This window comes from Cavia porcellus, unplaced genomic scaffold, assembly GCF_034190915.1.
Source record: "Cavia porcellus strain 051 isolate PalLab524CR breed Dunkin Hartley unplaced genomic scaffold, mCavPor4.1 scaffold_4, whole genome shotgun sequence".
NCBI classification, from domain to species: Eukaryota; Metazoa; Chordata; class Mammalia; order Rodentia; family Caviidae; genus Cavia; species Cavia porcellus.
Genome location: NW_026947487.1, coordinates 99,567,610 through 100,047,489, shown reverse-complemented (window position 1 = coordinate 100,047,489; position 479,880 = coordinate 99,567,610). Strand labels below are relative to the sequence as shown.

The 479,880-nt window shown below is 45.6% G+C and overlaps 23 protein-coding genes, 1 long non-coding RNA gene, 1 other non-coding gene and 1 pseudogene across 79 annotated transcripts; 13 read left to right on the top strand and 13 right to left on the bottom strand.

The window, feature by feature from the left end:
- The first annotated feature begins 2,147 nt into the window (after positions 1 to 2,147).
- On the top strand, positions 2,148 to 56,872 carry Gfod2 (Gfo/Idh/MocA-like oxidoreductase domain containing 2). Of its 4 annotated transcripts, none has more exons than XM_063247525.1 (3): positions 2,199 to 2,376; positions 36,927 to 37,270; positions 55,351 to 56,872. In XM_063247525.1, the coding sequence occupies exons 2-3, from the start codon at positions 37,018 to 37,020 to the stop codon at positions 56,247 to 56,249; spliced, it is 1,152 nt and encodes a 383-aa protein (XP_063103595.1). In that variant the 5' UTR covers positions 2,199 to 2,376; positions 36,927 to 37,017; the 3' UTR covers positions 56,250 to 56,872. The 4 variants fall into 4 exon arrangements, with proteins under 4 accessions (XP_005004700.2, XP_063103595.1, XP_063103596.1 ...); XM_063247526.1 differs by lacking the exon at positions 2,199 to 2,376 and adding an exon at positions 37,813 to 37,855 and having other exon boundaries at positions 37,160 to 37,270; XM_005004643.4 differs by lacking the exon at positions 36,927 to 37,270 and having other exon boundaries at positions 2,148 to 2,376.
- LOC134475771 (small nuclear ribonucleoprotein Sm D2-like) lies at positions 2,383 to 36,913 on the top strand. Its single transcript, XM_063247529.1, has one exon. It carries the CDS (start codon positions 30,059 to 30,061, stop codon positions 30,410 to 30,412), a length of 354 nt encoding a protein of 117 aa, XP_063103599.1. The 5' UTR covers positions 2,383 to 30,058; the 3' UTR covers positions 30,413 to 36,913.
- Positions 45,749 to 45,867, top strand: LOC111757469 (5S ribosomal RNA). The gene has a single exon (XR_002791813.1). It is a non-coding gene; the product is annotated as a 5S ribosomal RNA (ribosomal RNA).
- A 5,519-nt stretch (positions 56,873 to 62,391) lies between the features above and the next one.
- CUNH16orf86 (chromosome unknown C16orf86 homolog) lies at positions 62,392 to 64,657 on the bottom strand. Its single transcript, XM_063247530.1, has 5 exons — positions 64,493 to 64,657; positions 63,999 to 64,231; position 63,935; positions 63,414 to 63,636; positions 62,392 to 63,313 (listed from the first exon to the last, which is right to left on the bottom strand). The coding sequence occupies exons 1-5, from the start codon at positions 64,562 to 64,564 to the stop codon at positions 62,910 to 62,912; spliced, it is 933 nt and encodes a 310-aa protein (XP_063103600.1). The 5' UTR covers positions 64,565 to 64,657; the 3' UTR covers positions 62,392 to 62,909.
- A 35-nt stretch (positions 64,658 to 64,692) lies between these two features.
- On the top strand, positions 64,693 to 69,364 carry Enkd1 (enkurin domain containing 1). Of its 3 annotated transcripts, XM_005004644.4 has the most exons (8): positions 64,693 to 64,826; positions 65,094 to 65,193; positions 65,280 to 65,474; positions 66,525 to 66,697; positions 67,963 to 68,088; positions 68,193 to 68,356; positions 68,455 to 68,591; positions 68,680 to 69,364. In XM_005004644.4, exons 2-8 carry the CDS (start codon positions 65,109 to 65,111, stop codon positions 68,838 to 68,840), a joined length of 1,041 nt encoding a protein of 346 aa, XP_005004701.1. In that variant the 5' UTR covers positions 64,693 to 64,826; positions 65,094 to 65,108; the 3' UTR covers positions 68,841 to 69,364. The 3 variants fall into 3 exon arrangements, with proteins under 3 accessions (XP_005004701.1, XP_063103594.1, XP_003472198.2); XM_003472150.5 differs by lacking the exon at positions 64,693 to 64,826 and having other exon boundaries at positions 64,972 to 65,193; XM_063247524.1 differs by lacking the exons at positions 64,693 to 64,826; positions 68,680 to 69,364 and having other exon boundaries at positions 64,967 to 65,193; positions 68,193 to 68,360.
- On the bottom strand, positions 69,006 to 71,410 carry Pard6a (par-6 family cell polarity regulator alpha). 5 transcript variants are annotated; one of them, XM_063247527.1, is made up of 4 exons: positions 71,202 to 71,338; positions 70,624 to 70,846; positions 70,123 to 70,427; positions 69,006 to 69,905 (listed from the first exon to the last, which is right to left on the bottom strand). In XM_063247527.1, the coding sequence occupies exons 1-4, from the start codon at positions 71,262 to 71,264 to the stop codon at positions 69,456 to 69,458; spliced, it is 1,041 nt and encodes a 346-aa protein (XP_063103597.1). In that variant the 5' UTR covers positions 71,265 to 71,338; the 3' UTR covers positions 69,006 to 69,455. The 5 variants fall into 5 exon arrangements, with proteins under 5 accessions (XP_063103597.1, XP_005004704.1, XP_003472063.1 ...); XM_005004647.4 differs by lacking the exon at positions 71,202 to 71,338 and adding an exon at positions 71,392 to 71,410 and having other exon boundaries at positions 69,549 to 70,427; XM_003472015.5 differs by having other exon boundaries at positions 69,549 to 70,427.
- Positions 71,411 to 71,639: 229 nt separating this feature from the next.
- Positions 71,640 to 75,196, top strand: Acd (ACD shelterin complex subunit and telomerase recruitment factor). Of its 4 annotated transcripts, none has more exons than XM_003472151.5 (12): positions 71,640 to 71,829; positions 72,021 to 72,133; positions 72,207 to 72,343; positions 72,449 to 72,542; positions 72,629 to 72,705; positions 72,927 to 72,971; positions 73,371 to 73,405; positions 73,687 to 73,838; positions 73,917 to 74,013; positions 74,334 to 74,701; positions 74,833 to 74,924; positions 75,004 to 75,196. In XM_003472151.5, exons 2-12 carry the CDS (start codon positions 72,044 to 72,046, stop codon positions 75,080 to 75,082), a joined length of 1,266 nt encoding a protein of 421 aa, XP_003472199.2. In that variant the 5' UTR covers positions 71,640 to 71,829; positions 72,021 to 72,043; the 3' UTR covers positions 75,083 to 75,196. The 4 variants fall into 4 exon arrangements, with proteins under 4 accessions (XP_003472199.2, XP_063103593.1, XP_013010349.1 ...); XM_063247523.1 differs by having other exon boundaries at positions 71,686 to 71,865; XM_013154895.3 differs by lacking the exon at positions 71,640 to 71,829 and having other exon boundaries at positions 71,891 to 72,133.
- Carmil2 (capping protein regulator and myosin 1 linker 2) lies at positions 75,156 to 87,864 on the bottom strand. 5 transcript variants are annotated; one of them, XM_023565984.2, is made up of 39 exons: positions 87,502 to 87,864; positions 87,160 to 87,251; positions 87,021 to 87,071; positions 86,464 to 86,526; positions 86,216 to 86,340; positions 85,996 to 86,087; positions 85,749 to 85,819; positions 85,554 to 85,627; positions 85,337 to 85,412; positions 85,171 to 85,259; positions 84,959 to 85,053; positions 84,798 to 84,884; positions 84,609 to 84,721; positions 84,429 to 84,506; positions 84,226 to 84,302; positions 84,031 to 84,135; positions 83,768 to 83,837; positions 83,571 to 83,652; positions 83,372 to 83,468; positions 83,232 to 83,289; positions 82,920 to 83,092; positions 82,545 to 82,707; positions 82,364 to 82,465; positions 81,266 to 81,394; positions 81,067 to 81,180; positions 80,740 to 80,897; positions 80,566 to 80,659; positions 80,280 to 80,414; positions 80,081 to 80,150; positions 79,383 to 79,618; positions 78,476 to 78,576; positions 78,034 to 78,394; positions 77,831 to 77,953; positions 76,984 to 77,020; positions 76,758 to 76,829; positions 76,023 to 76,244; positions 75,787 to 75,834; positions 75,401 to 75,478; positions 75,156 to 75,320 (listed from the first exon to the last, which is right to left on the bottom strand). In XM_023565984.2, exons 1-39 carry the CDS (start codon positions 87,539 to 87,541, stop codon positions 75,208 to 75,210), a joined length of 4,164 nt encoding a protein of 1,387 aa, XP_023421752.1. In that variant the 5' UTR covers positions 87,542 to 87,864; the 3' UTR covers positions 75,156 to 75,207. The 5 variants fall into 5 exon arrangements, with proteins under 5 accessions (XP_023421752.1, XP_023421751.1, XP_013010348.1 ...); XM_023565983.2 differs by having other exon boundaries at positions 75,787 to 75,867; positions 87,502 to 87,859; XM_013154894.3 differs by having other exon boundaries at positions 75,787 to 75,867; positions 80,081 to 80,147; positions 87,502 to 87,859.
- A 3,168-nt stretch (positions 87,865 to 91,032) lies between these two features.
- Positions 91,033 to 144,943, bottom strand: Ctcf (CCCTC-binding factor). 9 transcript variants are annotated; one of them, XM_063247516.1, is made up of 15 exons: positions 144,699 to 144,943; positions 138,298 to 138,418; positions 130,250 to 130,314; positions 126,003 to 126,069; positions 119,112 to 119,214; positions 114,232 to 115,021; positions 113,747 to 113,917; positions 110,529 to 110,662; positions 104,563 to 104,683; positions 103,567 to 103,716; positions 100,334 to 100,494; positions 99,677 to 99,859; positions 98,886 to 99,021; positions 93,992 to 94,153; positions 91,033 to 92,517 (listed from the first exon to the last, which is right to left on the bottom strand). In XM_063247516.1, the coding sequence occupies exons 5-15, from the start codon at positions 119,124 to 119,126 to the stop codon at positions 92,333 to 92,335; spliced, it is 2,208 nt and encodes a 735-aa protein (XP_063103586.1). In that variant the 5' UTR covers positions 119,127 to 119,214; positions 126,003 to 126,069; positions 130,250 to 130,314; positions 138,298 to 138,418; positions 144,699 to 144,943; the 3' UTR covers positions 91,033 to 92,332. The 9 variants fall into 9 exon arrangements, with proteins under 9 accessions (XP_063103586.1, XP_063103584.1, XP_063103587.1 ...); XM_063247514.1 differs by having other exon boundaries at positions 130,250 to 130,310; XM_063247517.1 differs by lacking the exon at positions 126,003 to 126,069.
- Positions 144,944 to 155,844: 10,901 nt separating this feature from the next.
- Ripor1 (RHO family interacting cell polarization regulator 1) lies at positions 155,845 to 173,477 on the bottom strand. Of its 5 annotated transcripts, none has more exons than XM_013154801.3 (22): positions 173,344 to 173,477; positions 164,062 to 164,188; positions 163,780 to 163,938; positions 163,382 to 163,460; positions 162,927 to 162,950; positions 162,778 to 162,831; positions 162,494 to 162,646; positions 162,336 to 162,399; positions 162,203 to 162,246; positions 161,998 to 162,123; positions 161,326 to 161,474; positions 161,112 to 161,241; positions 159,350 to 161,026; positions 159,128 to 159,249; positions 158,193 to 158,325; positions 157,786 to 157,921; positions 157,490 to 157,651; positions 157,089 to 157,247; positions 156,768 to 156,964; positions 156,595 to 156,678; positions 156,396 to 156,486; positions 155,845 to 156,256 (listed from the first exon to the last, which is right to left on the bottom strand). In XM_013154801.3, exons 2-22 carry the CDS (start codon positions 164,163 to 164,165, stop codon positions 156,159 to 156,161), a joined length of 3,945 nt encoding a protein of 1,314 aa, XP_013010255.2. In that variant the 5' UTR covers positions 164,166 to 164,188; positions 173,344 to 173,477; the 3' UTR covers positions 155,845 to 156,158. The 5 variants fall into 5 exon arrangements, with proteins under 5 accessions (XP_013010255.2, XP_063103580.1, XP_063103581.1 ...); XM_063247510.1 differs by lacking the exon at positions 173,344 to 173,477 and adding an exon at positions 165,038 to 168,890; XM_063247511.1 differs by lacking the exons at positions 164,062 to 164,188; positions 173,344 to 173,477 and having other exon boundaries at positions 163,776 to 163,935.
- Positions 159,127 to 199,943, top strand: LOC106028123 (uncharacterized). The gene is made up of 6 exons (XR_001201731.2): positions 159,127 to 159,263; positions 162,594 to 162,654; positions 190,946 to 191,031; positions 195,658 to 195,739; positions 196,241 to 197,189; positions 199,378 to 199,943. It is a non-coding gene; the product is annotated as an uncharacterized LOC106028123 (long non-coding RNA).
- A 3,842-nt stretch (positions 199,944 to 203,785) lies between these two features.
- Positions 203,786 to 210,359, top strand: Agrp (agouti related neuropeptide). 2 transcript variants are annotated; one of them, XM_063246745.1, is made up of 5 exons: positions 203,786 to 205,684; positions 208,968 to 209,075; positions 209,556 to 209,688; positions 209,844 to 209,929; positions 210,134 to 210,359. In XM_063246745.1, the coding sequence occupies exons 2-5, from the start codon at positions 209,004 to 209,006 to the stop codon at positions 210,314 to 210,316; spliced, it is 474 nt and encodes a 157-aa protein (XP_063102815.1). In that variant the 5' UTR covers positions 203,786 to 205,684; positions 208,968 to 209,003; the 3' UTR covers positions 210,317 to 210,359. The 2 variants fall into 2 exon arrangements, with proteins under 2 accessions (XP_063102815.1, XP_063102816.1); XM_063246746.1 differs by having other exon boundaries at positions 208,935 to 209,075.
- A 652-nt stretch (positions 210,360 to 211,011) lies between these two features.
- On the top strand, positions 211,012 to 255,131 carry Atp6v0d1 (ATPase H+ transporting V0 subunit d1). 2 transcript variants are annotated; one of them, XM_013154864.3, is made up of 8 exons: positions 211,012 to 211,279; positions 240,702 to 240,873; positions 249,037 to 249,215; positions 250,604 to 250,728; positions 253,867 to 253,944; positions 254,092 to 254,268; positions 254,380 to 254,457; positions 254,552 to 255,131. In XM_013154864.3, the coding sequence occupies exons 1-8, from the start codon at positions 211,150 to 211,152 to the stop codon at positions 254,711 to 254,713; spliced, it is 1,101 nt and encodes a 366-aa protein (XP_013010318.1). In that variant the 5' UTR covers positions 211,012 to 211,149; the 3' UTR covers positions 254,714 to 255,131. The 2 variants fall into 2 exon arrangements, with proteins under 2 accessions (XP_013010318.1, XP_003472067.1); XM_003472019.5 differs by having other exon boundaries at positions 211,022 to 211,279; positions 250,604 to 250,683.
- A 451-nt stretch (positions 255,132 to 255,582) lies between these two features.
- On the bottom strand, positions 255,583 to 261,235 carry Hsd11b2 (hydroxysteroid 11-beta dehydrogenase 2). Its single transcript, XM_003472020.4, has 5 exons — positions 260,832 to 261,235; positions 257,272 to 257,484; positions 256,971 to 257,156; positions 256,724 to 256,861; positions 255,583 to 256,535 (listed from the first exon to the last, which is right to left on the bottom strand). Exons 1-5 carry the CDS (start codon positions 261,094 to 261,096, stop codon positions 256,150 to 256,152), a joined length of 1,188 nt encoding a protein of 395 aa, XP_003472068.2. The 5' UTR covers positions 261,097 to 261,235; the 3' UTR covers positions 255,583 to 256,149.
- A 12,766-nt stretch (positions 261,236 to 274,001) lies between these two features.
- On the top strand, positions 274,002 to 293,485 carry Zdhhc1 (zinc finger DHHC-type containing 1). 2 transcript variants are annotated; one of them, XM_003472153.5, is made up of 13 exons: positions 274,002 to 274,289; positions 280,514 to 280,560; positions 280,841 to 281,076; positions 281,871 to 282,113; positions 286,766 to 286,941; positions 288,470 to 288,571; positions 288,936 to 289,060; positions 289,153 to 289,311; positions 289,546 to 289,658; positions 292,360 to 292,442; positions 292,621 to 292,714; positions 292,844 to 292,922; positions 293,018 to 293,485. In XM_003472153.5, exons 4-13 carry the CDS (start codon positions 281,871 to 281,873, stop codon positions 293,296 to 293,298), a joined length of 1,455 nt encoding a protein of 484 aa, XP_003472201.3. In that variant the 5' UTR covers positions 274,002 to 274,289; positions 280,514 to 280,560; positions 280,841 to 281,076; the 3' UTR covers positions 293,299 to 293,485. The 2 variants fall into 2 exon arrangements, with proteins under 2 accessions (XP_003472201.3, XP_063103577.1); XM_063247507.1 differs by lacking the exon at positions 280,841 to 281,076.
- Positions 293,486 to 294,261: 776 nt separating this feature from the next.
- On the top strand, positions 294,262 to 297,898 carry Tppp3 (tubulin polymerization promoting protein family member 3). 4 transcript variants are annotated; one of them, XM_003472021.5, is made up of 5 exons: positions 294,311 to 294,465; positions 296,433 to 296,617; positions 296,792 to 296,985; positions 297,098 to 297,251; positions 297,369 to 297,898. In XM_003472021.5, the coding sequence occupies exons 3-5, from the start codon at positions 296,798 to 296,800 to the stop codon at positions 297,555 to 297,557; spliced, it is 531 nt and encodes a 176-aa protein (XP_003472069.1). In that variant the 5' UTR covers positions 294,311 to 294,465; positions 296,433 to 296,617; positions 296,792 to 296,797; the 3' UTR covers positions 297,558 to 297,898. The 4 variants fall into 4 exon arrangements, with proteins under 4 accessions (XP_005004707.1, XP_003472069.1, XP_005004708.1 ...); XM_005004650.4 differs by lacking the exon at positions 296,433 to 296,617 and having other exon boundaries at positions 294,262 to 294,465; XM_005004651.4 differs by lacking the exons at positions 294,311 to 294,465; positions 296,433 to 296,617 and adding an exon at positions 294,558 to 294,873.
- Positions 297,899 to 301,330: 3,432 nt separating this feature from the next.
- Lrrc36 (leucine rich repeat containing 36) lies at positions 301,331 to 330,463 on the bottom strand. 3 transcript variants are annotated; one of them, XM_023565954.2, is made up of 11 exons: positions 330,239 to 330,461; positions 329,150 to 329,238; positions 320,747 to 320,874; positions 318,526 to 318,577; positions 314,736 to 315,176; positions 310,760 to 311,049; positions 307,562 to 307,727; positions 306,020 to 306,165; positions 304,910 to 305,033; positions 303,737 to 303,851; positions 301,331 to 301,671 (listed from the first exon to the last, which is right to left on the bottom strand). In XM_023565954.2, exons 1-11 carry the CDS (start codon positions 330,247 to 330,249, stop codon positions 301,446 to 301,448), a joined length of 1,788 nt encoding a protein of 595 aa, XP_023421722.2. In that variant the 5' UTR covers positions 330,250 to 330,461; the 3' UTR covers positions 301,331 to 301,445. The 3 variants fall into 3 exon arrangements, 2 of the variants coding, with proteins under 2 accessions (XP_023421722.2, XP_063103576.1); XR_010047009.1 differs by having other exon boundaries at positions 301,588 to 301,671; positions 303,737 to 303,998; positions 330,239 to 330,463; XM_063247506.1 differs by lacking the exon at positions 320,747 to 320,874.
- Positions 330,464 to 355,842: 25,379 nt separating this feature from the next.
- LOC106028109 (protein boule-like) lies at positions 355,843 to 359,114 on the bottom strand (annotated as a pseudogene).
- Positions 359,115 to 359,221: 107 nt separating this feature from the next.
- Kctd19 (potassium channel tetramerization domain containing 19) lies at positions 359,222 to 394,465 on the top strand. 2 transcript variants are annotated; one of them, XM_063247505.1, is made up of 16 exons: positions 359,222 to 359,307; positions 363,163 to 363,459; positions 380,369 to 380,519; positions 381,242 to 381,433; positions 382,984 to 383,115; positions 385,032 to 385,242; positions 386,405 to 386,565; positions 387,944 to 388,044; positions 389,113 to 389,255; positions 389,462 to 389,545; positions 389,813 to 389,927; positions 390,319 to 390,946; positions 392,516 to 392,707; positions 392,843 to 392,997; positions 393,307 to 393,408; positions 394,256 to 394,465. In XM_063247505.1, the coding sequence occupies exons 1-16, from the start codon at positions 359,305 to 359,307 to the stop codon at positions 394,367 to 394,369; spliced, it is 2,781 nt and encodes a 926-aa protein (XP_063103575.1). In that variant the 5' UTR covers positions 359,222 to 359,304; the 3' UTR covers positions 394,370 to 394,465. The 2 variants fall into 2 exon arrangements, with proteins under 2 accessions (XP_063103575.1, XP_063103573.1); XM_063247503.1 differs by lacking the exon at positions 394,256 to 394,465 and having other exon boundaries at positions 393,307 to 393,757.
- A 6-nt stretch (positions 394,466 to 394,471) lies between these two features.
- Positions 394,472 to 403,781, bottom strand: Plekhg4 (pleckstrin homology and RhoGEF domain containing G4). 3 transcript variants are annotated; one of them, XM_063247500.1, is made up of 22 exons: positions 403,606 to 403,781; positions 402,757 to 403,382; positions 402,517 to 402,612; positions 402,320 to 402,443; positions 402,140 to 402,233; positions 401,988 to 402,062; positions 401,791 to 401,907; positions 401,536 to 401,634; positions 401,301 to 401,449; positions 401,011 to 401,149; positions 400,796 to 400,912; positions 399,189 to 399,371; positions 398,432 to 398,937; positions 398,111 to 398,357; positions 397,322 to 397,411; positions 397,017 to 397,238; positions 396,756 to 396,926; positions 396,507 to 396,684; positions 395,904 to 396,020; positions 395,539 to 395,775; positions 395,338 to 395,453; positions 394,472 to 395,159 (listed from the first exon to the last, which is right to left on the bottom strand). In XM_063247500.1, the coding sequence occupies exons 2-22, from the start codon at positions 403,208 to 403,210 to the stop codon at positions 395,154 to 395,156; spliced, it is 3,537 nt and encodes a 1,178-aa protein (XP_063103570.1). In that variant the 5' UTR covers positions 403,211 to 403,382; positions 403,606 to 403,781; the 3' UTR covers positions 394,472 to 395,153. The 3 variants fall into 3 exon arrangements, with proteins under 3 accessions (XP_063103570.1, XP_063103572.1, XP_063103571.1); XM_063247502.1 differs by lacking the exon at positions 395,904 to 396,020; XM_063247501.1 differs by lacking the exon at positions 401,988 to 402,062.
- Positions 403,782 to 409,201: 5,420 nt separating this feature from the next.
- On the bottom strand, positions 409,202 to 428,637 carry Slc9a5 (solute carrier family 9 member A5). 6 transcript variants are annotated; one of them, XM_063247489.1, is made up of 17 exons: positions 427,991 to 428,637; positions 426,462 to 426,527; positions 424,966 to 425,268; positions 423,196 to 423,359; positions 422,946 to 423,024; positions 422,508 to 422,685; positions 421,720 to 421,940; positions 421,295 to 421,497; positions 420,975 to 421,064; positions 420,810 to 420,880; positions 420,002 to 420,131; positions 419,399 to 419,487; positions 419,117 to 419,243; positions 414,864 to 415,034; positions 414,340 to 414,406; positions 413,360 to 413,494; positions 409,202 to 410,599 (listed from the first exon to the last, which is right to left on the bottom strand). In XM_063247489.1, exons 1-17 carry the CDS (start codon positions 428,181 to 428,183, stop codon positions 410,127 to 410,129), a joined length of 2,760 nt encoding a protein of 919 aa, XP_063103559.1. In that variant the 5' UTR covers positions 428,184 to 428,637; the 3' UTR covers positions 409,202 to 410,126. The 6 variants fall into 6 exon arrangements, with proteins under 6 accessions (XP_063103559.1, XP_063103558.1, XP_063103560.1 ...); XM_063247488.1 differs by having other exon boundaries at positions 414,340 to 414,409; positions 427,991 to 428,633; XM_063247490.1 differs by lacking the exon at positions 426,462 to 426,527 and having other exon boundaries at positions 414,340 to 414,409; positions 427,991 to 428,631.
- Positions 428,638 to 429,488: 851 nt separating this feature from the next.
- On the top strand, positions 429,489 to 445,674 carry Fhod1 (formin homology 2 domain containing 1). 3 transcript variants are annotated; one of them, XM_013154837.3, is made up of 24 exons: positions 429,489 to 429,841; positions 437,520 to 437,626; positions 438,040 to 438,104; positions 438,466 to 438,533; positions 438,604 to 438,709; positions 438,797 to 438,891; positions 439,114 to 439,225; positions 439,409 to 439,503; positions 439,601 to 439,744; positions 439,841 to 439,998; positions 440,077 to 440,250; positions 440,370 to 440,393; positions 440,742 to 440,795; positions 441,621 to 441,736; positions 441,815 to 442,416; positions 442,776 to 442,931; positions 443,129 to 443,311; positions 443,400 to 443,519; positions 443,591 to 443,752; positions 444,303 to 444,493; positions 444,586 to 444,778; positions 444,848 to 445,010; positions 445,087 to 445,287; positions 445,360 to 445,674. In XM_013154837.3, exons 1-24 carry the CDS (start codon positions 429,641 to 429,643, stop codon positions 445,440 to 445,442), a joined length of 3,573 nt encoding a protein of 1,190 aa, XP_013010291.1. In that variant the 5' UTR covers positions 429,489 to 429,640; the 3' UTR covers positions 445,443 to 445,674. The 3 variants fall into 3 exon arrangements, with proteins under 3 accessions (XP_013010291.1, XP_003472071.1, XP_063103557.1); XM_063247487.1 differs by lacking the exon at positions 437,520 to 437,626 and having other exon boundaries at positions 429,701 to 429,841; XM_003472023.5 differs by lacking the exons at positions 440,370 to 440,393; positions 440,742 to 440,795.
- Positions 445,675 to 445,978: 304 nt separating this feature from the next.
- Positions 445,979 to 448,220, bottom strand: Tmem208 (transmembrane protein 208). Of its 2 annotated transcripts, none has more exons than XM_013154981.3 (6): positions 448,010 to 448,199; positions 447,398 to 447,493; positions 446,797 to 446,856; positions 446,580 to 446,716; positions 446,338 to 446,422; positions 445,979 to 446,251 (listed from the first exon to the last, which is right to left on the bottom strand). In XM_013154981.3, exons 1-6 carry the CDS (start codon positions 448,094 to 448,096, stop codon positions 446,114 to 446,116), a joined length of 603 nt encoding a protein of 200 aa, XP_013010435.1. In that variant the 5' UTR covers positions 448,097 to 448,199; the 3' UTR covers positions 445,979 to 446,113. The 2 variants fall into 2 exon arrangements, 1 of the variants encoding a protein (XP_013010435.1); XR_010047008.1 differs by having other exon boundaries at positions 446,150 to 446,251; positions 446,554 to 446,716; positions 448,010 to 448,220.
- LOC100734543 (F-box/LRR-repeat protein 2) lies at positions 448,169 to 471,932 on the top strand. 7 transcript variants are annotated; one of them, XM_013154979.3, is made up of 8 exons: positions 448,169 to 448,258; positions 451,628 to 451,729; positions 461,180 to 462,172; positions 463,308 to 463,523; positions 463,654 to 463,797; positions 463,986 to 464,203; positions 464,303 to 464,477; positions 464,679 to 471,932. In XM_013154979.3, exons 1-7 carry the CDS (start codon positions 448,235 to 448,237, stop codon positions 464,469 to 464,471), a joined length of 1,866 nt encoding a protein of 621 aa, XP_013010433.1. In that variant the 5' UTR covers positions 448,169 to 448,234; the 3' UTR covers positions 464,472 to 464,477; positions 464,679 to 471,932. The 7 variants fall into 7 exon arrangements, with proteins under 7 accessions (XP_013010433.1, XP_063103564.1, XP_063103566.1 ...); XM_063247494.1 differs by having other exon boundaries at positions 464,303 to 471,932; XM_063247499.1 differs by having other exon boundaries at positions 448,216 to 448,258; positions 461,403 to 462,172; positions 464,303 to 471,932.
- Positions 466,957 to 471,476, bottom strand: Elmo3 (engulfment and cell motility 3). Its single transcript, XM_003472025.5, has 20 exons — positions 471,287 to 471,476; positions 471,095 to 471,135; positions 470,937 to 471,009; positions 470,694 to 470,744; positions 470,342 to 470,511; positions 470,147 to 470,246; positions 469,892 to 470,043; positions 469,729 to 469,807; positions 469,578 to 469,628; positions 469,380 to 469,502; positions 469,062 to 469,193; positions 468,859 to 468,960; positions 468,649 to 468,757; positions 468,404 to 468,540; positions 468,147 to 468,310; positions 467,928 to 468,040; positions 467,730 to 467,834; positions 467,559 to 467,641; positions 467,396 to 467,482; positions 466,957 to 467,309 (listed from the first exon to the last, which is right to left on the bottom strand). The coding sequence occupies exons 1-20, from the start codon at positions 471,362 to 471,364 to the stop codon at positions 467,097 to 467,099; spliced, it is 2,163 nt and encodes a 720-aa protein (XP_003472073.1). The 5' UTR covers positions 471,365 to 471,476; the 3' UTR covers positions 466,957 to 467,096.
- E2f4 (E2F transcription factor 4) lies at positions 471,755 to 478,493 on the bottom strand. 2 transcript variants are annotated; one of them, XM_005004653.4, is made up of 10 exons: positions 478,286 to 478,492; positions 477,763 to 477,872; positions 477,463 to 477,624; positions 477,098 to 477,141; positions 476,306 to 476,367; positions 475,785 to 476,082; positions 475,114 to 475,329; positions 472,963 to 473,010; positions 472,735 to 472,779; positions 471,755 to 472,634 (listed from the first exon to the last, which is right to left on the bottom strand). In XM_005004653.4, the coding sequence occupies exons 1-10, from the start codon at positions 478,418 to 478,420 to the stop codon at positions 472,519 to 472,521; spliced, it is 1,236 nt and encodes a 411-aa protein (XP_005004710.1). In that variant the 5' UTR covers positions 478,421 to 478,492; the 3' UTR covers positions 471,755 to 472,518. The 2 variants fall into 2 exon arrangements, with proteins under 2 accessions (XP_005004710.1, XP_013010407.1); XM_013154953.3 differs by lacking the exon at positions 472,963 to 473,010 and having other exon boundaries at positions 478,286 to 478,493.
- Between the last annotated feature and the right edge of the window lie 1,387 nt (positions 478,494 to 479,880).

The following is a 479,880-nucleotide window of genomic DNA, read 5'->3' as shown; positions in this document are numbered from 1 at the left end:
GGATTACAGTCATGAGCCTCCATGCTTGACCAGGTTAATAATATGGCTAATCCATCCATACTGTGGAGGTAGGGGATGACAGCATGCACACAGTAGGTTTTAGCCTCAGGATGCAGTACTTGGAACATCCTCTCTCCGTGAGGATGCTTCCTGCTATGTCTGGTCACTACTGCTTTATTCTGCCACCCAATCCCATAATCCAGGGTTGTATGCAGAAAAGAGATTCAGAGATCAGGCTAATGTTCACCTGGAGGTAGGACTGGGGACATAGAGAGGCAAAGAAACTAGGAGGCTACTGTAGTAGGCCACAAGAAGAGATTAAGGCTGAAAACTACTTAGATCACAGGATGAATGCTGAGGGCAATGTCACGAGAAACAAGACAAATGCAGGCTTTGGAGTGAGTGGCAAGTACATACGGAACAAAAGGAAGGAGGTACTAAGTTACTGGAGTGGGAAGGTTTGCTGAAGAGCATGTAAAATTATATCTCAGGGAGACAGTTTCTCAAGTTCCTCTGAGGTGCAGTAATCAAAAAACAGTCTCGGATATTGATCATGAATATTACCAACTATTTAAGTGTTAAGATGCACTGCATAGTCCCTTAGCTTTTCAAATTTGTGTTAGTTTCCTCTGAAAAAGGACTGTTCCTCTACAGATTGGGAAGGGGAGTAGGTGTTTCCTGGGATTGAACCCAGGACTCCATGCATGCTAGGTAAGTGCTGTACCACCTGGCTGCATCCAGCCCAGATTTTTCTTTGCGTGGCGTGTGTTTGGTTGTGGTAGGTCTTGAAATCGGGTCTCAGGTGTACCAAGTATTCTACCACAGAGCTACCCTCAAATCCTAAAGAATTTTTAAGAACTAGGAGAAAGGGAGGAAAGGAGTATCAGCTTAAACACCGAAGTCTTGAGTTCATAAGTAAAGCTGGAGTAGGTTTATTTTCCTCCAGACTGGGTTCTCAAAGGAATGATTTTGGCCCTAGGAAATGTTCAGCAATGTCTAAAGATAGTTGCAACTGGGATTACAGTGCTACTGGCATCTCCCCCCCCCAAAAAAAAATTAGCAGGCCTAGCATGTCAATAGAAACTCTCTACAAGTGTGGAGTTAAAAATGACTGAGACAAACATCAAACTAGGGCACCTCTTGTCTGGCTGTTCACGATCCAGGGGAGGAGACAGGCAATAGAAACAAGTTAAAATTTCTCACTACTGTGAGCACCTCTCATGCTGGTAAGCAGTCCTGTCCACCCAATCCAAGGACAGCCTTGCAGCTGGTCATGTCCACATCACAGGCTCTTTTGGAATGATGGCTGGAGGCCCTCTAGGAGTCATCAGGAGAGTCAGGCAAGCAGGGACAAGCTCCACATGTAGAAATGACTCCGAATACATTTCCTACAGAGCCAGTTTCACACTTTAGTAGTCTGGTGAATCAAAGGGTAGCCTTGGCTGTAACATTTATTTAGATAGGATAACACCGGTCACAAAGAACAAGTAAAGGGGAGCTTGGTACAGTGTTGAACACCTGTAAGGCAGGAGGCAAGTTTGAGGCTTATCATCAAAATAGAAAATAAGAGGGCCGGGGTTATAGCTCAGCGACATAAGTATCTACCTGGCAAGCACAAGGTTCTATTACCAAAGAACAAAATAGAAAATAAAAGGCCGGGAGTCGGGGGATGCAGCTCAATGGGAGAACACTTTGTAGCATGTGCAAGGCCCTGGGTTCAATATCCAATACAAGGGAAAAGAAAGGCGGTTGAGGTCACATTTACAAGAGCACCAACATTTAACAAAGAACACCCAGAGGAAGGGGAGTCCAGACAAGAATATGAGAAAACAGGAAAGCGAGTCCTAGGAATCTGGAAGCCAGAAAGTCCCACAAATTCGAGACTCGGTCTTCTGCAAAGATACGTCATTGTCTAAAACAAAACTTTGCTTCATTATAGGAGAACCAAAGTCCATCACAATTTCTAGGAGGTCTTCATTCCTGACAATTACCACACCCGAGAGAGAAACTAGGGGTTTAAACGCATAGCCACCACCGTTACCGCAGCCGGAAATACTTGTAACACTAGGATCTCCCGGTTGGGCCGTTTAGGCTCCGCCTCCAACCAGCGAGCATGCGCGGCCCCTTGCCCCCACCCCTCCCCTCACAGATCCACCCCCTTTATGGAGCATGCGCTGTTAGCCCTGTGTCCCGCCCCTCCCTTCCATAGCCCCCGGTTCCTTAGAAACCAGGCGGCGTGTTCCCTGAGTTTGGGCAATACGTTACGGTACCTGCTCAACCCCGCTAGGCTTTCTCAAGGCGGGCTGGTGGCCTCTGAAACCCGTCCGGACTCATGGTCTCCGTTGTGGCGCAGAGCGGGCGATGCCAGCGTGCCAGGTGAGAGGCGGCCCGCGTCGGCGGGTGAGGGTGAGGGAGGGCATGGCGCGGCCGCGAGCGGGCGCTGGGCCTCGTCCACCGCCCCTCGCCCGAGGTGAGATAAGCCGAATCCAGCTGGCTGAAGCTGTGCTAATTGCCAGACGCCCTAGGATTCGTCGTCTTTACCTCAGAAATGCACCTCAGTTATGGACTTGAAGAATTTTGGATCCTGGAGGATCTGGAACATAGCCCATCCCTTTACAGAGGCGAAAGCCTGGTTTCCCCAGCCATGTGCTGAGCAGAATCCCTACCTGTGCGAGGATGGACGCTTATGGATGAGGATGTGTGGAGTGTGCAAGCCTTAGACAAAGGGTTTGTGCGGTAGCTGGTCCAACCCTCTTTCAGAACGAGATCTGACTTTTAGGGGATAAATCTTTTTTTTTTTTTTTTTTTGGCTTTTTCGTTTTTACCGGTACCAGGGATCGAACTCACGACTGCCTGCTTTCGAGGCAGCCACTTATGCCGCTGAGCTAAATCCCCAGCCCCTAGGGGATAAATCTTTAAACAACAAATATTCGAGTATTCAGTCGGGCGTGATAGTTCACGCCTGTAATCTCAGCTACTGGGACAGCTGAGGCAGAAGAATCGAGATTTCGAGGCCAGTCTGGGCAGTATAGCAAGACTCCGTCTCAAAAAAAAAAAAAAAAAAGGAGAGAGGGGAGCGGAGAAACAGGTGTTCTGGTGGCAACTGAGACACCCCAGAAGGGTCTGGCTTGGCTTACCAACTCCTGGATACTCTGATCAGTTCTTGGTCTTTCTCTGAAGCTCAGAGTAGAAACTGATGGACTGTGGAGACAAAAGGTGAGGTAAGGTATTACTATGAAAGCCTATCATTCTTGGATGGTGAAGGGAAAACACGATTTGTGAAAGGTTGTGTGGAGCTTACTTTACAGACTGCAGCAGAATCTAAAGAACAGGATAAGAATGGATGGAAACCAAGGCTGTTTATAAACCACCTACTTTATATTCACTGTTCCCACAGTGTCATGCAGAGGGCATATGAGGAAGAAAAAGAAACAAGGTTAGACATCACCCTGGTGATCTGTGAGGCACATAGGATCTCAAAAGGAAGACTCCATAGCATATGACCCTTCAGTTGAAAGGAATAGCATTTAAATTAGAAAAGGAGGACGCTCAAAATGTTATTGTGGGGCCAGGGATGTAGCTCAGTAGCACAGCACCTGCCTGGCAAACACAGGGTCCTGAGTTTGATTCCCAGTATCAAAAAAAAAAAAAGTTATTGTGATTTGAAAGATATGGAGAATATGGTTATCTTTGAGCAGGGGGAGCTAGATTCATTCTTGATGAGGAAAGCCATTTCTTTCTAAAAAGCTGCACCAGAGAACAAAAGAATTTCCAGGCCATTCATTTTACAGAAAACATGGAAAAAATTACAGCTAGGAATTTAGAAAATCTGCATAAACTTAGATGTAAAAGTTTTTAGCAGGCGGTTCTATTGACAGAATTCCCATTTTACAGATAAATCTTCTGTTAAGAAAGGCGTTTGTCATACAAGCGGTTGTCCCACTTTTCATATGGAGTGATGAATCTGGTCTATTTTTTTGATTTAATCAGTTTTTTTTAATTTGCAAAGAAAATTCAGATATACATGTGTTCAATATGAGCCCTTTGTGGTAGTACACACCTGTAATCCCAGCCCTCTGGGAGGCTGAGGTAATGCCATCTCAAATCTGATCCCAGTCTGAGCAATTTAGCAACACTATCCCAAAATTTTTAAAAAGGAAGAGGCTGTACGGGCTGAGATTTTAGCTCAGTGTGAAGGTCCTGAGTTCATTCCCAGTACTGTGAAAAGAATAGAGCAATGTGGAGAAAAGTGCGTGGGTTTTTTGTCTTTTTGTGACAGGGTTTCACTGTATAGTTCAGGCTGGCCTTGAACTCATTTTGTAACCCAGGTTGGCTTTGAACTTTCAGCTGATCTTCCTGCCTCAGCCTCCTAAAGGCTGGGATTACAGGCATATGCCATCATGCCAGGCAAGTATATGATTTTTAAATAGTAATTTCTGATTCTGATTACCAAGGTCAGTGTTGCTTCCCTGATAAAACTGATTGTCAGTGTATATTTGACTTTGGAGTGGGATTCCCCTCACAGAGAAATAAGAGAAGATACATTGAAAACAAAATGTATATAGATCAAATCAATTTGAGTAAGAAAGATTTGTCTTAAGTGCATAAATGAATGCCAGATTATCACTGTGGAAACAGCTGCAGCTATGCATTTTGTTGACATTTTGCACTTGTGGGATTATTTTGTGTGGATACTTCAAAAATAAGGATGCATTATCAGAAGCCTGCATAATCTATGGAGAAAATGAGTATTAGTAACCAATTTCTGTCAGGAAAGCTTCCTGAAAATAATTGTATTCTATGTAGAAACCCCATTACTTTAGTGTTGACTCAGGTGGAAGGAAGAAAGAGGCCAAAATCCAAATAAAGATGTAAGAAGCCAGTTGTCCTCTACAGACTTGGATTGGATGTGAACCTATACTGTGGAAGTGCAAACACTGCTTGAGTAAGTGAACTGGCTACCAAGTGCCCCATGGAATGCCACAATCAGAAAGACACTTATTTTGTCTCTTAAGAGGGGAGTATTAGAATTGTAGAGAACTCTCAAAGTGTTTCTACCGTTGCTATGACAATGAAACCTTTGACAAATAATTACTTCCTTCTACTTCATTATCATGCAACTAACAGGTCAGTTATCAAGTTTGACCTATAATAAAATAATCAACAGTATTTGACAGGCCTAAGGTAAGAGGAAACCTTACCAGATAAACCAGTAATGCTAACAGGATCTACTTTCACTGAACTGAATTTTTTTTTTCTTTTTCTCTGTATTGGACTTTGAATCCAAGGGTTTCCTACAGTTCTACCACTGAGCTACATCCCAGTCTTTTTATGTTTTATTTTGAGCTCTGTGTGATGATGCATGCTTGAATTTTGGGAGGCTGAAGCTGCAAGTTTGAGGCCCACCTGAACTACGAAGTGAGACCCTGTCTCAAGAAAAAGAAAGGAAAAAACAAGCACCCCCCCCCCCACACACACACACACTACACCATGCTTTAGAACTGGTTTGTGAGAGGAGTTTGGAAAGTTTTAGAACTGCGTGCTGGAGGAGTAGTCCTGGAATGCTGTGAGGCAAGCTAAATGGGAAATTCTGGTTAGAATTCAGAAGACAGGAATGCAGATACAAATGCATATGGTAAAGACAAGAGTAAGATTTCAATTGGGAACAAAGACTCCATTAACAGGTAGACTTAAGATGATATATGTTACACTCTAGAAGAAAATTCATACAGACTTTGCTTATGTCCTGAGACTGTGAGAGCAGATTACAGGGTATAGACTAATTTGGCAGAGGAAATTTCAAGGCAGCCCAACATTCAGGTTATGGGATGAATACTATGGGGGCTATTGGGTGCTCTACAGCACATCTGAATGATTTAAAATTTTTTGAATTTCACCATAGAGGAAGTGCCTGTAAAATTGGTGGCCAAAAAGATGGGAACAGAGGAGAAATTAGCTTTTAAAAAGAAGCCAAATGCTGGGCATGGTGGTATATGCTTATAATTCCAGCACTCAGGAGGCTGAGGCAAGAGGATTGCAGAGTTTGAGGCCAGCCTAGGATACAGAGTGGGAATAAGCAAGGAAAGAGCAAAGCCAGTCCCAAAGAGAAACCATGGGGGCTAAAATCATCAGCAGTTGAATACGGGGAAGGCCACCCAACTCCTTTGGAGAAGCATCTTGCCACAACTTTCCCTAGGTGCTGGACATAGAACTACAGGATTTAATGTTTGCCTTACTGGATTTTGGTCTTGTTTTGGTCCAGTTTCTTTCTCTCCTGCTGTCCTGCCTTGGGGCCAGCCAACAGTGGACTGAAACTTCTGGAAGGGTGGCAGGTATTAGAGCTCTGTGATGAGAAAGTTACTAAAACTCGTGTTTTATAAACAGGAATGAGCCAGGTATGATGGGGCACACGCCTGTAAGGAGCCCAGGGTGGGACTGCCATGAGTTCCAGGCCAGGCTGAGCTACACAGTGAGTTCAAAGCCAGCCTGAACCTTGTATTGAGACCCTAGCTCCAAAAAAACCCCAAAAAAACCCTCACTAAAATACTATCACATCAAACCAAGGAAAAGGAAATGAAAATTTTCTATCTCTGTGCTTAAGTACTATCACTTCTCAAGTAACCAGTGATAAAATATGCACTTGGTTCCAGGATAGCTTCAGAATGGGAGAGTTCAGGTAGGGAATATAGTGCAGTGGAACAGCACCTGCCTGGCAAGTGCAAGGTCCTGACTGAGTTCAATTCACGGTGCCTTCCCCTCTCCTCGCCCCCCCCCCCAAAAAAAAATAGAATTGAGAAGGTGAGGACAGCTAATCTCTGAGAGCTGCTTCTGTCAGGATTTCTATCAGTTCTCTATAATGAAGGGTTAAGAACGAAGGCTGTGAAAAATAGAAACCAAGTATTGAGTATATGCTTTCCTTCTCAGCCAAGATAACTGTTTTTCCCCATCTGTCAGCTTTCAATTTCTTATGAGAACAGAGAACTCCAAAATAGAAACTATTCTACTTGGCTTTGAGACTTACCATATACTTTATATCCTCAAAGTTTTTATTATTTACTTTCACAATTACATTTTGCTTAAAATGATAACCTTAGGCCAGACATGGTAATATATATCTATAATCTCAGCAGTACCTATAATCCCAACACCCTGAGGCTGAGACATGAGGATCATAAATTGGAGCCTGGTTTGGACAAATTAGTAATTAATTTAGCCCTTGTCTCAAAAAAAAAAAGCAGTGGAAATGGGAATATAGCTCAGGGTGAAAGCCCTGGGTTCTTTCCCCAGTCATCTCCCTGCCAATTATAACCTTAGGCAAATCATGTAACCTCATAACTTCTTTTTTCTCATTGATACTTGGATGGAACATAATCTCCTAATCTGTATAATTTGTAACACAAAATGAAATGAAAATGACATCAATGTCTGACACTAGAGAAATGAAACACTGGTTCTTATAGTCAGTAACATATCATAACGCTTAAACTGTTTGTGAGGATTAAGGATGTAACTCAGGTAAGAGTGCTTTCCTTGCATGTGCGAAAACATGGGTTTAATCCCTGGTATTGGGAAGGAAAAAAAGAAACTACTTAAAGTAAAATGAAAAATGTTTATGTCAAATGGTAAATGAAAAAACTCCAGAAACAAAATTATGAATATAGTTTGATCATAAGTACCTCAAACAAATGTAGCTGGGCATGGTGGTGCATACCTGTAATTTGAGTACTCTGGGAGGCCTGTGGTGGATTGACAGGTGGTCAACTTGTAATACTTGCTGAACCGAATCAGCGTGGTGGTGAGTATAGATGGCCCACCTAAAGATTCTTGACTATATAAAAAGGAGAACTGGAGAGGAAGGGGTGGTAGTGTTGGTTTTCCTGGTGCTGTTAGTTCTCCTGGAGGACCTTGTCGAGCTTCTTTTCTGATAGGAACTTGGCTATTCTCATCAGAGGAGCTTGGGACCTTGTTGTCACTGAGAATATCTGCGGTTCTCTTTGGGGAAACTTTGTTCCTTCCTTTGAGCATCACTTCCTAGCTCTGGAGGGGACGATGGTGTACTGCTTAGTCTCGTGGAGAAGCTAGTCACACTGGCTTCCTGATATGAACTGGACTATTCTTATCATTGGAGAAGCTTGGGACCTCACTCTCACTGAGGATGGCTATGATACTTTCGAGGGGAGCTCTGGCCTTTGTTTTACGCATTGCTTCCTGGCTCCAGTGCAGAACCCTTAGCCTGCTGGCACAGATCCTTCATCCCACTGGCACAGACTTGCTAGCTTCCACCGCTGACCTTTGAGCCTTCTCAGTGCAGATCTGTGAAACAGACTTGCATGAGTCATTGTCGTGGGCTCTAGGCCTCCCATTGGACTTGTAGGAGGCATTCTCATAGGCTCTAGATCTTTGGCTGAATGTATGTAGGACCTTGCAATGGGATCCAGGTCCTCAGCTGGATTCTTTGAGGTCTCTTATGTGTAGACAGATTTTGGCACTTTCTGTGTTTGACTCTTTGGGTGACTATTATAAAATAATACTGACACATAATTAAATTGTTTTCCTTGAAAACTCTGACTACAACACGGGCTAAAACAGGAGAAGCACAAGTTTGAGCCTAGTCTGGACAATTTTAAGACCCTGCTTCAGAGTAAAACTTTTTTAAAACTTCTGGGTATGAAACTCAGTATAAAGGCCCTGGGTTCAATTCTCAGTGTTGAAGGAAAAATAAAACTTTTTGAAAATTAAAACAGTATTACAAAAAAAGAATATAAAAAGAAAACATAGTGATATTATATACTATATAATACTTTTTATTAAATTATATTTATTTCATTTTCTGAGAAAGAGCCTTGCTATGTAGTACATACCAGTCCTGAACTCTATGTAGCCCAATCTGGCCTTGAAGTTGTGACCCTCCTTCCACAGGCTCTCAAGTATTAGGATTACAGCACACACCACCCACCACACCCATCCTAGAAGAGTTTGTGGGGTTTTATTTATTTATTTTTTGTGTGTCTTTTGAGGCAAGATCTCATTTTGTAGTTGAGGCTGTCCTTGAACTCACTATGTACCTTAGAGTAGCCTTAAACTAGCAGCAGTCCGCCTGTTTCAACCTCCCAAGTGCTGAAATTATAGGCATGTATTACCAAGCCAGGTCTAACACAATTTATAAATACAGGGGAACTGCAAGTTCGAGGCCACCTTGGGCTACATAGCAACTTCAAGGCTGGCATGGACTACATAAAGACCCAGTCTCAGAAAACATATGTACATACATAACAAACAAATTGATGTGAGGGATTTGGTGTGTAGCTCAGTGGTAGAATACTTGCCTCACGTGCACAAGACCCTAGGTTCCATCCCCAATACTGCAACAATTAATTTAAAATGTGTGTGGAAAGTGTGGCAGAAACTGGGCAGTGCAAATGTTTCCTATTTCAGGTGTCAGTGAACCAAACTGTAAGGTTACCTAGATCATGAATTTACTTGTATGTCATTGAAAGGTAGTTTTACAGATCTTACAGCCTTTTCTGAGGCTGTTATTTCTTTGGTGCTTGCTGAAGAGTTTTGACTCTTAGATTTTTCTTTTGTGCTTGTTGATGGGTAGCTTTCTGCAAAAAGGGTGACTGGACCAGTCCAGCCAATGGGGAACCGTTTAACCTTCCCAGGCACTAGAGGCGAGATAGCAGAGGTAGATAACATGTGTCTGGGTTGCTGTGTCCCTGGGTCCCTTAAGTGTGTCCTATAGTGAAAATCCAGAAGGAAGTCAGGTGAACCCCCCCAAACTATCTTTTGCTGCCACAGAAAGAATAGAGCACTTATTTCTGCACAGAAGGTTGAAAACAACGAAAACCTGTCATTTAGTTTTGTCCATTGAAAACCATTTTGTTTTGTTTTTGTTTTAGGGATTGAACTGTGCCTTCACACTGACCTACATCCCACTGAAAAAACATTTTTCATGATAATTTAAAAGTCACCCACTGGCCTGGAGATGTAATTCAGTGGTAGAGCACTTGCCTCGCACATCCAGGGCCCTGGGTTCAATCCCCAGCCCTACAAAAACAAAAACCTCACCTTTTGGGACCATAGTTAAAACTAAAATATGTAGCATAGTTTTTTCTGTGTTGGCTGCTTCATGTACCTTACAGATGTGTGCTGTGCAAAGTAGAGTGTTTGTTTACGTGCCTGCCACAGGAACGATCTTTGAATACTCCCTATTCTCTTAGTCCTTGGATCATTCTTCTGTGCACTCCAGGTTCTTATGTAATGCCTGATTCACTGTGTGTTTAAAAATATTGGGAAATAGCTTGATTCATGCCAGTAATTTCAGCACTATAGGTAGTCAAAATAAGGGGATCACTGATCTGAGCCCAACCTGGGCAACTAACTTAAACGCTGTCTCAAAATAAAAAATTTAAAAAGGGATGTGGGCTGAGTTTGATTCCCAGTACCAAAAAAGGAAAAAAAAAAAAGATATACATGTGTCTCAGTGCAAAAGTGGCTGGCTTCCTTCCCCAGTACCAGATTAGGATAAGCTAGAAGGGAATGAATGAGTAAAGGACTGTAATGGCTAAATACTCTACCTTTAAAAGGGGAATGGCAAAGAGGAGAGTCATGTTTAAGGAAGGAAAAATTCACTGAAGAAGCTAATAGTCGCCCAGGTGGGAATTTCTAATAGACACTTAGAAGTATGGAGGTGGAGTTGGAGTATTCTGTCAGGGCTGGAGATAAGACATTAGGAATAGAGCCAGGTGTAGGAGCACATTTCTATAATCCCAGCGCTTTGGGAGGTTAAAGCAGGAGGATCACTGTGAATTCGAGACCAGCCTCGGCTACATAGTGAATTTAAGGTCCATCTGAACTGATTAGTGAGACCCTGTCTCAAAAAAATAAAAATAAAAATGAGGTTAGGAATATTTTCCTGGCAGTCACAGTGAAATTGACGGATAAAGTTCCTTGGAGAGAGAGTATGGCTGAGGATGGAAATTTTCAGGGGAGTGTCAGTCTGCCTTTGGCTGTTACGCCATAAGAGAAAAGAATGATGCTGTTATTGCCATATTTTTAAAATCAATAAAGGGCCAGGGGTATAGTTAAGGGTTTGAACACTAACATGAACAAGGCCCTAGGTTCAATCCCTAGCACTAAGGTTTAAAAAAAACAAACAGTAGAGATATAATATAGATGATACATGGGTGCTTTTCCTGTTATTATCACCTGTAGCTTTTTATACTTTAAAATTTTTAAATGTATTTGTTTTCTTGAGACAGGGTCTCACTGTGTAGTTCTGGCTGGCCTGAAGCTTACTAAATAGCCTCAACCTTCCAGAGTGCTTGGGGTATAGGCTTGCACCCATGTATCCAGTTGAGCTGACCCTTTTGTGCACTGGTTTCCTTCCTGGAACATGGGTGGAGGAGGGCGGAGTAGGGAATTGGTCTATACTGTGATTCCCCGGTGGCCTGCCTAAGAGTTTATTCTGTAAGTACCGTGTGCTAACCCATTACACCACTGGAGCTCCACAACCTAGAACTTTACTGCCCTGACAGTTTTTTGAGCTGGGGAATAGCATTTTTCCCCTGCCCTAGTTTTGTTTTTGCTCTTAGTGTTTTTGCTCTTTGTTTTTGCTCTGTTCATAGAAACAAACCATAGAGAAACTAAATTTTCTCCGTGGACTCTCTAGATCATTGAAAGCCAGGTTCCAGATAATTAATTATAACTATAGTTTGTAAAACTCCATCCTGATTTCTTTACTTAGGCTCTTATTTTTCAGTGGGAACATAAATGCAGCACAATAAACCTCATACCTATCTGAAATCATTAGTATTATCATTTCAGGCTCTTTAAGTTGTAGGTTTGTTAGTGGGGAGATGTAACTGTATGTAGTCTTTTAGCTGTGAACATGCATCTAGAACTCGGAAGCTGAACATTTGTTCCAGGTTCAGTCTCTGGGGGTGAAGTATACCTATCTTTGCTCTGTGGGTCCAGCTCTGCTAGTTAGGTGTTGTTTGCCCATCAGGCACACTACCTCAATTCTGGAACTCAAGGGGGCCAGAAGAAAAGCTGAAGGACAGTAAGACATACTTATCTAATTCTTGGTATACAACTGTTGCTAAAGGTTACATGAAAGGCATTCTTGTTTATTTCTCAACAGATTCCTGGTTTCTACAAAGCAAAACATTGGTCTTTTTGGGTTTGTTTTATTTTCATTTTTGAGGCAGGGGCTCACTATGTAGGTCAGGCTGTCCTTGAATTCACTATGGAGTCCAGGTTTGCCTCAAACTTGTGGTGATCTTCCTGCCTGTGCCTCCCAAGTGCTGGGACTGTAGGCATGCACTACCACATCCAGCAAAAAATTGATTTTCAAATCCTTCTTTTCTTTTTTTTTTTTTTTTTTTGGCTGGGGATTGAACCGAAGGTATTCCTCAGGCTAAGCACAAGTTCTAGTGCCAAGTTATCTCCCAGCCCCTATATATATTTTGAAATTTTAGCTCCTTTACCATGTTTTTGTGTTAAAGATCCTTTTGCAACTGGTTATTAAGTCTTACGGTGAGTTCCACAATATTATTCAGGGTAGCTTGTACTCCTTGGATAGTTTATAGTCTTAAAAGTTTTAGCTGGGCACAGTGGCATAAGGCTGCAATCCCAGCACTCAGGAGGGTGAGACATGAGGGTCATGAATTTGAAGCCAACCTGGGCTATATAATGGGTTCAACACTGGCCTAAAATATGCAATGAAAGCCTGCCTTTAAAAAAAAAAAATAGTGACATACGGCCTGTAATTCCAACACTAGGAGGCTGACACAGGAGGATTAACATGAGTTTGAGGGCACCCTGGGCTACACAGAGTTCAGTCCAGCCTGAACTACATAGATCCTGTCTTATTAAAAAAAAAAAAAAGAGCTGGGGATTTAGCTCAGTGCCATAAGCACCTGCCTGGCAAGCACGAGGTCATGAGTTCAATCCCTGGTACAAAAAAAAATCCAAGCAGAACAACCAATGTGGACCAAAGTCTCAGAGCAAGACTGAAGGAATCTGGTGTAGTAGTAACTGCTAGCCTCTTGAATACAAATGTAATGAAAAAGTGATGTGGTGTGTTAGAGACCTGGGAAGCCTCCTATCCACACTGCAGACCTATTTGTGAGCCCTATCAAATAATTTGGGGGCCAGGAATATAGATCAAATGCACAAGTGCCTACCTGGCAAGTACAAGTACAAGGTCCTGAGTTCTATTCTCAATACAAAAAAAAAAAAAAAAAAAAAAAAAAGAACTTGATTGGGACTTATCCAGCAGGCACTTGAAGGCTAGAGAAGGAAATGATCAGGATCAGCAGAACTGCGGGTGTCTTTGGGGAACTAGAACAATGAATGTATTGAAGAGATAATCCACATATCCAGTTGATGGAATAATGGATTGGCCTTAGGGACAGAGAGACTTCACTGCAGCCACATGGCTGCTTGTAAACTGGTTAGGTTTGAGTCATTTTCACTTGGTTGAGTCCACTGTCACTTTCCTTTTCTTCACATCTGTGTGTTGGCATTTGACTGAATGTATCCCATTCCTGCTGAGTCCCTATGATCTTACAAGGCTTGACAGTGCAGTATGCTTCACTGGTAAGGGAGCATCTTACCTGTATGGGACTGAGGTAACTAGGCCATGTCATGTAGAGGAGGGCTGAAAATTGGAGAGATGGTTTTGGGTGAGGGGACCCTTTTGGCAGTTGATGTAACAAAAGGCAGCAGACAACTCATCTTCCTGATTCTAAGCTTAATACATTATTTGACCGTTGTTTTCTTTCCTGAACAGTTAAACTTCATATTGCCTCCAACTACTTAGGCTAGTGACATAGGAGTATCTTTTCTTTTTCTTCAGTTCCTAGGATTCAACCTAGGGTCTTTGCACTAAGCTACATCCCAGCCATTTGCTTTTGTTTTATAACAAGATCTCACTAAATTGCTCAGTCTAGGCTTGAATTTGTGGAAGCTTTAGGCTTCCACAGTGCTGAGGTTACAGGTATGCATTAGCACACTCAGGATTCCACCCCCTCTGCTCCCACCTCCACGCCCACCCCTTTAAATCCAGGGCCTTGCACCAAGCTACATCTTAAGTCACAAATATCACCCTTCTTTTTTGATTTTTTTGTTTGTTTGTTTTGGTTTTGGGTTGTTGTTGTTGTTGTTGTTGTTGTTATTGTTGTTTGAGACAAGTTCTTACCATGTGGTTCAGGCTGGCCATGAACCCACTAGGTTAGCCCAGGCTGGTCTCAAAACTTGGAGCAGTCCTTCTGCTTCATCCTAGTCTTCAGTGCTAGGATGACAATCATGCACCACCATATCCAGGGCTAGCCCTTTTTATTTTTCTGTTTTGAGACAGCAATACACCTGTAATCCTAGCACTTAGGAGACTGAGGGAGAAGCATCACTGCAAATGTGGAGGCCAGCCTAAACTACATAGCAAGACCTTTCTTCAAAAAAAATTTTTTTAATTAAAAAAATAAAACCATAAGACAGAATGGAATCTTCAAGGGAGTATAAATAGGGAACAGAAATGGACGAGGCCCTGAGCTGTGGTTACTACAGTCATCACCCAGAAAATCTAGCAGTGAGGACTGAAAGTTGGAAGGAAAATTGAGATGTTTGTGTTCTGGAAGCCTGGTGAAAAAGACTGTGGAAGGTGGGTGGGACATAACCGCATTGGATGCTGCTGATAGGTCTGAGTGAGCAGAGTAGGAGAACTGACTTGGATTTAGCAACATTTTAATTGTATTGACAAATATCAGGTAGCTGAAGCTTAGTTATTTGTAGTGTGATTTATGGCCAAAAGTGTAGGCTTTTCAACCATGAATCTGGACACAGAGCATCATAAGAGTTGTGTAGTTGCTGTTTGAAGTTCTAAACATTTTGTATTTTTAGAGGAGAGGAGAATGAGGGTTTGAACCAGGCCTTCACACTGAACTATACCCCTAGCCCTTTTTTATTTTGTCACTAGATCTAAGTTGCTTGGAACAGGCTGATTGGAACTTACGATTCTCTTGCCTCAGCTTCCCAGAGTGCTAGGATTATAGGCCTGCATTATCACATCTAACAAAATATTTTACTCTTTCCTCCTACCTCCTTGGCTCCATTCTGTACTGAGGAAATGCTTGGATAGATGTTTGGACTTCTCTGGAGAAAAGGGAGTATGCCAATTACAGGCTGACTCTGTACTGTAGGCTTGCGAACATGCTGGAGAATGATTCCACAGCTTCCTGCTAAGCTTGTGCTCTATTGCTGATCTCTACCCTCAGTCAAACTGGCTTTTTCATTGACTTTGGGTTGCTGGGTTTTGTTTTTTTTTTTTTTTTTTTTCTTTTTCTTTTTCTTTCTAAACTACCAGTGTCTGTCTATGAGAATTCAGCTCCATGGTGTGGACAGTGCCTTTCTAATACAGAACTCAAAAGTGCCGTACAGATATTGTATATCATTTACCATTTTAAGTTAGGCTAATTTATATCCTGCTGAATGCTGTCACAGAACTGTGTCTTTTTTTTTTTTTTTTTTTTTTGTCTTTTTCCTTTTTATCGGTACTGGGGATCGAACTCATGACTGCCTGCTTGCAAGGCAGGCACGTAGGCCGCTGAGCTAAATCCCCAGCCCCTCAGAACTATGTCTTCCCTCTTCCTTTATAGTACTAATCTCAAATTGTCATGACATGCTTATGGTTTTTGTTTGTTTGGTTTGTTTTTTGTCTTTTTGAGGCAGAGGCCCAGGCTGGCCTCGAATTCTCAGTGATTCTTCTACCTCAGCCGCTTGAGTGCTGGGATTGCAGGCGTGTACCAACATGAGCAGCTCAGTTTGTATAGTTTTTGATTGTTTTATCTCTCCCAGACTGTACAGTCCTTTTGAACAAAAGCTGTAACTATTTTGTTCACTAACCTAGCCTGTGCTTTGTCTATGGTTTGTGTTTGGTTGTCCCCCCTAGTACCTCATGCCATCATGGAGACAGGCTTCTAGAGTTTGTGACTGATTCATAGTCCAGTTCTGGGATTATGGGTGTGAGTGCTAGACACAAATGGTTGTGGCCTAATACATATAAGAGACAGAGTCTTCTCTTGCACTCTTCTCTTTTTGCTTTTGTTGTTTTGCTATCTTCTGCTGCCATGAGCTGTTGCCCCTCTGCCATGCCACTGTGCTTGGAGCCAACGATTATGGACTGAAACCTCCACAAACTGTGAGCTAAATAATCCTATCCTTTCTTAATTTTGGGTATCAGGTATTTTGTCTCAGCAATGAGAGAAAAATAACCAAGACATGACCCATAACAGATCCTTAATAAATGTATATTAGGAGCTGGGGATTTAGCTCAGCGGCATAAGTACCTGCCTTGCAGGCAGGCAGTCGTGAGTTTGATCCCCGGTACTGGTAAAAATGAAAAAAAGACAAAAAAAAATGTATATTAATGAGTCTGTCTGCATAAATTGCAGGTGTAATTTCACACATAAGCACCTAAAATAGCCTATAATTAGCTCAGCTAAAGTCACAGTCTGTTTTAAAATGAGGTTGAAGGGCTATCTCATACTACTTAGGAGCCTGATATTAGCTTTGGCCACAGAGTTTTATTTTAACTTTTTTGATAGAGTGCAGTTGAACCTAGGGCCTTACTCATGCTAGGCAAGAACTATACCACTAATCTACATTCTCATCCCAACAATATTTTATTTTATTTTATTTATGTTGATACCAGGGATTGAACTCACAGGCAGGCACTTATGCCACTGAGCTAAATCCCCAGCCCACCAACATATTTTATAGTTAGAACTCAAGTATAAAAAACTATCTAGGCCATGCATGGTGGTGCACACCTGTAATCCTAGCACTCAGGAGGCTGAATTATGAGTTCAAGGCCAGACTAACCTACATAGTGAGTTTAAGGGCAACCTTAACTACATAGCGAGATCCTGTCTCGATAAACAGGCAAACAAACAAACCATCCATAGAAAAATCTAGTTTCCAAATGAATCTTTTGACCTTATCCTTCCAAATGGGATTATGACAAAGTCTGGTGGCACCTCAGTCTGTGGGAGGTTCAGAGCTCTGGCAGCTGCTCTCGCTGGGAAACTCCAGGTTTGGTGCTGGCTCTCTGTCCAGTCTTGGGCTAAATGGACTTTGGGACTGAACTGGGGCTTCCACCTTTCTGTTATGCCATACCTTATTGCTAAGCCACAAATAAACATACACCATTTCCATACTTAACAGCCATAATTGTTTGCTTACTTAGTGATAGAGGGGAACTGTCTTTGAACCCTCTCTTTTAATATGAATTCTCTTCAAATGACATCTTTTTTTTTTCCTCTTTTGGTGATACTGGAGTTTGAACCCAGGGCCTTCATATTGAACTATATATATTCCCAGGCAGGGTCTCACTGTATAGCCTAAGCTGGCCTCAAACTCACAGTCTTGCCTTGGCCTACCAAGTGCTGCAATTATTGGCATATGTCACTATACCTTGTGAAAAGTATCTTTATGTAGACTCAGCAATTGCTGAGACCAACTAGATCACTGGGACTTAACCTCATACTATTTCCTCAGAAAACTTGTTCTCTTGGCCCCAACCATTATCTCCATACTGATAAATGTCTCTCAAATTAAGCTTACAGGATTTTCTTTATTTTAGAGAAACAGAGTTTTAATTCATATATAATCATTATAAATATGAGCTCACAAACAAATGGGTTGTTCTATGCCCTTAACTACTTATAATGATTTTTTGTTTTTGGTGGTACCGGAGATTGAACTCACAATCTCGCACTTGCCAGGCAGGTGCTTACATTGCTGACCTAAACCCCAGCCCCCCATATAATGATTAAAAATTGAAGCATGTATTTTTTTTATTTTTAACCAGTACCAGGGATCGAACTCATGACCACCTGCTTGCAAGGCAGGTGCTTATGCCACAGAGCTAAATTCCTAGCCCCGAAGCATATATTTTTAAAATTGAGGTATAATTTACATACAATTAGGTGCACAGATCTTAAGTATACAATTTGAGGAATTTTAACAATTTTTCATCACGTAACCATAGCACCAGTCAAGAAATAGAACATTTCCATTACTGTAGCATGTTTCCCTGTGTTCCTTTCTGGTTAAACCCCCTACTAGTTAAACTTCCACCACCACCACCACCACTTCTGTCTTTGGACCACTGTCACTATAAATGAGGCTCCTGTTTTTGTTCTTCAAATGTATGGATTCTTGTTGGTTTTTTGTTTTGGTTTGGTTTGGGGTTTTTTGGTACCAGGAATTGAATACTGGGCCTTGTATTTGCCAGGCAGGTAGTACACTGCCGAGCTACATCCCTGGACCCCAAATACATGGATTCTTTTTTTTGTCTTTTTCCTTTTTATCAGTACCGGGGATCGAACTCACAACTGCCTGCTTGCAAGGCAGGCGCTTATGCCGCTGAGCTAAATCCCCAGCCCCTATAGATTCTTACAGAATGGGTTTTGTGGGTGTGTGCCTGGCATCTTTCATCCAGCACAATGTTAGTAAGTTCCGTACATATGACTACATGTACTAATAGTTCATTTTTACTTCTTTGCTTTGTTCCATTGTATGACAACAGTATAATTTGTTTATTCATTCTCCTATTAATGAACATTGGGGTTTATTTCTCACTTAAGTCAGTTCAAATAAGGTATTTGTGAACATTTACATAAATTTGTGGACATGTATTTTTATTTCTCGGATAAATATCTATGAATGACATTGCTGTGATTGGATTCATATGTGTAACTTTATATGAAGTTGTCATTTTTAAATGGTTGCACCATTTGACAGTCCCATCAAGGTTGTATGTTCTATATTGTCTCCAAACTTTAGAATTGTCAGCCTTCTTTATCTTAATCATTCTAATGGGTGTCTCACAGTGCTTTCAATTTGTGTGGCCCTAGTGACTGTGATATGGTATCCTTTTTAAAAATATTTTGTTTTATTTTTTATTTTTTAACACCAAGTACATTCATCAGAAAAGATATGCTTTCTTATGTGCTTAGTACCCATTCCTGTATTCTGTTTTGGTACCTGAGGTTGAACTCATGACCTCACACTTGCCAGTCAAGTGCTTTTGCTGCTGAACTAAATCTCCAACCCCGTATTCTGTTTTGAAATTTGTCTTTTTATTGTTAATTTGTAAGTGTTCTTTAGCAGCCAAAACCGTTGTTATATATGTAGGAGATTTTTTTCCCTCAGTGTACGGCTTACCTTTTCATTTTTAAAATCAAGTCTTGTTCTTTTCTGTTTGTTTGTTTGTTTGTTTGTGACAAGGTCTCACTTTGTAGTTCAGGCTGGCCTTGCATTTGCAGCATTCCTTTTACCTCAGCCTCCCAAGTGCTGGGATTGCAGATATGCACTATCATGCCTGACTTAAATGGCACATCTTTTTTTTAATTTTTTTTTTTATTTAAGGAGAAAAAGAAAAAAAAAAACAGAAAAAGAGTACAAGTTATACAGAATTTCAGAAAAAAATAAACAATAGGAAATCACTAGTTAATAGATTACATATTGTTATCTTAGAAATAGTTGTTCAAGTTATAAAATTAAAGCATATAACGTGGACTTTCAAACAGTGAGACTGCAAACAGTTTTGTTCAATGATGCAACAAAACTCAGTAATATGGTTATCTGTCTTATACATTTAAATATGTATGCAGTTATAACCTTTAGAGCACTTTCTTTTCCTTTCTTTTGTACAATGACTATTACACATTTTGGGTTTTATTACTCCCACAGTTCTTACTACTTTTTTTCGAGGAGAGTAAAACCAAATGTGACATAACAGAACAGAGTCAGTCAAATCAAAAGGATAAACATAATAGATAATGTAAAAACAAAATACTAGGAGATCAACAATGGTTACCATACTGCCTCTTGCTATCTTAAAAAGAATTGCCTATATCACAGTTATAATAAAATTGAACAAAACAGTAAAGAATAAAACCAAAAAATTGGAGACATTACAGGACTTTAAAAGAAGATAATAGTCAACCGGAATGGGCGTCATAATGAATCTTACTTTCTTTACAGTTGTTGCCTATACTTTTGAACTTGGTACTATCAAGCAAAGCAGAATAGAGGAAAATCAGTCAAAGGAAGATGGTGACGGCTATACAGGGTTTCAAGTCAAGTTAATAGGAAATCAAAGTGGGTTACTATAATGTATCCTGCTTTTTTATTTTTCCCTTAATTAAAAAGATAAAAATAAAAAAGTAAATAATTTTAAAAAAGGAGACTGAGATAAAAGAGGGCAAAACAACAAAACAGCACAGGTCAAAGCATAACCATTTAAGCAAAATAGTGTTTCACCACAAGATATCCTGACCTAAAAGTAGTTACCATAGTGTCTCTTTCCTTGAAATCTTTGAGTATAACTTCATATACTGTAGCACCAAACATATCAAGACAATGTAAAACCATTCAAGGGGAATGACGGTATTACAGGGTATTTAGAACCAACTATCAGAAAATGAACAATGGTTTCTGTATAATCTCCTTGTCTATAAAAGTTTTTGTTTATATTATCACATATAATAAAATACAATAAGATACAACCTGTTGAGACCGATAGAGACAGAAGAGTAAAAGCTTGATGGGACTTCAAAGCAAGATGATACTAATCTGCACTAGCTATTATGATGTCTTGTTTTCTCCAAAATAGCTGTTCCTGCCATCCAGTCTTCTCTGCCTCATTTCTGTTGAGATGTTTTTCTGTCGTTTGTTGTCAGTTTGTCTTCTTCATTTCGCTCTCTGCTCCATTCATTGTGGCATCTCTGCCACTGTTTCTGAAGTCTTGGTATTTTCCTTTTTTAGAATATCCTGCAGTATTCTCTGTAGAGTTGAATTGGTGGTTGCAAATTCCCCTAGTTCCTCTTTATCCTGGAAGCACCTTGTTTTTCCATCAATTTCTAGGGACAGTTGTGCAGAATATATCAATCTTGGCTGGAGGTGGTTGTCTTTCAAAGTTTGAATTATTTCCCCCCACGCTGTTCGTCATTTGATGGTTTGTGCCGAGAAGTCTGCTGTAATTCTGATGGGTGTTCCCTTGTAAGTAATCTGTTTCTTGTCTCTCACGGCTTTTAGTATTCTGTTCTTATATTGGATTTCTGGAATTTTGATTATTATATGCCTGGGTGTAGCTCTGTTGGTTGTAGATGGCTGGGGTCCTGTACACCTCATACGTCTGAGTATCTTTACCCTTTGCTAAATTAGGGAAATTCTCTTGGATTATTTCTGTGAATAGTTTTGTAGTCCATTTGTTTGTGTCCCTACTTCTTCTTTTATGTTCTTAATTCTTAAGTTATAGATCCTCTTATCATCTTCTAGCCTTTGTATTATTGCTGTTTGTTTTCTTGTTATTTTTAAGAAGTTTTTCATTTCATGCTCCCATATTACAAATCTTCCCTCCAATTCAGATAATCTATCCTTAGTTTCAAGCTGTTATGCTAGTTTTCGATAGAGTTTTTAGTTTCCTAGTAATCTCTTTGAACCTGCTTCACATATTCTATGTTTTCTCTATTTTCTCCATCAAACAATTCTTCCCTTTTTTTCTGTTCTTCCATTCCACCATCTGTTTTTTCTTGGGCGGTGCTTAGCATTTCTCTAACTATTCTGCTTATATCTTGCTTTATTTCATTAAATACTTCATTTTTAAACTCATCTATGAGGCTCTGGAGATACTGCTTTATGTCTATTGGTGCCGTGTCTGATATTGCATGTTTTCTGTCTTCCTTTGTGTTTCCCTTTCCTGGATCAGTGTTCTCAGGATTGGGGACTGAGGACCCTTTCTTGTTGCTTCCTCTTCCCATACTTTTTGTTCTTTCCATACAAGTGAATGTAGGAGGCCCAATTTTTTTCTTTTTCGGTTACAGTTTGTTTGAATTGTGCCGGCTAGGTGTTCCTGCCCACTGTAGTGTACTAGGGAGACACAGACCTGGGCAGCCTATGTTGGGCCCACCCCTCCAGGTCAGCCTACCAAAGGCTTCACCGCTAAGGTGCACCTCCAGGCCCTGGGACCTGGTGTGGGCTAGCCTATTGGGTCTTGGTCAGCGGTGTCACGCAGGCCAGGCACTCCCCACCAATCCCACTTGGGAGGGGAATATGTGACTAATGTCTCTGCAGTGCTCTATTCCGGCAAGTCTGCCCGGTGCCAGTATGTCCTTTGCTGGAGCCTCCTACTCTATGAAAGGGTCCCCGTTCCTCTCACTCACTGCAAGTCGATGTAGGGCTCCCTGCTAGTCCCACTCTCAGCTCCATTGACAGATGCCCGCTCTCAGAGCTTTCGCGCGTCTCTCTCTCTGCCCTGCAGATTTGTACATAGCAGTGGCAGCAGGAAGTTGTAATCGCAGCTTCCAGTGGCACGGGTTCTAGCTTCGGTGCTGAGATTTTATCTGTTTCTGTTATAGCACCAGGATTGGATTTCCAGTTGGTTTCTCTTAGCTTAGTTCATTCCTGGGTCGGCAGGGTGTATCTCCCCTTTCTTAGGACTCCTCATACCACACCATTCCTGGATTTTAAGTGGGGTATCTCAGAGACCCTCCATAGCTGCTGCTATCTATCTGCCATGTTCTTCTGGAAGCTGAAATGGCACATCTTTTAATGAGCAGAAAAATACTTCAAATTTTGAAACCACTTGTGTTAGCTCCCTGTTACTATAACAAATATCTGAACTTAGGGCCTTTTTAACCTGGGCTACATTCCCAGCCCTTTTTTATTGTGTTATTTTGAGATGGGGATTAGGTTTAATGTTTTGACAGAAAATTAATTGCATTAGTGTGGCTTGCAGATTATATTAAAAGGCAGTAACTTCATCTATAGAAATTCCTCTTTTTAAAGCCTAGTACTAAAAATAGCCTATTTTGTAATTTAAAAAAACATGGTTACAAAGCAAACTATTACCTGATATTTTTTAAATAGTTTGAATACAGCCACTTAGCCTCCATCCATCTGTAACTTTCTGAAGAGCTGACTACTTCTAATAGGACCAAAGAGACACAATCATAGGACAAGTAATTGTACTTGAAAATAGCTAATCAAAAATATTCTAAAAGATACACTAAGAGAGTTTTTTAGATGTGAATATCTGTGTGTGTGTGTTGTGTGTGTGGGGGGGGGGGACCCAACCCAGGGCCTTGTGCATGCTAGTAAGTGCTCTACCATTAAGCTGCATCTGCAGCCCAAGGTGAATTTTTTAAAAATGAATGAAAGGTAACATGACAGAAGAACATAACAACTCGATTTCAGTAAATATTTCTCTCAACATAGACATAACTGGATAGAGCAGATGCAAAGGAAGGGAAATACTTCTAACAAATTTATCTCCTTGGTCCATTTGTATTACATACTGAGGGGTATGAGAAAACTAGCAAGTGACTACACTGTACTCAACTGCTGTAAGCAAAACTGAGAGACATTGTGGTGCAAAGGGAAATGCCAGATGGTGGATGATGCACATTTGTCCCAGGTTTCAAAAGGTTGAAGAAACACTATCTACAAGTGTCTGAGATTGATATTGATGATTCCTAAGAATAATAGTGGGACTTCTTTTTAAGCAAATAAGTGATTCCTGCATATTCCCAAAGGAAATTGATGAACACTAAAAGATGTGTAACCTTTATGATTTTAGGGGGATGCTTGTTTTTGGTTTGATTTGGTTTGGTTTGGTTTGGTAACAGAGTCTCCCTATGTAGTTCAGACTGACCTTTTTTTTTTTTTTTTTCTTTTTGGTACCAGGGATTGAACTCACAACCTCACGCTTGCCAGGCAGGCACTTATACCACTGAGCTAAATCCCCGGCCCAGACTAACCTTTAAACTTACTATGTAAGCTAGTCTGGCCTCCTTCCTCAGCCTTCCAAGCACTGGGATTAAATGATGTTCTACTATGTCCGGCTGCCCTTTATGATTAAAAAGGACATCATCTAACAAACCTTCATGAATGTATAATACTATACCAGATGCCTTAAGTGATAAAAATCTAATATTTGACCTTGAGATTATGGTCAATTCTGATTCTGTTGGGATTTTTTTTTAAATGCATTTATGGAATTGGTTGGTCTGGGCATTGTGAAATATAGATATCATTTATTTGATTGTGAGTTGTGCTTTACAGTTTCTCATCCCACTGGACAAAAGGACTAGTGAGGGCCAGTACAATTCTATGAAATTGTAATTACTTGAAGTACCTAACCCACAAAGTAATAGAAGCCTCAGGTTCCTCATCTGTCTCATGTTATAACAGTTAAATACAGAAGACTGGAATATAGTGTTTACTTAGAAAAATGTTAGCTATTATTGGCTTGAAGACAGCATGTTGATACAAAGTTGATGGAAAGAGTGAAAAAATATCCAAAATTATCTCAATTGATAAACAACTGCCCAAATTAAATCAAGTGAAATTGATTAGAGAAACAAGTTGAAGTACTGAATTTTGGTTCAAAAAACTAGAATTGGTACATCCATTTTCATAACTATTTTTCATAATAGCTGAAATATTCAGCTCGGATATCCATTGACAGATGAATGGATAAGCAAAATGTGGTATAGTCATACAAATGAGTGCTCATTTGGCAGCACATAAACTAAAATTGAAATTATACATATGATGGAATATTTTATTATTTTTATTACTATTATGGAATATTATTCAACCTTAAAAAGGAAGGAAATTCTGACATAGGTTACCACAGTTTTTTTATTGTTGTTGGTTTGGCTTGGTTTTGTCTTTTTGAGATACCATATTAGTACACTGTTCAGGCTGGCCTTGAGTGCACTTTAGCCCAGGCTGATCTCGAACTTGCAGTGATCCTTCTACCTCAGGACTGCTGAGATTACAGGCATGTGCTTCCATACCCAGGTGTTTGGTTTTGTTTTTGAGACAGAGTCTCTCTGTGTAGCTTTGAACTTGCTTTGTAGCCCATACCAGCCTAGAACTTGGAATCCTCTTGTCTCTGCCTCTCAGTGCCAATTAAAAAAATTTTAAGGCTTGGGAGTTAATCCAGTGATAGAATTTATACCTAGAAATCGTGAGGCCCTGAGTTCAATCCCCAGCACTGCAAAATAAAAATAAAACCTGACTACCCAAGAACAGAATATTTACTAGGACCTTTAAGAAGTCCTGCAGTGTGAAGATGACATAGCTAATCTATATTCTGAAAAAGAGGCAAAAAGGGACTGGGGATTTAGCTCAGCGACATAAGCGCCTGCCTTGCAAGCAGGCAGTTGTGAGTTCAATCCCTGGTACCGATTAAAAAAAAAAAAAGAGGCAAAAAGATCAGACTACATTTACAATATGATCAGCTTTTTGCCCAATAATAACTGTTAGGTCCCCCATCTGAGAGACAGCATAATTAATCATCATGGCAACGGTTCAAAACTGTGCCCTGATAATACACACTTCTTTCTCAGAAGCCCCTATAGCTTCTTCCTCCCAAAGGTCTGCCAAAGCTCAGGCATGTAAAGGTTTACCCATTCCCCTGCACTCTTAACAGAACAAATCAGCTTACATCAGTCCTCAGGGCTCTACCCCCATCAGAGCCTGTATCAGGCAGAACCTGTCCTTTGTCTGCAGGGAGAGCCACACAGCCTTCTCTGTGATGACTCACTCTGTGCCCTCCCCCATTAAACTTTCTTATCTACTTGCCTCCTCTCTTTAATATTCTGTGCTGCTCTAGATTGAGTACAAGTCACTCAATCAGTAACCTCAAATTTCAGTAATTTTAGACAATCTTTATTATTTCTCATGATTCTTTGGGTGACCTGGGTGATAGTTCTAGTCCTGAGTCAGCTCAGCTAGACTTGGCTGTCGTGGTCTCACTCACATAACTGGTGTTTGGCTCAGCATCAGCTGGGGCAGGACAGTGGGGATGATTTGGTCGCTTGTCTATTGTGGTGCAGCTGTATGGCTTGGGCTTATTCATCTTCCAGCTTCTTGTGTCATATTGCCAGTGTCCAATTGGCCAGAGCAAGAAAGATAGTTAACCCTGAGGTGACTGGCAACCCAGTGGCTTAAACAAAGGGAGTTTGTCATCATTTTGTACACAACCTGCCACAGCTTGGGAAACATTAAAATCATCACAGTTCCACAGTGTGGGAATTTCATGGGGACACATTTCAAGTCTATCTAAAGAACTTTCTGCCTCAGGAGAACAGAAGTAAGCTACCAGTAAAAGAAGGACTTTGTCATTAAATGTGCTGAAAGGATTTTGGAACCTTTTGTTTTCCCAACTGGAACCTGTTACATCATTTCCTCCAGGAAACCTTGCCTGCACATCACTCGAGCGTGCTAGATACTGGTACTCCTGTTTGTGCTAAACTCTCTAGCCTCCTCCCTTCTCCCCTCTGTCTATTTGTTTGTCTGTCTCTGTCTCTCACGTTTCTGTGGCTCTGCCTGTCATACCTTAACGGATTTGCTCAAGTATCTGTCTTGTCTATGAGATGAAACTTCTTGAGGCTACAGGTAATTTACAATTCATCCTCTCAGTGCCAGTGTCTTCAAAAAAATTGCCGGTGGGTGTGGTGGCACATGCCTGCTATACCTGCACTCAAACTGATGCAGGAGGATTGCCACAAATTCAAGACCAGACTGAGCTACATAGTAAGTTCAAGGCCACTTGAACTACAAAGCAAGACCCTGTCTCAAAAAACCAAAAAAAGAAGAAAAAAGAAAAGAAAAAGAAAAAAAGCAGTTGTGCCATGCTCAGTTTACCTCTCGGTAGCAACCCCAAGCCATAGAATCTATGTTCCTTATGGAAAGAGTTAGGGAGAAAAAAAGAGTTCCCGCCAGTTGAGATTGCCTCTTTTAAAGAACATTTCCATAAATTTTACTAAACTGTACCTTTTTGTTTTTCTTTGAACTGCATGAGGATATTATTCAGCCTAGACAAGTGCCCTACCACAGAGCTACATCCCCTACCCAAACCGCCCTCCTGTGCTTATGTCATTAGATATAGCTCTGTGCAAGGAAGACTGGGGAAATAGTTTGGGCTATGTATGTTGTTACCTCCAATATTTTAGTAGTGTTAAAAACAAAATTATAGGGCTGGGAATTTAGCTCAGCTGCATAAGCACCTGCCTTGCAAGTGTGCAGTCGTGAGTTCGATCCCTGATACCGATAAAAACGAAAAAGACAAAAAAAGGGGGGGGGTTAATGAAAAGCTTTTAATGAAGAAATTATTTACAGTTCCTCAGGCTATAAACATGAGATAGTATTGCAGCTGGTTGATATTACCACCCTAGCCACTGTAGACAGAGGTGTTCTTATTCCTTGAACCCAGCAAACTCTATGACCTGGGTCTATGGCAGGGTCCCTTATTGAAGAAGCTGTGACCTTGGTCAAGGAAAATACTTTTGGCAAACCACATTCTGGAAGGGAAAGAGGATAGAGTATTAAGTATTTAGCTCTTTTCTTCTTGCTCTCTGATCTCTTCCTGGTATCCAAGTAGAAGTCAGAAGACCTGGAACCCTGGACATTAGCCATTTACTTCCTCTTCTCCTCCTCCTTCTTTCACTCTCTCTCTCTCCCTTTTTTTTTTTTTTTTTTTTTTTTTTGTACTGGGATCAAACTCAAAACCATGTGCAGGGAAAACAGGAGCTTATGCTGCTGAGCTAAATCCCCAGCCCCTCCTTCTCCTTTTGAGGGGAGCAATACTGGGGATTAAATCAAGAGCCCTGTACTACAAGGGCTGTCTCTACAACTGAGCTAGATTCATGGGTCCCCTTTTAATTTTGAGACTAGTTGGCTTTGAACCTGTGACAGTCATGCTGCATCAGCCTCTTGAGTTGCTGGGGTTACAGGTGTGTGTCCCTATGCCTTGTCTCCAGATTTGCCTTCTGATGCATGAGACACCACAGAACAGAGGATCAAAGGGGAAAGGGTACAGACCAAGCACACCCGCCTTGTCAGAGTCCACATTCCTTAGATTAGCACTGGTCTTTCTGACTTGTCATCTTCAAACATAAGTCTCTTCATCATTCTGTGTCCCACAGTACCCCATTACTGTATAATAAAGATGTGATTCATAAACAAATTAGTATTGTTTTGAATGGTGAATCTGAAACACGCAGTTACCAGGTCACATAGCAAAACACACTTGCCTGCTCAGACTCATCATAAGGATGAAGGAGTTATCCTACATATATACATGTTACAAATGACTATTTTGGGGCTGGGGATTTAGCTCAGCGGCATAAGCGCCTGCCTTGCAAGCAGGCAGCCGTGAGTTCGATCCCCGGTACCGATAAAAAGGAAAAAGACAAAAAAGAAAAACAAATGACTATTTTACAGAGGCTGAGAGAGCTAAGTAACCTGCTCAAGGTTTCACATTGGTTGTAGCACTTGCACACAGCCAGTTGTGGGAACCTAGAAAATTACCTGGCCTCTCTGAAGTTCTGTTTTCTCAACTATAAAACAGGTTTGCACGGACTTGGAGACAGGCTGCACACTTCCTGGCCTGTTGTACTCACTATATATTAGATCCAGATTTATCCCATATTCCTATATGGCTTTTACAGAGAGACATCTGTCGCATTCATATGTAATAGAAGGTAATAGTAACATTTTTAAAACTTGACCTATGGGGGCTGGTGAGATAGCTCAGTGGCATAGTGCCTACTGGCAAGTGTGAGAGTGTGAGTTTGATTCTTGGTACAAAAAAAGAAAAAAAAAAAAGCTTGACCTATGTTCCAGGAGTAGTGGCTGACACCTATAATCCCAGCACTCAGGAAACTGGGTTGCTGTGAGTTCAGGGCCAGCCTGGGCTCTAATAGTTCAAGGTGAGACTGGACTACACATCAAGACCCTGTCTCAAAAAAACAAGGACTTCTGGGAAGATGATGGAGTGGCTAGCCACAGAGAAGTAGCCTCTGAAATTTGGTGTCCCAATGCTGAGATATAGTAACAAGAGGAAGAGAAAAGGGAAATGGGTCCCCAGGAACCAGCAAGGATAAAAAGTGAGAACAGAAGCCCACAGGGAGAGCAAAGAGAGAGACCTCAGTGCACAAGAAGGAAGGTAGCAAGCTCAATTTCCTCATTGCATGTGAAGGGCAATTTGAACCTGCAGATACACAGTGACTACTGGCAACCTCAGAGTCCTCTATGGAGAAATGCACCAGTGGAATGGAGCAGTGGACACAGCAGACTGTGCTGGCTGGTGAGTTACTCAGTTTCAGACATACCCCAGCAGAGAGTGATTGCAGTAGCCATCTTGGAGGGGAGCCAACTGAGCTGGGAACTGAGAACAGCTGCAGGCTGTCTCCATCTAGTAGCTGTCAGTGCCAGAGTGAGATGGAACTGCGTTCAAGCTGGCAGGAGGCACTCAGAGTGTTATGGGTTGAACAAATTGGGTTACAGCCTCATAGCTAGAAACCATCCTGAACTTCAGTGAAACTAAAGGTGCAAACTTGCTGGGATAATCCATTATTCCTCCTGTAATGGATAACATTAAAACTATGCCTGGCTTGCTGGGATTGATCAACATAGATCTGGACTTGTCTGTCCATTTGGTTTATCTGTGACAGCTGCGAAATGCCTTGATGTGGATGGGTGTTTTGTGTGGGTGTGTCTTTTTTTCTCATTTTCTTTTTCTTTGTTTTTTGTTTGTTGTCTTTTTGAAACAGTCTCACTATGCAGTTCAGGCTGGTCTCAAACTTGCAACATTCATCTGGCCTTAGCTTCCCAAGTGCTGGGATTACACTTAGCTTGTTGTTTTTGTTGTTATTGTTCTTCTTCTCTTCTGTTCTTATTTTTACTTCTTTGGTCTCTCTTTCCTACCATTCTTTGCTAGTGTCTTGGTTACTTTTCTCTTAATGCGAGATAAAATACCTGATAACCAAAATTAAGGAAAGAAAAGTTTATTTAGCTCACAGTTTTCGGGGGCCAGGTTTAGTCCATAATCAACTGGCTTCATGGCAAGATGGCATGGCCCAGGGCAATACTTCAAGGTGGCAGAAGACAGCAAAAGTAGTAAGTGCAAAAAGAGGGGAAACAGGAGACCGAAGCAATGCAAAGGAAAAAAGAGTAACCCAAGGTTGCAGCTGCCACCATGAGCCTCCTCAACAAGCCCAAGAGTGAGATAACCCCAGAGGAGCTGCAAAAGCGGGAGGAGGAGAAATTTAACACAGGTCCACTCTCAGTGCTGACCCAGTCAATCAAGAACAACACCCAGGTGCTCATCGACTGCCGCAACAACAAAAAACTCCTAGGCCTGGTGAAGGCCTTTGACAGGCACTGCAACATGGTGCTGGAGAACGTGAAAGAGATGTGGACTGAGGTCCCCAAAAGCGGCAAGGGCAAGAAGTCCAAGCCAGTCAACAAGGACTGCTACATCTCCAAGATGTTCCTGCATGGGGAGTCTGTCATCATGGTGCTGCGGAACCCACTTATCGCTGTCAAGTAGGGGCCTCGTCCTTGCTGTCAGGACCAGGCATTTTCATCTTGGGTAGGCGTACAGCTTTAAATCTGAAGGAGACAAAGCCAAAGCAACAATTACATATGCATGAGCCAAATAATAGAATTAACAGGATTAGTATGAGTACAATTAACAGAGATTTCCACCAAGAGGAGCTATAATGGCTTCCCATAAGGAGGGTAAGGATAAGGTCCAGGAAATTTTAGAATCTGACATATCATTGATTTGTCATCTAACTTCTTGAACAGTTAATTGAAATATTAACAGAAGGATCAGGAATGTACACATATTTAGTTTTTACAATTGCATAAGTACCTCCAGTGTTGTTAGAATGTCTAATGCCATCAAAGTTTGGAGGTCTGTCTTATTAATAAAAAAAAAGATTTCTTAAAATAGCAAGAGTCCCACTGTTTGAAAGTCCACTTTATATGCTTTAATTTTGTAACTTGAACAACTATTTCTAAGATAACAATATGTATGTATTAACTAGTGATTTCCTATTGTTTATTTTTTCTGAAATTCTGTATAACTTGTACCCTATTTCTGTTTTTATCTTTCTTTTTCTCCTTAATAAAAAAAAAAAAATAGCAAGAGTCCACAAATCAGTCCAGCACCTGCTAGATGATGTGAAGAAGAATAACATAAGATTGATCAGAGTCAGTGAAAAAGCAGGAGATAGAACAAACAGCATAAAAAACCTGTTCACAGAGTAATGGCAGAAAATATCCCAAGCATGAAAAAATTTGACATATAGATAAATGAGGCATATAGAACGCTAATTAGCCATGATCAAAAGAAATCTACACTGAGGCATATAATACCAAATTCCAGCTGGAGATATAGCTTTCTGGCATAAGCACCTCCCTGACAAATGCAAGGTGCTGAGTTTGATTCCTGATACCAAAAACATCCAGAAATTCACCCCAAAAATGGGATATTGAAAATTGTTATAAAGGAAAACCCATTAGAATCACAGCAGTCTTCTCAGTACAAACCCTCAAGTCAAGGAAAACTTGAAATATTTTAAACCCTAAATGAAAACAATCTCCAACTTAAGACTGCTGTCCCTCACTAAACTATCTTTCAAAATTGATGGAGAAGTAAGGTACTTCCATGATAAAGAACACCTGAAGAAATTCTTAACCACTAAACCAGCACCCCAAAATATTCTGAAGGAAAAAAACAGTATTCTGAAGGACATTTAAGTGGCACAGTTTGTAATAGCTAAGTTTTGGAAACAGCCCAAATGTCCATCATCCAATGAATGGATAAAGCAGATGTGTTTTTTAATACAATGTAGTACTGCTGTGTCATAAAGAAGGATAAGTTTGAGACATTTTTAGTTAAATGAATGTGTCTTGAGACCGTGCTCCTTAGTGAAATAAATTGGACATGCATGTTTATATACCACATTATTTCTCTGGTATGAGAAACCAAAAGTGTAAATAAGAGCCAGAAGGTATAATGATGTTGGGAAATGGGAAGAAAATGTTCAAACGAAGGGGAAAATGAAAAAAGGGTCAAGAAAAAAAAAAAAGAATACCAGGAAAAAGTGGAAACAAAACTTTCATAAATAAAGGAAAGAAGGGTTAAAGAGATGGTGGGAAAAAAGCAAGATCATGTATAGGTATAAATTCACTGTGATGAATGTTATCGTGTTTTTTTAAAGAATAAAAATCTTAAAAAACAAAACAGAATAAAGCCAATCAAAACAAAATAGTGAAAAAAAATAGTGAATGTGGTACAGAACTTCAAAACAGAATAATAGGAAAGCATAATGGCATAGTATCTCTTGCTATCCTCACCATCCATACCATCAGACATAGCAAAATCAAACAAAATAAGACCAATCAGAACAGAGCATTAAATAAAACATAACAGTAAATCAGAACAAAACTAAACAGAACAGTGTTGGATTTCAGAAGCAAGGTAAATCAGAAGGCCTTGGGTTGCAGCTCAGTGCAGAGGCTTTGGGTTCAATCTCCAGTACCCCTTCCCCCACAAAAAAAAGAAGCCTCAAAAATTTAAGCAGAGTGGAGGATTTAGCTCAGCAACATAAGCGCCTGCCTGGCAAGTGTGTGGTTGTGAGTTTGATCCCTGGCACAAAGTTAAGCAGAATCTTACTTATCTAGTACTATAAATTAAATTAAAGTTCCCAGAATAGCCATGACCCTTAGATTTACAAAAACAAAAACAACAACAAAAACCACTTTTAAGTTGAGAAAATAACCAAAATAGCTGAAGCTGAAGCCCAGGGCATGAAAATTACAGATACTATGTAACTGACCTATGCTCAACAAAGGAAGCCTACAATGGCGGCCAATAGAAGAGAGAAAAAGTAGAAAAGGCAAGAAAGGTGGGATGTTTACTTCCAGAAAGAATGCAAATGGTTAAGATAAGATAGAACCACAGGGATATAGTGCAGGACACCAGTCAGGTGGCAGAGTGGCGTGAAAGGAAGTGTGTTGTTAGGAGTGTCAGTCAGAAAATCCAAGGCATGTTTAGTTCAGTGATTCATGCAGGCACAGGTGTGTTTTGCATAGTGTCAAGCAGCACACAGTGCTTCTCCAGGCTCTACTGGCAAACTAACCCCTATCGCAGATATGGAATTTGCACTGTATGTATATCTAAATGCAAAAGAGCTGGAAGCTGGAATGTGGGTCAGTGATAGAGCACTTGTCTTGTACAAGGTCCTGGGTTCAATCCCCAACACCAGAAAAAAAAAAATGTTCTATTCATCTTAAGAAACAGCATTAGGATTTGAATCCAAATATTGTTGTTGTCTTTGCGTATACCATATGTGCTTACCATTTCATTTTTTTTAATAATAGTACTGGGCTACAATCTCAGTTTTTTTTTTTTGAGACAGAGTCTCACTGTGTAGTTCAGGCTGGTCTTAGACTTACTGTGTAGCCCAGACTAATGTCAAACTCACAGTGATCCTCCTGCCTCAGCCTCCTGAGTGCTGGAATTACAGGTATGCACTACTGCACCTGGTTTGTAATTTTATTTTGACACAAGGCCTTGCTGGGCTTGAATTTGCCGTTCTGCTTTGGTTTCCCAGACTAGTGGAATTACAGGTATGCACCATCAAACCCAGCTCTCACTGGGTTTGGTATAAAGGATTCAATCTCCAGGACTACGAAAAAAGGGCCAGGGAAGAGTAAGGGGAAGGGGGAGGGAAAAAGGGGAGTGGGTAACTCACAGTGAATTTAGGGTTATATTAAGCCTGAAACCCAGCCGGAGTAGAGAGCACTGCTTTAGCTAGAGGACAGATGCTGCATGACGGACCTGCTCTGAGCAGGTCCAAATCTCATCTCATTCACATGATTTGTTATGTATATAGAGATCCTTGAACACTTAAACATGGGTATATATCTTTTGCACTTTTTTTCCCTAAGTACACTTCAGATAGTGTTTGCTTTCCTGTTTTCAATGAATAAATGGTGAATGTCTTTCAGGTTGTTAAAGGTCTTCTAATCTCATCGTTTTCAGTGCCGCCATACCTTTATGTATCTAATACATTAATTTTTCATGGAAATAACAAAATTTCATAACCAAATAATAGAATAACAATAGAAACTAGTAGTATAACTATCTTGTATTTAGGGGTGTTTTTCCCTTTCCCTTCCTTCCTTTCTCCTTTCCCACAACCTAGTTCCTTTTTCCTTTTGAACAAATTCTTCCCATTTCACAATATCTATTGTACATTTTGGACCTGTGTATACTCCTGGAGACAATACGATGTTTACACTTATGAGTCTTGATTTATTTCACTTATGAATATAGTCTCAAGTTGTCTCCCTTTACCTATAAAAGTCTTGTACCAAGGATATAGCTCAGTGGCACAGTGCCTGCCTGGCAAGTTTGATTCCCAGTACTTTAAAAAAAAAAAAAAAGCCTCAAGCTTATCCTTTTTATAGCAGAGTAATACTCCATTCTAGAAAAAGATCATATCTTTTTTACCTGCTTCCCTGTTGATGGACATTTGGCCTGTTTCCAAGATTTAGCTATTACAAATTGTGCTGCTGTAAACATGGACGCGCATATATCACTGTAATATGATGCTAGCCTATTACTTTACAACAGCAAGTAGAAACACCAAAACAACAAGATTTGGAGGCATATTAAGCACTGATTAGGATCATTTCCAGCATATCATACCCTGATCTCTGGTAGTTTAGGCCTTTATATATATGAGATAAGCAGGAAGTACAGAGGCAGAATGGCTTGTCAGTTGGGGATTGTTTTATACAATGTGCATCATAGTGACCAGCTGTTTCTAAAACACAGAAGCAACCAGATCTCAACAGGAAATATTACCTGGGCAACTGAGAAACTGAAGTATACTGGGGGGGGGGCATTTTCTATTACAGCTTTTATTGGACATCTAGATATGTTCCAGTTTTTCAATACTATTTTCAGTATTAATAAAGGTGAATTACGAATTTTAAATAAACCGGACGTGGTGGCTCACGCCTATAATCCCAGCACTTGGGAGGCTGAGGTGGGAGGGTTGTTGGGAGTTTGAGACCAGCCTGGGCTACAAAGTGAGCTCAAGGCCAGCCTGAACTGTATAGCGAGACTCTGTCTCACAAAAAGACAAAAAAGGGGCTGGGGATTTAGCTCAGTGGCATAAGTGCCTGCCTTGTAAGCAGGCAGTCATGAGTTCGATCCCTGGTACCGGTAAAAAGGAAAAAGACAAAAAAGAAAAAAGAATTTTAAATAAATCTTTGCCAAGGATGCCTGGCCAGACCAGATGGACATGTCTGTGTCTGGACAAGCCTGATAACAGAACATTCCTCCTTTTGTTTAACTGATGATCTTACAGTATAATTAAAATGTAACAGGATATTTCTTCCACTGTATAACATATGCTTTGTATAACTGATGACCTTTACACCCCCTTAGCAACCTAAAGATGTTACCCAAACCTTCCAATCATAATGCACTGAATCTGCGTTTGTACCTCCCCCTTGCCTTCTCCATAAAAGCCCCAGAGACCCGCTGGGAGATGCTGGCTCTTTGGACAAATCCCAGTCAAGGCCACTAGTGTAATAAACTGCCTCCTAAAACTCCTCAGTGCTGTATCTTCCCATGTTTGTTCTCTTTTTCCATAGCATTAAAACTAAGCATCTTTAAGTTGATGCGATAGCACACACCTGTAATCCTAGCACTCAAGAAGGGTGAGACAGGAGGATCTTTGGAAATTCAACACCAGCCTGGGCTACATAGGGAATTCAAGAATAGACTCAACTATGTAGCAAGATCCTGTCTCCAAAAATCAAAAAAAAAGAAAAAAAAGGAGAAGAATCTTTTTAGTCTATGTAATTCTTCTCTGTCTTGTTTGTTTTTTTTTTTTTTTTTTTGGTTTTGCTTTTTTGAAATTTTTTTTTTTTTAATCGGTACAGGGGATCGAACTCACAACCGCCTGCTTACAAGGCAGGTGCTTATGCCGCTGAGCTAAATCCCCAGCCCCTTGGTTTTGCTTTTTGAGACAGGGTCTTACTATCATAGTTCAGGCTGGCCTTGAACTCACTAGCCCAGTGTGGCCTTTAACTTGTAGCAATCCTCCTGCTTAAGCCTCTTGAGTCCTGGGATTACTTTCTCTTTCCTCTTGTACTGCTTTTTGCTTTCCACTCTTTTTTTCTTTGTCACATAACAATACAACCATGAAGTTTTATGTAAGGAGGATTTTTGTGATGTTGTTTCAAGACAGGGCCTCATCATGTTCTTAAGGCTGGCCTGGAACTCATGATATAGCCTCAAATTCTTGGTGGTCTTTATGCCTCAGCCTCCCAAGTGCTGGAATTAAGGCATATACTACCATGACTTTTGCAAAAAAGAACTTTGAAGATAGTCATACTCCTTATTTTGTAGTTAAGGCCCCCAAAGCTAAATGACTTGACCAAAGTTACAAGGAAAGAATGTAGCAGAAGAGTTGTAACCCTAATTTACCCACTTTGTTTTTTAGGACAGAGTTTTGCTATATAGTCCCGACTGGCCTTTAGCTTATTACATACTCTGGGTGGCTCATATTTACCATTATCCTTCTTCCTCAGCCTTCCAGTTGCTGGGATTACGGATATGCCTCACTACTGGTACCTTTACCCACTTTTCGTTTTCCTGCCTTCTCTGATTTGCAGGAGATGGCTACTACTGTTATCCTTCAGTTTCCATGGAGAAGATTTAGCAGTTTGTCACTGGAATTTGTTTTACAGTTTTGAAAAAGATGGTGACATATGTGTTTGTGTGGCGAAGATGGCTGTAGTTGCGTTTGTTACCCAATACAGAGTTTGCAAACAAAAACAGAATTTTACAAAATGTTTCTGTTTGTGAATCAAATTCTTTACAAATAAAAGCATTCATGAACCAAGGTACCACTGTACCCATTTGTGTTTTTTGGGCAGAGAATTTACTGCCTCCAAATACAAGCTAATTTAGTGGCCTCATCTGAGTGTGCCCTTCCCTACTAACTGTGGCATGTTGCTTGCTGTTCTAGGAGCCATGCTTGACCAAGATGGTGGGAAGATCAGCTCCATGCTGGAGGCTCTGGTGAGGAGATGAGGCAGTGAGCAGAGGCTGGGTTCAAGATGCTGCCAGGAGTGGGCGTGTTTGGGACTGGCAGCTCAGCCCGAGTCCTGGTCCCACTGCTAAGAGCAGAAGGGTTCACCGTGGAGGCCCTGTGGGGAAAGACAGAGGAGGAGGCGAAGCAGCTTGCGGAGGAGATGGATATCACCTTCTACACTAGCCGCACTGATGATGTCTTGCTGCACCAGGATGTAGACCTGGTGTGCATCAACATCCCCCCTCCGCTCACCCGACAGATATCTGTGAAAGCTCTAGGTATGCACTTCGGGGCAAACCTTCAGGGCTCACCTATGTCCCTGGGCCTGAGGGTTCTGGGTAGTGATAGGCCTGTGTCTCTGGGTAGTGATACTCGGTGACATCCCTCATCCCTGTTGCAGAGCTAGGAGGAAATGTCTGTTGGAGGGTCCTTTACTTTTGGTTCGGGGATTTGTTTTGGGTTTTTTTTTGTTTGTTTGTTTGTTTTTGAGACAGAGTCTTTCAGTGTTATTCAGTTATTCAGTTCTTCCTATGTAGTTCAGGCTGGCCTTTTATGTAGTCTATGATATGTCACCACACCAGCAATGTTGGAGGGTCTTATAACCCTAAGAGGAAAAAGACCCAGCCTTCTCAGCCTCCCATTAGTAAATCCCTGGGCAAAAACTAAGGAAGTACTCTAAAAGATGGTCCATCAAGAGGCTGGAGATTATTACATTTCATTCGGTGTAAAGGGACTACTAACTTCCTCTGAGAAGTTAGTAGTCCCTGGGCACTGGGAAATTGGTTGTGACTGATGTGTTTATTCTTCCACACCATGACAGTGGTATGCAACATCACAGGAAGGAGAAGCAGCTGTTTAACAAGGTGACTATTTCCATGTTTTGTCAGCCCTTAGCTGTAGGGAGCACACACGCTTCCTCCCAAACTGCAATCTTGTATTGCCAGACATCAGGAAGGCTGTGACACTACTGGTTTCCTGACAGGATCTGTGCAACAGTGTGCTACATCTCTGCTCCCTTGGAAAGTTCCGAATTTGGTAATCCCGTCTCTAGATGGGTGTGGTCTGCTGAGCTGTTTATCTGCAGTACCTGTTGGACTTCTCTTTCCTGTCAACTCTAAGACAAGTTCTCCTGTACATAAATCAAAATCCAATTTATTATGAAAATGAGCCGGTAACATTCATTCAGCAATTATTTTTTTAATACCTCTTGAGTGCCAGACCTGGTCCTGATATCATTTTGTTTTTTGTTTTTTTCAAATCCATTTTATTTTAAAGAGAAGAAGAAGAAAACCCTAAAAATTTCAAAACACATCAATCAGGGGAAACCAATGCCATTGTCATCCCCAAATCATTCACCCAGAGCTCAAAATATCTGCAGTCAGTTGTCGAAACAATATCAACACAAATCTTTCTCCTCTGTGAATTTAGAGAAATCAGTAGTATAACTTTCTTAACTAATTTATATATATGTATGTTTTATTCAGCTTCTCACGCTAGTGAGACAATATGATATTTACACACGTGTATCTATGATTTATTTCATTTACGAGTATGGTCTCAAGATGCATCCATTTGCCTATAAAAGCCGCTGTCCTTCTTTATGACTGAGTAGTACTCCATTGTATAAAAAGACTACATCTTTTTTATCCATTCCTCAGTCAGTAAGCATTTAGATTGTTTTCCAAAGTCTAGCTAGTAAAAATTGTGCTGCTATAAATATGGGTGCACATATCTCACTGTAGTATGATGTTTTTTATTGTTTTGGGAAGATCTCCTTAGAGGAATAGCTAGGTCGAATGAGACCTGTAATCCTAGTTTTTTGAGGAATTTCCACAATGGTTGCATCAGTCTGCATTCCCACCAACAGTGGAGAAGGGTTCCTTTTTCCCCACAACCCTTCCAGCATTTGTTATTGCCTGATTTCTTGATACTAGCCATTCTGGAGTAAGGTGGAATCTCAGTGTTTTAATTTGCATTTAAGGGATGACCAGTGATGTTGAACATTTTTCTCATATTTACCATTTGTATTTCTTCATCTGAGAAGTGTATATTCATCTCAGATGCCCATTATTGGATTGGGTCTTTAAATCTGGGAGGACTTGAGCCAGGCGTGGTGGCTCATGCCTATAATCCCAGCACTTGGGAGGCTGAGGTGGGAGGATCGTTGTGAGTTCGAGACCAGCCTGGGCTACAAAGTGAGCTCAAGGCCAGCCTGAACTGCATAGTGAGACCCCATCTCAAAAAAAAAGACAAAAAAAATCTGGGAGGACTGATTTTTTTTAGTTCTTTGTATGTTCTTAATAGTAATCCTTTATCTGAGGTACAGCTGGCAAACATTTTCTCCCACATTGTGGATTGTCTCTTCACTCTGTTGGTTTCTTTTGCTATGGAAAAGCTTTTCAATTGAGATCCCAGTTGTTGATTCTTTGTGATAGCTCCTGTGCAGTTGGGGTTTTGTTCATAAAGTCTTTGCTTACACCAATGTCTTCCAGAGTTTTCCTATTCTATCTTTAAGTAGATTTAACGTTTCTGGTTTAATATTAAGATCTTTGATCCATTTTGATTTTAGCCTAGTGCATGGTGAAAGATATGCGTCCAATTTTAATCTTCGGCATGTGCAGAGCCAGTTTTTCCAGCAGCATTTATTACAGAGGCTATCTTTCTTCCAGTGAATGTGTTTGGTACCTTTGTGATGTAGTGTGTCTGGAGTTGTTTCTGCATTTTGTAATCTGTTCCATTGATCTTGGTTTTTTGCCAGTGCCACACTGTTTTTATCACAGTACCTTTATAATATAATTTCAAGTCAGAAGTTGTGATTCCCCCGCTTGTCTTTGTTGTCCAAAATTGCCTTTGCTATTCTAAGTCTCTTCTGGTTCCAGCTGAATTTTAGGATTGTTTTGTCTAATTCTGTGAGATAGGCTATTGGAATTTTGATTGGGATTGCATTGAATCTGTGTAACAGTTTTGGAAGTATGGCCATTTTCACTATATTGGTTCTTCCTACCCAAGAGCATGGACTATGTCTTCATTCTCTAATATTGTCTTCAATCTTTCTTCTCAGAGTACTGTAGTTGTCAGTGTAGAGGTCTTTTACATCCTGTGTTAGATTGATTTTTAGGTATTTTGTTCTGTTTCCCTAATTTCTATCTCAGTGAGTTTGTTGTTCATATACAGGAAAGCTATTGATTTTTGAGTGTTCACTTTGTAACGAGCTATGTTACTGAACTTGCTTATTAAATCTAGTAGTCTTTTGGTGGAGTTTTTGGGGTCTTCTAAATAGAATATCATGTCATCTTCAAATAACAATAGCTTAATTTCTACTATTCTTTCTCTTGTCTAATTGCTCCAATTAAAGTTGCCAGGACAGTGTTGAATAAGAGTGGAAATAGTGGACATTCTTGTCTTTTTCCTGATTTTAGAGACAAAGCTTTCAGTTTTTGTCCATTTAGTATGACGTTGGCTGTTGGTTTGTCATAAATGACCTTTATCAGGTTGAGTTAAAGACTATCGCAATTTTCTGTAAGTTTGTAAATTTGGAAGTATTGCTTCCCATTTAGTTTCATTAAAGAGCTTGAGAAATAGTGGTGTTAGATCTTCCCTAAATTTCTTGTGGAATTTAGCAGTGAGTCCATCAGGGCCTGGTCTTTTCCTTGTTAATAGGTTAATTACATCTTTGATTTCATTTATTGGTATTGGGTTATTTAGGATGTTTGTGTCTTCTTGATTATGTATCTAGAATCTGCCCGTTCTGTATTTTCCATAATAAAGTTTTCAAAGTAAGTATAGATGATTTTCAGGATTTCTGCAGGGTCTGTTGTGGTTTTACCCTTTTCATTCCTAATTGTGTAGTGTCTTGGTTACTTTTCTCTTGTTGTTGGGACAAAACATCCAACACTCAAAATGAAGGAAGGAAACATTTATTTCTTAGTTTTAGGAGGTTTCCCTCCAAAATCAGCTGGCTCCGAGGCAGGGTGGCATGGCACTGGTGCAACACTAAGGCAGCAGCCAGAGCAAAAAGGAAGGAAACAAGTCTCTTTTCCTGGCTTATATAGTACAGGGACCACCCCGGGTCGGTTGTAGCATTCACAAAGTATTCATGCCCTACTTTGTACAGAATGAGAATATTTACAAAGTAAGAACCCTGGCTCCCTTTTGAATCTCTCAGCTAAACTTACTGCTCACATTGACACAATGTATCAGCTATAACATGGATTTTGAGTCTTGTCTTTTCTTTTTTGATAAGGTTAGCTAAGTTGTCAACAAACCAGCTCTTCAGTTCATTGGTTCTTTGTATTGTTTGTTTTTCAGTTTCCAGTGTGATAATTTCTGCTCTGATCTTTATAATTTCCTACCTTGTATGAGCTTTTGGTTTAGTCTGCTCTTCTTTTTCTGGAAGTTTTGAGGTTCAACATTAGTTGTTTATATGCACTTGCTCTGTTTTCCTGATATGAGTATTTACTGCTATAAATTTCCCTCTTTTTTTTTTTTTTTTTTTTTTTTTTTTTTTTTTTTTTTTTTTTGGTACCAGGAATCAAACAGCCTCACGCTTGCCAGGCAGGCACTTATGCTGCTGAGTTAAATTTCCCTCTGAAGACTGCTTTCATTCTGTCCCAGAAGTTCTGATATGTTGTACTGTTATTATTCAGCTGTAAAAACCATTTGATTTCTTCTTTAACTTCATCTGTGATCTATTGGTTGTTCAGTAGGGTGCTATTTAATTTCCATGTGTTTATGTTCTTATGGTTTCTTTTGGCATGGATTTCCAATTTCATTGTCCTGTGATCTGATAATATGCATGAAATAATTTCGATTCCTTTGAGTTTACTTATAAACGCATGTTGTATGAGCTAGTATATGGTCTGTTTTGGAGAATGTCCCATGTGCAGCTAAGAAGAATGTATATTCTGATGCTGTGGGGTGGAACATTCTATAGACATCTACTAAGTCCATTTTTTCAAAAGTTTGATTTAGTTCTAATATGTCATTATTGATTTTTTTGTCTAGTTGATCTGTCTTTTTGTGGCAGTGGGGTATTGAGGTCTCCTAATACAAGAGTATTAGGGCTTATTTGATTTTTCATGTTTGTTAATAATTGTTTTATATAGTTGGGTGAACTGGTATTTGGTGCATAAATATTTATGAGGATTGTTCCCTTTATAAGGATATAGTGACCTTTTTTATCTCTCATAATCAGTCTTGGCTTAATATTCAGTTTGTCTGCAAATAGAATAGCTACCCTTGCTTTTTTATGGGTTCCTGTATCATGGAGTTTTGTTTTTCTATCCTTTGACTTTCAGTCTATGAATTTCTTTTTGAATTATATGTGTTTCTTGTGTGCAGCATATTGTTGGATCCTACTTCTTGATTGATTCTGTCAGTCTGTGTCTTTTGATTGGTTTAATTAAGACCATTAACATTAATGATTATAGTGTTTTGGGATTTAGCTCAGTGGCGTAAGCACCTGCTTGGCATGTGCAAGGTCATGAGTACGGTCCCTGGTACCAGAAAAAAAAAACAAAGAACATTGATGATTATAACTGAAATGTATTGACTTATCCTTCTCATGTTATTTTCCTGTTGTTGGCTCTCCACCTTTGTTCCCCCCCCCAATTGTTTGCCTTCTCTGATGAATTCCTTCTGTTAGGGTTCATAGAGCTGTTGTCCTTATTATCTCTTTCTAGAATGTCTTTCAGAACATTTTGGAGTGGTAGTTTGGTGGTCATAAGTTTCCTCAGATGTTCTTTGTCATGGAAGTATCTTATTTCTCCATCAGTTTAGGAAGATAGTTTTGCAGGGTACATCAATGTGGGTTGAAAGTTGTAAAGTACTCCTTGGAGTACTTCTTGGAGTACTTTACTCCAGGCTCTCCTTGACTTGAGAGTTTGCTGAGAAGTCACCTATAAGTCTGATGGGCTTTTCTTTAGAGGTGATTTGTTTCTTTTCTGTGACAGCTTTTAGGATTCGATTCTTGTGTTGAATTTCTGGAATTTTGACATGATATGTAGATTTTTTTTGATAATTGCTAATTGGAGTTCTATATGCCTCATTTATCTGTATGTCAAATTCTTTTTCTCTACCAGAAAAGTGTTCTATTATGATGTCTGCAAACATTTTTTAATGTTATCTGTGATGTTTCCTGCGTGTTCATTAACTCCAATCAATTTTAAGTTATTCTTTATTTCATCTAGCAGCAGTTGGATTGATATCTCATGGTCCCTTGTTATTTTTGAGAAATCTTCTTTTCTGTATTACTTGTACTCTTTTTCCGTTTTTTTTTTTCTCCTTAAATAAAAAAAATAAATCTTTTCCTGATTGCTAGCTGCAAGTCCGTCTTTAATGTCTGAGATTCTGTCATCACATTGGCCTAATCTGCTTCAAATATGTTCAGTAGTGGGGGCTGGGGATTTAGTTCAGCAGAGTAAGCACCTGCCTTGCAAGCAGGCGGTTGTGAGTTCGATCCCCGGTACCGATAAAAATGAAAAAGACAAAAAAAAAAAAAAAGAATAAAAAAAATATGTTCAGTAGCATTTTTATTCTCTTGGGTATCTGCTTGAATCTGCTTTATTGATTCCATTTCTTTCCTATACTGAGCTTCCATAATTTTCTTAAGCTCGTCTTATTTTTTTGTCTGTGTCTGCTCTAACATCACTAAGCATAGTATGTTTTGATAATCTCTGTATTTATCTGAGATTATTTCTGATTTCATTTTTTCCAGAGGCTCATTCAATTGCTCTGTTGTTACCACTTCAGAAAGGCCTGGTAGAGGGGCTGGGGATTTAGCTCAGCGGCATAAGCACCTGCCTTGGAAGCAGGCGGTCGTGAGTTCGATCCCTGGTACCGATAAAAATGAAAAAGACAAAAAAAAAAAAATACAAAAAAAAAAAAAGAAAGGCCTGGTAGAGATCTTTCAGGTTGTCCCACCTCATGGCCCCTTGAATTTTCCTTCAGTGAACTGGATATCTGGGTTGCATTTTGCTTAAGTGTCTTCTCATTTTATTTTCTGTCTTCTTTTAGTTTAATTCCTGGGGTGATGCTTGTAAGTTACCTGTGGTGGGTTGCTTTAAGGTATATAGTATGCTTGATAGTATTTAGGTCGCTTAAGTAATGACTCCTCCTCTGAGGTATCTTCCAAGTGTAGCTGGTTTTTGAGTTTTGCGTCTGTTAGAAAATCTTACCTCTTGAGTTTGTTGAAGATGAGAGGTTGTTGCTTGTTTGCCTAGTCCCTGGTTCTTTGGCACTGTGTCACAGTATTTTCTGTAACCGTTAGTCAATCTCAGTCATGGAATACCAGGACAAATAGCTGTTTAGAACTGGGGATTTAGCTCAGCAGCATAAGCATCTGCCTTGCAAGCAGGCGGTCGTGAGTTCAATCCCCAGTACCGATAAAAAAAAAAAAAATAGAACAGTTAACGTCAGTTTTGGCTGTAGTGGTACCAATAGCATCAAACACAGCCTAGAAAACAACAAACTGAGCTAACCCTTAATTTGCAACTTTTAACTGTATAAACTTGATCTTTTGATTATATAACAAAATATAAAACAAACCAGAGATTTATGTGCAATACATAACTCTTTAATGTGTCTGTTTTGCCCTCAAGGGTTAAAATTTAATATGGATTAAGGAGAAAACAGAGAAGTGAAAGAAGAGAAGGAGATTAGAAGTAAGGTTGAAGGACAAAGAGGGATCATGCCAACTTGGGGAAACTGGTGTAGAAGAATGAAAGAAAAGAGAGAAGAGATGAAAGAAAGAAGAGAACAGAACCACATCCATAAAAAGGTTAAGAACCTCTTTCATACTCATAAAAACAATGAAGGAGAAAGAGGGAAAAAAAAAAAAGGAAAATATATAGTCCCCTTGCAGGATTATCTCTGGTTTCATTAGTAGACAACCTGTGGATTCAGAGTCCCAATTGCGTCAATCTGTCCCAGCAAGCCAGCAGTAGCTTTCTGGTGGGGTAAAAGATAATCTCAGCAATCCTGCCCCTGGACCAGACTCATTGGGCTTGCTGCAGTCCAAACAGTTTTCACAGGTCTGAGCCTAGGATGGAGCTGCTGGATGAAGCTGGCAGCAGTTCTGGGTTCTAAGCTCAGCCAGACATCTCCAAAATGGCTCCTGGCTAATTACTCTCTCCCTGCGGGAGGACTAAGTTCTCTGCACTCAGCTCCAGCCAGTGCAGTCCTCCATGTCCACTGTTCTACTCCACTGCTGCATCTCTCTGCAGAGGCCTCTGGGGTCGCCATCCATCACTGTCACTGAGACTGTATGTCCCCAGGTTCAAACAACTCCTGTTGCGCATTGAGTCCTGTCTCAGGGAGAAGGTGCTGCTGGCTACTACTTTCTTCTTTGTTGAAGTTTTTCTTTTCACTCTGTCTATGGGCTTCAGTTCACACTGCAGATTCTTCCTGAGTCCAGGGGACTCACTTCCCTCCTTCCTGTCTGCCTCAATGCTACTATATTCCAGTGTTTGGATGGTGACTCTCAGAAACATTATTTTCTCTCTCTGATGTCATTTTGGTTTTTTTATTTATTTGTTTGTTGCTTTTGTTTTTTGAGACAGAGTCTCATTATGTAGTTTATACTGGCCTTGAGCTCACTTTGTAGCTCAAGCTGGTCTTAAACTCCCAATGATCTTCCTGCCTTAGCTTCCCAAGTCCTGGGCCTGATGTCATTTTGAATACTCAGAGTTGGGTTAGATCAGAACCCACTCTGTCCTCAGATTTTACAATCCAGTTGAGAATATTAGAAATAATACCTTGTCTACGACCATACCACCCTGAACACGCCCGATCTCGTCTGATCTTAGAAGCTAAGCAGGGTCGGACCTGGTTAGTACTTGGATGGGAGACCGCCTGGGAATACTGGGTGCTGTAGGCTTTAAAAAAGAAAGAAAAAGAATATCTTACAAGGTAAATGACAGAAAGCTGAAGTAACAATTCAAGTAGTACATAGTTAGTTGACAAGAATAATTGTTTTGGAGCACAGGTTAGGGAGAATTAGGAAAACAGCTAAGCCCCTGCCTGTAAGCCAGCCAGAGTATGGACAGGGAAGAACCAACAAGGAACCTGAACTCGCCTGCCTGTGAGCTAGCCTAAAGCCAATGGTCTGAACAACTACTTAGAGGGCAACATACAATATAGTAACTATTGTAGACTTCCTACTGCCTTATGACTGTTTTGTTTCATTTTATTGTTGTTTATCCCCTTTAAAAATAAATACATAAATTAAAAAATTTATTTTGACACCATACCCAGCTAGACACAAACTTTTAAATAAAACACAGTGTTGATAGTGGAAAAAAAAATTGTTTTATACAAAGTAGTAAGAGCCAGTGTGTCTGATACAGTCGGAGATCCTTGGGTCTATAGGAACTGGTATGTCATGAGGTTTACGACCACTCTTCCTGGCCACTCCCAAGGTGGAGGACCCAGGCCCTGCTTCTCACATCTTCCTTGTTCTGCAGAACAGATTAAAAGTGTCTGTCATCTCTGACCAAGGTGAGGAAGGATAAATATTCATTGACATGAGCAAGAACTCCATCTGCTTGGCATCTTGGAACTTGTGACTTTTAGTCAAAAATCATAGATGGTTTACATTCTCCAGACAGCTCTCTTTAAGGCTGTGCAACATTGGAGCTATTCACTGGTCATCAGATGCATGGGAAGACAGATTATGACTCTCAAATGGAACTTAGAAGGTAGACCTAAACCCATGCTTTAGCAGAGCACTGATTCAAGAGGAATTAGCTATAGTCACTTGACTCCTACATCTTTTGGCATGAATCAGGCTGATTGGAGAGCTCTGTCCAGACAGCACTGCGGGTTCTCAGTCATGTTCCTGAGTTTTGTTCTTTGGCAACATGCTTGCTATTTTCTCTTCTTGGTACAGGAAAATAGTAAACTTTGATCCACTTACTATAAACAGAAAAGACTAGGAATGACAAGGAGCTTCTGGGATCTTGTGTCCCAGCCCTTGAGGGCTATCAAGAAGAGGAGAGAGCACATGAGGATCCTTGATCTGTTTTTGCAGGGCCAACCTGGTAGGGCTGGACAGTGTTTTTCACTGGGACATGACTCAGCTGCCACCCACTAGCTCCAAAGGAGTTGGCAGGGCTTACGATGACCATAAGGTTCACTCCTTGTATATTTTCACTTATTTTTATATTTACTTATTTATTTGTTTGTGCTTTTTTTAACTGAGGATTCTGGCTTGACTTCATCCCTAGGAATATTCCCTAGACCCTATGGATGGTGAACTGTAATGGACAGAGCATCAAGACTGACCTTGAAAGCTGGGGGTGGTGGCACATGCCCGTAATCCCAGTACTTGAGAGGCTATGGCAGTAGGATTGCTGTGAGTTCAGGGACAGCCTGGGCTACAAAGTGAGTTAACAACCAGCTAGAACTGCATAGGGAAACCCTGTCTCAAAAAAGCAAAAAAAAAAAAAGACTGACCTTGATATCAGGCCCTTCCTGTGGTCCCTTTAGAGGCTCTCTCAGCATCTGTGCGCCCTCATGAAATGGGGGTGTTAATTCCTGCCCGTCACAGCCTTTCCAGGATGGAACAGCTGCCCTCCAAGTGCTATCCAGGAACGTCGCTATGGTCCCATTACAAGCAAGGGCTTGGCTTTCCTGTTATTCTAAACGGAAGAATGCATGTGACCAAGTTCACTTTTAAAACAAAACAGAACAGGATTCTCCTCTAGATATTCATTAAGTGAATGTGCACTGAGTTGAATATACCCTAAAAGTACAAGCATTTCACGTTATCTCTGGTGTGAAATACTTTCCTGTGGGTTGTCAGATATATTATCTTGAAAGCAAAACCATCCTCTCTACCTGTAAGGCTCTGGAAGTGTGTATTTTTTACTCTTCAGATGGAGAATAGGACAGACACAGGTTTTGTATTGACAGTTGTAAAAACAGTCCTCAGTGTCCCAAAACCCCTCAGTGGTACTACATCTGGCTGCATAGTCTTGTGTTTCCATGTATGTTTTCCTTTCTCCCATAACAGTTTTTGTCTGTTTTCTTTTTCATTCCTGTTACTAAGGTTGTGTCTCTTCCTGTCATTTTCTTTGTGTTACTTTTGTTCTAATTAAGGATATTAGCTTTAGATCTATAGTCCTTTTTTAGAGCTAGGAAAAAAAGACATAATTATTTAGCTCTAAAGCTTTGAAGTATTCTAATTTTAGGTCAGTTCTTCCAGACCTGTGAGAAGTATATCACAAATTACCTAAAGCCATTATCCATTTAATTCAGCATCCTTTTGACATTGTTCTGTTCTATGCTAAGTATTATAAAAGGTGGAAAGGTCAGACATGGTGGGACATGCCTATCCTCCCAGTAGGAGGCTGAGATAGGAGGATCACTGCAGTTGAGGTCACTCTGAGCTACCTAGTGAGACCCTATCTCAAAACAAAACAAATCAAACTTACTTTCCTAGTAGCAAAGTCTTTTTCCTTAAAAAAGTGGTGGTGGAGGCTTTTCTCTGGGTTATGTCAAATATAAAAGTACTGCTTTTCTTGGGCTGCTTTTGTACTCTGCCACAATTGTGAAATGAGCTAGTCCCTGGCCTCTAGATAGGGAAATGAGGGTGTTCTGGGTGCAGTCTGTGAACCCTGCCCCCTGTGGTGTTTTCTTAAGGAACAAAGAAGTGCCCTACATAGCCCTGGGACAGCTCTTTGGGCCAAGTTCAAGAAAGCTTGAACTGCTGGGAGGTTTGCACTTGAACCTTCACCCTTCAGAAAACTTGAGCTAAGAAGCATTTAGGAATTTGGGGGTGCAGCTTATGTGTGTAGCATACTGGAGCCCCACACACACACCCCCACCTCGCACTGGGAAAAAAGCATTCAGTATCACGTTTCCCATTCCTGGGAGCAAAAAGCAGTTTTTTGCATTTCTAATCTCTCCTTTGACTACTTGGCAGGAGAGCGATAAACTTATAAACGTGTATTTCAGGTCTTTGTAAAGGTAAAACCTGTGCAGCTGACCACAGGAGGCAGTTTACCTATGTGTACTTTTGAGTCCCACACTGATAAGACAATAAGGATCTTGCATTCACAAGGTCAGAAGAGGATCTCCTCTTTCCTTCTTTGGCGTTTTGTGACTTGAAACAGGGATTCCTTGTCCTAATATAACCACCACCAAACTCCTAGAAGTCATTGAAAATCCCTTTCCTCACAACTCTCCTCTGTGCATCATACTGCTATGTCCTGCCCAGCCTGAGCAGTGACTTGTTACAGGCAGGAAGCTTCCGATTGTCCAGAGCTTCAGCCATCAGATGGGGATTTGTGTCTAAGAACCTAATGTCCTTATTACCTGCCTAGTCAGCCACATGTGTTCAACAGCCAATTGGCAGAGTTCTCCCCCAGCATTGTGGTTGTCCTGTCCCTAATCTAGAAATCTCCCAACTATGGAGCAGCATTGGAAATGCATTAGTGATAGAAGTCAGGATCTCCCCACCTCCCTGCCCTGAGTAGGTGACCCTGAGCTAGCCATCTCCCTGGTGTCTTCCAGGCATCTTTTTATAAAGCTTCTTTTGTTGTTTGTTTGTTTTTGGTATTTTGAGACAAGGTCTTGCTTGTAGTTCAGTCTGGTCCTGAACTCACAATGCAGTGCTTGCAGTAGTCCTCCCACTCCAGCCTCCTGAGTACTAGAATTATAGGCTTTTACCACTGCACCTGGTACCTTCTGTTATTTGGGGGAAAGCAGACTTTGGGATATAGTGAAGACACAGGCCACTGATCCACAGACATTCCTCCTTCCTGTAGTTCATGCGAGTTCAGGCTGGACTCCCATGCATGTCAGTGATAAATGTTCTGTGGACTCCTTGAGGGTCCATGTAGTAGGGATGGTTAGGACCTCAGGTGAGCAAGAAAGATTTCAAAAAGCATCAAACCATTTCCTGTGTACTTTGCAGAATAATGAGCTTTCAAAAGGACAGGCTGGGCTTACCTCTGTAAGAGGCTCAATGAACAGCACATATAATAAAATCCTGTTCATGCTGATTTTTTTTTTGTGGCACCAGGGATTGAACTCATGACCTCGCACTTGCCTGGCAGGTGCTTATGCCATTGAGCTAAATTACCAGCCCTCGTGCTGATTTTTAAAACATCTTTTTTGAAAATAAAATTTGCAAAGCGCTGACAAAGAAAATATTTGGATGAAAAAGTGTAGCTTCTTCATTAGTCTTAAAATCTGAATCATAGTGTCTTTCTTTGCTCTCTTACCTGGAAACTAGATAGAATTCGTTTTACAGTAATAAACCAAATCTGCTTCAGTGCCTAGACCATAATAAGCAGGTATGAGGGATGGTGATAGCCTCTCCTGTGATGATGGTAATAAATGCACTGTTGACAGAACGGTGCTACACCAGGCACTTTATGTACACTACTTCAGTTGACTCAGTCATCTTTTCTTCCCTGCAAACTAGATACAATTCATTTTACAGTAATAAATGAAAACCAAAAGAGGTTGAGAAAAATATCAGATCCTTTAACAATAAAGTAAGTTTTTTTTTATTTATGTCTTTGTTTTAGTACTGAGGATTGAACCTAGGGCCTTTGTACTGAACAACATCCCCAGCCCTTCATTTTATTTTATTATTCATTTTTATGTCATTTTGAGTTAGGATCTCACTATGCAATTCAGGCTGGCCTTGAGCTCACTTTGTAGCCCAAACTGGTCGCAAATTTGCATCGATCTTCTTGCCTCAGCCTCTCAAGTGCTGGGATTACAGGTATGCGCCACCATACCTGGCTCCTCTTTTTATTTTTTATTATTAGTGCCTATTTATTTTACAAAACTATTAAGTTTCAGTGTGATATTTTCATACACGTATATGTTTTGATCAGTCAGGTATGGTGCCACTCACCTGTATTTCCAGCACTGAGGGAGGTTGAGGCAGAAATATTGTTGAGTTTGAACCCATCCTAAACAAAAAATTTAGGCTGGAAAAAAAAATGAGACTGGATGCAGCAGAGCACACCTAAAATCCCAGCATTCTGAGACAAGAAGATCACAAGTTTGACCCTAACCTAGGCAATTTAGTAAGATCCTATTCCTGCCTTAAAATAAGAAGTCAAAGGCTGGAGTTGTAGCTTAGTGTGAAGATCCTAGGCTCAACCCCCAATAGCACAAGAAAGAAAATACTTAACTTACATTTCCAGAAATGAGAAGTTTTGGCCACAGAAATTTCTGGCTTCAGCACTAAAGTTAAGCACTTATAATTGGTGGGATGGTCAGCTGTCCTGGGCCTAGCCATCATGTGAGGCATAAAATTTTATAGAGTTTCTTCTTTTTTACAGCAAGATTTATAGTTCTTGGCAACCATTATTTCTGCTGCAAGATGGTCAGATGAGTTTCCTTGCTGAGCCTGTGAGAACAGAATCCATCTGGGTCCATCTGTGCAAGATGCACCTACAGTGAATCATCCAAAATAATCTTCTGTCCCAGCTGCTGCAGAGCAGAGGTTATTAGAGATGCACAGCTAGAAAAGGCATAGTCTGGGCTTGGCGGCCCCTGAGTCTTAGAACTGCTCTCTAATCAGGAATTGCCTATGGAATGCAGGAAGGGAGCCTGGATAGCACCGGGGAGAAGCCTAGGTACACACATTGTTCAAGATGGTCTTCAGCCAGAACAGTAAGCAGAACTTGGGCCAGAGCAAGCCTGTGCTGTCCCTGAAGATCCCCAACCTTGTCTGTCCATCCTCCAGTGTTGGGGTCACCACCTCTCCCCAGTCATGAGGCCCTCTTGCTCATGAGCTCTCATCTACTTCGGTGTCTAGACCATAATGAGCAGGTGAGGGATGGGGAAAAAGCAAATTTTAGAGGAGTCACCCAATAATAGATCAAGGTCTTACGAGTAGATCACTGTTAAGATTTGGGCTTTTATTCTAAATGAGATAAGACATTGGGAGGATTTAGGTAAAGGAATACTTACGTGAGTGATCTGATCCAGCTGATCTAGGTTTTGTGTCAGCTTTCCATTGCTACAATAAATACCCGAGTTAAACAACTTAAAAAGAGTAAAAGCTTATTTTGGCTTGACAGTCTCAGAGGTTTCATTCCATTGTTGGTTGGCTCTGTTGCTTTTGGGCCTGTGTGAGGCACAACATCAAGATAGGGAGCACATGGTAGAACAAAACTGCTCACCCTGTGGCAGCTGAAAGAGAGACTAGGCCAGATCCCAATACCCTATTCAAATCGCATTCCCAGTGTCTAACTTCCATCCACTAGACCCTATGTCCAAAAGGACCTGCCACCTCCCACTTTTGTCAAGGGCTGGAGCCCTAGAAGGCAGCACAGACCTTTGGAGTACATTCATGATTTAAATTAAGAATCAGGAGGCTGGGCACAGTGGTGTACACCAATAATCCCAGCACTTAAGAGGCTGAGGCAGGAGGATAACCATGCATTTGAGGCCAGCTTGGGCCACATAGTGAGTTTAAGGCCACCCTGAACTACACAGTGGGACTCTGTCTCGAAAAACAAAAAACAAAAAAACAAGAAAGTAGGATTTGAGTGATTTTGGCTGAAGAAACAGATGAGGACACCCTGAAAAAGTGGGGAAATATCAAGAGCCCGAGGTCACATCCTCTGGCCTGAAAGACTGGAGTGATACTCTTGACCACCTATCCAAGTTCTCACATCACTTATAGGCTCTGTGTAATCGCAGTGGTCCTGTTTTCTGGCATGTACCTAAGACTTTGGAACATTTCTTGCCACTGTGACTTTGTCCTCTCTGGATGCCATTTGCTTCCTGGAATGCCTGCTCCCTTAAGATGACTCCAGTGTCATCCCATGAAGCCTTCCTGGATCCTGCCGTCTGCATGAAGAATTGTTCTGTGCTCCCGCTAACCTTTAAGCTGAAGAAACCCATGACTTCCAGAGATAATTGAGAAGTGGGTTTTGAATGGTGCACCATAAGCAGTGTCTGTAGATGAGAAGTGCAATACTGTGGCATTTTCACTTTCCCCAGTTCACTATGACTTGTGAACATCCTGCTTCCTGGGCTGAGTATAAGATTTCCTTCAATTTGAGCCATTCTAAACTCAGAAACAACCCAGGTGGTAGTGTCTTACAGCTGCATGTAGCTTTGTGCACTTCCACATTGAAACTGGGAAGAGGACCAAGCCTGTCCATTTGCTTGTAGGGAAACTACAGCCTCTGGCTTGCTTGCTTTCCTAGGCTTTGTCTACCTTGTTTTGCTCTTGTACATTCCAGATGCAGCAGACCCAGAAAAAACTGTATTCACTTCTTTGCCTTCTTGCTGAAAGCAAGCAGGATTTTGTTTTGTTTTGTTTTGTTTTGTTTGACCCTGGGAGTTGAAAGGACCTTCACACTGAGCTACATTCCCCCCTCCTCCCTGACTAAATTGCCTAGGATGGGCTTGAATTTGCAGTCCTGCCTCAGTCTCCCAGAGTGCTGGGGTTAGAGGCATATGCCACTACACTGAGTTATCCAATCCTTTTTTTATTTTGAAGTAGGGCCTTGCAAAATTACCTAGGCTAGGCTCCAATTTGCTATTCTTCTGCTTCAACCTCCAGAATTCTGGGATTATAGGCATACACTACTACACTCAGCTGTAAAGACAAGCAGTTTCTGGCCTTCTGACCACTTGAACTTATTGGGCCAGTGTCTTCAGAGAACAACTTACAATAGGTTTAGTGACCTGTCTGGAGTTAGAACTAAGGGCCAGGCCCATTTCCTACAATATAGATTGATGATCTTAGCCCAGGCTGATGAGCTCATAAGTAGCAGTAGAGATGTAGAGCAGTCCACGATGCATATCTGCCTCTCCAGCTTACCTGTATTACTCAGGGTTTTTCAGAGAAACAGAACCAAAGGATATGGAAAGAGACATTTAAGAAAGTGGCTCATGGGATGGGAATTTAGCTCAGTGGCATAAGTGCCTGCTTGGCAAGCTGGAGGTCGAGTTGGATCCCCAGTACTGCCAAAAAAGAGAAAGTGGCTCATGTAGTTATTAGGGCGGAGAAGTCTAATATATACAAGACAGGTGAGCATGCTGGAAATTTTGCCAATAATCTGTGTTGCAGACTTGTCCTGGTGGCATTCTAGAGACTACATTTCCACCTTATAAGAGGGCCTGCTTTTAAGGCTTTCAATTGGTTATGTAATCTGGTTTACTCTCCTCCTCCTCCTCTTCCTCCTCTTTCTCCTCCTCCTCCTCCTCTTCCTTGCTTCCTTCCTTCTTCTTGAGTCAGGATCTCTGCTGTGTAATTCAGGCTGACCTTAAACTCATGGTAATTATTCTGCCTCAGTCTCTCAAAGTGTTGGGATTACATACATGCACCACCATGCCTGACTCAACTTACTTGATTTAATGTTAATCACAATTTAAGAAACACTCCAGCCAGGTGTAGTGGTACACACCTATTATCCCAATACTTGGGAGGCTGGAGTAAGAGGACCACTGAATTTTAAGGCCGCCTGAAGTACATAATGAGACCCTGGAAGGAAGGAAGGAAGGAGAGAGAAGAAAAAGGGAGAGAGGGAGGGAAAGGAAAGGAAAGGAAAAGAGAGAAAACAAAGGGAGGGCAGGATGGATGGATGGATGGATAGATAGATAGATAGATAGATAGATAGACAAACACTTCATAGCAAAATCTAGACTGCTGTTTGATGGCCCTGTGTAGTCACTCCCTATATTGTTCCCAGCCCTGGGCTGTGATTTTCTGTCTTAGCTCTATATGCATCCCTAAAGTACCTAGCTCTCTCCAGCACTTCGGAGTCTGAGACAGAATCTAGTGAGTTCGAGGCCAGTCTGGAGTACTGGAGTACATAGTAAGACACTGTCATAGAAAAGAAAAGAATAAGTACTCCTCTGAAACCCTGGCACCATACTCTCTAGAGGCTGAGGCAGGATCACAAGTTCAAGGCCAGCGTAGGCACTCTAGCAGGACCCTGTCTCAAAATAAAAATAAAGGTCTGAAAATTTGTGTCAATGCAGAGGCCTTCAGTTCCATCCCAGGTACTGGGCTGGGGTGGGGTTTGAGGGGAAGTCCTACTCCTCTTTATCCAATCCATAACTTTGTGCAGTCTAGTCACTGGGACTAAGCTAAGGAGGCTTTCCTGAATCCATATGCTTGGAGAAATAAGATTTTTCCCACTTAGCATGACTGTAACCCCAGCACTCTGGAAGGCTGGGCAGGAAGATTATAAGTCCCTTCCTAAATGAGCAATTCAGCAAGACCCTATCCTAAAATTTAAAACTTTTCAAAAGGACTGGGGATGTAGTTCAATGTGAAGGTCCTGGGTTCAGTCCCCGTCCTCAAAAAAAAAAAAAAAATTCTGTGTAAGCTCCTTGGAACTTTGCAATTTCCCTTGTGTCTTACTTGTAGGTATTGGGAAGAATGTGGTTTGCGAGAAGGCAGCAACGTCTGTGGATGCTTTCCGGATGGTGACGGCCTCACGCTACTACCCGCAGTTGATGAGCCTGGTGGGGAATGTGCTTCGTTTCCTGCCTGCTTTTGTGCGCATGAAGCAGCTGATTGCAGAGCATTATGTTGGCGCAGTGATGATCTGTGATGCCCGCATCTACTCAGGCAGTCTGCTCAGCCCCAGCTATGGCTGGATCTGTGATGAGCTTATGGGTGGTGGCGGTCTGCACACCATGGGCACCTACATTGTGGACCTGCTGACCCACCTGACAGGCCGGAAGGCTGAGAAGGTGCATGGGTTACTCAAGACCTTCGTGAGGCAGAACGCTGCCATCCGTGGCATCCGGCATGTCACCAGTGATGACTTCTGTTTCTTCCAAATGCTCATGGGGGGCGGAGTATGCAGCACAGTGACACTTAACTTTAACATGCCAGGCGCCTTTGTGCATGAAGTTATGGTGGTGGGCTCTGCGGGCCGTCTTGTTGCCCGGGGAGCTGACCTCTATGGGCAGAAGAACTCTGCCACACAAGAGGAGCTGCTAGTGAGGGACTCACTGGCCGTGGGTGCAGGTCTGCCTGAACAGGGGCCCCAGGATGTCCCACTGCTCTATCTGAAAGGCATGGTCTACATGGTGCAGGCCTTGCGCCAGTCCTTCCAGGGGCAAGGGGACCGCCGCACCTGGGACCGCACCCCTGTTTCTATGGCTGCCTCATTCGAGGATGGGCTCTACATGCAGAGTGTGGTGGACGCTATCAAAAGGTCGAGCCGATCTGGGGAATGGGAGACTGTGGAGGTTCTAACGGAGGAGCCTGATGCCAACCAGAACCTGTGTGAGGCACTTCAGCGGAATAACCTCTGAGCCTGCAGTTGGGCTTCTGCCACAGGGCACAGGGGTTAGGGAGGGAGCAGTGAAGGAGGTGCAGCAGGCCATAGCAGAGACAGTGTCATTCATTAGTAAATCAGCTTGGACTGGGGCAGAGAGAAGTCTGAAGGTGACCCAGGGAAGTCTCCCATCTGCTCATGTAGTCTTCAGACTTGCAGGATGGCGACATGCCTACTACCACAGCTTACACTAGCACTGTGTGTAGGGCAGATCTGCCACCAGGCCTCTTCATGGCTTTGCTAGTGAGCAGTACCAGTATAAGTCCAATTTGGGCTCTCAAGCCTGATGTGTAGTCTGCTGGAAAGAAAAAGCCCAGCACAGAGCCACCTGACTGAGGTCTGAGGAGAAAGGACAAAGAAACCCATTTCTTGCTTGGGGACTGGGGCATCTCAGGAATGGTGAGGCCACGTCATCCCTCAGGGATCCTTACCTGCCCTCCCACCTGACTGTACCAGACCAACCTGCAGGGAGGAGGCGTTTCTGTATCCAGTGAGCTTTTGGGCTATTGACTTAGGGCAGAGGGCCTCTGACTTAGCAGAGAGGAGATAAGGGGAGCCATGGAACATCTGATAAATGTTACTATAAATCAGAAAATATGATGTCTTAATGTGTGTTTTTTTGCTTGGTGATTGGGTTTTAATAGTAGTGGGCTTATTTATTGCTGTAATAGTTTTTATCTTTCCTCACAACAGCACAGCACCCCTCATCCTATGGTGGATCCGATGCTGCCCCTCATCTCTGGCTTGTTCCCTCATGGCCAACTCTGAGGAGTCCTCCAAAGAAATGTTTCCTTGAGGATAAGACATGGGGTTCGGTGGGGGTTGCTGTTGGGCCTGCCATGGGATTTCTTATAGGGGGGAGTTGGTAGGAGGGTTGCTGTTGGGCCTGCCATTTCAGGCAGGTAAATGAGAACCTAGGGCCTCCTGAGCTGGTGGTCAACAAGGTTCTGTTCTTGAAAACATGGTGTTGCTCCAGAAGGGCCCTCCAAAGGGGATGAGTTTGAGGACTAAGGATTTATTGCCCCATGGCACAAGTTTGCCTGGCAACACCTGACCCAGGCATACAGGGAAAGCCTATGAGCTACCTCAGCCAGGTGGGTGGCGTGTTCAGAAAGGACTCATCTGACTCTTTGTTTCCTTTGCTGGATTGTGAAGCCTAGACAAATTCTGTTCCTTTTTTTTTTTTTTTTTTTTTTTTGTCTTTTTCCTTTTTATCGGTACCAGGGATCAAACTCACGACTGCCTGCTTACAAGGTGCTTACAAGGCAGGCGCTTATGCCGCTAAGCTAAATCCCCAGCCCCAAATTCTGTTCCTTTTTCCAGCCTCTCTCCCACTTCCTGTGAGACCCTGGCCAGAAAAGCCCAGGGGGAGCTTCCGCAGCCCTTGGAGAAGTTACCAGGCCTGTTTTCCTACACTGTCTTGTTTTCATGCCTTGGCCATGTGAAGATGAAATAAGGGTCACTGTTGGAGTGTCCTTACAGCATTCTGGGTCCCTAGGTAAGCGCTTTAAGCTCCAAGTCATTCTAGTAAGGTACTATTAATAAGCTCGTTATTCAGATCCAAAAACAGGCATGGGGGCAAAGTTACTCGCCTCCTATGGGTTGTAAGTGATGGGATCCAGGAGCCTGGTAAGGACCATGTGACTAAAGCATCTGACCAACAGCTCTACTTCATCCCAGCACTGGCAAGTCGCCCAGGCACTGCCCCTCCTGCAGCAGGGATTCGCTTTGCCTGAACTGTGAAAACTGCAGGAGCGCCCATTCTCAGCTGGAATTTGGCAGTTAAGGGAAAGGCTACCTGTTGTACCTGCCTCAATTTCAGATCAAACTAGGATGCCAAAGCCTCCTAAATTTGGGAGTTGGCCAAAAAACCCCAAGATGGACCTACTTAAGAAAGGGCAGTGTTGCTGATCAGAGCGGCTATGATTAGATTTTGGAGGATTCTGCTGTTCACAGACTGATTCTTCAAGTGCTGGGGCACAATGCAGTGAGCCTAGTACAGATGTACATTTATGAACCTGGGTCCCCTGAGGGCACCTCCTAGAGCCTAGATTCATCTTCTACACCTCCCTGAGAGCTTCACTAGTCAGCATCTCAGGGTCAGAGCCTACTGGTCCCACTTAGGGGATGGGGAGGACAGTTGGGCCTTGAAACGCTTAGGACTGGGGGAACCTGTGGCAACCGAAGTCCAAAACTGGTTCCTGGCTTGTCCTGCAGCGCCCCCTTTTGGAGGAAGGCAGCATCTCCCAACATCAAATCTCAGGATGCTAACTGCACTTCTTCAGGTCAAAGTAATTTTTCCTGGCCAATAAAAATGCAATTCACTTTCCCCTCTGAAATAGCAACCAGAAGAGAAGTTCCAAAAAACCCATTTCGGGGGGTGCACTGTAGGTCTTGAGTCCGTCTGTGCTGCGTGCTCACACTGAGGTGAGTTTCTCCCCCTGCTGGCCTGTCTCCTTCCGGAATAGTTGGCTGGCTTCGATCTTTTGGTACTGCGGGTGTCCCCTGCCCCAGAAGCCAGGGCACGGGTCCTGGAGCTGACAGGCTAGGCTTCGAATTTGAGCTCTTCCTTCTGTTCCCTGCGGATCTCGGATGACTTCCCAGTTTCTCAGAACCTCTGCTCAGCGCTGATTGACGTTGTGGCGGGAATTAAGAGAGAGAAAGCTATGAATGTGTGGCACGTAGAAGGTGATCTGTAATTGCAGTTGCCATCTTCAGGTTTCCTCACCTGAGGTTTTTTCACCTGCCCTTTCCTGAGAGCTCCGACTTTCCTTTGGTGGCAGCGGCAGCCAGAAGCGTGGAGTTCACTGGCTCAGCGCTTATGCTGGGTCTGGGGAAGCTGAAGCATGTTTTTGGGTTTTTTTTTTTTTTTTTTTTTTTTTTTTTGTCTTTTTCCTTTTTATCGGTACCGGGGATCGAACTCACGACTGCCTGCTTGCAAGACAGGCGCTTATGCCGCTGAGCTAAATCCCCAGCCCCGAGCATGTTATTCTTTGGCCCCTGAGCCCTGCACGTGAGAATGGGGCAGCGTTAATCCTTTAATTCAGATAAGAGTTATGTTCTGATCAGGCCTGTTATTTTTCCCAGGTCTCAGGCTCCTCATCTGTAATACAGGTTTAATCGCAACGCGAACCTGTTTGGTCCACTGGAATTTGCTAGGTGTGTAACCCAGTAGAACCGTGCAAGAGAGAGACTCTGTCTTTCGTTCCCCACAAAAAAAGGATAGTAAACTGTTTTAATATTGTCCAGAAGTGACTCCACTTTTCCCAGGAAGTAAAGAAGACAACAGAAACAGTGACTTTTCCCAGTGTTTCTCCAGTGGGGTGTGGTGATATACCCTTGTAACCCCGGCATTTCTGTAAAATCAGCCTGAACTACATAGTAAGACCCTGTCTCACACCATCTCAACCCTTCCCAAAAAGTTTCTCCAGCTGGCCAGACTCCAGCTGAGGTCTGTACTCCATCAACTGTGTGTGTGTGTGTGTGTGTGTGTGTGTGTGTGTGTGTGTGTGTGTTTGTCTGTCTGTCTGTCTCTGTATGTGAAGGGGTTCAGACGAAAGACCCAGGTTTGTCAGGGAGGCCTTTACTTTTACTTTTTATTTACTTTTTCAGACAAGCTGTCCTTAAACTCATAATGTAGTCCAGGCTAGTCTGGAAGTCAGAGATCCTCCTGCCTGGGCCTCCTAAGTGTTGGGATTACAGGCAACCACCACAACACCTAGTTGGGGCAAGGTTTTACATAAACAAAAATGTGCAATGATGGCCACAAGCATCAGTACACTAAAAAAACAAACTGCAGGGAAATTCAGGCCTGGTGGTCCACACTAGTAGTACTGGGAGGCTGAGGCAAGAGGCTTGAAAGTTCAAGGCCAGCCTGGGCAATATTAAATTATAATATTAAATTATTAAGATCCTGTCTTAAAAAGGGATAAGGGGGGGGGATTGGGGATGTACCTCAGTGGTAGAGCACATCCCTAGCACGTGCACAGTCTTAGGTTTGTGTCTCTGTACTAACAAATAAATAAATGTAAATAATACAATAAAAAATGTAGCTCTGCACTCCCTGGGAGTCAATTCTCAGAACCACTACAAAAAGTAAACAACAAAAATACCCATTTCTTAGCCACCATCCTCCAACAAGATCTGTATCTTATACCCAGACCTGGCAGCTGCTGCTTCATCTTCCCATCCTGTCTCTTCGCCCATTCTGCCATTCACACTTCTGTCCATGCAGCCCTTTCACATTTTCCAGCCCAGACCCTGCCTTCACCCCTAGTCTTGCCCAGCCTGCACTCCTGATGGCCATGCTGTCTGCATTGGCCACATTGAACATAGTACTGGTATCTTCCACATCAGCAGGGTGTCATCCCTGGTTTGTCTTCACCCTGGAAGGTAGTTCTGTCCTCCAGGAATAGTTGAAAGGTTGCCTCATCATCTCTTGTCCCCTAAGCAAAGTGGCAGTAAGCCCACTGCTTGTGGTCCCACATGTCCACTTGAATCATACTGCCACAGAATTTTCCCTATGGTGAGCTTCCAGAACCATCAGAGACTTGTTTCTTCCTGTGTGGACAAGCCCATGGCTAACAAGCCTCAGGAATCATAGGCCAGCCCTCTTCTGGACACTATTTCCTGCCTCACCTGTGAGGAGATGAAAAGCAGAACTTCCTTCTCTATGATAGCCTACATTGCCCCAGACACCAGCCAGAAAACAGATATTCAGCCTTCTTCGGTCAGCCCTTAGCCAGAGAGCTCTGCTCTGATCTCTTTGTAAGGTTGCTTTTCCACAAGCCTCTGTTTCCTTAGCCACAAAATGAGGAAATGAAACTCCACTATTTAGCTTTGAAACACATTGAAAAGTCTGTGCTTGTCTCTCTGGAAAATGCTTAGTTTCCAGGGCACCTGGAGTAGTAGAATCACTAACTGCACTAACTGCCTGGGGTAGTAGGATCACTGCCCATGGAGATCTAGGAAGAAAGAGGGAGACTCCAAAGCTTACCTGTGGCTTTGCTATGGAAAGCTGGAGGGAAAGCACCATGTTCCTTCCACCTGGGTCTGCCACCCCATACCTCCAATGATTATGCCAGGCCATTATTCCAGGTCCCCCAGCTCATCGAGTTCCAGATGGCTTCAGCCAGTTCAGATTCTCATCTGTCCTTTCCATAGACTCCATCCCTCATCATGGTCTCCTTGGCTTGTTGCCTTTTATTGGAGGCCTCTGCTAGGTGAGTGCAATGTAGCAAATCCTGCCCTTGGGGAGCTCACAGTTGCAAAGACAGTTATAACCCCAGGACAATGCCAGGCAGCACTGGCTGCTGCCTGGCTCAGCAGGAAGAGGGCGCCCAAGTTCTCCCACATTAAGTGCACACTACCAGGAAAGGGGAAGGGGATAAAAGCATCTTAGAAAAAGCCATGTGCAGAAAGTGAAGGTAAGAAAAGATGTGGCTGGTCGGGGAATGTCAGGCAGCCACTGAGAAGTTGGGAGGCTGCTAGAGCAAGAGAAGCAAGGTGTTAAGAAGGGACAGTGATGCCATCAGAGGCACAGGTGTGTGTGGCAGGGACACTGCATGGATCTGGGCCCAGAGTCTATAGTCAAGACAGTGCAGTTCTTACCTGGAGAAGGCCATAGGTCAGGAAGGAGGCTGACCATGGGGTCCAAGCAGGCAGATTCTCTGGCCTTGACAGCCAATTGGCTGGTAAGGAATCAGGGTGCAAAGAATAGGATAGGATCTGAAGTGACACCAGGATTTTGGCTCAGTTGTGCAGATGAGATGCAGGAGGAAAAGCAGGTTGAAGGGAGGGAAAGTCTCTTATCTAATTTGGAATAGCCTACATCTGAAGGGTCTGAGAGACACACATGATGACAAGGAGGCCACGGCTGCACAGCCATCACTGGCCTGCTCTGCCCAGAGACCCCAAGAGCTGGAGGCAGCAGCGGGAGACATCAGACGATGTTTTTCCCACAAGCTTCAGGGAGTATATTCACCTCTGCCACCACCACCACCCCTCTGCCTGCCAGAAATGACACCAATGCCTTGTCACCAGGGCCTACTCCATAGGCGAGGTCTGGTCCATCTGTGCTGTGGAAATGAATGAAAAACATTCCAAAGCCGCCACTCTTGGAACAGTTGAATTATGCTACTGCAGAGGAGATCCCAAGTGTTAGTCCCTTGAGGTCAGGATTAATGCAAGCCCTTCTGTGAAAGACAAAGAGCAGGGCCAAACACCTGTTTCCCAGGACCTTTCTTTTTTTTCTGCCCCAAGTCCTCCCTACTCACCTCCCTCTTTATCTCCCATGGCGAGCCTCACTGACTCAGATTCACCTGGTGAAGACTTAAGTTGATAGAACCAGGCCCTGCAACCTACCTCCATTCCTAACTCAGATCTGTTTCTCAAGGTCCCTGGCAAGCCACATGACTGGGTAGGTTTCAAACTTTCATCCTTCTTCCCATCCTTTTTCCTAATTCAAGCATCCTATTGGGGAAACAAAGTCTTAAAAAAGAAAATATGTTTATTTTCTGCAAGCCCATGTTCGCAAGTGGGGAGAGAGGCTGAATTCTCTTCTCCACATGATGGTCTAGACTGACAGACTGAGGCTCGGTTCAGGTCTGGAAGGAGGGGAACCTCCAGGGAGTGACAGTTACTTGTACTGGGGGGATAGTGGGGGCACAAGAGGAGCAGCACAGACACTCAGCATCTTGTCAATATCTACCTGTGTTGACTTGTCTACTTCGGCCTTGAAGCAGCCACTCACCCCCAAGATGGGCAAACCCTCAGCCTCCATTCTAGCCTGCTCACCGAGGGGAGCGAGAGCAGGGGTGGGTGGCACTAATGCACTAGGACAAGGCAAACCAAGGCCTGAACCCACCTCAACTGCCATGGGCAGCAAGGCCGGAAGGTGCTTCACACCCACCTCCTCTGGAACCAGGGGCAGCTCCAATTTAGGGTCCACCTTGACCTCCCCGTCCCCCTCCTCTGCCTGGTTCAGCTCAGGGTTGCAATAGTTGATGTACTGGTACAGTGGCCGCAGGCGCTGGGCCTTTCCTGCAAGGACCCAGGACAGAGCAGGGGCTGAAGTGCCAAGTGGTGCCATGTCAGATCCAGCTAATAGAGGAGAAGGGGAGGCCCAGGGATTGCTACTCACGCTCCAGCATCTCTGAGGGTGCACACATTGTGCTGGCCACAGCCGGGAGCACAGGAGCCCCAAGACTCTTGCGTTTCTTGGCTTTTTTGGTCTGTTTGGCAGACGGTGAGGGCTCACTCTGAGTGCCCTCTGGCTCCTCTCTCTTCAACAGCAGTGTCCCTGGTGGCAATTCAGCTTCAGTCCTAGGATGAGCATGGTGGCTAGGTCCTGGGAGGATGACGGACTGGGACCAGGGACAACAACCTTGAAGAGGCAGCCTTCAGTCTCTGGTTCATGTACTTTGAGCCCAGGACCTGCCATGTCTGCCCACAACCCCAGGACTAGATCGCAGTCATCCCTTTCCTGGTCAGTGAAGCCCAGAACTGATACCCCTGGTAGTCATGTGACTCGGTTCCCTACACGACCCAGAAGCACCATCTCTTAGTGGTCTCTACACCAGGGGTCTTGAACCACAAGGAGGGGACAGTGATGGTATTTGCAGGGGGATGAGAGTCTTCTCTGGAGGAATGTAGGATTTAGACTCTTTCTGGAGTATGGGGCCCATCCCCCAGCCCTTTTGCTCCTTCCCTCTGAAACCCCCCTCACTTGACTGGCTGTTTCTTCAGCCCGTGACTGGGCCTCTCAATATAGCCCACAGGCCTGGGGCCCTTCTCTTCGCCTGCCTCTGCCTCTGCCTCTGCTTCTAGTCCTGTCTCCTCATGCTTGAGCCCCTCTTCTTGGTGCTCTGACGCTGAGCAGTGTCGTGTCAGAAACTTGTCTTCATCCTGCATCCTGCGAGTCTCTTGCACTGGGAGCAGGCACTGATCTGACACTGGACACTAGAGGTGACACATAGGTAATTAGTCATACCATGACGAGATGAAGGATGTAGGGGTCAATCATTCGACAGACAACATTAGCTATCAAATATGGGATAAAGGACCTCAGCCCAGGCCCCTGCCTGCCTGTGGGGTCTGGCCTGGCAGTTAGGGTGTGGGGTCACTCAGAATTCGGCCCCTAGCGTTTGGTGACCAAAGATTTGATGACTAGTCAGCCTGGCCGTCAGTCACCTCTGGGCTCTGAGCATGGGCACCACGCACCTGTGTGACACAAGCCTGCCCTAAGGCCGTCCCCTCACGGGCCACCGGACACTTGGCCTCTTTAGAGGCCATGGCTACACAGGGTCGGCGAATCTTCGACTGTTGCCTGGGGGAGGCCGGGCCCCGAATAACAAGACCAGGGAACACTTCGCTGATGAGGGAGACCAGAAGGGAGACAAGGGGTAAACAGGGGACACCAATGGCCCCGCTACCAAACTTCGCTGGAACTACAGGTCCCAGAAGCCTTTTCGCCACGGTCATTGACCCCTGACCTCAGGAACGGAAGCTGTTTGTTGCCTGGCAACAGAAACTTTTGGAGCTGAAGCAGCTGAGGGTAAAACGACTCTAATGAGTCCCTGCTGGGTGTTGGGGGAGAGCAGTTGCGGACCCGAAGAGAAATGGGCTAGGATCCAGGTCGCGATCACGGGGGCGGAGAACTCGGCCCAGACCCCGGGGCGGGGGGGGGGGTCAGTGCGGGGAGACGAGGAGAAGCCAGGTAATGAAGGGGACCGCATGGTTGAAGAGTTCGTCTAGAGAGGGGGCATGGGCTAGGGAAGGGACTGGGCGGGAGATGCACAGCACCGTAAGTGAACCATTGCAGGGCAGCGACGTAGACATGTGCGAGGGTCCGTCCCGCATCTCTGGGCCCATCCCTCCAGATCCCACGCTATGCCCTGACTACTACCGGCGGCCAGCCTCGGGTGAGTTGGTGGGTACCGCAGCGCGGTGAGGCAGCTGCTTCACCACTAAGCCCTACACCCTACATTCCTCCTGCCCCGCTTCTCAGCCCTGGGGCGCCTTGAGGGAAATGCGCTGAAGCTGGACCTACTGACCTGGGATCGAGACCTCGACGTCACACCTCTGCGTGGCCCACACGTGAGGCCGGGAGCCGGAGACCTCGTGGAGCGTAGGCGGAGCGGCGCGGGGGACGTGCTGCTGCAACTAGAGGGCATCTCCCTTGGTTCAGGGGCCCCTCCCAAGAGTAAGTCCCAGTCAGAGGGCCAGTGAGGCAGTCAGATATCAAAAATAGATAAAAACCATGTTGGTGGTGCATACCTGTGATCCTACCACTCAGGAGGCTGAGGCAGGAGTTTGAGGCCAGCATGGGGTACATAGTAAGTTCAAAGCTATGCTGAACTGCATATGGAGATCCTATCCAAAACCAAACTGAGATCAAGTTGGATGTAATAACTGGTGCATGTCTGAAGCAGGAAGATCACTTAAGTCATGAGCCTAACCTGAGCAACATGATGAGGTCTTAGTGTTAAAAAAACAAAAACAAAACAAACAAACATACCTGCTCTTTTCTGACCAGACTCAGGCATTGGCCCTCTGGGTCTATTCCCCATATAAGAGAGGGAATTCACTCCCTCCCTGAAAGAGTGCACTGGATCAGGTAGTACACATGAAGCTGTAGCATTCCTCATGCATCCATGCATCAGTGAAATGTTTATTGAGTACCTACTGTACGCTAGGCCCTGTGGATGCTAAGAACAATGTTAAAGACAAGCACAGGAGGAGCCCAGCATGGTGGCTCACGCCTGAAATCCAAGCACTGGGGAGACTGAGGTGGGAGGATTGTTGTGAGTTCGAGACCAGCCTGGGCTACAAAGTGAACTCAAGGCCAGCCTGAACTGCATAGCAAGACCCCGTCTCAAAAAAGACAAAAAAAAAAAAAAAAAAAAAAAAAAAGACAAGCATAGGCCACCATCAAGTCATGTGAGAGGTCATAAACAAATGAAGGGAATATATGATTAATGGATCCTCCACTATAAAAATGTAGAAAATAACCAGGAGATATTTTCTGGGAATCTGAGCCCAGGCTGGGCAACTTAACAAGAACCCAGCTGAAAATTAAAAAACAAAACAAAAAAGATGGGATATAAATAGAATATTTATGTTGGGCCTAACTTAGATGGAGAGGTCAGGGATTCCTTCTGCAGGGCATAGGTGTGGGTTTCTGTATGGTCTGATGTATGTTGGGCTTCAAGGGCCACATGTAGGGCACAGACTGGCAGCATCTTTTCCACAGGGAAGGACCCAAAAGACCACGAAAAAGAAAACCTGAGACGGATCAGGGAGATCCAGAGGCGCTTCAGAGAGCAGGAGCACAGCCGGGAGCAAGGCCAACCCAGGCCACTGAAGGCACTGTGGCGCTCGCCCAAGTATGACAAGGTGGAGTCCCGAGTCAAGGCCCAGCTGCAGGTATCTGTCTCAGAGAACCAGAAATATTGTTCCTCTTATCCACTAGGCTTTTCTGTTCTGCTCTATTATGGGAAAGAGGAAATCATAGGGGACTAAGATAACAAAAGACTAAGAGGGACTGTAGAGGTATCTTCTTAGAAGCAATCATGGCTGGATTGACCCTGGGAGCAAGTAGGAATTAGCTGACTGGAGAGTAGGATAGAATGTTAGAGGTAGAGAAGCTCAAGACCAGAAGTATGGGCATTGGGATCAGGCAAGGAGCTGGACCCACATGACACTTGTCAACAGTCAACATTTCTTTTCTTTTCTTTTTTTTGGATGTTGATGATTGAACCTGGGACCTCATGCACGCTAAGCATGTGCTCTACCACTGAGATGACCCCTGGCTCTTTTTTTTTTTTTTTTGTCTTTTTCGTTTTTGTCGGTACCAGGGATCGAACTCACGACTGCCTGCTTGCAAGGCAGACGCTTATGCCGCTGAGCTAAATCCCCAGCCCACCCCTGGCTCTTCAATACATATTTCTGATCACGGCAGGGAGGGCAAGTGTATGGTGGTGCCATTTTGTCTTGCATAGACACCCTTGCTCTATCCAAGGACTCAGAGGGAAGAACAGAATTGAGAAAAAAGACAAGGTCACATGAGGATGTATTGAGGCTGAAGCATCTATGGGACTCCCAGGGGGTGGGCGTGTGTCCAAGAGGCAGATGGATACTCAAGCCTGGCACGAGACCTAGCAGTTATTGATGAGCAGGTTGAGAACAATGAAACCAAGGAAGTGGCAACCTGCATTTGAGGGCTTTACATGCAGCGCCAGTGACTCTAGGGATTCAGAAGTTGGGATTTGGCTAAGAAGGAAAAGAATAGTAGCTGGACCAGGATTGAGATAGAAAGAGAGGTGGTTTGTTGATCTCTTAAAGATGTAAAAGGGGTTAGGGATGTAGTTCAGTGGTGGAGAGCTTGTCTATCATATGCTGGACCTGGGTTTGACATTCCTTACTGAAAAAAAGCTGTGAGGAATTCACACATGTTTAAATGCTGATGGGCAGATAAATTCCTTCAGAAGGGAGGAAGTCGATAGAGAAGCAGGAAGGACAGAGACATTGTTGTGTTTTGTTTTGTTTTGGTGGTGGTGCCAGGGATTGAACTCCCTTATGCGTGCTGGGCAAGCACTCTACCACTGAGCTACATCCCCAGTCCTATAGTCTTGTGACTTAAGACCCTGATCTTAGCCTGACTGACTCCTCTACTTTGCCCTGCCTTCCAGGAGCCTGGCCCTGCCTCTATGACAAAGTCTGCCCACTTCCTGCGGGCACACTCCCGCTGTGGCCCTGGGCTCCCACCACCCCGTGGCCCCAGTCCCCAGCTTACACCATCAAGTCCTAAAGCCAAGGTGAGGGAATGTGGGGGCCAGGAGCAGGATGGGAAAGGGTAAAAGGGGTGCAGAGGTACAGCACAGCACTATTGGCCCTCCTCCATGCTTGCCATGTCCTGCAGGGGCCATGCCTGGGTGTGGACTTCATTAGTCACAATGCCCAAGCTGCCAAGAGGGCCCCCCGGCGCCATTCCCGCTCACTGCAGATCCTGGCCCAGGTGCTCGAGCGGCAGCGGGAAGCCCAGGAACACTACAACACAACGCAGAAGGGCCATGTTCCCCATTAGTAGGTCTCAGTGCCTAAGACCCAGGGGAGGGGTACCTGTAGGGGTTGGGAGCCAATCTCCACCCAATGTTATCAACCTTGGACCTGTACCTCTGTAGTTTGTTGGAACGCAAAGATCTATGGCGGCGGGAGGCTGAGGCCCGGCAGCAGAGCCAGCCAGACCCTACCATGCCCCCGGGCCACACTCGCATGCCTGAGAAGCAGCGCCTAGAGACACTGAACAATCTGCTGCAGAGTGAGTACCCGAGCAAGAGGGGATGGATGGGGGGGTTACCTGGGGACCATGCATCCCTGCCCAGCACTCACTTCCTGGGAACCTGCAGCCCAGACCCAGCTGCTGCGTGAGCTGGTACTACTGCCTGCTGGAGCAGATTCACTGAGAGCCCAGGGCCACCGTGCTGAGCTGGACCGGAAGCTGGTGCAGGTGGAAGAAGCCATCAAGATCTTTTCCAGACCCAAAGTGTTTGTAAAGATGGATGCCTGAGCCCCTTTGTAAGGGCTGGGCAGGGAGTTCCATGCTGAGGACTGCCACACAGCTGCAAAGAGCAGGGTCAGGCCCGATCACAGAGCAAAGGTATGAAGACAGCAGCAGTGGGGTACACAGTATCCCCAGAGAATACTTCCCAGTCACCAGTGCCCAGTCACCACAGAACCATCCCAATCTTTTAATCCTTTGTCAAAATTAAAGTTTTTGTACAGACTGGCATTTGTTTCCATATGTCGGGCGCAGGCCCTCAACACACCCTGCCCGGGATGATAAGACCACGTCAGCTTCCGCAAGGCGTTACCTCCCTCTCTAAACTAGCCACCCCGTGCGCACCTCCTGCTCACTCCGTATTCGCCCCGTGCTGACTCTGTGGCAACCCCTGATTGGCCACAGCTGGATATATTAGCCAGAGCCTGCGTCCCATTCCCGCCCTGCTTCCTCGTGGCAGCCTGTGATTGGTCACGGCCAAATATATAAACCAGAGCCCGCATAAATAAAGCGGCAGTTCCTGTTACCCACAAGAGCGTCCTCTGTCTCACTGGGGGGCTGCGCCGGTCATCCATAAGAGATTTTCTTACTCTACAAAGCCAAGCCTGGTGACCATCCTATTGCTTAACTTAACAGGTTTCCCCACTGTCCAGGACAGAGGCAGGCTTGGAGGATCAAGGAAGAGGCTGGGGCTGTGACACAGAAGGACCATGTTGATAATTGTAGAAAATCTTTAATGTTGCCCAGGCTAAGACAGCCCTGTGAGCAAGCTAACCTCCCAGTGTGCAGTCCATGCCATGTTCCAGCAGCCTCAAGTGACAAGGGGCTGCATCCTTGCCTGTCAGAGGCTGAAGCCACTACCATCTCCTTGTATGCTACTCCCCCAGTCAGAGCTGGCCTGTTCTTGACTATCCAGGGAGGGCAGAGAGCTTCGGGCACCAGGAAGTAGGCAGCCAGGATGCAGATCCCAGCATGGGGACCCCTGAGACAGCCCATTGGAACAGGGTGTCTGGTGGTTCTCAAGGACCAGGTCACTGCTGTCATCGTCACTATCAGGTTCAGTAGGACCAGGTCCTGTAGAGGAAGGCCCTGTCAGACGCCCAGATGCCCCTCGCACCACATTATTGCGCTGGTTGGCAGGCTTGACAGTGACAATGAGGTTATGGCTGTTGGCAACCATCATGTCTGTCACTTGGTCCAAGGTCTTTCCAGCCACCTCAATGCCATTGACCTCTAGGATCTCATCACTGACTGCTAGCAGCCCTGTACTCTCAGCCAGGCCCCCACGTACCAGGCGGGAAATGAAGATGCCTGGAACCCGCTCCAGGCCCTGGGGGGCCACACGGACACTCATGCCATCTCGGATGTAGAAGCCCAGGGGGCGGTCTGAACCATGCTTGTGCAGCCGAACCCGTCGGTGGGTCTCAGGTAGTAGGTCCACATCTATTACTGAGGAAACCTGCCGAAAATCTTGAGGCAGGCTGATTAGCAGTGGTGGCCGGGTACGCAGTGGTGCAACTGGTCGAAGCAAGAGCCCCTTCTTGCGCCGTTGCAGAGAGTTGGAGGCAAAAGCCAGGCCAGTGGCATCAGCTTCTGCTGCAGGGAAAGAAGGTGTTGAGATCAGTGATTGCTTTCCCACTTGGGCCCTTTATAGTGCCCAATGTCGCTATTTTCTACCACCTGGAGGTCAAGTGAAGGGCAGGTACTGCAGAGCATGAAACCTGGGTGTCTTTTATGGACTAACTCTTGTAGATCTGCCCTGTCACCCTATCCCATGATAAGCCATCCTCACCCCGCTTCTGCACCAGCAGGCGCAGTGGTGGGGGCCCGCTGGCCAGAGCCCTGTGCAGGCTGTCATCATTAGTGAGGGGCAGCAGGTCGCCGTGCGCATCTGTGTAACCAAGCAGCACATCCAGGCCAGGGATTTGGTGCACAGCACGCAGCAACCGTGAGAACTCCTGGAAGCCACTCACTGAAGCACGGGGCAGTGCGAAGCGTCGGAACTCGGCGTCAAACTGGAGAGAGAAAGGGTCAGGACAGAGCCCGCGCCCGCTTCTTACCATAGTTCTGAGCTGTCCGGGGTGGGAAAGAACGAGCTGCTGAAAAAGCTGCAGTCTTCAACCAAACAGCTCCAGTACAGGGGTGGCTGTCAAATCCCCCCCCCCAATCCCGTGCCCTCCATGTACCCCAGCCACAGAGGGACTTTGCAGGCCAGCAGCAGAAGGTAGATGGATGGGGGCTGGCAGGCAGAATGAGACGTGGAGGATGGAAGACAAAAAGGTGAAAAGGACTAAGGAGCCCAGAAGGGAGAAAGAGGGAATTGGAAGCGTCTAGGGCCGGCGCCGGAGCGGGAGCCAGAGGAGCCCTTACTTTGCTCTTCACCTCGACGATGCTGTCAGGACTGCGCCCCGGAGTCCTCTGCGGCCTGGCCATGGCGGGGCCGGGCAGACCGGGGACGCTGCCCCAAGCAGCCCGCCGAGGTGCAGGTGCACTGCCCAGCCGGCCCGCCCGTGCCTCCCCGCCCCTGGCGGTAGCAATCGCCCCGCCCTCCCATCCGGACCTTGACGTCAAGGGGGCAGCGACAGTGAGCAATGCTGATCCCGCGTTCCCTAGGAAACAGAGATGGGGGTGGGAAAAGTGCTCCTCTGCTCTTACGTCATTACGCTACGATTCGTGCGTCTGGGGAATCTGAGGAAGGAGGGGCTCTGTCAATGCAAGGGGCGAATGCAGGAAATAACATTTACTGAGCGTTGTCTGTTACTTCTCCCGGCTTTACAAGGCTGTATCTTATAGATGAAAAAGCAGAGTCATAATAAATGTCTGCTGAGTCCCTCGGGTTCACACGGCATGGCTTTGAGCCAACTCACTCGGACCACCTTCAGCAGTAGTCTCGGCCCTGGGTCCCTCTCCAGATCCGAGAATGCCCTTGGCTCCTTCCTGAAGCCACAGGAGTCTTGAACGGCCCAAGCGCCAGAGTACTCTTCGAAGGGATGTCCGGGTAAGAATAACTGGACCAGCAACTAACCCAACGCGCGTAAGTTTGCGACCACGACGCCCTGATGCGCACGCGCAGCGAGCACGGGGCGGGGCCTGGGTTTCGGCTTCCGCCCGAACGTCACGCGCTTCCTCTTCCGACAAGAGGCGGGGCGCTGCGCGGGCGGGAAACCTCCATCAGCTGCTCTCCGCTAGGTGCCGTGGCGGAAATAGCAGATATGGGGACTCTGGTGTTACGGCCTTGGATTCGAGAGTTGATCCTGCGATCAGAAGAACTCTCAAGTCCACAAGCTGGGCAGCTCCTTAAGGTAACTCCCCATTCGTGGTTCAGAGACCCGACCGGGGGCCCAATCTGAGATTGACGCCAGTCACCGTGGTCAGGTGTTGCAGGACGTGGTGACCGCGGGTCCATCCCACGCGTCTGACATCCTTGACGGCGGAGCTATGCTGCTTGTGTCCGACGGGACCCACAGTATCCGATGCCTGGTGACGCAAGAAGCCCTGAACACCTCAGACTGGTGAGAGACACCGCTGGGCTCGGGGAGGCAGGCACAGCTGGAGAGGGCTAGGAAGAGGGCGAAGGCGTGTTTGAGCTCAAGGTGGGCGGGGCCTATGTCCTGCAGGGAGGAGAAGGAGTTCGGATTCACTGGGGCCGAGGGCCGGCTACTTCTACTGCAGGTCTGTGAGGTCCGCATCCAGATTGCTGATCGTGGCTCGGTGAGTACCGAGGCTGATATAGGCAGATTACTGGGCCTAGGTCATCAGCACAGTTGTTGAGTCCTGCCCTCCTCCAATTTCTGCAGCCTGCAGAGTTCTACCTCCAGGTGGACCGATTCAACCTGCTGCCCACGGAGCAGCCCCGGGTACCGGTGACTGGTTGGTAAGTTATGTGTCCGAAGGCTTTAGATTTAGCTTAGTGGCAGAGCACTTGACACATGGAGACATAGGCTTCAATCCCTAGCACGGGGTGTAGGGGACATACTTCCACCTTCTACCTGCTCTACCACCCAGCAGGAGGCTTAGCTGGTGGTAGCATAGGCCTTTGAGTGGGAGGGCTTGGGTCTCTGGTTATGCTGCCGATCATCCTTCTGTCTTCCCTAGCAACCAGGACCTAGATGTGCAGAGAAAGCTCTATGACTGCCTTGAGTAAGTCTGGGCTTGGGATCTGGGGCCAAGTGAGGTCTGTTTGAAGGGTGGAAGATCTAGGTAGACGCGCTTCCTTCGATAGCTCAGCTGGTAGAGCAGAGGACTGTAGACTGAGTTTTGTTGGATCATTGAACAAAACTGTTTGCAGTCTCACTGTTTGAAAGTCCACTTTATATGCTTTAATTCTGTAACTTGAACAACTATTTCTAAGATGAGAATATGTAATCTATTAACTAGTGATTTCTTACTGTTTATTTTTTAAATTTTGTATTGTACCCTTTTTCTGTTTTTTTTTTTTTCTTTTTCTGCTTAAATAAAATTAAAAGGAAAAAAAAAAAAAAGATCTAGGTACACAGGCCCCATGATTGTTCCTGAAGCCTGTCTACTCTGTTTCTGTAGGGACCACCTTTCAGAGTCCAACTCTTCCAACACAGGTACTGATAGGTGTTGTCCAGCGACCCTACCAAACTCCCTGTGGAGTAACTTTTCCTGCCATTACCTCATGCTTCCTAAGTAAGTACTCTGCATGTCCTTTTTTTTTTTTTTTTTTTTTGGTTTTGTTTTGTTTTTTTTCATTTTTATCAGTACCAGGGATTGAACTCACGACTGCCTGCTTGCAAGGCAGGTGCTTATGCCGCTGAGCTAAATCCCCAGCCCCTACATGTCCTGTTCTTTCTCTTTGAGCTTCAGTCCATTGTATGGTCCCCTGCCCCAGGCCTAACACTGACCCAGCTTCTGGATGAGGTACAGGAGGACCAGGAGCATCGGAGGGCACTGGTTCACCTGGCTGAGAGCTGCCTAATACTGGCAGGCCCTTGCACAGCACCTCCACTCACCGGCTGGGCTGCCTCTCGTTGCAGGGCCACGGTCAGTATGGGTCTTCCCTTGGAACGTGTCTGAGTGAGGCGTTGGGCAAGGGCCAGGCTAAGAGTTCATATCCTATAGGAAGAAGCCCTGTATACTGTTCCCAGTTTATTGCTGCACGTCTCTGAGAATGACCAGCAAATTCTGAACTCTCTGAGCTCAAGTCAGAGGACACAGGGTAAGGAGAACTAGAGTTCAAAAAGGGAGTTCCTGGGACCCAGGACCCACAGTGCTGATGAACCACACTAGAAACCCCAGACTGTGAGCTGATCCCAGCACAGTGGGCTCAGTAGGACTCATCTTGACCATGATCACCTGACCTCTCATATCCAGTTGCTCAGAGGAGGTAGTGCTCAGGCTAGAAACACTATGGTCAGTTGACCTCCCAGCCAATGTAGGATTGCTGTGAAATGGGATGCAGTAGGTGGGGTGAACACAGATCTTACAGTTGCTCCGAGCCAAAAGGGCTGTGCTCACAATGTATCCCCTCTTTCTCAGGAGCCCCTTCCTTACCTGGGCATGAGCCATCGGAAGATAGTGCCAGTATCAGCCTTCTGCCTGCCTCACCTTTGGCTACTCCAGACCCAGTGCATAGGGATAGCTCCCAGCCCTCACCAACCATCTGCTCAGCCCCTGGGCCTGTGCTCCCCATTTCCCCACACCGTAGTAATACACCTGACTCCCCATATCTGAGCTGCACCCCCAGTCCGCCATCCCTTGGCCAGGTCCCCAGTCCACATCAGGCTCATAATACTAAGCCCCAGAAGCTTAATCTGGAGTTCAAGGAGCAAGGATCGACCCCTAACAAGCAGCAGTGTTCTCCAGAGACCAGAACCAAGAGAGACCAGGAGCCCTGTGCTGTCTGGGTGAGCATTTCTTCTATAACCAGAGAGGACAGTTGGGAGGACCTTGACTAGAGCTGGAAGAGAAGGGGGATAGCCTTGGATGGAGTTAGAGCTCCTTGTTGGCCACTCCCCAGACATCACACCCTTTTCAGGATCCCCCAACAAGGCATCGAGATGGTTCTGCCTTCCAATATGAATATGAGCCACCTTGTGCCTCCCTCTGTGCTCAAGTCCAAGCTGCCAGGTGAGTACCCAGCACTACTCCTACTCTCTTGTCACCAGTCCCAGGCCACCTTGATGTGAAACAAATGGTTTCTTCCCAGGTTGCCCCCTGAGCTCGTGGCCTGGGCTTTGCACCTTCTGATGGAGCCAAAGCCACAGGCTGAGCCAGCTCAGGTATGAAGGATCATGCGGGCATATTGGAGGATGTGCACACACAGGTCCAGCTGAGAACAAACAATGCTCCTCCACATGCTGCTTTCTTCAAGTTTTTTAATAAAATAATCTCATGCGGCAGGAGAGAAGGATCAGGGGTTGGGGCCGCCGCCTCTTTGGTCTGTGGCTGGGGAGGGTGGGCTCTGCTCGGGGCTGGTGGGCTCTGTGGGCCGTGGGGGCAGAGGCTCGGTTCCAAGGCCAGATCCTGTGAGGGAGAGGGAGAAAGGCTGAGGGCTGTGCTAAGCAGTCCTGCCACCCTCCCAACTGGCCACATCCGCCTCTTACCTAGGCTTGGGGACGGTGGTGCCTCGAGCTTCGGTCTACGTTTGAGGACTGGGGAGCGCTGTAGCCGCAGGGGCCGTTCTAAGAGGCACAGAAAGGCTTCCAGTCTGTCCGTTTCCCACCCTTCTCCTCACCTCCAGTGCATGCAAGAGTGCACACTATTGCCCTCAGCTTCCCTTTCCCCTGCTACCTCTACCCTGGCAGAAGTGGCTTTTTGGGAGGTGGAGCCAGGGAAAGGGTTAGACCTTTTGCTCGTGGCCTTCTGGCTCATTTCTGCAGCCCTCACAGCACTGGTGGCCCCCTCCATAGACCAGAACCACAGTGGAAGCCCAGGAGCCCACCCTCCCCCAGCTCCTGCACTCAAGCACACACAGAGGTGTCTCCCTCACCAGCAGGGGCCTGGAGCTGGTCCTCATGCACAGACACTGCTCGTCGCCCTGCCGAGAAAGGCCTCGGCCTCAGCTGGCCATCTGGAGGAGGCCAGGGTATCAGGGTTTGCTCCCAACATTACCCCCACTCCAGCCCTTAAGTCCCATCTTCATGTCCCTAGGGGGGCAAGTTCCCAGCAGGGACTGTGCCAGTCCTCAGCCCAAGGTTGGGATGGGGGCATGGAATGCTTGCTTACCTTCATTCCTAGGGCCCAAACAAGGGTCCTCTGGAAGGCCCAGGATGTCTGGGGCAGGAGTGGCTCTGCGGAGGTTTGGGCTAGGACAAGGTGAGGGTGGGCCTGGACCATCCTGTTGGCCCCAACCACGGCCTCTCAGCTCTGCATTCAACTGTTGTCCCAGTGTCTTCCAGGTAGCAGACTCAGGCTCCTGGACCCCTGGGCCAGGTCTACATGAGGGGTCTGCAGGGAGAAGAGTATCAGCAGAGACCTGGACCAGGCCTTGGGGATAGCAATGGTCTGACTCACTTTTTTTGTTTTTTGATTTTTTTTTTTTTTTTTTTTTTTGTCTTTTTCATTTTTATCGGTACCAGGGATCGAACTCACAACTGCCTGCTTGCAAGCGCTTATGCCACTGAGCTAAATCCCCAGCCCCGCCCCCCCTTTCTTTAAAGATGGTCTTATGGGATGGGGGTTTAGCTCAGTGGCACAAGTGCCTGCCTAGAAAGTACAAGGTCATGAGTTCAATCCCCAGAATTGTGTGGGCCACCCCACCCCCACCAAAAAAAAAATGGTTTTTACTATGTATTCCAGTTAGCCTTGAAGGCACTGGGTAGCCCAAGGTGACTTTGAACTTGAAATGATCCTCCTGCCTCAGCCTCCCAAATCCAGGGGCTACAGCCATGCACCACCATGCCCACTGACCTGCTGTTGTCTATCTCTGTATCTCTCCTAACACACAGTGACCTCACTCACCAGCAGACACAGAGTGAGTTCGGGACTTGATTGAGATGGGTGGGGTCTCCGTGGAGCTGTCCATAATGTCACCTGTAAGATGGGGCTGAGGACTCAGGCACCAGATCTTAGGGGTAAGAGTTAGGAAAACCTGGCCTTTCCCCCTCCCCCAGGAAAGCAAGTGCATCAAGGACCATCTGTAAGGACACCCCCTACATACACTGCCTTACCCCAGGGTCCCACTTACCATCTGAGCCAGCTTTCTTGATTTCACCATCTTTGCTCTGTGGGAAACAAGGCTGTCAAACCTCAGCCCCACCGCCCTCACCCTATCCTTTGGTTTGTTCTTGTTCTTACAGCCCAGTCACAGAACGCCCTCTGTGAGCTGGGCAAGAACATGGCAAACCCAATCCCAGCCCCCTGAGTGCTCACAGTCTGGGATGGCAGTTGGTACACAGACACATGCGTGCACATTCACAAATACATGGTGTTCTATGACATATTTTCCACACTTTCATGTTTCTAAATGCAGGCAGGGCTCACATGTGTACTTTCTGAAAAGCTATTAAGTAGATGGTACATGGGGCATGATTCTTAATGGGGACTAGGATCAGGGAATGCCATGAGCAGGATGGCCTCAGAAGAGGATCTGAAGGCCCACCGGGAACTGCTGAGATGGGTGAGGAGGAACCTGGCATAATTGCAGGGAGGGTCCAGCATGGGACACGAGGGGCTGAGATACCTCCAGAGAGGAGAGCAGAAAGTGGTCAGAACCAAGGTCCCACTGAACCTTGTAGCAGCAGGATTGGAAGTGTGAGCAGCTTTGAGCCCCTGTACTTTTTAAGTACAAGTGAGTGACAAGGTCAGATTTCTGTTGGATCTGCAGAAAAAGGACTTCATGTCCTAGATGGATGTGTCAATGGCAGAAGTCAAGAGGAAAGAAAGAGAAATCCCATGACTATATAGAGGGGGAAGGGAGTTGAACTGACAATTAGATCTGTGTGTAGTATGAATCTTTCACATGTCATCTGTGTCACCAACAGATTGCCACATGATACCTGCCCCCTCACGTTACACTTGACCCCCAAACTCACTTGTTTCCTCTTGCCCTCGGCACCCCCACTTCCCCGGCTCACACCGATCCTCTGTAGCATAACTTGTACCCGCTGTTCGAAGGAGGGGGCCAGCTCTGTGTCTCCCCGTTCCAAGGGCCGCCGCTGGAGACAGACAGGGCCCAGTCAAGAGAGAGCCCCTTCCATGGGTTCCAAAAGAATCCTCATCCCGCATCAGCCCTCACCTTATCGGGTCTAGCATTCAGTGTCTCCTCCTCCTCAGCCGGCAGCAGTATCATTGAGTAGGCCTTGCTTTCCCGTGTGTACCGAGGCCTGCTTCTACGGGCAGGGTCAGGGCTGCTAGGGCCCCCCTCAGCCCCGCCAGGCTCCTCAACTCGGCTAGAACGGGCTGGAGGCCGAAGCAAGTCCCCAAGTGTCGTTTTCCGGGTGCGGGCAGCTGCACCAAGGCTGGTCTCTAGATCAGGCCGAGGACCCCGAGTTGAGCGAGGCTTCTTAAAGGCAAAGAGGGTGCCCAACTTTTTTCGAAGTGTACGGGGAACAGGAGTGGCACCCCCTTCTGTGACGGGTTCCTCCTCTGGGGCCCAACTGTAGGGACAACCAGCAGTGAGTGAGGAAGCCCATGGGCATCCCACCCTCTCCCACCCCAGGCATCTGCCCCTCACTCACAGGCGATCCTGCTGGATCAGCCTTTTGGAGAAGAATTCCTCCACGCCCTCGTCCACGCGGGCACTGAGCCCATTCCCTTCCTGCGGCAGGGCTGGGGGAACCTGAGCAATACCATGAGGTCAGGGGTCAGGGTTCAGTGTAACTGGCTTCTCCCTGCTCCCCTGTCTGGCAGCCTGCTGTTGCAACAACAGGATCCCAGAGCTGGGGTAGCACTAAGGAGCTGCTGATACCAGCCTCCCGCTGTCCAGGGCTGGGCAGAGGTGCTGGGCTTCACACACTCCCTCGCATCGCTGCCCTGGCATACACAGCCAGACCACACTCCTTCCTGTTCCACGAGTGAACTGAAGCACCTGGCCCACCAGCAGGCTCCAGCACCCATGTGTCCCCAGGTCACACATTCCACCTGCCAATCCCTCTGCTCCCAGCAGTTCCCTGCAGTACCCTCACCCCCACCCCCACCCCTCCCGGCCTGATGCCGGCTGCTGCGTCAGACCCTCGGGGCCTCTAGCCGGCTCTTCCTCGACTTCCGCCAGTGCCCACAGCCCCCACCAGTTCGCAGCCCACACACATCTCTCCACGCATACACCCGCTGGACATAGCAGACGCATGGGTGTCCCCAAGGCCCTGGGAGAAGGAGGGCAAGACAGACACCCTCGCACATCCACTCATGCAGAGGGCCACTCTGAGGAGGAGTTCTCCACCCAGGGCCCCCCGTCCCGAAACCTGCATACCAGTGGCCCCACACAGACATGGCCTGGGATGCAGGACGAAGCCAAGACTCGGCCGCATGACCAAATGGCCTTGGACCCCTACAACTAGCCTCTCTGCCCGCCATCACCGTGCAGAGCGACTCGACCACCCACGACCCCCCAGTCCACGAGCTCCGGCATGGGGGGAGGGCTCTCACCTGGGGGCCCCCAGGCGGTGGGCGGTGGTGGTGCTGGCGGCGTGGCCTCGGCCGGGCCCGGGTCGGATGGCGCAAGGGCTGTCCGGCGGGCGGCAGGTCCATGCGAGGCAGCGGGCCGGTGGAGGGCCCGGGAGCAGCAGGGCTCGGGGAGCCGCGTGCCGACGGCCCCGCCTGCGGCTCAGCATCTTCCCCCGGAGCCGCCAGCTCGGGTTCCAGCTCTGCTTCCTCAGCAACACCTGAGGCGAGAGCACCAGAAGAGCACCAAACGCCGAGCCCGAGGAGGTGGCGACGGAGGCTCTAGGGCGGCGGGGGACCCGCCCTGGGCGCGGGGAGGGGCCCGGCTACGCCGCCCGCCCCGCCCCTCCCCCGCCACCGCTGTCCGTGGTGCTGAGCGCGGCCCCGAGCGCGCGCCGCTCTGCATCGCTGCCAAGCATGCGCATCCAGAGGGTAGGGAAAGGGGCGGTGGGAGCAGGGCAAAATGCTGACCTGACCCTGCTGGGCTCAGGTCTCACTCTGTGCTGACCTCAGCTTTGCAGGTTGCACGAGGTCCTGACCTGGCCCAGGCACGGGTTACAGAGTACCCGGGAAAGGACTGAGTGTCAGTCTAGTTGTCCAGGTCCCCAAGTCTAATGGAGTTTTGTGGAGCTGGGCCCCAGGGTGATTTACGTAAAATGTGGCTCCTTAAGGCCACGGCTTACTGTGATCGCAGGGGAGCAGGTGAAGACACTGGTTGTGCTCGGGCCATTTCCTCAGAGGACTTTCAGTCTGCTGGTGAGGGCATAACCTCAGCTTGGGGTGGGGAGGCATAACTCCAGAAGAATTCCCTCTCACCTTCCACACCCCAGGACAAGACGGGAAGATTTTGAGTCCTGGACCTAGAATTCTGGGGTCACTTACCTTCTCCTCTTCCTTGTCCTCTGGGAAGAAAAAACCTTCCAGTGTTTCAGGCCCCAGAGGGCTGGGCTCACCTCCATCCAGTGCAGGTAAGGCAGGTGCCACTGCTACTGGTGCCTGCTGAGCCAGACTCTCTACCTGAAATATCAGATTACCCAAAGATGGGCACAGCTAAGAGAATGATGAAATAGCCCTGGGCTGCATGACCCCAGAAGACATCACAGAGCTCCTCAAGGATGATGGCCAGGGCAATCTATATGTGCAAATAATATGAACAGCTCCCCCTCACCAGCCGATCCCGGGCTGCATTCAGGCCTGCCAGAGCCTGAGCCACAATGCTCTCTGCAAGGGTCCTGCATTGTCTCTCTGACAGCCGCATGTCCCTGAGGACAGAGTATGGGTTAGTTTGCTGTCTTTTCCCAATCTTACACAGCCTTGCTCAGCCCAGCCTCACCCAACCTACCTGAGTCCGATGAAGGCGTCGTGTAGCAGCTGCTCTGGGAGTAGCTCTGGGAGGCCCTTTGAGCCCACCAGGATCCCTTCTAGCTGCTCCCTCCAGCCAGGTCCCTGCAGCATCTGTGGGTAGAGGCTTCTTGTGTCCAGTATGGCCTGAATGAAGTCCTGGACCAAGGTCAGAGTATAGTGTGGGTGTCACCAGGGTTCAGGTCTTTTGGCTTGAGACTGTACCCCCATGGGACTCCCACTGACTCAGGGGATAGAACAGTCAAGTCAATGGAACGGGGTCAAGCTTGCATATGGAGGTAGGGCAGGGGCAGGAAGTACATCTCACCTGGATGTCCTGATGGCAGACCTCACCCACCTGTCCCAGGAGGGCCTCCAGTTTCTGCCTCAGCTGCCAGTGATGGCTTGGGGAGTTCCCAGCCTCATTTAGGATGGGGAGAATCTGAGGTCCAAGGAGGAAAATGAGTTTCAAGTTTACATGTGATTAAGAGGGGAAAAGTCTTCATAGTGGGAAGGAGAGTGCTCACACTGAGAAAAAAGTTGGCATTTTGGATGGCATCCTCTGCTTGGTGCACAGCAGCTTCACCCTGGGGCCCAGCTCCACAGCCCAGCAGCTCCATGTGCTCCTGCACTGACTGACACAGCTTGTTCACCTCCTGAGGGGCATCAGGGATCAGTCCCATTTTAGTTCCTTCCTAGGCGTCCGGGCCCTGCCTGCCTCCCGCCCTTCCTAGGGCCTCTGACAGGGTAGGCGAAGCCCTGAAGCTGTGCTCCAGGCCAGTGACTTAGGAACCCTATCTCTTCTTTCAGATCATTTTAGGGACTTAACACGTCCTATCCGGCACCTTTTTGTCATTCTTTGTTTTAGAAATTTGGTCTGTCAACCACCCACCTAAAAGACAGGGATGTGTGTGTGTGTGTGTGTGTGTGTGTGTGTGTGTGTGTAATGAGAGTGAGGATCTATGGCAGAGGGAGGAGGGAAGCAAAGGACAGTTATTGTGGAGGTGAGGAGTATATATTTGAGAGGTGGTCCACAGGACACTGATGACTCCAATGTGGCCAGGAGGGACCTGAAAAACAGCCCAACTTTTGCTCACAGTACTTGGTGGTTGTGGCCACCAGGGAAACTGGACTCCAAAGGAGACAGGATGGGTTTTGTGGGAGATAATGAGATCACCTGAAAACATGTGAAGTCTCCACAGAATGTCTAGATCAAGGTGCGTGGGCTTGGAGGCTTAGGAGAGAAGAGATTTGGGAATGGAGACATGGGAAGATCTTGAAAAGGCCAGGAAGTAGAAGAACATGATGCCAGAGATAGGACTACTGGATCTGGCCTCACAGAGGTCTGTGGACAGAGGAGGGCAGCCCCATAAATGGGAGGTTATAGATGGAGTACAATCAGGAAAAGTGAGCTAGAATTTTTAAATACATCCTATCTTTAACAGAAGAGCCTGTTACATACTTAAAGCAGACAGGGCTATTATTGGGGAGCTATTTCTGAAGCAAATAGCTGCCTCTGGACCAAGAAGAAGAAACTATGGGACAGCAGGACTCAGCACCCTGGGCCCAGGAGAGTCATAGCCTCTGAATCACAAACACTCACACAGTACTAGGGGAGTACTGACCTGCTCTGAGTGCTCTGAGACCAAATTCAGTGGCTGAAGGCAGGATGTGCCGCCAGAAGAGGCAGGATCCTCGCGGTTATTCCTCAAGAGACAGGTTTGGATCTGAGGGCAAGGGATACTGAGAAACGGGAGAGGAGGGGGCCACTGCGCAAAGGAAGTCAGGGGAGGAGGAGACCCCCACCTGATGGACTGCTCGTGCTGTCAGTTCTGGGCGGCTGCGCTGCGCCTGGGCCACATCATTCAGGGGCAGAGGCATGGCCTTTAAGCTGTGGTTCTGCTCAAGAGCCTGCGCCACATCCAGCAGCCCCAGAGCAGAAGTGTGGTTCCGATCCCAGATCACAGACCTAAACCAAGTTAGACTTCAGTCGGGGCGGTGCCCCACGAGGCCCCGCCCAAACCATTGGTTTTGTCCATTCATCCGCTCCACCAGTTGGTTCCTTTCAGCTCCGCCCCTTCGTACTACACCCTCCTCTCGCATTGGTCCCACTCATAAGGGGACCAGCGCTGCGAAGAGCTGCAGGAGCAGTGTGTTGGCTACAGGTGAGGGAGCACCCACCTGAGCCTGGTGTTGACTCGCAGCGCCTTGGCCAGCATCTTGGCGCCAGCGTCTCCCATGGCGTTGCCACTGATATCCAACGCAGTCAGGTTAGGATTAGTGCCCAGTGCCCGCAGCAAGACACTGGCGCCCAGCTTTAGCCGTGAGTCAGCCACGGACAGAGACTGCAAGGGCTGGGGTTAAGAGAAAGCCACGACTGGAGTTAGGGTGTTAGCAAAGAGGGCAGGTCAGAGGCTCGAGAAAGCAAAAATCAGCATAGCCAAAAAAGAGTCTGTCTATTGTCTGAGCACCCACAAGGTGCCATGAACTCACACAGTCGTCGTCTTGCATGAGCTGGACGATCCGGTGCAGAACGTCATCCAGAGTTTCCCTGTGGGCAGGGGCCTATGTTGGGAGAGGGGACTGGGGTAGAGGTGTGCTGCTTGGGAGATCTGGGGTGAGACGGGGCTTACTTGCACCGGACGTTGAAGTTTCTTCCGAGTGCTACATGTCTCAGGGACTGGCTCCTCCCGATGGCCAATACCAGAGTCACCATGTCTGAGCCAAAGCCTGGAGGTAACTAGGGTCACGTACAAGGCGAGGCTGCTGGGGTGGGGTGGGCATCAGGAGTCAGAAGGACAATGGAGAGGATGGGTTTCCCGCAGAACTTACCATTATCTGCCAGATCTAAGGAGCTCACGACACCTGCATCGCACACTAAGTCTTGTATCACCTGGGCACCTGCAGAGCGCAGCTGGAAGTGGAATGTGGGGTGTACTCAGACCATGTGGGGGAGGGGCAGGAAGTCAGTAACCCCACTCCCAATGTATGGGAGCTCTGCATGCTCATCCCTAGGGCAGGAGGCTCACCTCACAAGCGCTGAGGTCCAGGTGCAAGTCTCGGATGTGTGTGTTGAGCGCCAGGCCATCCAAAACGGCCCTGGAGAGGATGCCGAGTAGGTGGTAAAGCCAGAAAAGTGGGGGACCAGGTATGAAGGAACACCAAAAAGGCAGAGTCAGAAATCAGGGAGTCTAGGGGTTTCGAGTGTTGGAGTTGCAGGATAAAGCCCTAGAGGCCAGATCAGGATGGTTTTGGCACATGAAGGGGAGTGATAGAGCATAGTAACACTGACCTGAGTGCTTCTGGTGGCAGTTTGCAGCCTGCCAGGCACAAGTGCCGCAAGGTCTCTGCTCGGCTGAGGAAGAGCTGCAGTGGGACAGGGGCAGCCTGGGACTTGCTGGAGGGGTGAGTGGAAGCAGTGGACTTCAGACGCAGGCAGGAGGCTCCCCAGAGCCTTCTCAAGCCCAGTCATAGGGTGAACCCTTACCAGCGAGAGAAGACATTCCTGGAAGTGTCGAGGTGGGTGAGGCTGGCACAGCAGCCGCGGGACAGCGCTGCGAAGAGCTGCAGGAGCAGTGTGTTGGCTACAGGTGAGGGAGCACCAAGCCCTCCCACCCCCACCCTGCCCTCCAATCAACCCAGCTTGGGTTACAGAGCCTGGCCGATTGTCCCCCAATGAACACCCCTCACAGTGTCCAGGGCTGCGTCTGTGCCTGCGAGATTCAGGAACATCAGAAAGTTAGGACGGCTCAGGAAACTATAGAGACCCTGGTAGGAAGTTGAGGGTGGAAAAGTCAGCTGTTTCCTGCTAAGGACTTCTGGACATCCACTGCCTTCAGTCACACCAATGCAGCGAGGACAGCCACTTACCCCATTGTCCTCTGAGGCCCCTAGTGCCCCAGGATTCCCAGAAAGGTCCAGATGGGTCAGAACAGAGTCAAAGGCAGTATTGATGGCTAGTGCCCGGCCCAGAGCCCTCATTCCTGGAGAGGGAGACCGGGTGGCTCAACAATCAGGCAGACACCCCTTTCTCCTCTCCCACCCCGTCTCCTGGCTCACCTCGAGGTGTCAACCCTGTCTGGGCTAGGCTGAGTCTCCTGAGGGCTCCTGGACGACGCTCTAGGTGTCTGCTGAGTGCAGCCATACCTGGGGATTGTGCAGCCCCGTGAGCATCACATCCCTCAGCTTCTGCCTCTAGGCTTCTCCAGGTTCAGCCATACCTCTATCATCCAGCAGATTCCCCGCCAAGCTGAGCTCTCGAAGCCCAGAGTGCGAATGTCTTGCCAGTGCCTGGGCCAGTCGCCGGACAAAGTCTCTGAGGACCAAAACACCAGATATGAGATTGACCTGGATTCCCAAGTCCTCCCCAGGGGACTAGCATCCATCCCAGGGTCCAAGGCTCCCCTCCGCAGGCCCTGCCCTGGCTCCTCACCCCTTCAGGCCACAGGTCTCCAGCACCAGCTCTTCTAGGTAGGATGACTGCCCCATCATATGCAGAATCTGTTCTGACACTTCAAGACTCTAAGACCAGAGGGTTGTGGTTCAGTGGGTTACACCCTGGCCCCACACCCCGACTCCTCCCTTCCCTACAAGCTCACCAGCTTCATGTCCACACAAGAGAGGCGCCGGAACCACAGGTTGTAGGACAAGGCAGCCACACTCAAGGCCAGGTCCCTGGGTGGGAAATGGGGAGAAAGGCAAGGACAGAACTGAGGTCCTTCTGGCCAGGCCAAACATCCCCTCCACAGAGAGACTGAGGTCCAGAAATATGGTCCTGGGCTCCTCTTCCCTTCCCAATCCTGATAGGTCTCGCACCGGCTGCCGAGGTGGCTGAAGTCTCCTAGGTTAAACTGGCGGCATCCCTGACGATGGTAGATAGTGTCCACATCCTGGATGGGAAGAAAGTAGCACAACTGGCTTGAGGTCAGGAGGCCAGGAGGGCAAGGAGGCATCAGCATATGTGGGGGATCGGATGTCTCCAGAGCCCCGCGGAGAGGGCCCTACCCTCACCCACTGAATCTCTTCTCGGAAAGGGAAGCCATTGTAGTCACACAGAGCCTCATATGTCTCCAAAAAGCCACCTGGGGAGGTACCGGGGGTATGAGAGAAGGAAGAGAGACAAAAAGAGATGGAGGAAGGTTAGATCCAGGCTGAGTGGCACATGTAACTCATGTGGTTCTGTTCAGTTTGGAAGCCCCTCAACTCCAAGGGTTTGGGGCTGACTGGAAAGTCTATGTAGCCTTGCTCTGGCCCTTACCACAGGGGCTGCTGGGGGCCGTGAACTCTGAGGGGCTGCTCCTCTCCAGTCGAGCCAGCATTGAGTCGGGTGTGGGCTTCCGAAAGAGCTTCCTGGGGAGCAGGAAAAGGAGAAGGCCCAAGGGACTTGTAGCCCCTGAGAGAAGTAGCTGACTGGTGCCCATCAGAGCATCTCCAGCTGCCTCGCCTCCCTCTTAGCCCTCTGCAGTGCCAGGCCTCACCCAAGGGCTGAGTGAGGGAAGACCTTCTTGATGGCTGAAGCCACATGCTGGGCCAGCTGTTCTAGGGTAGCCACACCAGGAAATTCTAGGACCAGCTCAGGCAGGGACTCCAGCTCAAAGGTGACCTGAGGAGGGGAGAGGTGCTGGGCCTCAGCTCCATGTGTGGGGCCAGGTGTCCCATCCAGAATTCTATGTGTAAGGGATTAGGGATGCAGATGCAGACCCAGATGGGGCACCAGATGTCTCACCTGAGGAGGTGTCTCCTGCAGTGCCATGGCTTGGACCTCTAGGTAGCTGAAAGTGCAGTCCACCTAGGGATGATTGGATCAGTTGGAACCAAGGCCCAAGTGCCACCCTCCTGGGACCTCGGTTGTCTTTATTTATTTATTTGGCGTGGGCAGTACTACAAATTGAATCCAAGGCTTCTACACTGAGCTACATCCCTAGCTCCTTGTATTTTATATTTTAAGACAGGGCTGCATTAAGTCACTGAGTTGCCCAGACTGGGCTGGAACTTGTGATTCTTTTGCTTCAGCCCCTCACAGTCCTGACATTATAGGTGTGTACCGCCATGCCCCAGCAGTCCTCAGTCTTTCTTTTCTTTTCTTTTTTTTGGGGGGTCCTCAGTATTTTATGAACCCTGACTCCCAAGCCAGGCCTCTCAGACCCTTTCTGTCTGTGGCCTAGCCACCAGTGCTGTTGAACAACCAGATTACACAAGGACAAAAGGACAACTCTGCAAATGGAGGCCCCTGCCAAGGAAGCTTTTGGAGGATAAGGGCAGTGGCCAGACTCTAGGACTCACCCTCAGTGGGAGGCAGGTGTGTAGCAGGTAAGCCCTCCATCGCAGCAGTGCCTGGGGGAGACAGAGTCTGAATGCTTGGGCAAGAGATTTTGTGCTGGGCCCCAGCTGCCCTCCTGGGTTCTGCTTCTGCCCACCATACCAGAACATAACTTCGCTCAGCACCTTCCTGGGGAAGCCAGGTTTTTAGGAGCAGCTCTACCTCCTTTGGCCACAGGAACCTGGTGATCTCGCCTGAGGAAGAACAGCCTGCTGGATGACTTTCATCCTCCCGTTGAAGCCACTGGTGCCCATTGCCTACGTCAGGCTGGGTACCGGAGGTCCAACTATGGGGCAACCAGGAAGAAGTGCAGTGGATCTGAGGTCGATGGCTCCCAAGAGAAGCATCGAGAAGTTCTAGAGTTCCCGGGGCGCTGGGTGAACCTTTGGTTTTGGGCGACGCTGCCTTGGCCCAGCAAAGTGGGCAGGAAGCAGCAGCGCTTACCTCTCAGCTCACAGGAGATGCCGTCGGGGGTCTTGGCCATGGAACCCGGCCGGGCCGGTAGCGGTGGCCCAACGAACTGGGGCGGGAAAGAGCAGCAGACTGGCGCACACACAGGAAGCCTGGGGCCCCGGGCGGCTCTGAGGCCACCTGCTCCTCCTGCAGCGGAAGGTACTCACGGCTTCCTGCCAGCCGCCCCCGGCCCGGCCCGGCCCCTCCCCGCCCAGGCCTTGGGGGCCGAGCGTTCACCGGGTTCCGAGTTGTGGCAGGGCGGCCGAGTCCTGTCGCGCGGGAACTTCTCCGCCCAGGTGCACCTGCGGGGGCTTAAGGGATGAGCAGCTGGGAGGGTCACGCGTGTACCTGGCCTCCCGCGAGTTCCTCTTGCCTGGCCTCCCACCCCGCCCCGCAGTTCCCGTCGCGCACAGCAGGGAGCGCTACCTGCCAGAGGATCCCGAGACCCACTCTGGTGCAGCACAGAAAGTGCCCAGAGAGCGGAGTCAGCTCAGCCACAGGCGCCTATCTCCCAACACCCAGGGCGAACCTGCTGCTTCCACACTGGGCTTGTGACTCTGTAGGGGATCTAACTTCCGAAAGGGGGAAAAACTCAAGCCCCTTCTCTGTAGCAGCGGGTCCTCAGCTTCATCAAATTCATAACGCGTCAGGGTTGAAAGGCGGTAGTGTAGCAAGGGGCTCTGATGGAGCAGCCTCTGGTAAAACCTCAAGGACCTCAGGAAGGACTAGAATGACCCATGAGTAAAGGCGTTGTATTATGACTTTGGTTTTGGTGGTGGCACTGAGTAGTAAACCCACGCCCTGCCAAATGAGCAGTATCTCCAGGCCTTTTGATACAGGATCTCACTAAATTGCCCAGGCTGGGGTCAAACTCAAGATCCTCCTGTTTTAGTTCCTAGAGTGCTGGAACTACAGGCCTGGGGCTTTCCGCCCCACCCTGGTACTGGGCACTGAACTCAGGACATTTGCACTGAGCTACCTCCCCAACCCTTTATTTTTTTATGCAGCTGCAACAAGGTGTCTCCCTAGCTATGTAGTCCAGGCTGGCCTCAAACTCGGGGCAAACCGGGGCTGGGGATTTAGCTCAGCGGCATAAGCGCCTGCCTTGCAAGCAGGCAGTCGTGAGTTCGATCCCTGGTACCAATAAAAACGAAAAAGACAAAACAAACAAACAAACAAAAAACAACTGGGCAAACCTGCCTCAGGATCCTGAATGCTGAACTACAGACAGGCCTTACCCAACCACACCTTGTGTCTAACAGGTATAGCCAGGAGAGTTATAATGTGGCCGCTGCCAGACAGATGCATGCTGCTCTACAAAAGACCAGGGTACTTGGATTCAGGAGGGCTCACAGGATTACTTCTTCCTTTCTTCCATTTCATGACAAGCGTTAAACTCCTCTTGCGACGTACAGAGCAGCTTTCTACCCTGCCCACAGTTCAGGCAGACAGAGCTGGAAAGAAACCACATACTAGGCAGTGGACCTTCGGTATTTCCCATCTCTAGCTGTCCCTCCCATGGAGACAGTGGGAGGATACCCCAGACATCCTGTGCCACCCATTCCTCACCCTCTCCAAATTGCAGCTTCAAGTACTTGGGAGGCTAAGGCAGGAGGAAGACTTGAGTCTAGTGGTTCAGGGCCAGCCTGGGCAACGTAAGATTGTCTCTTAAATAGGATTGGGGGACCAGTAGTTTAATTAGCACACACAGAACCCTGGGTTCAATCCCCAGAGCCTCAGGAAACAAAAACATAAAAATATCCACTTACTGAGGTCCCCTAAGACTGGAAGCGGGTACAAAGTAGGAAGCAATCAGGAGGGTATCTCCTCTTAAGAAACAGGCACAGGGGTGACAGCTAAAACTTGGCAGTGTGAAGCTGACCAAAGAGGATGTGACAGTTCCCATGGAGGCCAGAGATCCTGCTGCCTCCCTGTGAGCCCAGACTGAGGCCTAAACTCTTAAGGCCACGTGGAAACCTCAAACTGCTTTTGGTGGGGAACAGCCTAACAGGTTTATGTACAGTATGACTGAAGAATTTGGGTTTTAAAGACAGACTGCCTTTTTTTTCCCCAGTGGGCAGCAGAGGTAGGGACTGAACTCAGGGGTTTGAACACTAGCCAAATACCCTGCTGAGCTACTATGCCTAATACACTGCCCACCTCCAAATTTCTTTTATTCAACTGGAAGACAAATGTTTCACCAAACTGCCCAAGCTGGCCTAGATTTGGCATCCTTCTGCCTGTATTATGAAAAATTATTTAGCTTCTCTGAGTTCTGAGACAGAGTCTCACTATGTAGCCCCAGCTGGCCTTGAATTTATGGTAACCCTCCTGCCTCAGCCTTGTGAGTGTGGGGATTACAGGACACACCACCATGCCTAGCTTTTTTTTTTCCGCCTAACACCCCAATCTACCCACCTCTTGCCTAGATCTTTTAATTCATTTTCTGGGCAGCAGTGGTTAACTTACCTGGGTGTTGGTCTAAGGATTCGATTTTTTCACTGTGTCATTTTCTTTTAAACAGTAGAGGAAGAACAATATACTGTACTTAGATGCTTAAATAGGATTGGATGTTATCTTTAAGTGGTTAGCTAGATATGGAGCCACATGCCTGTAGTCCCAGAACTCTAGTAGATTGAGGCAGGAGGATTACAAATTCAAGCCCAGTCTGGGCAATTTAGGAAAACCCTTCCTTATAAAAGAGCTCAGGAATTAGATCACTACAGTCACTGCGATTGCCCTGGGTTCAATTCCCAGCAACTTCCCTGCCTCCAAGATCCTAACCAAAAGTAAGGAGAGCTCAGTTAGGCACTTGCTCAGCTCAAGTGTAGGAAAAAAAAGAGGGTTTTTAGAGCTGGGGATTAAATCCAGAGCCTCATATATGTTAGGCAAGTGCTCTACTATTGCGCCACAGGGCCCATCCCTAGGTATCTCTTTAGTACCAACTATGGCTTAACATTGAGGCAGGAAGCTGCAAACAGGCCAAGTAACCATCCATCTAGCATTTTGTTGGGTGAAGGAATATTTATGTGACGGCTGGCTCCTGCTACTGGAGGTTTTGTATTTATTGGAGTCATACAGGACTTACTATAGAGTATGCAATAGAGGATCCTTTTTAAGCCTCAGCATCATTAGAATGTCACTTCTCTTGTCCTCACCCCAGTCAAAATGAACCTACTTTTAAACTTTCCAACAACTTCAATACATACAATCAGAATATACAGAATAGTAGCTTCCGTGTTCTGTAAAGAGATTTTCTACTATAAATACATCTAGTTTTTAAGTTATGGGGTCACTGAATTCTGGTGGGGAGCCACTAATGTGTTCCAAGAACTGACTGCCTGGCTTGGAATCCCAAGACTTAGGAAGTGCCTGGTTACATTTTCCTTAGAGGCCTGGTTAACCAGACTCTAAAGCAGCCAAAGCCGCACAGATCTTGTCCTGTGTTCCTAAAGCCACTCACAAGCCCTTCTGGGCCCACAGCAGGCAGGAATCACGTAAGAGGGAGTCTTCAGAGCACACTTGTTAATCCGTTATGATTTATTTGCTGTACAGCAGTAGATCCTCCTCCCCAGCTTTCAACCCCATTACATATTTTATTACAGGTCTCATGTTGGCGTCCTAAAATAATGAAAAATATCACACAGTACAGCTAAGTACAAAATGCATCAACCTAGAGTCTGATAGCTAACTGATGGTTCTCTTAAAAGCAATACACAGAAGAAAGTGTTTGAAATCAGTAAGACTGAGGCGCGCTAAACACATTTTAAACATGTGACAGTTCATGTGCAAGAATCACTTCTGAGTTGTTTTTTCTTCACATTATTATTATCTTTTTTTTTTTCTTTTGAAGATCCAGAGTTTCAATTACTGACCTAGTGAAATTTTCTGGCCCAGCTTGTCAGGGCTGCTCCACTCATAATCATCCTTCTGGCTTTAACAGAGGATTTATAAAAACATTCAGCTACAAACAGAGCAAAGAAAATGTCGATGGGAAATCATAACTGAAAGTTAATTATACAAGGTTCAAATGCTGGCTCCATGGGCTGGAAACCACGACTTTCCATGTGGGTCCATCACTAGCAGGCAGCAGTCTGGGTGCTCTTCTGCTACATGATTGTGATCCAACTCCTTGTCAACATTTACACACTACCAAGTCCGTGGTCACTTAATTTGCAAGTAATTAAAATGCTGGGTTTTCTTACACTGCACTTCTTTTCAACCTCTTAATTAATGGAAAAGATTAAAATGTAAAAAAAGTTATTTACAAGCTTGACCATACGAGAAACTTTGCCAAGAAAGAGGCAAAGCTTTCAGGACAGAAACCAATCGTAGCATGCCATACTACTGGTGTGCAGCTGACTCCGAGCAAAGGGAGTCAGGGAAAAGCAAAAGCAAAAAACAGGTTAAAAGTCTAAGTCCTTCCCAAGTCTGCATTTACAATTAAAAACTCTCTTGGGAAGAAGACCGGAGAACTCTGGGAAATTTGTAGGCATTCTGGAGTGGTTTACTAAATCAAGAGAGAGGGCTCAATGTCTCTGTTTCCACCTAAGAAACTAGTTAGGCATGAACACTGTCCTCAGCACTTCACAGTAAACCCTCAGGTACTCAAAACATTCCATGATTTACTACCATCAGACAGCAAGTTCTAGTTAAATCACATTTTTCTAACATCATCCTTGAAGTTTTCTTTTTCAGTATGTTTGGTAAAATGATGTAAAATGCTTTTCCCAAAGCCAAAAGAAGAAAGAAAGGAGAAAAATTAAGATTCAGGCCGTTTAAACACAGCCCTAAGCAGTCTTGGAGACGAGTAACCCCGTCATCACCGGTCCATCATGCTGAGGATCATTTCAGGTGTGAGGTCCCCATTGGGGGCATCTGTGGTGGCTGGCTGAGCCTCCTCTTCCTCTCCCTCCACAGGCTCAGCGTCTGGCTCTTTTTTGACTTCAACTATAATGTTCTCAATTGCACCTGTATTCTGGTCTTCAACCTGAATGATGGCTGTTGCTGGCAAAGAAAAACATAAACAAAAACAAATGGCACATTAAAGCCTTCAGAGATCACAAAGGTCCTTTCAGACAGGGGACAGGATGTCAGCAGCATAGGAAAGCCTTAGTAGTGATGCAGAGAAAGTCAACTGGACAAAAAACAAAAACAAGGGGCTGGAGATTTAGCTCAGCGGCATAAGCACCTGCCTGGCAAGCGCGCTATAGTGAGCTGGATCTCCGGTACCAAAAACCAAAAAAACGCCCAAACCATAAGGACCTAAAATGTAGCCATACAGACAATAAAACCCTAATTCTCCAGAAACTATCAAAGAATAAAATCTGACATTTATCTTTATATGCCTCTCAAGTTACATATTCAAATCCTTCATTATTTCATAAATTTAGGCATTACACTAGTGTGAGAGGCAAGCAAAAACCAAAACACCTTAAGCAAAAATAGCACATAGCATGTGATTAGGAATATTTCACCAAGTATACGATGTTAGTGATGTTTTTATCCTACAGCTCTCCCATTCCCAGGGCCCAACCACCAATTTGTTCACTGAAGGAAGATGTCGGTTCCAGAACTAGAGTCAACCTCCTTTTCTGGACGGACATCTAAACATGGAATTCAGAGAAAATGTTAAAAAGAGATTCAATTCTGCAGTTACTTTTTTGTGTAATACTGGGGATTGAGGCCAGTGCCTCTGCACTAAACTACAGCCCCAGCCCTTTTTTATTGAGACAAAGTTTTGCTAAGTGGCACAGGCTGGGGTTGACTTGTGGTCCTCCTGCCTCAGCTCTCACAGTGCAGGGATTACAACACTGCACCAACACATCCGCCTACAATTCTGCGTATCTTAAAAAAAAGAGTTAATCACCCAAGAGACTTTGAGGACAGATGAGTAACACCTGTGACTGTCACCTGTGGGTCTTCTCATAGATCAGGAGGCCAACACTTGAATCCCACAGGCCTGAATTTCTTCAGAAGGGCAGGCTTAGTATACAAACTGCTTCATGTTTCCATCTTTTAAAACTTGGCTCTTATGCTGGGCATGCTGGCACACACCAATAAACCCAGCACTCAGGAGGCTGAGGCAAGAGGATTGCTGTGCATTTGAGGCCAGTTTGGGTTACACAGTGAAACCCTGTCTCAAACAACAACAACAACAACAATAACATCGTCATCATCTTGACTATCACTATGGTTGCTTTGCAAAGAAAGCCTTTCCACATCAACAGGACCCATCTTGTACAGCATAAATAGCTACTACTCTGGCTTTTTTTCTTTGAAAATGCAGCAGGCCCCTAGAGACTTCTGAGATGTTATTTAGTTATAACTTCTAAAAAAATCACTTCCTGAGAGTTTGTTCCCAAAATGACCTTAACTTGTTCTCATGGTTTACTTCTTATCTCCCCAAGAAGACAGAGCCAGCTGGCTCCTCCACCTGATGGGAAACATGCAGCCTATCAAGAAGAGGCAAGCAACTTACGCTGGTTTTGTTTGGGCTGATTGGTTCTGCCAGGCGGTCGTCCTCTCCGCTTTTTGGCAGGTGGTGGGGCTGGGGTCACAGGCTGGGGCTCTGGTTCAGGTTCAATTTCTACTGCAGGCTCCTCCTCATCCTCATTGTCATCCAGATCTGGCTCAGCATTTTCTTCTCATGGAATCAGGAAGTGCAGGAGGTAGGGTAAGAGGTGGGAAAAAAGAAAAAGAAAAAGAAGTAACACCATGTGTTATGAAGTCTCATTTATGTGTTATTTCCTTAATTAACAAAACTCACTTTAGCCAGGTGTGATGCTGTACACCTGTAATTCCAACACTCAGGAAGCTGAGGCAGGAGGACCACTGTGAGTTCAAGGCCAGCCTGGGTTACAAAGGGAGCTGAAAGCCAGCCTGAACTGCATAGTGAAATCCTATCTCAAAAACAAAACAAAACAAAACAAAGCAAAACAAAATAAAATCCACCTTAAGAATGATTTTTCTAAAATTTTTGCTATTGAAATTGATGTATTAAATTGGCATTGTGGTAGAATTATCAAAGAAACTTAAATACCCCATTATTTACATTTTCTGTGGATTGAAAGTTACTTTTTCCTTTTAAGTTTCAGACTTCATACTGTATAACAAAACCACGAAATAGTGTTTGAATTTAAAATGAAGCAAAAATTCTCTTTACTATATAAAGATAGAGCAAGACACTATGCCCAAGACAGACCAATGGAGACTGATGCAGAGTGTCTGTGCACCCATAAGGCACACTTATACCTTAGGAGAATAGATAGAAATTTTGATGTTTTCTGAAGTCCTATTTATTGGGATACATGGCAAAAGTCCTTTTGGGACTATCACTAATTTTTCTTTTTAAGGGTAAGTTTTTGGACTTAATTCCTGGCTACATCAGACTCAGTAAGTCATTAAGCCCCCACCCTGTACCTTTACCTTAATGCCTTAACTGTGTATTGTTGGTAAAACCAAGTGGTATAGAAGGGGTAGGAATTGTTGCACCGAAAATACTGACTAGGAGCCAGATCTGGATATACAATAACACCAACCCTCTGTTTCCTTGTGTTATCTCCATATTCCCAACCTGCCTAATAGTGATGAGAACAAAAAGATCAAGATAACACATGTAATTATACCCAGTAACTTAGATTCTACTACAAACACAGCTTTTATATATATTGCACACAATATTAAAAACCTCCCTTATTCCATTACTTCACTAATTAAAAGGTGTTACCCTCATTTTCTAGGAAAGGTAAGAAGCTAAGGGATTCTAAGGCATAATTAAACCACGGCAGGTGGAACTCAAGCTTCTGCCCTCAGTTTGGCACTGTTGTTGCCCACACCCACAGACAGCCAAAGAACACTTGTTACTCTCATGCACTAGCATGGTACAAAATGTACACGGCCTGCATTACTCCAAAAAGGAGCAGGTTATTAATGTAACTCATTTTTGCTGGAACATAATGTTTAAATTTAGAAATCTGTTGCTAATACCTGATCTTCAGGACAAAATGCCTCATTTCTCAAGTGACTGAAATCCTAAATGAAGACATGGGGAACACGCTGGTAGGTGGCAGTATGTTGAACTTACTGAAGCCCCCTATTGCCTAAATTGGCCCAATGCCCAGTAAACTACATAGATCCAGTCAAAACTGGGAGAAAAAGCAAATAAAGAAGTTTAATAAGGCCAAAGCCTTCATGGCTTGGAGAAATTCTGGCAAAAAGCCCTGGAAAGAGCAGTAGAAAAAGCTTGGTCTTCTGGCCAAGCTCTACAGATAAACAATAGGCAGAACTTCTGGGACAGGATAAAGGTTGTGTGTCTTTTGTCAATGGATGGAGACCAGACTGATTTCCATGTTCTAGGGGCATAAAGACGTTCTACGTACAAGGTCTCAAATTGAACTCCATGTTATGTTGATTGGCAGTACAGTAGACAAAAGGAAGAACTATAGAAATCTACTAGGAACCATCAATAACCTCTTTAATCAAAAGATGCTTCTGGCAATGTGCAGTTAGGGAGCAAAACTGGTGTGGTTAGAGATAAATCACAGATGTTAACAAGGCAGCACCAGGGGAAAGGACACAATCTGGATGCAGAAGGCTCTGTAATGAAGAGCAGTTACCAGGATCCCCAAGGTTATCGGGATCATCAGTCATGGGGGTCTTCTAACATTTTTGATGTTTCCCAAAAGTTACCCCAAAGAGATTACACAAGGCCTGTAGTAGTAGTAGTGTGCTTTTATAAAAATTAAGCAATCTGACCTTTTAAAGGAGGCATGCACTCAAAACAGGCTGAAAAAGATATTGCTTAAAATAGATTTTCCATCACAGCAGTGAGTATAGAGAACTATCCTATAATTCCAAGACTCTGGGAAGCTGAGGGAGGAGGACTGTCAAGTTTTGAATCTGGCCTGGATAACTCAGTGAGTCCTTGTCTCAAAACAAAAATGTAATGTAATATTATTTTGGCACTCGGGATTGAACTCACAACCTTGCACTTGCCAGCTAAATCCCTAGCCCTCAAAATAAAAATTTTAAAAAGGACCAGGAGGGATGGGACATGGTGGCACATGCCTTTAGTCATCTCAGCATTCAGGAGGCGAGGCAGGAGGACTGTCAAGTCTGATGCTAGCAGGGGCTAACCAGTGAGGTCAAGGCAGCCTGAACTACACAGGGAGACTTGCAAAAAGACCAAATCAACACATACGCACACACACACAAAAACAACAACAACAACAAAAAAAACCAAACAACAATCAGGCCATGAGGATGGAGCTCAGGGCAAGAGCCCTAGGTTCAATTCCAGCACCACAAAAACAAAGAACTCAGAAAAATCTGGCAACAACAGGTTATAGTAGTGGCTTAGCACATACAATGCCCTTACTTTAATTTCTGGTAAATATCCCCACAAAGGTCTTACGCCTACCAAGATTAATATTTTCTCAGAAAGTTAGAAAAATAAAAGCCTTCTTAAATAAATTAGCTGGGGTGTGGAGGTACACGCCTGTAATAAATAGCTACACGGGGCAGCAAGGTAGAAAGTTCAAGAGCATTTTAGCAACCTGTTTCAAACTAAAAAAACAAAAAGGGATGGAGAAGTAGTTCAGTGGCAGCGTGCTTATCTAGCATTTAAAAGGCCCTGAGTTTGATCCCCAGCACTACAAAAAATAAAACAAAAGTGATGTCAGACAAGATCAGGCATATTCAGGGTGGTACGGGTGCAGACACCAGTGATTTCGTAAGCAAGTTTTACAATAAAAACAAAGTAACTGAAGTTCTCTAATGTTTATTTTTCAAAAATTTAATTTCTTCCCTACTACTTCTATTAACCAAAAACACAGAAGACAAGGCTGGGTATGATAGGGCACATCTGTAATCCCAGCATTCTGGAGGCTGAGGCAGAACCTCCAGAGGTTCAAGGCCAGCCTGTACTACACAGTCAGATCCTAGCACAAAAGCACAGTTTATGCTGCTGAGCTAAATCCCTAGCCAAAACAAAACAAAACAAAACAAAGAACAACAAAACCCAAAACTACCACCAAAAAACTCAAAACAAAACAAAAAAACCACAACAGAAGATAAAATTAACAATCCCTAAAAATGTTAAAAACCATCATCTTTTGATTCAGATGGTGTTTTTGAAGAAGTGTATTTCCCAAAATAAAACTACCCTTTTCCATCAAAATCTTAACACTTTAGTCAAAATATGCCCTTCTCTCCTTGGTGCCAGTAGCTTGAGGATCTACAGAAGCCTAACACTTTTTGAAATGCTTGTGTTAATTGAACATGATTCTCAAATTACCACCCCCTTTTGGCATTAGGTATTGAACTCATGACCTTGTACTTGCCAAGCAGATGCTTATGCTCCTGAGCTAACTCCCTGGCTAACTCATATCTTTTGCTGTCTATTCTTCTGTGAGACCCAACACTACTAACCACAATTCATGTCTAAATTCCATGACTGGAATGATAAATACCAAGTTCTACTCCAGCCAAAAAAACCAACCAACAAACAAAAATATAACTAAAAAAATAATCATCCTCGAAAACTAGAGATCAAAAAATGCCACCGCTGCTGGATGTGATGGCACACATCTGTAATCTCAGCACTTGGGAGGCTGAAGCAGGAGGACTGACACTAGTCTGAGGCCAACCTAAGCAGCACAGTGAGTTCAAGGTCAGCCAGAACTATAAAGAAAACCCTTTCTGAAGTGAAGTTAAGGAATAAAAATAAAAAAAAAAAAAAAAAAGAAAACCCTGTCTCCAAAACAAAAAGCAAAACAAAAAAACTCTTCCAAAAAAACAAAACTAGCCCAATCACTTTGCCTTACCAGTCATTACAATGTAGCTGTCAAACAAGAGAAAAATGAAGTATAATCTGCATGACACTGCATGCATCACCATGGTAAGGATTAGTATTTATTTTCCTGTTAGGTCTTACTTTCCAGGAAACATGCCACCACACCAAAGGTAAGGAGCAAGAATAGTAGTAAATTACAGGTGCACAAATTAAGGCAGGAAGGAAATGGCTGGTTTTCACTGATTTCATCAGTCACCTCAAGGTGACTGACAAAGGCAGCCAAACTATGAGTCAAAATGCTTAAAACAATCTTCTTCATGTCCACTGAAGTCACTGCTCAGCTCACTATCCATAAAAGAATAAACTCTGATGGCTTTGGAACACTGCTAATTTGAGCACATGGAGGAAAAATATTAAGCTTATTTTGGTTTTAACTGAGTAGCACACATAAAATATCAGTAAGCAGTAGGGTGTGGTGGTGCCCATGATGGTGGTCAGCCTGAGCTACTCAGTGGGGCCCTATTTCAAAAAAAAAAAAAAATAAGACAAAACAAAACATAAAAATAAACAAGCCACTTACCACTATCAGAGGAATCTTCTTTTTTAGAGCGCATCTTTCTTTTTCTTCCACGTTTACTCTTCTTCGTTTCTCCTCCATTTTCTCCTTCTACACCATCTGGACCAGCACAATTATCAGCATGTCTTGCCATGGTATTCTAACAAAAGGACAAAATCTTTTACACTACTAAGCACATACTGGGCTCAAATTTCTCTTTAATAAAATTAAAATTTGGGGAATGTATATGAAGCTTGAGGGGACATGTACGTGTGGAGGGATAAGGAAAGAAATGACAGAGACCTTCAAAACCTTGGGCAGGAAAGCTCTGCAGCCTACAGACAGGGACAGGGAGCATCATATCAGCTCCTGGTCCTATACAGATATGGTTACTACAAAGCAAATGGAAGACCCAGGATAGACTAAAATTAGCAATAGATGGAACGAGGTACAGGTTTCAATCTAGCTAAGGAAATTCTTTCAGGTCCTTTTTTTTTTTTTGAGAGAGAGAGACTCTTATTATGTAGTCCAGGCTGCCCTGGAACTTGTGGTGATCCTCCTGCCTGAGCTTCCCAAATGCTGGGATTACAGGCGTGCACCACCACACCCAGCGTCAGACAGTTTTTAAAGACACTGTGCTCCTGGTCAGTGGAATAGTTTAAAGTGGAGAAGAGAAACTTGAGATGGTTATGACTTCCTTTTTACAAATGATAGCCTCTCTGAAACTTCAGTGGAAAAAATTGCCCTGCTTTGCAGTAAAGATTAAGAATGCAACATTAAAAACCTCAAAAGGAGAAGTAATGTTCTGATCTTACCCGACGTGTAAATGTCTTCCCACACTTAGAACAGACAAAGGCCGCAGGGACAAAGTTGGGGTCATGATAGCGCTTGAAGTGCATGTCGAGGAGCTGTTTTTGGCGGAAGGTTTTGTCGCAGTGGCTGCAGGCGTAAGGCTTCTCCCCAGTGTGGGTGCGCTTATGCATGATCATATGCCTCTCCTAAAACAAACAACAGGGAAGGGTTCACAGTCCAGTCACAGGGCTGTTGCCCCAGCTGTTCATGGCTCTAACTCAATACTTCTCAGAATGATAAAGGTATCTGTACTGGGGCACAAACTATTTTCTCTAAGTCTCAGCAGAGAAAGCTGTACACCCCTGCTGGGCAGCTTCATTAAGCTGCCTGTAAGCATTGTACCCCAAGGCCACAATCTTTCCCTTGCTTAAGTATTGGACTTCATTCCCACAATTTTGAGAAAGAAGTTGGTTGTCTGCCTTAAAAGATGAGCTATGACTAAATAAAATATCAACTGGAGACCAAGATACAACTGGCAAGGGGCATAGCCTTGGATTTTCTGACATTTCTCATAAAGTACAGTTTGAAAATACTTGGAAACAGTCACTCCACTAAGTACACAAAAACCTTTGGATAATACCTGACATGGATGCAGAATCAGTGGCTACGCCACTACCTACCTGTCTACAAGCATAATCACACTGGTCACACTTAAAGCGTTTCTCATTCTTGTGTGATTTCTGATGCTGGATGAGGGCATAGCGCTCATGAAACACAGCATCGCAATAACGACATTTCTTGCCTTGTTCAATATAGGAATGCTGCTTTCGCAAGTGGACACCTACAAGCAAAATACAAAGCAAAGTCTAATTTTTGAAAACACAATTATTGTAAAAAAGTTATATATCTCATTTATTTTTTGGTGGTACTTGGGATTGAACCTAGGTATGCTAAACTGCATCCCCAGCCCTTTATGAGACAAGGGCTCATTAAGTTTCCAAAACTAGACTTGAGTATTTAGTTCAGTGGCATAAGCACCTGGCTGGCAAGCACGAGGTCATGAGTTTTAAAAAAAAAAAAAAAGGGGGCTGGGGATTTAGCTCAGCGGTATAAGCGCCTGCCTCGCAAGCAGGCAGTCATGAGTTCAATCCCTGGTACCGATAAAAATGAAAAAGACCAAAAAAAAAAAAAAAAAAAAAAAAAAAAAAATTCAAACACATTTCCAAAACTGGCCTTAAACTTCTCATCCTCTTGCTTCAGCTTCCTAATAGGATCATAGGCATCAGTTACCATGGCTGGTTATACTTCTACTTACCAAAATCATTCCAGGGGCTAGGGATGTAATTCAGCAGCAGAACACTTGCCTAGCACCTTGATCTAGTCCTCAACACTACCACTTCCCCAAAAGATTGATAATTATTGTGGGGAAAACAATTAAAATTGTTAACAGATGAGGATAGCTGGACAAGGAGGATGGCAATGAATAAAGGGAAAGCAGCAATGACAGGCTCAGGAAACTGAGTCAATAGAAATTAGGGATTGCATGTGGAGGGAGAGGAAGGCGGATACTAGAATGGTCTCCAGGATTTTAGCCTGGAAAAGCAAGTAGGTGGTAGGGCTATTTACTGAGCTAAGGAATAGCAGAAAGGGTGAAGACCAAGTCATGGTGTCTGGTTTGGCAGGAAGATATAGAACAATTTTAGATCTTTAGTTTCATACATGTGGATTCTGAAAAGCCAGTGATATCAAAGCAGGGACAGAATAGCAGAGATAGATTATTATGATGATCTAGACATGAACATCAATTTAGGAATTATTAGGACCTGGATGAGCTCATAGGAACTGATATGATCACCCAGGCAAAAGAAGTAAAGAATAAAAAGGAAGCAGTATAGGCCAGGTTTTGGAGTTCATTTTCTGATACTGGGAATTGAACTCATGAACTCGCACTTGCCAAGTAGGCATTGTGCTACTGGTTTGTTTTTAGATTTTTGATATAGGGTCTCACTACATAGTTCATAGATGAGCTCAACCTGCAAAATGCTGGGATCACAAGTGCGTGTCAGCACACCCAACTGGGTCCAATTTTAGAAAATCTAACGAAAGTTAAGGACAATGAGAGGAAAAGAGAGTTTAACACACACACACACACACACACACACACACACACACACACACACACACACTCACCCCATATCTGACAAGGGACATTCTAAGAAAACCTATCAAATCTAGTATCACAGAAACTAAGGGAAAAGTGTTTTAACCAGAAGAGAGCAGTCAACTCTGAAGAATACCGGCAGAAGGTCAAGTGAAATCAAAGCGGACTACTCCCTACATTCCATGTGGGGGGTCCCTAGTGCCCTAAGCAGGAGTCACTTTACTACAGTAATGGGGTTAAACCAGACAGGAAGAGACTGGTGCAACCACTGTAGAAACCAGTACAGAGATTCCTTAAAGAACTAAAACTAGAGGTTCCATTTGACTTATTTCCTTTCTTGGTATCCTCCTGAAAGAATTAAAAAACATCACACCACAGTGATACATGCACACCTATGTTTATAGCAGCACAGTTTATAACATGTAAATCTTGGAAACAGCCCAAATGCTCATCAACTGATGAATGGATAAAAACGTATTTAAAAAAAAAAAAAAAAACACAATGGAATATTACTCTGCCAATAAAGAAGGATAAGCTTGAGACATTTCTAGGTAAATGGGTGCATCTTGAGAGCTACTCCCCTCACACTTTATTTTTGGTCTTTTTGAGACAGAGTCTCTCTATGCAGTTCATGCTGGCCTTGAGCTCACTTTGTAGCCCAGATTTGTCTCAAAACACACAAAGTTCTTCCTGCCTCAGCCTACCCAGTGCTGGGATTACAGGTGTATGCCACCACACCCGGCCTGAGACTCCATTCTTTTTTTTTTTTTGATACCAGGGATCAAACTCATGATCTCCTGCTAGCCAAGCAAGCGCTTACACTGCTGAGCTAACCCCCCCCCATCCCACTCTTAAAGTGAAATAAATCAGGTATGTCTGCTTAAACACTGCACTGTTTCTCTGGTGTGAAAAACTGAAAGTATAAATAAGGACTAAAATGTGTAACAGACATTGGGAAATGAGAAGATGTTCAAGTGAAAAAGGGAACAAGGGAGGGAAAAAGAAAAGAAGCAAAAAATAAATAGCTGGATGAAGAAGACTGGGGATCTTTAAGAAAGTTGACGGAGGAGATGAGACTCCAATCTAGGACTGGGCGTGTAGTTTATAGTTGAGAGCTTGCCTAGCACATGCAAGGTCCTGTGTTCAATCCCTAGTACCAGAAAAAACAAAACACACAGTGCCACCCCCAACAAAAAAAACAAAAACCTTGCCGCACATGCCAGGCAGCTTATACTGCTGAGCTACATCCCCAGCCTTTCTAATTAATTTACATATAGACTTTATTCAATTTTTTTGATAAAAGGAATCCAACTTAGGACTTTGTGCTTGCCGGGTAGTTGCAGTGCTACTCAGCTATATCTCTGACCCAACTGCGTAAGAAAAAGGAAAAATTGGCCAGGTATGGTGGTACAAGCCTGTAATCTCAGCACTCAGGAAGTGGAGGCAGAAGGATCACCATGACTCTGATGCCAGCCTATATTACATAGCAAGACCCTATCTAAAGAAGAGAAAGGAAGGAGAGAGGGGCAAAGAGAGAGGGATGTAGAGTGGAGGGGAGGGAAGGGGAGAGGGGAGAAGAGAGGAAAGTATTGAGAAATCGGGGGAAAAATAGCTAAGCAAGTGCTATCATTTAGTGGCAGGCCATTCTCACATACACACAAATGTGTAAGAACAGATGCAGTTAATATGGTCCCTGTCTTTTCATTAATTCTTGAAAATATTTTTCATTTGCCTGTAGCAAATAGTACTTACCCAGATCACTTTTTCGGGCTATGACAGTGTCACAGTGAGGACAATGAAACTTAGCCACATTTTCTGTGTGCTTCTGTAAAATGTGCATCTTCATGGTACCACTCTGGGTAAACCGAGCATGACAAATATAACATTCATAAGGTTTTTCCCCTTAAAAGAAAATATAAAAATAAAAACAAATTAAATGAATAGATACTGGGATTTAGTTCAAGGGGATAATTGAAGAGATAGATATGCTAGTCACAGAGAAGTTACAGGTCTTATTTGGGAAGACTGAGGTGTAGTTCTAATGCCAGTACATGTCAATCTTCAGATACAGCAAACAAATCCTAAACTACTGCTGGCCACTTCTGTTTTTCCCAACTCTGCTATGGAATCCTCCTCTATAAGAAGAGGGTAGTTCCTACAGCGATGCTTACTTTTAAAGATCAGATGGAGGAGCTACAAAGTTTCCTTGCTATAGTTAGGAAAACGGCAGACGTGAGATAATTACCCAGACTTTTAAAAGTAAAATCTCCAATGTTTTTTTGAAATAGCTTCACTATGTAGTCCAGGCTGGCTCAAACTCCTGATATCCCTGCCACATGCTAAACTTACAGCCATGCACTATCATGCCTAACTAAAATCTCTACATTTTCATTTTATTGTTTCTCCTCTAAAAGTATCATTTCTATGTTGCATAAAGACTCAAGCAAAATAAAACTTATTCTCTAATGTAATGTTTATTTATTTCTGTTTTTGTGTGACAGAGTCTTGTTATGTAGCCCAGGCTGTCCTCAAATGCACAGCAATCCTCAGCCTCAGCCTCCTGAATGTTGGGATCACAGGTGTGCACTACCATGTCCAACTCTAATGTAATTTTTAAAATAATGAACTCAAAGGATATGCCAGAGCTCTGTTAATAGTCCTACGTTCAGGTAAGCAATGATAGCAAGTGGTAGGTCACAGGGTTCCCTAGGATCCAGTTCATTAATTAAGGGAGGGGAGAAGTCCTACCTGAATGAGTTCTCATGTGCCTTTTGAGCTTGTATGTGTCTCTGCTGGCATAACTGCACAAACTGCACTGGAACGGGCGCTCACCAGTATGAGAGCGAATGTGACGTTTTAATTTGCTGACCTGAAACATGAAAGCAACCAAATCTTTTATATTTCATTAACCCAGATTATAATAAGAGCGCTATAGTTTAGATATAAAAGCATAGTTTTAAGACACTAAAGTTAGGAATCTAAGATATGTATTCCTTTTCCCTATTAATAGCTGTGGTTTCTCTAAGCCATTTCATTACCCAAGGTTGTGGGGAGTAACCAGACAGGGGTACATGAGTGTCAAGACTGATGATCACTAACTATTGTTTAAGATGGGTAACAGGTAGATGGGGTATAACATGCTCTTTTACTTCTATATATTTTTTTGTTTTGTTGTTTTGCTTTTTGATACAAAGTCTTGCTATGTAGATCAGTCTGGCCTGATCCTTTTGCCTCAGTCTCCTGTGTTTTGGGATTACAGGTGTGTGCTACCACGCCGGGCACATTTTTCCCACTCCTTCTCTTTACTTTTGTATTTTTTGGCTAACTTCTGTATATTTGAAATGCTCCATACCCATACATATTTATGGGCTAAATTTTTCCAAAATATAAATCCAAATTTTCTTTTAGGCAATACGGGGACTGAATCCAGGATCCCGGCACTGAGACATTCCCAGTACCCCAGCACTGCTTGGTGCTTTCTGAAAGAGTTTTGCTAAATTATTAAATTGCCCAGGTTGTGCTCAAACATACATTTTCCTCAGTCTCCCAGATTGCTGGGTGGAATGCACCACCATGCCTGGCTGCAAGTACTATGTGCGTTTTAATTCCTCCACCTTCCTTCCTAGTGTTAGCATTTCATAGTAGGGCATATTCAAACAACCTCTTAATTCTCTTCTTTAACACTGACCATGCTTTTATTCACCTGCAGGATATCCTATCTCCATTTCTTTCTTTCTTTCTTTTTTTTTTTTTTTTTTTTGTCTTTTTAGTTTTTTTTTAACCGGTACCAGGGATTGAACTCACAATCGCCTGCTTACAAGGCAGGTGCTTATGCAGCTGAGCTAATCCCCAGCCCCCCCCCCACCATTTCTTTTAAACTTGTCTCCAAATAAGTGCTTTAAACTCTTGCTAATATTTGATTAAAAAAAATTTGTTGCGATACTAGGGATTGAGCCAAAGGCCATGCCAATGAACAGTATTTCCCAACTTTTTTTCATTTTTGATTTTCAGACTGGATCTCATTAAATTGCTAAATTGCCCAGGCTGGACTCAAACTTACAATTCCTCCTGTCACAGCCTACAAGAGCACTGAGATTACACATGTGCACTATCATGCTCACCTTGGCTTTGCTTGTTTTTTGTTATTTTTTTTCAGACAGGGTCTCATTATACAGTTCAGGGCTGGCCTTCAACTCACAATGTACCCTAGGTAGGCTTGAACTTGCTGGGATTTTCCTGCCTTAGTCTTCTGAGTGCTGAGATTCCAGGCATGTACTGTCATGTCTGGCTGTGGTACAATTTTATTTAATTGCTTAATTTTTTTGAGACAAAGTCAGTCTCACTGTATAGTTCAGGGTGGCCTTCAACTCACCAGGTAGCCTAGGCTGGGCTTGAACTTGCAATGATCATGCTGTCTCAGCCTCCCAAGTGCTGGCATTACAGCTGTGTTCCGCACAACTAGCAGTGTGAATGATTATTTTGTTTTGTTTTTTTTGAAACAGGGTCTCACTAGGTTAATTAAGGTTGACCTTGAATTCATTATGTAACCCAGGCTGACCTCAAGGGAACTAGTATGATCCTCCTGCCTCAGTCTCCGGAGTGTTGGGATTACAGGCATTTAATATCACACTTGGCTCGGCAGCTTAATTTTAAAGCACTCTGATTTTAAGCAAAAAACTCTTGCACTTATCCCCACTCCCTCCAGCCAGGATCTCACAATATCACTCTAAACTACGACCCAGCCCAATAACTACAAAGTTCTACAACATCTAATAAGATAAGGCCCTCATTATGTCTCCCCTCCCTCCCTCTCATTTTTTTCTTCTCCTTTCCTTCTTGTACTGGGGATTAGCCTAGAGCCTTTGTACTGAGCTACATGCTATATCCTCAGCCCCCGCCCCCCTTTATTTTTGAGACAGGGCTTCACTAAGTCACTATACTGCCCAGGCGGGCTCAAACTTGGGAACCTCCTAGAGTGCTAAGTACAGTAATGTGCCACTATACCTGACTTACCAGATTTTTGTTAGCTTTCACATTTATTCTTTCTCTTTCTTTCTTTCTTTCTTTCTTTTCTTTCTTTCTTTCTTTCTTTCTGTTTTTTTTTGTACCAGGAATTGAACTTACAACCTTGTGCTTACCAGAGCGGTGCTTATGCCACTGAGCTAAATCTCTAACCCTGTCATATTTATTATTCTAAGTGAAATTTAGAAATCAACTTGCAACTTCTCTTTATTCATGTCCTTTGGAAACATAAAAGTTTTCTTCACACAGAATCACAGATTTAGATTGCGGCCCTTCCACAGGGAGAACCACCAGTGTCTACCGAGATTCATGCCATGTTGGAACTTAGGACCCTGGAAAACCAAGCAAGCAGCTCCCCTCCCTGGTGAGCGGTGGCGGTGTGGCAGACTGCGACCCTTCCAGGGGGAGAACCACCAGGGTCTCTTGAGATCCACACCATGCTGGAACTTAGGACGCTGGGAAACCAAGCAACCAGCTTGCCTCCCTGCTAAGCAATAGTGAACCTACTAGTTCATGGCCTAAAGTCAAACATCCAATTTACTCTACCCGTCTTCTCCTGTCCCCCCATTAGCAAATGGGAACCAGAAATCTGAGCATCTCTTGGGAGGTTGACCATAGCAAATAAGGGGGATTTCCCTTCTACCATCTCTTTGAAGGCAGATATTTTTATTAATGTTCTGTATTTCATTTTATTTTGATATACATGATTGAAAGAACAACTATTGTAAAGATAATGAAATATACTGTGATACTTATTACTGTTATCCCGGTAACCTGCTATGAAGTTCTATAGCAATTTCACTACACTGTCTCAGTTGGCTTTATTCTGTCTTGTTCTGTTGTACTTTTACTACTTTCAAAATTAAAAAAAAAACCACAGATTTTTGCTGTTTCTTTTCTTTCTTTCTTTTTTTTGGTAGTAGGGATCCAACTCACGACCTCAGGCTTGCCAGGCAGGTGCTTGTGCCACTGAGCTAAAACCCTGGCTCTGTTTGTTTCTTTTTCAAAAAATACGGCAGAGAGAAATAAAGCCTCTCCTCATTCTTTTAAAAAACAAAAACAAAAAGAAAAGAAAACAGCTTAACTAGACATGATGATCACAGGGAGTTCCAGGTCAGCCTGAACTATACAGACCTTGTCTTAAAAAAACCAACCAAAAACCAAAAAGCAATCAGATTGTTGCTTGATGTGGTGTCAATGCCTCTAATCTCAATACTTGGGAGGCTGAAGTAGGAGGATCACTATGAGTTTGAGGCCAGCCTGAGCTACACAGTTAAGTTCAAGACTAGCCTAAACTACGTATTGAGACCCTGTCTCAAAAAATAAACAGAAAAGACAAAACAAAACAAAAAACCAAAAACACACCATAAAAAAACCAAAGACTAAATAAACATAAAGAAATCACAGACCAGGTATGGTGGCATATGCCTGTTATGCTAGCACTTGGGAGGCTGAGGCAGGAGGATTGCTTCTCAGTTCAAGGCTAGCCTATTCTTCTCATAGTAAGAGCTTGCCTCAAAAAAAAATCAAAATCACACACTTTGTTAATTCAGTTTAAGTCATTTCATTGTTATTAGAATCAGAACCATTTCATACCTTCCTATTGTAGCTCTTACAGGTTGTACATCCCTAACTGAAAATCCAAAGTATGAAATGCTCCAAAGTCCACTTATTTTTGGTGCTGAGAATCAGATCCAGGACCTCCAGCACATTACGCAAACATCGAACTATACACCTAGAACCCAAAATTCAAAACTTTTGACATTAACACGACTCTACCAAGTAGAAAATTCCTCTTCTGATCTTATGTAACAGGTCACAATCAAAAGACAGGCACAAAAGTTTGGCATGGCAGTATATGCCTGTACCATAACCTCAGTTCACCTTGGTCAACTTAGCGAGACCCTGTCTCAAACAAAAAGGACTTGGGGATGTAGCTTTGTGCAAAGGCCTCAGGTTCAATCCCCAACACTATAAAAAAATAAAAACATAAAGGATCAGCACACTAAAAAAACTCTGTATTACAACATTACCTTGTGGCTGTTCATCACATATAAATGAATTTTGTTTCAAAAGGGCTTCCATTGCTTTGCAAAGATACACACACACACACACACACACACACACACACACACACACACAAAACTCAAAATGGTGGGAATCTCAAAATGGTGAGAAATCAAAGGAATTAGAAACATCTTTGGTCCCAAACATTTTGGGTAAGAAATATTAGTTACTGATTTCTCGGAAGCTGGACATAAATACAGGTCAGTGAGAGCATTTGCCTAGCATGTGCAAAGTTCTAAATTCAATCTCATTACAGCAAAAATAAAATGTTAAAAGCCAGGCACAGTGACACAGACTTGTAATTCCAGTGGGTTGGGAGGCTTAGGCAAAAGGATCGTAAGTATGGACAGATGGACAGACAGATAGACAGACACAGATGGCAGTGTGTGGTGGTAGTAGAATGCAGTTTAGTGCAAATGCCCTGGGTTCAACCTTCAGTACTATAACGACAACAAAGATACTAATTTGGGGCTGGGGATTTAGCTCAGCGGCATAAGCATCTGCCTTGCAAGCAGGCAGTCATGAGTTCGATCCCTGGTACCGATAAAAATGAAAAAGACAAAAAAAAAAAAAAAAAAAAAAAGATACTAATTCTACATATTTCTATCTGGCCATTCCACTGAAACTCTTCAGCTGAGGAATTTTTGTGTTGTTTTAGCTGATACTCTCAAATATTCTGTGTAAATATGGGTATCTATAAGAAATGACTTTTTTCTTTCCATTTATTGCTCTAATTTTGGGCGGTGGGGGGGGGGGAGGGGCAGAAGTCAAACTCAGAACCTTATACTTGCCAGACGGTTCTTTCCGTTTATAATTCATTTCTTATTTTCTTCAATTAGGTAGAATTTCTAGTACAACACTGAAAAGCTACCATTAAGAATGGATATCTTGCCAGGTGCAGTGATACCTGTAATCTCAGCACTTGGGAGGCTGAGGCAGGCAGATCATTGTAAGTTCAAGACCAGCTTGAGCTACAAAGTGAGCCCAAGGTCAGCCTGAACCGCACTGTGAGACCCTGTCTCAAAAAGACAAAAAAACAAAACACCCAAACCATGAATGGGTATCTTACCTAGGTGTGGTGAGGCATACCTATAATAATAATTTATAGAAATGGTTATATGTAGCTTTTCTTATTCTCTTGGTTTACTATATACCAATAATTTCCTTTCTATAATTCTTAATACAAGTTTGTAGTACATGATTACATGTTTTATGTCCTAGTCTCCAGCCCTCCACTCTCACTAATTTTCTAATGGCTGAATTATCTTTACATATTTTACTTTTAGGTAGTATCCTTATCCAATCTTGGCAACATGATACCCTCAAAAATAAAGGTGATAAACCATCTTTTTTTAATTTGCTAGGGGAACTGAACTTAGATCCTCCAAATGCTAGGCAAGCATTCTAACACTGAGCTTACATTTCCATCCCCAAACATTCCATTCTTAAACATTTATTTATTTAGTTTTTTTGAGACAGGGTCTCACTGTGTAGCTTCAACCTTCTTAGAAGGTGTGGGCCACTGCACCTGGTATGCCTACCTCATTTTAAAGTAATTCTGAGTTGTTGTATCATTATACTGGAGTCGTGGTCTATCTAAGTACGACAAGGAACTGACTACTCACTTCTACACTGGCATAATCACACATGGAACATTTAAATGGCTTCTCGTGGGTGTGTTTGTAACGACGATGCCGCACCAATTCTCCACTGGTCACAAAGGCCATGTCACAGTCTGGGCACTTGTGAGGACGAGTACCTAGAAGAGGCGATAATCACAAAAAGCATGATTAAGAGCACAGTTCAAGACAGTAATGTGTTGCACAGAAATGTTACATGAGAGTGAGTCACACTCATCCCAGTCAACTGTATACTAGCCTGAAGAAGCTCTACAAGTTATGGGTAGGCTCTGTTTATCTTATAGTAGCCCTAGAACGCAAGAACACATGCCAAATCTGTTTCTTTTACTTGTCTGACCTGTTGCCTGTGGATATAAAATCTTTATTTTTATTTTGTGAATAACTTAGTCACTATGGATTAAAAGTTAAGAGAGATCCCATTCAGTTTCAATCCTTGCTAAAACACATATAATGTCTTTTACACCTTGATGTTTTACCAAGTACAAGTCAAAGAATGGATATTTGCAAGCAGGTAGTCATGAGTTCGATCCCTGGTACCGATAAAAAAGAAAAAGACACACACACACACACACAAAAAAAAGTAAAAAAAAAAAAAAGAATGGATATCTGATTCTAGATTTACAAAATATTTCTGCATCATGACTATACCTATATCTGTATCATTTTCATTGTACCTATTTGGCTGTCAATATTCTGAAACATTAGCTGGGCATGGTGGCTCACGCCTATAATCCCAGCACTCGGGAGGCTGAGGCAGGAGGATCATTGCGAGTTCGAGACCAGCCTAGGCTACAAAGTGAGCTCAAGGCCAGCCTGAACTGCATGAGACCCTGTCTCAAAAAGACCCCCCCCCCAAAAAAAAAAAACTGAAACATTTTTCTTTTGTGAGCAGCAAGAAACTGGTCACAGCAAGGTAATCCCAAATATTAAAATCAAAAGACAACTGCTTTTGAGAATGCAATTAGGAAGTATCACGATGTAATGAATGGGACTAGCCATATGCAGAAAGTTCAAGAAGCCTTCATTTGCTCATTCACTTCCTTCCTCAGTACCACTGCAGGAATGAAGGATAGTTTTTTCTGTGAAGCATATGGTCTGGTGGTTCAGGTTAAGTACATAAAGTATCAAAAGAAAGACAAAAATATCATTTCTATTAGGACAAGGCAAGTTAGAAAAAAATGGTTGGTGTCCATTTAGTACTATCTAGGGGAGAAGAGGCTTGTCTCAGATAGAAATAAGGCATGACAATTAGTAAGTAAGAAGGCACTGCTATGCAAGGATTTTTTTTTTAGGCTGCACCATATGACCACCTCTCTCTGCTCAAGGTCCATGTTCAATACCCATGCTCACCAAGTTACCTTTCATTAGCCATATCTTTTTTTTTCTCTGTTCTTTTCTTTTTCTTGGTACCAGGAATCAAACTCAAGACTTCACGCTTACTTAGGCAAGCACTTGAGCCACCGAGCTAAATCTCCAGCCCCATATCTTGAGAGGTGAGGGTGACCCCTAGCATGCAATACAATTACATTTAAAAATGAAAAGGTGAATTCCTCACCATAAACTGGTATTTTGGTGTATGCATGTGACTATTGCAAGTTTGGTAAGTATGACATATTGTCCTGCCAAATCAGCTCTAAGAAACCACACAGAGTGAACTAACTTTTTCTTTTTTTGGAGGTACTAGGGATCTAACCCAGGGCATTACATGTGCTAGGTAAGTGTTCTACTACTGGGATACGTCCCCCAGCCCGTTGTTAATTCTGACTTTCAGACATAGCCTTCCTAAATTGCCTGGGCTGGGGTTGAACTTGCTATCTAGTTCAGCCTCCCAAATGTGTGGGATTACAGGCATAAGCCACCAATCCTGGTAGAATGAATGTATTTTCAAAGCTGAGGAGTAGGCCAAGACAGAATATACTTTAAAGCACACCCCTCATGGTGTTTCACAGTAACAGAAACTGCTACTTTAATTACATGACCCTGTTACATCTTCAGAGTACCAAATAAAATGTATTATCAAGTGCTTGAGTACAAACCAGGAGGATGTTAGAATTACTAAAGTCACATTAGCAAAGAATACTAACATACAGCATACTGCGTCTAGGCCAACAGACATTTGTCAAATGTCTGACAACTGGCTTACCAAATATAAGAGTTGCCATACAAAATGAAAAAAAGGGATAAAGGAAAATCTACTCTGCATATGGTACAGAATTTAGACAGAAGAACTGTTACACAACAAAAAAACAAACCCAGCAAGTGGACTTTTAGTCAAGTACCAAATGCTGAAAATACAAGGCATCCAGAAATGAGCCTAAAGAGAGATTCAGTGTGCAATCCCTTTTCTGTAACCTGGTCACAGCCAACATGAAGCTAATAAAACACCTGAACATTATCTTAAAGTATATATGGCAATTGAGCAAATAAATGTTTGACTTGCCAGAATGATGCCTTAAACTTTCCATTCTCAGCCAGGTGTGGTGGTGCACGCCTGTAATCCCAGCACTTTGGGAGGCTGAGGCAGGAGGATCACAAGTTCGAACCCAGCCTGGGCAACTTAGCAAGATCCTGTCTCAAAATAAAAAATTTTAAAAAGGGCTGGGGATGTAGCTCCATGCAAAGACCCTGGGTTCAATCCCTAATACCACAGGGCAAAACAAAACAAAGAAATAAAAACAAACCTTCCTATTCTCAGATTATGAATTACTTACTTACTTGAGATAAAGCAAGAAATACCCTGGTTTTTACAAAGCCTTATCTTTTTTTTCTGCTATTGTTTGTTGGCTTTTTGAAACAGTCTCACTATGTAGCCCAGGCTGGCCTTGAATTCACCACGTAGCCTAGGCTGGCCTTGAACTTCCAATGAGCTCCTGCTTCAGCCTCTCCAATACTGGGATTACAGGTGTACACTATCACACCCAGGTATTAGTGTTGTTAAAACCTCAGCACAACACAATATTAAAATTTTTGGGAATTGTCTGAAGTAATTACCACAGATAGCTTCATTTCATTCAAATTATTTCCCACCTAAGCTTTCTTGGCATTTGCCTGTAACTAAATCCATCTGCTTAAAATAATGATTACAAAAAGGGGACTACAAGAAGGAACAAAAATGTTGCAACTTCTTGCTTTAATCAGCTTACTGAAGCCCAAGTTCCAGTTAGCATTTGCCACATTGTGGTCCCCACATTCTTATCCAGCACCTGTATGTGTATTAAGGTGATTCCTCAGGAGGGTGACTGTTCTGAACGCCCTGCCACAGAGATGGCACTTGTGTGGTCTCTCATCAGTGTGGCTTTTCATGTGACGATCCAAATTTGAACGCCGTGGACACGTGTAACTGCAAAGCTCACACTGGAATGTCTTCTTCACACCTATATGCAAAATAAAACTTGCTGCAGGCTTTCAAAGTGTTAAGGTTACCTCCAATCATTAGTTTGCAAAATTACATGTTTTTAGCTTTATTAATGAACCCAATCTAAATCATACAAAGTCAAAATTATCATGTCACTAATAGATTCACTTCTCTTTAGGACTTAAGATAAAAAATACTAAATCCAGAAAACTGATATCCACAAAATAATCTTTTAAAAAATACATTTAATATAACATAAAATAACCTGCATACAGACTATTGTGCTTTCTCTTGAATGGTTTTATGAGAGTACTATGAATAAATTCATTTTACCTTTCTTTTTAATTTTTGTTGGCTTTGGAGGCTTCATATTACCAACTACCTTTTCTGCGTTAACTTCTGACAACAGACCTTCCTGCTGTTCTTCTTCAAAGTCATAGACAGACACATCCACATCTTTGCCCTCCTCTGTATAACGCAGTTTGCTCTTTTTGGTTTTCTTTGTTTTTTTGGCTGGTGGCTGATAGTCTGGGTCTTTTTGCCAGCTAGGATCTTCCTGAGGTGGAAGTTCCCCTTGCTCTAGTGTCTCCACTTCTCCATTGGCCCCCACTTTCACCACCTGAAACCCTTCAGGCAAAGGTAAGGTGTGACATATCATGGGTTCGCTTTCGGCAAGGCCCTCTTTAGACACTTCATTTTCATAAGCCCCCTGAAGTTCTTCTACTGAAGTGGTAGCAACAGGTACAGTTACAGGAACAGGTACTTGAACAAGCTGAAGCTCTCCTATGTTAATAGGCTGTTCTTCCATATTTACAACCTGCAAAGTTATTATCTGTGTATCATCCACAGCAGCCTCTGCTTCTGGAGCCACTGAGCCCTCCATTACTTCAGTCTTCATCTGAAGAAGAGTAGGATCCAGCTGTTCCATCATTACCATCTGTACACTGCTGTTGACATCCTGGACCACCTCACCCCCATCTGTCTGGTTCTGGGGCAGGTGGCAAGCATCTTCTTCCTGACCTCCTTCCCGGCGTCGCTGGTAAGTTTTTCTCTCTTTTCCTTTAATGAAAGTTTCAGACTCTTCCACAATGGCTTCGACAGCCTCACCTTCCATTTCCCCTTCCTTTATTAAGGAAGAACACAGATTATTATTTCAGAAAAAGTTTGTCTAAATGAAAATATATATACTTAAAAAATTTTTTAAAGTCTTGGTCAATCATTTACTCATCAATCTGTTGATCACCAGACATGTGCTTCCTGACAGAAGATGTAAGCACCACTTAGGATGTAGTCTTGTCCATCAAAACAAAAAGATCTGAAACTAACCAAACCTCTAAATGGGTGATGGCAAACCTTCCAGAGCTTTCAAAAATACAAATAGCTTACTAAGGCACCCATGCTGTAGATTTGCCACCACTGTGGTAGATGAAACTACCAATTAGCAGGAAATTTTTGACAGTGTTCAATTATACTGCAAGGAATTAGTGGAATCCAGTCTATGGGATACTATGGAATTGCATCTGAATTTCTTCTGCAAATGACCAAATGAAAAAATATATAATGGTTGGTGAGAGAGACTATTATATACTCAAAAGTTCTCAATCTGCAGTGACTTTGCCTCTAAGAACATCTGACAATATCTGGAGACATTTTTAGTTTGTACTACCAGGGTAGGATATCTCTATTGGAATCCTATGGAGATGCATTTTAGCATTCCACAAGGCACATCAGTCTTGCATGACAATCATCACGTACAAAATGTCAATACTGCAAAAGCTGAGAAGCTAAAAAAATAAAAGCTGAGAAGCTAAAAAAATACTCAAGAGGCAGCAACCAATTTCTATGTATGAATCTTCGATCCAATTTTCCAACCAACATATGGTTTGAAAAGAAACCAAAAGGCTAAGCAAGGTAGCACACACCTGTAATCCTGCATTCTAGGAGGCTGAGGCAGGAGAACCGTAAGTTTGAGCCCAGCCTGGACAATTTATTGAGACCTTGTCTGAAAATGAAGAGTTAAAGGGCCTGGAAATGTAGCTCAGTGTGAAGGACCTGGGTATAATCAAAGTACAGAAAAGACAGAAACTCTGACTATGGATATTTGATATGAAAGAAATTAAAAAAACTACCTTTGGTGCTAGGAATTGAACCAAGGATCTCATGGAGATAGACATAGACAGATATAGATAGACAGATAACCCTGCCTTATTTTTAAGCTAAAGCAAATGAATTCTATTCAATAGCTGCACTCATATTGATAAAAATAAATGCTAAACAAATTCAACATGTAACAGAAAACAAAATAAATCAACCAACTAATAGTTTCTGGCTCTTAAATCAGGAATGCCACGCTCAAATATCTTCTATTAGAGATACATTTTTCCACTTCTCTGTATAGGTCCTGTATCCTGAGTCAGAAAAGGTTCCTTAAGCCAGGACTAACCGTAAGACAGCACAAAGAGTATAAATAACACCTGATTCTGCAGTCTAGGAATCTGGGACAAAAAAAAAGGATATAAAAGTTTAAGGCAAAATTAGGTGAGATAACATAACCAGATGTCAATACAAAATGCTTCACAAATACAGAATTTGAATGGAATCCTAAAACATGGGACAGGACAGTTAAAGACAGTTTGGATCTTAAGTGCTCTATGTGTGTGTGTGTGTGTGTGTGTGTGTGTGTGTGTGTGTTTCGGAAGATCCCTAGGTAAAGAAAATAGACAAGGGGATTAGAGAGACAGTAAGCATTGGACATGCTGGGTGTCATGGTGCATGCCTGTAATTCTAGCACTAGGGAGGCTGTGACAGGAGGATCACTGTGACTTCAAGGCTAACCTATGCAACACAGTGAGTTCAAAGCCAGTCTAAACTATGCAGCTTGGTCCTGTCTCTCTATTCCCAAAAAATAAAGAAGCACAGGACAGCCGGGCATGGTGGTTCATGCCTGTAATCCTAGCACTCAGGAGGCTAAGGCAGGAGGATTGTTCCAAGTTTGAGACCAGCCAGGGCTACAAAGAGCGCTCAAGGCCAGCCTCAACTACATAGTGAGACCATGCCTTAAAAAAAAAAAAAAAGCAGCACAGGACAAAGGAAAGGCTAGTTATAAAGGTGAAAGCTGGGCTGGTTATGTCCATAGTTTGGATAGTCTTGAATGACAAAATATAAATACTGTATCTTTATGGTCAGTGATGAAAAACAACATACACTTTTTGGGCAGAGAAATTAAGGTTTTATTTCCTCAACAAAATATATCTATCTTTATAAAATAAATGCCTAAAATAGCAGGGCATAGGGGCACACACCTATAATCCTAGTACTTTGGAGGCTGAGGCATGAAGATGGTTGCATTCAAGACCAGTCTAGGTTATAAAGTGAGCTCTAGGGCAGTTGAAATGCATACAAACTACTGTCTCAAAAAAAAAAAAAAAAAAAAAAAAAAAAAAAAAAGCCTGATGTATCTAACATTCTTTTGGCTCCGAAGGTCTTTCACTGTCTAACTCCATGACTCCCTATTAAGATTTATGTCTTCCTGCACTATAGCACATACGTTCCCCTCCAACCAGTCTTTTCACATGAACACAGCTGTTTCCATTGTCATTTCTCTTTTTGCTCTAATATTTATGTTGTAGTCCTCAGATCTAGCTCATTTTTAGTGTAAGAAAGTCTTCCATGGTTTTATCATGACCATTATGTACTTTGCTGATGATAATATTATAATTCTGCACTTAAAAAGTCTTAAAATCATCTATTTTCCTAGCTGGAAGATAAAGGCCAAAAAAAAAAAAAAAAAAGGCTCTTTGAGGGCAAAAGATAAGCCTGAAGCAATTTTTTTTTGGGTGTGGTACATGAGATTGACCTCGCATACTCAATTTTGAGCTGTACCCTATATACCCTACAATATGCAAGGAACAAAAATAAGGCGATGATAAACTTCCCATGTGACTGAGTTGCCAGTCTGATTTTGTCTTACCTGTTTAATTTTTTGTGCTTTCTGAGAGAGGGTCTCACTCTATAATTCAGGGTGGCCTTAAATGGACTCGGTAGCCCAAAATAGCCTCAAACTCATAGCAATCCTCCTGTCTCAGCCTCCTGAATGCTGAGATAACAGGCATGCACCACCATGCCTGTTTGTTTTTACCTGTTTGCGCAAGTCCCTTGTTCTCAGTAACAGACAGAAATGTTATTGCAAAAGGGGGCAGGGAGTCAAGAAACATCTGTAGAGTGCTCTATAATTTACCTATAAATTAAAAATGAGCTAATATTTCACTGTAAGATCTCATATATATTTAATTGTGAAGAACTGCTTTTAAGCATAATTCTAACTATAATTACTTACATATATCCAATATTGTTCAGATGGATTCCTTTGGAAGTAGGTATGGTCTCAGTGGTGGTAAATCCATGACACATGTGCCCTAGTAAGTTGTATCACTGAAAGCTCTAAAAGGTTCACTATCTCTGCTCTGTATAATCATATATAAACTGTGTGTAGTAGCACATGTCTATGATCCCAGTACTTTGGGAGACTGAGGCAGGAGGATCCCAATTTCAAGCCCAACCTGGTCACTTTAGTTCCTAAGGAGACACTGTCTGTTTTTAAAAAGGGGGGAAGTGATTAGGCTGTAGCTCAGTATAAAAGCCCTGGGTTCATTCTCCCTTACCCAAAATTTGAATTCTACAGAAGTATAATTTTAAAATTTCTATTTTAGGGGCTGGGGATTTAGCTTAGCAGCATAAGCGCCTGCCTTGCAAGCAGGCAGTCATGAGTTCGATCCCTGGTACCGGTAAAAATGAAAAAGACAAAAAAATAAATAAATAAAATAAAATTTCTATTTTAAAAAATTGCATGTTTAAATTACATTTTAAGTACAAAAGGAATAGGTCAAATTAATTTTAATCAATAAACTTAACATGTCCAAAATATTATTTCAAGGTATAATCAATATATGTGATCAATTACTCACAAAGCATTTGATATTCTTTTTTACACTAAACCTCTGAAATCTAGTATACATTTAAAATTTACAGCATATCTCACTTTTAGCTTGTACATTACAGTTCTCAAGAGCAACATCTGCCTTGGGGCTATTCTATAGGATAGCACAACTTTATTCCTTTGTTATTTCAAAGTCTGGCTAGGAGGACTAGTAGCATTGGGATACACTTGAAACTCCTTAGAAATAAAGAATTCAGTTGGGTGTGGTGGTACACACCTGTAATCCCAGCATTCAGGAGGCTAAGGCAGGAGGATAGCCACAAGTTCAAGGCCAGCCTAAACCATGGTGAGACTGTCTCTCAAAAAGCACCTCTCCAAAGCTGCCAAAATAAACAAAACCCAGAACTTTAGGTTCTCACAAAATCAGAATTTGCTACTTAACATTATACCATTATTTTCACCTACTTTTATTTATTTATTTTTTAAATAAAAGACTTGCCGGGGGTTCAGCTCAGTGGTATAAGTGCCTGCCTTGCATAGGCACAGTTGTGAGTTTGATCCCTGGTACCCCCCCCCCAAAAAAAACTTTCAGGTTATGAAGGTCCCAAAATTAGTATTCCAACAAAGAAAATGACAGTTCAAAGGTCTGACATTAGGGAACAGAGAAAAAGCCTCATTTTCCTTAGAGACATTACCAGAAGAGATATTAAACAACTAACACTGTGTAAATATTAATGGTGGCCCACCCGTGGAATCACTACACAGTCTTAAGACTACATATTGTCAATAATAAAACCAGGAGCTGAGTATGGTGGTGCACACCTGTAATCCCAGCATTCGAGACTGAGGCAGGAAGGAGGATGGGTGAGTTAGAGGCCAGTCTGGGACATACAGAGTTCAAGACCAGCCCTATCTACATAGTGAGTCTGTGTCAAACCCATCCTTTAATACCTCCCCCCAAAAATGTTAGAATGTAAATAACCAAGTCTAAAGGGAAAAAAAAGTCACAAAGTAACAGAATCACATATAATAGGTAGAAAAAGAACTAGTATAAAGGAGTGCAAATTGAAACTAACTGTGCTGCCAAAATGTTGAGCTGTCAAGAGCATTTCTCACCAAAAATACATGGCATAATTTCCACAAACATCAGTACCAACTTGGGTCTTATAGCAATAACTTGTAGTCTGGTGAGGACTACAAGTTGGAGACCAGCAGGGGCTATGGGACAAAGTAGGCCAGACTGGACTACAGAATAAGACTTTGTCTTAAACACAACACAACACAACACAAAAAAACAGGAGTGAACAAAAGAAAAAAATCTCAAACAATGAGGAGCTTCTCTGTTTACTGAGACATCAAAGTAATAAGCCACCAGCCTCTTTTAGATGTTACTGAAAAACCTCAGTGCACTCCCTCTAGTCATGGATCCCTAACCTAGAAGCCAGTCTGTCTGTCCCTTGAGTTCATTCCTCCTCTCTCAGGCTCCTGAGTGCTGGGATTACAGGCATGCATCACCATGCTCAGGAATACCTAGGTTCTTATATCTAATAGTTTTAGTTTCGCCCATGGATATATACTTTTCATGTGGATGACATCCCATGATACATACACTAAAATTTGTACACACTTTTGTCCATGGGTTTGCTCTATCTTTTTAAAAGCTGGTCCTGAGGATACGCTCTCTACATTGAGTTTCATCCCCAGGTCTTTTTATTTTATTGTTTGAGACAGGATCTTAATAAGCTACCTAGGATAGATTTAAATTTGCAATCCTGCTTCAACCTCCCATGTAGCTAGGATTACAGGATGTACTCCCATGCCCAAGAATCCATTCTTACTGAAAAGGACTCTTCTCTGCTAACTCTGTTGTTCAAATCTCCCCTATCTGAGAACTCTTCTCAACTTAGCTTCATAATTTAGTACCTGTCCTCTCTTTTGTCCCTTTATGTTCAATTCCACATCTGCTATCTCCAACTCTTTACTTTTTTTCCATTTCTTGGTTCATCAGTTTGGTTTTTGCTCCCTAATACTCTGTTAACTACTCAGATGCCAGTAATGGACTTATTTGATAAACCCAAAGATTTTTCTTCTGCCTTTATCTTAACTGACTTCTTTGTAGCATACAGTATTCTATTCTAGGCTTTATCCTAGAATTATGCCAGTTAGAAAGCTACATGGACTCGGGCCACATGGTCTTATCTCCTACAGAACTGTTTTCATTAAATTTTGTTGTGGCAGTATGCCTTTGGTTTACACTAAAGGATATATGAGTAGAATTTATCTAGGATAAATGCTTAGAAAAGCTTTGTTCCAACAAAGAAATTTTTTGCCTTTTACTGGGAGACCTCTATACAAGCATCATGTTACCAGTTTTTAGTAGGCCACATCTTAATCAGTCTCAAAACCTTGCAATAAATACTTAGTCCAATATGTATTTTATGAAGACATACTGATACCATTTAGTGTTTGTATTTTCTATACATTTCTTCAAATTCTTTGTGGAAGATGATGGGTTATAAAGAAACAAAACAGCATATAGTTTATCCTTAAAAAACTATAGAAAAATTACACATAGAAATATAGAAAGTTATACCAACTCACAACACACATATCAAAAGAAGAGCCCAAACTAAAACTTGCAGAACTTAGTAAAAATTACAAAACTCTTACAGGAGACATAAAGAACTCACTAAAAAGAGCTAGTACTATCTACATCCATGGTTAGAAGTACCAACCATTATGGAGATGCTAATCTTTCATATACCTTTTTTTTTTTTGAGGCAGGGTCTCACTATATAGTTCAGGCTGCCCGTGAACTTACTATGTAGTCCAGTTGGTCTCAAAGTCATAGCAACCTTCCTGCCTCCGACTGCCAAGTGCTGGGATTATGGGCATGTACCACCACACTCAGGCTGGCTTTTTTTTTTTTTCTTTTTGAGACAGGGTCTCACTATGCAGTTCAGGCTGGCTTTGAACTCATTTTGTAGCCCAGGCTGGCCTTAAACTCCTAATAATCCTCTTCTGCCTCAGCCTCTTCCCCTGTGTTGGGATTACAAGTGTAGGCTTCCATGCCCCAACTTTTCTTGGCTTTTTAAAAATGGGGTCTTGCAGGGCTAGGGATTTAGCTCAGCGGCATAAGCGCCTGCCTTGCAAGCAGGCAGTCGTGAGTTCGATCCCTGGTACCGATAAAAAGGAAAAAGACAAAAAAAAAAAAAAATGGGGTCTTGCTATGTACTTTAGGCTAGTTTGAACTCACTATGTAGCCCAGGCTGGCCTTGAACTCCTGGCAATGCTCCTGCCTCAGCCTGTAAGTGTTGGGATTATAAGCATGTGCTACCACGTCTGGCTTCATATAACTTGAAAAGTTTGTAGGGGCCCAGGTATATACCTCAGCAGCACAGCGCCTACCTGGCAAGCACAAGTTCTGAGTTGAATTCCTGGTTACTACCCCCAACCAAAAAACCTGTTTCATAGCTATTCAGGGGCTAGGGATATGGCTCAGCAGCACAGCATGAGGCCCTGAGTTCGATTCCTGATAACATAAATAAATAAACACATAAAGTTTGCAAAGTAAGCAAGATACCAAGGATAGCAATAAAACTTCTAAAAAAGTAACAGTGACCTATTTTCGAATAGTAATATACAATAAAGCCAGAACAATTAATATGCTATGGTACTATCATTATCACCACAGACAGTCGATTTATATGTGTGTGTATGTGTATATATACATATATATAGCTTTTTTTTTGGGGGGGGGTGTCTTTTTGAAACAGAATCTCTCTATGCAGTTCAGGCTGGTGTTGAACTTACTCTGTAGCCCAAACTGGTCTCGCATTAACAACAACCCTCTTTGCCTCAGCCTCCCATGTGCTGGGATGGTAGGCATGCATCACCACACTCAGTCAAAGCAGTCAATTTACACAGAAGACAGAATCTAGGAAAAAAATCCTACCATATAAAAAATTGCCATTTTAGGGACTGGGGATTTAGCTCAGTGACATAAGTGCCTGACTGGCAAGCACAAGGTTTGAGCTTGATCCCCAGTACCAAAAAAAAAAAAAAAAAAAAAAAAAAAAAAGTTGTCATTTTAAACCTTAGTACAGAAAAAAAAAAAAAAAGAGAGTATTGTTTCATAAAAGGTGCATAAAAAAACAACTACTTAGAAAATACTGAATTATCTTTAATCCATTTGGATTAATGACAATTCTGTAGCATGACATAAAAAGGCATTAAAACAAACAACCTAAAAAAAAAAAACCCTGAAAATCCAAGAAACACTCAAAAATACATATATGTTAAGAGGTTTCTGTTGAAGCCTTGTGTTTTAGGAAGCACAGAAAACAGAAAAATCACCAGGCAAGATATGGCACAATGTCTGTAATCCAGGACTCAGAAGGCTGAGGCAAGAGGATTGTTGCAAGTTAAGAGACGAGCCTGGGTTACAAAGTGAGCTCAAGGCCATCCTAAACTGCATAGTGAAAATGTCTCAAAAAACAAAAACAACTCCCTATAAACAAAAAAACAGATAGAAAAGATTTTAACCATCAAAGTAAAATATTATTGTATGTAAAAAAACATATTAAGTTAAAAACAAAATGGTTGACCAGGAGAAAAGTATTTCTAAAACGTCAGCATCTAAATTAAATAAATAACTACAAAATTTATAAGAAATAGCCAAAAACGGTGGTGCATATCTACAGTCTCAGTAAAGTAAATCCCCAATTTACAAACGTTTTCATTCCAGGAGGATGTAAGTCAGATTCATTTTTAATCTGACACAGTAAGTCTTACACAGAACATCTGTGAAAGTTTATGATTTCAATGTTCGTAAGTTAGAGTCTCAAGAGTACTGCCATGAGTTCAAGGTCATCCTGAGATATATCATAAGACTCTGTAAACCAACCAAATCCAAAAAAAGATACTTTCTAATGTTGGTCATGGTACAATAAAACCAGCATAGTCCTACTGAAGGTAACTAAGTGATATGAGTCAAGAACTTTAAAAATATTCTAATGGTAACAACAACAGCAAAAAATTCAAATAATGATCTGGAACTTTTACTTCAGACTTTTAAGAACACCAACACTGAGCCTAGCATGGTAATATACACCGGTAATCGCTGCTACTGAGGAGGCTAACACCAACATTGCAAGCCTAGCATGGTAATATACACCAGTAATCGCTGCTACTGAGGAGGCTGAGGCAGAAGGCCTGCAAATTTGAGGTCAGCCTGGGCAACTTAAGACCTTGTCTCAAAATGAAAAAACAAAAAAAATGAACTGGAGACATAACTATAAGTGGAGTCTGAGGTTCTGTCTCTAGGATGAAATCAAAACAAACACTAGTTGAGAACAACAGTTTGTACCTATAGTCCCAAACTACTTTAGTTAGAGGCTGAAGCAAGAGGATTGCTTGAGCCTAGGAATTTTAAGAGTTGGCAGGCTAAAGCTAAAGATGGCTTATGCCCAGGAATTTGAGGCCATCCTGGGCAACGCAGTAAAAACAAAACAAACCCTTATGATGGTTGATGCTTATGGAATCAAATCCAAACTCTTCACTTTAGCTCCCAAAGCTTTGAACAATAAGTATAGCCTGTTCCCCATCCGTTCCACTCACTCAACCTTTCCTCTGAATATTTCTTGCTGGTCATCTCCACATTACTGTCTAGTAATGTGGGCATGGCTGGGAGCTTGTCCTCAGGTCCCATTACCCCATATTATCAAAGTCTTCTCAACTCTGACCAGCCATACACTGACCTTGTTTTGTTTAACTGTAGCATAATGTTCTGCCTGCATTTTTCCCACAACTAACTATTAGCCTTTTACTTCTGCATCCTCTATAGTAATGGACACAAAACAGTGTTAGGTAAACAGCAGACATTCTATTAGCAATGTCATTGTTATATAAAAAACAGTCTTATACAGGACAAGTGCATGAAAGAATGGAGGAAAACAAAACATTGTTTATATGCTAAATGAAATAAACCTTAGCTATATAAATTTATTCTTTATTTCTGTTTTTTCTTTATTCATGGGAGGGGTTGAGACAGCATGCTGCTACACAGTTCAGACTCGCTTTGAACTCACTATGCAAGACAGGCCCTCAAACTTTGAGTGACTCTCCCACCTCAGCTTCCTAAGTGATGGGATTACAGGTATGTACCTCTACTCCTGGCTATTATTTGATGGGCTGGAGACTGAATTCAAGGCCTCAAGCATTCTAGGAAACTGATCTACTCTAGCTCTGTATCATTTCTTTAATCTTTTTATTTGTGTCTTTGACATAAATGTATATATATAGTTCACACTGGCCTTGAATATCTGTTTCCCAGGCTGATCTTGAATTTGTAATCCTCTTGCCTTGACCTACTGAATGCCAGGATTATAGGAATATTCAGCACTGCTTGCTTTTATTCTTTCCTTTTGCAGTACCGAATCTGGGATACAAAGTAAGCCAAGCACTCTACCACTTAATTACAACATCAACCCTTTTGTTTTGGGACAATGTCTTGCCAAATTGCCCAGGCTGGCAATCCTCTGGCCCCAAGTTCCATTTAAAGGGGATTACAGGCGTGTACTCCCATTTCCAGCGTGTATCATTTCTTAAAAAGAGAAAAATACAAGTCTTAACAATACAATTATAGATTTCAAAAATCTACCATGTAAAACAAATGCTAATTATGAATATATACAACCTTTCAATATATCAAAATTTAGTAATGTCATCATTTATAATTATACAACTATTGAGCAAATATGTCAGACAATTCCCAGAGGAAATAAAATAAGCTTTGCAGAGTTTAGACATTTGGGGTGACTGATTATAAAATTCATGTACTCAGAATAATCCATTTCTTACTTATAATATGACAGTAAGAAAAACAATTTTCAGGAGTCTATTTTATAAATGAAATCGCCAAAACTTTTTGTTCAATATACTACTGTTTCTTACAAGGGATAATTGATTGCTCAAAACTTCAACTTATTTCCTAATGGCAATAAGAAAGACTATTTATAGTATACTTCAAAAAATTGTACCCCAAACCCATAAACTTTCATAAATCACAGTAGTTCTCAGGCTAATACGAAGGTCACCTGACAACCTGCCTTACAAAGGTAATTCCAATCATCAGACATCATCAGAAGGCAAAGAATAGAGGAGATACCTTGTGGCATTCTCTTTTCTGTATCTTCAAATAGAAGACTGTTGACTGAAAAGCCTAGTCTGGTATTCTTACATTAAGTGCCATGTGATAAGAGGAAGAAAAAAAGAAATTAAAAATAAGTAACTCATTTCTCCTGGGAACAAAATAAATAAATAAATAAATGATTTTTACTAGATGTGGGACACTAAAACAAAAATTTACACTTTTATAGGAAAACCATTTTTCTCTACTATTCCTGAAAATATACATGCCATTATCTTATCAGAACTAAAGATACATCAAAGAAAAGACTACAACATTAATAACTATGAACTAGTATCAAGAAAGTTGCAGACTGTAGCAATGAATAGAGAGGGAGCAAGAGGTGGTGGTATGCGCACTTGTAATCTTAGAACTCTGGGGTGGAGGCAGGATGATCCCAAGGTCAGGCCCAGTCTAGGCAATATAGTGTGACCCTGTCTCTCAAAAAATATAAAAAGGGCTGGAGATGTAAATCAGTGTGAAAACCCTCAGTTCACTTTTCAGTAGTGTGTGTGTGTGTGCGCATGCATGCATGCACACACACACATACACACACACACGTGTTTACAAAATGACTTGGGCCAAGCAGCAGAAAAATATGAGTGACCACTTCTTTCATGATGACTGGGAATAGGACAAACCCAGCTTGGGCAACTTACTCAGAGCACCTCAAAATAAAAAAGGGCTGGAAATGTAGCTCAGTATAAAGGTAATGGATTTCAATCCCCAATACCATCCTTTTCAAAACAAATTAAAAATTATTCTTTAATCAGTAAGTGCCTGATGCTAGGTACAGAGATGAACTTCCCTTTAAGAGGGAGAAAAAGTCTAATGCCTCTCTTTTAAGTAAATGGGAAAGTGGTTACTTTTCTTTCATTACTGAGACAAAATATCCAACACTCAGTTATGGCAGGAAAGGTTTATTTAGCTTACTGTTCACAGATGTTTCAGTTCATAATCACCTGGCTCCAACCCATGGTGGCATCACAGAGGAGAAATAATTCATGGCAGGCAAAAGGTAGAAAAGCAGGGAAATAGCAAGCAGTAACCTTTTGTCCCTTATATCCTATCCAGGCTATCTGCCCTAAAAAGGCCGGTAGCACTCACATCCACGGTTGGGTAGCCTTAATCCTAGCATCACACCATGAATCAATCCCAGCAGCACACCCTTGATCCCAGTACTACACACTACAGATCCAGCCACCTCCAAAAAGCCCACCTACAAGTGCACGAGGCTTTTAAGGGACACCTAGACATAAGCCCTAACAGTTAAATATAAGATTGTTCTGCACCAGCAAAGGAACAGAGAAACCACAGGCACCAGAGACAGCCTCCAATCAGTACTGCAGCACTGTTCACTCCCAGATATGCTTTGTTTAAAAAAAAAAAAATTTTTTTTTTTTGGTACCAGGAATTGAACTCATGACCTTAAGCTTGCCACACTGTGCTGCTGAGCCTTGTTTGTTTTTTTTGAAATGGTCTCACTATGTAGTTTTAGCTGGCTCTGAATTCACTAAGTAGCCCAGGCTGGTCTCCAACTCAACTGATCCTCCTGCCTCAGTCTCCCAAATTCTGGGATTACAGGCATATGTCACCATGCTATGACCCAGATAAACTTTGAATTCCACACAGGGCTAAGTTCTTATAGAGTCCCTTGTCTGGCAGAAAGATGGACAGAACAACAAAGGCTATACAAGGTGATTACTGTATCTGTAGTTATCATACTTCCCACTACACTGCCACAGTAGGTTGTGTGTAAGAGTGAAGGAGGGTTCAAAGAGAAAGGAGAGAAACTGTTAAAGCTGAATCTTTTTTTTTTCCCCCTTCAGTGTATGGGATTGAGCCCAAGACCTTCATTCCCAGCCCTTTATATGTTTTGAGACAGGGTCACCCTAAGTCATTTAGTTGCTGGCTTCGAATCTGTGAACCTCTGCCTCTATCTCAGCGTGCTGGGATTGTAGGCCTGTGCCACTACACCTGGCTAAAGCTGGATCTTAAATGATGAGATGCACCTTGCCAGGTAAATCACTAGAGAGAAGCGCTCTTGGCTGAGAATTTAGCTCAGTGGCATAAGCACCTGCCTGACAAGCGCAAGGTCACAAATTCAATCCCCAGAGCAAACAAAAAAACAAAACAAAACAAAACAAAAAACCAAACCTTTGAGAAGCACTCTAGCAGAAGGAATAGTAAATGACAAAATATACTTATGTATGGAATTAAGTGAATTAAGTAAATCTTGTGCAGAAAAAATTCAATGCAACGAAGTACAACTACATTAAACCATCCCAAATTTACTACTGTGATCTGGTATCAGAGTCCATATTTTATCCTTTCACACTTACTGTAGCACTTACTGTATTTATTGAATAAATACTGAAAAATAAATATGCCCAAAATAGAAAAGTTCTTTGGAAGTTGACAGTGGTACCACAGTAAACAACTGGAGGCTGGCTCCAAAACACATGTTGCCCTTCTCTGCTCTTTACAAACAAAATGACACTTGCCGTCATACAACAACCTAACACCTCACTTTTTCTTGTTCCCCAAGACTATGTCAGAGGCCACCAGACCCTTCTTACCCAGTGCCAGACACATATTCCTGGAAGCAGCAGTCATACTGTCTCTGTAATAGTCTTACAGTTTTTCATTACTTGAACAATGAGAAAGTCCAACTGAGGCAAGTCTTTCACCTTGAACAAACAAGCTATACAAAAGGAATAAAACACACACGCACACACACACACACACACAACTCCCTCCCCAAACAGGAATTATATGTCTAATAGGTACTTCTGTGGGTATTTTATTTTTATTTTTTTGAGACAGGGGATTTCAAGTAGTTCAGGCTAACCTCCAACTTGCTATATAGTCCAAGATATCCTTAATCCTGCCTCTGCTTCCTGAGTACTGGATTACAGATATGTGCCATTACACCTGGCTAATTGTGTGGATTTAAAAAAAAATTATTTTTATTTATTTATTTACAAATTCTTTTATCTGTGGATTTCTAAGCAAACAGTTCATTAACAGTGGTCTCTCAGCTGCACACAGTTGCACAACTGTAATCCCAGCACTTAGGAGGCTGAGGCAGAAGGATCATTGCAAGTTTGAGGCCAGCCTGGACTATTCTCACAAAAAAATGTCTGGGATGCAGTAGGTCTAATTTCAAAAGGCTCATAAGTGATTCTTACTGGAATCTGTGATGACTACAGTCTGGAAATGACTGATCTTGGATACTACAGTCCCTCTAAATACTGGATGGGTATGTACGAACTGTAGTTTTTTAAAGCAAAAATTTCTTCATTCTTTACACAAAGTCTACAAACAAAGCCTATATCAAAACCAATTATGATTCCCATATAAACAATAATAGAGGTATGACTCAATAAGTCTTAAAGTTTTACTTCTATTCTTAGGTACCACCAATATTAAATGCTTCTTTAGGTGGTAGGACAAGATCAAAGTGTAAAAGAAGGGAAGAAGAAAAGGGGTGGTGGTGGACACAGATGACTGGTGAATCACGCATGGTTTTTCAGTGTATCTTTCATTGATTGTGTGGCCTCTATAATTCAGACACCCTCAAAGTGTAGTAGAACAAAGACCACTTTTATTTGGTAAGCAAGTCTTCCATAAAGTCAGTACTAAATCATAAACAGTGCACACCTGTATCAAATAGCATAAAAGCAATATAATGTCTTTCACAAGGACCAAGGACCAAGATATCATTACCAAATTAAAACAGACATTTTCAGTGAATAAACAATGTAGCTGCACCGAATATGGGTAATAGTTATGTTACTCTACAGAAAAAAGACATTTGAAAAACGACACATGGGTAGGACACAATATAAACTGAAGTTTAAACAAAAACTCCCAAAATGTTACTTTGAATTAACATGATTATCTGATCTGAAATAAAACAAATAGTTTGCTGACTTGGTTACTTTGTAGAAATACGGAAACAAATTGAAAAGAAGGAAATATAGGTAACTTAGGGGAAGGTATGTTTATAAGTATCTAAAGGCGAAAGAGGGAAAAAAAAGCAAAAACTTTGACAAGGGGACAGAAAAAAGGAAAAATTCAAACGAAATAAAACTATTTTTTTTTAGGGTCATGACATACTTAGAAGCTTTGAAGAGCAGAAAGTTATAAAATAAAAATGAGAGAAAATCAAGAAATACTTTATAAGTACAGGCATGATGGCATATGCTTATATAGCTACTTACTCAGGAGGCTGAGGCAGGACGATTTCAGGTTGGAGGCCAGCCTGGGCAACTTAGGGAAACCCTGTCTCAAAATAAAATAAAAATGTGTGGGGATACAGCTCAGTGCTCCCTAATACCATCAAAAACAGCAATAAAACAAAAACCTTAAGCAACCAAAAACCACTGAAAATAGGGATAGAATCTATTATAGAATACTTCTTCATACCTCTGTGCATAAAAAGATGTAACTCTTACACAGGAACTTATGAACATTTGTACTGCAAACTTTCACAATTGAGTTCTCCCAAAATGGAACTTGTTCATAAATTAGGGACTTACTGTACCTTGAAGTACTTATTTTTAATAAGATAGTGACCATACCACTTTGGTGTGGTTTTTTGTTTTGTTTGGTACTGAGAATTCAACTCAACAGGCACTGTGCCGCTAAGCAATATTCCTGGCCCTGCCACTTTGTTATAACAGAGTTTATTTAAACAAATAAACAAAATGTAGTAGTTGAAACAATTTAGAGCATTCAGTGGTCCAACTGGTGGACTACACTAAAAGCAGAGATGTTAACTAACACCTCCTCTCCCAAGATAATCTGTTCTTACTCTACTTTTTGGGTTTTTCGAGATGCAGGTCTCACTATATAACTTAGACCTGCCTTGAACTCATGGCAATCCTCCTGCCTCAGCCTCCTGGATGCTGGGCTTACAGGCTTGTCTGTCAGGATAGTCTGTTCTTTAACAGGGAGATTATCAAAGGATTGTGAAAAGTCTCAAATTATACAGAAAAAGATAAACAAGTTCAAAATCTTACCAGCTCTGATATGTGATTTTAATTGGTAACAACCAGGGCTCTATACAAGAGCTCTATTACCAAGTATACCACTGGCTTTTTAAATTTTTTTTTTTTTTTTTTAGTTTATTTTTTTGGTACCGGGGCTTGAACTCATGACCTTGCACCTGCCAGGCAGGCACTTATGCCACTAAACTTGCCCACCTTTTTTTCAGAGTCTTGTGAAGTTGCCCAGGCAGGTTGCAAAGTAATAATGCTCTTGCCTAAGCCTCTCAAGTAGCTAGAATTACAGGTGTGTTCCACCACTGGCTGATAAAAGTTGATGATATATTAAAAAAAAAAAGATAAAAAGCCAGGAATGGTGGCACATGCTTACAATACCAGCCCTCAGGAGGCTAAGACAGGAAGACCACCACAAGGTCGAAATTCGCCTAGGCATGTTAACCAGCTTGTGAAGCCAGCACACACCTGTAATCTCAGCACTTGGAAAGCTGAGGCAAAAGAATCATAGCAAGTTTGAGGCGAGCCTAAACTATTCAAAGTGAGACTTTGTCTCAAAAAAGCAACCAACCAAACCAAACCAAACAAACCCCCAGATGTTGTGGCATATCCCTGTGATCCTAGTATGCTGAGAGATTCAAGGTAGGAGGACTGCAAGCTCAAACCTAATTGGGGCAAAATAACAAGTCCCTGTCTAAAAACAAAACAAAACAAAAAAACAGCTGGGGATGTAGTGCAGCACAAGAGTTCAATCTCCATTTGGCACAAAATAAGAATAAAAAAAAGGCATAAACACTCATCTAATATCCATGACCTTGGGTAAATCATTTTGTCTCTTTGTTATCTTTTTTGTCGAATGAAAAGTTTGCTAGATAACAAAATTTCTTCGGTCTTTAAGGTTCTTTACTTATTTTTAGGATATTGGTTTGATTAATCCTTACAGGTAAGAAGCAAAGAGTACTGCCTCTCAGTAGCTAAGAAATAAAAAAATTTTAATAATTATATATGTAAACAATGAGACAGTACACAAGCATGCAGAAATGGCTGGTTATCTGACTTCGTTGTCTCCTTGCCTGTAACTTGAATTAGGCAGAATTCCCCAAAACCTGCGTAGATGAAGATGCCTAAAATATAGCTCTGTACTAAACAGATACCTGCAGTTCAAGAAATTTAAGGAGTAACCTCTGTATCAGGCAAACAAATGCCACAACATAAGACACAACCTATCAGACTGGTTTGTCTTCTCTTCATTAAACTATATTGTAAACTAGAAAAATTCTTCAAAAGTCAGGAATTAACTACTACATTATTCACCTTACACCAATCACAGAGCATCAAAATACCTGGGTTTTTTTTTTTTTCTCCTTTTCCCTTCAAAAGACCTAATTAACCCAGGACATTTTAGGACTCTATATCCTTCATTATTCAGAAAGCTAATACATTATCTATGTCTTTCAAAATAAAAAAGGAATTTAATTTCCATACGAAAAATATGAATTCATTTGTCTTATTAGTACATGTATGGTATATAATGTTCACAATTCCTTGTGGAAAGCTGGTACATGTAAGTGCAGAGTATTTATAAATCTGTACTTGATAGGATAATCTTCTTAGCCATTAATTGAGATGTACACCTATCTAGAAGTCACTAAACCGAAAGCACATCTACTACTAAGAGTCTGGAGGATTAAATGTTTGAGAAAACAAAATTGCTAACTCAAAAGCTATGCACTCAAATTTACAATTTAATTTGGGGGTTGTAGATGTGGCTCAGTGGCAGAACTCTTATTTTTCTTTCTTTCTTTCTTTTTTTTTTTTTTTTTTTTTTTTGGTCTTTTTTCATTTTATCGGTACCGGGGATCGAACTCATGACTGCCTGCTTGCAAGGCAGGCACTTATGCCGCTGAGCTAAATCTCCAGCCCCTAGAGCTCTTATTTTTCATGCCAAAGGCCATGGGTTCGAACCCCAACACCACAAAAACAAACAATTTGGATATCAAAGTAAAAATTTTTTTCCGTACTGGGGACAGAAACCAGGCCTCTTCACACTGAGCTACATCCCAGCCCTCTTTTACTTTGAGTCTCACTAACTCACTAGTTAGACAGGATTGTAATCTTTTTGCCTTAGCCTCCCAGACTGCTAGAATTACAGGCATGCTCCAACATACTCAGCAATTTATTATTTTAGAAATAATATGAACAATGAAGAAGGTAGAAATGAAGTATTAGAAACAACAAGGGCTGACAACCACAGAGTTCTGTACCCAAAGCAACAGCTTAGAAAACAGGTTAGAAATGTGTATGTATATACACACATACATGTGCGTGTGTGTGTATGACACTAATGCTCAACCATAGTGTTTCTAGTAATTTGAAAAACAAGTTATCTAACAGGAAAATGTTCATAACATATGACATGAAAAGATGACAATGAAGAATGATTGTTCTTGAGACAGGGTTTTGCTATGCAGCTCAGGCTGGCCTTGAACTCACTGTGATTCTTCTGCCTCAGCCTCCTGAGTCCTAGGATTACAGGTGAGAGCCACCATACCTGACAACAAGGGAGAATTTAGAATAGCATTCCAATTTGTTTAAAAAATGAGCTGGTAGTGGTGGTGCACACCTACAACCCCAGCACTCTGGGAGGCTGAAAGAGAAAGAGCACAAGGTTGAGCTCAGCCTGAACAATACAGCAACAGTCTCAAAATAAAATACAAAAGGGCTGAGGAGTTAGCTTAATGTAAAGCACTAGGTTCAACCATAGGCCCTAGGTTCAAATGACACACCGCAATACTACAAATACACAGTGGTTTCCACTAGAGAAAGAAAGTAAACGTTTTTTTAGGTTCTGGTGTAAGTCCCCAACTATTATACTCTCCCAAACAAAGAAATTAAACTACTTGGTGAGATTTCAGAAGCCTAAGACCAAATTTAAGTGAGAAAAATTGTAAGAAACAGTTTCTATAACCTCAATTCTCTTTAATACTTGCCTTCCCGGCTTGCAAATGTGCTAGCCAGGCTCTCAATACCACTCAAGAAGTCTAACTTAGGTGTGATGTCACATGCATGTATAACCCTATGGGAGACTAAGGCAGGAGGATCCCAAATCTGAGCCCAGCTTGGGCCATTTAGTGAGACTGTCTCAAAATAAAAAACAGCTGGGGAAGCAGCTCAGTGAGAAAACCCTAAATTCAATTCTCAGTACCAAAAAATTTTTAAAAAGGGAAAAAAAAAAGTCTACACAGTGAGTAAAACTAGGCAATAATTCTTTTTATTATTGCACTACATCAGAAACCTTCAGTGCTACTTCTGCTATACTGAATTTCTTATTCCCTTAAGAATTATACAGTAGTCAATTTTGCTGTATACCTAAATATGTTATACAAAAAAACACAATATATAATATAGGAAACAGAAGAAAAATTAAGCAAGAATATGAACTTACCTGTAGGCTTTAAGTAAACATGAGTTACATAAATATAATTATACATATTGCTCTCTTAGCTATGTCATTCCTTACAATGGTCTGATAGTTGGCTTTACGTAGTTATACCTCAAAAATATTCCCATTTCAGAATTTCCTATATACAGTATAACAAGTACATGACATTCTATGGATAAATATAATATAATTTAACCAGTCCTCCATTGTTGAATGCTGGTAACTGCAAAATTTTTGGTAACTTTTATCTAAGAAGGAAAAATAAAACACTTTTTAAATTTGAATTACAATATTAATATATATAAACTATACAAAACAAAGGAAAAGACACCCCAAACTTAACAACACTCAAACCACTAGTTATTTGTTATTGTACTGTTTTTCATCATGCTGCAATTAAATCCAGGATCTTATACATACGACACAACTACTATACCAGAATCAAACCCCAAATACAGTATTTTATTTTAATTTTGTTTTTTGGGAGGGTACTGAGAATAGAACTCATGACGACCTTGTGCTTGCCAGGCAGGCACTGTGCAACTGAGTTATATTCCAGCCCCCAAAACACAATATTAAAAAAGAAAAAACGTTTCTCATAAGTACTTTGCTGGTGAATATGATTTTATAATCATTTTTTAAAACTTTGTTGTTTTACTTTTTTTTTGAGACAAGGTTTTCTTTTTCAGACAGGTCCCATTAGTAGTTCAGATTAGCCCTGAATTTAGTACATAGTCCTGGGTGACTTCAAGTTTGCTGGATTACAAACATTTGGCACCACCCAAGTGTTTTGAGTAAATTTTTATCACAACAACAATAGTCAGATATCCTGGCTCATTCTACCCAAGACCCTCAGAAGAAAGATCCTGTCTTCTTTGTTTATCTTTGAACTCCCCTGTGCCTAGTGTACTACCTGGTACAAAATAGAAAAGCAACTGTTCAAAGTATGAATAAATGTACTTCAGTAGTTCATCTACACTGATCCAATTCATATTATTTCAGAAAATGTCAAATTTCAGTATATTTATAACCAACTAGGAACAAACCTGCATTAAAAGAACAAGCATCAACACAGAAAATATAAGCTGGGAATATAGCTTAGCCGCACAAGCGCCTTGCCTGGCAAGTGCAAGGTCTGGAGGCAGTTCAATTCCTGGTACCCAAAAAAAAAAAAAAAAAAATTTTTTTTTTTTGAGTTAGGGTCCCACTCTGCAATTCAGGCTGTTCTTAACTCACTATGTATGGCTCAAGCTGGTCTTAAACTCATGCCAATTCTCCTGCCACAGCCTCCCAAGTGTTAGGCTTTATAGGCATGCACTATCTGCCTGGCTAAAGTTCTCAGTTTTGTGTAGTTTGCAGATTGTGTTTGTTGTTTCCTCTTTTGTTTTAAATTATAATCCTTCACCAGGTATGGTAGTGCACACCTGTAATCCCAGAATTTGGAAGGCTGAGACAGGAAGATTACCTTGAATATGCAACCAGCCTAGGCTACATATTGAGCTCAAGGCCAGCCTGGACTACAAAGCAAGATTTTGTCTCAAAAAACAAAACACCCCCCACCAAAATACCCTTCTATCATTGGAATGGTTTTGATAATACTACTTCTGATTTGGTTCACCCATCTAAAACTGCCTACTAGTCATCTTGTGCATCTCAAACATTGTATAAGAACATGCATGCATTCAAGAACCATTTATATACTACACTACAGTACTACAAGGACAAAGTAGGAGCTACTCAATAAAAAATATTTTTTTTATGCACTAGACCCTGGGTCTGAACCCAAGCATGAGAGGTAGAGACAGGACACTCAACAACAACAACAACAACAACAACAACAACAACAACACACAAAATATTGCTCCCCAATGTTCCCACTGTGGTACTTATGAAAAGAATATCTCTTATCCCAAGTACATGCTTTACTTTGCTGAAGACCTATGTTATCCACAACAGTACCACAGTTTGCATTTTGCTCCAAAAACATACATTTATTTAAATGTAGTAATATTTGCATTGTGATACACACCTGTAATCCCAGCACGTGCGAGGCTGTGTCAGAATTTGAGGACAGCCTGAACTACACAGTAAGAAAACAGAATTTGTAATTACTTTTATTTATTTATTTATTTTTTGGCTTCTTGAGACAGAGTCTCACTGTGTAGTTCAGTCTGGCCTTGAACTCGAAGTGATTCTCCTGCCTCAGCCTTCCAAATGCTGGGATTATAGGCATGCAACACCTCACCCTGCCCCAGTATTTGTAATTACTTAGCAACTAAATTACTTAACTCACTGTTCCCCTAGTTATTATAATTGGAGCTCTAAAAACATGTTCATTTATTTTTTTGTCTTTAAGTACCCCAGAATCATATTATTTTGTACCCTGAGTATATTTATATCCTGCTTTGAAAAATAGGGATCTAAATAATTAAGCTAGCATTAATACCTAACAGTGTTCAACGTCTTCCTGTAATCCCACTCTCCAAACTCTTAAAGCTAGATTTTACAAGTTATTTGAATCAGTATTTTTTTTTTTATATCGGTACCAGGATCGAACTCACGACCACAACGCTTGCAAGGCAGGCGCTTATGCCGATGAGCTAAATCCCTAGCCCCAGTCAGTACTGCTTTTCATTTCAGCAGCTTATTTTAAGTATGTACTCTCTGTCAACATAACTGTGGAGCACAAGTTATTTCTGGAGCCACAGCACACTACCACATAGACCCTGTTCTTCCCATGCAGCAAGACACCAAGTTACCTTTTGAAAAAGTCTTTCATTCCCATTCCTTTCCTCCTATTTGCTTCAGGCATTAACTTTGAAGAAAAATCCCAGTAGTCACAAAGATGATTCATTCACATAAGCCTAATTTTAGCACTTGGAATTTCTACCTCTACATTCCTTTTTGCCTTTATGCAAGTGTAATTAAATTATTTTCATGTTTTTCTACAGGTAAAAAGATGTGCTTTCTGGTATCCTGAAAAGTAATTTTGGGGAGGCAGTGGTGGTAAGTTTTATATCCAAATTTTTTTTGTTTAGAGACAGGAAAGCATAGCCAATCCCAGCATTGATTAAAAGGCTGTTTTAAGCTCCCTAAGTTATTTGTCAAATTTTAGAGCAGAAATTACAGATTATTGGTAATAACTATCACACTCTGTCTACAAACACTGGCCATTAGTTAGGCTAACTCAAATTCATTAGGGCAAATTTTATTCGTGACACTAGTTTTCCTAAGAAAGCTATTCCTTATCAAAATTACGTATCAGGCCATGAATGGGTCATTTGCCAATAGTCAAAATACACATATCAAAAATTTCTGTAGAAAACAGCCATGATTTCCTAGGGCAGCTGTGTAAAGCTATAGCATATGGGCCACAGTAGGCTATTTATTATCACTGAAAGCTCTAAAATGTTTGCCACCACTGTCATAGGTTTTTCCTATGTATATGCCTAGAATGGTACCTAATCCTTTATATGCATTCTTGACCCTAAGAAAAGCCTCAGAGATTGTATTATTTTCTCCCAAATGAGGACATCAGGAGTAGATAGGTTAAGTTTGCCTAGGGTCACCAAGCTAACATGTGGCAGTGCAATTTCAAACCCAAGACTCTCATAACAGAACCTATATGCTCCCAATCACTCAATGTCCTATACTCCAAAGTTACCCAGAAAATCCTCCAGCCACAGGATGGCTACATTAGTTCTTTTTTTTTGGTACTGGGGATCAAACTCACGACCTCACATTTGCCAGGAAGGTGCTATCACTGAGCTATATTCCTGGCCCATTATTTCCATTTTTAAGAGTGAGAAATAGAAGTAACATTTACCTCTCCGTGGCTGCAAAGTCGATATGAGGAGGGAAAACAAAACTCTACTCTCAAGCTCTTTGTCAGCAATGTGTCCTTTCACTAGTGCAACTTGTTCTTTGGCTCTGGGTCTGAAATCATTCTAAAAGAGAAGCAGAAATCATTTTATGAAGCATTACATTCACACAAATACATATATAACATGAAAAACAAAGTAAGGACAAACTGAAGATGGATAAAATTGAGAAATTCATAATATGTGACATGACTAATTGAACCATTCTATAAGTACCTATCAAGATTAAAAATCTGACTGTCAAAAGAATACTTCAGGGCCTGGGGATTTAGCTCAGCAGCATAAGCACCTGCCTTGCAAGCAGGTGGTTTTGAGTTCAATCCCTGGTACTGAGAAAAAGATTTAAAAAAAAAAAATTTTTTTTTTAAAAGAATACACTATTATAATCTATGGCACATGTATTTGAACAACCAATGCATTAAAACTTTTTTTTAGTACTGGGAATTGAACCCAAAGTCTTTAACATAGTAGGCAAAAGCTACATCACTGACATGTATCCCCAGGCCTTTTTACCTTTTTGTTTTTAAGATAGGCTCTCACTATGTGATCCAGGCTGGCCACAAACTCAATCTAGAGATCCTCCTGCTACATCTGGCCCAAAAATTAATTGTTAGCCAGGTGTGGTGGTACACATTCATTATCTCAGCACTCAGGAGGCTAAGGCAGGAGGATCCCACGAGTTCAAGACCATCCTGGGGTATACAGTAAGTTTAAGACCACCTTGAGGCCCAACTCAAAAAAGAAAAACTGATAGCTTCAGTGAGTTTTTTTTTAACCTGCAGTAAATAATAATCTTCCTGATTAAGTTAATTTATACTACAAGACTGTGCTTTTCGGTTTAACAAGATAACTACAGGGAAGCTTTCACTGACTTTGGAAAATTGAGGAAGCATAGCAATGAATTTTTTTTTTTTTTGTCAAATAATGAAATCCTTCATTAGCTGATGTTCTCCCTCCCTAAATTATAAAACTAATTAAGCTTTAAGCAACAGTTGAGTAGAACTACTCTAACACAAAAAAGAAAATTCCAAAAAATAAAAAAAAGAAAATTCCACGTGCAATATAAGAATTTCCAAAGAATTTGGCATAAGAGAGACAACTAAAAGATATCCATCTCATAATTACTTCACAAAACTAAACTGAACAGAATTCTGGGCTTGGAGGTAATTTATAACAAGTAGATTAATGCATTTACTCCAAGATACACTTTGGTACTAGAACCCATATATCATCAAAAGCATGATTCAAAGGCAACAGAATTTTATACCCCTACAAATTCTAAGGGCAATCTAAAGTAAGTAACAAGTGTGAAAAGAAAAGGTCACTGCCATTGAGATGTATGTATGTTGGCAGTTTATATGCATTGACACACATGTACAGTCAAATAATGAAACACCAAGGAAATGCACACAGATGATAAGGCAGAAAAGATAGGGAGTAGAAATGTTTGAAAGTATTCTAAAAAACAAATGTGATATTATCAACTCTACATATCCAAATGAGAAAGTCTTCAAAGTTATACATTATTTGCCACTATTTTTTCTAAACCTATTTAAAAAAAAAAAAAACAAAAAAAAACGTGTTGTCTATAGTACTAGAGATCAACTCCAGGTCATTTACACTGAGCTAGAACCCCACCCTTTTTGAGACAGGGTCTTGCTGAACTGCCAAAAGCTGAACTTGAATTTGCAATAGAGGCTAGGATTACAGGCATGTAGCATGACATCCTACCCAAAATTTTAAGTTGTAACAAACTGTAGTTGCTTGAAGAAGGAGTTAATAATTTTTGTTGTCATTTTTAAGACAAGGTCTCACTACACAGTTCAGGCTGCCTTAAACTTCCTGTGTAGCCCAGACTGTCCCCAAACTCATAGGGATCTTCCTGGCTCCATTTCTAGAGTGCTGAGATTATAGGCATATGCTAAAAAAGATGATACAGGATCTCAGTATACAGTCCAGGTTGGTCATCAACTTGCAATCCAGGATTACAAGCATGTACCACACAATGGGTAACATGAAGAATTTAATTTCTTGCAAAACAGTTGGAGCCCGCTCCAGTCATCTGGAGCCAAGTCAAGTAAGTAAAATAGATCATCTAGCTTGACTTCTGATTTTAAAAATGAGATGCAGCCATATGCCAGCAGTATCTTTCAAACAGACTCCAGAGGTGACATTCTGCCAGTGAGAACCACTCTGCAGTTGGGTGTGGTGGTGCATGTCTACAATCCTAGCACTTGGGAGGCTGAGGTAGGACTGTGGTAAGTTAGAGGCCATCCTAGACTACGTAGTAAAAGTTCAAGGCCAGCCTGAATTACATAGTGAAATTCTGTCTCAAAAATAAACTATCCTTGCAAACCCTGACTACAACAATAAAATAAAAATTTTAAAATCCAACCCCCAAAAGAAAGAAAACAATACAAAAAAGAAAGACAGAAAAAAACTACTAAATTCTGCCATAGGATTTCTCCCTAGGGCTTTATCCTCAGGTGGACTCTGCCAAGGCACTCCACAAGGCACTAAGAGAAGTCCCAGGTGGGTGCCCTCATTTCTCAATGCCCTTTTAAAACAAAATCCTAAAGCTCTTAAAATTTTTTTTTAAATTCATCTTAAGGATAATCTGCAGATTTTTTAAAAATTTTATTTAAGGAGAAAAGAAAAAAAAAAGCAGAGAAAGGGTACAAGTTATACAGATTTACAGGAAAAAAAATGAACAGTAGGAAATCACTAGTTAATGGATTACATATTGTCATCTTAGAAATAATTGTTCAAGTCACAAAATTAAAGCTTGTAAAGTGGACACTGCAACAATGATACTGCAAACAGTTCTGTTCAATGATCCAATAAAACCCTGTGATATCATTTTCAATCTTATACACTTAAATAGAGCACTTTCTTTTCCTCTCTTTTGTACAATGACTATTACACATTTTGGGTTTCATTGCTCTCACAGTTCTTATTACTTTTTTGGAAGAGAGTAAAAACCAAATGTGACATAACAGAACAGAATCGGTCAAGTCAAAAGGGTGGACCTAATAGATAATGTAAAAACATAATACAAGGTGATCAACAATGGTTACCATAATGCCTCCCCCTATCTCTAATAGAATTGCCTATATCATTAGTTATAATACAATTGAACAAAACAGTAAAGAACAAAACCGACAAAACCAAAACATTGGAGACATTGTAGGTCTTCAAAAGTAGATAAAAGTCAACGAGAATGGGCGTTATAATGAATCTCATTATCTTCACAGCTGATGCCTAAACTTTGGAACCTGATGCTATCCAGCAAAACAGAATAGGGGAACATCAGTCAAAAACAAGATGGTGAGAGTAATACAGGGCTTCAAATCGAGATAATGGAAAGTCAAGGTGGGTTACTATAATATATCCTGCTATTTTTTTTCCTTTAATTAAACAATTAAACGGATAAAAATAAAAAAGTAAATAATGGAGTGGAGATTGAGATAAAAGAGGGCATAACAGCAAAACAGCACAGATCAAAACATAACCATTTAAGCAGATAATCTGCAGATTGAATGGGTCCTTAAGGATAACTTTTACAACTATTTGTAAATAAGCAGCATTTTCTTAGGTAGGCAAACATTTTTACAATCTTCAGTTATTGAAGTACCTTTTAACAAATTACCTTATCATTTCATTCTTATTTTCTCTATAATTTCCCAATAAAAACAAAGTATAATTCCTGACATACAATAATATCAAAGGAAAATGGGGACAAGGTTTATATTCTTAAAGCAGCATGAAAGACTCAAGCAAGTTGCCATGTGCCTGTAATTCCAGCACCCTTAGTTAGGCAGGAGGACGGCAATTTGAGCCTAGCCTGGGCAAACTTGAAACAAAAAGGGTTTCTGGATACAGCTCAGTGCAAGCTCTGGGTTCAATCCCCAGTACTGCAAAAACAAAATGATGTGTAAGACCAAGAAGCAGAAGAGCACATATGAAACAACTGATTCATAAAGTGTGGTTTTGGAAGTCCAACATTAAACTGGGAAAACAAACTTTAGTTCCAGTACAGTTACAAACCTGCTGCATTTTAATTTTAACTTTTGGGATTTTTTGGTGTTTTGAGACAGAGTTTCACTATGCAGTTCAGGCTGGCCTTGAACGCACTGTGATCCTCCTGCCTCAGCCTCCCAAGTGCTAGAGTTACAAATGTAAGTTACCACACTTGTCCTTAATTTTCAATCTTTGTGAAGTTTATTTTAATAAACATTTGCCACTCTTCATCCACAAATTTTTTTCATTCACAAGTTTTAACTTTACAGACAAGTTTTTGAAAACAAAATACAACAAATTACACAAATACATTAAGTTATTTGTATTCCCAAACCTGATTATCTACCCTTACTTCATTTAGTTACTTTGTATAGTTTTATTACAAAGGAGGAGGAGCAGGTACACTTGTTGGATTCTAAAAGATACTGAAAAAACTTACACAGGGGAGACAGATTGCTGCAAGAACCAACAGACTGAGGTTACATATAGTGAATCCAACAACCTTACTCAGCACCAGCATGTTTTAATTTCCTAATAAATGCAAAAGATACCCTTCCTTAAAATGTCAGTCCAGCCAGGCATGGTGAGGCATGCCTGTAATCTCAGTATTCTGGAAGGCTGAGGCAGGAGGATCACAAGTTAGAGCCCATAATGAGCAATTTAGTAATTTAGCAAGAACCTGTTTCAAAATTTTAAAGAAGTCAATCCAGACTATCTCCTAAAGAATCCTAGTTGATACATCAACTGTTCCAAGGTACCATACTAAAGTGCGAGAATATCTAAGAACAAAACAAAACTAGCAATTCAAGAGGAAGCTTTATTAATTATGCAAGATTTAAGGACTGAGTAAATTTAAATATGTGCCCTGTTTTAACTTTTCCCGCCCATAAGGGAAAACTTTCCTAGTTGATTTAGACTGAAAGCATGAAGAGTCCGTATGTAAATGTTTATTTAATACTCAATTCAGATACAGGAAGTCAGCTACTAAAGAGTAGTTACATTAGGCATAGATATTTATAAACCATCTGCAGCGAGTGACCCAGGATTCAATTACAACATCAACCCTCACATTTCAGCATATGGGCAAATTACCAGTCGAGTCAAGAATAAATTCATTCTGCCCTACTGGCGCTTTAGATCGAATTGCACAATCCCTGGGGTTGAAATGCCTTTCCTTAGCCCTAGAGCATCAGGTACTAAGTAGTGTATTAAGTTAGCGTTGGGACACTTTAAAGTGGGAGAGTAAACTCAAGGATGGCCTGAACCAGCGTACACAGCCCGAACTCTCAAATTTAGGAGTGTCTCATGTCACTTGAAATTGGAGTGAAATTAAGTTTTAGTCCCTTTGCGATCTCGGAGCACATGAAATCAGACTACCACCACTCCAAAGGCTGGGAAGAGTCCAAGCCTGACATTAGGAAAATTACATGGTGCGAAAATCGTGTCTTTTCCACGCAGCGTGTGGGTCTGCTCGGGTAAGTTTCGGACCAGGAGCCCTGGTATGAGTTTGGGGGCGCAGCGAGGCCAAACGCGGGGGGGGGGGGGGCGCGGGTGCACGTCCCCCCGCCCGCTCGGGCGGCGTTGAGGCGCGAGCAGCTCAGCCAGCCTTGCAGAGGGAGCTCTCGGCAACTCTGGGGTCCCTTTGCTCGCAGCCGCAGCAGCGCCGCCTGCGCCACTCGGCGGAGACGAAGACCAGCGGCGGCGACGCGCGGACTAGGAGCGACCGCCGAGTAGCTGAGTGACTGGGGAAGCACACTGGGCGGCCGGGTAGGTTCCGGGACCGAACGGACTGGAGGATGGGCAGCCCAAAACGCGTCCTTTGGGGTCCGACACCCACAGGACAACGGGACCTGGCAGCGCGCGCGGCGGCAGAGGGTCCCGACCCTTGAGCGAGGCAGGCGCCGAAGCCAGGGCGCGGAGGTCAAGCCCCAACCCGGGCCACTCGCCACGAGAGGAGCGGAGGGCACAGGGCGGGCCGCGGCCGGGCGATCAGCCGGGCCAAGAGCCGGCCTCGAGGGCAGAGACAAAGGAAGAAAAATGGAGTCTCCAGGCGCGCGGGCCTCTGTCGCCGCCGCCACCGCCACCGCCGCCTGAGGCCTAGCGTGCAAGCAAGAGGAAGGCCTAGAGGGCGGGCGTGGAGGGGGGGCCGGCCGGGCCGTGGCGGCGACGGGCAATGGCGGCGGCCGCGCCGCAGCAGGGACGGTAGAGGGAGACAAACACCCCCCGGCGGCGGCGCTGGCGCCGGGCAGCCAGCGCCGACCGGAGCGGCCCCATCGTGACACCTAGAGGCGGCCCGCGAAACCTCCTCCACCCCGGGCCCCCTTACCTCCGCGCCACACCCCCTGCGGCGCCCGCTCCGCCGCCGCTCCACCGCTCCGGCCACCCGGCGTCCCAGGCCGGCTCCGCGCGCCCGCACCGGCTACCGCTGCTGCCGCTACCGCCAAAGAAGCAGCTCCGCGCACGGTTTAATCGCTCCACAGGCTCGGACACAAAATGGCGGCGGCGCGGTGCAGTGCGCCTGCGTCGGCGCTGCCGGGGCCGCGGGTGCTGATAAGGGAAGGGACGGGTTGGGGGGGGCGGCCGGGCGGCGAGTAGAGGGCGGGGGAGGAAAGGTGAGGGGAGGGGTTGACGCAGGGCAGCATGGGAGGCTGCCCCAGGCGCCAACTTTCAAAAGCGGGCGCGATGGCGTCACGGGACGCGCTGCAAGTCGCGTAGTCACGCCGCACACGCCCTCCCCGGTCGCGCGTGGGCTCTCCCGGCTCTCTCGTGTCCGGGCTTCCTCTGGGTGTGGCTTTCTGGGCGGAGGCTGCCACCCCTGGGCGGTCCCGGATTTTGTCCTCCCAGACCCTGTTTGCTAGCAGCTCGCTGAGGCCCACTAAACCTGTAAAGGGTGGAAGGAATAGGGGTGACTGGAGGAAGTCGCGCGGGGCCCTGCCGTGGAGTTGAGGCGGCTCCTGGGCTCGGCTCCGCCCAGTCTCCGCCCCAATAGGGCCCGACCAGCCCTCCCAATTTAGCCGGCGGCAGAGTAAGGCCCGGCGGTTTCCGCGCCCTGCCAGTTCCCTAAACAGTATGGCGCGAAAGAGCGATGGCATGGACAGCCTAGAGAAATCTAGTGATTTTCGATGATCTGTCTACTCTAGAAGGCTTCCTAAAAACCGGGTGGAGAGAGAAGTGGGCGAGGACCTCCTCCGGGTGTCCTCAGGTCGCCTCAGCCCTAACAGGCAGAGGAAGACAAAACTTCACTCTTTTACACAATCTCGGGAGTCATCTTTTGCAGAAAGCAGTTTCTGTGTTTGACGCGGCGTAATTCTATATTTTAAAACGTGCTTTTTCGCGTCGTTGCCCAAAAGCTGTTAAATTCCCTATGGGTGGAGTCCTTCAAGCTCCTCCTCCTGTCTAGAGAGGAGGACCATGCCCTACTCGCGCGGTAAAATTAGCTGAAGTTGATTGCAAAATGTTGGTGGCTTCGAAAGGAGAGTCTTTTGGTACTTGAGGGAATGTGACTGGAAACATTTCCCATTACCTTGCTTCAAATATCGCGGATAATAAAGGCACTCAGCGTCAAGGAAGTGGCTTCTGTTCTATTTAGACGATTTCTCTGTTGTGAAAATACTGGTCCAATGTTGACAGTCACAGCTCCCCTCTCCCCAAGGCATCAGAAATCTGGATTTTAAAAAATGTAAAACCTCTAGATTTTTAGATGTTGAGTCACACACACACACACACACACACACACACACTGTACTGGGGGATTGAACCTGTGGCCTTGCACACTAGGCAAGCACTTTACTAAAGCCACATTCCAAGTCCTAAATTACGTTTTTAAACTTCATGAGCTGATTCAATTACAAGTGTGGACTCTCAACTTATTACCCTTGACTTGGGGGAAAGAGAGATTCTAAGACCAGCTGTTAAGGAGGCTGAGAGGGAGCAGCCAGGAGGACAGAAGGAAATTAAATTGTTGAGTTGTGGAATCCAAAGACAAAGAATGTTTCAACTAAGAGAAAAGACATCAGCTGTCTTACACTGTTTAGAGTTTTGGTAAATTTGGGCCAGAGGCATGACTATTGAATTGGTTACCTGGAAAATGTCATTGATGACCTTAGACCTATTTATTTGAGTCAGGAATGTTGAGTTAGTGCCTATCATGGGTTGAAAAGTGAACAGGAAAGTAAGGAAATAGCGCATAGGTAGGCATCTTGAGAAAAGTTTTTCTGCTAAAGGATGCAGAGAAATGTAGGGATACATGTAGAAGGGTGTGAGGTCGAGGGAGGAGAGTTTTGTTTTTGATTTTTGTAGTGCTGGGGATGAAACACAAGGCTTGGCACATGCTAGGAAAGAACGACCACCAAGCCACATCCTCAGCCTAGGGGAGGTGTTTCCAGGATGGTTGGGTTCATGAGCATGTTTATATGCCTTTAGCAGTAAGACAGTGGGGATAAAAGGTGAAAGATACAGGAAAAAGAAGAGTGAAAAGAGGAGTGAAATCCGTGAGAGGATCTAAGGAAACAGGAGAGACTGGCTTAGAAACAAGGATGCTTCCTCTGACAGTAGGGGTAATAAAAGTGAAGGTGAAAGTAAATGCAGAGGAGAGAGAAAGTTGAGTCCTTAGTAAGACCACATTGGTAGCATTTGGGACACATTTAAGTTTTGTTGTCATGAGTTTATAGTTAAACCAGATGACTTTTTTTTTTTTTTTTTTTTTTTTTTTTTTTTTTTTGAGGCAGGGGATCTCTTTGCAGTTCAGGCTGGCCTTGAGCTCACTTTGTAGCCCAGGTTGGTCTTGAACTTGCAGCAATCCTCTTGCCTCAGCCTCCCAAGTACTAGGATTACAGGCTTGAGCCACCATCCCCAGCATGGTTTTTCTAAAGCAACATTCAGCTGTTTAGGTACACACATAAAAGGAATAATGTGGTTTCTCAACATCAAGATACAAGTTTTCTCCTAATCCCAGTATCTAGCCTAGATTAGCTACTACTCTAGAAATGTGTGCATTTGGAAAATTAACATATGACTCCTTTTTTTGGAAACCAAATTATCTCATCTCTTATGTACACATTAGCATTCAAGTATAAAGAAAAGGGAGATTTAGAGAAGAGAATTACCAAACAGATACTTTTGGGATATTTCATTTTATATTTTCTTTATTACAGAGACTAGTGCCTGGGAGGTACATTTTGGAATAGATACCAGAAACAATAATGCTGACTTGCAATGCTGACTAGCTTCTGGGCTGCAGACATAGCTTAGTGGGAGAGTCCTTGCCTATCATGCTCAAAACTCAGTTCAATCCCCAGTACCACAAATAAAATGAAATCCTTGGCTTTGTTTTTCTTTCTTTCTCCTTTCTCTATGATTTTACCTCATATTATTTTAAGAGTATACTGCAAGAGTCAGGCATAGTGGTATATGCCTTTAATCCCAACATTCATGAGGCAGAGACAGGAGGATCACTGAGGACCAGCCTGGGATACATAGTGAGTTCAAGGCTAGCCTGAGCTATATAGCAAAACCCTGTCTCAAGAATAACAGTAACAACAAAGTAAGCTGCAAAAATGTCTTCTAGGGCAGGGCATTCAGTAGCACAGTGCCTGCCTGGCAAATGCAAGGTCCTGAGTTTAATTCCTGGTACCAAAAAAAAAAACCCTTTAAGGCTTTAATGGAAGCACATACATGGTAGTATAATTGGAGAGTAAACACCTCAACTGTTTTTAAAACCACATATTACATTAACCGTATTTACATTGAAGCATCAGTTAGCAATCAGTAATGCAGCCACTGTTTGCTCTTGTGTGGTGACCCACCTTCACATTGTAAGGTGTACTTCTTTTCTTTGCCTACTTTTAATTGCCCCAAACTCACTCTGCAGAGCCAGTTTTCCTACTTTAATAAAATTTTGCTACCGTGAAAAAAGAAAAAAAAAAACCAATAATGGAGTCCAAGTGCTTGGAGCCTGCTTTCTGAAGACAGTGATCCTATGTGCTGCTCTGACAGAAGGCTAATAAAGTGCTGAAAATCATCGAGGAGAGCCAGATGTCATGGCACACTTCTGTTATCCAGCAATGTGGGAGGCTGAGGCAAGAGGATTATAAATCAAGCCCAACCTAGGCAATTTAGTAAAACTGTCTCAAAAAAACTAACAAGGGTCTGGAGATGTATCTCAGTGCAGAAGCCCTGATTCAATCCCCAGTACTGCCAACAAAACAAGAATGAACAAACAAAAAAAATTATTAGAAGGAACAAATGAACATTTTCTTTTCTTTATAGAGAATCGTGATGTGTCCTGGTTTGTGGAATCGCCTCCCAAGACCAAGAAATGGAAAAGCCAAACCAAAAGGATAGGATATTTCAGGCTGGAAAGAAATACCCTGAAGCTGGATGTGGTGGCTCACCCCTGTAATACCAGCATTTGGGACGGGCAAAACAAGGGGCTAGCAAGTTCAGGCCTAGTCTAGGTAACTTAGTGATTTAGCGAGACTTTGTCTTTAAAGAAAAAAAAAAGGACCAGAGATGTAGATGAGTGTGGAGGCCCTGGATTGTGTGGCACACATCTGTAAATCCAGCACTCAGGAGGCAAAGCTGGAGGATCACTTCAAATTCAAAGCTAGCCTGACTACATAGGGGGAGCTTATCTCAAAAACTAAAAAAAATTTTTTAGAAGGATAAAATATAAGTGGAGCTCCTGACATAGATCTACATTCATACAATATATATAAACTGTTGTTATTCTTTCATTACATATTTCCAGTTATCTACCCTTACTCCCAACTCCACCCTTTAGATTTAATCTTACTAAATTTAATAGAATCAGTTGCTGACCAGGTTTCCCCTGGCTTTGGAAATATTCTTTCTGGGAAACACATACCTCATGCTGTGGCTCTCAGGACGTTCTATATCCAAGGTCTTCCTGGGCTCCCCTTTTTGTCCCATATAAAGTTTGCAGTAATTGTTATCATTTGCATGTTTTTTTAAGAATCTTTGAAACCAGGGGGCTGGGGATTTAGCTCAGCGGCATAAGTGCCTGCCTTGAAAGCAGGCAGTCGTGAGTTCGATCCCTGGTACTGATAAAAAGAAAAAAGACAAAAAAAAAGAATCTTTGAAATCAGAGAATCTGCCAATGTTTACATTTTCTAGGTAACAATGGGCAAGAACCTTCACTAAAATATAAGGCCTAAAGTTACATATGAACCCTTCCTATTGAAGACTCCTGACAAGTTATCCTGTTCAGCAAATTTTCTTTTTTTTTTTTCTTTTTGCAGTGCCAGGGATTGCACCCTGGGTCTCCTGCATTCTAGAAAAGCATGGTACTTTACCTGTCATTAAACAAATATTTATTGGGTACCTGTTGTGTGTACCAGTCTGTTTCAGTTGCTGAAGGTTCAGAGATCATTTAAAATGAATAAGCCAGGGGGGTGGGTATTTAGCTCAGTGGCATAAGTACCTGCCTGGCAAGTGCGAGGATGTGAGGTTCAATCCCTAGTACCAAAAGACAAAACCAAAATGAATAAGCCAGAAAACAAAATAAATAAACCCGATGTGGTGGCACACAGCTGTAATTTCAGCATTCGAGCAGCTGGAGCAAGAATTGCCTTGAGTTCAAGGCCAATTTGGGCTACATAGTGAGTTAAGGTGCATCCTGAACTATATAGTCAGACCCCATCTCAAAACAGAAAAGAAAAGAAAAATGAAACGACTTGCTCAGAGTCTCCCTCAGTTTCCTGGCAAAACCAGAATGAGTACTCAGGTCTTTCATCCTATTCTACCTCCTGAGTGCTGAGAGTATGTTTCCACTACCACATATGGTTTAGCATTTCTCTCTTTGTAGTGAGTCTCTGGAGTTGGTACTTCAGTTTTGAGGCTATACTGGAAGGGGAAAGGAGGTCTTGAGTGTGCTCCAGGCTTCTCCTCTCCCTGACATCTGCAATTCTTTGTTTGTTGCCTTGTTTTTAGATAACATCTCCGTAAGTGCCTAAATTGTTCAGAATGGGTTCAAACATTTGCTCCCCCTGCTCTAGCCTCCCAGAGTGCTGGGATTATAGCCATTTGTCACCACGCTTTTTTTTTAATGCTTTCTAGAGATTGAACCCAGGGTGCCTTGTGCATGCCAAGCACATGTTCTACCACTGAACCACACCCTTCAGTTCCTCACTTCTCCAAATTTTCTGTGATTATTTATTTATTTATTTATTTATTTATTGGTATAGGGGATCGAACTTACAACCTTGCACATGCCATGCAAGTACTTGTGCCACTGAGCTAAATCCCTGGCCCTTCTGTGGTCTTTTTAAGGGAAAAAGGATTTTTGCCCTTAAACTAAGTTGGACAGTACTGCTTCAACACAAAGGAGGGGCTTTATTGCAGAAATTTCAGGCAATCTGGGCAAGCAGGTAGCAGAGGTATTACTCTATAAGTAAGTCCTGAATAACTACTCAGATCCCAGTTTTGTGCTGCAGACAATAATGGAGATTGATGCTCCTGAAGGGCGTGCTTTGAGTTTCCAGGCTTTTGCTGCATTGAGCATATGGTACATCCCTGCTTAAAATGTCTTAGGATTGCTTTTGAGACAAGACGAGGCATCAGTAGGAGACTTAGATAAAGCAATCCCAGAGCTACACAAATTTTAGTTATTCATTAAAAGATATGTCATGACTACTTAATGTTTTTCTGGCCTTGTCTTCTGGGAATAATAAGTGAGATGCAGCCTGCTCAAACAGAGATTTCCCTGGGTCCATGCCAGACTTGATGAATTTGAACTTCCACAGAAATTCTCAGGCAAATCTTAGAACTGAGTATGTTGGAAAGACCTAACTGGATTTCATTTACAAGAAATACCCAGACTAGGCAAACCTAGAGAGACAGAAAATAGATTAATGGTTACCTAAATTAAGGAGTGGGCCCTGGCATGATGGCTATGTGGTTTTTTACGGGGATAGGATGTTGATTAAAATAGTCTAAAATTTGTAGTTGCTGAAGAGATTAGCATTAAAAAGAAGCCATGTTGGGGGCTGGGGGTTTAGCTAAGTGGCATAAGTGCCTGCTTGGCAAGTACAAGATCATGAGTTTGATCCCTGGTACCCAAAAAAAAAAAAAAAAGTGCTGTAAAAAAAGAAGTCATGTTTAAAAAAAGTCTAAAATTGTTGGGGTAGGGATATGGCTCAGTGGTAGAGTACTTGACTAATATGCACAAAGGCCTGGGTTCAATCTTCAACACTGCAAAAACAAACAAATAGTACAACTCCGAGTATACTAGAGGCCATTGAATAGTACATATTATGTGATTAATTATATGGTATGTGTATTTTCAATAAAGCTGTTAAACTGGCAGGCATGATAGCACATTTCTATAGTCTTACCACTTAAGAGACTGAGGCAGGATTGCTACAGGTTAAAGACCAGCCTGGGCTACATAGTGACTTGAAGACCAGCCTGAACTTCATAGCAAGACTCAGTCTCAGATAGATAGATAGATAGATAGATAGATAGATAGATAGATAGATAGCTGTTGTAATGGGATGATTATTACACCAGGGCAAGTGCAGGTGCAACTTCTGAAACAATGTGTAAAACTCAGTTAAGAGCTGTGTGGTGAGTTGGCATGATCGTGGCATCAGAGGGGTGGGAACAACAGAATGGTGGGAGTGGTACCAGGCTCACACCAGTGAGCCCTGCAAGTGGTTCAGGGAGGTTCCACTATTGACTAAGTAATTAGAAATGAAACAAGAGGTGAAAAACTCAAAGGGCTTTATGAGCCAAGTGAAATGGGCTGGGCTTTCTCGCAAGAAAGAGGACCTGTGATGGTAGAGTTATCTTTTAGTAATTACATCATAGAGAATAGACCAAACAGGCAAGACCAGAGGCAGGAAGCCTGCATAAAGGCAGTTTTAGTGTCCAAGTGAAAGGACACTGAACCTGAGTCCTGAACCTGAGTATTGCCGATGGTGATAAACAAGTAGATGAAGTTTAGAAATGGTTAATGGAATTTAACTTAGTTATAATTATTAGGGTACAGGGGCAGAAAACAACCCAGCTTGGGGCTGGGGATTTAGCTCAGCGGCATAAGCACCTGCCTTGCAAGCAGGCAGTCATGAGTTCGATCCCTGGTACCGATAAAAAGGAAAAAGACAAAAAAAAAAAAAAAAAAAAAAGAAAGAAAAAAGAAAACAACCCAGCTGGATGGCTTGGGTACTGAGATAGTGAGTGATCCCAAGAGCCTTAGAGAAAAAACAAGTTTTGAAATATTGACTTTGATTTTGAGCATGTTGAATTTGACATTAAAAAGGAAGTGTTCAATCAAGCATGTGGCACACACCTGGAATCCCAGCACTTAGCAGGCTAAGTCAGGAGAATCACTGTGAATTTGAGGGTAGCCTACACTACATAGTGAGGTTGAGGCCTATCTGAATAACATAGTGAGACCCTGTCTCAAAAAAGAAAAAAAGAAAAGAAATTCAGAGGCAAAATAGGTGTTAGCCATAGCAATTCAGCTGCTGTAAGTCTTCTTTTATCAAGTGTTTTCTGTACAGTTTTGAATGTATGGCAAGTTTATAGAGACAATAGACTTGACCTCTGATATCAAACTTAGATTAGTGACATTCATCTGATCACAACCTGTTGGAACAAGAGGCTCCCCTCCCTTCTTGCAGACCAATGACAGTCATTTTCTTAATGATAGATCGTGCTTTCTTAGCAGTTTATATGAGGCACTGAAGTCTTCCCAAGTTCACCCTCATGTATCATCCAGGCCCAAAAAAGCGGGGTTCAGCAGCTGTAAGAGCCTCCTGTCTATGGGGGATGGATGCCCTGAACAGGATACTCCAGGGTTGTCTGTAGGATGGAGGGGAGGGTGGGAACATGACATATGCTTGGGATTCAGCAAGTTGTACCCACACACCAGGCACAGAAACATACAGGGAAGGCACCCCCACTCTGTGGGCGAGACAAAGAAGCAGTCCCTTTCCCACGTGCCAGCCCATCTGCTTCTTTGCCTTCACAAACATGTCCTTTTTTCTTTCTTTTTTTGGTTCTCTGCAGCTTTGAATACATGAGGAAGAACAGTGGGAGACAAGAGGAAAAATAAGGTTGGAAGAGGGCAGGAGGAAAGGAGGGGTGTGAAGGTAGGATTCACCTACAACCAACACAATAAATTCTACCCTACGCCAACTCAGCCTGCCCCCTGCCCCCCGCCCCCTTTTTTTTGCAGTGTGCATAGCAGTTTCCTCTGGACAGGGTCCTGATGATGGCCAAGGTACAGTTGTAGACTAAAGTGGTTGGGTACCTGTCAGTGTGTCACAGGCCTTAGGGAGCCATTTTTCACCTGCCCCCTCACTGGGGGCACAGGCTCCAGGACAACTGGGCACCCTGCCTTGGTATGTGCTCAGGGCATCAGGCTCTCAAGTTCTTCTGAGTCTGAGAAACAAGTGTTTCCCAGGCCTGCAGGACAGCAAGGTAGGGAGGGGATGGTGGGAAGAACTTTGAGCAGCTTTGCCTGTGTAAAGACCTACAGGAGATACCTGTGGAGCTGAAGGTAGGAGGGCAGGTTCTGCCATCTCACAGACTGGGGCCTGGGCAAAGGACAGAAAATAACCAGACTTCAGATCAGATGGAAAGGGGTCAAGTGGCTGTCCTGGACTTGATTCATGCTGCTCTGAGGCAGAAAGCCTTAAAGGGCAAAGGCCTGAGGATCTATTCCCTGTTGCTATAGACTAATAATTCTTTACCTACTGTGCTTACTGTATAGATTCTAGTTCCTGTGCACCTTGACTCTCATGCCCACCCTCCACTAAAGCTAAAAAATTCAGCTTTGGTCCTCCTTGTAGAGGACAAGGTATTCTTTTCCTTCCCACCATTAGAAAATAGAGATTTTCAATGACATTTACAGTTGGCCCTTGGCTGGGATGAATTTTCTCTCTTCCATATCATGTCCAGAGCTTTCCCTGTCCTGTGGATTGAGCTGTGAGTGTGTGCTGGCTGTTACCCCGTCTGCACTTTCCCAGGCCCTGATCAGCCAGTGTTTGCTTCCTCTTTCACCACCTACCACCCGTAGTCCTGCCCTATTTGTGGGCCTCTCATGGGGTTTCAGGCCTAAGAGATTTGGTGGTTCTGGATCTGCAGTCCTCCTGCAAGGGCTCAGAGGGCAAAGCAGTGACCAATTTTAGGCAATGGCTTGGTCTCTGTCACTTTTTATCTACCCCCATATCCCAGCTGGCCACCCAAAAAGTTGAACATCGCTGTCCTAGCCTCCATAGTTACAGAGGAGGCTGTGCCCATGTGAGTGCTGTTTACCTCCCCCACTGGTCTGCCTAGTGCTACCCGTGAGCCACCTGCATCCACACACAGGTGTTTCCTGTGCTCCTTCCTGTTGCCCGTTTTTTTTTTTTTTTTTTTCAGAGTGGCTTCCCCAGCAGGTGGCTAAGGCCCCAGCCAAACCTCTTTATACACAGTTCTGAACGCTGGGGGTAGGGCTCCAGGGATCTGGGTCAGCTCCCCACCCCCACCCATGGCTGTTGGCGCCTTGTTGGCTCTTCCGGAGTATGGGCACACATACATTTTCTGTGACAGCTCTGTGCACATGCTGTTACACTGCTGTTGCTACCATTATAGACACTGGGATACCAGCAGGGCTGCCCATGCGCTGCCTTCCTTGTCCCTGAATAATGGAAGTGCTGAAGGAAGAGGGAAAGGATAAGGTCAGTTTCTTTAGCTGTGGGCATGGGCTACCCTCAGGCTTTCCTTAGAACAAGTCACACCCCACCCACAAGTTCCTCCCTGGGGACTCTTAAAACTCCTGGGTTAACATATGCCTGTGTCAGGCAGCTTGTGGTCGGGGAGGGCTCTCTCCTGGGAGCTCTGCTTCCCAAAGCAGCATATTCTGCTGGCCATGGGGGGCCACAGGGTTCATCAGGTTTGTTATTACAGAGAAAGCAGCAATTCTGGAAGGGAAGGGATTTGCTCTCCGGGGTCACATGGCAGTTATCCGGGTCTTTGGGCTCCCATGCCCCAGCTCCTCTTCTAGGCAAAGATCTCTGCTCCCTTCTCACCCTCCTGGAACTCCTTCTGCATCTTTGTAGGAAGCTGCCTGGGCAGAAGGGAACACCCAGAAGCCTGGCATTAACTGGTGAGGTACTGCTGCCCCCTCGTGGCCAGAAGCTCAGCTATACCATACCAGATTTTCCTGCCTGCTTCTTCTTTGCCCAAAACTAGCACCCTTTGGCATTTCTCTGGAAAAGCTCCAGACAGACCCACTAGGGGCTCACAGTTCCCAGGATTAGCTTCAGGCTGTCTCCTCAGCAACACCTCCCATTCTTTCCCCCTGCTTTCCTTTCCAAGCCCAGTTCCAGCCTCTGGGCTTTCTAGCACCAGGATTTCCAGGGCAGATATACAGGCACCTGGCACAGCTAAAGCATGGACTCACTAGTGTCAGGAAGGACACATAAGAGAGTTTTAGAATAGAGGGTCAGAAGTGCAACAGGCCATGTAGGAAAGGATTTTTTTTAATTTCTGTAAAATTATGTAAATAAAATACAAAAAACCAGGGGACATGGTGAGGCAGAGGCAGGGTGGCCAGGCCCTGGACACTGTTATGTCAAGGGATGTACTGAGCAAGGCTGGGAGGCACTTGACTGCAGGTGCTGACTCTACCAACCCCAGGAGCAACTGAATATATTAGATTTTCATTGATAGGAATCTGTGGGGAGGGGTGTCTGGAGTCAGCCCTCACCCTCCCTGCCAATGCCTGGTAAACCCTAAAAGTCGGGAGAAGGGCCCTGGGAGACAGTGGGTAGACAGTTTAGAATGCTGTGCTGGCCATGCTGCCAGGCCCAAAGATGCGGGGCAGGGCATCCAGTGATTCCTCCAGTCGTCGATGGGCAGACTGTCCTTCTTCTCCTGAAATGGATAAAAATGGAATCAGGAGTGGCCATAGTCCATCCCCTGGTTCTTCTACTCCAATCACATCTCACCTCTCCCCATCAGCCCAGATATCCCAGAATCTACTTAACCTGTGTCTCTCTTATTCTAGCCTTACCACACTGCTGCAGGCTCTGCCGAGCAGCTTCCCTCACTGCTTCTGTGTCTGTTTGACACAGGTACACCAGGGGCTCAATGCCTTCAGGAGCCTATCAGGGAAGAGAATAATGAAGTAAGCTTAATGGAGCAGGTGGGAAGTGCCCAGGGTAGGGGTGCTGGACGTGCAGAGAAAGGGCTAGTGGGTTGGCGGGGGTCACCTTGATGCAGCCCAGGGCCAGGCAACCAGCCACTCGAGTATGCACATCTTCATCTTCAAGCTGGTCCAAGAAGCACAGGAGGGCCTGGGCAAGGTTGAAAGGACAGACTTAAGCCAAGCACTGGGAGTCCAGACCACAGCCCTTGCCCTCAAGAAAGCTGTGCCCACTCTCACCCTCTCCCGGAAGGCAGGACCCAGTGACAGGCTCCGGAGCTGGGTGCTGACAGCAGCCATGACCTTGTTGTTGCCATGGACAAGTAGGGAGCTCAGGGCCCGAAGTCCATCCCTTTGTAGCCGTCCCTCAGGTGCCAACCTCAAGGCCTTCAGCACAATAGCCTGGTCATCAGAGTTCAGATTCCGTACCAGTAATACTGAAAGGGACAGGGTGTTGGACAAAGGCAAGGAGTCTCTGAGGGTCTTGTCCTTATGTCCTTATCCACACCCTCACACCCACCCACAAGATTAGACCATTTGCAATCAGAGCCACCACCTCACCCTCCTCAGCAGTCTCAGTCACATAAGCCTCCATGGAGGTGCTGTCCAAGGCTTCCACGTAACTCCAGAACTGAAATATGGTGAGCTGCTCCCCAGGACCTGGCTGGGGCCTCCTGGGCAGCTTGTGCCCTAGCGCATCCTCTAGGAATTTCACACAAACTGCAGGAGGCAGTGGCACATGAGTCAAACCCATTCATTTGGGAGAAAGAGAATGCATTCAATCCCACACTCATGTCCAGCAACTCCTTTTTCACACCCTACCTATCTGTGCCCAAGCCTTCACTCTTTCTTACTTTTGCTCACAGCTTGCATGTCCACGAGTAAATACTAGGCCTTCCTTGAGGTTCGTATCACTAGGGAGCCAAGAAAGGATTGAAGGGGCAAGTAGGGAGATCACTTACCAGCCTCGGCTAAACCTGGCTGGCGCATGGAAAGACGGGCACCATATTGGCTGCAGAAGGTGAGGAGAACCTGCTCCACAGGGCAGATGAAGGGGCTGAGTCCCTCTGTGCACTGGTCCCAGAAGATCAGGAAACCAGGCCTAGAGACTGAGAACTGCACCACTAAGAAGGCAAGCAGGAAACCATTAGAAACAACAGGTGGGTTAGGGGAAGTCAGGCATATAAATCAGGGTAGGATGAACTAGGAGCTTTAGGGCAGACACCAGAGCCAGAGAGCCCAGCAAGGAGGCCTTTACCTTCCTGGGCAGAAGTGGCAGGGATCTCCCATACCCTACTGAGCTCACACACTGCTTCAAACACTCGAGCTTCCCGCAGTAGCCGCTCCAAGGCCCATGCCTCCTGACAGCGCAGGGGCCCAAATGTGCCCAGTTTCTGGAAGAAAGGTAGACAAATAGCATAGATCTCAAGAAGAGGTTGGGGAGATGAGGTCCAAGGACTATAAGTCGTAGCATGCAGTGGGAAGAGATGTGGTAGTTATTCCATTCAGCATGAGTCAAATGTCAGGGACTTGGGGCACTGGGGATATGGAACTTAGAGGAAGTACAGAGGGCCAGGACTGGAGTGCATGGCTTCCAGAGGCAGTAGGTTATGAGGGAGAGGTGAGGGGAGGGAAAGGAAGAGAAGGGAAGATCCCTAGCCTTACCAGCAGGAGGTGACTGCAGTGGTACAGGTGCTGGACCAAGGCAGCATCCAGAGCTGGACACCCCGTGCTGAGGGGGTGGGCACTGAATGAGTCTATGCTGTCTTCAGCCCCAGCCTCCAAGCTGCTTGGGGGCCTGGAAAAAATGGAGCCAACCACCCCAAGAACACTCTTTACCACCTGGTCCACAGTGTTTATTAAATTCTGCCCATCCCATAATGGAAGAACAGACAATGCACAGACAACAGACAATAGGTAATTTCACAAAAGACCTCCAAGAGAGTGAAGGGGATGTGATCAGCAGGGAGCAGTGGGGGTCTTTGGTCAGCCTTCCCAGTGCCACTTCCAGCTAGGACCACAGGGGCTCCTGGGAGTTGGATGGGCAGGAGTAGAGTTGCAAGTGGGATGTCTGTGAAACATGGATTGCAAGGAATGCAAGGCAGGGAGTTCTGCCCTGGGAAGCAGCAGAGGGAGAAGGGACCGGGGACAACTCTCAAATGGAAATCTGCAAAGTTCACTCTGGGACTGACAGCTGAGGGACTGGTGCCTCCGGAGGAGTTGAGGTCGAGACAGAGGGGGCCGATGCTGGGGGATGCAGGATGCACAGGGAGGCACTGAGAGAACTCCTTCACAGGGTAGGTCCAAGGTGAGGCCATGTGAAAGAGGGGCAGATGGCTCACTAGTCGCTGGGGATCGGTGGGGGAGGCAAACATTGTAGAGATGAGTAGGGCAGCCAGAAGCTCTGGGGACAGATGGAGTTGAAGATGTGGGCAACAAGGACACATGAGGTATACAGGGAGGGGTGAGCAGTCTATCTTCACATGTTCCACCTGGCCCCACCTCACCTGTTCCCATCTTGCCCTCCTCCCAACTCATCTCTTCCTCCTCTACCTTCATTTCTTCCCCCTTGTCTGGCCCATCTTGCCTAGCTTTCTTACCTGTCCCCAGGACCATCATTGTCTTCATCTTCATCTTCATTGAGGAAGCTGAAGCTCTCCAGGGCATGCTCCACAGTGATGCTGAGACTGGAGGCCCGGCTGCGAGTCAAGCCTTGTCTCTGCTGAGGATATAAAGGTCAGAGTTATTCCCACTGCCTGGCCCCTTCTTTGTGCTGCCCCAGCCCAGTCCAGCCCAGCCCAATCCAGCCCAGTCTTCCTCACCATAAGCAGACTCTCCAGCCGAGTCACCTCTTGCTCCAGGCCTTGCAGCTCAGGGAACTGGCCCCGGTAGTCATCAAGGGCAGCCATTAAGGCCCCCAGGGCGTCTTCCAGCCTCTTGTCCCCAGCCCTTCCAGCTGCCCCTATGACTGAAGCTTGAGCAGTCATGGCCAGGCTAGGTTCTGAATGCTGGGGTTCAGAGACTAAGGGAGAGGGAGAGGGACTTAAATTCTGAGTAATAGGCTCTGAGGGATCTGGGACCGGATCTGGGACAGGACTTATGCCTTTCTCATCAGAACAGGCAGGACTTGGATACAATGTATTGGGGGTTGTGGGGTCTTCCTGAGTATAGGAAGTGGAGGCTGGCTGGCTACAGGGCAAGAGGTCTGTGCCTGGGAGGGTGGGGGCTGCAGAGGGGCTGGAGACTATGGCAAGGTCTTGAGAAGACAAAAGGCTTACAGTTGTAAGGGTGGAGCTTGTAGTGGTCTGAATTGAGGCCATAGCATTTGGGGTAGGAATTGTAGTGGTGTGAGCCGATACCTTTGTTTTGTGGGTAAGGTTTGTGGTAGCAGGAATGAGGCTTGAAGTAGTATAGACAGGACTTGTGTTTTGCATAGAGCTTGTAGTGGTGTGTGTGTGGCCTGAGGTGGGGTGGGTGGGGGTTGGGGTAGGGTGGGTAGAGTTTGGGGTAGGCTGGGTGGGGGTTGGGTGGATAGAGCTTGGGATAGAGTGGGTGGGACTGGGGCTTGGAGTAGTAGTGTGGGTACAACTGGAGCTTGAAGTAGTAGGGGAGGTAGAGTTGGGAATTGGGGTGGTAGGGTGAGTGAAGATGGGGCTTGGGATAGTTGGGTGGGTGGAGATGGTGGTAGAGTGAGTAGAACTTGCAATAATGTGGTTGGCACTTGGTGCAGTATGGGTGGGGCTGATAGTGGTATGAATGGGGCTTAGAGTAGTGTGGGTAGGAATAGTGGTGGTCTGCGCTGGGCCTGTACTACTAGGGTGAGGGCCTGTAGTGGTGAGGGTAGAGGGTATGGGCTTATGGATAGAACCTGCAGTTGTGGAAGTAGGGTTCGGAGCATTGTTCATAGGACTTATGGCACCACAGGTAGAGCTTGTGGCAGTGTAGGTGGGGCTTGGCAGCTCAGAAGGGCTAGAATCTATGGCCTTACAAACTGAGTCCAGATGTACAGATGGGACAGGATCTATGGATGTGAGAGCAGGACTGGATGTCCTGAAGGTGGGGCTTGTGGCAGAACAGCCCATGTTGAGGGTAAGGGGAACTTGACTAGTGTGCTCCCCATGGGTGGGATCTGGGTGCGTAGGTGGATTACAATCCCGGGCTAGGGTTTCTGAGCTCATAGCCTCCACTGAAGCCTCAGCCAGGGCAGCATCCACACTAGCCTCACTAATGTGGCTCAGAGTTCGGCTGTAGGGAGCATGCCCATTGGCCAGTGCTGGGCCTGTGGCCCCCTCCTTATCCATGGGCTTAGCATTAGGAGTCTCAGTCCTTCGGAAGGCAACTTGGATGGGCAGGGGCTCAGTCTGTTGCACTAGAGGTCTGGGGGTTGATGAATGTCGGGCAGACCCCGATAGCTGTGGGCTGGATGAGTCATCTGAAGATTCGGATGACAGGGACCATGCTGTCCCATTCTCTAGCTCCTCCTGTCGCCTTAGCATGTTCTGAGAGAGAAAGAAAAGTAGATTTTAGGACCATCCCTAAAAATCCTCTGGGAGTAATGAGGCTTGGGTCTGGGCTGTGACTCACATAGAAGGCCTGCTCCCGAAGTGAGGGTGTGTCTGGTGGGCTCTGGCTATAAGTGGAGAAGCGTTTAGTGACAGTGGAGGCTTTGTTGACAGTAGAAGTGGCTGAGGGTTGGTCATCTTTATCAAAGGGGCTGGGGAGGGAATAGAACACCTGTTAGCAATGCCACAACCTTCCTGCCCCTGCCCCAACTCCTGCATCCTTAAGCTATACCAACCTCCATGTAACTTCCAGACTGAGTTTGATGGTGCCAAGGTCATTGATATCCACAGCTACAACCTGAGGCAGAGCGGTGAACAAGTCCTTGGTCTCACAGGAGACACTGCCCACAACTACATGGTTGGCCAGACCCTTCAGTTCTGTCACCTAAAGCCAAAAGTATACAATAATGTCACATGAGTACAAGGGCCATGAGCTCCTGGGTGACCATAGGTCTGAATTTGCATAGAAGTTGTAAGATGATCATAGGGTTAAAGGGCTACTGGAAGGTCATAAGGATGTGAGTTCTGAGAATTGTGGGGCCACAGAACCTTGAAGCAGTTTGAGAGCAAAGTCCATATTGGTAGGGCCATTGATCTCCGGGGTCCATAGCCTTATAGGAGCTCAGAGGATCAAACATTCACCAGGTCAAAAGATCATGGAGAAGGGGCTGGGGATTTAGCTAAGCAGCATAAGCACCTGCCTTGCAAGCAGGCAGTCGTAAGTTCTATCCCTGGTACCGAAAAAAAGGAAAAAGACCAAAAAAAAAAAAAAATCATGACAAAATCCAGGGTCATAAAGGTCATGGTCACAAGAGTAAGGATCTCAGTCAAAGAGAGTCATAATGGGTTCACAAGGTTATAGCGTCCACAGGACTAAGGTGTCTGGTGGATCTGGGCAGAGGAATTACCTTGATGGACAGGAATTCCATGAGCAGAGGAAGAAAGACAGTTTCTTCACTGTCCCACACTTGCTTTCCACTACTCTCAATGCGGCCCCGTAGCTTCCAGCGCTGACGGCCATATTTCATGCAGATCTAGGGAAATAAGATAGGATGAGGCAACTCTAGGACTTTTGACAGTTCCATCCCAGCCCTCCTTTGCACAGCGTCCTACCTCATACTGATCACCCACACACAGCCTGGCAAAGCCAGCCAGCCCTGGAGTAGGGGGAGAAATAGATGAGCCATGTTGGCAGGTCCTGAGCACATTTCCTCCTGCCTCCTACCTGCCCCCCACAACCCAGTACCTTTCATCCGGAGATGAAACTCGCCCAGCTGTGCCTCCAGCTCGCTCTCCAAAAGACACATGCTCTGGGAGGGAAAAGCAGGAATAGAAGAGAATGCTGTAAAATCCTGCTCTTGTCAGTCTGTCTCTGTATTTCTGTCAATAGTATTCCTCCCTTACCTCTGTGTATTCTCGATGACTCCGAGTGGCTTCGGCTAGGCTGTCCCTCGCCTCTCGGCTCCCCTGAGACCCTGTACTATAAGCACGAACCATATTGTAGGCACCATCCCGGAGACGCCGCTGGACACAGTATGCTTCATACAACTCATCGATCTGGGAAGGTGAGTAAGGGAAATACAGCTCACCACTGGAGGTCCTCCTTCAGGGCCTAGCAAATACCTCCCACCCCATTCTCCTTATGTTATCCCATCACCATCCCTCTGTATGCATGCTGCACAAAGTACCTTACTGGCATGGAATTCCAATCGTCGTAGGAAGCGTTCAATGGACTTGACTTGCTGGGGGAGAGGTGAGTCAGGAGGGGTCTGAGGCCCAAGGCCCTTTCCCCTTCCCACAAACCAACCCCTTCCAATACCGTTGTATATACACTCACCTTATCCAAGTCATACAGGAAGCCCTACGAAAGAGATGAGAGATGAGATGTGCTACCTAGGAAGTATGAGAAGGACCCTTGCACACCCACACAACTTCCACATCCAGCACAACTGTTCAGTTCCTTCTTTTGGCAAGCCCTGATCACTTCCCCAAGTGACCCTGGCCTTCTCTTTAGTACCATTACAATTTACTCTCCTGCTGTCATATGGTGGGGGGGTCTGACCTCTACCATTGGAAGCTCTTGTGAGCAGAAACTGGACTCTAAGCAGAAAATGCACAGTAAAAAACTTGGGGCTATAAATCCTCGCGGCCTTTCCTAATACTCCCTTTTGTACTCATACTTGGACTCCGTCATCCCAGAAAATAGCCCAGATTTCACACAAGGATGGCTCTGTCCAGCCCCCACACCACACACACAGGGCATTAGACCAGGGCATCCCTAACATCACTCACCAGCCGAGAATTCCTCTTAGACTCTTTTATCTGCCCCTGGAGCTTCTCTTGCTCTTGTTGGTGCACTTCCAAGTAGGCTCTGGGAAAAAGAGGTGACAAAATCAGTTTACCCTTTGTTTGTTTTGTTTTGTTTTGGAGACAGGGTCTTGCTATTCAGTTCAGGCTGGCTTTGAACTCACTATACAGCCCAGGCTGACCTTGAACTCACAGAGATCCACCTGTATCAGTCTCTGGGATTACAGGTGTGACACGCAGTTCAGTTTACCTTTCGCACTCCAATACCCACAGTACCAACAGCAAACAGGAGGTGCCTGACTGGGGCAGGTCCCTACTAGCAGAGATGAGGGGATTGAGTAGGGATCCTAGGTCAAGCAGTGAGCAGAAAGTTGCTTACTTACGTCAGGCCCCGCTTAAGTGCCGCATACACCAGATCCAGCCGCTCTGGCTGCGGCACCTTTGGGGATGGGTGGGCCACAGCAAACATCCTGGATACTCGAGAGAGCGCTGGGGCCTTCCGTGGGGGCCCTGGCGGCGGCGGGCTGAAGACCAGGAAGCTCCTTAAGAAGAAGGTGCTCCTCAGAAAGGAATGAACAGAAACTCCCCATAACCTCTCTACACACCCAATCCCGACCTCATCCCTTGACACCATGAACTACCACCTCCACCCGTCTACTGCGTACCTGGGTACTCGCTTGTGGCTGCAGATGACGCCTGCGAAAGACTGGCTCCTACTGACCCGGGCACTGAGCAGGCGGCGCTGCGGCCTCACCGACAAGGACATCATAGAATGAGTCCGCGCGGGGCTCCCTGGAGGTGGGAGAGAAGGGAGTGTGCAGCACCGGTTGGGTCGCTTAAGTTCCCTCCCCAAACCCGCGTTCCAGGGCTGGAGCTTGTCCTTCCTAGTCACCACGTACAGAAGTCCCAGTGGGCTCGGGTCTAGATACTCTCAGGCCTACTGGCCCCACTGTTAATGACAGGGAAGCCGCGGGTGACTCGGCCTCCGACTCAGCGTGGCCTCGGCTCAGCCCCTACTTCCTGCCGAGGTGCGGGCTCCGCCTGCTGCGGGACAGGAAGGGGGGGTCGCGCGGGGACCCTCCCCTGGCTGGGAAGGGGCAGGAAAGGGGCGGGGCGCGCGAAGAATGTGCGGAAGCGCTTGTTTACCCGGGGGCGGGGCGGCCTTCCCAGACCGCCCCCCTAAGAGGACTAGCAGCCAGGGTCCCCCACCCCAGGAGGCCGCGAGAGGTCACCGAGCGGGACAGGGCGGAGCGCGCTCTGAGCCCCGCAATGCTGCAGGACCCGCCCTGCCTGCCCAGACTGTGTTCCCGGGACCCTCACCCCGCCTCCGGCTTAACAGTTCACTGGATTCTCACAGGCCCCCAGGCGCCAAGACGCCAAAGCCCTCCAGACTGGGCTTCGGGGATTCCCAGGGTGGGGTGCAGTGACGGGAAGTGCTCCGCCCCCTCCACCTTCCCGAGGATCGGACCTGGAAACTGAGTCACAGATACGCGCCCTCACCTCTAGCCCTAGGTGGGTAGGAATTCTCGGCAGATCTCCGACCCGACCTGGTGAAACACGCACTCATCCCTGGCCCCCAGAATCCGGCCTGAACCCCTATGATTCGCCTCGGAGCCTTCGCAGCCCCTGGCCAGGTCTTACCTCTCTTTTTCACGTCCATGGTAGGTCCCCGGATGGCCTCAACCTGTGCTTTCTCTGTGCCCCGCGCCCCTGCCGGCCCAGGGCCACTTGGTGCTGGCCTGCTGGGCTCCGCGCTAGTGTCCAGCAACTTTGGCTTGGGCTTTGGCTCCGCTTGGCGCCTCCCCCCGCCCAGTTCCTGCCTCCTGACTCAGCCCGCCGGGATGGGCGGGACAGGCTGGACTAGGGGGGCACAGGCTTGGACCCATTTGGCCTCCCAAATGGAGGCCAGAGTGGTTCCCCTCTGGGAGACGTCCAGCGGAAAATAGAGTCATGATAAATACAGAGATGGATAGAATAACGGTGTAGGAGGGCACAGAATGCAGCAAACTCTTAAGAGTGGCTGGCTGTTGAGGGGTCCTGAGAGAAGTCTGAACATACAGAGGGCTTAGAGTTGGGGTTCTAAGTGCACAAAGTTTGGAGAGTAGGGCCTGGGGATTCCAAGTGTTGGAATTGTATCAAAAGAGAGCCAAGAGTAGGTGCTCAGCACGAGGGGTCTGGGAAGCTAAGAATGAGAGGAGCTGAAAATGTGAGACCAGGTCAACTTCATATGAGTTGCTGTCCCAAGAAAGATGCAAAGATGGAAGTGGTGCAGAGAATCCCACAGTCCTTTGCACCAGCCCACTCTTACACCTACAAGAGGGGTGCTTGGACCCCTCCCACTCTTACACCTACAAGAGGAGTGCTGGACACTCCCTCTCCTCCCAGGCCCAGGGGAAATAATCAGGTCCCACTGCCTAGCCAGGGCCTCCTCTAGTGGAAGCTGCATCCCAGGGCTGAGATTCCCATTCTTCTAGCCCCACAGCTCACATGGGCTACTCAGGCCTTGAATTTCTTTGGCTCTTTTCCACCTCCTATATCTCTTTCTTGAATATCCTTTCTCCACCCCCAGCATGCAGGGTTGACTGAGACACCCCATCCTCTGACCCTGGAAGGGCTGGATGCTCCCCCCACCTCATAAATAATCTTGCCTCTTGAAGACTAGTTTTGCCACACTGCATTCTTTCTCTACAAACCCAGGAGGGACTAAGGGTCTGCATTTGCAATAAAACCGCCAACTCCTCTGCAGATTTAGCTACAAGAGGCTGAAGGAGCCCAGTTTTAGAAGTGCTATCCTCCTTAAAGACTGAGTACCATGTATGCATTGGTGATCCATACATTTCCATTGGATTGACATCCAACAACAGCCTCTCTGCTTCTGTTAGCCATCTCCACAAGGGACACCATAGCCTGACCACCTGTCGTGGATTGCCCCTTTGCTAAGTCATGACACTGTGTACAACCTCTTGGCTCTTTCCAGCACTCCACCTCCTTACCTTTTTACCTGAGACTTCTGGTCTCTAGCAGTCATCAAGTTGTCTTATTCAACTATTCACTGATGACAACCTGTGCCAAGCATGTGCCAGTCACTGGAAATACTGCCCATAATTTCAGACACCACCCTGTACCGAGCTCACAGTCCAATTCTGCTTTCTTCCTCTCTGCCAGCTTTGTCCTACCTTCTCTTCCCTATCTTCCTTGCATATCCTCCCAGCCTGCATCTACAGCACTTCTCCATCATCACTTGTTTGCTACTAGTTTCTTCAGCTTTCATGCCTCTGCTACCTGGCAGAAACCAATCCTGCAACCCAACTCTGTGTCTTCACTGCACCTGCACACAGCCGGTAGCCAAGGGTCTTGGCACAGCAGCATGGTTGGAACCACAGAACAATTCTCAACCTCAGCCAGGCTCTTACTTTCCACCTGATAAATCCTTCTGTATGACCCCATCCCCGCACCCTTCCCACAGAAGATGTGTTTCAGATTTGGTCCACAAATCACCAACAAACTCAAGCTACTGTCACATAAAACATGAAAACAACCTGGAAACTATCCAAATGCCCATCAATAGGGCTGGGGATTTAGCTCAGTGGCATAAGTGCCTGCCTTGCAAGCACACTGTCCTGAGTTCGATCCCTGGTACCAATTAAAAAAAAACAAAACAAACAAACAAAAATGCCCATCAATAAATAACAAATTATATAGCAAAAAAAGAATGAAAAATATATGACGTGACAATAGACATAATGTTGAGTGAAAGAAGCAAAAGACAGCATGGATATGACTGCCTTGATAATGAAGCTCAAATGTAGGCAAAAGTAATCTATGGCCACACAAGTCAGACTAGTAGTTCCCTTTGGGCTTTTGTAACTAGAAGTGGGCACAAAGGGTCTTCCAAAGTGCTGACAATGTTCCTTTTCCGACTCTGGGTTCTGTTTCCTGATCCTGCATGGGTGTGTTCTGTTGCAAAAAATGTGATCAAGCTGTACACTTAGTAGATAAACACTTTATGGATTTGATGTGTGTATTGCATGTATACATTTTTTTAAAGATGGAGTCTCACTGTATTACCCAGGATGGTCTTGAACTCCTAGACTCCAAGAAATTTCCTGCCTCAGCCTCCTGAGTAGCTAGCATGGGACAAGCATGCATCACTGTAGGTGGCTATTTTCTGTACATATTTCAATATACAGTTGGGTTTAAATAAATTACTACTATTGGGGGTATAACTCAGTGGCAAAATGTGTACTTACCATGTTTCAGGTCTTTGGGTTTGATTCGTAGCAACACATATACAGTAAATAAGTAATTACCAAAAAAAAAAAAGATGAAGAACAACAACAACAAAAAAAACCCCACTGTGGGCCCTGTACTTTGTCCTACCTACCACATTCATTCTTTCCTTTCCTCTTTCTTTCTTTCAACAGGATTTTACTATGTAGTTCAGGCTGGCCATGAACTTACAGTGATCCTCCTGCCTCTGCCTGCAGAGCACTAGGATTACAGACAACTGGAATTACAGGCATTGTGCCACACCCACTATTCTCCACGCCCTTCTGAGCCAAATTTCTGGAAGAGTGGTCTACCTCCAATTTCTTCACCACACCCATCTACTCCTTTTCCCATTTTGGTCAGCCTTTTGCATTTAGCATACCCCTGTGGTCACCAGAGACCTCTCTGCTGCTGAATCAACCCCAAATCAAATGTTTAGTCCTTATCCTGCTTGATCTCAGTAAAGGTTAGATATTTGTTTTTTAAAGACAGGATCTCATTATGAAGTTCAGGCTGGCCTTGAGTTCATTATGTAGCTCATGGTGATCCTCTTGCCTCAGCCTCCAGAGTGCTAGGATTATAGGAGTGCACCACCACACCCAGCACTCAGTAAAGCTTTTTTGGTGGCTCCATTCCTCTTCCCAAAGCCTTTCCTTCCCTTGAGTTTCAAGACGCAGCATACTCTTGGTTTTCCACTTATCTCTCCAAGGGCACATTGTCTTTTCCTGCAGGTGCTCTGTCCCTTTCCTTATCCCTAGCTGGGCTGCAGTCTTCCTGCTTTAGCTCAATGCCATCTGAATGCTACCAGCTTCCTTACCTGTCCCTCACCCAAACCACTCTTGTGAGCACTAGGCTGCTTATCCAACTGCTTGCTAGATGTCTCCCTACAAGCTGACAGTGCACAGCGAGCTGTAAGAGGATGGCTGGTTCAAAGTCCCCAAAGTGAATTTACCACTTTTCTCCTCAAACCACTTTTCTCCATAGTCTTCATCCACTTCGGTATAAGGGTTGGACTCAGGGCCTTTGCACTGAATTACAAAATTACATTTCCAGCACTCCCCTTTTTAATTTGTATTAGTACAGGGTTGTACTAAGTCTTTAAATTTCCCAAGGCTCCAAATTTTGATCCTCCTGCTTCAGCCTTCAAGAGTGCTGGGATTATAGGCATGTGCCATAATACTCAGCTCTCTCCCTACTCTTTTTTTTTTTTTTTTTTTGTCTTTTTCCTTATCGGTACTGGGGATCGAACTTACGACTGCCTGCTTGCAAGGCAGGCGCTTATGCCGCTGAGCTAAATTCCCAGCCCCTCTCTCCCTACTCTTAACCTGTCCACAGCAGCCTCACTACCTGTGTGCCTAATTGTTCAAGAGTCCTCCTGGGCATCTTGGTCAGTTTCCCCTCACATCCAACTAGTTAATCATTCCTCCCAGGTCAGCTTTCAAATGTACCTGGAATTTGCTCCTTCACCTCTATCCCTATAGTTAGAATTTGGGTCCATGACCTTTTCTCCTCTAGAACTTTACAACAGCATCCTAATAAAATAGGCTCTTTATCTTCCTTCCCACCTGCAATGATCCATTCTTTACTCAGTAACAACACTTTCATCTGGAAATTCTAGTTAACCTGACAAGGCCAAAATGCTGTGCTTAAAAAAAAAATGCTGTTTTTTTTTTTTTTTTTTTTTTTTTTTTTTTTGTGCCTACTGTACTTGACACCATTTCATTTTTTAAAGTGGTAAAATAAACATGGTATTTTTGACACCATTTCATTTAATTCCAGCAACAATCTTGTAAGTTTAAATACAGTTAGCTCTGCTTCACAACCAAGAATTTGAGGCTAACAGGCTATATGACCTTGGACAAGATAACTTCTTAAACTTTTGGGCTTCAGATACCCGTAAGATGAGGATAAGTCAGGCATGGTGGTGCATACCTATAATCCCACCACTCAGAGGTCAAGGCAGGGGGGCTGGGGATTTAGCTCAGCGGCATAAGCGCCTGCCTTGCAAGCAGGCAGTCATGAGTTCGATCCCCGGTACCAATAAAAAGGAAAAATCAAAAAAAAAAAAACAAAAAAAAACAAAAAAAACCTCAGAGGTCAAGGCAGGACAATTGCTGAGAGTTCAAGGCCAGCCTGAACTACACAGTGAGCTCAAAGCCAACCTATAGTGAGACCCTGTATCAAAAAGTGTGTGTGTGTGTGGGGGGGGGATTTAGCTTTTAGCTCTGTAGCATAAGTACCTGCCTGGCAAGTGTAAGGTCCTCGGTCCCAAAACAACAACAAAAATAAAAACAAGAAAAATATGTGTGTGTGTGTGTGTGTGTGTGTGTATGTGAGACCTTGTTCTATGAAGGGTGCTTAAGAATGAAAGAATTGTGTGTGGGTTAGGGAAGTTGGGGTACATACTACCTCACTATTAGCACAACAGATAATAATTATTATTATTACTACTGTTATTAATTAGCCTGAGGTTACACAACTGATAAGTGGCAGAGCCAGGATTCAAAGTCAGGGTCTCTCACTAAAGACTATAAATCTTTTTTCTTTTTGATTCAGGTCTGACTATGTAGTTCAGGCTGGCTTCTAACTTTCAAAGGTCTTCTTGCCTCAGCCTCTTGAGTGCTGGGATTACAGGCATGCACCACTAGACCCAACAGGACTGTAAATCTCTTCTTTTTTAAACCACAGCATTTATCTATTTATTAATTATTGGCATAGGGGATTCAATCCAGGGCTCTGCATATGCTAGATTAGCACTCTACCATTGAGCTACATCTCCAGCCCAGGACTGTAAATCTCTAGTATCCCTCTTATTCAGACCTTTGTGGAACATTCACAGCTACCCTCTCCCCAAGGTAAAGCCCAGACTATCATGTGGCCCACAGGGCTCTTCTTGGCCTACCCCTTCCCTTTCATTTCTAACAACTGCAATACCCTCTCACACCTAACTGCGTTCTTCAGCATCCCTCATTGTTCCTATACCCTCTTGCCTCTGTTCTTGGTGTAACCAATCCCCTGTCCTTCAAGTTTGACCTTCTAACTTCCTCCAGAAGGAAGCCTGCTCTGAATTGGCTCCCCGTTTTGGTGCCTCTTGTAGCTTCCTCCCACTGATCCCCAAAGACACGTAACTCAGTTGTGAGTTCTCCTTTAGGATCTGTGTTCCCACCAGACTGAACTGTGTGGGGACTGGGGCCTGTCTGCTTGGTTTACAGCTACCTGGCCTTCCACCTGGGCCTGAGCCCCTAGATGAAAGGGGGAGGGAGCTGAGTGGGGAAGCTGGGGTAGATTTCAAGTCTGTGTCCACCCTGGCTACCCTCCCTACCCAATCTATGATTCTCCTTTTCCCCACTTGCTAATTATATAATATATCAGCAAGTGAGATTCTGATTCCTAGAGATGGGACAGGATGGAGGTGCCCTGTGTTTCTGGACTCAAGAGTATGTGAATCACCCCATCGATTTTCTTTCTTTGGCTGTGACGCTGCTGCCACCACGTACCTCCTAGTCCCACAGGAACCAGTATGTGTAACTGTTGGTTGGAGGTAGATAGACAGGATCTACCCTGCTGGGAGTGAATGGAAAGGGCTGAATCTCAACTAAGGAAGAGGAGCCACATCAGCCAGTGGGGGCTGTTTTTCTTTTTATTTTTTTCAATATAGGAAATTCTCACTGAACTATATCCACAGCCCTTTGTTTTTATTTTGAGGCAGGGTCTTACTAAGTTGCTAAATTGCCAAAGTTGGGCTGGATCTTTCCACTCTTTTCTAGCACTCCAGTGCTAGAATTACTGGCCTGGGCCACCACACCCAGCTGTGACTGGCTGATAAGAGGCAGGGGTCTCTAAGCACATGGCATCCCTACAGTAGGTTTTTAGTACATGTGCTGCTGAAGTAAGCACCCCAGCAGTCTGTTGACATGGCAAAGAATCTAAGTCCCAGGTTCTAAAGGTTAGGGGGCTTGCAGAAGCCAGCTCACACCTGCATGACCTCAGTTTCTAGACCCTAATACTCCCCATGAACCAAGACTGGCACACTAGTGTGGGGGCAGAAACTGCAGCCACTTGCCCGCCCTGGCTCACTGGGAACATGCCAGGCCAGTCGCCTCTCCGGAGTCCCCCTCCTCCAGTCCCGCCCAACCTTTGGGCCACCCCTGACCGAGGTAAACAGACGCTAAAAATAACCCAGGAAGGGGCGGCAGCAAGGAGAGGGTCGTTCCTCAGCCTGCCCCTGTCTCCATAGCAACTGTCCCAAACCTGGCTGCTGACGTCATCCCGCAGCTGCCAACCGAAGCGGCCAGGGAAGGAGGAAGAGGGGGCTGCGCGGCCTGGGACCCCCCACCCCGGAACCGGGCGGAGGCAGCCGGGTGGCCTCACTTCCTGTCGGCCTCCTCCCTGGTCAGCTGGTCACATTCCCTGTCCCGCCGCACGGTCGGCCTGGCTTGGGCTCGAGTCTGAGCGGTGGCGAAGGAGCGGGACAGCGGTGACTCACCCGCACCCTCCTCGCAGTCTTTTCCACGCAGGCAGAACTCAGCCTGGCATCCGCCCGCACTCCCACCCAAGCCCTGGTCCCTGGAACGGCTCATTCTGCTCCTCCCCAGCTGCTGCTCCCAGGACCCAGAAAGGGCAGAGGTGGAAAAGGGAGCTGTGCCAGTCGTCTTTGTCCTGCTGGAGTATACCGTACCTTAGTTTCAATTATTGCACGTCCTCACCACCATCCCTGCCACTGTCAACACTATAGAAGTGGATGGTACGGGAGTAAGGCTTTCAATCTCAATCCTCTTCTCCCTAAACCAGCAGTGTGACCTTGAAAATGTTACAAATCTCTCTGAACCTCTTTCTGTTATCTGCCAGATGGTCATAACCTTCCTAAAATGCAGCAAGCCCAGAGTGCAGCCCCACAGAATATGGCCTGAACACCGTTATAGTTATATTAGACTGCACACAGTGGGTGCTCAGGAGCTAGCCTGGGCACCCATCAGAACTGACTTAAAGGGTCAATATGAGAAGCCACTGGGGCTTCACTTGGGAAGGGAGGCTAGCGGGTGCGGAGGCTGACATGGCCAGGCCTCTTCCCCTGATGAGTAGCCCCTTCCCCAAACCAGTTATGCAGGGTGCCCAGCCTGGCTGTTTGCAGAGCCTCAACAACAGCTCCCGTTTGTAGGACCAGGCTCCGTCCCCCAACTGCGCCAGGACGATCTTCTCCTGCTGGGCGCAGAGCATGATCCCTGGACATCTCAGTCACCTCACCTCGTCCCCAAAGCGGCTTAGCTAGGCCGCTGGGCCAGCAAGATGAGCTCATCTCAGCGGCTGCCTGCACGCTAGGTCGCCCCCTCCGCCTTCCCAGGTCAGACCCTTCCGCGGCGTGGGGGTCCGTCTGAGGCCCAGGCCTGGCCCACCCGACCCCCGAGCACCCGCCGCCGAGGCCCAGCGGTGGGAGGGAGGCAGCGCCTGGCAGGCGCGGCAGGCCCTCGGGCGGCGGTTTTTTTGGGCGAAGCTGCGTCCTCTGTGCCCCGAGGGCAAGGGAGGAAAGACGCGGCGCCGCCGGGGTCCAGGGAACTGGGTGAGTTGGGACTCGGCCGCGGCTCCTGGGCCCACCGGGCGGCGCCGATCCAGGAGGCACCGGAACCGCCGCGCCCGACCCCTACCCGGGCCGCGGCCCCCGGAAACGCGCGGACACTCACATGGCTGCGCTGGCTGAAAGGACGTCGCGCTCTCGGGGATCTCGGTGCAGCCAGGCCCGGTCACGCTGCAGCTGCCACTGTCGCCGCCGCCGGCGCCGGTGCGGGCCCCTCCCGCCGCCCCGCCGCCCCGTCGCCCCGCCGCCCCGCCGCCTCGCCCCTCCCCGGGCCCGCTGGGCCCCACCCCCTGCACTCCCCAGGCTCCCGCACCCCGGGAGGCGCCCACGACTTGCTCCGCCCTCTCGGGTGTCGGGGCAGGCAACAGCCCGCCGAGTCATCCACCACTTTGCAGGGAGGGGAGGTGTGGGAGACGACCGCAGGAATACCGCGGGATTTCTAGGAACCGCGCGCAAACCTTAAAATCGGAGTAGGGTTGGGTGGCAGTGCTAAGGAGCCCCTCTTGTTTTTCCTCTTCCTACAACCTTACGGCCCTGGAGACCTTTCAGGCTGCTTATCTATGACCACCAGAACAAATCCTGGATCTGTTGGGTTAGCTGTCGAAAAAGATCAGGGTTCGAGAAGTCCACTGGCTAGAAGTCTAGCCGTCTGACACTTGGCCCAGACTCTGCTACTCGTTTCTCTGTCTTTTCAGCCAGCCCGTCTCCCCATATAGGGTCAGACTACCACTTCTGCCTTTCCCTGGCTGTTAAAGCCTGGGCTCACAGCTAGGCAGTGCGTTCACCACACACTTGGTACTGGATCCTGAGGGTTCTCAGTCTTTGCTCCTGGGAAATAGATGGGGATGCTAGCAGGATCTGGGGATGCAGATTTGGAGCACATGTTTACTATAGGGCCATAGCCTTGTTTTTCCAAAACTGAGGCTGGTATGCTGGCCTTCCCCAGGAGTGGGTTTAGGTGGAGTTGACAGCTGACCACACTGCACCAAAGAGCTAGTGCCACTCCCCAACTTTCCCATTAATATCAGACAGTGCTGGCCACCTCCATCCCTGAGTACCCTGAACCCTCACCCTTTGGCCTCCCCCTCCTGGAACCCCTCATATTTAGAAATGGGTCAGGCATACCCAGGGGTAGTTTGAGGAATTTTAAGAGGTCCCTGAATATCCTCTCCTATCCCACTTTTTTTTTTTTTTTTTTTGCTTCAGTATTGGGGATTGAACCAGCGTTCTCATCCTGAGCTACACTGCCCAACACTTTAAACATTTATTGTTGTTGTTAATTTTTTTTTCTTTTTGAGACAGGATTTCACTATGCAATTCAGGCTGGCCTCACACTTGAATTGAGATCCTCCTGCCTCAACCTCTCCAGTGCTGGGATTACTACAGATGTGCGGCACCATACCTGGCCTCTTATTAATTTTGAGACATAGTCTTGCCAAATTGCCTAGAATAGGCTCAAATTTGTGATCTTGCCTCAGCTTCCCTGAGTACTGGGATTATGCCCATTCTTCTTGATTCTGTCTCCTTAATATGTGTTTTTTCAGAGGGAGGATTGGGGAAGGATCTCCCTATATAGTTCAGGCTGGCCTCAAATTCATAGTAATGCTCCTACCTCAGCCTCCTGAGTGCTGAGATTACAGACATGTTCCACCACATCTGGCTCCACGCACTGAAAGTCTTTTGGCCTGTTTCCTGAGTAGCTGGCATTCTTGCACCACACCTTGCTAAATCCTCACCTTCTCTTTTCTTCTCTTCTCTTCTCTTCTCTTCTCTTCTCTTCTCTTCTCTTCTCTTCTGTCTTTTCCCTTCTGTTCTTGCTCTCTCTCTCTCTCTCACACACACACATAGAACTAAGGATTAAACACAGGATCTCACACTTTAAAAGGAAGAGTTACTACCTTCCTTTTTAAATTTTATCTTATTTTGAAAAATAAAATAAAATTTTATTTTGAAACCAGGCATGGTGCTCATGCTTGTTATCCCAGCATGTGGAAGGCTGAGGTAGGACGATTTAATACAAATTCAAGGCCAACCTGTGCTACATAGTAAGTTCAAGGCCAGCCTGAAATACACAGCTAGATCTTGTCTCAAAATACAAGCCAGGTATGGTGGTAGGTAGCTGTAAGCCCAGCACTCTGAAGGCTGAGGCAGGAGGATCATCATGAGTCTGAAGCCAGCCTGGGGTGCACAGTAAGTTCAAGCCCATCCTACACTGCAAAACGAGACCCTGTCTCAAAAAATTTTTTTAAAAAATTTTGACAGTCTCCCTAAGGTCACTAAACTGCCCAGACTGAGCTTGAATTTGTGATTCTCCTACCTCAGCCTCCCAGAGTACTGGGATTACAGGCAGCTGCCACTAAGGCTAGCTGCAAAGTGATCTTTTAAATCATTAATCACATCATATAAATCTCCTGCTTACAAGGCTTCAGTGGTTTCCTCTTGCCCTCAGGATAAGTGTAGATGTAAGATCTCACCCTCAATGATCTCAGTTCTTTATCTTTCATCTATTCTGTCCCCAGCCTGTGCCATTCTGGCTTCCAGTATACCAGCCTGCCTGCAGTACCTTGGACATGGTCTCTACCCTGTGAGCTCTGCCTTTTCTCCTAGCTCTTTTCTACTTGGGATGCTATGCTCTCCACACATTTGGAAAATATCTCTAATGCCCCCTATAGGCTGTACCCTGTGGCTTCCCACTTAACTTCCCTGAATACTGATTACTGCCTAATGTCCTTGTCTGTGGCCAGACAGACCAGGCACAGATGGGGCTGCAGACCAGGCACAGATGGCCCTTCCCCCTGCCCAGGGACTTTAGAGTGCTGAAAACCTCTTAGGTCCTTCCCCAACAGTTGGTGAGCTGGACCAGGAGACACATAGCCAAAACTGTCTTCACAGAGGAGACACCTCAGGCTCAGAGAAGGCCAAAACTTTCCATGGCCATCTGTTTAGGAAGGGCTGAGTCTGAGCTTCAGCTCAGCCACCTGAGTCATCATCAGTTTGGCTCTGCTGTCGGATCTCTCGGAGCTCTCAGAGGACATCCTCTGCCTAGCATTGGTCTGGAGGCTGGAGTGTGACAAGGAATCACAGGCAATTCTAACACAGAGTTCACATTCTTGGAGGAACAGACTTGGGCCTGAGGAAAAATCTAACAGAAGGCAGAGGGTGGTGAGAACCCTGCTGAGCTGTGGGTTCTCACACATGGCACTGCCTGTTCCACTTAGAGAAGTTATGCCTCCGAAATTCCAGAAAACTCCAGGCTTCCTCTGCCCCACCCCACATCCCCATGGGCTGCTGCTCTCTGGTATGCAGCTTTTCCCCAGCTTTCTGCAAAGAGACACTGTGACTGCAGCCGAATCATTCATTCATTTGCCAGATATTCAGCAAGCATTTGTGGAATGCCTGCTGTGCATCCACCCTCCCTGGGGAGGCTAGAGGTGAGACCACCCCTGCCTCTGCCCCTGTCCACAGGAATTTACAGTCAATCAGAACAAGTACATCCCCAAGCCCTGCACCTTCTGTGTCACCAAATCTGAGAGTGTGCATAGATGAGTATTGCTATGTCTGTGTGCACACTGGTGTATATGTGTGAAATTGCATGTGTGCTGGTTAGGAAGGGCTTTGTGGAAAAGGGATCTTTAGCACTGCCTATCTGGGGGCTCCCCATAAAGGTGGGGGTAAATTATTGAAGGAGCAAGGACAGCAGCACGATTTAAGGCCCAGGAGGATGAGAAACAGCCTCCTTTGCTATAGAGGAGTGAAGGCCCAGCACAACTGGAGAATTGTGTACGTGTGCACTTCAGAATGGGCTACTTAGTCATGAGGTGCTGGGCTGAGGAAGGAGCATCACTCAGGGTGGTGGGGAGCCTGGGCTTTAAGATGGGGGGTTCGATGGTCAAATCTGTGCTTTGCCAATTTCCCTCAGGTCTGAGAGTGGAGCAGAGTGGGCAGCAAGGTTATTAACATTTCTAGTTGATGCTGGCCTGGGTCCAGGTGGAAACAGTAGGGTAGGATAGTAAAAGACATGCAAGGGATATTCCAGAGGTATAGGGAATGGTGACCTGTGGGACTTACTCTGGAGAGAGGGTGGCATCCTGGCTGGGGCAGGAACTTTGAGTTTGAGTGATGGGTGCATGGTGTTGTTTTTCCAATAGAATGAGGAGGCCTGGAAGGTCAGGGTTAGGGGGAAGGTGACGAGGTCAGTCTGGGTAGATAGCATCTGAGGATTCTGAGGTTTTGGGGGTGGTGCAGAGACAGCAAAAGATGTCAATAGAGAAAAAAAGGATCTGAGCTGGAGACAGTGGCCTGCTAAACCAGGCGTGGTGGCACATGCCTACAATCTCAGCATTCAGGAGGCTGAGGCAGGAGGATTGCCGCAAGTTCAATGCCAGTTCAGTGTACATAATAAGTTCAAAAACCAGCCTGAACTATGTAGCAAGATCCTGTCTCACTGGTCCCCCCACTCCCCATCAAATGGCCTGCTGGAACACTTCAGTGTGTGGTGAGGGCAAAGGCAGACTTGAGAGTGCTAAGTATGGAGCAGTATCTCTACATCCATGACCAATCTCTCCATCCCTCCATCCCCATCCTGGACCCTACTTTCCATGATGTATGTCAAAGGGTAAAGGCCAAAGTGGTTTCTCACTTTCAAGTCCAGGCTTTGCCACTCTAGCTATGTGGTTTCTGGAACTACTTCTTTCTGATGCTTTAACTGCTCAACCAATCAATATTAAAATTCCAATTTGAGAGCTAGGTGTGTTGGTACATGCCTGTAATCCTCAGGAGGCTGAGGCAGGAGGATTGCTGAGAGTTCAAGGTCAGCCTAGACTATCCATAGTGAGACCTGGTCTCTTCTTTTGTCTGTCTTTCTTTTTTCTTTTCTTTTCTTTCTTCCTGAGACAATCTCACTATGTAGTCTAAACTGACCTTGAACCCTCAGCAATCCTCCTGCTGTATCTCCTGAATGCTGGGATTATAGCCATGTGCCACTGTGCTTAATAAGACCTTATCTCTAAAATCCAAAAATAAAACAACAACGAAAACTCCAAAGAACGAACAAACAAACAAAAAACCAATTTGAGGAGGTGTTTCATTTCATTCATAGGTAATGCAACACAAATATAAACAATGAGAAGTTCCTCTCTGTGTGTGTTTATGTGCCTGGAAATTGAATCAGGGCCTTGGCACTAGCTACACCCCTAGTCCTTCTTTTATTTTTCTTTTTTCTTTTTTATTTTTTTTGTCTTTTTCGTTTTTATTGGTACCAGGGATTGAACTCACGACTGCCTGCTTGCAAGGCAGGTGCTTATGCCGCTGAGCTAAATCCCCAGCCCCTTATTTTTCATTTTTTTTGAGTACCATGAATCAGGATTTCATACTTGCTAGACAGATGCTGTGCCACTAAGCTAAATCCCTGCCCTCTTCTTTTATTATTATTATTATTATTATTTAAAAAAATTTTTTTGAGATATGGTCTTGCTAAATTTTACAGGCTGGGCTCAAATTTGCCACCTGCCTCAGCCTCCCAGAGTGCTGGGATTACAGGTGTACACCACTATGCCCAGCTGAGATGTGTCTTTTCTTGCTTCTGAGATTGGTAGTGATAAACATGACATGTGAGTAAATATTCTCAACAAGTAGGAATTGGGTGGAGTGGTTCATAGTAGTGTTGTCAGTATGTATCAAATTGTCAAGTGCAAATTTGAGAACGTTATCCTCAAGAAATAGTTGCCCAATCAGGAAAAGATCTGGGCTAGGTGTGTTGAACAGTGGCTGGTTTAAGCAGGGCTAAATGGATTACACAGTCCATTGGAGAGACAGAGACAGAGAGACAGAGACAGAGAGATTGACACACACACACACACAGAGAGAGAGAGAGAGAGAGAGAGAGAAAGAGACATACAGACAGACAGACAGAGACAGAGAGAGATTGAAAGAACAGAAGGGCATTCATGAAGACTCCGAGATATTCCATGGCTACTGAAAATGGGCATCAGGCGGGGTGAATTAATTTTTTTTTTTGAGACAGTGTCTCACTATGTAGTTTAGGCTGTCCTTAAACTTATGATGTAGCCCAGGTTGGCCTCAAACTTGTGGTGATTCTCCTGCCTCAGCCTCTTGAGTTCTGGAACCACAACCATGTACCACCACACCCTGCATGGCAGGGGATGAGCACTGCCTATGTTCCTAGCATCACTCTTGATGCTGGTGACACAGTGGTAGACCAGATAGGCAAGGTCCCTGCTATTCAGGAGTTTATGCTCCTGCCAAAAGGGAGACAGAAAACAAGTGAGTTAATATAATCAACAGAGAGAAGAGCTGTGAAGAAAACCAATCAAGGTGTTGGAGTTTGAAGTGATGGGGCTGTTTTAGTTTTGGGGGTTTATTGTTACTGAGGCAAAATACCTGACACCCAAAGATAAATGAGGAAAGGTTTATTTAGCTCACAATTGGTAGAGGTCCAAGTGTATAATTGGCTGGCTCCAAGGCAGAGTGGTATTGCAGAGGAGAAACAGTTCATGGCAGGTGGAAGGTAGCAAAGCAAGCAGCAAAAGAGGAAAACAAATTCTTTGTGTTCCTTGTACTGCATCCAGTCTACGAGGATTAGGGCAATGCCAAAGCAATCAGTGGACTGACGTAGTAGTCACTAACCCTTAATCCTAACATTGCACCATAATTCAGTCACACATTCTAGATCCAGCCACCTCTGAAAACAGCCCCACATATGACTGGGTGGGGCTATTAGACAAAAGCCATAACAGAGACTGAGCGGCTACTTTAGTCATAGTGACCAATGAAGTCCTCTTCAGAGCAGTAACTTTGAAGCTGTGGCTTGAATGACAAGGAAGACACAGCCGTGGGTTAATCAAGAGGAAAAAAACGTTCCAGGAAGCGGGAACAGCAGGAGCAAAGGCTAGGAGGTAGGAATGAGCTTGCTGTAATTGAGTCACATAGGCTGGAGAATACAAAATTGGCTCAGGATAGTTCAGGGTCAAGTCCAGGTGAGGAGTGAGAGTTTTATGTCTCTGAAAGGTGTTCAACAAAAAAGCACAGTGGAATGGAGAAAGCTCCAAAACAGCCTTGTAGCACGAATCTCATGGATTTTCTTTATATTTATTTATACTATGAAAGGTTTGCAATGAACTTGGCATCGCTTTTGAAAGCAGTATGGCCATCCCTTACTGGTACGTCTCCAGACGACCTCCTCACTGGGAGGTGTAAATTTCTAGGCTGGGCTGGCGGCTTCTCTGCAGGAGACTTGCCTGAGACCTGGCGGTTTCAGAATTTGTCCCCGCCAGTCCAGCTTCGGCCTCCAGGGGGAGCTGTGAGAAGGGCCGTGCCGAGCTGGCGTGAGCAAGGGGCGGGTGACTGTGTGTCCCACGGGCAGGGCTGGGTGTCCTTCCTTCCTTCCTGACTCCTTTTTCCTAAGGGACAAGTGGGAGGGACGTCCTTGCCTCTCCCAGGTCATAGGATGAGCTATGCTCTGGAACCCTTTCAAGCCAAGCCTCCTGACAAGGTTGCGGAGTGTGGAGTCTAGTTTATTTCTGAGTTCCTACCACTAGGATAAGTATTGAAACAGAGACAGGGAGGGCATGGGGCGGGGGCGGAGATCCAGATCACCAGCATCTGGCAGTCTCCTCGTTCCACGGCACGATGACCTAAGGTACCACCAAAGATTTCCAAACTGACCCCTGCTTTTCACCTCCCAACCTTTAAGGTTGTCTTGGGCGACACCGTGTGGGAAACGGACACACTACAGTTACAGACCTCCACAAACACAGTGCTATCAACTTCCAGGGTGGATAAATTAAACTTTAGTCACTGGGCCAGGCATGGTAGTGCACGCCTGTGATCCCAACACATGGGAGGCCGAGGCAAGAGAATCGCCACAAGTTCGAGGTCAACCTGAACTACATAATGGATTCAAGGCCAGCCTGGACTACATAGTGAGACCCTGTCTCAAATAAACTAAAACTAGGGCTAGGGATTTAGCTCAGCGGCATAAGCACCTGTCTTGCAAGTGTGCGGTCGTAGGTTCGATCCCTGGTACCGATAAAAACAAAAAAGATATAAAAAAGAAAGAAAAGAAAAAAACTAAAACCAAACAAACAAAAAAAAGGTTATTCATTGGGGTATGCAGTGCACAGTCTAGTGCAGCCATCTGTTACCACTTAAACAGATCTCAGGTCATGGAATGCCACCATTAAAACCTTCCTACCCCCCTCTGGAGGTTTAGCTCAGCGGCATAAGCGTCTGCCTTACAAGCAGGCAGTCGTGAGTTCGAGTGAGTTCGGATCCCTGATACCGATAAAAAGGAAAAAAAAAAACAAAAAATCAAAACAAAACTTTCCTGCCCCCAAGCCTGTTCAGGAGTGACAAATGTATGGTTTTTTTTTTTTTTTTTTTTGTCTTTTTCCTTTTTATCGGTACCAGCTATCGAACTCACAACCGCACACTTGCAAGGCAGGCGCTTATGCTGCTGAGCTAAACCCCCAGCCCCGATAAATGTATCTTGTTCCTTTGTATCTCAGTCCTCTGTGTTACTTGTAGTTGACCCTCCCCTCTTTTTAAAATTTATCATATATATTTTCTATATGAAATATATGATAGATAGATTTTATTGTGTGTGGGTACCTGGAATTGAACTCAGGACTTTACACTTGCCAGGCAGGCCCTGCACACTGAGCTATGTCCCTGGCCTGATAGATATAGTTTTGCTAAGCAGTCCAGACTGGCCTTGAACTTGCAGTTCTGCTTCAATCTCCCAAGTGTTCCAATGACAGGTGTGTACCATCCCCTCTTTGAAAGCTCCCTTGGCTTTTGTGCCTCCTCTTCCTGGACTGCTAGCTGCTTCTCTGGGATCTTCCTGCTTCTTGGGGGGCTGGTCCCCTTCCCCTTTCTGTGTATTCCCCTCTTCAAGGCATCCCTACAACTTCTAGGGCCTTGTTTCTGGACCCACACTGATACCTTGAGTCTTAATTCTCCCATTTCCCCTGTTCCCTCTGTAAGTACCCCAAACTTCACTGTGGAAAGTCATCCTTCTCACCTCACCTCAGGATTAGTCCTCTTGGGTCCTCATGTGACCCTTTTACATATATATATATATATATATATATATATATATATATATATTTGTATTTTTGTATTTTACCAGTACCAGGGATCGAACTCACGACAACACACTTGCAAGGCAGGCGTTATGCCGCTGAACTAAATCCCCAGCCCCTCCTCATGTGACCTTTTACCAGATGTCTTGTCAGCCCCCAAGTAAGCCCCTTCCTCCCCACCGCTGCTACCCTGTGCTTGACCAGATCATCACCTGCACCTTCTGTAACACGGTTAAACCTTAGCGTGCTTAATTTTACTGTGCTAATCCAGTCTCCACAAGGCAGCTAGATTGTCTCTGTACATTGGATCTTACCCTTTCTCACTAGTCCATGCTCTCTGGCCAGTTCCTAGACAGAGTGAATTTTTTATTTTGTACTGGAAATGGAATACAGAGCCTTCACATTAAGCTACATCCCCAGCCCTTTGAAATTGTTTGTTTGTTTTGAGACAGGATCTCAATAAGTTGTTAAATTGCCCAGTCTGGGCTCAAAGTTACCATCCTCCTGCTTCAGCTTCCCAGAGTGGTAGGGTTGCAGATGTGTGTGCCATAGCACCTGACTATGGCTGAATTTATTTGTTTCTTCTGAATACATCCAGTTTTCCCAAGTCTTTTCTTGGGCTACTCTGTGTACCTGAACACTTTGTCCTCTTTCTCTCACTTGGCTAATTCACCTGTGAGGACTCAGCGGGGACCTACATCCTGTGGGATAGCTTCGCTGCTGGATCCAAGGCTAGGCAGGAACTCTTTCTTTCTTTTTTTTTTAATCAGTACCAGGGATCGAACTCATGACCATGTGCTTGCAAGTCAGGCACTTATGGTGCTGAGCTAAATCCCCAACCCCAGGAATTCTTTCTTGACATATACTTCCCTTATCACTGCCTGCTACCCCTTCAGAAACGTCCTCTTACTCCTACCAACTCTTAAGGCCGAATCCAGGTTGAATTACATGGCTGTGTGTCCATTTCTCACCCTCGAATGGCCTAGATCTCAAAAGCCACTGAGTTCTAGGGAAAGCAAAGCCAGGGTCAAGAGTCACCACAGCAAACCAATGGCCAGGCTGGGATGAGACCCCAGGCTCTTACCTTTTCCTCCAGGGCTCCCTTGTTCCTTCTGATGCCAGAGCAAGCTGAGTTAAGATCTATGAGGGCCTAAGGGGCCTCAACCAGAAAGAGATTATCCTAGGGAGAAGGCAGTCCATGCTCCTGAGCACCCAAGATGCTGTCCCGGGAAGCTGAGGCAGCTAGTGTGCTGGGGACCATAGGTCAGCACATCTCCCACGGGACATAGTAAAGCTCTCTTCTCCCACATGGCTGCACAGTGGGAGTGCCTGAATTCCTGAAGGATACTGTTGGCAGCTGTTGGGGCCCCCAGGTTAATTATTTACAACACTGCACAGGAGAGAATGTGCTGAGATGGGACCTCTCCCTCCTGGCCTTGGGTTCCCAGGGCACTGATCTCTCCAGAGTGCTCTCCTCCCATGAGCCTGAAGTCTGACAACCAGCCTGGTCTTCCTTGGGCCTGGGCACGTCACTCTGCTCTGGCCCCATGGAACTCCCATCTCTTTGCTGAGACTGCTTTACAGGGTTCCTCCACAGGCTTTTGCTCTGGCTGTGCCCTCTGACTGCTCCCGGGGTGACCCCAGCCACTTGCTCAAGAAACTCATTAAACACTGACCAGCTTTTTGTTCCATAAATAAAAAGCGCTGAATATGCTGTCTGGCACTTAGGAGATGCGCCCTTCAGCTTACAACATTTGCTAAGCAAACAAATAACCCAAAATAGAATAGAAAGGGCTCATCCGGTCTTTTCCCTTATTCCCAAAATCCTTCCTGATAGTTCATTGGAACAGCCCTGCTCCCTCTGCTTGAAATTCAAATCAACCCTCTTTATATCTGAACTTCCCTTTCCTAGAGTAGAGAGGTCTTCTAGGAGCCCCGTGTGGCCCCCACACTGAATCTTTTCCCTTGTCTTTTAACACAAGTGTGATGACTTGCTCAGTGGCTGTGAGCTCTGTGGGGCTGGGGACATGGTGACTTACTCACTGTTCCATGCCAGTGCCTTCTATGGAAGCTTGACCAGAGCTCAAGAAATGAATACCTGCTGGATTCTGAATGAGTGAGGCCATGGGCACTGGGATACTTTCTCTGTCTCCTGGTACTGGATGAGTCAATGCCATCTCTTTGAGTTGTTCTAAAGTGCCCAGAGGCCAAGTCTCTTTCTCCCTTGAGCTGTTGTGATTCTTGCAGTCCTCTAGTCTTTCTCTCTGTTGTTTTCTTACTGATTTCCCAGAATAGCATAGTGGCTTGACAGTTTCACAGTACAACTGAAAATGTTCCATAAGATTCCTCCATGTCTGTTTCCTGGAATTTGGTTTCTGTCTGCCTTGGCTTCTAAAGCCTACGACTCATTTACCCAGCCAGCAGCATCTTCTCCACTGGGATTTCTTACAGGAAGCCTGAAAGCAGCATTTTTTCACTCCACCCACTCTTGGCCCTGGCCTTTCTTTTTCTTTTACTCCACACTTCCTACCCCTGCTTTTCTTTTTCTTTTTTTTAAAAAAATTTTTTTTTGTCTTTTTCTTTTTTATCGGTACCAGGGATCAAGCTCACGACCGCCTGCCTCCAAGGCAGGTGCTTATGCCGCTGAGCTAAGTCCCCAGCCCCCACCCCTGCTTTTCTTACCTAAAACCCTAGATTTCTTGTATCATGAGAGTGGGTAGTTTTCCTCCTTGATTCAGCCTTCATTAAACCAGGGCCCTCTACCCCAGCCTCAGCCTAGAGCCTTTTGTTTTTGGTTTCAGGAATCAAACTCAGGACCTTGTGCTTGCCAGGCAGGTGCTGTGCCGTTGGAGCTATATCCCTGGCCTGCATTTTTTAAAATGAATTTTAAAAATTTTACTTAGTTTTTCAACTTGTTTTTCTTTTTTTAATCAAATTTTATTACATATTGTAGATACACATAGTGATCACATTCATCATAGAGAATTTATACCTGTACTTGATATAACTTGTTTCTTTTTTCCCATTCCACTATCCTCCTTTCAACCCCTCCTTCTGTTTTGTAAAAACATTTATAAACATTTGTAACATCTGTAACATTTGTAAAAACATCTTTTTTTTTTTGGTACCAGGAATCAAACACGCAGCCTCACACCTGGCAGGCAAGCACTTAGGCCACTGAGCTAAATCTCTGGCCCTTCTTTTCTCATTGTTTTTACTTTTCCCTTCCTTTCTTTCCCCCTCCCTCTCTCTCTCTTTTTTTTTTTTTTTTTTTTTTTGTCTTTTTCATCTGTACCGGGGATGGAACTCACGACTGCCTTCTTGCAAGGCAGGTGCTTATGCCGCTGAGCTAAATCCCCAGCCCCTTCCCCATCCCTCTCTTATTCCCCTCCCCATCTGAACGTTTTCTTCCTATTGCACAGTATCTGTTATACACTTCAGTCCTTATTTATACTTCCAGTTTCTCACCCCAGAGAAACATTGCAGTATTTACATGTGTGTCTGATTTATTTCACCTAAGAGTATGGTCTCATGGTGCATCCATTTACCTAGAAATGTCTTAAACTTATCCTTCTTTATGGCAGAGTATAAAGAAGCCCACATCTTCTTTATCTATTATTGAGTTGATAGGTATTTGAGTTGTTTCTAAGATTTGTCAATCTGGAGCCTTTTCAGAGCTTCCAAGGCCTCATATCTCCAAACCCAACAAGGACACAAAACTACCTTTGTAAATTTGCTAAATTTCCATATAATTACAACCTCTGGCTCTTTATGGAAATCTAGAAAGCTATAGGAATATTTCTAATGTATTTTCTAGATGCCAAGCTTCTTGTCCTTCTTGGGTACACACACACATACACACACTCCTAATATTTTAAAAATGTTCAAATGTCCCAAGTACGGTGGCACATACCTGTAATCCTAGTACTCAGGGAGGCTGAGACAAGAGGGTTGCAAGTTTTACCACAGCTTGGGCAGTTTAGCAACTTAGCTAAATTGAGTCTGAGGATGGAGCTCAGTGTGAAAGCTTTGGGTTCAATCTCCAGTTCCTCCCCCAACCCCGCAAAAAATGTTCAAATGCAAACTGTAGACTCAGCAGTCTGCACACAGCCAGCCTTCACATCTGCCTCCTCAGAAGGATTTCATCACCTGTCAAATGAGAAGGAATCGTGAAGATGTGCTCACACTGATCCCTGTGGCCTGACTGTGTGTATCTATGTGAACTTTGAGAGAATCTACAGAAATTATCTGGGCGTAAATGGGACTTTAGGAACTGTTGCTACAATGGAGCTAATATCTGAGTGAGGATATGCAACATCTCAGTAGGCATTTGAAAACTGGGTGGAGTGGGTGTGCATTTGTGTTGAGTTCCTGAAGGGTTGTTGAAGGCCTGAATAAAAACTGCTTTACAAATGCATTAGTGAAACAAAGCAGAGTGGACAGGGAGTTAACCAGGCTTACATGAAGCTTGAAAATCAACTATGATGGAGTTCACTGTCATCATCACCTTCAGTAACATTACAGTAACAACAGTCACTACTTTTTTTTTTTTTTTTGGCACCAAGGATCGAGCTCACAACCTTGTGCTTGCTAAGCAGGCACTTATGCCACTGAGCTAAATCCCCAGCAGCCATCACTTTTGAAGACTCAGTGCAAACCAGACACAGCCATCACCCTCCAGCCATCCCCACCCACAAAAGCCATCAGAACCAAATGGATTCACTTATGCCAAACTCTAGCAAAATGGAGATGGAAGACAAAAGGAAGGAGCTTTCATACCTGCATGTGTATGACCAAAACTACTGCATGGACTCTATAAACACAACTTGAGCAAAATCTACCACAACCTTATCAAAAAAGATTTCTAGGCTATTATAACTTTCCATAACAGCTCATGCTACATTTCCCAGACAATGCATGTAGGTTTTTTTTTCTTTTTACTCTTTTTTTGTCTTTACTCAGTCCAAGTTCACTCTGCAGAGCCACTCTTCACTTTTGCTTTTAGAATAAATTTTGTCACTGTTAAAAATATATATTTTTAGAAAGATACATATTTAGCAACTGCCTACTCAACCTTGATTCCACCCTTAATGATCCTTGTAGCCAAGGATAATTGTTGGCAAAACAACTTGTATTATCCTTCTCATTTTACCTTTAAAAATCCTTCTCTTCCTTTATCTCTCTGGTGTGCCTATGATTCATCATAGCATATGTACCCTGGATCTTATAATCCCCTGTTTATTCCTGAGTAAATTCATTTCTCCTTCGAGTCGCTCTCTGTGATATTACTTTAGGTTGACACATCTGCTCTGCCCTAGTCTTGGAAAATTTTGCCCAAGCCATAATTTGTTGGATTCAGTTTAAAATGTAAATGCAAGGGGCTGGGGATTTAGCTCAGCGGCATAAGCGCTTGCCTTTCAAGCAGGCAGTTGTGAGTTCGATCCCTGGTACCGAAAAAAGACAAAAAAAATTAAAAAAAAAAAAAGTAAATGCTAAAGCCTCATTCTAAATTATTATGAATTTCAAGACAGTGACAGAAGAGCATGAACATCATCACAAGACCCTTTTGAGCAGAGAGCCCAACGCAGCTACCCAGATTTCAGGCCTAAAAGCCAGCCCTACTTTGACTACTGAATTATACTTATGGCTAATGTGATCTTTCATAGAGAGATTCGATACCCTTGGCCCAGGGCTCAGTCTGCCCACCTGGAAACGAGTTGTGCAGCAGTCTAGGGGTTTCTCTGTACACTATGACTGCTGATGACCAGCTATTCTCTCTCTTTGTCTGTGATTAAGGTTGTGGGTTCTGTGTCTGTGTCTGAATGGTTTTGACTGATGTCTGCTATCTCCTGTATTATAATCAAATCAGACTCCAGGAAGCAGTCTAGGATAATTCAGCATAGACGAGTTTTTCAGAAGTCTGATCAGTATCCCTAAAGGAGGACTAAGCTGTGGAGCCATAACCTGAACAGAGGGGACCAAGTGAGAGGCTCTGGGAAAATTGTAGAAGTGGAGCAGAAGTGAAAATGCAGCCCCAAAGGGTTGTGCATTTACTTTCTGTCAATTACAATTATTTTTCTTATCACAAAGCAGTGTGGGTCTGGGGCAGTAGCTCAGTGGTAAAGCATCTGCTTAGCATGCATGAGAACTCTATTTCCAATCCCCAGCACTGCAAAACAAATACATAAGACAAAACAAAATAAGCAAAGTGTGCTCATTATAGGACATCAGGAATAGGCCAGATGTGGTGATATGTGGCTTGAGAGGCAAAAGGACCAGAAGTTAGAGCCCAACCTGAGCACAGCAACATAGAAGGACCCTGTCTGAAGAAGTAAAAAGGGATAGGGATGTAGCTCAGCGTAAAAGCCCTACGTTCAATCCCCAGCAGTGCGCACAGGCATGCACACACATGCACATACCTGTGCGCACACAGACACAGACAGACAGACAGACAGACACACACACACACACACTACAAGCAAACAAACAAACAAAAAATTTCCCAAATAGCATAGAGGAACAGATAGGTAAGTGATAAGTAAGGATATAGTTTGTTTTTGTAGTACTGGGAATCAAACTAATCACCTCACACTTACCAAGCAGACTCATGTATTTAATGATAGGATCTGGGTGGTGGGTATATACAGTTTCTTTTTCTTTTCTTTTCTTTCTTTTTTTTTTTTTTTTTTTTTTTTTTTGTCTTTTTCATTTTTATCAGTACCGGGGATCAAACTCACGACCTTGTATTTGCAAGGCAGGTGCTTATGCTGCTGAGCTAAATCCCCAGCCCCAGTATATACAGTTTCAGTAGATGTTTTTCAATTTGACTGTCAAATTGAAAATTTACATAACAATAAGGTGTAAGAAAAACATCCCTCAAAAAAGAAAAACACACCCAGGAATGTCCCACCCAGAAATAATCATGTTTCATATTCCTTTATAGAGCCTCCTTTAAGACATTCTAGAGAGAGATAAAAATGACTACAGTTCCAGAAACAGCATCAGGGGGAGATGTCTGAGCAAGGCAGACATTTGAATGGAGGAGAAAAGTAGAGAGCCAACAGCAGGAAAATAGCATGGCAGAGATGAGCCAGTGCATGTTGACCGTAACTAATAGTGTAGATGGCCTCAATTCACCAATAAAAATAAACACAGGCAGAATGGATCAAGAAATAAAGTCCATCAATATGTGGTACACAAGAAACATTTAACTGGAAAGGAAATTCATAGACTGAAAGTCAAAGGAGGGAAATGCTTCTTGCGACAGGAAACTAGAAAAAAGGGGTACCTTGCCCATCAAACACAATGGATAAGAATATGGCATTTTTACATAATGGAAAGCTATTCCCCTATAGGATAATTAGGAGACTCTGGTAGGTAAATGGATGCAACTGGAGATCGTGCTTGTGAGTGAAATGGTTTGGATTCACACAGGTGAACATGTGTTGTCTCCCTAGTACGAAAAGCTGAAAGAGTTAGTGGGATCCAAAATATACAATAGATATTGTGAAAGTGAAAGGGGAGGAAGTGTCTAAAAAGGGAAGATGGTAACCATCATTAATTTCCTATTAACTTGTTTTGAAGCAATGGATCATTTTCATTGTTCTGTTTTGTTTGGTTTTACTCTATTGTGTTTTGTTTGATTTTATTATATCTGAAGGTATGTGAAGATAACAAGATATATTAAGGTAATTATTGTTGATGTCCTATTATCTTGTTTTGAAGTCCTGTAGCGTGTTCACTGTTTTGTTTTGATTGCTCTATTCTGTTTTATTTTGTTTGGTTTTATTCTCTTTAAAATAAAGAAAAAAATAGAACCTCCTTTAAGATCCTCTTTCATGCTCCTATAGACATACGAATTTTTACACATTTTTTTGTTTTGTTTTGCTCCAACTCAGGTGAAGTTGATTGTTTCCCAAAACAAAACACACAATAAAACAAGAGAATGTATTTCAGTGGTAGAGGCCCTAGTTTTGATCCTAAGACATCTAAAAAAAAAAAAATAGAACAAAGAAAACATTTTTGTGTGGTACTGGGAATTGAATTCAAAGCCTCACACTGAGCTACATTTCCAGCCCTTTTTTATTTTGAAACAGTGTCTCACTAAATCACTGTTTCCCAGGCTGTGCTCAAATTCATAATCCTCCTACCTCAACCTCCCAAAGTGCTAGGATTACTGGTGTGCACCACTTCACCTAACTAAAGCAAAACAAAAAACTTTTAAGCAGTAGTCTTGTTGACTGCTCAAGTATTGAGCCCCTGAGAAAACCAAATTCTATCTCTCATCCTGGAAGATCTTTACACATGAACCCCCAGCTGCCATTCTGGCCAATTCTTATCATAAATTTGTACTCCTGAGGTTAAAGCTCCTACATGACCTCTGCTAGTCTATAATCCCATCCCCATTTGTCCTAGGAGAAATAGGGCAGTAACAGTTTTTCTGGATTACAGAGAGGAGGCACCCTGAGCTCTCCATGCTGTTGGAGTTGCTCTTATCTGCACACATCATATCGGCACAGGAAATATTGGGCCCCCATGAAGGATGTAATAGCTGATCAATATTCCAGTATTATATAGAACAAAAATTCCTTTTGTTTTTTAAAATAGGGTCTTGCTATATGTTCAGGCTGACTTCAAACTCCAGGCAATCCTCCTGGCTCAGCCTCCTGAGTACTGGAATACTGGAATTACAGGTACGTGGCACCACCCTTGACTGTCTTGCCTAGCATTTTGAGGGAGTGTACTAAGTAATATGGGTCAGCACATTTTCCAAGCTTCCAAGAGCAATCTCATTACAGTATTAGAACTGTCTACTGTCGCCGAGTGTGAAATCCTACATCCTGGAAGAGTGACCTTACCTCTCTAAAGTCTTCTTTATCCAGATTCCTAGTCTTCATGTATCACCCTAGAGCCATTCCTGGTCTGCTTTTCCAGTTCTCACCAGTTCCAGCAGCTGCTTCCTCTCTCTTCCATTTCCCCCTCCCAGTGTCAGTGTTTTCTCTTTCATGCAAAACTGAGACAGGCCCCAGAGATGGATCTGCTGGTTAGGAGGGGTGGCATGGCTAAGAGTGAGAAAGGAGAGCATTGTCCTTTAAGAAACCAACCTAGATAGAAGGCAATATGTAGTTTTCAAGCAGTTCACCCTGCCCCGACCCTGCTCCAACACAGGCAAGGTTAATTACATCCCTTAATTCCCATACATTGTTCAGAGTCAGGAATTCCTGGAGTTCAGGGTTTTCAAATTCATCTATCTAAATATCTGCAGCAAATCAAAGGATCCCACCCTTCCCCTGTTATGGAATGGAATGGGCTTCTCCATAGATTTCAAAACTGAGAACTCAGACTTGTCTGAAGTTCTGCCATTCTACACATGAGTCCTACGGCTGGTGCAGCTTTGTCCACCTTGTAGTTTCATGACATGAAGGTCTTCTTACTGCCAAGGTGTCTTCTTACTGCCTCCTTTTCCCCCCTGATGATTAATAGATTTAAACACTTAATTTTCTGTTTCAACTTGCCAATAATACTAAACAATTGATTCAAGGTGTCTAACTTCCCTCATACTCCAGCGTGTCACAGGCACATCTTACTTCTGAATTTTGACCTTGTTTACTGTTTTAGCACATCACTGCAATAGCCTGCAGTGGCTCTCAGACGCCACCTCCTGTTGAAGATGAGGTCCTTCTCCTCTTAGGATCAGCAAAGTGCTTAGTTCCAGAATTTTTTCTTTTGGGTCTGCTTTCTAGGACCCCTCCTGCTATTGCCTATTTTGGATAAGTGATTTACTGAAGGAGAGCTCTGATAGATGAGGCATGAAGAAAATAGACAGATCATGGAAACATTAGAAATGGATTTGTTCTGATTTGGAGTCAAGCTTCAGCCAGATAGTATGGAACATCCAGAGAGTGAATTAAACCATATAGCTGGTCCTGCCATGAGGCAAAGAGGCTGCTTGGTTAACATCAGGCCACAATTATCATGGCTTGCCTCTGGAGAAGGCAGGACAAATAATATGCATGCAAGAAGAATTTCTTGGAGATGTATATCAATAGTAAATTGCTTGTATAGCATGCAGGGAGCCCTGGGTTCAATCTCTAATAAAGACAGAGACAGAGACAGAGACAGAGACAGAGACAGAGACAGAGACAGAGACAGAGAGACAGACCAAGGGACAGAAAGAGACAGAGAGAGAGAGAGAGAGAGAAAGAGAGAGAGAGAGAGAGAGAGAAAGAAAATACCTTTCTGCAGAAAGACTCATTAGATGGTGTTCTAGTGAGTCTTTAGTTTAGGTTGTGTTCTTATAATTCCCTGTTCTGCTTCCAGGTGAGAATTTACTTCAGTTCTAATACACAGTCAGTATTTTGTTCATCTGATGTTTATTAAAAAAGGAGGATCTATTTAAGACAAGGAAAATTCTGCAAATAAGAGGGGAGCTGAGAGCTATAAGCTGTTGATACAAACACCACCTGGACAATGGTGCAATAATTCTGTACTGGGCATGAAAGTGGGAGGCAGATGCCAGGGAGGAAGTTCAGCAGGACTGATGAAAGAATCCTCCCTAACTAGAGGGAAAGAATCTTGCAGGGCTACATGTAATTTGGACTGAACTGACTCTGAGCTGACTCCTTATGCATTCTTTGACTGCACCTGCCCACAGAAGGCGTCCCAAGTCTCTCTACCCAATACCATAAGTCTTTGCGCAGACCCTCACACACTAAAAATCTCTGGAGAGCTTCTTGGTGCTCCATTGAACAGTGCATCTATATCTTGTGAAATTTTAAGCATATCTCCAAGACTCAGAAAAAGGTAGTGGGGTCCAACAGACACCCATGCTCACTGGCATTCCCTTTGGGCTGTGAGTACATTTAGCTATTTTCATCCTGTGGAGGGGCTGGGTCATGAAGGATAAAAATAGATGGGTCAGCATCCTGATTCAGTGACACACACCTGTAATCCCAGCTACTCAGGAGGTTGAACAGGAAGAACATATGTTCTAGGCCAACCTGGGCAATTTAGTAATCCTTTCTCAAAATAAAAATAAAAAGGGTTGGGAATATAACGTAGCAGTCATAAGCTCAATTTCTTTCTTTTTTTTAAACCATCTATCCAATGTGAATAAGCTCAATTTCTAGTACTGCAAGGAGAAGGAGAAAAAGGAGGAAAAAAGAGGAGGAAGAAGAAAAGAAAAAAAAAAAGAGAGCTGCAGTTGTTGCTCAGTGGTAGACTGCATGCTTCACATATGTAACAGTGTAAGGGCATCCACTCCTCCCCTCCCCCCCAAAAAATAAAGAAAAGACCAGATTTCTTTCATCACAAAGATTTAGCTAGACAGAGGCAAATGGGGGACAGAATAGGCAGACAGATTTGCAAGAGGCTGTACCCAGGATGGCCCTGGTATGGCATCTGGGCAATGGGTGCAACCAGAGGACTAAAACAGAAGCCTCACAATGACAAAGTGAAAAATGCTTTTGGTGAGGAAAAGACTCCAGTGAAGTGTGTCTGTCTGTCTGTCTGTCTGTCTGTCTCTCCCCACTTAATCCTGTTCTGCACTGGAAATTGAACCAACGACCTTCACATGAGGTACATCCCCAGACTTCTCCCCTTTTTGAGACAGGATCTTGCTAACTTGCTAAACTGCCAAGCTTCCCAGGCTGAGCTTGAATTTGTGGTGATTCTCCTGCCTCAGCCTCCCAAATTCTGAGATTACAGGCATATGCTATCATGCCTAGCCTCTGTGACTCTTTTCAAGATGGCTCCTTGTGCATGCTTCGATGCCTCTTGGCCAATGTATAAACTCCAAATCTCCCTTTCCTAAACACTGTTTTCTGTAAACCCTCCTCCAAAAAGCCACTGGGAGGTTTTTTTTGCTCCATTAAAAGAGCCATGTCATCCCTCTTGAACAGACTTTTTCCACAGTTTCAGAGCAAGAGACTTTGTACTTCTCTTTGGGTATTGCCTTTGAATTATTGGCCATACTTACCCCCATTTTCTTTTCTTTTTTTATTTTAAAGATAGTAAAAATCCAACAAAACAAGACAGAAAAAGGCAATCAAAAACAATGCAGCAAAACTGGTATAGAACTTCAAAGCAGGATAGCAGGAAAACAGTAATAGCTACCATAGTATATCTTGTTATCTTCACAATAGTTGTCCCTTCTATCAGGCACACAAAATCAAACGAAAAACAAAACACACTAAAACCAATCAAAATAAAATATTGAATAAAGCAAAAACAATTAATCAGAACAAAGGAACCATGAAAACAATGTTTGACTTCAAAGACAAGATAGAAGAGAATCCCCTATATATATGTATTGCATACTATCATCCTCCCAAGAGATGCTCAGACCGTTGGTCCCAGGTCAGCATAATCAACCAAACAATATAAACATTTAATTGCTTTATGTACCTTAGTTACTATCAGCTGAGGCTATCTTTGGAACCATCTGGTTGCTTGAGCAGGGTGGAGAGAGGGGGTCAGCTCACAAGAGAAGCTCTCTGACTATTCTCTCCTTGGAGCATGCATGGCTTGCACAGCTTACCAGGAAGGCTGGCTAGTTGACTTATTGGGAAATGCTGACTTTTCTCCCTTACTCCCATTTTCCATGGCAAAGAGATTGGTTGCTTGGGAGTACAAAGACCCATCAATTTTTCTACCTACACAGATTTAAGGATGCCACAGGCAGTAAGATGGGTAGACAGATGGATCATAAAGAGTCCCATGTACTAATAGAGCCTCAAGAGTGCCCTAGTGACAAATGCCAACTGTGACCTAGGGTGAGAGCTCATACAGCAGCTGCTAGCACTGCCCCAGTCACTCAACTGGTGTTTGCCTTGTGCTAGAACCCCTATGTACCCCAAGCACAGGTAAGAAGCTGACAGGAGCCAGGCTGGGATTGAGTTGGGGTGAAGGCTCATGCAGCCCAGGGTTATTGTATCTCCTCTGGAGAAACAGCAACCAAGTCTGCAGGTTCTTCAACTTGCTGAGGCACATCCAACAGTATGTCATTCCTGTCCCTATGGTTGGATTCCCTGCTATGGTTACTTTCATAACTCAGCCACATGGTTTCTACTCTGGTGCTTCTACCTGATTTACACTTATATCCTGCTCCTCTTTAAACTGGCTTCTACACAGGAATAGTCCTGCATATTCTGAATTTCAACCAAATGAGCTTTCCCTGGAGAGACTGTGGCTGGCCCACTGCCTACAGATGAAGGCGTAAAGTCTCTGATATCTTCGGCTGATTGCAAGGAGGATGTAGTGAAAAGGGAGACCCTTTAAGCAGTAGTTCCCAACCATGAAGGTTTCATTTTTTATCCTAGGATCAATATACTGTTCCAGAAGTTACCATCAAGAGGAAGTGGGCTATCAAGCAAGAAGTAGAAGCCTAAGGAATAAGGGAAGGTAGGATCAGGCAGGGTCCCAAAGCTAGTTCTACCTTGTTTCCAAAGATTCCACAGACCTTGCAGCCAATTAGCTAGCTGAGAGTGGGGTGAGGGAGCTTCTGAGAGGTGAAGACTTAATCCTGGTCATCAACAATGCTGTGCTAGTGACAGTCTCATGCCTGGCAGACATGGAGATGGCAGCCAACATGCAGACCAACGTCAAGGGACCCCTTAGCTTCTTGGCCAGGTGAGTCACATCCCCTCCAGATGCTGGCCCATACTAGACACTGCCCTTGGGCTGCTGCTCGTCCTCCATTCCCAGAGACCTCAGGTAGGAGAGGGGACAAGGGCAGAGCCAGGGAGGAGAAGGATTCTGGTTCTAATTGCCCAGAACCTGCTCCCTGTTGAGCCATGTAGAACTTTTAGTAGGATGAAAATCTTATCAATTTTGTTGCTAGATGTTGAGAATATTAACTGCTAGACCATTTTCCTTCTTTTTTTACTCCCTTTCCTGCCCCAGGCCTTCGGTTTGCTGCTGAGGAAATCTTCTAGGATCCATTCTTGGAAAGAACCAAGTTGGACACAAGCTTCCATCTTCAACCTTTGCAGCATTGCCGGTTTTATGAAAAAAAATTCTGGGTTTGAATTACAGTGGCATCTTATCACTTGTAGTAAGATAGAGGACCTGGGGCTTTTGGCTGCATCTAAGACATCTCTGGGTTGGCTGCAGCCCTTCTCAGCTTATTCTTCCAGACTCTCCCGAACTCCTTGACCTGGTGCCAAACTCTGGCCTAATGTGAGAAAAGCATCCTATGGGCCAGCATTCACCCTGAATATTAGGATGGGTCATTCCAAGATAAGCCTCAAAGAAAATTATGAGGGTCAGTTTTCTGGTCCCTGTAGGGAGCGGTGCAACCACCCCATTGCTGCCTCCCCGCCTCCCTCTCCTATGGGCATATGATGCACCTGCCTACATTAACCATAATCCTCTCCTGCTTACATCACATACCCAGATGTGATGATGACCCATCAGAAACCACCCCGTAGCCTCTTCCTATCCCACCAGCCCACTCTTGGCCCATAAAGGATGCGACCACTTCCTGAATAAATGAGCCTTGATCGGATTCTCTCGACTTGCTTCAATCTCTTTGTCTCCCCCCTGTTTTATTTCATCCCCGTTCCCCCTCCAGGTATATACCCCACGGATTGATCCGTGGGCCGGATCAAGTGGCGCCCAGCGTGAGGGCTCCTGGCACGGGGGAGTCAACGAGGAAGCCATTCGAGAACGTCAGCTAAAAGTGGAAGCACATTGAATCAAGGACGGAGGCCTGCGCGGACGACTGCCCAATGTGCTGCCCGAGTCACAGTGAATGAATGGCAACTCCATTCCCTTTCCTGGACATGGGTCAAGCATTGAGCGAACATAAATTGTTCGTGAGAGGCCTTAGCAAGGCATTAAAGACAAGAGGGTAAGGGTTAGAACAAAAGAATTGTTGCAGTATTTTCAGTTTATCCATAAAGTTTGCCCTTGGTTCCCCCTAGAGGGCTCTATAGATACCAAGAGGTGGAAAAGAGTAGGAGATGCTCTAAAAGATTATTATAGGGTCTTCGGTCCTGAAAAGTTTCTGGTGACCACCTTTGCATACTGGAATTTAATCTCAGAGCTGCTGACCCAGCAGCATGCAGATCCTCAGATTGAGGAGACGGTCACACAAGATGAGGCTGCCCTGCGCGACTCCGCTAATTCTACCCCAAAACCGTCCTCAGAAAAATCTGAAGCCTCTGACCTCTCAGATGCAGAGGCTGACGACCTGTTAGAGGTCCTCCAAGATGGCGATCTGCCACCACTTCCCCCTGTTGGCATGATCAACAGGTTCCAAGATGGCGGCCCGCCACCCCCCCCCATGCCTCTGCGGCCAATTGGGGATTCATATAAGTCTTTATACCCCAACCTCTCTGACATTCAAGAGGTCGACTGGGAACAACTAACACAACAAGCCTCTACATGCCACCCTGACCCTGTTGCGGCAGCGGCTGCCATTAAGCCGCCCCCTGACTATGATGATGCACTTAGTGTCTGTCCTCAACCTTCTAACATGCTAGCGGAATTAGAACAAAGAAAAAGTGATCTTTTAAAACAGATACAGCTAGAAAAAGAATGCCAAAATCTTTCAACTCAATTGCAGGCCCTCCGAGCTACACAGCCTTATAGTGCCCCTAAGATGGCGCCTGCCTCTGGCAAGCCTTGTGGCTCCCTTAAAATGGCGCCTGCGCCCAGCTAGCTCAGTCGGTAGAGCATGAGACTGTTAATCTCAGGGTCGCGGGTTTGAGCCCCACATGAGATAATGCCACTTATTTTACAGCCATACTTACAATAAAAATGGCAGCAGCTGGAGGCGATTGGGGCCTCAACCCCTCTATATTGTGAAGCCCCATATATACCTCCTGCAAAGGTGAAATCAACAAGCTGGTCTGTTGGTATAAGAGGGCTCCAAGCCATGTCTCAGATGGTGGAGGTCCTCAAGACAAAATGAGAGAACTTTATGTTGAGAAAAAACTAAAAGAAATAGAAGACAGTCTATTCCCAAAGATCAATTACCACCCGTTAGCTCTCCCCAAATCACGGGGTGTGGATTTAGACACACAAACTTATGATATTCTTTCAGCTACTCACCATGTACTTAACCTCACTAACCCTGTGTTAGCGCAAGACTGCTGGTTGTGCACGGCTTAGGCACTCCTATGCCCTTAGCCATCCCCTTCAGCTCAACAATTGACCCCTCTCGTGATCCACATAATTTTACCTGTAGACCTTCCCAATCATTTCTAGTCCAGCCATTAATAACACCCAACATATCCATGACCTACCTACAGGGCTCTCTCCAAAATGATTCTACCATTATAGATATGGGCCATCTCCTGTCCACCGCCTGTGTTCAATTTGTCAATCATACAGGCCCCCTGTGCCCGCCGACAGGACACATTTTTGTCTGCGGTAATAATAGGGCCTATACCTATATTCCAGCCAACTGGACAGGTACATGCATAACTGCTTCCCTCCTGCCCGACATAGATATTGTCTCAGGTGACCAACCTGTCCTGGTGCCAATACTTGATTACATTGCTGGCCACCAAAAACAAGCGATAACACTGATCCCGCTTTTGGTGGGAATGGGCATCACTGGTGCTGAAGCCACGGGTACTGCTGGCCTCGCCATTGCCTTAGACTAATATACTGACCTGTCCAACCAGTTGTCTAAAGATGTTCAAGCCTTATCCTTTACGATAAAAACTCTCCAAAATCAATTAGACTCACTGGCAGAGGTCGTCTTATAAAACAGACGAGGGCTAGACCTGCTCACGGCAGAGCAGGGGGAAATCTGTCTTGCCTTACAGGAAAAATGTTGCTTCTATGTCAATCAGTCCGGTGTTGTGCGAGGCAAGCTCCAAGAAATAGAGGAATGGCTTCAACAGTGACGACAACAAATGGCTGCTAACTCCCTCTCCTTGATGTGTGTGTGTGTGGGGACTTTTCCCTTACCTAGCGCCCCTTTTGGGTCCCCTAGCTGCCCTGTTGCTTCTCCTTTCTGTGAGTCTTGTATTTTTCAGAGGATTATGATGCTCATTAATAACCAGATAGACGCGTTTATGGCAAAGCCCATTCAGGTACACTATCACCAGCTGGAGATGGCAGATCAACAAACCTACCGGGAAGGAATTCCCACGAGTGGTCCATATGATGATGCGACTTAACCACCCTGAGGCAATGGACAGGCAGCCAGAGACGGGCAACTAGGACATACATGTTACTCCATTGGCCACCCAAGACAGGCACAGGACAGACTGCTGTCCTGCAAGCTCATGACGGGTAAGGTCTGGTTGGGTTCATGTAATGAGGTTCCTTGACCTAAGACAGGCGCTGTCCTCACAGGGCCTTCCATACTCCTGATTAAATAATATAGAAAGGGAGGAGATGTAGGGAGCGGTGCGACCGCCCCATTGCTGCCTCCCCGCTTCCCTCTCCAATGGGCATATGATGCACCTGCCTACATTAACCATAATCCTCTCCTGCTTACGTCACATACCCGGACGTGACGATGACCCATCAGAAACCACCCCGTAGCCTATTCCTGTCCCACCAGCCCGCCCTTGGCCCATAAAGGATGTGACCACTTCCTGAATAAATGAGGCTTGATCGGATTCTCTCGACTTGCTTCAATCTCTCTTTGTCTCCCCCCTGTTTTATTTCATCCCCATTCCCCCTCCAGGTATATACCCCACGGATTGATCCGCGGGCCAAGATCAGGTCCCCAACACTATAGCCTTGCTGGAATCTGAGAACATCTGAGTTCTCAGAAAGTCTGACAAAGCTATATTGAATTCCATTTTTTAAGGGGTATCAATAGCAAGAGGAGCACATATTATCATTGGGTGAAGTTGCCCAAGATGGTTACCTAAGGGAGTTTGGAGGATCAAGTCCTGGGGTTCAGGCTCTAGATGGAAGAGGCACATAGTAAAACCTGGGGAACCAGTCCCTGAGGATGTGGGGAGCTCTGGAAAAAGGAGGGGTTGCTCCAGAAGAGATGATGAGTTGGAGGAGGGGCAGATCCTTACACAGGAATCTCTGGGGCATACACATAAGTGTCATCTCTTGAGCCTGAGTGACTGGTGGGTGGCATTCAGACCCTGAAGGTGTAGAGTTCAGTATCTGGACCCCCTCCAACTTTGGTTAATTCTGCAGAGTTGGCTGGTACCTGGTCTCCACATGATGAAGCAGTTCTAAAGGTTTCATTGCTTTACTAGATAACAGGTCACCACACATTATTCAGAGCAAGCTTGGAGAATGTAGCTCACTTGTTGCAATCAACCTGTAACTTAAGTAGGACTGTTGGCCTTCTCTTTCTCTCTTTTTTTTTCTTTCTTTCTTTCTTTCTTTTCTTTCTTTCTTTCTTTCTTTCTTTCTTTCTTTCTGTCTTTCTTTTGTATTCTCTTTCAAATATAGCTTCCTTTCTGTTGGCATTATTAGAGTCTTTGGCTGTCTCATTATTGGGTCTTTCTCCCTTTTCAAAGCAGCTTTCTGGTGATACTTGTTTTTTACTCATTAACTAGGGCTAGTTTTCAGGCTTACCAAAACTATGACTGCACAGTGCAAGAAAAAGGTACAGATGGAAGTGGTAAGTAAACTATTGGGTGTACAGAGTAGAATAAGTGTCAGATTCTAACTTAAAGCTCACCACTAGACTCAGCTGTAAAACTGAATATCAAGTTGCCACTCTAAAGCCCATCACCAGATAGTTTGTCACTTGCCACTCACTGATAGGGTTTTGATGTGATTCTGCAAGCAATTGATTTATTATGGTCTCTGTGCAGCCAAACTCTCTGCTAATATTGCCTTTGCAGATGCTTCATAGCACTGGCATCACCACTTCAGATCATCAGGCATTAGATTCTCCAAGGGGCACACAATGCACATCTCTCACGTATGTAGTTCACAGTTTGGTTCTTGTTCCTATGAGAACCTAATGCCACTGCTGATCGGACATGAGGTGGCAAGTTGAATGATGGAGTGCAGTTGTAAATATAGGTGAAACTTCTTGTATTTGCTCACTGCTTGCCTCCTGTTATGAAGCCTGGTTTATAATAGGCCATGGACAGGTATGATGACACATGACTGTAATCTCAGAATTCAGGAGGATGAGGCGGGAGGATCTTGAGTTCCAGGAGGATCTTGAGCCAGCCTGGACTACACAGCAAGTTCAAGACTAGCCTACATAGTGAGACTCAGTTTCAACAAACAAACAAGCAAACAAAATAAAAAAAAAATCATTTGTGGCAGCTGTGCCCAAACCAGGGAACTTATGATTTACAAAATCTTAGGAAGGCCAAATTGACAGTCTCATAATTTTCTAGGCTGGTCTTCTGCTGCTGGTATGAACATCACACTTTTGGAATCCACATATTTAAACACACTTGAAACAGGTTCACTGGCCCCTGTGCTATCCTGGGCCTGACCTCTTCAGTGTTCTCTGATGGAGCATCTACAGCTAGTGGCTACCTAAAAAATGCCCAGGCCTTTTCAAGCTCACTCTAGAGGTCAGTTACAAGTGCCAGGAGCTGGCTCTGTCCTCACAAATCTCAGGAGGCATGGGAGGGGACTACAGTAGATCTAGTCAAGTTTTCTCCAACTTCAGGTAAAGTTCTCTGAGGGGCTTCTGCCCTGCACTATAGTTCAGGGCTCTCATCCTACGGAGAATCACTCTCATCCAGGGTTGAATCATCAGGCCTTATTCCATTTCTCTTTTCCAAAACAATAAGAGGCTATACTTTCAAGAGTTAAAAACATGCCAAGAGATGGAGGTTCCCTTTGCCAACTCTCAGGCATAGGTTCGTTCTGGGTTTCCCGGGAAGACTCACGGAACTTTCGCTGTTACTTGATTTCAAAGAGGGCAAAAGTGGACTGAATTCTTAAGGCCTGGAACCAGGAAGCTGAGTGTGGGATAGTGGGGGTTAGGAGTTATGATGCTAGGAACCATGATACCCATTAGGATTTTCATCATAAACAACTGCAAAAACTGTCCTTGAAGTTACTTTTTCCTTTTCCTCTATCTTTATGAACTTACTTAAATACCTCTTCAGGGAACCCAAACTTTCCCAGAAGTCCTCAGCATTAGGCTCATGGGTCACAAATATATTCCACAGACACTATGAATCTTAGAGATTCCAAGAAAGTTAGTATGTTTGGCCAGTGCTCCAAATGAAACTGGAAATGGGCACTAGAAAGGCACCCAGATGTATTTGTCTCCCTAAGTGCTTACAAGGCCAGAGGTTTTAGAAACCAGGCATGGTGACATGTGCCTATGATCCTATTATAGACAGCTAAATTAGGTGGAAATATTACAGGCAGTCAGACAGGGCTAGGTCCTTTAGGGAGTCAGTGCAGAAGAGGAGAACACATTACAACTGTGGCTGGTGGTGCATCCATTGAGGCCAGGCCTCAAGATAAAGATGGAACAGTCAGGCCTACATGCCTTCCTGAGGGATAAGCAATATACTATAATTGGAATCAACAAAGTCTAGATAGACATCAGTCACCCAAATGGGTGAGCAGGACCTTTTGACTCATCTCTTCCAAAAATGGTCCTTGTTCTTTCCAAGTACACTTGCTATGTGATCTGCTTTCCCCTTGGATCAACATTACCTAAGCAGCTATACTTGTAATCTTATTGGTTGATTATAGTTTTGTTTTATGTTATACCCACCTTGTAATATTGTACCCACCTCATGATTTTGTTCTCTAAAACTTCCTCTGGAAAGTGGGGTCCATGGCAACCCACTTGGGTCTCTTCCTATTGATACTGGGGAATGAAACTTCCAACCTACTGTGTCCACGGAGTTCATGTTCTCTAAAATCGAAGAATGAATTTTAGGAACAATGGAAGTTAAGAGTAGATATATTTATTGAAAAGGAAGCTTCTGTCTGAGAGAGAGACAGAAGGGGTCCCGAGCGTGTTGCCAAAGACTCTGTCTTTTCCAAGGATTTTTATAGAGCAAAATCATAGGGAGACACGGGTTCAAGGTGGGGGAAAATTGGGAACTCACAAGGCAGATGGGAACCGATAAAGTGGGATATAACTATCGTTAGCCAATAAGATTAGTAGTTCAGGTAAAATTGATTAAATTGGGGACAAATAAGGAAGCAAGTCACGTAGAAGAAAGCAGACATCCTAAGAGAGCTGTGACTGTTCTCTAGGGAGCTGGAAAGGCGAAGTCTGGCTTCCTCAGAGTGATAGGGAACTATTTAGAATATCAGTCTTTAGGATGTGGATGCATTTGTTTGATCTTTTGTCTTGAGGCTTGGCCCACAGCAGGTATCTGTTGCCCCCACAGTTGCAAGGTATCTGGGCTTTAGCACTGGCTCCTTTGAGAACCTAGCCCTGTCTGCCTATAATCTTTCTAACCAACTCAGCTGCCTGCAACATTATCTGTCCAGAGCTGTCTCTCTTTCAGTAAAATTTCCTACTCAACTTCTGTTGTTGCTTAGAATTCATTCTTCAGTTTTGGGGAATACAAGCTTGGTGTATCTGACATCTAGCAAGTTGGGAGTTATTTTCCTTATATCATTTGGAGGTCCCCTATCAATCACAATACTTTGGGAGGCTGAGACAAGATGGTTACAAGGTTGAGCTCAAGCTGGGCAGTTTAATAAAACCCTGGTGTGTGTGTGTATATGTGTGTGTGTGTGTGTGTGTGTGTGTGTGTGTGTGTGTGTGTGTTTGAGACAGTCTTGCTATGTAGTCCAGGTTGGCCTTGAATTTGAGGTAACCCTCCTGCCTCAGCCTTCCAAGTGCTGGGATTACAGGCATGTGCCACCATGTACAGCTTGTGAGACCTTATCTTAGAATAAAAAAAACAAAAGGACTGAAGATATAGCTCAGTGTGAGGGCCTTAGATTCAGTACCCAGTACAGGAAAAAAAAAAGTATTACATCAAATCTCATCTGAAATCAGCCTTACTTTTGGACTTTTTCAGTTATCTGAGCCAATAAATTATTTTTATGAGAGTATAAATCAAGCTTTTCATTCATTGCAACCAATGTCACTCCTTTGATTCTGTTTTCTTAACAGGTCTCCCCTTGAATGGGGGCCTAACAATGGTCTTTGTTAGGGACTAACAAAGGTCTTTAAATCCAATGGTGGGAAACAACAGCCTCAGTACGTCCCTAGTGGAGAAGGCAAGGAGTACCTACCTCCCTTTGAGGATGGAGTTCTTTAATATATCTACATCATAAATTCTGAAATGTGGTTTATTGTTAGACATTCCATTATTTTATGAACCTCTAATAAAGAAAAATAACGTTCTTTTTTTTTTTTTTTTTTTTTGTCTTTTTCCTTTTTATCTACCAGGGATCGAACTCACGACTGCCTGCTTTCAAGAAGGCAGGCGCTTATGCCGCTGAGCTAAACCCCCAGCCCTGAAAAATAATGTTCTTAAAGTGCAACACAAAATTATCTTCTTTCTTTCATTCTTTTTTTCTTCCTTGCAATGCTAGGGATTAAACCTAGAGTGTACAAATTTTTTTTTTTTAATTTTATTTAAGGAGAAAAAAAACAGAAAAAGGGTACAAGTTATACAGAATTTCAGAAAAAATAAACAGTAGGAAATCACTAGTTAATGACATATTGTCATCTTAGAAATAGTTGTTCAAGTTACAAAATTAAAGCATATAGAGGGGACTTTCAAACAGTGAGACTGCAAACAGTTTTGTTCAATGATGGGTGTACAAATCTTAAAAGTGCAGATTAAAGAAAATGTATACTGTGTGCCCAATACTACCATGGGACAAAGTGACAACAGCAAGCTGGGGATACGAAATATAGTGCGTGAGGAAAAAGAAGAAGGGTGGGATTCATTCAGACTTCTCTGTCTTCATGCAGAGGTCCCTGGCACAAAGCGCACACCCTCTCCCCTTTCTCCTCCCTGGAGTTAGGCCCCACCCTCACTAGGTAGACACTGCACCCCTGAGTTCTCCCATATTTTTCAAGCAGAACATCCAGAATATTTTTTTTTTCTACAGCTACATTTGGGGGCCAAATCTAGAATATTTCTGAAGGTCATTCTGCTAAGATAATAGGAAATAAGGAGAGAGTTTTGCAAAAAGGAAGAGGACCAAGTAATGGAGAGGGGAGTGGAGGGAAGGGAAAACAGGAAGAACTGAGATGTGTTATGTACACGTTCCAACTCCCCATGAGTACTACATGTAGTACATTATGTACTACAAACATCTATTAATAAAAAATAAAAATTGAAATAAACATCAGGCTGGTTCCTGTCCAGTAAAATCACCTCAATCATTTACTGAGGAAACAGGCTCTAATGGGGCTCTTTTATAGACCTGGAAACACGCAACTGTTTACCAAGAAGGAAATGCTGGGATCAGCGATTGCATCTTAAGTTGCTAGAAAAGGTAAAAATAAAAATACAGGCTATTTATGAAAAAAAAATTAGGTTTTTAAGCTCGGTTTGGGAGGCTGAGAGTCCAAAAGACAATATAGATGCTAGCTACTCCAGTGATATCAAGTGACCACATCTCCAACAGGAAGGAGAGTGGTCTAGATGGGGCTGGGCTTGTTACTTTTTTTTTTTTTTTTTTATCTTTTCCATTTTTATGGGTACCGGGGATCAAACTCACTCATCCGCTCAGCCATCCCACCCGACCTGGAGAGGGAGGACTACCCTGCCCAACCTCCATCCGGGATGGGGTCCCGCTTCGGGACGCACCGTCTCCCGGTCCCGGGGATCTTTTCTGCCGTGACAGTCTGAAGCGCATCTGCCCCGGGGAGGGTGGACAGCCAGGCGCGGGGCCGAACTACTAGCTGACCTTGGTAGGGCCAATCTGGCACGGCCGCCACCACGCGCAGGTGAGGAGCCGCTGCCGCGTTCAGGAGCCTGGCCTGAGCCATGGGGTCTCGCGGATGCTGCTGCCTGACCTGGCTTGAGGATCCCCTCGGCCCCTGCAGCCTGGGCTCCAAGGACCCACTAGAACGCGGGGCTTCCTTTAGCTTTTGTCAGCCTCACAGATCTGCCCTGAGAGCACACTGTGTGCCAGGCGCCTGGCCAGCGAAGGGCTGAGAACAGATGCGGCCGACTTCCAGAGCCCAGAGAGCGTTGAGGAGGGTGTGGGGAGCAGGCGCCAGACACATGACTAAAGTGATTTCAGGTTGAGTCAAGTGCTCTAGTGATGAGATGGAGGGGTGGCCAGGGAGGGTCTGATTTTTTTTTTTTTTTGGTCTTTTTTATCGGTACCCAGGATCAAACTCACCGACTGCCTGCTTGCAAGGCAGGCGCTTATGCCGCTGAGCTAAATCCCCAGCCCCTGGGCTTGTTACTTTTACAACAACCCTCTGGGCAAGAACTCAAAGGGTCTCCAGAGAAGGTAGTTAGTTCCCCATGACCTAGGGACCTCCCACCTCTTAAAGAATCCTCCATCTCCCAATACTGCCACCCTGAGAAGTAAGATTTTTTAATTTTTTTTTATTTTTTGAGTGGGGGGAGGCTTTAATTAAAATTAAGATTTTAATCGCATGGCTTGGAAAGACACAATTAACCATATTCAAGCCATAACACCACGGAAAACAGAATATGATAGGCAGAAATTTTTAATTGTAATAGAATTGGTAAATCAAACCAACACAGATTTAACTACGCGTATACATATGCATAGGAAGCTACGACAAGAAACTCATTTTAGTGGGTAGGATAGTTGGGTGACACTGCACTGAAAGGGCCAAAGTGGGTTGAAGTGGGAAATAATATAAACAAATGTTTATTTCCTCCTCTGGATGATTCTATTTGACTTTATGACTGATGTGAGTGATTTTGGTCTCCTATGGATACAGTTTGAGTCAATACACACAACATCTGACAGTAGCGGTTAACAGTAGCTACAGATGTTGGAGGAGGACCAAGTAATGGAGGGGGGAGTACTGAGATGAGTACTGAGAGGGCTGGTTGACTCACTGGTGGAACCAACTCTGAGGAGCGCTTGGGTGGGGGTAATTGTCTCCTCATCTCCAGACAGCAGAAATGAGTCTGTTGATTGTGGACTAGGATGGGGCACTTGAGTGAACCAAGTATGGGGAAGAGCATGGGTTAAGCAGTAAAATTAGTTAGCATAGTAAACAGTACACCAGTTAGGAGATCAAGGAATTTATACTGTCCCTTGCCTGTCACTCCTCAAGTTCTATCCAAATTTCATGATGAAGGTCTCCCTCCCCACTTTCAGGAAGCCTTTCTTAATCAACTTCCTCCCCATCTGCAGGCGAGGTAAATTATCATTATTTTTTGTAGTACTAGGGGTTAAATATGAGGAGCACTGAACTACATTTCCAGTCCTTTTTATTTATTTATTTTTAAAATTTTGAGATAGGGCCTCATTAAGTTGCCTGGGGTTGGTCTTAAACTTGTGAGCCTCCTGCCTCAACCTTCCAAGTAGCTAAGACTACAAGTGTGCAACACTGTGTTTGGCTGTCATCATGTTCTGATGATTGGTTTTCTTGCCTGTCTTCTCCACTGGACCTGAACAGGGTAATGGGCTGCCCCTGTGAGTGACCTAACCCCTGTCTGCCAATACCTGTGGGGCAGATACACTTGTGTGCATGTGTCCAGATGAGGACAACCGAGCACTGGAGTAGGAGGCTGCCTTGGACCAGATCTGAAAAGATATCCTTAGGATGAGTACTGAGAAGGCCCAGAGTCCCTATCTCAACTCCCCAGAGCACCTTTCCAACCCACATGCAATCCTTGCTTCCTCTGTCTTTAGCCAGAATCTCTAGGGATAGGGCCCAGGATATAAGGATTTGGGAAAGTGCCTCATATACAAGTACACATACAAGGTCCTTTCCTGAGCTCCAAGTGACTCAACCAGGATGGAAGCACAACTGAGGGCCTGATATCTTCATGCTGTGTCTCTCTAGAGAAAAGGAAGTCTTGAAGTGGGCCTGAGGTACAGCCTCTGGGAAATGTTAATGCCAGGGCCAGAGAGGCCTCAACACTAGGTCTGCTTTGGGTGAGGATCACTAAACTGTCACCACCATTCTTAGGGAGATAAGGGGTCTGGACTTTTGCTGGATGTCCTAAGGAGAGCTTTCCTGATTCTTTGGTGTCATCCCTTACATACATACCCAGGCAGTTATAAATAACCTTTTGAAAACCAAAAATTGTTATTTTGAGCCAATCTTGAGAGAGTGCAATGGCAGCCGGATCCCAGAATGGACACTAGTGCTTGTCGGTGGAAGAAGCTTGCCACAAGCTCACCCTGTGCAGAGTGCCTCCTGGTGAGGCACTTCCCCCATACAAGGGAAGGCAGGGACAACTGGGGACCTGTGTGTCCTTTCCCAGCCACAAATGGGTAGTTCTCATTGCAGATTTGTGCTGATTGATACCAATCACAGGCAGAAGCCTGACAATACATGGTGGAAGGAATAGCCATTAGCACTAATGAGGCAGGCGGCCTGAAAGCTTTTTACCCTGAAGCTGCTTGGCCACCCAGGGAACAGTCCGTTCTACTTTCTCAGTTTCTAGGAAACTGAGGTGAAAAAGGAGCTGGGGGAACAGGAAAGGGGTGGGGGGTCTTAGAGGAGCCAGAAGAAAGAAAAGGGAGGGGAAGCAGGACCAGGAATGCAGTCAGAGAGTCAGGAGAGCCTATTTTTGGCTAGGTGGGCATCTTCCTCACTCCTCTTTCTCCAAAGAAATCCCACAACAGTCACTGGTCCATCACCCCTTCAATGTCGCAACATGGCACCTGCTTGACCCAAGTTCCTGGAAGCAAAGGAAACAGCATCCCACACAGGACCCAAGTAAGCATTTCCGGGGCTAGAAATTAAATTAAGCTCCCAGGGCCGCTAGCCTTGTTATTGTTAATGGCTCCAGCCTGGTCCAAGCTCTGAGTTTGGGTTCTGGGGAAATTTAGGGGGCCTAGAACCCAAACTTTAATTGGCTGCTTGAGGACTCATTCCAGAGGGAGATAAGCACCCTCTAATAGAGCACCCAAAGGTTCAGGCTCCAGGGATTGAAGCCTGAACTGTGTGCCCCCACTCTCCAGTGAGGGCCCCTCATGTGTGGCTGCAGAGAGCAGTCACGTGTGGGTCTTTCACTAGACTCTGCCATATAAGTGGGGGCACAGGTTGCCAGGAACTCTCTAGGCAAGCACAGGCAAGCAGAGGTAAGTCCTCGGGTTGGGCAGGGACTTTTACTCTGGGTGGGTGTGCTCTTTGGGCACCTAGAGGGTATTCCAAGGATGAGGAGGGTCTAAATGGTGGGTTTTCCTGCTGAGCCAGACCATGCTGAACACAGTGCTGCTGAGTTGTGCCCTGCTGCTGGCATTGCCTGTAACACAGGGGGCCCAGATGGGGTTGGCCCCCCTGGAGGGCATCAGAAGGCCTGACCAGGTTCTGTTCCCAGACTTTCCAGGTGAGTATGGGCAGGAGTGGGGCTGGGTGGGGCCTGGACACTCACTGGCTACAAACTTGCCTGCCTGGTATAAACCCTCCTTCCCCCTTCACACTCTACTCCTGGGAGATGGGTAATTTGTACATGGAGGGTCCTGCTCACATCCCCTGCCCCAGGCCTAGGCCAGCATGTTCCGCTGAAGAGGACAACTGCAGAACAAGCAGAAGAGGCTCTGCTGCAGAAGGCTGAAGCTTTGGCAGAGGTAAATGCTCAGGGAAACGGGTGAAGCGTCAGGCAGGGGCATTTAGTACCACTCTTCCCACCTCCAGTCTCCCTTTTGGGGGGGGGGGGGGGGAGTCGTGACGGCAGACCAGGCTGTACTACCATTCTCAATGGATTGAAGATTAGGTCCCAGAACTTGCCTTTGGAGGCCTGTGCTCACATTCATGCTTTCCTGCCAATGCAGGTGCTAGACCCGCAGAACCGCGAGCCCCGCACCCCACGCCGCTGTGTAAGGCTGCAGGAGTCCTGCCTGGGGCAGCAGGTGCCGTGTTGCGACCCGTGCGCTACATGCTACTGCCGTTTCTTCAACGCTTTCTGCTACTGCCGCAAGCTGGGTACTGCTACAAACCCTTGCAGCCGCACCTAACAGGTCGACATCTGGACAGAGACAGGCGAACGCGAATAAAGGATGGGACCAATTCAAAGGTTGTGGTTCTTTCGAACGTGGGGGTCTGGGTTCATGAAAGAGGTAGGGGTTGTCACTAACCTAAGACATCGCACACACCCTTACCCCAGGGCCTGTTATCGTTATCTGAGCCAGATACTTGCGCGCTTTTAGGGTACCAGGGACCTTTGGGGGAAGCAAAAGAAAGTCGCACTCCAACCTTGGAGAATCTTGTGCAACAATCCAGTGAAAGCTGGACGCGGCAAGGCGCCAGACTGCTAGCAAATATGCATTAGGCTCCAAGGTCTGCGGACAGCTAATTGTGACCTTCAGCAAAGTCCACTCCTCACTTTATCTCAGTTCCCCTTTAAGAAGAGTCTGGTTCAGCAGTGTGGAACCTTTGCAAGGATAAGAAGCCCTCCCAGTTTCACCTTTACCTCGCAGACCCTGCAGTGCTAGGTGCACCTTAACCCGGGAAAACAAGAGGGCTCCTATCTAATTCTGTAGTCAATGGCGACCCCATGCGGCGGCCCTCGGACATTCAAGTAACTGTACGAATCCGGGAGCCAGAGGGCCGCCTCCGCTGCGCGCGCAGGCGCCACAGGCGCCATAGAGTGTCTGCCGCTCACACCCGCGCAGTTCCTACGCCTGAAACCACCCGGAAGCCGGACGCGGCTCGGTTGGGTCACGTGAGGCACTTGTGCGTCACCTGACGCACTTGACAGCCAGTTGCCGACGACGCGTCAGCTGATTTTGGAGTCGCGTTGAGTGCCGGCCTGTTGGGGCTCTTCGGTCCTGCCGCCCCTGCTGCAGCCATGTCGTTCTTCCCGGAGCTATACTTCAACGTAGACAATGGCTACTTGGAGGGACTGGTGCGCGGCCTCAAAGCCGGGGTGCTCAGCCAGGCTGACTACCTCAACCTGGTGCAGTGCGAAACGCTGGAGGGTGAGCGGCGGGCCGGGGATGAGGGGCCATGAATGACTGGTATAGAGCCCGCCCTGGGCCTGGAGTCCCGAAGCAGGGGTGGGGTGGCCTTGAAGAGCCTGAGAGGCCTCACTGGGGAAGCGGGAGCTGAGGGCGGGAGTGCGAGATGGGGATCTACGTAGAGCTGCGGCTCGGCGCCTGTGCAGGCACAAACAAGGCTGGAACCGCAGTGGTTCGTCTTTCTAGGACTGCCTCTTCCCCCTGTTGTGCTCGTCACGTAATTTGGAAGGAGAATGCCTCTTGGGAGTGGTTGTGGCCGATATGAAGAGTGCCCATACAAGCCTCTTTACCCAGGTGTGGCCAGAGCTGTGCGGTGGCAACGCTTAGGAGAGCTAAGCCGGGAAAGCTCCCCTCCCCACATTGTCTTCTCGGTGACTGAAAGTTCCTGGGAAATTGCTGGGCTGAATTTGCGAACTGAACCGCTGGCTGGGTAGATTTCCTAAGGAGTTTGGGAAAACAAGGGGATGACTGTTCATGCACATTTGGCTAAAATTCAACTCTTCAGCCAGCGAGGGGAGGGGACGCTGTTTTTGGAACAAGAATTCTTTTTTTTTTTTTTTTGTCTTTTTCCTTTTTATCGGTACTGGGGATCGAACTCACGACTGCCTACTTTCAAAGCAGGCACTTATGCCGCTGAACTAAACTCCAGCCCCTGAAACAGGAATTCTTACCCAAGAGTAGCAAAAGGCCGAGTTCCCTTTTTCTCTCAGCACATAGCTCCAAAATGAGAGTGGCACGTTGGACTTGCAACAGATGGACTGAGTTAGAGATGTTCCTGTTTCTAGATTTTCCCCTAGGGTGAAATTTCTATCCCTGATCCCTAAATGATACCTCTGAGCCAGGTGCTTATTACTGGAAAGGGAAGATAACTAGATGATTTAGTTATCTCCAGATAACTGGAGAAAGTGTTCTCATGATAAACTTTAGAGGTTAAGTCTTGGTGGTGCTGGGCTGTAATCCCAGCCACTCAGGAAGCTGAGGCAGGACCGTGGCAAGTTGGAGACCAACAAGGGAATTTAGGGAGATGGTCTTAAAATAAAATAGAGCTAGGGATGTAGCGTAGTAATAGAGCAATTGTCTAGTAGGTATAGGGCTTTGGATTGAATCCCTGGTAAAGTACAATAATTGTACATTTCATTATTTAAACATCAACCTGTGGGGGCTGGGGATTTAGCTCAGCAGCATAAGTGCCTGCCTTGCAAGCAGGCAGTCGTGAGTTCGATCCCTGGTACCGATAAAAAATGAAAAAAAAAAAGACAAAACAAAACATAAACCTGTGAGAAAAGTTGTTCACCCTTCAGTGCAGATGGGGAAGAAGAGAGCACTTCAGGATGCTGGGTACTTAATGTGAATTTTATGGACGAACTGGGACTTGGAGAACATATTTATTGGTTAAATGTAAAGGTGAATACCACTGATGGTTAACTGGCATTCATTTGACTTCTTTTCTGGCTGTCTTTACTCCTGATGCTGCCTCCTGCCTGTAGAACTTCGAGGAGCACATGCATCCCATCTTCCTCTGTCGTCCTCCATAAACATGCTAGGCCATTCTTCTTACAACGTTTCTCAGAACCTGGACCCCCCCTCATGGAACCATGTACAGACCTTTGGCTAGGCATTCAGGGATCCTTTGCTCTTTCACATATACTCCTGTCCATTACCCAAGCCATCGCCCAGTAGGTGGTGTACATGGTGTTGTGGAACTTTGCATTCAAGAAAACCTGGGTTTGCACTCCAACCATGCCAATTACTGGATTACTTTAGACAAGTTATTTAACACTTTGGAGCCTTGGGTTGTGCATCTGGTGTATTAATAGCCTCATAAAGATTGTGAGACACCAGCAAGCTATTGTATGTGAAACAGCACTGAAAAAACAGTGATCTTTAATGGCAAAGTAGGCACTCAGTGAACATTATTTCATGTTTTCCGTATTATTTCAATGCTGTTTGCTATGCTTCCTTGTTTTCATGAAGCATAGCCCCTGTATCAGCTCATTTTAGAGGCTGTGGTCATGCTAGACCAGAATGTTGCTCCCTCTACTCACAACTCCCTGTGGCATTTGTCAGTAGTAATTTCCAAGTGACACAGAATTTGAGATTCTTGAGACCTTGTGTTCTGGAGGTGCTCTGGACTTTCAGGAGGTGGGAAAAACCAAAAAACCAGGATCAGACCAGCAACTCCATTTATCCTTCACAGAAAAGGCTTGTTTTTTTTTTTTTTTTTTTGTTTTGTTTTGTTTTGTTTTTTTTGCTTCTGAAGGTGATACTAGAGGGCTGGCCTCAAGACCACTGTTACTGGGTATTCTTGTCTCCTCAAGGAGGAAAGGTGACTAGGAAGACTGTGGTCCTTTGAGAGAGCTTTAGGTGTGTGCTGGGGTGATAAAATTTCTAGTAACGTTTCAGGTGTTGGACACTAAAAAGAACAGGACATTGGGCAGAGGGTATTTGTTTGTGAAAGGCAAGTGTAGGATTCTGTGTTCTTTCCTTCAGCAGGGCAGCTGCCCACTGAGTACTGTCCTTTTTTTTTTTTTTTTTTTTGTCTTTTTCCTTTTTATCGGTACCGAGGATTGAACTCATGACTGCCTGCTTGCAAGGCAGGCACTTATGCCGCTGAGCTAAATCCCCAGCCCCTGAGCGCTGTCTTTTGCCAGAATGATCTCTCTTAGGGTCTCTGAAGCACATGTAGCCTTTAGTGTGCATTTTGCTGAGTTCTTTTTAAGACCCTGGAAAGGGCATTCCCCTTTGATGAACTAAGGGGCCATAGTTGGGTAGTCACAAAGGCTCTTAACAGTGCTGACATTTTTCTGGATGTGTTGAATACCTTCTAGAAGCTGAGTCTTGTGCTAAGAATTTGAAGGAGAAGAGGTGAATTGAGATGTATGAAGAAAAATCATAGTGCAGTACATTAATTCACCTGTTTTATGCCAATAGGGACTAAAAGAAATTTTTTTTGTAACTGAAAATCAAATTCAGGACCTTGTGCTTGCCAGGCAGGCATTGCACCACTGAGCTATATTTATGGCCCTTTGGTTTGTTTCTGGGACAGGATCTTGCAGTGTAGTCTAAGCTAGCCTTAAACTTGCTAAGTAACTCAGGCTGGCTTGAACTCTTGGTGATCTTCTAGGCTCAGTATCTTTAGTGGTAGAATTACAGGTGTGTACCACACATAACTGGATGAACTTTGTTGAATGATACTCTGTTGTGGTGGGTGTCAGCAGGGCAGGGGAAGACCTTAATAGATCAGTTTAACATAATAGTATTTACAAATGTAGGCTTGCTTCCTGATGTCCCTGTGTCTGTGAGGTATATAACTTCTGAATCCTAACTTTTCATTATCTGTGAAGTGATTTTACTAATAGAATTTACCTTGTAGGCTAGTTACTGTAATTAAATAAGATGTTGCACATAAAGTACAGGATCAGTTCATTTTGCTGTTGCCAGTAACACAGTACCACAGATGGAGTGAAATACATAGAAAAGCAGTTTATATTAGCTTATGGTTCTGGTGATGGTTTTCTTGCTGTCAGAGCCCAGAGGTGATGATGGGCATTACATGGCAAGAGACAGGGAGCATGGATGTATGTGTGTGTGTGTGTACATATTTGCCCATGCATATATGCCTAGAGATATGTTTGTCTTTTAGTCTCTCCCTTTTCTTGTAAAGCCACTAAAAGTCAGTCATGGGGTTTTCATCTGATTAATCCTAATAATATACCAAAGGCTCCATCTCTAAATTTCACAGTCAGATTAAATTTCCATTCTCTTAATATCTCACAATGAGGATTAAATTCTAACTCATGAAGCCTTGAGGAAGACTGAACCCATTTCCTAATCATAGCAACTGTTTAGCACAAACTTGGCACATAGTAAGTTCCCAATGTGTTAGCCCCTATTGTTATTACTGAGTGAAAAATTAGATATGAAGGGCAATGTCTGTGAGATAGTAAAGAACTGTTTATCTTATGTTATGTTATTTTTTTGATACTGGGGATAGAACTCAGGACCTTATGCTTGCCAGGCAGGCACTTTGTCACTGAGCTAAATCCTGAGCCCCAGAAGTGTTAGAGTTAAAAGCATTTTTTATATTTAGTTATTTATTTATTTTTTATTGGTACCAGGGATCGAACTCATGACTGCCTGCTTGCAAGGCAGGTGCTTATGCCACTGAGCTAAATCCCCAGCCCCTATATTTATTTATTTATGGCAGTGTTGGGGATTGAACCTAGAATCTTTGCACTGACCTACCTTCCTTTCCTGCTTTTTATTTCTTTGAGACAAAGTCTTTAAAATTTTTCTTTTACATTTTATTTTATTTTATTTTTTTGAGACAAGGTGTTGCTGAGTTGCTAACTTGTGATCCTCCTGCCTAGCCTCCTAGAATGCTGAAATTATAGGTGTGTGCTGCCATGCCTGGCTGAGAATCTTCTTTCAAGAGCATGGCTGGTTAAGGCCCTGCCAAGAAGGAGCCAGCCATCCAGAGAGCTTGGGGGAAGAGCATTTCAGATAGAGTTCTAATATAGTTGGGCTATTGAAAGGGACCAAAAGAGCCCCAGGTGGCAGGGTATTGGACTGAGAGTACAGATCTTTTTTTTTTTTTTTTTTTTTTTTTGGAGAGTACACATCTTTTGGATGCCACTCTTTTGTCTAAAAAAAAAAAAGAGGTCTCTGGCTCCTTAGCAGTGAGTGTGAGGGCTGAGGCAGCAGTGGAAAGGAATCTCACCTTCCACAGATGCCTGCTGAATTTGGGGTTGTTGAATGTGGCTAAGTGAATGTGTTTCAGACTCTGGAGAGCATATGTAGTGGTCCTTCCATGTTTAAATGTGTGCTTGTTCATTTAAGAAACACTTCCTTCTGAATTTTAGACCTACAGAACTGTAGGATTTAAAAAAAAAAGTTTTCGTTGCCTTGCCACCACATTTGTGATAATTTGTTGTAACATTAACAGCAAGTGAATGCAGTTGCCTTCGTTCTCATAGTGGTTTCATCTATGTGAGAACTAAGATGGTCCTGTTAGATGCTTGGATGGTACTTACTCTGGGAAAGAGGCCTTTTTTCCTCCAGCTTTCATTACTGTACTTCTGAATAAGGAAGACAGTTGGCATTGCTGGGAGAACAGAAAGATCAACAAATGAAGAGAAATTGCTTACAAAGGAAGCAATAGGCAACTACGGTGCCAGAAAAAAAGAAAGGGACATCTGAAGGTTCTTGACATTTAAGAGAAAAGACAGAATCTACACATGATATAAACAGAATCCAACTAAGTGTCAGAATCTAGTTACACATAAAATGTAGAAGGAAAGAAAGAATGTTAACCCACAACATTAATAAAACATATATATAAGAAAACTTAAAGTGGATTTTGAAGATTGTGTGGGAAGATGATGGAATAAAAACAGAGAGAGATCATGGCTGTCATGAAAAATGTGAAGAAGCAAGGTTTCTTTGAATAGATGAGGACTTTATTATGTATGGCAAGAAAGGAGGAATTGAAGGCATCGAGTTATTAAAGTTTCAAAATATTGTAAATACTTATGAAATTAAAATATTTTAATAAAATAAAGATATACTGCACTTTACAGCTTCACTACATATTAAAGTTAGAAAATATTGAAAGAAAGAAATACTTCCTGAAGGCATACTTTGCCCAGCATACTAGGCCTCATCCCAAAGCCAGGTAGGTATTTCAGGCATTAACCATGATTCTGAACCTGAACTCTCAACCTGAGCTTAACTTAAAACCATTGCTATTAATTTACCTGATTGGCTGTTGGAAGTGCAGAGAGCTATATTAAGCTGTATATAGCCCCACAATTCAGAGTTTCTTTTTCCTTTGATTTCTTTAAAATTTTATTATGAGTATCACCAAATAGATACAAATTAAAAAGAATAATATAATGAGCTGGTAATTAGTAATCATTAAAATACAGCAATTAGCAACTCTTGTTTCAGCAGTTATCAGTCATTTTAATAATAGCTCTACTTGAGCTGAGGGTAACATTCATGTCTAACATTCATGAGGCCTTGGACTTCATCCCCAGCATTCTCTCTTCCCATTCCTCATCCCCTGCCAAAAAACCAAAAAAAGCTCTATTTATCCCCTGACTTCTCAATTACTTTTTTTAAGGTACTGAGGCTTGAACCTAGAAGGCACCACCCTGCCCGCACTCTCTTCCCCTCCCCTACTTTCCCTCTTACTTCCTGTCCCCTCCCCTTCTCCCTCTCTCTGTCTCCCCACTTTACTCTTTTACTGTCTTCTCTTCTCCCCCTATCCCTTTCCTCCCTTTCCTTCCTTCTCTTTAATTTTGAGACAGGGTCTGGTTAAGTTGCCTGCTTTCAATCTTAGCCTGCTGAGCAGTTGAGAATATAGGTATGTACCACCATCCCTGGCTATGTCAGATTATTTTGAAGTAAATCTCAGCATGTTATTTCAGCTGTAAATATTTCTGGATAAGGTAGTGCCTACTGAAAAAAAATCTCAGTATTGTTATTCTTCCTTTAAAGAATGCCCAATAACTTGTTAATGCAATCACATACCCATTTATTGTCCAGATTTCTCTGATATTCTCTCTCCAGCTTCTCCCCTCCCCCACCTTGCTTTTTCCTCCTACTAGCAATCAGTCCCAGGGCTTTTGCACTAAGCTACATCCTCAGACCTTTTTTACTTTTTATTTTGAGACAGAGTCTTCATAGGTTACTAAATTGCCTAGGATTGGCTTGACTTGTGATCTTGTTGCCTTAGCTTCCCATATTGCTGGGATTGCAGACTTCTGCTACCACATCCAGCTTCAAATTTTTAAAATATGATTTGGTTCAATTAGGGTATAAATTTGATTCACACATTTCATATTTTAATGTATGTTAGTATTTTTCTTTTAATCTTTTTTTTTTTTTTTTTGGAGGGAGGACCAGGAATCAAACTTGCACTTGCCAAGAAGGCAGTGTGCCACTGAACTATACCCCTGGCCCCTGAATTTGTTTTTATTTTTTCTTTTTTTGAGACAAGGCCTTGCTTTATAGTTCAGGCTGTCCTCACTGTGTAATCCAGGATGGCTCCAACCCAAGACAATCCTGCCTCAGCTTCCCTGTGCTAGAATTATAGGTATGCGGGTCTTTTAATTTAACTAGTGAAGTTGTATTGCCTGAGTAATAGGTTTTTTTTCTGATTAATAGTTTTTTCCATCCCTAGTTTTACTGATTACATTCTGCCATATAGTTTAACATGTTCCTTTTCCCCTTGTTTTTCTCTTTGGGGTATCATAGGTGCTCTACTACCGAGCCATATCTGCAGCCCATTCTGTAATTTTTACTGTAAATTAGTAGTAGGAGCTAGAGGCTTGATTAAATTCTGTCATGATGCATATTTTTAAAAGAAATAATAGATGATGTTGGTATTTTGGGAGTCATCTAATACCCAGGTTCTCTGTTTATGCTGTAAGGAATCACTGACACTTACTGGAATCATATTTCATTAGGTATTGTAAAATGGTGATACACTAATTCTGTTTTCCTTTTTGCACTTGGTGGCTTTAATACCACACATGAAAACTGTTCTTGGTTGCCCTGACATATATAGGAGAGACTAGGATTATTGCTTATTTCCCATATTTACCAGCTTTTAAAATTAGTTGAGCCCGTTGCGAGGTGCACACCTGTAATCCCAGGACTCTGGAGGATTGTTGTGACCCTGGGTTACACAGCCAGCTCAAGACCACCTGGAACTGCGCAGAGAGAGTCTGTCTCAAAACACATAAACAAAAAATAATGAGTTGGTTCTCAAACATCATCCAGATGTCCAATAACATTTAGTTATTTAGTATCATAACACATTAGTGGACTTCAATATATTTGTTAAGCTTCAGTTACCTTATTGATACTTGTTTGTCTCTTAGCCAGTAGCATTTTATTCATTGGCTGCCAAGCCTTTTAGAGCTTCTTCTGAGATGCCAGTATGTTCTACTCATATGAAAATTCCCCAGCAAACACTTAAGAGTCTTCACTTCTTTCAGGAGACCTAGTTCTATATTGGAAAATAGGTTAGAGACCATAATCTGAGTCCTAGAGGCTCTCATTGCTATTAGGATGGTCACTGTTACAGGCTTTTCTCTATAAGTAATTTAGCGCTCTTCTCAGCAACTTGAAGAATACAGAAAAGCAAATGATTTGCTAGATTATATAGCTGTACATCAGAACATGTACAGCTGTATAATCTGTATAATTTATATAGCGAACATCAGGGTGCTGTGTTCTTAACCTAGAATGTTAACTTTACCTGACATGGGGGCCAGTCAAGATAGCTCCTGACTATTTTGTTTTATTTATTTTATTTTGAGACAGGATCTCACTGTGTTCTTTGTCTTTTCGAGACAGGGTCTTGCTATTTAGTTCAGGCTGGCCTTATACTCTGTAGCCCAGGCTGGCCTCAAACTCGTGATGATCCTCCTGCCTCAGTGTAATTCTGGGACTATAGGCGTGTACCATGTCACTTGACTTTTCTTTTGTATTTATTGGTACATTCTAGATATACATAATGATCACATTCATCATGGGGAATTTATTCATGTACGTGATATATCTTGCTGCTTTTTTTCCCATTCCCCTCCCCTCCCTTCAACCCTTTTTCCTCTCCTTATTTACAAAAGCTTTGTTTTCACTTTTTCCCTTCTAGTCTCTTTTTTTCCTTGTCTTTTTCTTCCCATTCCTCTCCCCTCTCCCTCCCCTTTTGAACATTTTCCCATTTCCCAATATCTGTTATATATTTTTTCCCTATCCATTTTGTGCTATATCCTTTTTCATGGACTCTGATTAATCTTATGTTATTCTTTGCATCATCTAGCAGCTGTTGGATTGAATTTTCATGGTCTCTTGCTATTTTTAAGAAATTTCTTGGGGACTGGGGATTTAGCTCAGTGGCATAAGTGCCTGCCTGGCAGGCATGAGGTGGTGAGTTTGATCCCCGATACCAAAAACAAACAAACAAACAAAAAAAAGAAAATTTTCTTTTCATAATCACTATTTGAAATCCTGTCCTCTGTGTCTGTCATTCTGTTGCATATGCTCTCAGTGGAATTTTTAATCTGGATGTCTGTTTGAAACTGTTTCGTAGATTCTGTTTCTTTCCTGTGTTGAGCATTCCTACTTTTCATTGTTTTTCTATGCTCTTGTAGTTTTTTAAATCTGTATCGTCTCTAGAGTCACTAAGCATGTCATTCATTATGGTCACTATCTCTGTAGTTATCTCAGTGATTAAGTCTGATGTGATTTTCTTCTAGAGTCTCATTCATCTGCTTTGTTACTTCTGCTGTTACCACTTCAGATTCCAGGTGGGAGGCTTTCAAATTGTTCCACCTTATTGCCCCTTGGTATTGGCTTTCGCAGCTGGAAGTCTGGGATTTCATCTCAAGTGTCTTTTTTTTCTTTTTTAATTCCTGGCTTGATGCTTATAAGTTGCTTATGGCAGGTAGCTTTATTGTTAGTATTTAGAACCCTTAGGATGTCTTTTTAGCTGTAGCTGGCTTTTGAGTTTTGAGTCTGTTGCAAGATCCTACCTCTATTGGAGATGAGAAATTGCTGCATATTTGGCCTAGCCCCTGGTTCTTTGGCATTGGTCTGTAGTATTGTTTATGGTCCTTAGGCAATCTCAGTCTTGGCATAACAGGAAGAACAAGTGATTAGAACAGTTATGTCACCTTGGCTAAAGTAGTATAATCAGCAATAACATTAGCATCCAAATACAGCATAGACAATGACAAACTGTGGTAACCATTAATTTGCCACCTTTAACTGTATGAACTAGATTTAATTATATAAAAAAGTCTAAATCAAATAAGAAAATTGTGAATATGCCCTTATTATGATGATTTTACCCTCAGGGGAGAAGATTTTTAACGGGATTGGGGAAGAAAATAGAAGAATAGGAAGAGATTAAAAGCAAGGCTAGAGTAAAAAAGAAGATTACACAAACTTTGAGAAACTGATGAAGACAGGGAAAAGAGAAGGAGGAAATAAAAATAGAACAGAACAACAAGAATAAAGTTAGAAACAGTATTTATACTCAAAAACAACAAACAAAAAAGAGAAAAGAAAAGGAAAAAATGTTTCATGGTTTGTCTCTGCTATCACTGGTAGACAAAGTGGGCAGAGTCCTCATCTGGGTTGATTAATCCCAGGAAGCCAGCCATAGATTATGGTGGAATAATAATCCCAGAAAGTTTACAATTTTAGTTGCACTGAAGTTCAGGCTCCTTTCTGGCTGTGAGGGTGGAACCCAGTTTGCTCAGTCTGTAATACTCCATGTGCCTCTTGCCAGCATGACGTTGGCTCCTTGCCTGCTTGAACTCGGCTCCTTGACCTCCTGTCAGTTTGAACTGGGTTTTGCCTCACCCTGACACTGAGAGCTGCTAGATGGAGCCAGCCTTCAGCTGGTCTGAGTTCCAAACTAAGTTGTCCTCTTTCCAAGAAGGCTACTGCCAATTGCCTTCTCCTAGGGGATGTCTGAACCCAATAACTCAGCAGCCACTGTGTCCTCTGCTTGGTTCCACTGGTGTTTCTGCTTGGAGGCCTTGGGATGCCAGTACTCTCCCTGCAGACTTTAATTCTTGATTTAGATCTTTACTGTTCAGGGACCCCTTTCACTTTTCTTCCTCATGTTGCTGTACTCCAGTGTCTGGGCACCAAATATATATATATATCCCTGAGGATTGTTTCTCACAGCCAGTAAGTTAAACACTTGGGAACCATGGTTGAGTCACTCACATGTATGATGTGCCAGCCCTAATTAAGAACATTTTTATCCCTGTCTTACCTGATTCACTTGCTTTCTACTCATCACAATATTTCCTGCTGCATTTCAACACTATTTCATAAGAAGTAGTCTCCTATGGGAAAAAGCAAGGGAGACTCCATGCTGGGCTTGGCTAGTCACCAGTTGTATGAGACTGCAAATTGCAAATGTTTCTGGTGTCTTCCAGGAGTGGCAAGTCATTCAGCAGATTGATTGCTGGGTGGCAAGGAATATAGGTAGAAAGTTAGAGATCAGCTCTTAAAAGATTGTAAAAGCCAGATAAAGGAATCTTTCCTGAGATCAGGGGGCATGATGGTAAAACTATTGGGTTTACCAAGTATAGTGGTACATACTGGTAATCCTAACACTTGGGAGGCTGAGGTAAAGGAGTACTACAAGTTTGAGACCAGTCTGGTGGGCCACATAGTGAGTTCAAGACCAGCCTGAACTATATTGCAAGGGCCTGTCTAAAAAACAGAAAACAAAAAAATAAATTATTGTATATATACTTGGAAAATGGGTTGCTGGTTGAGGCCACACTGGAAGTGAAAGGGCTATTTTTTCCCCCTTTTTCGACACTGGTGATCAAACTCAGGGCCTTACACATGCTATGCAAGCACTGTACAGTAAACTACATTCCCAGCCCAGAGTGCAGGTTCCAAGAAGAATCCAGGCCAAGGATGATGGCAGCTTGTCCTCAGACACTCGATGGGAGCTCTGTAGAATTTTACAAAGAGGATTGGCTATGGGTGAGTGAGAAAGACTGAAAAGTTAAGGCTGATGTCCTCTCTGATTTAGGCAGCAGAATGAAATGATGGCATGTAGAAAAAGGAGCAGATGGGGCTGGAAGTTTAGCTTAGCAGTGTAAGTACCTGCTTGGCAAATGCAAGGTTGTGAGTTTAATCCCTGGTTAAAAAAAGAAAAAAAAAAAAAGCCAGGTGTGGTGGCTCACACCTGTAATCCTAGCACTCAGGAGGCTGAGGCAGGAGGATCATTTGCAAGTTTGATACCAGCCTAGGCTACAAAATGAGTTCAAGGCCAGCCTGAACTGCATAGCAAGACTGTTTCAAAAAAAAAAAAAAAAAGGAGAGGGGAAGAGAAAGAAAAAGTAAAAGATTGGAGAAGGAGTAAGAATGAAGTTGAGGATCTGTAGAAGTGTAGAGATTCTGCATTGAGAAGACAGTTTGGGGAATTGAAGTAAAGGTTTGACCAAACTCTCAGGAGAAAGCAGACTCAGAATTGAGCTTATAGATTGGGCCTTCTCCCAGGAACTGCTTCAGATAAGCAAGGAGCATTAGAAGAATATGCAGAGGGAGGAAGAAAATGGTTCTGCTAAAAAGGCTGAAGGCATCTCCTGAGAATTGCATAGTTGCTCAGGATAGATTCATGACTGGAATCCCAGCTCTCTGGGAAGGCAGGTGGATCACGGGTTCAAGACCAACCTGGGTAACTTAATGCCTTAGGGAGACCTTGACCCAAAAATAAAAACAAAAAAGCTTGGGCCTGAGTTCAGATCACAGTATGGGGACCAGGGAGTATTGAAGTGAAGGAGGGAAGGTGCTGCGAGCCACTGCGGCCTTTGAGGTTCCTTGGATGAAGGACTGCTAGAGGATGAGAAAAATAAAGAACAAACAAAAGCTGGGGTCAAGTGGAGCCCTTATATTCCTGATGAGAGGAAAGGAACTGTTCCTTCACTGTAGGGTCATTTATTTATACCTTTTAGTGACTTCATGTCATATAATAACCTACTGTTTGGATTGTTTTGGGGCTAGGTGTTCTCTGGGCTGAAGCAGCTTCTTCATGTGGCTTGCCCTTGGTGCTCTTTGTTCTTGGGATGGCCATGGTCCAGGCTTTCACGTGTGGTCAATTTGCAGCTTCTATGGCTCCCCACAAGAAAGAGGGAGGGAAGAAGAGAGAATGAGCTCAGATGTGGCCAAGAGACTGGAAGAAAGAAAGCGTTCCATTTGATTTTGCCACTCAGAGATGATGCATGTCTGGCTCTTGCTCTTGCTCTTGCTCTTGCCTTGCTTTCTTCTCTCTCCTCTCCTCTCTCTCTCTTCTCCCTTTCCCCTTCCCTCTTCTGTCTCTTCTGGTCTCTTCTCTTCTCTTCTCTTCTCTTCTCTTCTCTTCTCTTCTCTTCTCTTCTCTTCAAAATGAGGTCTTTCCATATTGCCCAAGGTGATCTCTAGCTCCTGGACTCAAGGGAATCCTCTCACCTCAGTGTCCCAAGATGATAGGAGATGCGATACATGACAGAATATGTGGTCTTTTTTTGGGAGTGATAAAAATGTTCTAAGCTGGGGATATAACTCAGCAGCACAGCACCTGTCTAGCAAGCTGAATTCAATTCCCAGTACTTAAAAAAAAATCTAAAATTGTTTCTGATGATGTTTGCACAACTCTGTGAATACTGAAGGTGCTCTACCACTGAGCTATATCCCCAATTCTTTTCATTTTTTTACTTTGAGACAGGGTCTCTACTAAGATGCCTGAGCTGGCTTTAAACTTGCAGTCTACCTGTGTGAGTCTCCTGTATAGCAGCAATTATAGTTCTGCACCACTGTAGATGGTGACTTATACATTCTAAATGGACAAATTTTGTAGTAAATTAATCACATTTTAAAAATGCTGTCACAAGAAGTTAGCCAAGGCAAGCAGGTGGGAAGAGTACTCTGAGTAGAAAGAATGACGTATCAGGACAGAACTGCAGAGTATCAAAGGAAGTTTGGCAGCTGGAAGAAGAGCATTTCAAGGATATACAGAGCTGAGTCTACATAGGTACATTGGCCTGGTCTGGGAGAAAGCTGTGGGTACCTGGGAAGGACATTAGATCAGGAGGAATGAGGGCTATAAAATTTTTTTCTTAAAAAAAAGAAGAAAAGGAGAAATCCTTAAGTTAGGTCAGGGTCAGTATGTGGAAACTATCTTGAGTTTCAATGTCAAGACCAAGTTTGGTGGCACATACTCATAAGGAAGCCGAGGCAAGAGGAACACTGTGAGTTCAAGGCCAGCCTGAACTGCATAGTGAAACCCTGTTTCAAAAAAGAATGAATGAATGAATTTCAAGATCAATATATGGAAAAAGAGTTTTTTGGTATGGTTTTGTTTGGAAATATTTTGTGTGTTCCATTTTGTCCGTAAAAGGTATACTGGTATATTGAATTGGTGAAATTAGGTTATCACAGTTTGGACAGAAAGATGAGCTTAGCTCAATTCTAAATCTTCTCATAGTTGAATGTGATCCAAAGCAGAGATGTCACAGTCCTGGCAATCCATTGATCACAAGCAAGAGACAGGTACTCAGGGGGCATTGGGAGAAGCATGCACAGAAGGCAGTACCCCAAGGAGGTTTCCATTGTGAAAGGAAGGAAATGAGCCTCTGAGTTGTGAGAGGCCCCCTTGCCTGTTGTTTTTTGCCTCAGTGCTTAGGATCTCTCTTTTCCCAATTTCCCTGGGTAGTAACATCACCGCATCAAGAGACCCCAGTGCCCATGGCCCAAAGGTGGTAACTGTGGCCCTGCTGCCTTGATTGCTCTCCTCCAGCTTGTTGCTTCTGTCCAAGAGAGTGAAGTCCCCGGAGTGAGGAAAGAGCCTAAGGAAAGGCTGGAAGTAGACTTGGCATTGTGCTGCTGTGAGACAGGGTGGACATGAACCCTCAATGGGAATTGTGGCGGGGATGAGGGTTGGCAATGTGATGCAATTAGGAATCTGCTCTGAGGCTCTGTAAGGTTAATGCAGGAGGATCCTAGCTGGAGGCGGCTGTTTTCTCTACTAGCTCTTACAGTTCTCTGGGTGACAGAGTATGGGCTGAACCAGAGCTCAAGTGATTGAGTTGGGCATGAATGATTGAGTCAGAGAGTACTATGAATGAAACCCACAAGACAGAGCCAGTTTTTATTCAAGATGGGAGTAAGAGGTATTGAAAGTCAAGCTTCTGAATTCATGAAAGACTGGGAGGATGCTGAGCTGTTTCTGGGTTGAGGACTTCAGAGGACTTTAGAGAAGGTGTGTGGCATGGATGGGGTGGTAAAAGAGGTAGTGTCTGCCTCAGATGTCTAGGGAGGAGTCCCACACACAGCTGGCCTTGTGGGGAAGCAGCACTAAAAGATACCGCTCTGGAAGTAACAGTATCCTGGCTGGAGACAATTAGTCCTACGCCTGGTCATCTGTTGGCTTGAGGTCAGAGAAAGTTTTCCTTTGAAGCTCAGTCCTGCCCACAAAGTCCTGCCAGGCAGCTAGAGAGAGCCTTAACTGTGGGCCAAGTGGGCACAAGTGTGGCCCAACGAGGACAACTGGCATGGGGCCTAATTTGGCAAGCAGAGAAAGGACAGCAGCCCCAGAGATTGCCCTCCAGATTCCTGCATGTGTTCTCTGCATGATTAAGGGTGTGGTGAGGTTTTTGTTATTTTCTTTTTAACTAAATATAATTTTTAAATTCCAAAAATAAAATTCGTAAATTTGTAGACCGTTTAGAGAGCAAGTTTGTTTGTTTGTTTTTTACTTCCTTATCAAAATACTGTATATATTGTGTGACCCTGCAGTGCCATGTTTAGGTTTATATCCTGCAGGTTAGCACAGGATAGCATGTATAGAGTTCTCTCCAGCCTTATAGGTAGTAACCTGTTAGGACAGCTGACATATCAGCTGATACGATTATGGTTTGGTTAAGTAAACCGTAGGGAACCTCCAGGAGACCACTAGCAAGTGCTTAAAAGTACCAAGTTCCATAAAGGCTTTCTTTCTGATTTAGAAATATATGGTTAGATGAAAAGTTATGTTTAATTCATATACTCTTCCATCATTCCATGTATTGGAGTGAATTAGTATTGTTTTAAAAATTTAAAACAGGGCTGGGGATTTAGCTCAGTGGCATAAGCGCCTGCCTTGCAAGCAGGCAATCGTGAGTTCGAACCCCGGTACCAATAAAAAGGAAAAAAAAAGATATTTAAAATAAAAAAATTAGTACATATAAGCAAGCAAGGAAAAGGTGCTCCTACTCAGCAGCTATCTAAGCCAGGACCTGTGTTGGTGAGCCTGGAGCATTTGTCTTCCAGATTTTGGTTCACGGCATTAGAGAATTGGTCTGAGTTTAGGAAGTGCCCATCAAGTCTCTTTATACCTGAAGACTCAGAGTCCAGAGGGTATTTGAAGACCCTGGCTGGAGCTGGATTCTCATATGTTTTAGGCCAAAGCCCCCAGGTTGCTGACCAGATACAGCTACCCTGGGCAGGTTCTCTCATGCCTGGCCATTTTTGCCTCTTTCCTCCACTTCTTCTTCCCCACCCTCACTCTTGCCTTTGCTGATTACATTTTTCTCTGGTATATACTTTCACCTGATTTTATCTGGGAAACTATTTACTGTAGAAATCAAATCAGTAACGGTGTATACGGAGCAGGTAACCTCTGTTTCACAAGCTCTGCCCCAAGAGGTCAGGCCAGAACTTGCTCTGATGAATGATAGCGTTGTACCTTTTCTTGGATTTACTGAGCAGTTCCCTGGGGCTGAAGCCCAGAGAACTGTCTGAAGCAGATCTAGTACCCAAACTCACATCCAATGCCTTTTTAGGTTTTTAGAAAAACAGGCAAAATCAGCTTAGGATCCCTAAAAATTAGGCTTTCTGGATAGCAGAAAAAGAAACTGCTGGATCATTTTAAAAAATGTTTTGCCTAAAAGCCTGCTGGTATGTTAGCCTCACTTTACTGTTTTCTTAAGTGGTACAACTCTGAACATAACAGAATCTCTTCTGCATAAAAGCTATTAGTCTTGACATGAGATGAGCAGAACAGCTTTCCATGAGGGTCCAGGTCTGCCTTTAATGGTTTTGCCTCTGGATGTCTGTCAGGTGACCCACTTACCTGCTGTGGTCAGAGTGCCTGTTATAGTACCCTAGCATCTTCTCTGACTTGTCACCATCGTGCTTTGGGCTCAGCACCCACACACAGACCTTTTTGTAGGAGGGCCTGCTTCAGAATGTAGAGAGAAATATATTATGGACCACATGCAAGGACATATGATGGGCTGCTATTAAGACCTGTGTACTGCTCAGAGTCAGAGGCCTAGGGTCTCTTTGGATGCTAGAACTCCTTGAGTTTTTATGGGGCCAGATATCTAGCTGACTGTGACTCCCTGACTGGTCAGCTGTGTGATGTTGAACATGGCATTTGCCTACCTGTAAAGTGAAGCAGAAATCACTGACTTTCAGTTTGTTGGTTAAGATTCAACAGTGCAGTCCTACCTGAATAGATGGTTGGATGTCTGACAGTTCTTTATTGGTACTGCAGGATACTAGAATTTGGACTTTTGGGAAGAGAAACTGAGGCCCTGTGCTTGAGGGGTCACCATGTAACACACTGTCCTGTTTCCGAGCTGCTAACCAGTTGGCTTTATTAGATACACTTCAGGCAGTGGAAACAAAGTCATTGAGAATCCAGTAAAGGGAATTGGGAACTGTAGAGGCCCTGGTTGAGCTGAAGAACAAGAGTGTACCATGTTGAGGATGCCTAAGCTTCCCTCTATGTCCTCTTGTATGTGTGGTGCTAGGATCGAAGCCAGGGCTTTATGCATGCTAGGCAAGTGCTCTACCACTGAGTTATACCCATAGCCCTTTTTGTTTTAAGTCAAGATCTTACTAAGTGATTCTTAGTGGATTCTAACTTAGAATCCTCCTGCCTCAAGAGTAGCTGGCATTATAGGTAGCTAGCTTGCCAAATCCTTCATATAACTTCACTTCTTAGAAGGTTCTGCCTCTGCCAACTCAGGGCAGATCAGTTCTTATGTCAGACTTAGGCCCACTTGATCTTTGTTTCTAGGCTGGTGTCTCCCTCAGGCTTATCCTTTATGACCCATTCCTGTGTGGCTCTGTTAGTGCCTACAGTCTCATGCCTGGGGGACTGGTGGCTGGGGAAGGTACAGACCAGGAGTCTGAGGCCTGATTAAATAAATCAGAGGGATGTTTTCAGCAGAAGCTGCTATTTACTGCTGGCTGTGCCATCCTCCTTTTGGACACAAGAGGGTGCACCAGGCTCACTAGGCTGCTGGAGTACCCGGGAAAGGGGGTGTGGCTGGATGTGTGATTTTGGCCAGCTGCCTCTCCTCCCCTGCACTGCACCAGCACGTGGCTGCTCTCCCTTAGGACTCTGCTCTGGGCTCCGATTTCCTTACTTAAGTCCTGGTTAGCCTCTCAGATTAGGTAGAGTTTATAGTTCAGTGTCTCCTGTCAGTCCATTTCTTCCTGCCTTCACCTCCCTAGCCTACCCTTCTAGGAATGGGAAGGGGAAGTCGACCTGATGTTCTGTCTTGTTGCCTGGTTAAGGCTACTCCAGCATTGACCACCACACTGTCCTTGTTTACTCCTACCTGACTTATGCTGGGAGCTCACACTTGGTGTAGTAGCACAGCTTGAAACTTCCCAGAGGTTTGTGCTTGTGGGCTGTGCTTTTCAGGCTTTCAGAAGTATGCCTTTCCCGTGTCCTACCTCCCTGGTCCATTAGGAGAGCCACAGTTCATCCTCAGGACAGACTCTTCTCAACTTTCTGTGGTACTGTGAGGGACTCTTTGTGTGTGTGTGTGTGTGTGTGTGTGTGTGTGTGTGTCACACAACAGGTACATGTGTGTAGGTGACTATGGTAGGGACCCAAACCTGGCATCCAGATTCCAGGTAAGCACCTGTCATGCTGGAGAATGGGATTGTTACCTGATGATCAACAACTTTCCTCTGTCACCCCATTCCCCAATTTGGTGGTCTTTCCCTTGGCCTCTTGGATCTCTGCCTTAGCCAGTACCTACTCTATGGCTGATTTTTTAAAAATCTATGCAGTAATAAACTGTTGGCTAGCTTCTTTCAGAGACAGGAAAGTCAAGGCCTTTAAAGGGGCACTTTCTGTCAGACTGCCCTCCTGCACAGCCTGGAGACCTGCTCTGCCTGTCTGTACCCAGCAGTCTGCAATTCCTCCAAAGGATTGCAGAGGAAAGCTCAAGGGGCTGAACTAGCCTGTGTGAATGTGGGTTGTTCTGAGAATGGCCAGGTAGACTGTGGCAGAAAAAGAGGTGTGGGAGGACCAGCTCTAACTGAGTGCTAGACACTGCTTTCCTGGCCAGCTCTGGCTTGGCCTTGGGTACTTGCCTAGATCTTGTCTTCTTTGGACTCAGGCTGTGGATTCAGGCCTTGACCTCAGCTGCGGCTTCATATGTGACTGTCAGATGGGGCTTCCCCCTGAGGAGTCATCTGTGGTGTCCTTGCTTCTGCAACTCAGCCTGTGCTGCTTGCCCCTCCTTGGACAACTCAGCCTCAGAACTGCTTTTGTGCCAACCATACAAATTGTCCAAGATGCTCCATTTTGCCCCATATATAAACATATAAATTAAACATGATTTTTTATATATAAATTAAACATAACTTTTCATCTTACTATATATTTCTAAATCAGAAAGAAAGCCCTTATGGAACTTCATGCTTTTAAGCACTTGCTAGTGGTCTCCTGGAGGTTCTACTATGGCTTACTTACCCAAACCATAACCATATTAGCCCCAGTCATCATTCTCACCTGAGTCCCTGACTGTTCTTGGGGGCCAGGAAGTAAAGATGCCTGGGTCTAACTAAGCTAGAACAGGTCTCTGGGGATAATCTTACCCAACTCTCTTATTTTATCCAGAAAATTAGGTCTCCCGATAAGGCCCAGGACCTTACTTATGGGCCCCTGACACCAGTCTTGGCTCTTCAGATCTAAGCACTCCATGTTCTTTGATTTTCTTTTGTGTATTTTTCCATTCATCCACTCAAGGGTTCCTAAGATATGCCTCTGTGTACCTGGGCACTGCCTCAGTAAGATGTATTTTGGGGAAAAGAAGCCTTTGTTCCTGGGGCCTTTGCCATTTCCTCAGTCCTTGCTGCTGGAAATCTAACAGGTTGGGAGCTTAATGAGTTGAGAATTTAGGAATTCAGGTGAACTGAACATATGCCCTATCATACAGGGCCCTGAAGCTGTCAGATCACAGATGAAAGTTCACTTGCTTTCCCTGCCCCCACCCCTTCAAACTAGATTGGTTATGTTCAGGCCTTGGGGAATAGTGGGTCCTGGAGTATTCTCCTTCAAGCCAGGCCCAGGCTTCATGCCTTCTCCTAGAAGCCTCCATCATTTGGACCTAGTTTCTGCTATGAGGCTTCCCAAGTACATAACGATCTCCCTCCCAGGGGCCAGCTCAGGTCCACTGAGCTGATCATGCTCAGTCTGGCATGTTATTGCTGCCCTGCACGTGTCCCACTGTGTCACTGACCTGGGTAGCTGGGGGATGACTAAAAGGCAGAGTTGGGTGAGAGGTCATGAGTATGTTACACAGGACTAACCTGGAAGGTCACTGCTGCTACTGCCTTCTCTGGTGCAGAGCTCCTGATTCAAGTCTCTTCACTCTGCTGAGCTTGGTTATAGAATGAATCAACTCTGCCCTTGGCTTGGGTTGCTCTGTGGATTTTCTGTGAACTGCAGGGAATGGTGCTGTATGCAGAGCAACATGGCCTTTCAGGCATGAAAGGCTTGATCCTTGAGCCCATCCGCAGGGCCTTGGTCAAAGCAAAATGAGTATTTCTTACTTCCATTTTTTGGGTTGGTGCTATGAGCAGTAGAATTGGCAGAATACCCCAGGCAGAATCCTGGCTTAGTCTCACTGAGCCTGACCTAGCTTAGTCTCACTGAGAACAGCTCCTGGGGAACTCTAGGACTGCCTTTCACCCCAGTCTGAGGGAGCTTAGCTTTCCTTCATGTTTTTTCTTCAGAGACCTGTGCATATTAGAACAGGAGCCCAGCATTAAGGACTGGCAGGATTATTTGGATGGTATGAGCCAGCAGAAATGGGAACTAGATATGGATGTAGGCCAGCTTTTGAGCACAACTCACTGCCAGTACTTACCTGTGTTAGCTGGTACTTAACCAGGCCAGGCCACTTTACCTGTCTGGTATCCAGATTCATCAAACTCATGTCTTTGGTTTTTGTTTTATTTAGTTTTGTCCTGGGAATTGAACTTACGACCTTGCACTTGCCAGGCAAGTGCTTATGCCACTGAGCTATATCCTCACCCCAACTCTTTGGGAAATGCAAAGCAGCCCTTTAACCTCATGATTTCTCTTTCTGACTCTGTCTCTGTCTTTGTTTTTGTTTTTTGTTTTTTGGAGATACAATCTTGCTGTGTAGTTCAGGCTGACCTTAAATTCACTGTGTAACCCAGGGTGGCCTCAAATTTGCAATAATCTGCCTCAGCTTCCTGAGATTACAGATGTGTACCACCATGCCTGACAACCTGCAGATTCTGTAACTGTAGTAGAGACCTGGGAAGTAAAGTACTTGCTCAAGGTCAAAGTGCAGTGTGGCAGCAGAGGAGATATGGCTCCCTCTCAGGTTGAATCACCGTCTCTGGATTCTTAGGCTAGACTCTGGCTGTGAAATGTAGGAAAACTACCCTGTAAGCCCCGTGTCTTTTGGGACCAGCCAGTCCTGGGGAGCCTTAGGGTCTAGGTGAAGAAGGCTTGGTGAGGGTTGCCCAGTTCAGTTGTTAGATCTCCATTCTGTCAAAACAGACCTTCTTGGAACTTGCCCTGGGTGCAGCAGTAACCAGTTCTGCATTCCCCTTGGCACACGAGACTAGCGCCTGCCTGGCACCCTCCTGTCGGATGAGTTGATTTCCTCATGGGATGTAAGAGATGTTTTCATTGTCCTGGTAGCAGGTGCATGGTGTTCCTGAGAGCATATAGGTAATTATATAATTATTTATGGCTCCATTGCTACCTACCATCTGTTCAGGAGCAGAGAATGGGGTGATAAACCCAAGGCACATTTCCTGCTATCTCTAGGACATAGGGTGTGACCATCCCCCTGGATCTAGATCCCTGTACCTATTGTTGGGGGGTGCTTGTGGTATCAGCTTGGTCACTTCTGTGGGTCAGCCCTGTCTCTCCTGCTGCCAATCCCTTTCTTCACTTAAAAGCCTCTAGTGTGAAATAAAATGCAGGTCCAGAGACCAAGGAAGGAGAACTTACCGTCCTTTCACTGCAGGGGCCTTGCCTCATGCCAACTGAAACCTAGTAACTGGCATGCAGTGTGCCAGCAGTAGACTCCACGTTCTTCCTAAGCCTGCTGGCAGGGGCTTCCCATTGGCTACCTTACTACACCGCCTGCTCCTGGGATCCTAGGGCTATACATCAGGGGAACCCAGGGTTTGGCAGGTGGGAAAGAGTTGGTTTTAGCTTATGTCTTCCTAGGCCCCTACCTAGAGCTCTGTATGATCTTGCTGGTAGGTGAGATGACGTGTTGGCTTGGGGATAAGCATCTTGGATCAGGAGTAGCTGAGTGTGACCTGTGTGTTTGCATGCCCATGCTGCACAAGCTCCCTCACAGATTATGCCAGGGAGGAGAACATGCTAGAGGTTTGGAGAAAGTATTGGGTCAGACTGTAGGAAGGAAAAATGGGCCATTCTGTGGGGGCTACGTAGCCCAGCTTGAAAAGCAGCCCAGAGCAGAGAACATAGACCACTGGGCTGAGGGTGTTAATTGGGAAGGTTTGGCTAAAGTTCTTATCAGAAGAGATGGCATTTATACTACCAGCTCAGTTCATTGTCTGCGCAGGTGTCCTGAGGTACAGGTGGCACAAGGGGTGGGCACTGCAGATACAAATCAACAACCTGGAGCCCAAGTTCAGATACATTCCACAAGCTACACAAGGCTAACCTGTAGGACAGAGTTTAAATCCTCAAGATTTTCTCTCCCCAGCCACAGATAGCTGCCTAAAGAAACCAGTGATCTGACAGAAATGGTTTGTGAGGGTTCAGGGTTGTGACATGGCCAATGGAGGGTACCTGCACTAGGCAGGAGAAGGGACCCAGTATATCCCAGTTGGGGGTAGTAGTGCCAAGGCTCTGGATGGTGAAGGGCAGGTGACATATGAGAGAGAAGGCAGAGCTGATATTTGCTGGGAAGACTTGGAATGCAGGGTTAATCAATCACTTGGTGTTATATAAGGTTTCGGAGAGTCAATGATGGACCTTGGCAAAGGACTGGCTTCTAAACAGTATGCTTAATCTGTTTGAGGTCTCAGGTAAACTGAGGGTTAACATTCCCATGCTGTGGCTCTCACAGAGTTCCAGATATGGTACTCTGATTCTGCAGATCCAGTTAGCCAGTGTGCACATCTGCTTTGGAGCTGATGTGAAGAGGGCTTCCCTGTCTCTTAGGCCCTAGGAAGAGATTCAGGTGTAGCACATTCACCCAGAAGGGGAAGGGTTGCCCAGGCTCTATTGGATCATCAAGGTGACCATCTCTCCACTTCTTTTTGTGTCTGAGTTTTCCTGTTTTGAGCCCCTGGAAGTCATAATATTGGAGGTAGAGCCCAAGTTCTTCAAAGCAGATCCCTCACTTGTCTGGGTCCCAGGACATAGGCCCCATAGCCTTACCATCCTTGCAGGGAGTGGCAGAGTGGGCACCGTAGCCTCTAGGGAGCATGTTCTTACATCTGGTTTCATTCATTGGGCTACAATTCCTGAAAACCCCTGAGCTCCCCAGGAGAGCATCATTGAGTAACCTCTGGAAAAGCAGAAGTGAAGTCTGGGAACACATTGTCCTCTCACACTCTATGGCCAGCTGGCCAGCAGGATCCCTCCATGGGCCATGAGGCCATGGGTGAGGGTAGAGTTCGAGCCTCCCCGCCTACTATGCTGGGCCGGGAGATGCCTCTGTGCTACTGTTCCTTGGGGAAAATGTAATTGATCCCCTAGAGTGGGCAAACACCCTCCCTTCCTGCCTCTCTGGGCCTTTGGGGAGGAGCTGCAGAGGCCATGTACTACCTGCCCCTAGGAGTCTTATGGGGATTGAAAGATCCCTAAGGTTGGCAGGAATGGAGAAAGCTTTTAGGAAGTGGGTGGGGGCTGTCCAGTTGCCACCTCTCGACCTGACGGGTTAGCTGCCAGGTCCATATTTTGCCCCACTCAGAGCAGAGAGCAGTAATTAGAGTGGGAATCCTCGTGCTTAACTAATCAGGATCCTGGAGTAAGTGGTGCCAGCTGGGGTTAGGGCCTTGCTGCTGAAAAGCCCTGGCCAGGAAACAGGATTAGGGATAGTTAGGGGCTAGTAGGACACAGGTGGTAGCTGTGAGGCCAGCTTGAAGCTAGTGTAGACTAAGCCCTGAAAGAAATAGACATATGCTAGGCAAGCATTAGGCGCAGCCTTCCTGGCCGAGCACCATTAGAGAGCTCAGCTGGACCCTCCTGGAGTTGGGGCAGTTGCGTTTGATGCAGACAGCCTCAAGGTGGATAGGGCTGCCCTGTAGAGAAGGGAAGGCCGGGGCTTTCACTTTCCAGCTTGAGGGGGTGTGTCTTTCCATTCCAGCCTCTGAACTTTAAGGGCTTCTCTCTAGGGCAGCTTCCTTGGAGTATGAACTGAGAACTGAGATGACAGAAGGGTAACTGTAGCCAGGGAATAGCACTGATAGGCCAGAGAATAAAAGGTCGAAGCCTGTGAAGGAGGCTATAGGAGGAGACAGAACTTTAGCCTTCGGGCCATGGGGTCCCTGAGTAAAGGTGACAGAGACACATTAGAGTTGGAGGATTTCACTTTAGGGGAAGATTTGAAGAGTAGACCTGGGAGCTATGGCTGAGATGTGAAGTGGAGCCTGGGTATTGTTGAAAGATGGAGTTGAAGGGGTTAAAGTCATCAGAGTAATGAGGATAAGAATTCAGGAGGCAGAGGAGGTCTGGGAAGGTCACAGGGGCAAGTTGCTGAGGGCAAGACCTAAGCCTTAACTAAAAGTTGGAGACACTGGAAAGTGAGTTGGTCAGTTTCTTCTGAGTGGGGTTTAGGTCAGACTGTGGAGAGAACTTCTCAATAGCAACATCTTTTTGAACATGAGAGATCAGCCTCTTAGGAAGTCTTTTGCTGTGAGAGATCCCAATCTGGCCAGACAGTCTTGGTGCTGGGCCACTGATGGGAGGATTTAGGGTAGACAGCTGGGCTTGTGGGCAGACCAGAGAGGTTCCCTGGGGTCTCCTCCAACCAGAAACTGCTCATGCCTTGCTTGGGCACATCTGCGCTTCTCAGGAGTCATCATGGATGTTCTTGAGGCCAGGCTTTTGAGCCTAGGGCCCAGAGGAGAACTAGCTTCTGTCTTCCCAGAGCCCCTGCCGTCCTCGGCTGCCCTCGGGGGCTGGGCCAAGGATGGGTGGCCAGGTCTCCCACGAAGCTCTCTACAAGTTCCAGGCCTCTTCTGTGTTTAGATCCCGCCCTTAGTCACGTCCCCTCCTCCGCACCCCTCAGAGAGAGCAGGAAGCTGGGGAGGAGAGGGCGTCCTAACCGACCTTGTCCTTGCCCTGGCCAGGCCTATCTGAAGGGCTGCTGGCTGCCAACCACTAAATCTGGGCGCCAGGTTTCTGCAGCAGGGTCAGAGCTGGTTTAGAAGCCTTGTGTGGTCCCCTCGTGGGCGAGCTGAGGGATCAGCCTGCCTGCCTTCCTTTAAGTCGCCTTCTTGGCTGGCAGACTGTCCCTTTTCCCTGGGTCAGAGGGAGATGTGGGGCTTGGCCAGGGAAAGTGGTCTGGAACGGCCCTTTGACATCATCCCTGGGGGCTTTTAAAAATGAGTTTCCTGGTAAGGAAGACTCCTCTGGCCTTGGGCAGGAGTCTCAGTAGAGTCTCCCGGGTTTGCTCTGATCTGACAAACGCCAGCAGAAACCACCCGGCTGCCTGCATTCCAGCAGTGCTTGGAGCCATGGCTTCCCCAGATGCTGCATCAGCAGAATGCAGCAGCCAAGGCACTGGAGTGTTTGCTCTGAATCCAGTGCTAAGCCCCAGGGGTGGAGAGTGTGCAACAAACTCCCTGGTTGGCTCTGCACATTCACATGCACACATTTCTTGCTTCTCTAGGAATGGCTGGTACCACGAATGATACCAGAAGGACTCATCTGAGTCATGACAGTCTAGGCCAGTAATGGTGAACCTTTTAGAACTTTCAATGATGCAAGTAGCTGCCTGCAGGATGTATGCCATAGGTTTTCCACCACTGTTCTAGGCCTATGATTGACAGGTGGGTTGTGAGTGTCCAGGTGGCCTGCAAAGCCAGCTCGTTTGCCACTGCTGAATAGTTTTTTAGGATTAGTGGTTGTTTGGGGAGCTGAGTCCATACCTGAAGGGCCTGACCTTGGCTGAGGGCTGCAGCAGAATGTGGTCAGGGAGATGGAGAATAAGGCAGGAGAGAGACCAGTGCTGAGGAGAAGACCAAATCTACCAGGCCTGCACCTCATCCTGTCTCTTTTATACCCCAGTGGTGGGACTATGGGCAAGACTCTGGTTTTGTCTGATTTCTCATTGCTAAATCTGTAAAATGGGCACAATTGGGAGGTCTGGCACAAAAGTTACTCTTGGTATAGGATTGAGATATAACATGCTCTATGTGTTTTTGGTTAGAGGGATCTGGGTGAGGACTCCCATCTGATCAATGCCAGATACTGGATGGAGAGTCATTAGGGTCTGGAGAGGGGAAGGAGTGCTTGGCAGTGAGGAAGTTGCTAAGCTAGGCTTCCCAGGGAGAGAAGCCATGTGAAGCAAAGGTGGAGGCTGGGGCAGAGGAAGTTTTGACTGTGTTGCTGGAGAGCTGTTAGTGGGAGGTGACAGCTTGCCTGGGGAAGCCTCCCAGCAGAATGCACCAGCCTCAGAAGGTTAGGGTGTGCATAATGTCTGGAGATGCCTGCTGCTCCATTGCTTTGGATAGGAGGGATCAGTTGGGTAGGCTAGGTTTGGGGCTGGACCTGCTGTCCCAGGGAATAGTGGGATCACTAGCAGGAGGGCCCCACCCAGAAGAATGAATTTTGCTCTGGATCCTCTATGCGTATATCTGGCTTGAGAAAGGCTCTCAGCTGGCTACTGTGGCTGAGTGGATAAATCTAGTTTGGTCTCACAGCCATCTTTGCCAGACACTCTGACCAAACCTTGGTTCCAAACTGCTGTCTGCTCTGCAGCCTCCCCTCCTAGACGTTTTGGCACTTGTCGACCTTGGACCAGAACCCCCTGCCCACATTAAAAGACTTGTACACAAGACAAATCTAATCAAGGATTAAATTTGTCTTCTGAAGCCTATTTCTAGAGGTAGAAATATAGGTAATATATTGTTATAAGAGTAACCATCAATTATAATTAAGAATTTAAAAAAACAGTAGAAGTAGCTGCACATGATGTCGTCTGCTTATAATAGTAGCAATCAGGAGGCTGAGGCGGGAGGATTACCTCAAGTTTGAGGTCAGCTTAGACTACATAGCAAATTCAAGACCAGCATGAACTACAAAGCAATCCCCTGTCTCAAAAAACAAACCAAATACATGCACACACACCCCTGTAGAAGCTGGGCATGATGATTTATGTCTATAATTCCAGCACTTAGGAGGCTGAGACAGGAGAATTGCTGCAAGTTGGAGGCCAGTCTGGGCTACATAATGAGTTCAAGGCTAGCCTTTGTCTCCAAAAAACAAAAACATGCCCCACCAATTGAATAATCAAATGCTGTTACAACCTAAGTATTACTGAGCAAAGCACCAAGTATTACTGAGTAAAGCACTTTTCTGTCACCAATTCCCACTCCAGAAGTAGCTGGGGTTGGCCAGACTGGTAAGGATAGGGAAGAATAGCCTCCCACAGCAGGGGGCTCATTCTAGATGCCTTAGGGTAAAGATGTTCACATTTTCCTGGTAAAGAGGCAGTGGGATCCTTGGTGTAGATTTGGACTGGTGGCCTCTTCCTGCTCTGCCTAGCCTTCTCTTCTATCCCCTTTTGTCACCATGGGAGAAAATTAGATGTGAACTGCAGAGTGAGAGTGAAGACGAGTTCCTCCTGCAGACCTTAGGAGGTTGAAGTCCACTCTGAGTGCCTGGGAACTACAGAGGCTGAGTCATGCAGGTAGAAAGTGTCCATTCTTGCAATGCCCACATCCTTCCTCCACGTGCTCTCTTCCCGATTGTATCCAAGGTACACTGTTTTCTTGTTGAGGATTAGCAGGGAGGGCATCACAGAGGTCCTCTGAGTCTGTAGAGGTGTTGCAAGCTCCACTTGTCCTTCTGTGTTAAGCTGTTCAGGGTTAAATTGGCCTTCTGGGCTACAAGAACATCCCAGGAAGGGCTTGATCAGGAGGCCATGTGGAAGTGTCTTCAAGTATAACCCTTCCTGACAGTCCTCAGCAACCTTCTCCTCACTGTCCTTCATAGTGCCATCACCAGTCTAGTGTCCCCCTTATCAAAACCCAGCAGTAACTCTTCTGCCTACTTTCTTCGCTTATTCACTCTGCAGTAATTTACTGGGTGCACACCAGAGCATCTGTGTTCTAGACTCAGTATCACAGTGACCCTGAAGTTCCTGTCCTAATGGATCTTATGTGTCCTGCATTAGATAATATAGTTCTACAAAGAAAAAGAACAGATTGATGGGCTGAGGAGAGGCCTTGGAAGAGATTGAAGAGAGACCTGACAGGAGGGAGGGAGTCAATCACCCATTTCTAGGCTAGGGGACAGAAAAGTTCCCTGAGAGGAAGATGTGACTGGGGAGAAGAAGAATCAGAAAGGCAAGGAAGTAATGGTGAAGTGATCCATAGTGATCCCACCCTGACAGTGACTCTCATTTCAGGTAAAATAGCAGCATGAGATGGCACACACTTAAAATCCTAACTGCTGGGATATTGAGGCAGGAGGATCAAAAGTTTGAAGTCAGTCTGGGCATCGTAGCGAAACCTTGTCTCAACCAACATAAATTTTTTTTTTAAAGAAATAGGGCTGGTAATATAGTTTAGTAGTAGAACAATTGGTATGTGAGGCTCAATCTCTGATACTAAAACAAAGATTACTTTGGTTGCTATGGAGAGAATAGCAACTAGTCCTGGGGACAGGGACTAGGACAGAAGTCAGGGGACTGGTTATGGAGTACTCTTACCTGTCTTGCCTCACACTTCCACATGGCCCTATTCTGTCTCTCCTTCCTTTTTCCTTACCTCTGTCCTAAAGGCTTAGGAAAGCTCTTAGGATTGGCCTACCTGCCTCCAACCACAGCCTAGGGAACCCCATCTTTCCTCTTAGGCCAATCATTCACCTTCAGATCCCTTTTCACTCATGTTGCCCTCCTGGTGTTCCTCATGTCTGCTGTATGCTGTATGCTGTGGCCCAGCTTAGCATGGCCTTCTCTTTGGCCTAGTTTGGTCCCCACTCCCCTGTACGCCCACAGTTTTGATTGTCTTTCTTTTATATGTCTATGTGGCTTGCCTTCCCAACTCTGAGGCCCTAGAGGGCAGGGCCCATGATGTATTCTGGATCTCAATGTGAATAGTACCTCGGGTTGGGGTTTCCCAGCCTTGTCATCTTGTGGCATAGTTGTTATACTTGTGTTTGTAACATGTGGCCCAAGGGTCTGGGGAATTTCTAGAGCCTTATTCTGGATGCCAGCAGAGAGATAGAAATCAGGGTAGTATTAGCAGGACTAATACTACCTTGGGGAAAAGGTTGGGGAAAGACAAGCCCCAGAGTAAGTTAGGGATGGGCACTTGGGGTACTGGGAAGGTTCTGCGAGATGAGCCCTCAACCTCTACCTTTGTATTTCAGACTTGAAGTTGCACCTGCAGAGCACAGACTATGGCAACTTCCTGGCCAATGAGGCCTCACCTCTAACAGTGTCAGTCATCGACGACAGGCTCAAGGAGAAGATGGTCGTGGAGTTCCGCCACATGAGGAACCATGCCTATGAGCCTCTTGCCAGTTTCCTGGACTTTATTACGTGAGTAAGCCCTGCAGTACTGGGCAAAGTACCCATATGTACAGGAGCTGGCCCCAGTGTGGCTTAGGCTAGCGGACTTAGTGTCTGTCAGCTGTCAGGCTCTGTCAGCCAGCTGTCGTTGACTATTGCCTTCAGAGTCCTCCCAAACTTTGTAAATGGACAAACCATTCAACAACTCTGGACCTGCAGGTCACAACCCATAAAGTGGAGTCACCAGCTCTTTTTCTCCAGTGTTAGAGAGATTGAACTAGGGAAGTTGGGAGTCCTTTTTTTTCACTTACCTTGTAGCATCCACACTAAACACTCAACAGACCCAATCTCCCATGCTGGCATCAAGGTTCAGGGCTCTGAAGAAACCAGTTATTAGGATGGAGTATGCAGGCTCTGTGGCCCTGTCTGGGCTGCCATGCATTCTCCATCTATTCTGACCATAGCTGTAGTCTCAGGGAGATTGAGTGAGGGTATAGATTGGCAAGGATCAAACAACCTTGCTGTCTTTCCCAGTTCTGGCCCTAGCCTCCTGAAGCTCAGGTGGGCAGGCACCTCCAGTTTATAATTCTTATCTGGACCAGTTTCTCTATCATGACCCTTTGGGGACTCAGGGTGGGGCCACTCTCCCTGCACTAAGTCCTAGAGAAGCTGAGCTAAAGAGAGGACCCTGGGACCTAAAGGTTGGGGGAGGGCACTTGGATCAGGCATCCTCTATGCAACATGTGTATCTGTGGGTGGGAGTAGGGAAGCGCCCTCTGCAGGGATGGCTCAGGAGCCATGAGCCGGAACCTGGTGACAAAGAAATAACCCTAGGCCAGGTGGCTACTCCATGCAGGTGGTGAGCAGAGGCATAGTCAGTGGTCAGTCTCTATGAGCATACTCTGTATTGATGGTGCATGACTGGTTTTGTAGAGGGGCATTTCCCTGCACTCTTCTGAGTGTTTTGTAGCTTTTCCCATTCCTTGATTATGGTGTTCCTACCCTTTTCCTTGAGAGTAGGCATACTGTCCTACTTTTCCTGGCAGGGATGGGGTTAGATGCCTTCCCTCTAGCCTGATTTCCACCTCCAACAAGCAGCTGCCACTGGCACAAGATCTTGCTCAATTGAGGGCTTTATCCAGAGGGTTCCATCCTTGGGTAAGAGCCACAAGCTGGGGCACTTAAAGTACTCAGGAAAACTGCTCAAGCTGGGAAGTAGGCCCTCTCCTGGCCACAGACCTTTTTTTCCAGAGACTTCCTTACTGTCCTTGCTGGGCCATACCCACACTGCTTGGTCCCTATTGACACATTGACATATACCTATTTAGGCAAGAGGCTAGAGGTGGAGTATATCCTGTGCTGTCTGTCACATTTGGGTGTTGGGGGTCACAATGCAGTATGCCACCTTTCACCCGACCCATGGTCTAGGCCTGTGTGTCCCCTGCTCTAACACCAGAACCAGGGACATACTAGGAAGCAGACCATTTATTGCCAGTCTAAGCTAAAGGTAACTTTAGCTTATTTACACAAAGCTCTTTCAGCTTCTTGGTGGATGTTCAGGTTTTGCCAGCTAGGAAGGCTAGGGGAGGCCTAACCCCATGCCAGTGGTCAGAGGGTAGAAATCATTCTTCTTGTTGCCCACTTGCCCACCTGTCTTTGCCCTAGTCCCCAGTGTGTCCTGGTGTCAAAATGCCAGGCTCCAAAACTAGAGAGAGCTCTGAGTAGGACTGAGACAGAGTAGTTGCCAGCTCTTTGCTGGAGATTGGCTACAAGCACCAAGTGTATTTAAAGCAGCCAAACACTATCCTGTGGCAGGCTGTCTGAATCTGTCACTTTCCCCGCCCCTTCCATTCATGGGTGATTGTGGCTTACAGCCTTCTTGTCCACTTACTCCTGCTCTCACTTGAGGAGAGCTCAGCGGCCACGTGTCAGCCTGTCTGAGCCTGTGGCTGCTTGTTCTCCAACCCCATCATCTCCAGTGACCTGCTCCTCTGCTCTCCAGTTCAGCCATCCCCACTAACGGCTGCCCAAAGCCATGTCACTACCTGGAAATGCTCCACCCCGAAATTGCTGAGTCAGGCACCCCTCTCTACCAACAGACTTAAGATCTCCAACCCACTATTCGGTCCCTTGGGAGACATGGGTTCCGGACTCAGCAGGACACTGGCTGTACTCCCCTGCTGCCCCCCATCTTCATTTCCCACCCTCTGCAGCTGAGGTTCCCTGGTTCATCATTCTAGCTCTCTTCTGCCAACATCCGCAGCAGTCTTGGCCGCCCGACTTATGGTCCCACCCAGCTGGCAGCCCCCCAGCCCTGGAGGAGTCCCAGCAACCTCCATCCTGGAGCTGCCCCACCCCCACCTCCAGTGCTGGGAGCAAAGCTGGGGAAGCTGGCTATTAGGATGGACGGGTTATCCCTGCTGCCAGACATGCATGTGTACCCAGTCAGTGAGCCTCAGCTTGTCTTTGCCCAGTAGCCTCTTGCTGTCCCAACTCAGCATCCTGCAGCCCACCCCCCCAATGGTGAGAAGACTACCTCCCATCTTAAACATCATCCTTCTCCTGCCCCAGCGTCTTCTCTGGGCAGATGGCCCACTTCCTCCTCCACAAAGACAGTAGAAGCCAGTACGTCTCTTAGCACTGCTTCTGCGCTCTGCTCCTGAACACCATTCCAGTGGAAGAAGAAGCACCCTTCTGCTCTGAGGTCCTTTCACCAGTGATCTGAGACCCCTCGCCTTACTCCCTAGTTACTGAGTGGTCACTCCTGTCTGAATAGCCACTTCCCCTTGCACATCCCTTCCTTTACTTCCTGATGCCATTCTCCAAACTAACACCATCACAGACCCATCTTGTGAGTCTTAAACTTTAACATTCCCTAACTGTTCTGTCACCTCCTTATCATCTTTCAAGCCTCTAGTCAACTTCTATCACCCATCACTCTACAACAAGGCCCTGGCTTGGGTCACACCTAGCGGTCATGGAGATGTGGTCTGTAGGCCTGGTTGCTAGGTAGTGTATGGCCCCCACCAGTCTCCCCTCATGTTTTCTCTCTGATTTAACTCTTTCCTCTCCAGCTGTTCTTTTTACTCTACTCTGCCCCATCAAGTCATCCTAGGTAAAAGAAGTATTGCAGAAAAGGATCAAAAGCCTTCCTTTGCAATCTGTACCAGGGGGCTCCCCCAGACTGGGAGTTCATGGCTGGTTTCCCTGAGAGGGTAGCTACTTGGCTGAGGGAAAAAGTATTTTATGGAAAAAATTAGGAGAGCAGGATCCAGGTTGATCGAATCATACATGTCCTAGTAGCAATCATGGAGCCAGTGACCCTGTTACCCTACAGAAAGCTACCTAGTAATGTCCAGAGGACATACACAAAGAGGAGAGTGCAGCCTTCCAGGAGGTAGAAGTATCACCAGAGACCTGTTCTGTGCTATGGCTGTCCACAGACAAAGCTGGCTCAGCTGGAGATAGAGGCAGCTCCCTTTGGAGCTGCCCCTGGATGGCTGGAACAGGCTTCTACAGGAGATACTGAGTTCCCTGTTTCTGAAAGTGTGTGGGCAGAAACTGGTTAAGGCTTCCTCTGCCCTTCTGTGTGAAACTGTGCAGTGCTTGTGTTGATTGCAGCCATCACACAAAGCCAGTACCTGCTCTGGGCCAGACTCAATGTCAGGAAGGAAATGTGTGGATACAGGGCAATGATGTGAGCAGAGCCTGGAAAGGTCTGAGCAGCCTCAGCAAATGAGACTGGGGTTACAGGTGGCTTCTCGGCATTGAGAGGACTCCAGGATCAGGTGGGGATGGAGAGATCATTTGAAAGAGCGGGTGGTCATAGTGGAGGCAGCTGCCTCGTGTGGGGCAGACAGTCTAAGTGATCTGGGCCCCCCTGAAGTAGACTGTCAGTGTGGAATCAGCTCAATTTCATGGTGTTAACATGTTAATATGTCATTGCACCAAGGGCTCTTGCCAGACCCAGTCATTAACTTTCTGTGTGACTTAGGATACAGTTTCTACCTGGGCTTTTTTGCCTTGGAGGAGACCTTGATCTGGATCATTTCATAATGTTTTACTGTAGGAGAGTCGACACCAGAAGAGAGGCTGGGGAGTTGCTTGTGGGAGTATTGGGCCTGGTCTCTGGAGACTACCAGCTTGGCCCGAAAGGCACTTGTCTTTGAATGTGTGAGAGTCTGTCGCAGGGGGCTTCCCCAGTACAGAGCACTTCCTGCAACCTAGGTGCCTATGGACAAGAGTCTGGGCATGGGAAATTGGTAACAACTTGGGGACCTGATGTCCCACATTTCTCCTGGGTCAGAAATATCACTGCCACCAGCTGGAGCAAGCAGCTAGAGGAAGGGTTTGGTCCAGGAGAGTGGCTTCAAGTCCCCAGCGTGCCTGTGGTTACATCTGCCATTCTTCCCAGAACATGTCACTTCGAACTTGGGCCCTGGTAAATCACAAAAAGACATTGGATTTCCATGGGCTTTCCTTTCCAGACGGCTTCCAGATGGCTGCATCCAGCTTGGTTTTTGTGTGGACTGCAGGGCTCTGCAGACTGAAGCCCTAGCCCTGCTGTGGTTTTGAGTACTGGGCTAGACATGGCCTCTGCTTGACGGAGAGCCAGCAACGACACTGCTTTAGACTTCAGGAGGTGTACTCAGGGAGAGTACCCAGGAGCTCAAAGTTAAGGCTCAAATTGGAAGAAAACCCAGTGGGCTTCTGAAGAGGAGCAAAATTTTAATGAGAGGATCAGAGCCTCTCTAGCTCTGTCATGTGGCACATTTCACATATTCTGATTGCAGAGAAGAAGCAAGACTTGAGATGGGTGTGCTGATGCTGTAGTGGGTATTTCTGTTCACTGTCTACCCTGGACAGGGATTTTAGGAATCTGACACAACTGAGTATAGATGCAAGCAGTTCATGGTATACATGCTAGAGCCCCTGGTAGAGACTGAGTAGATAGCTGGCGGGGGTTAAACCCAGTGATCATGGTCAGTGCAAGGACTGAGAAGTCTTGCCACTCCAGCAGGTGGCACCAAAGGCACAATGGAGAAGAAGGGTTGGCTAGGGACTCTGAAGGCTTCTTAGGGAAAATAGCTTCTTAAACTCTATCCTGAGCTTGGAGGCATCATTTATTTTATGCCATGCCACCATTTCAGAGGTAGTAGACAGTGGAGGGCCACTGGACTGAGGCATACAGATTCCCCCACCCCCACCCCACAAGGGGCTCTTTGGTGTGGTGGGCAGTCGGCCATCCACTCCCCAGCTGTCTTCCCCAGGAGGGAGACGCTGACCAGCTGGAACCTCATTCTCTGCTATTGAGGCCAAATGAGAGGAAGAATGGTGAAGTGGTTCTCTGGGGCCAGGGAGGCAGCTGCTAAAGCCAGGCAAGGAGGAGGAAGGTTTCCCTGCCTGTTAAAGGCCTCAGCCTTGTAGGGAGGTATAATGGCTGGGCCACATCACCCAGGCCTGTCTTGCCTCTCATCTCCCAGAAAAGAAGATTCTGGCCCTCACCAAGCAGAGGCCTCTGCGAGGCAACTTTGCAGTTGGCCCAGAGGGAGGGAGGTGCTGGGCCTGGCACCGGATCATCCAAGTCAGGCCTGGCTTAGATAGAAGGGGGCCTTGGAAGGGGCTGAGTGGCATGATTATGAGTGGCCCTTTACTTAGCCTAGCATTTTCTTCTGTACTCTGCTAAGGCTTGTAGCAAGTGATGCTTAGGGGAACCAAAAAGGGGGGTGTTTACCCGCCTCCACATGTGCTGTCAGGGTTGAAAAGTGAATCATAGCTGGCCTGTTCCACATCACTGGAGAGACAGCAGTGAAGCTAGACAGCAGTTTCTTCCCACAGGGCTGTCCTCTGAGGCTGGCCAGGATCCTCAGGAGTGCCACGGCATTTCCTTTAAGCCTTGACCCCAGCCTTGCCCTCAACCTAAACAGTTACCCTGAGTTGTGGAAGCAAGAGGGAGGTTTAGAAAAAGGAGACTAGTTTGTTGAGATCCCTCTGAGAAAAGAAAGCTAATGGGGAGTGTAGAGCTAGGGCATGGAGCTTTGGACTTGGGTGGAGATATATGGATGGTAGCTATGGGAACAGAGCTCCTCTGCCTTATTTTGTGACAGAGCTTGGTTCTGACCCCCTCTGGGTCTTTCTTTCTTGACAATGAGGCTAGTTGTGGGATCACTCAGATAATGTAGGTGCAAGGGATGTGCCATTGTTTTTCTATTTATCTAAAGGATGTGAGAGCATAAAAGAACCTCCTAAGGCTCAGGTACAGGTCTTTGTGACTGTCCCAGGGGACATGATGGCTACAGTGGGACTAGATGGGTGAAGATGCAATGTTGAAGGGTAGTGGGTGTACCCTGGGGTAAATAAGATGACACCACAAGGTCGTGTCAAGAACAGGAGGCTGTGCTGGCCAGAGAAGATGCAGATAGGAGCTGGAAGCCAAGGCACAAAGCTCTAGTGGGCTCTTTATAGCCCTTCTGTCCTTCCAGCTCTGTGGGACTGAGGAAGCGAGGCTGGCCATATGGGCCTCTTGGCTTGCAGCTGCAAATGGGCTTTGCCTGAGGGCCTGAGTCTGGGGGGATGTCTCTTCTCAGTGCACATCCCATAGCTGACCCAGCCGGACAGGGGATGGTTAGAGGGCAGCTGCCTGGCCATAGGCCCAGGAGAGCAGAGGTCAGAGCAGGGCGCCAGGCTGCATGGGAGCGGAGGGAGTGCACAGAAAGCAGGGGGAGTAGAGTTCAGGCCAGGACAGGAGCTGGAGCCTCCTCCTGTTGCCTTCCTGGAAGCCCCAGCGGGAGCACCCCAAATAGCCAGCCCTGGGCCACCATTTCGCTTCCCTTGTTCTTTTGGTACTAGACACTGCCTCCTACCAGGGCTTTCCCTCACAACCTCAGCACTAGGTGCTCATGGTCGTGTCATAAGGTAAGAGTCTACTTCTCACCCACCCAGAAACCTGGATGAGACCTGTGCTCAGGTCCCAACTCAGAGCAGCAATCTCCGCTTAGTTCTCACCCTTGTATGACCTCAGTCTGGCCTTTGAGGACATTCCCCTGAGGCCTTATGCAGCTGTCTTGTGCCCTGAGTTCATCCCTGGTTATAGGCTGAAAGATAATTGTGGCTGCTGCAGCCTGTGTCTGGAGCTCTCTCTCTTGATTTCATCTCCCTCACCACACCCTATAAGTGACTGCACAGAACTCTGCCTTAGCCCCTTTGAGCCCATGCCTTTTGTTTGGAGTCAGACCTTTGTCCTTTGCCAAGTCTGAACTGGGCAGCTCCAATCTCCCCAGCATCACAGCCCCCTTTGCTGTCCATTGACTCTCCGGAGCTGGCCTCCTGGAGGGCACATTCTAGGGGAATCCAACCTGTCAGATCCCTAGGGCTCATCCAGGGGCCCCTGGCCTCAACCACTAGGGAGGAGAGAGAGTGCTTTTCTCTTTTTGGAGCCATGCAGGCCTACCGGATCCAGGCCTTCATTCTAACCTCCTGTCCCCACTAGCTCCACCTTGGTATTTCCTGGAGAAATACCACTTCCCACTCCTCTCCTCCCCATCCTTTCCTCTCTTGCCCCCAGGGAGGCAGAGTCTCCCTAACTCCCAGCTTACATGATGCTTATAGATCCTTGGTGCTTGAGATGAAGACCCTAGCTTGGACTAAGCCCAGCCTCCAGGTACCCTTCTGCTGGCAGCAGTGCCCTGCCAATGGCTGTGCCCTTTCTTTGCCTCTGCTATTCCTGACCATGTTCAGTTCCTCAAATGTGGCGACATGCAGTGCAGGCCTCCAGGCCTTTACCTATACTGTTCCCTCTTCCCAGAACACACTTTCATCTCCCAGTCCTTTTACCTCCCAGGCTTCTGGCTACACTTGTCTCCCGGCCACACTGCCTGCCTAACCTCCATGTGCCCATGGTTCTTGTGTCCTGTTAGAACACTGTTCATACTTTGGAGCATTACCTATGTGCCAGTCCCTCAATGGGCCATGAATCTGCAAGGCAGAGGCCATGTCTGTCCTGTGCTTCTGGTGCTGGAGAAGGGGTGGACACTTGAGAGGATTTAGGGAGGGAGCCGTCCAAGGACAGAGCTGTTAGTGCCTGTCTGCAACACTTACAAGCAAGCACACACGTGGGGTTATTGATATGATGCTAGGCCAGGCCTTCTAAGTCCCTACCCCTTTGGGTTGCCCTGCTGTTGTCCGCCCCTACAGTTACAGCTACATGATTGACAATGTGATCCTGCTCATCACGGGCACGCTGCACCAGCGCTCCATTGCTGAACTTGTACCCAAGTGCCACCCACTAGGCAGCTTCGAACAGATGGAGGCCGTGAACATCGCACAGACACCTGCTGAGCTCTACAATGCCATTCTGGTGGATACGCCCCTGGGTGAGCTGCTGCAAGTAGAAGCAGGGTGGTATCTTAGCTCATCTCCTCAATGTGGGGTTTGTGGACTGCCAGGGGCAGCCTGAGCCAGAATATGAGACACTGCTGTTGACCTTTGTTCTTCCTTCAGCTCCCCTTTTATTCTCTCCTCTTTATTCCCTCCCGTACTATTGTTTTTGCTGGACCAGATCCGCTAGGTCTGACTTGAACTTACTAACTTTGGAAATAGTTTGATATTTTAGGGTGTAAAATAAGAGAGCAGAATTCATGGAGAGGAGAGAGAAGGGCTTGGTCCTTGTGAGAGCTCTGAGTGCCCCTAAGCAGCACCAGAGTGGCTGGTTGTCCATGAGACAGAGGAAGAAAGCAAACAGCTTCATTGAGCTCCATCAAGTAGGTCCCAGAGGCCAGGTCAGGCGACCCAAGGGGCCACTGTGCGGGTAGAAGGAGAGGCCAGAGCAGGATAGAGCACCCCGACTCCCCCTGGAAGTCTGGTAGACTCAGTGGTCTATTGGATGGAGAAACCACAGATGTCACAAATAGCCCAGAGCTGGTGCAGCAGGATGCAGGGTTCATGGTAGAGACCAAGAAAGGGAAGGGAACCAGGAGCTTCCTGTAGGACTCTACATAGGCAGTGCTGGTTTCTGCCTGCCTAGGAGTCTATAGAGGAGGCATGAGGTCTGTAACCAGCTTGTACTCTTATATCCAAAATCCTGAGCCCCAGGGTACCACTCCAGTAAGCCACCAGAGTTGAACTCAGGGCTCTAAGCAAAGAAGTCCAAGCTGTACCTGTTGACCTGGTCTTTCTGACTTTGCCAGTGACTCTGAACCAGCTCTGGGCTATTTGTGATTTCTGTGGTTTCTCCATCCAGTGGACTGCTGAGTCTACAGGCCTTCCAGAGGGAGAGGGGGTGCTCTATCCTGCTCTGGCTTCTCCTTCTACCGTTACAGTGGCCCCTTGGGTCACCAGTTCATGTGCACACAGCTGCTATACTCATTTCTTGTCCTAAGGAGAAGGCAAGTTTTTTAACTGTGGGCGTTAGGCCCCAACTCCACAGCTGCCCCTGGGGAAAGAAGAATCTCATGGGCTCTTATGCAAGCCTGTCTTTGGCATGGTCTGAACTTGGGTCAGCCCCAGTGGCGATTAGATCATGTTATGGCTGGCTGCCTCCTTTATAAATCAATTTTAGAGCAAGGAGGCAGGAAAAGCTCAGGTCAGTGTGCATGGCCCAGAGTATTACTCTGCCACTTGCAAGGCAATATCTCAGGCTGGTTGGGGGGTCCCCTAATACCTAGCCTAATGATCCTCTGTGCCCTGGAGGGTGGTTGTGCATCTTCAGGGGCCTTGCCTAAGCTACTTGCTCACCCCTCACACCCATTTCTTCCCTCCCCAGCGGCTTTTTTCCAGGACTGCATCTCAGAACAGGACCTTGATGAGATGAACATTGAGATCATCCGCAACACACTCTATAAGGTAGAGCCCTGCGTGAGCAGTGGGGGATTAGCCTGTTGGCAGGAGGTGAGAAGGGGTAGAGTGGGATGGTGATTTATGTGAGATATTGGGACAGCTGCACCAGGCTTTTGTCCCAGGGGCTTATCCACTCTTTTTCTGGCTCCTGTGATGGGTGGAAGGTTGCCTGGAACAGGTTTTCCATCCTGTGGTGCCTGCGGCGGGCTCAGATAAAATCAACAGGAGTGGCTGGCATTCTACCAGTTGGGCTGTCAGAGCTAACTCCTAGACAGCCACTCGCTCCGCATCCAGGAGGGTCACGAGCCACCACCCAGGCCATAGCCGTTGGACCTACCTGACCTGGGCTGTTGACAGCCAGGATAAGCATTTGAGTAGAGGCAGCAGTTTGTTCAGTTATGGTGGGAGGGATCCAGCCAGGCGTAGCCAGGTCCTTATTACCTTTTCAGGTTCAAAGCAAAACCTTATCCCACTGTCCTCATCCCGGTTCACCTGCTGCTTCATGGAGGGCTGTGGCATAGACTGACTGATCCCTTTGGACTGCTCTGGTGCAAAGAGATTAAGAGCCAGGGACCAGTTCAGTGTTTTGGAGACAGGCTGAGTTTTAGCTGTGATGAGGTACTGAGCTGTGGTAGGCGGTATTCTGGCACATGGACAAGCTGTGGGTAGGCCTTGAAAGGGGGCACTGGGCAAGGGACTTGCTAGTCAAGGGACCTGTTGACGTGACCATGAGACCTGCTGACCTAACCCCAAGAACATGTGGCTATCCAGTCTCCACAGTGAGGGTACTCTCTTCCCTTTTTGGAGCTATCTGGTTAGCATTCAGCTCTGCCTGAGCCTGGGTCCCCCAGAGACCTGGTCAGTATGCAGCGAGAAGATATGGTGGTAGATGAAGAGCCAGCCTGAGGTTGTGATGGTGTGGGCAGGATGATAGTACATGTAGAAGGAAGGCGCAGAACGTGGCCAGGTGGCGAGTGTTTGTTGTGGATGTATAGTTTCCATCTAGACAATAGAAGAGAGCTTCAGAGGAAGAGGTAGCAGAGGTAACAGAGTCAAGTTACCCAGCGTCTTGAATGCCAGGCCAGAGATTTGAATTTTATGCTGTAGGTAGGATCAAGAGAAGTTTCCAGCAGAGTAGAATTTGCTCAGGAAGCCCCCAGTGGTTTGCAGTGTGGAGGGCAAAGGAGAGACAGGGAGGTTACCCACCACTTTAATCCTTCAGACTCCCCTGACATCTTTAGGCACAATTGTCCTCATTTGTAAAATGAAGAAACTAAAGACTCAGAGAAGTAGGATGGTTGTATAAAACCACACAGTAAGTCACTGGCAGCACAAGGAATTACACCTGGCTCAGTTTGTTTGTAAAAGCAAGTACTGTCACCACCCTGCTGACATGGAGAAAAGCCAGCCTAGTAAGGGGAAGGAGAGAAAGAGAGAAAATGTGTGTGGGGAAGTACACATGTATATACACTCACACTCACACACACACACTACTTGTGCTTCTGCCCATCCAGCTGGCCTGTTGCCACATTCCCTGCCTCAAGACAGGGTAAGAGATATGGCTGTCCCTCCAACCTCACCCACACCCTCACTGGGCCTGACTGGTTTTAACTGGAGTCATTGGCAAGAACTGCCTAAGCACCTGCTAATAAATACTGACCCAACACTGCAGGCCCTGTGCCAGGACTGCCTGCCTGGCAGGCAATGTCCCAGCCTGATGGTCACAGATGGAAGATTAGGTAGACTCTCAGTCACCTGATAGGTGGGAACTGTAAGTAGCTGGTGCAGCAACCATGGGCTAGTAGACTCCAGGGGACAGGGCGGAGATGGGGAGGTGACCTTGGTACCTGGGTCTTGCCAGTTTCCTTATCTGTGCTAGCCACTAGAAGTAGCCTGATCTGCCTGCCTTTCCAACCTTGGAATCACTCTTTCTAGAGAGCACATGGGTAGATATATGAGGGTATGGAGTCCCAAGACTTGACTGGTGACCCTTACCCACCCCCCCATAGGAATTGCAAGGGGTAGATCTTGGGATTTTAATACAGCCAGTTTGTCTGGCCCCAAGGGACTGACTCCTGGAGGGACCAAGAAACACCTCCAAATTGTGGTAGTGGGGATGGCATCTGTCTGGCTGCAGGACCTCTGATTTCTGGCAGTCCTTTATACCGGGCTCTGCTCTTTTTCTCCACGCTGCTTATTCCTGACCTGTCCTAGTCTTTTGTTATCTGTTGTCACTCCCAAGCTCTATCTGAGGCTCAGCTTTTTCAGTGTTGTTAGCTGGGCTAAGCCTGGGCTTTTAGAATCCTGGGTCTTGTCTCATCTCTTGAAACAGCAAAGCCTCTGGGTCCAAGTTATCTGGAAAGCAGACCTCAGTGTGGGAAGCTTTTCATGCTACCCAGGCCCCTCTTCCAACTCAGAATAGATTGTGTCTATGGAGCCTGAGTTTCTGGAACCAAATCACAAGATAGGTCCTGGGAGTCTGAGTGAGGCCTGCAGGACCATAATGTGAGGAAAGAGGTCTGGTTGACTGTGAGTGAGAGGAAGGACCTGAAGTCTTGACTGACCTGTCCTTTCCTTGTGCCCAGCAGATTCAATTTACCTGCACAGGAAGTACTTGTTTTCACTAGTAGCCTGTGTGCCCAGCCATTGCACTGTGAGGCTGACGTCTGCATAGGCAATAACCATCCTTCATCACAAACTGGCCTGACAGTTTGGTTCCTGTAGTGTGATGCCCAAGGGCAGCCTGTGGGTTGGGACGAGAAGGTGTTTTCCAAGGTAGGATGCAGTGATGGCCATTGGATACTCATTCCAGGTCATCTCTGTGAGCTCTCAGGAGTAATCTTTCCTTACTAGCCCTTAGACATCAGCTGTTCTGAGACTGAGGAAGGAGAGATTTAGGGAGATTTTAAGGAGAAAAAGACAGAGGTCCCTGTGAGCAAGTCCTTTGTGAGAAGAGGCAGTAAGAACATGCAATGTTCTGTCACTCCTGGTTGGAAGGCAGCAGGCTACTGCTGCTTGGCTAATTAACTGTTGGAGTTGGTGATGTTTCAGGGGCTTTGCAAAAGAATTGCCTTTGCAGTCCCTACTATGAAAGGGGCTGGGGAGGGGAGGAAGAAGCTGCGAGTAAGGGCCTGACAAGTCTTGCCAAGTCTCTCTGCTCACACTGAGCAAGCTCCATGCTCTGCACAGGCCTACCTGGAGTCCTTCTACAAGTTCTGTACCTTACTAGGTGGGACCACAGCTGATGCCATGTGCCCTATCCTGGAGGTGAGTATCTGCCCACACTGACTCCCTACTGGTCCCCACTAGGTGGCCTGCCTACTGGTTCCCACTAGCCCTGCCCTAGGGGAAGCTCTGCCAACTGGCTCAGCCTTCCTTTTTTCCCTCTCTCCTTGCCTGTGAACTTCCCTACAGTTTGAAGCAGACCGCCGAGCCTTCATCATCACCATCAACTCTTTCGGCACAGAGCTGTCCAAGGAGGACCGTGCCAAGCTCTTCCCACACTGTGGGCGCCTCTACCCTGAAGGCCTGGCTCAGCTAGCTCGGGCTGATGACTATGAGCAGGTCAAGAATGTGGCCGATTACTACCCGGTGAGTTCCCTGACTGGCAGAATGGTGGGTGGCCATATTGACATTGCATGCCCCTTCCCCTAAGCACCCAACAGCCCATTCATGCTCATGTTTCTAACTATTCCCGGCCAGGAATACAAGCTGCTTTTTGAAGGTGCAGGTAGCAATCCTGGAGACAAGACCCTGGAGGATCGATTCTTTGAGCATGAGGTGAGCACAGGGCCTGCTCAGAATAGGGAAGAGTTGGTGGCAAAGGCCAGACTGGACTCACCCACCTATATATCACACCTGCCTCTGTCCACAGGTGAAACTGAACAAGTTGGCCTTCCTGAACCAGTTCCACTTTGGAGTCTTCTATGCCTTTGTGAAGCTCAAGGAGCAAGAGTGTCGCAATATTGTGTGGATCGCTGAGTGCATTGCACAGCGCCACCGCGCCAAGATTGATAACTACATCCCCATCTTCTAGCCTCCTGACCAAGTGTTGTGTATATGTCTGGGTGTGCTGTGATGAAGCCCATGGCTCACCTGCCTGCCCTGGGGGTGGGTAGCGCATTGTTGTAGGGGCCGGGCAGCTTCCCTGACACCTCCCCACCTTCCCACTCTTAGGTCTGAAAAGAGCTGGGCACTTTTCCCCGACCAAGAATGGACCAAGACCCCTCAGAGCATTGAGGCCCCATCAGCTCTGTTTACAGCCACTTACATGTCTGAAAAGCATGTGGTTACTTTCACATCCCTCTCTAACCTGAGAACCCTGGGGACAGTAAGAGCCTCCTTTTCCAGAGCCCTGGCCCATGGGAAGAATAGACTATGTATATCCTTGGGGCATGGGGAAAGTAGTTCTTCCTTAGCTCTGGACCTGAGACAATAAAACTGCCCTAAGACCACTGTCTGTTGTCTCCTTTGGGTTCTAGTAACCCTCCCAGGTCCTCAACTTCCCTCATGACTATACCGTGTGAACTCAGCAGCCCAGATGTTTCAGATCGGAATTACCTAGACTGGAGCTCAGGTACAGAGACAGGCTTGCAGAGTTGGGTTCTGAGGGCTTCCAAGACTCTTTATTATAGTTGTACTGAGCCCTACAACTCTCTGTGATCATGACCACTGTCCTCATTTCATTATGAGGAAATCCAAACATAGGTTTAAATGATTTGCCTGGGGTAAATGGAGGAGGCAGTACATGAGCCAGGGTATGCCAGGGGAGCCCAGTCAAGCCTGTGCCCAGAGCCCTGCTCCTCATGCTGCTGAACCCCGTGAGTTCTCCATCTGTGCCATACAGCCACACCCCATCACCTAGGTAACCAGCAGTCACCCCTTCCAAACAGTGTACCTCATGCATTCTAGGAAAAATAAAAATTACCTTTATTTAAAAAGTAGCAATCAAGCAAATAGAGTGTGCAGCTTCACTGTGGATTGGAAGTGGGAGGTGGGGGTCCTAAGTCTTGAGCTAGGCAAAAGGCAGCTGGGATTTACCCTGGAATTGTAGCACTGAGGCATTGGTGCTGAGAAACAATTCTGAGGGTGTCCCCAACCTACTTAGTCACTCCTTAGTTTGCAGAGACACTGTCTACAGGGTCCTGACAAAGACTGCAGCTAACTCCTACACAAAACTCCCCATCCAGATGGATTCTCCCATCTGCAGAGCAGAGTGTTGTGCTCAAGAGGGTCTGTGTGGGCTCACGAAGCAGTAGAGACCCAGAAGTTCCCCGGAAATCCTCAGCCTCCTGGCCTAGACTGGGCAGTGGGAGTTGGAGGCTGAAGTTTGTTAGGCTAGGCTCTGGGGTAGACTTGTGGGGCTCAGAATGGCTAGGAAAGAGCCAAAGGCTCATGGAGTGATCTGTCCTGTGGCAACTAGGTCATGTGTACACATGGCTCATCTAGCCAGCACTGGGGAAGGGCCTGGGTTTAGGTTTGAGTTCCCTCGGTTGCACCTTGGGAAAGAGTAAGGCCAGGCTGGCCAGGCTGCAGTGCTCGGGGCAGACAGGGACTAATGAAGAAGGTCTGCAGGAAGCGGCGCCGCAGGCTCTCTGGCAGATAGTAGTGGATGAAGTACATGAGCCCCACGCCACGGCCTGGGTAATAGCGGCGGCGTGGGTGAGCTGCCAGCAGCGCGTCAGTGATGGCATCTGTAACTGGGCTGAGGTCAGGCAGTGCCTTGCCGAGTGAATTCAGGAATTGCCTGTGCAAGTGTTCAATGTAATCTTCACCATAGGCCTGCAGCAGCTCTCGGGGAAGGTTGGCTAGCAGCAGTTGTTTGCGTTGTTCCCACAATTTCACGTTCATCACCGATTCTGGTGATAAAGGGGTGGCAAGGTTAGAAGGCAGTGGTGTGAGGGAAGCCAGAGGCCACTGGTCTATTTGACCTGGCCACTTCTGCAGCTAAAGTTGTGTCTGTTTTTAAGACGTACCCCTTTCCTCATAAGGTCATGTTCACCACCTTGTTTCCCATACCCAGGTCCCATCCACCCCTAACCCTCACCTGTCTTAAAGCAACCAGGCTGGATGACGCTGACTTTGATACCCCAGGGAATAAGTTCAGAGCCAAATAAGTCCGTGAGCAGCACTATAGCTGCCTTGGAGGTTCCGTAGGCTGCCAAGCATGGATATGGCATATCTCCTAGGGATAAAAGGGGAATGGCAGATCAGCCATGGCAGGAGCTCCCCAAATCCTTCCCTATCCCACAGCAGCTCCTTTTCTATTGTGCCCCAAGGAGGATGGCACTTACCTGCTGGACTGCCCATTGTTACAATGCGACCCTTTGAGCGACGTAGGAGTGGCAGAAGGCCCTTGGTCAGCTCAAGTACACCAAAGAAGTTCACCTCCATGCACTTGCGGAATGTGGCCACTGGAGACAGCTCCACATCAGCCACTATGTCATTTAAACCTGCATTGTTGACCAGGCCCCACAGGCCTGAGGACAGAGAAGCAAAGAGTAAAGTTTCAGGTCAGCCCTGAGGGAAATCCTGCAAACCCTGCCCTTGCATAGCTGCCTGGCCATGCCCTCCCCCAGGGAAGCCGTGCCTAACCAGTACTGGTCGTGTGGGCCTTGGTGAACTCCAGCACACGGCTAATGTCCTCTGGCTTCATCAGGTTCATCTGCAGCAGCTTTAGGCGAGAGGAACAGCAGGCACGCAGTTCTAGGGCGCCGGGGCTATCGAGGTCCAACACGGTGGCCAGCACCATGAAGCCCATGGCATCCAGTTTCTTGACTGCCTCCTTGCCAAAACCAGTGTCACAGCCTGGTCAGGGTAGAGTAGTCAGTGCACTCCCACAGTGGTCCAGTGCAGCCCAAGACAAAGATCACCAGAGTAAGGGTGACATCCAGGGCCCCCTGCACTCAATCCAGAAGTCTTGAGCCTGCCCTCCTTTCCTCTAGTCCATCTCCGGCAGACTTTGCCCTTCTAGCTAAACTTTTGAACACAAATTCTGATAGTTGTCATCTCCTTATGGCTATCCTATCAAAGATGGTGTGTAATCCATACTTAAAGAAGAAACTGACCTAGTAAACAGACCTAGTAATACTAATTTGATTCCCAAAGTCACCCAGCCAGCACAAAGGTCAAGACTACCCCAGGTAGGCTGGAGATCCAGCTCCACTCCTGATGTCCTTCCTGCATGATTTAGGCTAGAGCTCATATCCAGTGTTATCCTTTCTTTCTGCCCTTGCCCTTCCTTTACCTGGACACTGAAGCAGCTTTCTTGATAGTCTTGTTCAAGTTCAAACCCACTCCCAATATATATCCTCTATCTAAGCAGCTGGAGGGATTTTTTTTTTTTTTTGTCTTTTTTTTGAAACGGTCTCTCCATGTAGTTCAGGCTGGTCTTGAGCTCACTTTGTAGCCTAGGCTGGTCTTGAACTCGCAATGATCCTCCTGCCTCAGCCTCCCACGTGCTGGGATTACAGGCATGAGCCACCACGCCCGGCAGAGCGATCTTTAGAAATTGCCAGTCTCACTGTGCTGCTGAAAACTTTCCCAAGACTCCCTTCAAGCCTCAGGACAAAGCCCAGGCTTTCTGGTAACCATCATTCAGGCCCTGTCCAACCTAAGATTCCCCCTCTATTCCCAGTCTCAACACCCCCTACTATTGTTGCAGACCCTGGGCAAGCAGAAGGCCCATTGCCACCTTACTCCAGACTCTACCCTTGGGATTCCAATCAGTGGCAATGATGGAATGTTTTCTGAGTTGCAGGCCACTTGCCTCAGAACAAGTGGCCTGGTGAGGGAAGATGAGAATAGACATGCATTTGAATGCCTTCCCACATGCACCTTGTGTCTGCCAGAGCTCTGTTACAATTCCTGGAGCCTTACTTTCTGGCCTTTGGTATGCAGAGAGAACCACCAGGCAGTGCTGGTAAAGAGGTCCATGTACCTGATTAAACCCAAGCTTTCTCAGGTTTTCTGTTCTGATCCTGTGGGTAGCCAGTAAAGGGAGGGGGAGAGGTAGTGAGGGAGGAGTCTCTCTGCAGTACTAGCCACCAGCCCTTACTTAGGTCCTGCTGAGCAGAAAAGCTGCAAAGTAACTCTTGTTTCCCCACTCGTGGATACTCAGCACCCCCTCCCACCTCGGCCCCACCCTCTCTGCTGAGGCCCACAACAAAGCTGGGCAAGTGGCTTGGAATTGGCGTTGTATGGCTGGGGACTGCCAACCTGTGCTAAGGGGTCTTTCTCAGGCAACTCTGCTGGGGAACGTAAGTATGTGTGTGTCTTTAGTGTGTACTTGTGTACAAATGTGTGTGCCTCAGTTCCTTCCCAAAGCAGGTGAACCTTCTACAGGGAAACTAAGGCCTCCTAGAGCCTCAGCTCTGGGGTCCCAACATTGTCATCCACATTTTACACACTCTTTTGCTCACCCTGATACCTGTACATACCTCCAACCTGCCTGGATGTTTTCACATGGGCTTAACTCCTGCTACCCATCACTGCAAGGTGTGCAAGTACATGCACATGAGGCATCCAGCCACAGCCAAACCTCGACCCCATGGCTGAATTCTTGAAGTGGCCTTGGTAAGCAGTCTCAGGGGCATTCTCAGGTAGAGTGGGTAGCGGCTCTGGCAGGTATAAGACACTGCTCTTTGCAGGTGTGGTGACTAAAGAAACTCCAGTTTTCAGGCATTGGGAAGCTACAAATCTACTGGTGATGTTTACACAGGTGTGGGCTGGGTAGCCCCCTTTCTACCCTCACACTCTGAGCACTGCAACCAGAGATGGAGGAAGTCCTTCAGGTGGCCTGGGTCCTATTTAGGCAGCTCGCAAATTAGATGGCAGAAGGGGATTTGCCCTGTCCTGAGGCGGGGAAGATCCCATAGTCTAGTCTGTGCTTCATTTTGGGAGGGTCTGGCGGCTTTGTTTCCTCAAACCCTTGAAACTGAGGTCCTCCGAGGCATCACACTGCAGCCCGAAGTGGATCTATCCCATTAACCTGAGCCCTGTTTCATCTCCTTCCTCTCTGCTCAATCCTAAAGTCCTCATGCTACCCTTATATACCATCCCTCATATCAGCACCCACCTGGCTTCTTAACTATCATTCAAGGGCCCTTCCAAGGAACTAAACTGCTTATTGACTGTTTCCTATGCAGGTAAAATTTATTCTTACCTTAAGCCTTTGTTCCATAACCTTTGTTTGATCCATTTGTCTCCACACATCCTTCAGCTCAAGGATTTCCCCTCAAAGTTCTCCTAGCCCCATCTGATCGTGCAGGGCCCCCTACTGGAATTTGCAGGCTGTCCCCAGTCCAGGCTCAGTGCAAGGAAAGAGCTCAGAGCACCTGTCCAAAGCTAGGGGGGTTGGGGAAGAAACTAGGCCACCCCTCCCCCCGCATGCAGTAAACCAGTGTCCCTGGCCTTTCTTTCTCCCCTTCCCCATTTCCGGCTGGCTTTCCAGCCCCTCTTCCCCTTCCCTCACTCTGGTGACAGATTTATCTCCTGCTCCAGACAATGGGAGCTCAGCCAGGCAGGCGGTGGGAGGCACCTGAGTCCAACAGTCCAAGACCTGTTTCCTGGGCACTGAGGACCAGGAGGGATGTGAGTGAGTTGCTGAATGCAGGCTATGTACTGCTGCCTCAGCGGTTTGGCAGTGGCTGGCTGGACCCCAGAGGCAGCTGAATGCCCCCATGGTGACCTCAAGTTTTTCTGAACTCCAAGGACTCCAGCCACTTGAAAGTAGGGGAGCAGCTCCTCATGTAAAGTCCTTCCTCTGGCCCCAGGGAATAGAATGCAGGGTGTCCCACACAGGGATGTCAGGCAGAGTTCAAGGGATGACTGTCGTCTGTCTCAGGTCTTCCTAAGTCCTTCAGAGAACTGTCCCCTGCCCCAAGCCTGTGGTCCCGATCCAACTCTACGAGATTCCCCTTTTCTCCGCACCTGCCCTCTGCTGACTACATTCTGCCTCCAATACTCGCCATAGCGGCAGGCAGTTAACCCGTACTTGGGGAGGTACCTGGCCCTTCCTACTTGGCCTCTCACCCAGGGGAAGGGAGATTCCTCTGTGCTGCGCTGGGGAGCCCACCTTGGCCATGCCCGTGTAGAACCCTCTAGGTGTGTGGTCCCGCCCTCGAGCCTGGAGTCCCCGCACTCCGCGCACTCACCGGTGATGAGCACCGCGCGAGTGGCCACAGGCAGGCGTGGCGGGCGCGCCAGGCGGGACAACGTGATCCAGCCGGTGGCAGCCAGAACGGCGAGTGCGACCGGTACGGGCAGCAGGCGCTGGCACAGCCAGTCGAGCGCAGCCAGCAGCGCCAGTGCAGCCAGCAACGGGCGGCCCAAACGTAGGTCGGCGCGCCGCAGCTGCAGCAGCGCTCGGGCCGCCACGAGCAGCCAGGCACCGCCCGACGGCCAAGACCAGCGCTCCATGGCGGCAGGGCTGGCTGGGGCGGGGCGGGGCGGGGCGGGGCAGGGGCCGGGCTGGAAGTGGGGTTAGGGACTCCGCTGGGGCGCAGGGTACAGAGGTACCCGGGCCTGGGGTGGGAGGGACCCTCGCTTTCTCTGCTGGCCCGCGGACCAAGCTTATAAAGAGCCCCAGGGGCGGGGCGGAGGCGGGGCGGAGGCGGAGAGGGGTGGGGCTTTCTGCACTTCTCCCGCACCCCAAGCCCGGCAGGTGCCCCCCGCCCGCCTCCTCGACTAGATCCGCTTTCGAAGAAGTCTGAACAAAGTCCAGAGTTGTTGCCAGTGGAGGAGCCGTTTGCTGCGGGCTGTGATTGGGACAGGGCTGGCTGGTCAGCCCAGCCCGAATGCCCTGCATCCGCTTCACCCTGAACTCCCACCTACATGTCCAGGGCCCTGAGCTGCCGCGCCCAGCCGAACAACATATCTTGTTCATATTTGGCTTGGGACACCTGAGGACATACACAATTTCATTCAGAACTTAGTATTGATAGTACTGCCTTGGCCGCTGGGCCTTCGGGAACACTGGGAACACCTGGGGGAACCAGCCCATCCTTATGCTTGTAGCAGCTGGCTACAGAGCCGCCCGCATGTGGTGCACGGGCCAGGGTCCTTGGAGTGCATGGCCAAACCCTGAGCAGCTTGCGGCCACAATATCTTTCTGAGACTCGGCCTGGGGGAAGCAGGGTGACCTTGCCTGGGGCTTGGAAGTCTCTGGTCCTCCTTGCTCTTTCTGTAAGCGTAGGACCCTGGAAACGCACAACCCCACTTTCTGCCACAGAAATGTGTGTGAAGAGCCGGGCGTGGTGGCTCACGCCTGTAATCCCAGCACCTTAGGAGGGTGAGGTGGGAGGATCCTTTCGAGTTCGAGACCAGCCCGGGCTACAAAGTGAGCTCAAGGCCAGCCTGAACTGCATAGTGAGACCGTCTCAAAAAAGACAAAAAAAAGAAAAAGAAATGTGCGTGAGGATCAGTGAGGAGTTCAGAGGAAAACTCTAGGCCTCCCTTCACCTTTGCCTCCCCCTTCTCCACCTAGAAACAGGCCAATAGGAACATCTGGGGAGTCATCGAAGGCAGCCTCTAGGACAGGGTGGTCCTGCTCTGCTCCCTGGAATCCCCAGATGATAAAATGGTGTGTGGGTACATTTCTCTGTTTGTGTGTGAAGGTCCTTGTTTGTGTGTGGCCTGCCCCCCAGCCTTGACCACCCCTGTCTCTGGCACCCCGTGCTTAGCATGCATGCCAGGGCTCTGCAGGCACTAGGAGTTGGTGCCAGTACCTGGGTGCCAGGCCCTATGCTGAGAAGAATAGGTGCAACCCAGAGGGTTGGGCCTCCAGACCTTGGCCAGTGACTCATCCCTACCTTGAGAGTTCATGGACCCCTGTCACAGTTTCCAGCCCCATTGCTCATTCTTTTTTGTGCCCAGGTTCTGTGCCAGAGTTTCATGAAAGTGGCTTTCCCAAAATCCTCTCTGCAACCCAGGCATGGCCCCCTGATGGGGCAGGGACATCTCAGAGAACAGGCTGAGAACCAGATCCTCTTAAAGGGAGAGGCTCTGGGTGGAGATAGTGTACTGCCCAGAGCCACTCCCATTCCTCCACCTGTCTCTCCTCTTGAAAGTATGGATGATTGTGTACGCCTGGCCTGGAAGGCAGGACTTTCCTGGAGAGGGTGTATATGATCCCGGGTAGGGCTTTGTGTACCTGTGTTTGTATGCATCTGTGTCGATAGAGCTCCATGGCCTACCTATGCCATTGGCTATGCTGTTCCCTAAGCTATGACCCTGTGCATGCGTGTGCAAATATGTGTGTGTATTGTGTATTTCTGATAATTCTCTTCCCTGGTCTGGGTCATCCTGTCTCTGGAAACTTAGAGGAAACAATCCTTTTCCAAATCCACTGCCTGCCCCAAATTCATGACCCAAGTAGTTGCAATACCTTTGGCTTGGCTTTCTGCTTTAAGCTGTAGAACCTGCATTGATTGAAACACCCTGTTTTTTTTTTTTTTTTAAACACCCTGTTCTATTCTATTCACCCCACTATGACTTTAGCTGTGATTTCTCCAGCCTCAAGCCATGAAAGCTTTCCCTTAGGGCCAGGAGGGGAGACACTGTGGGATCAAGAGGAGAAGAGTGGAGGGACAGGAAGAGGAAAGCAAGGTAAGGATGGAACTGGAATGCAGGGTCCTCTGCTGTCCTGTGAAGGAGCCATGAGGGACCTTGACTCATCGGGAAGTCCATGACAAGGAGAAAGACTGCCTGAGAGGGGGTGGGGTAGTGGGAATTGCCTTTGGCTGTATAGGATGGCTACGATGGGGAAGGAAGTGTTTCCAGCTCAGTTTCTGGGACATTGTGTCACCTCAGGTGCAACAATTAGTACTGTGAGAATTGGGTCTTAGTGGGACTGGGCTCTTTGCCACATTATTATGTAGCTCCCTACCATGCATCCCACTTCCTAGGCTGAGAAGCCATGTCTCTTCCTCTCCAGTATCTATTCTTTACCGGCTGTGGCATTGTCAGCCACCGACCCCTTCCCCTCATCAGGTAGTAAAAGGTAGCTCAGTCAGTCATAACTGGGAGGGGCTGGCTCAGCCCTGTCTGAGGCCTGATGCCAGGTTGTCACTGCCTTGGGGCAGACAACCAGCTTCTGCCAGATCCAGCAGTCTGGGCTGGTAAGGCCCTCCAGGGAAAAGGGGTGGGCAGAAGCCTCAGCAGATAAGGCAGGGCCCAGCAGAGCAAAGGAATGAAGGACAACCAGAAGGAGCAGAGCCCCTAGAGCCGTCCCATTCCAAGGCCTCAGCCCGATTTTTCTTTGTCCTTTGTCCCAACTCCAACTCACCTTGATGAGAACTGGTTAGTTCTACCTCTCTGTTTCCCACACTCTGGAGGACTAAGATCTGGGGCCGGCTCCTGGCTGCACCCATGCCGTGGAGCACAGTACAGCAGCTCACTCGCCCCATCTGCTGGCCTTTTGGGAGGGTACAGCTGTAAAGGGAAGAAAGGCCATGTGGCTGAAGATGGGAGAAGTTCAGAGTTGGGGGATGCACTCACACCCTGTCCTCTGAGTATATTGGGGTTCCTGGAGCCAGGCGTTCACTCACCACCTCTTGTTCCTCTGTAGTCCAGCTCAGAGGCAGCAAAGTCCCAGGAAGCCCTGCTTGTGCTCAGCTCATCCCTGGCACCTGCTCACTTGCTCCATTCCCCTCATCTGGCATGGTGGCCCCCTTCCTCCCATCCTCTCACTTGAATTCTAGACCCCATTATGCCCCATCATCAAAACAATCTCTCACTGAGAATGTCTTAGTGGGTGTCAGTTCCTCGTGTTAGATATCACAGACAAAGCAAAGGACCACTTAACTTCCCCAGCCACAATATTCTCCCACTGGCAATCTCAACCTCAATCTTTTTTTTTTTTTTTTTCTGCAGAGCTAGAGATGGGTATCGTGCATGTTACACAAGAGCTATACCATTAAGCTACATCCTAGCCCAATAAGCTCAATCATATCATTTTACACAGGCATTGTCCTCCTGCTCTCTCCCCTATTCTCAGCCACATTTCTTTTCTTTTCTTTTTTCTTTTTTTTTTTTTTTTTTGTCTTTTTCCTTTTCATCGGTACCAGGGATCAAACTCACGACTGCCTGCTTGCAAGGCAGGCGCTTATGCCGCTGAGCTAAATCCCCAGCCCTCAGCCACATTTCTCTAAAGTTGCCTGCAGTCTCCATCACTGCTCAACGCTCCTCCACTTTAGTCTGGGATCAGCTCCCTGTCCTGACCTCTCCAGATGTGACCAGTAAATGACCTCCTAGTCCTCAGACACCATATAGCCATCCATCTCTACCTCAGCTAACTTGGCCTCCTTGAAGTCTCTTCCCTGCTGACCTCTCTTGACTGCCTCGCGCCCTGTGTCCCTTTTGATGTCTATGAAGCCATCCCTGCTGAGTTGCCTCCTACCTCTCTCCTTCTGCCATTTTCATGAGCCTGTCTTCCTTGTGGGTGAGCCTATGACTGCAGAGGCCTTTCTTGCTCTCCCCCTCACCCCTCAGTGAGCTCACCTTCCTACTCACATATTGGTGACACCCCCGCTTTCTTGCTAGTCAGCCAAGGCCTCCCTCTTAACTCCAGGCCCACACAGCCAGCTGCTCTGGATGCCTCCCCTGGGCATACATGGGGCCCATATACATATTCAACATGCCTAAGATTGGTCTCATCATGTTCCTGAGTTTTTCAGTCACCTTCCTCAGCCTTCATTCCATGAGGTGGCCTCAGAACCTCTAGGCCCTGGGTTAGGTAAGGAGGGTTCACATACCCTTTTTTTTTTTTTTTTTTTTTTTTTTTGATAAGGTTTTCCTCTGTAGTTTAGGCTGGCCTTGAACTCACTGTGTAACACAGGCTGGCCTTAAACTCATTGTGATCTTCCTGCCTCAGCCTCCCAAGTGCTGGACTTACAGGTGTATACCACCACATCCGCCTCATGACCCTTTATAGTAGGTCTCATAACCTCCATTTTACACTCAAGGGCTTCTAGAGAAAAACAAACAAACAAACAAACAACAACAACAACAAAACCCGAAACCTCAAAGTCTCCGACACAAGTATACTTGAACAAGCACCAAGATTCTGACGCAGGTATATATGAACCCCAAAGTCTACTGGTAAAACTGTGTTGGTGCAGAGCTATGTTTTCAGCATATGGCCTCTTAGATGTCATTCTAGGGATAAGGGAGGGCTTGGGATGGCCTTAAGCAAATGAAACCTGTGTCCTATTTGGACAAGGAAGAAACTTGTGGCTCATTTGGTCCCATTTGGGGAAGGCAGGACGACTGGAGATTGGAAGTCTTGTTCTTCACCCAGATGATGAATAGGAACAAAAGTCTCATTTTAGACACTCTGAGTCTGAGGTACCTGTGAACATGCAAAGGCTGAGGCTAGGGGCAGCTGGATGCCCATTAGCTACAGCACATCACACATGTGGCATGGGAACCCTGCGTGTTACTAGCTCACCTTTGAGTGCCCCAGGTAAGAACTAAACCCCCAGTTTTTCAGAGATATCCCATCTAGTCTGGGCACCTGGAGATTCAACCCTTTAGTTACAGGAAGAGGGACTGGAGATGCAGGAGGTCAGGAACATTGCTTGGATTTCAAATTGCACTTGCTACCCTCCTCTGAATTCTCTGGTTGTCTCTAGGATACAAGGCAAATAAACAAGGATAGGGTCCGTAGAGGTGAAGGTGGGAAACAGAGTTAATGTTCTGTAGTTTTCTGGACAAGCACCAGGAGAAAAGCAGGCTGAGAATACTTAACAGTACTTGACTGACTCTGGGGTGGCATCCCTCTTGGATCCACAGGTATATTTGGAGTTATTAATAGTCTCTTTTATATTTATTGTGTTTACTGCATGCCAGTGCTTGTTTTCAACTTGCTTGAACTTTATTTACTATCCTTGAATCATCCCTCTGGAGCAACTCTAAACAAAAAAACAGGCCCAGAGAAGTTAATTGCCATGTTCTTGGCCACATAGTCATTCAAACCCTATGCTTCTAACCACCAGACCACGCTGTCCTCGAGCTTCAGCCCAGAAGGTTGGCATTACTCAGAGGACATTATGAGGTAAAAGACAACGAATCTTTTTTATTTGCTTCTGCATTAGAAACATCTCTCAAACACAGAACTGAGGCAAATTTGATTGTTAATATTAATTCCAAAACTTGCTTCCTCAACAGCTTCTAGCACCCCTGATTCAGGCCTTTTCTTGGCAGAACAACTGCAAAAGATACAAAAATTAGTTGCTGTTGGCTGGCTGGTTTAATTTATTTGCATATACATAAATTCAGCTCCACCCCTGGTGGCTAATACCCCCATTGGGGAAGCTGAGGTTCATTTTTGATTGCTAGTAGAGAGGCCTGTATGTGTTTTTTTTTTTTAAATAAACTGAAACCAGATGGAGGGGGTTTTGTTCACAACCTTGCTTCCAATTTTCTCCAGCAAATTCCTTGAAAAGGCAGCCACCTATGAGTGGTGCTTATTCTCTGTGGCAGTCCCACACCACTAGTATGCAAATAGCAAGTGGGGTTGGTATTTCTAAGAGTGAAAACAAAGGGAGGAGAGTTGTATGGCTGGAGGGCTTTCACATTACAGAGTCATCTGATAGATCCCCAATTTCAGGTTTGTGTTTATAATTTATGTCCTCATGCTCTTCCCCCTCCCCTGAGTTCAGGGAAGTTGGGCTAGGCTTTAGTCAGAATCACCTAGACCAAACATGCAGTAAAATATAAGCACCAGACCTCCAAAACATCCCAAATGCAACACCAGTCACTAGCATGAGACCCCAACCTCTTTGGTTAGGTTGATTTTGCAGTCAGGGGTTATCATTTCAAAGGGCCCCAAAGCCACTGCTGCTTCCATCCTGGAAAGGCCACACACTCAAGGTGATTGTTGGAATATTTTTAACTGCCAGCCACAGCCAGGGCTTTGTAGTACCCCCAGAGCCTTCATTAAGTGATTCTTTGTTCAGAGAGAAGGGACAAGTGTGCCCACTGGTCCTGGTCTCTGTGCCAAAGCTTTAGTATTTTTCTTTGAAATGTGAATTAGCCATTGTCATAGTGAGGTAGGACCCCAGTCTCCAGGCAGGGGAGAATGCTTCTTTACCTGCACTGACCTTCATTCCTACCTTAGAACACTGTTCTTTTGGATTCTGAGCTTTTTCAGATAACTGTGTCAGGTTACATAAGGTTTTGAGATATGAACACTCAAAGGAAATTCCTCTGGGGGAGCAGGTCTGAGAGGTTCCGGCACAGAATTTCCTTTAATGTATTCGAGGAAAAATTCAGGTGTCTCAGCCCTGCACAATTTCTGAAATAACATAAATGAGAACAGCCAACATATTTGCATGCATGAACCACCATTCCCCATAGAAATGAGCAAGCCAAAAGATAGATTTCATGCTGAAAGAAAGTTCCCTAGGGAGGGGAGGTCCTTCAGGACCGGGGGAGGTCAGGTGGGCATGGACGGGTTGGCTTGGACATGGAAATTCTTAGCCCAGGAGATCTCTCTATCTGTCTGTTTGTCTCTGTGTCTGTCTCTCTCTCCTTTTTCTGCATCTTAGGTAACACATGTTGTAAATACAAGCCTTCACTTTTTCCAAGAAACATAAAATGAATCACTGGCAGAGAAGCCTTAAAATCTTACTACTTGGGCATGTGTTCCATACACCATGAGTTTTATTTTACTTGCCTTTGAGGAGTGGCCCTCCAGCAGCACTGTTGCATAAGGTGCTGCTCCCAAACACCTTGTCCCCAACTTGGAGACACAAAGTAAGTTTTATCTAGGTCTGAGAAGAACTCTGGAAGGATGACATTGTGTTCCAAGTCACACTGATTATAGTCAACAGCAGGAGAGCTGCCAGAGCCTTTTCACTGAGGAAGCAGAGAGAATATTTTAAATACCCAATGGCATTTCTTGCTTAAAGCACATAGTGGTCATAAAAACCACTTAACAAGGAAAAATTAATGGGAGGAAATGACTTGAATGTAGCAAATTTTAAAAAATGTTTTACAAAGGTTGTGGAAAAAATAGATTTATTATGTAGAAGGATGACAATATAGGAAAGTGAACTTTTTTTTGAGTGCTGGGGCTTGAACCCGGGGCCTCACATATGCTAAGCATGTGCTCTACTACTGAGCTACATGCTCTGCCCAGAAAAATAAATTTTTATACAAAAATAACTCCTCCACAAGTGATTTTTTATTTTCCAAAAGGCTTCTCAGAAGTATTCCTATAAATAGCACTTTTACTTCTTTTTTTTTCCTTCCTTCCTTCCTTCCTTTCTTCCGCATTTATTGAATGCTTACTGTGTTCCAGCTCTGTTAGGGAAACAGTGGTGAACAAGACAGATAGCCTTCCTCCCCTGTGATCGCTGACTGGCTGGAAAGACAGCCTTCAATCAGATCTTCACAGTGAAGCCACTGACAGAGGGAACAAGAAAATCTTCTACTCTGGGGGTCAGAAAATGCTTTCTGGAAGGAAGGGATGGATGTTCCAGGTATTGTGAATCCAAGTGCAGGTTTTGCTGGTCCGGAGTCTCCTCTGGCAGTTCCTGTATTCCTGAGAACCAGACCATGGTGGAGGGAGCTTAGTCCTTCCAGGAAAGCAAGGACAGCCAGTGAACCCACAGAGTTCAGCTGGATTTAGGGGGCAGGCACGGTCTTAAAGACTGAAGTGGCTTTGATTCTAATTTCAGTGTATGCAAATATCTCTCCCTTAGGTGCCGGGAGGGAGAGTTGAGGGTTGTAGGCAGGAAATAAAATAATTAGCTTGACTTTTTTTTTTTTTTAAAGTTGTCACAGGCTGTAAGGACAATGGGCTGACAGGAGCAGGGATGGGGATGGGGAGCCCCATTGGATGCTGTAAGATGAGTCAGGAGTCTGCTGTGTTGGTCAGGGCAAGCAATGCTGGTGATTAAGGAAAGAACAGACAGTTGGGGGACAAATCAAATATTTATATTTCATATTTTTTTATTTGGTCTTTTGAGATGGGGTTTTATTATGTAGTTCAGGCTAGACTTGAACTCACTATGTATACAAGCTGGCCTAAAACTCAAACAATTGGTCGTCTTGCCTCAGCCTTCTTAGTGCAGAGATTACAGGCATATACCACCAGGTGTGGCTTGGACAAGCCAAATAGATGGGCTGACTCATCCAGGGACCTAGACAAAGCCCAGAAAACAAGAGCTTTGGCCGGTTACCTCCCATCCAGTATAATTTTTTTTTTTCCCGTCTTTTTCCTTTTTATGGGTACCAGGGATCAAACTCACAACTGCCTGCTTGTAAGGCAGGCGCTTATGCCATTGAGCTAAATCCCCAGCCCTCCATCCAGTATAATTTGATAATTAAATTTAATTGCATTCACTGACGAAATGATAGCATTATTTCCTGAAGGAAGATAAGGAAGGTCCAGGCTCTAGACACCAATAACTGCTATCCATAGAACACTCTCCATATACTTTAAAAGAAGGGTGTGTGTGTGTGTGTGTGTGCGCGCGTGAGTGTGTGTGAATTTTCAGGCCTCCTCACAGCATTGTGCAGCAGCTATTGGGAACCCCATTTCACATATTAGCATACTGAAATTTGGACAGAAGTTAAGAGATGTGCTCAAGGTCAGTGCCTCATGACTAGCAGAGTTGGAGTTGAAACAGTTAACTGCTAACCTGTCTCGGGTCAGGTGACAAGGCTCAGGAAATCTGGGAGCACACTGGCTCTGACCGAGGATCTACTGCAGGTTCAGTCCTAGGGTAGGATTAGCCAGCTCTCCCCACCCTAGAGCCTCCTCTCATTCCCAGGAATCATCTTCCCAGGAATTCAAACCGTCTTGCAATCTCACATGAGAGCACTTAAACCATAAAAACACACTTGGCTTTTTTCTTCCAGTGACTGGGGCTCTTCTACCCTAGGCAGACCTGCCTTGTGGTTGAGAGGTCATAGCTCTGGGTAGAGACAAGTCTAAAAGACTGAATTCTGTCCCAGAAAAATGTGTGTCACATGTTCATAGGAATTGGTCAAGGGTGGCATGAGGGAGCTGGGATAATTCTCCCCGTAAAGAGAAACCTGTGGGAAAAGGCCTGAGGTGAAGCAGTACTGCTGGTTGCAGGAGTTGCAGTCATTGCAGAGGACAGAGACAGGCTACCCAGACCAGGAGGTGGATGGAAGCTGACCAAGTAAAAACCACCAACGTATTACCTTATAGTTCTACAGGCCACAAGTTTGAAATGGATCTCACTGGGCTAATGTCAAGGTGAATGCAGGCTGGGTCCTTCTGAAAGCTCTGGGAGAGCCTGCTTCCCTGCTTTAATCATTATCTACAGGCTGCCAGCATTCTTTGGTTCATGGCTCCTTCCTCTATCTTTGAACCTAGCAGAGCAATGTCTTTAACTTTCTCTGATCTCTGTTACCAGCATCACATGTCTTTCTGCTCTGATCCTTTGACCTCCTTAGAAGAATGAGAACCCTTGTGATTTGTGAGCCACTTAGATAATCTGGGATAATCTCCTCAATTGGGTCCTTAGTGCCATCTTATCTGCAAAATCTCCTGTGAAGATTTTATTTTTTTTATTTTAAAGAGAATAAAACAAAACAAAGCAAAACAGAATGAAGCAGAGAGTAAAACAAACACGATTTCAGAAAAAGACAGCAAGAGATCAATAGTGGCTACCATAATGTCTCTAGTTTTCTTCAAAATAGTTGTCCATACCTTTATACACAATAAGTTAACACACATCAAAATAGTATAGAAGCAATCAAAACACAAGAATGAGAGCCTTAAGAGCTTTCAAGACCAGACACTAAGAAATCAGTAATGGCTACTATAATATCTTTTGTTTTCTTCAAAACAGCTGTCTATATCTTCATATATATTGGAATCAAATAATTGAAAACAGACTGAAAACCAAGAATAAAAGCATTATTGGCTTTTGAATCAAAATGATAGAAAATCATCAATGGCTACCGTGATATCTCATTTTCTTTTTTCTTTTTTTTTTTTTTGTCTTTTTCCTGTTTCCTTTTTTTTTTTTTTTTTTTTCGGTACCAGGGATCGAACTCACGACTGCCTGCTTTCAAGGCAGGCACTTATGCCGCTGAGCTAAATCCCCAGCCCCGATATCTCATTTTCTTCAGTGTAGTTGTTCATAGTATTACACATACTAAAATCAATTCTTGTAACTCTTTAGATGAAGTTCTAGGCATATATAAGCATATAAATATACACCTATCCTTTCTGTATCATCTGCAAAATCTCCTTCAACCTGTACAGTAACATTCACAGGTTCGAGGAATTAGGACATGGTCATCTTTTGGGCAGCTATTACTCAGACTACCACCCACTTGAACTAATTAAGAGAAAGAAAGATAAGCCTGGAAAAAAGGTAGGAGAATGGCCTGGAATTAGGCAAGGTGATGATGTTAGGGACACTAGAAAAGAAGATGCCCTGGGATCAGCAAAGATGATGGTGGTGGTAGGGCTTGAGTAGAGGGAATAATGGATGCAAGACATGTTTTAGAGGGAGGGAAGCCTGGACCTGGGGACTATTTGGGTTAGGTGGGTAAGAATTAGAGGAGGGATATGGGAAGATACCTGCAAGTACAGATGGGCTGACGGTGTACATGGAAGAGCCCCTCCAAGGACCCAAGAGGAAGGGCAAATTTGTGGCAAGAATGAAGAGAACACGTAGGGATATATATCTAAGACATCTTTGGGATATGCAGGACAGGTTCCAAAGGAAGGGTGAATGATGGGTCCAGAAAGTTGTGACTCCAGGATCCCTCTCCTTCCTATGGCATGCATGTGCTCATCCCTACCTTTTTTTCTGGGTCACCATCTCTGACCCTAAGTTTTTTACTATCAGATAAAAATTGAGGAATTATCTTGTGTTTCTAAAGTCACACTAACACTGCTATTTATCTCACATTAAGTTTGAGATTTATCTTTTTAGAAAACAAGAATTTAAATTATAGGGAGGTTGGGTCCCTTACATAAGGGCCTGAAACTGGCACATGACAGAGCAGAAAGAATTATATTTCTTATTTTCTTACTTTTTTTCTTTTCTTTTTGCATGCTTAAAATTTACATGTTTTAGAGATAGGAGTGTTCTCCATTCCTATCTGTCTGTTCTTATGAATAGCCAACGGAATTGGAGATATGGAGAGAATAGTGACGTAAGACAACAGGGCTTTTCCTTTTTTTGGAGACAATTTTTTTTTTTTTAAAGACAGGGTCTTGCTATATTAGTTTGAGCTGGCCTTGTACTCACTATGTAGCTCAGGCTGGCCTCAAACTTGTGAGGAGCTTCCCAAGTGCTGGCATTATGGACATGCACCACAATGCTCTAGTTTTGACAACTGTTACATGGCCCAGGCTGGCTTTGAATTTGATATCCTTCTGCTTTAGTTTCCTAAGTGCTGGGATTACAGGTATGCACCACTAACTTACCTTTCTTCCCGTCTTTTTGGGGGAAAAAAACCAAAAGACCCCCCCCCAAAAAAAAAAAAACAAAAAACAAGCTTATGGGAAGATCTATTCTGAATGCCTCCAGGGAGAAGGGAGTGGTGGAGGTGATGAGGCAAAATTCAGCTCCTCCGGAAGTCTTGTAGGGCCTGATGTCTGTCCACTGGGAGCCCCACGATGAGCCCACAGAGTGGGCCCACAGAGTGAAAATCCTATGTCTTGGAGTAATGATTGTGGCTTCAGTACCAGAGAGAACTCATAAATGGAGGGCTTTTTTGTTTTTGTTTTTTCTTTTTCTGCATGGACAGCCTGACTTAGGAAAGAGGACCTTGGTGGACGCTAAAATTGAATTTCCCATGAGGCTGGAAGATGGAGGATTTATCCTTGATTTAAGAGCAATAAAAAAATGAGAAATTTTGTGCTACTTACATTAAGCTCTTACACATCACACTTTATATTCTAGGGTACCTGAACTTCTGGTTCTGTAATTTATTTGTCTAGATCTATTTCTTCCTTAACCTGTAATAGCGTTGAAAGGCAGAAATCTAATAGCTGTTCCTCCGTTATGTCTAGGGCCTCTCATCTGATTATTAAAGAGTGCAGATTGAATGGGGTCTTCCTGAGTGGTGATCTCAGAGGAGAGACTGGAAGGAGGGCACGTTTGGGACAAGTCAAGATTTCAGGAAGACAAGCTGTGACTCGGAGGTGGAAGAAAGTAGGCGTTTTTCGAAGAAGGGTTAGAAAACAATCTGGCATTAGCAAGCTTGGACGCGTGCGGGGAGTGTGGTGGTGGTGGGCTGTTTCTGGCAAGCCCCGCCCTGAGCCATAGTAGAGGAGCTAAGTGACGCGGCGCGGTTTGGCCGCTGTGGGGCGCCGTAGCCCGCGCTGTTGCCAGGGGAACGGGCCCAGTGCCTGGCGAGGCACAGCCCGCCTCGGCCTGGCCCTGCCGCTCAGCCATCCCACCCGACCTGGAGCGGGAGGACTACCCTGCCCAACCTCCATCCGGGATGGGGTCCCGCTTCGGGACGCACCGTCTCCCGGTCCCGGGGATCTTTTCTGCCGTGACAGTCTGAAGCGCATCTGCCCCGGGGAGGGTGGACAGCCAGGCGCGGGGCCGAACTACTAGCTGACCTTGGTAGGGCCAATCTGGCACGGCCGCCACCACGCGCAGGTGAGGAGCCGCTGCCGCGTTCAGGAGCCTGGCCTGAGCCATGGGGTCTCGCGGATGCTGCTGCCTGACCTGGCTTGAGGATCCCCTCGGCCCCTGCAGCCTGGGCTCCAAGGACCCACTAGAACGCGGGGCTTCCTTTAGCTTTTGTCAGCCTCACAGATCTGCCCTGAGAGCACACTGTGTGCCAGGCGCCTGGCCAGCGAAGGGCTGAGAACAGATGCGGCCGACTTCCAGAGCCCAGAGAGCGTTGAGGAGGGTGTGGGGAGCAGGCGCCAGACACATGACTAAAGTGATTTCAGGTTGAGTCAAGTGCTCTAGTGATGAGATGGAGGGGTGGCCAGGGAGGGTCTGATTTTTTTTTTTTTTTTTTTTTGGTCTTTTTTATCGGTACCCGGGATCAAACTCACGACTGCCTGCTTGCAAGGCAGGCGCTTATGCCGCTGAGCTAAATCCCCAGCCCCTGAGGGTCTGATTTAACAAGGTGATTTTCACATTTAAGACCTGGAGATTGGAAAGAAGCCAACAGTGTGATCAGGGGAAAGGTGTTTCTGGGAGAGAAAAGCAAATAAATACAAAGGTCTGGAGACAGCAGAGTACTGGGACGGAAGAGAGAGGAGGAGAGCACTTAAGTCCTTGGTGGGCCGTTGCAATTTTATTCTCTGTCGAGGAAACCATTGAAGAGTTTTGCAGAGTTTCAGGTTTTGAAAGCTCATCTTGTTCTGGTTGTTGTGGGGAAGTCACTGGATGGCCGTCTTGGTTTTGCCAGTCTAGCTGTGCCTCCTAGAATTGCTTAGTGCCTCTGAGCCCCTGTACCCTGACCTGGGCAAGGGGGATGTTGTTCCTCATCTAGTTTATGAGAGAGCAAGTGAGGGCCTATCCACATCTGAGACCAGCGATTAGAGAGACCTTGAAAACAGTTTGAAATGATAGGACCTACCTCGGAGTGTTTTGAGGGTAGAATTAAGTGAATTCCATGGAAGCACTTAAAGTAGTGCCTGACCCAGAATAAGTGCCCTCTAAAATGCTAATGATGGCTATTATTATCATGGGAACACTGTAGGAGAGCAATGATAGAGGCTTGGATTAGGGTGATGGCAGCAGTTGATGGTTAAAAAAAAAAAAAAAAAAGCTTCACTTCCTTTGCTCAAGGAAAGCTGGATTCAGACAGGGGTAAGGGGTGGTCCCTGCTTTTGTGGAACTGGTGGTTGGCTGGAGGAGACTGGTCTGTAACAGATAATCACCACAAGATGCATTAAAAACAACAGTGGTGCTTAATTAGCTAGGTTTTTCCTTTTTGTTTTTGTTTTTCTTACTTTGTTCTGTCACACTTTGTTCTTAATGACTGTTTCTTAGTGGGTGTTCCTTAGGGCTGGCTCCTGCAATCATATGAGTTGATTTCCCTTTAAAATCAACAACCTTTGCCTCCCTTCATTTGCCTTGTTTCTGTTCCTTGTTCCCCCTTCTTTTTGTCCTTTTTCCTTGACTTAACTTGGATCCCAAACAGTTTGTAGTGGTTGCTGCAGCAGAATGGCACAGAAATGCTTGTACTCCATGTCAACTCAGGAACAATTGAAGTTTCAAGCTTTTCTTGCCATAGCAACCGACTTTGGCATATTGTTTATGAGAAGAAAGCAAGAGCCCAGCCACATCTGAGACCTCTGATGAGAGGTCTTTGAGGACAGATTGAAGTTCCAGTTTATTTTGTGGGAATTATGTGATGTACATCCCTATAGCTACTTCTCAGCATTTTAAGGCCAGAGATTTTTCTGGCACCTATGGGGAATTTTAATAAAGTACATACCTCTAAAAGTATTTTATAAGCAACTATTTTTGCACTGTAAAACAATGTGCAAAAAAAAAAAAAAAAGTGCTCTGCGAAGCATTTTCTCTCCAGCTCCCCTTTATGTGGTTAAAACTAGGCATCTGTTAGATCTCAGTAAAACTTATTTCCAAAGCAGATCCTGAGAAAAAACTGAAAACTCCTTTAGAATTACCTGACGGAAATCTCTCACACGGAAACCATAAATTCCCTAGGAGAAAGAAAGATGCTTGGGAGCAAAACTTTTCTGCAAGGTACACCTCCCTCTGTGTTCTGGGGGTGATTGGGGCGCTGAGCTGACTTGGCCAAGAACTAGAATAGGGTTCTGCCTAGCCTTCTATAGTGCTGTCTGGAGGTCTATTCCATCTTCGACAAGACCCCTGACAGTGCTAGGAGGTTTCATGGCTCTTCCTCACCTCTACAGATGAGCAGCTCAGAATTGCTTTCAAGAGTAAGAAAGCACTTAACTAAAACTAAGCATTCTTGTTACGTGGTTGTTAGGCAGGAATTCCTGGTTTGTCTGGCCTGGTCAGGGCTGTGAATCACACCACTGCATTTGGTCCACATGGCACAATAAGGTTAGGAGGGCAAGAGGTGACACCCCTCAAATTATTTATTATTGGTATACATTTGTCTGTAGTGCTGGGAATAAACCCAGGGCTTCAGATTTGCTAAGCCTGCACTATATATACCATTGGCCTACATCCCCAGCTCACTTTTTTTTTGAAAGCAGTAAATACTCATGATTAAAAATTCACACAGTACCAAGGAATACTCAGTAAAAACAAACCCCTATGTCACCGCCCAGCCTGTGTACTACTAGATCTTTCCAGAGGCTCCCTGTGTTTAGTTTCTTGAGTTTTCTTCCCAAGAGAATCTGTGCATATACGAATATATTTGTCTGTCCATCCCTGAGGTTTTTATTCATTCAGTAGCTCTCTTTTCAGCTGTACATCTTGCTTGTTCACTTAACAGTGTACCAAAGATCATTTTGTGTGGTGACACATGGCTGTCTGACCTCCACTAGGGCTGCTGAGTCAAGAAGGACTGCAAGTTCAAGGCAGGCCTGGGCGACTTACTGGGACCTTGTCTCAAAATAAAAAAAAATTTTAAAAAGGAGGCAGGTGTGGTGGTGTATGGCTGCTGTCTAGCGCTCTGGCAGGCTGAGGTAGGGGGATTGCAAGTAAGAGCCTAGATTGGGCAACTTAATGACTGAGTGAGATCTTTTCTCAAAATTGAAAAAAAATATAAGGTAAGGCAGCTCAGCGTGAAGGCCCTGCATTCAATCTCTAGTACGTACAATTTTAAAAAAGTAAAATAGCATAAACATGTTAAAAGGTCTGGGAAGGGTAACTCAGTGACACAGTGGTAGCCTAGCATGTGTGAGGCCCTGGCTTCAAGTCTTAGTAGTAAAAAGAAAAAAAATTTCTTCACTTGCTGTCGATGTTGCAGAGGAACATGTGCCATAATGTGTTTATATTTGTTTTTTCCCCTTATTATTCCAAACAACATTGCAATGAATCTTTGTGTGTTTTGCAAATCTATATGTATATCTATACGTATATGATAAATACCTAGAAATGGAATGTTAGAACCAAAGGGTATATGTGTTCTCAAGTTTGACAACGTTGCCAGATTGCCTTCCAGCTAACTTTTATTTATTTTATTTTATTTTTCTACTTGTAATTTGCTTTGACCAGCTAACTTTTTTGGGCAGATGAGTAAAGCAGAGACCCAGAGAGGTAGATCTATGAAGTTTGTCCCTGGGTTTCTCTATCTGAGAAATAGAGTATCAGTGCAAAAATTACAAAGAGACGGGGTATCCAGGCTTAACCCTCTTTCCTGGCTCCAAACTGTCCTTCTCCATTGGCAGCTTAGGTCTCTGTACCCTCCAAGTGCCTATTTCAGTCCTGTCACCTCTTCTGATCCCAGCATCCTCCTTTGACAACCCCTTGTAGTAACTGAATTGATTATGAAGTCCTTAGACAAGAATCCAGAGCATCTATAGGCCCTACAAGCTGGGACTTTACACCTTAGCTTGTTTCCTGTGATAGTGCACACACATGTTTTAGAACAGCATTCCTACTGTGTTTATTTATTTATTTGTTGAAATGGTATCTTGTTATGTTGCCCAGCCTGGCCTCCAGCTTCTGGGTTCAAGTGGTCTTCCTGCCTCGGCCTCCAGAGTAGTGGACACTATAAGTACATACCCCTGTACCTGGCTGCTGCTAATTTTTTTTTTTTTTTTTTGGTTGGAGCAGAGGTGGCAGGAAGGAAGCGGATCACTCATGTAACTGTTCTACTATTCATAGTGAAAACTAGAAATCTGAAGATTTCCTTCATTTAATTTAAGCATATAAATTAAAGTAGCTTAACCTTATTTATTTATTTTCCAGTACTGGAGACTGAATCCAAACTGAACTACATCCCTACCCCCTTATTTTGGGACAGAGTCTTGCTAAATCACTAAGTTACCTAGACTGAGCTTGAACTTGTGTGATTCTCTTGCATCTTCCTACCAGAGTTCTGGGATTATACATGTGTACCACCATGGCGAGCTTACCTACCTTTATTTTAAAATATTACTTTAGAATTGTAGCAAACAAATGTTAAAGAAAATACATTATTATCCCGTCAATGGCCTCTACCTTGTTAGGGACAAGGGAAGGATCTGCATAACCTCTCACACCTTCCTCTGAAGCCAGGCAGGTCTTTGACTTACCAGGGTCATAGGACTCCATGGGTTCCTCTTATTCCTGTGTCCCGGCTATCCCTACCAGACTAACTTTCTGTGGTTCTCCCGCCACCCACCTTTGTTTTTTGAAATGTATTCTTGATATGTTATCTCAACTGGCCTTCAACTGGTGGGCTTAAAGTGATCTTTCCGCCTCAGCCTCCTAAGTAGCTAGGACTACAGATGTGTGCCGCTGTACCCAGCTATTACGATTTATTCTTTGGAAGCAGAAAGTACAGGAAGAATATTCTCCCAAGATCCATCACCTCTCAGCCCACCAAAGAAGCAGCTGGCGAAACTGAGTGGGCAGCAGGAAGTTTGTGGGGTTGTCCTTCAGGTGGCTAACTCCTCCTAGAACATAGACCTTCCTGGGCCAGCCTGCTGTGGTGTCCCCCTTCCCCACTGCCATGCCTTTCCCCTCTTGCTCAAGCCCTTCCTCGTGTGACCAGAAAGCTCTCGAAAATACTCACTGTGTCATCTCCTGCTTTAAACTTCCTTGATGCCTTATGGCTCCTTCAGCAGTGCCCAGCCACCCTATCTGGCCTCCCGTGCCCTGTGTGAACTCAGTAGCTGTGGTCTGGAGATGCAAAGGCAGCAGAGGGCTGTTTGAGGGTAATTATAAGTCTGCTTTTTAGCAAGCAACTCAGGGATTACTTCAGTGTCATTGGTGTGTATGCCACCCCCATTTCTCAAATGAGAAAACTCAGGCCTCTTAACTAGTAAGGGCAGAGCCAAGAGCCTAACCTAAATCCATTTCCTTCAAAGCTGAGGCTCTTTTTTTCTTTCCCCTTAGCATCCATCCATCCATTCATCCATCCATCCATCCATTCATCCATCCATCCATCCATTCATCCATCCATCCCAGGGCCTCTGTGCTGAGCTATATCTCTAACCATTTGTTTGTTTGTTTGTTTGTTTAGTCTTTTTGAGACTGGATCTCCCTATGCAGTTCAGGCTGGCCTTGAGTTCACTTGTTAATCCAGGCTGATTTTCAATTTGTGGTAATCCTCCTGCCTCAACCTCTCAAGTGCTGGGATTACAGAGTGCACTACCATGCCTGGCTTACCTTTTTTATTTTGTGACAGTGTCTCACTAAGTCACTAAATTTCCCAGGTTGAGTTTGAATTTACAATCTTCCTGGCTTGGTCTCTCAGAATGCTGTGCTGGGATTATAGATGTGTACCACCACACACAGCTCTTGTGTGGCTTTTTATTTTTTGAGATAGGGTTTTGCTGTGTAGTGCAGAATAGCCTTGAATTCGCTGATGTAGCCCAGTCTGGCCTCTAACTCATGGTGATCCTCCTGCCTTGGCCTCCCAAGTATAGGGATTACAGGCATGTGCCACCGTGCCCAGCCTGTGTGCCTTCTTATTAAAGACAGGGTAAGTGACCAGAGGACTCCACTTGAGACTCTGGGAGAATACTAAGGTGACTCCATTTACTACTTAGAGAATACGAAGGAGACTGACTACCCAGAGGTGGCTTTGCTGGGCTTGTTCTGCAGGAGGGTCTGAGTCTCAGGTGGGCTGAAGGGCAGAGCGGCTGTGAGGGATGACCGTGTGCAGCAGGAGCTGCAGGGGGAGGGCTGAAAGCAGAGCAGCATGGTACCGATGGCTTAGGCAGGCCAAGATTTCATATCACTTATCATACCCACATTTCCTTTTATTTCAGATGCTTTCAAGCCAGGAAACCCTTTCTGAGCATCTTTTAAGTACAAGGTATAGTTCTGGGTGCATGGGGTGAATGAATCATGGGACATTTGCTGTCTTTGAATGGAGCTGATGAAGCAGACACACATAGGGATGGCAAAGTGACAGTCCTGGCCAGAACTGAGGTCAAGGGCCCTTGTCTGTGGGCTATCAGGGAAACTTCCTAGGTAACAAGGCATTTACAGTGGGCTTGAAGAGCAAGTAGCATTTTGTTGGGCTGAGGAGTAAGAAATTGATCCAAGCAGATGTGCTGATGTGGGGTCTGCATATCTTTTTTGATTCTTGGTAGGGGCTCCTGAAAGGACAGTCCAGCTGCCAGAGTTTTATCCCCAGGTCCAGGCCTTCCCACCAGGAGCTCAGAGCTGGCCTCTCTCCAGTGTGGCACTGTAGGGAGGGCTCTACTCCCCTTTTGGGCCCAGAAGATACTGAGGATGGGGCCTTTTCTCCTGTGAGGACAGGCCCATCCCTTCCTGGCCTGTGTGAATCCTTGGCCTCTGGGCCAGCTATTGGGCTGAAGGAGGCAAGGTAGGTATAGGGGGTGGCTGCCATCTGTGATCTGGCTCTGGCCATGTCCTGGCCTTTCCCTGAGCTCGCTCAAGTGATTCAAAGAATGTTAGCCCACCTTTCTGTGTAAATCTGTACAGCCAGTCCAGATTTACTTAGAGAAACATGGTTATTTGTACTTCTGGAAGGAACCAAAGAGTGGCCCTCCCTGCTGCTTGTGTGGTGGCTCCTTCCCAGCCAAGAAGCCTCAGACAGCCCTTCTGAGACACTGGGGAGAGATCTGAGGTCCCTAGCCCTAAAGGAATTATGTGTCTGCTGATGGACAAAGTCCAGATCCCCTTTCTCAGCACCCCCACTCCCGATTTCCCTTAGCAGAGAATAAGGGGGCCCTGTCTAACACTTGTATTTGGCCCTCAGGATAGAGGTGACTAATCCTAACAGAATCAGCGTGTGTTCTCATTGTTCTGGCTCCAGCATGATATTGTTACCAGATGAGAACATGTCTTATTGAGTTTCACTTTGATGACTCTGGAGACAACACTTTGAGTAACAGGCAGCCACGCTGTGTCCTGAATAAACCCTGGACTCTCCTACCTTGTCCTGGCCAGGCTGGAGCCAGAGCTTGCTCTGGGGCTCTGGAACAGTCTTGCCCCTACTGCCTGTCTCCATTGGGCCAGGACCCCAGACTCCTTGCAGTGTGGCTGGGAGGTAGCTTCCTATACCTGCCTGCTCTTACTGCTAAAACCTGATTTCAGGGTTAGGTTCCTGGGCTGCCCCCATCAGGCTAATGCTTTCTATTCTTTCTCCCTCTGGAGATGAACATCTGCAACAAGCCCTCCAACAAGACGGCCCCTGAGAAGAGTGTATGGACAGCGCCTGTGCAGGCCAGTGGACCTTCCCCGGAGCTGCAGGGCCAGCGCTCCCGCCGGAATGGGTGGAGCTGGCCCCCTCACCCACTTCAGATTGTAGCCTGGCTGCTGTACCTCTTCTTCGCGGTGATTGGCTTTGGGGTTCTTGTTCCCCTCCTGCCTCATCACTGGGTGCCTGCTGGCTATGCTGTATCCTTGGGAAAGTGGGCCCATGCATGGAAGATGGGGCAGTGGATAGATGGAAGGTGGAGCCCTGAAGCTGGTCTCAGGGACTCAGGGTGGGGCAGAGCAGGGATGTCTCAGTCTTCCCATCCTGGCCCCCACTCCCCTCTTGACCCCTCCTCTGATAGGGTGAGGGACAGCTCTGCAGTGCCTTGGATCTTATCAGCCAACATGTTACAAGAGCCAGCAGAGAGCATTAAAACTTTAAAGCTTCATGCTGATCATGTCCAGAGCTAAACAAATGACTAACTAGGGAGGATTTTTCTATTTGTGAAAGAATTTGTCTTGGTATAATCCTTTTATGTAGTATGTTTCCTGGTATATTTAAGATGTGGTTTTATTTATAGACAGATTATTATGGTATGCCCGGAATTGTTCAAAGCTGACCAATCTTGCAAATCAGACCCGTTAGGGAAAGTGTGATTGTGACAAGAGATGGCAGAGTTGCCTTGGGAGCCCCTGGGAACAGTGATAAATGTGGACTCTACTGAGCTTAGTGGTTTGACTACCCCAACCCTGGCCACAGCCCCCAGGGGACAGAGGACATGGCTGCAAGGCTGGGGCCCGGGTACAGCAAGCCTCTCTGTACCCATGTTGAGAGGTTCTATGAGAGCGTCTTACTGTGTGCCCTGTGAAGAGGACTGCTGGGCGAAGGAGGACAGAGGCTGGCCTGAGGCAGGGCATCAAGTCAGCAGCTCAGTATGGTCCCAGGTCAGCCCCTTAGGGCTGTGTATGGTTGAGCAGCTTCTCCCACTTTTTTTTTTTTTGGTCTTTTTTTCTTTTTTATTGGTACCAGGGATCGAACTCACAACCACACATTTGCAAGGCAGGTGCTTATGCCGCTGAGCTAAATCCCCAGCCCCCAGCTTCTACCACTCTTTAGTCTCTGCTTCTGTTTAATGGTAGAGGTTCTGCTTGCTTGCAGGAGTGGACAAAGCCAGGGTGCCAGAGGCATAAGCTATTAATGTGAGCATGCTTTCTTGGGAGACTACAGGGCCTGGGCTGCTGAGTTACAAGGGCAGGTAAATGGAGAAGATTAAGAGAAGATTCTTATTCTCATTCACCAGCCATGTCCTTGAGGATTTCCTGGTTCACTAGAACCCAGGGCTGGTCCTCGGCTCTGTGAATGGAAAACTAGACTTTCTCTGAAGAGACCAATAGGCCTTAGATAATTAACTAGAATGGTTCTTGGAACAGTCTTCCTGTGGTCTAGAGTATATATGTATTCCTCACTTGGGATTGCTTGGATTTCTGCCATCAGGGTACCTGGAAAATCACATTAATAATTGTGTGGTTAACAGTCAGAGCAAGTAACAGTGTTAAAAAGAAACTGGCACTTACTGAGTACTTATATGTGCCAAGCACTGTGTCAGCCACTTTACAAGGATTACTTCTTGACCCTTACAGTAATACTATAAGGGATGTGTTTCTCTGTATTACTAATGGAGGAACAAGGGCTCAGAGAAAGTAGTAACTTCCTGAGCTATGCAGTGAGGCCACAGGGCTGCTCAGTGACCTGACTGAGGAAGTGGGATGGTTTGCAAGTTTGGTCCTCACCATGTTTCACTGTCCATCTACTCTGGCCCATGCAGAAGAACTTGGAGCTGCCCAACTGACCAGGGGTATTGGTTCTTCGTCCATCAATGTCTCCTTTCTGCAGGCTCTGTCAGGACCCCGAGGCATGAGGCAGAGCAGGAATGTGTACAAAATCTCACATGGCCTGGAACGGGTCTGGACCTGGGGTGCAAAGATGAGCCCTGGGTGGCCAGAGCAGGAGGGAAGGCTGGTAGGTTGGACATGGTGCTCCACCACATGATAAGTATGAGGTGGGAGCAGAAGAGCATTTTTGCCAGTCTCATTACGTGTCTGTAAGGATGCCTGCTGCTCACTTTCCCCCTCTCCCCTGTGTCCAGCCTCTCCCCATGTTTTCTTGGCCCCTTCCCTTTATTGCTGATATCCAGCCAATCCTAAAACCCTATTGATTTTAACACCTTAATAAGTATTTACTTTTCTCCTTCTGACCCTCCACCAACCACCTGCCACTCTGGCCTAGATGACTGTTTAATTTCTAAGGAAGTCTCCCCACGAATCCTTACTCTAACCACCTGAATCCCTGCAGGCAGAGTGATCCTTCAAAAAACAAATCTGAAGCTGGGTGTGGTGGTTACGTCTATAATCCCAGCACTGGGGAGGACTGGGTGGCAGAAGGTTAGGGGGTTCAAGGCCAGCCGGAGGTACATTGCAACACCTTATATCAAAAAAACCAACCAACGGCGCCAACAATAAAAATCTTATATGTTCCACTGGCTCAAGGCTATCCAGTGGGCTCTTCTTGCCCTAAAGAATGAGGCTAAAGATCTTTATATGGTCAAGGTTTTCTAAGTTCTAAACTCTCTCTGTCTCCCCAGCTTCCTATTACAGTATTTCCTTTGTTCTCATCTGTTTTGGCAACACTGCTCCCTGCCTGGAAACTCCTTATCTCTCCCTATCCTCAACACCCAGTTGAGTCAGAGGTCAAAGACTGGAAGGCCGTGGTGTAATTTGGTCTGTAGATACTGTGAAAATTGAGGGAGGCAGCCATGATGGCACATACCTGTAATACTGGCACTCTAGGAGACAGAGGCAAGGAATCACAAATTCAAGCCGAGCTCAGGCAACCTAACAATTTGGACCTTATTGAAAAAAGAAAGCAAACAAAGCAAAGCAAAGCAAACAAAGCCAGAAGGAGAGAAAGAGAAGCTGTGGAGATGTAGCTCAGCATGAAGGGGCTGGCTTCAATCCTTAGTCCTGGAAAAAATTTGAGGATAATCAACATCCAGAATGCACAGATCTTCTATGGATGTATTTTGAAAGTTGTTTCACTAACATTTAAACATTGAGAGATTTCATGTAAAAACCTAGATTTCTATTTCCTTTTGAAAACCAGAAGGTGGCAACATGTACCCTATTTCTTGTATGGTGGCCGTGCACTGGGAACACATATTCAGCCTTCCCTCTGGTTGATATCTCACAGTTCCCAGGTCCCTGCCATCACAGTACCCAGCCAGTCTCCTCTTCTCTTTACATTTCTTGTCAGGGCCCTGTTGTCTGTTCCTCTCCGAGTCTCAGATGTGATGATGCTTCCTCAGGGGAGCCTTCGAGACCTCTTCAAACCAGATGAGGTCACTCAGTTACAAAATCACACACTCCCATGTGCTTTCTTTGTTGTAATTAACCTGTTATTGGATCAGTATTTCTGTATTCTACCCGTTGTGGCTCTTCAGGGCTGGGATACCCCATATCTGTATAGCCCCTGCCAAACCCCCAGTACCTAGCACAAAGACTTCAGTAAATGTTGAATGAATGAACCCAGAGGGTGGGGGAAGAAGTGCTGGAGTGGGCAGGAAGGTAAATGTTTGCCAACTTTGAGTGTTTAAGAGAGACTAGAATGGTGAGGTGGAGTAACTAGAAGTGCCGCAGGGGCTTGAAAGGGACTCCGTGAATGCCAAAGAGGCCTTGGCCTAGAGCTGAGGCTTGAACTCCACGTGGAGACCTGGAGAGCCCTCAAGAGCCACTGTAGGGATTGAAGCAGGAAGGGCCTTAAGCTTTTAAAAGCTCATTCTGTAACTGTGTGGGCAGACTCAAGGGAACTCAGATGGGACAGGCAATCAGGGGGTTCTTACTGTGAGTGACCCAGGCAAAAAGTGAAGATCTGAACTGTGGCAGTGGCCTCAGGGATAGAGAAGTCAGTGCTGGCCCTGGTTTATCTCCTTTTGGCTAGGGACAGCACACTAGGGCGGGCCTGGCTCATACAGACTTGTGGAGGGATTTGGCTACTGGGACGGGAAGGAAAGGAGGTGATGGGTCAAGGATGGAGGAAAAGTGACAGATAGAACCTGAATAATGGGGAGATGCTGTCTGCTTGACTAGCAAAAGGATGGATGGATGGTCTGGGTGGATGGAGGAAAGGAGGGGCATAGGTGCCTGCCTGGGTGAATTTTCATACAGTCAGGCTTCGCAGCGAGTTGTCAGCATACTCATCTACACTGACTTAGTCACTGAGCAGCTAGGTCCCGAAGAGCTGTGCTTCTGCTCCTGGAGTGAGTCATGTTACCCTTGGTCAGATCATCCCAGGCACTCACCTCAGCACTCCAAGTGCCCAACTCCAGCTTGGTGAGGTGAAATGTGGACATGCTTTTCCACAAGTGATTTCACATTTGGATGGAACTGCTAAGGGAGAGGGCTGCCTGCTCTAGAACTGACTTCCTGTGAAAGCATGGTGAACAAGCTCGTAACTTAAAACTTCAGGTCCTTGATGATGGATGATGTCTTTCAATCCCACTTCACCATTTGAAACTGAAACCTGTACCAAGCCTAAAAAATGTTGAAGCCAGGGTCCTGTGGTTTGACTGGTTGGTGGCAGCTTGTGAACTCCATCACAGATGGCCCCTGTCATCTTCCATTTGGGAAGATGGGGTCCATTGAAAGCTAATGAGGAGGCTCTTGGGGGCTGGCGGCAGAAAGTGGCACAGGCAGTGTCTTTATAAAAGGAATCATGGAGGTGAGATGTTTTTTGGCCACAGCAAGTAGGAGGAGTCCCAGCCAGTAATGTGGAGTGAGTCTTTAACTTGCTGGGCCAGTGCATGGGCTCCATCTTTGTTGGCCACCTTGTGGTGCACCTGACTGCAGTCTCGATTGATCCAGCAGATGCCAATGTGCGGGACAAGAGTTATGCAGGGCCTCTGCCCATATTCAACCGCAACCAGCATGCGCATGTCATTGAAGATCTGCACTGCAACCTGTGCGACGTGGACGTGTGAGTGCATGTGCGAGTGTGAGTGCATGGGCACATGTGGGTCATGAGTGTGCCTGGGGTCCGCCAGCAGACTTCAGGGTGGAGAGGGGCATGCCAGGGCTTCACCGTCATCTTTATGCCTTAGAACCCTCATGTTTTACAGTCAGGATCTTGAGGGAGTTATGAGAATTGATCTCTAGGAGGGCAACAAGAAGGTGACTGGAAATGGTTTCCAACAGTTAAAGTAAGAAAAGTTTGGCACTGCCACAGACTTTGCCAGTGGTTAACAGCCAGTGGCACCCCACATCTCTCACAAGCATCCAGATAGGGATGGGGGGTAAATGTGAGAGTACTCTGCCAAGCACTACGCACAACCTGGCAGAGGGTTCTCTGCCAGGCAGGCAGCAGGCCTCTTCCTTTACAGAAGGGGAAGGACCCAGCTCTCAGAAAGCTGGGAGCTGGCCCAAAGTCACACAGCTCAGGTACTGAGTGGCAGAGCCAGGCTCACAACCTGTGAAAAGATGCCTGGGTATCCTTGGTTACCCAGGAAGGCGGACGCCCAAGGAGTGACTTGCTCCATGCTGCGTGGCCAGGGAGGAGTCAGAATGTGGAGCATTCATTGTCAGCCTGTCAGGTCCCAGGGCTCTCTAGGGCTCCTTACCCTTCTGGAGCATCCCCGTCTCCTATCCTCCGTGGGGAATGAGGGAAGGAGTGTCATCCAAGGACAGCCTCACACTTGGAATCTGAAGATCCAGGCAGGCTGCTGAAGGGGTCTGTCCACAAGAGCTACAAGGCCCACAGCATTAAGGTGTGCTGAGGGCTGGGGTACTAGGCCAGCCTACCATTTCCTGGGCTCCATTCAGCACATGATTCTGCTCTGGTAGTTGCTCTCCATTGCAGGGCTCCAGCCTATTCTGGGGCAGGGGTCGTGGCCCCCTTGTTTACACTCCTTTGGGCTTTTCCTGGTGCTTCCCAGGAATGGAAGACTCTCACTGATATCCTAAGGTGGCCTCCCCTCAACTGCCCTCTTGCGGTGAGCTCACTTAATGACTACGCAGATGACAGTTTGAGCCGCTCTTGGCTCCTTTGTGTTAGGCCACACAGATTGAGATTTTCTGGAAGAATGACAGTAAAATCTCTAGAATGGCAGGGAAACTGACCAAAACGGAGCTGTCATGAATATGCACACTTCTGCTCCCGGCCTGATACCTCTGTCTTCTGAGCTAGCTCGCGCAGGGACCTTGGTTAGAAAGGAAGTCTCTTTCCCGTTTTATACGATTGTCACATAAGTGCGCAGTTCCAGAGCAGGACCCCACAATATTCCTCTTAAACACCGCCCCCTCCACCCCAACTTTCCCGGGTCCTCCTGCAGTTCAAAGCACCGCCTCCTCCATAGGCCACTCCCCATAGTTCCGCCAGAGGGCGCGCACGTTCTTCATTGGCACGCTGAGCCCTGGGGCTGAGGTGGGTACTGGGGTCCCCGCTGAGGTCGCTGCGCGGCTTTGAAGGCGGAGGTGAGCTGGCCGACCGCGGTGCTTTCCACCTGCAGGAGCGCTCGCTCCAAGCATTGCAGTGCCTGCAACAAGTGTGTGTGCGGCTTCGACCACCACTGCAAGTGGCTCAACAACTGTGTGGGCGAGAGGAACTACCGGTGAGCAAGGCCCGTGGTGGGCCCTGGAGATGTGGGAAGCGCAGCAGGCTTGTAAGGTGGGGTGAGGTGGGGCACGGCAGAGGACCTGGGTGCTGGTATGCATCTGTGTATGCTGCTCTGAGAGTGAGCCACCTGAGGCGCTAGCAGAGGGCGGGTTTAGTCTTCCATCTTGCTGGCCCAGAGAAAGGTGTGGGCCTGACAGGTGACCACCCATCTTCAATTTTGCCCTGTGACTTTGGTTCAAAAGTGTTGGGGCTGTGGGGTCCAGATCCAGGCCTCTTATCCCAGCCATGGGTCCTACTGAGCTCCTGGTTTTTAGTCGGTGGAGCTCCTGGGTGCTGACAGTTGCCCATGGCTGGGCCAGGCTCTTTCTACACAGTGTGGCATCTGCTCTGCTGGGTGTCCTGCTCCTGGTGCTGGTGGCCACTTATGTCTTTGTAGAGTTCTTTGTCAACCCTATGCAGCTGCGCACCAACCAACACTTTGAAGGTCAGTGAGTTCCAGGTCCTCTTCCCTCACCTGGCCTCTTGTGGTCATTGGCCCCAGCCCCTGGCTGAGCACACTCTGCCCGTGCTTTTCAGTCCTGAAGAATCACACAGATGTGTGGTTCGTGTTCTTGCCGGCTGCCCCTGTGGAGACTCAGGCTCCTGCCATCCTGGCCCTGGCTGCTCTACTCATCCTTCTGGGCCTGCTTTCCACAGCGCTGCTCGGCCACCTGCTGTGCTTCCACATTTATCTCAGTAAGTGCCTCCTACTCCACTGCCTTGCAGGGAATAGGGGTCCCTAGGTGGCAGGGAGGCACCTCACTGGGCAGTGCCTGTGGGGCACGTAGTCAGTGCTGGCTCTTGGATGCCTGATCTCATCCCATAGCTTAGGACACACGGAGACAGAGGTTTCCTTTGGGGAGCTGGGTGCCTCCCTGCCTCTTCTGAGCTCTGAGATTCCCTGCTGAGTCCTTTCCTCCCCTCTACCAGTGTGGCACAAACTCACCACCTATGAATACATCGTGCAGCACCGCCCGCCACAGGAGGCAAAAGGGGCCCAAAGGGAGCTCGAGTCATGTCCCACCAAGATGCGGCCCATTCAGGTATACAAGTGGCCCAGAGGACTGAGGGGGTGGGAGATGGGTCTGAGTATGTATGTGGAGGGGGTGGGCTGTGCAGAAAAAGCCAATAAAGGGACAAGGCAAGGGAAGCAAGCCTGGAGTAGCAGTGAAGCAGGGCATGCTGGGAAGTAGGGGACATGCCACCAGCACAGCCAGAGGGAGCCCTGCCTTTCTGCAGCCTCATGTATGTACCTGTCAGGTTCCAGGTATGTGCTACAGAGCGTGGAATGTGGGAGCGCCTAGGAGCAGGCAGGGTGAGAGTACATAAAAGAGAGATGAGTCAACGATGGTCAGCAACTGGGTGGCCAAGATGGAGCCACCAGTTTTTCCATCTGTGACCTTGAGCTTTCATGTCTGTTACTCTATTTATCCTTAGAGGAGCCCAGGAGACAGGTATTGTTACTAACCCATATTGCAGATAAGCACATTAAGGCCTAGAAAGGTCAAAATGAACCTGGTCTGGGAAGAGTTAAGGCTTCCACACACCAAAACACCCTCCAACCCAGCTTAGGCCTGGCCAGCCCAGTTGTTGGCCAGCCTGTCCCCATTCCCACGCCTCATGGCTTCCTGAGGTCAGCAGCTGGGGGTGGAGGTAGTCCAATCCTCAGAGCCCCTGGGGACTGGGAGGGCAGGGGACCCAGGCAAGCTTCCCTGAGAAGGCTGCACCATGGATGCCAAATCCTCATGGCAACTGGACACAAACACAGGCTAGTGGGTGGTTGGAGGCAGGCTTGGGACCCCGCCTCTCTGGTTGGTTGCCAGGCTTGGGGAGTGCCGGAAGTAGGTGGGGACCCTCCTGCCACACCCTCATACACCTGCTCTGGAGCTGGGCACTGACTGTATAAATGCAGTGGCAGCCATCCCAGGCGGTAGTTGTCATGCCTATCCCTACATCACAGAAGAGCTACTATGCCGGAGACTTTCTCAAGCTTCCCAGCTGTGCCAGTTGAGGCAGGGCTGGCCCTGGAGTGCCCAGACTCCAGGGCCTGGTGTCCTTGCCTTGCTTAGGCTTTGGGGCCAATTGTGGCAGTCTCGAGGACATTTAATTATCCACCTGCAAATGTACTATCCATCTGCAAATGAACTGAAGGGACATCTGCCAGTAGGATCCAGTACTTGTCTGCTTTTACAGAAGGGAGAGCTGAGGCCGCGAGAGATCCCAAGGGACATCTGTGAGGAAAGCAGGGTCTGAGTGGGGACCAGCTGGTGACACTTTTAAACTTCTCCAGCTGGGTTGATCTTGGCTCCTTTTCTGTCTTGGAGCCCAGTGGCCAGGGATGGTTTTCTTACCCGCCTCTGTTGGGTTCTGGAGGTATGCTGAGTCCACACTGGGGAAAGATGGGAGAAGCTGGGTGGTGGTGCGCATCTGTAGTTCCAGCTACTCTGGAGACTGAGGCAGGAAGATCATGAGTTGGAGGCCAGCCTAAGCAACATAGAAGATCCTGTCTCCAAAAAAAAAAAAAAAAAAAAAAGAAAGAAAGAAAGAAAGAAAGAAAGAAAGAAAGTATGTGTTGTAGGGGAGAATTTCCCTGAGGCCCCAATCTAACTGACCTCTGACTCCTGGCCCTCCGCACCTCTGCTTAGGTGAGCTTTTCCACACCTCTCTGTAAGGGTCAATCTAGGCAGAGGTTGGGCACAGCGCTTGCTTGGGGCCTCTGTCTTTGCATGTGTGCTGCCAGCTTGCAGAGACTGGGCTCTGCCTGGGTCCTCCAGATCTGCCTGGGCTCTGCAGGCAAGCTCTCCCCACCCCCACCCAGCAGGAATGCAGCAGGGGAGCCTCTCCGGAGCCGTTGCCCCCAAACATAGGCTTGTTTTAGAGACCGTGTTGCTGTTGCAGTGTCGTCTCTACATTAGTCAGGACACCTCGGTCTCCATGGAAACGGCTGTGGAGCAGAGCTGCGACAGCTGTCCTGGTGCTCCCCTCTGCTTAAGGTCTTGGCCCTGCCCCTCTCCTTCTGCACCACGCCCTGCTCAGCCTGCTTTTCCTGGCTTTTGTTTTTATTTCCTCACCTGCACTTCTCACCGGTGTAGCCAGGGCATGTCCCAAGTACCGCGGTGCTGGACTATCCTCTCTAGCTACCTCCCAGCCTCTAGGCTCCTTTGCTTCTCCTGGCTGGGTTTGCTGCCCCCAGGGTCATTGTGAGGGCCTGAGACTGGGGCTGCCTGCCCACCCCCATGCTGTCTGTTCCATCACTTCCTGCCTGCCATTTCTGGGTAAAGGCAGTGGGGACTGCCCTCTTCCGAGTAGCTGGGGCTGTGGCCAGTCCTGTGCGAGGGAGGAGCACACCCAGGACCCCACTTCATGTGGTGCACACTGCTTTTTGTGAGTAGCTGTGTGGTTTTCCAGTGCAAGAGGGGCCGAGAGAGGGAAGCTCTGAGTTTTTAGTCCCTTGGCTGAACAGTGTTAGTCTGGGCATTTTTGGATCCAGGGTCAGGAGCCTACCTGGAGAGGTGGAGTTCTGACTAGATGACATGAAACCTGGGGATAGGGTGAGGTCCAGACATGGGTGTTTTAGGCCTCACTCTACACAACTGGGAAGAAAGAAGACAACCCTGACCCAGCCTGCTGTGAGGCTTTCAGACTTCCCTCTGAGAAAACTCCCAGACCTCGCTGGGCTCAGGATTCAGGAGGCTCTGGACCTGCTCCTGGCCTTCCAGTCTCCTGCACCCCCACCTTCCCCAGGAGATGGAGCTCTACATGAGGACCTTCAGCCATGTACGCCCAGAGCCCCCTGGCCAGGCCAGGCCAGCGGCAGTAAATGCTAAGTGAGTGCCACCTGGGCATCTCCCGTTAGCATGACAGGGCCATGAGAGGTGGGAGTGAGGAGGTGGACCAAGGCCAAGGCGTGAGTCTTGTCCTTCTCTGTCCTCTGCCAGGAAGGGACTTTCAACAGGAAGGGATTCAGGGAACAGCACTCAAGAATTTGTCCTGCTTTTCTCACAGCCCCTCCCGGTTTCTTGTGGCTCAAAACCAAGTTGAACCTCCACGGCCCTCCTCCCCCGACGCTCCAGCCCTGCCTCCTGCCCTACGACCCCAGGTAGGAGGGACAGGGCTTGGCCCTCTGCCTAAGTGGCGGGAGATGGGAAGGAAGCCTCTACCACGCTGATGCCTCTAATGCTTTGGCATTGTGGGTTTTGAGGAAGTGACTCTCCCTTTGTCTCTGCAGAAAAAAAGGAAGCGACGCAGGTATAAGGTGCCGAGGTTTGGAATCTTGGACCAGGAGTCCCCGCTGCCTAAGTTGCGGGGTGAGCACCTCTCCCTGTATGGTCCTTCTCAGGGAGCTTGGAGGGAGAGAAAGGTGGAAGCCGGAGCCACCACCCTCGTTCCTTCCACTGTGCAGGCTCCCAAGCTCCTGACTGGCGCTCCAGCTCCTCGGATAGCTCCAGCGCCAGCCCGGTGCGTGCTGCTGGCTCGGCAGGCGCCTACCACTCTGCATCAGCTGAATCCATGGACGAGATTCCAGTGGCGCAGACGCGCCTGGGCAGCGCCGCCCTGGCCACCCCTGTAGGGAAAGCCCGAGAGTTCGGGCTGGCGCTGCAGGCACGTGCGCCCGCCGTGTTCGTGAGCCCAAGCAGCGGCGAACCGGGGACGCCGAGTGGCAAGGAGGGCGGCCTGTCTTAGCTATGCCAAGGCAGGAGGGCCGAGAGGAGCGGCCGGCCGCACTCTATGCAACACCCGACCCGCGCCGCACCGAGTGCACTTTAGGGGCCCCACGGCCGGCGGGATCGACCTCCGTCCCCCACGACTTAGCAATATCTACCCCACCGGCCCTGACGCTCCAATAAACTTTTTTTAATGCTTTTGCGGATTTGGTGCTTGCTTTCTTAATGGCAAGGGCCGCGGGCCCTCCGGAAGCTGGACGATTGCGGGCCCAGCCTGGGGTAGGGTGTGATGTGTCTCTGCTCAGCAGGGGCTGCAGGATTGTCCCATAACGGTGCGCCTTATGGCCTCGTGGCTGGGAAAGGCCCTGGGAGGCTTCCTGAAGGAGGTTGCTTTTCTTAAAGATAATAGGATTTTGCATCTGGGGGACTGAGTAGGAAAACAGACTTTGTTGCGGAGCCGGCGGAAGCTGCAGGCAAGGTGGAAGTGCGTAACGCAGAACTCCAACTCCGGAGACCCCGAGCTTTCCCTTCAAAGCACGGTTGCCGTCGGGGCACCGGCTCTCTAGGGCTGATGAAGTGTGAGTCGTTCATTGTCCCCTTCCTCCCGCATTGGTCCTGTATCTGAACCCTACCGAGAGGACGCAGGATTGTGGCTGGGGATACCACACATTCAGCGGATAGCTATGGTCCAGAGCCAGCTGTCATCGAGGGAAGAGACATTTATGACCTCCGGTTGGTTCCGGGAAGCCGGCCTTGGTCTCCCCTGGAGGTTGGGGGCCCGCCTGAACTCCGGGCAGAGCCTGAGGTGGGGGCCTTTTCCCTTTAGCGCCTCCGGAAGACGTGGAGAAACAGCGCGCCGCTCCAGCCGCGCAGAATGCGAGGCTACGGGGAGCAGCGCTGTGAGGCGGTCGCGGGAGCCCGACGGGCGCAGAGGGCGGGGCCGGTGGGCGTGGCCAGCGTGACCTTGTCATTCTCCCGCCGAGACAGCCTGGGGGCGGGACTCGGTGTCTCTATAGAGACCGAGAAACAGGGGATAATACTGCGGAGCCGCCCTGGCTGCAGTCCCGCCCCGGAGCCGGCAGGGAGCGGAGCTGCGGAGCTGCCCGTTCTCCTGCATCCATCCGTCTGTTCCTGTGTCTTTCTGTCCATCTGAACGCGCTGCGGGAGCAGCACGAGATTGAAGCCGGTAGGAGATCCGGACGCCGAGCGCCCTGCCCTGATCAGTATCCTGCACAAACAGGGGTGGGTGGGAGCGGCCTGAAAGGGGTCCCAACCCTGGATGGTACAGAGCTGAAGACACCATCTGAGCGGCCCTGCTGCCATCCCAAGCATTCCACCCTACTCCCCATCCCCCGCCTCCCCGCTCGGATGATTGATGACTCCAGCTGTCCCAGCAGGAGCGGAGGGGTGGCCTCGGTTGTTCCATCCTTGGCCTGCAACCGCCACCCCTACCCCGGCTGCTTCCTGTGACTGTTCCACCTGAACAGCCCAGCCGGGAGATCCATCTCTCCACAGACAGGAGCGAGCGTTGGAACGAGGAGTCTCTCGGTCCCTTGAGACAAGCATCCTGTGGTACCCAAGCTCCGCGGACAAAGTATGCTTGGTAAACTTAGTGCAGGGCGTTGGGCCCTTGGCAGGATGTTGCACTTAAGGACAGGGAAAGCAAGTGCAGTGCTAACCAGGACTGTAGTCTCGCGGAAGTCCCTGCAACATAGAGATGGATGAGTATGGTCACCATGGTGCCAAGGCTGTGGTACTGGAAGAGGGGGATGTAGGCAGGGGCCCAGGCTGTGGTCATTGGCAGCTGTGGTCAGAGGCAGCAAGAAAGATGGTGGCTGAGACAGGGTGTGGTCAGGAGGCTGCAGTGTGTGTGTGTATGTATGTGTGGGGCCACTGGGTCCCAAAATGCCAGTGCATAGGTTGGGTACTCGGGGGCTTCAGTACAGAGCTGAGTGTTTTGAGTGCAGGTGTGTGCACGAAGGGAGGTGCTGAGGGTGTGGTCAGGCCATGATAAGGGTTGCAGTTATGCAGGGTCTTCATCGATGGGTCTGGCTGGGGGTCTCAGTAAAGGCTGCAGGGTGGGGATGGGGGAGTCTGCAGTGGGCTGCAGGTGTGTGGTCAGGGAGCCCTCGATACCAGGAGGTGCTCCTGGCTGAGGGTGTGGTCAGGCGACTGCATGTGGGCATGGGGCACTTTTCTGCAGGGCTGAGGATATTATTGGAGGATCTCAGAGCAGGCCTGGTAAAGTCTGTGTTGGGAAGGAAGCTGAGGAAGGGTCAGCCCGTAGTCCCAGGACTGTGGGTGTGGATGGGGGCGCCACAGTGCAGGACTGTGGGTGTAGCCAGGGTATAAGGCCCAGAGTGTGGAGGGCTGGGGCCATGTGCATATGGATTGTGGACTTGTGGTCATGCTCGCAGTGTGGCAAGGGACCTCAGTGGAGGGATGAGATATATAGATAGAGGGACATGTGCTTCAGTGGAGGATCACAGTGCCAAGGCCATGGTCTCACCTACCAGTCTGCCTCTTGGGGCTGGTTGTTTATTGTACAGCCTCTTCCTACCCTAGCCCAGCTACATCTGTGCTTGCTGCTATGCTACCCTAGATCTCCTGCCCCTCCTAAACTCCATAGAATGGGAGGCTGCAGACCCAATGGGTGGCAAGGAGCCAGCAAGCCACTGTTGTGCCGTAGGCGCAGGGAGTGCTGGCATGCCCCACCCGTGGGCCCCTGCGCCCCAGCCCAGCCCAGCCCAGCCTAGCAGCACTGGGAGCTTCTCCCTGAGCCGCCCTGACACCATCCTGTCCTTAGCAACGTTCTCCAAGCAGCACTACCCTCCCTTAGCAACTGTCTCCAGGCTTCACAAACTGTGGCCAGGCCAGCCCCAACTCCTGCTCCCCTCATGTTTTTGTTTAACAGCAAATAGTAACAAGGTCCTGGCTGGGCCAGCTGCACCCCTGCCTAAGGCACGCACTGCTGGCCTGTGCTCTGTCTCTCTTGTCAGGCCTGGCCTGGGTCTTGCTGAGGCTTTATGACCCTTAAAGAAACACTGTCCTTGCTAAATACCTGCCCAACCAGCACCCTGCCTCTGACTCAGGTTGGAGTAGAACTTGCAGGGAGGAGAGCCTGCCCTGCCACCCTCATTTCTATCCAAACAGGCCTTGTGCCAGGGACAGACAAAGCCATGTCCCAGCTGCTGCCCTCCTAGCCTTTCTGGACAGTGCCACTCTGTTCCCAGCATGGTGTGGACATCATGATGTCATCTTCTAACCTTACTTGGAGCCAGGGCTGGCACTGACAGGACATTTCCTCTCTGGGCTCTTCCTCAGGATCTAGGGTCCAGGTAGACACTCAACACTCCCCTCTCCCCTGGCAGCTCTAGCATTGGTCTGAGGGGCTGAAACAGAAGTGCTGTGCACGTGGACCCTGCTGATTTTGAGGGGGCAAGCAAGGACATTCCTGGCTTTGGTAGAGGGAGGGAACTTGGCGAAGAGGTGACCAAGGTGGGTCCCCACAGGGTGGCATGGCAGCAAGCACAGATGTAGCTGGGCTGCAGGAGAGCTTCCGCAAGTTTGCCATCCATGGTGACCCTAAGGCAAGCGGGCAAGAGATGAACGGCAAGAACTGGGCCAAGCTGTGCAAGGACTGCAAGGTGGCTGATGGAAAGGCCGTGACAGGGACGGACGTTGACATCGTCTTCTCCAAAGTCAAGTGAGCCCTAAGCAGACCCTGATTCTCATGTTCCCAGAGGGCGGGGCCTGGGGGCTGGAACTGGGGAGGATATGGAGAGAGAGAGCACTCACGATGCCCATGTGCCTGGCAGGGGGAAGTCAGCCCGGGTCATCAACTATGAGGAGTTCAAGAAGGCCCTGGAAGAGCTGGCCACCAAGCGGTTCAAGGGAAAGAGCAAGGAGGAGGCCTTCGATGCTATCTGCCAACTGGTGGCAGGCAAGGAACCAGCTAACTTGGGCGTCACTGTAAGTGCCCTGCTGGTCTGTTTTGGCAGCTGAGGGGATGTAGGGAATTTCCACACGGGGTGGGAAGGGGCCAAACTCCCTCACCAAGAGCCCCTGGGGCAACTCTTGTCTAAACAGAAAGCAAAAACAGGGGGTGCTGTGGAACGGCTGACTGACACCAGCAAGTACACCGGCTCCCACAAAGAGCGCTTCGATGAGAGCGGCAAGGGCAAGGGCATTGCCGGACGGCAGGACATTCTGGACGACAGTGGCTACGTGAGTGCCTACAAGAATGCGGGCACCTATGATGCCAAGGTGAAGAAGTGAGGCCTGAGATGGCCCCAGTGCAGCTCCCTTTTCCAGGGGCTCAGACCCGGGGCTGTGGTCCGTGGAGTAAGAGAGCCTGGTTCCCTCCCTGCTGGACCTGCCACCCAGAGCTTCCCGCCCAGCCCCACAGGGCCAGCCCACCAGGCCTTTAACCTAGACTTTCTGCATCCCCTTCCTCCTCTTGCCTCCTGACTTCTGTCTGGGGACAGTCTGTGCCTCTAACCTCACCTCCCCAGCCTGACCCAGGCATGGCTGATCCTGCCTGCTTGCCTCGTATTTAAGCTGCTGCTCTGGCCAAGTGCCTAATTCGTACCCAGACCTCAATAAAGACACCTTTTGTACCGGTGTGGCCTGATTGGGTAATGACATTCACACCCCAGTGCCCCCTTCAGTATCATCACTCCCTGCTGATCTTTCCCCATCCCTCTGGCTGCCCTGCCCAGAAAGAGAGAAACAGGAGTCCTATTCCATTAGCGCAGAGCTAGATGGCCTGAGATGGCCCTGAGGGAAATGCAGAGCCTCTTAACTGGGCCCTGACCTGGAGCCTGACGTCACAGGCTGTCTCTCTGCACAGCAGCAGGAGGATGAGACAGCAGTTTAGCCTGGGCCGCACCTTAGCAGAGACCCAAGGCCAGGACTACCTCTAACCCTGCCAACGGGGCTACCAAGGCAAGAATCTCAGGAAGCTCAGAGGAACCTGAGTGAGGACATAGTTTGGCTCCCTCTTTTTGTTTTTTGAGGCAGTCTTGCTCTGAGGCTGGCCTTGAGCTATGTGGCCCAGGCTGGCCTCAACTTCTGTGATCCTCTTGCCTCAACCTCCCAAATGCTGGGATTACAGGTATGTGACACTGTACCTGGTTTGACTTCCTCATTTTATAGCAGAGGAAACCAAGGTCCAGAGAGGGAAGGGGTTTCTGCAGATGAAGCTGGACTGTGCTTCTTGCCTCCAGGCCAGGCTTCTCTAGCACAGTGTGTGTCAAGGCTGATGTCCAAAAGTGAAGCTGGATGGCCAGACAGTGACAGAGCCTGCCGCCCGCTGATCATGGTGGTGGCCAGGGATTGTTCCACAGTGCAGGTGGCTCATGCACTGATTTCTTCCCATCTGTTCTCCACTCAGTGGGGCAGGTGATGCCTGTCTGGTCCTTAGGGCTTCTGGGAGTTTGCAAACCCTCTCTCTCAGGCCCTGGTTTTGGGCCAGAGCTATTTCCAAGCCTGATGCTTTGGTGCCAGCTCCCTTCTTGCTATGACAAAGAGACTGATAGAACCTGGAGCCAAGGGTTCTAGAAAAGGCTGAGCCTTCCTGGTGGCCAAAAACCTGGTACCCATGCTAAAAAGGCCAGGCTGGCAGGGAATGATGGCTAAGATCTGTAGGATGGAGTGGACAACTGTGAACTATGGGAAGCCTGTCGGAGTGGCCCTGCTTCTCTCTCCAGGCACAGAACTTCCTTGAGGACCATCTCTACCCCAAACTTGTCTTCTCTCTCCTGCTAGGTGAGAAACTATTTTCCACTTTTTTTTTCTTACTTCAGGGGTCTTCTGTTCCCTGTGTTGTGGCTTGGGCCAGGGCCAGCCATTTTCAGTGACAAAGGGAAAAGGTGGGAAGGTGGTTCAGGCTGGGTTAGACTCTTTTTCTCCTCCTCAGGGACGCTCTGAGCATATTTTATGGCTACCATCATCAGATGTCCACACTAGAAGTGAGAAGGGCAGAAGTGGGCTATTTCCACCCCCCTGCTTGATGATCTGCCCAGGAGGTCTGCCTAGGAGGCTGCTTCAGGCTCTGGGCCCCTTCCCTGAAATGTGACAACTCAAGGTTGTCTTTCTAGGCAAGTGGAGGCCTCTCAATTGGGACAAGGACAGGCTGTCTCTCTGCACAGCGGCAGGAGGATGAGACAGCAATTTAGCCTGGGCCGCACCTTAGCAGAGACCCAAGGCCAGGACTACCTCTAACCCTGCCAAGGGGGCTACCAAGGCTACCAGGGCAGAGGGGTCAGGGAGGTTCTCACTGTCATTTCCCACAGTGGCTGCCTAGGAGCAAACAGATCAAAAACATCCATGGTTCTTCTGTGCAGGGTCCTCTTAGGAAGCCACACAAAAGGCAGAAATCCTGTAATTTAGACAGGGGAGGTCACATGACTCATTTGGATGACAATAGGCATCCTTCCCTGCATAGCACTAGAGACAGGGGTCGAACAATGAGTGTCTGATCCTTCCACCTCTTCTCTCTCTGATGTAACATCACATTAGGTTGATGGTCTTTTACCCTCTGCACGCTCCAGCAACATCAGTTACCTGAGAGAAACTCCAAGAGGAAGCCTATCTAGAATCACTTGCATTGTCTTTCCTGTTCACCTGGGATTAAAGAAATGCAGGCTATCTGGGGATGGTGGTGCACACCACCTGTAACCCTAGCACTCTGAGGCTGAGACAGAAAGATCTCAAGTTCAAGCCCAGCCTGGGTAACCTAGCTACCTAGCAAGATGTAGCTCACTGTAAAGGCCCTGGGTTTAGTCCCTGGTGCTGGGAGGGGTGGGGGGAGAAAGGGAAAAAGAAAAAGAAACACAGGGTACTTGTATGCAGAATGGATGCGGAGTATCGGAGTATCATCGTCTCAGTGGGCTCCCCTGCCTCCCTCTGCCGTCCAGCAACTCTCTTGCCTGGCAGCACCGTGAGTCCACGCTGCACACACACAAAGCCTCTCAGACTCCCTGCTGCCCCAAAGAAGATCTCCAGGGAGCTGCACTCCGGTTACCCTTGAAAGCACTGCATCCCCGCCCCTTCCCCAGCCTGCTCCGCTTCTCTCTGCAGCTTGTCCCACTGCTCCCTCCGTGGAGACTGGCTTGACTTAGTCTCCTTTTACTTATTCTCAAGTGTCAGTCGAATGGCCTCGGGGGATGTTTTCCTGACATCATATTTTGCAGGCTAGGATGGCTCTCTGGTTACCTGCTCTTACGGTGATACGTTCCACCTCTGTCCATCCCCTGGGAGTCCTCTGGGGGTTCCAGATTGCACTGGCCTGGGAAGCTTCATACTCCTGTCCTTCTTACCATCCTGCTCTTCCACTCACACACCATTGGGATTGCTCTGTCTCTGTCTCTCAAATCTTTTTTCTTTTTTCCCCATTTATTTATTTATTTTGGTACTGGGGATCGAACTGACAATTATCAGGCAAGCATTTGAGCTGCTGAGCTAAATCCCTAGCCCTCAAATCTTTTTCTTGGAGCTTTCTCTCTCTCTCTCTCTCTCTCTCTCTCTCTCTCTCTCTCTCTCTCTCTCTCTGTGTTTGTGTCTGTGTGTGTTATGGAGGACTGAACCCAAAGCGTTCTCAGTGGGCTATATCTCAATCCTCGTTTTTATTTTCTAATTTTGAGATTCTCTAGGTTGCCCAGGTAATTCCAAGCAGCAAGCTCCATCACAGGAGTGTTTTGTTTTTTTTCCCTAATTAAACTGTGCTGCTCCAGAGCAGACACCAGACGCCATCACCTTGCTCCTGTGGCAGGACAAAAATCCCAAACTTGTTTGGTAAATTAACTCACAGTCGCTAAAATGTCTTCTAACACAAAAGACACCTGATGGTTCCTTGGTTATTTTCTACCACCGAGTTTCAAATGACACTAGGGAAAATGTCCAGTGGTTTTCCTTTTTTGACATTTTCAGTCAAATGTTTCTGTGTGATATGATGCTTAGAACTAAGTGCCAAAAATTTGGGTAGGCAGAAGGAAAAAATGATTCACTGGGGGAGAGATACACAGAGAAATAAAAAGAGAACAATTCAGTGTAATCAGAATAAGATTTTTCTTAATCTTGGGGAGTAAACACCACCACACTGGTGTCGATGGCACTGAGAGCCCTCCGTGGATGGCAGGGAGGTGGCCGAAAAGGTGTTCGATGCTAGCTCCACAAAGTAGGCTCTGGGGCAGCTTCTGAGACACTCTGTATTAGATACTGACCCGTGTCATGCGCCACTGGCGGGGAGGAAGACAGAGTGCTTTTCCCAAAGGGCGACGATCTCCCCAGATGCTGACTCTTCTCAGGAGGCAGGAGTGTTTTCCCGGAATAACCTCTTTGCTCTTTATTCAGCTGCTGCAGCAGATACTCATTAGTTACCACCAGGGATCTGAGGCCCGGGAGGAAAAGACAGGCGTGAATTCAGGAAAGCAAAAGTCGATGCCTTTCAGGTGTGAAAGGTTTGCTAAAGAGAAACGTAAAATGAAATGATATCTTTCAGCAGAACTATCTAATTTATGAGTGCGTTCTTTTAAAAGCAGACCTACAATTCATTAGAATTGTGTGTTTGGATTCCAGAGACTGAAGAGATAGCACATTTCACATTTGTAGAATGGTTGTACTGCACTTTCCAAAGCACTTTTGTGATGAGGTGAGTAGAGTGCTCAAACACTGGCTCCTGATCCGACTTCTCGTTTCTATCCCCAAATTAGAACGGCTAATCTATGCTTCCCTCTACAACTAATGGTTTTCCCAGATGTTCTTGGATTCCACATTACTACGTAATGTTAAAAAAAAAAAAAGGAGTATACACAGTGCTATTCATTATAGTACTATTTTGTTTTTGTTTGGTGCTAGGTTTGAACCCAGGGCTTTGCAGAGGTTAAGCACACACTTTGCCACTAAGCCACACTTCCAGCCTTAATTAGTAGTGTTTTTAACAGGCAAATATGGTTAATCTAAATGTTCATAGACTTTACTACAGGACTAATTAAGCCATATAATCATACAACGGAGTACTATGTACCTATAAATAGGAGGGAGAACTCTTTAAAATACAGTGAACTGATTTCCAAGATAAAATGCTAAAGCAACATTATCCTTCTTTTATATAATAAAGGAGTCATACAAATGCACAGCAATAGCTACAACAGAAAGCCAGTGAGAGGGAAGGAAAGAATAGGAGAGACAGGAAAGAGTGTTAGGTTTTTCTGATCTTATATTTGACTTTGAGACAATGCAAATATTTTACCTAACTATGAAAACAAGATTAAATAAAAACAGTAAAACTCACTAAGAACCAAAATAAAAATGAAACAAATGAACAAATATATTGAGTTAATGGTTTAACATGCCTAGAAGAATTGTTTTGTTTGTCTTTCTGAGACAGGGTCTCACTATGCAGTTCAGGCTGGCCTTGAGCTCACTTTGTGGCCCAGGCTGGTCTTGAACTTGCAACAATCCTCCTGCCTCAGCCTCCCAAGTGCTGGGACTATAGGCATGTGCCACCATATTCGGCTAGAAGAATTTTTTTGAGTTAACTGAAAATGTAGTACTTTGACTCTGCATCCCTCAAGAGAGTTATCCTAATGTCCAGAGTGAGGGTCCCAGGTCAGCAGCAGCACTGAACTACAGATCTTCAGTTGCAAACCACACTGCAGGGTCAGAGGCTGGGGAAGTTGGGGGACGGTGCCCAGTAATTTACCTTTTTACAAGTCTTTCAGGTCACTCTGATATAGACCCAAGTTTGCAAACCACGACTTTACGCTATTCTGTTTACTTTTGTAATGCTTGAAATAATTGTAACAACAGCAACAGAAGGCTCTAATCCTCTGAATATGAAGCTGTTCCAATGAAAATTGGTGGTGATGATGGTGTTGAAGGTTGGGGGATGAGGTGCTTATACGTAAATGTCATTGGAAGTCCTAGTAGAAGTAGTCTGGCAAATCAAATCCTGGGGCTTCCCTAGAATTGTTAATGGCCTGGAGGTCCCTGCTCCTCATATTTTCCTGCCTGCATCCTGATAATGCTCTTTTGTGAAGAGCCTGATGCTACTGGGCACCCCTGAAGAGCCCATATATTTGGATTCTTTATCACTAGCTTCTGTGAGCTCTTGGTGCATCTTCTATGACCCAGGCAGGCAGGCATTTTCCAGAGGAGCTAGATGGCAGATTTCAGAGGTCCATAGTGCCAAAGAGGTGGCCCCAGCAAAGGTCCTCTTAGAGCCAGTGAGAAACTAGCTATTGAGGTGTTGCAACCTATGAAAGATGGTTAGTCCTCGGTGTATAAAAGCAGTTGTCAGAGCAACATTTTGAGCCCTGAGCTACCTGGTCAGGTATGCATGCTACAGTTACTTTGCAAAGTGCCTCGCTCTAACAACTTTCCAAGCCAAGCAAAGGAGAGATAAAGCAAAGTAAACACCTATTCCAGAACCTGCTAGTCAGACCCTCTCCTACCTCTGACTTTCATGAAGAAGGGCAACAGTCTCCTCCAGCTTTTTCAGCTGGGCAAGCTCCTGGTTCAGGCAAGCCACTTGCATGGTCAGCTCTTGGTTTTTGTGTAGAAGATCCTCTACAAAGGGCACAGTAGCCAGAAGTGAGCAGGGCTACAAGTCACTTGTCTTTGAGCAGAGTTTAGAGTATTCAGCTAGACATCTTGAGAAATCGAGGTCCCCATGACATTTGTGGTCCCATTCACATCCCATTCACCATTCCCTTCCTTGAAGACAGCAGTTATAGTGACAAGAACATGGCATTAGGCAGCACATCTGAATTAAAATTCAACCACTTACTGTCACATATGTTAGTTCATCTTTCTGAGTTTCACTAAGGCTAATAACTCTTTCCCATAGCACCATAAGGAGGATATGGTGAGTCACCTGATCTCACTTAGCCTAGGCAGTCAGCAGGTATTAGGGCTCCTGTATTCTCCACTTTGGCTTGTGAATGTACACCCTTCACTTCCCACATAGTTTGTGAAAACACCCAAACTGCATCAATTACATAGTAATAACTCAATGAGAGCTTGTAGAAACAGTTTGTGACCAAAACATTCATATCTACCTGCTCAAATATGCTACCACTACCTCCAATAATGAGGTAGGTTAAAAAGCACAGGAACTCTGGTCCTAAAGAAGCTGATCTTCTGGAATAATGCTCTGTTGCACATGTGTGTGTGCATTCTCAGGGATTGAACCCAAGGTTTCACACATGCTAGGCAGGTCCTGTACCACTGAGCTACATCTCAGCCCTAGAATAATGCTTCTTAAGCATTAATATGCTTACAAATCTCCTGGGGATCTTTTAAAAATCAGTAGATTTGAGGAGAGGCCCAATATTTTGTCTAACAAGCACGGCTACTGTGAGTTCAAGGCCAGCCTGAACTACATAATGAAACTGTGTCTTAAAAAACCAAACCAAACCAAACCAAACCAAACCAAACCACACCGAACCAAACAACACAACACAATGGCAATAATAACATTTTTGCTGACAAAGACCTTCATCTGGTAACTCAAGCCACCTACATTACAGTTCTCTATGGCAAGATGACTGTTTCCATAAATTCCCAGGGAAGGTAATGACCAAAGCAGCCATGTGAAGTCCCACACTTGGCTTTCCCATACTTACCATAAGTATGGGACTGGTACCCACTCCTAACTGAGGTAGCTGCACTTTCCTCCAACTGCTGAACTTTTTCTGACAAAATAAGGTTTTCTTCTAGCACTCTTACCAGTTTTTGTTTCAAACTTTCCTATAGGTCAGAAAACAAAACATCAGTACATTAAGAACCTGAAATCCCAAAGGATCATGTATCGGACTGAAGGAACCTTTCCTCTGCTGGCAATAAACTGAATGAAAGAGCAGGCTGTAGTCCCAGCCCTGACTCAGGAGGCTGAGGCAGGAGGATCACTGTGAGTTTGAGGCCAGCACGGGCTACATAGTCCAAGGCCAGCCTAAAATACATAGTGAGATCCTGTCTCAAAAACAAAAGAAACAAAAACCACAAAAAGAATAAAATAACTGGATGAAAGTTAGCATTTGTATAATGTTCTCAGTAGACTCTTAATTCGCGGGTAAAACTGTTCAAGTGGAGCAGACAAATTTCTGACATGAAGTCATGACCTTTCCTATGGGTGTTCATGGCCTGTGCTGAGCATTTGCAATCATCTACAGTATCTAGTTTCTAGTACTTGGTGTTTGAAAATCCTCTAGCGTTACTCAAAGACAGAAAAGCCTGGGACTGAGCTCCTTCTTTCTTTCCCAGAGCCAGAAGCCTGATGCCCTAGCATGGCCCTGGTTCCCTGCTCTCAGCACCATCAGAAGGAGGAAGACAAATGTGGAGACACTAGCTTTCCCTCATTTCCCGCCTTATGGCCTTACGGCATAAGCACACCATAACCTCTGAGAGCGTGACCCTAAACATATTCGCTCTAGGATTGCTTTCTTCTTTCTTTCTCTCTTCATCTCTTTCTTCTTTTCTTTCTTTTTTCTTTTCCTTCCTTCCATTTCATGTCTTTCTTTAGAATTTTTAGATTAGGACTAGGATGAGGGAATCATCTCTACAGAACTTCCAAACTATCCCTGTCCTGGCAAATTTTGTGTTCCTGATTTGCCCAGTCTGACTTTCTCATATTTTGGCTCTGCAGTGTCTAGGGACTCTGGGTGATGATGAACTTTTAGTCCTGCTTCTCTGACTTTTTCTAGTAGAAGAAGAGGAAAAAGAAAGACAAACCATACCGTGTCACTGGGGATCTGCTGGCCAGCCTCCTTCAGGTCGCTCTCCCTCCTGTGGAAAGCTCTCAGTGAGTCTTCAGGATGTGAGCGACAGCGCTGCTGAGGAGGAGCAGGGACAACCAAAGACAGTAGCAAATCTCGTGCAGGACCTGCCAAAAATTCACAGGGGCACACGGGCCAATTTTAAACACCCAAACAGTCTTCCTAGTGAATAACTGCCAGCTAATTATCTCCTTTTCATAAGAACTTATTAAATGGATAGAAGAAGTGTTTATGAGGGATGAGAAATTATATCCCACGTCCTCTGGATAGCAGCAGCCCGTCCTGAGCAGAGTGAATGCGAGTCACTGTTCAGTGGCTCCGGGGTGAATGTCCTAAAAGATGAGACCAATGGGAAGGTAAATAACCAGACTGTACTGTCTTTTCCTCTTTGTCCCTTTAGTGTTTTTTGTTTTGCTTTGTTTGTTCACCTCTGGTGTTAGGGATTGAATTTAGGGTCTCATGTTAGGAAACCACCTAGCCCTTAGAGATTTATTTTCTTTTACAAAAATTTTGTTTTTTCCATCCAGAACAAGTTTCAAGTTTTTACTTTAACTTTTACTAACAAGTAAAATTTCCTGAAATTCTTTTTCCATTAAAAACAAATAAACATTGGAAAAACTGCTTTTCTTCATGATTCTAAAAAAATACTCCCTAAAAAGTCCAGGTCATACATTTATTTGAATTTTTTAAATAACATTTCAATAGTCATCTCAGAACTCTGATGATCAAACCTAGTATCTGTTGTATTCATTATTGGCACTTTCCTAAGAATCGTAAACTCTTTTTGTAATTATTAGTGATTGAGTTGAAATGTTGTACTCAATCTAGAGTGGCACAGAATAGTAAAAGAGAGGAGACAACTAGATAGAAAAAGTTTAATGAGGGCACAGAGGGAGTCACCACACGGAAGGCTGTGGCGGCTCTGCCGACAAAGGGCACGTTCCGCCTGACATAGGCTTTGATGGGAGAAGGGCTCTGTGGACTGATGTGAACTTATTTATTTTGTGAGAGTGCAGGGGATTGGGTAAAGCCTTACATGCATGAGCTCTGGCACAGACTTGTGGGAGGGAGAAGCCATAGGGGCTTCTGGGAAGAAGTTGTTTGCATTATCATGGCACAGTTTTGAACTGTCACCATGGTGATTGTGCTGTTTTTTTCAGACAGGAGGATCTATCAGTTAGCATGACCACTCTTGATTGCATGTGTGATCACTCTATATCTTATCAAAGATTACACAAACACATACACACATATCACAGGAGAGAACAAAACAACTCATACAAAAAATAGGGAAGACAAATGTACAAAAACACAGATTTTTTTCCCCATAAAATACGTTCCTGGAAAAAATGCAGATTTTTGAACTATGGTGTTTCTGTGAAGTTTTGGTAAATGATAGAAAAACAATTTTCCTTGCAAGTTAAGGGGACTACGGGACTGTTAGAATACAGAGCAGAAGCAAGGTCCAGCCATCCTCCAGGAACAGAGAATGTGTTCACTCACCGAGGAACTTCTTGTTGAGGAGCAGCGAGCCAGAGCCATTCCAGTGCTTATCCACAAGCTCCAGGAGCTGTCTGAGGACAGTGGCCACATGGGGGGTTCTGGCAGAGATCGGGGGACTGTGGTTTCCTTGCAAACCATGCAAACTGCCCAGATCACTAGAGGGAGGCTCAAGAAAAAAAGCACACAAAAAAACCCAACCATTTGTTATTCTTACACAATAAGGGAAGTAAGAATCCAGACATTTAAGGCATTGATATTTTTTTTAAAAGAAAAAGCAAAGATGATTTCATCTTTCAGTTTGGATATGAAAAGCATATTATTTATACCCAAGTTAAACATGTAAGTCATTCAAAGATAATTTCAAAGGTAATGATATCTTCTACCATGATTTTTTGCAGGGATTTTCAGAATATATTAAGAAAAAATGTGCTGTTTGACACCTATATCTATGGTTTAGTAAACTGCAGAATATTTTAAAAAATACTATATGTCATAAAGTAAAATTGGAAGTACTTTAATAAGAAATTATAGCCCACAATAAATTTCTATTATATTAACATGTAACATACTAAATGTAATATTATTGTTGAACTCAGTACTAAAATTATTTAGGAAAAATCATATATTCATGCATATGTAGATAAGATGTAAATATACAGTTAGATCTGTAGAATAAAAATTAACAATTGTTTTTATTTATTTTGACCTGACATTTATATACTTGTGAATGTTATCGTACAAATCTATCTACCAGTCTTTTCTCTAGAGTCTCATGGGCTGTAATAGAACTGATATAAATTTAAAATAATCAAATTATTTTTTAATCTCTAGCTCTTTTGATTAAAAACTGTGGATAACTAATTAGCTAATTAAACAGAACACCAATGACATGATCTGAATCCTATAAGTAGCCTCTGATTGGAAGGGATAAGTGTTACAATGAGGGAAATATTTATTCAACAGACTTGGACTGAACACTGATTGTGTACCCTGAGCACTAAGTAAGGGGTGAACAGATGAGGAGGCAAAGGATGAGGTCTTTTAAGAAGTTAAGCTGTATGGTGGTGCAGGCCAATAATCCAGCTCCTTGGGCCACTAAAGCAGGAGGATCACAAGTTAAGCCCTTCCTGGGTGACATAAGGATTTAGTGATATATTCTGATATTCTGTCACAAAAACATGTAAAAGTTGAAGATCTAGATCAGTGTAAAGTCTTGGGGCTCAATCCACAGTATCACAAAAAGTTAATATCTGATTGGGAAGAAAAATCACTATGTGTGGTTCAGGCTGGCCTAGAACTCACTATGTAGCCCAAGCTGACCTCAACGTACAGCAATCCTCCTGCCTCAGTCTCCTGAGTGCTAGGATTACCACTGTAACTGGTCTTCAATTAAACTTTTTAATCACAAATTCATGTATGATTTAACTCTGTGCATCATAGGATTTAAAAGTATTTTTCAAATTTTAATACTGTTTTCTTTTTAGAAAATTTTTGATGTATATGTCAAAGACTAATATGTTTCTTTTATATTTACATTTAGGGTTTGGAGGTATAACTCAGTGATACAGTATGTGCCTAATACGCACAAGGCCCTGGGACCCATTCTCAAAACCAAAAATAAACAAACAAACAAAAAAGGCTTTGTACTTATATTTAAAAACTCTTTCAAAGCTTTCCTTATAAAGAAAAATAATACATAACAGGAAGAAATAGGAGTTAAGATACTCCAGAAAAAGTGGATTGAGATTTTCACAATATAACATAATACAAAGGTAAACATTTCCTAGAATATCTTAATATGATCTCCTAAATATCCTAAGTGTTACTGTTAACACATTAGCTCACAGTTAGTGTTTTTATCTGATAAAATAGGCATTTGAGCTTGAGAATGGACCAAAAACTAAAGAAAATATTGTAAGACTGCCCCCCTTTGGTGCACAAAAATTATAATCACCTTCTCCAAAATTTTGAAAACTACATAGGAAATATATAAGGACTTAAAGGCAAAAACAAAATAAAATCACCAACCAAATAAAAATCAACCAAAAAACCCCCCAAAGCCACTCAACAACAACAAAAATTTCCAACACCTAAAATCATAAGTTACTAGAAATAACTTTTTTTGACTAAATATTTTGTTTCTCTGTGGGCAGTGGTGTAAACTATGGCATTCTATGTCATAGTGGGCTGTTTGTATCACAGAAAGCTCTAAAAGATTCTCCATCACTGTTTTAGGGCAACAAATGATCAACTGATAAATGATCCATATGACAAAGGATTGTGGGCCCAGAGGAGGGGGCCTGAGAGCTGTGGTTCCTCTAAGGAGAAGGCTTCATGATAGCAGTAAAACCTGGGAAAAGTTAACAAACAGGAGAGGAGAGTAGAAGGCATTCTCTATAAGAAATGTATGCAAAGGCAGGGGCAAAACTCATGAGGAAGAACGGATTAATCCTGAAGTGTTCTTGTGTAAAAGCCATCACACATGATTTTGTAAAAATGAGCTATTCTGGGCTGGGGATTTAGCTCAGTAGCTCAAGTGCTTGCCTGGTAAGCATGAGGAAGAGTGTTTGATCTCTGGTACCAAAAAGCAAAACAACAAAAAAGAGCTATTCTGTATGCATGGGAATGGTTCTTGATTTTTTTCTTTCATTTATCTTTTGAGCCACTTTCAACTAAAAAAGTGTTAGAAAATCTAATTCATCTGCTTGCAGCGACTTAGAAAAAAATTAGGAGCATCTGAAATTCTAGACAGAAAAGCAAAGCAATGCTTTTATGAGAGCTATTTTAAGTAAGTTATTTGTGGCTGAAAAACTGTAGACATGATGAGGTCCTAAACATTAATGCTACAGAGATCTATCATCAGCCAACCCTGAGGCGCCTGCAATTTTTGTCCTTCCTGTTGGTAAACACTTGTGGGCCACTTCTTATCAGTGTACTTCCCCACCATGTTTATCCTCTGGAAGTGGAATGGGAACAGTCCCCCTGGGACAGAAGTGAGAAAGCAGTGGCATGGGAAAATTACTTTCCCAAGCACCGGAGAATCACAGGCTTTAGCCTGGTAGTACTGGCTACCGGCCTCTGAAAATCCCTTCGAACCTCCAGCACAATTGGTCAGAACCACCACCTGCTCCACAGCATCCCATTCTGGTCTTGAACCTGATGTGTTTCTTGCACACACACAAACAAGCCAACACTTGCCTCGCTGCCTGTGCCATCTCGGAAACCAGGCTTCAGATTCAGATTGGCAAGGATATTGTCTTTCCGCTTGAATCCTTTCCTAGATGGGCTTAATGACCTCTTGGTCAGAATCTCTCGGTCTTCTGAAGTCCCAGGAGGCAACCGCAATGTCCGCAGAGAGTTTCCCAGGACGGAGTTGTTTGGGAAGGAACCATGTGCTGGTGTTAAATCACCGAGGCTGCTGGATAACTGTTGTTCCACGTTGGCCAGCAGAGCAGGGTCACTGTTGAAATGGGTTGTGGCGTACAGATCTGTGGAGGAAACAGACTGGGCAATGAACCTGCCCTTCAATGCCCTCCTATCTCACTTCCATCAGAACCTAGTCTGCAGTCCAGGGGTCATAGTAACTACCCCCTGGTATACACCCCCAACTCCATACACTCTTTCTTTCTCTCTCTCCTCCTTTGTGATAAAACTTCAACACTGGTTAAACCCAGCTGCCCACTTCTGCAGGCCTTTGCCAGCAGTGCAAGTTGGCTAGAGAACAAGGTACATCTGTCTTGACCTTCTATACTTTAATTCAAAGCCACTACCTTTTCTGGTCCTTTACAGCAATCCTCACATATTACTATGGTCAATCTATTCTTCTATTTTCTCTGAGGATTATTTCCCATCTCTTTTTTCCTCAAACTCCAACCCATTCCCTTCCCTTTCCTCTCAGGTGCTGACCTCCCTTATTTCACTGGGAAAACAGTGTCTATCAGAGAAAATGTCCAGTTAGCTCTAAACCAACTCATTTGTGTTTGCATTCATAAATCCTGTATCTTCTTTTTGTTATCACAGATCAACTATTTATGCCTCGCTTAAGGCCAGTTTCTCCACTGGTGGACCGGACTCCATGTGCTCTCAGTTATCTCTCTCCTGCATCCTCGATTTCTCTCTGCTGATCATTCCCACCAGGCTCTCAGGACCCCATCTACCCTCCAAGCTACAGCTCTATTTCTCTGTTCCCTTTTTCTGCAAAACCCTGCAAAGGGGTTGTATGTATTCTAAGGCCCTATGTAACTTTATTGCCTCACTTCCAAGTTTTTCTTGAACTCACCCCAATGATGCTTTTATTTCCAAGCATCCCCTGAAACTATTGGCTAATGTCTTCTGTGTTGCCACACATAATCGCTCCAGTCCAGCTCACTCCCTTGATCAGACGCATCTATGCCTCAGCACTGTCACTCTGTGCTTCCTCAAACACATTCTGCATTTGGCTCCCAGGATAGCACTCTCTCAGGCCTTTTCTCCTCCTGCCTCATTGGACACTTCTTTTTCACTTTCCATGATGGTTTCTCTGTGTCTATTCAACTTCTAGTTGTTGAGGGCTTAGGATAAGTCCTCAGATCTCTTTCTTGTCTATATGCACTCCTTAAATGACAGCTCATTCAGTCTCATTTTATTTTGTTGTTGCAGTCCTGGGGATTGAAGACTGAACCAAGAGCTCATGCATGCTTAGCAAGCACCACTGTTGCACTCCCAGCCTTTTAAATTTTTTTTTTTTTTTTTGGTACTGGGGATCGAACTCATGACCTCATGCTTGCCAAGCAGGCACTTAAGCCATGAGCTAAATTCCTAGCCCTTAATTTATTTTTAAATTTTGAAACAAGGTCTCACTAAGTTGATCAGGCTGGCCCCGAACTTGTGATTCTCCTGCCCAGCTTCCCAAGTAGCCAGGATTACAGGTGTACCGCACTATGCTCAGCCAGCCTCAGAGTTCTAATGCCACCCATACATTTATAATTCCATTTGTATTTCTATTTGTGTTTGTATTTCTAGCCACATCTTCTTCCCTGAACTCCAGACTAATATGTCCAGTTACCAATATGGTAACTCTGGAAGATTTTAATATGTACTTCAAACTTAAGATGTCCAAAATAAACTTCATAAATACACTAATAAAGTAAGTAAATATTTATGTTAGCTGGGCCTGGTGGTGCATGCTGTAATCCCAGCAACTGGGAGGCTGAGGCAGGAGGATCCTTTGTGAGTTCCAGACTGGCTTGGGCTACAAAGTGAGCTCAAGGCCAGCCTAACTGCATGGTGAGACCCTGTCTTAACAATTAAATAAATAAATGAAAAAAAAAAAAAACCAACAAAAAACCAAAAAAATTTATCTTAATGCTTATTTTTTACTTTCCCACTCTTTTCCATCTTAGTAAATAATGCCATTCTTGAAAGTTATTAAAAAACTTAGAGGCATTTTTTTGATACTGGGAATTGAATTCAGGACCAGGTACTATGCCAGGACTGAGCAGTATCCCTGGCCCTAGAGTCATTTTTTTTTTTTTACTTTTTTAAAAAATATTTTTATCAGTACCAGGGATCAAACTCACGACCGCTTGCTTGCAAGGCAGGTGCTTATGCCACTGAGCTAAATCCCCAGCCCCCCTAGAGTCATCTTTTACCTTCTTTCTCTCATACTTCATCCTTGGTCCATGAGCAAATCATAAGTTCTTATCATCAGAACATATTCAAAATCTGGCTACTTCTCATGACCTCCACAGTTGTTTCTCTAGCCTAAGCCATCACCAACTCTTATCTGGATTCTAACCTCTGGAATAATTTATAACATGTTCTCCCTGTTCCTTCCACAGTCTACTCTCATCCAGTATCCAGAGTTATTCATGAGATCATGTCACTCCACTGCTACAAGCCCCGCAACTACTACTGACCTCACCCGGTTTAGAAGTTTGGCCATCTCTCTGAGTTGAGCTACACAATTCATTTTCTTATTCATTTACAACCGATCGGCTTTCCTTGTGATTTCTGGAGTGTGCCAAGTATGGATCAGCCTTAGGAACTTTGCTGCCACCATCTAGAAAGTTCTCCTCCAGCAGCTGTACTCTCACTTCATCCAGCCTCTACTTTGTGATGCCTCATCAGAGAAGCCTTTCCTGACCATTCAGTCTAAAACACCCCCTTCCTCTTCATTACTCCACTACACCTGTATTATTTTTCATTGCAGCACTTATAATGACCTGACATATGTTTACATGTTGTTTATTGTCTATCACAGTATAATGTAAACTCCATGAAACTAGGGACTTTCAAAAAATTATGGTAAAGTACATATGAAACTTTTCCACTTTATTTTTAGAGCTAGAACAGCATCTGGCACATAGGTGTTCAGCATGTTTTACTGAATAAATTAACAAATCATTGAAAAGCACTTTCTACTACTTACCCTGAAAATAGCTTCTTCTGAAAATAATTGAAAGTAGCAGATTATTTCCAAAGAAGACCAGAAATTTATTCTAGGATGCTAGTTAACCAAAATAACATACAATTGTGAAGCTCACATTTCTACAATTTTTTAAAGATATCTGTCATATAAACTCATATCCTGTGTATTTCAGAAAGTTCCACGGGCCACTTGTGACCATGAAATAGAACTTAAGAAGTGATAAAGCAATTTAAGAAATGTTAGGGGCTGGGGATTTAGCTCAGTGGCATAAGCGCCTGCCTTGCAAGCAGGCAGTCGTGAGTTCGATCCCTGGTACCGATAAAAAGGAAAAAGACAAAAAAAAAGGGGCTGGGGATTTAGCTCAGTGGCATAAGCACCTGCCTTGCAAGCAGGCAGTCCTGAGTTCGATCCCTGGTACCGATAAAAACGAAAAAGACCAAAAAAAAAAAAAAAAAAAAAAGACAAAAAAAAAAAAAAAGAAAAGAAATGTTAATTCAGTTGAGCATGGTGGCACACATCTGTAATCCCAGCACTCGGGAGGCTGAGGCATGAAGATTGCCATGATTTTGAGACAGCATAGTGAATTTAAGGCCAGCCTAAACTGCATAACAAGACATTGTCTCAAAAAGAAAACAAACAAAAACTCAATAAAGAGATGGATCTGACAACCCCCTCCCAAAAAAGGTTAATTCCAAAATTTCCAGTTACATTTCCATCTAAATGCCTGTTTAAAAAAAGACCTGTAAACTAACAAGAAACTATTACCTGAACTAAGTTTCAAAAGCCTTCCAGTACTGGAGTCAGGGTTTGACAGAGAAGTCAGTAAGTCTCCACAGGAATGAGATGTAGTGACCTTTATGTCATTTAAAGGCTTTGTGCTGTATTCTTGGTAGTTCTTGTTTCTCTGAGGCCTTTTACCAGTATTTCCATGCAGGGATAGAATCTGAGGATAGTGACCATCATAATTTTCCAAACTGATGCCGGAAGGTAACTGATAGGGATGGATCTGGTTGGAATCACCTACATCCAGGCGTTTACCCAGTGAAGCATCATGAGTAAGGTGATAAGAATTGGGCTTTGGAATCAAGTCCTTTTCTGGAGAAGAATTTGAAGTCTTATTATCCAAAAAAGATACTCGGAACCCATCTCTGGTCATCTTCTCTGGGGATCGGGCTGAGGACTGACGAGATGAGTAGTGTCTGAATTCTGCTCACAGTCAATGGAAAAGAACGAAACACAGTAAGAATTCTTCCTAGTTCAATTGGGGCACTTCTGTTCATTGAACCAAAGAAGTTGTTAGGAAGAGGTGTGGTTTATAATTTTTATAAATTATAGCTTAAAGTGATGAAGGGACTTCCATATGAACAGCAAAAGTTGGAATATTTGTGTAAACAGTAAAAGAATCTGTAATACTCTGAACACAAATTTTGTATCAACTGAATCTCCTAAAATTTTCCTTCTAAAACTGAAGAATGAGAGTTTTCTAGACAATAATTTCATATCAAAAATGGTACCTCTCCATAGGACGGTAGTTGTGCTTTTATGTATTTAATTTATAGACAATTGTTCGTCTACAATTTCATAGACTCTGCAATAAAGTTAAACCCATTCCCACTCCCATATACCACCCTGGGATTCTATTTGAACTCACTGAGAACCACTACCCTAAGATAACTAAATGATAGGGAATGCAAACCCACGAAAATCTGTGGCCTAGTACTAGTCAAGTTACAAAACATTTTTCTCAGATAGTTGTATCTACCATCTCCAAAATGCCTCATTGTGGGGCAGGTAGAAAAGTCAAAAAAAAAAAAAAATAAAAGGTTTTGTGTTCTTTGGTGCTGTCAGTGCTTCATATAGTTGAAGGGTTTCCTTAGGAAACAAAACATACTGTGAGTTAGTCACAATAACCCTTCCAATTCTAAATGTTCTTAAGCACCTACTAGAACATCGGTGATTTACCCAGTGTCAACATGTACAGTGGGAGAAAGGTTATAGAACAGTATCTTTTTTTTAATTTAAAGAGAAAGAAACAAAAAAAAAATGGAGAGAAAAAAAGGGTAGAAATAATACAGAATTACTGAAAAATAAACAGTAAGAAATCACCAGTTAATAAGTTACATATTGTCATCTTAGATAGAACAGTATCTTTAGGTAACAAAAAGAACCTTAAGGCAAGTTTTAAGTAATGACTTAAAACTGTTTTAAGTAATGACTAATTAGATAATTCAGACTATCCTGCTGTGGAACATATAAAAGAAATAGGATAAAACATTCTCTTAAAAGCATTGAAGAGCTAAAAAGAAAGTGAAAAATTTCTAGGCTCAAATCTGGAAAACAATAAGAAGCCTTCTGGATTGTCTACCACAGAAAGCACCTTTTTCTTAAAAGATTTTTAGAGTAAGACATGAGAAGTCTGAGGTCCACCAAAAGTGAGATGCTAAAGAATCTCCTACACACACACATACATACACACGCACATTCACACAAAGAGGGAACTCTGGACAGTATACACTGTTCAGATTAAAGGTAAACTATAAATAAATTACCCCTTGTAAAGAATGGGGATTTAGCTCAGCGGCATAAGCGCCTGCCTTGCAAGTGTGTGGTCGTGAGTTCAATCCCCAGCACCGATTAAAAAAAAAAAAAGACAAAAAAAAAAAAAAAAAAAAAAAAGAATCCTTATCTAGGTTTTCATTATCTGCATAGTCAAGGAACCTCAAACCTTAAAACAGGGTTAAATATATGTCAGACTAACAGTGTTTTATGCATTTAATAGAAGAAAATGAAATTTTTTTTCTGGAAAAATGTTTAATAATTGTTAGTTCAAACAAGTATTGTTAGTTCAAACAAGTTCAAGTATAATAACACACAGTCAAAAAACAAAAAGGAACAAAATGATGTGAGTAAAAATCAGTAGGAAAAAACAAAAAACAAAGATGCACAAAAATATCAGATATTATAAATAAGAGATTATAGCCTGTAAGACAGCTATGCTTAAATGTAAAACAAGCCTGAACTGTGCTCCTCAGAAACAATGACCTACAGGATCAGAAAAAAACTAAATTAAACATAGAACTGAGAAAACAAATTAAAATTAAGAATTCAGCAGACATGAGTTCAATCCCTGGTACCGATAAAAAAAAAATTCAGCAGACAGGTTTAACAGCAGATTACACACAGGATATTAATTAATTAAAAGGTGGGTCAAGAAGTAATTATCCAGAATGTAGATCAGACAAGGAAGACAAAATTATGAAAGAATAAGAGACAAAGAGGACAAAGTGAGTACTGCTGACATGTACTTATTTAAAGTTTCAGAAGGATAAGAAAGGGACACAAACAATGTTTGAAGCACTTTCTAGAATTAATGGAATACAATTCACAGACCCCAGAAAAATAATAAATACCAAATAGCATAAATAAAAATAAATCTCCACATCACAGCAAAAACTGTAGAAAACCAAAGACACCTGGAAAATCCTAAAGAGGAAAAATAGAATGCCCAGAGAAGTTAAAGACTTTAAGCTGACTTCTCAAAAGTAACCAAAAAATAAGACTTTATTAGAGTAAGTTCAGTATTCTAAAAGAAAAACTTATACCCAGCAAAAGTGCCCTGCAAAGAAGGGAAAGTAAGAGGAGGAAAAGGTTGAAAATGATTAAACCATGTGACATATGGATACCAACTGCCCAAAATAAACATACTTATAATCTATTGCAAACACACATGAATAAAAAACAACAATAAAGATAAAATACTCTTTAAGAATAATGGTAGAATAAAGGAATTCCAAACAAAAATTAAAAGTTTATTACTAATAGGCCTACATTAAAGGAAAATCTACAGTTAGAGGAAAATTATCTCAGAAGGGAAGTCTGGAATAAAAAGACATGAAAAAGAAACAAAGTACTAAGTACACAGATACAAAAGTACTATATATCAAAATATCTTGTGGGTCTTTTTTTTTTTTTTTTGGTCTTTTTCATTTTTTATTGATACCAGGGATCAAACTCAGGACTGCCTGCTTGCAAGGCAGGCGCTTATGCCACTGAGCTAAATCCCCAGCTCCTATCTTGTGGGTTTTTAAGAGAATTAAAAGCCACAGAAATCATTTATGTCAGGAGAGATCACTGAAGAAAAGTGCTCTAAGATCTTTACTTACCCCAAAGAAGATTTAAGATAATGATTAGTTTTTAAATTGCATAAAAACATGTATTGCTCTTTTGGGAATAATGCTAAAAGTATGGAAAGTATAATTTACGAACTGGTAGAGGGGAAAAAAGAATGAATAGGAAAATAGCAAATCCAGAAGAAGGCAAGGAAAGTTAAGAAAAAGAAACAGACTAGTTAACTGATACAAAAGCACAAAGGTCAGACTATCTACTCTTCAAGCAGAAGAGCTTTCCACATCACTACCACCCAGGGCAGCTCCTCAGGAAAGCAGGAAGATCAGTTGACCAAACAGGGCCCCAGAGCTGGGACATCATCTCTGGAACCTCATTATATCTAGATTTATATGACAGTGTGGGAGAAAATACCCAGAAAAATATTTACCATCATCCTGGTGGTTGTCACCTGGCATCTCCTTTCTTGTCATTTCTTGCATCTAAAATGAAGTTTGAAAGTTTAGGAAGAAGGGCAGACATGAGCATTCAGATACAAACTCACTAGGTGGAGGCTTTATAGTACTTTTGTATCAGCAGGGATGTCCATTCCTACAAGCCAGAGAAAACAACCTTCAAGCAAAGGTCCAGGTTAAGCGGGGGTTTTTGTTTGTTTGTTTGTTTGTTTGTTTTTTTAAAGAAAGGCTCTCTCTATGTATTTCAGGCTGGCCTTGAACTTACTGCATAGCCCAGGCTGGCCTTGAATTTGCTGTGATCCTCCTGCCTCAGCCTACCAACTGCTGGGATTACAGGCATATGCCATCATGCTCAGCTAAATCTTATTTTAACAGTCACAGCATAAGATTCCAGAGTTGCTTTGAAGCAGATAAAAAGACTTCTTGAAAATATAGATTATCTTTAGAAGGTAATGGGCATACCAAACAGCAAATATTGTATGTTTTCTTAGCTTTAGATAGCTTAGTATAGAGATTAGATGAGGCTACTTTTTTCAACTTAATTATTCTATTTAAAGGACTCCCACATTTATTTTACCTTCTGACAAAAGAAATAATGGAGTTTTTGTAGGCTAGAAATTAACCTGGGCATAACTAGGCAAGGACAGAAGCAAAAAGAGAACCATCTAAGGTTTACTTTTCAAAACTGATTAAAATGTTAGTCTGGGGGCTGGGGATTTAGCTCAGCGGCATAAGCACCTGCCTTGTAAGCAGGCGGTCATGAGTTCGATCCCCGGTACCGATGAAAAAAAAAAAAAAAGATAAAAAGAAAAAAAAATGTTAGTCTGTTTCTTCTATACAAATCTACCAAAATGAAACTCATTAGTCTGTATAGCCAATATGTGCTAATCAAAAATGTAGGAAGAAAAAGTATCTGCACATATTCAGTGTCATTTTGGTAGCTATGCAGAGAAAAAAGTCCTTTTTCCTTATTTGTTAAACTAAAAGGATTATGGGAAGCCATTCAACTTCCCTTTTTTCCCCTCACAACAAGAATTTCAGAGAAGTTTCTTTTCTGTTTTTGTTTTTTATATCTAAGAAGTGCTATCTAACTTTAACTGTAGATTGATGTATTCTTTGTCTCCATTTCCTTAAATCACATCAAGATTTTAAAAAATGGTAATGGAGATAGTTTCTAAGTTATCCAAGTAGAATCTCCACATTGAAGGAACTAGTTAAATTCTAACCTGTCTTTTTCAAATGAGAAGGTATTATATACTCAAACTGAAAATCTTTTTACTAGAGTACAACCTTGATCACCCAAACTGTGCTTTAATTGATTAATTGCTTTTTTTATTTCCTCCCTTTGGCTATTTCCTATAATTTCACTACTCAGATTTTATAGGAGGCAGAAAAAAAAAGAAAGAAAAAGAAACAGAAAGAAAAAGAAAAGAAACAGAAAAGGGAAAATTTGAACATTAAGTTCTGCTCTGTGTCATACACTATAAATCTTATAAAATTGATTCTTCCACCAAATTTTTCAGTATATTTTTGCTCTTTACTTTCCCCAAATCTTCTATGATCTCTGCCTTCCCATTATCCATCATTCCTGTGTCATCTTTGCTCCTCAGCTTTATTCTGTTACCCTGAAGAAGCAGCTTTGAGAAAACCACTCTTCAAATGGGAGACTCTGTAACTAACAAGGAGAAGAAAATGTAGGAGGTAAAGGCAGAGGAGATGGGGACACTTTGTAGAGAGGAGAAATTTTATACCTTGCCCAAAACTCTAACTTTCGTCTCTGGGTATCAAAATACTGGCATAAAGTGTGCTCAAGTTACAAGTAAAAATATATGGCATTTGTTAATAGGTTAGTGAAAAGAGAGGGTAAAGGAGATTGAAATTAATCGAGAAAGCACTCTGCATCCAACCTTGCCTTTTCCTTTCCACTTTAATTATTAATTAATTTTTTTGAGACAAGGTCTTATGTAGTTCAGACTGGCCTTGAATCTACAATGTAGTGCAGGTTGGACTCAAACTCACAGTGATCCTCCTACCTCAGCATCCCAAGTTCTGTGCCTTTTCCTTTTAGGGGGTCTAAGAGGCCTTTGTCTAAAAAGCCCTCTTAGACCTTCATAAATAATTTAAAAGATCACTGAATTATCAGTACCAATCATTGACCAGTCAGTCAGCAGATCAGCAAGAGAGTAAATGCCTTACCTGTGTCCCCAGGGGAAAAGTGTCTGATTTCTGACCTGGTCTACCACTGTCCTGGGTTGCAGAAGTACTGGTTAGGGAATCCTTTATTTCCCGGTTGGGGAAGGGAATAAAAAGTCCTTTGTTCAAGTCTGTGTTGAAAGAAAAGGCATACAATGAAGCTCTGAACACACGTCAAAGGCAGAGTGTCCTATAGAAGATACTGGAGGGGAAGTCACAAGATTGAATGCTGGTTTGGTGTTATCACTAGGAAACCATGAGAATTTGGGCAAACTGCTTTACCTCTGAATCTCACTTTATTTGTGAAACTGTGATAATAAAAACATGAACTGGCCATCTCTTAAGGTTGAGGTAAGTTAAAACAAGATATGAAATGGCTTCATAAATAATGAAGTGTGTGGGGTGTGGTGGCGCATGCCTAAATCCCAGCACTCAAGAGGTTGAGGCAGGAGGATCACCTTGAGTTCAAAGCCAGCCTGGACTACATAGTCAGTTCAAGGCCAATCTTTTTTTTTTTATTTTTTTTATTTTTGTCTTTTTCGTTTTTATCGGTACCAGGGATCGAACTCACAACTGCCTGCTTGTAAGGCAGGCGTTTATGCCGCTGAGCTAAATCCCCAGCCCCTCAAGGCCAATCTTTAACTACATAGTGAGACTCTGTTCCAAGACTCCCCCTCCAAAAAACTCCCTAAAGCAAAGCAAAACAAAACAAAACAAAATAATTTATGAAGTTTTCCATGGAAATTAATAGGAAGACCAATAGTAGTATTTTGCACATTTCCTAAGTTGATAAATAATGAATTTTGACACCAGTTCAATAATCTTTAGCTACAGGAGGAGATATTGGGAACACAGCCCAGGCATTACACATTTCCAGGGCTCTGATCAGTACTCTGCATTGATTAACCATTCCAAATCCGGCTCTTTCTTCCTTAATTTCCTCATTTGCAAAAACAAAATACTAATCAGGATCTATTTCACAGGTAAGAATGTTAAATTCTTAGGGTCTCAGTATTGTTCGCTTATAGTTGGAGAAACAGCTTGAAAAATAAAAAGGAAAACCAAAAACTCTATCCAAGTAATGGCCACCCTGGAAACTGGTATCAAGAACCCCCAGTTAGGAATTCTATTAGGTAGAACAATACTTGTACAAATTTGTGTACATTCTTTATTAATACTTTTAGTTGGAGAATCCTGGGATCTGGGGTTTTCTGGGGGCTCTTGGATAAAACTAAGTGCTTTGCATTCGTTTAGGGAAATTCTTTCTAGCAGGATTGTGCAAGAATTAAGATAGTTTCAAAACCTTGGGCCTTGGTCAAACTATGTGTTCTGCTAGTTTCCATCCCATTCACTGCCTCTGGCAACAGAAAGTTACTAAGAGCCAGTGAGAATGAGAACATGGAGTAAACCAGCCCTTTGGTCTATCTGGGGCTCTAAAATGCTTACTGTCTTGTCTTGTTTGTCCTTCCTTCCTTCCTTCCTTCCTTCCTTCCTTCCTTCCTTCTTTCTTTCTTTCTTTCTTTCTTTCTTTCTTTCTTTCTTTCTTTCTTCTCTCTCTCTCTCTCTCTCTCTCTCTCTCTCTCTCTCTCTCTCTCTCTGTGTCTCTTTCTCTTTCTATTTTGCACTGGGTATTAAGGGCCTTGTGTCAAGCACACTACCACTGAGCTACATCTGCAGCCCTTTGTATTTGATTTTGAGACAGAGTCTTGCTAAATTGACCAGGCTGGCCTCAAACTTGTGATCCTCCTGAGTAGCTGGTATTACAGGCACGTACCACAGTACCAGTTTAGATGATTCCTATTTTTGAGTTTCCCTCTGGGGTTGGAATGTGCCATGTAAATATAAGAAACTCTTCCACCATTGGACTAATAGACCTACTTTAAATAAGCTTTCAAATCTCATGTTCTCTGGTTCCTATCATAGTAATACTGCAGAAAAGCAAGATGAAGCAGAAATTACTGGTTGTAACCTGAGTCCTGGGAGAAAAGATAAGTGGTCAGTAAGCTATGATTTGGACTCAGGCTCTTCTCACCCTTATCCTACAAAACAAGACTGGGGTATCCCGATCACTGCTCTGCCCTGCTGCCCCTTCCTAGCACTTAAGCTCATTTCCAGCTCACAGGTTCTTTTTCTTCCTGGTTCTACTTCATTGTTCAAGCAAATTTGCCACAGTTTGAGTTATTTGCAAAGTGCTACCTTACCTTCTCCTGGGTTTCAGCTGAAACCTGAATCTGGATGGCTCTAACTCAAAATGTCTTAACTTTCATCTTTTTAAAAATGTCCAGCCTGCAAAGAGTGCTATCATGAACAGCAATCTTAGTAACCTTGTGTTTTTCCCCTTTAATATCAACTGCATCTTTTATTTAGAAATTTAATTCTTCTGAAGTTTGGACTCTGTCACAAAACACTACAAGTAAAGACTCTTAATGCTTTGTTTCCAGGGTTTTTTTTTTCACACTCTCAAAGATATGATCAATCATCTGCAGTCCTATTACTATTGCGGTGTTCACAATGGGGCCTCAGTATCTCTTCCTTGGGCCACAGCTTCTAGTCCCTGTCTGTCTCACTGAATCCAGCTTGCGCTCTCCCTCTACATTATGCATTTCATCATCCCTCTTCTTGAAAACATCTTTTACTTGTCACCTACTTTCAAAGGAGTAAAATGAACAGGATTAATAAAGAAGCTCTTTGCAACTTAACCTTGGCTCCAGTCACATGGTGAGCCAGTTTTTCTAATCAGTCAGACCTGTATTTGCTTTTCTACTTTAACTGCTTTGTTCCCTTAACTATGCCCACTGAATGCCCCAAATTAAATGTCTCTTCTTTACTGCAGCCTTTTCCCAGGTCCTCTGCTATTGGCTCCTCCCTCCTACAGATCTCAGTCCCTGTCACAGTGGAGCTCTTGTCTCAGCCTGACTTGTGGCCTAATTAGTTGTGATAAATGGCTCTGGGTTGTGAGTGTATGAAAATTGGACCCTGTTGTGTCATTTCCTTGTCTGCCTAGCTTCTAACAGACTCTGCTCAGGAGGATACACTTCTTTGTTGCATTGTTTTCCTTTCCACTGTGGCGGAGACCAAAATTTGCCCTTTCCCCCCAATTCCCTTCTTAGATACACACCCCCCTCTCCATATCAGCCCTAGCCTGCCAATGCCTGGGCTTCCATATGAAAGACAAATGAATTTCTATCTTATTTAAGCTACTATTTTGAGAGGTCCCTGCTTTTCCAAGCTGACTTCTATACAGAGCTGAGTTTTAAAACTCCATCATGGCTTAACTAGATGACAACAGGTTGACAACATGGGATAGATTTCAATGAATTGTGAAGAAGACCTTGAAACACCTGCCAGGCATAGCAATGGGCCACTGAGGGTATCGTAGTGAATTTTAATTTACTCTTTTAAAATTTTTATTAAATCAGTATAGTTTAGGTGTGATTTTTATTTAAAGGCAAAAAGAATTGGCTAGAAGAATGAGCAGAATCCTTTTTGACTCACAGAGTCCATATGTGCTGCATACATAACCTACAGGGTAAACGTAAATCATCTTTAGTAAGGGTATTTTTAATGCTTTCCACAATCTGATCCTGTATCTAACATAAACCCTGACAGCACAATCACTGTGAACTGTCTTCAGGACTAAATTCACACAACTGTTCACACCACTCCCAGCAACCACTGTGTGACGCTGCTCTTTCTCCCTTCAGGCCACGCCAGGGTGTGGCAGCTTTCAAAGCCTGATGGTTTTACCTCCCATTTGCACAAAGAGCTTCCTTACTGCCCCAACACACCCAGTTTCTACAGCATGTCACCATCTACACCTGTGTTTCCTAAACTCCATATTCTAATAGACTCTGAGGACATGACTCCACTTTTAAGAACTGCAATTTAGGAAACTAAACTCAGTGTATAAAAAGACATCTCAGGGTTGAGTGCACTGGAACACAATTTGGCCATTTGTTAAAATCTCTTACATATAAAACCCAGCTGTCATGTTCTTCGGTAATTATTCAGATAAACTGAAAATGAGTCCACACAAACACCTACACAAGGATATTTATAGCAGCTTTTTTCATAATTGCCCAAACTTGAAAGCAACCAAGGCTGGGCACAGTATCGCACACCTATAATCCCAGAACTCAGGAGGCTGAGGCAGGAGGATCATTGTGAGTTTTAAGCCAGCCTGAACTCCATAGCCAAACCCTAACTCAAAAAAAAAAAAAAAAAAAAGCAACCAAGATGTCTTTTACTGAGTAAATAGATAGGTAAACTTAGGTACATCCAAACAACAGACTACTCTTCAGTGCTAAGAAGTGAGAAGCCAACTCATGAAAAGGTGCATATTAGCTAAGAAGCCATCCTCAGAAGGTGGAATACTACAATTATATGATACTCTAGGAAAGGCAGAACTATAGAGACAAAAAAGGAAAAACTATGGAATCAATAAAAAGATCAGTGGTCATTAGGGGTTGGGGGGGGAGACAAATAGGTAAAGGCTCCTGAGCATGAAATTGTTCTGTATGATATCACAATAGTGGGTAGATACAGGTCTGTCAAAACCTATAGAATGCATAGCAGCAAGAGTGAACCGTAATGTAAACTATGGGTTTCAAGTACATTCCTCTGATTATGGAGGTGTGTGTAGGCAAGGAGTATATAGAAACTCTATGTGTTTTACTCAATTTTTCCATAAACCTAAAACTATAAAAATAAAACCTATTTTTAAAAAAATAATAGTTTATTGCGGGGCCTGATAATGCACGTCTGCAATGCAAGTACTTTGGAAAGCCGAGGCAGGAGGACTACAAATTAGATTCCAGTCTGGCAAAGTTAGAAAGACTCTGTCTCAAAATAAAAGTGTGGAGTGAGGATATAGCTTAGTGCAAAGACTCTGGGTTCAGTTTCCAGTACCACAAAAAAAGTAGTTTGCTAACTTCAAAAGAGCTTTGTTGACTTTATGTATTTTCACAAATACCATCAAATAAAAACACAAAGTTAAAGAGTCTTGCACTACCTGTGATCCTCTAAGGTGTGCCCTGGACCAGGAAACGCTGCCCTGCGTTTGATGAATGCTGACCTGTATCAGTATTCACTTGACATTTTCAAATACATTGCCTGGAATTGTTACTTTTTTCTTCTTTGTCTCATTTTTTTCTAATAAATTCTGCAAGTACTTCAGGGAATGATTGGTTTTCAGAAGATCAATCATATGAGTTTACAAAAATAGGAAAAATCTTTATGCTTGAAGAATTAAAAATGTTTCACTAAAATGAAAGGATTTTGAGCTGGGTCATAGAGAAAGTATAGGGTCTGATTGTAGCCTTCCAGAAAGACGGCATGAGTTTAGGGTTCAAGGAATAAAACAAGAAGGAAGAAAGGCTATGTAAGGAGGAGAAGGTAGGTGACCTGGCTTGATGGGAGCATTAGAAGATGTAGTAGAGAAATGACTGGTAGGTTTCAGGTTTAACTGGAGGAGATGCTTATATTTGAGGTTAAAGAGTTCAGGCTTAACGTAGTACTTGAGTGGGAGCCATGGAAGGTTTTGAGCAGCCAAGTACCATCAATTATCACAGCTCTGTTTTACGAAAATTAATCTGGCAGCAAAGCACACAATGAATGGAAGGGAAAAGAGACTAGGAGGACCCTGATGAGTATGGATCAGCGCTGGCATCCCAGCTCTGCCACTCACTGTGTAACTGGGACAAGCTGCTTCATTGTGTCTCTGTGTTCTTGCCAGTCAAATCACCTTCAAAGTTAGCCCGATTGAATGAGATCATGAACAACACCCGTGCCAGAGTTTACACTCAGCAATTGATTGCTATTAGCCACCAATAAAACAGAAACTGTTAAGAAATGGAAAAGAGGGCTTAATTATGGACATACTGAAGGGTGCGAACATTCCACTAGGCCTTAGAGGAGCAGCAGCATCAAACTCCAATAGAATTCGACACCAGAGTAGTGGGAAAATTGTGGGCACAGTGAGGAAACCAAAAGCAGCTGTTTAGGGTAGGGGAGAGGGGGTTCACTGGTTTGTTTCCTTTTTGGGGGAATGCACATTTAACCTGAGGGGCTACAGTGTTATTCAGTAGTGATTCCAAGTACAAGTTACTAGTTGGTAAACAGAAATGAGGGACTGGTACAGAGAGGGACTCATGCAAATTGTTAAAGCTAGACCAGCATTTTAAACATGAGACAATATAAAATAAATCTACTTACAAATAAAAGTGAGGAAATAGATTAGATAAGTAGGGGAAGAGAGTAGATAATGCGCAGGAGATCCTGAAGACATAGCCTAGGTATGCTTATCTGGGGGTATGGGGAGGAGGAGGAACCTGGAAATGGTCAGAGATTATGTGATGAGGAGCACAGGATGCTTTACTGCTAGGAAGCCCCTTCCTTTTTCTTTTTCTTCTTTTCTTTTTTTAGATAGTGTCTCACTCTGTAGTTCAGGCTGGCCTTGAACTCATGGTGATCTTCCTCCCTCAGTCTCCCAAGTGTTAGATTCACAGGCATGCACACCGTGCTCAGCTAGGAAGCCCATTTCAAAAGGTTCCTGTAAGTTCCAGCTATTGCCTAAATTTTTTTTTTTTTAATCGGTACCAGGGATCGAACTCACGACCATGCGCTTGCAAAGCAGCCACTTATGGCCCTGAGCTAAATCCCCAGCCCCCACATTTTTTTAATTGCCTGAATTTTTAAAATATAAAATTTATTTTGCTACTTTGAAACATTAAAGAGCTCTCTTTGTTTTCAACATAGTGTGAGTTCCCTGCCCATTCAAAACGCTTGGTGGAAAAGCACTGTTCTGAAGAGCTGAGTTAGTAGGAGCTGCTGTTCCCAGGAAAGCTTTCTCCCAGCCTGTGGCGTGACCACTGAAATGACATAACCATATTAATCATATTGGATTACCAACAGTGCTGGCCACTCCCCAGGGATCTAGCAAAATATAATTTACAGTGGAAAACAAAGCTCTTTAACGTTTTAAAGTGGCAAAATGAATTTTATATTTTAAAAATTCAGGCAACAGCTGGACTTATAAAATCCTTTAGAAACAGACTTTCTAGCAGGTAAAGCAATTTGTTCTCAGTAGGAAGTTTGCAGTTTAAGACATTTTAACTCATGTGGGGATTCTCTTTGTGTGCTAACAACATAATACAACATAAATCAATTCTAATTCATCTCATACAAAAAATGGCACACCATGCTTCAAAGTATTTTTCTTTTTCTGGAAATAGATGCTTGAACCTAGTAAAAAATACAAGACTATATATCTTGAACTATATAGCAGGGAAGTTTGTATGCCAACATATTAACTGGGATTCTTTTTTAGGGATACGTTTATGATTTAGGGATATGTTTATGAATTAAATACTTTCTTCAGAATTGATATGTTATTTACATGCACCAATTCCCCACAATGAATGTAACCACTGTGTACTGCAAACATATATTAAAAATTGAAAAAAGTACTTTCTTCATGCATTTCAGTATTTGCCAAAATTATTATTTAAAATTATATTGACTTTGAAAGGTAAAAAATGGTATTTAAAATGAAACAAAGCAATTATCATTTACATGTACTGAAACATCAAAGAAAGAAAAATTAAAATCATACCTCACTATGGCCTGTTTTACTGAAAAGGCTGAAAATGACTTGTTAATAAATGTTTACATGGGTACACAGAAGTCAGGAAAACAAAACAGGTTATAAACTGAAAACCCTTGATATCTAGAGTCAATCTATTAAAGCTATTGCTGAAAATTTAGGAATTTATTTTATACTTTGCATATAATTTAATAGATCCTTCAAAGGGACAGAGACCTTGAGTTTCCTCAAGTAATAGGTCATCAATTTAACCAGTATGAGTGTGCCTAGTTAATCTGCAAGGATGTACTAGATGCAATTTTCTGGTGGCAGGATTTCTCCTGGCTTGTGGCATGACCATAATGGGGCATACCCAGTTTAATTATACTGGATTACTAACAGTGCTTACAGAAATATAGCACAAACACTAGAGATTCTGCAACCAGGGAAGCTCTAGGCTGGGCATACAGGAGGCCCAGGATATGAATTGCATAGATGCAGGTAAGTCCTGAGTCTCTGGCTAATGAAATCATCTTAGCAATGCCCAGTGGTCTGTGAGGATGGGCGATATGTTGTTAGGATGTACTCATGATGTAAAGTAATATAAATGAAATTGAACTGAGTGCAGTGTGGAGAATTCTTGGTTATGTCTGCTCAATAAGTGTCCCAGTGACAGGGAGAAGGAGGAGGAAAATTATCCCAGTGAATCTTGTGCCTGCTTTAAACTATGCTTTCTTCACTCTCTTTTTCTTATCCAAGACCTGCTAGGACAGCTGAGACAACTGATGTCTTAATCATTTTGTGATCATAGAGACAAAGCTTACCTGCTTCAGGCCTGGTGTCAACATCGGCATTGACTTTTGCAGCAGAGCCCTCATCTGTCCCACAGGTTTTCATTATCTTCTCCCTAGAGCTATCGTATAGAAGAATTCATTTAATATTTTTTCAAAAAGCCTCTGAGATCATTAGTCCATGTTATTTGGGAAACAACAGTTCATGGTAATTAGATTTTCTTTTCCAAATACTCAAGGAGATGATTAATTTAGCCATGCATTACACATATCTCAGTTAAAAGTATGATTATTTAAGTTATACTGGGAATGATGAGAGAAAGGGACACTATCATTTAGAATTTACAGTGTAAAAGCAGAAAATAAAGAACTCAGCTACTCTGGTTTCTTGACAGAACATTCAGTCTGAGGAAGTAAGATGTTTGTATGAAGCTTCTCAGAGTTAGGATACAAAGCATCTGTTTACTTCTTGAATTGTTGGGAACTGCTTTCTTACTCTTCCTTTGACAAATTTATCTCTACTAGTCTTGCTCTGGGATTGTAACACTAATTATTCAGTAGGAAAAGACCACGTGCTGACTGACAATTCTTTTTTTTTTTTTTTTTTTTTTTTTGTCTTTTTCATTTTTATCGGTACCAGGGATTGAACTCACGACTGCCTGCTTGCAAGGCAGGCGCTTATGCCGCTGAGCTAAATCCCCAGCCCCTGACTGACAATTCTATAAGAAAGTGTTGGCAAGCTCTTATGGGTAAGCCATTTCATAGTGTCCCCATCTATAAGCTGTGAGAAGCAACTCTGGAAAATTTATAACAATTATACCCAAAGCAAGAATTCAAGAAAGCAGGAATGAACTTGACATGGTGCACACTTGTAATCCCAGCACTTTGGGAGAGTGAGGCAGGAAGATGGTAAATCTGGGCCCAGCCTGGGCAATGTAGTGACTTAGGGAGACCCTAATAAATAAGTAAACAGGATGGGTACTTTTATCTCAGATCTGCAGTGTTACAACCTGTGGGAAATTTCTGCTAAAAAAAAAAAAAAAAAAAGGAAAGTTAAGAAGAAATTCATTATGACCGTGTCCAGGACCAAACTAAAAACAGGTTTTTGGTAGGGAATCTTACCTTTTTTCCATCTCTAAAAGAAAATTTTCATTGTTGCCCAACTGACTAAAATGGAGCTTCGCAGCTTTCCTTTCACTGTCACGTACAGTTCGATCATCTGGAGGCAAAAACCATGGTCTAAATACGTTTGGTTTTTTTGGAGTAAATACCGTTGGGTCAGAGAACTACATTTACAGAGGAAAAACTAAAGATCAGTCTCATCCTCGTGTGTTGGAGACAGATCACAACAGAGCTATTATGCTATCACCGGAGCAACCAGTTACTCCGGGAGACTCAGCGAGCTATAGCAACAACCACTACACAGGGTAACTACCCCTTCAGGAAAGGGGAACTTGAACAGGAAACGGTCCCATTCTAAGGCTGAATGTTATACCACCTTGTGAAAGAGTTCACTTAGTTACCCTTCAATGAGTTTCCGAAGGCATTGTGAAATCAAATTTTACATCAAGAAATGTATATTGAACAGTAACATTATAGGGAAATATAGAACAGCTCATTTGAAGGAATATTTCTTGTTCCTTGCCAACTAAGCCCCCCCCATTGTTATTGTTTTTTATTGCTAATATAGCTGCAAAATTGAGGCACCTGGAAAAATAGATCTCAACCTAGAAATACTGTGTTGAGGAGGAAGTGGTGGTGAAACCATCAACTGAAGAAAACTAAAGCTGGAAGTAACTGATGTAATTATAGATGGTTGTTGAATAAATAATAAATGGACTTGTCATACATCCTGCCAACACAAAGAGTTACGTAAATATTGACTAATAAACAAATGTCTCCTGCCAGCACAGACTCTGGGCCAACATCCAAAAGGTTAAGAGGCAGCTGATTGCAAGCAAGATTCTGGGGCAGGAGCAGAGGAGGAGGGACTCACCCAGTTTCTCCAGAGTTTGTAGCGTATACACAGCAAAAAGCCTATAATCTGTGTCTTTTCTTACAACAGGATTGAGTCTCAAATCCAGTTCTTTGAGAAACGGCAAAGGCTGTAAGCGGGATACCTCTACTAATGAAGGAATGTTGTTATAATATAAATTCAGGTCTTGGAGTGAACACAAATACTGGATGCCCTGCAAGGAAAGCATGATATTATGAATCTGTACATGGATAAGAATCTCACAATAGAGAGAGAAATATATCCATTATTTTCTAGCCTTAAACATGTTACTTGTGTCCATGAGAAAGGCAGTTTCGGAACTGCAACTCCAAGATGCTGGATCCTCTGTATGTTGAATTATTAACCTAGAAAATGTATCTCCTTTACCGAATCTGGCCTTCAAATATCTGTAATCAGTTTCTGCATCTGTTGGCTCTCTGGTCATTCTTCTAATCCTGCACAGTGGTAGCCAGGCCAAGCCACACTGGCTTTTTCTTACCTTTGTCTCAATCATTCTCCTGATTCCATTTACAAAATGAAAGGAGGTAGGCAAAAATTCTGAAGGCAGAATAAAAAAATAAGTTTGTGTGTGTGTGTGTGTGTGTGTGTGTACAGGCACACGTGTGTGTATGAAGTCTTACATCTCATTGTCTCACAGGTCAATGCACTGTTTGGAGAAACAAAACACTATTCCCCAGTCTTTCTTCCTAGAAGTCCTCTAGCCCTCATTTCTCTTTGCAGAGATACTGCCACTATGCAAGCTCCCCACCCTGCAGTCAGTCAGTTCTCTTTGTCTAGAAAGTCTTTGTCTAGTTCTTTCTTGCATTTAGCACCCCACTCCCCCTCTACTTGCCGGGAAGCAATACCATCAGGACAGAGAAACTCAGAGGAAAAACCACAATTCTCCTGCTCTGCTCAAATTGGCTAATGAAAAAGTTAGCTGCTTTTGCTCAGTACTAACTTTCAGGACAATATTCCTCAATATTTCAAAAATGTGAAACTGTTTTGTATTATGTTATTTATAAAATTATGTTTTTATTTGCTTCCCATTTAAAATTACAATTTTCTTATTACAAGAAATTTAAGAAACTCAAAGATAAACACAAAACATTCCAAGAAGAATCCTCATTCTTTTTATGCTTGCTTGCTTTCTCTTTTTCTTTTCTTTTTGGTACTGGGGATTGAACTCAACCTCGTGCTCACCAGGTAGGCATTTGCAGCACTGAGCTAAATCCCCAGCCCGTTTCTCTCTCTCTCTCTTTCTTTCTTTCTTTCTCTTTCTTTCTTTCTTTTTCTTTCTTTTTTCCTCTCTCTCCCTCTCTCTAGTTCTATTAACTTTTATATTATTAAAGCGTCAATTGTTAGAAAGTGTCCATTAAGTCTGTACTTAATGTGTCTAACACTCCAACTCAAGTAATCTTTTAATGTCTCTCAGTATAAAAATCAACAAGCCAGTGTGGTAGTGCATGCATGTGATTGCAGCACTCGGGAGGCTGAGACAGGAGGATCACTACAAATTCAAAACCAGTCTAGGCTACAAAGTGAGTTCAAGGCAAGCTTGAACTGCATAGAAAAATCCTGTAAACACTTAAAAATCAAGGAAACCACTTATATTCTCTCGCTTTTCTCAGTTGGCACAGATTCATGTATTCCCTGATATAACACTACAAATAATTATAAAACATTTTCTCTGGAAACACTGAGCATAGTGATTCATGCCTGCTAGAGATAAATATAAGCAGGTAAATCATAAATGAAAAAAATGAAGAAAATTAATGTTTATGAAGTGCTTCATATATGCCAAGTAGTGCCCCAGGAGTCTCATACATATATTATGTTTAGTTACATATATTACTTTGATTAATCTCCATTATATTTTTTGCCCAAGTCATAGAAGTAAGAGAGAGAGAGAGAGAGAGAGAGAGAGAGAGAGAGAGAGAGACTAAAAATAAATTATAAACCAGGCACGGTGGCATATACCTTAACCCAGCATTTGGAAAGCTAAGGCAGGAGGATTGAAAATTTGAGCTTAGGGGCTGGGATTTAGCTCAGTGGCATAAGCGCCTGCCTTGCAAGCATGTGGTCGTGAGTTTGATCCCCGGTACCAATAAAGAAAAAAAGAAAGTTGGAGCCCAGACTGGCCAATTTAGCAATTTAGTGAGGTCTTATATCAAAATAAAAAATAAGAAAAGGTTGGGGATATAGTGCAGTGTGAAAACCTTGAGTTCAATCTTCAGTACCAGAAATATACACTCAATTTTTAGCATAAAATGAACAAATTAAACAAACAGATGCACATATGAAAACAGAGGACTTCAGCAACTCTGACATAATCTTTTCTGAAACCAAGAGGTTTCAGAATTAGTTTAGATGTATCTAGTTCAACTTGGGGTTGCTGGTTTTAGATTTGTTTGTTTTTTAAATGAAAAAAACCCACAAAATTTCATAAAGTAATAGGAGAATAACAATAGTTAATACATGGAATAAATAAAGTAGTCAGAGTATAATATACAGCACACAAAATTATCTAAACAACATTAGTACCAATCCTTTTTTTTTTTTTTTTACAGCTCCACTTGGGGGCCGACAATCCTTCTTTTTAATGAACCGAGAGAAACTAGTAGTATAACTATCTTGTATTTAGGGGTGTTTTTCCCTTTCCCTTCCTTCCTTTCTCCTTTCCCACATCCTAGTTCCTTTCTCCTTTTGAACAAATTCTTCCCACTTTGCAATATCTATTATGCATTTTGGACCTTACTCTTTCAGTTCCTCACACTAGGGAGATAATATAATGTTTATATACGTGAGACTGATTTATTTCACTTACGAGTATAATCTCTAGTTGCATTCATTTACATATAAAAATCTCAAGTTTATGCTTCTTTAAGGCTGAGTAGTATTCCATTGTATAAATCTTTTTTATACATTCCTTGGTTGTTGGGCATTTGGGTTGTTTTCAGCTGTAGTGCTGTAAACATGGGTGCTCATACATTGGTGTGGTATGATGTTTTTAATTCTTCCAGAAGGACAATAGCTGGGTTGAATGAGACCTCTAGTGCTTGTTTTTTGAGGAATCTTCACACTAATTTCCACAGTGGTTGCACCAGTCTGTACTCCCACCAACAGTGGAAGTGTTCCTTTTTCCCCACAGCTTCTCCAGCATTTGTTACTGGTTGACTTCTTGATGATAACCATTCTTTCCGGAGGGAGATGGAATCTCTGTTGTTTTAGTTTGCATCACTTGAATGACCAATGATGTTGAACTTTTTTCATATATTTATTTGCTATTTGTATTTCTTCATCTGTGAAGTACATATTCATCTCAAATGTCCATTTTTGGATTGGTTCTATCACCATGCACTAAACTAAAATAAAAATGGATCAAAGATCTAAATATCAAAACAGAAACACAATCTATTGGCAGAGACAGTAGATAGAAATCTTGAAGACATATATGTATGCAGAATTTGTGAACAAAACCCAAACTGCGTGGTAAATACTTCAATCAACAACTGGGATCTCAGCTTACTAAAAAGCTTTCACACATCAAAAGAAATCACCAACAGAGTGAAAAGACAACCACACAGTGGGAAAAAAGTTTTAGCCAGTTGCCCCTGAGACAAAGGACTTCTATGTAGGATATATAAATAATTGATTTTTAGAAATTTGATCTTGCCTGGGTTTTTCTTATAAAGCCAGATCTTGAGCTTGAGTTTGGCTTGCGTGGCTGAACAAGCATTCCTCATGTGACAGACTGCCAAGCTGTGCTCTCCAGAGAAACAAAGCCCCTTGCCTCTCCTTCAGCCCTGCTCACTGAGATATGCAGAACTGGCCATATTAATCAGATGTCCCCTTAATTGGCTAAAAGAATCTGATCGAGTCTGGCCAAGATGCCAAAACGTTTCATTGCAGCACAGGGGTGAGAACTGCTCCCTCTGCTGATGGCTGGACGGGAGCTCCAGCAATAGCCTGTGAGATTCTAGGGCTGACATGCATTATACCTGGTGCCAGCCTTGCATGCATCAAACAGTTACATTGCTAATTGGAGAGCCTCAGTGCCTGGTACAACCAATGCTTACAAAGTTTCTCTTCCTTAACACTCTGCCTTGACCCCTACCTACCTCCCTGATTGATACTAACAAAAGCTTGATACCTATGAGCTTTTGGACTTGTGGCCTTTTGTTGCACAGAGAATGCTGGGTCATCCCAGAGCACCTCAACTGCACCTCAACTTTCTATTTTTGTCTTTCTTTTGCATCTGTGGGCCACATTCCCGGGTGGGTTCGACTGATACTTTCTGCAGGGTTTTCAGTACCTTAAGAAGTGCAGAATCTGGGAGATTACCTTAAAAATTTTTTTGTGCATGGGTACCAGGGATTAAATTTAGGGCCTTGTGTGTGCTAGGCAAACACTCTACCACTGAGCTACATCCCCAGCCCTGATGAACTAATTTTGGATAATATCTGTGTGTCTTTGTTTCCTCTGGTCTGCCACAGAAGGGATTTGCCAGTAAACTGGGACAAAATGGAAACATATGGAAGAAGCATCATTTGGGGGTCTACTACAGAGCAAACAAAACCCTATTCCTGAATGTCTTTTTCGGCATGTTTGCTAACATTCACTCACACTGCTCAGGCCTACCCCTTCCTACATTTTGCTCTACCATCTCTTGAGTGAGATTTTTTTTTTTAAGATCACCATTCCTTGCTCCTTACAGAAAAAACCCACACAGGCCAGTGTTCTTCCATGTATTTTCCATGTATCATCATTATCAGAATTCCCTGGGCATGTTCTAAGCCCTCCCAGAACTATTAAATCAGGCCTGCTCTCAGAGTAGAGATTAAGAGTCTGTACATTTGCAAGCCCTCTTTATAATTTTTTGTTATTGTCAATGCAATACTGGGTACTTAACCCAGGACCTTTGCATGGCACTACATTCCCAGATATTTTAATTTTTTATTTTTATTTTGAGATAGGGTATCACTAAGTTACTAAGGTGCCCTTCTTGGGCTTGAACTTGCAATCTGCCTACCTTAGCTCCCAGAGTGCTGAGATTATATGATATGCCACCATGCTCAATTTCATATATTTTATACTATTGCTCTAAGCAATGAAAGTTTAATACAGCTTACCCTGAGTGAAAAGAAATTTTACCCAGTATTTTATAAGAAATAATTTTAAACACAGAGCAAAGTTGAAAGAATTTTATTGTGAATAATAAAATTTAGTTTGGGGGACATTTGAAAGGAAAATCCTATACTCCCTGGGCCTGACATTATCTTTTATTTATTCCCATCAAAAAATAAATTAGGCTAACCTCATTGGTTATAGAACATAGAACTTACCTTTAGGCTAGTAATTAAATTTCTTGATAAATCTAAGGATCGGAGATTTTTAAAATTTCTGAAGGCATCACCAATAGAATGGATTTTTCCAGCATAAGATCCCTGCAATGAAAGAGACTCCACCAGTTCTGAAAAAAGAGATCATCAATAGATACATTATGGTTTCTGTTTGGATAAGTAGCAGCATCAATGAAAGTAGCCTTCCTTCCTCCTATAACCCATCTGCGAATGACTTTTTATTCAAGGCTCGTAAGATCATAACTTCTTCTTCAAAGGAACAAAATGGTCTCTAATACAATGATACCAAACCTCAGTTTTATAGAACCCTTGAGCCTCTGTAAGTACCCTGCAAGGTGCAGTAAAGTCCCCCAAAAGATCCCAAAAACAGGGGTGGGGATTTAGCTCAGCGGCATAAGCACCTGTTTTGCAAGCAGGCGGTCGTGAGTTCGATCCCTGGTACTGATAAAAAGTTAAAAAAAAAAAACAAAAGATGCAAGATCCCAAAAACAAAAAAGAAAAAAAATTCAGTCATTTGACTGTTAAGATTTAGCTCTATAGAAAATACTCACAAAATTTTCCCAGAATATATACTAGATGGCGCAAGGATATCAATTTCAGGAAGATTTAAATATAGAGGAAAGAAAATAAATAAGAGAAAACCCTTAAAAGGCCACTTAGCAGAAGAGTGGACTAAATAACAATTGGTACAAAGAACTATGTCCTAGGGACCACGTGCAAGTCCCTTAGCCTTCATGCATCAGATTCCTCATCTGTAAAATACAGATGACAGTATTTAACTCATAAGTTGTTGCAAAAGTTAAATATATATCTGAATATCTAGATACAGATATAGCTACAGATACAGATATATAGATATCTATTTTAGAACAGTCACTGGCGGGGCTGGGGATTTAGCTCAGTGACATAAGTGCCTGCCTTGCAAGCAGGCAGTCATGAGTTTGATCCCTGGTACCAATGAAAAGGAAAAAGACCAAAAAAAAAACCCCAAAACAAACAAACAAACAAAAAAAGAACAGTCACTGGCTTGGCATGGTGGCTTGTGTCTGTAATCTCAGCACTCTTGAGAGACTAAGGCAGGAGGATAGCAAGTTCAAGCCCAGTATGGGCAATGTGGCATCTTAGTGAGACTTCACTTCAAAATAAAAAATAAAAAAAGCTGGGGATGTACACGCTCAGTGTGAAGGCCCTGAGTTATTTCCCAGTTCAGGTGGTGGTTGCAGGGGTTGGGGGTGGAGAACGGTGCCTACAGTGCTATGAAGCATAAGTAGTAGAGCACAGGGCAGTGGGTTCCATCACAGCACTGAGGGTAAAAATCAGAAAAAATAAAGAACAGTGCCTAAAGAATGAGGTAGTTGCTTATGTGGAAAAACACACTGAGCTATATCCCCAGCCCTCTTCTATTTTTTCTTTCCTTTGTTAAAATTTGAAAAAAAAATTGAGACAGGGTCTCATTAAGTTATTAAGTTGCCCAGGTTGGGCTCAAAATCAGTCCTCATGCCTAGGCCTCCCAGCTCTGAGATTGCTGGCCTACACCATACCCAATTTCAGTGAAATTTCTTTCTTTCTTTTTTTTTTTTTTTTTGTACTGAGGGTCGAAGTCATGATCTCACGATTGGCAGGAAGGCGCCTGTGCCACTGAGCTATATCCCTGGCTCTCAGTGAAATTTCTAACAGCAATGAACTAAGGAGACTCTTAAAGTTGACAATAGGAACTCTCTGGCAGGTGTGTGGGCCAAAATGAGAATAGTAACTAAAACTAGAAGAGAGTTCAGGATCTAATTTGCAGGTGACCATCACAGAATTGCATTGAAATAAAATCTTAAGGTGCTATAGCAATCTGGACTCCATAAACTATTAAAAGTTTAAAGTGAGGACTTCCGGGAGAACATGGTGGACAGATAACAGCAGCTATGGAGGCTCTCTGAAATTGCCAGCTTAGAATCCAGGAATGATGTGGTGTGAGGAGTCCCAAGCAAGGGGAGATATACCTTGCCAACCCAGGAATGAACTAAGCTGAGAGAAACCAACTGGAAATGCAATCCCGGTGCTATAACAGGAACAGATAAAATCTCAGAGCAGAAGCTGGAACCCGTGCATCTGGAAGCTGTGATTTGAATTTCCTGCCGCCCCTGTTGTGTCCCAATCAGCACAACAAGGAGAGAGATGCATGAAAGCTCTGAAAGCGGGAATCAGTGGACCAAATGGAGTTGAGAGCGGGACTGGCAGAGAGCCCTGCATCGACCTGTGGTGAGTGAGAGGAATGGGGACCCTTTCATAGATTAGGAGGCTCCAACAGAGGATATTCTGGGACTGGGAAGACTAGCTGGAACAGGACGCTGCAGTGACTTTAGTCGCATATTCCCTTCTCAAGCAGGATTGGTGGGGAGCACTTGGCCTGGGTGACACTGCGGACTAAGATCCAGTAGGCTAGCCCAAACCAGGTCCCAGTGCCTGGCAGTGCACCCTAGCAGTGAAGCCTTCAGTAAGTTGACCTGGAGGGGTGGGCCCAGCACAGGCTGCCCTGGTCTGTGTCTCCCTAGTACACTGCAGTGTGCAGGAACACCTAGTCAGCAGATTCAAACAAACTGTAACAGACAAAGAGAAAAAAAAAAAACTGGACCTCCATTATATATGCTTGTAAGGAACAAAAAATATGGGAAGAGGGAGCAATAAGAAAGGGTCCTCAGTCCCCAATCCTGAGAACACTGATCCAGAAAAGGTAAATGCAAAGGAGAATGAGGACAGAAAACATGCAATATCAGACACGGCACCAATAGACATAAAGTCGTATCTCCGGAGCCTCATAGACAAGTTCAAAAGTAAAGTATTTAATGAAATAAAGCAAGATATAAGTAGAATAGTTAGAGAAATGCTAAGCACCACCCAAGAAAAAACAGATGGTGGAATGGAAGAACAGAAAAAAAGGGGAGAATTGTTTGAAAGAGAAAATAGAGAAAACATAGAATACGTGAAGCAGATTCAAAGAGAGTACCAGGAAACTAAAAACTCTATTGAAAGCTGGCATAACAGCTTGAAAGAAACTAAGGATAGATTATCTGAACTGGAGGACAGATTTGTAAGGTGGGAGCATGAAATGAAAAACTTCTTAAAAATAACAAGAAAACAAACATCAACAATACAAAGGCTAGAAGATGATAAGAGGATCTATAACTTAAGAATTAAGAACATAAGGGCTGGGGATTTAGCTCAGCGGCATAAGCACCTGCCTTGCAAGCAGGCAGTTGTGAGTTTGATCCCCAGTACTGAAAAAAAGGAAAAAGACAACAACAACAAAAAAAAAAGGATTAAGAACATAAAAGAAGAAGTAGGGACACAAACAAATGAGCTACAAAAGCTATTAACAGAAGTAATCCAGGAGAATTTCCCTAATTTAGCAAAAGGTAAAGATACTCAGATGTATGAGGCATACAGGACCCCAGCCACCTACAACCCAAACAGAGCTACACCCAGGCATATAATAATCAAAATTCCAGAAATCCAATATAAGAACAGAATATTAAAAGCCATCAGAGACAAGAAACAGATCACTTACAAGGGAACACCCATCAGAATTACAGCAGACTTCTCAGCACAAACCATCAAATCACAAAGAGCATGGGGGGAAATAATTCAAGCTTTGAAAGATAATAACCTCCAGCCAAGATTGATATATACTGCACAACTGTCCCTAGAAATTGATGGAAAAACAAGGTGCTTCCAGGATAAAGAGGAACTAGGGGAATTTGCAACCACCAATTCAACTCTACAGAGAATACTGCAGGATATTCTAAAAAAGAAAAATACCAAGATTTCAGAAACAGTGGCAGAGAGCCACAATGAATGGAACAGAAAGTGAAATGAAGAAGATACACTGACAACTAATGACAGAAAAAGAGCTCAACAGAAATGAGGCAGAGAAGGTTGGATGATAGGAACAGCTATTTTGGAGAAAACAAGACATCATAATAGGTAGTGCTGATTTAATATCATCTTGTTTTGAAGTCCCACCAAGCTTTTGTTCTTCTGTCTCCATCGGTCTTAACATATTGTATCTTATTGTATTTTATTATATGTGATAATATAAACAAAAACTTTTATAGACAAGGAGATTATACAGAAACCATTGTTCATTTTCTGTTAGTTGATTCTAAATACCCTGTAATACTGTCATTCTCTTGAACGGTTTTACATTGTCTTGATATGTTTGATGCTACAGTATACAAAGTTCTACTCAAAGATTTCAAGCAAAGAAACACTATGGTAACTACTTTTATGTTGGGATTATCTTGTAGTGAAACACTATTTTGCTTAAAAGGTTATGTTTAGACCTGCACTGTTTTGTTGTTATGCCCTCTTTTATCTCAATCTCCTTTTTTTATTATTTACTTTTTCATTTTTATCCTTTTAATTAAGGGAAAAATAAATAAAAAGTAGCAGGATATAGTAACCCGTTTTGATTTCCTATTAACTAGGTTTGAAACCCTGTATTGCTCTCACCATCTTGTTTTGACTGATTTTCCTCTATTCTGTCTTGCTTGATAGTATCAAGGAAAGTATAGGCAACAACTGCGAAGACAATAAGATTCATTATGACGCCCATTCTGGTTGACTATTATCTTCTTTTGAAGACCTCTAATGTCTCCAATGTTTTGGTTTTACTGGTTTTGTTCTTTACTGTTTTGTTCAATTTTATTATAACTGATGATATAGGCAATTCTTTTTAAGATAGCAAGAGGCATTATGGTAACCATTGTTGATCACCTTGTATTCTGGTTTTACATTATCTATTACTTCCATCCGTTTGATTTGACTGACTCTGTCCTGTTATGTCACATTTGGTTTTACTCTCTTCAAAAAAAAGTAATAAGAACTGTGGAAGTAATAAAACCCAAAATATGTAATTGTCATTGTACAAAAGAAAGGAAAAGAAAGTGCTCTAAAGGATATAACTGCATGCATATTTAAACGTATAAGAGAGATAACCATATTACTGAATTTTGTTGGATCATTGAACTGAACTGTTTACAGTCTCACTGTTTGAATGTCCACTCTATGTGCTTTAATTTTGTAACTTGAACAACTATTTCTAAGATGACAATATGTAATCTATTAACTAGTGATTTCCTACTATTCATTTTTTTTCTGAAATTCTGTATAACTTGTACCCTTTTTCTATTTTTTTTCCTCCTTAAAAAAAAAGAAAAAGAAAGTTATAAAGTGAACATATTGTTAAACACAAAATCCATGGTAGGGATAAAGTAGTAGAAGCAGAATTACATTGAATGGAACAGGGAAGATGGACCAGAAGGTACAAGAAGACCCAAATACAGGTGGGGGAGAGAAGCAGAGATGGCAGAGCTCAGGAGGCATAAAGACATATTCTTAAGCACTTTGTATATCAGAAGAGGGAGATTCAAATCCTTGAGAACAGAAAGCTACTTGCACCCATCCTTCCTACCTAAAAGTATAGAAAAACTTACTGCACTTAAAAAGCCACATAAAAGAACTACAGTCAAATCTTATATGAGAATTATCATAAGCAAAAAGAAAAAGGAATAGAATAACATGACTAAAGAATGACAGCACTCCAGTAGAATTTTTGCAGATGGGAAAGGGATCTAGGGATGGAGAGAGAGGAAAGGGAGGGGAAGGTAAAGGGAAGTTAAAAGAACTAAGACATGATATGTACTTTACCAACTCCCCATGACTAATGTATTCATTATGTATCACAAATATACTAATAAAAAGTAAAAGCATTACAGCCACAAAACAAATTAAGATATCATAATAACGCAGTGGTTTTCAAAGTGCAGTTCCTGGACCCTTGGAAATCCCTAAAGATATTAATTGCCTTTGGTACTGTGTTGATATTTGCACTTCTGATACAAAGCAAAACCTACTGGTTCCTTAGGATGAATCAAGGTAGTGACATCAAAGCTCACTAGTAGTCATTACATTCTTCACCACTTGTAGTATTTTTTAAAAGTCAGTTACTCTTAAAATACCTTGATAAAGAAGTACCAATGATTAATTTTATTAAATCTTGACCCTTGGGGACAATGAGTCCCTGGCTTACGAATGAATTCCATTCCAGGAGAATGTTCCTAAGATTCATTTCTAAATCAAACAGTGTCTTATACTTCTTTGACACAAATATGCAATGTAAAATATGAAGAAAAAAACCCAAACTTCCATATCACCATCACTTTTCCTCTTGCTTCTAGACATCCTGGGCTAGGATCAAACACTACTTTTTCTTCGTCTTCTTCCTTTTTTTTTTGAAACCGGGGGATCGAACTCACAACCACACCCTTGCAAGGCAGGCGCTTATGTTGCTGAGCTAAATCCCTGGCCCAAACACTGTACTTCTGTGCACTACGGTACTATACAGTAAGCACACAGCAGCACAACTGTAACAATGCCCATCAGACATGTGCGCTACTTCTGCGATTGTTCACACCTATGTAATGCAAGGTCCACTGATATCTACGGAAGTTCGCCACTCAAATGTTCATAAGTCAGAATTACTATACATATCATTTGCATTATGTAATTAAATGGAAGGTATACCAGAAATATTTCACATACATCTCAACAATAGTGGCTGCTTTATAGGAAAACAGTTGTGTGATTGAGTTGCAAGCTAAACTAGCCACTTTTTAATAAAACATCTTTGTTTACTTGGGAAAAAAACAACCTGATGAATTGTGATTGCTCTGACTTGAATGTTTTCTGAAGATAAACAAAGAGAACCTGTTACTTTAGAAAAACAACTGATAGTAACTGCTGTCAATTAGAGCACTTGAGTTACCAAGAAAAAATTAGAAGTTTAGGGGGCCAAGGATGTGGGTCAATGGTAGAGCACCGGCTTAGCATGTACAAGGGCCTGAGTTTGATTTCTTGCACCAAAATAAACAAATAATAACTTTGGAAAACTTCTATCTGCCACCATGAATTTGACAACTTCCCAACACTGAAAAGTTTTTCTAATGAAATTAATCACAATATTAACAATATGCTTTTTAGATCTTGTGTAATGAAGCTTGTCAATACTTAGAAATGCCACATAACTCAGTAAGTCAATATTTTTCAAATACACCTTCCCTTTTTTCCAGTAATGAGGACTCAATCCAGGGCCTTGGCACTGAGCTACATCCCCAGTCTTTTTTATTTTTCATTTTGAGATAGAATCTTACTAAGTCACTAAGCTCCTCAGGCGGGGCTCATATTTGCAATCCTCCTGCTTCAACTTCCCAGAGGGCTGGAATTATAGGCATGTGCCAGCACAGTCAGCTAAAATACCCAAGATATACCAATGCATCTTACTCTGACATGCAAAAAGCTAATTGATATGGCTCCAGGCACACACACTACTTAAATGTGTGTGTGTATGTTAGTGGGGATTGAACACTAGGCAAGCACTCATCACTGAGGCACATCTCAGCTTCCGTTCTATTCTATTTTATGTATTTATATTGTTTTTGTTTGTTTTTAGACATGGTCATCTCTATTCAGCCTTAAACTTACTATGTACCCCAGGATGGACTAGAACTTCCAATTTTCCTGCCTCCACTTCCTGAGTAGATGAGCTTAGAGACATGAGCCACTGCAGCTAGCTTACACAATGACATTTTAAATTCTTACCCCTTGCCCAATTTTCATATCTTTAACATACTACTTCTTTTGGTACCAGGAATTGAACTCAGAACCTTGTGCTTGCCATGCAGGTGCTTATGCCACTGAGTTATATGCCTGGCCCCTATTTTTCATAACTTAAAGACTATCCACAATCCTCTTAAAGGCTATTAAAAATACTCTTTTCCAACTACATATTTGTATGAGGCCAGATTTTTTCCATATATTTGGCTTTGTTTTTTGAGACAGGCTCTCACTAGGTAGTCCAGCCTAGCCTCCAACTCATGGCAATCCTCTTGCCTCAGTTTCCCAAGTGCTCATGCATCCCCACTCAGTTTTTTTCACACACTCAAACAAAAGACTGCAACATAACAGATTTAAGAAGCAGGTATATAAATATGACTATCTGATATTGAACAAGACATTAAAAATATTTGTAAGAATATAAATCCACGATACTCTTTTCATTACTTTTTAATTTCAGAAAATATAATTGTTTTTCCTATTGTTAATATATAATGAGTTTATTATGGCTTATATTAGTTAACATAATGGATATTTTTATTTTATTAAATTATATAAATATGTATTTAAATTAAATAAACACTTATTATTTTACTCAGTTTTAAATTTCCATATGCTAAATATTAGGAGATAAAGTCCCTGTTAACAAATGTTTTTAGGTATTCTCAATAATTTTTAAAAGTGTAAAAGAATTTTGAGACCAAAAAATTTAAGAATTGCTCAAAAATGTAAATTAGAATTAGAACAATTCAGAAGATAACTGGAAAGGAAAAGAAGATGTAAAAAATAGAGATGACAGCTTCTTCTGAGCCAGCAGCAGTCATGGGCCAGGTTAACCCTTTCCTGTGAGCCAGTGGCAGCCATGAGTCATAGGAAGAGAACCAAGAAGTAGCCAACCCTTTCCTAAGAGCCAGGAGCAGTCTGAGCCAGGCTAAGCCATTCCTGTGGTCTAGCCAGCACATGGGCTAGGAGGCAAGAAGTGCTGAGCCCCACCCTGCTCCTCACCTGTGTGGGCAACTGGCTGATTCACAGAAATGTAGGCTCAGATGATAATCACTGAAGAACAAAATACAATGCCTGTATTTTTTATTGACTTTGCAGAAATAAGACCTGTAGTCTGAGCATCTATTTGGGGGATAACAATATGCAATATAGTAACTATGGGGAATTTCTTTCTAAAAGTGGTAGCCATTATTAATTCTTTATTATCTTGCCTTAAAGTCCTGTATCATTTTCATTGTTTTGTTTTGTTTTGTTTGATTTTATTATATTATAACTTAAATAAAGAATATCCACAATCCTCTTAAAGGCTTTTAAAAACACTTTCTTTTGGCACGGGTGGCTACTTCAAAGATAACAAGATATATTATGGTAATCACTATTACTTTCCTGTTATCTTGTTTTGAAGTCTTGTATTGCTTTCATTGTTTCATTTTGTTTGGTTTTATTCTGTTTTGTTTTATTTGATTTTATTATGTCTGGTGGTATGGGCAGCTATTCTGAAGATAACAAGAGGCAAGAACCATTGTTGATTTCCTGTTACCCTGTTTTGAAGTCCTGTATCAGTTTTACTGTTTTGTTTTGATTGGCTTTGTTCTGTTTTATTTGGTTTGGTCTTATTCTCTTTAGAATAAAAAATTCTGAAAAAAGTAGAGATGACAGGGCTCAAGAAATAATAAAAATAAAGTTAAAATATTATTTCATAAATGAAAGCTGATGAATGAAAGCAAGAATAAAAATAATAGGACAATTTCACTTATGGTCATATTTTATATCTAAAAGAACTAAAAGTAAGATCTGAAACAAATATTTGTATACCAATGTTCATAACCATATCATTCACAATAGTCAAAACATGGAACAACTCAAATGTTCACCAATGGATGGATAAGCAAAATACAAAATATACATAAAATCTTATTCAACCTTAAAAAAGAAGGAATTTAGAGACTGATAAAGACATTTTCTTAAAATATTTTTGTAAAAGTTCTGAGGCTGTAGTTCAGTGTGAAGGCTCTGGGTTCAATCCCCAGTACACACACACAAGAAGACAGAGAAAGGAGGAAAGAGAAGGGGAAGAAAGGAAAGAAAAGGAGGAGAAAATTCTGACACCTGCTACAATATAAAGTTTGAAGACTTTATGCTAAATGAAATAAGGCCCATATAAAAGGACAAACATTGCATGATTCTATTTATACAAGGTACACATAATGGTTTAAATCTAAAATGTTTCCCAAAAGTCTCGTGTGTCTGGAAGGTGACTGAATTGCAGGGGTGCTACACTCATCAGTAGATTCATCTATTGATGAGCTCGGTAGCTAAATGTGCTATGAAGAGGTGATGTCCCATTGGAGGTGGCCCCTGGGGTATGATTTAATTCTTGTTTCCATTCTTTTCCTTTCGCTCTGCTTCCTGGATGCCATGGAGTGAGCAGTGTTCCTCCCTCAAGCCTTTACACCACACTATTTCTGCCTTGGAGCCAGCCATTCATAGATTCAATCCACTGTGAACCTAATAATTTTCTCCCTGTAAATTGTGGGTGTCAGGTATTTTGTCCAAGGGATGGTGTCACAGGTACTTTTTCTTGTTGCTGGAAAAAAATATCTGACATCGAAAGTTAAAGGAGGAAAGGGTTTACTTAGCTCACAGTTTGTAGACATTTCAGTCCATAGTTGGCTAGCTCTAAAGCTGGGCAGCATGGCACAGGGACATTGAGGAAGAAAAACAGTTCACAGTGTGGCAGGCAAAAGGCAACAAGCCTTCTCCCTTTTATCCATTCCAGACAACCTGCCTTTGGGTGGTATCACCCACTCCCAGGGTGGGCCTTCCCACTTTCCACACCCCAAACTATCAGTGGATTAATAACTCACCAATCGGTGGATTAATTCATTAATGCATGCTCTTAATCCTAGCATCACACTGTTATGGCTCTTGTCTAGATGTCCCCTCAAAATCTCATATGGTCAAACGTGAGGCTTTTCAGAGGTGGCTGGATCTAGAGCATGTGATGCTGGAATTAAAATGTGTGATTAGTAAATTAGTTCCTGATTGGACTGGCATAGTTCTGAGTTTGGATAATGGGAAGGCCCACCCTGGGTGTAGAGTTACCCACCCTAAGGGCATGTGTCCTAAATAGAATATAAAGAACAGAAAGAGGGCTTCTCCTGCCACTCGCTACTTTACTGCTTGCTGCCTTTTGCCTTCTATAAACTGTCTCTCCTCTGCAATACGTCTACGTCACCCTGCCTTGGAATTAGCCAATTATGGACTAACATTGGCTACAGTGAGCTCCTTTAACTTGGGGCATCAGGTATTTTGTTTCAGTAACAAGAAAAGACATGCACCCTTAACCCCAGCATTGCAAACCCTAGATCTAGCCACCTCTGAAAAGTCCCACCTATGATCACATGAGGCTTTTGGAGGGACATCTAGACACAAACTGTAACAGATGGGAAAATAACTTATATAGTACCTAGAATAGTTAAATTCATAGGGATAGAAAGTAGAATGATGATTGCCAGTGGCTGAGAGTAGTATGGAATGTAGTTATTATTATATAGATACAGAGTTTCAGTTTGGGAAGATGAAAAAGTTCTGGGGGTGGCACAGCAATGTGAATGTACTTAATGCCACTGAACAGGACACTTACAATGGTTAAAATGGAAAACTTTGTGTTATGTATATCTTACCACAATGGTTTTTTAAAAATAGAGAATACCTTAAGAGAATTATATTGGAAAGAAGATTTTTAAAAATGTATTTCAAAAACAAATAAAGGCCAAGGATTTAGCTCAGCGGCCTAAGCGCTTGCCTGGCAAGTGTGAGATCGTGAGTTCCATTCCTGGTACAAAGACAACCAACAAATGAAATATTAAAATACTAGGGCTGGGGATTTAGCTCTGTGGCGTAAACACCTGCCAGACAAATGCGAAGTCGTGAGTTTGATCCCCAGTACAAAAAAAAAAATAGAGAAAGAGAGAAATAAATATTAAGATACTGGAAGAAAAATGAATTGGAGTATAGTCATACAATGGAATATTATTCAGAAATACAAAAGAATAACCTACTGCTACATACAATATAACATTATGTTGAGAGAAGCCAGACACAGAGTATATACCATAATATTTTAGTTGTAGGAAATTCAAGAGGAGGCCAAACAAGTCTGTGTTGGTAGAAATAAGAAATATAGTTGACTCTAGGGTGCACTGACTGGAAAAGCCACGTGGAAACATTCTGATATAATAAAAATGTTCTATGCCTTATTGGGATATTGGTTACATGGGTAAATGTATTTGTGCACTGTAAATCATATATCTAATCAGAAATTAATATGTTGAATACATAAGGAAGTATAACCCAATAACAGCAATGAAAATCCAACTAAAAAAACGGACAAAGCTAATCCTTCAAAGGAGATACACAAATGACCAACATCATTAATTATTAAGAAAATGCAAATCAAACCACAGAATAATACTTCATACCCAGTAGGATGGCAATAATAATAACAACAACAATAATAATTTTAAAACAAGGAATACTGGCCTAGCATGCACAAAGCCTGGATTCATTCCCTGTATTGAGGAGAGGGAGGACTTAAGACACAGTGTTTACAACTTTCACCAAAATTACAAAGTAGATCACAGATCTAAATGTAAAACACAGAATTGTAAAACTTCTAAAAGATAACAGAACAGATAATCTGAATAGCCTTGGGTTTGGTGATGAGTTTTTAAAACAATGCCAAAGGCATAATTCATAAAAGAAAAACTTGTAAAAGAAGACCTGACTAAAATTCAAAATGTATGTTCCATAAAAGGCACTGATAAGAGGACGAAAAAATCAGCCCACAGATTGGGTGTATAGTGTGGAACTTAAATGTCCCCCAAAGGCCTTTATGTTAAACACAGATCACAGTGCTACAGGAAATGGTGGAACCTTTAGTAGTTTGGGCCTAGGAGGGTGAAGAAATTTGGGATGTAACTTTGAAGGGAATAGTAGGACCTTGAGCCTTTCCTGTCTCTTAGTAATTAATTAATTAATAGAGACAGGGTCTCACTATATACCCTTAAGCTCACTATGTAACCCAGGCTGACCTTAAATTTAGGGTGATCCTCGTGCGTTGACCTCCCATGTGCTGGGATTATGGGCATGCACTACCATGCCTGGCTCCCTTCCGGTCTCTTTTTGCTTCCTGGCCACCATAATGTGAGCAGCCTCCTTAGTTATGTGTTCTCACCATGATATACTTACTGTCTTGCACAACCCCCAAAGTGACCATGGACTAAAAATTCTGAAGTCAGCTGTGAAAATAAGCTCTTCTTTATAGGTTAATTTACCTCCAGTATTTGTTACAATAACAGAAAGATATGATATATGCAAAATATTTTATCTGATAGAGGATTGGTATGCAAAATATACAAAGAACTCCTAAAGGTCAACAATAAGAAAATGATCTAATTTAAAAACAGGCAGTCAACTATGGACTGAAACTGCTACAAACTATGAGCCAAAACAAAGCCTCTCTTCTTCTAACTTCGGGTGTTGGGTATTTTGGCTCAGCGGTGCAAAAACTAAGACACATGAGAAACGTATTTTATATGTAATTTTACTGCAAACCTACAATTGCTGTAAAGAACAAAGACTTTTAAGAAGAAATGAATTATTGAAACATGCTAAAATATAGATGAAGCTTCAAAATATGCTGAACCAAAGAAGCCAGATAAAATAGGTCATGTATAATTCCATTCATATGAAATATCCTGAAAAAGCTAATTCACAGAGGCAGAAAGATTAATGGTTGCCAGGGGCTGACGAAAGTGAAAAATGATGGCCTAATGGGTTGATGAAAATGTTCTAGAACTACATGGTGCTGATGGTTGCAGTTTTGTGAATGTATAGCTATTCCTCATTTAACGACCTGTTTAATGACTGCTCAGACTTATCATCAAGATGCTGGTTAGTCTTACGATTCACCAGCTGAATATAAGTCTTTCATTTTCATAGAGTTCTGTACATCTTTTTTATAAAGCCTCACTGTCTTATTTATATAGCCACATATCTTATATAGTACTGTAAATTTTGCTGATTGTTCTGTACAGTGCTGTAGTTTTATGTTCTCTTATACATTACAGGACAGCATGTAAGAATTATCCAAACAAAAGCAAAGTCATCAAGTTGGAGTTTCCTCTGACCATTTCTTTGTTCTGAATATTGTAATGTACCTACTACATTCAATTCCTCATTTAATGACAATTCACTTAATGCCTAGACCTAGTCACAGGGACTGAATTTGGTCGTTAAAGGAGTGTCTGCACTAAGTGATTTTGAGTCATACATTTTTGTGGGTTGTTTTCTTTGAGAGAGGGTCTCACTATGTAGTTCAGGCTGGTCTTTAACTCAGAGCAATACTCTTGCCTCAATCTCCCAAGTGCTGGGATTACAGGTGTGTGCTACTAAGACTGGCAAATCATATACTTTTTAATAGTGAGTTTTAAAGCCAGGCCTGGTTGTATACACTTGTAATCCTGCCAATTCTGAAGGCTGAGGCAGGAAAATCAAAAGTTCAAAGCTAGCCTGGGCAATTTGTTGAGACCTATCTAAAAAAAAAAAGGTGATGGGGGAGAAAGTGACCAGTTTCTGAGTACGTGTAAGCATGGATCTAAGCATTCTAGAATAAGAATTGTATCTGCTTATCAGAAATGGTATTTTTTGAAAGCTGTAGGTTAGAATTGAGACTTCAAACTTCCCCAAGGTCTCACCACAGCTGCACATCCTGTCACATGTTGTATGATGTGAAAGATACATACTATGCCACAAACGAAGCACAGACATAATATTGTTAAAGGGAATCAGAATTATTCAAATGAAAAACTTCCACAGAGACATTCTTTTATAATTCACATGAAGTGCAGGTTTTGAGAAGTGATGTAGCTCGGCGTGATGGCACACACCTGTAATTTCAGCACTTGGAAGGTTGAGGCAGGAGGATTGCTGTGAGTTTGAGGCCAGCCTGAGCAACAAAGTGAATTAAAGTCGACCTGAACTGTACAGCAAGACTCTGTCTCAAAATGACAAAAAAAAAAAAAAAAAGTGACATATTTGGTTCTGGTATTCGCATTCGGAGAACAAATCAAACAGTGCATATCACAGGTGTCAAGAATAAAAGAATATGGCTGGATATAGCTGAGTAGTAAAGCACTTATCTGGTATATGCAAAGTCCTGGGTTCTATTCCTAGCCCCCTTGGAAAAAACAAAGAATGGAAGAGAATAATCTCCCAATTTAAAAATATCATTATGAAAACAACAAATCAAGTAATCTGAGGAAAACCATCTAGACAGCTCATTTGAAAATTGAGCTAATAACTTGTACAGCTAGTAAATAATGATAACAAATGAATTTCAAATGAATAAAATGAAAAAAGCCTCTGGAATCATCTTTAAAGATCTCTGACTAGCCAAAATTGGGATAAGTTGAGTGTCAATTATGATGATAGCTAGAAATGGGGAGGGTAAGAAGTAGAGTGTCTGCCTAGTATGTATAAACTGCTGGGTTTCAACCTCATTGTGGAAAAAAAAAAAAAAAGCAAGCAATGGATTGGACCACACTAAATATATAAGTTTTATAATGACACTGAGAAAACAAAACATCCCCCTTAGTCACCTTTGAATGATGTTTAAAAATTCACTCCAAAAATTGAGAATACAGTGAAAACAATTCTGCCTTCCTGTAAAACTACCTCAGGGTTATAAGATAGTTTATGTAAAGACATTTATCTTTATATAATTATTATAGCTAACTAAGAATGAAAGCTAGAATGATAAAATTACAACTTTGTAATCCCCAATAAATTAATGAACTCAGTCAGTCATATTTAATGGCTTTCACCAAAAGAAAGGACACCAGGGACACCTGTGTACTTCCTAACAGAAGTGTCTACCATTAATCATGAAGTTGTTTTCTCAAAAAAGAAAACTCACAAACCTGAACATCAAACCTGAATCATATTAAGCCTCACCTAACTACCAATATATAGGAAATACATAGACCTGGGAAAAATACTAAATATTTTAAGGATACAGTGAGCAAATATAGATTATAGTGAACCTTTCATGACAAATGATCTTTCTTCAAATACAATAAAAAATGCAAGGAAAAAAGAAATAGGAATCTACAAATCAGGTAAGACTTAAGAAATATATTTTAATCAATTGCATATATGAATCTTACATGGATCCTGGTTTTTTTTAAAAAAATTTTATAGGACAATTGGAGAAATGAGAACACTGGTTGGATATTCGATGATATTAAAAAATTACTGCTGAATATTTTTAGGTTTTACATGTGATTATTTTTCAAAGAATTCTTATGTTTTGAAAATACATGTTAAAATATTTATGGATGAAATTATATACCTAGGGTTTGTCTCAAAATAGTTAATGTCAGGACCAGGAATATAGCTAGCAGCACAGTGCCTGTCTGGCAAGCACAAGGTCCTGAGTTTGATTTCCAGTACAAAAAAAAGTGATAAAAGCAAAAATCAAAAACAACCAAAAAGCCCTCAATGTAATTAGTGCAAGGGATTAGTAAATGGAGGGTAGATAAAGTATGTAGGAAGGACTAGCCATGTGTTAACGACAGCTGTTGACACAGGGTGATGGGAATTCAGCATTCTGTTACCTCTAGTATTGTGTATATTTAAGAATGGTCATAATACAAATATGAAATAGCCAGATGTGCTGGCACATAGCTGTAATCTCAGCTCTCTGGGAGGCTGAGACAGGAAATACCAAATTGGAATAAAGCCTTGGAAAGGTAGTGACTGTCGCAGAAAGAAAAAAATTAAAAAGGACAGGTCATATAGATCAGTGCAAAGCCCCTGGGTTCAATTCCCTGTACTACAATAAATAAATTAAAAGCAAAAATAAACCAAATAAATGACATATAAATGTAGGGATCATTTCTGGAAAGCTATCCAAAATATTAGTAACAGTATTTGCCCTTAAGAAGAGAGATGAGGTCTGTGGGTCTCGGGGACAGTGGGCAAAGACTTTTCACTGTAAAATTATATTACTCATACTAATAAATTACATTTTGGGGGAGGGTACTGGGAATTGAACTTAGGCTCATGCTTTCCAGGCAGGCACTGCACAGCTGAGCAATATCTCCAGAACAAATTAAATTATTTTAACAGCCAAAAATGAGTTCATAATTATGAATTTCCCCCTCTCCACCAAATAACTATCATCAGCCTAAACACACGCTCTAATACAGTCTTAAAATAAAGACCTATTGTTAACCCCACATCATACTCTTTAGGCATCATCCTACTTCTGTGTATTCCTTTTTAGTTATTCAGCAAAAATTCTCCCTAGCTCCTCTCCTTCACATGATTCCTTTGTCATCCCACTCCAGTCTGGTCCCCCACCATCCTCATTTTCCCAAAACTCCCCTTGTCAAGGTCACCAGTGAGTTCCTTCTGTCACTTTCTCCATTAAGATGCTCAGCCTGTTAACAGCGTAAGCCACTGCTGACCAAGACTCTCATGATGCGTCACTCTTTCTTAAATTTCAAGACACCACATTCGTCCTCCTCTGTTCAGCCTCTTAACACTGAAATATGCCAAAGTTGAATCTTAAGATTTAATCCTTTCTCTATCCACATTCTCTCCTCAGGTGAATTAATCTAGTCCCACGGCTTTAAATACACACTATCTGCTGAATGTCTCCAAAATTACATCTCTAACCCTGACCTCTGCTCTGAGTTCTAGACTCGTATATACACTGCTTACTAAGTTCTCACACTTGGGTATCTACAGGCATTTAAAACTTAATATGCTTAAAACAGGTATCTCATCATAGTCTACACCCTCTCTTTCAATAAATAGCATCATCACCCTGCAGCAATATCTTATATTAAGACTGTTTTCTTTTCCTTATCCTTCACATTCAATCCTTTCATAAATATTCCCCTTTGGCCCCCCAAATATACTTTGTCTCCCTTCATTTCTTTCACTTCCATTGCCATCATCCTAGTTCACACCACCATTTACTATCTCTTCCTACACAATTGTTACAGGCATTTTTTTGGCAGAGATTTGAACCCAGGGCCTTGAGCTACATCCATGGCCATGCATTTATATAGAAACAAGGTCTTTTGCTCTAATATGCACAGGATGGGCTCAAATTTGCCATTATGTCCCTCCATAAAATACTTTGATGGAAATTGACAAGCCAATTTTAAAATTCTTAAGAGAAAATAAAGAGCCAACAATAGCCCTGATAAGTTTTGCTTTTATGGTCAATAATACCTTTATAGAAATACTAAATGACAAGCCAGAATTCAAGAGGCTGAGGCAGGAGAATTGCTGTGAGTTCAAGGCCAGCCTGGGCTACATAATGAGTTCAAGGCCAGACTGAACTGCATAGCAAGAACCTATATTAAAAAAAAGAAAGAAAGAAAGAAAAAGAAATGAAATGAAATGACAGTTACTCTACAGATAACTTCATAGAAATGCAAATCTGCAGTTGACACACTAGTTTCACTCAGAAAATTAACAAAACATTAAATCATCAAGCTGTGGCTTCTCTTAACTAAGTAATGCATTATTGAGGAAAATAAACAAATCATCAGAAAATTTATAAATTAGATGTTTTAAAAAGGTATAAATATGGCATAATGATACATTAAATATTGTATCTATTCAGTCTGTAATTGTGTACTTTTATTTAATTACAATCAGGCTGGCATTACATTAATTGATACTATTTTAAGCAGCATGCCTAAAAATGATAAAATTGGAAACCCTCAATTTATGAGTTTAGTATTTTGAAATTTTTGAGTACTAAGTAAAAACTTTTCAAAATTATCGATTGAAGATGTACTAAAAATAGAAAAAAATGGGCTACCCTTCATACACATAAGGAAAATATTTGTCTTCTCAATCTTTTTTTTAGAAATATGTTTGTACTATTGAAATAAGCCAGGAAAAAAGATGGGTATCACCCTTACATTCAGATTGTCAATAAATTCCAGTTTTAATAGCATCTCAAAATAAAGCTAAATTCTAAGAAAGTATATGTATGAATTATATGTATACATGTACATATAACGTATAGAGGGTACACATATAGTCTATATATATATGTGCACATACATATAAATGTGTGTGAATGCATATAATTTATATAACTTGGAACAAACACACTTGGATATTATTATCAAAATTCCTTGCCCAATAAGACATCACTTTTTATTAACAGTCCAGAATTTGTTTAGCATCATATTGGATATTTGAATATCAAAACAATCAACTTTTTATTCTCAAGGATAATGCTATTAAAAGATGACCTCTAGCATCAGTGGGTCATAATTTTTTTACTTACAGAACAAAAACTTTTGAAATTTCATGTGGAACTTATTATTTCTACACATATTTCTATATGTTTCTACAAATAAGAATAATTAAGGCACATGGCATCCTTGTATGTTAGTATATATCCACAGGTTCTTAATATGAGACCATCTGACTGGCAGATGTACTTATGATTTTAAAAGAAAACACCCTGACACTTGGAAAAACTCTGTCCTAAGTCCTATTTCCGCTATTGCTGCTGAGTAGGGAATACATCTGCAGTGGGAAGAGAGATTTATTAAAGTAATGCCGGTTGTGGACTTTTCCTGTCTTCTAAAATTAGGAAGTCAGTGGAAGAACTGCAAGTGAGTATAACAGGTGTAAGAATGGAGTAGAAGGGGCAGGAGACTGGAACACCCCACTGCCACTGTCCTGGGAGACACTGTGCTGGGGTCTGGTAGTGATATGCAGGTTGCTGATAAAAGGGCTGAGCTACCATCACAGAACTAGACAGGCAACGTGAAGGGGACAGAAGTTATTCCTGGAATATGAAAATAAGCCACGCTATGATGGTAAATGTAGGCTATCGGGGTAGACACATCCTTCCAGCAGCTGGCATTACACCAGAACGAGAGATCCCTACTTGCTGCTTTCTTATTGCTGGGCCAATATTCAGTTTCTTATCTTTATAATTAAGTTTTTCAGGCTCTTGCAAAGTTTCTTGTGCACCTTCTTGTGTTTCAAAAGTGCCACCACCACACCCCTTAGCCATTGCAGCTGTTATTTACAATCTTCACTTCTTTCACAAGCCCACACTGGAGGCAAAAAGTTCTTAAACTGTTTTCATTTTTAAAAAACAAATCATTTTCATTTGTCTTAAAGTCAATTTCTCTGACAAAGATGCGATTGGGTATTATGGTTTCGTATGTCAGAGCACTTGTTGGGTTATCCAAAGGCACTCATGAATAGAGATTAAGGGTTGGAAAATCTTTGTAGCACTGCACCACAACCCGGACGCGCCCCCTGGCGGCCACAGTGATTAGGTCCCATGCCAACCGTGCTAAGTTTTTAAGAGGAAAGTGAAGTAAAAATTTATATTGAACTGGAAATATAGCTCGGTGGTAAAGCACTGGCCTCGCATGTATGAGGCCCTATGTTTGAAATACAGCATAAACAAACAAACAAGAAACCAAAAGCAACCCACACACGAGAAAAACTACAATCATATCCATATCACATATCATATATAAAAACTCCAGATAGATTAGACTTAACATAAGAAGAAAAACTGCAGAATTTTTAGGGGACAAAAAAAGGAGCCTATTATATCTGTGTAGGGGAAGATTTCATCAATAAGACAACAAAAACAATTTCAAAAAAAACTCACTACCTTAAACCCAGTGCGGTGGTACATGGCTATAATCCCAGTACTCGGGAGGCTGAGGCAGGAGGATCCTTGCAAGATTGAGAACAGCCTGAGCTACACAGTGCGCTCAAGGCCAGTCTGAATTAGAGTGAGACTGTCCCAAAAAACAAAACAAAAAGTTGCCAAATAACTTATTCCTTTATTTTAAAAGGTGATTGTGTATGTGTTTTTATAGTGATGGAGAATATTCTTTTATTTTAGATGCGTCTGTGTTATACAGATTGTCAGAATAAGAATGAATAATTTTGTCATTTAACTGCCTGAAATATAAACAAAACAAAACAAATAAATAGTCAAGCAAAAAAACACCTGCCATACATTAGTCTAGTTGGATAATAAAATCCCCTCATTATTGGTTTTTATTTTTATTTTTTTGAGACTGGGTCTTGCTATGTTGCTCAGAATGGTCTCAAACTCAGTGAGCTCAAGCCTTCCCAAGACCTAAACCCATAGGTCGCACAATCACACCTACTTCAAATATCAAAATGAATCAATATTTTTTTGTCTTTTTCATTTTTATCGGTACCAGGGATCAAACTCACGACCGCCTGCCTGCAAGGCAGGTACTTATGCCGCTGAGCTAAACCCCCAGCTCCTTGAATCAATATTTTTAAAAAGGCAAGAAAATCACAAGAGTGTATCAGCCAATGGCTGACTTGTAAAACAAGTGAGTTCAGAGTTTGGGAAAAGAAAAAGTATACCTGAAATATCTATATTTATACATATATCAAATTATTATCTTTAGTTATCTATACTAGGGATGGTAATAGAAAAATTCGTATCCTCTTTATGCCTCTATGCAATGTTTCCCAGTTATTAGTATGCACAATTTTGATTTTTAAAATAATTTTAAAATACAATTATAAATAAAAAACAGGTTATTTCATATCCCACAAATAAAAAGAAGAGGAAACAAAAAAAGGCAACTTTTGATTACACCTTTTGATTATGGTTACAGCGCAGGCTCTAGAATCAAAAACCTGTGTTAAAAAATGCTGGTTGCACCCTGTGTGACTTTGGGCAACAGTCTAAATCTAATTTTATTGATTTGTAAAATGATATCAGCCTGATCAGCTTGCTGTGGAGACTAAATAATGCAGATAAAGCACTTAATGCAGGGCCTGGTGGTCATTTGGGATGAGTAACAGATGAACCAGGAATGCTGATAACTTTTCCAATTTTCTTATTCGTTAGCCAGTCAGAAAACAAATGAGGCAGACCGTAAGTCAAAGGGAGTCAACAGTCATTCAGCCAGTATTATCTCTAGAAAAAGGCAGGGCTGCGGCACTGAGAGATTGTAGCTGTTATTCAGTCAGGCCCCTTTCTGAGGCATCTTCCAAAAGGGAGCTATACATCCAGATGGATTTTAAAAAGGTCAAGTTCTTAAGTTCTTAAGAATGGACAACAGGAAGTTGCTATTGAAGATGATGGAGCACAGTCTTTTCCCAGTTTACCTCAACCAACAAAAGCACTCTCAGGTAGGAAGTTTCCAAAACTGCCGAAATAACGTTCTTTCTGGGGCGTAGTGACACACCCCTGTAATCCCAGCACTCAGGAGGCTGAGACAGGAGGATCACTGCTACTTTGAGGCCAGCCTAAACTACATGGTTGAGTTCAAGACCGGTCTGAACTACATAGTAAGATCCTGTCTCACAAAACAAGCAAATAAACACCACCCCTCCCCCCAAAAAACCCCACAAAAACAAAAAAAGAACGGTCTTGTGCCTTAATAGCACCCACATACACACGCCCAATCACAACTGCCCTTCTCAGCACCGTCCGCCTCTCCCTCAGAGGGCTCACTTTCCGTCCAGTAGTTCACACTTCTTTCCTCTGTCCAGTTCTGTCACCTGCCACAGAGTCCCGCGCCTGTTAAATATGCTTTCTTCTCTGCTTCACACTCGCTTCCTCAATTCCACACCCTTTGCTCTATTACTTCAGTTCCTCCACTTCCACTTCACTGGAAGCATTCTGCCTCAGTTTCCCCCCCCACTCCATTTCAGAGACCGCTCCTCTGCGGTTCCTTCGCCTCTACAGGGAGTTTCCCCGGCTTCCACCTCAGTTTCCTCCTCCCCGCCTCTAACCACACCTTCCTTGCCCAAATCCTCGGGGTTTGGCCCTACCCGTCTGCTCCTGGGTCAGCGCCCCCAGGCGGCGGATGCCCTCTTCGTCCAGATCCCACTGCTCCGCCATCCCCGCCCACCGCTCACCTGACGGCCCTCGAGACTGCCACGAGCACTCTAGGCCCCGCCCCGACTGGCCCCGCCCACCGTCCAGGCCCCGCCCACCCGCCTCACCCCCCAGCGCCGACCCCCGGCGCCGCGTTTTCAGAGTCCGTTAGGGACTGCTCACTCGCCTGTTGCCCCGCTGCAGGAGTAGCACCATGGTATGGCTTCACCTCTGCAGGGGAACACCAAAGCCACTAAAAGGACGACTAAGAGGAGCTGGAGCCCAGGAGTAGGACTGCAGGGTTAGGGTTCTCACTTCGAGGGGGTTGAGGGGGATTGGAGGTGACCTCAAGTTGAAAGGACATGGCGGGCTAGCTCTGAGGAGTTGGAAGAACGTGCTACCTTGAGGGTTGAGGGGCTCCAGCTCTGAGGATTTGGGGGAGGCCAGGTCTGGGGTGCACCTCTGAGAGTCTTCATATCTCAGCGCCGGGGGTTTGGGGAATACTGGCTTTAGAGCAAGGAGCGCGGGTGTGTGCCGAGGAGAATCTTGATCCGAAGATTGGGAATGGAAGCAGATTTCGGAGAAGTGATGGGGGGGGGTCCTGATTTGAAAAGTTGGGCAATTCTGTTCTGAAGAATTAAGATCTTGTCTTTAAAGCACAAAATGGTGCCAGCTCTAGATCTTGACGTGAAAGACGTTTCTTTGGGGCGCGGCAGGGACCAATGTGGAAAAGTGATGCTCTTTGGGCTGGGGGATGACATTTAAGACTGCCACATTTCTTGCAGACAGTCTAGCAAGAAGCTGGATTGTCCTTTAAAGTACCATGCCCGCTCTCCCTTAACTGTGACAGAGCTCTCCCCGGGAGGTGCGGGGGGGTAGCTCTGAAGTTATCAGTCCCTGAGCAGTCTCTGGGGAAGAAAGTTCTGAAAAGGACAGCAACATCCCTAACCTCTACCCCCACTCCAACAGGCATCTCTTGAGAGTCCCCTTGTTAATGGGACACATGTGTAAGAAGGAGGCAAACTTTGGAGCCAGAATTCTGTCATACTCAAGCTTTAATAAGAAAAGAGACACAGAGTCCAAAATGGGGCCTCATCTTTAAGGAGCAGATTTTCTTTTCAATCCAAATCTGCATACTCTGAGCACCTCCACTGAGCTCTAAACCTGCTTGTTACTTTTAAGGAGAAAGGACACATCAAGAGTCCGCATGTATTTATGATTTCTCATACTGATCGAGCCATTTGTCATGTCCAGCCTTAGCCACATTTAAAAAGGGTGGAACGCGAAATCCTAGGCTAGCTCATTCATTGGATGGTTTTCCCAGCACTGCTTTTGAACGCTGACAACGCCATTTTACAATTTTTCATCTTTCTCTTCATGCCCCCTAGAGGCCATGTAGTTTCAAATGTGGCATGTATAATCACTCATTTTAGATGTATCTGAATAATTAGATCAGATTTACTCTAGAAAAAATGGACCCTATGTCCTTTGTTATGGAATTTTCCCTCCTCAACTTGTCAAAATCAGAGGGGTAAGATTTTGTTGGAGAAGGAGACTTTTCCTCTCTTGAGCAAAAATCCCTTTGTCTATCCTCTGCCTCCAACATAACATTCTAAACATTCAGAAAGATTTAAAGAATTGTGCAGCAAGCACCTACATTCTGTAATTAACATTTTGCTATATTCTGTCACGTTTATCTACCATCCGTCCATCAGTCCATCTTTTTTACTTCAAAATAAGTGACAAATATAAGTACAGCACCCCACCCAGTCACTTCAACATGCATACTTTTTAATTAGAATTCAACATTGTTTTATGGTTCTTTTCCGTGTGTGCGCGCACGCGCGCGCGTGTGCGTGTGTGTGTGTGTGTGTGTGTGTGTGTGTGTGTGTGTGTGTTACTGTAGACTGAACCCAAGGGTACTCTACCACTCTGCTATATATGAAGTTCCTTTTTATTTCTTATTTTGATACAGGGTTTTGCTAAGTTGCCCCAGTGGCACTCAAATTCATGATCTCTCTGCCTCAGTCTCCCACAGTACTGAACAGAATCCCGGGTTTGCACTGAGCTACATCCTCAGCCCTTTCCTTGATTTATTTTGAGACAAGGTTTCACTAAGTTGCCTAGGCTCCACTCAAACTTGCAGTCATCCTCTTGCCCCAGCCTTCCAAGTGCTGGGATTACAGGCATGCATAACCACATTCAGCTAATCTGCCACTCATAAAAATTTTTTGACAAGGGTAGTACTCATTGATTATTTTAAAATCTGATACAAATGGCTTAATATGTTTGATGAATTTCTTCTTTTCCATGGTGTGGATAATCTAGGCTGTCTTGGAGCAGAGTAGACAATTCACTTATGAATGTGAATAGATGAACTAAGGAAGGTTAATGATTGTTGTTCTATGTAAGTATGAAAAGGCATCCACAGCATTTGACCACCAATGATGTAAGGTAGGACTATGAGAGAGCTCTGCAGATGCTCAGTGAGATGTAGATGGTCTCATCAAAACTCTTTTTAAAAACTTTATTGAGATATAATCAATATGCCATATGATTTACCATTTTAATATGTACAATTCATTGTTCTTACTGTGTTTATAGAATTGTATAACCATCACCACAATCAATTTTTGAACATATTAATTTTCCCAAAAAGGAAATTCCTAACCATTGGGCGTCACATACTATCCTTTCCCAACCTCCCCATCTTAGGCAACCACATTTGCCTATTCTGTACATCACATGTAAATAGAATCATATATTTTGTGATTTTTTGTGTGTTTGACTTCTTTTACTTAGCATAAAGTTTCAAGGTTTACCCATGTGATAACATGTATCAGTGTTTTTTTTAATGACAAATCATATTGCCTTATGTAGATATATTTTAAAATTCATTCATAAGTTGATGAACAAATTAAATTGAACATAGTGTAAGATTCCAAACCCAATTCCCCTTAGTTATATGGTCCTCCTGCACTGTTTTTGTAACTCTGCCTTTGTAGCAAGTTTGAAAGTGGAAAGTATAAATTGTCAAACTTTATTTTCCTTTTTAAAGATTGTTTTAGCTAATGTGGATTTGTTGTATTTTATTTATTTATTTATTTGTTGTATATTCTTTATTTAAAAAAAGAAAAAACAAAACAGAAAAAAAGGTAGAGTAACACAGAATTCAAAAAAATCAACACTAAGAAATCAACAAACAATCAAGTTTTGCAAAAAAAAGGCAGTGGATAGGGGCTGGGGATTTAGCTCAGCATAAGCACCTGCCTTGCAAGCAAGCAGTCGTGAGTTTGATCCCTGGTACCGATAAAAAGGAAAAAGACCAAAAAAAAAAAAAAAAAAAAAAAAAAGCAGTTGAGATTTCTATAAGGATTGTGTTGAATCTGCTGATCAAATTAGAAAGTATTGCAATATTAACAATATTAAGTCTTCCACTCCATGAACGTGAGATGTTTTTCTACTTACTTAGGTCTTTTAAAATTTCTAATATTTTGAAGGTTTTAGACTCTTATACTTCTTTTGTTAAACTTACTCATAATTATTTCATTTTTGATACTTTTGGAAATGGAATTATTAATTTCAGTTTGGATTTCTCATTGCTAATCTATAAAAATTTTTTTAAAATATCAATTTGCATCCTTCAGGCTTTGCTGGACTCATTATAGTTGTTTAGTGAATTTCTTAGGATTTTTATATAATGTACAAAATTATGTTATTAACAAGCAGAGATGGTTTAATTCTTACTTCCCAATCAGGATGCTTTTATCTGTTTGTTTGCTTTGAGGATCTCACTGTACAGTGCAGGCTGGCCATGAATTCACAATTGTAGCTCATGCTGGCCTCGAACTTGCAGTCATTCTCAGTTCCTCAGACTCCTGAGTTCTGAGATTACAGGCATACACCAACCATGCCAGGTCTAGAATGCTTTCTATTTCTTTCTTTTAAATTTTTTGGGGAGCACCAGGAATCAAACTCACGACCTCAGGCTTGCTAGGCAGGTACTGTGCCACTGAGCTATTTCCCTAGTCCCTCTCTCTTTTATGTAGCTCTCTTTTCATTCTTCCTTTAGGAGGAGGCTGGCATACCCCATGAATCAGTAGAAGACTTGTTTCATTTCAACGTTGGGGGCTGGCATTTCTCAGTTCCCAGAAGCAAACTTGCCCAGTTCCCAGACTCTTTGCTATGGAAAGAGGCTTCAGCATTGACCGCTTCAGAAAACCAGAGGCTGTTCATAGACAGAGATGGCTCCACATTTAGGCACGTGCACTATTACCTCTACACCTCTAAGCTCTCCTTCTCCAGTTGTGCAGAACTGAACTTGCTGTATGAGCAGGCACTGGGTTTGCAGCTGATGCCTTTGCTTCAGGTAAGATGTTCTTCTCTTCCAAAAGTAGTGATCAGAAACAGGTGTTCCCTTGCTAAATGTATTTTTTAATATATTGAGTCCTGAGATGATTCTGTTAATGGGCAAGTGTGGCAAATGAGCTAAAGTAATGAAAAAGCACTAGGAATGTATTTCTGTTGTAGAGCACTTACTGAACTGCTTGAGGCCGAAGGTTCAAGCCCCAGTATTGCAGGGCTGGGGGTAAGTATTTTGGTTATAAAACAGTGAACAGCATGCTGGTATTGTATATTCTTAAGAACGAATTTCATCCTGACTCTGCCCTATCTCAGCAAATACCATGGACCTGGAATTTTAGGTCCACTGAGAGAATGCCTTTAGCTCTTGAAAATCCTATTTTGAGCTGTTTCTTATTTTTGTCACTGAATTCTGAAGAGAGAAAACTTTAGAAATTGTAGAGTTTGAGGGGCTGGGGATTTAGCTCAGCGGCATAAGTGCCTGCCTTGCAAGCAGGCAGTCGTGAGTTTGATCCCTGGTACCCATAAAAATGAAAAAGACCAAACAAACAAACAAACAAACAAACAAAAAAAGCAATTGCAGAGTTTGCTAAAATCTGAAATATTTATCAATATTACCTCTTGATGGGTGTTGCGGAGCATGTCTGCAGCCCCAGCTCTTGTGGGACTTGAAACAGGAGAACTGTTTGAACACAGGAGTTGGAGATGACCCTGGGAAATTATAAATGAGATCCCCATCTCAAAATGAAAGAAAATATCTTCTCATTGTACTTGTTTAAGTATGCAACATTCACTTTTGGCAAAATTAAAGTTCTCCAGTCTGCAGAATGTTGCATTTGCCTTCAGGTCTTTTCTTCCCCCAAGAAACTTCTGCTTTTCTTATTTTAAGAGCTATAAGGGGGTGCTGGGGATTTAGCTCAGCGGCATAAGCACCTGCCTTGCAAGCAGGCAGTCGTGAGTTTGATCCCTGGTACCGATAAAAAGGAAAAAGACAAAACAAAACAAAAAAAAAAAAGCTGAAAGGACCTCTACTTATAAGTTATTATAATACCACCACAAAATTACCTTCTTAAGTTTTCTCCAAACCACAGAAATCATTTCTGTGGCTGATCCTGAATAGTTCATTGAATGAGAAATTTTTTAAACCAGATCTAAATATTATGATTGGAAAGATCACTGGCCATATTCCCATTAATTCCACTATGGAAACAAGGTATCGTTTATTCCATCTCCACAAGTGTTCACCCAACAAGCTCCAGTGTAGCTTTCCATACCACCAATTATGTTTCCCCAACAGCTCTCAGAAAAAATTGAGACGGACCACGTGTATCTGGGTCGTAAAGGAATAAGAACATTTCATAGTGTGTGTTTATGGTTGCTCTTTACTAAATAATTCAATGTTTTCTCTTAAAAGTGAGTGTATATTCAGAAATAAAAATCCCTTAACATACTCTAGGACAAGATGTATGGTTCTTCTGATTGTTTCCTAACTTCTCTCGAGTGAAGAAATGGATAACTATAATTGCTTATAAGGGGCTTTGAGGTCAATTAAATGGCCTGGCATTTCAGGAGTACTAATAACTCTATGCCAAGGCACCACTTTGTGGGGAAAGGTAGAGAATAACTTGCTTATTGCAGAAAATCAAAGAGATGAAGACAATTTTATTTTTATTTTTTATTTTAAAGGGAGTACAACAAAACAGTAAAAAGAAACAAACAAAACAGGGATAGAACAGTAGGAAATCCATAATTGTTACTATATTGCATATTGTTATCCTCTACATAGTTGCTCAGACTACTGGCCCTGGGCCTGCAAAGTCAATCAAACAACATAAATGTCAGGTTGCTTCTCTACTTCAGTTATCATCTCAGCCTGTGTCACAGCTGGTTGCTTACAAGTGGTGGTGGTGGGGACGGGAGGTGGAGGCAGCTTTCTTGCTGTTTCTCCCCATTTTGCAGGGCCGTTGCCCCTGCTTTTCTTATTTTTGCTGAGTCCTGAATTACCTCTCTTCATGAGTTTCAACTCTCAGTTCAGATCCTTCCTATGTCCATGGGACCCACCTCTCTCCTTCTCTTCCTCATGTTGCTGTATTCCAAGGCCTAGGCACCAAAAGTTGGAGAGGTTCTTTCTCTGCTGCTCACCACACTGCCTTTTCTCAGGAGTCTGAAGAACCATTTTAAAGAATACCAGCCTAGCCATGTGTGGTAGTTCATACCTGTAATCTCAGCCCCCTGCGAGGCTGAGGCAAGAGGATCACAAGTTTGAGCCTAGACTGGGCAATTTAGATACTTAACAAGACCCTGTCTCAAAATAACAAAAATAAAAAGACTGGGAAATGTAGCTCAGTGTGAAGGCCCTGGGTTCAATCCTCAGGAAAAAAAAAAGAAAATTAAAAAATATATATATATAATCAATCTAAACCTATTATGCAAACAGTTTATTAAATCCTTTAACCCTTTTGCTGACCTCTCTTTCCAAATTGAAACAAAATACATCTGAAAAACAAATTCAAAATGGGAGGCAATAACTCAGAAGCCAATGAGTTGTTCTGTTCCAAAATTTCATGATGTGTCAGCAGTAGAATTTGAAGAATTACAAGGATCTGCCTCCCTTAAACAGACTGTGAAACAAATATTTGGAAATGATGTTTTCAAATAAATAAACATTTGGACTGGCCCAGCTCAAGTGGTGTTTATTCACTGAAGCAAAGTGTAAATACAGCTGGGAACCAGCAGCTCTTCAAGCAAAGCAACAACCTCACACATTTCTACCACTTGTCTCACTTTGAAAGCCAATCCAGATACTCAGGTCTTTGCCTAAATGGACATTTTGCTTGGAGAAAATGTACTTTTTGCCAATTCTTAGTTTAAAGATCTTTCTTCGGCAACTCCACTTAATGCATTCAGTTAGGATTTATTGAAAGCATTCTGGGTTCTAGGCATTATTTCTATGAGTTTTAGGGAAAATGGGATGATACAATAAAAATATAATGTGATCCATGTACATAAGTGATTATATATATATATATTTTTTTTTTTTTCAACGAAGCCTTACTTTGTCATGCAGGCTGGAACTCCTGGACCAAAGAAATCCTACTGGCTTAGCCTCCAGAGTAGTTAGGACCACAGGTATACACCACCCTTCCAGATTCTCATGTGTTATTTAAAATTTCTCTATTACCCATAATTTTAATCAGTAAAAATCAATAGGTGATATTAATTTTAATATTTTATTTAATCCAATATTTTCAAAATATTAGCTCAGTGTGGAATCAGTACTTAAAATTGATAGTTTATATTCCTTTTTTGCACTAAATCTTCACAATCTGAAATGTGTGTTATATTTATAGCACATCTCAGATCCTAAAATTCAAGGGGTAGCCATATGTGACCAATGGCCACCACATTAGACAGAACATATCCAACCTGCTCTAAGCTGTTAGTGTTCCTCACTGTAGGGTCCTTCAGATTTAACCCCTAAGGATAAAAGTAGGACTTTACCTCTTGCTAACCAAAGTTTATGTGTACTTACCAGATCATATATCTTATTCAGGTTATCTGTAACATGGTAAGCTTTGTTGGAAAGTAGTATAGAATGAGCCAACAGGTAGAACAAGATGGGAAGCTTCTGCAGGCTGGGCCCCTGTACCCCCACTGCTGCTCTGCTGCCCCCCCTCACATCCCTGCTCCTTATCTCTCCCATTCCCACTCCACAGCCCACCCCAACCCCTTTTTCTCTATCTTGTAGCTTTGGCCTCCAAAGGGGTCACTTGGAGTCTATTATTGTCTTGATTCTGATTTTTGCTTTAGTTTTTTTTCCACTGAGGCATTTTATTTGCACGTTTTACATTCCTAGAAAAAGATCCCAGGGTTTTCCCTCCTATGTGTTTTCATCATGCTTACTCATGGTCCATGATACAAACTGAGGTGGTCAATACAATGAAACCAAACTGACAGGATGGGAGCAGAGAGTCAGAGATTTAGCTTAGCAGCGTTTGCCAGCATTGTGCACCATTACGGCAGCACCATCTTTGGTGGAAAGATGCTTTGTTTTTTAAACAGGCTCTCTTTATGTAGTTCAGGCTGCCTTGAACTCACTATGTAGCCGAGGCTAGCTTGAACTGAAAGCCATCCTCCTGAGGATCCAAGGTTCACTGCAGGATTACAAGGCATACTCTACCACTCCTGGCTTTTGACTCTGATTGTAACAGTGTGTATTGAGCACCAAACCACACAAAATTCTGGAGATCCAATAGCCATTCAATATCAGGTAGAGATAAGTGCCACAAAGAATAGGACAATGAAATATTATGCTACATGAAAGAAGTCACATAGTTCTATATAAAACAGACACAAATGACCACATATACAGAATAGGCAGATTTATAGAGATGAAAGGTAGGCTAGTGGCTGTTGATTGCTGGGGTGCAGATTAGGAAGGGTAGATGAATGAGAACCAGCAATGACTATTAAGGGTACAGGGTTTCTTTCTGGAGAATTGAAATAGATTGGGATGATGATTGAACAACTCTGTACTAAAAACCAATGAAATTACACTTTATAGTTTATAGTATGTGAAAAACAGTTGAAAAAAGATTGATGGGTGCTGGCTTGATATTAGCTCAGGGATCTTCAGACTAGCCCATGGATCAAATCCAGCTTACCTCCTTTTTTGTGTAGAGTCCATCAGCTAAGAATAGTTTTTACAGGCTGAAGATTTACTTCAGCAGTATAATAAGAGTAACATATTGTGGCATGTAAGAATTATATAAAATTAAATTTTTAGTGTCCATAGATGCAAAGGAAGTACATCCATGCTTATTTATGTATTGTCTGTGGCTACTGTGAGCTACAACACAGAGCTATTTGATTTGACAGAGGCCGTAGCAAAGCCTATAATATTTAGCATCTGGCCTTTTATAGAAAGAATGCACTGGTTCCTGGCCTAGACATTATAGGGGCAAGGGAAGAAGCAGGAAGACCAGGCTCCTACAGCATCCAGGTAAAAGGCAATGATGGTTTGGTCCAAAGTGGTAATAGTGCGGGGAAGAGCATTCCTATTCTGGATAAGCCTTGATAGCAGAACAGCAGGGATTGCTGAGGAAGGGGATGTAGGATTGAGGGAATGGGAAGCTCCTTTGTCTCTGTCCTGAGAAACGATGTGAATGATGAATTCTGAGGAACATTCAAGTGTAGGGCAAAAAGTCAAAGGTTAGGATTTGAACATGGTACATTTGAGAAGCAATGGAAATACAGTAAATATCTAGGTATATTTAGTGAAGAGTCATGGGAAAAGTTTGTGAGATATAAATTGGGAGCCACAAAAGCTAATGTGTAAATCTGTGAACCTAGAAGCTTTGGAACATTGTATGTTTTTCATAGAGGAAATACAGAGTAGTCATTATAGGGCTGTACATTATAGAGCTTCCCAGAACTTTCTGTGTAATTAGGGAAGCCCTCTTTACCTAAATCTAAGCTGTTCTGAGCCTTTCGCATGCCATAGGTCTGATTGGGAGTCACAGCTCCCTTTTCAGAATGTAGTATTTCTGGGGCTGGGGATTTAGCTCAGTGGTGTAATCGCCTGCCTTGCAAGCAGGCAGTCGTGAGTTCAATCCCTGGTACCGATAAAAAGGAAAAAGACAAAAAAAAAAAAAAAAAAAAAAAAAAAAGGATGTAAAATTTCTCTGCAGGTCACTCACAAGACTTCAAGGTTCACTGCAGAGTATTGATTCCTTTCTGTTTTCCCATTGAAGCCCACTGAGGACATAGTAGATAGCAATGTTAGCAGTACATGCTACCTGGTTTTATTTGTTATTTTTGCTGCTGAAGTTTGAACCCAGGGTGTTGATCATGGTAAGAACATAGTCTGCTACTGAGCCACACCAGCCTCCAGGCCCAGCTTTTCTTTTTCATTGCCTTTAGGAGACTTCTAGCTTTGAACCTTAAATCACTCAACTTAAAAGCAGACTGTCACTAGCAAGCAACCCAAATATGCTTCCATTCTTTGTACTCAAAGGAGCCAGGGAGTTTTCATGTTGATCACACAAATTGTGTTTTAGGAAAAATACCAGTGTCAGTCTCATATTTCCTGTTACTCATGATATAAGGACAGATTGTTAAAGTGATCTTGGAAAGATCACATAAACAGAAGATATTCATCCCAATAATGTAGCTTGCTGAGAGTATGGTTAAGTGAACAGCTCAACTGGAAATCCTTTTACATGACATTAGGATCCTCACAGGTGACCCTATCTGCTTGTCCTGCCTATTTCCCAACACATATACATTCTCATGTGCAAACACGGCTGTATACACATGTGCATGTACACACACACTTGCAGGTTCAAACACATCCAATTACCTTTTCACTTGCTCTTTCCTCTTTCTAGAATGCTTCCCTGTTTAAGATTTGTCCTAAATGAGTCCCACAAGAAGCCTAACCTATTCACACAACAGTACTCCTAATCCAATAGTGCTAATCCAACAGGAATCATATAGTCACATATCTTTCTTCCTTGCTGAACTATATTGATGTTTGCATTCCTAGCATTTTTCATAGCACCTATCACTTATAGGTGCTTAATAACCATCTGCTGAGCGATGAAGAAGGCTGAACCCACCTCTGGAGTCAACAGAGGAGAGGCAGATTTGAAATGCTGGGAGTCGTGTCTTGTTTGTTTCTTTGGCTGGTAACAGCTGTTCTGTATATCTTTTTGTTCTGCCGGGCCTTGGTTTCCCTTCAGTGCTAAAGCAGTGCTGGCATTCCTCAGCTTTACAATGCAGCTGAGGATTTGCAAGCTACCCGGGCTGATTACTAACACACTCTTCCAACAGCCCAACAGAGCATAAGGCATTTCCAAGGACTGCTGCTGCTTTGGAAAGACTGTGAAATCCCAAAGCTTTGCCAGCAGGGTGTAGCTGTCAGCCATCTCTTGACAGCATACACATGCTCCCCCCCCTCCATCATTTTTGTATTGCTTCTAATTGATACATTTTTTTCATACTCTATAGGCCAAAAGCAATATTAGTCATCCTTGCGCTAGCAATAAGCCATCTGAATGCAGGTCTGTGGTTCCCTAAAGATATCCAATAAATTTCTAGGTCATAATATGTGGAGAATAAAATTTCTAGTAAGTAATATTCATGCAGATGAAAGTGGACTTTGAAGTTAGCCACAGAAGACCTGTGGCAACTTTACTCAGCAAAGGCAAAGGGCACTGGAAGCCCAGGCTCTCTGGAGTGTTCTTCATTCACTCATTCATAGCAAAAGTGCATTGTTCTGGGTGACATAAATGGGGCAGAGAACGAAACAAGCAAAATCCTTAAGGTCTTGAGAGGGTTATATTTATTAGAGCAGCATGGCAGATCATAAATAAGGGGGCTGGGGAATGCTTGCTTTCTGTAGTTTCTTGGGGTTTTTTGTTTTGTTTTGAGACACAGAGTCTCACTGTGTAGTTCAAACGGGCCTTGAACTCATCACTATGTAGCCTAGGTTGGCCTCAAGCTTACAGTGATCTTCCTGCATTCGCCCTCTGAATACTGGGATTACAGCCATGTGCCACTGTGCCTTTCTACTTTCTGTGGTTGCTTACAGCGCCCAGGTGGCTTCCTGTCAGTAGAAGACTTGTATTTCTAGGAATCTGAACAGGGATTGGCTGAGAGAATTTAGAAAATAACTTTGCTGAGTTTCCTGACCTTGTACAAAATTGATTCGTTGGTTCAACATGCAGCATGACTCCACTAGGATCTTTGTAGATTTGTCTCTCTGTCTCTTTGCCCTTCCACTCTCCATTCCTCCCTGCCTCCATCTCTCTTTTTGCTGTCCTGGGAATTGAATTCAAGGCCTCAAGCAAGCTAGGCAAACAAGCAAGTATTCTACCATTGATCTAATCCTCATCCCTTCTTCTTTAAAATTTTGTTTTGAGACAGGGTTACTCAGGCTGGCCTTGAACACTTCCTGAGTAGCTGGGATTAGGAGCATGTCCCACCATGCCTGCTTATTTCTTTTCTTCTTAAAGGTTCCTTTTCTGAGAATCAGTGACTAAGAGCTTGAGTGCTGGTGTCCTGAGCTCCATTCCTGGCATCTCCACTTACCTAGGACACTGATTTTTCTACCTTTTCCTGGGCCATATTTCCTATGTGCTAAAAAGGAGTTATAATACCAGAGCCTGCCCTCCGGTCAGGGGAATGTAGGAGGACTCAGGTTAAAAGTGCCTGGGCAAAAAATATTACCTCTGTGACAGAATGATAGAGTCTGAATTCAAACTCAGTTATATCCCCGGTACCAAAAAAAAAAAAAATCAAACTCAGTTAAATGCAAACCTGTCCATGTTCAGCTCCTCTGCTTTTTGTATATTCCCTGCTGCCTCAATTGATTGTGAAGGGCCTTATGTACAGTGCCAAGGAGTGTCTGGACTAGATTCCATAGGCAATAGGGAACTCTGAAGGTTTTTTTTTTAATGAAAAGTGATTTGGACTCATAATGTTTGAAAGATCACTTGGGAGAAGCTTGGGGACCAGAGAACCATGACAGGAAAAAGAGAAAAGGAGAAAAAAATGGAGAGGAATCCTATGACTTTTGGTCGACTGGGTAAAAATGTTGTGACAGTCAAGTCATAGTCCCTGCTTTAAATGCTTCAGTGGTTTCTCCTAACCAGGGGACAAATCAAAGCTCCTCAGAGTTTCCAGGGTGCTCTATTTTCTGGCTCTTGTTTACTGCTCTTGGTCCATCTTCTATACCTTTCACCTTAATAAGTTCACATCCAAGGCAAGTAGTTCTGTAGACCTCCCTGCCTGAAAATCTCTCTGCCATATCCTGCCCCTGCTAGGCATTTTCCTTTGTCTCACTTCTTGGCACAGATCTACCAAGTTATCATCCTTCATGTTAATGTGCTTGAATGCCCATGGATGCAGAATCTGTTCTCACCTCTCAGATACCTTCTTGGCATCTCATGGTGATTCTTCTTTATTCATGATGCTGGAGATTGAACCCAGGGCCTTGCACACATATTAGACAAGTGCCTGTCACTGGACTATATCACGAGGTGATGATTCCTGTTTGCCTGAGGCCAAGTATTCATACAGAAACACTTCTCGGTCTGATTTTCCTCCTCAAGACAGCTGACAGTTCAACATGGAGACTAAAACTGTGTGCCATCCCTAGTCAAGAGGGACCAGAAAGCTGAGATCCATTTCTAGGGCTGTGGAAAGAGTTCCTAGGAAGTCCAAAAGCTTCATAACTGATGCTATGTCTTATATTAGCACATGCAAATTGGTGGCTTTTACATATTTCTTTTCCCCCAAACTGAGTGTGCCTTGAGTCCAAGAATGATGTCTGATTGTGGCCTTTGCAATATACAGTGAGCATCCCTTAAATGAATGAGTGAGAGTCCCATGAACGAGTGCTTATCCTATTGGGATACTGTCCTTAGGATAACACTGTCCCCGATCCTGACAGTTTCTACTTCTCCCACAGCCTTGCAAAATGGGTAAGATTCTCCCACTGTGTTCCACCTCCTTTTTTGAACCTTATGTGGTTATGTAGATGCAATTTGTAGCTGTGACCACTAGAGGGCTCTTTTTAACACTGAGTATTCCCAAGATCTGCCACATCTGTGTAGCTAGGAATTAGAAACAGGTGTATTTTTTGTTGTTGCTGCTACTGCTGCTGCTGCTGCTGTTTCTCTCTCTCTCTCTCTCTCTCTCTCTCTCTCTCTCTCTCTCTCTCTCTCTCTCTCTCTCTCTCTCTCTCTCTCTCTCTCTCTCTCTCTCTCTCTCTGATTATTGTTGAATCTGAGCTATTCTGACCATTAAAACATTTTTAGAGGAAAAGCTTAGTCATATGAAGTCTTTAAGGACCACTGCTCTACTCTCTCCAAAAAAATTACTAGGAAACTATCTTCTAGAGTAGGATCAGAAAAAAATTAGCTTGGTATTATTGTAATTTGTCTCCCTGAAGGGCTATTGATGGGGAGCAGGTTATTACGTAAGAGCAGCATGAAGACCCCCAGCCCACTCCCCTCTGTGGACATCAGCAGTGCCTAGTTGTGTACGCCACTCCTACCACACCCAGCTCTGAACCTGAGAGACCTCTTGCACACATCACAAAGCCTCTGACTTTGACCGCCTCATCAGTAAAACACTATATCTGTCTCACAGAGTTGTGTTAGGGTAAACAAGTGAACATGTGTGCAAGTGATTTGAAAATGTGGAACCCTGTGTCAGTATAAGACATTTTTGTTACCCCTTGGTCTGTCTCTTTACACCACTTCACAGCAGTGGATGCAGCAGGCTGCAGTGGCTGGTGAGTTATTCAGATTCAGATGTTCCCCAGGAAAGGGCCAACTGACCAGTAGCCACCTCGGAGAGAGGACAACTGAGCTTAGAATTCAGAGCAGCTGTGGACTGCCTCCATCTAGCAGCTCCCAGTGTCAGAGTGAGGCAGAACCAAGTTCAAGTCAGCAGGAGATAAAAGAGCCTCATTCAAACAGCTGGGAGCCCGGTGCAAGCCAGCAGATGTGGAGCGTGACTGAGGCTGGAAATTGATCACACGTATGGGGCTGGAGCAAAGCCGGTCTCAAGAACAAAGAGCACTGGAGGTGAGCCATATGAACAAGTTCCTCCAGGCCAGAGAATACCAAGCCACCAGATTGCTAGGCAGAGGGGTGTCACATGACGTCAAACTGCTGAATGTATAAATAAACGTGTTTTGGTGGTTGAGCAGTTCCTTTCCTCCCATTGGGAAGGAAGGCTCTACCTGACTTCAGCTTTCTGTCTTGTATCTTTATTTCTCCATTCTCCACTGTCCCCCACCCTGCCGGAGGAACTTTGAAAGCTGTGCTGGATCTGGCAAGCAGGAGGCACACAGAGTATCGTAGGCTGAACAAGTTGATTCGAACCTCACAGCCAGAAACCAGTCTGAATCTCAGTGGGATTAAAGATATTGGCTGGTAGGAGCTGGGAATTTAGCTCAGCGGCATAAGCACCTGCCTTGCAAGCAGGCGGTGGTGAGTTTGATCCCTGGTACCAATAAAAAAAAAAAAGATCCTGGCTGGGATTATCCCCTATCCCACTGTAAAGCTATGCCTGGCTTGCCAGAATTAATCAACATGGATATGGGTTCTGTCTGCCCACTCTGTCTACCAGTTACAGCAGAGACACCTTGAAGTGGGCATTTTTCCTTTTTTTTTTTTTTTTTGTCTTTCCTTATTTGTTTTTGTTTTGTTTTTTTGATTGTTTTCTTACTTATGAGTGTGAACATTGTTTCTACTTTTCTTGTTGTTGTTCTGTTCTGTTCTTGTTTTTATTTCTTCTTTCTCTCCCTTCTGTCTTCTCTACCAGTTTCCCAAGATTTGTCCTCTAGCCTTGCTTCTAATCTCTTCCTCTTCTATTTATCTAGCTCCCCACCACCTAACTCCTTTAAAATCTCCTCTCCTGAGGGTAAAATTAGCATACTGAGGGCTTATTTACTGCATACAATTTTCTGGTTTGTTTTGACTTTGTTATATAACTACAAATGTAGTTCATGTGGTTAAAGGTAGAAAACTAATAGTTACTACAGTTTGTCATTTAGGCTGTGTTTGATGCTATTGTTATTGCTGATTACACTACTTTAGCCAAGGTGACATAATGGTTCTAATCAGTTGTTCTTCCTGGTATTTTAAGCCTGAGACTGCCTAAGGATCAGTGTTGGAGAACCAGGGGTTAGGCTAAATAAGCAGCAATTTCTCATCCCCAATAAGTTGAAGAGGTAGGATCTTGCAACAGACTCAAAATCCAAAATCCAGCTATACTTGGAAGACATCTCTGAGTAGTCATTTCCTAAGGGTTCTAAATACTAGCAATACCTGCCTTGAGCAACTTACAATCATCAACCGAGGAATTAAACTAAAAAAAAAAGAAAGAAAGAAAATGAGAAGTCACTTTAGTAAGATGCAACCCCAGACTTCCAGGTCACCAAAGCCAACCTCAGAGAGCAATGAGATGGAATAATTTAAAAGCCACCCACCTGGACTCTCTGAAGTGGTAACAGCAGAAGTAACAAAGCAGATGAATAAGACTAGATAATATGAAATCAGACATAATCTCTTAGATAACTACGGAGATGGTGACCATAATGAAAGACCTGCTTAGTGACTTTAGAGAAGATAAAGATTTCTTTTAAAAAGGAGCTTAGGAAAATGATAGAAACCAGGAAAGAAATGGAATTCATGAAACAGATTCAAACAGACATTCAGGAGATTAGAGGGTTATTGAAAGTATGAGCAGTGGCTGGGGATTTAGCTCAGTGGCATAAGCACCTGCCTTGCAAGTGTGTGGTCATGAGTTCAATCCCCAGTACCGATAAAAAAGAAAAAGACAAAAAAAAAAAAAAAAAAAAGTATGAGCAGCAGAATGAGGCAATGTGTGAACATAATTTCAGATATAAAAGACAGAATTGCACTTAGCAATCACGAAAAAAAAGATTTCTTAAAAATAGCAAGGGGTCATGAAAAATCAATCCAACAGCTGCTAGATGATGCAAAGAAGAATAATGTAAGATTGACTGAGTTAATGAAAAAGGAGGAAATAGCACAAATAACATTTGGAAAACATAAAACCTGTCATGAATATAATGGCAGAAAACTTTCCAGGCAGGGAAAAATAATTTAACATACAGATAAGTGAGGTATATAAAAATTCAATTAGCCTGATAAAAAAATATACACCTAGACATATAATAGTCAAGATTCCAGAAATTCAACATAAGAACAGAATATTAAAAGCTGTTAGAGAAAAGAAACAAATCATGTATAAACCACTTTTCAACACAAATCCTGAGTCAAATAGAGCTCGTAGTGAAACATTTCAAGACCTAAAAGAAAAAAAAAAAACTCCCATCCTGATTGGTGTACCCTGCAAAAATATCTTTCAAAATTGGTGGAGAAATGAGATACTTCCATGACAAGGAATACCTAAGAAATTCATGACCACCAATCCAATACTCCAAAATGTTGTAAAGTGTATTCTAGAAAGAGATAACAAGAACTACATGAACCCCAACAGAATGAATCCACCAACCAAGGCAAGTAATTAAACAGAAGGGAGAAAAAAAGGACCAACAAAAGGAAAATAACATTAAAAGAATAAATCAATACATATAACCATCAATATAAATGGTCTCGATTGACCAATCAAAAGCAACAAACTGGTAGAATGGATCAAAAAGCAAGATCCAACAATATACTGAATATGAGAAACACATTTAATTTAAAAAGAAATTCATAGATTGGAAGGATGGAAAATAATACTCATGAACTAGGAAAAAAGCAAGGGTAGCTATTCTAAATGCAAAAATAAAAAATATATTTCAAGCCACAATTGTGATTAAGAGTGACAAAGACCACTACATCCTTGTAAAGGGAAAAACCCAAGAGGAAGAGATAGCAATTATATAAATTATATAAAACAAATATATAATAGCGATTAAAATCAAACAAATGCAATATTGTAATGGGGATCTCAATACTCCACTGTCAGATAGACGCAACAACTAGAAAAATCAACAAAAAATATTTGAACAAATGAACTTACTGGATGTCTACAGAGTGTTCCACCCCATAACATCAGAATACACATTTTTCTCAGCTACACACAACATGTTCTCCAAAATAGACAATATACTAGCTCATAGAACATGCTCAAGTAAATGCAAAGGAATTGAAATTATCCCGTGCATAGTATCTATAGCACAATGAAATTGGAAATCAATGGCAAAAGAAACCAGAAAAACTTCATAAACACATGGAAATTAAATAATACCCTCCTGAACAACCAGTGGGCACAGATGAAATTAAAGAGGGAATTAGACAGTTTCTATAATTAATAATGGCAATACAGCATGCTGAAATTTATCGGACATAATGAAAGCAGTTCTATGAGGGAAACCTATTTCTCATATGAGGAAAACAGAGATGTTCAAATAAACAAACTAATGTTGAACCTCAAGCTTCTAGAAAAAAGCATGTCAAGCCCAAAGTTCACATGAGGGAGGAAATTATAAAGATCAGAGCAAAACATTGCAATGGAGACTAAGAGAACACTACAAAGAATCAATGAATTGAAGAGAAATTAGGGAAATAACACTTTTACAACAGCATCCAAACAAATGAAATGCCTAGGAATCGGTCTAGCAGAAGGAGTAAAAGACCTTTACATTGAAAACTGGGGTCCTCTGACAATTTAGGAAAATTAAAAGATATCCCTTATTTTGGGGCAGGAAGAACCAATATAGTGGAAATGGCCATATTTACAAAATTGTTATACAGATGTAATGCAACCCTAACTTTTAAAAAACAGCAGTTTATCTCTCAGAGTTAGAGAAAACAATCCTAAATTAATGAGGAACCAGAAGAGACCTAAAATAGCAAAAGCAATTCTGGGCAACAAAAGCAGTGTGTGTGTGTGTGGGGGGGGGGGGGGGGAATCACAATCTCTGACTTGAAATTAAACTACAAAGCTACTGTGATAAAAACAGCATGGTACTGGCAAAAAAACAGACTTGAGGATAAATGGAGCAGATTAAAAGATACAGAAACAACTCCAAACACATTCAGCCATCTTATCCTTGACAAAGGAGCCAAATACCTTCATTGCAAGAAAGATAGTCTCTTTAATAAATGGTGCTGGGTAAACTGGTATTCTACATACTGAATATTAAAACTAGACCCACATCTTTCACCATGCACCAAACTAAAATATAATGGGTCAAAGATCTAAATATTAAAATAGAAACACAAAATCTTCTGGACAATAGAATCGATAGAGCTCTTAAAGACAATGATGTAGGCAAAGACTTTATGAACAAAACCCTGATTGCACAGGAACTATCACAAACAATAATTGGGATCTCATTTTATTAAAGAACTTTTGCACATCAAAAGAAATGACCAACAGAGTGAAAAGGCAGCCCACGAGGTGAGAAAAAATTTTTGCTCTCTGTTCCTTAGACAAAGAATATCTAGAATATGTAAGAACTCAAAAAAAAATTGGACTCCTCAAATTTAAAGACCCAGTCCTAAAATGAGCATCCGAAATACATAGACATTTTGTAAATGAAGAAGTAGAAATGGCAAATAAATACATGAAGAAATGTTCAAGATAACCAGTCATTTGAGAGAAGCAAATTAAAACAATGCTGAGATTCTTTCTTATCCCAGAAAAGATTGTTGTTATCAAGAAATCAACCAATAGGGCCAGGTACAGTGGCTCACGCCTGTAATCCCAGCACTCGGGAGGCTGAGGCAGGAGGATCTTTGCGAGTTCAAGATCAGCCTAGGCTACAAAGTGAGCTCAAGGCCAGCCTGAACTGCACAGCGAGACCCTGTCTCAAAAAGACAAAAAAAAAAAAAAATTAAGAAATCAACCAATAGCAAATGCTGGAGGGGCTGTAGGAAAAAAGGAACACTTCTTTACTGTTGATGAGTGTGCAGACTGGTGTAGTCACTATGGAAATCAGTGTAGAGATTCCTCAAAAACTAAAACTAGAGGTTCCATTCAACCCAGCTTTTCCCTTTGTAGGTATCAAGCATCATTCTACAGTGATATATGCACACTCATGTTAATGGTGTCATCAGTTGTGTCTTAGTTACTTAATGCTCGTCGCTGAGACAAAATACCTGATGCCCAAGTTGGGAAAGGAAAGGTTTATTTCTTACAGTTTTTGGAGGTTTCAATCCATGCTCAGTTGGCTCCCAGGCAGGCAGGCATGGCTGGGCTGCCTTTTATGGCGGCTGCAAACAGCAAACTCCAACCAGCAAAGAGCAGAGCAAGACACACCTTCTTCTTGCCATTACATCACATCCTGGCTCCACCCCTATGTGGGTGGAGCACTGACACTATCAATCCAAGCACTAGACAATGAATCACAAATACACAAATACACAATGCAAACTCATGAGGCCTGGGGGACACAGACATAAACCATGACAAGTTGTAATAACTAAATCTTGGGAACAGCTCAAATGCCATTAACCAAAGAATGGATAAAGAAGATGTGGAGTTTTTTTTTAATACAATGGAGTACTACTATGCCATAAAGGAGGATAAGCTTGAAACATTTCTAGCTAAATGGATGCACCTTGAAACCAAACTCTTGAGTGAAAATGAATTGGACACATAACATTGTTTCTGTGGTGTAAGAAACCAAAAGTATAAATAAGGACCAAAATGTATAATAGATTTTGGAAAATGGAAAGAATATTTTTAAATGAGAGGGGGAACGGGAGGGCAGAAACTAGAAAAAAATAGGAAGAAAAATGGAAACAAAGCTTTTTTAAATGAGGGGAAGAGGTAAAGAGGGGTAAGGGGAATGGGAAAAAAGAAGCAAGGTATATCATGTACAGGAATAAAATTTTTATGATGAAATTTATCATTATGTATATCTAAAGTATACCAAGAAAAAAATAATTGTTAAACTTTGAAATAATAACAGAAAATATCAAATTGCTTTATATTGTATTCATCGATACTAATGTCAATGATTAAATATAGATTACTCCTTAGGTCATGAAAAATGAATTATGTTATTCAACATAAAATATTAATATAGAAATGTTTCAAAAAGCAGAAGCAAAATAGTCAGTGGGCTTTTGAACATATTAGCATGTTATTTATTTATTTACTTGTATTTTTAAGACAAGGTTTCATGATGAGTTTAGGCTAGACTTGAACTAACTTTGTAGCCCAGGCTGGCCTCAAACTCATGGCGATCCTCCTAGCATGTTATTTTATAGACCTAAATTCTTACATTTTTTGTGATTACTTCAATTTATTTTAAAATACTAGAGTACAATTTTGTTTTTCCTAGTATTTACCCTAGAACTGGTATATAGTTACCATGTTCAGATTTTAAGACAGTAATCTCCTTTATCTTGTAGACTCTAGATAATCTGAAGGAAGGGAAACACCACCTTCGCGTACGACCTGCAGACATACCTGTTGCTGAGAGAGCATCTTTGAACTACTGGAGGACATGGAAATGTATCAGCAAACCCTCCGAGTTTCCAATAAAAAGCCCCGCCTTCACAGGTATAATCAGGGATAGGCTGACCCCTCTAAAGCCCATACCAGCTTCCCCCTCCTCATCCTAACAGAAGTGGCTTCCATCAGGAGATCACTTCATTACCAGACTAATTCTGGATGATGTCTCCATTTCTCTTTCATCTTCCTTGACCTAGGACCTTGTCACATACCTTCTCTATGGATACTTGCCCACTGCAACTCAGCATCCTCCCCTAGCCTCATTCTTCTGCATGCTGGTTTCACTTAGGAAAGGCTGGACTATATTCCACTCCCTCCTAGAAGCCAATGAACACCACTATCCTTTCAAATTACCTCCAACCATCACAGGACAAATGTCCTCAAATGATTACTGTCTGATGAGTACTTTACAGCATAGGTTGGTCTATATGAGACACCAGCACAAGACATTCATGATTATTGATGGATCTTGAGCTTCCAGGAAAGTTACAGCATCTAGTTCACAGTGATTTGTTTGATCAGGTAGGAAGAATTAAATAGATAAATGAATTTAATGACTTTGAGTACGTAAACCAAAATCTCACACATTCATTATCTTTGACTCTCTAAAGAAAAAAATTCTTTCAAACTCCATTCTACACTACATTCCTTCTGAACCTTAGGGCTACATCCAAAAGAGACAGTGGGTCATGTGAGTTGTCTCTGTAGCTTAATCAGTAAGAGCCCTGGCCACAGGGAGGTGATAACGTGTCCCGTATGTTCTCCTCCAGGCCTTCATGATAAGGCACCTTTGGGGCTCATGGACACACCACTGTTAGACACAGAAGAGGAAGTGCACTACTGCTTCCTGCCTCTAGACCTGGTAGCCAAGTATCCGAGCCTGGTGACTGAGGACAACCTGCTGTGGCTGGCTGAGACCATGGCCCTGATTGAGTGTGAATGCAGCGAATTCCGCTTTATTGGTGATGGTTCTGTCCAGGGGCGAGGGGTCGGGGGGTTGGGTGGGCAGGGGCGGGGACAGGCTGACAGGGTCAACTACCCTTCCCTACTGCACACCATACAGAGGCCCAGCTTGGCACTCAGTGCCTTAGGAGTTCCCTGGGCAGAGGTAGCACAAGCACAACAGTCTCCCAGAAGACAAGCACATTCTAGCATCAGACTCAGAGCTATTTTAGACCCTATTGTGATGACATGACTTTAAAGGGGCACTGAAACTTCCTGACATGGTGTCAGAGATCATAGAAATCGGTGTGAAAGGTAGAACACTGACTGAGCTGGACTCCAAAGTCACCTTCTCTTCTAATGCTGCCTTATTATCTCCAACTGGCCTCTAGAGGTCTCATAGAACAAGGAAATAGGATTGTTTCCAAGGACAGTCCTGCCTGCTCTCACTTCTGCTACACTCAGAATACAAGGCTGTTGATGGCTTTCCTCACAACAGCCTGACGTCCTCCAGGGTGTACTTTTGTCTTGCTTCTTTATCTTTTACTCAGCCCAAAGTTTCTCTGCAGAGCCAGTTTGTCCCTCCTTCTTCATTTACTTTTTCAGATAAACTTTGCTACTGTTGAAACAAAACAAAACCCAAAACACCACCACCAACAACAAAACAAAAAAAGCACAGCAGGAAGGAGCTGGCTGTGGTGGTATATACCTGTAATACCAATACTCAGAAGGCCGAGGCAGGAAGATTGCCATGAGTTTGAGGCTGGCCTATGCTACACAGTGAGACCCTGTTCCAAAAAACCAACCTCCCTAAAAACAGTAACAGCAACAAAAAGAATACAAGGAAAGAGGCTGGAGGTGACAAGTTCCCCCAAATCCTGTAAGATGGTCAGCCTAGCTAGTGACCTAAGGAAGCATGAGAGCTGTTCTCCACTGCCCCACAATGAGCTCTGCTGGAGATGTGCACTTCCCTAATCCCAAACTCCTGCCACCTAAATAGAAGAGGCAGAAAATACTCAGGTTGCATGAGGGCCCCAAATGCCTAGAACTCCAGCCATTCAGATCCAAAGTCAACTAGAAAGTTGTCTGTGACGGCTTCTAAATCTTAACAGGACATTAGTGTTGGCTCCATCTCTGTGTCCTACATTGAGCAGTCCAGGCAGGGACAAACTGCAAGTACCACCTGCCAGCCCCGTCTGGGCCAGGCCCCTCCTCTCTAGGCAGAAAGACAGCTTCTTTTTTGGAATGACTTGCTCTTGGGTCAAGACTCCACAGGGTAAAGCTCCAGGCCAGCAGGCTCACCAGAAGGGCCTGGCTTGAAAGTGCTAGGCCAGCATGTGGGAGGCTACACCTCTGGACTCAGTCTCAGGAAAACCAAGTAATTTGGAGTCTTTCACCTCAAAAACCACAGACTCAAAGCTAATATAATCAGATGTGGTTAGAAGTGGTTTCAGAACAAACAGAGAGACCCTAGGATAATGTCCAGCACCAAAAGCCTGCCAGAACCTGGACATGAGGTAAAATCAGAAGTAGCCTTGTTAACTCATGTTGTTTCCCTTTGTTTTTCAAGTGAATTTTCTTCGCTCACACAAGATTTTACTGCCGGATAATTTCTCCAACATAGATGTGTTAGAAGCAGAAGTGGAAATTTTGGAAATCCCCGAGCTCACAGAAGCCGTACGATTGTGCCGGATGAACATGGGTATGTCACCCAAGAACTTTGGCCTCCTTTGAATTCTAGGGCAGGCTGGGCTTGAGCTGGAGAGACCAACAGCAAACATCTTCCCTCCCACAACCACTCTGGGCTTTGGGTGTTGGTGAGAGAAGCAGGCTCTGGTTGGCTTAGAATCTGAGAAGAGGAATTGGGTCTGAAACCCTGGGTGCCTTCTCTGTCTGCAGCCAGGGCCACAGGGAATCCTTCCCCACCTGGGTCAGGCAAGACTGGCCTGGGTGGGGAAATGAAGCCAAGAATGTCCTTCCAGGATGGGGGGCTGGCCTGAGGCAAGCCTTCTGGGCCAGGATCCATCTGCCGTGCTTATAGAAGTCCTGGGCAGCTGGGGACTTGTGGCACCGACCCGCACCTCCCAACCTTCCTCTTCCAGGCACATCTGAAGAGTGTGGGAAATGCTCAGGCCAATCTCTCCTACCTGTGCTTCGGTGATCCCACCCACCCTGAATTTCCTTGTCTCCACACCATCGCCCCAGCCTCCACTTCTCACAGCCATTGGCTGTGATATCTGTTTCCCCCTCTATCTAACATTTCCTGTCCCCTGTTCAGGCTGGGCCTATGTCCTCCAGTCCTGCCTCATTCCAGCTGCTCTTCACCTCATGGTTTTGATTTGCCTTTCACATCCCACTTCTAACTTCTGCACATCATGGAAGCTGCTGTACATGTTTCAATGAGCTGATTACCTCAGGGGTCCTCGGCTGGCCTTTGAGAATGTATAGACTTTCCCAAGTAATAAAGCCCACCTCCAAGGAAAAAAGAAAAGAAAGAACATGTCAGATTGTCTCACATATGTATAGTTTGGTCTGGGAATCACTCAACATTTGTCCCATGGGAATGAGGTCTCAGATCCCGCCTCCTCCCAGGCAAATGGAATCCCAGCCCATGTAGGAGGATTGTACCCTGCAGCAGACCTCAGGAGCCTATCTCGGGGCCTTGAAATCCACTTAAAGAGGTGTGACACTGGCTCCCTCCCCTAGAGCTTCTGATCTCCAGGAACAGTGTTCATCTGTGAGGCTGGGACAATAGTCTCCGCTCCACAGGAACAACACAAAATGGAAGTGTCTTTGTAGACAGGCACTCCCTGAAGACAAAGCACAGTGTTAGCCTTTTTTAAACATCTTAACTAAAGCAGAGCCCCGCTAGCTCTGTAGAGGGATAGCTGACCCCAAATCCCTTCCCTGCTCTGTCTAGCTCTGCAATTACTTGTACTAAGTACCGTGCTCTAAACTGCAAAGCTGGGTAGAGGCAGCATACTTAATTAGACGCTTGGGGCATGGTTTATTCATCTGTGACACAAAGAGAGCACAAACTCTGTCATAGGATTGCCTGAGGATTGGTGATGATCCATGAAAATCTCCAGGAAGCTGGGCTGCTGCCACTATTGCCACTAAGAGAAGGTCTTGGGAACTCTGACAGCTTACACCCTGTGCCCACCTAAGATCCAGCAACCCAAATACCCAAACTGAAAGTAGCAACACACTGTGTGTGTCTGGGGCTAGAAACAGAGGCTGTGAATCGTGGAAGGGGCCCTCATCTGGTTCTGTGTCATGGTTGTCAGTCTTTACCCTTAGATACAGCAGAGAACTGACTGAGATTCCTGCAGAGGCAGTAGCAGGATGGCTACTGTAACTGAGATTTCTAAATTTCAGATGTTAATGATATAGCAAATGAATCCACTTGCCCCTGCCTTACCTTCCAACAAATAGCTTGTTGACTGAGTATACAAAAAAGTATACTGATGCTGAATAATTCAGATTTGGGCTGTGTAAGCAGATCATCTGCCTCTAAGCCACTTAATTGGGGCAGCAGGAAGAACTGTGACCCATGGCCTCCAATTCAGCTGTGATGGGGCGGGGGTCTTAGGACTCACACCTTTCTCCCCCATACAGGTGGTTGTTCCCGAACCTCCTGTCCTCCCCCAAGCCCTGGAAAGGGGGGACGTGCAGCTGGCCTAGAGTCTGTGAAGCCTCTGTACATGATGGCACTGGGTCTTCTGGTCAAGTATCCAGACTCTGCACTGGGACAGCTCCGCATTGAGAGCACACTGGATGGAAGCAGACTGTACATCACGGGGAATGGGGTTCTCTTCCAGCACGTCAAGTAAGGACCCCTTAGGGAGCTGTTTGGTTCCATCAGGCTGGGCTTTGCCCTTCTCTAGAAGCAACCTGAGACGTTTCCCATGAGCCAGAGGTAAAGCATCATTGAGGCCAACCTGTTATCTCATCCTCCATCACACCCAGGTTAGGGTCTAGGAGGCCAAGCCTGAGCTGAGGTACAAGGGTTCCCAAGGCATAAATGCTTCGTGCTGTTTCATATTTTTGTCCTATCTATTACCCTGTTCTGGATCTGAAATGAATAGGCCACAATCATACCCTCAGAGAGCTGGGTACCGTACTCCAAGCAGACTTCTCTGCAAAGGTCCTCTTCCCTCTTGGGACACTTACTGGACACACACAGAGGCCAGAGGCCTGAGTGAGTTCCTAAGAATCAAAGCAAGACAGGCCTCCCAAGGTAGCTGATACCTGCCTGTTGCCTTGAGGGATGAACTCAAAGTGTCCCCATTGGTACCGGGGAATGGATTCTAATCCTGCTTTATAGAAAAGTAAACTGAATTTCAGAACATTGACACACTTTTTCAGGGTTGCAAAATGTATTAGTACCAAAACTAAGGTTAGGAGTGGATTTTTCTGAGCCCCTTGTGACAGGATCAGCTGACCCTACACATTGTTTTACTCCAGTGTGTCAACTGGGGGCCTTGTTGGTCCATAATACTATCTGTCTCTCTCACATCTAAAGTCAACCCCTAGTACCACAGAGGCAAATACAAGTGCCTTTGGAGGGAGTATCAGAGTGTGAGAAAGGTGTTGGTATTCACTCTTTCTTGTACACAAAGGATGTTAATAATCTCTCAAGGCAATGGCAGGCTGCCACACCAGGACCTGGAGGTCTCAGGCAGATGGGGAAAGGAGTGGGTGGATTGTGGCCTGGTCTCTGAACCTGAGACAGGGTCCGGAAACTTGAAATGAGCCAATTTACTGGGCTTTGCTGAAATGGGCCAAGCCCAGCTGCACACCTTGTGAACTTGTGCCCAGGCTTACTCCCCTTCAAGGTATCAAAATTGCTGGTTAAATTGAGGAAATGATGTCACTGATACTGGGTTTGAGCTAGTGTTGTGGCATGATGTCCTAGGCACAGAAAGTTTACTGGCTGTATTCTTGGGGTACAGTGCTGAGGTCTTTGTAACAGGCTTTCTTCTGGGTAGGAACTGGCTGGGGACTTGCCGCCTGCCACTGACAGAGACCATTTCTGAAGTGTACGAGCTCTGTGCCTTCCTGGACAAGAGAGACATCACCTATGAGCCAATGAAAGTGGCTCTGAAAACTCATCTGGAGCCAAGGACTGTGTCACCCCCGGATGTGCTCAGTAAATGAGGAAGCTTCTGGGTTTGGATTTAGTACGGAGGTGGGTGGGTGTCTTAAGGACTGGAGAGGAAAGATGAAGCAGACTGAGGCCAAGGAAGTCAGACCAACATCTGTGGGCTCTATGTAAAGGAAATTTTAATGGTAAGGGCCCCCTCCTCACCTCTGAGCCCACAGTTCATCGCAGTAGTTCAGACAGGGTTGCTACCCAGGTGGGAACACCGAGAGTGAACATGCATGCTGTGCTCATGTTTCTCACCATAGGTGAGGAGGAGTGACCATGGCTCCGCTCAAAGATAAAACAGGCTCTGGGAAGAAACTTGCTCAAATTACACAGTGGTAACACTGGATCTTGAATCTAACTCCATGTGTTTGTACCTGTTAAGAGCATTTTAGCCAGGCATAGTGGCACTCACCTGTAATCCCAGCACTTAGGAGGCTGAAGCAGGAGGATCACCACAAGTTTGAAGCCAACGTCAGTTACATAGTGAATTCAAGGCCAGCCTGAACTACATAGGGAGACCCTATCTCAAAAAAAAAATCTAACAAGCTTCCTGGGTACAGTTTGAGCTGTATACTATCATTCAGCAACATTCAGCATTTACTGAGCACCCACCACTGGTCAGGACAGAGGCAGAAAAGTGTGCAGCATGGGCTCAGTCCCTGTCTACTTGGAGTCCATAGTGTAATTCTGTAACTCTTACATTGTGGTCATGCAATCCAGTTAGACACCCCTTGCTCATCACAAACCTCATTAGAAACTGGCTCTCAAACATGAGAACAAGGCCTAAATACAGTGTCCCCCTATAAAGCATCATGAGTTCATCTTCTCAGCATAGAGCCCTGGGACACACCTAAATACTTGGTCTCTATAAAAGTGACAGTGATTTGATGAGAGCTGGCTTTATAACACCTGCCAAACATAAGCACAAACATGCAGAGGGACACCAATTTGAGCAACCACATGAAAAGCTACACACCCAGGACTCAGCCAGAAGCCAGAGGCAGTGAGCAGTGCAGGTGCACAGGATCATAGGCCCAGCTTTCTCGAGGGAGGTGGGTTAGGCAAAGATGGAGCAGGCCATGGGGTTGGAATCCCAGAAGGTATCCCCTCCCCATCCAAAATCACCTCCTGACCCTCAAAGCTGTCATTCCAAGCCCCCCTTGCCCTCTCCTCAAGAACCTGTATTGTGAGCAGCACCAGGGAAGACTATCATTGGGAATTTCTGCTGTTTCTCAGAGTTGGCAACAGATTCTGTTGCCCAGAGTGGGTAACACAATGATGAAGATAGGGAGTCTTAACATACAAAGCAACACTGACCAAAATGTCCTACCTGATTTCTCTTCTGGCCTTATATGTTCTCTCTCATTGGTTTCTGTAGATGAGTGGACGGCGGAGATCACTGTGTATTCCCCCCAACAGATCATCAAGGTTTATGTTGGAAGTCACTGGTACGCAACCACCCTGCAGACCCTGTTGAAGGTACTGCTAGCCCCAGATGCCTTGTTACCACTTTGGCTTCCCCTCCTGAGTGCTCTGGAACTGGCGGGCTACCCACACACAGCCTCGGGCAGCTGCTTAAGACTTTTCCTCAACTCCACTGCACAGAATGAGCAGAAATTCTATGAGTAGATAAAAACTTGAGTGATCTGTAGGCAAATGGATGCACCTCGAGACTGTAATGTTAAATGAAATAAACACATAAACTTAAATATCGCACAGTTTCTCTGAGAGATCCAAATTATAAATAAAGAACAAAATAGAAGATAATAAGAAGAGGGAGATACATCTTTCTCAAATGGGAAGGTGAACAAGAGATGGAGGAGGGGAGGAAGGAGAAGGAAAGGGGATTAAAAAAGGAATTAAGAAATGCTGTATGCTGGGTGTGCTGGCGCACACTTGTAATCCCAGCACTCAGGAGGCTGAGGCAGAATTGTAGCAAGTTCTACACCAGCCTGGGCTACAAAGTAAACCTATGGCTAGCCTGAACTGCATAGTGAGACCCTGTCTTAAAAAAAAAAAAAGAGTGCTGTGTACAGGTATCAACTTCATACAAGCACTGTAACCATTATATGCTGCAAATATGTACTAAAAAATTCTATGAATGAATAGCATGCTAGGAAGACTTTGGATGTGTGGGCAGTCAGTTCTGAAGGGCCTTAAGCAAGGAAGAGATATGGTGGTTTCCAGATGCCTTTGGGGGCATTCAAAGACCAGCATAATAAAAAAAAAAAATGTGGGGCTGGAGATTTAGCTCAGCGGCATAAGCGCCTGCCTTGCAAGCAGGCAGTCGTGAGTTCGATCCCTGGTACCGATAAAAAGGAAAAAGACAGAAAAAAAAAAAAAAAAGACCAGCATAATCTGGCAGAGAATGGGGTACTCCTCCCCACTATGTTTCCCTGCAGCCAAAAAGAAAAAGAGATGAAAATTCTAAAGCCTCTGGTGTGGTTGGGAAAACAAAGTGAGAAATGCCTGACCTACCCCTCACTAAAGACCTAGCCCTGTGACTAATGATTCTGTTGTTCCTCAACCCCACCCCTTCCTGCCCAGTATCCAGAGCTTCTGTCAAACCCTCAGAGAGTGTACTGGATCACATATGGACAGACCCTGCTCATCCACGGGGATGGCCAAATGTTCCGACATATTCTCAACTTCCTGAGACTTGGAAAACTCTTTTTGCCATCTGAATTTAAGTAAGCAAAGCAAAGAAGTCACATGATGAAATTAGCCAGGGTGACTCTTTCTGCCATGGAGAAAATCCCAGTTTGCAGCCTTCAGGGAGGAGGTTCCATTATTTCCAACAGGGATAGTGTTGTTCAAGGCAGCTTCTCTGGCAACTTATGTGCCCCCGTATACTCCCACAGCAACTACTCAGCTGATGTCTCCTTGCCATTTGCAGGGAATGGCCTCTTTTCTGCCAGGAGGTGGAGGAATACCACATTCCATCCCTCTCAGAAGCCCTTGCACAATGTGAGGCATACAAGTAAGCAAAGTTTACTTGGGACTGTATGTTTAGAATTTGGGTTTGTATTTCTCTTGGAAATGCCAAGTCTTGCTTGCTAGTCAGACCTGTCTTCCTTGGGATTGAGGGAGTGAAATAAATTCAGGATTGGCCAATGGCCTAAGTAAAACCATTTAAAATCCCCATTTCCTCTGTCATTAACTCCCCACCAAAGGACAGACCTAACCAACTCACTGATGGGCTGACACAAGATTCCACACACTAAACAATTCCTCTTGCTTTCTGCAGAGCATGGATCCAGGAGAAAGAATCTGAAAATGAAGAAGCTTTTCCCATCGGGAAGCTACATGTAGTGACGGAAGGGCCAGGGTCACTGGTGGAGTTCAGTAGAGATGCTAAGGAAGTAAGCCCCAGTCTTCTTGAGTTGAGCTGTCTTCCAAGAATACCGCTCAAGTCTGGAGGTTGGAGGTGGGGCTGGGGTGTGGCGAAGTGGAAAAACTGGGCCTACACAGATTCCTACACAGATTCGTGATCTTGTTTCTGAACCTTGGAGGCAGGGGGGTGTGCTAGCCATTTGTGGCTTGAAATGCTGATAATCTTTTCGTTAAGTATAAGAACCCCCTAGATTAGCACCACCCCATCTCAGACCGAGCAGAGCTAAGGTGGATGACCTATGTCAGGGATGATTGTTCTGGGTGAGCAGGTAGAATTCTGAAGGCCCAGATTAGTAGGTCTTGGGTGAGACTTTGGTGACAGTCCACTTGCCCAGCTCTACCATGTCCTTCCCTCCTCAGACTGCAGCCTGCATGCCTGTGGACTTTCAAGACTGCAGTGACAAGACTTCATGGAACAAGACCAAGGGGAACCTGGCCAGATCTAGCCAATTAGAAGAGACTGAGCAGTACACCCGTACCATCCAGGTCTCCCTATGTCGAAATGCCAAGAGAGCAGAGAGTTCCAGCACATATTCACAGTGCTCGGGCTTGTGTGCCAACCCCAGACACTGGGGGAACCACTCTGAGAGCCCTCCCAAAAAGAAGTGTACCACAATCAACCTGACACCGAAATCTGAAACCAAAGACCCTCCTGTCACCCCTATGCAAAAACTCATCTCTCTGGTGAGGGAATGGGACATGGTTAATTGCAAACAGTGGGAATTTCAGCCACTGACAGCCCCCCGGAACAGCTCCTTGGAGGAGACTGCCCTACATCTCACCCCAGGAAATGAGGCTACTTCTGAGCCCAACACCTCAGCTGCCTGGAAAGGTCATTCCATAGCCTCAGAGAAGGATCCTGGTTCCCAGGCAGGGGCTGCAATGGCAGCACAAGACAAGGGGACAGAACCAACCTTTAAGTCGTATTTCCCTACAAAAAGAGCTGTGGCCCTGAAGGACTGGGGCAAGCAGAAGCCAAAAGAGAGAGGTGAGTCCTGTCTCATTCCTGACCTAAGTCTCTTTTACAACAGATAAGGCAAACTCCTTGGCTAAGCCAACAGCAAGTTAGTGACCAAGGGGACTAGAGCTCCCCACTCACTGATGCCAGCTCTGTGCTAGGCAGCAGAAACAGACACAACTGGTAGACTAACATAGCTTGTGAGGCCAAGAGACTCACACAGAGAGAAGTGGTGAGCATTTTGGGAAGGAGGAACATGAAGGGGCCAGGATCTGGGGAGTTCTCAGGGCAGATGGGGCTAGTCTAGGGTGTGTGTGGAAGGAAACATTAGTCTAGCTAAAAGCCTGGCTTCTCATGCAGAAGCCATGAAAATGAGGCTAAAGACATGAGTCCTCAGGCCGGGTCTTGTGGCATGAGTTCAGGATACTGTGCTCTGTTCTAACCCTGAGGCATGTGACAGCCCCTGAAGGATTTTCATCAAAGAACACAGGGTCAGATGTGTGTTTCAGAAACTTGCTCAGGGGCAGATGAAGTGCAGCAGCAGGACAGGGTGTGTCAGAGGCATGAGTTCAGCAGGGTGAGCAGTGAGCCTGGGTGGGGAGGGTACTGGGTGGGAGGAGCACATCGGGGAAGACAGCATGCATGCCATGTGAAATATTGAGGCACATCAGCTCTGTTGGCTGGGCTGAGGAGAATGGGGAGGGGGAGGCAGCCCAGGGAACTGTTCTGAGAACTGCCAATCCAAGCATCTTCCTCTGCTCCTTCAAAGGCCTTTCTACAGGACTCTCACCTTTCCTTGCCCTCTGTAGCTCAGGTCCTGTTTAGATGGGTCTTCTTAGACTCCACCTGTGAGCCTTAAATTGGTCTGTCAAGCTTTGGGGTTATAATCATTTACTCTCCCAGAGTGAATACACCTGAAAGTCTGGCTCCAAAAGATTCTTTTACTTTTATAATTTTATAAAGATTCCCAGTCTTCCATTGTTTGAATCCAGAGCCTTATGAATGTAGGCAAGTGCCCTTCCATTAAGCTACAGTCCCAGTTCTATTTTTTGAGACAAGGTCTCACAAATTGCCCGACCTGGGTTGGAACTTGTGATTGTCCTACATCAGCCTCCTGAGTAGCTGAGATTACAGGTGTATATCACCATGCCCTGTTGTCCTCTGGGTTTTGTTGGCCATATTTCAAACTAGTTGTAGTTCAACAGAGGAATTAGGAGAGTTCTTTGGAGTTCCAAAATTCAAGTTTTGGCTTGCAAAGATTCCAGGGAAATGAAGAATGCCCAGGGCCTGATGATAGCCACCATCCTGCCCAGCACAAAACGGGGTAGTCAGAAGCATGGACCAGAAACAGCACGAGACAGAAATGCATACAAAGTTGTTATTCCTTCCCTGGGCAAAGGCATTGTCATTGTTGAAATGCTGAAGCACACAGGCTTCCTCGTTTAACTATTCATGTTTAACTATTCACAAGGCTTCCTTGTTCACTTTTGAGAAACCAGAGGCCTTTGGAAGGTTGGAATGATAGAGGTCCCCTCCATGCTGAGATCCTGAGCCTGGGCTCTTAAGCATAAGGAGAGCACCCTCCCCTTGTTTCCACAGAAAGCCCTGCTCCTGAACAGCCTCTGCTTAATGCCAGTGAGATGGACAATCCAGGAGTCATCCTCAAAGTGACTCACCCTCCTGTGGTGGGTAGCGATGGCTCCTGCATGTTCTTTGAGGACAGCATCATCTACACCACACAGATGGACAACCTTAGACACACGTCATTGGCAGCTAGCCCCCAGCCCCGAGGTGAGACTCTGGAACTATGCCTGGCCTGGTACTTCATCGTGGAGATGCTGGAGCCCCCACCCACCATATTGCAGGGACAAAGAGTCTCCAAGGCTATGGGTATCTATGGCCATATCCACTCTCCCTTCTCCACAGAGGTGACTTTCCTGAGTTTCTCTCTGTCCTGGGAAGAGATGTTTTATGCACAGAAATGTCACCGCTTCCTGACTGACATCATCCTGGATTCTATCAGGCAAAAGGACCCCAAAACCATCACAGCCAAAGTGGTTTCACTGGCCAGTGGGCTATGGGTATGTGCAACAGGCCCCAGGCCCAGGGTTACCCCATACCTTCTCCACCTGACTCCCTGCCCTGCAGTAAGTGTTGTAAGATAAGAGGAAACAAGCTGAGATGGGGGTAGGGGGAAAAAGTCAGGCAGAAGAGTGGCAGAAAGGAGAGATGAGAAGGCAGGGAAGTTTCATCTGGACCAAGCATTGGCCAAGAGGTAGATTTGGAGTGCCCTGTAGCTCCCACAGGTCCAGGAAAGTCGTTGTTCTACACATCACTCTGAGGGACTGGGAGATGTTCACATCTTGCCTGACCATGAGTTCTCCTGGCAGACACTACACATCAGCCCCAAGCAGTTTGTGGTGGATTTGCTGGCTATCACAGGCTTCAAGGATGACCGACACACCCAGGAGCGCCTTTACAGCTGGGTGGAGGTGAGGCTCACCTGTACCCCTCGGAATGGCAAGCTCATGCATACCTCAGACGGACAGTCTTGCTGCATGAGGGCTAGTACAGCAATGTCCAGAAGGCTAAGAGGCAGGCAACCAGGCCACTGGCCCTGGTCCCAGGGAGGGAGAAATCATAGCTGAATTAATCAATGCAGAGTAGTCAAAAAGTAACATTCAGGCAACTGGTCTTTGTAGTTTTCCTCCGAAGATAACAACTGTGCCTTTATCCCTTAACTACTTTGGCCACACTTGAAGAAGCATGGTATGAATCCAAGGCTTGCATTTACAGGAGTCAGACCTTTTCTAGCAGTGTACTTCACCTCCTTAGCTATTATGTCACCATCTTTTCATATTTAAGCTTTGTAAAGCATTCTTTTGTAAAGAATTCATTTCTAAAGAAAAAATGTTCAACAATTTTTCTGATTTTCAGCATTGTGAGAAATACTTAGCTAATTTCTTATTAATCTGGCATTTCTGTAATCAAATGGCTTATTATAACAAAATTTACCATAAACAAACTAGTCCCCAATTACTAGCAGCCATCTGGCCTACTAGTATCTATTACTTATAAAGGTGAGGTCAGCGTCTATGATTGGAAAATGGAAAACCTTTTTTTCAGCATCTGGTCTTTCTACTCAGTTCCCTGGTAGCCACTTCTAGCCATAGCCCTGTGAGATGTCTTTGGGCAGAACTGAGCCCTAGCGTATCAAACATCACCAAGAACTGGGCTGTTCTGTCCCTATCCCCACCTGGATAGGACAACCCCACTCACATGGACCTAAAGTAGGCAACTGGCTATGAATTTAGGGCTAAAACAGATCTTTCCTTGCAGCTCACACTGCCTTTCGCCAGGAAATATGCCCGTTGTGTGGACCTGCTCATCCAGAGAGGCCTGTCCAGGTCTGTCTCTTATTCTGTCCTGGGCAAGTACTTACAAGAGGGATAGGGTTCCCAGAAACACTGCCTCATGCAAGTACCCGCTGGTAAAGATTCATTTTAACCAGGGAAATCCCCAGAATGCATGTATTCATCCAAGCATACAAATCAGTCTAGTTTTCTTTGTTTTTGTTTTATTATAAACAAATAAAACTGTAAATCATAACTCAAAGGCCTTAAACTCCTCTGAGATACTAAAGGTCTAACTATCAGTGAGATAATAGTAGACACTCCAACTGAAAGCTGTTCAATAGGCATTATGTCAAAATAATGACACTAGCCCAGAAAACAAAAGAAACTGCCTGGAGAGCCAGGATAGGCAAGGCCAAGGGCCCAGTGGGGTGGGTTGGTCCTAGGGGGAGTACACAGCATTCAAGCCAGGGATTGGGGAATAGCTGCTGAAACCCACCTACGTCTCCCTTGAGGACTAGGGGAAGCAATAACTTCCCAGAGCTATTTGGTACTTCACCAACCTACAGCAGAGAAATACTTGCTCTCTGTCCTGGCCTTTTCCTAATTTACAACTGGGGTGGAAGCTGGGGAGGTGACAGGAGAAGAAAACATGGAGCCAGGAACCTGGGTCAGAGCTTATTGAGGCTCTGCAGCCAGACTCTCATGCAGAGGCCCTGGGCCAGTTGGTCGATGGCTACGGAAATCCAAAAGAACAGGCAACCTGGCTGCACATGCAGGTGGTGAAATGAGGTGGCCCAAGTGCAAGCAATGCTCTGGTCATGCAGATCTAGCCAGGTGATAATGTTCCTTGGAGCTGCTGGATCCGCTGTTCAAGCCTCGGCTCAGACCTGTGGTGCCAGGCCAGGCATGAATACCTGATTTACCAGTTCGGGGTTCAGGGTACAGATGCCTCTGGGGAAAGGCTCCAGCCTGCCCACCACCGCTAGCCTCATTTAAAGGAAAGGAACCCTGGGCCCAGCCTGGGCTGGCCAGGAACTGATGAACATAAAGCAAAACATTACTCACATGGGACAAATCCTCCAGCCCTCTGTCTAGAACCTGCCCTGACACACAGCTGCTGTCAGAGCCACTGGAGCCACTGGCTGATGGGCACTGGGAAGAGACTTCTGAGTCCTCAGGAGCTAGAGGGAGGGAGACTGGGTGAGTTGTCAGCAGAGGAGGCCCAGACCCAAGGTGCCTCCTGCTTCTTGCCAAGCCCAGACGTACTCAAAGAGGGTTGGCTTCCCAGCTCCACCTCGGCCTCCAGCGTTGCTTCCCCTGGGAAGTTTGAGGGGTACAAGGGCCAGCGGAAACTCAGAAGAGCAGGGTCTCTGTATAGGTGCAGGTTGAGGGACCCCAGAACAGAGCAAGAGGCAGGGTCTCCAAGAATGGGGCTTGAGGCCCCCAAATAGGGGCTCTCATAATCAAGTGGGGCCACAGCAATGGAGGCCCGAGAGCGAACTTCTGCAAAAGAAAGAGACTCAGGTTGGGACAGGCCAGAGCTCAGTTTGGCCTGAGGTTCCCAAGGAACAGAGGCCCCAGGTCTCCCACATAGTGTTCCCCAGCCCCAACCCCAGTAGCCTTTCTGCTACCTCGGCACTTTAGGACATAGTTGATGCTGCGGTTGTTGATAGCTTCCTCGCTGGGGGCAATGTCCTGGAAGGCCTTGTTCCCCAAACCCATGGACACCATCTCAGCCATGCGTGCTTCTGAGTGGACAGTAGGTATAAGCAAGACCCCTCTGGGTGATATCTTATAAGTCCTTCCTATATATCCATATCCTATCTATTAACTATCCTTTGTACTGAGGCTTTCTGATGCCAGGTTCTTTCCTCATAGTCCCAAAGGGCAGGTATCATAAATTCCCTTTTAAAGATGAGTCCCCCCAAGATGAGGGATTTAGCTCAGCGGCACAAATGCTTGCCTAGCAAGCACAAGGTTGAGAGTTTGATCTCCGGTACAAAAAAAAAAAAAAAAGAGTCCCCTGATACTCAGAAGTTAATACTATGTCCAAAATCATAGAGAGTTATAGTAGGACTGCTAGACTTTAAAGTTCCTATGAACTGGCTGCTACTGCTGGACCGCCACCCTTTACCAAGCTTTTCCACATCCTGGATCCTCCCTGGGCTCCTAGGAGAGACATATTATTGGGAGTGAGGAGCAGGGGTGGAGTTATGTAGGGGGCAGGCACCCACCCTTGTTGTGAACAGCCTGCCTCCAAAGCAGGCGGGAGATGTCAGTTGTCCAGGCCTGCTTGATGTCCAAGCTAGAAGCCTGTAGCACAAAGGTGTCCCTGGCCTTGCGCCGGCGAAACCAGATCTCAAAGCGCAGTTTGCTATCTGCACAGCACTCAGTGAGGCCAAGGTCTGCCATCTGTGTGGCCAGAAAACAGGGTGAGGCATAAGCAGGTGCCAGTGGGAAGGGACAGTGTCAGATGAGCCTACCTTGAAGGAGCGCTTGTATGTAAATGTATCAACACCTGTAGACCCACGGCGAGGCTTGCTGAAGAGCAACAGCTCCTCAAAGAGGAAAACCCGGCGCAGGGACTTGTGGCGCCCAGCACGCACCATGAACTCATCCTGTCGCACCAGCTGCCCCTGCTCCTTGAGGTTAACCTGTGAAATTGGGATCTTGTGGGTTCCCGGCCCTCCTGCTCTCTTCTTCCACTCCCATAGCACCTGCCCACCATGACCTGGGTGACTCACATCACAGCCCTGGATGGCATCCATGGCAAGCAGATCATTGCCATGCCGCAACTGGAAGTGTACAAGGCTCTGGGCCGCCTGCAGGGCGTTCAGCTCTTGCACAGGACCCCCACAGGCCCGTGCCAGCTCCTGTAGCAGCAGTGCATACTTGCTCATGCGTTGGATGGGCTTTAGCAGGTAGGAGGCCAAGTCCAGCTGGTCTCCCAGTGCTTGCTGCTTGTCCTGTCAGGAGCAGGGAAGACTACTGAGTGATTTCAGGGGTGCTGCACCATCCCTACTTCTCCTGCAGTCTTGGGCTTTCCTACCTTGAAGAAGGCATGACCATAGCTAGTCATCAAGGCATCAGAACGAGGTTTATTCTTGCTGTAGAGTGCATACATCCCAAACTGCACCTTCTGCAAAGACACACAGCTCAAGATGTGAGGGACTCAACTCCCAAAGGCTGCTCCCTCTCCAGCCCAACCATTCTCTCAGCTTGAGAGGCCCAAAATGCCAGTTAAGTACCTTTCAGGGGATTCTTCCCAGATCCTGCTTTGAATGAAGGGTGATTAGCAAAAACAGGCATTATGCCCAGGACCTCTAGAGAGGACGTCCCCTCTCCCTCAGACTGGGCTTCTGTATTTGTTTCTGCTCCTCCCATGGCTCTGAGATCATCTCTTTGCCCTCAGAGTCTCGCTTGGTCTCCACTCTCAGCCACACTTACCTTGATTACCAGATTTCTCTCCTGCTGCAGGCTTTGCACTTAATTCTTTCTTGGAGTGGAGCTTTCTTACTCTGGCTCCTCCATGGGCCAATTCAAACATCTGCTGCTCAGAGACCATCTCTCACTGCTCAAAAGTGGGAACTCTGCCTGTTCTATAACCCATATGTATCCATCATGATTATTTTCCTCCTAGTCCTAACTATAATCTGGAATTATTTTTTTCTTTTGTAAGTCTTCTCTACTGAACTAAAAACATCCTGAGCTGCAGTGACCTTGTGGGTCTCGTCTCACTCATAGATGTACCCATCCCTGGGCCTGCCTGGTACCAATCATATGCCCAATAGCTCTTTGGACAAAGTGGCAAAATCAGCTAGGGCTATGTGAGGCTTACATGGCGCAGGAAGGCATAGGCCACTCGAGGTGGGTGTCGAGTGCAAGCCTCCAGCTCACGCAGGAAGAAATGGCAGTGGAAGTCCCGCAGCTTCTCCAAGTTGCCGAAGAGGTGGGCACGCTGGCCTCGGAGGCCCTGGGGTACATCGGGGCGATCCAGCTCAGGGAAGTAGTTCTCCATGGTATAGTCAAGGGCCCGGACATATTCTCGCTCTGTGGCCACCATCTCTGCCAGCACCAGCTGTAGCCTACCAGGTAAGTGGAGTCAGGACCCAAGTCATCTACCCTCTATTATCTTCCCTACTCTGCCCATTACCCGTACCTGTTGGGGCTTCTGAAATCAGAGGTGCTGGGTGGAGGCACAGTATTTGAGAATAACCTGGCATGGGGACCTCCTCCAGCCCCTGGTCCATGGCAGGCAGCAACAATGGTGGCATGGTGGTAGTGGCTGATGGGTTCTCTGAGACTCTGTCCCAGATTCTGATCAAAGCTGTAAGACTTCCTCAGGGGAGGGGTGGCAGGTGCAGCAGGGACTCGGCTGACGCACAGGGTAGCTGTGCTGCCTGGCAGTGCTGGCTTCAATGCAGCCTCTAGCTTCTGGTCCAGGGCCAGCCAGGTGTCCTGGCACTGTGCCCAGGCCCAGCGGCATTCCTGGCGAATGCCCTCTGAACCCAGTCCTGTTGCTAGAGCCCACATCTTTCGGAAGTGAGAAGGAGGCAAGTCAGGGTGCTTCGTCCAGTGCAGTTGTAGCTGCTGCAGCACAACCCGTGGGTGTTCCTGTTCCAACTCTGCCAGGACACGCTGTCCTGCCTCAGCCCATGTTGAAGCCTGCAATACGGAAACCAGGCAGCCATGGGAGGGGGACTCCCAGGAAGTCCAATACACCTTCTGCTCTGTCTGCCCCTTGACTCCCCAGGAGGCTGGTAGTAGGCCATGTCCCCTGAGGTCGGATTTTGGGGTCAGACTAAAGGGAACAGAAGAGGCAGGACAAACAGGAAGACCTGAGGCCATTATGGAGTTGTGTCATCTGCTGCTTTGGCCCCCTAACCACAAAGCCAGGGACAAGACCCCTTACCTACCTGCTTGAAAAACTGAAACAGCTTCTCCGCATCTGCCAGGTGCTGGCGCTGCTGGGCCAACGCCCTGGAGAATTCTGTCAGCTGAGCCCGCAGGGCCAGAAACCGTGCCCCAGGGGCACCCAGGTCAGCTGCCTCCCAGCCAGCCAGTGGCTGCAGAAACTTCTCTCCTTGCTTGATCTGTTCCTGCAGAGACAGACTGAGCTCAGCTAGAACAGACCTGGTAGTCTAGGCCCAAACTCAGATCTTTTCCACTGATATTTTATGTCATCAATCTCTCCCAAGACCTTCCCACCACTGATCCCAGCCTCTACTCCCTTCTTACATTCCTTTCAGAAGCATTCAGCCTTCTCTCTCCTGAGCTGATTCCTCCCTGTTCTCCTGCTTCTTGTCTTTCTCAGTGCTTCCTCCTCCCATTCCCCTTGCTGAACACCAGTGCACTCTTTTCCCCGGGCAATCTTATGTGAGAACCCTCCCAAATGTCATCCACACATTCACAGCCACCAAGTGCTCTTTGTAGCTAGACTCCCCTGAGTTCCAGACCCATGGGCCCTCTTCTCCCTCCCTCCCAGCCATCTCAAAAGCACGCCTAAGAATGGCCTTGTGAATGACCCTACTAGTCAAGTCCTCATCCCCTGCGGCCTCTCAGAGAACAGCACCCATTCATCCTTGCAACTGCCCTGTCCCTTATATTCCCATATGGATATACTATCAAGTCCTACAAACTTTCAAATCCATCTCCCTGCCACTATCCTAGTCAAAGAATGCACTACAGTTAATTCTCCATACCTGTGCATTCTGCATTTAAGGATTTGATTAACTCTGCATTGAAAATATCTGAGAAAAAGTTGCATGTGTCCTAAATATGTTCAGATTTTTTGTCATTATTTCCTAAACAATATTAACAGTTACTTCACTGTATCAAGTATTATAAATAATCCAGAGATGATTTGTAGTATATAGAAAAACAGGTCATATGCAAATATTACACACAGATTTAGGTAACCAAGGTAGGTCCTGGGACCAATCCCCCTCACATATTTGGGGCAGATGTATTTCTTCCTGGATTGTTTCAATTGCATCTGACTCTCCACATCCATCCTTCAAGTAATTATCTACCCAGAAACTAAGATCATCTTCCTAGAATAGAAATCTGGTTATGTAACCATCTTGTTTCAACCTTTCACTGCTACAGGGCACAATGATCTGGCTACTGATCAGTCTTAACAGCCTCATCTCACCTCATCTCTGCCCACTTTTCCTTTTCTGTGCCACATTTCAAACTCACTGACCTTATGTTTCCTTGAGCACATATTTCCTCCTGCCAGGAGACCTTTGAACATGCTGTTTTGCCACTTAGAATGTTCCTCCTTCCCCAGTCCTCTTCTGCCTGCCTGACCCTAACTTATCCTCCAGCTGTCAGCTTGAAAGTCACCCAAAAGAAGTTTGCCTGGCACCTCTGCTGGGTCAATTCTTCACATCGACTGATCTCCTCTGCCTGACAGTAAATTCCAAAACACTAAGGTATTAATTTGTCTTCACTTTCCTGCAATCCTAGTTCCTGCCAAAATGCTCCAATATCTGCAGAGTGAACAAATGACTAAACTTGCCTGAGCAACCTGGTCCAACTCCCGAAAAGGGCCTTGGGCCTGGAGTAGCATGTCCAGCGAGGGCTCCCCTGGCTGCTCCAATGCTGGCCAGCCCACCTGCTGCAGCCACACTTCAATCTGATGGACCCAATAGGGAAAAGGTAAGGAAAGCTGCTGTGGGTTTGGATCACACTTGAGATCAAGGCCAGGGCTCACTCTTAACAAGTAGTTCCCACCTGGTGTAGCCTTCCCTCTTGGGCCTCCAGTGCCTGGAGCAGTTCTAGTGCTTGTACTCGCTGGTTGCTCTGTTGGGTCAGCTGGTGCAGCAGTCCATCCACACGGCCATACAACTCATCAACCTTGTCCACTGCTGGCCTGATGCAGGTTACACAGACTTACCCTGGTCCACTTTACACTGCCCTGGGATCCACAATCCTGGCTGGTTCTGAGCCAACCAGTTTGAGTTCTTGACATACATATGGTGGGTGGAGGTAGGAGAAAATCTGGGAATCGGGTTTGTACCTACCTGTAATCTGGGCTCAGGGCAACCTCTTGGACCTCCTGCTTCAACCATACCATCTCCAAGCCCCCCTGGCATTGTATCCATGCCAGCTGTGGTGAGTCTAGCACCTGCTGCATCAGGATCTGTACCTGCTGGAGCAGCTGGCCAACTTCCTATAATTGAGAGCAGAAGAGAGTGGAGGACATGGGACAAAAAGACTCAGGGAGCATTCATGGAGGTGTTGGAAGGGGACACTCACCCCAGACTCCATGGGCTGAGGTACAACCTTCACACTCTCAATGGCCTCCTGAAGTAGGGTACAAACCACCCGGCAATTCTGCAGTAACACTTCCAAACGCTATAAATAGGGGTAGGTATAAACAGTATGTTGCTGGTCTCAGGCCTTCTGGGTTTCATGCCCCTGCATCTAGCTTTGCCCTGCTCAAGCCAATTCAGGAGAGGCTCCTCTGCAGGCCTATATAACTTCCCACCAGGTCCCACTAGGTGCACTGACCATCCGGAATTCCAACCAGGCCTTGTGGCAGTAAGGTAGGCATCCTCCTAGTGAAGTGGGCAACCCTGCAGTGGGGATGTGGATCACCAGGCTCTGATGAGAGGGCAGGTGCTCAAGCTGCAAGAGAAGAGGGTGCTGTGACCCAGCCTTGGATAGAGAAGGACCCACCTCCACTCCTAGCCAACTTGGCTCAGTACCTGCAGCCCTGCAGGCACCTCATCTGGTACCTTTCCCACCAGCAGCACCTGGTACACAGATCCTGGGGCTGCTTCCTGCAAGGAATCAGAGCTCATCTCTGCCTCCAACTTTACCCAAAAGGAGTGGAGGGAAGCTACTATCCTGTACTCACTTGTAGTTGGCTCAGCCCCCACAAGAGTGAAGACTTCGGGGAACAAATGCGGGCATCAACTAGTATGGTCAGTCCCAGGGCCTGTATTTCGGGCCTAAAGGAATATGCTTCAGATCAGTATGATTTCCAGGTCCTGACATCTCCTGGTTCAGGCTCATTCCCCAGTCTCCTCCCCCAAACCTGGTGATGCCTCGAAGGTAGAGCAGGAGGCAGATGAGTTCATGGCTGCTGCACTTGGGGTGAAGCCAGGCTGGGTTGTGGGCACACAGAAGCAGCACTGCTCGACCTCCTGCATCACGAGTTCCTGTGGGGAGGAGGCAGTGAGCACCTGCCCGTTTGGGTCACCCCATCTTTACTGCTTCTGCCCTCCCAACTACCTGGCAAAGAAGCCATGCCACTGGCCAGAAGCTCCCAGGGAAGGTCTTGGGCTAGGAAGCAGTCAGCAGGCTTAGGTAGACTGGATCTCCTGGAGTCTTGGAAGGGGAAATGTCAGAGGCCTGCACCACCCAGAGACCCCTTCATGGACTCAGCTTCACCTGACTTAAGTCAGAGACCTCCCCATGTTGCAACACCCACTTCCAGTATCCCCATTCCCTTCCCTAGACCAGCCTCCTTACCTGCCTCCTGCAGTTTTGGTGTTATCTCTGGTAAAGAGTTTCCAACCGCCACAAGGTTGCTGTCCAAACTCCCAGGGCCCAAGCCAGCTGGCAATGCCCCACCTGGACCTGGGTTTCCTACTAAGCTTTCTCCTGGGCTAAGATGGGAGGTCATGGGGCACAGGAGGCCATGCCCTCCAGAGGAGGGTGGCTTCTCCGACTGGACTGAAGAGCTGTCTACAGTGCTCCTCTGGCCATCTCCTGATCCATGTACAGCCCTCTGTTGTGAAGATAATTGTAGCTCCCTGGACAAGGAGCCACCCTGTAGTCTTGGGTGACTAGTGTCCTTAACCTGTACTTGAGGAGCTGTATCCTCCTCCCAGGAATCCCTGAAACTGCGCACAGCAAACCTCCAGTCTGTGGCATGGCTCTGAGGGTCTGGGGGCTCATCCCCAACCTCCTGGGGCCCTTCCATCACTCCCTGCTAAGGGCCTGTTCCGGACAAGTAAGACAGTGGCTAGGCCTCGATGTGAAGGGAGGCCCAGTTCAACCAGGAATTGGATTGAAGACGGTCGAGCAAGACTCTGAGGGCGATACCAGGATGGGTGCCAGGCCACAGGAAGCGCCGAAGCTACCGCAGTTCAGCCCTAGAGAGGCAAAAGAACGGCAAGGGTCTCCCTTCCGCCCGGGGCCTCGTCGCGCTCCCGTGAGCCTTTGCCCGAGCGTCCCACCCTCAAACCCAGCCTTGCCAGGCCTGCCCTTAGGGCTGCCTGGATCTCGCGCCCGCGTCCCAGCTCACGCTGGGGCAGCCAGGCCTCGGCCTCGGCGCGGGGCTGGCTCGCGCTTCCCTTGTTGCCCTCTCGCACTCACTGCCCTCGAACGGGAGCTCTGGAAATGACTGAGCCTAGACGGCGGCTGCTGCGCGACCGCCTGGCGTCCGAGGGCGCCACCTCTTGGCGGCAGGAGGGAGAGAAGGGCCGCCGGGTACGTGGCGCCGTGTCGCCCCCTGGGGCCGAAGAACCGAGCCACAGCGCTGTCTGCAGGTCCAGAAGTCTGACGGTCTGGCAGCCCCACAGCGTCGAGGAGCTGGCCTGCTAGCCACCAGCCGGGAGGCTCCGCAACCCAACGCCCGCGCACCTGGCACCTCACACACACCCCGGCGGCCCAGTGCACGGGGTCGAGGCTGCGCTGAACGGCCGTTCCCGGGGCTGGACGCCGGAAGTGTGCGGCCAGGGTGAGTGACGGCGGGGCCACGGAGGGGGCGGCAACGCTGGGGGACCTACTCCCCAGCTCTCTCAGCAGGAGGAGCTCTCAAAGAAGGCAAGCCTCTAGAAAGAGACCCCCGAAGCCTAGAACCGCCGTTGGGAGCCAGTACAGAATATCATGTTGGAGGCTGGGAGTGAAGGGCCCCAGCGCTGCGGCCCCCATCTCCCTCAGATCCCCGAGCTCACACATCTAGAGACAGGCTGCACAGGGTGTGGCCGTGCAGTGGTGAAGCTCCCGCCTCATATGTGGGAGGGCCCGGGGTTGATTCCTTGTCTTGGAGATCTAAAGTTTGGTCCCATGACAATAAGGGATCCTGTGGTGGGACAGATGATGCTTCTGGGCTGGAAGCTGAGAGGGCAGCAAAGCCTCTGACCCTTCACTCCCTCGGGTTCCCTGGCATCTTCCCCGACAACACACCAGAAAAGTCCGGGTAAGGAAGATGGTGCTGAGGTTGGGATCCTGGAGGCAGAGAGACCAAGCCCAGCCTGGTTCCTCTACTCACCTGCTACAAGAACTTCAGGAATTCCTCTTCTCTTCGCACCTCACCTTCCTCACCTGTAAAACAAAAAACTCATTCTTTTATTCAGGAATGCCAAGAGGGCTAGGGAAGACCCCATATGTCAGATGTCTGCTCACTGCTAGTAGCTCTGGGGCTCTGTGCCATACCCTGCCCCTTCATTTTTACCCTTAGGATACTAAGCTGATGAAAGTCACTTGGATAACTGTGAGATCACTCTTAGCTGTGAGATTTGGGGTCTCTGGTTTTTTTGGCTTGGCCCAACATTCAGAATTTGTGGGGAGATTATGGGAAGGTTGGCAATGTTGCCAAAAAAAAAAAAAAAAAAAAAAAAGCACCAAACCCTACAGTGTGTCTTGGCACTGGCAGAATGCCCAGGCCCTTCATCCCTGGGAAGGGAGGACAGTGACTATAATTGCCTTCCCTGATTCCTAAGGCAGGTGTCTCCTTCATTAATGTGGACAGCAGCAGCAAACACAGTGGAAACAACAGCAACCCTACCCACCCATCCACGCACCCAGAGTGGAGTCCTAGGCAGATAATAGAGGAATAACGAGGAAGAGAGCTGGACTTGGCATTTCCTGCTGCAGCCCCAGCCCCAAGCCAGACCTCTTTTCCCTCCCTCCCTCTAGCCTCAATGAGCATTGGATCCAACCTTGATGCCCTCCCTGCTCTGTCCCAGGGCCACCCCCACTGACTCACTGCCTCCCGTTCCTTCCCATCCCTTCTGTTGCCCACTTCCACTCACCAACCCCCCCCACCCTGGAGCACTAGGAACTTGCGGGGTGGGGGGCACTGCTGGCAAGCACACATCACCTTCCCATGCCAGAGGCAAAAAAGCTCAAGCCACAGGCCCTAACTAACGCTGGCACAGCAGGCAGAGTTAGAGGAGGCACAGACATGCTGAGATAGAAGCAAAGCTGGCCCCTGGTTTCCTCACTCCACATAGAATGTGCATTGTAAGCAGACTGGATGTATGTTGTCCACTTTTGTACTTTAGCCCTGGGCCTGGCACAGAGCAGATGTTTAGAGGTGCCTGAAAATAGTCACAATCCCCTCCCCACCCCAAGGCTCCCCATCTGTGGAAGGCCCCGGGGTTGATTCCTTGTCTTGAGTCACATGGAAACCAGAGTCATAGGCAGAGACACATTCAGAGGCTCAGTTTGAAGTCAGAAGAGGCAGGTAACTGTGGGATGCATAGCCCCAAGATGGCAAAGGCATAGACAGAAGCAAGGACAGACTGAGGCCAAGTGGGGAACATCCAGGGGGTAGGGTCTGGAGCCAGTCTGGGGTGGCTGACCACAGCAGGCTCTGAGGGCTGAGCTTGCAGGACTCAGCAGTGACTCATGGAGCCCATCTCTGTGGCTTCACTGGCAGCAGAATCTCCTCACAGCAGCCTTTTCCACTGAGATCATAAAATGCAGATGAGCCTCCCTCCCCTGACCCTTGCACAGCCCTCATTCAGCCTCCTATTCCTTGTCAACAAGAATCAATCAAAAATAAAAGTGAGCTCTGGACATCGGTGAGCTTAGTGATAAGACCCACAGTCATATCTCTCACTCTGCCCCAAACTTTGCATACCCTTCTTCAATACTGCCCCAAATAGTGCAGGCAACAGATATCCCAAGCCTTCTATACCTTTCTCACCTTTGGCCTTGGTATGGTATTCATGGTCATCCAGAGAAATCACAGCCTTTCTGCCCAGTGCTCACACTGGCCTGGCAAACAAATCTGATAACAAGATTTGTGTCCTGTATCTGGAAGATTCTCATCCACTTTCCTTGATCAAAATCCTTCTTCCTTCAAGGCCTGAATAGCACCTCCTCCTCCTGGAAGCCCTCCCCAGCCATTCCAGCTAGGGAATACCAACCAACCACCTCTACTCAACTCAAGCAGCATCGAAGACCAGTATTGCCATCTTGTCCAGTGAGGTAGTTACCTATAACTTGCCTTGCTGTCCTGCATAGCAGACACCTGCCTGCCCCCCTGGCTACCCACACCCTGCTGTGCCTGCCTGCTTTCTGGGCTTTCATAGACCTGCAGAATCAATCTAACATTTTGGTCTTTTTCCTTTTTATCGGTACCGGGGATGGAACTCACAACTGCCTGCTTGCAAGGCAGGCGCATATGCCGCTGAGCTAAATCCCCAGCCCCCAGAATCAGCCTTTGAGGTAGGACCTGGAAGCTGCATGTTTGACAGGCTCCTCAGTGATTCTGACAACCTATTCATGTCCCCTACTGTTGGAGCAGCTACTCTAAAGGCCTTTCATCTCTAGCCTTTTTTTCTACTAATCTCCCCCTCCTAGGCTTCCATACAGCTCCCACCTGAAGCCACCCCCCGCCCCCCGCCAACACACACACACACTTCTTGAAGTTCGCCCAGATTCCCTCAAGGCTCCAAAGCACTTTCCACCAGTGGTTTGCAGTATAAAATAGGTCATGACAAACACTTATGATCCCTTACCATTGATCAGGCCTGGGCCAGAGTCCTCCCTGACTTGTTTCTTCATTTCCCTCCTCCCTGCTCTTTAGTACTGTTAATTCTGGCATTTGAACCCAGGGCATTAGACCCGACTTATTCCCCAGCCTCCCCCACTTTTTTTCCTGAGACAAAATCTAACTAAGTCGCCCAGTCTGGGCTTAAACTTCCCATCCTCCTCCTTCAGCCTTCCAAAGTGCTATGATTACAGGTATGTGCCTCCATGCCCAGCTTCCCATGTTTCGTCATTTGATCCTCACAGAACTAAGTTTGATTGATATTCCATTATAAAGATGAGAAAACTGAGGCTCAAAGAAATTATGTGACATTTTCAAGATGACATAGCTGGTAACAGCTGGGACTGGTTCCAAACTGTCAAATGTTAGTTAAGGAACAGCCCTTATCACTGATAGCTATAATTGGCTTGAAAGCAAAGTCACTGTTTAGTCTGTTTGCATTTTTCCCATGCATAGTACAGAAAAAGTAAATGTCAGGTACCAAGTCTGCAACCTTCAAAATGTATCAAGAGTTGTCTGATCCACAGACACATACAAAGTAGACTGATGGGTGATTTCCTAGGATGGGGGAGTGATGAAAATGTTCTATAGATTGTGGTAAGGACTGCACATCTCTGAACATATTAGAAACACTGAAGTGTACATTATTTTTGTTTTTGTTTTAAAATAGGTTCTCGCTATGTAGTACAGGCTGGCCTGAACTCATGTAGCCCAAGCCTGAACTCACAGCAGTCCACCTGCCTCAGCTTCCCAAGCTCTAGAGTTATAGGTGTGAGCCCTACACCCAGTTTGCAGTACATTTTTTATGGATGAATTTTTATGATATATGCATTTTATTTACTTCAATGATACCTTTTTAAAGTGAGAACATGCTGGGGATTTAACTCAGTCGTATAAGCACCTGCCTGGAAAGCACAACATCCATGAGTTTGATCCCTGGTACATAAATAAATAAATAAATAAATAAATAAAACCGAGGACACTCAGAATTAAAAACATTATATCATAGTGATATATGTGCACTCATGTTCATAGCAGCACAGTTTGTTTGTTTGGTTTTTTTTGGTATTGGGGATTCACAACCTCGCACCTGCCAGACAGGCACTTATGCCGCTGAGCTAAATCCCCAATCCCATAGCAACATAATTTGTAATAGCTAGACATTGGAAACAACCTAAATGCCCATCAACTGAGGAATAGATAAAACAGATGTGATATCTTTATACAGTAGTAGTATACTACTCAGCCATTAAGAAGGATAAACTTGAGACTTACAGGTAAATGAATACAACTTGAGACCATACTTATTAGTGAAATGAGACATGCATATATAAACATCATATTGTCTCACTAGTGTGAGAAACTGAAATTATATATAAAAAATTGTTAACATAGTTATACTACCGATTTCTTTGAGCTTATTTTTGTGCTGGTATTGTTCAGACAATTAAATGTAGATGTCTTTACTCTGAGTTACTGGTTTGAAGCTAACAGTATGCAATGTATATACCATTGTTACCCCCTAATTATTGTTTTGAATTTTCTCTTTAAAATTAATAAATAAAAAAGGGACATAGTGCTGGGTGTGGTGGCACATGCCTGTAATTCCAACAGGAATTCAGGAGGATCACTGCACTTTGAGACAAGCCTGGGCTACAAAGTCAAGGCCAGCCTAAACTGCACAGCTGTTTATTGTCAAAAACACAATAAACAAATAAATAAGAGACACAGTGGGAATTAGATTTGGGGACTTCTGTTATCCAGGGATTTCTGGACCTCATACCATCTTAATTTGTATTATAAATACTCAGGATAATCAGCTGGTTCCCACCTGCCATGTTCAGCAGGATACTTTTGTTCATTTGTCCCATACCTGGCTCCACATATTCCAGGAATGCTTTTGTTGTTCCAGGTGTGGTGGCTCTGCATCTTTGGGCAGCTTGACCCCTGACCTTTTGGGTCTCTCTCCTTGCTAGCCCTTCCTGTTTTGTAGATTCTCAATTCTGTAACCCCAATCCATTCGGTGTCACTTTAGTACTCCTAGAGGAAGTATGAAGAGGACCAGAACTAACATCCCTGTCCAAGGTCTTCCTTCTGTTTGCTACCTGAGAATCTCTGGGGCAGGAATCTAGATCCCCTGTTCCCCATATCCCTAAAACTCTTAGACACAAGGACAGAACACCTCTATCCATCTGAGAGATGTTTAATGTATCTTAGGTTCAAAGTACAAAACACAACACAGGGGCTGACCCCAGGAAAGCCACCTGCCACTCACCCACATACACACTGCAGCCAGGTATCCCAGCCCCAAAACAATGGAGCAGTGGCCCTATGATTCCGCCTTCTGTCCCTGTTTAGGGGAATGTTGAGGTGGTGGCATGAGAACCCAGAGACTACTGCATCCCATCTTAGTAAACCCAGATGCAAGGATCAGAAAGTTCTGGACTTGAACTCAAAACAGCAGATCCCCAGAAGGACCCTGGCTAAGAAACATCCCTGAAGTCTGGCCCAGGTCCCTGGCCCTGGCCCTGGTCCTGGAGAAGGAAGAACCATTGCTCCAAGACCTGGCAACAGAGGAAGGGGGCCAAAACAGGAAATGAAGACAGATTCCCACTACCCTAAGAAGAACAGGCTGAGGCCTACTCCATTTCCCATTGCAGCCCCTCAGTGGGCTGGCCCCTCACTGAGCTTCACTGCCAGGGCATTGTCTTTGACCTTGTGCTAGAGGGCAAGGAAGGTTAGCATCCACTGAGGAATGATACTTTTGTTTAGGTTCAGGAACAGCTGTCTATGATGAACCCAGGAAGACCCCTTTGAGAAGGAGCATCAGCTACCCAAATGTTGGCCTAGTCCTGAGAACTCTGGACTGGGTCATCAGCCATTACTGAAATAGAAGGTAAAAAGGATTAGATAGGAGCAGGGAAGTTATAAGAAGGGTCCCTGTGAGGACCAGCCCACAGGGAGACCCCTCTGACCAGCCCCAAAAAGGTCTAGTTGCTATTTCAGTCCAGGCTACTCTGGCCCTATGTCAGACCGAGTAGGTTACTCTGTCCACTGCCCAGGAACAGTTCCCACAGAGATGGCTCCTCCCATTCTTTCCTATGGCTCTGGGCTACAGCCTGCCGGCTCTGTTGAAGTGGATACACCAGTGGGAATTAGCAGTGCCTGGGCTAAGATGGGTGCGGTCCTTGTGGCCCATGAGGGGCTGCAGCTCCTGCTGCTGGGGGATATCAGCACTACTTTCACTGCGAGAGCGGCCAGCCTTGGCCAGGCTTGGAGGGAAGGCAAAACTAGGACGGGGGTCAGAGGACAGGTCAAGAAGAGCCTGGGGCTCTTCAGCATCCAGTTGTCTAGGAGGCAGGTGGGTCAGAGTGGGATCCTGGATACAGGGAGGGGATGCTAGGCTCTCCAGGGATGAGATGCTCTGATTCCAGCCCATCTGCATGTCCACAGGCACAATCTTGGTGGTTTCCGAAGACACATACACTGCCAGGTCTCCGTGCCCACTCTTCCAAGGTAGCTCCTTCTCTGCACAAGTTGGTGAGGGAGGAATTATCCGTGGGCTCGGGCACAGCTCAAGGCTTCCTAGGGATGAAGAGTACACATGAGCTCATTTATCAGTGCACTAGAACCCTTAAGTATAAAGCATATTCTCATAAGTAGACTCATTTCACAGTTGCCATATTATATCCATATATGATTATTTGATGACTGTTTTGCTGAGAAGAAATACCATGGCCAACATCTAGCACAGCACTGGACACAAAGTAGGTGCTCAAGTGCTATCTACTGAAAATGAAAGTAACTACAGCATGAGACAACAGGAGCTACTTGGGAAAGAAGTCGTGACTTTGCCACTCTCACCAGACCTGAAGCACCAGTCTCAGACACTGCATCCTGCCAACCCTATCCCTGTCAGCCAGCAAAGGTGACACAGGAAGTGAGGGAGAGGATGACCAAAGGCCTTGCTGCTGGGCACACTGCCTGAGTACCCACGGCAGGTGTTTGGAGGAAAGGAGTCCAGGAGTATGAGCTCTTGCAAACCTAACAGTAGGCTGAAGCTGTGTCACAAACAGGATGGAGATAGGGGATGGGAGCTTAGAAGCCCAGAACAACAGGCAGCTGAATTACAGGAACCTGAGGTTCTAAAAGACAAATGGCTCTCCAAAGTCAAGCACAGCTCCGTGTATATAAAAGTGCTCAGCATGTATCTGTTTATTGATAAAGTCCAGAAGAGTCCAGTTAAATCTTTTTGAGCACTTGTGTAGTCCTGGGGACAGAATTCAGGGCATCATGCATGCCTAGGCAAGCATTCTACCACTCAGCTAAGTCTGTCAGCCCCCATGGTTGAGTGCCTTATGAAATGTATTGATGCATGATTAAAACTGAAACTATATCTCTTAAAAGGCTTCCAATGTTAAAATTTAATACCAACAAAACTAAAACTGTCAGTCTAACTCTGACCGAGATAAGCACTTACCCATTTTTTCCTATATAGACTGTACCTCTAACCAAATAATTGATGAGGCGAGGTTTTTTTCTTTTTTAGAATTCCTGCTAATAAATACAGATGAAAAAAACAGATGTAGAATACTACCATTTTGAAATCCTTAATGAAATCTTGGCTCTGGCAATGATTATCAATGGCTGCTAAGACCATTTAAGGAAAAGTTAATAGGAACTTAATAACATCAAGGGAACAACATGTGAATCTAGTGTTATCTTTATGAAAAGAGACAATCATGGGGGGCTGGGGATTTAGCTCAGCGGCATAAGCGCCTGCCTTGCAAGCAGGCAGTCATGAGTTCGATCCCTGGTACTGGTAAAAACGAAAAAAACAAACAAAAAAAGACAATCAAGGTATGTTATTCCTGATGTAGCCAATAGGAAGCATACCATCATTACTTCTGAGGCATTCTTGCCAAAAAATCAAAAGTGAATGCTGGATGTGGTAGTGCATGTAATCACAGCACTCTAGGAAACCGAGGCAGGAGGACCACAAGTTCAATCCCAGCCTGGGCAACTTAGTGAGACCCTGTCTCAGGAGGTGAAACAAAACGAAACGAAACACACCCTGAAATTTGATCTAGATTTAAGGAAATGTAAGAAACAGAAAACTATATTAAATGACACTTGTAGAGATAATATCAGCAACATTCAGACAGGGAAAGACTACAGATCAAATAACTTGGTTTCTTCAACAAATATATTAAAGAGAAAAGAAGGGTTTTCCAAACTTGATACTATTAGCATTTGGAGACAGCTACTTCTTTTGTTATCGAATCCATCCTGTGCATTGCTGGATATTTGCAGTATGTCCTTGGCCTCTGACCAGTGAATTTCAGTGCACTCTCCCCAACTGTGACAGCCAAAATTTCTCCAGACATTGTCAAATCCCCCTTGAGGACAAAATGTTTTCACAGATGCCCTTTAGGGTTTCAACAGTACCCAAATCTAGAATATGGGTCTTACCTGTATTTTTATTTGGATCAAACTATATAAAAAATATAAATTAAAAAATATTCAAATAACCAAGAAAATCTGAACACTGATTATATACTTGATAAAGCCTTTATATGTGGTGATGATATAGTGATTTTACTTTTAAAAAGAATCCTTATCTTTTATGCTAAAGTATTTATTGGTAAGATCATACAATATGATATTTGAGGGGTTTTAGAGAGGATGCTTGGAAACTGCTTCCAAAAGGACTTTACCACTGAGCTACCTCTCATCCCTTTCTAAAATATTTCTGTCTTAAGACAAGGTCTTACTAAGTTGCCTAGGCTGGTCTCAAAACCGTGATCCTCCTGCCTCAGCTTCCCAAGTGCTGGGATTATAATTGGTATGCACCACTATGCCTGGAGAAATTTTTCTTCCTAAGAGCCCAGTGGAAGCTGGGCATGATGGTGCCTGCCTGAATCCTAGCACTTGGTAGGCTGAGGCAGAAGGCTCACTGCAAGTATGAGACAATCCTGGACTACATAGTGAGTTAGAGCTAGCATGGGCAACTTAACAAGACACTATCTCAAAAGAAAACCAAAACCAAGACCAAAATGCTTTGGAATCAGATGGGTCAGTTTCAAATTCTGGTTCTGCCATGTGATGCTAGACAAATCACAGGTCCCCTTAGACTCTGTCAGCTCAGTTCCCCATCTTGGTTGATGTGAAGGCTGAGCCAGATCACCAGTCAGGATTCTCATAGAAAGGAGATGCTCAGGAAATGCCGCCTGGTGATTAAACTAGTAACTAGGAAAAGAGAGTTATCTGGAGCAGAGGCCATGGGAGCAGAGAGAGGAAACTAGCTTACTCCAGTGGGGAGGGAGGCAGTGAGGAAGCCATTACCTGAGACTTTGCCCTCTTGGAGAACCTCACTGGTGGCCCGAGCCACAAAGATGATCCCCTCGTCGTCGTCCTTCTCTGTCTCTGAACTGTTGCTCTCCTCCTCCTCCTCAGACTCCACAGTTAGTATCACAGCAGCTGGACAGGTACAAGAGGTGAGTTGGGGTGGCCAGACCAGCAGCTGCCTGTTGGTACCACACAACCCCAAGCCAGCTCCTATCCCCATAGACAGAGCCCATGTTAGCAGAGGTGCCTGCTTTCTCCTCTGGCTGTTTTGGACAAAGGCCTAGGATGTAGGGGGTTTGAGAAGAGGAGACTGCAGAGCCTGAGGAGGCAACTGGGAGGAGCTAAGTTCTCAGGGAATGCCATGATGGTTACTTTCTAGATCCCCTTCATGATCCCACCATTGACCGACATGAGAACCTGGAGGGCTGGAATGCCCACTGACACTCAGCTCATTAGGGAAACTCTTAATTTGTTTTGTTTTGTAGTACTGGGACTTGAACCCAGAGCCTTTGTACTGACCTATATCCCCAGCTTTTTTTTTTTTTTTTTAAACTTGAGTCAGGGTCTCACCAAGTTGCTCAGGCTGAATTTGAACTTGCATTCCTCCTGCCTCAGGTTCCCAGAGTGCTGGGATTACAGATATGTGCCACCATGGCTAGCAGTGACTGGTTTTACAGATGGGACACTAGGCTCCAGTTTCCCTCAATCCTTAAAAGGCTCAGGCCTTTAGGCATGTATGATTTTTTTCAAGTTCTCTGAGCCCATAAACCATAGTTACCAGTAGGGTGCCTCCTGTCACACACTGGGTAGTAAATGCTTTAAATATTCCCAATGTTGAGAGCAAGCATGGTTACTTAGTTCCTGAGGGGAGAGGCCCAGGTCAGCACTGTTGGTATACCTAGAGGAGGTCCTCAGAATTCAGGCCCTACTCTTTCCCTCCTCCCTCCCATCCTCAAGCCCACCCCATCCCTGCTTGCCTGTATCCTGAAAGCCCAGGTCTCCAGGAGGTTTCCCATTTATAGCCTCAGCATTGGCCACACCATCCTTCTGAGGACCAAGAAAGAAAACCTGAGCTTTAGGGCCTGGCTTCACTCCCAGCCCTGTTGTCTGGCAGGGTCAACAGGAGGAAGCTTTTCCTAACCCAGCAGGGGAGGGGATTTGTGTCAGTCCCAATGGCCCTTCTATCCCCCCATCCCTTTGTCAGGCAGCCAGGAACCCACACCCCAGCAGGGGCTCTGGATGCATCAACCTAGGATGCTTGAGGGAGCTCTTAAGAATTGTCTCCAATAAATCTTTTTCCAACTGTTTTACCTTGGGATGCCTCTCCTTACCCTCCTGGGCCCCAGGAGGATCTAAAAGGGAACCCACACTGATGCACTTATCAAATCCCTGATGATGATTCAACTAGGGGGTTCCATAGGCTGGAATCCAACACTTAGGAGCTCAAAATTGCATGCTATCAACCTCCAGGCCCAAACCAAAGTCCCAGGAGAGGACATGCCTTCTTGCGGCCAGTCTTGTGGGGTCGTGGCTTGTTCTTGGTGAAACAAGTGTTGTGCTTGGTGGACTTAAAAGACTCCAGCCGCCGCTTCATGTTCTGTTGAAACACCTCCTTGTCCTGTCGCTCCTGTGCATCCTCGGAGATGAAGTGGCGGCTGCAGCTGGCTTTGTACTGGCAATGACAGCCCCACCCTGCCATAAGGCTGGGTGCCTGGGCCTTCCACAGGAACCCCCATGCCACAGCCCCAACATATTCACTACAGGTCCTGCCAGCACAGCTTTTCCAGAACTAGCCATGGATTGAAGAATAAAAAAATCCAGCCTGTATTTTCAATTCACTAAAGAAAACCTTCCCTTTATCCTAAAATTTATTCCCCCAAATCCTTTCCTCATCCTCTGCTGCCCTTTACTCAGTTCTCTGATTTAAGTAATAGGAGGTAGGGGGCTGTTTTGGCCTCTGTGGCTATGAGGAGACCATAAGAACCATTTTTTTCTTTGTACCTCCAAGTGAGTGTGGTCCACATACCCAGTCCACCTATCCTCTTCCAACCACAGAGCATCCTGTCTCAGGCTGGCCTTTCCACCTAGCTATTTCTGAAACCACCACCATGACAGCATGCTTTGGACTTCAATAACTATGTCCCCTGACATCCTGGACCCTCTTGACCTAACAGTGACCTACGTACCTCAGAGCCACCCTCTTCATATGGTCTTAACTTTCTTATAAAGATAAGCCCTCTGTACTGACTAACAGTCTACCTCTGTCCCTGCCCTTGGCAACCAAGCAATCTTTTCATCCATCCAGTGGTAGATAATCCCCTAAAATACTGCCAAGAGTATATCAAATCACCTGTATACCTCACAGGCTCAGTCTGGCTCTTTTTGTACCCCTCATATATTTGCTGCCTTGGACTGGCTCTTAACTTCCACAAGTTTCCCATCTGCCTTCTTCTACCTATGCACACAGAGGTGCCCCTCCACTGGGAACAAAGGGGCCTATCAGGACCCAGCACCTGGCCTTGACTTTGTTAAACTTACTTCTTCCTGCCTCCATCAGTTCTCTCCTTGCCCCAACTTCTTCCTGTATCTCTGCTGCTTCCCTTGTCACTTGCTGCTTCCAAACAAACTCTTGCCCTTGCCTCCTTAAAGAATGCCTTTCTATTCATGCCATTGCCTCCTTTTGCTGCCATTTATTAGTTGATTCTGATACTTTCCTTCATACTCAGTTCCTCCTTAAATACCAGAAATATGGCCCAGGGTTAACAAGTCCACAGCTGTCTTCTCTGGTCACCAGTCCTGTGGCCTCTGCCTAAGCACCAACATAGCCTCTGTTACAGCATACAGGCCTGAGACGCTATCTCCAGATGTTTCATCACAGGTTCCTTCTCTCTATTTTGCTGACTCCCTCCCCTTTCTCCCATGTGCATCCCTGTGTATTATCCTTGGCTCTCCTGTCTCTCCTCTCAATGCTGTCCCCAGAGAGTTTATCATGGCTTCAGCCATTTCCGTGTCATGAGCTGTGGTTCCTAGATATCACTGTCAGACTAGTTGTATTTGAATCACCTAGAGGACTTAAAAAGAACAGATTCTTATTCCTACTTCATCCTGCAGAATCAGAATCTCCAGGAGGTAAAGTCAAGAATAGTCAGCAAGCTTCTCAGGAGATTCTGTTGTAGCCACATGAGGACACCTCTGATGTAGACTACTTCCAAATTGTTCTCACCAGCCTTCATCCCTCTTTCTTAATCTCATCTTTCTAGCTGCATACTAGATGGCTCTGTCTTGCTAATGATATTTCTGGCAAGAACATGAGGAATGATATATTGTCTCATGGTATAACTAAGCGGATTCAGAACTGGTTGAGTAACCATACCCCAAAAATGCTTGATCCATGTCAGTCTGGAGGAAAGTCTTTAGTAGCATGCCACAGGGCTCTGTCCTCAGCTCTATCCTGTTCAACATTTTTATGTTGACTTAGATGAATACAAGGTTAACAGGCTTAGCAAATTTTCAGATGATATGAATCTGAGAAGTAGACATTGGTGGCAGATATGGTATCCAAACGATGGAATGATGGGCTAAATTAAATAAGATGACATTTAACAGTATAAGCACAAATTTTCTCCAGTTCTTTTTAAATTGCCTACACAAGAACTGAATGAACTGAATTCAGTGACCAATCTTAAACACACACACACACACACACACACACCAATCATGATATACTCCCTGATGTAACACTGTAAGAAATACACGGCATACCAACTGAATATCTGTGAATCTTGTCAGGGCTATAAATTTAACAACCAAGAAATATGGAGGGTGTTGTTCAGCATGTTAAACAACACAGCAATATAATCATTAAAATCAAGAAAATGGGAAATTTTTAAAGTATACTATTTCTTCAATAAATAGCAAAGAGAAAATAGAATTATAGTTTTTTTTCTTTTAATGAAAAGATACGTTTCTCAAATATAAAGTGTGGACTTTATTTGAATCCTGACTTGAACAAACCAGCAGAGGCTAAATAATGTAAAAAGGAATTACTGTTAGTTTTTGTGATAACAGTGCTGATTTTGGTTTTTAAAAAAAGAGTTCATGCAGCTAGGCATTGTGGCACATGCCTGTAATTCTCAGTACTCTCAGAGGGTGAGACAGGAGGACCCCAAGTTCTAGCCCAGCCTGGGCAACTTAGAAGATCCTATCTCAAAATAAAAAGAGCTGGGGATGTAGCTCAGTGTGGAGGCTGTGTTCAATTCCTATTATCACAAAGGAATTCCTGCCACCTAAAGATAGGTAGTGAACTATTTAGCGATGATGTGATACGATGTCTGGAGTTTGCTTTAAGATAAGTGTGGTCATGATGTGGTAGCGCTATAGAATGTCACAAAATTAATCATGTGTTAATAATTAGTAGATCTGGGTGATAGATAAATGAGAATTCTTTTATTCTATCTACTGAAATTTGGATAAGAACAAAAACTGAAAGAATAAGACCCTTACAGGTTAGACAAGACAGCCGTTAACTGAGGAAGGTGGCAGGGCTTTGACAGATTATGAGGAAATACGACCCCCAAAGCTGGGTGAGGTGGCACACACCTGTAATCATAGAATCCAGAGGCTGAGCCAGGAGGATCACTGTGAGTTTGAGGCCAGCACAAGCAAGACCCTGTGTACCCCCAACCCCTAAAAAAGAAGGGCCACGAGGTGGTAAGCCAAAGCTGGGCTGTAGGCAGACAGTGGCAAGTTCTAGAACTAGAAGAGTGAGTGAGCCCTGTAGCTGGCCTTAGTCAACCACAGATAGAATAGCACCTTCTATTCCCAGCCTTCTTTCTCAGAGATGCTGGCCTGAGGCAGGAGGGCCAATGTTAAACCTGTCTTAAAGCCTTTGAAGGTTATTCTATGGGCACTTCAAAGAGTCAAATCAGGACCAACAGATGCACATTAAAGGAACTTTTGTGTAAATTTTTTTTAAGACAGGGTCTCATTATGTAGCTCTGACTGGCCTTGAATTCACTATTGTAGCCCAGGCTGGCCTCACAAAGCCTCCCAATCCTGGGATTATAGGTCCTGGGATTATAGGTATGAGCCACCAAACCCAGCTGATTTCAACATTCTAAGCGAATGTCTGTTAAAACTGTCAGGAATAACAGCAGGCTTTTTTTTTTTTTTTTTTTTAAATCGGTACCAGGGATCAAACTCACGACTGCCTGCTTGCAAGGCAGGCGCTTATGCCGCTGAGCTAAATCCCCAGCCCCTAGCAGGCCTCTTTTCAAGAGGTCCAACATAATGGCTTGCTGCCCCCTTGTGGGATTGCAACAGATTCCATCCCAGATAGAATGGGCCTCTCCAGGCCCAAAGCTTTAGCATCTGCATGGGACTAACTCAGGTTACCTAAAACAAATGGATGCCTACCCTCCTTGCTAAACTGACTCTCCAGACTACTCATTTCCCCTCAGAGCTAACAGCTACCTCATCCCCATCCTATGTGCTTCTCTCCCTTACCCAGCTCTAATACTCAGTGTTTTCTTCCAGCTCTCAACTCATACCCTTCTCTCTCTGCTACCATAGGTCAACCCTTTCTCCAATAAAACAAAACTCAAAGATTTCTTACTACCCATAGGAGGAAAACCTGCACTCTCAGCCAAGCATCTACAATTGGCCATAGCTGGCGCCAACCACCTCTTGTGCCTTGATCACACCTCCCCAGACTGCCCTCCACCACCCTTGGGTCTCTGCCCTGATTGCTCTCACCCTGCGGCGTGGCTTGTAGAGGCCTCCACTGAGCAGATGATGCATCGCAGCATCCTCACGGTCCCGACCACTGCGTACTGTATCAATCACCTGCAGATCCAGACATGCTCCACTGCCACTTTCCCTCCTGCAGGAAAAAGGGACATGTGTGCTGGGGAGGAGGCAGGTGCCACAAGCCAGAGGAAGGACAAAAGTAAAGTTGCTGACTTTTTCTGAGAAGGAATTGAGAGAGGACCAGTAGAGAGGCGCTTGGGGAGGGGGAAGAGATCTCAATGAACTCACAGCAGGTTGGTGACAGATGTCTCTGCCATAGAATTGCGGCTGGGCATAGAGGGCAGAGTGAGGCCTGTGGAGGACAAGACATGGCCTCCCTGCAGAGGTCAAGACCAAAGTCAGATAGCAGTCAAATGGAGGGTGGCCCAGATAGAGGGCAATAAAAATAACAATAACTTACTTTGCACTTTTTATATGCCAGATACTGTAAAAATACTTTACATAGTCTAACATAGATACTTGTCTATGTTAATACTTTACATAGTCTAACATAGATACTTGTAACATAGATTACAAAGTCTAACATAGATACTTGTATTCCAGCTTTCTTATTATGGCTAAGAAAACTGAGTCTCGCACAAGGTAAGTGATTTACCCAAGGTCCAAGCCTGTAAATGGTAACACTTGAATCACATCTGCTGACTGCAGAGTCCAGCTGTTTCCCATCTTTCTGTACCACCTGCCAGACTCTCTATATGGGCCCAAGCCAGGCTGGTTCCTGCACCCACCTATGGAGCCAACTGGGAATTCCCTACTCCCTGCTTACAATCCTGCCTACCTGTTGTCCCTTTCCTGCTCTGCTGGCCATTTTCCCACCCACCGCTGGCCCACCTGGTCCACGAAGCTGATGGCATCCCGGATGTTGAGCCTGTAGTATACATCCCAGATCTGGTCCCGGATGCGGTAGGCTGACCGCCGCATCAGCAGCTGACTCAGGTACTTCTTATCAAACTGCTCCCACCTATGGAGGATGGCAAGCCCAACTCTGAGTAACACCCACAAGGTCTGACTGGCTGGCTTTTCCTTAGATAGGGCAGGCCATTCACCAGCACTAATCTGGCTTTCTCAGTATGGATCTTAGCAGGGAGAATCTTAAAGCTAGTCCCTGTTTTTAGGGAGTTTACAGTATTAGGGAGAAACCCTGATATTAGTTAAAGTTATTACAAATAGGTAGAAAATTGTAACCATGGCAAAAAACTACCAAGCACAGTCATAGGGCATTCAGGCATTTGTCCTACTTATAGAGGCCAGGGAAGCCCTCCCTAAGGAACTGATACCCATGGTGAGATCTGAAGGACGAAAAGAAGTTAAGTGAGAAGGTAATGAGGGAGAGTTCTATCAGAGAAATATGTCCAATGTTGTTCCCAGTGGCCAGGCTGAGGGATCATGGTGGGTCCTGAGGCTCTAAAATAGGGTCAAGTAATTAGCAGACAGAGCACAATGGGGCTGGAGTCTGGCAAGTGCCAGACCATGCAGAGACAGGAAGGCCACACTGGGGAGACCTGTCTTATCCTGAGGCCACGGGGATGCCACAGAGGGCTTCAGGCAGAGGTCATTCAGCCTGAACCTCACACCCCATGCTGCCTTGGCTAGTGGGGCTGCTGCTGCTGCTGAAGGAGCCTCGGGGCAGCTCCCTCACCTGTCCCTCCAGTAGTGGTAACCATGGTGCCCCACAACGTCCTCCACTGCAGCCAGAATGTGGTCAAAAGTCTAGAAGGGGGTGGGTAGGGGGACTGGATCAGGAATCTGCCAAATAGCAGAAGGAAGAGAGGGACAGGTGGAGGGATGGGGTGCTAGTACCCACGTGCTCATGCAGCTCCTGGTTCAGGGTAGGTTTGTGATGCTCACTCCTCTTCACCTTCAGCCACTTGACCAGAGGCTTGATGGTCAAGCCCTATGGACAGGCAGGAGGTGAGACCTGCCCAATTCAGTTCCTTGCAGCCTCTCTTCTCTCCCTCCCCACAATTAGGCCTCAGTTCTCTTCCCCTATCCCATTGCACTCAAGGTCTGGGAAGTCAGGCCCCTATTTCCCCCAAAGGAAAAACCGCTGTCCCATAAGCTCCAAGATCCCTAGGACTTGCTGAACCCCAATTAGCGCCCAGCTAACTTCATAGGCGCTCCCACCTGCACAATGACTGTGAAGAAGACCACCACAATAGTGGTGGCCACAAAGTAGTCCTTGGCAGGGACCTTGGTCCTGTCCAGTAGGATGACGAGGGCAAACGCCACAGCCCCCCGCAGGCCCCCATAAGACATCACCACCTGGTCAATCTTGTCCAGAGGGACCAACCGGAACTGATTCAGCACCCATGTCTGCAGGACTACACCTACAGCAGGAGGGAGGCCAGCAGGAGCAAAGCGTTGGGAATAGAGGACACTAGGAATGGATGGTACCAAGTATCTGGGCTAAGGTGGCAAAAGATGGGAAAGGTGAACAACAAGGGGAGGGAGTCTCAGGAATTGCCAAGGATGTAGACTCAGATCGGGGGACAAGCTGCCAGAAAAGGGGGCCTGGGGAGGAGAGTGGGGAAACAGAGTGCCAGCAATACCAAGGGCTCGGAAGAACAGGATGAAGATGAGGGTGCCCAGCACCAGCCCGGAGTCCCAGGCCCATTTAGATGAATCTACAGCCGAGATGCCAAGCAGCATAAAGATGACAGTCTCAGCAGAGCTGGCTAGGGTCTTCATTGTGTATTTGACAGCTGTACGTGATTTATGGGAGATATTAGCCTCCACATACTTCTTACAGCACAAGCCACACATGGTCACCCTGCAGGAGGAACAAAAACGCAGGGCAAATGAGGAGGGGTTCCAGGAGGCTCAGCCCCTGGGGTTTGAGCATGCTTCAAGAGGGGGCATAACCCATCATAGGGTGTCAGACTCTCGGAGGCAAAGTCCAGGGAGGCATGAAGACTGCTAGTTAGTTGGGGCCCTGGGATGAATCTAAATCTCCAGACTTCCCATGTTGTGCCTCCTGGAGGGGCAAGGGAAAGAAACATGTTCCGACTAGCAGACTCTGAGGCAGCTTTTACATGTTGTGGGCACCACAGCCACTATCCCCAGGCCTGAAGTTCACTTCTAGCTGAGTCCACATTCCAGAGAACACTTCGGGCAGAGGAAGATTAGGTTTCCAAGTGTCCAGGATAGTTCTGGGTATCCAAACAGTTTTCCTAGCTTACCTGGTTTATTGTCTCCCCCAAAGACATTTCAGGCACTCACTCCCACAAGGGCTCAGGGAATCCTACAGACTTCTTAGGGTCCTGTTTTTGTCTGTGTTGGGGGAACCATTTCCAGTACTCCCTCCCAGCAGGCTGCCTGCAAGGCCCCCAGGACTTACGCAAGAATGGCGGACAATGAGGCCATTTCAGCAGTGAGGTAGGCTGCGTAGGCGAGGAGGAAGACCAGCAGGGGCTCGATGATGCGGACCCGCTTGGTGAAGCGTGTGGTCAGAGCCAGGAGGAAGGCAAAGACTAAGCCCACGGCTGCCCCGCCCAGACTGACCACAAACAGGGAGGCTGGGAAGGAGTGGGGTTGTCAGCATGACCCTGGCCCAGACCCTTCCTGGGCTGACAATACTGCTGCCTGGCAGAAAGTGGAGAAGGATGCCCACCTCGATCCCCAGGGTTTAAGATCCAGAACCAGGATCCCAGGATAAGGCTTGCCCACACCCCATTTCTCCACCCAAACAGCCTCTTCTGTCCTGATGCCAGGAAGGTAGGACTCACAACCTGGGGAGACAGACTTCCAATGCCAGCTAAAAGGGGGAAATACTGACCGACTCCCTTCAGGTAGTCAGTGGCACGCACATTGGCAGAACCCATCTCCACAAAGGAGTTGCAGACCTTGTACAGCACCTAAGTGAGAAGAATATATTCAGGAGTGAGTGGGAAGAAGTGACTGGGGTTACTAGGATGGGAGAAAAAAGCTGAAGCTCTATTTCTTCCCCTGCAGAGTAGGAGGGTCTGAAGCTGTCTAGATGTACAACTGGTTATGGCATGGGGTCAGGGATAGCTGAGCACTCTCACCACAGTGACTGCATCATTGAGCAAGGACTCGCCAAAGACGATGATAAAGAGAGTCTCGTTGACGTGCACTTCCTCAAAGACAGCCAGCACAGCCACAGGGTCCACTGCTGAGATGAGGCTCCCAAACAGCAAGAAGTCCAGCAGGCCAGCTTGTACCTTAGAGGCTACAGAGGGAGAGATGGAAAAGGGGCCAATAACTAATGAAAATGCTCTGTTTCTTGTGGCACTTCCAGGACTAGCCCAGATGCCACTCTCACTGATAAAACAGGAAGCCCAAACATTACTCAAGAACCTGAGAAGAGTACTGGCCTACAGGTCAGGAGACTTCAGCTGTGCCCATGCCTAAGGCACAGCTTTCTCATTCACCAGCTGTGGCATAGGCGTTGTCACTGTCACATGACTCCTTAGCTATGCCTCCTCACCTGACTACCTCCCAAAGTGACTACAAAGAACAACCCAGGAGATGGTTAAGAAAGCCTGTGTAAGCTGAAAATCTCAGGTGGCACTGGTAATTAGAAACTGCAGCAACAGTACTAGTAGCTACCAGCAGGTGGAAACTGGCTTTATTAGGGAAGAAAAGAACTTTCTCCCACACCTGTCATTTTCAGCCAAATGGATGTGACACACAGCTCTTAGCAGGAGGAAAAGACCTGAACACAGTATGAAAAACATAAGAGGGACTTGAACATTAAATAACCTTAGTGATCCTCCATTTCTCCATGAACAAAACGGAATAACACTATCTACCTCAAAAATTATTTAGACAGTGCTTAATACATAGTAACAGCAGATCGTGGTTGTGCACTCCTATAATCCCAGCACTGGGGAAGCTGAAGCAGGAAGATCACTGCAAGTTCGAGACCAGCCTTGGCTACAAAGTGAGCCCAAGTTCAGCCTGAACTGCATAGTGTGACTCTGTCTCAAAAAGACCTAAATAAATAAATAAGCACCCAAAAAATATTACCTACTATTAGAATTACTGCTAAGATCAGGATCTGATGTCTTCCCTTGTCCCAAATATTTTACTATCTTACTAGAAAAACCAGGTAGAAGTTCCTAGCTGGAAATTTCAAACTTTTTACCTTGGAAGAACCCTGAATTATCAAAATGAGGAGTGAACAGATTTCTTGGGTCAGGAAACAAAGAAGGGAATAGGAGAAGGCCTAAAGACAAGGAGCCTCAGGAAAAAGGAAGGCTAACCTTGGACCTGATACCAAGTAAACTTCATGGGCTCTACTTTCTCACTTATTAAATGGGACAAATTACACACTAATATGAAGAGTCAATGAGATAAGGAAGGAAGCAATGTCCATTATACTTTCAGGCATTTTATGGATGTATAATATGTATTTTAAAGTAATAATTTTTTAAAAAACAAGAAAATACCCTGACATGACCTAAGCAGAGTCAGAACAATAGGCTTTTGCAGGAATGGAGAGCTGTGCCTCAGGCAGTAGGGCTGGCAAATGGCAGTGTGGTAGCACAGGCAGGGACACCAGAGTGGTAATGCAGGCTCCTCAGCCTTGGCAGCCCACACACAGCTGGGGAGCCAGGCCTCTACTGAGCTGTCAAGCTGCAGAAGCAGACTTGACTGGCAGAGAGCTAGATGAAGGCTGAGGCCCATTTGGAACACTGCCTTGCACTCCAGGTGGGAGAACCTAAGACAGAGCTCCCAGAGCATGGCTCTTGCCAGCATGGAATCTTCAGAGCTGGAACAGAGAAGACAGAAGAAAGCCTCTCTTTGCCAGCCCAGGTTTCAGGGCCACTTACCCACAAGTCCAGCCAGTTGTAGGCCCCAGAGGGCAGCGCCTGTTGTGAAGGCATTCCAGAGCGTTCCCACTACAGCATAGGTGAGGATGGCACCCAAGTTGTCAAAGAACAGCCGACTAGGCATAAAATAGCCTGAGTCCAGCACAATAGGCGGCAGCAGGAAAAGGAAGAAGGTGCCTGGCTCCAGCTGGTACTCAGCTTTCTTGGCCACAGCTAAAACAATGCCCCCTAGTACCAGGCCCAGCAAAATCAGCAGGCAGCTCTCAGGAACCAGAGACGTTACTTTTCGAGACAAGTGAAACACTACAATGCAAGAAGAAGACAGCAGGCATGAATTTACCAATCACTTATCAACCTATTACCTCTCAGTCTTAGAAGGTTACCAAAAGTCAGAACCCCTAACCCTGAGACAAGGAAAGAAAAAAGGAAACTCAAAACGTTTACACTCTAACCTCTAGCACTATAAACTCTCCACTATAGCAAGGTCTTTACTTGTTTCTTCCTTTTCTGGAAATTCTCCCTCTTCTCTTTCTTCATCTTCGGGAGACCTGTTTTCTTTGATTTCCTTTCCTTAGTCATTATTTGAGTACCACCAGGTCCCATTCAAAACAAAGCTGGAAAAATCAGATCCTCCAAAGTTAGGCTGCTTGGGTTCAAGGACTAAGTCTTCCATTAATCAACTCATTCTATGATCTTGAGACAAATAATTTTACCTTCGGTTTCCTCATCAGCAAAATGGGAATAAAAATAATAATGATCTCATAGGATCAAAGCATGTAGCACATTGCTTTATAGTAAGTAATTATTATGATAAATGCTATATTACATATATAACATAGTTAGGGCTCGCCAACTATAACGAATATTATACCTTTTAAGCATACTGTAGGCCTTCCAGTTGGATGTACTTTCCATTACATGGGAATGAAAATAAATTAGTTGTTTAAAAACCTTATCTCTGTGTGATCTCAGGAAAATTATTTAATTTAGTTGAACTTCAATTTCTTCTTTTGTTATTATGGGGGAAATATTTGTCACAAAGAGTAAGACTAAAATGATATAAAGTGTGCAAATGTGCCCAGCATGGTAACAGGCTAAGAGAAGGTTCTCAGTGAATGTTAACTAAATATGAATCTGGAAGGAAATAATAACAAATCTGTCCCTAGGAAAAGAGGATGGGAAGAAGTTTCTACACTATTGCTTGCCACTCCTACATTTGTCCCGTAAAATATGGATCTCCCTTGGGCCCTTAGACCATAAGTGGACACATCTAACCCCACACAATCCCTAGGGTGCTGGTAGAGGAGGCTTCCTGTTAGTTTATGTGAGTCCTTATGCCAAGGCAGTGCTCCCTGGCAGCTGTACCAAAAGGGCCTAGAACAGTGCCTGGTACACAGTGAGCACTACATAAATATCTGTTGAATAAAAAAATAGAAAGACTGCCTAGAAATGAAGCTAGGAAGGAGTTCCTGAACATTCTATCTACCTTTGCCCACCTCTCAAAGAATTCTTCTTTTCCTCTGGCTGGTAAGGAGGCTCTCTTCTTCCTCCATAGGTGTCATCTAAACTAGAAAAAGCACTATAATATATGGGAGAAACTATAATTGTCACTCTAAACCCTAAGATAGGAACTCTCCCACAACTCACAGGCTTCTCAACAAAAATAATCCTTAGCTCCAAATCTGAGGCTGTTCCCACCTTGCTCTCAGTACTCCAAGGCCTCTGGGTGAGCTCAGCCATACCCCACATTTATCCCTGCCTTTGGTGTCCCTGACTCTCCTTTAGGGACCCTATTTCACCCTCATCTTCTCATATACACCAGCCCTGCAACCCAAGACACATCAGAAAAGCCATTTCTCTGGCGGAACCAGGCTCCCTGAAGGCATTTTGAGTCCTACTTTCCATTATTAATCTCCAGCAGCCAAAGCAGAGTGGAAAGTTCTGTTCCTGCTGAGGCTCCCACCCCCAAGCAGTGTCTGCAAGTGAAGGGGGCAAATTCTAGACTGTGAGATTCTACATGAAGGCTGCATTGGTGAGACTGGAGTACAGGCTGTGCCAGCATAGATGGGGAGTGAGTAGCAACGCTCAGCTATAATTAGTCACCCCCACAGCAAAGCCTGCACAACAGGGAGGAGGAGGGTCTTGGTGGGAGGAGGAACCACTGGCTGATCAGACAGGAGGGAGCAGAAGCAAGGAAAAGCAGCTCTGTTTAGAAAAAAGCCTGAATGAAACACAGCCTTCAATGTTATGAGGACTGAAGGAGGTCAAATGCATAAAAGCACCTAAGCTGGGCAGCACACAGTGAAGTACTGATAAATGAAAGTGCCCCCTCCCCAGTGTCGGGAATCAAACTCAGAGCCCTACACATGCTAGGCGAGTAAGTGACATCCCCAGCCCCAAATAGAAGTTTTCTTAAGGCTTGAAGTGGGAGAATGTGAACTTGGATAATGTGTGTGTGTGTGTGTGTGTGTGTGTGTGTGTGTCCCATACTTAGGGACAAAAAGCTGGCTTCTTAAAGTGGAAAGCAGAGTTGAGCTAGAAAGTGGCAGTTTAGTATCCCAAGAGAATACACACTTAGACTGGGTCTCCAAGGAAGGTTGATTCCTCAGGATCAGGATGCCTGGGTTCCTGGAGACTACCATCCCCTAGGAGTCCCATGCATTCTCACCTCACCTCTCACAGAGCTCTCTGGGAGGCTGGTTATTGGTGGGGACAGGCTGGACTGAGTAGGGCCCACTGCAAGGGAAAGAGGGAAGCAGAAAGGGCAAAGGAGACCAAAGATGGAGCTGGGGTAGGGTGAGGAACCCTTCAAGAAGCCAAATTCCCAGAGGTCCCACAGGGGAAAAGATGAGGTGAGAGACACACAAAAGAAGGCACATGAACTGGGCGACAGCTGGCATTTGTGTAATTAGAGCCTAAGTTTCAGTACTGTGTAAGAAGCTGGCCCCGGATGGAGGACACGGGAGCTGGGGGCCGTTGTGCTGCCGGCCGCTGGCCTGGCTCACGCAAGCACACACGCACTCACCTATTTTGGCCAGGCTGGCCACCAGGATCCAGAGGGCCACCAGGTAGGGGGCCTCCACCTCGTGCCACTGCCACCGGAAGAGCGCCAAGCCCGGGGGAGACTGGCCAGAACCCCCCGGCTCCAGGGTGGGCTCTTCGGTCTCCTGTGCCCCAGCTAGGGGCAACATGAGCAGGGGCAGTGCGGCGCGCAGCATTCTGCAGCCTGCCCAGCCGTTCTCCGGCACCGCACGGCCGCCAGCCTCGCGTCGCCGCTGCCTCCGCCGCCACCTACCGGGCGCCCCAGCGTCACAAGCACGTGGGACCCGCTCCCCCCAATCCCTGTTCCGATCCCCATGGGCCAGGTCGGGACTTCGAGACCCTGGCCCGAACGCCCGTAGTCTGGATCCCTTCCTCCATCCCCTCTAGTCTAGCCCCAGTGGCGGAAATTCCGCAGCCCAGCCCTCCCCCGAGTCCTGAAACCTAGTCTTTCTAGTTCGCTTTCCCAAACCGCCCCTCATCCGGATTCAGAGGGGTAAGCGGCCACCGCCCTCCGGGAACAGCCGCGAGGAACAGCACATCGCTGAACGGGCGGAGGCCCCTAGGGAATGGGCTCGGCTAGAAGGGCGCGGCTTCCGCTGAGCACCCGCGCCTCTGGCGGACTGCAGGACTCAGTGCGCAGCAAACCGAAGCGCAGCGGCCTTCCCCCACCTAGGACCCTCTTCAGCCCCCCGCCCGCGAGCAGAATTGCGCATGCGCACTAGACGCTCCCAGAAAGCTGTGGAGGTTACCCTCAGCGTCCTAGAAACCCTAGGCTGGGCTTAGCTCACGCCAGGCTGGAAAGAAGACTTCCTCTTTTCCCTCAAACTGCAAGGAAACTACAAACCTTTTCTACAAAACGGAGGAGAACTTACGGTATTTCCAGTAACCTGAGCGATCCACCCAACTTTAGGGAATTCGTCTTATCTCGCCCCAAACAGAGAAAGATTGTCTGCTCTCTTAATTCAAGCTAAGGAGCATCCAACCACTTCTCCCAAGGTGAGGGGAACATATACTACTTTTCTCCTCAACTGACTCATCCTATTCTTTTTCGAGAAAAAGCTACCTGTCCTTCCTATTACTTAAAGAAGCTCATTCTGTTCTTCAAACAGTGGAATCTGTTTTCACTTTTTGCTCCAAACTGAAAGGGACCCCTCTTACTGTTTTCCTAAAGTAAGGGAAATATTTTCACTGATATCTTAAACTGTAGGAATTAAGGTCTAAACGAGGAAGAATGGGCCAGCCACTGTCTGAAGAAACTTCCACCCCACCGGTTCTAACACATTCTCCAGCGAAGCTCAGCCTCACCTACCCCAGACACTAAGAAAGTGTCTCGGTCCTTCCTGCGCCCTCCGAACGGGGGCGAGCTCGAGTTTTCCCGCCTCCTAGCGGGGAAACTAACGGGATCGCGCCCGGCTCTCTGAGTGGTTGTCCTAAGCCCCGCCCCTCGCCGTGTAAACCACCCAGCGCGCGTTCGGGGCCTTGTCTTGGCCCCACCCCCTTCCTCGGTCCCGCCTGTCTGGCTCTGCCCCTCCAACAGCGTCCGGTCCAGTCCGACCCAAACAGCAGAGCCAGTCCAGTCGAAGCTGCCCCCTGGCAGAGACTGAGGCGCGCGGTGTGAACCGGTGGCCGAGCCATGGCGGGCGGGGAAGACAGCGGGGACGGGGAGCCGGTATCAGTGGTGACCGTAAGGGTGCAGTACCTGGAAGACACCGACCCATTTGCATGTGCCAACTTCCCGGAGCCACGCCGGGCCCCTACCTGTACCTTGGACGGAGCGCTGCCTCTGAGCACGCAGATAGCTGCGCTGCACCGCCTTTTGGGGGCGCCACTCAAGGTGAGAGTGGTGGAGAGAGGTTGAGGCGATTCGAGGTTCAGGGTGTGCGCCAAGAAAGCCAGTGGGAGGCGCCTGTCGGGGAGAAGCAGGAGAAAGTCCTCTCCTCTGGAAAAGGCTTGCGCTGGCGTTCCAGGGTCCTGCAGGGACTGAGGCTCTTAAGTTGGGATATCTAAGAGTGGAGATGGGAACTGGTCTACGCCACCCTCACTGCTCCCTCAAAGTGAGGTCTTTTGAAGAGATGCCGGGGATCCTTTCGCTGCCCTCTGCCCCAGGCGCGTTGACTGTAGTGATTCAGACTCCTTCCGACCTAGGGGGCGGAGCTGGGGAGGGAGTAGTTTCCACCAGCTACAGGTGAGATGGAGGTGGGACTACAAGGAGAGGCGGGCCCAGGGCGGGCCTCTGAAGGTAGCCTGGGTTGGGCCGTGTCTAGAGGTTGGGTTAGGACCTGAAGCACCGAATCTTTCCGTTGTAGTTGTGGGCTCAGCCTGGGAGGACTGGTCAAGAAAGGAGTCCATGGGCGAGGGGAGTTCCAGGGGAGCGGCAGAGCCTGGGCTATGCGGAGCTCGAGAGCTTGCACGGGCGGAAAAGCCCTTTGAGTCACCATCCCTACCCCCGCACCCGCACAGAAGGCCAGCGCCTGGAAGGGAGGGGGCAGGCCCGGCTAATTTTAAATCGCTGGCCTGCCCTAGTTTGTCCCTGTCCCAAGGCCGACTTTGCACAACGCTGGAGAGGCCCTTTTCCTCTCAAGGCGGGTCTGACCTTCCCTCCTTCCCTCTGGCTCACGGCGCTCAGCCCCCCGCAGGCAGTCCTTTCCGGCGTTCTGTTTCCGGGCCAGGAGTCTGGGAGGCGCACTACCACTCCTCAGGATTCCCAGCCAGCCAGTCTACCCAGAGTAGTGGGGAAAAGGAGAGATATAGTGGGGGTGCATCAGCTGAGCGCTGAGTTGCGCAAACATGCCCCTTAGGCCCGGGGTCTTCGCTGGAATGTGCCCCGGGCGCCAGGCCCCCAGCCTGCATTCCTTGGGCAGCTCCGCCTCTGCCTCCCGGTGCAGACTGGAGAGGTGGGGGGAACTACTGACTTGGGGAGTACAGCTTCAAGACCACAGCTGGAAAGGCAGGCAGCTTGATGCCCACCCCTTTGTTTTGATGCAGCCCCATCTTGTCCTGCGAGATTCAGAGAACTGAAGTGTACTTCAAAGAAGTGTGTCCACCCAGAGGGCCACTGGCATTCAGAACCGGGAGAAAGGGGTGCTGAACTGAGACTGTTCAGGCTCCCGGAATTCCTAGTTCAGAAATAAGGATGGAACCTGAGCCTGGAAAGTAAAGTGGAGTAAAGGGACAATAACATTCCTCCTGTTTCCCCAGTGTAGGACAGGACCCAATGCCATTCTTCACATCTGAGGATAGGTCTGGGAGTTCAGCCAAAGGGGCTGGGAATTATTCTTTCTCATTTAGAAACCCATCTCCTCCACATGATTAGCATGCACAAGGCCCGGGCTAGATTCCTGGCACCACAAAAAGGGGCAAGGGGCATTTCCCCACCCTACCAGGTACCTGTCTTCTGCTCCCTAGCTAAGGACACCACTGAGCTCCATAGGAAATGTAAATCACCCATTTCCAACTCGGGGTGTCTTTGTCTCTTTTCATGATCTCCCACCTGAAGTACCTGAGGATTGTCCCTTTCCCCCTTTGAGATTTTTGGGATGGGATGGGCACACTAAGTTACAACAGTGCCTAGAGTCAGAACTCCCTGGAGCTGGCAACTTTTCCAGGGATGATCAGATGCACCATGATGTGCTTGTCCCAAATATAAACTGTGACCACATGCCCAGAATAGAAGGCTGGAGGAAGAAGGACTGAGAATAGGGCAGAGAAAGAGACATCAGAGAGCTAAAGGAGGGAGGAGTAGGGCTTCTCTTCAGGAAATGTCAACAGCTGGTTCCCCCCCTCATCCTGTGAGTAGGTGCCCCAGAGGCCCAGACATGACTCAGGTCTGCCTTGCTACCCTTCTGGAAGGGAGAGATGGCCCCCAAACCTAGGCATCCTCATCCCAGATTGTAAAGCTGAATTAAGAGGGAAAGGTTCTCTCTCTGTCCACTACTACCTAATCCTGTGTACAGCTGTCTGGGATCCTGTATATAGTTGCCTAGAAGAGGATGGGAAACAGTCAAATTACCTCTATCCTCTTACTCTGGGCATTGGCCTCTATCATCCTTCCTGGGTGTGTATAGTGGCTGAGCCTTTCTCTCTCAGGGGTTCCACACGCACACCCCATTGGTCTTAGATTTCCCCTGGGGGCTCTCTCTCAAACCATTCAGAGCTTGAAGGTCTGAGAAAGCCTTGCTCATTTCCTCCAAGTCTAGGAGGAAGCTCCTGGCCACAGGCTCTGACTCATCTCCTGGCCTTATTGGTAGGGGGGAGATTAGCAGTGCCTTGGGTCAGGCCTTGTGTCCCCAGAGGAACTCAGAAGTGTTTTTCTTCCATCTGTGCAAAAGCCTATCCCAGCCCCAAAGGCTTGTTCCTGCCCCCAGGGGAGTATTGGCCCTCTGGCATCTTATCTCCAAGCCTAAGGTCTTGCCCCTAACCCAGGGGAGAATTCATCTTTTGGCATCTTATCTCCTAAACCAGAGGTACCCAGTCTGACTTCCTTCTCTAGGAAGGGACTCAGGAGCCTCCTCTGAGACCCAAAGGCCCGACCACATTTGGAATAACTGACTTCTCCCTGTGCTCTGGGAAAAGGGACCTGGGGTGCTTCTCTGACTTTCCCACAAAGGCTGAAGGAATCTCCTCTTCCTAGAAACAAGGCTAGTCCTACAAATCTGGCCATTACCAGCAACTTTGTTTCCCCAGACAGTGCTGGCTAAAAATCAGAGTAAGACAGAAGATGCTTGGACATATACCAGCCATTTACTCCAGCCTCTGTTTATCCTTTTGGAGTCCTCATAGGAAGGGGGTGGAAGTGTGAATCTGACCTGCTAAGATAGAAACTAATTGAAAGAGTCCTGAGGATTGGTAAGCAGGATTTCTGGTGATGAACTAAACTCTTTAATGTGCATCCCTTTAGAAGACTGTGAAAGATTGGAGTATGGGCAATGCATTGCTTTCCTGAAGCCTGCATGTTCTTTTTTTTTTTTTAAATGTTGTTTTATTACTTATTTATTTAATTTACTTTTTTTTTTAAGGTTTTTTTTTGTTTGTTTGTTTTTTTTTTTTTTTGGTCTTTTTCCTTTTTATCGGTACCAGGGATCGAACTCATGACTGCCTGCTTGCAAGGCAGGCGCTTATGCCGCTGAGCTAAATCCCCAGCCCAGCCTGCATGTTCTTTCAGGGCTAGAGAAGCTAAGGCTGTAGCCTGATGAGGGATTCTAGGACCCAGGTCTGTGGCACTGTTATCCTAGCCTATATGTTGTGTGTTCATTTGTTTCCCTTGCTGGAACTGGGAGGACCAGTTTGGGGTATTTGCAGAGTCCAGGAAGCTTAAGGGGCAGTCTCTAGCCCTCACTCTACCTCCCCTTCAAGGTTCCTGAAGTACTTCTAAGGCTCATCTACCCAAGATCTAGGTCAGGTAGCTGTGCTGCCTGGAGCAATTTACTAAACTTCTGAGTCTTGATTTCCTCACCTATAAAACGATTAGCAGGAAAATCAAGAAATAAGCAACCTGGAATCTAGCACAGAGGAGGTATAACAAAGCCCATCCATGTCATCTCATCCAGGAAGTCACAGTCTAGCTAGAGACCCATGATAAGAAAGTGGTGATCTTCACAGTACAGGGTCCTGCGTTTATAGGGAAGGAATCAAGAGGCAGTGGACCAGTTATTTCCTAAAATTATTCTTTCGGCATGTAATTCTGCCTTCTCCCCCCATCTTCCTTGCGCCCTGCCCCTGTGTGCTCATTCCTACCTGATTAATACTATTATGAAAAATATTAAAGAGTAAACTCCATGGTTCTCTAAGCTTGACCCTACTTATAAAACAATATATAAAGTAATCCTAGCGCTCTGGGAAACTGAAGCAAAAGGAGCACAAGTTCGAGCCCAGCCTAGGGTAATTCTGCAGCTTAGCAAGATCATTGTGAAGGTCCTGGGTTTAATCCCCAGCATCACAACAAAAATACATGCAAAGGAGAACCAAGGGTGTAGCTCAGTGATAGAGCACTCGCCTAGCATGTGTACGGCCCTGTGTTCCATTCCCAGCACCACAAAAAGAAAATAATAATAATAATGATAATAAATTAAGTGTAAGCAGTGGGTTTAGCCTGCCAGAAAAACCTGAGCCTGGAAAGTAAAGTGGAATGAAGGCTAAAATGTGGGACTAAGCCTTGGAAGAATGGGGGAGGGACTCTGTCCTAAGATAGAGACCAGAGAAGTGAAAAAGACAGAAGCCAAAATGTGAGCCCTTACTCTGTGCTGACCCCAGGCACTGTCAGCAGGGACCAAGATTTGGTCTTGCTCAGGCTTGGCCCAGCCCCAGGGTGTGAGAAACAAGGCCCAGAGGTTTGGCTCTCAGAATGGTGACCCTAGAAAGGGACTAAGGGTGTGAGGGATAAGCACCATCCTGCTGGCAGAAAGTCTTCCCTCATTATTGCCTGCCTGACACCGGCCTACTACCCACCACCTCCACCTAGGATGGATGGCCCAGGATGCAGGGCACACAATCCTGGAGGTACTGGGCTGAGTGTTGGTCCTGGACCCTCTTCCCAGAAATGGAGCCCAGGCAGGCTTGGATAGGTATAGTGGCTGATGCGGTCAAATCTATCAGCATGATGACAATATGTAATCCATTAACTAGTGATTTCCTACTGTTTATTTTTTTCTGTAAATCTGTATAACTTGTACCCTTTCTCTTCTTTTTTTTAATCTCCTTAAATAAAATTTAAAAAAAAAATCTATCAGCATGAAAGGCAAGGGTTAAACCAGGTTAGCTGAGGACACCTAGCCTTCAGCACCTATCCCTGCCCCAAATGGTGTTCTGGAGGGAGAAGACCATTCTCCACTCCTTTGGAATTGGAACAAGCAAGCGTGCATGCAGGTGGACAGCATGGTGGGCCTAACCTCACTGTGGATGTGTTCCTTTGCCCTGTGTGCAGCCTTACTTGCCCTGTGCAGTATACCTGAGTGTGTGATTATCAGGGGTCATATTATCAGCCTCTGGTGTGTATAGTGTGTATAGCAGTCTGCACCTCTCTTCTTTTAGCACTCATGGAAGTTGTGATTCAACATTTATTTGTGAGCTTTTTCTGAGTCAAACCTGTTTCCTGGGCTGGAAGGAGGGTAAGGTTGAAGCAGTGGCAGGTTCCTGCTATGTCCTTTGCACCTAAAACTAGCCTGAGTCATGAGTGTTGGAATCAATGAGTCGTTGAATATGTGAGTGATCTGTGGGATATATGACAGAGGCCACAGGGGTAAGACAAGTGTATTCTACTAGGAACCCAAAGTGCTAGGAGAGGCAGCCGGAGAAGAAAGAGTAGGGTGTTTAAACTGCTGAGGAACAAAGCTCAGGAGGAATGTGAAGTTCTTAGCTGGGCCGGCCCTGAAAAAGATGCCTGGTGCCTCAGTGCCTGTCCCCAGGCCTCTCAGGCCTGTCCCCAATAGGCCCTAGAGAAGATGACTCTGTTTCCAGGGAGAGAAGAGAAGCCAGGCCTGCCCACGGCACCTAGGGAAGGGCAAGCAGCCAGGCAGGAAGTGGGACAGAAAATAGGCTCAAGTGTTTGTTCTGTGTCCCAGGAAAGAAGGGGCTCACCCAGCAGTGGCCTCACTGGCTAAACTACCAGGAAGGAGCCAGGTCAGGCTCTAAGGCCAGAGCAGGAGTACTAAACAGAGGCAGAAGCTGGACTCCTAGTCCTCCCAGGCAACCAAAAGCAGCTGGAAACCTTTAGGTGGTGGTCAGAGAAGGGCCACCCTGACCAAACATGCAGGATAAATGTTGAGGTTGACTTGTCCATGAGATGGCAATCAGGAGACCCCCGCCCCACCAGAGATGGGCCCTCCCTGCATCCTGGCACTACAAGGGCCAGGATTACACTAGTAGAGGGAACTTCTCGAAGCACTGCATGCCAGCACTGTGCTATAGGGGTGATGTCCGGGAAAGTTCTACCGTCCTTAGACTCTGTAATCACCTTGCTTAGTCATCTCTACAGGCGCTTCTCAGAGGGGCCAAGAGCCATGCCTGGTGGTGGTGGAGAAGAGCCAGGCTTGGGGGAGGGAAATGTGGGAAACAGATACATGGATGGAGCGCAATGTCCCTTCCTGTTACAGGCATGGGTTTCACTGTGTCATTGTACACTGAGTCAGACCCTGAATTTGGAGGTGCAGCTATACTTGTAGTCTCACTGGGGAGAGGGCAAAGCCCCTGAAGTCTGGAGAAACTGGGGAGTCTGTGAACCAGCCCCTGTTTCTTGCTATCCTCCTTGCAAAATCAGACATACTCCCAGCTCTCCCAGTTGGGTTTGCACCTCACTGCAGGCTTCACACTTTCTCTATGGCTTTAAGGCTTTGTGGCTGCACCTGGTCACCCCACAGAGCTGTGACCTTCCTCAAAAGCAGGAACTTACTCCTGTCTCCTCTCCATGCCCCTTCTCATTTGCATTCATTAGCCCATTAGCAAGCACTTACTATGTGCAGGTATTGTACTAGGCTCTGCCTATATAGCAGGGAGCTCAATAGGCAGGATGCCAAAACCTGCAGGATACAATTAATAAGCAAAGAGACTAGTTGAAGATATGATAATGCTATGGAAAAGGGGCCAGAGGAAACCCACAAATAGTGGGTCAAAAAAGCATTGGTCAGGAAGAATTGCCAACATGTTATCTAATCTGCTATCTAAAGAATAGGTGGGTATTAACCAGAAGATGCCATATAAAATGGGCAAGAAAGACTGGCATCTGAAACAGACTGGCTCTGCACATAGTAGGCACTTTAGAAACAATTGGTTAAAAGAAAGAAGATGCTGAAGAAAGGCATAACTACAGTGTAGAACAGGAGGTCAGAGGTCATAGCCCCAGTTGTATGATCCGTATTTGAGCTACTCTAATGAAATACCTGTGGCAGTTAATTTTTTAAAAGATAAGAAATGTTTTATACCCATAATTCCAGCACTCAGCATGCTGAGCAGGATTATGAGTTCAAGGCCAGCATAGGCAACATAACAAGTTGGAGGCCACTCTGACCTATACAGCAAGCTTTGTCTTGGGGGGGGGGGGTAAATTTATTTTGGCTTATGGTTCTGGAGGTTTTAGTCTCCCCTCTTTTTTTGTAGTAGTAGGGATTGAACCAGGGCCTTCCCACTGAGTCACATCCCCAGTCCTTTTTATTTTGAGACAGGGCCTAAATTGTACATGCTGGGATCAAACTTTTGATCCTCCTGCCTCAGCCTCATAAAGTGCCCAGATTCAGGAATATGCCACCACATCTGGCCAAGGGCGGCCCCAATTCTTTGGGCCTCTGGCAAGGATGGTACACCATGGTAGGAGTGTGTGGCACAGCAAATTGCTTAGATCTCATGATCCAGGAAGCAAAGAGAAAGACTGGACTGGCTGGGGTCCCATAATCCCCTTTGAGGATACCCTAGGGCCACCTACAGGCTCTACTTCACAAAGGTTCCACCACTTCACATGGACCTTTGGAGACATTCCACATCCAAACTGCAGCACAGGCCTTTAGAGCTATTCCCCTTGCCGCCAGCTGGAGGACTGTGCCCTGCAAGTGTCTCCCTCTGGATATTACCTGGATCTGGAGTTGTCCTTGGAAGAGCAGCGGGAGATGCTGGAGAGCTTCTATGAAGAGATCAGGTCAGAGCCAGGGAGGCAAGGGAGCCCTTCCCCCTCCTCCGCAGGAGCTGGCATGGATCAAGCCCCCACCCTTGTCCCCTACAAGGGGTCAGCTCAGGTGTCAGCAGCTGAGACACTCCATCTGTTTCCTGGCCCATGGGTCACCTCCTACAGCCCTAGGGGACTATGCCAGGGGAATCCCAAGCCTGACCAGTGTTACCTGCTGTCCAGGGTCAGAGGGGGGGTTCTGCCACATACCTGAGATACCTGTATTTGCACTACCCTCCTGTCTTTTCACCCTTGAGCCTTGGAGTGGTAGTTGGGAAGGAAGGAGCTGGGCAGGGCTGGCAGGCAGAGATGTTTGATTGCCTTGACTTTGGGGGCAGGGCCTGAGGAATGGGCTGGGAATGGCTGATGAGGCTTCTTGATTCCAGCAAAGGGCGGAAGCCCACATTGATCCTGCGCACCCAGCTCTCCGTGAGGGTCAACGCTATCTTGGGTGAGTATGTGGTGAGGGTCAACGCTATCTTGGGTGAGTATGTGGTGAGGGATCAGTGTCCAGAACTCCTTCCCTATCCTCTTCCATAGCCCAGCTGGCCCAGTTTCTTTCTGACCTGTGAGCAGACTGGATGGAATAGAATGACAATGGAATGTGCTCTGCTACCCTTCCTGGATAGGAATGACACAAACCGCTAGACTGCAGTGGTGGTCATAGCAGAGAATGCCCAGACAGGGAAGGGAAGACTGAAGAGTTGGTGAATTCCAAACATTTCTTTAGTGGGAGATTATGGTTCTGTTCTAGTAGAGGAAGACAGTGTCTGTGTCCCTGTGTGGGGTTCATGCCTACCTACTCCTTTCAGAAAAGTTGTACGGTTCCAGTGGTCCTGAACTCCGTCGCTCTCTCTTCTCACTGAAGCAGATCTTCCAGGTGAGGCCCAGAAGTGGCTGAGGGTGGGTGTCCAGCCTGAGCCTCCCTAAACTTTCCCTGGTGCCTCCAGGAAGACAAGGATTTGGTGCCAGAATTCGTGCACTCAGAGGGGCTGAATTGCCTGATCCGTGTGGGTGCTGCAGCGGATCACAACTATCAGAGCTACATTCTTCGAGGTCAGCCCCACTCCTCCCCCATAAGCTCTATTCCCATACCCCCCTCCCCCCGTAACCCCATAACTTCTTCCATTTCTGTGTCCCCAGCCTTGGGCCAGCTGATGCTTTTTGTGGATGGGATGCTGGGGGTAGTAGCCCACAGTGAAACAGTGCAGTGGCTGTATACGCTGTGTGCCAGCCTGGTAAGTGGCCATGCATCCTTTTCCTATTGCTTCTCTCTGGGCCTGTTTCCTATCTGCAAAGTGGGCTAGAATGGAGCAAGTCTGAAGCCCCTCTAAACCTAGAGGATTTGGAGCCAAGATCTTTCTGCCTAGGCTTCTCTCTGGTCCAACCCCAGGAGACATTCCCCCTCTTTGGCGTGTGTCTGAGCCAAATCCCATTCCCATATGACCTTTCCCCCCTAGTCCCGTTTGGTGGTGAAGACGGCTCTGAAGCTGCTGCTAGTGTTCGTGGAATATTCTGAGAGCAATGCACCACTTTTCATCCAGGCAGTGAACTCTGTGGCCAGCACCACAGGTCAGAACTTTTCTTCTTTTTTTTTTTTTCCTGGTACCAGGGATCGAACTCACAACCTCTCACCTGTCAAGCAGGCACTTGTGCCAGGCAGCTAAACCCCTGGCCCCTGTGGGTCTCCCTCCCCTGCCACTTAGAGCCCTCCCTCCTACCTGCCCCATGATTGCTCCTCTTTCTGTGTGGCAGGTGCTCTCCCCTGGGCCAATCTGATATCCATCCTAGAGGAGAAGAATGGTGCTGATGCTGAGCTGTTGGTGTATACGGTCACTCTCATCAACAAGGTGTGGGTGGAGACTAGGTGTCAACTGTGGGTGACTGGGGCTCCTGACCTGTGGTGGCCACCAACTTCACCCCTGCCTTTCTGTCCCCACGCTGCAGACGCTGGCAGCACTCCCGGACCAGGACTCCTTCTACGACATGACAGATGCACTGGAGCAGCAGGGCATGGAGGCACTGGTCCAGCGCCACCTAGGCACCCCTGGCACTGATGTGGACCTGCGCACACAGTTGATGCTCTACGAGGTGGGCTCCAAGTGGGAGGATGAAGGGGAGAGGTGCAGATCCTCACGACCCCAACCACCCAATTCAGGAGCTCACACCCTGGCCCACCTCTGCCAGAGCGCCCTGCGGTTGGAGGATGGAGACATGGAGGAAGCCGCAGCCGCAGCAGCTGCAGGTGGTCGGCGGGAGCGAAGAAAGCCCTCTTCAGAGGAGGGCAAGAGGAGCCGCCGGTCTTTGGAGGGTGGGGGCTACCTTGTGCGTGCCCCGGAACCTGGGTCAGTGCTAAAATGGGTAGACAGGGAGTGGTAAACCTGCTCAGTGTGGCTTTGCCTACTGACAGACTCCGCCTCTAGCCCCACAGGCCCCGCCTCATCGGTAGGCCCCACCTCCTCCACTGGCCTTGCCCCGCCAAGCCCCGTTGCCAGCCCCACGAGCTCTGCGTCTGGCCTCTATACCTCCGCCAACCTCTTTCCTACTATTGCCTTGGCTCCCTCCATCGACAGCCCTGGTGAAAGGAGCGTCTACAAGTAAGTAGGAAGATGGTGGCAGCCCCCAGAACCCTGTCTCCAACTGTCCCTTCACTTTGCGCCCTTTCACGGGCCCTCAGCCTCCTCTGCCCAAACGCGTGCTTTCTCTTTCTTTCCAGACTTCACCAAACTGCTCCTGTTTGGTAAGTGACTGCTGGGCAGTGGGGTTCGGCTCTGTCTGGACCCCTCCTCCTGCGGCTGCTCTTTATCTCCTGACCTTCCACTTCTTTTTGCCTTTTGTGACCTGTCTCCTTCCTCCCTGTCTTTATGTTTCTCTGCTGCTCTTGTTCTGCTCTTTGTCTCTACATTATCCTGCCCTGCTTCGTGTCAGTCTCTTCCCTCCACTTCCAGTTCCCATGTCCTGCTTCCCTTCCCACCCCTTGCTTGGGAAGGTACCCTGTTATCACTGCTCAGCTCTGTGTGGGTGCAAGTGGGTTTTGGGGTAGAGCTGACACCACAGTTACCATCTCTTCCTCTCATTCCCCAACCAGGGCCCCAGAGAGCCCATCTGTCCCCCAGTCCCCTACTGAGCAGGCCGGGCTAGAGTAAGTACAGAAGCCAGCCTGCGAGGCCTGCCACATGCTGAGGGCTTCAGCATTGCTTCTCCATCAGGGGCTTCCCCATGCTCCATGCAGCTTGAGCTGGGAGACTCAGCCTCCCAGTGTACCAGGCCATGCCTTCTAAGTAACTCAAACAATAAGCACCAGGAAGCACTTCACTGGTGTCACAGTGGACTTTATGCTTCGTTAGTGATACCTTAACAGCTTAAACCAGAAGAGAAGAACATATGAGCTCGGGAATAGGGCAGGGAGCGGAATCTAGAGTGCTGGGTGCTGTGTGCTGTGTGGATGGGGGAGCAACTTAAGACAGAGAAGAGCAATGACTGAGGATAGAAAGAGGCTGGGGGGCCAGAAAAAGGATTAGATCACTTTCATTATTTTTAAACTGAGTTCCCACCATTTTTCAGATCCTTTCCTGGACATGGGCTATAGCTACCAGAAACTGCCAGATATCCCAAAGGAGGGACAGCCATCCCCTTCCCCTGCTGTAAAGGTCACTGTCTAGAATCAGGATAGAAAAACAAACAAACAACATAGCATGAGCAGCAGCAAGGTTGCAAGTTAGGTATTTTAAGTAGAACTTTCTCCTGTACTTGACCTAGGAATGCTGGGTTGGCTATAACTCTTCCCAGACATGGCACTAAAGAGGGGCTGGCCTTTAAGGGATAGGGGTCTGCTCAGCGCATGGATTGTACCCTATGTGTGTGTATGCCCACAGCGAGGGCAGTGTCGAGGAGCCCAGAAAGGCATGTGCATCTCCCTGGGCTGGACTTGTGACTGGCACTGTCACTGACAAGTACCTTCCCTCAGAGCCCGGTTTCTGGAAAATATGGCGGCAGCAGAAACAGAGAAGCAGGCTGTGCTGGCCCAGGGCCGGGCAGAGACACTGGCAAGGGCTACATCAGATGAAGCAGATGGACCTCCAGGTAGGTAGGCAGGAGGGCAGAATCCAGAATACACCTTGTTCATAGACTATTATGCTGACAGTTGTTTCCATTTTTTAGGCACACGGGAACGATGGAGCTCCCCAGAGCCAGCCTCTGTACCCAGAATACCCCAGAGCACTGTTCCCCGAATCCTGCTCCGCCAGCAGAGCCTTGATCCAGAGTGCAAGGAGCCACTGACACCACCAAGCCCCAAGGCTAAGCCCATCCAGGAGATCCTTACCCCCGTATCCAGACTTTGCATTGGGGACCTGGACTTCTCAGATCTGGGGGAGGATGAAGACCAGGACATGTTGAATGTGGAATGTGTGGAGGCTGAAAAAGGGATCCCACCCCCACCACCTCTACTGCACCTACAATCTGGAGGCCCCCCACCTCCTCCACCCCCACTCCCTCTACCCATCAAAGGTCCTTGCCCCCCACCTCCACCCCTGGCCGCCCCTCCTCCCCACTCAGCACTTGATGGCCCACCCCTCCCCACCAAGAGGAAGACAGTAAAACTGTTCTGGCGGGAGCTGAAGCTAGCTGGGAGTCATACGGGCTCTGGAAGCCGCTTTGGGCCCTCCCCAACCCTGTGGGCCTCTCTTGAGCCTGTTTCAGTAGACACAGCACGACTGGAACACCTCTTTGAGTCCCGAGCCAAAGACGTGCTACCTTCCAAGGTAAACCCACCAGAGGCAGAAAGAATTAAAAGCTCAGAGGACTGAGCTATTCAAGCCCTTTATTTCACATGTGGTAAAACCAAGCTGGGAATAATGGTGCACATCTATTATCCCTGTATTTGAGAAGCTGAGGCAGGAAGATTGCTGCAAGTTCAAGGCCAGCCTGAACTACATGATAAAGCCCTATCTAAAAAAAAGCCCTAGTGGCAGAGCTTCCACTAGAATCTCAGCTTCTCCCAGCCCCAGGTTGCCAGCTGTGGGATCACTAGGCCATTTAGAGGGCATTGGAGTGCCCTTTTGCATTGTCACCCCAGCTAGTACCTTCCCAGGCTTATATTCTCCTTCCTCAAATCTTGCAGAAAGCTGGTGAAGGCCGCCGGACAATGACCGTAGTACTGGACCCCAAGCGCAGCAATGCCATCAACATTGGCCTAACCACTTTGCCACCTGTGCATGTTATTAAGGCTGCACTGCTCAACTTTGATGAATTTGCTGTCAGCAAGGATGGCATTGAGGTGAGAATACCCTGTGTGTGTGAGAGGAGGTAGGAGGTTTAACCCTGTCCCTTGATCAGTTGGCATTTCCACACCATCCAGTAATGACCATGGGCTTGGCGGGGCATTTACCAGGCCCCAGTGGCTTAAGAAATTGGGGCCAAAGACCTCAGGCCCACAACTGAGGGATCTATGTGGGGTGATGGCTGCATCCTCAGAAGCTACTGACCATGATGCCCACGGAGGAGGAGAAGCAGAAGATCCAGGAAGCCCAGCTAGCCAATCCTGATGTGCCCCTGGGCCCAGCTGAGAATTTCCTGATGACTCTTGCCTCCATCGGGGGCCTGGCTGCCCGCCTACAACTCTGGGCCTTCAAGCTGGACTATGACAGCATGGAGCGGGTATCTGGGTCATGGAGAGGGGCAGGCAGTAGGGATGGGCAAACGATAATGACCATATAGTCTGAGGGCCCCTGGTCCCCCACACCAGGAAATTGCAGAGCCACTGTTTGACCTAAAAGTGGGCATGGAACAGCTGGTGCAGAACACCACCTTCCGCTGCATCTTGGCTACCCTGCTGGCTGTGGGCAACTTCCTCAATGGGTCCCAGGTGAGAGCACACTGGCTGGGGCTCAGGGCTCTGGAGCTGTCCAGGCCCAAGCTCAGACAGAGTCCTTTCAGAGCAGGGGCTTTGAATTGAGCTACCTGGAGAAGGTGTCAGAGGTGAAGGACACGGTGCGCCGGCAATCACTGCTGTACCATCTCTGCTCTCTGGTACTCCAGACCAGGCCTGATTCCTCCGACCTTTATTCAGAGATTCCTGCCCTGACACGCTGTGCCAAGGTTAGCATCAACCAGAGATCAGACATGTTGGCTGGGACACACGTATACACTACTTTCTAAGTCTGGCTCTTCCTCCTTCTCCCTATTTAAGCTGCTGTGGCAGGGTGTACTCAGATTACAGGTGTGTGAACTATGTTTTTTCCCAGAAGCATTCTTTCTTGTCCTGGCTATATCTACTGTCTTTGGGTCCGTTTATCTGTTACTCCCTCCGAGAAGTCTTATCTGTTCCCTATAAATCAAATGGATTTGTCTGTCTCTGGTATTAGACTATGAGGTTTTGGAAAGCAGAGGCAGATCTCAGCCATGTCCCTAAGGTTAAGGCTGGCCAGCCTGGTACAGAAGTAGCCTCAGGCAGTCTTCTCTATGGAAGGATAACACACGTCCTCACTTAGCTGTTTCTAGACAGGATCTCACCATGTAGTCCAGCTGGCCTTGAACTCGTTTTGTAGCCCTAGGTGGCCCTGAAGTTGCAGTCCTCCTGCTTCAGGCTCCTAAGTGCTAGAATTACAGGCAGGTACCACCATGCCCAGGCTTTCACTTGTTCTTCCAGGTAGACTTTGAGCAACTAACTGAGAACCTGGGACAGCTAGAGCGCCGGAGCCGGACAGCTGAGGAAAGCCTGCGGAGCTTGGCCAAGCATGAGCTAGCCCCAGCCCTGCGTGCCCGCCTCACCCACTTCCTGGCCCAATGTGCCCGTCGAGTTGCCATGCTGAAGGTAGTACATCGCCGTGTCTGCAACAGGTAGGGGCGCAGGGTAGGGAGAGGTAGGACTGTCCACCATTCCTCAGACACCAAGCAGGGCTCCACAGCCCTTCCCATTCCAACCTGCCTAGGTTCCATGCCTTCCTGCTCTACCTGGGCTACACTGCACAGACGGCTCGTGAAGTGCGCATCATGCAGTTCTGTCACATTCTGCGGGAGTTTGCCCTTGAGTATCGGACTTGCTGGGAACGGGTACTGCAGCAGCAGAAGAAGCGGGCCACCTACCGTGAACGTAACAAGACCCGGGGACGCATGATCACTGAGGTAGATCTCCTTCTAAATGACTGTCACTTCCACAGTTCTTTGCCTCTACTCACCCTTTCCCTTCTCCAGACAGAGAAGTTCTCAGGCGTGGCTGGGGAAGTCCCCAACAACCCATCTGTCCCAGTGGCCGTGGGGAGTGGGCCAGGCCAGGGTGATGCCAACAATCATGCCAATATGAAGAGTCTGCTGACCAGCAGGCCTGAGGACACTACACATGGCCGCCGCAGCAGAGGTGGGACCCATAGCTGCTGGGGGGGAAATGGATCCTAGGCCACCTTGGCCTGACCTCCCTACCTGGTCTCCCTCAGGCATGGTCCAGAGCGGCTCCCCAACTGTGCCTATAGCAGTGGGGCCCTCCACTACACTCCCTGATGAACCCCCAGGCTCCAGCTTACCCAGCGACACATCAGATGAGATCATGGACCTGTTGGTGCAATCAGTAACCAAGAACAGTCCTCGAGCCTTAGCTGTTCGGGAAAGGAAGCGTTCCCGTGGCAACCGAAAGTCTTGTAAGTATGGTTCACAAGCCTACTGCCCACCTCAACCCCACAACCCCCTCCAATCCTATTCTGTTTCTGCAGTGAGGCGAACGTTGAAGAGCGGGCTTGGAGATGACCTGGTGCAGGCACTAGGACTAAGCAAGACTCCTGGCCTGGAGGTGTGAGAGTGCTGCCTCCTGGAGTCTATCTAGAGCCCAGCCTATAGTATGAGATTATAGAGCAAAGAGGGCCCAGAACAGAATTCTGGTTCCAGAACCTGGTGCCAAGTGGGCAACCAGTGCTTTTAGCAGTATTAGAGCGCATGTGTGTGCGTGTGCGTGTGTGTATGCATTTGTACATGTGTGTATGTAAGCTCCCTACTCAGGGAGCAAAATAAAGTTTTCTTAGCTTATCTAAGAGACTTTTTCTTGTTCTTTGTTTTCTTTTTCTTTTTTTCTTTTTTTGTGGTACTGGGGATTGACCCCAGGGCCTTTGCACTAAGTTACATCCCCAACCCTTTGTCCCTTTTTAATTGGAGACAGATCTTCATTAAGGCAAAGTTGTCCAGGCTGAGATCAAACTTGCAGTCCCCCTACTCCAAGCTCCCAGATACCACACCCAACCCTTTTCCTCTTCCAAACCAACCTGCCCCTTCTTGGGCCTATACCATAAGACTAGTTCTTCCTGCTTTGTCCTCATTATCATCCAGACAGTCATTAGCCATATTTTAAACCATTTATTTAACAATCCTCTACCTTGGGCTGCTTTTGGCCCTGGACTAGGGACTCACTGCTCCATGCACAGAGGACATGCAGCCTGATAGTCACCTGGCAACCTGTGGCCACAGTGTTAATGGCTATAACCGCTTCATCTGCCGCCGTTCCTGTCGGCGCTGCCGTTTTTCATTGTGCTCTGGTGCTGGGACCCCACTGTCTGCCGTGAACCAGGGGCCCAGCACATTCACCCACAGGAGGTAAAGGGCTCGGCCTGGAGCCTAAGAGAAAAAAAATAACTAGAAATCTGGTACAAAGAATGAAGAGTGAGGGTTAGGCACTTTCTTAGGAATCCTAGCCTACGCACCAGAAGCCAGAAGGACCAGACGTAGAGGGAAAAGCAGCTGAGCACCTGCACGATGGCTGTCAGCAGGATCACATCCTTGAGGTGCCTATGGACAGAAGGGAGGCTGTAAAGGCAGTAGACGGGTCCCTATTTAGTTCCTTCCTACTCTCTTCAAGTTACAGGTTATAGGTCTTGGGGTCTCTGGGCCCCAGCGCCCCAGCCCTGGGGCCCGCTCACCTGGGCTGGCGGTGGGGGACACTCACTCTGCCATGCCCTGCTCCATGTTGAGGTCCATGCCACCATCCATCAAGGCCCCATCTTCTGAGAAGGCTGCTCGAGCCATCGAGCTCATAGAGTGGTAGCTAGCCCCATAAACTGCCAAACTAAAGGCCAGGGCAATCTGCAGAGCAAGAACATAAGTGTCAAAAACCAGCCATTGACCCTATACACTCACCCGCTTTCCAGGATGAGGACACTTACCCAGGCCCAAAATGAGGCAGATGAGTAGAAGAAAACCAAGGTCACAAGGCAGTAAATGGCCTGTAAGCAAAAGCAGGGTCATGCTGGGAGAACTAGAGCTACTCCCAAAACCTAGACTTACTTTCATCTCTGACCAAGAATTAGGCAAGGTTGTAGCAGGAGCCAGATTTTTTTTCCTTTCTTTTTTTCTTTTTTTTGCAAGGTTAGAAAAAAAAAGTCCTGCCTTTTGATGCCCACATTAGACTAAGAATAAAGGTTCTGTGTATCTGGGAAGGGAAGGGCTGTGAAATCTAGCTGGGACTCACTCCACTGCTTTTTTTCTGTATTCGCTTTTACTAGTCAGCAACTTCCAGGTGCACTGATCCTTCCTGGGGTTTTTGTTGTTAGTGGTTGGTTAGGTGGTTTGTTTTTTTTTTTTTTTTTTTTTTAGTAATGGGGGCTAATCCTCAAATATGCTAGACGAGTGCTCTACATGTGAGCCATACACCATTTTCTTTTTGACTGTAGTTCTCTTCTGATGCCTTGGCACCACCATTCCTCACCACACATATCTGAGGGCTGTGGGGCTATAAGTGAGCACAGAAAATAGGCAGGTACTTACATTAGCCCCCAATATGATCCGCAGATAGAACTTCAGGGTCTCCTTGTTCTCTTCAAATATCTGCTTCTTCCCTCTTGTGCCCACTTTGCCCTTGGGCTGCACAGGGATGATAGGATGCCATCAGGTCTCTTCTCAAGCACGGTCCTCCTCGCTTCCCACACCGGCCTGATTAGGCACTCAAACCTTGTACAGTCCCTGGGATGTTCACCCCTCCCCTCCAGCCCATCCGATCTAGAGCTGACACCATCTTCATAGAACCTCCAGCTATGATCGCTTCCTCCTGGCTTAAAAAACAATTCAATCCTAGGCTAAAACTTTTTTTAGCTACTTTGGTAAGGTTTAGCTTTGGACTGACGACCTCTTCAGTGGGGTTGAATAACTCCCTCTCCAGCCTTTGCGGCAGCAGTTCACATCTGGAAGTGATGTCCACCCCCATCGAGCACTAGTTCTTTGGTAGGGTCCTGCGCCACCGTCTCCCGCCACCCCCGGACCCCACGCGCTCTAGTACAGTCTGGCCACTGGAGTGCGCCCCCCTCATCTCTTGCTGTCCTTGGCCTGTTTTTACAGTCTCAGCCCAGAGCAATTTTCTGATGGCGATCCCACCCTCCTTACCGCCATTATACGACACAAATAACCAGCCAGGCAAACAAGGGCGAGCAACTGAAACCACAGGCAGTAGGAACCACATCGGCAGAGCATACACTTCCGGTACAGATCTAAATCATCAATTTCTTGGACGGAAGTAAGGGCTACTTCCTTCCTAAGCCACGCCTCCAGAGTCACTGGGACTACACTTCCCAGAAAGCATTGCGCGGGGGTGGATACTGAAGGGATGCAATGGCGGAGTCGCTGCCCCTGGAGGTGAGAGGAGAATGTCCTCAGGCCCTGCTCTAGACAAGCCCCGCCCACGGGGTCCCGAGCTTTGGGGAGGGGCTGTCAATTTGCCCTACCACTACCGCCTGGTGAAAGCGACCCGCCCGGCGGATCCCGGGACCTGCAAGGTCTGGGTAATGGCCCGCTTTTGGGCCACCCTGACCCTTTAGCCTGGGGAACCACCTCTTTTTCCCCATCAGCCCCGGGAGATGACTGCCCTCTCACTTTACAAGGACAGACCTCCTGCCTACCCCCTTCCCTTGAGAGGGCCGTCCTCTCCCCCTCAAGTCTGGAAGATATCCTCTCCATCCCATCGTCCCTGAGGGATAACTGATCTTACCCCTATTGGCCCCCTCAGGATGATCGTTCCCTTGACAGCGAAGACAGACTTGCTCCCCAGATCCGAGGTCCCTAGTGATGGCTGCTCCTACTCCTTTCACACCATGAGATGTTTGTTCCTTCTGCTTAGCTAGAAACAAGAATGCTGTGGTGGACCAGGAGATAGATTTTGTTCTCTGTGGTTTCTAGGAATGGCTTCTCCATCCCTTTTGTTCTGAAGGTTATCTGCCTCCTCCTGCTGCCCACAATAAATATGACACTATCCCGTCAATCCTGAAATACTCCCTTTTCTTAGCAAAAACAGGCCTGCTCCCACTTCAGTGAGTTCCCTTCAATGGCATCCCTTTCCTCTTTGCCCCAGAGGATTCATGCATCCCCATAGATCCTATGGATGACGAATCATATTTATCACTTTTAGCCCTTTGGGAGGTGACTCATGGGATGACTACTGTGTGTTCTTCACAACCTCCTCTAGTCCCTCTACAAAGACCACCCTTTTCTCAGCTTAATGAATCATGCCCCTGCCCCAAATTATGACAAGTTTGTTCCCTTCTTGCTTTGCTCCTGGACTAGCTACTCAGCCCAGAAGAAAGGATAGACACTAGCTTAGTTAAGGGAGGGTTCCCTGCCACCCCCTGAGAAGGAGGACTTGGTTAATCACAGTCCCCATCAATAGTTTCTTCACTATGCCTTCCTTTTCTGACTGAGGCTGTACTGTCAGTCATTCTCCTCTTAGTAATGGTGATCTGCTTTATGTCCCTACTCCCTCCCTGAGCAAACTTTTGGTGAAAATAGAGATAGAGTACTGTCCACCCTTAATTTAATCCAGTGAACCGAGCACCTACTATATGCTCAGCAACTGAAAAGGGAAGGAGAGATCAGGATGGGCTAGTGAAGTCAAATTTAAGAAAAGACATCCTGGGACTGGGAATTTAGCTCATAAGCACCTGCCTTGCAAGCAGGCGGCCGTGAGTTCAATCCCTGGTACCGATTTAAAAAAAAAAAAAAAAAAGATCCTAGGAAAGAGCCCAAATAAACAAAGAGAATAAGCATATTGTATTTGTAGAACAGGAGAGAAAATGGATTAAGGAAGCTGTGGGACCAGCAGGCCCACTCTGGAATAGAGGACTAGCATTGCTAACCCAGGAGTAGATTTTGTCTGGAGAGTACTAGGGAACTCTGAAAGTTTTCACTGGGGTGCGCTGATATTGAAAACAGTTTTTTAAAAGGAAAATTAGCCTGCAACTATAAAAAATACAATAGCAAGGACAAATTTGGAGGCAAGGAGGTCACGAAGGAGATTGTAGAAATCTATATAGAGAGTAGTGAAGACTTGAGCTACTAGAGTGTTGATGTTGCAGAGGAAGAAATAATAATATCACCATTCCAACAACCATTTATAAATCTAGTGTTCACAAAAGCAGATTTTTAAAAAAATGTACATTTCACACATGCAGGCTCCAGCTTAGGAAGGTCAAGTACCTTGCCTGAAGTCATGTAGATAAGATGTGGTGGACCTAGGATTTGAATGAGTCTAGGTTAGCCTGGCCTTGTTTCATGCTTGTTTATGGAAATCAGGGACAGAAAAGTGTAAGTCTGATATATTACCAGGACTATCAGGCAGGGTATATTCTTGGTACTGAAAGGGAAATTTAGACTGGGGAGAAAGTATGAATTTAGGTTGAGATGAAAGCAGTGGCAGTTTGAGAATTAGCTTGTAGCTCAGAGCACTTGTGCAAGGGCCTGGATCACTCCCCCAAAAATGATGGTGAATGGGTCTGGGGTTTAGCTCAGCGGCATAAGCGCCTGCCTTGCAAGTGTGCGGTTGTGAGTTCCATCCCTGGTACTGATGAAAAAGGAAAAAGACCAAAAAAAAAAAAAAAAAGATGGTGAACAGTTTGAATAAAGAGCCCAGTGGACATCAACAATGCTGGACTAGCACTTGGAAAATAGGACAATATGAAGTTATCACATTGTTGGTTATTCCTATTTTTATAAATAAGATTAAAAGACCTAGGTCCAAGCTCTGAGAGGCACAGAAAAATCCGAAACATGGCAGTCTGAAGTGCTGAGTGAAAGCCTAGAAAATAGTGTTATAAGACTTAGATGATTCTAGAAGAAAACACTAGTTAATATCAAATCATTCCTAGCCTCACAAATGACCCCTATCAGAGTCCATGTTAGAGCCTCTAATTAAGCACTGCCAACTTCATAGAACAGGTGGAGGGAGGACGAGAGCTGCCTAAACTGGTTGTTGCTGGGATGGTGTCTTAACAGCCAGCCCGAAGGCAAGTTGGCATTGGAGAAGATGAAAGAGTAGAGTCCCAGGGCTGGCCCAGTGAGGACAGGAGGAAGGAATAGGACTCCACAGAATCAGAGGAGCTCCTGTCCTGCTGTGTTCTAGATCTGTGCAAAACACTATACTGTGCTACTTCTCATAGTAGCCTATTTACATCTTGCTACAATTGCCACTTTACAGGAAAACCAGGCTCAGAGAGGTCAGTTGGCAGAGCAGAGATTTGACATAGGTTTATCTTGCCCCAATACCCCAGGGACTTTCTACCAAAATGAACAGGAAGTTTGATTCTTGGCCTTTTTTTTTTTTTTTTTTCTTGAGACAGGGTCTCCCTACATAGTCCAAGCTGGTCTTGAACTTGATGTATTTGAGTTTGGCTTCAATCTTGAACTTGCTGTGTTTGAGCTTGGCCTCAAACTTGTGGTGATCCTCTTGCCTCAGCCTTCTGAGTGCTGGGATTGCAGGTGTGCATCACTACATCCAACTGAGAAAGTTCAATTCTTAACAGTTAGCACAAAGGGGTACCCAGACAGAGGTTCAGTAAAGATTTATTCACAGTAAAGATGCTTGCAGGCTGGAGGGAGAAGTGAGTAGTCCTGAAACGTTGGAGCCCAAGATGAACTTTGAAGGCCCCCAGTAGACCCACTGTGCTATCAGCTGAAGCGGATTCAGAAGGCCTCCCAGCTCTAACAGCCCCTAAATGCCCTGTCTTTTTCCTTTAGATGCTCACATACATTCTGAGCTTCCTGCCCTTGTCAGATCAGAAAGAGGCCTCCCTCGTGAGTCGGGCTTGGTACTGTGCAGTCCAGAATGCCCTTCGAGAGGTATGGTGTCCACCCACCTGGCCCTTCTCTCATCTCTCACTTCACCTTGCTCATGGCTCTGCTTATACATCATCCATCCATCCATTCATCTTTCTATCCATTCACATATATTATACATTATACATACTGTCTGTAGATGCAGAGCTAGGGTATACAGATGAATATGACACAGTCCCCTAGGGTGCTCATAGTCCAGTAAAAGAGACTAGCAGTACGAGTGGTCACAATGCCATGTGCTCAGTGCTGTCACTGGAATGAAAGGGTGCAATAGGGACATGAAGGACATACAAAGGACATTGGCCAGCAGAATCAGTGAAGTCCTCCTGGAGGAATAAAATGACAATGAAGGTTGGTCTGCTAGGATGGATAACAGCACAGGTGGAGGCACCAAGGTATGGAATAGTTCTGGAAACAACTCAAACTGAGACATATGTGGGAAATGAGACTAGAACAGGGTCAGAGTGCAAGCTGAAGGTGTGCGAGGTGACAGAGCTTGGGCTTTCTCCCTGATCACTGTCACCTTTAAAGAATGTTAGGAGAGGTGTGTGATCAGTGTCTTAGGACTCTGCTGCAGTGCAGAGTGGACTGGAGAGGCTGTCTGAGAGGCCTGTGGGGAAGCAGCCCAGCCAGGAGGTGAACGCAAACATCTATGCTATTATTAATGATTGCTCTTATTTTAACTTGGCTTTCTTTGATTATTAGTGAGACTGAATGGTTTTTCCCTGTAGCTGACCATTTTTCCCTCTCATTTATTCGTATTTTTTATGCACTGAACTAGTAAAGTCAGTATTTTTCTTACTCATTTGTATGAATTTTTTATACATTAAAGAGATTATTCTTTATATGTTTATTGAAATATATATATATTTTTTTTATCGGTACTGGGGATTGAACTCACGACTACCTTTGCAAGGCAGGCGCTTATGCCACTGAGCTAAATCCCCAGCCCCTCTTGTATTGAAATATATTTTAATGTGTTTGCCTTTTAACTTGATCATCAGATTGGTGTTTTTATTTATGAAACACATGAATTAAATTTCTCTGTTGTTACCTCTTAACATGCCCCCCCCCCACCTTTTTTTAAACAGGGTCTTGCTGTGCAGTTCAGGCTGGCCGAACTCACTCTGAAGCCCAGGCTGACCTCAAACTCACAACAATCCTCCTGTCTGTCTTAGCCTCCTTAATGTGAGGATTACAGATATGCACCACCACACCTGGTGAACATCCCTTTTCCTCTTATATCTCATTGTTGTTTAAAGATCGTTTGCTTCTTCAGAAATTTGATAAATATTAGCCGGGTGTGGTGGCTCACACCTATAATACCAGCACTTGGGAGGCTGAGGTGGGAGGATCCTTGGGAGTTCGAGACCAGCCTGGGCTACAAAGTGAGCTCAAGGTCAGCCTGAACTTCATAGCGAGACCCCATCTCAAAAAAGACACACACACAAAAAAAGAAGAAATTTGATAAATATAATATTCATATTTCCTTTTTTTTTTTTTTGTACCAGGCATCAAACTTAGGACCTTATGCTTGCCATGCAGGCACTTGTATGACTGAGCTGTATCTCTGGCCTCTCTTTTTGGTGCCAGGACTCAAACTCAGGACCTTGTGCTTGCCATGCAGGTGCTGTGCCATTGAGCTATATCCCCAGCCCATATTTCTCTTTTTCAAAAAAGTTTTTTTTTAGAGCAGTTTTAGGTTTGCTGCAAAAAATATTTCTTTCTTGCCAGATGTGGTGGTACACAGAAGAGGCTGAGGCAAGAGGATCACTGTGAGTTTAAAGCCAGCCTGAACTCTACAGTGAAACCTTCCTCAAAAAGACAAAAAAGAGTTTTTCTTTCTTATGGTTTTTTACTGGCGGAATTTATTTTTTGTTGATCAAATTTATTTTGATTTATGTTATGAGATAAGAAGCTAACCAGGTTAGTTTTCAAATAATCCCAATATAATTTATGTCTAACTTCTTTCTTACTGGATTAGAATTCTCCTTGACCACATAAAAATGTATGTTTATAAGCCTGGTCTATTGTTAATTGTCAAGTGTCAGTGATGTTTGTATCTAAACAAATTTGATTCTGAGCTTGTTGAAAATTTAAATTTCAAGGTATCTAAATGGCAAAATGCAGTTAGCAGTTGAATTTCTGCTCGAATGCTGGGGATTTAGCTCAGCGGCATAAGCACATGCCTTGCAAGTGTAAGGTTGTGAGTTTGATCCCCGGTGCCGATTAAAAAAAAAAGAATTTAAAAGAATTTCTGCTCGAGGAATTCAGGGGAAGTTCTATGTAATAGATTTGGATTTCATTAAAGAATAGATATGTCAGGCACCAGGACACATGCTTGTAATCCCAGCTACTCGGGATGCTGAGGCAGGAAGATCATAAGTCTGAAGCTAAGCCCTGCAATTTAGCAGGACTGTTGTAATAAAAAGAGCTGGTAATGGGGGCTGGAGATTTAGGTCAGCGGCAGAAGCGCCTGCCTTGCAAGCAGGCAGTCGTGAGTTCGATCCCCGGTACGGATAAAAAGGGAAAAAAGGGAAAAGACCAAAAAAAAAAAAAAAAAAAAAAAAAAAAGAGCTGGTGATATAGCTCAATGCAAAGCCCCTAGGTTCAATCCTCCAGAACCACACATACACACACACACACACACACACACACACACAAAGGTAGAGAAGGCAGGGAGCCGGGCGTGGTGGTTCATGCCTGTATTCCCAGCACTCAGGGAGCTGGATAATCCATCCCTCTTCCCCAGAGCAGGCTACAGAAAATGCCCTAGGGAAGGATACCAATCTAAAATCCAAGGGACAGAAAGCAAGGAACATCTTTAGAGAAAGTTGAGGAGATTCCAGAATGAGGAAGGCAGATAGCCAAGGTCAGAGAGTATTTAAAGGATCAAATGGATGATTAATGATGTCACAGCCCATAAAGAATCAAGCAAAATAAAGAACAAAGCAAAATAAAGAATAATATATGCTACTCAAGGAGGCCACCCATGGATTCAGCATTATCTGGCATCTGTGAGAAAGACTCTAGGAGGGTTGTTGAGGAAAGGAATTTCTCCCATGGAAGAAAGAAAGTAGGCAGAAATGAGAAGGTGACCTGGGACTGACAAAGAGATTTGTTACATACTGAAGGGAGAGAATCCCTAGAGCAGAGGCAAATGCTGTGGGCAGAGGAGGTGTTGGCAAGACAGGCTTCAGTGCACAAGACTTAATCTTGCAAAGGTTGAAGATGTCACTTCTTCCTAAGGCAGCAGAGGGGTGGGGGTGGAAACATGAATCTGCAGAGGAAATTCCTCAGATGCATCTCCTTCCTCAGTAGCCCCTTTGCCTGGTGAATTTAGATGCCAGGATGTCTCAGGAGAGTGAGGAAAGGCCCTCAGAGGAGAGGTTTGGCATAGTCACAAGGCAGAAGGAAGATGGAAAATTACTTGAGATACCCTCAGATGTTCCTGTCTGCGCTGTGCTCTGAGGAGATGAGAGTGGGGAATATGCACCATTCTGGAACTCATAGGGCGACAAGCACAAGCAAAAAGGAGTGTATTTGGAATCTGTACAAAGCTTACTGGGAATGGAGAAAAAAGCTCCAGAAAAAACCCCATGGAGAAGAAGACTTAAGAGAGAAATAAATATTTTCCAAATGAAAAAATAGGAGTAGGTGAGAAGTGGGGCGCCCCCCCCACACACACACACACCACCATCAGACAACAGTTAGAAATGGGACTTGCCACAGAGGCTGAGGCAGGAGGACTGCAGCTTTAAGACCAGCTGGGACAACTTAGAAAGGACTTGTCTCAAAAAGACCTTACAGTATAGCCCGTGGTACTTTCCTAGCATTAAGGCCTCCTCATTCAGTCTCTAGTACTACACACATGAGTGCATGTGCACACGCGTGCACACACACACACACAACACAGAGAGAGAGAGAGAGAGAGAGAGAGAGAGAGAGAGAGAGAGAGAGAGACAGAGACAGAGAGAGAGAGAGAGAGATTTAGATGAGGAGAAATAACAAGAGCAAGAGATTATGATTTTATCCCCAACTCTGCTGTCCTAAACTCTCACAGACTTCTAGCCACCTTTGTTCCCTTATATCCACAACAGTTGAAGTCCCTTCCATTCCACTTTCTTGATATATTGAATTTTGTCCCTTTGCTGCAACTCATGGCTTCTATCTAGTTCATGTCCCTTACCGTCTGCCAGGAATATGTCAGAGAGCTTCCTCCTCACTGGGCCTTGGCCTACAGTTTCTCTGGCTTCAGTCCATCATTGATCTTATCAGCTGTGTGAGCCTTCCAAAAGCAAATCTGACTGTGCTCTCACAGTCTGCTCAGGACAGAGGCTAAGCTTCCTGGCTGGCATTCAAGGCTCTCTGTATCAGATCATGGCCTACTTCTTCAGCCCTCCTCTTTTATGCCTATCCTTTCTGAAGCACCCCAGCTCTGGGTATTTCTTTCTCACTCTCTCTCTCCCTCTCCCTCCTTTATATACTGGATATTAAATTCAGGGATGCCCTACCACTGTGCTATACCCCCATTTTTTTTTTTTATTTTGAGATAGTGTTTTGCTGTGTTACCAAGGGACTCAAACGTTGAATCCTCCTGCCTCACCCTCCCAAGTAGCTGGGATTACAGGAGTGCACCACTGTCCCCTGTAAGATGATGAATTCAGATTTGGGGTGTTAGGGTTATCTGGAGAGAGGTCCACGAAGCAGCTGACTCCTAGGGTCTAGCGTTCAAATGTGGATCACATGTGGATCAGAAAGATGGTAGTTGGAAAAATTACCCCACGGGATGAAGTACAGTGGCCAGAGGACACAGTAAGTGTATATATGTGCACTTGTGTGTGCTGTCCAGTAGAATGAATAGTGGGAGCCCAAAAGAAACCAATGAGTGGGCTAGAATGTGAAAAGACAGCCAGGAGGGCAGCGTCTCAGAACCACGATGAGAAGAAACATCAAGGGGGATAGCTGTTGACCTCCAATAACCAGTGGCACAACAGAGAGGACACTAAGAGGTTGAAAAGAAGTCCCATATGTTTGGTGACCTTGCAGGTGGGGAGCTGTTGCCAGGGGTGAATGTTTCTGTGGTGGAGCTTTTTTTGTTGTTGCTATTTAAGTCTCTATTGTTATCTGAGTATGGTGGTGCATGCCTATAATCTCAGCACTGTGGGAGGCTGAGAATAGAGGATTATAGTTCAAACCTAGTCTGGGCAATTTAGTGATTTTAGAGAGACCCTGCCTCTAAATTAAACAAAAAAGGAGAGGAGGACTAAGGATGTACCTCCATATGAAGGCCTAGCTTCAATCCTCTGTACCATCCCTCCCACAGACACCTGTCTTTTTTGAGGCTTCCAAGAAAGGGGCAGGAGGAAGGCAGGAAGTGCTAAACAGGATTCCTAGAGGAGAGCTGGGGCAGCTCAGCAGGCCAGAAGGGGCTTGGCTGCAACAATAACAACAACAACAACAAAAAAGGAGGCAGTTGGCCGACATAAAGGGGAAGGGGAAGGGGAAGGGAGAGGCTTCTCATCTGATGGCCTTGGCTCCTTTTGAAGCAGAACAGGTCATGTCACAGAAAGCTGGTGGTGCGTTAGACTGTGAACTGGAGATGATGGTGAGCTTGGAAAGAACTCTGTGAAATGTGAGAAAGGAGTGGGAGGCTGGATGGCGGAGGCCCATGCTGGCAATGTGGACAAGAAGGGAGACTGCTTCCTCGGCTGCATTCTGTGTCCCCAGCACGAACTCCAAGGAGGCATCTGGTCTCATCATCCCTTGCTATGCAGGGGGGCGGGGGGGCACAGCAGCATGATGAAGGCAGGACAGCGAACCCTCAAGAAAGGCAGAGGAGGTGAAAAGCCTCCCGGAGGGCAACAAAGGAGGAGATAGGAGAGGCACAGTGGAGAGCCAGGCCCCGGAGCACAAGTGAGGCAGAGGAGAAACAAGGAGAGAGGGAGAAGGAGGCGAGTCCACCAATATAGACCTGAGTTTCTCCAGCTACTCAGAAGCTCCAGATAGAGTATTGGCAGCCGAGCCACATGCTTGTGGGCACCTAGGACCCTTGCATACCTCAACACCACCATATCCCAGAGAGCACATGGAGAATGCTGTGGGCAGCAACCAGCTCCCAGGTGTGGGCAGGAAGCAGTGTTCCAGTCACTGATGCTGTGGAAGACATTGACCCCTCAAAGCTAGCAATGGGCTATATCTCAGAGGCACAGCCTAAAATGCTGGACCTGATGATTTCTTATTCCCCTGACCTGCCTCTGCAGTTCATTGGATCCGTTTGTCTCAAATAAGGATGCAAGTAAATGTGGTGCCCCAAGGTACTCAGGCTCTGCACAGTGCCCTGGGGAGCCCTGTTGTCTGTCCTTGGATTGGTCACTGTGGATCAAGAGCAAAACACAGCTCAGGTTCTATTCTCCGCTGCTGTCTCCTGCCTGAGGGATGTAGCTCCTCTCCAGTCACCAATGCCCCTGAGCACCAGGCCTACATTCCCCCTTGGTCTTCTAGAGAAGAGCATGTGTGTTAGCTTTGGAGTCCTGTAGTGAGAAAAGGAAGGCATTTTCCCTATCAGGTGGCATCTCTAAGCCTGTGCACAGGCCTGCTGTCCCAGGGCAAAGCTTCATTAGATACCACAAAAACCTGTGCTCCCACACTCAAGGGATTTGTATCACTTTTAGAAGGTTTGGGGCATCTCCCAAATGATTTTTTAGTTGCTTCTAAGATACAAACATGGGAAAAGGACACCAAGGGTAGATGGTTCCTCTGTGCATGGGGCAGTGGAAGCTGGAGTAGTGCCCTTGCAGTCCTCTCTTGGACCTCTAGAAGTATCTTCTTAAGGTCTGGGAAGGACCAAAGCCTACAACCCAGGATCCCTGCTTGTGCCTTCTGGTGTGCACCCAGAGAAATGAATATTGGTTTGGGGTGTTTTGTTTTGTTTGTACTGGGGATCGAACTCATGACCTCACACTTGCCAGGCAGGCACTTATGCCGCTGAGCTAAATCCCAAGCTCTGAGATGAATATTCTTAAAGAGCTCTTCCTAGGACCGTACATGTGGTATATGTCCAGCTGACCTCAGGGGCAGGGTAAGCCACTGAATGATGGCTTCGAATAGTGGTGGCAAACCACAGTGGGCTTTTGTATCTTTAGAAGTTCTAAAAGGTCCAAGGTCTGGTTTAGAGGCTGCTCTCTCCCCACCAAAAAAAAAAAAAAAAAAAAAATCATGGGGGCCCAGAAGTGGTCTCAAGCTTCCTCTCTCTCAGATGACCCTCAGGCCAGCCCTACCTATTTATTCTATGACTTTTTGCTGCCCTGGCTTAGCCCCTTGGTGACTGCCAGTGCCTTTCTTTGGCTATTTGTCAACCTTATTCATAGGGAGGGAAAAACACTCCTGGCTGCTTAGGCTTTGAGGAAGGGAAAGAAATTGAGTACCTGCAAGTGTCCCTACCAAAACTGGAGCCCGCAGGGCTCTTGGGTTCCTCAGGCACATATAACTGGTAGGGGTGGGCACAGCATGGGCAACCAAGCTGCTCTAAGCACTGTACCCCTCGGTTGCTTACTAGGAGACTGATTCATCTGCTATGCAGGGCTTGGCAGTGACTAGAGACATGCTTTTTCCTTCCTTTTCACAACCTGTCCTCTGATCTTTCCCTCTCTCTCCCAGCCCCATCCCACACTGGGATCTTCTCGAGCTATCCTTAAATCTGAGGCAGGGACCAGGCTCTTGGGGCCACAGCCCCTCATGAGGGAATCTATTGTGAATGCTCCTCTCACTGGCAAGGACCATAATCCAAGTGGGCTCTAGAAGGGAAATCTGGCTGATGGCTGATTAGTGTGACAGAGATCACAAGCCGGGTCCATCTGTTATGTACACTCCCCACCATGACAACCATGGATAGCCCCTTCTATCTAGCACAGAATCCACACCTAAGAATGGGTTCCATGCTTCCTGGGAGAATCCTGTTGATAAGACATTGCAGAAGCCCATTTCATCTATCACTTCTACTCTTCTCATTCCTTCTTGGTGCTGTTCTGTGGGATGTAAACAAGGAACAATGACTTGTTTTGGAGTTACCAACAAGGTGGTATTTGGGGGAATTTGCTTTCCTGCAACAGGACCACAATGATCCTAAAACAGAACCTTGTTTGAGTACCAATTGTCTGCAACCTGAGCAAGAGGTTGGGAAACAGGGCTAGGATTTTAGAATCCAGGCCCTCTCTTCCTTTCCCCAAAAACTTATTCTGCACAAAGTGACTTCCTCTGGGCTTCCCCTGTCACAAGATCTGGGAAAGTTCTACCTCTCTTTGCCCGGGGACTCAGCAGACTCTTTCACAAGCCAGCTTATTCCCATAATTTGTGCCTTGAGCTTCCCTCCAGGGTCCCACCCCATTCTAACCATGCACCACCCCCATTCTTGCTCCTTGACCCTGTACATCAGGGCCTGTTAAATTATCTTGGCACCTCCAAGACTTGTTTTTTGCATCTGGTCCATCCTTCCTTATCTGGGCAGACGGATGTCCCCTCCAGAGATGTGCTAGAGGAATCCTCAGGGCTTAATTCCAGGGAATCCTGTAGGTATTTCACACACACACACACACACACACACACACACACACACACACACATCATTACATATAAAGTCCATTTTTGCAAACATTCATGTGCATGGGACATCTGGTATCTGGGTCACAGAGAGTTGTGATGAGTGGCACATGCTTCACTTCTTCCAACTTCCTGTTGTTCTTAGGACTATTTATATGTTCTCTAGAAAGTGGAGAGTGCTGGGTGCTTAGCCAAGGCCAAATTCCTGGAGTAGGAGGATCCAGGTCTATAGATCTCAGGTCTTCCTTTTGAGACTCAAAGGTTGCATGCAGTATACTTTGTCCTTCCACCTTTGGGAGGTTGCACTGGGCCTCCTTTCAGGTCACATCGTAGTTCTCCTGTGCTTACCATGCTAACTCCCCACTCTATCCCTGCCCCTCCTGAAGCATCCAGGCCTGTCCTACACTGAGCTTCCTGCCTGCCCCTGACAGTCATTTCCCTTCAGACCCGAGATTGACCTATCTTCCTGGATTCCACATTTTTTTTTTTTTTTTTGGTTGATAATTTCTTTTTTTTTTTTTTTTTTTTTGTCTTTTTCCTTTTTATCGGTACCGGGGATCGAACTCATGACTGTCCGCTTGCAAGGCAGGCGCTTATGCCGCTGAGCTAAATCCCCAGCCCCACATTTTTTTTTTTTTGGAGACAAGGTCTTGCTTTGTAGTTCAGGCTGTCCTTGAGCTCTCTATACAGCCTGGGGTAGCCTCCCAAGTGCTGAGATTATAGGTGTCTGCCACCACAGTCAGCCCTAGCCCCACTTCTTACCTGAATCCCCCTTAACCACCCAAGACATCACAGTGGGCCCTCATCACAGAAGGGCCCTTCCTAACCTGACTCCAGGCTTGCTGCTTCCCTCAGGCAAATGTTCGATACAACATCCCAGTGTCCTCTGCCTCCCTCCCAGCCATCAAGAGCTTGGGCCTCAGGGGCATCTCCAGCATTAGCCTGACCAACTTGGATGGCTCCCATACCTCACAGCAGGTTCTACAATCTGTTGCCTACCACCTAGGCCCACACCTCCAGAACTTGTGCCTGGGTGGGGGCAGCCCCACAGAGGAATCCTTTGTGGCTCTGATCCTAGAATGCCCAGCCCTGCGCACCCTTGACCTCAGTGGCTGTAATAGCCTCTTCACATCTGGCATGCTGTTGGCTCAGCCTGAGACAGCAGAGAATGTCCGGCAGGCATTAAGTGGCCTCTGTGAGCTCAACCTTGCTGGCCTACGAGACTTAAGTGACCTCAGCTTCAACCAGCTCAGCAGCTGTGTCCCCAATTTGGAGTGCCTCTCCTTGGCCTACTGCCACCTCACCTTCCAGCTAGGTGCAGCTCAGGACCCTGTCAGCCCTCAGGACTCCTATTTCTCCAAACTCTCTTTCCACAATGTGCTCCAGTTTATAAAACAGCGAGTAGGAAGACTGCGTGCCCTGGACCTGAGTGGCACTGGCCTGCCACCTGAGGCCCTGAAGGCTCTGGGTCAGGTGGCTAGGCTACAGCTGCAGGAGCTGAACTTGCACAGCTGTCGAGACCTCTCCACAGAGGCTGTGGTCACCCTGTGCCACCAACAACCAGGACTTACTTCTCTGGACCTCAGTGGCTGCTCAGAACTGACTGATGGGGCACTCTTGGCTGTGAGCCGGGGCCTGCGGCACCTGCAGCGCCTGAATCTGGGGAAGCTGCAGCGGCTGACAGATGCAGGGTGCAGAGCCTTGGGGGGCCTGCAGGAGTTGCGGAGCCTGGACATGGTTGAGTGCTGCCTGGTGAGTGGGCAGGGACTGGCCCAGGCCCTGGATTCAGTGCGTGGAGCACCACCTCCACTGACCACCCTCAGGCTGGCCTACTGTTCTTCATTGAAGGTGAGCGCAGCACCCTCTTCCTTTCTGTCAGGTTAGAGGTTGGGGAAGCTGGGCTGCAGGGAGATACTCCCAGTGTTTGCATCCAGGGAGGACTAGTTACAGCTGAACTCGAACCACAGTCTGCAAGAAGACAGCACCTTAGACAGAGGATGGTGCTGGTACACCGCCCCAGGGCCCCCACTGTGGGCCTTAGCAGACAGAGGTCCAAGACAGCAAGGGTGGCCTGGCTTGTGAGGTGGCCCAATACCTCACTGCCAAGTGACTGCTGCAGTCTGGGCATGGACACTGAGGACAAGTGTTCTGATGCAGGAAGGCTGGAGAAGGGGGTGACAGGAAAGAATGGCAGGGAAGGAACACCAAAGAGGGTATTCAGATAGAGCCTATGGGAGGTAATGTGACATGGGAGCACCAGGGCCACTTCCTGGCTGAAGCCAAGCCTTTGTAGGGTGCAACTGTCTTGCTGGACAGCATCTCTGTCTAAAAACGTCAGTCATTCTTTATTTGATTATTCCTTCAATCTATCACTGTGTCGAGGACACACCGAGTTTAAAACGTCAACCTTGTGTTTTGCATCATCTCTTATCTGCCCATTCCATCTTCTGCAGGCAGCAAAGTCTCTTAGCTGCTCTCCAGGCCCCATGTTTCTGTTCCTCTACAGCTCCGTCTACATCTTCTAAAACCAGCTTCCTCTGCTGTGCCCTTAGCTCCTGCTACCCCCCACCAGACTTCTCCTAGCAGGTGGCGGCTCTCACCACCCCCTACTCCCGCCCCTCCGCACCTCACAGTTGGGAGTGCATGTCATTGGCTCAGTGAGGGTTGGCTGTTCACCTCTGGCCCACTAAACTGTGGAGCAGGCAGGCAACTAGCTGCTTGAGAAATTTCCATTTGTATTCTTCCTGCCCCAACCATAGCATAGGCCTTTGTTCTTTAGCCAGTTCCTCCAGGCATCCCACCCCCACAGCTCATCCTGTCCACTCTACACTTTCATAACTTGCATAGGACCTGGGCTCTCTGGCAGCTCCCTGTTGCCTTGGGACAGAAACCCTGGACAGACCCCTTGCTAGTGACTCCTGCCAAGCCTCATAGCACAGGCACAAGCTGCTGCTCCAACCTCTCTTCTCCACCTCCCTCCTAGGATGCCTCAGTGCTCTCTGTCATCTCAGCACTGAGTCTGAGCCTCAGGGTGCTAGACTTATCTTCCTGCATGGCTCTCACCAACCGGACCATACAGGCTATCTGCACCTACCTCACCCACCTCTCAGTCCTGCGCCTGGCCTGGTGCAAGGAGCTCCAAGACTGGGGACTTTTGGGGCTACAGGAACCATCTGAGGAACCTGCATGTGGTCCTCAGGTGAGGACCCTGGAAGTTGGGGAGGGTGGGGCAGCCCTTGGCCAATCCTGCCTTTCTGCTTCTTGAGTCTCTCTGTACTAATATTTAAAGGCAAATTCAGGAAGGACTGAGAAGCGGTTTCTTCCCACAGCTGCACCCAGAGCTGCAGAATCAGGCTTCAGAGCCTGAGAACCCCTTTCTCAAGCTGCAGGGCCCCTCCCTGCTCATGCTGCAGGACCTTCAGGAATTGGACCTCACAGCCTGCAGCAAGCTGACTGATGCTAGTCTGGCCAAGGTGTGGATAGGATAAGGGTCCTGGGGCTGGAGCCTGGGGATTGGTCCAACCCACTTTTTACTTGGAAAAACATTCCTTTCTTACTGGCTTCTGGTCACTCCCCTGAATGGGGAAGGGAACTTAGAGGGGCTTTATGTTCTGGGTCCAGTGTGGTATTCCATTGACTGGCTCCACCCCCACCCCTGCAGGTGCTCCAATTCCCCCAGCTGAGGCAACTGTCACTGAGCCTGCTGACAGCGCTCACAGACATCGGTTTGGTGGCTGTGGCCAGGGGCTGCCCTAGCCTGGAGCGCTTGTCCCTGAGTCACTGCGCCCACCTCAGTGATGAGGGCTGGGCCCAGGCGGCTGTGTCCTGGCCCAGGTTACAGCACCTTGACCTATCCAGCTGCAGTCAGCTCACAGAACAGTAAGTATGTCTGATGACGCACAGCAGATGGAGCCACAGTGCGGTGCTGGGTTGGGGCCCCAGAGTGGGTCAGGCACTCAGTTAGTGGTCTCCCTGCAGAACGCTGAACACCATTAGGCAGGCATGCAAGCAGCTCCGAGTACTGGATGTGGCCATGTGTTCTGGTATCAATGTGGTGGCTGTCAGGCGCTTCCAAGCCCAGCTGCCTCAGGTGACATGTGTCCAGTCTCGCTTCGTGGGAGGGGCTGACCTGACACTGACACTCTGAGGCCAGGTCAGTATCCAGCCCTGCAGCTCCCCCTTCACCCCATAACCGCAGCAGAGTTCCGGACCTGGGGTTTGCTCCAGTGCCTCTTGCCTCCCTCCGCTATAGACTCCTTGTCTAGGAATGGGGGCGGGACCAACCCAAGGCAGCCAGGGGATTTCCTGCCCACAGCTGGGCAGTAGCCTATCCAGCTACCTGTCACTACCACAGACCCCTGGAAATGCCAGCTACACATCGCTGCCACAAGTTCCTTCTGTGCTCCAACTGTTCTCTTGGGGCATTCTTCCAGTTCCAGCAAGCACCAAGCTTTAACAGCCACATTAATTTTACTGTAAACCCAAACTAGATTAAAATTTCCAGACCTTGTCTTTTGTCTAAAGTTCCCTTCAGCCCCCTCACCTCCCCACCTCAACTGACCCAATACTCCCCACAGGGGCCCCCATACTGTTCTCAGGGCTGTTCCACACTGGCCTAGCTCAACCAGGTGCCAGCTTCTTCCCCACATGGTAGCAGGCTCCAAGGCCGTTCCCTGCATAACACCCTGACATGCAAAGGTCTTTGTCTCAAGCCAGACCCCAGAGGAACTGACTGATGATGCTTCATTCAGTGAGGATGTCTTGAAATGGACAAGGGATAGGGGAAGCAATAGGACACAGCTTTACTGGGTGGGAGGGTCATTAGAGGTCATGCAGCTCAACCCCCTAAGTTGAGTGAGTTCTCAAAAGCAGCTCTGACAAAGTCTGTCCAGCTAGTCTTCCATGTATTCCCACACTATCCATTTATCAGCTCATCAATTCTAGGAGCAGTGAGCTGGTACTCTTAGGTACCCATAGGTAAGCACTGTGCTTCACATGGGGATTTAGGGATACAAAAGCTCTCCTGGGTTCTGGGGAGGCAAATAAGTCAACAGACAGTCCAATGCACAGGATGTACAGTGTACAAATAAGTATCTGGGGCCAGGACATCAGTGAACTTGACCTACAGGGTCAAGGAAGGAATCAAGGCAGTGAAAAACAGGCATAAGGGAGGGAAGGGGAGCAATCCAGGCAGCAAGAGGTATGGATGTGCACATGGGCGGCCAGAGCTGGCACTTGAAGGCGGGTAGAGAGGATGTCAGCGTGGATCAAGAACCAAACCTTGGACACAGGATCTCAGCTGGCAAGGCTATGTCACAAAACGTATTCAAACCATCCAGCTCAACATAGTGCTCAATCATGGTAACCTGCACTGTACCCAAGGACTTCGGAACACACTGAATACAGAGAGAGAGAGAGAGAGAGAGAGAGAGAGAGAGAGAGAGAGAGAGAGAGAGAGAGTGTGTGTGTGTGTGTGTGTGTGTGTGTGTGTGTGTGAAATCATATCCAAGTTATGTTTGGGAAAGCAGCTGTAGCAGTCAGTATTGAGATGATTGGAGGAACAAGACTAAAGATTGGCATGGGCAAGGGACTAGACACTGAGGAGGAAGAACCGACAGTACTGTCAGATTTAACAGGTTTTGGAATCCCTGCTCTTGATTTCTACCTTGAACTCAACAGCAGACAGTTCTAAGTGTGGTGGGAAGTCTTGGAACCGGTTGCCTGAGGATCAGAAGTGTAGCTGAGGGATGACAGGCAAGTGCTACCCCAGCACATTCTCTAAAACAGTTGGTCATTTCATCAAAGACTGATGGTTAACGCTGTGAAACCATAGTTTCAGAGGAACTGGGAAGTGTGAGTGGCATGGAGAAGGAAGTCAGGGTGGAGGCAGCTTGGAACCTCCCTGTGAGTCCTCTGGGATGGTGTGATCATTTTTGCCCCTGAATCTGTGGTCACAGCTTGACTTCTAGCTGAGCCAAACAGCCCTTGGCACTTCTGTCCTCAGGCAGTCTGGCTATATCTAGCTCCCAACTCATGCACACTCTTGATTTGGGTTTTAATCTGAACACAGGGCTTCCTGCACAAAATTCCCGCTTGTTGACATACCCCAGATGTTCCCACCAGACTGAGGATGCCCTTGGGAATCTAAAACTTGCCCTTCAGCAGAAAGCAGGCCCAGCTTCACATCTCTCTCTTCACGCCTTTCTCCAGAAGTTACAAGTCCCACAGAGGACACAGGACATTGTCAAGCAGGGTTAGGGACTAAAATCAGATTATCAGAAGCCTTCTGAAAGCATGGCTTCCAGACTATCAGTGCCAGCCAGGAAGACATCAATTTGGGTATTTCCTCCTACCCTACTTCTCCCTGATCTAGTGCCCACAGACCATAGACCATCTCTCTCTGCAGGCCCAGAACTGAAGAAGGCAGAAGACTCCTCTCAGACAGTAGGGCAATAGTTCCCGCCTGGCCCCACTTGCCTCAGAACACCAGTGCCCCAAATTAGCTGTCAAGTCTGTGGTCCCACTGATGTCTTATTTCATTCACTAGCTAAGTTTGAAGACAGAAAGGGATGCCTTTCCCTGTCTGTCACAGGATTGGCCCACAAGGTTCAGAGCTGGCTTGACACAGTACCTAAAGAGCCAAGCAGACTTTATTTCTGCTGCATCCTTTGCTATTCAGGGTGCCTGTGCTTCTCTATCTTCCACCTTTTGCAGCTGTTGTAACTGTAGCAGCAGCAGCAGCAGCTGTAGTTAACCTTGGCTAACCTCACAGTCAAGGTTCAGCAATGGTGCAATCATAGCAGAAGTTGAAGTTGGTGGGTGGTGGGGGCACAGGTGGTGGCTGGTCAGGGATGGGCACATTTTCCAGGTCCAACAGCTGCAGCTTGGTCTCCATGGTCAGCAGCTGCTCTAGATCCAGCCGGGTCTGCTCGCTGCCCATGGGGCTACCCAGCAGGGCACTCAGCCCATCTGTCCATAGGTGGAACTGGGGACAGATGGGGCCAAGTCATGAGGGCCTGCTCATCTGTGCCCTCATCCATCAGCCCAACTCAGCCTGGCCCTGATACTCACATCTCGTTTGGAGGGGGCAATGAAGTTGAGGTATGCCTCTTCCTCACCACGGTCATAGCTGATGGAGAAAGCCAACTCATAGAGGTCCTAGGGAAGCAATCAGCAGACACATTTAGCAGCGAACGGGGCAGGCAGGAAGGAGCCCCTGCTCCACAGCACTCACCTTGTTCTGCTTCCCAGAGCCCTTCTCCCGGACATGGGGGCAGTCCTTCCCCGTCAGGAGTGCCCTGATGTCGGCCACAGGGACTGCAGGAAGAAGACTGGGCTGACCACTGGGACCCTAGGCAGCCCCAGGGCATGGGGTATCTGGGGAGAGTGGCTCTGCCATTCTTACGCTGCTCAGGCAAGTTCTCTGGGGTGGGTGCGCCAGTGCCTTCCTCTACATCACCATACTGAAGCACCTTGTGGTTGGGGGACAAGCAGCAGAACCACAGCTTGTCTGCGTGGAGAATGGGGAAGAGGGTAGGCGTGATGAAAAGGGCCTGGACCCCAATCCAGCCATGACCTACCCCTCCTTGGTCCCCTCAGAGACCCTGGCGTCTTCGGCTGCTGATCTTGTGGAAAAGTGTCCCTTCACTGAGGCGGAGCAAACGCTGTTGGCGGATTAGGCCCAGGAGCTCTGGCTTTAGCTTCTCCCGCAGCTCCCTGGATGGGAGGTGGGGGGTCACTAATCAGGAAGGCCCTGGGACATGGCCTACAGGACACTTGGGAAGGTATAAGCTAGGACTGCGGCTCTATCCCAGCAACTCACAATATGGGAGGAGCCAGTGTGCCTTCCTGGTGTAGCCGCTCTGTCTGCCGCAGCCGAAGCACCTCAGCATAGGTAAGTGCATTCACCTTGGTACGGAACAGCTCCAGGGAGGTGGGCTTCAGGGCCAGGGTTCGGGCCAGCTGCTCCCGTACCACCTGCATGACCTGAGGCCACCTCAAGCTCAGTGCAGGGCCCAAGCTCCAGACCCCTGCCCGAACAGTCCTCTGCCTTGGCTTCCCAGCTCTCATCCCGCTCACCTTGTCAAAATCCTCCTGTGTGGCCCGCATCTCCTTCCAGGTCTTATTCAACAGCTGGATGGCCACACAGAAGAGCTCATGGAAGCTCTGGTCTTGGCTGAAGAACATGGGTGAGAAGTCCTGGGCTGTCTCAGAGCCTGGAGTGGGGGGGCAGGAGTGGCTCAGGGAGAAAGCGTGTAAAGCCCCTGGCCCTCTCTGCCCTTCTGTCCCCTGTCCCTGGACACACTGTGCCCAGCCCTACTCACAAGGTTCCCCAACATGGAGCAGCTCACACAAGAGTAAAGTCAGCTGGATGCTGCTCCGGGCAAAGGGGCACTCATGCTTGTCTTCCCGACTGCTGTTCTCTAATACAAACTAGGATAGCAGGAGCAGAGAATGGGGCAGTCTCAGCTAAGCCTCTGGGGACCCTGCCCAGGCAGGCTGTTGCTGTCTTTCCTTCCCAACTTGCCACTGACCCGGCTGTATGCACTGGGCGCTTGTCTGGAGAAGAAGAGCATGTTGTCAAGGGCCAGCAGGCCGGGGGGCACACGCTCCAGGTCCTGTGCTGGGTTGCTGTTCTGCAGGTGGGGAGATAGGAGCACACGCAGCTCAGGACTGCAGCTCCTAGATCCACAGCCTGAGGGAGGTTGGGGTGGAGATGTTGGTAGGGGTCACTCACAGAGAAGCCCAGTTTGCGGAACTCTCGAGCACAGAGGGAACGGCGACGGTCAGCACTCATTCCAGTGCCCAAGGACTCTCCTTCTGACTCAAATGCAGCCTGGCGTAGGGCTTGGAGCTGGTCTCGCTGTTCCTGGGGTCATTGTTGGTAAGGGAGAGTGTCAGGATATCGGGATCATATATTCTAGATGGGGTTGGAGCTCAGTGGTGAAGCATTGGCCTACCATGTGTGAAGAGCTGAGTTCAAACCCCAGTCCCTCACACAGATTCAAAGCCAAGTCCCAGCCACCATCTGCCTGTGTCCTCGCCAAAGACATACCTGGCTGTAGGGGTCAATTGGTGTCCGCATACGTGGCTCCAAAAGCCCCAGTGTAAGGGCCTGCAGCACATACAGATGATGGGCCATCTCATCACCCAGTGGTGCTGCACTATGGATGATATTCTGGAAGACAGGTGGGCTGTGGGCTTGCTGGGAGAGGAACCATGGGTAGGGTTTCCCTGGGCCAATCCTTCCTACCTTGTAGATGAACTGACGAAGGTTCCTTTGCCATAGGTAATCCAGCATTTGCTGAGGTAGATGGGAAGGGAACTTAGGTGATTTAGCTCCAAGTGGAGCAGAATGTCCATCAGCTGCCATCTCCCCATCCAGGCACTGAGTGAACACTCACCTTACGTTCAGCATGGCTGGCCCCCTGCAGCAAGGCTGTCAGTAATGCCATAGCCTTGGTTTGTAGCTGCTGGTTCATCCTATGCAAAGAAGTGGGCAGGGTTCAACTGAACATCCAGGGTCCATCCCTGCTCCCTGGTCTATACCCCAGCCCAGAGCCTTACACCTGCAGATGCACCAGCAGCCTATCCAGTGGCACTTCACTCTTGACCAGCTGGCCTAGGGCAGGGCTGCTTAAAGTCACACTCTCCAGCAGCCGGAGGGCCAGAGGCTGCACAGAGGCATCCATCAGGTTCATGTTCACATAGCACACCACCTGTGACAGAGGTAGGAGGGTTGCCCCCACCTTGCCAGCATGGACAGTCAGATCCTGGCTGCCCTACTGCCCCCATCCACTGCCCTTAGAAAAGTCCACCCACCTTCCTGACAAAGGGGATGCTGAGTGTCTCCCAGGATACCACGCCATGCTCCATGAGCTCCAAGAAGGCCCTCAGCCCAAGGGCGAGCACCTCCCCTAGGCTGGGGATTGGGGGAGACATCTGGGCTGAGCAGGACCAGACCAGGATCCCAAGCCCCATCATGTCCCCCCTAGTCCACTACACCCCTGTGCTCACTCGTCCCCGTCCTCAATGATTGTGCCCAGTCTCTGAAGCCCATCACGGCTGATGACCTCCTGGGCAAAAGTCATGTCTGAGGCCAACAGGACGAGATGCTTCAGGGCTTCCCGGCGACCTTCATGACTTGCACTCTGCAGCCCACCCAACAGCCGCTCAGCTTCAAGGTCCTGGCCAGGGTGGGAATGGAACTGAAATGAGGAGGCTGGACAGAAAGGGGGTAGATGTCCACTAGGTGGCGCCCTGCTGGCCTGGTGCCAGGGCCTGCAGACCTGGGGCTGGGGGCCCACAGACTGAAAGGGGCACCGCGGAGGGGCAGTCAGAAGAAGGGCGGGGCCAAGAGGGACATTACTGGGGCAGTGCTGAGACACAGGATACTGCCATTCTTGATCTCCCCACGGTTCTGGAAGAAAGAGGATAAAGGGGAACCAAGTCAATGAGCGCTTAGAAGGAATGGCCAGCTGGATAGTCTTGAGGGTCTGGGGGTCAAGAAAAAGAAAGTTCACATTTGGGTAAGAGGAGGATGAGTCTTTGGAATCTGGGCGGGGGGCGGAGGATCCATAGGGAGGCCTGTGGGGCGGGGGAGGGGACTCACATTCTCGGTGATATATCTCTTGTGCCCGTCAGCAAACTGCAGGGCATAGCGCTGGGAGTGAGTCAGGCTCCACCTGTAGGGCGCGGAGCTCAGGGAGGCTGCCAGGGGCACCTCGGCGCCCGCCCCTCCCCCACCCCGGCCCAGTCCTCCACACTCACGCGTCGCACACCTCCTTCAACACAGCGGCCAGGGGCTTTGCCTGCAAATGGAGCTGTCATTTATAGAGCGGGACTGGGATTCTATTTGGATGGGGGAACCCGAGGGAGGGGTAGAGTTGGCTGCCCTGAGAGGGAAGGGAAAGACCTAGAAGTGGGCAGCGGGACGCACGGGGGCCGGACAGGCCGAGTGACCTGGTCCAACTGGATGAGCTGCGGGATGGCGTCACGCATCTGGACAGCAATCTTCACCACGTTCCGCGGGGGCGCCATGCTCCAGATGGCCGTGAGTGCCTGCGCTTTCCAGGAGCCGCACCACGTCCTGCCCAGGGAGCACCTATTCAGGGGCCTCTAGAGACAAGGCGTCTCTGTGACCTGGTCTTGGTGCCTCGCAGTTAATGCCAGAAGTTGCCTCTCGTGGCCAGACGCCGCCGCCTTCCCAGGGAGCCAAGGTTAGTTCCGGGTTGGAGTCTTGGGAGCTGGAGAGTGGGATGGCGCCTGTCCTGCTCCGCCCCACCAGAAGCCCCGCCCCATGCCAAGGTGCAGCAGGTGGGGGCAGGGAGGGCAGGTTGCCCCACCTCCCATTCCAGCAAGGAGACCCACCCAGTCCCGCCACCAATCCAGCACTATCCCAGGAGAGGCCCCAAAGAACCAGATCAGAGATAGCCTTAGGCATGGTCTTTATTCAATCGGATACTGTACAAATATTACAATTTTCTTTTGCTGCAAAAAGTATAAAAATAATCTTTATATAGGAATTCATTCAGTTACTGTAAATCTTTCTAAATCTTTGTAAATGGCTCTAAATATGAGTAAATGAATAAATGGAAATAAGACAGCATCGGGAGGTTGGGCCTACCCTCAGGGACCCACCTGTCCAGATTCCTAGAGATCTCATTTCCACTTTAACACCCCTGCCCCAGGCCACCTGTAGGTTGCCAGGATTCAGGGCTCAGCAGAAGGGGCAAAGTGGGGGTGGGGGCAAGTGGAAAGTCCAGGGGAAGCTGTAGGGTGAGCAAGTAGGAAAGAAGCTAGCTAGCTTGGTAGCTGGAGAGTGCCCAGCTCTACCCTAAGCTTCCCGGGGGTGGGGGTGGGGATGGGGGCTGCAGGAACAGGGCAACGGGCTAGACAAGCTGTCCTATGCGGGTGTTGGCTAGTCTATGCCACTGAGTGGCAGCTGGCTGGGGAAGGTTCCAGAAAAGGAGAGGCAAACACTTTGGCTCCATGGTGGAAAGGACTAAGCCCCTTTCCCCACTCTGCTAGCACAGTGCCAGTGCCAGGGCAGCAGTGGGAGGTGTAGCCAGAACTGTACAGAGCGGGAAGGCCGGGGAAGCCAGGAGTCTGTGGCTCTCAAATTATGCAGGAGTAGGTGGGAGGCATCCCCAGCTCAGTCTGGGTCCAGGCCACGCACAGCATGTCCTTATCAGTCAGAGGTTGAGAACAGGCACGTCAAAGAGATCACAGACACCTTCACTCTCGTCCAGATTGTAGATGTAATCGTGGTCTCCAGGGGGAGGAGAAAGGCGGAGGAGGGGAGCAAACACTGCAAAGAGCACTAGACTGAGGGCCTGAGCCAAGACCCCATCCAGCAGCCATCCAACCCCCTGGCCACAACCAACCTCCCCCTCTCTCTGGGCTCTCACCTTCTGAGGACATCAGCTCCTCCAGCAGCTCTGAGCTCATGCACTCTGAGAATGGAAAGAACAGTTATATCTGGTCTCCCAAAAAGTCCATGAAAGGGGTTCCCATTCTGCTTTACCCTTTGCCCTGGTGCCAAGCACAATAAGGTCCTCAGAAGGGCAAAACCCCCAGCTATAGCACTCAATGAGCCATGTCCCTTATCCCTGGCCCCAAGGTGGTACATGGCCTACCTCGTGTAGGGTCAAAGATTTCTGACAGCTCTTTGGGGAGTTCAAGAACTGAAAGACAAGAAAGCTGTACTCAAGGCAGAGGTTCAGCCTGGTCCCATAAGATCCCTCACTGCCTCAGATGCCATACCATTCATCCCCGGGGCCTCCACACAGCTAAGGAAATATACTCCTTGCCTGAAGCCTAACTGTGGGCTGTTGGTCTCCTCTGCTATACCTGAATGACTCAGTGCTGAGTCCAGTGTACAAAAGACCCATCACAGGTGATGGGTGCAGCCTCTCTATGTCAGAGGCACTGCAGCAGGTCAACAGACTCCCATTCCTCACCAAGCTGTGTGCCCTGTCTGATGGAACATGCGCCACCTGCTCTCACCTTTGCCAAGCACCTGCTACGTACCAGGCTGAGACCATATCCTGGACCAACTAACTTGGCAGAGATAAAGGCATACACTTTGGTAGGGTGATGCCACTATAAGTCTTTGATCATGAGAGCACATATAGGAAGAAAATGAAACTGAAAAGGACCATAAGTGACATCATGTGCCAAACTTAGAACTGATTTTTTTTTCCTAACAGACTTTAGGGAGCCACTGAATGCACGTGTGTGCTAAGGATTGAAACCAGGGCTTTACACATGCACAAGTACACACTCTACCACTGACCTATTTTCCAGCTATGAAAGCACGTTTCTTTTTGAGGCAGGGCAGCACTCTGGATTGAACCCAGAGGCTTCACACTAATTTACATTTCCAGCCCTTGAACAAATTTTTGAAGGCCAAGAATATACTCCAGAGGCATAGCGCCTGCCTGGCAAGGGCAAGGTCACAAGTTTAATTCCTGGTACCAAAAAAAATTTTTTCTTTTTGACACAGTGTCTCACTAAATTGCCCAAGCTGTGCTGAAACTTTTTTTTTGTCTTTTTCTTTTTTATCGGTACCGGGAATTGAACTCATGACTGCCTGCTTGCAAGGCAGGCGCTTGCGCCGCTGAGCTAAATCCCCAGCCCCTGTGCTGAAACTTCTAATCCTCCTGCCTCAGCCTTTGCAGCGCTGGGATTAAAGGTGTGTACTACTACACCTCGCTCTGAAGGCACTTTTTTAAACAGAGACATGCCATAGTCAGGGTTACCTTTCAGAAAGAGTATTCTTTCAGTAAAAGTAAAGAGGATGCTGAGAAGTCTAGAATCTAGGTGGCCAGTGGTCATTCTAAGTGTTGAAGATACAAGACAGTAAGAGATGTCTCAGCTAGACCTCATTTAGCCAATGTGGATAGGTAATAGGAGAGAGAACTGGGGTAACATCCAAGTGTCAAGCCTGGGTGGATGACTAGGACCAATGGAGTGCCCACAGAAATGGAAAAGCAAATTGCAGATTGAAAAGGGTTCATTTAGGACATGTAGGAACGAGGCACTCACTGAAGATGAAGACCACAGCAGTGGAGATGGAGGTATGGAGATTAGGCAACAGATCTAGACAGACTGGAGATTTGACTCTCCCGAGCTGGAATTTTTCCAGGTGTGAAATGAGACCGAACCCTATAAAGAGCTAATGTTTAAGCAAGCGTCAGGAAGAGATGGGGGAAAAAGCAAGTGAGGTGGGGCTGGAGATTTAGCTCAGCGGCATAAGCGCCTGCCCTGCAAGCAGGCAATTGTGAATTCAATCCCCGGGACCGATTAAAAAAGGAAAAAGACAAAAAAAAAGGCAAGTGAGGTAGAAGAGCAAGGTCTGCATCATTCAACCCCAAAAAGGAACAAGTATCAGCAGAGAGCAAAAGAGCACCAGATCCAAGCCTCTTAGGGACCTGTTGGATTCAGCACCTCATCAACAATAGCACTGCTGCAGGGTCCTACCAACTTCAATCTGAGGGTGACTAGGAGACTTAGATGGACAGGAGTAGGGATTACTCTTTCAAAGAATCTAGAAATAGAGGAGACAAGAAAGATGTGATGGAACATAGGAGGATCAAGTATCTGTGAGGTGAGAGACTCAGTGACACCGCAAAGAAGGAAGGGCTTGAGACAGTCAGGAAGCCAGGAAGACCTTGCTGACAGAGGGCTGGTATCACACAGACGTTAACAGAGGAGTTTCTGTGTCTGACCTAGGACTGGGCTGAGGCTACACTCTTCCTGCTGCACCTAGCAGGGCAATTACTCACCGCCTGTGGGGTCCACTTTGATGGGCTCAAAGGAGGTAGACGGGTTGGGTTCGGATGAACTGCTAGCGCTGCTGCTGCTGCTGCTGCTGCTGCTACTGCTGCTGCTGTCCAACAGGGCAGAAGACTGCAGCGGCCGGGTGTCTAGCACAGCTGGGCCCAGGGGGAGTGAACTGAGCTCACCACCATCCTTGCTCTCAGTTTCAGGGCCGCCACTCACTGCAATCATATCCCCAAACCGAGTTACAAGGGGACAGAAAGCAGGTCACTGAAGCTGGCTGGACTAGAACCTGTGGCCAGGATATCCATGGTATTCCTGGATCCTAGACCAAGGAATCAGGCACTACCAGTCAGCCCAGAAGACAAAAACTACAAATGAATCCATGAAGGGAACAAGGTCTACAGGAGGAAAGCTCATGGACAAGGGTCCAAGAGGGGGTATCAGGGTACATGAGTCTTGGCAGATCTGGAAGAAACTGCAACACTAAGTGCCCCTTTACAAACATACAGCTTCCCTGTTTAAAGGGCCACAGCAGGAGGATGGAGCTGGGGCAGGGAATAGGGCAAAGCCAACTCTGACAGTCTCTTCCAATTCTGACTGTGGTGCTCCACAACACTACTGCCTCTGGGGCCCCAGAAGATAAGCTCATCACCAGCTGCCCCCTGTGCCTTACCTGTGACCTCAGCTGCTGGGCCAGCCACCCCTGGGACTTCAGTGCTTCCAGGAACAGGAGTAGAGGTGGTCAGCTGGGGACTGCTTGGACGTGAGGCCTCCTGAGGCTGGGCTAAGGCAGGCTTGGGCAGAGGTGGAGGGGTAGAAACAGAAGATGAGTTTTGCAGCAGATCCTCAGGTGGTGGCACAGGAACAGCCACAGGTGGTGAACTCCAAGCCTCCTTGTTCACCAGCAGCACCTCAATGGGGCCACTCACACTCTTCAGATGAATCTGGTATTTCTTCTGTCCATTGAGACCCTGGAAGTAGGGGATGGGGGACAAGTAGAACGGCAAGCAGGCGTGGCTCTTGCTTCACTCTGGGTCAGGGCCAGTGTCCTCTCCCACTCAGGGTGCCCATCCTCTTAGATAACCCCTAGCCCCAGCCTTCCCCCTACCTGCCCCACCCTGGTCTTATCAGGTTCCACAGCCAGCACCCGCCCTCACAACCAGCTGACATGGCCTGGCTAGGCTGAGCACCCACCTCTGGGATGGGCACCTCTAGGCTGGTGCCTGATGGGGCCCGGATGGCCAGGAGAGTGTCTCCTAAAACAAGAAGGACATGGTTCAGAGCCATGGGCTCAATCTGAGCTCAAAATGGAGATGCTTGCCCCCAGGTACAAGATAGGAGGCCACAGTCTCTAAGGGACAGTGGGCATCTGTCATCCCGATAGCAGCTGGGGCAGAGCTAAGACTTCTGTCTCCCAATAGTCCTGTCTCAGTGACCAGGAAATCCAACCTCAAATACACTTGCTAAGTGAGAGATCACTGGCCATGAACAACTCACTCCTCAATTGATGATGCCAATCCCCAGAAACAGGTATTCTGGCCAAGGTCAATGTTCCTTTCCCAAAACAAGTCTGGGGGATACAAGATGGAATGGAGAAGGATCAGCTCCTGTATCTACAACACAACTGAACTAATACCAGGTTGAAAGTGGAAGCTGCTGACCCCTGCATATAAAAGTGTGTGCACGTGAATGTTCTCTTTCTCTCTCTTTCCTTTGTGCTTCCTTCATACCCAAACAACCAAAGCCAGAGTACAATGCTGGTGGGGTAAACCCAAGTATCCATCCCAGGATGTACACACCATCTGAGTGTAGTTGGCCTCCAACAACGTGACACTCAAACCAAGGACTTACCCTGCCTGGTACTTCTTTGGACAGGCCTCAGGCACCCTCTTAAGAGCTGGAATTCCTTGGCCATAAAGCTCAATGCAAAGAGCTGTGGCTCAGCCCAGGCCCACCCCCATTTTCCCCTACCCAAGCTCTGCTCACCAGCAAAGCATCTGCAGATGTCTTCATGAGTCACGTAGGCTAAGGTGTAGGGGGTTAAGGAGAATGGCCAGTGCCCTACATGTAGTGTCAGATGGCAGACCATGGAGCAGACCCAATTCTTTGATAGCAGTCTACCATACAAACCCTCAGAGAAAGCTCTGGTGGCTGGATTACACATGAGGAGGGGTCACAGTCAAGACTGAAAAGGGAAGGTCTCTGAAGGGGGAGCCTAAAGCTGAAACCTAGAAAGAGGATGCAGGATCATATTTCCAAGAGGGATAGGCTCAGGGAGCCACAGAACAAAGCCTGCTGGATCAGAGAGGCCCTTTCCCACTCTTCTAGACCAGGGACCACCAGGAGGATATCAGCTGTTCTGCACGTCCTCTGTGACATTCCGGATGCTCTGCTGCACCCACACCTTGTGCTGGTCAAGTTCTTGCTCTCGCTGCTGCAGGTCTTCGATCTCTGCCTTGAGCTCAATCAGCTTGTCAGCAATCTCCCGGGTATTGCAACCTGGCCCCACGCCCCTAAGCCAAGAGAGTGAGGAGTGGGACTGCTGAGAATTCCAGGTTCCATGGCCCCTGGTGTCTCCTGCACCCTCTACCCCACGTCCCCTCCCTGGCAGTATGAGATCATACTGCCCTTCCAGATATGGTTCCACTCACTTCCACTGGATGCTGTTCTTGGATTTTTTCTCGATCAGCCCAATACCTTCCAACACGTTGGTAATGTCATAAATCCGCCGTTTCTGGCGCACAGCTAGGGTGTCAGCTGCCTGGCAGACAAAACAGAGTGGTGCCTTTTCAGCCCCACTCTAGGGTATATCCCGGTTACCTTGGGGTGGTCTCAGAAGAGGGTTCCCGGGATCCCAACCCACAGCATCTCCGCAATACAGCAGCTCATGACCGCAGGGCAGAAAGAGACCTGGGTGTTCTGATACTTTTTTCCCCATGCCAGCCAGGAAGGGCCACGAGGGCCAGCACCTGCAACCCCGAGTCTGGCACGTAGTTGACACGCAATAGCTTCAGCCGAATGAATGAAAAAGTCCCCCGGGCCTCTTTCCTGTGAGAAAGCACATGGGTGGCGGGCGTCCCTGGAAGGACTCAGCGGGGCTGCCCTGGAGGTTCACGCTACCGGCCAAGGCCTGGCCCACTATTCCCCATGTCGCCCCTTTAGCCCAGGCCGCACCAGCTTGAGGTCAAGCACGCCGTCCTTGGCCTCCTGTAGAAGTGACACGAACTTGGTGGTGAGAAGTCCCAGGCTCTTCTCGTGCCGGCTTGGGGTTCCTGGGGGCGGCGGAGCCTGCGACCCGGCCTCCGCCATCGCGACCGCCGGCCGCCTCCCCTGAGCCAGGCCTGGCCAGGCCGGCGCCGCCGCCACTTCCGCTTCCGTTCCCGGCCACCAAGCCGCCGGAACCATCCTCAACCACTATCGCTGCTTCCGCTTCCGCCCCGCACAGTCTCAGGGAACGTAGCGCAATTCCTGTATGTATGCAGGGACGTCAAACTCCCGGGACCATCAGCAAATGTCTAACCGCAGAAGCAGACGAAAGGCAGGGAGTGGTGGCACATCACTGTAATTCCAGCACTCAGGAGGCTGAGGAAGGTGCCTCAGAGACTAGATAAACTGGGGAGGGATGTACAGGCAGTCGGTGATCAATCCCAACAATACAGAACAGGAAGCCACTGGAACGTTTCTTGCCAATCTAGCTACAAACTACTAACTCTACTCTATAGTGTGCAGAAGAAACTATTTCCCCTAATCTGCTCCTCAAAGCTACCTCAGTGTCTTGGAGTTACCCACCCTATCCCCCCCCCCCCCCCGGTACCGAGGATCGAACTCACGACCGCCTGCTTGCAAGGCAGGTGCTTATGCCGCTGAGCTAAATCCCCAGCCCCTCCCACCTTATTTCTTGCTGCCAAAACAGCAAGCATTAACTACATTATCCCTATTCTCCTTCTCTGGTCTCAGCATCATCTTTCTTTGATCTCCATACTACAGTGCCCAGAGGCCACGAGACTCTTTTACAATCACTTCTCAGCCAACGCAGATGTTGACCTATGTGTGAATATTATAAATGAATCCCTTAGAGCATTTTCTGACATGTAGGGAGGATTATGTTTGCTACTATTGTTTTGTTATCTTTAACGCTGTTATTATTTATTACTTGTATTTATTGTCATTTATGTTAGGTGAGGTTCTGTAGTAAATAGACTGAGATGGGGATCTATCTATAGCAAGTCAATTGAGGACTCACACTTGTAAGGGATTAAGACAAGCAGAAATGGACAGAGGCAGCTATAATAGAGACTTCAGCCCACTCCACTGGCTATGAAAGTGGTAGGATCCTTCTGAGGTACTCATACCCATGCAAGAGGACCTCAGTACTGACTCAGAGCTCCAGCTATGAGACCTCAGCAGTCAGCATACCCGGGCACTGAGTGCTGAGGTGGACTTGAATGCTGTACCCTGTAGTCCATTCCATGGCTCCCTATCCCTCCAGATGAACACAATCATCATGATCTTTGTCAGACCATCCTCCACTACTGGCCCTCTTCCCAATAACCTATGGTCTCTCCTCCACAGAGGTACTCATCCTCTTCTAGTGGCCCAACTGCACAATTTTCATACTGCAGTGTTGTCTGCATCCACATGCTACACTTTACTCTTCGCTCAAAGTTGAAGCCACATCTCTCTCCCCAACACCAAAAATGTCCAAGGTGGATGGTCAAGAACTGATGATGTGGGGAAAGGAAAGATGGGTCAAAGAAAAAGAACAGAAG

Coding starts and splice junctions, on each gene's coding strand:
- Plekhg4 (XM_063247500.1), bottom strand. CDS start 403,210: ATGGAAGGGCCCCAGGAGGTTGGGGATGAGCCCCCAGACCCTCAGAGC. Junction 398,938..399,188: donor TGTTTCAGTTTTTCAAGCAG/GTAGGTAAGGGG, acceptor TCCGTATTGCAG/GCTTCAACATGGGCTGAGGC. Junction 395,454..395,538: donor GGGAAGCCAACCCTCTTTGA/GTACGTCTGGGC, acceptor CCCTCCCTCTAG/CTCCTGAGGACTCAGAAGTC.
- Tppp3 (XM_005004650.4), top strand. CDS start 296,798: ATGGCAGCAAGCACAGATGTAGCTGGGCTGCAGGAGAGCTTCCGCAAG. Junction 296,986..297,097: donor ATCGTCTTCTCCAAAGTCAA/GTGAGCCCTAAG, acceptor TGTGCCTGGCAG/GGGGAAGTCAGCCCGGGTCA. Junction 297,252..297,368: donor CAGCTAACTTGGGCGTCACT/GTAAGTGCCCTG, acceptor TTGTCTAAACAG/AAAGCAAAAACAGGGGGTGC.
- LOC100734543 (XM_013154979.3), top strand. CDS start 448,235: ATGGCGGAGTCGCTGCCCCTGGAG. Junction 448,259..451,627: donor CGGAGTCGCTGCCCCTGGAG/GTGAGAGGAGAA, acceptor TTTTTCCTTTAG/ATGCTCACATACATTCTGAG. Junction 463,524..463,653: donor AACCTGCATGTGGTCCTCAG/GTGAGGACCCTG, acceptor TTCTTCCCACAG/CTGCACCCAGAGCTGCAGAA.
- Agrp (XM_063246745.1), top strand. CDS start 209,004: ATGTCGCAACATGGCACCTGCTTGACCCAAGTTCCTGGAAGCAAAGGA. Junction 209,689..209,843: donor TCTGTTCCCAGACTTTCCAG/GTGAGTATGGGC, acceptor CCCCTGCCCCAG/GCCTAGGCCAGCATGTTCCG. Junction 209,930..210,133: donor AGGCTGAAGCTTTGGCAGAG/GTAAATGCTCAG, acceptor CTGCCAATGCAG/GTGCTAGACCCGCAGAACCG.
- Zdhhc1 (XM_063247507.1), top strand. CDS start 281,871: ATGAACATCTGCAACAAGCCCTCCAACAAGACGGCCCCTGAGAAGAGT. Junction 282,114..286,765: donor GGGTGCCTGCTGGCTATGCT/GTATCCTTGGGA, acceptor TTGCTGGGCCAG/TGCATGGGCTCCATCTTTGT. Junction 289,061..289,152: donor CACCAACCAACACTTTGAAG/GTCAGTGAGTTC, acceptor CGTGCTTTTCAG/TCCTGAAGAATCACACAGAT.
- Acd (XM_013154895.3), top strand. CDS start 71,891: ATGCGCACGCGCAGCGAGCACGGGGCGGGGCCTGGGTTTCGGCTTCCG. Junction 73,406..73,686: donor GTCCAACTCTTCCAACACAG/GTACTGATAGGT, acceptor CCCCTGCCCCAG/GCCTAACACTGACCCAGCTT. Junction 74,014..74,333: donor CTCAAGTCAGAGGACACAGG/GTAAGGAGAACT, acceptor CCTCTTTCTCAG/GAGCCCCTTCCTTACCTGGG.
- Lrrc36 (XM_023565954.2), bottom strand. Junction 311,050..314,735: donor GCTTTTGAAACTTAGTTCAG/GTAATAGTTTCT, acceptor TTTCCTCCACAG/ATCTGTACGCCACAACCCAT. Junction 306,166..307,561: donor CCTCAACAAGAAGTTCCTCG/GTGAGTGAACAC, acceptor AATTTTTGGCAG/GTCCTGCACGAGATTTGCTA.
- Gfod2 (XM_063247525.1), top strand. CDS start 37,018: ATGCTGCCAGGAGTGGGCGTGTTTGGGACTGGCAGCTCAGCCCGAGTC. Junction 37,271..55,350: donor GATATCTGTGAAAGCTCTAG/GTATGCACTTCG, acceptor TCTTACTTGTAG/GTATTGGGAAGAATGTGGTT.
- E2f4 (XM_005004653.4), bottom strand. CDS start 478,420: ATGGCGGAGGCCGGGTCGCAGGCTCCGCCGCCCCCAGGAACCCCAAGC. Junction 475,330..475,784: donor CCCAGCAGCTGAGGTCACAG/GTAAGGCACAGG, acceptor ATATGATTGCAG/TGAGTGGCGGCCCTGAAACT. Junction 473,011..475,113: donor CAAAGTGGACCCCACAGGCG/GTGAGTAATTGC, acceptor CTTGTCTTTCAG/TTCTTGAACTCCCCAAAGAG.
- Kctd19 (XM_063247503.1), top strand. Junction 385,243..386,404: donor GTTCTCTTCCAGCACGTCAA/GTAAGGACCCCT, acceptor TCTTCTGGGTAG/GAACTGGCTGGGGACTTGCC. Junction 388,045..389,112: donor CCCTGCAGACCCTGTTGAAG/GTACTGCTAGCC, acceptor CTTCCTGCCCAG/TATCCAGAGCTTCTGTCAAA.
- Enkd1 (XM_003472150.5), top strand. CDS start 64,992: ATGAAGGGGACCGCATGGTTGAAGAGTTCGTCTAGAGAGGGGGCATGG. Junction 66,698..67,962: donor GAGTCAAGGCCCAGCTGCAG/GTATCTGTCTCA, acceptor CCTGCCTTCCAG/GAGCCTGGCCCTGCCTCTAT. Junction 68,089..68,192: donor CATCAAGTCCTAAAGCCAAG/GTGAGGGAATGT, acceptor CATGTCCTGCAG/GGGCCATGCCTGGGTGTGGA.
- Hsd11b2 (XM_003472020.4), bottom strand. CDS start 261,096: ATGGAGCGCTGGTCTTGGCCGTCGGGCGGTGCCTGGCTGCTCGTGGCG. Junction 257,157..257,271: donor GGCCCACACGACCAGTACTG/GTTAGGCACGGC, acceptor CTCTGTCCTCAG/GCCTGTGGGGCCTGGTCAAC. Junction 256,536..256,723: donor GCCTGGTTGCTTTAAGACAG/GTGAGGGTTAGG, acceptor CTTTATCACCAG/AATCGGTGATGAACGTGAAA.
- Tmem208 (XM_013154981.3), bottom strand. CDS start 448,096: ATGCTCTGCCGATGTGGTTCCTACTGCCTGTGGTTTCAGTTGCTCGCC. Junction 446,717..446,796: donor CTGCCTCATTTTGGGCCTGG/GTAAGTGTCCTC, acceptor CTTGCTCTGCAG/ATTGCCCTGGCCTTTAGTTT. Junction 446,252..446,337: donor TCTGGTCCTTCTGGCTTCTG/GTGCGTAGGCTA, acceptor TTTTTCTCTTAG/GCTCCAGGCCGAGCCCTTTA.
- Carmil2 (XM_023565983.2), bottom strand. CDS start 87,541: ATGGCCAAGACCCCCGACGGCATCTCCTGTGAGCTGAGAG. Junction 87,072..87,159: donor CTGAGCGAAGTTATGTTCTG/GTATGGTGGGCA, acceptor TGTCTCCCCCAG/GCACTGCTGCGATGGAGGGC. Junction 78,395..78,475: donor CTGATCCAGCAGGATCGCCT/GTGAGTGAGGGG, acceptor TTGTCCCTACAG/TTGGGCCCCAGAGGAGGAAC.
- Slc9a5 (XM_063247488.1), bottom strand. CDS start 428,183: ATGCTGCGCGCCGCACTGCCCCTGCTCATGTTGCCCCTAGCTGGGGCA. Junction 421,498..421,719: donor CCTGTTCTTCCGAGCCCTTG/GTATTGCTGGCA, acceptor CTCCTGCTGTAG/GTGTAGTCCTGCAGACATGG. Junction 420,881..420,974: donor ACCAGGAGCTGCATGAGCAC/GTGGGTACTAGC, acceptor ACCCCCTTCTAG/ACTTTTGACCACATTCTGGC.
- Elmo3 (XM_003472025.5), bottom strand. CDS start 471,364: ATGGCGCCCCCGCGGAACGTGGTGAAGATTGCTGTCCAGATGCGTGAC. Junction 471,136..471,286: donor AGCTCATCCAGTTGGACCAG/GTCACTCGGCCT, acceptor CTCCATTTGCAG/GCAAAGCCCCTGGCCGCTGT. Junction 471,010..471,094: donor TTGAAGGAGGTGTGCGACGC/GTGAGTGTGGAG, acceptor CGCGCCCTACAG/GTGGAGCCTGACTCACTCCC.
- Ripor1 (XM_063247510.1), bottom strand. Junction 162,647..162,777: donor TGGAATTCCATGCCAGTAAG/GTACTTTGTGCA, acceptor TCACCTTCCCAG/ATCGATGAGTTGTATGAAGC. Junction 159,250..159,349: donor GGCTGGAGAGTCTGCTTATG/GTGAGGAAGACT, acceptor TTATATCCTCAG/CAGAGACAAGGCTTGACTCG.
- Pard6a (XM_063247527.1), bottom strand. CDS start 71,264: ATGGCCAGGCCGCAGAGGACTCCGGGGCGCAGTCCTGACAGCATCGTC. Junction 70,428..70,623: donor CCTGCTGGTGCAGAAGCGGG/GTGAGGATGGCT, acceptor CTTTCCCTGCAG/CAGAAGCTGATGCCACTGGC. Junction 69,906..70,122: donor GCATCTTCATTTCCCGCCTG/GTACGTGGGGGC, acceptor CTTCCTCTACAG/GACCTGGTCCTACTGAACCT.
- LOC134475771 (XM_063247529.1), top strand. CDS start 30,059: ATGAGCCTCCTCAACAAGCCCAAGAGTGAGATAACCCCAGAGGAGCTG.
- Ctcf (XM_063247516.1), bottom strand. Junction 110,663..113,746: donor TCACCTTAATACACATACAG/GTGCTGGATAAG, acceptor CGCCTCTTCTAG/GTACTCGTCCTCACAAGTGC. Junction 92,518..93,991: donor TCAGCCCAAACAAAACCAGC/GTAAGTTGCTTG, acceptor TTTCTTTGCCAG/CAACAGCCATCATTCAGGTT.
- CUNH16orf86 (XM_063247530.1), bottom strand. CDS start 64,564: ATGGCCTCTAAAGAGGCCAAGTGTCCGGTGGCCCGTGAGGGGACGGCC. Junction 64,232..64,492: donor GGCAGGCTTGTGTCACACAG/GTGCGTGGTGCC, acceptor TGTCACCTCTAG/TGTCCAGTGTCAGATCAGTG. Junction 63,314..63,413: donor ACCCTCAGAGATGCTGGAGC/GTGAGTAGCAAT, acceptor GGGTCCTTGCAG/GAAAGGCCCAGCGCCTGCGG.
- Atp6v0d1 (XM_013154864.3), top strand. CDS start 211,150: ATGTCGTTCTTCCCGGAGCTATACTTCAACGTAGACAATGGCTACTTG. Junction 250,729..253,866: donor GATTAGCCTGTTGGCAGGAG/GTGAGAAGGGGT, acceptor TGCTCTGCACAG/GCCTACCTGGAGTCCTTCTA. Junction 254,269..254,379: donor ATGTGGCCGATTACTACCCG/GTGAGTTCCCTG, acceptor ATTCCCGGCCAG/GAATACAAGCTGCTTTTTGA.
- Fhod1 (XM_013154837.3), top strand. CDS start 429,641: ATGGCGGGCGGGGAAGACAGCGGGGACGGGGAGCCGGTATCAGTGGTG. Junction 439,745..439,840: donor CACAGTTGATGCTCTACGAG/GTGGGCTCCAAG, acceptor CACCTCTGCCAG/AGCGCCCTGCGGTTGGAGGA. Junction 441,737..441,814: donor TGAAGCAGATGGACCTCCAG/GTAGGTAGGCAG, acceptor TCCATTTTTTAG/GCACACGGGAACGATGGAGC.